Raw genomic sequence first — 576,716 nt, 5'->3', positions numbered from 1 at the left:
GTCATTCTTCCCTCCCAACTCAACAAAGAGAATTCCCCAGGAGAATAAGATCCTTGTTCCACCTTTATTAGTACTGAAATAGGCCAGATATTGTTTAGCAAAGTGTCTCTTGCGCAGTCTATGAAAATCAGAGTGACACAGGTGCGTCTCCTGTAACAAGGCTATGGAGCATTCCTTGTCCCTCAATCTCTGCTACACAGATTTAAGGGGGAGTTCAATCCGTGCACATTAAGAGCAAGTTCTTTAACTCTGGCCCAACGGGGAGTCCGCTAACACAACCTCAGTGCTAAGTGGAAATAAGAGATAAGCTTAAACTAAGCAGCTGTCACACTCTACAAGTAGCAAACTGAACATGACTCTTACCATCCCGCATCCAATTTTACCTCAACATTTACGAGAACCCTTCCAAAAAAGCCCATCCCACACCACCAACAAGAAAGACTCGTATAAAAATAAAAACTGCTCAGAAATTGAGCTATTATCACAGACCGGGGCTACTGCCTGCTGTCGCAAGGCCAAAACACAGTTGCAAATCAATAGAGAGAATATTCATGTCATTGCCAAGTCCATCCGCTCACAGACTTTAGATCGTCCAAACAGTTAAAGTGAACCAGAACCTATAGAGATAAGTTAAAAAAAAAGCACCCAGAACTACTTCACCCACGTGGGGCCAATCACCTTCATTTTACTCCCGAGCGGCCACCAGGGTTTCGCGCCTTACCAGCTCTTGACCACAATCCCTTGTGTGGCTTAGGGACATTAAGCTTCATTGGGGAAGGAGGTATATATGACCCAACCTCATGAGGGCCAGATGGCCATGATGACAGTAATCCTAAGCCTCCTGAGGTGATGTTATTGACCAATGTTTCCCCTCCAAAGTGAAGAACAGAGCAGTGGAGAAGCCCCATCTGTAGTGAATACCCTCCTCCCTGAGCCACACAGTAAGTGGACAAAGCAACCAGTGCCTCTGGATTGTGAAAGTCACCAGATCCTGGGTTATCTGAAGGTCGGCGCCCCGAAGAGTGAAGGCTGGTCTGCACGTGCCGCTTCCATGATGCGCTGCTTAAAGGTGAGGAAATTGACTCTACTGGGAGCTTCAGGTGGCTGGCTTGATCCGTCTCACAGAGACCCTCAAAGACTATGGGTATGGCCCAGTTCCACCTTGGCATCCTCAGACAGTCAGAGAAGAGACCGGAAGAGGGCACAGACCTAATTCAGCAAATCTGAGTCATTTACAAATGTATGTATGCTGCGTAGCCTGACATTGTTACGTCTTGAATGATTGTCGATGTCCTCCTGCTTGTGTTCCAGGGCCTCACACCTCGGAAGGCATTGGGAAGCATCGTAAGACTCCAAGGTTTGCTCAGAAAGAGTCCTCAATGTCCCTAATACACTGTTCTGCCTCCGTCACACGTTTGTCAATTGTCACAACTTTAGAGGAGAGCTCGGCAACAGTGTTTTGGAGTGCCCGCTTCAGTTCCCTCAGCAGGTTAGCCAGATCCGGTTTGGTAGCCGGTAGAGCCATGTCCTCTACCCTCTCCTGGGGACACTGCACCAGCAGGACAGTGTTGTCAATCTTATTAGGTCCTTCACAGGCATGTACCAAGCACGCAATATCACCACCTGTAGGGGTCTTTCTCCTCTTTGCCATCACAGCCTCCAGGTAACAAATCCAGGGACCAGAGGTAGCCCCAGCACCAATAAAGAGAGATCAGGCAGTATGTGATCTGTGCGCAGGGACTGAGGGCTCTTAACTACAACGCTTGTGAAGAGAGATAAGGCAGCATGCAATCCATGCACAGGGACTCCAACAGATTCCACTATCCCCCATGTAGTAGGAGTCACAACACACCCAGGCACCACAAACCTAGGACCAACCGAGGCCCTCAAGGAGATGCTCCGTATGCATCAAGCAATGAGTCAGCATCTGGCAAGTCCTCGCCGGGAAGCCTCCAACAGCCAGAGCACTCGCCAGCTGGGCAGAAAGCATGTGATTCAAGGCAGCTCCCAAAGGAAAAGCTCGGGTCAGACAGCTTAGTGCAAGTTACAGTCCCAGACCCACGCATCTCTACCCTGGAGAAGAGGGTCAGCTGCTCAGTTTATGGCGAGCAAGGGTTGCAGGCACCATGTTGGAGTTGGCGCGGTCCCCGCTCTGCTGATTCCAGGATTCCCCACCCTGTCCAGCGAGGGCTGCGGGTGCCGAAACTCGGTCCCTGCATGCCTCGAGGCTTCACCTAGCCAGAGTGAGGATTTATAGGCTCTGGCGACACTTATGACGGCGCCATTAACACTGAAGGCCAGCGATGTCCGGAGACTCTTAAGGAGGCATCCGTGCGTGGGCCTCCCAAGCCACACACCCCCTCGATAACTTTTAAACATGTTTCACAATGGATATTTAAGAAGCAAATGATTGTAAATTTGTACCAATACGCATCTTTTTTTATTTTGGATAGAATCTTATTATTGGTTCAAGGTCTGCTACAGAAATAGATAATGTGACCTTTGGCTCTTACGCACCTTTAAAGACAGCAAAGATCAGAAGAAAAAAAAAACTCCAAGCATCAACCATGCAACCCAGCGTTGCTAATCCATACAGTGACTATACCAGTTTCACATTTTAGAAAGAAATCAACACAGAAATGCTCACCACATTAAACAACTATTCCAAGGTCGAAAACAACTGAGTATGAGGTATAAGGGATTAAGGAAAAAGAGTTATGATGAAAAAAAAGGCAAGGCACTTAAACCTTTCCTGGAAGAAGAGGAACAACAAAAAGAACAGGAACATAAACATCACTGAAAGCTTTAAGAGATCGTAGAATAGCCATATCCAAGCCAAAAGCCCAGCTGGCAGACACCACTCAGGCTTTCTTGGGAACCAGACAATATTACTGCACCCAAGTGAATAAAGGGAACATAATGCTGGCCTATAAACTATGGGTGGCCAACACTAGGAATAGTATACGGTGTCTTGCTGATGAGAGAGGGCTGGCCAATTACAATGAAGAGGGGAAACCAATATAATCCAAATTATTTCTGGGAGTGCGCTAGAGTGCAGTCTACTGCAGTATTGTGACTGTCTGTTTCCCTGCGACCTGGTTGCTGGAGGGCTGGTATTGGAGTCGCACCATCCTTTGAAAACTTCTCGTAGCACTGAGTCCTGTGCTGGAGTGCATTAGAGTGCAGTCTGCTGCAGTCCGTAGTGAGAAGCAGCCAGTAGATGAGAGTCAGCGCTGGACCAGAATTGTGGTGAATGCGAGGCTGGCGCTCCCGACATGAAGGGTGCTGGTACAGGACCGTTCATTATGGGACGCCCTATTACGAAGCTCCCTTTGCAGGACCCGGTAAGGAGGCCTGTTATGAATGGGCCCGTTATTAGCTCCCTCCCCATTCCCATTGAGCCCTATGGGGGCTCAAATGGGAATGGGGTTGGGTTTATTCAATGAGGAATTACCGGGTCCTCCAAGGTTGGAATGACCCGGTAATTCCTCATTGAAGAAACCCGGTACTGAATGCAGCCATGCCCTTATTAAGGGCATGGTTGTCTCCATACTCGTAATGAGGCCCTGTATGTCCAATAACAACCATGGACTTCAACTCCCATAATCACCTAAGTACTGAGACGAGGTTGATGAAGGAGTTGGTACAAGGTAACAGGAGCCTGAAGCTCAATGTACATACTAGTTTAACGAAACACCTGTGTGTGACATTGAAAGATGGCAACTGCACAATGGTGTGTGGCAGTTCAGGAGAAGGCGTGAGACCTTCCGCAGAGGCTTGTGAATGCTGGAGACACTAACTGGTGTGGCGGAGCAGTGTTGTCCACCAGGACAGAAGGAGGGACGCAGTTCACGAGCAGGATGTGCCGCGGAGACGCAAGAGAGTTCCTGGGTGCTTGGCAGCTCAAGGAGGCAGCATGCTCCATACTGGGACCTGAAGGGAAGCAGGTGTGTGGCAGTGGAGCCGTGAAGGAAGCCGGAAGGACGTCTGCACAGCCCAGAGTCGGAAGCAAGTGGGGGAGCCACGCCGCAAAAAAATCTAACAAGAGAACCAGCAGAAGCCTGAACAAGACCAGAGATGCCGTAGAGAACTGGTGAGTCAGCCCAAAGCAAGTGGGGACCCTAGGGCATTCCGGCGACCGCACCAACGACAATTTGAATGTTATGAGATTCCCAATACAGAAACCACAAGAAGATTGTTTGAAAGCAGAAAAGGCAAAGTACAGATCCAAACCCCAATAAGATACGAATGCATGAGATGCAAGTGTAGGGCAAAGTTTGAATGAACATTGAAGCAGACAGATATACCGAGCCAAGAACGATATATGCAGTTTTGGTGATACCGAGGAACTGTAAAAACACATAAGAAGCCTTTTGGCAAAAAATACCGAAAGAAAATGCTGAATGCGTGGTTAAGGCACATTTGGCATGGGAAAAATAACAAATTCCCATAATGTCGAACAAGGGGACAGGGGATTGCGGGGGTGTCTCCCGCTTCCCTAACAAGGAAAGCGGAGGAAAAACAAAGTAAAACCCTGCAGCGGAAGTTCCGCCCAACAATGGGGAGGCAGAACTCACGCAGAGGGAAGAAACAGACGCAGGTAAGTAAAAAAGGTAAGTGATTCCCTCCTTACATAGGGGTTTGGAAGTGGTGGGTAGAGGGAATGCTGGCAAGGGCGATCTATGTGGTTATTGCGACATGCAGTTTTCGAATTTAGAATTTTCGGATTCGAAATTTGCCACGCTGCAATAATCACTAGATCCCATAAGAGTTTCTGGCAAGAAAAGGATACTAGGCACTTGAAAACACATTAGAAGTCCTGGCAAGAGAAGCAAACCAGGCACTTGAAAAACACTTAAGAAATCCTGGCAAAGGAAGGATACCAGGCAATTGAAACACAAGAGGAGTCCTAGCAGTGGAGTATACCAGGCGATTTGCAAAGCCACAAGAAATGCTAAAGAAGGGCAGTGTTTGTTAGACAAATTAGAAACTTGTGTTAATGAAAGTCGGTTTCAGAACTTGTTGCCCAACAGGAGTATTGTTAAGCAAGGAAAGGCACAAAGGAACTGTCAGAAAAGAGACATTGCCATCCCATTTAAGAATCCAGGGGAAGGAAACCACCTTCTGGATCAAAGTTTTTTTTCACCTTGGAGAACATTTTTGCTGCCGCTATTTTAATTTCCATTAGTACCCGGCATGCGCGGATGAACGGAAATACTGTGCGGTGATTGGCTCATTTGCGGGTCATACCACACGGTATTCCCGTCCACACCGTGCGTGCCGGGTTCTCTGTTCCCGGCGAGGGGTGTGGCAGCCCCTCAGCCAATAACGAGGCTCGAAACGGGGCAATCTCCGCTCCAAGCCTCCCCATGGCTGGAGGCTTCCTTCGTCCCCCGCCGGGGACTCAGGTAAGATTTTTTTTTTCCAGCCTTTCCTCCCTCCTCCCTCCCAACCCCACTTACCTTCTATCCCGCTGTCTCCGGCGGAGGACGATGGAATCCTCCAGCCGTGTGGAGACTTGGAGCAGGGCCATCCCCGCTCCAAGCCTCCATACAGGTTTCACTCGTCCCCCGCCGGAGACCGCGGGACTTTTTTGTATTTTTTTTTATTTTTCTTCCTCCCCATCCCCTCCCTTCCGCCCTCGCGACCGCACTTACCTTCTTTTTTCATCTGGTCTTGGAAGCGAACGCGCTGGGAACAAGTCTGTTCCCAGCGCGTCCACTCCCGATGGGCCCATGGAAAGGGAAAACAGACTACATTTTCCCTTTCTATGACGGGGGCCATTTTTTAATTTTTTTATTTTTATTTTCATTTTTTTTTCTGTTCCGAAACATGTTTCGAAACAGAAAAAAAAGCAATTAGTACCCGGGTCTAACGGGCTGGGGTACTAATGGCAATAAGCCCCTCAGTGGCGGGCCAATACCGCCTGAGGTAATGCCCCCGGGGCACCGTTAACTCACCCCGGGGGCATTACCTGGGGCGGTATTGGCCCGCCACCTCGTGGCTTATTGCCACATTCATGAACTCTTTTTGCCAATATCAGGTTGAAGACATTTCCTTTCTCACTTTGTTATTTTGTTTATAGTGTGAGAGTCAGGATAGGACGTTTTGGGAACAAGGACAGCTTTTTAGTTTCTGACACCCTGACACAGACAGTTTGTGGTCTTTAGGTAGGGAAACTCCTCTTTAGAATAGGGCCAGAGAGGCATTTTCCCAACCCATTTTCCTTTAAATAGAAGTCTTTAACCAAAAACATGACAACTTTGTGTCTGGTTTCGATACAGATTAGGCAGGGCTGGGAAGCCGACTTGCAAGAGTCACTGTCAGACGCAGCTTGGATTAGAACCATGGGGTATCATAAGAAAGTATCCAAAAATGCAAAACTACAGTTGATCCAATTATATGTTACACACAGAGCATATTTAACTGCAAAGAAAATTGAAAAATGTAGTAAGGCAACAAAACAAACTTGTCCAAAATGTGGCCTGATCAACGCAGATCTGGTACATATGTTCTGGGTCTGCAAGGAAATATGCTGATTTTGGGATGAAGTGGCCCAGACCTTAACCAGGATTGGCCTATCGTCAGACTCGGTTTCCCCAGGGGCGTGACTGCTGGCTATATTTCAGAGACCAAAGCAGGCAAGACACGTCAGCAAATTGAGAGATCCAGCGTACATCTTGGCGAAGCATAGGATTGCAATGGGGTGGAAAGCACACAGCGGCCCAGTCATACGTTTATGGTTGAGGGACCTCCTGAAATGGTCACTGGCAGAAACAAGGGTGTGGCAAGAGGCGTCCACATCAGGGTCAGGAAGAGCAGAACAGAGACTTAACAGCCTGGAAACACATGATAAATTAATTGATGCCCTCTGCACAGGAAGACACTCAGACTCAGACACCCGCACCAACACACAAAGGGGGGGAATAGAGATATGGAGAGAAGTTCAAGCAAGCAACTATATACCTTTGCAAGTGTAATAGGCGGAGGGGAGGGAGGAAGGGTGTGGGGTGGTTGAACAGACAACAATGTGACGTATCATCGGAAGCTATTAATAAAGTCTGTATGTTATTTTGTTTGGAAACATTTATTAAAATTGTTTTAAAAAAGAAACGTTGTGCCTGGTTTTCATTTCTGACCTCTGTGAGACAGGCATGGTATCATTCAAGTTTATGAAAACATTTATTTTTTAAAGAAAGGGGTTTGGAGACTGCTTACTAGCACTACGTCTATAATGGGAGTAGTCTCGACCATCAACTAAAATATAAATCCAAAGTCAGTCAAGTTAGTCAAAACAAAAAGTGTCTGTGTTAAACCTATGCTTGCCCCCACACTCTAATACAATAATGTGCATGGGATTCGACTAAATAAAAAGGGTGCTTCAAAGTAAAGGTCAGGATAGTAGTGGAGCTGGTACACAGCTCCCTTCCCCAGGTCTTGAGCCAATTGGGATTCAGCATGCGCTCCTTGGCTTTCAAAAGCACTGCACAAAGTTCCTTTTACAAAGTTAAAACAGTGCTGGTCGCACAAGTTCAAAGTTCACTTAGGCAACAATTCCTCTGTGTCACCTCTCCTCCGGAAGTCTGCTACTTCGCATTAATTCACAAGACTTTGATAGTTCACAACCGGTTGGTGTATTGGGGTATCAGAGCCATTTGACGACGCCCAGTATTCCTCAGGCCCAGACGGCCTAGCTGGCCCAGGATAACGAACACCCATCACAGACTTCACTCTGGAGAACAGCGTTGCACTCAACCCCCTCCTGGCTCCTTGAAGACCCGGCTCCCTCACCACGCTTTAGTTAGCCCTTTTACACCATAGGCTCCCAGCGTATCGGCCCTCAGTTCACTCTCAGCAGGTCTCGGGTTCTCTGGGCATCCCCGTTCGCCTGTGCTCTCATACTCAGACTCCTGTAGCTCAGGCCCCAGCTCACTCATTCTGTTTCTTTGGCTCACTCATTTTATACACCTGTGGTATGTTAACAGTTCTCAGGTGTGCTTGTTCTGTATTCAGTGCCTGACCTTGCCTGTCGTTCTTAATGGGGCATGGATAGAAATTAAAAAGTGCCTCGGTCGGTTTTCGCTGTGTTCTACCGGAGAGGGGAGTTTTGTCAAAGGGAAAAGTCTGCGGTCATGTAATAGCAGGGAATGTCGGTTAGGGGGCCATTGGAATAAAGGGTGCACTATGTATCACCCTCAGGGAATCCCTCCCCAATCCCAAAGGACCCTCCACCCAGGGGATCCTCCCTCGCTCGTCCACCCCCAGGGTCGGGATCCAACAGTGATGGCCCTTCTCTGGCCACCTGTAAAGAAAATCCCCCGGGAATGGGAGGAAGACCAAGTTTTCCACACCCCTCACAGTATCGAATTACCATAGTTGTGTTCAGGCCATGATATCTTGCACCCCAACAATCAAAAGGTATGGGGCATCCAGGGAGGGGTGCATCTACACTGGTTGGGACCAGATTAAACATAAAACAGGATGACCACGTGCGCTAGTGTGAATTACCCCAAGAGAAATAGGGGATGCAAATTACCATAGGTGCATTCAGGCCATGATATCTTGCACCCCCCACAATCAAAAGGCATGGGGGTGTTCAGGGAGGGCTAGATGATGCCTCTACGTTGGTTATTGCAAGAGTAAACACAAAACAGGTTGTCCACTTGTGTTAGTGTAAATTAACCACAGGATGGCAGAGGATACAAATTACCATAGGTGTGTTCAGACCATGATATCTTGCACCCCCACAATCTAAAGGTATGGGGGTATCCAGGGAGGGATTAGATGATGCCTCTACATTGGTTAGGACCAGAGTAATCATAAAACAGGATGACCACTTGCGCTAGTGTGAATTACCACAAGAGAAATAGGGGATGCAAATTACCATAGGTGCATTGAGGCCATGATATCATGCACCCCCACAATCAAAAGGTATGTGGTGTCCAGGGAAGGGCTAGATGGTACATCTACTTCGGTTGGGAGCAGATTAAACATAAAACAGGATGACTATTTGTGTTAGTGTGAGTTAACCCCAGGGAGGCAGGGGATGCGAAATTACCATAATTGCATTCAGGCCATGATATCTTGCACCCCCACAATTAAAAGGTATGGGGGTGTCAAGGGAGGAGATAGGTGGTGCCGATACATTGGTAGGGACCAGATTAAATGTAAAAAAGGATGACTGCTTGTGTGATTGTGAGTTAACCCCAGGGAGACAGGGGATGTGAATTACCATAATACATGTAGGGGGGCTGATGGTGTCTCTCCCAGCATATATATGAGGTGAAAATGGGGTCGAAATATAGAAGTCAACATTTAGGAGGTCATAGTAATTGGGGCACAGTAATCACATAGATCCGTCTTGGAAGCAGACACAGAATTGATAGTTGCAGCTGTAAGGGGAAGGGGATCCTTCGGTTGGAAATGCCCCATTGTAGTGTGTGATGGCTGAATGCATGAATGCCGGAGAACAGCACCGCTGAGGATAAAAGGAAAGGAATGACACAGACTCTCACTAGTCTGCATTTCATCCCCATACAAACAGCCCAAACTTTAGGTAGGGGGCTTGAGCCTCATTAACCCAGTGGCGTTGTATTGATGACATAGCGCAGCCCATACCAGTCACTTGCAGCAGTGTGTGATCGTGTGCACAGTTTACCAAGCCGGTGGTGAACATGGAGCTTAACACAAATTACGTAAAATACTGTTGACTGACCTTCCCAATAACGCATGCTGAAGGGAGACCCTACCGTGCCCTCCCCTGCATTATGACAGAGTTATTGACTAACTGAGCCCCACCTCCCCCTTTATCCTTAAGAGACGCTCCTGCAGTGCTTGCTCGTGTTTTGATGTTGCAATCAAATATAGAAAGGTTAATTATGACATTACAAATGTTTAAGCGCCCCATCTACTGTAACAGTACAACCTTTCTTATGATTATACCATTTAAAATAATAACATGTGCGCAAATGTACAAGTGAGCGAATGCTAGGCTCCCAGACTTTGCACAGTATTAAAAAAAAAAACAACATCGGAATCCTTATGGTAGCGACTAGTTCCCATCCGAGAAAAGCACCATAGCAACGGCCCGCCCCCTCTTCTTCACGTGACTCTGATGTCATCCCTGTGATTCCGGCCGGAGCAGTGAAGCGCTTCCGGAGCACGTTCAGTGGGCGGGGCGCGGGGCTGAGCGGGTATTCTGAACGCTCTTGCTGCCGGTGCAAGTGCAACCGGACCCTGCCAGCCTTTTGCTTGCAGCGTTTGGGTTGGGCATTTTCATTGCAACGGCGGGAATGTTTCTATGGCTCTGGCTGCCAGGTTGCAGGAACAGCAACAACCCGTGTGCTCTTGGCTGTAAATACAATTGCCATTTTCTTCCGGATTCCCTGAACGTTCCTGCAAGACGCCCGATTTTGATAGGGGAGCGGGAAATTACATTTATTCTAAAAAATCATGCTCATCTATTCAAAATGAAAGGTATGGAGGGCTAAGAAAAGTCACAGGGAGACAGTGTATGATGCTGTTTAACTTATCACGGGGGCTAATAGAGTGATTTAATGTTTCATGAGCGTGTGATTATTAGGATGAATGGTTTCAGAGGAGTTTGGCTAGGGCTACCTGCGTGTGATTTGGGATTGGCACACAGGCATCTGTTGCAAGTTGCTATTTAGAGGGGGGGTGGGGCATTATGGTATTGGACTAGAGGGAGGGATTGGGCATCTTGGTGGGGTCTGAATGGTTGCATAGGGGAATGCTGGTGTGGGTCTGGTGGGATGGGGCACATTTGTGTGGATCTGGAGAAAGGGGCACATTGATGTGGGTCTGGAGGGAGTGAAATGACAGTGGTGTGGGTCTGGGGAGGGATAGGGACAATGGTGTGGGTCTGGGGAGGGATGGAAGACATGGGTGTGTTTCTGGAGGGAGAGATGGGCATGGTGTGTCTGGAGGGTGGCATGGGTCATCTAACTGTGGGTTGGGAAGTTGGATGCGGCATCTTGGTGTGGCTATGGAGGGAGGTGGTGGGGGCACATTGGTGTGGATCTGGGCGGAGGGATAGTGCACATGGGTCTGGAGGATGGCATGTGGCATCTAGGTGTGGGTTGTGAAGTTGGACGGGGCATCTTGGTGTGGCTCTGGAGGGAGGTGGTGGGGGCACATGGGTGTGTTTCTGGAGGGAGAGATGGGGCACAGCGGGCCTGGAGGGTGGCATGGGTCATCTAGGTGTGGGTTGCGAAGTTGGACGGGGCATCTTGGTGTGGCTCTGGAGGGAGGTGGTGGGGGCACATTGGTGTGGCTCCGGAGGGAGGTGGTGGGGGCGCATTGGTGTGGATCTGGGCAGAGGGATGGTGCACATGAGTGTGTTTCTGGAGGGAGAGATGGGGCACAGTGGGTGTGGAGGGTGGCATGGTTCATTTAGGTGTGGGTTGGGAAGTGGGACGGGGAATCTCGGTGTGGCTCTGGAGGGAGGTGGTGGGGGCACATTGGTGTGGATCTGGGTGGAGGGATGGTGCACATGGGTGCGTTTCTGGAGGGAGAGATGGGGCACAGTGGGTCTGGAGGGTGGCATGGGTCATCCAGGTGTGGGACAGGGCATCTTGGTGTGGCTCTGGAGGGAGGTAGTGGGGACACAGTGGTGTGGCTCTGGAAGGAGGTGGTGGGGCACATTGGTGTGGATCTGGTCGGAGAGATGGTGCACATGGGTGTGTTTCTGGAGGGAGAGATGGGGCACAGTGGGAGTGGGCCTAGAGGGTAGCATGGGTCATCTAGGTGTGGGTTGGGAAGTTGGATGGGTCATCTTGGTGTGGCTCTGGAGGGAGGTGGTGGGGGCACATTGGTGTGGATCTGGGCGGAGGGATGGTGCACATGGGTGTGTTTCTGGAGGGAGAGATGGGGCACAGTGGGTCTGGAGGGTGGCATGGTTCATTTAGGTGTGGGTTGGGAAGTGGGAGGGGCATCTTTGTGTGGCTCTGGAGGGAGGTGGTGGGGGCACATTGGTGTGGATCTGGGCGGAGAGATGGTGCACATGGGTGTGTTTCTGGAGGGAGAGATGGGGCACAGTGGGTCTGGAGGGTGGCATGGGTCATCTAGGTGTGAGTTGGGAAGTTGGAAGGGGCATCTTGGTGTGGCTCTGGAGAGAGGTAGTGGGGACACATTGGTGTGGCTCTGGAGGGAGGTGGTGGGGGCACATTAGTGTGGATCTGGGCGGAGGGATGGTGCACATGGGTGTGTTTCGGGAGGGAGGGATGGGGCACATTGGGTCTGGAGGGTGGCACGGGTCATCTAGGTGTGGGTTGGGAAGTTGGAATGGGCATCTTGGTGTGGCTCTGGAGGGAGGTGGTGGGGCAAATTGGTGTGGATCTGGGCGGAGGGATGGTGGACATGGGTGTGTTTCTGGAGGGAGAGATGGGGAACAGTGGGACTGGGCCTAGAGGGTAGCATGGGTCATCTAGGTGTGGGTTGGGGAGTTGGATGGGGCATCTTGGTGTGGCTCTGGAGGGAGGTGGTGGGGGCACATTGGATGGCTCTGGAGGGAGGTGGTGGGGGCACATTGGTGTGGATCTGGAGGGAGGTGGTGGGGCACATTGGTGTGGATCTGGGCGGAGGAATGGTGTGCATGGGTGTGTTTCTGGAGGGAGAGATGGGGCACAGTGGGTCTGGAGCGTGGCATGGTTCATTTAGGTGTGGGTTGGGAAGTGGGACGAGGCATCTTTGTGTGGCTCTGGAGGGAGGAGTTGGGGGGACATTGGTGTGGATCTGGGTGGAGAGATGGTGCACATGGGTGCGTTTCTGGAGGGAAAGATGGGGCACAGTGGGTCTGGAGGGTGGCATGGGTCATCTAGGTGTGGGTTGGGAAGTGGGACAGGGATCTTGGTGTGGCTCTGGAGGGGGGTGGTGGGGGCCCATTGGTGTGGCTCTGGAAGGAGGTGGTGGGGGCACATGGGTGTGTTTCTGGAGTGAGAGATGGGTCACAGTGGGTCTGGAGGGTGGCATGGGTCATCTAGGTGTGGGTTGGGAAGTGGGACAGGGCATCTTGGTGTGGCTCTGGAGGGAGGTGGTGGGGGCAAATTGGTGTGGATCTGGGCAGAGGGATGGTGCACATGGGTGTGTTTCTAGAGGGAGAGATGGGGCACAGTGGGTCTGGAGGGTGGCATGGGTCATCTAGGTGTGGGTTGGGAAATTGGACGGGGCATCTTGGTGTGGCTCTGGAGGGAGGTGGTGGGTGCGCATTGGTGTGGGTTTAATGGGGGGGACAGGGACATTGGTCTGGGGAGGGATGGCTGCATATTGGTGTGGGTTTGGAAGGAGGGGACGGGGCACATTGGTGTGACTCTGAAGGGAGGTGGATGGGGCACATGGGCGTGTTTCTGGAGGGAGAGATGGGGCACAGTGGGTCTGGAGGGTAGCATAGGTAATCTAGGTGTGGGTTGGGAAGTTGGACGGGCATCTTGGTGTGGCTCTGGAGGGAGATGGTGGGGGTACATTGGTGTGGATTTGGGGTGGAGGGATGGTGCACATGGGTGTGTTTCTGGAGGGAGAGATGGGGCACAGTAGTTCTGGAGGGTGGCATGGGGCATCTAGGTGTGGGTTGGGAAGTTGGACTGGGCATCTTGGTGTGGCTCTGTAGGGAGGTGTTGGGGGGACATTGGTGTGGGTTTGATGGGAGGGATGGGGACATTGGTCTGGGGAGGGATGACCGCATATTGGTGTGGGTCTGGAAGGAGGGGATGGGGCACATTGGTGTGGGTCTGGCGGATGGGGGCATACTAGGATGGGTGGTTTTAGAGGGGGTTGGCTGGGGCTATCTGCATGTGATTCAGGATCGGCACATGGGCATCTGAAGCAAGGGGCATTTTGCTATGTGGAGGGAGGATGGTGCATTATGGTATTGGTCTAGAGGGAGGGATGGGGCATCTTGGTGTGGTTCTGAGAGGGAGGGATGGGACATATTGGTGTGGGTCTGAGAAGAAGGGATGGTGCACATGGGTGTGGGTCTGGAGGGAGGGATGGGGACATTGCTGTGGGTATGAAGGCAGCATAGGACACATTGATGTGCATCTGGAGGGAGGGATGGGGCACATTGGTCGGAGGACGGATAGGGGCATCTTTCTGTGTGGAGGGAGCATGGGCCATCATGGTATGGGTCTTGAGGAAGGAATTGGGCATCTTGGAGTCTGGATCGGAGGGGGCTTTGTTGATCTGGAATCGAGGGACAGGGCATATGATGGGGGCATGTCAGGGAATGCAGGAGCATGTGGGTCAGGGCTGGAGCACTCTGGTGGGAAGGAAGGGGGCATCTGGGTGTGAATGGAGGGATGGGGTATGTTTGTCTGGAGAGAAGGATGTTGGTTTATTGGAGTGGTGGGAGTATGTGTGTCGAAGGGATGGGGTAATTGGGTGTGGGTATAGAGAGAGAGAGCGGATGGCGCCATCCAAGTTGAGTCTGGAGGTAGAGGTGAAGCATGTGGGTCTTGCTCTGAGAGGTGGAGCATCTTGGTGTAGGTATGGAGGGACGGATATTAGTGTCTTTGTGTGGGTTCGGATGGAGAGATGGTGGCATGCAGGTCAGGAGGGAGGTGGTATTTGAATCTGGAACGTGTGTTTGGAAGGAGAAATGGGGCATTTGAGTGTGAATGGTATCTGCTTGTGGGTGGGGCATGAAGGATCATAAAAAGCGGAGCAGCGGGAGGGAGAGCCGTGGGCCCGACCTCGATTGCATCCCAGACGCAGAGCGGACCGGTGCGCGTGGTCAACGAGGCGCCAGGGAGCAGGCATTCCCTTCCACCGGAGAGGGGTCAGCGACCCAGCAGATGGCTGGGGATGCCTGGCAGGGTTGGGTTAACCTGCCGGGGATGTCCCCAACCACGCACCGAAAAGGGGAGCCCTGCACAGCCCCCTCTCCTCACTGAGCCCGCCTCTGCGCTGGCCGGGGGCACGCACTCCTCTCTCTGACCTGCCAGCGGGTGGGCATTGGTGGGCACACCCTGGTCAGCAGGGTATCCCCAAGTGGGGGCAGCCAGGAGCTGAGGGAAACCTGACTGCTCTCAAGGGGCGCTTCCCCAGGCAGACAGGGGCCCGGCACGCCACGCATGAGCCCTGAGCCATGGTGCAGCTGGCTTAGTTGACGGTGGGCGCCAAGGTTCCAGCTGCCCACATCTGTGGGTGAGTGATGGCCAGGCCCGCTGGCACAGTGGGGGACCTTCCCTCTTGCCCAGGTACCTGGAGCTGGGCCCTATGCAGCCGGGCTGGGGTTTGAAGACTCCAGCGGTCCCACCCGACCCCCTGTCTGTGCTGTCTCTGGCCCGCCTCACTGTCCGTCTCCCAGCCCCTCCCCCCCAAAAGGGAAGCGGAAGGGGTCGGGGAAGGATGAGTGGATCGGACTGGGTGGGCAGGTGGCGGAACGGCCTACCTCCATCCCCCTGGGAAGCGCTGTGCTGCTGCAGGTGGTGGTCAGGCTTCCCAGGCTTTTTTTTTTTAAACCACAATGGTTTTTCGGTCAAGCTATACAGGGCGCTGGGCTGTCCTGCCAGAGGCGGCGCTACCTCCCCTGACCTTTACTGCACCGGCAGGGTCAGGCCGACGACTGGAACAAAAAAAATGTGCCTGTGACTCTTGGCAGTGGATCACTCGACTCGTTCATCGATGAAGAAAGCCGCTAGCTGCAAGAATTAGTGTGAATTGCAGGACACATTGATCAACACGTTGAACGCACGATGTGGCCCTGGGTTTTTCCCGGGGCTACGCCTGTCTGAGAGTCGCTTGTACATCAATCTCCCTGGGGTTCCCTGCCAGGGGCGTGGCTGGGGCTGTCGCAGGGACCCCATTCCATTCATCCCCCTAAGGTCAGACCCCTATCAGCACCGTCGCTGGATCCACGATCTGATGCGCAGGCTCATTGCCGACGCGTCCTGGCCTCCCCAGTTTCCCCGCCTCATGCTGGTGTCGGGAGGGCCGGGTGGCCGATGTGCCTCGGATGTGATGGTGGCGGCAGCAGCAGGCTTTAAAAAAGCCTGGCGCACCTTCACCCTACCCCGGGGCAGCTGGCCGTGCTGTGTGTGGCTGTCTTTGGTGTCCCACGGCTGCCGGCGCAGGATAACCATGGAGCGCGGACCTCGTGACCATGTGGGCTTCGGTCGCAGATTGGGACAGAGCACACTCGCCTGCGCCAGAGGCACAGGGCTGGGGCATCCCCCCGTACGGGCCCGAGGCCAGCTGCCCTGAGCTTTGTGCTCCCTGACCACGGCCTCAGATCAGACGTGGTGACCTGCTGAATTTAAGCATATTACTAAGCAGAGGAAAAGAAACTAAGCAGGATTCACTCAGTAACGGCCAGTGAAAAAGGAAGAGCCCAGCACTGAATCCCCATTCAGCGGCAGGCGTGGGAAATGTGGCGTACAAAAGACCGACTCCCCAGCATCGCCCAGGAGGCTCAAGTCCTTCTGATCGAGTCTCACCACGCGGATGGTGTTAGGCCGATAGCGTCCTCTTGCACACCGGGGTCAGGTTGCTTGGGAATGCAGCCCAAAGCGTGTGGTAAACTCTGTCTAAGGCTAAATGCGGGCACGAGACTGGTGGCCAACAAGTACCGTAAGGGAAAGTTGAAAAGAAGTTTGAAGAGAGTTCAAGAGGGTGTGAAACGGTTGAGCGGTAAACTAGTGAATCCTGTGGGCGGACTGCACAGACCCCAACATAGCAGGCAGGTTGGTCACCTGGAACGGTGGAGACCCTTGCGGGTCTGCGGCCTGGGCACATCCAGCTCCAGCAGGGCGCATTTCCTCTGTAGTGGTGCGCCACGACCGGCTGGGAAGGCCCAGGGGGCAGGTGGCTCTCTGCTCCAGCAGAGAGTGTTACAGCCCCCTGACAGTTTTGCTGTGTCCACAGGGCTGAGGGAGATAGACCGCCACCGTGCCCTTATCCGGCAACCGTCCTGGCCCCTCTTGGGGGTCGCTAGAGTGGCGACGGGAGACGGGGCTCCCGATGTGACTGTGATTGACTGCCCTCAATACGCCCCGACCACGTCGTGCTGCCGGCGGGGAGGCCCACAAAAGGCGCCAGGGGTCTGAGGTGATGTCGGTTAACCACCCGACCTGTCTGGAAACAGTAACCAAGGAGTATAACACGTGCCCGAGTCAGAGGGCCGAATGAAACCCTGTGATGTAATGATGTTGAGGGCCGGTGCTCGCCGATTGCAGTGGCATCCTGTCGCGGTGGGCCCTGCACCGACCCGTCTCGCCCGCTCTGTCAGAGAGATGATGCATGAGCGTGTGTGATAGGACCCGAAAGATGGTGAACTCGGCCTGGTGGAGGTCTGTAGCGGTCCTGATGTGTAAATTGGTCATCCGACCTGGGTATAGGGGCAAAAGACTAATCGAACGATATAGTAGCTGGTTCTCTCCGAAGTTTCCCTCAGGATAGCTGGCGCACGGAAACCCCAGTTTTATCTAGCAAAGCGAATGATTAGAGGTCTTGGGGCCAAGATTATCTCAACCTACTCTCGAACTTTAAATGGGTATGAAGCCCGGCTCGCTGGCGTGGAGCCGGGTTTTGTATGAAAGTGCTCAGTGGGCAACTTTTGGTAAGCAGAACTGGCGCTGCGGGATGAACCGCACCTAGGGTTAAGGCGCGGGATGGTACCTAAAGCCTGTGCCCCTAGATGGTGGGGTCAGGGCAGGCCCGGCCGGCCACTGGGCCAACTGGCCTGGTAGTAGGCCCAGATGGCCCAACTTGTGGATGGCGGACCAGATAGGCCGCGTTGTGGCTGACTCCTGCATTTGTCTCCGGTCGGGTTCAGTAGGCTTAATAGTTGGCGTGGAAGTGTCTCCCCGGCCCAAGTGCGCGGTGGTGGTGCTTTAAGCCCAGGGAGGGGAAGAGAGGCAGCAGCTTAAGCACCCGTCCCAGAGCACAGGGGGTGGTACCTTAAGCCTGTGCCCCTGGACGTTGGGGGCAGGCACGGCCGCCGGGCCATCTGGCCCGGGGAGTAGACCCAGATGGCCCGAGTTGTGGTTGCCACGGCTGACTCCTGCTTTTGTCTACGGTTGGCATGGAAGTGCCACCCTGTGGCCTCCAGGGCGGGCGTGATGCAATTACCGGCTTTAGTTCAATGGCGTTCGTGGGTTGCACCCGGTCCTCAGGCAAGTATCAACCACGTGTGATCAGGTCCAAGACGAGCTGCGTGTGTCAAGGGGTGCCCTCGCGGGTCCCTTTCCTCCGTGTGGGGGTAAATGCGCTCGCAGTGGCCGGCCCTGAGTTCCACAGTGTTTGTGGGTTAGTCCTGGAGGGAAAGGCTCTAATATGGTGGAAGAAGCTCTGAGGGGGGCCTGGCCAGAGCTCCAGGGCGAAAGCCCCCAAACCCAGTGGTAGTCGCAGGGAGCCCTGGTGGGGTTCACATCGCTCCCCACAGGGAAAAGCTCTAAAGGGGCCCTGCTAAAGCTCCAGGGTGGCTGGCAGGGGGGGGGGGGGGGTGGTCCTGGCCTTGGGCGCCTGTCTCACGTCTGGGTTGACTGTCCCCAAACCCGGTGGTGATCGTGGGGAGCCCTGTCCCTCTCCGGAGGGTAAAGCTCTAATGTGGTGGGAGAAGCTCTAAGGCAGCCCGGGCCAGAGCTCCAGGGTGGCCGGGGCTGCTGCCCCCACTGGCCTTGGGTGCCAGCCTTGTGCGTGTGGGTCGAGTCCCCAAGCCTTGCGGTAGTCACGGGGAGCCCTGGATGGAGAAGCTCTAAAGGGACCCTGCTAAAGCTCCAGGCTGGCTGGTCTTGGGTACCTGTCTCACATGTGGGTCGACTGTCCCTCCCCGGAGGGATAAGCTCCAAGGTGGATCAAAAACTTCTTACGTGGAGGGGGGGAGAAAAACTCTAAGGTGGCCTGGCCAGAGCTCGAGGAGTACGATTGGTGCTGGCCTATGCCTTTGGGCACAGGGTCCCCTGTCCTTTGTCAGGTGGGGGGGCCAAAGGCCCTTCCTATCCAGTCCCATTGGAATGCATTGACCTACCAGATAGCCACTCTCTGAGCCCGGCCATTTGGTCGGCTGGGCTGCTCTCGAAGTCCCGATGGGCATCAGTTTGAAATTTGTCTCCAGTTGGGTATATAAGGAGCCCAACGCTTTTGCCAAGAGGTCCCACTCTGTCACTCTGGGTACACAGATGACAAAACTTAGTCACCTTCCTCCGGATTACTATAGACTGGGTGAGAGGGACCTGTCTGCACTCCTCTTGGTTCTCGCTGCCAAACCCGGGCTCCATGGTGATACCCCGGGCCGGCCGGGGGGTGTGCCCCACCCAATGCACAAGCAGAGACTGGCCTGCTGGGGGTGCTCTTCCGAGCACTCCATGGGATCGATTTGGTGCACTTGGTCTGTCTAGGGTTGGACTGCTTGGCCAGCCTCGTCTGTTTCAAGCACCCGTGTCAAAGGTGTGCTTCCCTCTGGGAGGGCCCCCTCATGTGGGCAGCTCTAGAGCGAAGGCCGAGCAGCCGGCAACTCCCAGTGGTCAGATCAGACAGGATCCCCTCGCAAGCACCATCGTGGCCCCTCCTCCACCAAGCACGATTCTCCAGCAGTTCGGAACACACGTTGGCTGCTGACCCCCTCTGTCGCAATACCAGTGGCAGCGTGCTGGCAAACCCCCCTACCGGTTCATGTTGTGCCTGGCCTCTCCCTCCCATGCACCCTGTGGCATGGCGGTGCAGGCCCGGCCGCCGGCGCCCACGTGATCAACCTGTCCACCTGACCTGCACACGTCTAGGGATGCTCTTTGGCGCTCGGGTCCTGCAGACAGCTCCAGAGGGTGCGAAGGTTGGCTCTGAGGCAGTCGCGCGGCTCCCCCCGTTGCCATCCTCCCAGTAGCATATGCGTGTCTCAAAGATTAAGCCATGCACATGTAAGTACAAACGACTGGTACAGTGAAACTGCAAATGGCTCATTAAGTCAGTTATGGTTCCATTGATCGCTCCATCTGTTACTTGGATAACTGTGGTAATTCTAGAGCTAATACATGCCGATGAGCGCGGACCTCCCGGGATGCGTGCATTTATCAGACCAAGACCAATCTGGGCTCACCCGGCCGCTTTGTTGACTCTAGATAACCTCAGGCCGATCGCACATCCATGTGACCGTGACAATGCATTCAGATGTCTGCCCTATCAACTTTCGATGGTACTTTCTGTGCCTACCATGGTGACCACGGGTAATGGGGAATCGGATTCTGGAGAGGGTGCCTGAGCAACGGCTACCACATCAAGGAATGCAGCAGGCGCCCAAATTACCCAATCCCGAGTCCGGGAGGTAGTGACGAAAAAGAACAATACAGGACTCTTTCGAGGCACTGTAATTGGAATGAGTACACTTTAAATCCTTTGAGTACCCATTGGACGGCAAGTCTGGTGCCAGCAGCTGCGGTAATTCCAGCTCCAATAGCATATACTAAAGTTGCTGCAGTTAAAAAGCTTGTAGTTGGATCTTCGGATTGAGCTGGCGGTCCCCAGCGAGGCAAGCTACCACTGCCTGTCCCAGCCCCTGCCTCTTGGTGCCCCCTTGATGCTCTTGGCTGAGTGTCCTGGGGTCTGAAGTGTTTACTTTGAAAAATGTACAGTGTTCAAAGCAGGCTGGTCGCCTGAATACTTAAGCTAGGAAAAATGCAATAGGACACTGGTTCTATTTTGTTGTTTTTCTGAACTGGGGCTGTGATTAAGAGGGACGGCTGGGGGCATTCATATTGTGCCGCTAGAGGTGACATTCTTGGACCAGCGCAAGACGAACCAAAGTGAAAGCATTAGCCAATAATGTTTTCATTAATCTACTGTCGTTTTGGTTGTTGGTCTTCAGGTCTGCCACTCTGTCAAATTCCCTAGGAGTGCTGTTAACCTCCGGAGGGAAGTGTCTATGTCTGTTAGCACGACTAGGAGGTCGTCAGCAAAGGCCATTGCCTTATGGTCTTCCCCACCGAATGTAATCCCTTTTATTCCCCTCTCCTGTCTAATTCCAGCTAGGAAGGGTTGGAGAAGGTTTGCGTACAGGAATGGTGACATAGGCAGCCCTGCTTAGTACCCCTAGTGATCCTTATCGCTTGGGAGACAATGCCATTGATAGCTAGCCTGATAAGTGGTGCTCCATAGTTGACTTTGACCAGGTGGAGAAGGCCCGGGCCAAACCCCATAACCACCATGGAAGCAAACAAGAATGACCTTCTCTGAGTCTAGTGCTAACACCCCCCGCCCTCCGGACTGCCCTGTTTGACTTCTCTATCAGGTGGGATATTCGCCTAATGTTGTCAAACGTTTGTCTCCCCTTGACAAAGCCTGCTTGATCCGGTGGATCAAGTCGGTGATGACTTTATCCATTCTAGATGTTAGAATTTTTTGTAAAGACTTTTGGCATCAAGGTTTTTTAGGGCAGTAGGGTGGTAGGAGCTACAGAGGGTTTGTTTCTTGTTTGGCTTAGGGAAGAGGATTACCTTGGCCTCCTCCATGGACTGGGAGATGCGGCCCATATCGGAGAAGGAGTTGAACAGGGATGTCATTAACAAGACTAATGTGGTATGGAATGCTTTATAGAATGTGGTGGGGTATCTGTCCGGGCCTGGGGCTTTATGTCAGGTTCAGGTGTTCCCTTCACCCCTTCCGAGACACTCCAATCCCCTTCCTCCTCACCTGTGAGTTCTGAATGTAAAGTTCCTCCGAACCGCTTCTTCCACAGCTCTTCTTTCTTCTTTCCTTTTTTTGTGGAAGGGATCTGCCCCAAAGGGAAGCCACCCTGACCCCAAAATAGAAGGTCTGGGGGGGCCCCTCCTCCGGTTCAGACCAGAGGGGAAAAAGCCGTTGGCACAAAAAACCCCTTTGTGGTGGTCTCTGGTGGTCTTCACACTTGATATTGCAGAAGGTAAGTTCCAAATTACCGGGATGAGATGCCGGCAGGAATATGGCATACAGTAAGGAGTGGAGTGGAGGAGCCTAGACAGGTACCCGGGGGCGAGCCCAAAGACAGACCGCAAAGCACTGTAGCAAGAAAGAGAGAGAGCAGGAGGAAAGGGGAGGGAAAAGGGAAAAAGATCCCTGCGATACCTGGAGGGAGACCTCGATTCCCAGGAGTGAGAGAGCAGGAGGAAGGGCGCCAGCAGCAGGGAAAAGCAAGCCGGAGCCGAGAGAAGGTGCAGGAAAGCACGCCGAGGGAGAAAACTTACGAGCGCTCCATCCCGAAATCCTGACGCGAGTAGGTTGCAACGCGCAGACTTCCGGGTTGGAGCGGCTAAAAACGGTCCTCCCCGGCGACCGGCCGAAAAGACTAGACCGCCGCTGAGCGTTGCATGGAGATGTGGCGGAACGGCTAATGGCCGCTCCAACGCCATCGGCTCCATGCATGCCAGTCACGGCGGTGTGTGACACTTTATTTGGTTGTAGCGATTGGATCCCTGCACGCACCTTGTCTTACGTAATCGGCCCTTCTAAAGCGTCACGCTGGCTCTGTTCTAATCTTTTTAGCCAGCAAGATTTTAAGAAGGCCTTTTGGAGGTCACTCTCCGGTGCCTCCGCAGAGTAGAGGCTTGTATAGAACTCTGTGAATGCCTGAAGGATCTCTTCTGTACGTGTGGTTTCCTGTCCCTGCACCATCTGAATGTGGCGTATTGTACCTGCCGCCTCCTTCTGCTTAACCTACCTGGCTAAGAGCCGGCCTGTCTTGTTTGCCTGGAGGTAATACTTCTGCCTCAAGAATCGGAGCGATTTTACTGCTTGTTTAGCTAGAAGGATATTGATTTGCCCTTTGATATGCCTATCCTCCCTCCTGATCATTACCCCCTATCTGTCTCCGTTAACCCCCTGTTCTGAGTCCACCTGAAGGACTTCTCCAGTTTGGCTCGAGATGCCTGCTTTGCTATGAGCATCCCCCGCATGGTTGCCTTAAAGGCGTCCCATACTACATGTTCCTGCACCTCCGGGGTCTTATTTTCCCCAAAGAAGTTGCGGATGGACTTGTGTATCTCGTTGAAAATTACTGCATCAGCAGATGTCAGGGGAACCGTCACTTCCAAAGCCCCCCCCCCTCCCATTGGATTTCTAGCTGCAGGGGAGTGTGGTTGGGCAGGGCTATGGTTTCCCTTTCTATGATCCGTACTTGGCAAAGCAGTGTCTCCGCAACCAATATGTAATCAATTCTTGAGAATGTTTGGTGCACATGTGAGTAGTAAGTATTCCCCTTGGAGTCCCCTTTTAGTTCATGCCATGTATCTGCTAATGCCATTCTGTTATGCTAGCCTGTAGTTTACTAGATGGGCATTTAGATGTGGGTGTCTGGTCCGCGCTTCTGTCCGTGGATGGGCGCCACGCCAAGTTAAAATCCCATCAGTATTAGCTGGCTTGTTGTTAACTGGTCTAGCTTCTCCAAAACCCCCTGCAAGTATTCGTCCTGCCCTGAGTTGGGGGCGTACACTGTGGCGATTTTGAGAGGCCACCCCCCATTGTAGCTGGACGAAGAAGAATCTACCTTCCTTGTTGGCTTTTGTGCCTATTATTTCGACATCGGGTCAGTGTCTAAATGCTATGACGACCCCTCAAGCTTTGCTCTTGTCAATGGCCTGTAGAACCTGGGGGTACCCTCTCAACTTCATTCTGTGTCTGTCTTGCTTATGGATATGGGTCTCCTGGAGCGTCACAATGTTGCACTTGGTATCCTGGAGGAGGTTCTCCAGTTTCCTTCTCTTAAGTCGGTGTGTTTAGTTCTCTAACATTAAGTTTTAGTATTTGGATCCCTAGCCATACCCTGTTACGTCCTGAGAGTAACCATGTCGAAACGATCCCCCTCAATTTAAGCCCCCCACCCTCCCTATCGCCCCCTCCGGCAGGACTCGGCTCAGCTTCCCCAGGCCGTAACATCGCCCCCTCCGGCTGGACTCGGCTCAACTTCCCCAGGCCGTAACTTCGTCCTAGGTTGCTGGATCTCATTCCCATCCCAGAGAATAACTGTGCGGGGAGAGCCATTCCTCTGCTCTCCCCTGTTTCCAAGATCCGTCACTCCCCTCCCCCCGTCCCGGAGCCGACCCTTGGGCTGACATTCCCTGTGTAACCCCACTGGGTCTTAACCCTTGTCCCGTGATCCCCCACCGCTGTTGTTAAGTGGACAGCCTATTAAGCCTGGGGCTTTGGTTGCTGCCCCCCCGCAATTGTTTGTGTCTTGTCTTTGACCTCTCTACTCTCCCCCACCCCCATGGCTTCTCTTGGTGGCCTTCATGTTCTGGCCTCCTATTATGTCTTCCCCCTGCATCCCCTTCTTCTTCAATATTCAGGATCTTGGGTCCCTCATCCAAAGTAGTGATGTGGTGTTGGCGCCCTTCCCACTTGAAGACCATTCCAAAGGGGAATGTCCACCTGGATCTTATCTGGGCTTTGGTCACCGGGCCCATTTTAGTATGGATTTGGCCAGGTCCTGGAAAAGTTCTATGACCGCGCTGGTCACTTATCAGGGTTGCTTTCCTCGCCGCTTGGAGGATACATTTGTTTTGGTCGTATCGCTGTAAAGCCATCGCCACTTCTCTTGGCCTGGCCCCGGGTTCTTCTCGCTGCGGACCTTCTATCTATGAGAATTTCTCCCCCAGCCATGTCCAGCAAATCTTTGTACACGTGCTGCATTGTTTCCCTGAGGTCGGCATCGCTCACACTTTCTGGCAGCCCCTTCACCCTGATGTTGGACCTTCCTGAGCGGTTCTCCAAGTCCTTGGCTTGGAGCTCCAGGTTGTGTCGCTACCGCCTGCTGCTTCGCTAATACATCTATCTTCCGGGTGTTTTAAGTGAGTTCTTGAATTGCGTTTCATTTGCATCAATTCAACTGTCGCCTTTGATTTCCTGCAGGGATTGTGCAAGTTCTGTGTGTATTAGGCTTAATTGTGTCTGAAGGGCAGCAGTCATTTGGTCACTGAATGCCTTAAAGCACTGTTGCAGCACCTTGCTCGTGACCTCTTGCCCCTGTGGTAGCATCGGGGGTTCCTCCAACTGCTGCCTCTCTGTCACTCATGAATCCTCTTCCTCCGGGGCTTCCCCCTCATTTACCCATAGCTTTTGGAGGGTCCCTTCCTGTTTTCCTGAGATCTTGGCCCTTGACGGGCCTTTTTTGGCCTCCTTGGCCTTGTTGCGCAACATTGCCTGGTGCTGGCGAGTGCCTGCCTGCACCTCACTGTAGGGGGCTTCTTCCCTGGCCTCTGAGGTTCCTCTTGGCCTCTTGATTGGGCAGTTGTTCTGTATGTAGGGGATGCTTCTCTCTCCCTCCTGTGCGCAGCGGGGGTCTAGCTCCCTTTTAGAGCCTGGGTTAGTTGCCCCCTGGGGGCCGTGTGGCTGGTATGCACAAAGGTGAAAGTGGTCATGGTCGCAGTGTCACACTGGCCTGGAGCCCAGGAGCTTCTTGAATTTCTTCCCGGGGGGCCCCCGTGCTCCCACCGCTCCTCAGCCTCTAAGTATGCTCTTGCACCAGTGGCGGTTCCTTCTCGATTAATCTTGCATGGCAGAGTTCGTTTTTTTATAAGGGTGGGTGGTGGAGCGAAGCAGCGCTCTCCTGCGGAGTCAAATGCTGGGGGTTGGGAGCATGCGCCTCCCCCACCCCTCGCCCCCGAGTTCCTTCCCTGGCCGTTAGCGGGGGGATGCTGCAGGAGACTTAGTGCTGTCACCCTTCTATTACTGCAGTTTGCCTCTGATGTTGCTGAATGATATGGGCTTGGGCCTTTGCCTGGGTCCGGGTATGCTGCGGGTCTCCTGCCGTAGGGGGGGTCCCCTTCCAAGTGTAGGTTATGGTGCGCTGGGGCAGATGCTTTCATAAACCTCCATGTCCGTTGTTTGGGAGGGGAGCGTCTTGCGTGTGCATGCTTCATGGCTGCCAACTCCCTTAATTATGCCTACCCTGCGTCAGCTGGGGCGCTTCACAGCTCATGAGGCCCCGACGCCTCGTGGTTCGTGGAGGCCCTGCGCTTCATGGAGCTGGGCTTGCTGTATGGGGCAGAGGCAGGTGCAGGATTTCAGGGGAATACTAGCCGCTCCCTCTTATTTGTAGCTGGGTGTCCGGGCTGCGCCGGCTCTGCTGTATTGTCGCGCTGCAGTGCTTGCGCCAGTGTGTCCCGGCAGGCGCGCTGGTCCAGTAGCCTTGTCTCCCCCAGGTCGGCCGCCGGGAATCCGTGGTGGTCCGGTCACACTCCCCAGTCTCGCCTATATTGCCTTGGCTGAATGGGCACCATGCGTCTTCTGCACCACCCGCGTGGGTTCTCTGATCTCCTCCGGCTCAACTGTCAGTCCTCACACAGGCATCGCTGCTGGCGATCTCAGGTCCACTCACTCTGCCCCCAAACGCTCCAGTTGGAGTTTTCTTGGGGAGCACTCGCTTCACAGGTCGTCCCCTTTGCTTTTGCTGCCCTGGGGTCTTTTAACGCCGCTTATTGCTTCTTTTTCAGGTGGCCGGGGAGGAGCACGCTCCTCACGGTGGGGTGGTCACGGGGGCCATTTTGGAATCTTCTTATGAAGCTTTTTGAAGCCTTTGTCTGCCCTTTCTTGAGTAATCTTTCTTCAACACTTCTCAATCCATTTTTCGTCCAGGATGTGGCACAGAGGGGGTGCTGGTCTCCAACGTTGACGATGTGGCTTTGCTGTACGACTCAGCAGCATCAGTGCTTATTACTTGACTTATCTGCTGCCTTTGATACCGTTGACCATGCCCCCTTGCTCGTCTGGGTCGGCCTTTCTGGTGCCGTTCTTTCCTGGTTTTCTTTGTTTCTCTCTAACCGAACAGTCAATTTCCATCCCCCCTTTTCACTCTGTACCGTCTGCCTTGAGATGTGGAGTTCCTCAGGTTTGCTACATCTTCCAGGTTTGTTTAACATGTACATGTAACCTCTTACCAAGCTTATCTGCTCTCACGGCTTCCAATGTTATTCTTAACAGATGACACATATCTTGGTCCGTTTAGATCGCTATTGTCGAGACAGCGACCAGATTCATACATGCCAACATTCTGTGACCAAAAATCTGTAGGAATCTTCAAGTTTCAAAAATAGTAATTAGCATAATGACGACATCACAGGAAGTGATGTCACATGAATCTGACCCAATGACCGGACAGGACATGGCATCAAAGGCTGCAAAGTGCACATTTAAAGCCCCCGAACCAAAGTAATTTAGAGAAAAATATATGGTTGTGTTACAAGACTGCTGACTGGCAACATGGGGCAGTTGCTGGGGGTCCTTCTGAGGTTCATGCATGGCCCCTTGCAACTGAAAAGGTGGAAAGGCACTGATGCCGTCCCTGCCTTGATCATTGTGGTTATTAAACAAAATTAAAAAGTAACTACTAATTTACCATATTTCCTTGCCAAAATATAACAGAAAGGGGAGATATGCGTTCTTTTTCAAACCAAACCAGCAATCATGGTGCTTTTGTTTAGAGGTTTCTCTAGATTTACCCAGATTTGTCATCCTGACCGTTATCCTCAGTGCAGAAGAGCAGGTTCTGCCTGAGTATCGGCCTGCTGCATGTAATTCAGTCCCGCATGCAACCCAAGCGTCAGAATTTGCTTGGGATTAGAAAATACCCCACTAGAGGTCATTTAAAAAATGTTTCTTTGTAGGCGTGGCACAAGTGCAATATTGCTGAAGCTAATTTGTTGTGAATGGCATTTGGCAGGTCTGCCCCGAGTTAATAAACCTGCTAGTTAATAATACTTATAACAAAAGGCAGGTACATCATGGAAACCCAGCACTACAGCAAACTGCGACCGGACCTCGAACTGCGCTATTTCTGGAAACTGTCTCCAGGGAAAAGACAAAATATAGCCGAATGCCCATTCGTTTGCTTGCTGGTTGCTAGCGGAAGAGATCAAAGTTGTAAAACCGGCTCTGCGATAGATAGGGGTCAATCCATCTTGCCTCCTCCCCACCCACGGAAGTTAGTTTGAGGGTGAGTGTGCATCAGGATGTAGAAAAGAAAGGGCAAGCACAGAAAGGGGAGAGGGCCAGAAGCTTGTCGACACATTACAATCTGTGATACTTTGAAACAGGAAGCACATGCTCTTGGATCCCATGGGGCAGTTGCTGAACTGAAAAAGGGGAAAGGCCCTGATGCCGTCCATGCCCTGATGTCATTAAACAAACTTACAAAGTAATTTACCAACCTGCCTCAGAATTCTGATTGGAAACTCGGGCAATGTTTGCAGCTTAGCTACCAGCTGTATGTATTTACAGCAGAGCAGAGCACAGACAGTGACACATTTGGGGCTGCGTTGCGTTATCAAACGGTTACAATAAAGATAATGGATTTATGTATTTGTCAACAATGCATGAAAAATGTCCTTTAAAACACATATTGCTACTGAATATTCAATATGGACTACATTACCACATTGCCTAACTACATTTAGCCATACCACATTGGAAAGGTATGTGTCTTGCGACGCTAGTAATGTACTTTAATGGATGAAGGTATTACATATTTTTCACATACATTCAAAATGCACTTTGATTAAAACCCCTGAATCAACCAGCATTCCTGGTTCTTCCATCCCACCACCAGGCGTCACAACCTTCAAGACCAGGCCTGCACCATGAACACCAGACTAATAATTGCAACATGCCTCTGCGTGCATTTGAAAGCACCCATGCCCGGCATTGGAACCAGATCCATTCCATGTGCCATTAGGGCTTTGGGTTCAAATGTCTAACCCGAAACTAACCGAAAGGCCTTCTGTGGTCCCGCCCCAAGGCACAGCAAGCCCCTTGGCCAATCAGCCTGCAGCAGGCCTGTTACTGATAACCAGTAAAGAGAGGTTGCACACTGGTTTCCCCGATGTCAAGCACGTGGTTCTGGAAGTGATTGTTTTCCCTCATTAGGATACCTTTATTCTGACTTTTTAAAAAGGGGTTAAATCTGCAGCTATATCTTCCGAATACTTTCCCAGGTGAGCACTGACCCTTTGCCCTCTGGGCGCGCATCTGCGGGACTGACCCCAGCTGAGGTCAAGCGGGCATGGTGCTTATGGCGACCAAGAGCCCACAACATTACATTCCTTTTCAAAGGATAATAAACGCCCTTCCCACGCCAGCCACAGGTATCATACTCTTATTATTTAGGAAAAGGTAGGGCTTGATATTTACTGTACATTCCGAATAGCAACATAAAGATAACCCATGCTGACATAACACAAATTGTTCCTGTCAGCTGGGAAACCTGGGCACCACTTTAACAGTGCAGGGGTTTCGTTTAACAAATGCATTCTGGGTGTTGTAGTCTTGAGTCTGAGCAAATTGCACGTTTTCAGCTGATGTGAATAAATAGACTGGGCTTGGCCAATTTATAAAGTGGTGTCCCCTTGGCAATGGATCGTCAAGTCACTTGATGTATGAGGGGGTAAACGGAATGGGCGAGAGATGAGGTTGTTTGCAGACCTTGGGCAGCCCTTGGCACATGGTGATACAACCCCAGGGACATGAAGGCAGTGCCCATGGTAAATGATGCAAGTAACAGTCATTTATACTGATGTTGCCTTAGCACTGAGATGTATTGTGTATTTTAACAGAGGAGTACAATGGCAGTGCCCAAATGGATATGAAGGTGTCTCTGTGGCATATGATGGGTTCTAGTCAGTGATTATAAGGCTTTGCGGATGAGAGGAAGAATATTAAGTGTGCTCAAGTGTTCACGGTTGCACCCAGCCTCACAGTGCTTGGGTGTGAGCGTGAGCTGGAAGAGGTTACACAAGCTTACCTTCACTAATGCAGTTTGTTGACAATCTGACTAATTCGGGACGTGTTAGCCTTCGTGATCCCAGTTTCCAGCTGGTGATCCAGTGCTCCCTCAGAAGCCTGAACAATTTCTAGTGAAACACCGGCTCAGAGCTATGAACAAACAGCCCGGCGGATCTGAGGAAGGCAGCTCAGAGGCAGGATGGCGCGGTCACGCTGACACTGTGATACTCTGATACTGCAGGGCAGAGAGTGTCTGTTTCGCCAGGCAGCAGCCTGCCATCAATCAACATGAGTGGGCCATTAACAACCCCACCTTCAATACAGTGGCGGATGCTGCTCCCAGCCTCAGGCAGCCAGGCCTAGTGGAGTGGAGCCATCATAAATCGGTAGGTTTTGACAGGGAAATCGGTAGGCGGTAGGAGTGCTTAGAAAGCGGTAGCCTACCGCCTAAATCCGTAGGGTTGGCAAGTATGCAGATTTAGGTCCTGTCTCAAAGCTGTGGGTGCATGGATGTGTAATAGCTGGTTCAAGGGAAAAAATGTGGTGTTGGTGGTGGGCCCTCCTTCCTCTACTGCCTTTTGGACCCTCTCTTTTTGGGCATCTTTAGGGGTAAATATGTTAGCTTTTCTGTCTGCGGAATCTCAGATAAGACCAGTATGGCAAAGGGGCCATCTTCAAATGAAAAACCCATAGTAAGGTTCTTTGTTTACTCCTTTCTCAGTTACATGCCCCTGTGGTGTCCTTACTTGTTATATCCTCTATGGAACACTGCAACACCCTATTTCTGGCACAAACTGGCTACTTCCTATGGCACCTTCAGGTCCTGTAGAACTCTGCAGCCAGAGTAGCCACTCACATTACTCCATGTGTGCACCATCTTCATTGGCTACCCATGGCCAAGCCCATTCAGGTCAAGGGCTAACGTCTAGTTCATCATGCCTTTTATGGAACTGGGGCAGAATATCTACAGGCCAAATTCTGTTTGTACATTCCGGCTCGGCCACTCCGCTTGGTAAATGCCTGATATTAAATACTGACAAAACTGCCTTGTACATATAAATCCATTATACATCCATATAAAAGAGCTGTGTGCAAAATTCGTCATAAAGTGAAAGCAGAACCATAATACTTCAAGGCAAATCGTAACTATTGGAAATGCCTGACTAAAGTGCAAAGAGTATAACGGATTCAAAAAGTGCCAGGTGCGCTTGAGAAAAATGTCAAGGGTTTCCGAGTTCCTTACACTCTAATCGCATTTTTAATTTTAGGCAGTGTGAGTTGCTGTTCATGTTATTTTAGCTCACTGTCCTATAAATCCATATTGTTTGTGACATTGTTAGCTTGGAAATGTTCTTTCTGAGATCTTTAGTTGTCTATAGTTTTCCTGTACTTGTTCACACTACAGCACCATTATGAAAAGCGAATAATGTATAGATTGATAATTGCCTCACAAACCTCCGGCACTGTGTATCAGTGTGCCCCTGCTGAAGGTGTGAAGTCGTGATATCTGTTGAGCCCTTACAGGAAATATTGTGACAAAAGATTGTGAAAATTTGCAATAATAAGGTTTTCTTTTTCTGTTATCTAATTCTTGCAGCTATTCATGTGCAGTTATGAGAACTGTTTTCCATAAATGGTTCACTATTCGGCTTCTTTTCCTTCCAATCCCCCAGGTAAAGCAGGTTCACTCCATATGGCGCCACCAATTTGATCTTTGGTTTACACATGTATATTTATTATTTGTTGCTTTACAGTGTAAGCACTTGTCATAATTAAAACACTTCAATTACCCAATTGTCTATTTCTTTAAGCTAATGTGTTATTTGTTTTTAATCCCTTAACTGCCAATGCCCCCCCGCGCGCCAGGCCCTTTTTTGGTGGGTTCGGTATGTCGCCATTCCATCCCTTGTAACTTTTAATTTACATGTGATATCTCACCCACATCTGGCCCCCTTTCTTCCCACATGTAGGTGATCATAACGCCACCTAGGAATCCTAGTGTGCTGTATGGGGGGTGAGAGAAAATAGCTGAAAGGGGAGCACATTTCGTGTTTTTTCAGAAAATGCCAATAAAATGATGTACAAAGAAGCCTGTGGTTGTTTCCTTGTAAGAGCTAGGAACAAATGGTTTGCTGTGCTGAATTTGCCGTTTTCCAAGCTTTCAAGAACAGGTTGAGTGGAAACCAAAAATATAAGGTTACCATCAATTTTGTGAGAGCTATGAGAGTTTACCTCTTTTTTTCCCCAATAGTCCATGTGTGGACGGAATGGAAGGGGAGGGTAGGAAAGCTGAAAAGGAAGACCAAGGCATACATTTCTGAAAAGTGACAAAATTCCACGTTTAGGAAAGGGTGATTTGCGCAGGTCAGGCAACATCTATGTAGGGAAAATGCCCATAGTTTGGTGAAACATTTGAAACATGACAGTTAAAAAAGGTATGTGCTGGAAAATGGTTGGACCTGTAAGGTAATGGCTTCTGTGAATATTGAGAAAAGCTACATTCCCCTGACTTTTCCAGTTAGGAAATCGCATATACCACAAGCCAAAAACAGAGCCATAGTACACAGGAATTTTATGCTGACGGCCTAAACAGACATACTTGCATGTGTACATAAGGAAAATAAATGTGAGTAATGGCAAGCATACCATTTTTGAAAGAGCACAGCCAGACCTTTTGAAGGGTAGGTGACTTGAGCAGGTTACAAAAGCATACAGTGCCTAAAGCAGCAACTACATGTAGTTCACATTTGGGAAATTAAAGGGTTGTGTTAGAAAGTGCAGTAGCAAATGTATGAAAATGTTAAACCAAGTGAAAACAACAAATGTCCTACCATCCCACATTCCCAAACATGTCCTGACGAAAACTGTACCTCATGTGTCGGTGTACCTACCTGGGTGCAAATGGAAAAGACTATACCACTGGTAACCCAAGTGTTTCAGGAGAGCAGACTCCCGTAGGAACCCACAGAGGTCTGACTTGTGCAAATTGCCCTAGAATGTATTACCCAAAAGCCCAGCAAAGTCTGAAATTTAGGGAAAATAAACGCCATTTTCAGACATTTCCAACCTGGGAACTACTTAAACATACCGCCAACAACACATGGCCTACCTTCCCACAGGTGTCTGGATGAAAACGGTACCTCATGTGTGGCTGTACCTACCTGGGTGAAAAAGAAAAAGTGTTGACCATCCCCAAGTCCAACGGCAGTCCCAAGGAGCAGCAGCAGGGTCTCCATCTGTTCCCTGAGGGGAAATTCTGTAATGCTGCCTAGCCAGATCTCCAGGATGGTCGGAGTTGATGTCCCTGGCCTTGGATGAGACTACCATGTGGGTCCACCATCCCCAAGTGCAGCGGCACTCCCAAGGATCCCCGGCAGGGTCCCCGACCTTTCCTAGAGGGAGAAGCTGTAACACAGGCCAGCCAGAGCTCCAGGATAGTTTGTTCCTGACCTTGGGCAGCTGTCTCCCATATGGAGTGACCATCTCCAAGTGCAGCGGCTGTCCCAGGGAGCCCTGACAGGGTCCCCTTCCCTGAGGGAGTGGGACCCTTCTGTGGCTTCCTGGAACTGCTGCTGGGCTGTGGGACGGTCAACCCACATGGGAGACACCCGTCCAAGGCTGGGGCCATCACATCCAACCATCTTGGAGCTCTGGCTGGCCTCTGTTACAGCTTTCCCCCACCAGGGAGCCCCGGCAGTGTGCCAATACCTCCACAAAGGGAAATTCTGTAATGCTGCCTATCCAGAGCTCCAGGATGGTCGGGGGTGATGTCCCCGGCCTTGGATGACTCTACCATGTGAGTCCACCATCCCCAAGTGCAGTAGCAGCCGAAGGGGGCCCGGCAGGGTCCCCCTCATGGAGAGAAATTGTATAATGCAGGTCAGCCTAGAGCTCCAGGATGGTCAGGGGTGCTGTACCTGGCGTTGGGTGGCTGTCCCTTGTGTGGTTTGACTGTCCACAAACCCAGCAACGGTTCCAGGGAGCCTCGGCAGGGTCCACGTCCTTCCCAGAGGATGAAGCTGCAACGAAACCCAGCCAGAGCTCCAGCACAGTTGGGGGTGCTGTCCCTGGCCTTGGGCATTCGTTTCCCATTTGGGTCTACCATCCTCAAACACAGCGGCTGTCCCACGGAGCCCTGGCAGGGTCCCTGTCCCTTGCCAGAGGGAGAAGCTGTAATGCAGGCTAGCCAGAGCTCCTGGAAGATGGGGGTGATGCCCCTGGCCTTGGGTGGCTGTCTCCCATGTGGGTTGACTGTCCCCAAGTCCAGCTGTAGTTCTGGGGAGCCCTAGCAGGGTCTCCATTCCTCCCCGGAGGCGAAATCTGTAATGCAGCACAGCCAGAGGTGCAGCCTGGGCTTGCAGACAGTCAACCCACATGGGAGACAGCCGCTCCCAGGGAAACACCAATGTTTTGCTGGCATGGGGGGAATTTGTGGCCTGACCCTGCATTTGTGTCCCAGCCCACCAAAATACCTCCCAGACTGCCCAATCCCGTAGAATAAAAAAACTACTCGCATAACGTTGGAGCTCCTTGCGTAAAGAAACCTACAAACAAAACAAAAAACATTCATTACCTATGTTCAGCCCGCAAAACAAATCATAACTATCCCGCTCCGATCCCCGCCCCCCCCCTCAAGCCATCCCTGGTGGTCTAGTGACCCTCATACTCCAGTAAAAGCACATTTGCCCCTTCCTAGGGGCTGATTTTTATTAAGACTATTAGTGACCATAACACCATTTAACAGTATCATTATAGGTTTATGGATTTTGGTCGACCCCCTCCCCCCAAACTGGTTGAAAATCCTCTGCCCCCTCCCCTCAATTTCTTTACATTTTTTATGCCACTGATGGTAGATGGTGGGTTGGGGTCAGGCCATATTGGATTGTGTAAGGGGTTGGAGGGGGTGGGTGGTGGCGGGGCGACCTACCCCAAAATCTGACATTTAAAAAAATTAGGTACAAAACATTTGGAAAATATTCAACTACTTCAGGTTCAATTTCAACACATAGATCCATAATTATGCCAACGGCTAAGATATTTCACACTTTGGTGCAATTAAATGGTTATAATAAATCTGGAATACGATAAATATGTAAGAAGCATGAACTGATAACTCGAGTAATATAATAAATGAAACTAAGGCCTACTTTAACAATATACATACTTTCATGGAATATAAATGACTGAAAATATGAAACTGTCAATGAAAAGAATTACATATTGAGTACAACAAGGAACTGAGTGACAGCATAAAAAAAGGAGAGAACTGTGACCGTGTTTCTAGGTGGACATATGGGAATGGAGCTACAAGACCCTGGGGGGGCCTGTACCTTCAGAAAGATAATAGCCAGCATATAAGGTATTCCCAGGGCATCTACCCTATCCACTTTATCCTTTGCCAGGTACCAGTCTCTAATTGAAGACCTGGTGGAGTTTTGAAGAATGAAACACCTGTGTATAGGCGCATTACAAATACCATATCATATCATATCATATCATAACAACTCTGCATTAGAAGGCCAAAAGATCAGTGGGTATCGTCTTTGATCCCACTAAAAGTACATTTGAATACACAGTCTGCAGGATGGACTGTGGAAAAGACCTACTTGAGCTTGGGTATGCAATGAAGTTGGCAGATGAGGAGGTTCAAGGTTGGCAGAGTTATTGTGCAGCTGCCTGCAGGAGGCACCGTGGTGGGGTCAGGCAGCTACCATGACATCGCTGCTTGACTTCAATTTGGCAGCTGACAATTTATAACTGATACGAATCACTAGATCTGAAGATGGTGAGTTACTCAGAAGAGCCAATCACTTTGTCAAGTACACACAAGGAGTTGGGCACTTTGATTAACACCCTTCCTTTTCCAGTATCAAAAGGGGCATGACTATACAGGGAAGCTTTGGTAGAAGGCCTAGTATGGGAGTTTGGAAACAAGCGTTGCAGTAAAGAGCGGAGTAAAAGAGGAAGAAGGAAGGCGAAGGGAGTTGAAGGAGAGTAAGACTTGAGGTGGATGGGAGAGGAACGTGAAGATGCATCAAAAGAAGGGAAAGGGGAGAGCAGCGTGAAGAGGGGAAAACTAGCAAGGGGGAAAGGAGAGATGGAAGGTGAGACACAAGAGAAAGGAGGAAATTACTTGGAGAACAGTTTAAAAGGTACAGACAAAATCGGTGTAGGAAGATGAGGGCCACTGATGGAGGAACATTTTTGGAAAGGTACTGAGGAAGAAAAGGAAGGTGGAGGGAGGAAGTAGTGCAGAAGGTGGACCCTGAAAATAAGGTAAATGCTGTGGAAGAAGGCCTGTGTCAGTTAAGAAGTATGCTGGCTGGCGCCCGGTTGTACATCTTAACCTAATAACTAGCCCATTAAAAGTAGAGAAGGGTATTGGAAAGACGAGGCGGAGTGCAGTACCCTGGGTAAACCAACTTGACCGTGGTTTAACTCTCAACACCAAGCTGAGTGGGCCTCTCTTCGGTTTCTGGCCCTGCCGATGCATCACATCATCAATTTCTGGCCCCTGGAAGGGCCTATCTTTGTCTTCAAGCCCAGGAGTGCCAGTGCATCTTCAAGCCCGGGACAAACAAATGGTCTTTCTGGCCAGGAGAGCAAACAAATCTTCATGCCCAATAGGGCCAATGCGTCGTCAATCCGAGGAGGGTCAACCCATGCTCATATAGTGCACTAGAGGGGGACTAACTGAACCAGGTTATAGGTGGTAGGATCGAATCAAAAGGATCGAAATGCAATAGGGTCGAGTCAATAGGACCGAAAACAAAAGGGTCGATTTTTTTATTTATTTATTTTAAACCCCCGTTTATGGTATAAAAAACACTTTTTTTTCCTATACGAACCCCAAAAAAAAAAATTCTTTAAAAAAGGCATTTGCCCCTTTTGTTTTCTGTCCTATTGACTCAACCCTATTGTATTCTATCCTTTTGTTTTCGATCCTTTGACCAGACACTACTGAACCATTCCCACTTGGCAATACAACTCTAGTTGAGTAATATTAGAATACGGAAAGTGGCCATGGGATTAAAGTCCTCTAGAAGAAAGGGGGACTCCTTACAGTGTTAGGAATGTCAGCAGACGGAATCTTATGGGTGTGGAATGTGAACAGAGAACACTAGAAGAGAATGCAAGGCAAGTTGTATGGTGGTTGGTGTAAGGGGGAGGACAGAGAGAGTTGTTACAGCATAAAAATTAACTTAAAAGAAATTAAGTCACACATACTGGCTGTGTTCTGGTTCACTTCCTTAACTGGTGATGAGTTGCGGCAATGACAAAGAGCCTGCACTTGCCATTGAGTGTGGTTGCCCTGGCTGAACAGGTACAGGGTTAGTTGCACAGTCAAAATGGTAGCTCAGTGGGACTCTCCAGGCATGTATTGGGGATTATCTGGGCTGTGCGTGAGCCTATGAGGACACAGGAAGCACCCTAGCAGCATAGCCGTGAATGCAGACGACAGAACACGTGATCCAAGGACGCATTGTCCGGTGTTGCAAGTTGTTACCTGGCCATTTTAGACATGATAAGGAGTTGACATGTCTGTTGCTTAGCTATGTAACAAGCTGAAGGCCTTCACTGCGGACACTGCGCTCCGTGCTGTGCCTGTCCCACGTGCACTGTAGCGACCGAAAGAAACACTTGCACACATAAAGAAGGGAGCATGCCGTAGCACAATTGGCTGTTACTCTGAGAGGTGTTTTTTCATTGCACTTTAAAAGGGAGATTACAGACATTTGTCCCTGTGAACAAGGTGACAAATACCAAGAGCACGAAAATAGGGAAGCAACAGAAACAAATTCAAAGATTATGGCAAATATATCAGGCACTGGGTTATTCCTAGGATATTAAATTGAAAGAAAGATTCCAGAAGTATATGTTAGCAGTATATGGTCCTAACTATTTGAGTAAAAAGAAAGAGGCACTGTTTCTTTGTCGAGGTCAGACTGGACAACGATTTCTTAAAACTAGCTGAATGCATCAAGATGGGCAACCAGTTTTATATATGCATAGCCAAGATGGACAAGCATTACGAGGTAAAGGGGAATAACATTTTGGCTTGTTATCAATTTGCCATCAGACAACAGACATATTGTGAGACCATTGATGAGTTTGTTACAGCACTGTGAGGGTTGGCTATAAAGTCTTGTTTTGAAAATTATCAGAAAGAGTACATTCGGGACAAGTTGATGATCAACAGGAGATCAAGTGATCCCCTCGTCTAATGTGAACTAGCCCACTCACACTTAAGCAGCTATTACCCATTAGAAAAACGGCCCTCCGACCTGGAGAGGCAGAAAAGTCGGAGGGCCGTTTCTCCAATGGGAAATAGCTGCTTCAGTGTGAGTGGGCTAGTTCCCATTAGAAGAGAGGACCTTTCTGCCTCTGCAGGTCGGAGGGCCGTTTCTCTAATGGGAAATAGCTGCTTCAGTGTGAGTGGGCTAGTTCCCATTAGACGAGAGGGCCTTTCTGCCTCTGCAGGTCAGAGGGTCGTTTCTCTAATGGGAAATAGCTGCTTCAGTGTGAGTGGGTTAGTTCCCATTAGACGAGAGGACCTTTCTGCCTCTGCAGGTCGGAGGGCCGTTTCTCTAATGGGAAATAGCTGCTTCAGTGTGAGTGGGCTTGTTCACATTAGACGAGAGGACCTTTCTGCCTTTCCATGTCGGAGGGCCGTTTCTCTAATGGGAAATAGCTGTTTCAGTGTGAGTGGGCTAGTTCCCATTAGACGAGAGGACATTTCTACCTCTGCAGGTCGGAGGGCCGTTTCTCTAATGGGAAATAGCTGCTTCAGTGTGAGTGGGCTAGTTCCCATTAGACGAGAGGACCTTTCTGCCTCTGCAGGTCTGAGGGCCGTTTCTCTAATGGGAAATAGCTGCTTCAGTATGAGTGGGCTAGTTCCCATTATACGAGAGGACCATTCTGCCTCTGCAGGTCGGAGGGCCGTTTCTCTAATGGGAAATAGCTGCTTCAGTGTGAGTGGGCTAGATCCCATTAGACAAGAGGACCTTTCTGCCTCTGCAGGTCGCAGGGCCATTTCTATAATGGGAAATAGCTGCTTCAGTGTGAGTGGGCTAGTTCCCATTAGACGAGAGGACCTTTCTGCCTTTCCAGGTCGGAGGGCCGTTTCTCTAATGGGAACTAGCCTTCTCAGTGTGAGTGGGCTAGTTCCCATTATTATGCAGGTCCTGGCCACTAGGGGAGCAAAAAGGGCCATTTCTCTAATGGGAACTAGCCTTCTCAGTATGAGTGGGCTAGTTCCCATTATTATGCAGGACCTGGCCACTAGGGGAGCAAAAAGGGCCATTTCTCTAATGGGAACCAGCCTTTTCTGTGTGAGTGGGCTAGTTGCCATTATTATGCAGGACCTGGCCACTAGGGGAGCAAAAAGGGCCATTTATCTAATGGGAACTAGCATTCTCTGTGTGAGTGGGCTAGTTCCCATTATTATGCAGGACTTGGCCACTAGGGGAGCAAAAAGGGCCATTTGTCTAATGGGAACTAGCCTTCTCAGTTGGAGTGGGCTAGTTCCCATTATTATGCAGGACCTGGCCATTAGGGGAGCAAAAAGGGCCATTCATCTAATGGGAACTAGCCTTTTCTGTGTGAGTGGGCTAGTTCCCATTATTATGCAGGACCTGGCCACTAGGGGAGCAAAAAGGGCCATTTATCTAATGGGAACTAGCCTTTTCTGTGTGAGTGGGCTATTTCCCATTATTATGCAGGACCTGGCCACTAGGGGAGCAAAAAGGGCAATTTCTCTAATGGGAACTAGCCTTCTCTGTGTGAGTGGGCTAGTTCCCATTATTATGCAGGACTTGGCCACTAGGGGCAAAAAGGGACATTTCTCTAATGGGAACTAGCCTTCTCAGTATGAGTGGGCTAGTTCCCATTATTATGCAGGACCGGGCCACTAGGGGAGCAAAAAGGGCAATTTCTCTAATGGGAACTAGCCTTCTCTGTGTGAGTGGGCTAGTTCCCATTATTATGCAGGACTTGGCCACTAGGGGCAAAAAGGGCAATTTCTCTAATGGGAACTAGCCTTCTGAGTATGAGTGGGCTAGTTCCCATTACTATGCAGGACCGGGCAACTAGGGGTAAGAAAAAGGGCCATTTCTCTAATGGGAACTAGCCTTCTCTGTGTGAGTGGGCTAGTTCCCATTATTATGCAGGACTTGGCCACTAGGGGTAAGAAAATGGACATTTGTCTAATGGGAACTAGCCTTCTCTGTGTGAGTGGGCTAGTTGCCATTATTATGCAGGACCTGGCCACTAGGGGAGCAAAAAGGGCCATTTCTCTAATGGGAACTAGCCTTCTCAGTATGAGTGGGCTAGTTCCCATTATTATGCAGGACCTGCCCACTTGGGAGCAAAAAGGGCAATTTCTCTAATGGGAACTAGCCTGTTCTGTGTGAGCGGGCTAGTTCCAATTAGTATGCAGGACCTGGCCACTAGGGGAGCAACAAGGGCCATTTGTCTAATGGGAACTAGCCTTCTCTGTGTGAGTGGGCTAGTTCCCATTATTATGCAGGACTTGGCCACTAGGGGTAAAAAAAGGGCCATTTGTCTAATGGGAACTAGCCTTCTCTGTGTGAGTGGGCTAGTTCCCATTATTATGCAGGACTTGGCCACTAGGGGTAAAAAAGGGAGATTTCTCTAATGGGAACTAGCCTTCTCAGCGTGAGTGGGCTAGTTCCCATTATTATGCAGGACTTGGCCACTAGGGGAGCAAAAAGGGCCATTTATCTAATGGGAACTAGCCTTTTCTGTGTGAGTGGGCTAGTTCCCATTATTATGCAGGACCTGGCACCTAGGGGAGCAAAAAGGGCAATTTCTCTAATGGGAACTAGCCTTCTCAGTATGAGTGGGCTAGTTCCCATTATTATGCAGGACCGGGCCACTAGGGGTAAAAAAAAGGGCCATTTCTCTAATGGGAACTAGCCTTCTCTGTGTGAGTGGGCTAGTTCCCATTATTATGCAGGACCTGGCCACTAGGGGTAAAAAGAAAGTGCCATTTCTCTAATGGGAACTAGCCTTCTCAGTATGAGTGGGCTAGTTCCCATTATTATGCAGGACCTGGCCACTAGGGGAGCAAAAAGGGCAATTTCTCTAATGAGAACTAGCCTTTTCTGTGTGAGTGGGCTAGTTCCCATTATTATGGAGGACCTGGCCACTAGGGGAGCAAAAAGGGTAATTTCTCTAATCGAAACTAGCCTTCTCTGTGTGAGTGGGCTAGTTCCCATTATTATGCAGGTCCTGGCCACTAGGGGTAAAAAAAGTGCCATTTCTCTAATGGGAAATAGCCTTCTCAGTATGAGTGGGCTAGTTCCCATTATTATGCAGGACATGGCCACTAGGGGAGCAAAAAGGGCCATTTCTCTAATGGGAACAAGCCTTTTCTGTGTGAGTGGGCTAGTTCCCATTATTATGCAGGACCTGGCCACTAGGGGAGCAAAAAGGGCCATTTGTCTAATGGGAACTAGACTTCTCTGTGTGAGTGGGCTAGTTCCCATTATTATGCAGGACTTGGTCACTAGGGGTAAAAAAAGGACCATTTCTCCTATGGGAACTAGCCTTCTCTGTGTGAGTGGGCTAGTTCCCATTATTATGCAGGACCTGGCCACTAGGGGAGCAAAAAGGGCAATTTCTCTAATGGGAACTAGCCTTCTCAGTATGAGTGGGCTAGTTCCCATTATTATGCAGGACTTGGCCACTAGGGGTAAAAAAGTGCCATTTCTCTAATGGGAACTAGCTTTCTCAGTATGTGTGGGCTAGTTCCCATTATTATGCAGGACCTGGCCACTAGGGGAGCAAAAAGGGCAATTTCTCTCATGGGAACTAGCCTTTTCTGTGTGAGTGTGCTAGTTCCCATTATTATGCAGGTCCTGGCCACTAGGGGTTTAAAAAAGTGCCATTTCTCTAATGGGAACTAGCCTTCTCAGTATGAGTGGGCTAGTTCCCATTATTATGCAGGACCTGGCCACTAGGGGAGCAAAAAGTGCCATTTGTCTAATGGGAACTAGCCTTCTCAATTTGAGTGGGCTAGTGCCCATTATTATGCAGGACCGGGCCACTAGGGGAGCAAAAAGGGCAATTTCTCTAATTGGAACTAGCCTTTTCTGTGTGAGTGGGCTACTTCCCATTATTATGCAGGTCCTGGCCACTAGGGGAGCAAAAAGGGCCATTTCTCTAATGGGAACTAGCCTTCTCAGTATGAGTGGGCTAGTTCCCATTATTATGCAGGACCTGGCCACTAGGGGAGCAAAAAGGGCCATTTCTCTAATGGGAACCAGCCTTTTCTGTGTGAGTGGGCTAGTTGCCATTATTATGCAGGACCTGGCCACTAGGGGAGCAAAAAGGGCCATTTATCTAATGGGAACTAGCATTCTCTGTGTGAGTGGGCTAGTTCCCATTATTATGCAGGACTTGGCCACTAGGGGAGCAAAAAGTGCCATTTGTCTAATGGGAACTAGCCTTCTCAATTTGAGTGGGCTAGTGCCCATTATTATGCAGGACCGGGCCACTAGGGGAGCAAAAAGGGCAATTTCTCTAATTGGAACTAGCCTTTTCTGTGTGAGTGGGCTAGTTCCCATTATTATGCAGGACCTGGCCACTAGGGGAGCAAAAAGGGCCATTTATCTAATGGGAACTAGCCTTTTCTGTGTGAGTGGGCTAGTTCCCATTATTATGCAGGACCTGGCCACTAGGGGAGCAAAAAGGGCAATTTCTCTAATGGGAACTAGCCTTCTCTGTGTGAGTGGGCTAGTTCCCATTATTATGCAGGACTTGGCCACTAGGGGCAAAAAGGGACATTTCTCTAATGGGAACTAGCCTTCTCAGTATGAGTGGGCTAGTTCCCATTATTATGCAGGACCGGGCCGCTAGGGGTAAAAAAAGGGCCATTTCTCTAATGGGAACTAGCCTTCTCTGTGTGAGTGGGCTAGTTCCCATTATTATGCAGGACCTGGCCACTAGGGGAGCAAAAAGGGCAATTTCTCTAATGGGAACTAGCCTTCTCTGTGTGAGTGGGCTAGTTCCCATTATTATGCAGGACTTGGCCACTAGGGGCAAAAAGGGCAATTTCTCTAATGGGAACTAGCCTTCTGAGTATGAGTGGGCTAGTTCCCATTACTATGCAGGACCGGGCAACTAGGGGTAAGAAAAAGGGCCATTTCTCTAATGGGAACTAGCCTTCTCTGTGTGAGTGGGCTAGTTCCCATTATTATGCAGGACTTGGCCACTAGGGGTAAGAAAATGGACATTTGTCTAATGGGAACTAGCCTTCTCTGTGTGAGTGGGCTAGTTGCCATTATTATGCAGGACCTGGCCACTAGGGGAGCAAAAAGGGCCATTTCTCTAATGGGAACTAGCCTTCTCAGTATGAGTGGGCTAGTTCCCATTATTATGCAGGACCTGCCCACTTGGGAGCAAAAAGGGCAATTTCTCTAATGGGAACTAGCCTGTTCTGTGTGAGCGGGCTAGTTCCAATTAGTATGCAGGACCTGGCCACTAGGGGAGCAACAAGGGCCATTTGTCTAATGGGAACTAGCCTTCTCTGTGTGAGTGGGCTAGTTCCCATTATTATGCAGGACTTGGCCACTAGGGGTAAAAAAAGGGCCATTTGTCTAATGGGAACTAGCCTTCTCTGTGTGAGTGGGCTAGTTCCCATTATTATGCAGGACTTGGCCACTAGGGGTAAAAAAGGGAGATTTCTCTAATGGGAACTAGCCTTCTCAGCGTGAGTGGGCTAGTTCCCATTATTATGCAGGACTTGGCCACTAGGGGAGCAAAAAGGGCCATTTATCTAATGGGAACTAGCCTTTTCTGTGTGAGTGGGCTAGTTCCCATTATTATGCAGGACCTGGCACCTAGGGGAGCAAAAAGGGCAATTTCTCTAATGGGAACTAGCCTTCTCAGTATGAGTGGGCTAGTTCCCATTATTATGCAGGACCGGGCCACTAGGGGTAAAAAAAAGGGCCATTTCTCTAATGGGAACTAGCCTTCTCTGTGTGAGTGGGCTAGTTCCCATTATTATGCAGGACCTGGCCACTAGGGGTAAAAAGAAAGTGCCATTTCTCTAATGGGAACTAGCCTTCTCAGTATGAGTGGGCTAGTTCCCATTATTATGCAGGACCTGGCCACTAGGGGAGCAAAAAGGGCAATTTCTCTAATGAGAACTAGCCTTTTCTGTGTGAGTGGGCTAGTTCCCATTATTATGGAGGACCTGGCCACTAGGGGAGCAAAAAGGGTAATTTCTCTAATCGAAACTAGCCTTCTCTGTGTGAGTGGGCTAGTTCCCATTATTATGCAGGTCCTGGCCACTAGGGGTAAAAAAAGTGCCATTTCTCTAATGGGAAATAGCCTTCTCAGTATGAGTGGGCTAGTTCCCATTATTATGCAGGACATGGCCACTAGGGGAGCAAAAAGGGCCATTTCTCTAATGGGAACAAGCCTTTTCTGTGTGAGTGGGCTAGTTCCCATTATTATGCAGGACCTGGCCACTAGGGGAGCAAAAAGGGCCATTTGTCTAATGGGAACTAGACTTCTCTGTGTGAGTGGGCTAGTTCCCATTATTATGCAGGACTTGGTCACTAGGGGTAAAAAAAGGACCATTTCTCCTATGGGAACTAGCCTTCTCTGTGTGAGTGGGCTAGTTCCCATTATTATGCAGGACCTGGCCACTAGGGGAGCAAAAAGGGCAATTTCTCTAATGGGAACTAGCCTTCTCAGTATGAGTGGGCTAGTTCCCATTATTATGCAGGACTTGGCCACTAGGGGTAAAAAAGTGCCATTTCTCTAATGGGAACTAGCTTTCTCAGTATGTGTGGGCTAGTTCCCATTATTATGCAGGACCTGGCCACTAGGGGAGCAAAAAGGGCAATTTCTCTCATGGGAACTAGCCTTTTCTGTGTGAGTGTGCTAGTTCCCATTATTATGCAGGTCCTGGCCACTAGGGGTTTAAAAAAGTGCCATTTCTCTAATGGGAACTAGCCTTCTCAGTATGAGTGGGCTAGTTCCCATTATTATGCAGGACCTGGCCACTAGGGGAGCAAAAAGTGCCATTTGTCTAATGGGAACTAGCCTTCTCAATTTGAGTGGGCTAGTGCCCATTATTATGCAGGACCGGGCCACTAGGGGAGCAAAAAGGGCAATTTCTCTAATTGGAACTAGCCTTTTCTGTGTGAGTGGGCTACTTCCCATTATTATGCAGGTCCTGGCCACTAGGGGAGCAAAAAGGGCCATTTCTCTAATGGGAACTAGCCTTCTCAGTGTGAGTGGGCTAGTTCCCATTATTATGCAGGACCTGGCCACTAGGGGAGCAAAAATGGCAATTTCTCTAATGGGAACTAGCCTTTTCTGTGTGAGCGGGCTAGTTCCTATTATTATGCAGGACCTGGACACTAGGGGAGCAAAAAGGGCCATTTGTCTAATGGGAACTAGCCTTCTCTGTGTGAGTGGGCTAGTTACCATTATTATGCAGGACTTGGCCACTAGGGGTAAAAAAAAAGGGCAATTTCTCTAATGGGAACTAGTCTTCTCAGTATGAGTGGGCTAGTTCCCATTATTATGCAGGACTTGGCCACTAGGGGAGCAAAAAGGGCCATTTATCTAATAGGAACTAGCCTTTTCTATGTGAGTGGGTTAGTTCCCATTATTATGCAGGACCTGGCCACTAGGGGAGCAAAAAGGGCAATTTCTCTAATGGGAACTAGCCTTCTCTGTGTGAGTGGGCTAGTTCCCATTATTATGCAGGACTTGGCCACTAGGGGCAAAAAGGGCCATTTCTCTAATGGGAACTAGCCTTCTCAGTATGAGTGGGCTAGTTCCCATTATTATGCAGGACCGGGCCACTAGGGGTAAACAAAAGGGCCATTTCTCTAATGGGAACTAGCCTTCTCTGTGTGAGTGGGCTAGTTCCCATTATTATGCAGGACTTGGCCACTAGAGGTAAAAAAGGGCCATTTCTCTAATGGGAACTAGACTTTTCTGTGTGAGTGGGCTAGTTCCCATTATTATGCAGGACCTGGCCACTAGGGGAGCAAAAAGGGCAATTTCTCTAATGGGAACTAGCCTTCTCTGTGTGAGTGGGCTAGTTCCCATTATTATGCAGGTCTTGGCCACTAGGGGCAAAAAGGGCAATTTCTCTAATGGGAACTAGCCTTCTCAGTATGAGTGGGCTAGTTCCCATTATTATGCAGGACCGGGCCACTAGGGGTAAAAAAGGGCCATTTCTCTAATGGGAACTAGCCTTCTCTGTGTGAGTGGGCTAGTTCCCATTATTATGCAGGACTTGGCCACTAGGGGTAAAAAAAAGGGCAATTTCTCTAATGGGAACTAGCCTTCTCAATATGAGTGGGCTAGTTCCCATTATTATGCAGGACCTGGCCATTAGGGGAGCAAAAAGGGCAATTTCTCTAATGGGAACTAGCCTTCTCTGTGTGAGTGGGCTAGTTCCCATTATTATGCAGGACTTGGCCACTAGGGGCAAAAAGGGCCATTTCTCTAATGGGAACTAGCCTTCTCAGTATGAGTGGGCTAGTTCGCATTATTATGCAGGACCGGGCCACTAGGGGTAAACAAAAGGGCCATTTATCTAATGGGAACTAGCCTTCTCTGTGTGAGTGGGCTAGTTCCCATTATTATGCAGGACCTGGCCACTAGGGGAGCAAAAAGGGCCATTTATCTAATGGGAACTAGCCTTCTCTGTGTGAGTGGGCTAGTTCCCATTATTATGCAGGACCTGGCCACTAGGGGAGCAAAAAGGGCCATTTGTCTAATGGGAACTAGCCTTCTCTGTGTGAGTGGGCTAGTTCCCATTATTATGCAGGACCTGGCCACTAGGGGAGCAAAAAGGGCCATTCATCTAATGGGAACTAGCCTTTTCTGTGTGAGTGGGCTAGTTCCCATTATTATGCAGGACCTGGCCAATAGGGGAGCAAAAAGGGGAATTTCTATAATGGGAACTAGCCTTCTCTGTGTGAGTGGGCTAGTTCCCATTATTATGCAGGACTTGGCCACTAGGGGAGCAAAAATGGCCATTTATCTAATGGGAACTAGCCTTTTCTGTGTGAGTGGGCTAGTTCCCATTACTATGCAGGACCTGGCCACTAGGGGAGCAAAAAGGGCAATTTCTCTAATGGGAACTAGCCTTCTCTGTGTGAGTGGGCTAGTTCCCATTATTATGCAGGACCGGGCCACTAGGGGTAAAAAAAAGGGCCATTTCTCTAATGTAAACTAGCCTTCTCTGTGTGAGTGGGCTAGTTCCCATTATTATGCAGGACTTGGCCACTAGGGGTAAAAAAGGGCAATTTCTCTAATGGGAACTAGCCTTCTCAGTATGAGTGGGCTAGTTCCCATTATTATGCAGGACTTGGCCACTAGGGGAGCAAAAAGGGCCATTTATCTAATGGGAACTAGCCTTTTCTGTGTGAGTGGGCTAGTTCCCATTATTATGCAGGACCTGGCCACTAGGGGAGCAAAAAAGGGCAATTACTCTAATGGGAACTAGCCTTCTCTGTGTGAGTGGGCTAGTTCCCATTATTATGCAGGACTTGGCCACTAGGGGCAAAAAGGGCCATTTCTCTAATGGGAACTAGCCTTCTCAGTATGAGTGGGCTACTTCCCATTATTATGCAGGACCGGGCCACTAGGGGTAAAAAAAAGGGCCATTTATCTAATGGGAACTAGCCTTCTCTGTGTGAGTGGGCTAGTTCCCATTATTATGCAGGACTTGGCCACTAGGGGTAAAAAAGTGCCATTTCTCTAATGTAAACTAGCCTTCTCTGTGTGAGTGGGCTAGTTCCCATTATTATGCAGGACTTGGCCACTAGGGGTAAAAAAGGGCAATTTCTCTAATGGGAACTAGCCTTCTCAGTATGAGTGGGCTAGTTCCCATTATTATGCAGGACTTGGCCACTAGGGGAGCAAAAAGGGCCATTTATCTAATGGGAACTAGCCTTTTCTGTGTGAGTGGGCTAGTTCCCATTATTATGCAGGACCTGGCCACTAGGGGAGCAAAAAAGGGCAATTACTCTAATGGGAACTAGCCTTCTCTGTGTGAGTGGGCTAGTTCCCATTATTATGCAGGACTTGGCCACTAGGGGCAAAAAGGGCCATTTCTCTAATGGGAACTAGCCTTCTCAGTATGAGTGGGCTACTTCCCATTATTATGCAGGACCGGGCCACTAGGGGTAAAAAAAAGGGCCATTTATCTAATGGGAACTAGCCTTCTCTGTGTGAGTGGGCTAGTTCCCATTATTATGCAGGACTTGGCCACTAGGGGTAAAAAAGTGCCATTTCTCTAATGGGAACTAGCTTTCTCAGTATGTGTGGGCTAGTTCCCATTATTATGCAGGACCTGGCCACTAGGGGAGCAAAAAGGGCAATTTCTCTCATGGGAACTAGCCTTTTCTGTGTGAGTGTGCTAGTTCCCATTATTATGCAGGTCCTGGCCACTAGGGGTTTAAAAAAGTGCCATTTCTCTAATGGGAACTAGCCTTCTCAGTATGAGTGGGCTAGTTCCCATTATTATGCAGGACCTGGCCACTAGGGAAGCAAAAAGGGCCATTTCTCTAATGGGAACTAGCCTTTTCTGTGTGAGTGGGCTAGTTCCCATTATTATGCAGGACCTGGCCACTAGGGGAGCAAAAAGTGCCATTTGTCTAATGTGAACTAGCCTTCTCAATTTGAGTGGGCTAGTTCCCATTATTATGCAGGACCTGGCCACTAGGGGAGCAAAAAGGGCAATTTCTCTAATTGGAACTAGCCTTGTCTGTGTGAGTGGGCTACTTCCCATTATTATGAAGGACCTGGCCACTAGGGGAGCAAAAAGGGCAATTTCTCTAATGGGAACTAGCCTTCTCTGTGTGAGTGGGCTAGTTCCCATTATTATACAGGACCTGGCCACTAGGGGAACAAAAATGGCAATTTCTCTAATGGGAACTAGGCTTTTCTGTGTGAGCGGGCTAGTTCCTATTATTATGCAGGACCTGGACACTAGGGGAGCAAAAAGGGCCATTTGTCTAATGGGAACTAGCCTTCTCTGTGTGAGTGGGCTAGTTCCCATTATTATGCAGGACCTGGCCACTAGGGTTAAAAAAGGGCCTTTTGTCTAATGGGAACTAGCCTTCTCTGTGTGAGTGGGCTAGTTCCCATTATTATGCAGGACTTGGCCACTAGGGGTAAAAAAAGGGCAATTTCTCTAATGGGAACTAGCCTTCTCTGTGTGAGTGGGCTAGTTCCCATTATTATGCAGGACTTGGCCACTAGGGGTAAAAAAGTGCCATTTCTCTAATGGGAACTAGCTTTCTCAGTATGTGTGGGCTAGTTCCCATTATTATGCAGGACCTGGCCACTAGGGGAGCAAAAAGGGCAATTTCTCTCATGGGAACTAGCCTTTTCTGTGTGAGTGTGCTAGTTCCCATTATTATGCAGGTCCTGGCCACTAGGGGTTTAAAAAAGTGCCATTTCTCTAATGGGAACTAGCCTTCTCAGTATGAGTGGGCTAGTTCCCATTATTATGCAGGATCTGGCCACTAGGGGAGCGAAAAGGGCCATTTCTCTAATGGGAACTAGCCTTTTCTGTGTGAGTGGGCTAGTTCCCATTATTATGCAGGACCTGGCCACTAGGGGAGCAAAAAGTGCCATTTGTCTAATGTGAACTAGCCTTCTCAATTTGAGTGGGCTAGTTCCCATTATTATGCAGGACCTGGCCACTAGGGGAGCAAAAAGGGCAATTTCTCTAATTGGAACTTGCCTTGTCTGTGTGAGTGGGCTACTTCCCATTATTATGAAGGACCTGGCCACTAGGGGAGCAAAAAGGGCCATTTCTCTAATGGGAACTAGCCTTCTCTGTGTGAGTGGGCTAGTTCCCATTATTATACAGGACCTGGCTTATAGGGGAACAAAAATGGCAATTTCTCTAATGGGAACTAGCCTTTTCTGTGTGAGCGGGCTAGTTCCTATTATTATGCAGGACCTGGACACTAGGGGAGCAAAAAGGGCCATTTGTCTAATGGGAACTAGCCTTCTCTGTGTGAGTGGGCTAGTTCCCATTATTATGCAGGACCTGGCCACTAGGGTTAAAAAAGGGCCTTTTGTCTAATGGGAACTAGCCTTCTCTGTGTGAGTGGGCTAGTTCCCATTATTATGCAGGACTTGGCCACTAGGGGTAAAAAAAAGGGCAATTTCTCTAATGGGAACTAGCCTTCTCAGTATGAGTGGGCTAATTCCCATTATTATGCAGGACTTGGCCACTAGGGGAGCAAAAAGGGCCATTTATCTAATGGGAACTAGTGTCAAAACTGGATTCCTCTACCCCTTTCTCCTCCTCACCTGGGTCTTCTTGTATCTCCTCCAACCTTAATGCTTCTGTCTTCTTCCTAGTTCTTACGCTTTCTCCTGACTTCTTCTCCTTTTTCTGACGTAAGTAAGGACGCGCTCCCTCAGTGGCCACCTTGATCTGGGTGTTTTACAGATCTTGGGGAAACCCGAGGAGCACGCCCTTCGTGCTGGGAAAAAGCCCAAAGGCAAAAAACCCTGAGAGATCGTAACTGTCCGTCTGTAGATGCGGTGAGTGTTTGTTTGAGAGTATCTTTCAATTGTCCTTGGAAACAGTACACAATTTCTCCAACAATTCCTCTGATGGAGTTAATGATGGGTTGAATATAGAAATCAGAGTCCAGTAGTTCCACAAAAGAAAGAAATAGGTAAGAAAAAGATAACGGGAAAGAAATAGAATAAGGTAAGACTTCCGATACAGTGGACGTCGGTAAAATAAAGAGAAAAGGCTGAGAGAGATAGCCGATGTAGACACTTATAGGGAAATAGCGGCAGACACAAAGGGAGGTTAGCGCTATGTGTATGAACGAATAGAGAAACAGAACCAACCGCTACCTTACCTTAACCTGAAAACACCCACGTGAGGGAATAAGGGTGAAACACATACAGAGAAGGGAGACAGGGAGAGAATTAGCTCTGAACTGCAAGTCGCCTCTGGAAACGAAACTGGCAGCGAACGTAACGAAGTCGATACAACGCGCTAAGCGCCAGTTTGCATCGTTGTTTATAGTTCCCGGCGGCCATATTGGAAAAACACTAGACCTTCAACCTGGAACAATCAGAACCATGTTAGTGGTATTTCCACCTATGCATGAATTTCCAGGGCTGGTGCATGACAGTATGCCCCCTTCTATACCTGCTTCCTCCAGGCTTCCCCGGATTCCGTTGGTGGAACTGTTGAACCAGTCGAGGGGCATGTACATGAGATCTGGGTTCCCATGTTCTTTCAGCAATCGGATATCCCTTCCAATGTATCAGGTATTGAAGAGTTCCCCTTCTATAACGAGAATCAACCAATCTGGCCACTTCATACTCTTTTGGTTCTTCGGAAGGGGCAGTAATCGGGCTTCTTCTTGTCCTCTTGTAAGGATCGTCCTTATGAGCCTTTAGAAGAGAGGAATGAAAGACCGGATGTATTCTTCTTAAGGCGCTGGGTAGTTGTAACTTGAATGCAACTGGATTGATCCTGGATAGAATGCGATATGGACCTATATATCTGGCTGCAAATTTACCCATATGGATCCAACGAGGTAAATACCGAGTAGAGAGCCAGACTCGATCTCCTGGTTTCCATAATGGATTGGGGCTTCTTTTGGTGTCGGCTGACACCTTGTACTTCCTCCTACTGTCTTCCAATGCTCGCAATGCTTCTTTATGAGAGACCCTGAGATCCATTAACATCTCTTCAATGGCTGGTGTGGATATCTTAGATCTTGGAGCTATGATTCCTGGTAAGTGATGAGGATGGTACCCGTAGGTACATTTGAAGGGACTCATCTTGATAGCTGTATGATAAGTGTTATTATAGGCAAATTCTGCCATGGGTAGCAAAGAAGCCCTGTTGTCTTGCTCTCTATTGCAATAGCAACGGAGGTACTGTTCTAAATTGGCGTTCAGTCTCTCCGTCTGTCTGTTTGATTGAGGATGATACCCCGAGGAGAGAGCTCGTTGAACTCCAAGTTGATGACAAAGGGAGTCCCAAAATTTTGAGGTAAATTGGGTTCCTCTGTCCGAAATTATGGTTCGGGGTAAGCCGTGTAGTCTTATAACCTCCTTGAGGAATATGGTAGCCGTTTCGGAGGCAGAGGGTACTCCTTGTAACGCTACAAAGTGGGCTAGCTTTGTGTAAGAATCAATCGTTACCAAAATTGCTGTTTTACCATTTGAAGTTGGTAGCTCTACTACAAAATCCATCGAAAGGTCTTCCCAAGGACGTGTCGGTGCCTTGGCTTGATGTAAGAGTCCTAATGGTCTTTGACGAGGGGTCTTATTGATAGCACAGATGGGGCAAGTAGAAACATAGGAGGTGATATCTTTTCGCATAGATGGCCACCAAAAACTTCTGGATATCAGTTCATAAGTTGCCTTTTCCCCCTTATGTCCTGCCAAGGGTAGATCATGACAAAAGTGGATGGCTTGGTTCTGAAGAGTTGAGGTGGGTAGAAATAGTGCAGACTGGCGAAACCATAATCCGTCTATGTCTTGCAATTGATAGGTTTCTCTTACTTCTTGTGTGTATTCTTCCAATCCACTATGAACTTCTTGTAGAAAAAGATTTGCGATCATATAAAAATGATGCTTCGGTAGGATTCTTTCCCTCTGTAATTCTGGCTTCTCATTCTCCCAGCTTCGGGATAATGCGTCCGCAACACTGTTCTGAGATCCAGGAATGTAAGTGATTTGGAAGTCGAAATTAGAAAAGTAATATGCCCAGCGAGCGTGTCTCGAATTTCTACACTCCATCTGTTGGAGTACCTTCAAGTTTCTATGATCTGTGCGGATCGTGAACTGTTGTGCTGCCCCTTGCAAAAGGTGTCTCCATTCTTGACAGGCAGCTCGCATAGCTAATAGCTCTCTCTCGAGCACAGAATAATTCCTTTCGCTTCCCGTCAAGGTGCGGGAGTAGTAAGCTATGGGGTGTTCTTCCCCTTCTTGATTCTCTTGTAATAATACTGCCCCCAAGGCACCTCCGGAGGCGTCTGTCTCCAGGACAAATGGTTTAGTCTGATCAGGTTGTAACAAAACTGGAGCAGAAGTGAAGCGTTTCTTGAGGTTCTTGAATGCCTCCTGTGCTTCTGTATCCCAGTGAAAAACTACTCCCTTTTTAAGGAGTGAGGTTAAGGGCAAAACCAGGTCTGAAAAATTAGGAATAAACCGACGATAAAAATTTGCCAGACCAAGGAAGCGTTGTATTTCCTTAACAGAAGAAGGATCTGGCCATCGGTCTATTGCCCGGATCTTGTTAGGATCCATTCGTACCCCATTGGCTGCCAAAATAAAACCGAGGTATGAGACTTCGGAAGCGTCGAAGACGCACTTCTCTGGTTTAGCAAAGAGGTGATTCTCTAGTAGTCTCTGTAGAACCCTATTAACCTGAATCCGATGTTCTTCCAAGGATGGTGAGAAGATCAGTATATCATCCAGATATACCACGACAGATGTATATAGAAGATCTGCAAAGATCTTGTCCACAAATCTCTGAAATATCGCCGGGGCGTTCACTAATCCAAATGGCATCACGCAGTATTCGAATAACCCCATTGGTGTTCTGAATGCAGTCTTCCACTCATCCCCTCTTTTAATCCTTAACAAATGGTAGGCCCCTCTTAGGTCGATTTTGGTGAATACTCTGGAATTCCGGACAGCCTCGAGAATATCTCGAATAAGGGGCATTGGGTATCTGTCACGGATAGTCAGGCTATTTAAACCCCTGTAATCGATACATGGGCGTAACTCCTTTGAGTCCTTTTTAGATATAAAGAACAATGATGCTCCTCCTGAAGACCTTGATGGTCGGATCAGTCCGTTCTCCAAGTTGGCATCTAGATACTCTTTCAGAGTAGCCTTTTCTGCTAAGGACAAAGGGTACATCCGTCCAAATGGAAGAGAGACCTCCTCCTTGAGGTCTATGCTACAATCTTCTTTTCGGTGAGGTGGGAGGAGTCTAGGGTTTATATCTTCAAACACCTTAGAAAAAGTCTGGTACTGTACGGGGATAGAGGAAACAGAAATGTGGGATAGTCCTTTGGAAATGCTAGCTTGGACTTCCACCTGGAGTCCCTTCATGCAATGTTCTCCGCAATATTCAGAATCAAAGCTGAGTTTGTTAGCTGTCCAATCTATTGTGGGGTTATGACGTCGTAACCAGGAGATACCTAGTATCAGAGGGAAATGTGCCGCTCTGATGACATCAAAGCTAAGGTTCTCCGTGTGGTGTCCCATTCCCAATGAGATAGGAACCGTTTCCATCGTAATAACTCCGGAAGATAAAGGACGTCCATCTACACCTTCAACTGGGAGAGGGGTTGTTTTTTTTTGGAGTGGAATTTGGTTTTCTTGGGCCCAGTTGACATCAATGAAATTTCCCGCAGCTCCACAATCTAGCATGGCTAGTACAGGGATATTCTGTTTCAAGTTGTAGGAAACCAAGACCTGAAATACCATTAAACGGTTGTCTTCTATTCCTTCCTGACTGAATCTGGTAAGATTGCAAGGGTTTGAGCCGTTGTCCCCACGATCTCCCTTGCATAGACCTGGGGTCTGTCGTTTCCCTGTCTTCTGGAGGGGATTTCAGAACAGTCCTTGAGGCTGTGTCTAGAGGATCCACAGTACATACAGAGGTTCAGTTCTTGTCTTCTCTTCCTTTCAATCCTGGTTAAGGGTCCTCTGGTAGATCCTATCTGCATCGGTTCCTCTAGAGTTGGGCGCTCTCTTCTTCCTTGTGGAGGACTATACCTTTGGACATAGCCTCTTCCTCTCCTTCTCTCCAAACGTCGCTCTTGGATCCGAAATTCGATCTGGAGGGAGAGGGTAACTAGTTCACGAAAGCTGTTGGGACGAGCTACGTGGGCCAATTCGTCCTTCATTTCTTCGTTCAATCCTCTTCTGAAGATTGTTTGTTGCGCTGTATCTGGCCAACCAGCGGATACTGCTAGATTCTGGAATTGCGCAATGTAAGCTTGAAGGTCCTGATTTCCCTGTCTTACATCGAGGAAAGCTTCGTATTTGGTATACTGGACCTCCGGACGTTCAAAACGGTCTTTGAAGCCCTGTATGAATACAGCATAATCATTAACCAAAGGATCCTGGTTAGTGACCAGGGGGGTCGCCCAGGCCAGAGCACTACCCGCTAAGTTAGCAATGATAAATCCTATCCGAGCCCTTTCAGACTCGAAAGCTCTAGGTCTGAAGGAAAAATATACTGCACAGGCATCTAGGAACTCCTTTATTGTCTTGGGGTTTCCTTCATATTTACCATATGAGAATGGCATAGGTGGTAGATCATCTCTACTCTCTGTTCTAGCTGCAGCCTGTTGACGAAGTAGAAGGTTCTCAGCATGTAGGGTTTGCATCTCCACTCTGAGTCCTTGTATGGCGTTGCACATCTCCTGTATCTGTTCCGGAGACGCCATAGGTTTGATTGGGCGTTGTATACTGTCAAAACTGGATTCCTCTACTCCTTTCTCCTCCTCACCTGGGTCTTCTTGTATCTCCTCCAACCTTAATGCTTCTGTCTTCTTCCTAGTTCTTACGCTTTCTCCTGACTTCTTCTCCTTTTTCTGACGTAAGTAAGGACGCGCTCCCTCGGTGGCCACCTTGATCTGGGTGTTTTACAGATCTTGGGGAAACCCGAGGAGCACGCCCTTCGTGCTGGGAAAAAGCCCAAAGGCAAAAAACCCTGAGAGATCGTAACTGTCCGTCTGTAGATGCGGTGAGTGTTTGTTTGAGAGTATCTTTCAATTGTCCTTGGAAACAGTACACAATTTCTCCAACAATTCCTCTGATTGAGTTAATGATGGGTTGAATATAGAAATCAGAGTCCAGTAGTTCCACAAAAGAAAGAAATAGGTAAAAAAAAGATAACGGGAAAGAAATAGAATAAGGTAAGACTTCCGATACAGTGGACGTCGGTAAAATAAAGAGAAAAGGCTGAGAGAGATAGCCGATGTAGACACTTATAGGGAAATAGCGGCAGACACAAAGGGAGGTTAGCGCTATGTGTATGAACGAATAGAGAAACAGAACCAACCGCTACCTTACCTTAACCTGAAAACACCCACGTGAGGGAATAAGGGTGAAACACATACAGAGAAGGGAGACAGGGAGAGAATTAGCTCTGAACTGCAAGTCGCCTCTGGAAACGAAACTGGCAGCGAACGTAACGAAGTCGATACAACGCGCTAAGCGCCAGTTTGCATCGTTGTTTATAGTTCCCGGCGGCCATATTGGAAAAACACTAGACCTTCAACCTGGAACAATCAGAACCATGTTAGTGGTATTTCCACCTATGCATGAATTTCCAGGGCTGGTGCATGACAACTAGCCTTTTCTGTGTGAGTGGGCTAGTTCCCATTATTATGCAGGCCCTGGCCACTAGGGGGGCAAAAAGGGCAATTTCTCTAATGGGAACTAGCCTTCTCTGTATGAGTGGGCTAGTTCCCATTATTATGCAGGACTTGGCCACTAGGGGGAAAAAGGGCCATTTCTCTAATGGGAACTAGCCTTCTCAGTATGAGTGGGCTAGTTCCCATTATTATGCAGGACCGGGCCACTAGGGGTAAAAAAAGGGCCATTTCTCTAATGGGAACTAGCCTTCTCTGTGTGAGTGGGCTAGTTCCCATTATTATGCAGGACTTGGCCACTAGGGGTAAAAAAAATGGACATTTGTCTAATGGGAACTAGCCTTCTCTGTGTGAGTGGGCTAGTTCCCATTATTATGCAGGACCTGGCCACTAGGGGAGCAAAAAGGGCAATTTCTCTAATGGGAACTAGCCTTCTCTGTGTGAGTGGGCTGTTCCCATTATTATGCAGGACTTGGCCACTAGGGGCAAAAAGGCCAATTACTCTAATGGGAACTAGCCTTCTCAGTATGAGTGGGCTAGTTCCCATTATTATGCAGGACCGAGCCACTAGGGGTAAAAAAAGGGCCATTTCTCTAATGGGAACTAGCCTTCTCTGTGTGAGTGGGCTAATTCCGATTATTATGCAGGACTTGGCCACTAGGGGTAAAAAAAAAGGGCCATTTGTCTAATGGGAACTAGCCTTCTCTGTGTGAGTGGGCTAGTTCCCATTATTATGCAGGACTTGGCCACTAGGGGTAAAAAAAAAGGGTGATTTCTCTAATGGGAACTAGCCTTCTCAGTATGAGTGGGCTAGTTCCCATTATTATGCAGGACTTGGCCACTAGGGGAGCAAAAAGGGCCATTTATCTAATGGGAACTAGCCTTTTCTGTGTTAGTGGGCTAGTTCCCATTATTATGCAGGACCTGGCCACTAGGGGAGCAAAAAGGGCAATTTCTCTAATGGGAACTAGCCTTCTCAGTATGAGTGGGCTAGTTCCCATTATTATGCAGGACCGGGCCACTAGGGGTAAAAAAGGGCCATTTCTCTAATGGGAACTAGCCTTCTCTGTGTGAGTGGGCTAGTTCCCATTATTATGCAGGACTTGGCCACTAGGGGTAAAAAGAAAGTGCCATTTCTCTAATGGGAACTAGCCTTCTCAGTATGAGTGGGCTAGTTCCCATTATTATGCAGGACCTGGCCACTAGGGGAGCAAAAAGGGCAATTTCTCTAATGGTTACTAGCCTTTTCTGTGTGAGTGGGCTATTTCCCATTATTATGCAGGACCTGGCCACTAGGGGAGCAAAAAGGGCAATTTCTCTAATCGGAACTAGCCTTCTCTGTGTGAGTGGGCTAGTTCCCATTATTATGCAGGTCCTGGCCACTAGGGGTAAAAAAGTGCCATTTCTCTAATGGGAAATAGCCTTCTCAGTATGAGTGGGCTAGTTCCCATTATTATGCAGGACCTGGCCACTAGGGGAGCAAAAAGGGCCATTTCTCTAATGGGAACTAGCCTTTTCTGTGTGAGTGGGCTAGTTCCCATCATTATGGAGGACCTGGCCACTAGGGGAGCAAAAAGGGCAATTTCTCTAATGGGAACTAGCCTTCTCAGTATGAGTGGGCTAGTTCCCATTATTATGCAGGACCGGGCCACTAGGGGTAAAAAAGGGCCATTTCTCTAATGGGAACTAGCCTTCTCTGTGTGAGTGGGCTAGTTCCCATTATTATGCAGGACTTGGCCACTAGGGGTAAAAAGAAAGTGCCATTTCTCTAATGGGAACTAGCCTTCTCAGTATGAGTGGGCTAGTTCCCATTATTATGCAGGACCTGGCCACTAGGGGAGCAAAAAGGGCAATTTCTCTAATGGGAACTAGCCTTTTCTGTGTGAGTGGGCTAGTTCCCATTATTATGCAGGACCTGGCCACTAGGGGAGCAAAAAGGGCAATTTCTCTACTCGGAAGTAGCCTTCTCTGTGTGAGTGATCTAGTTCCCATTATTATGCAGGTCCTGGCCACTAGGGGTAAAAAAAAGTGCCATTTCTCTAATGGGAAATAACCTTCTCAGTATGAGTGGGCTAGTTCCCATTATTATGCAGGACCTGGCCACTAGGGGAGCAAAAAGGGCCATTCTCTAATGGGAACTAGCCTTTTCTGTGTGAGTGGGCTAGTTCCCATCATTATGCAGGACCTGGCCACTAGGGGAGCAAAAAGGGCCATTTGTCTAATGGGAACTAGACTTCTCTGTGTGAGTGGGCTAGTTCCCATTATTATGCAGGACTTGGCCACTAGGGGCAAAAAGGGCCATTTCTCTAATGGGAACTAGCCTTCTCAGTATGAGTGGGCTACTTCCCATTATTATGCAGGACCGGGCCACTAGGGGTAAAAAAAAGGGCCATTTATCTAATGGGAACTAGCCTTCTCTGTGTGAGTGGGCTAGTTCCCATTATTATGCAGGACTTGGCCACTAGGGGTAAAAAAGTGCCATTTCTCTAATGTAAACTAGCCTTCTCTGTGTGAGTGGGCTAGTTCCCATTATTATGCAGGACTTGGCCACTAGGGGTAAAAAAGGGCAATTTCTCTAATGGGAACTAGCCTTCTCAGTATGAGTGGGCTAGTTCCCATTATTATGCAGGACTTGGCCACTAGGGGAGCAAAAAGGGCCATTTATCTAATGGGAACTAGCCTTTTCTGTGTGAGTGGGCTAGTTCCCATTATTATGCAGGACCTGGCCACTAGGGGAGCAAAAAAGGGCAATTACTCTAATGGGAACTAGCCTTCTCTGTGTGAGTGGGCTAGTTCCCATTATTATGCAGGACTTGGCCACTAGGGGCAAAAAGGGCCATTTCTCTAATGGGAACTAGCCTTCTCAGTATGAGTGGGCTACTTCCCATTATTATGCAGGACCGGGCCACTAGGGGTAAAAAAAAGGGCCATTTATCTAATGGGAACTAGCCTTCTCTGTGTGAGTGGGCTAGTTCCCATTATTATGCAGGACTTGGCCACTAGGGGTAAAAAAGTGCCATTTCTCTAATGGGAACTAGCTTTCTCAGTATGTGTGGGCTAGTTCCCATTATTATGCAGGACCTGGCCACTAGGGGAGCAAAAAGGGCAATTTCTCTCATGGGAACTAGCCTTTTCTGTGTGAGTGTGCTAGTTCCCATTATTATGCAGGTCCTGGCCACTAGGGGTTTAAAAAAGTGCCATTTCTCTAATGGGAACTAGCCTTCTCAGTATGAGTGGGCTAGTTCCCATTATTATGCAGGACCTGGCCACTAGGGAAGCAAAAAGGGCCATTTCTCTAATGGGAACTAGCCTTTTCTGTGTGAGTGGGCTAGTTCCCATTATTATGCAGGACCTGGCCACTAGGGGAGCAAAAAGTGCCATTTGTCTAATGTGAACTAGCCTTCTCAATTTGAGTGGGCTAGTTCCCATTATTATGCAGGACCTGGCCACTAGGGGAGCAAAAAGGGCAATTTCTCTAATTGGAACTAGCCTTGTCTGTGTGAGTGGGCTACTTCCCATTATTATGAAGGACCTGGCCACTAGGGGAGCAAAAAGGGCAATTTCTCTAATGGGAACTAGCCTTCTCTGTGTGAGTGGGCTAGTTCCCATTATTATACAGGACCTGGCCACTAGGGGAACAAAAATGGCAATTTCTCTAATGGGAACTAGCCTTTTCTGTGTGAGCGGGCTAGTTCCTATTATTATGCAGGACCTGGACACTAGGGGAGCAAAAAGGGCCATTTGTCTAATGGGAACTAGCCTTCTCTGTGTGAGTGGGCTAGTTCCCATTATTATGCAGGACCTGGCCACTAGGGTTAAAAAAGGGCCTTTTGTCTAATGGGAACTAGCCTTCTCTGTGTGAGTGGGCTAGTTCCCATTATTATGCAGGACTTGGCCACTAGGGGTAAAAAAAGGGCAATTTCTCTAATGGGAACTAGCCTTCTCTGTGTGAGTGGGCTAGTTCCCATTATTATGCAGGACTTGGCCACTAGGGGTAAAAAAGTGCCATTTCTCTAATGGGAACTAGCTTTCTCAGTATGTGTGGGCTAGTTCCCATTATTATGCAGGACCTGGCCACTAGGGGAGCAAAAAGGGCAATTTCTCTCATGGGAACTAGCCTTTTCTGTGTGAGTGTGCTAGTTCCCATTATTATGCAGGTCCTGGCCACTAGGGGTTTAAAAAAGTGCCATTTCTCTAATGGGAACTAGCCTTCTCAGTATGAGTGGGCTAGTTCCCATTATTATGCAGGATCTGGCCACTAGGGGAGCGAAAAGGGCCATTTCTCTAATGGGAACTAGCCTTTTCTGTGTGAGTGGGCTAGTTCCCATTATTATGCAGGACCTGGCCACTAGGGGAGCAAAAAGTGCCATTTGTCTAATGTGAACTAGCCTTCTCAATTTGAGTGGGCTAGTTCCCATTATTATGCAGGACCTGGCCACTAGGGGAGCAAAAAGGGCAATTTCTCTAATTGGAACTTGCCTTGTCTGTGTGAGTGGGCTACTTCCCATTATTATGAAGGACCTGGCCACTAGGGGAGCAAAAAGGGCCATTTCTCTAATGGGAACTAGCCTTCTCTGTGTGAGTGGGCTAGTTCCCATTATTATACAGGACCTGGCTTATAGGGGAACAAAAATGGCAATTTCTCTAATGGGAACTAGCCTTTTCTGTGTGAGCGGGCTAGTTCCTATTATTATGCAGGACCTGGACACTAGGGGAGCAAAAAGGGCCATTTGTCTAATGGGAACTAGCCTTCTCTGTGTGAGTGGGCTAGTTCCCATTATTATGCAGGACCTGGCCACTAGGGTTAAAAAAGGGCCTTTTGTCTAATGGGAACTAGCCTTCTCTGTGTGAGTGGGCTAGTTCCCATTATTATGCAGGACTTGGCCACTAGGGGTAAAAAAAAGGGCAATTTCTCTAATGGGAACTAGCCTTCTCAGTATGAGTGGGCTAATTCCCATTATTATGCAGGACTTGGCCACTAGGGGAGCAAAAAGGGCCATTTATCTAATGGGAACTAGTGTCAAAACTGGATTCCTCTACCCCTTTCTCCTCCTCACCTGGGTCTTCTTGTATCTCCTCCAACCTTAATGCTTCTGTCTTCTTCCTAGTTCTTACGCTTTCTCCTGACTTCTTCTCCTTTTTCTGACGTAAGTAAGGACGCGCTCCCTCAGTGGCCACCTTGATCTGGGTGTTTTACAGATCTTGGGGAAACCCGAGGAGCACGCCCTTCGTGCTGGGAAAAAGCCCAAAGGCAAAAAACCCTGAGAGATCGTAACTGTCCGTCTGTAGATGCGGTGAGTGTTTGTTTGAGAGTATCTTTCAATTGTCCTTGGAAACAGTACACAATTTCTCCAACAATTCCTCTGATGGAGTTAATGATGGGTTGAATATAGAAATCAGAGTCCAGTAGTTCCACAAAAGAAAGAAATAGGTAAGAAAAAGATAACGGGAAAGAAATAGAATAAGGTAAGACTTCCGATACAGTGGACGTCGGTAAAATAAAGAGAAAAGGCTGAGAGAGATAGCCGATGTAGACACTTATAGGGAAATAGCGGCAGACACAAAGGGAGGTTAGCGCTATGTGTATGAACGAATAGAGAAACAGAACCAACCGCTACCTTACCTTAACCTGAAAACACCCACGTGAGGGAATAAGGGTGAAACACATACAGAGAAGGGAGACAGGGAGAGAATTAGCTCTGAACTGCAAGTCGCCTCTGGAAACGAAACTGGCAGCGAACGTAACGAAGTCGATACAACGCGCTAAGCGCCAGTTTGCATCGTTGTTTATAGTTCCCGGCGGCCATATTGGAAAAACACTAGACCTTCAACCTGGAACAATCAGAACCATGTTAGTGGTATTTCCACCTATGCATGAATTTCCAGGGCTGGTGCATGACAGTATGCCCCCTTCTATACCTGCTTCCTCCAGGCTTCCCCGGATTCCGTTGGTGGAACTGTTGAACCAGTCGAGGGGCATGTACATGAGATCTGGGTTCCCATGTTCTTTCAGCAATCGGATATCCCTTCCAATGTATCAGGTATTGAAGAGTTCCCCTTCTATAACGAGAATCAACCAATCTGGCCACTTCATACTCTTTTGGTTCTTCGGAAGGGGCAGTAATCGGGCTTCTTCTTGTCCTCTTGTAAGGATCGTCCTTATGAGCCTTTAGAAGAGAGGAATGAAAGACCGGATGTATTCTTCTTAAGGCGCTGGGTAGTTGTAACTTGAATGCAACTGGATTGATCCTGGATAGAATGCGATATGGACCTATATATCTGGCTGCAAATTTACCCATATGGATCCAACGAGGTAAATACCGAGTAGAGAGCCAGACTCGATCTCCTGGTTTCCATAATGGATTGGGGCTTCTTTTGGTGTCGGCTGACACCTTGTACTTCCTCCTACTGTCTTCCAATGCTCGCAATGCTTCTTTATGAGAGACCCTGAGATCCATTAACATCTCTTCAATGGCTGGTGTGGATATCTTAGATCTTGGAGCTATGATTCCTGGTAAGTGATGAGGATGGTACCCGTAGGTACATTTGAAGGGACTCATCTTGATAGCTGTATGATAAGTGTTATTATAGGCAAATTCTGCCATGGGTAGCAAAGAAGCCCTGTTGTCTTGCTCTCTATTGCAATAGCAACGGAGGTACTGTTCTAAATTGGCGTTCAGTCTCTCCGTCTGTCTGTTTGATTGAGGATGATACCCCGAGGAGAGAGCTCGTTGAACTCCAAGTTGATGACAAAGGGAGTCCCAAAATTTTGAGGTAAATTGGGTTCCTCTGTCCGAAATTATGGTTCGGGGTAAGCCGTGTAGTCTTATAACCTCCTTGAGGAATATGGTAGCCGTTTCGGAGGCAGAGGGTACTCCTTGTAACGCTACAAAGTGGGCTAGCTTTGTGTAAGAATCAATCGTTACCAAAATTGCTGTTTTACCATTTGAAGTTGGTAGCTCTACTACAAAATCCATCGAAAGGTCTTCCCAAGGACGTGTCGGTGCCTTGGCTTGATGTAAGAGTCCTAATGGTCTTTGACGAGGGGTCTTATTGATAGCACAGATGGGGCAAGTAGAAACATAGGAGGTGATATCTTTTCGCATAGATGGCCACCAAAAACTTCTGGATATCAGTTCATAAGTTGCCTTTTCCCCCTTATGTCCTGCCAAGGGTAGATCATGACAAAAGTGGATGGCTTGGTTCTGAAGAGTTGAGGTGGGTAGAAATAGTGCAGACTGGCGAAACCATAATCCGTCTATGTCTTGCAATTGATAGGTTTCTCTTACTTCTTGTGTGTATTCTTCCAATCCACTATGAACTTCTTGTAGAAAAAGATTTGCGATCATATAAAAATGATGCTTCGGTAGGATTCTTTCCCTCTGTAATTCTGGCTTCTCATTCTCCCAGCTTCGGGATAATGCGTCCGCAACACTGTTCTGAGATCCAGGAATGTAAGTGATTTGGAAGTCGAAATTAGAAAAGTAATATGCCCAGCGAGCGTGTCTCGAATTTCTACACTCCATCTGTTGGAGTACCTTCAAGTTTCTATGATCTGTGCGGATCGTGAACTGTTGTGCTGCCCCTTGCAAAAGGTGTCTCCATTCTTGACAGGCAGCTCGCATAGCTAATAGCTCTCTCTCGAGCACAGAATAATTCCTTTCGCTTCCCGTCAAGGTGCGGGAGTAGTAAGCTATGGGGTGTTCTTCCCCTTCTTGATTCTCTTGTAATAATACTGCCCCCAAGGCACCTCCGGAGGCGTCTGTCTCCAGGACAAATGGTTTAGTCTGATCAGGTTGTAACAAAACTGGAGCAGAAGTGAAGCGTTTCTTGAGGTTCTTGAATGCCTCCTGTGCTTCTGTATCCCAGTGAAAAACTACTCCCTTTTTAAGGAGTGAGGTTAAGGGCAAAACCAGGTCTGAAAAATTAGGAATAAACCGACGATAAAAATTTGCCAGACCAAGGAAGCGTTGTATTTCCTTAACAGAAGAAGGATCTGGCCATCGGTCTATTGCCCGGATCTTGTTAGGATCCATTCGTACCCCATTGGCTGCCAAAATAAAACCGAGGTATGAGACTTCGGAAGCGTCGAAGACGCACTTCTCTGGTTTAGCAAAGAGGTGATTCTCTAGTAGTCTCTGTAGAACCCTATTAACCTGAATCCGATGTTCTTCCAAGGATGGTGAGAAGATCAGTATATCATCCAGATATACCACGACAGATGTATATAGAAGATCTGCAAAGATCTTGTCCACAAATCTCTGAAATATCGCCGGGGCGTTCACTAATCCAAATGGCATCACGCAGTATTCGAATAACCCCATTGGTGTTCTGAATGCAGTCTTCCACTCATCCCCTCTTTTAATCCTTAACAAATGGTAGGCCCCTCTTAGGTCGATTTTGGTGAATACTCTGGAATTCCGGACAGCCTCGAGAATATCTCGAATAAGGGGCATTGGGTATCTGTCACGGATAGTCAGGCTATTTAAACCCCTGTAATCGATACATGGGCGTAACTCCTTTGAGTCCTTTTTAGATATAAAGAACAATGATGCTCCTCCTGAAGACCTTGATGGTCGGATCAGTCCGTTCTCCAAGTTGGCATCTAGATACTCTTTCAGAGTAGCCTTTTCTGCTAAGGACAAAGGGTACATCCGTCCAAATGGAAGAGAGACCTCCTCCTTGAGGTCTATGCTACAATCTTCTTTTCGGTGAGGTGGGAGGAGTCTAGGGTTTATATCTTCAAACACCTTAGAAAAAGTCTGGTACTGTACGGGGATAGAGGAAACAGAAATGTGGGATAGTCCTTTGGAAATGCTAGCTTGGACTTCCACCTGGAGTCCCTTCATGCAATGTTCTCCGCAATATTCAGAATCAAAGCTGAGTTTGTTAGCTGTCCAATCTATTGTGGGGTTATGACGTCGTAACCAGGAGATACCTAGTATCAGAGGGAAATGTGCCGCTCTGATGACATCAAAGCTAAGGTTCTCCGTGTGGTGTCCCATTCCCAATGAGATAGGAACCGTTTCCATCGTAATAACTCCGGAAGATAAAGGACGTCCATCTACACCTTCAACTGGGAGAGGGGTTGTTTTTTTTTGGAGTGGAATTTGGTTTTCTTGGGCCCAGTTGACATCAATGAAATTTCCCGCAGCTCCACAATCTAGCATGGCTAGTACAGGGATATTCTGTTTCAAGTTGTAGGAAACCAAGACCTGAAATACCATTAAACGGTTGTCTTCTATTCCTTCCTGACTGAATCTGGTAAGATTGCAAGGGTTTGAGCCGTTGTCCCCACGATCTCCCTTGCATAGACCTGGGGTCTGTCGTTTCCCTGTCTTCTGGAGGGGATTTCAGAACAGTCCTTGAGGCTGTGTCTAGAGGATCCACAGTACATACAGAGGTTCAGTTCTTGTCTTCTCTTCCTTTCAATCCTGGTTAAGGGTCCTCTGGTAGATCCTATCTGCATCGGTTCCTCTAGAGTTGGGCGCTCTCTTCTTCCTTGTGGAGGACTATACCTTTGGACATAGCCTCTTCCTCTCCTTCTCTCCAAACGTCGCTCTTGGATCCGAAATTCGATCTGGAGGGAGAGGGTAACTAGTTCACGAAAGCTGTTGGGACGAGCTACGTGGGCCAATTCGTCCTTCATTTCTTCGTTCAATCCTCTTCTGAAGATTGTTTGTTGCGCTGTATCTGGCCAACCAGCGGATACTGCTAGATTCTGGAATTGCGCAATGTAAGCTTGAAGGTCCTGATTTCCCTGTCTTACATCGAGGAAAGCTTCGTATTTGGTATACTGGACCTCCGGACGTTCAAAACGGTCTTTGAAGCCCTGTATGAATACAGCATAATCATTAACCAAAGGATCCTGGTTAGTGACCAGGGGGGTCGCCCAGGCCAGAGCACTACCCGCTAAGTTAGCAATGATAAATCCTATCCGAGCCCTTTCAGACTCGAAAGCTCTAGGTCTGAAGGAAAAATATACTGCACAGGCATCTAGGAACTCCTTTATTGTCTTGGGGTTTCCTTCATATTTACCATATGAGAATGGCATAGGTGGTAGATCATCTCTACTCTCTGTTCTAGCTGCAGCCTGTTGACGAAGTAGAAGGTTCTCAGCATGTAGGGTTTGCATCTCCACTCTGAGTCCTTGTATGGCGTTGCACATCTCCTGTATCTGTTCCGGAGACGCCATAGGTTTGATTGGGCGTTGTATACTGTCAAAACTGGATTCCTCTACTCCTTTCTCCTCCTCACCTGGGTCTTCTTGTATCTCCTCCAACCTTAATGCTTCTGTCTTCTTCCTAGTTCTTACGCTTTCTCCTGACTTCTTCTCCTTTTTCTGACGTAAGTAAGGACGCGCTCCCTCGGTGGCCACCTTGATCTGGGTGTTTTACAGATCTTGGGGAAACCCGAGGAGCACGCCCTTCGTGCTGGGAAAAAGCCCAAAGGCAAAAAACCCTGAGAGATCGTAACTGTCCGTCTGTAGATGCGGTGAGTGTTTGTTTGAGAGTATCTTTCAATTGTCCTTGGAAACAGTACACAATTTCTCCAACAATTCCTCTGATTGAGTTAATGATGGGTTGAATATAGAAATCAGAGTCCAGTAGTTCCACAAAAGAAAGAAATAGGTAAAAAAAAGATAACGGGAAAGAAATAGAATAAGGTAAGACTTCCGATACAGTGGACGTCGGTAAAATAAAGAGAAAAGGCTGAGAGAGATAGCCGATGTAGACACTTATAGGGAAATAGCGGCAGACACAAAGGGAGGTTAGCGCTATGTGTATGAACGAATAGAGAAACAGAACCAACCGCTACCTTACCTTAACCTGAAAACACCCACGTGAGGGAATAAGGGTGAAACACATACAGAGAAGGGAGACAGGGAGAGAATTAGCTCTGAACTGCAAGTCGCCTCTGGAAACGAAACTGGCAGCGAACGTAACGAAGTCGATACAACGCGCTAAGCGCCAGTTTGCATCGTTGTTTATAGTTCCCGGCGGCCATATTGGAAAAACACTAGACCTTCAACCTGGAACAATCAGAACCATGTTAGTGGTATTTCCACCTATGCATGAATTTCCAGGGCTGGTGCATGACAACTAGCCTTTTCTGTGTGAGTGGGCTAGTTCCCATTATTATGCAGGCCCTGGCCACTAGGGGGGCAAAAAGGGCAATTTCTCTAATGGGAACTAGCCTTCTCTGTATGAGTGGGCTAGTTCCCATTATTATGCAGGACTTGGCCACTAGGGGGAAAAAGGGCCATTTCTCTAATGGGAACTAGCCTTCTCAGTATGAGTGGGCTAGTTCCCATTATTATGCAGGACCGGGCCACTAGGGGTAAAAAAAGGGCCATTTCTCTAATGGGAACTAGCCTTCTCTGTGTGAGTGGGCTAGTTCCCATTATTATGCAGGACTTGGCCACTAGGGGTAAAAAAAATGGACATTTGTCTAATGGGAACTAGCCTTCTCTGTGTGAGTGGGCTAGTTCCCATTATTATGCAGGACCTGGCCACTAGGGGAGCAAAAAGGGCAATTTCTCTAATGGGAACTAGCCTTCTCTGTGTGAGTGGGCTGTTCCCATTATTATGCAGGACTTGGCCACTAGGGGCAAAAAGGCCAATTACTCTAATGGGAACTAGCCTTCTCAGTATGAGTGGGCTAGTTCCCATTATTATGCAGGACCGAGCCACTAGGGGTAAAAAAAGGGCCATTTCTCTAATGGGAACTAGCCTTCTCTGTGTGAGTGGGCTAATTCCGATTATTATGCAGGACTTGGCCACTAGGGGTAAAAAAAAAGGGCCATTTGTCTAATGGGAACTAGCCTTCTCTGTGTGAGTGGGCTAGTTCCCATTATTATGCAGGACTTGGCCACTAGGGGTAAAAAAAAAGGGTGATTTCTCTAATGGGAACTAGCCTTCTCAGTATGAGTGGGCTAGTTCCCATTATTATGCAGGACTTGGCCACTAGGGGAGCAAAAAGGGCCATTTATCTAATGGGAACTAGCCTTTTCTGTGTTAGTGGGCTAGTTCCCATTATTATGCAGGACCTGGCCACTAGGGGAGCAAAAAGGGCAATTTCTCTAATGGGAACTAGCCTTCTCAGTATGAGTGGGCTAGTTCCCATTATTATGCAGGACCGGGCCACTAGGGGTAAAAAAGGGCCATTTCTCTAATGGGAACTAGCCTTCTCTGTGTGAGTGGGCTAGTTCCCATTATTATGCAGGACTTGGCCACTAGGGGTAAAAAGAAAGTGCCATTTCTCTAATGGGAACTAGCCTTCTCAGTATGAGTGGGCTAGTTCCCATTATTATGCAGGACCTGGCCACTAGGGGAGCAAAAAGGGCAATTTCTCTAATGGTTACTAGCCTTTTCTGTGTGAGTGGGCTATTTCCCATTATTATGCAGGACCTGGCCACTAGGGGAGCAAAAAGGGCAATTTCTCTAATCGGAACTAGCCTTCTCTGTGTGAGTGGGCTAGTTCCCATTATTATGCAGGTCCTGGCCACTAGGGGTAAAAAAGTGCCATTTCTCTAATGGGAAATAGCCTTCTCAGTATGAGTGGGCTAGTTCCCATTATTATGCAGGACCTGGCCACTAGGGGAGCAAAAAGGGCCATTTCTCTAATGGGAACTAGCCTTTTCTGTGTGAGTGGGCTAGTTCCCATCATTATGGAGGACCTGGCCACTAGGGGAGCAAAAAGGGCAATTTCTCTAATGGGAACTAGCCTTCTCAGTATGAGTGGGCTAGTTCCCATTATTATGCAGGACCGGGCCACTAGGGGTAAAAAAGGGCCATTTCTCTAATGGGAACTAGCCTTCTCTGTGTGAGTGGGCTAGTTCCCATTATTATGCAGGACTTGGCCACTAGGGGTAAAAAGAAAGTGCCATTTCTCTAATGGGAACTAGCCTTCTCAGTATGAGTGGGCTAGTTCCCATTATTATGCAGGACCTGGCCACTAGGGGAGCAAAAAGGGCAATTTCTCTAATGGGAACTAGCCTTTTCTGTGTGAGTGGGCTAGTTCCCATTATTATGCAGGACCTGGCCACTAGGGGAGCAAAAAGGGCAATTTCTCTACTCGGAAGTAGCCTTCTCTGTGTGAGTGATCTAGTTCCCATTATTATGCAGGTCCTGGCCACTAGGGGTAAAAAAAAGTGCCATTTCTCTAATGGGAAATAACCTTCTCAGTATGAGTGGGCTAGTTCCCATTATTATGCAGGACCTGGCCACTAGGGGAGCAAAAAGGGCCATTCTCTAATGGGAACTAGCCTTTTCTGTGTGAGTGGGCTAGTTCCCATCATTATGCAGGACCTGGCCACTAGGGGAGCAAAAAGGGCCATTTGTCTAATGGGAACTAGACTTCTCTGTGTGAGTGGGCTAGTTCCCATTATTATGCAGGACTTGGTCACTAGGGGTACAAAAAGGGGCCATTTCTCTAATGGGAACTAGCCTTTTCTGTGTGAGTGTTCTAGTTCTCATTATTATGCAGGTCCTGGCCACTAGGGGAGCAAAAAGGGCCATTTCTCTAATGGGAACTAGCCTTCTCCGTATGAGTGGGCTAGTTCCCATTATTATGCAGGACCTGGCCACTAGGGGAGCAAAAAGGGCCATTTCTCTAATGGGAACTAGCCTTTTCTGTGTGAGTGGGCTAGTTCCCATTATTATGCAGGACTTGGCCACTAGGGGAGCAAAAAGGGCCATTTGTCTAATGGGAACTATCCTTCTCAGTTGAGTGGGCTAGTTCCCATTATTATGCAGGACCTGGCCACTAGGGGTTTAAAAAAGTGCCATTTCTCTAATGGGAACTAGCCTTCTCAGTATGAGTGGGCTAGTTCCCATTATTATGCAGGACCTGGCCACTAGGGGAGCAAAAAGGGCAATTTCTCTAATGGGAACTAGCCTTTTCTGTGTGAGTGGGCTAGTTCCCATTATTATGCAGGACCTGGCCACTAGGGGAGCAAAAAGGGGCATTTCTCTAATGGGAACTAGCCTTCTCTGTGTGAGTGGGCTGTTCCCATTATTATGCAGGACTTGGCCACTAGGGGCAAAAAGGCCAATTACTCTAATGGGAACTAGCCTTCTCAGTATGAGTGGGCTAGTTCCCATTATTATGCAGGACCGAGCCACTAGGGGTAAAAAAAGGGCCATTTCTCTAATGGGAACTAGCCTTCTCTGTGTGAGTGGGCTAATTCCGATTATTATGCAGGACTTGGCCACTAGGGGTAAAAAAAAAGGGCCATTTGTCTAATGGGAACTAGCCTTCTCTGTGTGAGTGGGCTAGTTCCCATTATTATGCAGGACTTGGCCACTAGGGGTAAAAAAAAAGGGTGATTTCTCTAATGGGAACTAGCCTTCTCAGTATGAGTGGGCTAGTTCCCATTATTATGCAGGACTTGGCCACTAGGGGAGCAAAAAGGGCCATTTATCTAATGGGAACTAGCCTTTTCTGTGTTAGTGGGCTAGTTCCCATTATTATGCAGGACCTGGCCACTAGGGGAGCAAAAAGGGCAATTTCTCTAATGGGAACTAGCCTTCTCAGTATGAGTGGGCTAGTTCCCATTATTATGCAGGACCGGGCCACTAGGGGTAAAAAAGGGCCATTTCTCTAATGGGAACTAGCCTTCTCTGTGTGAGTGGGCTAGTTCCCATTATTATGCAGGACTTGGCCACTAGGGGTAAAAAGAAAGTGCCATTTCTCTAATGGGAACTAGCCTTCTCAGTATGAGTGGGCTAGTTCCCATTATTATGCAGGACCTGGCCACTAGGGGAGCAAAAAGGGCAATTTCTCTAATGGTTACTAGCCTTTTCTGTGTGAGTGGGCTATTTCCCATTATTATGCAGGACCTGGCCACTAGGGGAGCAAAAAGGGCAATTTCTCTAATCGGAACTAGCCTTCTCTGTGTGAGTGGGCTAGTTCCCATTATTATGCAGGTCCTGGCCACTAGGGGTAAAAAAGTGCCATTTCTCTAATGGGAAATAGCCTTCTCAGTATGAGTGGGCTAGTTCCCATTATTATGCAGGACCTGGCCACTAGGGGAGCAAAAAGGGCCATTTCTCTAATGGGAACTAGCCTTTTCTGTGTGAGTGGGCTAGTTCCCATCATTATGGAGGACCTGGCCACTAGGGGAGCAAAAAGGGCAATTTCTCTAATGGGAACTAGCCTTCTCAGTATGAGTGGGCTAGTTCCCATTATTATGCAGGACCGGGCCACTAGGGGTAAAAAAGGGCCATTTCTCTAATGGGAACTAGCCTTCTCTGTGTGAGTGGGCTAGTTCCCATTATTATGCAGGACTTGGCCACTAGGGGTAAAAAGAAAGTGCCATTTCTCTAATGGGAACTAGCCTTCTCAGTATGAGTGGGCTAGTTCCCATTATTATGCAGGACCTGGCCACTAGGGGAGCAAAAAGGGCAATTTCTCTAATGGGAACTAGCCTTTTCTGTGTGAGTGGGCTAGTTCCCATTATTATGCAGGACCTGGCCACTAGGGGAGCAAAAAGGGCAATTTCTCTACTCGGAAGTAGCCTTCTCTGTGTGAGTGAGCTAGTTCCCATTATTATGCAGGTCCTGGCCACTAGGGGTAAAAAAAAGTGCCATTTCTCTAATGGGAAATAACCTTCTCAGTATGAGTGGGCTAGTTCCCATTATTATGCAGGACCTGGCCACTAGGGGAGCAAAAAGGGCCATTCTCTAATGGGAACTAGCCTTTTCTGTGTGAGTGGGCTAGTTCCCATCATTATGCAGGACCTGGCCACTAGGGGAGCAAAAAGGGCCATTTGTCTAATGGGAACTAGACTTCTCTGTGTGAGTGGGCTAGTTCCCATTATTATGCAGGACTTGGTCACTAGGGGTACAAAAAGGGGCCATTTCTCTAATGGGAACTAGCCTTTTCTGTGTGAGTGTTCTAGTTCTCATTATTATGCAGGTCCTGGCCACTAGGGGAGCAAAAAGGGCCATTTCTCTAATGGGAACTAGCCTTCTCCGTATGAGTGGGCTAGTTCCCATTATTATGCAGGACCTGGCCACTAGGGGAGCAAAAAGGGCCATTTCTCTAATGGGAACTAGCCTTTTCTGTGTGAGTGGGCTAGTTCCCATTATTATGCAGGACTTGGCCACTAGGGGAGCAAAAAGGGCCATTTGTCTAATGGGAACTATCCTTCTCAGTTGAGTGGGCTAGTTCCCATTATTATGCAGGACCTGGCCACTAGGGGTTTAAAAAAGTGCCATTTCTCTAATGGGAACTAGCCTTCTCAGTATGAGTGGGCTAGTTCCCATTATTATGCAGGACCTGGCCACTAGGGGAGCAAAAAGGGCAATTTCTCTAATGGGAACTAGCCTTTTCTGTGTGAGTGGGCTAGTTCCCATTATTATGCAGGACCTGGCCACTAGGGGAGCAAAAAGGGGCATTTCTCTAATGGGAACTAGCCTTCTCTGTGTGAGTGGGCTAGTTTCCATTATTATGCAGGACTTGGCCACTAGGGGTAAAAAAGTGCCATTTCTCTAATGGGAACTAGCCTTCTCAGTATGAGTGGTCTAGTTCCCATTATTATGCAGGACCTGGCCACTAGGGGAGCAAAAAGGGCCATTTCTCTAATGGGAACTAGCCTTTTCTGTGTGAGTGGGCTAGTTCCCATTATTATGCAGGACCTGGCCACTAGGGGAGCAAAAAGGGCAATTTCTCTAATGGGAACTAGCCTTTTCTGTGTGAGTGGGCTAGTTCCCATTATTATGCAGGACCTGGCCACTAGGGGAGCAAAAAGGGCAATTTCTCTAATGGGAACTAGCCTTCTCAGTATGAGTGGGCTAGTTCCCATTATTATGCAGGACCGGGCCACTAGGGGTAAAAAAGGGCCATTTCTCTAATGGGAACTAGCCTTCTCTGTGTGAGTGGGCTAGTTCCCATTATTATGCAGGACTTGGCCACTAGGGGTAAAAAGAAAGTGCCATTTCTCTAATGGGAACTAGCCTTCTCAGTGTGAGTGGGCTAGTTCCCATTATTATTGCGGACCTGGCCACTAGTGGAGCAAAAAGGGCCATTTCTCTAATGGGAATTAGCCTTCTCAGTGTGAGTGGGCTAGTTCCCATTATTATGCAGGACCTGGCCACCAGGGGAGTAAAAAGGGCCATTTCTCTAATGGGATCTAGCCTTTTCTGTGTGAGTGGGCTAGTTCCCATTATTATGCAGGACTTGGTCACTAGGGGTAAAAAAAAGGGCCATTTCTCTAATGGGAACTAGCCTTTTCTGTGTGAGTGTGCTAGTTCTCATTATTATGCAGGTCCTGGCCACTAGGGGAGCAAAAAGGGCCATTTCTCTAATGGGAACTAGCCTTCTCAGTATGAGTGGGCTAGTTCCCATTATTATGCAGGACCTGGCCACTAGGGGAGCAAAAAGGGCCATTTCTCTAATGGGAACTAGCCTTTTCTGTGTGAGTGGGCTAGTTCCCATTATTATGCAGGACCTGGCCACTAGGGGAGCAAAAAGGGGCATTTCTCTAATGGGAACTAGCCTTCTCAGTGTGAGTGGGCTAGTTCCCATTGTTATGCAGGACCTGGCCACTAGGGGAGCAAAAAGGGCCATTTATCTAATGGGAACTAGCCTTTTCTGTGTGAGTGGGCTAGTTCCCATTATTATCCAGGACCTGGCCACTAGGGGAGCAAAAATGGCAATTTCTCTAATGGGAACTAGCCTTTTCTGTTTGAGTGGGCTAGTTCCCATTATTATGCAGGACCTGGCCACTAGGGGAGCAAAAAGGGCCATTTCTCTAATGGGAACTAGCCTTCTCTGTGTGAGTGGGCTAGTTTCCATTATTATGCAGGACCTGGCCACTAGGGGAGCAAAAAGGGCAATTTCTCTAATGGGAACTAGCCTTTTCTGTGTGAGTGGGCTAGTTCCCATTATTATTGCGGACCTGGCCACTAGTGGAGCAAAAAGGGCCATTTCTCTAATGGGAACTAGCCTTCTCAGTGTGAGTGGGCTAGTTCCCATTATTATGCAGGACCTGGCCACTAGGGGAGCAAAAAGGGGCATTTATCTAATGGGAACTAGCCTTTTCTGTGTGAGTGGGCTAGTTCCCATTATTATGCAGGACCTGGCCACTAGGGGAGCAAAAATGGCAATTTCTCTAATGGGAACTAGCCTTTTCTGTTTGAGTGGGCTAGTTCCCATTATTATGCAGGACCTGGCCACTAGGGGAGCAAAAAGGGCCATTTCTCTAATGGGAACTAGCCTTCTCTGTGTGAGTGGGCTAGTTTCCATTATTATGCAGGACCTGGCCACTAGGGGAGCAAAAAGGGCAATTTCTCTAATGGGAACTAGCCTTTTCTGTGTGAGTGGGCTAGTTCCCATTATTATTGCGGACCTGGCCACTAGTGGAGCAAAAAGGGCCATTTCTCTAATGGGAACTAGCCTTCTCAGTGTGAGTGGGCTAGTTCCCATTATTATGCAGGACCTGGCCACTAGGGGAGCAAAAAGGGCCAATTCTCTAATGGGAACTAGCCTTTTCTGTGTGAGTGGGCTAGTTCCCATTATTATGCAGGACCTGGCCACTAGGGGAGCAAAAAGGGCAATTTCTCTAATGGGAACTAGCCTTTTCTGTGTGAGTGGGCTAGTTCCCATTATTATTGCGGACCTGGCCACTAGTGGAGCAAAAAGGGCCATTTCTCTAATGGGAACTAGCCTTCTCAGTGTGAGTGGGCTAGTTCCCATTATTATGCAGGACCTGGCCACCAGGGGAGCAAAAAGGGCCATTTCTCTAATGGGATCTAGCCTTTTCTGTGTGAGTGGGATAGTTCCCATTATTAGGCAGGACCTGGCCACTAGGGGAGCAAAAAGGGCAATTTCTCTAATGGGAACTAGCCTTTTCTGTGTGAGTGGGCTAGTTCCCATTATTATGCAGGACCTGGCCACTAGGGGAGCAAAAAGGGCCATTTCTCTAATGGGAACTAGCCTTCTCAGTGTGAGTGGGCTAGGTCCCATTATTATGCAGGACCTGGCCACTAGGGGAGCAAAAAGGGCCATTTCTCTAATGGGAACTAGCCTTTTCTGTGTGAGTGGGCTAATTCCCATTATTATGCAGGACCTGGCCACTAGGGGAGCAAAAAGGGCCATTTCTCTAATGGGAACTAGCCTTTTCTGTGTGAGTGGGCTAGTTCCCATCATTATGGAGGACCTGGCCACTAGGGGAGCAAAAAGGGCAATTTCTCTAATGGGAACTAGCCTTCTCAGTATGAGTGGGCTAGTTCCCATTATTATGCAGGACTTGGCCACTAGGGGTAAAAAAGGGCCATTTCTCTAATGCGAACTAGCCTTCTCTGTGTGAGTGGGCTAGTTCCCATTATTATGCAGGACTTGGCCACTAGGGGTAAAAAAGGGCCATTTCTCTAATGGGAACTAGCCTTTTCTGTGTGAGTGGGCTAGTTCCCATTATTATGCAGGACCTGGCCACTAGGGGAGCAAAAAGGGCCATTTATCTAATGGGAACTAGCCTTTTCTGTGTGAGTGGGCTAGTTCCCATTATTATGCAGGACCTGGCCACTAGGGGAGCAAAAATGGCAATTTCTCTAATGGGAACTAGCCTTTTCTGTTTGAGTGGGCTAGTTCCCATTATTATGCAGGACCTGGCCACAAGGGGAGCAAAAAGGGCAATTTCTCTAATGGGAACTAGCCTTCTCTGTGTGAGTGGGCTAGTTTCCATTATTATGCAGGACTTGGCCACTAGGGGTAAAAAAGTGCCATTTCTCTAATGGGAACTAGCCTTCTCAGTGTGAGTGGTCTAGTTCCCATTATTATGCAGGACCTGGCCACTAGGGGAGCAAAAAGGGCCAATTCTCTAATGGGAACTAGCCTTTTCTGAGTGAGTGGGCTAGTTCCCATTATTATGCAGGACCTGGCCACTAGGGGAGCAAAAAGGGCAATTTCTCTAATGGGAACTAGCCTTTTCTGTGTGAGTGGGCTAGTTCCCATTATTATTGCGGACCTGGCCACTAGTGGAGCAAAAAGGGCCATTTCTCTAATGGGAACTAGCCTTCTCAGTGTGAGTGGGCTAGTTCCCATTATTATGCAGGACCTGGCCACCAGGGGAGCAAAAAGGGCCATTTCTCTAATGGGATCTAGCCTTTTCTGTGTGAGTGGGATAGTTCCCATTATTAGGCAGGACCTGGCCACTAGGGGAGCAAAAAGGGCAATTTCTCTAATGGGAACTAGCCTTTTCTGTGTGAGTGGGCTAGTTCCCATTATTATGCAGGACCTGGCCACTAGGGGAGCAAAAAGGGCCATTTCTCTAATGGGAACTAGCCTTCTCAGTGTGAGTGGGCTAGGTCCCATTATTATGCAGGACCTGGCCACTAGGGGAGCAAAAAGGGCCATTTCTCTAATGGGAACTAGCCTTTTCTGTGTGAGTGGGCTAATTCCCATTATTATGCAGGACCTGGCCACTAGGGGAGCAAAAAGGGCCATTTCTCTAATGGGAACTAGCCTTTTCTGTGTGAGTGGGCTAGTTCCCATCATTATGGAGGACCTGGCCACTAGGGGAGCAAAAAGGGCAATTTCTCTAATGGGAACTAGCCTTCTCAGTATGAGTGGGCTAGTTCCCATTATTATGCAGGACCGGGCCACTAGGGGTAAAAAAAAGGGCCATTTATCTAATGGGAACTAGCCTTCTCTGTGTGAGTGGGCTAGTTCCCATTATTATGCAGGACTTGGCCACTAGGGGTAAAAAGAAAGTGCCATTTCTCTAATGGTAACTAGCCTTCTCAGTATGAGTGGGCTAGTTCCCATTATTATGCAGGACCTGGCCACTAGGGGAGCAAAAAGGGCAATTTCTCTAATGGGAACTAGCCTTTTCTGTGTGAGTGGGCTAGTTCCCATTATTATGCAGGACCTGGCCACTAGGGGAGCAAAAAGGGCAATTTCTCTACTCGGAAGTAGCCTTCTCTGTGTGAGTGGGCTAGTTCCCATTATTATGCAGGTCCTGGCCACTAGGGGTAAAAAAAAGTGCCATTTCTCTAATGGGAAATAGCCTTCTCAGTATGAGTGGGCTAGTTCCCATTATTATGCAGGACCTGGCCACTAGGGGAGAAAAAAGGGCCATTTCTCTAATGGGAACTAGCCTTTTCTGTGTGAGTGGGCTAGTTCCCATCATTATGCAGGACCTGGCCACTAGGGGAGCAAAAAGGGCCATTTGTCTAATGGGAACTAGACTTCTCTGTGTGAGTGGGCTAGTTCCCATTATTATGCAGGACTTGGTCACTAGGGGTAAAAAAAAGGGCCATTTCTCTAATGGGAACTAGCCTTTTCTGTGTGAGTGTGCTAGTTCTCATTATTATGCAGGTCCTGGCCACTAGGGGAGCAAAAAGGGCCATTTCTCTAATGGGAACTAGCCTTCTCAGTATGAGTGGGCTAGTTCCCATTATTATGCAGGGCCTGGCCACTAGGGGAGCAAAAAGGGCCATTTCTCTAATGGGAACTAGCCTTTTCTGTGTGAGTGGGCTAGTTCCCATTATTATGCAGGACTTGGCCACTAGGGGAGCAAAAAGGGCCATTTGTCTAATGGGAACTATCCTTCTCAGTTGAGTGGGCTAGTTCCCATTATTATGCAGGACCTGGCCACTAGGGGTTTAAAAAAGTGCCATTTCTCTAATGGGAACTAGCCTTCTCAGTATGAGTGGGCTAGTTCCCATTATTATGCAGGACCTGGCCACTAGGGGAGCAAAAAGGGCAATTTCTCTAATGGGAACTAGCCTTTTTCTGTGTGAGTGGGCTAGTTTCCATTATTATGCAGGACTTGGCCACTAGGGGTAAAAAAGTGCCATTTCTCTAATGGGAACTAGCCTTCTCAGTATGAGTGGTCTAGTTCCCATTATTATGCAGGACCTGGCCACTAGGGAGCAAAAAGGGCCATTTCTCTAATGGGAACTAGCCTTTTCTGTGTGAGTGGGCTAGTTCCCATTATTATGCAGGACCTGGCCACTAGGGGAGCAAAAAGGGCAATTTCTCTAATGGGAACTAGCCTTTTCTGTGTGAGTGGGCTAGTTCCCATTATTATTGCGGACTTGGCCACTAGTGGAGCAAAAAGGGCCATTTCTCTAATGGGAACTAGCCTTCTCAGTGTGAGTGGGCTAGTTCCCATTATTATGCAGGACCTGGCCACCAGGGGAGCAAAAAGGGCCATTTCTATAATGGGATCTAGCCTTTTCTGTGTGAGTGGGATAGTTCCCATTATTATGCAGGACCTGGCCACTAGGGGAGCAAAAAGGGCCATTTCTCTAATGGGAACTAGCCTTCTCAGTGTGAGTGGGCTAGGTCCCATTATTATGCAGGACCTGGCCACTAGGGGAGCAAAAAGGGCCATTTCTCTAATGGGAACTAGCCTTTTCTGTGTGAGTGGGCTAATTCCCATTATTATGCAGGACCTGGCCACTAGGGGAGCAAAAAGGGCAATTTCTCTAATGGGAACTAGCCTTTTCTGTGTGAGTGGGCTAGTTCCCATTATTTTGCAGGACCTAGCCACTAGGCGAGCAAAAAGGGCAATTTCTCTAATGGGAACTAGCCTTCTCTGTGTGAGTGGGCTAGTTCCCATTATTATGCAGGCCCTGGCCACTAGGGGTAAAAAAAGGCCATTTCTCTAATGCGAACTAGCCTTCTCTGTGTGAGTGGGCTAGTTCCCATTATTATGCAGGACTTGGCCACTAGGGGTAAAAAAGGGCCATTTCTCTAATGGGAACTAGCCTTTTCTGTGTGAGTGGGCTAGTTCCCATTATTATGCAGGACCTGGCCACTAGGGGAGCAAAAAGGGCCATTTCTCTAATGGGAACTAGCCTTTTCTGTGTGAGTGGGCTAGTTCCCATTACCTCCACGTCCACTCTTTCTCGTCCCAGTACTTACTTCATGAGGCACCTGCCTCCGACACAGGACCTTCTTCTATTTCTTTCAATCCCTATAACTCCTCCCCCACATCCACGTCACTCAGTTTAATTTTTCCTGCCTCCAGGTTGGACTTTATCTTCCCGGAGCAGGGCACTCGGGAGCACCGATTGCTGCCCCCCTGGGGGGGGGCTGTGTGGCGGGGCCCTCGGCTCCCTCAGGTGCGGCGCTGCTCCTGGGCCACCTGCGGGGCTTGGGGTCAAAGTTGAGCGGGATTGCCTTGCTCGGTTCTTTGCTGTGCTCCGGACCGCAGCGTGAGCATTGTGTCCCGGGTCCTGCACGGCCCGGGGGAAGGTAAGGAGAGGGGAGGACTGGGCTTGATGATTTCCCCTCTCCTGCAGGTATGGCCATCTTGACTCCTTTGACATGCAGTTTCCTCGTGCTTTGTGTACACATCTTTATTGGAAATGATGGCAAGCACTTGGCAGTATGGGCTAAGTATTCCCTTTTGTTGTGAGGCCTCTCTGCTTCTTGTTGTGGGGTGACAGTGGCAGAGAGTATTTGAAAGTGCGGGGCTCTGTTCTGTCGCAAGCATGTCACATACCACCCGCTCCTCGGACACACACAGCCCAGGATGCACCGGATGTTAGCTGCATTCTCTGGGGGAAGGTAAGGAGAGAGGAGGACTGTGCTTGATACTTTTTCCCTCTTCTGCTTGTATGGCCATCTTGACTCCTTCAACATGCCGTTTCCTCGTGCTTTGTGTACACATCTTTATTGGAAATTATGGCAAGCACTTGGCGGTATGGGCTAACTATTTCCTTTTGTTGTGAGGCCTCTCTGCTTCTTGTTGTGGGGTGCTGTGGCAGAGAGTATTGGAAAGTGCGGGGGCTCTGTTCTGTCGCAGGCATGTCACATACCACCCGCTCGTCAGACACACGCAGCCCCGGATGCACCGGATGTTGGCTGCATTCTTTGCGTGCAGCCTGTGAAAACGGCGCGGATTTGGACATGTCTGCAAGCGGCCGGAAGGGTACCGGCCTGGCATAGTCTACACTTAGGGTTCGAGTCTCTGCGGTGCTGACTCGGCCCTTCATCCTTCCTAGACCGACGTATTGGAATGATTTAGAGCTTGGGGCTACCTGCTGCTGGATACAGGGCTCAAGCCACCTCTCAGTTATGTGGCGAGTTAGTGGTGTGTTTGGGTCTGTGCTAGCTATGGACGCAGACTCCTTGTCCTGTCCTCTTCCTCTGAACTGCGTGAGGGAAGGTCAAAGGAGTTGATTTTCTTTTCCCTTGTCTGGCATGGAATTATGGAAAATGCAGGGTTCCCAGTGTCTCTTCTTTTAGGGCCTAGGTCCTCCGGTGCCGACGTGTTGTTTTCACGCCTCCTCTCAGACTTGTGGGAAGTGATATGGCACGTGGTGGCACATGTCTGTGCTTAGAGGGGTTCTCAGAGCCCCTGGTGCCGGTGGAGGGCGAGGTCACTTCAGTGGGTTTTTCCAGTATAGGCATACCCCAGGTAGGGGGTTGCCTTTGATGTCTGCTATCCGGGATGGATTGCTTTGCCCCGCTTTGACAGTTCTCTGCCCTTTTGACGCCAGCCTGGTGGCTCCTCTGTCGGCTGAGGGGCCCATGGTGCTGGACTTCTGGCCTGTCCTGTATCTTCCTTTTTGATAGGTCGGAACTTTTTGTGGGCTGACAAGCATGCTGTTATATTGTGGCGCAGGCCTGCTTCCTGTGAATTTCCTCTGGTGCAAGGGCAGTGACTGGCAGTTTTTCCCTGGCTCCTCATCTCTATCTTCTCGGAGGTGTATGGGACCGGTGGGGTTCAGCTTCCTGGGTAATGGGCTCCTTCTGGAGGGGGGGTATCAGTTGCCGTTCCTGTCTCCGCCTGTCCAGGTTTGCATGGTTAGGACTTTGGTACCCATATCACGGTCCAAGTAGTTGGCCATGGGATCCGTTCTCTCCGAATGGTTGTTGTGGGTTACCATCTTGCCCATTCCTCTCCCTGTTCACTCTGCCTTCTAGGATGTGTCACCGCCTTATGGGTCTCAAGACCCTGCACTGCTTGTCCAGACATCTGGGGAAAGCATACTCTGGATGTTGTGCAGGGGGGACGCTTGCTGGCTGTTCTGGGCTGGGTTCTCAGAAGGCGGTATGTCTTGGCTCGCCTGTTGCTGAAGTTACGGGGCACGTGGCGTCTTGTGTGTTTTTCCGGTTCCTTAAGCCCGTCTTCGGTTACGTCCCCTGGTGTCTTATTCTCTCTCCCACTACCTCCCGACATCTCGGCTTTCGTAGTTTTGTTTTCAGTGTCCCCAGCGCTACGAGTTTCCCTGCTATGGTGGCGGGGTTTTCAGGTCTGCAGGCTGAGGTGTGCATGGTCCTTCCTCCTGTGGCCTCTCTTACTACCAATGCCAGCGGAAAGGAGCCACATTGGGGGTCCTCTCAGCTCAACGGTTGTGAGATCTGGAGAGAGCCGGCGATCATCCAATTGCCAAGAGTTGTGCCATTGTCCAAGCTCTGGTGTACTACGAGGAGTTGCTGGACGGTCGGCGGTTTTTGATCCCATCGGACAATACGACGGCCTTGGCATATGTCAACTGCAAAAGGGGTTCCGGCCGCTCCTTGAATGCTCTGGCAGCGCTGATAGGCACCTGGGAGGAAGCTTATCTGGTGTCTCTGGTGGCCTCGCGTATCAGAAGGGTGGACAATGTTCAACCGGATCTTCTCAGACGCCGGTTTTCACTCCTCTGCGGAACTGGTCCTGTTGGCCCAGGTCTTTGCGGTGTCCTGTGTCAGATTAGGGTCCCCGGTTCTAGACCTGTTTGCATCCCCGGCCTCAGCCGAAGTTCCCCTCTTCTGCTCTCGGTTTCAGGCCAAGGGGATTGGGGGAGGGACGCTCTCTCTGTACAGTGGCCTTGGGGTTTTTCCTTTATGCCTTTCCGCCTATTCCCCTTCCGGCCCAGGTGGTTTGGCGCATCAGAGTGTCCAGGGTGACTGTGTTGTTGTTAGCTCCGTTCTGGTCCCACCAGAGTTGGCTCCCCTCTCTGTTGGAGCTTCGGTTCTAGGAACCTTGGCTGCTTCCGAGGTGGCCGTGTCCCCTTCAAGGGGATCTGCGGTTGGAATTCCACCGGATGCAATGGGCAGTGTGGCTATTGCTCAGTCTGGGTGGATATCTCAGGGGTTCTCAGATCCTGTAGTTGAGTCAATAATGGATGCTCTTAGACCCTCCACTCTGAAGGTGTTCGGCAGACATTGGTGCCATTTCCGAGTCTGGTATGGGCGGTCTTGGATCCCTCCCCTGCGTTCTGGCCTCTCTGCTATCCTTCGGTTCCTCCAGGAGTGGTTTTGACAGGGGCCTGGCAGTTTTTTTCCAGGCTCCGCTCTCAGTGGGCCTCCATGAAATTCCTTTTGGGGGACTCTGATGGTCACTTGGATGGGGAGGTGTTGGTGGGGAAGTTGATCCATGGTTTTTTCTTCTTCCCGTCCTTGTGCTGATAAAGGGCTCCCCCCTTGGGATCGCCCTCTTGTATTACGGTTCCTTCAAGGGCTTCCTGAGCCCTTTTCCGAGATTGATATCAAACATCTTACACTGAAATCTGCTTTTCTTATTGCCCTTGCTTCTGCCCGTAGGCTTGGGGAGATTGGGGTTCTCTTATGTCACGCTCCTTTCCTGAGGGTGCTGCTAGACTCGGTGGTGCCGGGGTGTGGTCCGATGTTTCTCCCTTCAGTTGTCTCTCGGGTTTCACACCTCTCAGGGTCTGGTTCTCCCTGACTTCTTTCATGATCCAAGAACGCCTGAGGAGGTGGCTCGGCTTAACATTGATGTCCGACGGGACGTGTTGGAGTATTTGGCTTGGTTTGCTTTTTCCACCAATCTGATAGTCTTCTGATTGCTTGTGGTCCGGCTGGGGCTGGGCGTAACGCATCTGTGGTTTCCATTTCCCGGTGGTTCCGGGTTGTGATCTCCAGGGCCTATGTGGCTTCTGGCCTGCCGGTGCCTGCGCACGATCAGGGGCGGTCCGCCAGGGGTTTGGCGGCTTCCTGGGCCGATGTAAGGTTTTTTTTTCTCTACAAGAGATTTGTATGGCTGCCGCCTTGGCTGCTCTAGGCATTTCACCAACCGCTATGGGTTGAGTTTCTCCCACTCGGGGGGGTTGGTTCCTTTGTGGTTGGAGTTTTGTCTGTGGGAATGTGAATTAAGAGTTATTGTGGGTGTGTTTTGCTGCACTGTTTTTGGCTCTGTGTCTCATTGGGACCTTTTCCCTGTTGCTGCTTTGGTATACCTCATGAGGTAAGTACTGGGACGAGGAAGAGTGGGCGTGGAGGTAAAGCTCTGATTACTTACCGGTAATCTTCATTACTCCTAGTCCTACTCTTCCTCGTCACAGTACTGATGACCCTCCTCACCCTCCCTGCGGGGAAGGTCCCATGCTCCGGCTTGGTAATATGAAACTGAGTGACGTGGATGTGGGGGAGGAGTTATAGGGATTGAAAGAAATAGAATAAGGTCCTGTGTCGGAGGCAGGTGCCTCATGAAGTAAGTACTGTGACGAGGAAGAGTAGGACTAATGGAGATTACTGGTAAGTAATCAGAGCATTATTATTCAGGCCCTGGCCACTAGGAGAGCAAAAAGGGCCATTTGTCTAATGGGAACTAGCCCACTCACACAGAAGCAGCTATTTCCCATCTGAGAAATGGCCCTAACAACTGATGGTCGTTTCTCGGATGGGAACTAGTATCAACCGTATATTATATGGTACATTATGATATTCGGCTTCCCATGACAGAGTGAAGGCCCTGAAACAACGCCCACAACAACGCCCACCCGGTAGCTCACGCCCACCTGTAGCTCACGCCCACCCGGTAGCTCACGCCCACCTGTAGCTCACGCCCACCCGGTAGCTCACGCCCACCTGTAGCTCACGCCCACCCGGTAGCTCACGCCCACCTGGCAGCTCTGAGGGCGGTGTTGTATGCTATCCTGCAGGGACGCTCGTGACTCCCAAGATTGGCGAACACTGCCTCCCACAAGCTACCATGGGATGCAGGAAAGCACGCGCAGTGGGGAGCCCTCCCTCAATATGGTGAAGAGTGCTGCGACCACCCAAGGGGGTTCCGACTGCTTGCATTAGATATGAGCTGGGACTGCTCTGGAACATGCCGGCTGTCATGATCTCTGCTTCCAAAAGGCGCCAGTGGCACCAGGCTCATAAATATGCCCAGTCCCAGCGCTGGAAGCGCCGGGCTCATAATGCTTGGGTGGACTTACCTTCAGCAGACCATGCTGCTTACTTGCCTGCCAGTTGAGCCTCTGATCCTCTTCTGTTTGGAACTACTTTTCCTGTTGGGTGGGGCTGGAGCCACTCCCTAGATTCAGAACACTGGAACTCTTCTGGAAGGCAGGAACTCTTTTCTTACCAGGAACTCTTTTCTTACTTAGGCGTGGCTGTGGAAGGAGACACCTAAGCACTACAGGAGGCTATTTAAACCACACCCGGTGGATGAATCTTGCTTTGCGTTATTCTGCAACCTCTGCAGCAGAATGCTCATCGTGTCTTCTGCATCCGGTCCTGGGCCTAAGGAAAAAGGCTTACCATCCTGAATCCAGTCTTCAGCAACACCTATAAAGACAAGAAAGAACAGGTTAGCATTCCGGCATCTGAAAGGCAAAGGCTTACCATCCTGAATCCAGTCTTCAGCAACACCTATAAAGACAAGAAAGAACAGGTTAGCATTCCGGCATCTGAAAGGCAAAGGCTTACCTACTCTTTGTGCGCTCCGGAGGTCTTCACACTGCATTCCGGCATCTGAAAGACAAAACAAGGTGCGTTTAAAGACATTGGGGAACTTTAATACTCACGTGCCATTACTCCTTTCCACATCTAATCCAGTGGGTATTCCGGCACCCTGCAGCCGCTCCGAACTCGTACCTGCAAAATAAAAAGACAGAGCGCATAGTGAAGCAGGCAACAAGCGCTTACTTACGTGCTTCCAGGCGCTTCTATTCATCACACGGGCTCCATCTTCAACTCACTTCAGCCCGTCATCCGCCATCGCCGGAACCCTGCAAAACAAGAGACATCATTACTAAAGACTTTAAAGACATTTGAATGACTCGAAACTTACCGTTCGTGCAGTAAACGACGGACAGCAGTCCTCTGAAGTCAAGAGGCCTGCGCTACCTATCCAGTGAAGAAACTGGTTACAGCACCCTGCCCCGAGGCAGATGGAGAGCTCGGCATTCACTTACCTAAGGTGAGAGCGTTAACCTTTGGGGGTCTACGGGAGAGGAGAAGAGGAAAGAGATAGGGACACCCCAATAACCCCAGTTCATTAACCCCATATTTTCTATCTGCAGACATCTTACTCTACACGTCAGGCATACAGTGCACAGAGGTCCAGCCCAAAGAGCCAACTGGGTGCTGCACATCACCTTTGAAGATACGGTAGTCGCCCAGTCAAGACCGGCGCTTCTGCGAGAATCAGGTGAGCGTTACAGAACGCAAAGCCTACCGCAAAACTCTCGCCCAGGTGCTATGGAAACCTCGGATACTGACCCCCTAGCCCGGGTACTTGGGGAACTAAGGGCAGAAGTGCATGCAGCTCGTCAGGAAACGAATGCTCTAAGAAGGGAACTAATTATTTCCAAGGAGAGAACAGACAATCTTGCTAGACAAGTGCTACAGTCACATGCCGGACAGACCCCGTTACCCGCATCAGGGGCAAATCTTCCTTCAACATCCTCTATGAATCCAGTGCAGATCAACCTACCTGGGAATGTACCTCTGGCTCCGCCCGAACGATTTTCTGGTGACCCAAAGAGGTTTGCAGTATTTATCAATCAGTGCCGGTTGCACTTCTTATGCCGGCCAGCAGCCTTTCCAACTGATCAAGCAAAAGTAGCTTTTGTACTTTCGTACCTTAGTGGCAATGCGGCAGACTGGTCGATCCCTCTAGTTAATCAAGATGATCCGGTTCTCCATGATTTTCAAGCCTTTCAGCTTAGTATGGAAAAACTGTTCGCAAGACATTCACAGGGGCAGGCCTTGGACAATGAGCTTCTTTCGTTGCGACAGGGTAATCAAGACCTTTTGGCTTATATTGCATCTTTCAATAGACTAATAGTGGAAACTCAATGGCCTGAGGACAAAAGGATTACGCTGTTTTATAGAGGTCTACGTGGAGAGCTCAAAGACGTTTTAGCCCAAGTAGTGAATCCCCCACAAGACTGTTCGGATTATATAGACTTGGTCGTTCAAATAGATCACAGGCTGCATAACAGGAAGGCCGATCGTTCCAAGTTTGATGCTCGAGTATTTTCCAAACCGCCAACTCCTTCCAAAGGAGTAGACTCCGGGGAACCCATGCAAATAGGGGGTCTGAAAGGTCCTCTAACACAAAGGGAGCGGGAAAGGAGGAAACAGTTGCAATTATGCCTATATTGCGGAAACTCAGGGCACTTTCTTCGAGACTGTCCGGTGAAACCTGCCAAGAAGGCAGTAGGAGCTGCAGTTACCAAAGTTACAAACTCTGAGCAGGGAAACGACCTCGCCCGACAAGAATAGAGGTCCTCTTGCCGAGCGTGAAAACCAGTTCCGTGACCTCGCATTTCGTGATACCTATGGTCCTCATTAGCCCTGATAATCCGGATCGATTACATGCAATTGAAGCTTACGTCGACAGCGGTGCCATCGGCAATTATGTGGATCATGAAATGGTTTTGAGGATGAATCTAACTCTTTGTCCCAAGGCTGTAAAGGACGTCATTACTACGGTGGATGGTACGGAGATAGCCTCCGGGCCAGTAACGCATACCACTCAAGAGGTGACGCTAGTAAGTCAAGATGGACACCATGAGAAGATCGTGTTCGATGTGATCAAGGCCCCTCAGTTTCAGATTATTCTAGGAATACCTTGGTTAGAGAAACACAATCCTCTGATCGATTGGCGAGCAAGAACGGTCCAGTTTCCAGAATGTGTCTCTACTTGTCACCCTCCACCTGGTGTTGCACTGGCCGCAATTTCTTCAGAGACTCCCCAGTTACCTCCCGAATACCTAGAATACCAAGATGTTTTCCGGAAGGATCAGGCTAACTCTCTACCTCCTCATAGGTCTTATGACTGCCAGATAGACCTGATACCTGGATCTACTCCTCCTTGTAGTAGAATTTATGCCCTCACCGAGCCTGAGAACCTTCACCTTCGACAATACCTGGATCAATACCTGGCAAATGGGTTTATTCGTCCTTCCAAGTCTCCTGCTTCTTCAGCTTTGTTCTTCGTTCCAAAAAAGGAAGGAGACCTTAGAACTTGTATCGATTATCGCTCCCTGAACCAGATCACCGTTAAGAATAGATATCCGTTACCTTTGATCCCTGAACTCCTGGACCAAGTCAGAAAAGCATGCATATATACAAAGCTGGATCTTAGAGGAGCTTACCACTTGGTACGAGTAAAAGAGGGCGATGAATGGAAGACGGCCTTCCGCACCAAGTATGGGCTATTTGAATATCAGGTCATGCCCTTCGGACTTTGCAATGCCCCGGCCGCCTTTCAATATTTTATGAACGATGTCCTCAGAGAGCTCATAGATATATGTGTTGTTGTTTACATTGACGACATCCTCGTTTATTCTTCATCGGAATCTGAACATCGGAAACACGTGAAAATGGTCCTCGAAAGATTGCGCCAACACAAACTTTTCGCTAAATTGGAAAAATGTGTTTTCAACGTGACTGAAGTTGAATTCTTGGGATTCATATTATCACCTGGCGGAGTGCGTATGGATTCAAAGAAGGTCGATGCAGTTCTCAAATGGCCATCACCATCCTCCGTAAAAGGTGTGCAAAGCATGTTAGGCTTCGCTAACTTTTACCGCAGGTTTATCCCCGAATTCTCTCGAATAGTCCAGCCCATCACTGCCTTGTTAAAGAAAAACAAACGTTTTGAATGGTCTACCGAGGCGGAACAAGCTTTCCAGGATTTGAAGACTAAATTTATCTCTGCACCAATCTTAAAACACCCTCGCCCCGAACTCCCCTACATCGTGGAAACTGATGCTTCAAGCCTTGCCATGGGGGCAGTTCTATCACAAAAGGACCCGGTAACCAATCAGTTGCATCCCGTGGCATTTTGGTCCCGCAAATTCTCGCCTCCTGAAATCAATTACACGATTACTGACAAGGAACTTCTGGCTATCAAGTCTGCCTTTAAGGCTTGGCGGAATTATCTGCTGGGGGCCCGACACACCGTTACTGTGATTACGGATCACCGAAACCTGCAATATTTGAAGACCGCAAAAGCCCAATCCTCTAGACAACTTCGTTGGGCATTATTCTTTGCCGAGTTTGACTTCATAATTACCTATCGACCTGGTACAAAGAACGGTAAAGCCGATGCCCTTTCTCGGATGGGAGTGGAAGAACACTTGGTCAACCCTAAACCTGTACCAATCATTCCCGAACAAAGAATTCTGGGTGTAATCGCCACAGAATCCATAGAGGAAGTTAAGGATAAAGCCAGGCAACTTGTAACTCCAGCAGACATACAGAATTGGCATCTGCAGGGAAAGGACTTTGCAGTAAAGGACAACTTATTGTATTTCCAAGAACGATTATACCTACTGTGATGCCGGAAATGCATCTGAGGGACAGGGCCTCTGAATCCTTGTCCTTTTTCTGTTTTTACCGTGTGTTCTGTCATGTTTTCTGCCCAGGAGTCCATGAGGGACTCCTGGCAGTGCAGCTCTCTTTTGGTTTGGTGAACAGACCCATGGGATACCCTTATGGCACCCATGGGTAGGGGTACAACCCTGTGCCCCTAGTGTATGTTTTTGGGCACCTGTGGGTGGCCCACAGAGCAGGGTATGGGCTGGTGGCAGCTCCATGCTAAACTTGACAGGTGCTCTGGGTGTCCTCCATTTTGGGATACCCAGGCCCTGCCATTGGGATCAGTTGATTCCTGATAGAAACAAGATGGCCCCTGTGGCCTCTTGCTTTCTATTGCCTGTTGTCTTGTTTTTCCCAAAGTCCTGGGAAGCCCTGGCTCTGTCCCTTCCCCCTGGCTGGCTGTTGGGTGGAAGTTCCATATATGGTGTTGTTGTGAAGGCCCAGCCAGACTGACTGGAGCCTTCCCAGTGACTGTATGTTATGGGTACCTCCTGTGGGTGGGACCTGGGTGAATGGAGTGTGTGACCAATATACACTCCTTGTTGTGGTTGTCTGGTTTCTGGCATGAGAGACAAAGACTGAGACAGCCCTGCCCGAAACTGGCCTGAATGCAGTGTGTAGTGTTGAATGGCTGGGTACTTGTCCCAATCCACATTCCTTGTTGTGAGTGTCTGAAAGGGAGGAGTGTGGCCTGAATGCACTGTGTGCCTGATTGGCTGACTGACTGCATGAATGCCCTTCTGTGTGATTGGCTGCTGTGTGTGTGCCAGCAGTGTGGATGAGAGACAGAATAGTATATCTGGGGACCTCTCACCACTGGAAATTGTTCAGAAGCATTCAGAAGTTGAGTCTCCACTCAAGAGTAACTGGATTTGCTGATCCTCGACGTCCAGCTGGAAGAAGAAGACTTGCTGTGGCATTTGCTTCGACGGAACTGAAGGTTGTCGAAATCGTCGAGGACTGACCCGAGAGAGGACCTGGTAAGGCGCCCTCTTCCCGTGCTCCGAGGGACCATCGAGCACCGCTGAATCTTCGCCGAAGCTCCCTGGACGCCAGACCATCGAAAGGCTGCCGACCGGAGAAGGGGACTGCCGAGGAGACCGAAGTAAAGCACCCGGACATCGACGCTGTCGAAGTCCATTGCCGTCGACCAGGGTTCGCAGGTCTGTGCAACCGCTGGAGGCCCGTCGAAGTTGTGTTGCCCAGCCGTGGGAACCACTTGACGCCGAGCCGCCGACGACCGGAGCCGTCCGCTCCTTGCCTAAGAACATTTGACTCGAAGGACTCCCTCGTCCGCACCGTCGACCGCTTTTGCCCTGCCGGAGAAAGTCGAGGACGACCAACGCGCCGAGGAGAATCCGCCGGTGGGTTTCCCGCCACCTCACGATCCCAAAGACTCGAGCGACTCGACGCCCTTGCTGGGCTCCCGTCTCTACAATCTTTGCGGTCCAGAACTATTGTCATCGAGGTGCCCCGCACACCTCCGCCTTGCAGGACGCCGACGCCCCGACGCCGACGAGCACCGCTCGGACGAAGCTGCCGCCTCCTCGACATCGTTCTACCTCGTTTGTCGACGGACGTTCGACGCCCCGTGTCTCCCGCTTGAAAGGGAAGGCATTCAAGAAGGGCCGTCGATTCCCCGTCGCCGAACCCCGAGGTCTTCGAAGTTTCTCGACGCCTCTCGACGATCAGTGACTCCTGCTTTAAAGGGGATCATTCAAGAAGGATCTGTCGACGCCTCTTCGAAGAACTCGACTCCACCAGGTACATTGGGGGGGTAAAAACATTGTAGGAGAGAATAAGACTGTTGAACAATATATGGACTGGGCTTGTGTTATATCTCTTTATTTTACAGGTTGCCCAGGTGGGGGGATCTCCACACAGAACGGTGTCCAGTAGCTAGGGCCAGTATTCTGCCTATTGTTTCAACCATCTTTTATCTCTCCTCTCTCTATTGCTGGTTTCCTTCTTATTGATCTGTGTGCCATTTTTACAGTATTGTGAATGCACTTTAATGAGGTCTAATATTAGTGGTACCACTTTAGAATTGTAGATATTTATCATTATTGATTTTCCTGAGCACAAAGTGCGTTGTTGTGATAAGTGTACATAACCCTTGAATATTAATTATATAAAGACTGTGTTTTCAGTAATACAGTGTGTGGACATTCCTTTGTGGGGGGCTTGGGGATACACTGTACTTAAGAACCAGCCTGCATCACCTCCTGAGAAGCTAGGCCTTGATTGCTCGTCCATCGCTACCGTAATTGAGAATCTTGGCTGGGGTCCTCTGTGCCTCTCCTCTACCATATAGAGAGCGGAAGTACAGACCCCCCCACCGGTCTTGACACCTACCCAGCACAGATTTACCGAAAAAAGTAATCTCTTGTTATCACGACTCTTTAATGGAAGGTCATCCCGGTATAGCCAAGACCTCAGAAAAGATCAAGCGCTACTTCTGGTGGCCGTCTTGGAAAAAAGATATCAGAGACTTTATAATGTCCTGTGGTGTATGCGCCCAAAACAAGAGTCAAAAGGAAAGACCAGCAGGCCTCTTACGCCCTATTGACATCCCACCTCGCCCTTGGCATACGCTTTCTATGGACTTCATCACCGATCTACCTCCATGCTCCGGATACAATACGATTCTAGTAATCGTGGACTTATTCTCCAAGATGGCGCATTTCATTCCGCTCAAAGGCTTGCCAACAGCAGCAACTCTGGCCCGAGAATTTCTCGAAAACATCGTCCGACTGCACGGTTTTCCTTCGGTTCTAATTTCGGATCGAGGTAGTCAATTTATTTCTCATTTTTGGCGAAGTTGCTGTCGGTCGGCTCAAATTGATGTGAGACTATCGACCAGTCACCACCCTCAGACCGAAGGACAAACCGAGAGGACCAATCAAACTCTGGAACAGTATTTACGCTGCATGCTGCAACAAACTGAAAAAACTTGGAAAGATATCCTTTGGATAGCCGAGTATGCCTACAATAACTCTGTCCATTCGGGAACTGGGAAAACCCCATTTTTTCTTTTGTACGGCAGTCACCCTCGAACCTCGGAGTTGGATCCCCTCCAAGATCTTGAAACACCAGCAGTAGACTACCTGCATTCTACAATCACCCAAGCCTTTAAGGAAGCTGTTTCTCACCTTCAAAGGGCTAAAGAACAATACAAGAAAGGAGCAGATCAACATCGGAAGGAAGCCCCTCACTATCAAGTAGGGGATCAAGTCTGGTTATCCACCAAATATCTATCTCTAAAAGGGCCACGCACATTCAACCCAAGATACCTTGGTCCCTATTCCATCACTACCATAGTAAACCCAGTAGCGGTCAAGTTGGACTTGCCCCCGCACATGAAGATACATCCGGTCTTCCACGTCTCTCTATTAAAACCCGTGCAACCTCAAACCCGACTAACCAAATCTCCAAAACCTATCCTAGTGGATGGAGAACTCGAGTTTGAAGTCAAAAGCATTCTGGACTCCAAGATCTCCAAATCTAAACTATTCTACCTAATTGACTGGAAAGGCTACGGCCCCCAAGAGAGATCCTGGGAACCTGCTGAATATGTCCACGCTCCTCGCCTAATCAAAAGATTTCACCAAACATTTCCTGACAAGCCAAAACCCCCGGAGAAGCCCGGTTTGGGAGGGGCCTTGAGGGGGGGTACTGTCATGATCTCTGCTTCCAAAAGGCGCCAGTGGCACCAGGCTCATAAATATGCCCAGTCCCAGCGCTGGAAGCGCCGGGCTCATAATGCTTGGGTGGACTTACCTTCAGCAGACCATGCTGCTTACTTGCCTGCCAGTTGAGCCTCTGATCCTCTTCTGTTTGGAACTACTTTTCCTGTTGGGTGGGGCTGGAGCCACTCCCTAGATTCAGAACACTGGAACTCTTCTGGAAGGCAGGAACTCTTTTCTTACCAGGAACTCTTTTCTTACTTAGGCGTGGCTGTGGAAGGAGACACCTAAGCACTACAGGAGGCTATTTAAACCACACCCGGTGGATGAATCTTGCTTTGCGTTATTCTGCAACCTCTGCAGCAGAACGCTCATCGTGTCTTCTGCATCCGGTCCTGGGCCTAAGGAAAAAGGCTTACCATCCTGAATCCAGTCTTCAGCAACACCTATAAAGACAAGAAAGAACAGGTTAGCATTCCGGCATCTGAAAGGCAAAGGCTTACCATCCTGAATCCAGTCTTCAGCAACACCTATAAAGACAAGAAAGAACAGGTTAGCATTCCGGCATCTGAAAGGCAAAGGCTTACCTACTCTTTGTGCGCTCCGGAGGTCTTCACACTGCATTCCGGCATCTGAAAGACAAAACAAGGTGCGTTTAAAGACATTGGGGAACTTTAATACTCATGTGCCATTACTCCTTTCCACATCTAATCCAGTGGGTATTCCGGCACCCTGCAGCCGCTCCGAACTCGTACCTGCAAAATAAAAAGACAGAGCGCATAGTGAAGCAGGCAACAAGCGCTTACTTACGTGCTTCCAGGCGCTTCTATTCATCACACGGGCTCCATCTTCAACTCACTTCAGCCCGTCATCCGCCATCGCCGGAACCCTGCAAAACAAGAGACATCATTACTAAAGACTTTAAAGACATTTGAATGACTCGAAACTTACCGTTCGTGCAGTAAACGACGGACAGCAGTCCTCTGAAGTCAAGAGGCCTGCGCTACCTATCCAGTGAAGAAACTGGTTACAGCACCCTGCCCCGAGGCAGATGGAGAGCTCGGCATTCACTTACCTAAGGTGAGAGCGTTAACCTTTGGGGGTCTACGGGAGAGGAGAAGAGGAAAGAGATAGGGACACCCCAATAACCCCAGTTCATTAACCCCATATTTTCTATCTGCAGACATCTTACTCTACACGTCAGGCATACAGTGCACAGAGGTCCAGCCCAAAGAGCCAACTGGGTGCTGCACATCACCTTTGAAGATACGGTAGTCGCCCAGTCAAGACCGGCGCCTCTGCGAGAATCAGGTGAGCGTTACACCGGCACTTTATAGAAAAGGATTGCCGAAGGCCGGCCACCACAATTCGACATATCACATAGTCCAAGCCGTAGTAAGAAGGAGACCATTCTATGTGGATGGGCCGAGCATTGTGAAAAGGCCTTGGGAGCGCTTAACACTGATAGCAACACACTTCGAGTGAACTGTGGCTTCAGGATTAGGTGGACACTAGAACAGAGATCAGTGTGGCGCTGGCCCTTTAAGGGCACGAACGCGACAGAGTGACGTCCACTCCGTCGCGTGCAGTGCATAAATAAAGGGGCGTTCCCTGGTGGTGTCAGAGCCACCGTGGAGCCCACACAAGCAACATTTCTGTCTCCGTGTCTCTTTGTCACAGGGGGTGGGGGGCTCACGGAGAGCGGTGTTGGAACACTGCTAACAGTGGCGACGAAGACCGGATCGCTCCCTGGGTCATGCGGCGAGATTCGCTCATTGCGCAGATGACCGATTGTGATCGCATGAGCGGATTTTGACCGCAGAAAGGGGAGAGACAAACGCGGCCAGTGGCCATTTTGTTGAATAGGCCTCGGATGATCGCAGCTTCATAACGAAGCATCCGTGAGCCATCCGGACCCAATTTTTGGATATTTCAGTGGCGGATAGTCACTGGAAGCAACACGTGTCATTTTTTACAATGTGTTATTGACAGTTTCACTGTTTTTCACCGAGTTTGAGGGTGGAGCTCCCTGGAGGCCTACTGGATGCACGTTGGGGGCCTACCCTGCTCAATTTTTTGACTTTCCATTTTCTGCTTGCTGGCGAAAGCAGTGCTTCATGAACCTGCATTTGCCTGGCAACATTGGAAGCTTGGTGCCACTTGGAACACCCTGTGGACTGTGTCGGAGACCATCTCCTGATCAAGGTTCTGGCTGTGTCTGGTGGTGAGTTGCGGCCCCATTATTTGGATACATCTGGGGTGCCTGTGCGCTTACCACCATGAGTCAAGATGCTGCTGCTGCTGCTGCTGCGGCTGCGGCCGCTGCCCAACAACAGGCTCCTCCCGCAGTTCAGCCTCCGCCTATCCTGACACCAAGACCTCTGCTGAAGCCACCTGGTACCCTACAACCAATGCCTGAGTTTGATATCTCGGGCACTCCATCAAGTCTGGGACAGAGGTGGAAGATGTGGATGGACAGACTTGAGATGTACTTCAGGGCCACGATGGAGACGAGCGATGACAGTAAGTTGGCCACCCTCCTGTATTCTGCTGGCCCAGCTGTGCTTGAGATATTTCTGTCCCTGCAACCAGCGGATGGGTCGTTTGCGGTTGCAAAAGATACGCTCCACAACCATTTTCTACCAATGGCAAATGCGGACTATGAACGCTTCCTTATGGGTACCGCTCGACAAAAGGATGACGAGACTCTCGATGTATTCTACGGGCGGCTGCGCAGACTGGCGGCGCCTTGTGCGTGGAACGACCCTGATGACATGATTCGCAACCACCTCATACAGGGATGTTCCTCTTGTAAATTGCAGCGTCAAATTCTGCGTGAGCCTGGCATCACTCTTCCCCGCATCCCCGAACTTGGGAGATGCCATGAGGTGTCCGAGTGGCAGGCAACACGAATGGAGGCGGGTGTACGCCCCAGCAAGGTGGAGGAGGTATGCGCAGTCGGCAGAGGCCGTGGGTCTAGACGCCCCATGAATACCCAAGGTCCACGACCACAAGTGGTGCAATCCTCGTGCCTGAAATGCGGGTACGACCTCCCGCACCCAGCGGACTGCCCAGCCGCGGGAGTGAAGTGTGGTCAGTGTGGGGGTGTGGATCATTTCGCCAGGATGTGCAGGTCGATGGCTCCGAAGGTGGTTCCCAGGGGACCTGTCCGTGCCGGTTTCTTCCGCCCCCAGAGGGCGTCCAACATTGCCCAGGTGGACCAGAGTGATGAAGGGGCCCCTCAGGAGGGTGAGGAGGAAGAAGAGGATGAAGAGAACATTTTCTTTGTGTCGAGTGTGAGCATGCTGAGGACGCATTCCAAGAGACAGCCCAGGTGCGACGTGCTGGTCAATGGGGACTCGATACCAATGCTGGTGGACACCGGTGCATCAGTAAATGTGATGGCCAGACAACATTACAACGCGATGCAGGCCCCGCCACCGCTGACTGCACCGAGGGCATGCTTTTTCACCTTTGGAGGCGACCAGCCCATCTCCCTGGATGGCGTGTTCGTGGCCGAGGTTCAGTATGGCAACTCAGTCATCCGTGCAAGGTTCTATGTAACGCCGGTGAGCACCAACACGTTCCTCTGCTGTGCGGCTGCCGAGGCCCTTGGTATTGTGACATTCGCTTATTCGATGTACCTGGACGACATACAGGGGCTCCTGGAGAAACACACCTCGCTGTTTGAAGGCATTGGACAGTTGGTGGGCGAGCCGGTCCGGCTACATTTTGATGAGTCAATACAACCACTAGTGCTGAAACACCGGCGAGTACCGTTTCATCTCAGGGATCTGGTGGATCAGGAGCTGGACAACCTCGTAGGGTTGGACATTATTGAAAAGGTGGAAGGCCCCACTCCCTGGGTCTCACCCATTGTTATCGCATGGAAACCCAAACAGCCCGATGTGGTGAGGATATGCATGGACATGCGTCTACCCAACAAGGCAATAAAGAGGGAGTGACACTTGACCCCCACCATCGATGACATTATAGCGGAGCTGCAGGGGGGGGGGTTCTTCTCCAAACTGGACTTAAGGGCAGGGTATCATCAGGTGGTCCTGCTCCCCGAGTCCCGCTATATCACCACTTTCACTACCCATCGAGGTCTGTACAGATACAAGAGACTGAGCTTTGGGGTATCCTCTGCAGCGGAGGTCTTCCAGAACATCATAAGGGGGCGTTGGCAGATCTGGATGGAGTCATTAACATCAGCGACGACATCCTGGTGTACGCCAAGTCTGAAACGGAACACATGTCTCGCCTGGCCAAGACATTCGAGCGCCTTCGCTCGTTGGGGCTCACCCTGCACAAGGAGAAATGCAAATTTCTCAGGACAACTATTGAATTTTTTGGGTTTGTCTTCAAAGCTGATGGGGTATCACCTGACCCCCGCAAAGTGAGGGACATCAAAGGGGCTCGTCCGCCAGAGAACGTCGCTGAGGTGAGGAGCTTCTTGGGCATGGTTACTTATTGTGTCCGTTTCATCCGGAACTTGGCATCCCGCTCAGAGCCTTTGAGAGCTTTGACTAAGAAGGACACCGTTTGGCAGTGGGGCCCCCTTGAGCAGGCGGCATTCGACGACATTAAGAGTGCTTAATGGCTTTGGCGGCAGAGGACACTATGGCATAGGTTGCGCCTTCTACAGGTTCACGGCCAGGGCAGTTTACACGTTTCTTTACCCGTTCCTTGATGCCTCACTCTAGCTTCACCACCCTGAGCCACCCTCTCCTCTGTTGCTCTACTACAGAGTACTGGTCTCTAATGGTTCTGTAGCTATTCTAATGAACCTCCCGCTTGGCTTGCATGCCCTGCCTGCAGCAACGCGCTGTCCGTCCCATGTCCATTCTACAGACATGTCTGTGCGGTCTATCCTCTCCACAACTGCATGTTCTTGCACGATGACTCGGGATGAGTTTTGTGTTTTCTGCTTGTACTGTGAGCCCATCTACGCTTCTTTATTAGCATAGTTGAATGTCTAATCTAGATCTCTCTATCCTCTGTAGCACTAACCTAGTTGTCTACTACTACCTACTATTTACAGTAGAGAGCCCCCACGAGCACCATTGTAGGTCATTATTCCCTTACATATGGAGCCCTTGTTCTTCTATTAGAACCTTTCAAAGCACCTTGCTATTTACAAGCTGACCCTTTGTTTTATGTGTTTTTATCTTACAGATGCTACGAAACTTTTGTTGTGACTACTTTTGATCCAAATTGTAACTAGGCTACGTTATTAACACTCTTTCTCCTGATGAATGTTATATATTAATATCTTGATGAGCAGAAACATGTCGAGACAATTCTCTGAACTATAAACAGAGATCTTAATTTACGACACATTTACTCTACCTTAAGAGGGTACTATATTACTGGTCTGACTAGTACCACCTGTGCCTGTTTTTTCTGTGACACTGTTTTAATGTGCTATTATAGCTTGTTACGTATTCCTTGTTGTTGTTTTATATATTGGACATCTTAGTGTTGTACTGTGGACCACGATATTTAATTATATGTTTTAATCATTATGATTCATTATTAACATTGGGTTTTTACCTTTTTAACAGTGACTGGTCCCCATTTTCAAATCTTTGTTGAGCGTATAAGTCCATGGACCTCTAGCATCTGGATCTTGACTTTGTCTCCCTTTAAACTTATCATTGTCCTCCCGGATATAGACAAAGTATACACTACTAACTCCCTGTTAGTTAGTTGTATACCGGGTTTCCTCCCCTTATAAATAATTATTTTTCGATCCAAGCCTGCATACGGAAATCGTCGTGGATGCCAGCCCCTATGGCCTGGGGGCGGTGCTCACTCAGGTGGGGAGCGACCAGGAGGTTCGTCCTATAGCGTATGCGAGCAAGGCGCTCTCTGACACCGAGCAAAGATACTCTCAAATCGAGAGGGAGGCTTTGGCGGTCTTGTGGGGTTGTAGCCACTTTCGCCTGTACATTCTGGGGCGACCCGTGTCCGTCGTCACGGACCACAAACCGCTGTTGCCCATCATGGCTGGCTCTTCCTCCAGACCACCAGTGAGAATAGAGCGCTAGATGCTCACCTTGCTCGAGTATGGTGTTTCGTTAATATATCGACCCGGTGCCAACAATGCTGCGGACTATCTCTCTCGACATCCATGTGGGGGCACTCAGGCATCTACATCGGCAGAGGAGGCCGATGAACACGTTCGCCTGGTCGTAGAAATGGCGACCCCGAACTCCATGCAGGTGGAGGAGTTGGAGCTGGCGTCGAAAAGATGACGAGTGCTTCGCCATCCTGAGGGTGGCCATGCAGCAGGGAGCCTGGAGGACAGTGCTGGAAGCGTTGGACCGCAGAACGTGCGAGGCTAGAGTGGCTCTGGAGCAGCTGTGGCGAGTGCGTGAAGAGCTGGCTTTCTCGGAGTCGGGGCTCTTGCTGAGAGGAGACAGAATCGTGATGCCACAGACCAAGATTCCACAGGTTATTGCCTTGGCAACCAGGGTCATCAAGGGGCCCCCAAGACGAGGGCTCGGCTCCGCCAGAAGGTGTGGTTCCCGGAGCTGGAGCGGAGAGTGGAGGAGTTTGTGGCATAGTGTGTGTGGTGCCAGGCCGCGTCACCGGCCCAGCGGGAGCCTTCCATCCAGACAATGCCGAGAGGGACTAGACCATGGGAAGTGGTGCATGCGGACTTTGGTTCCACATCAAGAGGCACTCACTTCCTGGTGGTGGTGGACGAGTGGTCTCGATATCCTGAGGTTGAGTTCATAGAGTCGGTGGCGTTTGGTGACATGGTGATAGCCCTGGAGAAGATTTTTACCACTCATGGCCTACCCTCAGTTCTTTGTTCCGACAATGGGGCACCCTTCCAGGGCGAGAGCTTTGCTGAGCTTCTGAGGGACTATGGTATTCAGCACAGGAAGGTCACCCCGCTCTGGCCTCGGGCCAACGGAGAGGCAGAGCGCATGATGCGCTCTCTCAATAAAGTATTCAGGATCGCCCAAGGGAAGGGCGAATGCCTACAGCGAGCCCTGTACGTGTTCCTGCGGGGGTACCGGACCACACCCCATTCATCAACTGGGGTGGCACCTGCAGAGGCTCTATTCCAACGATGCCCGAGAGACGTCATACCGGAGGTGGGGGCCCGTGAGCCTGCTGTCATTGACAACGAACAGGTGGAGGAAGACGGACTGGCAAGGACGCAGGCGGAGAATGTCAGAAGAGGTCTGAGACCCCCAAGCATCGCCCTGGGGGATGAGGTGCTAGTAAGGAATCGTCACCCACAGGGCAAACTCTCCCTCACATATGAACCCGCTCCTCTGGATGTCGTGGCGGTTAAGGGATCTATGGTGACCCCCTCTGACGGCTTCATCGGTGAGCAGGAATGCCAGTTTTTTCAAGAGACTGTGTGAGCCGAGAGGGGACCGCACTGATGATCGAGAGGGCGAAGAGGCACCCGACGACGGTGGGGGCGAAACCCCCCACCATGGACTCTCCTGCTCATGGAGGACCAGGTCAGAGCACTCCGACCAGAGACGTCAGCAGGAGGTACCCCCTGAGAACAGGGCGTGGGAAACCTGCCCGTCTTACTGACTATGTAACAGACTGAGCGGAAGGGCTGCCTGGTGCACGTGTTTGGGAATCAGGACATACATGAATGCAAAGCCCCGAGTAGGCCATCCAGCTGCCTGGAGGCGGTCCCAAGTAAACACCAGAGCGCGCCACATATGGCAAAGAGATGCAATCCTTGTGGAGAAATTAAAGCTTAAGTGCAGATTTTGCAACGAGCCGAAAAGATGTGAATGACAGGAGATATGAAATCAAATGTATTTTAAAAGTTTGTAATAAACTGCATAAAATAAGAAAACAAAAAAAACACTTTGCACTTGGAATACTTATTGAAAGAATGGCAAATAGAATACTTTTGAAGTGGGCGCGTCTCACAGTGGGCGCTTTCTAAACCCCACTTAAACGAACGGGGAATCTGCCTGGAGGGGGGCCCCTGTGCAGAGGAAACCCCGGGCCGGATTCTACACCAGCGCGGATGGGAGGGCCCTGCAGGGGGTAAAGGAGGCCGCCGGGCCACTGGTAGGCCGGATCCACGCCGGGTTTTCCTTCTCACTCTTGCACAAGTGCACTTTCAATTTCACTTTCATTTCGAGGGTTTTTCGGCTGCTTTCTGCTCCTGGGGCTCAGCCTCGGGGATCCACGGAGGCGACTTTAAGGTGACCTTTTACCTAAGGGTAGAATGCAATATCTGCCCCCCCTCCCTATGCTGTATTGCACCCCTCAAGGTAATGGGGGGAGAGCAGGTAAGACATCTTTATTAAGCGGGAGGATCCTAGGGGGTCTTGCAGAGTTTGAGGAGTTGCCGCTCATTGGTGGCAACGCGGGTCTAGCCCCCATTGTTGGGGGCCACGGGACCCCCGAGTGATTTCGGTGCATTTACTCCACGCTGTGTTTGCGCTGCGGCAAATCCTGCCCACTTTGCGCCTTGAAGTGGCGCATTTACCGCCCGCAGTTTGCATCTTCATGGAGCTAAACTCTCCAGTCGCTGCTTTGGCGATGCGGGGAAAGTGGCGGCCGCTTTTGTAGCGCACTGAAGCCCTTGGCTGTGCAGGTGCGCTCTGCATTTAATAAACAGTGGGAATGGTGCGTGCTGCAGTGCGTGCGCGTGCAACCGATGCACGTCCATGTTCTAGCACATGTGCAGATTTCCTGACTGCAAAAAGGGGGTTCCCATCGTGACCCCTCCTCTCCTCTCCGCTCTGCACACTGAACCCGTGCAGGCCATAAGTCTAGAGGCCCCCACCTGCCTGTCACAGCCTAAGAAATATTGAACTTTTAATTAGTTGCCTCTGGTTACATTTAAAACCATTTTACACCGTCACATACATAGCATAAAATATATTTATTAACACAGCTTAACATTTAAAAACATCCGCATTTCCTCGTGCGTCCATCGCAGGTGACATTTCATGTGTTATAAAAAGTTAAGCATGGATGGCCTCGGGGGATATCATGGTGGCAAAGTTACACCTTCTAATGGACGCCTCGGGGGATATCATGGTGGCAACGTTACACCTTCTAATGGACGGCCTCGGGGGATATCATGGTGGCAACGTTACACCTTCTAATGGATGGCCTCGGGGGATATCATGGTGGCAACGTTACACCTTCTAATGGATGGCCTCGGGGGATATCATGGTGGCAACGTTACACCTTCTAATGGACGCCTCGGGGGATATCATGGTGGCAACGTTACACCTTCTAATGGACGGCCTCGGGGGATATCATGGTGGCAACGTTACACCTTCTAATGGATGGCCTCGGGGGATATCATGGTGGCAACGTTACACCTTCTAATGGATGGCCTCGGGGGATATCATGGTGGCAACTTTACACCTTCTAATGGACGCCTCGGGGGATATCATGGTGACAACTTTACACCTTCTAATGGACGGCCTCGGGGGATATCATGGTGGCAACGTTACACCTTCTAATGGACGGCCTCGGGGGATATCATGGTGGCAACGTTACACCTTCTAATGGACGCCTCGGGGGATATCATGGTGGCAACGTTACACCTTCTAATGGACGGCCTCGGGGGATATCATGGTGGCAACGTTACACCTTCTAATGGACGCCTCGGGGGATATCATGGTGGCAACGTTACACCTTCTAATGGACGGCCTCGGGGGATATCATGGTGGCAACGTCACACCTTCTAATGGATGGCCTCGGGGGATATCATGGTGGCAACGTTACACCTTCTAATGGACGGCCTCAGGGGATATCATGGTGGCAACTTTACACCTTCTAATGGACGGCCTCGGGGGATATCATGGTGGCAACGTTACACCTTCTAATGGACGGCCTCGGGGGATATCATGGTGGCAACGTTACACCTTCTAATGGACGGCCTCGGGGGATATCATGGTGGCAACTTTACACCTTCGATTGGATGGCCTCGGGGGATATCAGGGTGGCAACTTTACACCTTCTAATGGATGGCCTGGGGGATATCATGGTAGCAACTTTACACCTTCTAATGGATGGCCTCGGGGGATATCATGGTGGCAACGTTACACCTTCTAATGGATGGCCTCGGGGGATATCATGGTGGCAACGTTACACCTTCTAATGGACGGCCTCGGGGGATATCATGGTGGCAACTTTACACCTTCGATTGGATGGCCTCGGGGGATATCAGGGTGGCAACGTTACACCTTGTAATGGACGGCCTCGGGGGATATCATGGTGGCAACGTTACACCTTCTAATGGACGGCCTCGGGGGATATCATGGTGGCAAAGTTACACCTTCTAATGGACGGCCTCGGGGGATATCATGGTGGCAACGTTACACCTTCTAATGGATGGCCTCGGGGGATATCATGGTGGCAACGTTACACCTTCTAATGGATGGCCTCAGGGGATATCATGGTGGCAACGTTACACCTTCTAATGGACGCCTCGGGGGATATCATGGTGGCAACGTTACACCTTCTAATGGACGGCCTCGGGGGATATCATGGTGGCAACGTTACACCTTCTAATGGATGGCCTCGGGGGATATCATGGTGGCGACGTTACACCTTCTAATGGACGGCCTCGGGGGATATCATGGTGGCAACGTCACACCTTCTAATGGATGGCCTCGGGGGATATCATGGTGGCAACGTTACACCTTCTAATGGACGGCCTCGGGGGATATCATGGTGGCAACTTTACACCTTCTAATAGACGGCCTCGGGGGATATCATGGTGGCAACGTTACACCTTCTAATGGACGGCCTCGGGGGATATCATGGTGGCAACGTTACACCTTCTAATGGACGGCCTCGGGGGATATCATGGTGGCAACTTTACACCTTCGATTGGACGGCCTCGGGGGATATCAGGGTGGCAACTTTACACCTTCTAATGGATGGCCTGGGGGATATCATGGTGGCAACTTTACACCTTCTAATGGATGGCCTCGGGGGATATCATGGTGGCAACGTTACACCTTCTAATGGATGGCCTCGGGGGATATCATGGTGGCAACGTTACACCTTCTAATGGACGGCCTCGGGGGATATCATGGTGGCAACTTTACACCTTCGATTGGATGGCCTCGGGGGATATCAGGGTGGCAACGTTACACCTTGTAATGGACGGCCTCGGGGGATATCATGGTGGCAACGTTACACCTTCTAATGGACGGCCTCGGGGGATATCATGGTGGCAACGTTACACCTTCTAATGGACGGCCTCGGGGGTTATCATGGTGGCAACGTTACACCTTCTAATGGACGGCCTCGGGGGATATCATGGTGGCAACGTTACACCTTCTAATGGACGGCCTCGGGGGATATCATGGTGGCACGTTACACCTTCTAATGGATGGCCTCGGGGGATATCATGGTGGCAACGTTACACCTTCGATTGGATGGCCTCGGGGGATATCAGGGTGGCAACTTTACACCTTCGATTGGATGGCCTCGGGGGATATCAGGGTGGCACGTTACACCTTCTAATGGATGGCCTCGGGGGATATCATGGTGGCAACGTTACACCTTCGATTGGATGGCCTCGAGGGATATCAGGGTGGCACGTTACACCTTCTAATGGATGGCCTCGGGGGATATCATGGTGGCAACGTTACACCTTCGATTGGATGGCCTCGGGGGATATCAGGGTGGCAACTTTACACCTTCGATTGGATGGCCTCGGGGGATATCAGGGTGGCACGTTACACCTTCTAATGGATGGCCTCGGGGGATATCATGGTGGCAACGTTACACCTTCGATTGGATGGCCTCGGGGGATATCATGGTGGCAACGTTACACCTTCTAATGGACGGCCTCGGGGGGATATCATGGTGGCAACGTTACACCTTCTAATGGACGGCCTCGGGGGATATCATGGTGGCAACGTTACACCTTCTAATGGATGGCCTCGGGGGATATCATGGTGGCAACTTTACACCTTCGATTGGATGGCCTCGGGGGATATCAGGGTGGCAACTTTTACACCTTCGATTGGATGGCCTCGGGGGATATCAGGGTGGCAACTTTACACCTTCTAATGGATGGCCTCGGGGGATATCAGGGTGGCAACTTTACACCTTCGAGTAGATGGATTAGGGGGATATCATGGTGGCAACTTTACACCTTCTAATGGATGGCCTCGGGGGATATCAGGGTGGCAACTTTACACCTTCGATTAGATGGACTAGGGGGATATCATGGTGGCAACTTTACACCTTCGATTGGATGGCCTCGGGGGATATCAGGGTGGCAACTTTACACCTTCGATAAGATGGACTAGGGGGATATCATGGTGGCAACTTTACACCTTCGATTGGATGGCCTCGGGGGATATCAGGGTGGCAACTTTACACCTTCGATTAGATGGACTAGGGGGATATCATGGTGGCAACTTTACACCTTCGATTGGATGGCCTCGGGGGATATCAGGGTGGCAACTTTACACCTTCGATTAGATGGACTAGGGGGATATCATGGTGGCAACTTTACACCTTCGATTGGATGGCCTCGGGGGATATCAGGGTGGCAACTTTACACCTTCGATTAGATGGACTAGGGGGATATCATGGTGGCAACTTTACACCTTCGATTGGATGGCCTCGGGGGATATCAGGGTGGCAACGTTACACCTTCGATTAGATGGACTAGGGGGATATCATGGTGGCAACTTTACACCTTCGATTGGATGGCCTAGCGGAATACCATGAGTCAGAATAAGGCAAGTAGACTCTATTTGCTCGCCACACAATCTGCATAGTCTTTCGGCTCTAGGAACCCCAGCCCAGGCCCCTGTGTTTTCGAATACAGGGATTGTTTGGAGGCGGATGGCAGTGATGAATCTCACTAGTTTTAGGAGGTGTAATTTTATTAAGTAAGATTTAGGGGTACCGAGTGTGAATGCCTGATGGGAATAGACTTCAACCTTATGGAGGCCGGCTCGGTGATCTAGGGACTGGCCCGCATCCATACGGGTGAGCTTCCTCTCGATCCTGCACAGGTAGAAATCTAACCATGTCCCGGGAACCGTATCAATACCCAACTCCCCCAAACATTGTTCAGCCAGTCTATCCAGGTCACTAAACCAAATGCTCTTGGAGAACCTCTCTGCATGTGCTACCACCTGTCCAAGCAGAGACGGGCCGACCAAACAATCATAATACATCTCGGCCCAGAATGTAATGGCTGCTAGTTTCCAAGATGTTCCTAAAGAAGAGAGACCCAGCTCCAGCCAAGTGGCCTCCACCGGGAGGCTCCCTAGGACTCCAAGGAACGAGCGGAGGATCGTTGCTTCCAATCTAGGGAGCCACCTTAAGAGCATAGAGACATGGAGTGACAGAAGCCCTCTAGGCCATCATTCTGGCCTCCAATGATCCCCCTCCCTGAGAGTCGATTGTTCTTTGGAGGGACAGCCGTTTGGCCCATACCCCACGTGACGTGCCAGTGCCAGGTTCTTGCGGACACAGGCCTGGTCTAATAGATATTCCCAGATATAGGTAGTCCGTTGCCTGTCCCAGCTTTACTTCCCCCGACCGCCATATGAAAGAAGGGCTCCCTTCCCACAGACCGTTATCTTCATGTTGGCCATGTTCTGAGGCAAGTGTGTAGGGAATTAAGGTATTGCTGCTGTCCTAGCGGAGTGCGGTCGAGGATCACCGTATAATCTGCGTAAAGTAGGCATGGGAGGCTGATCTTTCCATATCGCGGGGAGGATTTCTTCGTTATACTCAGGATTGCGGCTACTTTTGACGTCTATAGGTTATATAATATAGGGGCCAATGGGCACCCCTGTTTCAAACCTTGTGTGGTGGTGATGGACTTTGACACGTCCCCCTCCTGAGAGGGCCCCATTTTGACATTTGCGTCACTGAAGTGGGCCTTAAAAAAATAGAGAAGTGAAGGGTCGATACCCCATGCTGCCAGCTTTCCCCAGAGTTTTGCTCTGATTATGCTGTCAACAGCTGCAGGGTAATCAATGAAGCCAAGGTATAGGGCCACTCCCGGGTAACATTGAGTGTCAGAGGTAAGGGTGAGGAGGGACCATATAGGGTTCCATGTGATTTCATCGCCAGGCTTTTAAACGTGCACATTCCATCGAATGAGCTCATCTTTTTTTTTTGTTTTTTTTTTGGGGGGGGTCCCCCCAAACACCCACCCACACTTATTTTTTTACTCTTGCCCACCCACCCAAACCCTTATTTGCCCTTTCCCACCCCCCCTAAAAAATTCGATGAGCACATTCGATATAATGTTCATGTTTAAAAGCAGGCGATGAAAGGACATTGTGCCCCATATAGAATGGGAAGTCCCGCAGCCCTTCCTGAAACCTGTCTGTTGACAGCTCAGCAGGCCCTTTTCCCTAACCCAAGTGGTGAGGAGCTCCAATAGAAGGCTGCCAAAAGTTTGGCACCGGCACCATGGCTCCGGATGAGATGCCAACGCTTAATACGTTTCCAGCCAGCATTGGCCTTGGATAGTCTGGGCCTGCTGAGCCACATTGGCCTTGGATAGTCTGGGCCCGCTGAGCCACATTGGCCTTGGATAGTCTGGGCCCGCTGAGCCACATTGGCCTTGGATAGTCTGGGCCCGCTGAGCCACATTGGCCTTGGATAGTCTGGGCCCGCTGAGCCACATTGGCCTTGGATAGTCTGGGCCCGCTGAGCCACATTGGCCTTGGATAGTCTGGGCCCGCTGAGCCACATTGGCCTTGGATAGTCTGGGCCCGCTGAGCCACATTGGCCTTGGATAGTCTGGGCCCGCTGAGCCAATGTTTGTGGTTGGTTCTTGCGGCATTGATGATTTGGATCTTCATGCTCTCCTTAATATCCCCTTTAGCTCCCTTTTCTTTCCAGATGTCCCAGTCAAAAACGCTGCCCGTCTACCCCCGTTGTTGTGATTGAGAGTGAGTCTAGAGTCGGGGGACAGAACATGGGTCGTAGTTCCCCTAAGTTGCCCTTACAAGATGACAACATTGCAGCATTGTCAAGAGCAGAGTGCAATAGAACCTCACTGTGTCCCTCGATGCTACCCACTGTCCAGTGCAGGCTGTTTCCTTGAATATTCACTGAGGGGTTGTATGTTAATCTAGATACGGGGGTCATAAGTAGCATCACATGAGCACTCACCGGAGAAGGTTTCAGGGAGAGTGAAGGGGTCCAGGGAGCAAGGTTGGGGTTGGTGAAGATGGAATCAATGGAACTGGTGGACAGAGCATTTGTCCACGTATATTGTATTTAGACCTTAGCAGTACTCAAAGGCGTTAGCTCGACCTCAGCCAAGGCAGCCCACCAAGGTCCCAACCCAGAGACTTCAGTCCCATCTTCTTATCCACTGATGAAGACTTCCAATAATCAGCATTGAAGTCCCCGTTAGTATGATTGGGTCTCTAGGGTGTTGGGAGCACCAATCACGAAATGTATCGGCCATTATGTCAATCAGGGCAGCTGATAGATCGCCCCAGAAGGATTGTATAACCTGGCTATCAAAATCTTCTTGTCGGGCCAAACATTTGTTATCTGGACAGCCAAGAAGTTTTTGTGCCTTCTATGGAGCGTGAACTCCACAAACTCAAAACGGGCCTTCACTCCGATACAGAGGACTCCTTTAGGGCGGCCCCTCTCCAGAAGGTTTGATGGTCGGAAGTACCTGTCTAGATCGATCACTCCTATACAAAGGCCTCTTTTAGGGCGGCCCCTCTCCAGAAGGTTTGATAGTCGGAAGTACCCGTCTAGATCGATCACTCCTATACAGAGGCCTCCTTTAGGGCGGCCCCTCTCCGGAAAGGTTTGATAGTCTGAAGAAGAGTGAGTACCCGCCTAGATGGAAGAAAGAGCATAGCCAAGTCTCTTGAAGGCAGAAACATTCTGTTCTCATTAGATCTGTCATAGATGAAGGGTTGTGTTGGAAAGAGCTATATCACCTTGAATTCCAAGATAATAATGCAAGGTTTTGTGACTTCGGGTCTGCAGGGCGTTAAGGGCAGGACCCACCCACTGGAACCATCGACCCTGCTGTCTCAGAGGGGAGGGGGCCAAGAGGCTGGCCTTTTGGTTTGGCCCTTGTGATTGGGTCAGGCTCTGGGTGGGGGCCTGAGATGTTAAAAGTTGTTTAGCTGGATGGAAAACCCTAATTTTTTTAAACCCAATTGTAGGAGGACTGGACCATTTTTGAAGATTCGCTCCGCCAGTTAAACAAAAGTAATCGGTGACCAATTGACCACACTTCCCACTGTAGGCAGTTCCAAGCTAAGAATCTCCCTTGATGAGACCGTACATAGGTCGGGGAGCAGATGTAAAAGTTCCAATAGTCGGGTGCAGTTCAAAAAAGGGCTGTTGCATGTTGGGTTTAGTTCCACAAACCTAATGTGGACAAGGTCTTTAAAGTCAGCCGCAATGGACATGCTCCCTTTCCAGGGAGTGATTTTGGGTCTTAACATGGCCACTCTGTCAGGCCAAGAGACTTGTTTGGAAGTTTGGAGAAGTGCTGAAAGATCCTGGGCTTGTGATCTTGTCCAGTCCAGATGAATTCCAGGTGGGGGCCTCGTCTGATCTTCCAGGTGGGGGCCTCGTCTGATCTTCCCGGTGGGGGCCTCGTCTGATCTTCCAGGTGGGGGCCTCGTCTCTCCAGGTGGGGTCTCGTCTGATCTTCCAGGTGGGGGCCTCGTCTGCTCTTCCAGGTGGGGGCCTCGTCTGATCTTCCAGGTGGGGCCTCGTCTCATCTTCCAGGTGGGGGCCTTGTCTCATCTTCCAGGTGGGGGCCTCGTCTCATCTTCCAGGTGGGGTCTCGTCTCATCTTCCAGGTGGGGGCCTCGTCTGATCTTCCAGGTGGGGGCCTCGTCTGATCTTCCAGGTGGGGGCCTCATCTGAATTTCCAGGTGGGGTCTCGTCTCATCTTCCAGGTGGGGTCTCGTCCCATCTTCCAGGTGGGGGCCTCGTCTGATCTTCTAGGTGGAGGCCTCGTCTGATCTTCCAGGTCGGGGCCTCGTCTGATCTTCCAGGTGGGGGCCTCGTCTCATCTTCCAGGTGGGGTCTCGTCTCATCTTCCAGGTGGGGGCCTCGTCTCATCTTCCAGGTGGGGGCCTCGTCTGATCTTCCAGGTGGGGGCCTCGTCTGATCTTCCAGGTGGGGTCTTGTCTCATCTTCCAGGTGGGGTCTCGTCTCATCTTCCAGGTGGGGGCCTCGTCTGATCTTCCAGGTGGGTGCCTCGTCTGATCTTCTAGGTGGGGTCTCGTCTCATCTTCCAGGTGGGGTCTCGTCTCATCTTCCAGGTGGGGGCCTCGTCTCATCTTCCAGGTGAGACCGCTGGGCTCTGTTACAGGTGCACTGGGTCGTGTTGCCATTGTCTGGGATGATGAGGGGGGAAGGGACGGGACCATTGGTTGCTTTGAGGGCAGTGATGGGAGAATGTCCAAGGGGAGGCACCCCAGTTGTTTGTTGGGAAGTACAATAGGGGATCATTTTGGTAGGTAGGAGTGGACCCCCCCTCTCTGACTTTGAGTTAGTGGCCCGCCCGTTGGGGGGGAGGAACGGGCATCAGTCCATGGGACATGTAGTGTTCCGGTCCTCAGTTCTCCATTGGCCAAGTCTCTTGTGACGGTTCTACTCCTCCTTTGTCGTGTGGGTGGCTGAGAATTTTTCCTAGGAGGCGGTTTATTCTTGCCAGGATTGCATTGTACGGGTTGCTGTTGCAGGGATCTCTTTTTGCATTGTTTGATTTGACCCTTCAGGGGGGGGGGGAGAAATCGGGGCGTGATTGAGCATAGAAAGTTCCACACATATTGCCTCAAGAGCCCCACTCTCTGAGTCAGCAACCACGTACCCTGTGTCGTGCGAGGGCTCATCCCTGTATGGTGAGGACATGGCCTTTGTGGTGGGAAGATTTGACATCGGGGTGCGTGGGATGAAAGCTGCTGTCGGGCTTGTGGGAGGTGTTGGTTGGATGGAACGAGGGGGAACTTCCTTTTGAAAAGGTTTTGGAGTTACAGTGGTTACCGGAGAGGTCATCAGTTTGGACAGGGTCTCGAGGACCCTTAGCTGTTGTTCCTCCGCCCTCCTAGCACATAGGTGAAATAGCGCCTACTTTAAAATAATCCAGTAAAATATTTACCTGAAACAATCTAAATATTTGGAAACACTTCCTTAAGAAACCTAATCAAAGCAAACGTCAGTGAAGCATTATCTCCCCGGTGCAGGGCCACCCACCAGTCATCTGCAGTAGATGTTTATTTTCATTTCAATGAAGCTTCAAATATGGCGAGTCCTGCAACTTGTTAAACTGGTTCAAAACAGGGTCAAAAGTTTTAAAGATTGAACTGCTTCTTAGTTGGGCAGAATCTGCAGGTAGAATCTTGATCCCGCTGCTTCTAGAGCGCCAAGACTTCATTAGTTGGATAAGATTTTATCCTAAATCTCACTGAGAAAGGCCGCTCTGAATTTGGGGCACTGAAATCTCACCGCATGTTTTCTTTTTTGCTCAATGTAAGAGAAATAGGTCCATCGTACCTGTGAACCTGTGCCTTGCGATTATTCCTTGATGTGACATCCCCGATCCAAGGCCGATAGATTCCTCCTCGTTCATCACATGAAGCTGTTTTCAGTGTCTCCTGACTTCACAGCCATGGTCTGTTTCTGAGGTGGCTTGATTGGTTTCAACACGAGTCCGGCGTCCATCTTGCCAACATGGCCGTCTTAGCCCTCCTATGCTTTCATCTGCAGCAAGCATCTACCTTGCGTTTCTGCATATGTACATTCACCACTTGTCTGGTTACTTTGTGTCGTAATTCATATGATTTCTTCTTTACTTGTAAGTATGCTCACTTTAATCCTTGCAATACCAACACTAATATTGCTCCAAGTAGTTTGACAGCATTTGACATCCAAGTTGGAATCCATGAGAACAGAGATGAAAACCAATCATCTCCGTCCGTTCTGTCATCGTCATCCGCCATCTTCGTGTGTAGGGTTGTCAACATAGTTACAGCTTGTGTCAGGGCCCCATTTTCTCCAACGTGGGCAGGTCGGTTTGTACAGCAAGAAGGCACAACCTTGTCACGTGCCTCCTTCCATTTCTGTAATCAAGTCCAAGACATGCCTGTTCTGAAGGGTCATAAGCCTGATGGCCCTCAATTCTTCTCTGATCGCATTAAATCCTTTTATTGTTGTGCAATCACTTGGCGTTCACTGCAGTCTTGAGTCTTGGCATAAATACAGATGTCAATATCATTGCCGTCTGTCTGAATAATGTATGCTCCTCTAGAATATCGTTGTAGGCTTCTATTGATTTTGCTGAGAAATAGTTCTCCCCCTTTAGCCGACTGAGTAAAAGTGATCTCGTCTTCCTGTGGTGTTCATCCATTTTGGGAAACTCGTCAGTGTGTGGGTCACTCTAAGGAATCATTAATGCAGGAACATGTATGACCACAATGGAGCATGAGACTTCTAAGCTCTATCATTCAAACAAAAAAGAACACCTGAGACAGAGTTTCAAGATTGCAAGGCACATTTTAATATACACATACAATACACTTGAGCAGATCTCAGGTTCAGCCACGACCAGTATTTAATGGAGAGTGGAGAAGTGAAGTGCCTGAATGGTTCACTGTGTCGCTTTTTATACAAACAGAGCCTGCATCAACATAGGTCATCTGTTATTCATTTGCAAAAGATAATAACGCAAATATGTTTAAACTACATACCCAATATACCCAATCTTTATCTAATCTCAAGAGGGCAGGACAAAGTGTGTATCGGCAGATGTTCTTGCTATGTCAAGAGTCTTTACTTTGCTTGGCATGTGTAGGCTTGTTGTTAGCCGGCGTCCTAACCAGGAGCTTGGACAGAGGGGTGGTAGACTGCATAATTGAGCTGGGCTGCAGGAATTTGGATGGGGTATGCAGCCAGGCTGGCGCTCCTGGTAATGCCAATACATGGGGTGGTCAGCATTTGGGAGGTGTGTGCAGGCTTATTGTTAGCCGGCGTCCTAACCAGGAGATTGGACAGAGGGGTGGTAGACTGCATAATTGAGCTGGGCTTCAGGAATTTGGATGGGGTATGCAGCCAGGCTGGCGCTCCTGGTAATGCCAATACATGGGGTGGTCAGCATTTGGGAGGTGTGTGCAGGCTTATTGTTAGCCGGCGTCCTAACCAGGATCTTGGACAGAGGGGTAGTAGGCTGCATAATTGAGCAGGGCTGCAGGAATGTGGATGGGGGTATGGTAAGTGAGCAGGGCTGGACTGGTGCCATAGATAATGTGCGTTTTGGGCCTGGCAGGCTGGCGAGGCCGTAATTTGCCAGAGGGTGCTGTTGGAGTGGAGGGCCTTTTAAGGACAGACCGGGCCAGACAGGGTGTTTATTCACTGCCTTTATTCGTGGGGCTTCTCGGGGGCCTCAGGCAGTCACGGTGTCAGTCTGAGATGGGCAGTTTGACCGTGAGGGTTCTCAATTATTGTTTAGGGACCTGCTGATTAATCATCTCTAGCTATTAGTGCAACTCCTCCACCCCTGGTGTCGGGTCTGTCACAGCGAAGGATGGTAAATCCCTGGGGTACAGCTATTGAGAAGGCCGGGCCTGAGGCAGGCTGTAGCCAGGATTCAGTGACGGCAAGGATGTCTAGGCTTAGAGAGGTAATCAGGTCACTGATGTCCAAGGCGTGTGCAGGGATGGACCTTGCGTTGATCAGGGCGCATTGGAGTGGAGAGGCGTGTAGGAAGTGATTATTGTGGTCAGGTGAAGCTGTAGTATCGCAGTTCAATGCTGATACAATGGCATGCATGGTGAGGGGGTCGCCAGGGGTCTTGTGGGGGTTGGCAGTAGGGCTGGTGGCTTGCTTGGATATGGCAGAGGCTTTGTGAGAAGTGGTTATTTTAGTTCTGGGCCTGGGGTATTAGTGACACTGCGCCCATTCGGGTGTTTGGCCCTGATTTTAATAGGCTGCGTGGGGAGTCGGGGAGCTCCGGTTGTTAGCGCTGCTATTGGGGTCAGGAGGCAAGATGACAGACTGCCAGGGTCAGGTCTCTGGGAGAGGAGTTAGGAGTGCGACATAGGTGCTGCCTGAGGTGCATGTTTCTGGTGTGAACTGCTGGTGGTTGGGCAGGGTGCGGTAAGTGGAGGGGTCGTAGGTGGGAGAAAGGGGTTTCCTTCCTTTTGCACGTTTCGCTCAGGTGGTTTTCAGAAGATTATAAGTTAGTGGCATTGCCTTGTTGAGTAGTGTGCCTCAGTGGCAGCGCAATGGTATGGTGACGATGAGACTGAGTTTAGCGTTAGCATGGCTTAGAATGGGCAAAGTAGGGCTTAGGGAGTTGGGCATCAGGGGCAAGATAGGTACAGCACATGTCCGAGGGCTAGGGCTCAGAAGCTGTACAGGGCCTGCAGGCAGGGCGCCTTCATTGATAGAGTTGTTCTGTGCGATGTGGGCTCCGTGAGCAGGGGAATCAAGTGCCGGAGTGCATGTAATACGAGTGGTGCATAGCGATGGTGGTCCGCGCAGGAAGTGGTGATTAGCCAGGGATGCTGGCGGGAGGAATGGGCTGGGCTTAGACATGGGGATAACGTCAGAGCAAGTGAGGCATATGATGAGGGTACAAGGGGGCGGGCACATAGGTAGTAAGAGACATTTAGGAGCAGCCAAAGGCGGCTTACCTTTGTGATGTCAGGGATTGCTCGGTTCACGAGGCGTGTGCCTCCAACTGATACTTATCAGGTCGGCACAGCCCAGGCTCATGGTGCAAGTCTTATCTGTGCTAATTCCAGAGTTGTAGGGGCTTTAGCCTCTGCCGCGGCAGTCCCAGCATGACAGGACTAAATTCAAGTGGCCTTGAGATTTTGCCATTTGAGAATCTATGATAAAACAGGCATGCAATGTTATTATGTGGCTAGAATGGCATTTTGGTGCAGCCAGTCTAGCCATTTCTTACTGTAACATGGTATATTTTACTGGGTATATTTGATAAAGCGGGCATGATATGCATTATTACGTGGCTAGACTCGCAATTGGGTGAAGTCAGTATAGCTATGGCTCACTGTCACATGGCATTTTATTACTACAAATCTATGGTAAAGCAGCATGAGGTGTTATTATGTGGCTAGACTGGCATTTTGATGCAGCCAGTTTGGACATGTTTTCATATTGTGGCATGGCATTTTCAATGGCAAAGTCAACAGGAGTATGTTCTTAAGTGGGGATACTAGTTAACAAAAGGCAGGGTTGAAAAGAAATATACTAATTGCAAGATTGGGTTGTATATCATAATTTCACGCTGTTGTTTGTTTGTCACAAGGAATCACAAAGATAAACAAAATGAATGAATAATTTGGATTTATTATGTTGGACGGATTCATTAAGAGAAAAAAGTAACACAGTTCCTCTGCATCTTATCTACCACAGATTACGAGGTTTCCTCATTCCCTTCCTGCTTCTTCATCTCTTGTGTCGTCTCACTTTTGTGCTATTCTTGCCATCAAGGGCTACTTGCCAAGACTAAGGCTAAGGCTAATCAGACCCTTTGGGTTTTCTATCGTTCTCTATGTACGTTTATCTAATTATCAAGGTACTGTCCCTGGGTACCACGTCATTTAATGTGTTTATTTATGTTGTATGATGATACATTTGCCTTTACCAGATCTTGTAAATAAATATAGTGTCTATTTAAACCTATTAGGGATTGTTTGAACCAGTAATTGTTCTTGTTTATTTTTTGGGTTGTCATAGCAGCGAGGCTGAGCGGGATATCAGGTTGGGATACCCGGCTCATAGCAGTGAGGCTGAGCGGGATAACAGGGTGAGATACCCGGCTCATAGCAGTGAGGCTGAGCGGGATATCAGGTTGAGATACCCGGCTCATAGCAGTGAGGCTGAGCGGGATATCAGGTTGGGATACCCGGCTCATAAAAGTGAGGCTGAGCGGGATAACAGGGTGAGATACCCGGCTCATAGCAGTGAGGCTGAGTGGGATATCAGGTTGGGATACCCGGCTCATAGCAGCGAGGCTGAGCGGGATATCAGGTTGAGATACCCGACTCATAGCCATGAGGCTGAGCGGGATATCAGGTTGAGATACACGGCTCATTGCAGCGGAGCTGAGTGGGATATCAGGTTGAGATACCCGGCTCATAGCAGCGAGGCCGAGCAGGATATCAGGTTGGGATACCCGGCTCATAGCAGCGAGGCTGAGCGGTATATCAGGTTGAGATACCCGGCTCATAGCAGCGAGGCTGAGCGGGATATCAGGTTGAGATACCCGGCTCATTGCAGCGGAGCTGAGTGGGATATCAGGTTGAGACACCCAGCTCATAGCAGCGAGGCTGAGCGGTATATCAGGTTGAGATACCCGGCTCATAGCAGCGAGGCTGAGCGGGATATCAGGTTGAGATACCCGGCTCATAGCAGCGTGGCTGAGCGGGATATCAGGTTGAGATACCCGGCTCATAGCAGCGAGGCTGAGCGGGATATCAGGTTGAGATACCCGGCTCATAGCAGCGAGGCTGAGCGGGATATCAGGTTGGGATACCCGGCTCATAGCAGTGAGGCTGAGCAGGATATCAGGTTGAGATACCCGGCTCATATCAGTGAGGCTGAGCGGGATATCAGGTTGAGATACCCGACTTAGGTGGAATTAGATTATGAATAAGAAAACTAAGAATTACAATGGTAGAATCTCTTTTTATTGGTGGGTACTGACATATATTGGTGGAACCAGCGTGGGCATGTTTTTTCATTATCATTACTGGCATTATGCTCAAAGCAAACATGAGTGTATCCTATCGACATGGAATCATGATATGCAGCGCACATGTAACCTCTGCTGCAATATCACACCTGTAACAAATCCTGCATATCTAAACTCCAGTAAGGGCAAATGCATCCTAGCCACCTATCTAAGCAATGTAACTAAGCCATGTTATCACATGTTAACATAGTGCGGGCTAATGTAACTCAGCCGCTTATCTATGTATTGTAACTAATCCATTTCTCGTGTAACAGCACCTCGATGCCGCCGGGCAGTGTGCGTGCTTTATAAATGCAAATAAAAAAATTAAATAGTGTGTGTTATTGTATGGGAGTACTGGTATATATTTGTGCAGCCAGCGTGAAAATAGTTTTATACTGGAAATATTGAAATGAACATGTGTTGGGAAACGCTCCTGTGCACTGTTGGTGACTTGCATTTATTGGATTTTTTTAAGAGTTACCCTACAAAACCAATTGCAAACTGTCTATCTTTGTACCCCATTTTTTACTTTAAGTGTGCTGTAAAATGTACCATTTTAACCAATTATTCAAGAAATGTTCTTGGGGATTGACGCCTTCCAAAACCACTTTTGTTGGTTTGGGCTCCGTCTCTGCTCGTTCGCTCTGGGATATTTGTGGGAAATATCTACGCCTCTCCAAATAAAGATTCACTAGCTGCCACTGTTCCAGACTCCTCCTTGGCCTGTTCCAGACTCCTCTTAGGCCTGTTCCAGACTCCTCTTTGGCCTGTTCCAGACTCCTCTTTGGCCTGTTCTAGACTCCTCCTTGGCCTGTTCCAGACTCCTCTTTGGCCTGTTACAGGCTTCTCTTCGGCCAGGCTCCTCTATGGCCTGTCCCAGACTCCTCTTTGGCCTGTTCCAGGCTTCTCCTTGGCCTGTTCCAGGCTTCTCTTTGGATTGTTCCAGACCCCTCTTTGGCCTCTTCCAGACTCCTCTTTGGCCTCTTCCAGACTCCTCTTTGGCCTGTCTGTTCCAGACTCCTCTTTCGCCTGTTACAGGCTTCTCTTCGGCCAGGCTCCTCTATGGCCTGTCCCAGACTCCTCTTTGGCCTGTTCCAGGCTTCTCTTTGGCCTGTTCCAGACTCCTCTTTCGCCTGTTACAGGCTTCTCTTCGGCCAGGCTCCTCTATGGCCTGTCCCAGACTCCTTTATGGCCTGTCCCAGGCTCCTCTTTGGCCTATTCCAGACTCCTCTTTGGCCTGTCCCAGACTCCTCTTTGGCCTGTTCCAGGCTCCTCTTTGGCCTGTCCCAGACTCCTCTTTGGCCTGTCCCAGACTCCTCTTTGGCCTGTTCCAGGCTTCTCTTTGGCCTGTTACAGACTCCTCTTTGTCCACGCAGGACAGGCTTCCACTTCTCCGATGTGGGCGATCATCCTTTCAGGTAGATCTGGTAGTGTGAGTGGAGTTGGAAGAGGTGACATTTCCTGCGGGTATTGTGTGGGCCCCGGACATCCCTAGTGGTGAGATCTTGGCCAGGGTTTCCTTGAATGCTGGGTGCGGAGCGTGAATACTCTGGAATATTTGAAGCTTTCGGGTTATTTAGGATTGTAATGGTATTCCCTGGCTCGGGGGAAGGTGAGGTACTTTGTAAATTGATCTGCGTTGTTAGAGAATAACGGTGTTTTCTGTACACATGGTTGGCAGGTTATTTTGTGTGCTTTTCTCATGTGTCCCATTTATCTGTGCGAATATTACATCCAATATCTCAAGACAACCTGCCCAAATGACAGTCAAGCCAGAATTTTACGTTTGGAAATAAACTAAAGAGGCTTTGACACCTTTATCCTGATTTAAGATGGAAACTAAACGTTTAATGAATGGAGTGAGATGTGTGCTAGTCCCTGCAATGACACTGATCCATACTCAGTGTGATGCATGATTGACTCTTATCAGTTATTCACATAAATCTTCTTATATTGTTTGTTGCAGCTCATCCCTTCTGCTCTTATCATGGACCAGGAAGAGCGCCCACAAACGGGCCGAAGTCTTCTCTTGGCTATAATGGGAGAACTACTAGAGGCTGAATTCAAGATGTTCAAGTTTCTGCTCAAAGAGTCTCAAGTCCCCGGTGCAAAGTCAAATATCCCAGCAAGTGATCTCGAAACAGCCGACCCTATGGAGCTCACAGATTTAATGGTCGCTCACTATGACGAGAAACGTGCCCTCCTGATCACACAAGATTTACTCTCACGGGTTCCCAGAAATGATCTGTTAACACGATTTAGAAAGGACTTCCAGAAATGTAAGTACTCAAAGATTTCTTGTTTCAGATCTGAGTTGAGCTCATTTCAAACCAATAGATTATTTAAAAAAGTGTTTTTAGAATTGATACATTCTAAAAGGAACACTTCTAAGCCAGGGTTATGTACACAGATCTAAAACCCCAGAGCATTCATCTAGCCAGATGGCTCCACTAGACCCCTAACTACCCAAACCCCCCCGCCCCACTTGGAATTCCACAGACGGCCTTCCATCACCCAGCAAGCACACTAACCTGCACTCCAGCACGCACACTAACCTGCACTCCAGCACGCACACTAAATTGCACTCCAGCACGCACACTAAATTGCACTCCAGCACGCACACTAACCTGCACTCCAGCACCCACACTAACCTGCACTCCAACACCCACACTAACCTGCACACCATAACCTGCACCCCAGCATGCACACTAACCCGCAATCCAGCACACACACTAACCTGCACTCCAGCAAGCACCCTGACCTGCACTCCAGCACGCACCCTGAACTGCACTCCAGCACGCACCCTGACCTGCACTCCAGCACGCTCACTAACCTGCACTCAAGCACACACATTAACCCGGACTCCAGCAAGCACACTAACCTGCATTCCAGCAAGCACACTAGCCTGCACTCCAGCAAGAACACTAACCTGCACTCCACCATGCACACTAACCTGCACTGCAGCAAGCACACTAACCTGCACTCCAGCAAGCACACTAACCTGCACTCCAGCATGCACACTAGCCTGCACTCCAGCAAGCACACTAACCCGCAATCCAGCAAGCACACTAACCCGGATTCCAGGAAGCACACTAACCTGCACTCCAGCAAGAACACTAACCTGCACTCCACCATGCACACTAACCTGCACTCAGGCAAGCACACTAACCTGCACTCCAGCACACATACTAACCTGCACTCCAGCAAGCACCCTGACCTGCACTCCAGCACGCACCCTGACCTGCACTCCAGCACGCTCACTAACCTGCACTCAAGCACACACATTAACCCCGACTCCAGCAAGCACACTAACCTGCATTCCAGCAAGCACACTAGCCTGCACTCCAGCAAGAACACTAACCTGCACTCCACCATGCACACTAACCTGCACTCCAGCAAGCACACTAACCTGCACTCCAGCAAGCACACTAACCTGCACTCCAGCAAGCACACTAACCTGCACTCAAGCACACACATTAACCCGGACTCCAGCAAGCACATTCACCTGCATTCCAGCAAGCACACTAGCCTGCACTCCAGCAAGAACACTAACCTGCACTCCACCATGCACACTAACCTGCACCCCAGCATGCACACTAACCCGCAATCCAGCACACACACTAATCTGCACTCCAGCAAGCACCCTGACCTGCACTTCAGCACGCACCCTGACCTGCACTCCAGCACGCTCACTAACCTGCACTCAAGCACACACATTAACCCAGACTCCAGCAAGCACACTAACCTGCATTCCAGCAAGCACACTAGCCTGCACTCAAGCAAGAACACTAACCTGCACTCCACCATGCACACTAACCTGCACTCCAGCAAGCACACTAACCTGCACTCCAGCAAGCACACTAACCTGCACTCCAGCAAGCACACTAACCTGCACTCCAGCATGCACACTAGCCTGCACTCCAGCAAGCACACTAACCCGCAATCCAGCAAGCACACTAACCCGGATTCCTGCAAGCACACTAACCTGCACTTCAGCAAGCACACTAACCTGCACTCCAGCACCCACATTAACCCGGACTCCAGGAAGCACACTAACCTGCACTCCAGCAAGAACACTAACCTGCACTCCACCATGCACACTAACCTGCACTCAGGCAAGCACACTAACCTGCACTCCAGCACACACACTAACCTGCACTCCAGCAAGCACCCTGACCTGCACTCCAGCACGCACCCTGACCTGCACTCCAGCACGCTCACTAACCTGCACTCAAGCACACACATTAACCCGGACTCCAGCAAGCACACTAACCTGCATTCCAGCAAGCACACTAGCCTGCACTCCAGCAAGAACACTAACCTGCACTCCACCATGCACACTAACCTGCACTCCAGCAAGCACACTAACCTGCACTCCAGCAAGCACACTAACCTGCACTCAAGCACACACATTAACCCGGACTCCAGCAAGCACATTAACCTGCATTCCAGCAAGCACACTAGCCTGCACTCCAGCAAGAACACTAACCTGCACTCCACCATGCACACTAACCTGCACTCCAGCAAGCACACTAACCTGCACTCCAGCAAGCACCCTGACCTGCACTCCAGCACGCTCACTAACCTGCACTCCAGCACGCACACTAACCTGCACTCCAGCACGCACACTAGCCTGCACTCCAAGCAAGAACACTAACCTGCACTCCAGCAAGCACACTAGCCTGCACTCCAGCAAGAACACTAGCCTGCACTCCACCACGCACACTAACCTGCACTCTAGCAAGCACACTAACCTGCACTCCAGCAAGCACACTAGCCTGCACTCCACCACGCACACTAACCTGCACTCTAGCAAGCACCCTGACCTGCATTCCAGCAACCACCCTGACCTGCATTCCAGCAAGCACACTAGCCTGCACTCCAGCAAGAACACTAACCTGCACTCCACCATGCACACTAACCTGCACTCCAGCAAGCACACTAACCTGCACTCCAGCAAGCACCCTGACCTGCACTCCAGCACGCTCACTAACCTGCACTCCAGCACGCACACTAACCTGCACTCCAGCACGCACACTAGCCTGCACTCCAGCAAGAACACTAACCTGCACTCCAGCAAGCACACTAGCCTGCACTCCAGCAAGAACACTAGCCTGCACTCCACCACGCACACTAACCTGCACTCCACCACGCACACTAACCTACACTCCACCACGCACACTAACCTACACTCCAGCATGCACACTAACCTGCACTCCAGCACGCACACTAGCCTGCACTCCAGCAAGAACACTAACCTGCACTCCAGCAAGCACACTAGCCTGCACTCCAGCAAGAACACTAGCCTGCACTCCACCACGCACACTAACCTGCACTCTAGCACGCACACTAGCCTGCACTCCAGCAAGAACACTAACCTGCACTCTAGCAAGCACACTAACCTGCACTCCAGCAAGCACTGTCCTACCCAGAAAGAACATTATTTGTTTTGATGTTGTGCTGCTTCTCTTGCGACTTTACTGTGTGATGGGGAAGGAAGGGTCTCAGAAAGTTCAGCTGTAGCTGCACAACACATCAAACCAACCATAACACAGCCACCAGTTTTTGCTTTTGAATAGTCACTGTATAAGTATTTGTCAGGTTTTACCATCGTAAGCTCAGCAACTCTTGCAGCGAATGGCCTCATATGTCCAAGCACTAACATCATCATCTGGGATTGACTTTATATGTCCAAGCACTTACATCATCATCTGGGATTGACCTCAGATGTCCAAGCACTTACATTATCATCAGGGCTTGACTTCAAATGTCCAAGCACTTTTATCATCACCTGGGATTGACTTCAAATGTCCAAGCACTTTTATCATCATCTGGGATTTAATTCAAATGTCCAAGCACTTACATCATCTTCAGGGATTGACTTCAAATGTCCAAGCACTTCCCTCATCATCCGGGATTGGCCTCAAATGTCCAAGCACTTTCATCATCATCAGGGATTGACTTTATATGTCCAAGCACTTACATCTCCATCAAGGATTGAATTCAAATGTCCAGCTACATCATTGGCATGAATGCCCTTGAAATACCCAGGTGCACACAACATTGGGTGTAGAGTATGTCCGAGGTACAGTGTGTGTGAGTTTTGTGTTTGAGGCAGTACATGTGTGGGAGCAGTGCTTGTGTGTGTGTGTGTGTGTGTGTGTGTGTGTGTGGTGTGCAGTGCATATACGGGCAGTGTTTCTGTGAGGGATGTGCCTGGTGCAGGGGCATTGTGTGTGTGTGTGTGTGTGTGTGTGGGTGTGTGTGTGGGCAAAGTGTGTCGGGGTGAGTAGATTATCAGTGAAGGGGCAGTGTATGTTTGCTGGAGACAGTGCGTAAGTGGGCATTGTGTTTTGAGGCCGTATGGGTAGAGTGTTTGTGACAGTGTTAGTTGTGTGGGCAGTGAGTTTGTGTGGATAGCATGTGGTGCAGTGTGTGGGCAAGTGTGTGTGGTCAATATGTGTGAATGAAGGGTGTCTTTTGACAGTGTGTGTGCCGATTCACAGTTCTTCGATGTGGGGCATTGTGCAAGTGCAGTGTGTGCAGGTGGGCAGTATTAGTGTGCGGTGGGTGGGGGCAGTGGGTTTGGGAAGTGTCTGTGGGAGCAATGTTTGTGTGTGTGTGGTGTGCTAGGTCAGAAGCACAAGGACTCTGAGGATCCATAAGAAGAATAAATGTCTACCTTTCCCTATTCTACAAGCCATCCCAGCCTAACAAAACTAGCTAAGGTGCTCGTCAGTGATTGTCTTACAGAATCTGTCCACCGCCCAAACTAACCCTTTCTGACCCTACCACTATCTTAACAACTAAAGATAGAAGAATGTCTCTCTTCTCCTGAGAATTTGCTTCCCATGAAGTTCAGTTTAATAAACTATCTTCAAGTAGTCTCTGGCGATTATTTATATCAGTTCATGTCGTTCGTTCACAGCGTTATTGGACTTTTGTTCCTTCTCTCTTTGGTAACGAATTTCAGTTCCTTTCTTGGTCTTTTTTTAGCTGTTTTATAATTAGTAGTTTGTCTCCTTTCCCAAGGTAATGTTATCCAATACTCTTGAGGTCCTTTCCGCAATCTATGCGACTCTTTCTCTCCATTCTTCCTTCTGGCCCGACGCACACCGCTGGCCACACCTTAGATGCTCTTATCTCCAGAGACATCCATCTCTCTATCCCTCTCACTACCTCACTCTCCTGGCCCTGTGTCTAAAGGCCACCTCACACATTCTCTCCATTCCTCCTTCTGCCCGACGCACACCGCTGGCCACAGCTTAGATGCTCTTATCTCCAGAGACATCCATCTCTCTATCCCTCTCACTACCTCACTCTCCTGGCCCTGTGCCTAAAGGCCACCTCACACATTCTCTCTATTCTTCCTTCTGCCCGACGCACACCGCTGGCCACAGCTTAGATGCTCTTATCTCCACAGACATCCATCTCTCTATCCCTCTCACTACCTCACTCTCCTGGACTGACCAGCGAAGTAGCCCTGCATCTAAAGGCCACCTCACACATTCTCTCCATTCTTCCTTCTGGCCCGACGCCGACTGCTGGCCACACCTTAGATGCTTTTATCTCCACAGACATCCATCTCTCTATCCCTCTCACTCCTTCACTCTCCTGGCCCTGCATCTAAAGGCCACCTCACACATTCTCTCCATTCTTCCATCTGGCCCGACGCACACTGCTGGACACACCTTAGATGCTCTTATCTCCAGAGACATCCATCTCTCTATCCCTCTCACTACCTCACTCTCCTGGACTGACCAGCGAAGTAGCCCTGCGTCTAAAGGCCACCTCACACATTCTCTCCATTCTTCCTTCTGGCCCGACGCCGACTGCTGGCCACACCTTAGATGCTTTTATCTCCACAGACATCCATCTCTCTATCCCTCTCACTCCTTCACTCTCCTGGCCCTGCATCTAAAGGCCACCTCACACATTCTCTCCATTCTTCCATCTGGCCCGACGCACACTGCTGGACACACCTTAGATGCTCTTATCTCCAGAGACATCCATCTCTCTATCCCTCTCACTACCTCACTCTTCTGGACTGACCAGTGAAATAGCCCTGCATCTAAAGGCCACCTCATGCATACTCTCCATTCTTCCTTCTGGCCCGACGCACACTGCTGGCCACAGCTTAGATGCTCTTATCTCCAGAGACATCCATCTCTCTATCCCTCTCACTACCTCACTCTCCTGGCCCTGCGTCTAAAGGCCACCTCACACATTCTCTCCATTCTTGCTTCTGCCCGACGCACACCGCTGGCCACAGCTTAGATGCTCTTATGTCCACAGACATCCATCTCTCTATCCCTCTCACTACCTCACTCTCCTGGACTGACCAGTGAAATAGCCCTGCATCTAAAGGCCACCTCATGCATTCTCTCCATTCTTCCTTCTGGCCCGACGCACACCGCTGGCCACACCTTAGATGCTCTTATCTCCACAGACATCCATCTCTCTATCCCTCTGACTACCCTCACTCTCCTGGCCCTGCGTCTAAAGGCCACCTCACACATTCTCTCCATTCTTGCTTCTGCCCGACGCACACCGCTGGCCACAGTTTAGATGCTCTTATCTCCACAGACATCCATCTCTCTATCCCTCTCACTACCTCACTCTCCTGACCAGTGAAATAGCCCTGCGTCTAAAGGCCACCTCACGCATTCTCTTCATTTAATGCATTGCCTTTTTGGCAATCTCTGAGATCATGCATCTACGCTTGAGTTCAGCCGTGATTACATGGTTGCATGATAATTACATGGAAGAGCAATACCAATGTGGTACAAATGCTAAGAAATGGGTATGAAGAGCGCAGCGCTTCGGCATTAGTCCCAAAAGTGTTACAAGTCATCAGCACACTTCATAGTAGAGCCAAAGGCATTATGGTCATTGTAGGAAGTTATGTTTGTTACAGTGCAATATGGAAAGTTTCACACACTGGCAAGGCTGCACCAGAGGTGCTGGTGCCACATCAGTACAGCAAAGGCATTATGGTCATTTTGGTAGTTATATTTGTTACAGTCCAATATGGAAGGTGGCACAACTGGAAAGGCAAGTAGGTTACAGGTTTTAGGTTACATTATTGTGATACAGTTATAGAGGTAGATTCTAAGCTTGGTTCAGATTCGGCACAGTGGGCATGCGGGAACATTAGGTGAAGATGAGGAGCAGCGGTGCAGTAGTTCGCTGAGCACATACCTGGAAAGGCCAGTAGGCAAGTAGGTTACAGGTTTCAGGTTACATGGTTGTGATAAAGTTACAGAGGTAGTTTATGAGCTTGGTTCAGATTCAGCACAGTGGGCATGCAGGTTACAGGTTTCAGGTTACATGGTCGTGATACAGTTACAGAGGTAGATTCTAAGCTTGGTTCAGATTCGGCACAGTGGGCATGCAGGTTACAGGTTTCAGGTTACATGGTTGTGATACAGTTACACAGGTAGATTATAAGATTGGTTCAGATTCAGCACAGTGGGCATGCAGGTTACAGGTTTCAGGTTACATGATTGTGATACAGTTACAGAGGTAGATTCTAAGCTTGGTTCAGATTCGGCACAGTGGGCATGCAGGTTAGAGGTTTCAGGTTACATGGTTGTGATACAGTTACAGAGGTAGATTATAAGCTTGGTTCAGATTAGGCACAGTGGGCATGCAGGTTAGAGGTTTCAGGTTACATGGTTGTGATACAGTTACAGAGGTAGATTCTAAGCTTGGTTCAGATTCAGCACAGTGGGCATGCAGGTTACAGGTTTCAGGTTACATGGTTGTGATACAGTTACGGAGGTAGATTCTAAGCTTGGTTCAGATTCAGCACAGTGGGCATGCAGGTTAGAGGTTTCAGGTTACATGGTCGTGATACAGTTACAGAGGTAGATTATAAGCTTGGTTCAGATTCGGCACAGTGGCCATGCGGGAACATTAGGCAAAGATGAGGAGCAGCGGTGCAGTAGTTCGCCAAGCACATACCTGGCAAGGCCAGTAGGCAAGTAGGTTACAGCTTTCAGGTTACATGGTTGTGATACAGTTACGGATGTAGATTATAAGCTTGGTTCAGATTCGGCACAGTGGCCGTGCGGGAACATTAGGCGAAGATGAGGAGCACTACGCTTACTGCCAAGTAACATGAGGTGTGCTGTTCAATTGTATTCTTGCGACCTCATTATCGTAATACTGTCCGCTTGACTGGTATAGCCCCCTTTCTATGAGAGGTTCCTCCACCATTCTGCTCATCTTTATAGCCTTACCCTGCTCTATGCATGCCTGATGTGGCCCGTTGCTTCAAGTGTGAGGCCTCTCCTAGCATGTATTCATCTTGCACCAATGTTATGTCCTATACATGCTTGCTATAGTCCCTGCAACAATAGACAAGACTCACCCAGTATGCATTGACCATAATAATCATGTCCCTTGTATACTTTGATAATGCAGTTCCCTGCAATAAGTGGCAAGCTTTTCGTTAACTTGTATACCTTGTACCAATCATGTCCTATATATGTATTCTGGATGTAGCTCCCCGTAACAAGAGGCAAGATTTTCCTAGACTGTATATTCCGTACTTATCATGTCCTATGTATGTATTCTGGTTGTAGCTCCCCCTAACAATAGGCGAGATTTTCCTAGACTGTATATTGTGCCCCTATCATGTCCCATGTATGTATTCTGGATGTAGCTCCCCGTAATAAGTGGCAAGATTTTCCTAGACTGTATATTCCGCACCTATCATGTCCTATGTATGTATTCTGGATGTAGCTCCCCGTAACAATAGGCGAGATTTTCCTAGACTGTATATTCTGCCCCTATCATGTCCCATGTATGTATTCTGGATGTAGCTCCCCGCAACAAGAGGCGAGATTTTCCTAGACTGTATATTCCATACTTATCATGTCCTATATATGTATTCTGGATGTAGCTCCCCGTAACAAGAGGCAAGATTTTCCTAGACTGTATATTCCGAACTTATCATGGCCTATGTATGTATTCTGGTTGTAGCTCCCCGTAACGATAGGCGAGATTTTCCTAGACTGTATATTCTGCCCCTATCATGTCCCATGTATGTATTCTGGATGTAGCTCCCCGCAACAAGAGGCGAGATTTTCCTAGACTGTATATTCCGTACTTATCATGTCCTATATATGTATTCTGGATGTAGCTCCCTGTAACAAGAGGCAAGATTTTCCTAGACTGTATATTCCGTACTTATCATGTCCTATGTATGTATTCTGGTTGTAGCTCCCCGTAACAATAGGCAAGATTTTCCTAGACTGTATATTCTGCCCCTATCATGTCCCATGTATGTATTCTGGATGTAGCTCCCCGCAACAAGAGGCAAGATTCTCCTAGATTGTATATTCTGAACCTATCATGTCCCATGTATGTATTCTGGATGTAGCTCCCGCAACAAGAGGCGAGATTTTCCTAGACTGTATATTCCGTACTTATCATGTCCTATGTTGTATTCTGGTTGTAGCTCCCCGTAACAATAGGCGAGATTTTCCTAGACTGTATATTCTGCCCCTATCATGTCCCATGTATGTACTCTGGATGTAGCTCCCCGCAACAAGAGGCAATATTTTCCTAGATTGTATATTCTGCACCTATCATGTCCCATGTATGTATTCTGGATGTAGCTCCCCGCAACAAGAGGCGAGGTTTTCCTCGACTGTATATTCTGCACCTATCATGTCCCATGTATGTATTCTGGATGTACCTCCCCGCAACAAGAGGCGAGGTTTTCCTAGATTTTATATTCTGCACCGATCATGTCCCATGTATGTACTCTGGATGTAGCTCCCCGCAACAAGAGGCGAGATTTTCCTAGACTGTATATTCTGCCCCTATCATGTCCCATGTATGTATTCTGGATGTAGCTCCCCGTAATAAGTGGCAAGATTTTCCTAGACTGTATATTCTGCCCCTATCATGTCCCATGTATGTATTCTGGATGTAGCTCCCGGCAGCAAGAGGCGAGATTTTCCTAGACTGTATATTCCGAACTTATCATTTCCTATGTATGTATTCTGGTTGTAGCTCCCCGTAACGATAGGCGAGATTTTCCTAGACTGTATATTCTGCCCCTATCATGTCCCATGTATGTATTCTGGATGTAGCTCCCCGCAACAAGAGGCGAGATTTTCCTAGACTGTATATTCCGTACTTATCATGTCCTATATATGTATTCTGGATGTAGCTCCCCGTAACAAGAGGCAAGATTTTCCTAGACTGTATATTCCGTACTTATCATGTCCTATGTATGTATTCTGGTTATAGCTCCCCGTAACAATAGGCGAGATTTTCCTAGACTGTATATTCTGCCCCTATCATGTCCCATGTATGTATTCTGTATGTAGCTCCCCGCAACAAGAGGCAAGATTCTCCTAGATTGTATATTCTGCACCTATCATGTCCCATGTATGTATTCTGGATGTAGCTCCTGCAACAAGAGGTGAGATTTTCCTAGACTGTATATTCCGTACTTATCATGTCCTATGTTGTATTCTGGTTGTAGCTCCCCGTAACAATAGGCGAGATTTTCCTAGACTGTATATTCTGCCCCTATCATGTCCCATGTATGTATTCTGGATGTAGCTCCCCGCAACAAGAGGCGAGGTTTTCCTCGACTGTATATTCTGCACCTATCATGTCCCATGTATGTATTCTGGATGTACCTCCCCGCAACAAGAGGCAAGGTTTTCCTAGATTGTATATTCTGCACCTATCATGTCCCATGTATGTACCCTGGATGTAGCTCCCGGCAGTAAGAGGCGAGATTTTCCTAGATTGTATATTCTGCACCTATCATGTCCCATGTATGTATTCTGGATGTAGCTCCCGCAACAAGAGGCGAGATTTTCCTAGACTATATATTCCGTACTTATCATGTCCTATGTATGTATTCTGGTTGTAGCTCTCCGTAACAATAGGCGAGATTTTCCTAGACTGTATATTCTGCCCCTATCATGTCCCATGTATGTATTCTGGATGTAGCTCCCCATAATAAGTGGCAAGATTCCCCTAGACTGTATATTCCGCACTAACCATGTCCCATGTATGTACTCTGGATGTAGCTCCCCGCAACAAGAGGCAAGATTTTCCTAGACTGTATATTCCGTACTTATCATGTCCTATATATGTATTCTGGTTGTAGCTCTCCGTAACAATAGGCGAGATTTTCCTAGACTGTATATTCTGCCCCTATCATGTCCCATGTATGTATTCTGGATGTAGCTCCCCATAATAAGTGGCAAGATTCCCCTAGACTGTATATTCCGCACTAACCATGTCCCATGTATGTACTCTGGATGTAGCTCCCCGCAACAAGAGGCGAGATTTTCCTAGATTGTATATTCTGCCCCTATCATATCCCATGTATGTATTCTCGATGTAGCCCCCCGTAATAAGTGGCAAGATTTTCCTAGACTGTATATTCCGCACTAACCATGTCCCATGTATGTACTCTGGATGTAGCTCCCCGCAACAAGAGGCGAGATTTTCCTAGATTGTATATTCTGCACCTATAATGTCCCATGTATGTATTCTAGATGTAGCTCCCGGCAGCAAGAGGCGAGATTTTCCTAGACTGTATATTCCGCACTAACCATGTCCCATGTATGTACTCTGGATGTAGCTCCCCGCAACAAGAGGCGAGATTTTCCTAGATTGTATATTCCGTGCTTATCATGTCCCATGTATGTACTCTGGTTGTAGCTCTCCGTAATAATAGGCAAGATTTTCCTAGACTGTATATTCTGCCCCTATCATGTCCCATGTATGTATTCTGGATGTAGCTCCCCATAATAAGTGGCAAGATTTTCCTAGACTGTATATTCCGTGCTTATCATGTCCCATGTATGTACTCTGGATGTAGCTCCCCGCAACAAGAGGCGAGATTTTCCTAGATTGTATATTCTGCATCTATAATGTCCCATGTATGTATTCTGGATGTAGCTCCCGGCAGCAAGAGGCGAGATTTTCCTAGACTGTATATTCCGTGCTTATCATGTCCCATGTATGTACTCTGGATGTAGCTCCCCGCAACAATAGGCGAGATTTTCCTAGACTGTATATTCTGCCCCTATCATGTCCCATGTATGTATTCTGGATGTAGCTCCCCATAATAAGTGGCAAGATTTTCCTAGACTGTATATTCCGTGCTTATCATGTCCCATGTATGTACTCTGGATGTAGCTCCCCGCAACAAGAGGCGAGATTTTCCTAGATTGTATATTCTGCACCTATAATGTCCCATGTATGTATTCTGGATGTAGCTCCCGGCAGCAAGAGGCGAGATTTTCCTAGACTGTATATTCCGTGCTTATCATGTCCCATGTATGTACTCTGGATGTAGCTCCCCGCAACAATAGGCGAGATTTTCCTAGACTGTATACTGCGTACCTAGCATGTCCCAGGTATGTATTCTGGATGTAGCTCCCCGCAACAAGAGGCAAGATTTTCCTAGACTGTATATTCCACACCTATCATGTCCCATGTATGTATTCTGGATTTAGCTGACTGCAACAAGAGGCGAGATTTTCCTAGACTGTATATTCCGTGCTTATCATGTCCCATGTATGTACTAAGGGGTGTAGCTCCCAGCAGCAAGAGGCGAGATTTTCCTAGACTGTATATTCCGTGCTTATCATGTCCCATGTATGTACTCTGGATGTAGCTCCCCGCAACAAGAGGCAAGATTTTCCTAGACTGTATATTCCACACCTATCATGTCCCATGTATGTATTCTGGATTTAGCTGACTGCAACAAGAGGCGAGATTTTCCTAGACTGTATATTCCGTGCTTATCATGTCCCATGTATGTACTAAGGGGTGTAGCTCCCCGCAACAAGAGGCGAGATTTTCCTAGACTGTATATTCCGTGCTTATCATGTCCCATGTATGTACTCTGGATGTAGCTCCCCGCAACAAGAGGCATGGTTTTCCTAGACTGTATACTGCGTACCATCCAGGTCCTTTGTATGACTGGCTTATAACCAGTGTAAGCACTTTCTGTAACCAAATTCCTAAGTTTAAAGCACCTAGCTGCCTCTGGGCTTTGTGCACTATATAAATGACTAAATAAATACTATCCATTTTGCTGGAGATTGAAAACGATCCTTTTCAACTAACGCTCTCTACAGCCTTACCTCTCTGAAATAGAACCCGCCCCGCTTCTGACTCTCTTGCCCACGTTGGTCTCCTGTACCGTCTTTTTTTTGTTGCTGTTTCCTGTGTTCATGTTTGTGTTTGTGCGCCCTGATGCCTGTGGGCTTTGGTGCCCTTTAAATAAATAAAAAATAAGAGACCACAGGTCAGGTTCCATTGAATGGAGGCTGGTAGCTGTGGGTTTGGGAAAGGGAAATAGAGATCACAGGTCGGGTTCCATTGAATGGAGGCTGGCGGCTGTGGGTCTGGGAAAGAGAAAGGGAGACCACAGGTCTGGTTCCATTGAATGGAGGCCGGCGGCTGTGGGTCTGGGAAAGAGAAAGAGAGACCACAGGTCGGGTTCCATTGAATGGAGGCTGGCAGCTGTGGGTCCGAAAAAGAGAAATAGAGACCACAGGTCGGGTTCCCTGGAATGGAGGCTGGCGGCTGTGGGTCTGGGAAAGAGAAAGGGAGACCACAGGTCTGGTTCCATTGAATGGAGGCTGGCAGCTGTGGGTTTGGGAAAGGGAAATAGAGATCACAGGTCGGGTTCCACTGAATGGAGGCTGGCAGCTGTGGGTCTGGGAAAGAGAAAGAGAGACCACAGGTCGGGTTCCACTGAATGGAGGCTGGCAGCTGTGGGTTTGGGAAAGAGAAAGTGACCACAGGTCGGGTTCCACTGAATGGAGGCTGGCAGCTTTGGGTCTGGGAAAGAGAAATAGTGACCACAGGTCGGGTTCCAGTGAATGGAGGCTGGTTGCTGTGGGTCCGGAAAAGAGAAATAGAGACCACAGCTCAGGTTCCATTGAATGGAGGCTGGCAGCTGTGGGTCCGAAAAAGAGAAATAGAGACCATAGGTCGGGTTCCATTGAATGGAGGCTGGCAGCTGTGGGTCTGGAAAAGAGAAATAGAGACCACAGGTCAGGTTCCATTGAATGGAGGCTGGCAGCTGTGGGTCTGGAAAAGAGAAATAGAGACCACAGGTTGGGTTCCCTGGAATGGAGGCTGGCAGCTGTGGGTTTGGGAAAGAGAAATAGAGACCACAGGTCAGGTTCCATTGAATGGAGGCTGGCGGCTGTGGGTCTGGGAAAGAGAAATAGAGACCACAGGTCGGGTGCCAGTGAATGGAGGCTGGCAGCTGTGGGTCTGGGAAAGAGAAAGAGACCACAGGTTGGGTTTCCTGTAATGGAGGCTGGCAGCTTTGGGTCTGGGAAAGAGAAATAGAGACCACAGGTCTGGTTCCATTGAATGGAGGCTGGCAGCTGAGGGTCTGGGAAAGAGAAATAGAGACCACAGGTTGGGTTCCATTGAATGGAGGCTGGCAGCTGAGGGTCTGGGAAAGAGAAATAGAGACCACAGGTTGGGTTCCATTGAATGGAGGCTGGCAGCTGTGGGTCTTACCTCAAACATAAATTCTTAGGGGTTTGGTGCCCAGGTTCTACTTTGTTACGTCTTCCAGCCTGTACTTTCCCCCTTTGCTTTAGATATGCTTTAGATGGTCAGATAACTGCACACTCTAGTTAGGGGGCACTCTTCCGGGGCAGTGTCAATATCTTCAACAGACTCTACCAGAAAGTATTTCTTCCACATTTGCCAGACTCTACTACTTTAATCCATACTCCTGGGCCACGGTCTCCTCTGGTTTCTCTCTGTGGCCTGTCTCTTCCCAGCCCCTGTGGTGTAGCCCTCAACAGTCTCATTGGCATCTGTCGCAGGGAGAGGAAGCCAGGAGTCTGCTCAGGAGTGTACTTCAGACACTGACAGACCCAGATAAGGAGAGAGAGAGCGAGGAGTCTACTGACAGTACGAGAAAGAGGGACCAAGGTGGAGCTGGGTTGCCATTTGATAAATCCCACACACATACACGCACAAGCTGTTCCACACACACATGCCGTTCTGAACACACATACATGCACAAGCCGTCCCACACACATACATGCACAAGCCGTCCCAAACACTTAAGTGCACAAGCGTTCAGTTCACATCTCGCATTTTAGGATTATGACAGTTTTTACCTGATGGCCTATTGGTGCAGGTTCAACTACACGGACAGTGGTTGCATGAATGGAAGGATGGTGAGCCTGGTGCATGCATTTCTATAGCCAGCAGGAGTAGATGAGTAGCACTCTCACCAGAAACTCTGTCCCGAGACACCTGGCTTTGACCCCTGCGCAGTTCCTGATGTGAGAAGCCAAAGACGCCATCTTCTGCGAGAAACGGTAGCGAGCAGCGCCTGGAACCTGTGACTGTGACGTGCATCTTGTCAGATGCTGCCAAGAGAATCTGTGCCCTGGAGAGTGCAGATTCCTGAGAGATGCCTGTGGCCCGCTGCATCTTTGAGCGGTAGCTGGAGCATTTGGGAACTGCCACACTGACCACAGGAACTAAGGGGAACCCTTGAAAGGCTTTTCCACTGTTGCCACAAACCTTCAGAGTACTGTTTGCTGTCCAGAGATGTTCCAGAGGAAGGTGACTGCAAGGAACTGCAACTAAGCATTTAGCTGACTCAGGAGAATCTACCCCCTGCTGAATGGCAACACTGGACCTATTCCACAGAACCATCTATTCAACTGCAGGATCCATTATCGCTACTTTATTTATATTTATTTATTTATTACATTTGTTGATAGCGCCCAGACCCGGAAGTATCACAGCGCTAAATATGATTACAGTGCAGGAATACATTCATGAAATAGAAGGACAGACACATTGGTACAGTCATGCAGTCATAAGATGGTGGGAAAAGCTTTTAGGCATGTTTGTTAAATAAACTTTTTCAGTTTTCTGCAGAAGATTTGGTATGAGGGTTATTCTTGGAAACATGTCGGAGGGGCGTTCCAAAGAGTGGGAGCGGTGACAATGAAGCTAGCCCCACATTCTGTTTTGGAGTATCTAGGTATAGCAAGTGATGAGGTGGTGGCAGAGCGTAGGCATCGAGGTTTGGGGCGTTCCAAAGAGTGGGAGCTGTACCAATCACACTAGCTCCACTTGCTCTTCTTCTGGAGAACCGAGGTGTAGCAAGCGATGAGGTGGTGGCAGAGCGTAGACATCGAGGTTTGGGACGTTCCAAAGAGTGGGAGCTGTACCAATCACACTAGCTCCACTTGCTCTTCTTCTGGAGAATCGAGGTGCAGCAAGCGATGAGGTGGTGGCAGAGCGTAGGCATCGAGGTTTGGGGCGTTCCAAAGAGTGGGAGCTGTACCAATCATGCCAGCTCCACCTGCTCTTCTTCTGGAGAATCGAGGTGTAGCAAGCGATGAGGTGGTGGCAGAGCGTAGGCATCGAGGTTTGGGGCGTTCCAAAGAGTGGGAGCTGTACCAATCATGCCAGCTCCACCTGCTCTTCTTCTGGAGAATCGAGGTGTAGCAAGCGATGAGGTGTGGAAGAGCGTAGGCACCGAGGTTTGGGGCGTTCTCAAGAGTGGGAGCTGTACCAATCACGCTAGCTCCACCTGCTCTTCTTCTGGAGAATCGAGGTGTAGCAAGCGATGAGGTGGTGGCAGAGCATAGGCATCGAGGTTTGGGGCGTTCCAAAGAGTGGGAGCTGTACCAATCATGCCAGCTCCACCTGCTCTTCTTCTGGAGAATCGAGGTGTAGCAAGCGATGAGGTGTGGAAGAGCGTAGGCATCGAGGTTTGGGGCGTTCCAAAGAGTGGGAGCTGTACCAATCATGCTAGCTCCACCTGCTCTTCTTATGGAGAATCGAGGTGTAGCAAGCGATGAGGTGGTGGCAGAGCGCAGGCATTGAGGTTTGGGGCGTTCCAAAGAGTGGGAGCTGTACCAATCATGCCAGCTCCACCTGCTCTTCTTCTGGAGAATGGAGGTGTAGCAAGCGATGAGGTGGTGGCAGAGCGTAGACATCGAGGATTGGGGCATTCCAAAGAGTGGGAGCTGTACCAATCATGCCAGCTCCACCTGCTCTTCTTCTGGAGAATCGAGGTGTAGCAAGCGATGAGGTGGTGGAAGAGCGTAGGCATCGAGGTTTGGGGCGTTCCAAAGAGTGGGAGCTGTACCAATCACGTTAGCTCCACCAGCTCTTCTTCTGGAGAATCGAGGTGCAGCAAGCGATGAGGTGGTGGCAGAGTGTAGGCACCGAGGTTTGGGGCGTTCTCAAGAGTGGGAGCTGTACCAATCACGCTAGCTCCACCTGCTCTTCTTCTGCAGAATCGAGGTGTAGCAAGCGATGAGGTGGTGGCAGAGCGTAGGCATCGAGGTTTGGGGCGTTCCAAAGAGTGGGAGCTGTACCAATCATGCCAGCTCCACCTGCTCTTCTTCTGGAGAATCGAGGTGTAGCAAGCGATGAGGTGGTGGAAGAGCATAGGCATCGAGGTTTGGGGCGTTCCAAAGAGTGGGAGCTGTACCAATCACGTTAGCTCCACCAGCTCTTCTTCTGGAGAATCGAGGTGCAGCAAGCGATGAGGTGGTGGCAGAGTGTAGGCACCGAGGTTTGGGGCGTTCTCAAGAGTGGGAGCTGTACCAATCACGCTAGCTCCACCTGCTCTTCTTCTGCAGAATCGAGGTGTAGCAAGCGATGAGGTGGTGGCAGAGTGTAGGCACCGAGGTTTGGGGCGTTCCAAAGAGTGGGAGCTGTACCAATCATGCCAGCTCCACCTGCTCTTCTTCTGGAGAATCGAGGTGTAGCAAGCGATGAGGTGGTGGAAGAGCATAGGCATCGAGGTTTGGGGCGTTCCAAAGAGTGGGAGCTGTACCAATTACACTAGCTCCACCTGCTCTTCTTCTGGAGAATCGAGGTGTAGCAAGCGATGAGGTGGTGGCAGAGCGTAGGCATCGAGGTTTGGGGCGTTCCAAAGAGTGGGAGCTGTACCAATCACACTAGCTCCACCTGCTCTTCTTCTGGAGAATCGAGGTGTAGCAAGCGATGAGGTGGTGGCAGAGCGTAGGCATCGAGGTTTGGGGCGTTCCAAAGAGTGGGAGCTGTACCAATCATGCCAGCCCCACCTGCTCTTCTTCTGGAGAATCGAGGTGCAGCAAGCGATGAGGTGGTGGCAGAGCGTAGGCATTGAGGTATGGGGCGTTCCAAAGAGTTGGAACTGTACCAATCATGCCAGCCCCACCTGCTCTTCTTCTGGAGAATCGAGGTGCAGCAAGCGATGAGGTGGTGGCAGAGCGTAGGCATCGAGGTTTGGGGTGTTCCAAAGAGTGGGAGCTGTACCAATCACACCAGCTCCACCTGCTCTTCTTCTGGAGAATCGAGGTGTAGCAAGCGATGAGGTGGTGGCAGAGCGTAGGCATCGAGGTTTGGGGCGTTCCAAAGAGTGGGAGCTGTACCAATCACGCCAGCTCCACCTGCTCTTCTTCTGGAGAATCGAGGTGTAGCAAGCGATGAGGTGGTGGAAGAGCGTAGGCATCGAGGTTTGGGGCGTTCCAAAGAGTGGGAGCTGTACCAATCATGCCAGCCCCACCTGCTCTTCTTCTGGAGAATCGAGGTGCAGCAAGCGATGAGGTGGTGGCAGAGCGTAGGCATCGAGGTCTGGAGCTTTTGTTGATGCGCTGGATGAGGTAGGTGCAGTGTTATGAATGTATCAGTGTATGATAGGACTTTACATTCGATACGGCTTTGATAGGTAGCCAGTCGGCCTCCCAACCACTTTGGCTCCCAACCACTGATACCTATGTAACTTTGTGCTTTTCTGTCTCATTAGCCTGCTTTTGAATTATAGAGCAGACAGCCCCCCACCCTCTCCCAAAAAGGACTGCTGCTGCATTTTGGGATTCTTGGATCCGTGCTCCGCCCCATGAAGGGGAAACCCGGCTGCATGATCCAGTGTTGGTCGCTATAGACTTTCCACTGTAGGATCATGGGACTCTGGGGATTTTGAAGTCATGTGAAAGCCAAGCGGATATTCTCATTGGTACATAGACTTTCCACTGTAGGATCACAGGAACTCTGGGGAAACTGAAGTCCTGTCAGAGACAAGCGGGTGTTCTGATTGGTAGATAGAAGTTCTGTGAGAGCCAAGCAGGCGTTCTGATTGGTAGATAGAAGTCCTGTGAATGCCACGTGGGGGTTCTCATTGGTAGATAGACTTTGCCAAGCAGGCGTTCTCATTGGTAGATAGATTTTTATTTTTGCCTCCATATCTTGTACATTTTGCTGCGGATACTTTTGGTAGATACTTGTCTTCAATGTAGACACAAAACTACTTTTACTAAAGAACTAAAGAATAGTTTTCTGACGCCCCATGTAACCTCCTAAGAGTTGTACAAATGCTGCTCCACTCCAGCTGCCACCTACCCCCTGTGAGAGGAGGACCATCAAGGGAGTCCAAAGCCGGCTTAGATTGGGGGAAGAGCCCTTCCAGCAGTGTTGTTAAGCTTCTTCTTTGTGTGTTGTGTGGAATTCTATGAGCAATGTTTTTTCTATACAACTAATTTTGACATTATTTTTCAGACTTGCCTGAGAAAACGCTCATGGAAGCTCAAGTCAAAGAAGGTATGTGTTCTCATTATACAAGTGTATCATGCTTTTAGAACCGGTTTCTAAGTTCTAGGCAAATTGCAGAAAAATAACTCGAATGCGAATAAAACTATTAGCCCAACCTATAGGTGGACAGAATGTGTACTTTCCTGGTCAGGGCAGTGCAGTGGGCTAAGTAGTCAATGCCTAATTTTGCATCCACTAATGTGTGTTTCTGGTGTGGACTCCTGCTTACTAACCCCTGTGGCTCCTTCACAAATCTATATATTTGCAGTTTTGGTGTTTTCTCTTGTTTTCACACAAGTTTAGAATGAGGCTGTTTTGGTTGTAGAGCACGTGGCATTCCCTACGAGGAACTAAACACCTTCCTTTGTGTTTATGGCATTTCTGGATTGTTCTCAGGAAACAAGATTATTATGAGTCTAGAATTAGACGTAATCATGAATACTCTTACCCCACTAGAATACTTGTATTCTACACTCCTGCTGTACACATGTATGGAGTGGCAAATTGCCCCGTCCTGGGAAGCCCTGTAAGTGGCATTCATAGTCTGTTGTCTGTGTTGGTCACTACATGACAGGGCCTGTACAGAGGAAGTCCTCTCAAAAGCCAAACTGAGAGCAAGTGTAAGAATTGCGGTTCAAAGTTTGAGGCCAGTCTTCTTGGATTGATTTATGTTGCTTTGAACGAACTACGTGCCACAGATATGCTCCACCTGCGAACTCAAATGCCAACACACCACGCCATATATATCCTTCAGCCAATGGATCCAAGAGTCCCCCAAAATCATTTGACATCAGCAGGGAAAATAAAGATCATGACCGGGAAAGCCAGAAAGTGGGCGTTGATAATTAACATATAAAATCCTGCCCCCCCAGATGGTATTTATAGTAGCAGTTATTTATATATTACCTTTATCCCATTAATATGGCCTCAACACGCTTGTGGTGGGAACGCCCTCGGGGGACTGTACTCCAGGTATGTGAAAGTTGTCTGTAGGCTTACAATGCGTGTGCATTTGACCAAGTTAAGGAGTTGGGTGGACTGGCCGAGCTCCAGTAAGCAACCCATGGAGTCAGGCACGTGAATGGGTGCTGAATTAGAGAAGATTATGTGTTGTGGTTAGAGAAAGAGAAACGTTATGTGTCCAGCTAGACCAAACCTTTGTTGCAGGTCATTGCTGCATTCTTGTGTGTGTAGGTGGGTCGCGTGCCTGCAGCAGACATCTACTAAAGTGGTGCATGCGTGTGTACCTTGAGGCTGGATGTTGTCTTGTCCTTGAAGTAGCTATGTCAGGATCATCTGTACAAAGGCTGCATTATCTAGATGCAGTAGACATGCTGGTCTAATATATCTTCTAAGCACAGTTGACGGGTTATCCTCCTGAGTCTAGATGCAGTAGACATGCTGATGTAATATATCTTCTAAGCACAGTAGACAGGTTATCCTCCTGAGTCTAGATGCAGTAGACATGCTGGTCTAATATATCTTCTAAGCACAGTCGACAGGTTATCCTCCTGAGTCTAGATGCAGTAGACATGCTGATGTAATATATCTTCTAAGCACAGTAGAGGGGTTATCCTCCTGAGTCTAGATGCAGTAGATATACTGGTCTAATATATCTTCTAAGCACAGTCGACAGGTTATCCTCCTGAGTCTAGATGCAGTAGATATGCTGGTCTAATATATCTTCTAAGCACAGTAGACGGGTTATCCTCCTGAGTCTAGATGCAGTAGACATGCTGATGTAATATATCTTCTAAGCACAGTAGAGGGGTTATCCTCCTGAGTCTAGATGCAGTAGATATACTGGTCTAATATATCTTCTAAGCACAGTCGACAGGTTATCCTCCTGAGTCTAGATGCAGTAGATATGCTGGTCTAATATATCTTCTAAGCACAGTAGACAGGTTATCCTCCCGAGTCTAGATGCAGTAGACATGCTGGTCCAATATATTGTCTAAGCACAGTATACAGGTTATCCTCCTGAGTCTAGATGCAGTAGACATGCTGGTCTAATATATATTCTAAGCACAGTAGACGGGTTATCCTCCTGAGTCTAGATGCAGTAGACATGCTGGTCTAATATATATTCTAAGCACAGTAGACGGGTTATCCTCCTGAGTCTAGATGCAGTAGACATACTGGTCTAATATATCTTCTAAGCACAGTCGACAGGTTATCCTCTTGAGTCTAGATGCAGCAGACATGCTGGTCTAATATTTCTTCTAAGCACAGTAGAGGGGTTATCCTCCTGAGTCTAGATGCAGTAGATATACTGGTCTAATATATCTTCTAAGCACAGTAGACGGGTTATCCTCCTGAGTCTAGATGCAGTAGACATGCTTGTCTAATATATCTTCTAAGCACAGTAGACAGGTTATCCTCCTGAGTCTAGATGCAGTAGACATGCTGATGTAATATATCTTCTAAGCACAGTAGACGGGTTATCCTCCTGAGTCTAGATGCAGTAGACATGCTGGCCCAATATATCTTCTAAGCACAGTCGACAGGTTATCCTCTTGAGTCTAGATGCAGTAGACATGCTGGTCTAATATTTCTTCTAAGCACAGTAGAGGGGTTATCCTCCTGAGTCTAGATGCAGTAGATATACTGGTCTAATATATCTTCTAAGCACAGTATACAGGTTATCCTCCTGAGTCTAGATGCAGTAGACATGCTAGTCTAATATATCTTCTAAGCGCAATAGACAGGTTATCCTCCCGAGTCTAGATGCATTAGACATGCTGGTCTAATATATCTTCTAAGCACAGTAGACTGGTTATCCTCCCGAGTCTAGATGCATTAGACATGCTGGTCCAATATATCTTCTAAGCACAGTAGAGGGGTTATCCTCCCGAGTCTAGATGCATTAGACATGCTGGTCCAATATATCTTCTAAGCACAGTAGAGGGGTTATCCTCCCGAGTCTAGATGCATTAGACATGCTGGTCCAATATATCTTCTAAGCACAGTAGAGGGGTTATCCTCCCGAGTCTAGATGCATTAGACATGCTGGTCCAATATATCTTCTAAGCACAGTAGACGGGTTATCCTCCTGAGTCTAGATGCAGTAGACATGCTAGTCTAATATATCTTCTAAGCGCAATAGACAGGTTATCCTCCCGAGTCTAGATGCATTAGACATGCTGGTCTAATATATCTTCTAAGCACAGTAGACTGGTTATCCTCCCGAGTCTAGATGCATTAGACATGCTGGTCCAATATATCTTCTAAGCACAGTAGAGGGGTTATCCTCCCGAGTCTAGATGCATTAGACATGCTGGTCCAATATATCTTCTAAGCACAGTAGACGGGTTATCCTCCTGAGTCTAGATGCAGTAGACATGCTAGTCTAATATATCTTCTAAGCGCAATAGACAGGTTATCCTCCCGAGTCTAGATGCATTAGACATGCTGGTCTAATATATCTTCTAAGCACAGTAGACTGGTTATCCTCCCGAGTCTAGATGCATTAGACATGCTAGTCTAATATATCTTCTAAGCACAGTAGACGGGTTATCCTCCTGATTCTTCCGCTCTTGGGGGAGGAGGATGGCATGGGATTCTTCTGCTCTTGGGGGAGGAGGAAGGCATGGGATTCTTCTGCTCTTGGGGCAGGAGCAAGGCATGGGATTCTTCTGCTCTTGTGGCAGGAGGGAGGCCTGGGATTCTTCTGCTCTTGGGGCAGGAGGAAGGCATGGGATTCTTACGCTCTTGGGGCAGGAGGAAGGCATGGGATTCTTCCGCTCTTGGGGCAGGAGGAAGGCATGGGATTCTTCTGCTCTTGGGGCAGGAGGAAGGCATGGGATTCTTCTGCTCTTGGGGCAGGAGGAAGGCATGGGATTCTTCCACTCTTGGGGCAGGAGGAAGGCATGGGATTCTTCCACTCTTGGGGCACAAGGAAGGCATGGGATTCTTCCACTCTTGGGGGAGGAGGAAGGCATGGGATTCTTCCACCCTTGGGGGAGGAGGAAGGCATGGGATTCTTCCACTCTTAGGAAAGGAGGAAGGCATGGGATTCTTCCACTCTTAGGAAAGGAGGAAGGCATGGGATTCTTCCACTCTTAGGAAAGGAGGAAGGCATGGGATTCTTCCACTCTTGGGGCAGGAGGAAGGCATGGGATTCTTCCACTCTTGGGGGAGGAGGAAGGCATGGGATTCTTCTGCTCTTGGGGCAGGAGGAAGGCATGGGATTCTTCTGCTCTTGGGGAGGAGGAAGGCATGGGATTCTTCCGCTCTTTGGGCAGGAGGAAGGCATGGGATTCTTCTGCTCTTGGGGCAGGAGGAAGGCATGGGATTCTTCTGCTCTTGGGGCAGGAGGAAGGCATGGGATTCTTCTGCTCTTGGGGCAGGAGGAAGGCATGGGATTCTTCCGCTCTTGGGGCAGGAGGAAGGCATGGGATTCTTCTGCTCTTGGGGCAGGAGGAAGGCATGGGATTCTTCTGCTCTTGGGGCAGGAGGAAGGCATGGGATTCTTCTGCTCTTGGGGCAGGAGGAAGGCATGGGATTCTTCCACTCTTGGGGGAGGAGGAAGGCATGGGATTCTTCCGCTCTTGGGGCAGGAGGAAGGCATGGGATTCTTCTGCTCTTGGGGCAGGAGGAAGGCATGGGATTCTTCCACTCTTGGGGCAGGAGGAAGGCATGGGATTCTTCTGCTCCTGGGGCAGGAGGAAGGCATGGGATTCTTCCACTCTTGGGGGAGGAGGAAGACATGGGATTCTTCCACTCTTGGGGCACAAGGAAGGCATCGGATTCTTCCACTCTTGGGGCACAAGGAAGGCATGGGATTCTTCCGCTCTTGGGGCAGGAGGAAGGCATGGGATTCTTCTGCTCTTGGGGCAGGAGGAAGGCATGGGATTCTTCTGCTCTTGGGGCAGGAGGGAGGCCTGGGATTCTTCTGCTCTTGGGGCAGGAGGAAGGCATGGAATTCTTCCGCTCTTGGGGCAGGAGGAAGGCATGGGATTCTTCCACTCTTGGGGGAGGAGGAAGGCATGGGATTCTTCTGCTCTTGGGGCAGGAGGAAGGCATGGGATTCTTCTGCTCTTGGGGCAGGAGGAAGGCATGGGATTCTTCTCCTCTTGGGGCAGGAGGAAGGCATGGGATTCTTCCGCTCTTGGGGGAGGAGGAAGGCATGGGATTCTTCCGCTCTTGGGGGAGGAGGAAGGCATGGGATTCTTCCGCTCTTGGGGCAGGAGGAAGGCATGGGATTCTTCCGCTCTTGGGGCAGGAGGAAGGCATGGGATTCTTCCGCTCTTGGGGGAGGAGGAAGGCATGGGATTCTTCTGCTCTTGGGGCAGGAGGAAGGCATGGGATTCTTCTGCTCTTGGGACAGGAGGAAGGCATGGGATTCTTCTGCTCTTGGGGCAGGAGGAAGGCATGGGATTCTTCCACTCTTGGAGCAGGAGGAAGGCATGGGATTCTTCCACTCTTGGGGCAGGAGGAAGGCATGGGATTCTTCCACTCTTGGGGGAGGAGGAAGGCATGGGATTCTTCTGCTCCTGGGGCAGGAGGAAGTCATGGGATTCTTCCGCTCTTGGGGCAGGAGGAAGGCATGGGATTCTTCTGCTCCTGGGGCAGGAGGAAGGCATGGGATTCTTCCGCTCTTGGGGCAGGAGGAAGGCATGGGATTCTTCTGCTCTTGGGGGAGGAGGAAGGCATGGGATTCTTCTGCTCTTGGGGGAGGAGGAAGGCATGGGATTCTTCCACTCTTGGGGCAGGAGGAAGGCATGGGATTCTTCCGCTCTTGGGGCAGGAGGAAGGCATGGGATTCTTATGCTCTTGGGGCAGGAGGAAGGCATGGGATTCTTCCGCTCTTGGGGCAGGAGGAAGGCATGGGATTCTTCTGCTCTTGGGGCAGGAGGAAGGCATGGGATTCTTCCGCTCTTGGGGCAGGAGGAAGGCATGGGATTCTTCCACTCTTAGGAAAGGAGGAAGGCATGTGATTCTTCCGCTCTTGGGGCAGGAGGAAGGCATGGGATTCTTCCGCTCTTAGGGGAGGAGGAAGGCATGGGATTCTTCTGCTCTTGGGACAGGAGGAAGGCATGGGATTCTTCCACTCTTGGGGGAGGAGGAAGGCATGGGATTCTTCTGCTCTTGGGGCAGGAGGAAGGCATGGGATTCTTCTGCTCTTGGGGGAGGAGGAAGGCATGGATTTCTTACACTCTTGGGGGAGGAGGAAGGCATGGGATTCTTCCACTCTTGGGGGAGGAGGAAGGCATGGGATTCTTCCGCTCTTTGGGCAGGAGGAAGGCATGGGATTCTTCCGCTCTTGGGGCAGGAGGAAGGCATGGGATTCTTCTGCTCTTGGGGGAGGAGGAAGGCATGGGATTCTTCTGCTCTTGGGGCAGGAGGAAGGCATGGGATTCTTCTGCTCTTGGGGCAGGAGGAAGGCATGGGATTCTTCCGCTCTTGGGGCAGGAGGAAGGCATGGGATTCTTCTGCTCTTGGGGGAGGAGGAAGGCATGGGATTCTTCCGCTCTTGGGGCACAAGGAAGGCATGGGATTCTTCCACTCTTGGGGCAGGAGGAAGGCATGGGATTCTTCCGCTCTTAGGGGAGGAGGAAGGCATGGGATTCTTCCGCTCTTGGGGCAGGAGGAAGGCATGGGATTCTTCTGCTCTTGGGGCAGGAGGAAGGCATGGGATTCTTCTGCTCTTGGGGCAGGAGGAAGGCATGGGATTCTTCCACTCTTGGGGGAGGAGGAAGGCATGGGATTCTTCTGCTCTTGGGGGAGGAGGAAGGCATGGATTTCTTACACTCTTGGGGCAGGAGGAAGGCATGGGATTCTTCTGCTCTTGGGGCAGGAGGAAGGCATGGGATTCTTCTGCTCTTGGGGGAGGAGGAAGGCATGGATTTCTTACACTCTTGGGGCAGGAGGAAGGCATGGGATTCTTCTGCTCTTGGGGCAGGAGGAAGGCATGGGATTCTTCTGCTCTTGGGGCAGGAGGAAGGCATGGGATTCTTCTGCTCTTGGGGGAGGAGGAAGGCATGGATTTCTTACACTCTTGGGGCAGGAGGAAGGCATGGGATTCTTCTGCTCTTGGGGCAGGAGGAAGGCCTGGGATTCTTCCACTCTTGGGGGAGGAGGAAGGCATGGGATTCTTCTGCTCTTGGGGGAGGAGGAAGGCATGGGATTCTTCTGCTCTTGGGGCAGGAGGAAGGCATGGGATTCTTCCGCTCTTAGGGCAGGAGGAAGGCATGGGATTCTTACGCTCTTGGGGCAGGAGGAAGGCATGGGATTCTTCTGCTCTTGGGGCAGGAGGAAGGCCTGGGATTCTTACGCTCTTGGGGCAGGAGGAAGGCATGGGATTCTTCCGCTCTTGGGGCAGGAGGAAGGCATGGGATTCTTCTGCTCTTGGGGGAGGAGGAAGGCATGGATTTCTTACACTCTTGGGGCAGGAGGAAGGCATGGGATTCTTCTGCTCTTGGGGCAGGAGGAAGGCATGGGATTCTTCCGCTCTTGGGGCAGGAGGAAGGCATGGGATTCTTCCACTCTTGGGGCAGGAGGAAGGCATGGGATTCTTCCGCTCTTGGGGCAGGAGGAAGGCATGGGATTCTTCCGCTCTTGGGGCAGGAGGAAGGCTTGGGATTCTTCTGCTCTTGGGGCAGGAGGAAGGCATGGGATTCTTCTGCTCTTGGGGCAGGAGGAAGGCATGGGATTCTTCCGCTCTTGGGGCAGGAGGAAGGCATGGGATTCTTCTGCTCTTGGGGCAGGAGGAAGGCATGGGATTCTTCTGCTCTTGGGGCAGGAGGAAGGCATGGGATTCTTCCGCTCTTGGGGCAGGAGGAAGGCATGGGATTCTTCCGCTCTTGGGGCAGGAGGAAGGCATGGATTTCTTCCACTCTTAGGAAAGGAGGAAGGCATGGGATTCTTCCGCTCTTGGGGCAGGAGGAAGGCATGGGATTCTTCCGCTCTTGGGGCAGGAGGAAGGCATGGGATTCTTACGCTCTTGGGGCAGGAGGAAGGCATGGGATTCTTCTGCTCTTGGGGGAGGAGGAAGGCATGGGATTCTTCCACTCTTGGGGGAGGAGGAAGGCATGGGATTCTTCCGCTCTTGGGGCAGGAGGGAGGCCTGGGATTCTTCCACTCTTGGGGGAGGAGGAAGGCATGGGATTCTTCCGCTCTTGGGGCAGGAGGAAGGCATGGGATTCTTCTGCTCTTGGGGGAGGAGGAAGGCATGGGATTCTTCTGCTCTTGGGGGAGGAGGAAGGCATGGGATTCTTCTGCTCTTGGGGCAGGAGGAAGGCATGGGATTCTTCCGCTCTTAGGAAAGGAGGAAGGCATGGGATTCTTCCACTCTTGGGGCAGGAGGAAGGCATGGGATTCTTCTCCTCTTGGGGGAGGAGGAAGGCATGGGATTCTTCCGCTCTTAGGGGAGGAGGAAGGCATGGGATTCTTCTGCTCTTGGGGGAGGAGGAAGGCATGGGATTCTTCTGCTCTTGGGGGAGGAGGAAGGCATGGGATTCTTCCACTCTTGGGGCAGGAGGAAGGCATGGGATTCTTACGCTCTTGGGGCAGGAGGAAGGCATGGGATTCTTCCACTCTTAGGAAAGGAGGAAGGCATGGGATTCTTCTGCTCTTGGGGCAGGAGGAAGGCCTGGGATTCTTCCGCTCTTGGGGGAGGAGGAAGGCATGGGATTCTTCTCCTCTTGGGGGAGGAAGGGAGCTTGGGATTCTTATGCTCTTGGGGCAGGAGGAAGACATGGGATTCTTCCGCTCTTAGGGGAGGAGGAAGGCATGGGATTCTTCCACTCTTAGGAAAGGAGGAAGGCATGGGATTCTTACGCTCTTGAGGCAGGAGGAAGGCATGGGATTCTTATGCTCTTGGGGCAGGAGGAAGGCATGGGATTCTTCTGCTCTTGGGACAGGAGGAAGGCATGGGATTCTTCTGCTCTTGGGGGAGGAAGAAGGCATGGGATTCTTCCACTCTTGGGGCAGGAGGAAGGCATGGGATTCTTATGCTCTTGGGGGAGGAGGAAGGCATGGGATTCTTCTGCTCTTGGGGCAGGAGGAAGGCATGGGATTCTTCCGCTCTTGGGGCAGGAGGAAGGCATGGGATTCTTCCGCTCTTGGGGCAGGAGGAAGGCATGGGATTCTTCCACTCTTAGGAAAGGAGGAAGGCATGGGATTCTTCCGCTCTTGGGGGAGGAGGAAGGCATGGGATTCTTCTCCTCTTGGGGGAGGAAGGGAGCTTGGGATTCTTATGCTCTTGGGGCAGGAGGAAGACATGGGATTCTTCCGCTCTTGGGGCAGGAGGAAGGCATGGGATTCTTCCGCTCTTGGGGCAGGAAGAAGGCATGGGATTCTTCCGCTCTTGGGGCAGGAGGAAGGCATGGGATTCTTCCGCTCTTGGGGGAGGAAGGGAGCTTGGGATTCTTCTGCTTTTGGGGCAGGAGGAAGGCATGGGATTCTTCCGCTCTTAGGAAAGGAGGAAGGCATGGGTTTCTTCTGCTCTTGGGGGAGGAGGAAGGCATGGGTTTCTTCCGCTCTTGGGGCAGGAGGAAGGCATGGGATTCTTCCACTCTTAGGAAAGGAGGAAGGCATGGGATTCTTCTGCTCTTGGGGCAGGAGGAAGGCATGGGATTCTTCCGCTCTTGGGGCAGGAAGAAGGCATGGGATTCTTCCGCTCTTGGGGCAGGAGGAAGGCATGGGATTCTTCTGCTCTTGGGGGAGGAGGAAGGCATGGATTTCTTACACTCTTGGGGCAGGAGGAAGGCATGGGATTCTTCTGCTCTTGGGGCAGGAGGAAGGCATAGGATTCTTCTGCTCTTGGGGGAGGAGGAAGGCATGGATTCTTCTGCTCTTGGGGCAGGAGGAAGGCATGGGATTCTTACGCTCTTGGGGCAGGAGGAAGGCATGGGATTCTTCCGCTCTTGGGGCAGGAGGAAGGCATGGGATTCTTCCGCTCTTGGGGCAGGAGGAAGGCATGGGATTCTTCTGCTCTTGGGGGAGGAGGAAGGCATGGATTTCTTACACTCTTGGGGCAGGAGGAAGGCATGGGATTCTTCTGCTCTTGGGGGAGGAGGAAGGCATGGGATTCTTCTGCTCTTGGGGGAGGAGGAAGGCATGGATTTCTTACACTCTTGGGGCAGGAGGAAGGCATGGGATTCTTCCGCTCTTGGGGCAGGAGGAAGGCATGGGATTCTTCCGCTCTTGGGGCAGGAGGAAGGCATGGGATTCTTCCGCTCTTGGGGCAGGAGGAAGGCATGGGATTCTTCCACTCTTAGGAAAGGAGGAAGGCATGGGATTCTTCCACTCTTGGGGCACAAGGAAGGCATGGGATTCTTCTCCTCTTGGGGCAGGAGGAAGGCATGGGATTCTTCCGCTCTTGGGGGAGGAGGAAGGCATGGATTTCTTACACTCTTGGGGGAGGAGAAAGGCATGGGATTCTTCCGCTCTTGGGGTAGGAGGAAGGCATGGGATTCTTCTGCTCTTGGGGGAGGAGGAAGGCATGGATTTCTTACACTCTTGGGGCAGGAGGAAGGCATGGGATTCTTCTGCTCTTGGGGGAGGAGGAAGGCATGGATTTCTTACACTCTTGGGGCAGGAGGAAGGCATGGGATTCTTCTGCTCTTGGGGCAGGAGGAAGGCATGGGATTCTTCCGCTCTTAGGGCAGGAGGAAGGCATGGGATTCTTACGCTCTTGGGGCAGGAGGAAGGCATGGGATTCTTCTGCTCTTGGGGCAGGAGGAAGGCCTGGGATTCTTACGCTCTTGGGGCAGGAGGAAGGCATGGGATTCTTACGCTCTTGGGGCAGGAGGAAGGCATGGGATTCTTCTGCTCTTGGGGGAGGAGGAAGGCATGGATTTCTTACACTCTTGGGGCAGGAGGAAGGCATGGGATTCCTCCGCTCTTGGGGCAGGAGGAAGGCCTGGGATTCTTCCGCTCTTGGGGCAGGAGGAAGGCATGGGATTCTTATGCTCTTGGGGGAGGAGGAAGGCATGGGATTCTTCCGCTCTCGGGGCAGGAGGAAGGCATGGGATTCTTCCGCTCTTTGGGCAGGAGGAAGGCATGGGATTCTTCTGCTCTTGGGGCAGGAGGAAGGCATGGGATTCTTCCGCTCTTGGGGCAGGAGGAAGGCATGGGATTCTTCCACTCTTGGGGGAGGAGGAAGGCATGGGATTCTTCCACTCTTGGGGCAGGAGGAAGGCATGGGATTCTTCCGCTCTTGGGGCAGGAGGAAGGCATGGGATTCTTCCGCTCTTGGGGCAGGAGGAAGGCTTGGGATTCTTCTGCTCTTGGGGCAGGAGGAAGGCATGGGATTCTTCTGCTCTTGGGGCAGGAGGAAGGCATGGGATTCTTCCGCTCTTGGGGCAGGAGGAAGGCATGGGATTCTTCTGCTCTTGGGGCAGGAGGAAGGCATGGGATTCTTCTGCTCTTGGGGCACAAGGAAGGCATGGGATTCTTCCACTCTTGGGGCAGGAGGAAGGCATGGGATTCTTCCGCTCTTGGAGCAGGAGGAAGGCATGGGATTCTTACGCTCTTGGGGCAGGAGGAAGGCATGGGATTCTTCCGCTCTTGGGGCAGGAGGAAGGCATGGGATTCTTCCGCTCTTGGGGCAGGAGGAAGGCATGGATTTCTTCCACTCTTAGGAAAGGAGGAAGGCATGGGATTCTTCCGCTCTTGGGGGAGGAGGAAGGCATGGGATTCTTCTGCTCTTGGGGGAGGAGGAAGGCATGGGATTCTTCCACTCTTGGGGCAGGAGGAAGGCATGGGATTCTTCTGCTCTTGGGGCAGGAGGAAGGCATGGGATTCTTCCGCTCTTGGGGCAGGAGGAAGGCATGGGATTCTTCTGCTCTTGGGGCAGGAGGAAGGCCTGGGATTCTTCCGCTCTTGGGGGAGGAGGAAGGCATGGGATTCTTCTCCTCTTGGGGGAGGAAGGGAGCTTGGGATTCTTATGCTCTTGGGGCAGGAGGAAGACATGGGATTCTTCTGCTCTTGGGGCAGGAGGAAGGCATGGGATTCTTCCACTCTTAGGAAAGGAGGAAGGCATGGGATTCTTCCGCTCTTGGGGCAGGAGGAAGCCATGGGATTCTTCCGCTCTTGGGGCAGGAGGAAGGCATGGGATTCTTCCGCTCTTGGGGCAGGAGGAAGGCATGGGATTCTTCCACTCTTAGGAAAGGAGGAAGGCATGGGATTCTTCCGCTCTTGGGGGAGGAGGAAGGCATAGGATTCTTCTCCTCTTGGGGGAGGAAGGGAGCTTGGGATTCTTATGCTCTTGGGGCAGGAGGAAGACATGGGATTCTTCCGCTCTTGGGGCAGGAGGAAGGCATGGGATTCTTCCGCTCTTGGGGCAGGAGGAAGGCATGGGATTCTTCCGCTCTTGGGGCAGGAGGAAGGCATGGGATTCTTCCGCTCTTGGGGCAGGAAGAAGGCATGGGATTCTTCCGCTCTTGGGGCAGGAGGAAGGCATGGGATTTTTCTGCTCTTGGGGCAGGAGGAAGGCATGGGTTTCTTCCGCTCTTGGGGCAGGAGGAAGGCATGGGATTCTTCCGCTCTTGGGGCAGGAGGAAGGCCTGGGATTCTTCTCCTCTTGGGGGAGGAAGGAGGCATGGGTTTCTTCTGCTCTTGGGGCAGGAGGAAGGCATGGGATTCTTCTCCTCTTGGGGGAGGAAGGAGGCATGGGTTTCTTCCGCTCTTGGGGCAGGAGGAAGGCATGGGATTCTTCCGCTCTTGGGGCAGGAGGAAGGCATGGGATTCTTCCACTCTTGGGGCAGGAGGAAGGCATGTGATTCTTCCGCTCTTGGGGCAGGAGGAAGGCATGGGTTTCTTCCGCTCTTGGGGCAGGAGGAAGGCATGGGATTCTTCCGCTCTTGGGGCAGGAGGAAGGCCTGGGATTCTTCTCCTCTTGGGGGAGGAAGGAGGCATGGGTTTCTTCTGCTCTTGGGGCAGGAGGAAGGCATGGGATTCTTCTCCTCTTGGGGGAGGAAGGAGGCATGGGTTTCTTCCGCTCTTGGGGCAGGAGGAAGGCATGGGATTCTTCCGCTCTTGGGGCAGGAGGAAGGCATGGGATTCTTCCACTCTTGGGGCAGGAGGAAGGCATGGGATTCTTCCGCTCTTGGGGCAGGAGGAAGGCCTGGGATTCTTCTCCTCTTGGGGGAGGAAGGAGGCATGGGTTTCTTCCGCTCTTGGGGGAGGAGGAAGGCATGGGATTCTTCTGCTCTTGGGGCAGGAGGAAGGCCTGGGATTCTTCCACTCTTGGGGCAGGAGGAAGGCATGGGATTCTTCCGCTCTTGGGGCAGGAGGAAGGCATGGGATTCTTCTGCTCCTGGGGGAGGAGGAAGGCATGGGATTCTTCCGCTCTTGGGGCAGGAGGAAGGCATGGGATTCTTCCGCTCTTGGGGGAGGAGGAAGGCATGGGATTCTTCCGCTCTTGGGGCAGGAGGAAGGCATGGGATTCTTCCGCTCTTGGGGCAGGAAGAAGGCATGGGATTCTTCCGCTCTTGGGGCAGGAGGAAGGCATGGGATTCTTCTGCTCTTGGGGGAGGAGGAAGGCATGGATTTCTTACACTCTTGGGGCAGGAGGAAGGCATGGGATTCTTCTGCTCTTGGGGCAGGAGGAAGGCATGGGATTCTTCTGCTCTTGGGGGAGGAGGAAGGCATGGGATTCTTCCGCTCTTGGGGCAGGAGGAAGGCATGGGATTCTTACGCTCTTGGGGCAGGAGGAAGGCCTGGGATTCTTACGCTCTTGGGGCAGGAGGAAGGCTTGGGATTCTTCCGCTCTTGGGGCAGGAGGAAGGCATGGGATTCTTCCGCTCTTGGGGCAGGAAGAAGGCATGGGATTCTTCCGCTCTTGGGGCAGGAGGAAGGCATGGGATTCTTCTGCTCTTGGGGGAGGAGGAAGGCATGGATTTCTTACACTCTTGGGGCAGGAGGAAGGCATGGGATTCTTCCGCTCTTTGGGCAGGAGGAAGGCATGGGATTCTTCCGCTCTTGGGGCAGAAGGAAGGCATGGGATTCTTCCGCTCTTGGGGGAGGAGGAAGGCATGGGATTCTTCTCCTCTTGGGGCAGGAGGAAGGCATGGGATTCTTCCGCTCTTGGGGGAGGAGGAAGGCATGGGATTCTTCCACTCTTGGGGCAGGAGGAATGCCTGGGATTCTTCCACTCTTGGGGCAGGAGGAAGGCATGGGATTCTTCTGCTCTTGGGGGAGGAGGAAGGCTTGGGATTCTTCCACTCTTTTGGCAGGAGGAAGACCTGGGATTCTTCCACTCTTGGGGGAGGAGGAAGGCTTGGGATTCTTATGCTCTTGGGGCAGGAGGAAGACATGGGATTCTTCCGCTCTTAGGGGAGGAGGAAGGCATGGGATTCTTCCACTCTTAGGAAAGGAGGAAGGCATGGGATTCTTCTGCTCTTGGGACAGGAGGAAGGCATGGGATTCTTCTGCTCTTGGGGGAGGAAGAAGGCATGGGATTCTTCCACTCTTGGGGCAGGAGGAAGGCATGGGATTCTTATGCTCTTGGGGCAGGAGGAAGGCATGGGATTCTTCTGCTCTTGGGGGAGGAGGAAGGCATGGATTTCTTACACTCTTGGGGCAGGAGGAAGGCATGGGATTCTTCTGCTCTTGGGGGAGGAGGAAGGCATGGGATTCTTCTGCTCTTGGGGGAGGAGGAAGGCATGGATTTCTTACACTCTTGGGGCAGGAGGAAGGCATGGGATTCTTCCGCTCTTGGGGCAGGAGGAAGGCATGGGATTCTTCCGCTCTTGGGGCAGGAGGAAGGCATGGGATTCTTCCGCTCTTGGGGCAGGAGGAAGGCATGGGATTCTTCCACTCTTAGGAAAGGAGGAAGGCATGGGATTCTTCCACTCTTGGGGCACAAGGAAGGCATGGGATTCTTCTCCTCTTGGGGCAGGAGGAAGGCATGGGATTCTTCCGCTCTTGGGGGAGGAGGAAGGCATGGATTTCTTACACTCTTGGGGGAGGAGGAAGGCATGGGATTCTTCCGCTCTTGGGGTAGGAGGAAGGCATGGGATTCTTCTGCTCTTGGGGGAGGAGGAAGGCATGGATTTCTTACACTCTTGGGGCAGGAGGAAGGCATGGGATTCTTCTGCTCTTGGGGGAGGAGGAAGGCATGGATTTCTTACACTCTTGGGGCAGGAGGAAGGCATGGGATTCTTCTGCTCTTGGGGCAGGAGGAAGGCATGGGATTCTTCCGCTCTTAGGGCAGGAGGAAGGCATGGGATTCTTACGCTCTTGGGGCAGGAGGAAGGCATGGGATTCTTCTGCTCTTGGGGCAGGAGGAAGGCCTGGGATTCTTACGCTCTTGGGGCAGGAGGAAGGCATGGGATTCTTACGCTCTTGGGGCAGGAGGAAGGCATGGGATTCTTCTGCTCTTGGGGGAGGAGGAAGGCATGGATTTCTTACACTCTTGGGGCAGGAGGAAGGCATGGGATTCCTCCGCTCTTGGGGCAGGAGGAAGGCCTGGGATTCTTCCGCTCTTGGGGCAGGAGGAAGGCATGGGATTCTTATGCTCTTGGGGGAGGAGGAAGGCATGGGATTCTTCCGCTCTCGGGGCAGGAGGAAGGCATGGGATTCTTCCGCTCTTTGGGCAGGAGGAAGGCATGGGATTCTTCTGCTCTTGGGGCAGGAGGAAGGCATGGGATTCTTCCGCTCTTGGGGCAGGAGGAAGGCATGGGATTCTTCCACTCTTGGGGGAGGAGGAAGGCATGGGATTCTTCCACTCTTGGGGCAGGAGGAAGGCATGGGATTCTTCCGCTCTTGGGGCAGGAGGAAGGCATGGGATTCTTCCGCTCTTGGGGCAGGAGGAAGGCTTGGGATTCTTCTGCTCTTCGGGCAGGAGGAAGGCATGGGATTCTTCTGCTCTTGGGGCAGGAGGAAGGCATGGGATTCTTCCGCTCTTGGGGCAGGAGGAAGGCATGGGATTCTTCTGCTCTTGGGGCAGGAGGAAGGCATGGGATTCTTCTGCTCTTGGGGCACAAGGAAGGCATGGGATTCTTCCACTCTTGGGGCAGGATGAAGGCATGGGATTCTTCCGCTCTTGGAGCAGGAGGAAGGCATGGGATTCTTACGCTCTTGGGGCAGGAGGAAGGCATGGGATTCTTCCGCTCTTGGGGCAGGAGGAAGGCATGGGATTCTTCCGCTCTTGGGGCAGGAGGAAGGCATGGATTTCTTCCACTCTTAGGAAAGGAGGAAGGCATGGGATTCTTCCGCTCTTGGGGGAGGAGGAAGGCATGGGATTCTTCTGCTCTTGGGGGAGGAGGAAGGCATGGGATTCTTCCACTCTTGGGGCAGGAGGAAGGCATGGGATTCTTCTGCTCTTGGGGCAGGAGGAAGGCATGGGATTCTTCCGCTCTTGGGGCAGGAGGAAGGCATGGGATTCTTCTGCTCTTGGGGCAGGAGGAAGGCCTGGGATTCTTCCGCTCTTGGGGGAGGAGGAAGGCATGGGATTCTTCTCCTCTTGGGGGAGGAAGGGAGCTTGGGATTCTTATGCTCTTGGGGCAGGAGGAAGACATGGGATTCTTCTGCTCTTGGGGCAGGAGGAAGGCATGGGATTCTTCCACTCTTAGGAAAGGAGGAAGGCATGGGATTCTTCCGCTCTTGGGGCAGGAGGAAGGCATGGGATTCTTCCGCTCTTGGGGCAGGAGGAAGGCATGGGATTCTTCCGCTCTTGGGGCAGGAGGAAGGCATGGGATTCTTCCACTCTTAGGAAAGGAGGAAGGCATGGGATTCTTCCGCTCTTGGGGGAGGAGGAAGGCATAGGATTCTTCTCCTCTTGGGGGAGGAAGGGAGCTTGGGATTCTTATGCTCTTGGGGCAGGAGGAAGACATGGGATTCTTCCGCTCTTGGGGCAGGAGGAAGGCATGGGATTCTTCCGCTCTTGGGGCAGGAGGAAGGCATGGGATTCTTCCGCTCTTGGGGCAGGAGGAAGGCATGGGATTCTTCCGCTCTTGGGGCAGGAAGAAGGCATGGGATTCTTCCGCTCTTGGGGCAGGAGGAAGGCATGGGATTCTTCTGCTCTTGGGGCAGGAGGAAGGCATGGGTTTCTTCCGCTCTTGGGGCAGGAGGAAGGCATGGGATTCTTCCGCTCTTGGGGCAGGAGGAAGGCCTGGGATTCTTCTCCTCTTGGGGGAGGAAGGAGGCATGGGTTTCTTCTGCTCTTGGGGCAGGAGGAAGGCATGGGATTCTTCTCCTCTTGGGGGAGGAAGGAGGCATGGGTTTCTTCCGCTCTTGGGGCAGGAGGAAGGCATGGGATTCTTCCGCTCTTGGGGCAGGAGGAAGGCATGGGATTCTTCCACTCTTGGGGCAGGAGGAAGGCATGTGATTCTTCCGCTCTTGGGGCAGGAGGAAGGCATGGGTTTCTTCCGCTCTTGGGGCAGGAGGAAGGCATGGGATTCTTCCGCTCTTGGGGCAGGAGGAAGGCCTGGGATTCTTCTCCTCTTGGGGGAGGAAGGAGGCATGGGTTTCTTCTGCTCTTGGGGCAGGAGGAAGGCATGGGATTCTTCTCCTCTTGGGGGAGGAAGGAGGCATGGGTTTCTTCCGCTCTTGGGGCAGGAGGAAGGCATGGGATTCTTCCGCTCTTGGGGCAGGAGGAAGGCATGGGATTCTTCCACTCTTGGGGCAGGAGGAAGGCATGGGATTCTTCCGCTCTTGGGGCAGGAGGAAGGCCTGGGATTCTTCTCCTCTTGGGGGAGGAAGGAGGCATGGGTTTCTTCCGCTCTTGGGGGAGGAGGAAGGCATGGGATTCTTCTGCTCTTGGGGCAGGAGGAAGGCCTGGGATTCTTCCACTCTTGGGGCAGGAGGAAGGCATGGGATTCTTCCGCTCTTGGGGCAGGAGGAAGGCATGGGATTCTTCTGCTCCTGGGGGAGGAGGAAGGCATGGGATTCTTCCGCTCTTGGGGCAGGAGGAAGGCATGGGATTCTTCCGCTCTTGGGGGAGGAGGAAGGCATGGGATTCTTCCGCTCTTGGGGCAGGAGGAAGGCATGGGATTCTTCCGCTCTTGGGGCAGGAAGAAGGCATGGGATTCTTCCGCTCTTGGGGCAGGAGGAAGGCATGGGATTCTTCTGCTCTTGGGGGAGGAGGAAGGCATGGATTTCTTACACTCTTGGGGCAGGAGGAAGGCATGGGATTCTTCTGCTCTTGGGGCAGGAGGAAGGCATGGGATTCTTCTGCTCTTGGGGGAGGAGGAAGGCATGGGATTCTTCCGCTCTTGGGGCAGGAGGAAGGCATGGGATTCTTACGCTCTTGGGGCAGGAGGAAGGCCTGGGATTCTTACGCTCTTGGGGCAGGAGGAAGGCTTGGGATTCTTACGCTCTTGGGGCAGGAGGAAGGCATGGGATTCTTCCGCTCTTGGGGCAGGAAGAAGGCATGGGATTCTTCCGCTCTTGGGGCAGGAGGAAGGCATGGGATTCTTCTGCTCTTGGGGGAGGAGGAAGGCATGGATTTCTTACACTCTTGGGGCAGGAGGAAGGCATGGGATTCTTCCGCTCTTTGGCCAGGAGGAAGGCATGGGATTCTTCCGCTCTTGGGGCAGGAGGAAGGCATGGGATTCTTCCGCTCTTGGGGGAGGAGGAAGGCATGGGATTCTTCTCCTCTTGGGGCAGGAGGAAGGCATGGGATTCTTCTGCTCTTGGGGGAGGAGGAAGGCATGGGATTCTTCCACTCTTGGGGCAGGAGGAAGGCCTGGGATTCTTCCACTCTTGGGGCAGGAGGAAGGCATGGGATTCTTCTGCTCTTGGGGGAGGAGGAAGGCTTGGGATTCTTCCACTCTTTTGGCAGGAGTCAGACCTGGGATTCTTCCACTCTTGGGGGAGGAGGAAGGCTTGGGATTCTTATGCTCTTGGGGCAGGAGGAAGACATGGGATTCTTCCGCTCTTAGGGGAGGAGGAAGGCATGGGATTCTTCCACTCTTAGGAAAGGAGGAAGGCATGGGATTCTTCTGCTCTTGGGACAGGAGGAAGGCATGGGATTCTTCTGCTCTTGGGGGAGGAAGAAGGCATGGGATTCTTCCACTCTTGGGGCAGGAGGAAGGCATGGGATTCTTATGCTCTTGGGGCAGGAGGAAGGCATGGGATTCTTCTGCTCTTGGGGCAGGAGGAAGGCTTGGGATTCTTCTGCTCTTGGGGCAGGAGGAAGGCATGGATTTCTTACACTCTTGGGGCAGGAGGAAGGCATGGGATTCTTCTGCTCTTGGGGGAGGAGGAAGGCATGGGATTCTTCTGCTCTTGGGGCAGGAGGAAGGCATGGGATTCTTCTGCTCTTGGGGGAGGAGGAAGGCATGGATTTCTTACACTCTAGGGACAGGAGGAAGGCATGGGATTCTTCCGCTCTTAGGGGAGGAGGAAGGCATGGGATTCTTCCGCTCTTGGGGCAGGAGGAAGGCATGGGATTCTTCCGCTCTTGGGGCAGGAGGAAGGCATGGGATTCTTCCACTCTTGGGACAGGAGGAAGGCATGGGATTCTTCTGCTCTTGGGGGAGGAGGAAGGCATGGATTTCTTACACTCTTGGGGCAGGAGGAAGGCATGGGATTCTTCTGCTCTTGGGGGAGGAGGAAGGCATGGGATTCTTCTGCTCTTGGGGGAGGAGGAAGGCATGGATTTCTTCCACTCTTTGGACAGGAGGAAGGCATGGGATTCTTCTGCTCTTGGGCCAGGAGGAAGGCATGGGATTCTTCCATTCTTAGGAAAGGAGGACGGCATGGGATTCTTATGCTCTTGGGGCACAAGAAAGGCATGGGATTCTTCTGCTCTTGGGGGAGGAGGAAGGCATGGGATTCTTCTCCTCTTGGGGGAGGAGGAAGGCATGGGGTTCTTCTCCTCTTGGGGGAGGAAGGGAGCTTGGGATTCTTATGCTCTTGGGGCAGGAGGAAGGCATGGGATTCTTCCGCACTTGGGGCAGGAGGAAGGCCTGGGATTCTTCTCCTCTTGGGGCAGGAGGAAGGCATGGGATTCTTCCGCTCTTGGGGCAGGAGGAAGGCATGGGATTCTTCCACTCTTGGGGCAGGAGGAAGGCATGGGTTTCTTCCACTCTTCGGGCAGGAGGAAGGCATGGGATTCTTCTCCTCTTGGGGGAGGAAGGCATGGGATTCTTCTCCTCTTGGGGGAGGAAGGCTTGGGATTCTTCCACTCTTGGGGCAGGAGGAAGGCATGGGTTTCTTCCGCTCTTGGGGGAGGAGGAAGGCATGGGATTCTTCTCCTCTTGGGGGAGGAAGGAGGCATGGGTTTCTTCCGCTCTTGGGACAGGAGGAAGGCATGGGATTCTTCTGCTCTTGGGGGAGGAGGAAGGCATGGGATTCTTCTGCTCTTGGGGGAGGAGGAAGGCATGGGATTCTTCCGCTCTTGGGGGAGGAGGAAGGCATGGGATTCTTCCGCTCTTGGGGCACCAGGAAGGCATGGGATTCTTCCACTCTTGGGGCAGGAGGAAGGCATGGGATTCTTCCGCTCTTGGGGCAGGAGGAAGGCATGGGATTCTTCCGCTCTTGTGGCAGGAGGAAGGCATGGGATTCTTCCGCTCTTGGGGCAGGAGGAAGGCATGGGATTCTTCCGCTCTTGTGGCAGGAGGAAGGCATGGGATTCTTCCGCTCTTGGGGCAGGAGGAAGGCATGGGATTCTTCTGCTCTTGGGGCAGGAGGAAGGCATGGGATTCTTCTGCTCTTGGGGCAGGAGGAAGGCATGGGTTTCTTCCACTCTCGGGGCAGGAGGAAGGCATGGGGTTCTTCTCCTCTTGGGGGAGGAAGGGAGCTTGGGATTCTTATGCTCTTGGGGCAGGAGGAAGGCATGGGATTCTTCCACTCTTGGGGCAGGAGGAAGGCATGGGATTCTTCCGCTCTTGGGGCAGGAGGAAGGCATGGGATTCTTCTGCTCTTGGGGCAGGAGGAAGGCATGGGATTCTTCTGCTCTTGGGGCAGGAGGAAGGCATGGGTTTCTTCCACTCTCGGGGCAGGAGGAAGGCATGGGATTCTTCCACCCTTGGGGCAGGAGGAAGGCATGGGATTCTTCTGCTCTTGGGGCAGGAGGAAGGCATGGGATTCTTCTGCTCTTGGGGCAGGAGGAAGGCATGGGATTCTTCTGCTCTTGGGGGAGGAGGAAGGCATGGGATTCTTACGCTCTTGGAGCAGGAGGAAGGCATGGGATTCTTACGCTCTTGGAGCAGGAGGAAGGCATGGGATTCTTCTGCTCTTGGGGCAGGAGGAAGGCATGGGATTCTTCCACTCTTGGGGCAGGAGGAAGGCATGGGATTCTTCTGCTCTTGGGGCAGGAGGAAGGCATGGGATTCTTCCGCTCTTGGGGCAGGAGGAAGGCCTGGGATTCTTCCGCTCTTAGGGGAGGAGGAAGGCATGGGATTCTTCCACTCTTGGGGCAGGAGGAAGGCATGGGATTCTTCTGCTCTTGGGGCAGGAGGAAGGCATGGGATTCTTCCGCTCTTTGGGCAGGAGGAAGGCATGGGATTCTTCTGCTCTTGGGGCAGGAGGAAGGCATGGGATTCTTCCGCTCTTTGGGCAGGAGGAAGGCATGGGATTCTTCTGCTCTTGGGGCAGGAGGAAGGCTTGGGATTCTTCTGCTCTTGGGGGAGGAGGAAGGCATGGGATTCTTCTGCTCTTGGGGCAGGAGGAAGGCATGGGATTCTTCTCCTCTTGGGGCAGGAGGAAGGCATGGGATTCTTCCACTCTTGGGGCAGGAGGAAGGCATGGGATTCTTCTGCTCTTGGGGCAGGAGGAAGGCATGGGATTCTTCCGCTCTTGGGGCAGGAGGAAGGCATGGGATTCTTCCACTCTTGGGGGAGGAGGAAGGCATGCGTTTCTTCCACTCTTGGGGCAGGAGGAAGACATTGGATTCTTCTGCTCTTGGGGGAGGAGGAAGGCATGGGATTCTTCCACTCTTGGGGGAGGAGGAAGGCATGGGATTCTTCCGCTCTTGGGGCAGGAGGAAGGCATGGGATTCTTCCACTCTTGGGGGAGGAGGAAGGCCTGGGATTCTTCCGCTCTTGGGGCAGGAGGAAGGCATGGGATTCTTCCGCTCTTGGGGGAGGAGGAAGGCATGGGATTCTTCCGCTCTTGGGGGAGGAGGAAGGCCTGGGATTCTTCCACTCTTGGGGGAGGAGGAAGGCATGGGATTCTTCCGCTCTTGGGGGAGGAGGAAGGCATGGGATTCTTCCGCTCTTGGGGGAGGAGGAAGGCATGGGATTCTTCCGCTCTTGGGGGAGGAGGAAGGCACGGGATTCTTCCGCTCTTGGGGGAGGAGGAAGGCATGGGATTCTTCCGCTCTTGGGGGAGGAGGAAGGCACGGGATTCTTCCGCTCTTGGGGGAGGAGGAAGGCATGGGATTCTTCCGCTCTTGGGGCAGGAGGAAGGCACGGGATTCTTACGCTCTTGGGGCAGGAGGAAGGCATGGGATTCTTCCACTCTTGGGGCAGATGGAAGGCATGGGATTCTTCTCCTCTTGGGGCAGGAGGAAGGCATGGGATTCTTCTGCTCTTGGGGGAGGAGGAAGGCATGGGTTTCTTCCGCTCTTGGGACAGGAGGAAGGCATGGGTTTCTTCCACTCTTGGGGCAGGAGGAAGGCATGGGATTCTTCCACTCTTGGGGCAGGAGGAAGGCATGGGATTCTTCCACTCTTGGGATCAGGAGGAAGGCATGGGATTCTTCCACTCTTGGGGGAGGAGGAAGGCATGGGATTCTTCCGTTCTTGGGGCAGGAGGAAGGCATGGGATTCTTCCGTTCTTGGGGCAGGAGGAAGGGAATTGCAGTGCGTGACAGCAATTGCTGGGAAACAAACTCCTCCTCCTCTGACTCTTTTGAAAACAGGTGGTGCGATGCGGTGAGCGTGGCCTGACCTTATCGGTTCTGCTGATTCTTTGTGTCAGGTAAACAGAGAGGCATTTGTGCGCAATTTTGCATGCAGGCACTCCTAGAGTTTGCACTGAGGCAGAGACAGGGATGTTATCCCATCAATCGTGAATGGCGAGTATTCTGAGGAGAGCTTCTTCAGCATTGCTGGTGAGCCTACTATCAGGATCTCAGTTTTACCATTGTTCAGGCATAGCTGGTTCCTGGCCATCCAGGCACTCCTAGAGTAACTGAGGCAGAGACAGGGATGTTATCCCATCAATCGTGAATGGCGAATATTCTGAGGAGAGCTTCTTCAGCATTGCTGGTGAGCCTACTATCAGGATCTCAGTTTTACCATCGTTCAGGCATAGCTGGTTCCTGGCCATCCAGTCACTCCTAGACAGGGATGGTTATCCCATCATCGTGAATGGTGAGTATTCCGAGAAGAGCTTCTTCAGCATTGCTGGTGAGCCTACTATCAGGATCTCAGTTTTACCATTGTTCAGGCATAGCTGGTTCCTGGCCATCCAGTCACTCCTAGACAGGGATGGTTATCCCATCATCGTGAATGGTGAGCATTCCGAGAAGAGCTTCTTCAGCATTGCTGGTGAGCCTACTATCAGGATCTCAGTTTTACCATCGTTCAGGCATAGCTGGTTCCTGGCCATCCAGTCACTCCTAGACAGGGATGGTTATCCCATCATCGTGAATGGTGAGTATTCCGAGAAGAGCTTCTTCAGCATTGCTGGTGAGCCTACTATCAGGATCTCAGTTTTACCATTGTTCAGGCATAGCTGGTTCCTGGCCATCCAGTTACTCCTAGACAGGGATGGTTATCCCATCATTGTGAATGGTGAGTATTCCGGGAAGAGCTTCTTCAGCATTGCTGGTGAGCCTACTATCAGGATCTCAGTTTTACCATCGTTCAGGCATAGCTGGTTCGTGGCCATCCAAGCCTGGTTGTTAATGCTCATTGTGGTGCTATGAACGGTGTCCCGTCAAAGGGTCGAATTCAAAAGGGTCGAATACAATACATTTGACTCAAAAGGACCGAAAAAAAAAGATCAAATGCCTTTTCTTAAATGTCTTTTTTTTGTGGCCTTGGTAAACGTTATATTTGTTGTTTTGCCCAAAAAACAGTGGTTTGGGGTGGGGACCCCTCCCCCCCCCAAAAAAAGAGCATTTGATTCTTTTTTTTCCGTCCTTTTGATCCAAAACAATTGTATTTCGAAACTTTGCTTTCGATCCTTTCACCCTAAACCGCGCTGAACGATATGGCTGATTTTAGATTTGCAAATTAACCTGCATATTCCACTAACATCTTTCATTCTCCCTAATAACCATGAGCAAGGGATATAATGGTTCAAGTGTTTGACATCTTTGCAGCTGGTTATGTTAAATGGCCGTATCGAGGCGACATCCCAGGGCCCTACACGGAGCATGGGCTCTAAAGAAAGCCCCCTGGATTATGCGTGTGTTATCATTGACGTCTACGATAAGATAATTGGATTTGTAATATCGGATACTTCATTAAGTGCCCATGGCTGGCTTAGTTTGTGATGGATCCATGCCCAGCAATGACACTAGACCGCCAGGGATCTATTTGTGGCATGTGACGCTGATGGTCAGAGGTGATGCCTCTGACCTTCGGCGCCTGTCTCCTAAGTGGGTCGACGGCCCCCAAGTCCAGTGGTAGTTCTGAGAAGCCCCAGCAGACTCCCCATTCCTCCCCGGAGGGAAAATCTGTAACACATCTCCTCCGACCATCATGGAGTTCTGGCTGGCCTGCGTTACCGCTTCTCTCTCTGGGAAAGGACTGGGACCCTGCCGGGGCTCCCTGGAACAGCTGCTGGGCTTGGGGATGGTCACGCCAAGGCCAGGGATATCACCTCCGACCATCATGGGGTTCTGGCTGGCCTGCGTTACCGCTTCTCTCTCTGGGAAAGGACTGGGACCCTGCCGGGGCTCCCTGGAACAGCTGCTGGGCTTGGGGATGGTCACGCCAAGGCCAGGGATATCACCTCCGACCATCATGGGGTTCTGGCTGGCCTGCGTTACCGCTTCTCTCTCTGGGAAAGGACTGGGACCCTGCCGGGGCTCCCTGGAACAGCTGCTGGGCTTGGGGATGGTCACGCCAAGGCCAGGGATATCACCTCTGACCATCCTGGAGCTCCGGCTGGGCTGCGTTATTGAATTTCCCTCTGGTAAGGGATGGGGACCCTGCCGGGGCTCCCTGGGACTGCCGTTTTTCTTGGAGACGGTAGACCCACATGGCAGATGGATGCTCAAGGCTGGGGACATCACCTCCAACCTGGAGTCTTGGCTGGGTTGCTTTACAGCTTTTTCCTGAGGGAAGCTATTGGCACACTGCCAGGACCACCTGGTAGGGAGAAGCTGTAACCCTGGCCAGCAAGAACTCCAGGATAGTCGGGGGTAATGTCCCTGGCCTTGGGCACCCGTCTCCCATGTGTTTCGACCATCCCCAAGCCCAGCCTGGAGCTCTGGCTGGGCTGCGTTACAGCCTTTCCCTCTGGGGAAGAATGGGGACCCTGCCGGGGCTCCCCGGGAACTGCCACTAGACTTGAAAATATATTTGAGGGAAAGGACAGTGAGCAGAGCTTAGGAGGAGTAAAGTTGAGCAGAGAGGTTGGAGAAGACGAGCTGAAGCACCTTGGCATGTTCCATTCTAAAGTGGTTAACCACACTGCAAGGGTGAATTATCAGAAACTTTGTATTAATGCCCTTTGCAAAATACGAAGACAGTTACATACTGAAATGCTGAGCTGTGGAGAACTAAGTGGAATAAGTAAGCCTTTGCATTCTGAATCACTGAATTGTGGGAAACTAAGTACCAGTACTCATTGCAAAGCAAGAAGGCACTTCATCTGTGAAACACTAAGCTGTGGGTCATTGAGTAGAAGTGCATCCAGGGTAACCATGACACTTTGAAATCAGGACAACATCTGTAATGTAATGTAATCCAGAATACACAGAGAACATTTGGGTAAAGGAACTCTATGGCGTGAGAAACTGTCTCTAATTCCATCTCATTCTACTAAACCCCTTAACAAGCCGATGTACCGCATGGGGACGAGCTTGAGCCGCACCATCACCCGAGAGAACTATGACAACTGGTAGGTTGTATCGACTCCACAAAGAAAGCCAACTTTTATCAGGACCCAGTCCCATGTGTGTTCTGCTATTAAAGACATGTTTAAGCACATATGATTGTGTCATTGAGTCCATCCCAGTAGGATGAGTAGATTACAGGCTCAGTTCAATGGTGTAGGAATTCCACCCTGAGTAGACTTGGGTATGGCAGGCGCAGGTCAGCCTAGTGGCTCAGGCACAGGGGTTCATATTCCTGCGGGGGCAACGTAAGGGGTGTTACTTAAAGACTTAGCTACTCCAGAGAAATGTTCCGAACACCCGAAATGTTTCTCTATTTTCCTAGAACCATGTAAAGTACAAGTTCTTAATCACACATGCTGGTTTGACACAGATCAAGCTGCAATCGCGTTCCTGGTGTCATTTCTTACAAACGATGCAGTACCTTGGGCAGCCCTTATGTTTTTGCAAGATGGGCCATGGTTGCAAGAGATGGCCCTCATTTTGCGTTGTGGCTACTTGTTGCATCTCTGCCTATCATTCCTTTGCAAACTTTGTGTGACGCTGCTGAGCTCATGAGAACATCACCTCCTGACTGACAAGTGCATTTCTAGGAAATTGAGCTTTTTGACCATAGTATCAAAAAATCATCCACAAAAAATAAATTCCAAGCTTCGCCATTTTTAAAGTTCAGATTTACATTTCATTTCATGAGCGTAGCATGAGGGCTGCTGTTTTCTTTATGTCCACTGACGTGTGTAAAAGATTCGGCCTGTGTCCACACTCTGAATGAAGCTAAACCCCCACCCTCTCCCACCAAAACCTATAGCAATCTATTGGGAGACCACCCTTAACATGGGGAGTGCATTCATACCCAGTTAAGGTGCTTGCATAGAGCCACGTAGATGCCTCCCACAGTGCCACCACGGAGCCAAGAACCAGTCCGGGGTACAGAAAGAATATATGTTTATGAAATAATAGGTTCAATGAAAATTTGCACTAAATGATTACACGCCACCTTCTCTGTGGCACAAAACAAAGCTTGTGGAAGCACAGGGATCTAGTCAGGTACTTCAGTCAAAGATGGCCACCGGCATTCATCCCTCTATTTGGCTCTCCTTGGTCATAGGGCCCATTCAGCTTTTAGACTTTCCCACTTGCTGTCTCCAGCCCAGGTAGTATCAAGTAGTCTTCCCACATGATTTCATGCAGATGTCCTGGCAAGGTTACATTTTGCCACCTTCTTTTGGTATTCACCCAGATGGTTTTAGGAAAGTTCTCCCCTTTACCATTGTGTGGGGCCTTTTTACCCCGTAAGCTACACCTCCGAAATATTAAAATTAGAAGGTGCCAGTTTATCGGTTCTGACTTTTCATTGGACATGCGTTCCCTTCTCCTTCCCCAGGGCCCAACCCCTCTCTGCAGATGGGCTGCTGGAGTTCTGAAGTTGAATTGATGGGACGGAGAAACACACCTACTGGAGATTTCATTTTTTTACACATCTAATTTTGCACTGAAAAAGTCCTAAGTGAATGTTTAATTCCTCTAAACATGGCAGAGATGGGAGTGGAATTGCCTAATTTGATAAATATTGTGTTGTAAATTAGCACTAACAATAGGGTTCCGCCCTCAAGAAGGAGTAATCAGACTCTGAAATGCATTGGCAATTGAGCCCTATATGTACTCAAGTGAATGCTGGCCTCTGACCCAAGAATAAATTATCACAGAGTTGATGAATGTTGTTTGAATCACCATAATGATCTCGTTCTTTAATTCTGAATGACCTCATTACTTTGAACAATCCCTATTTTTGATTCAATTATTTTTTCGCATGCTTAATAATGGCCCACAGTAACCCCTTGGGGTACAGTTTGTGAGCGACTCATCTAGCTTCTTGCTCTGCTGTACTTTGAGTACAGGTGTCTCTGGACCTCCTCTCAGTCAGCTCCTTAAAGAATGATCTACAGAACCACAGCTGTGGGATTGAATTCCTAACTATCAGACACAAGCGGACAAAAACACGTGGTGCCCACCTATCTGCATAGCTATTTCGGGAGTATTGCCACCTCTAGTTTTACCACCTCTGGAGTATTACCATTACATGAGTATTGCCATCTCATGTGTATTATCACCTCTGGAGTATTACCTCTCGGGTCTTACCATCTCCAGGGTATTTCCATCTCTAGTGTGTTTCCGTCACTGGGGTATGACTATATCTGGACAATGTCTGGATTGTTACCACCTCTGGAGTACTACCACGTCTGGTGTAATAACATCTGTGGACTATTAACAACTGTGGAGTATTACTATCCCTGGAGTATTACCATCATTGGAGTTTTACCATCCCTGGGCTATTACCACATCTGTAATATTACCCTTTATGCTGTATTACCACTGCTAGAGTATGACATGCTCTGTAGTATTAGCTCCTCTGTAGTATTACATACTCTGCAGTAATACCATATCTTGAATATTACCACCTCTGGAGTATTATCACCTCTGATGTATTACCACCTCTGGAGTAATACCCACCTCTAGAGAGTCGCCACCTCTGCAGTATTACCACCTCTGGAGTATTACAAACTGTGTAGTATTACAAACTGTGGTATTACCACCTCTGGGTATTAACATCACTAGAGTATTGTCACCTCTGGAATATTACATACTCTGCAGTATTACCGCCTCTTGAGCATTACCAGCTCTGCGGTATTGCCACCTCTGCAGTATTACCACCTCTGGGGTATTAACATCACTGGAGTATTGTCACCTCTGGAATATTACATACTCTGCAGTATTACCTTCTCTTGAGCATTACCAGCTCTGCTGTATTGCCACCTCTGCAGTATTACCACCTCTGGAGTATTAACATCACTAGAACATAATTAACACTATGGAACATTATAGCCCATGTGGTGGATATCCGTGTGTGTTGAGACATACTATAAGATGATTCCGTGAAGCACAGTAAGATAATTCCCTAAAGCACTGTAAGATGATTCCCTGAAGCACTGTAAGATGATTCCCTGAAGCACTGTAAGTGGATTCCCTGAAGCACTGTAAGATGATTCCCTGAAGCACAGTAAGATGATTCCCTGAAGCACTGTAAAATGATTCCCTGAAGCACAGTAAGATGATTCCCTGAAACACAGTAAGATGATTCCCTGAAGCACTGTAAGATGATTCCCTGCAGCACTGTAAGATGATTCCCTGAAGCACTGTAAGATGATTCCCTGAAGCACTGTTATTCATGAAGCACTGCAGGATGATTCCCTAAAGCACTGCAGGATGATTCCCTAAAGCACTGTAAGATGATTCCCTGAAGCACTGTGAGATGATTCCCTGAAGCACTGTAAGATGATTCCCTGAAGCACTGTAAAAGGATTCCCTGAAGCACTGTAATCCCTGAAGCACTGTAAGATGATTCCTTGAAGCACTGTAAGACGATTCCCTGAAGCACTGTAAGATGATTCCCTAAAGCACTGTAATCAGATATCAACTTTCTGTCCATAGTCTTTTAAATCAGGCACTAGGTAGTAGGTCAACCTTCTTTTTCTGAACTTCATGTATTTTGTTGAGTAGAAGTGCATTAAAATGTACATGGTTTAAAATGGAGTTACCTTTGCTTATTGAATAGTCTGACAGCCCCGGCCTAGCGGAGTGACGCCTTCCAGGGAATACCCTACAACCAGCATAACGGGGTAGTAACAGAAAAGCAATGAGAAGAGTAGCGATGCAGCTGCCTTCCTGCCAGATACCCCTGCATACAGGAATCCATGCTACCTCCCTGCCAGATACCCCTGCATACAGGAATCCCTGCAACCTCCCTGCCAGAGACCCCTGCCTACAGGAATCCCTGCTGCCTTCCTGCCAGAAACCCCTGCATACAGGAATCCTTGCTGTCTTCCTTCCTGCCATATACCCCTGCATACAGAAATCACTGCAGCTTCCCTGCCTGAGACCCCTGCATACAGGAATCCCTGCAGCCTAAGTGCCAGATACCCCAGCATACAGGAATCCCTGCTGCCTTTCTTCCTGTCAAATACCCCATGCATACAGAAATCCCTGCAGACTCCCTGCCAGAAACCCCAGCATACAGGACTCCCAGCTGCCTCCCTGCCAGATACCACTGCATACAGGACTCCCTACTGCCTTCCTGAACATTATAAAGGCCAAGGCAACCACCCAGTCTATCAGATAGCACCAGGCAGCTGCCACTGTCAGCTACAAACCTGAGACCCACCACTATGGGCTGGCGATGCAGACGCCAAGGTAGGTCACTCAAGGTCTAGAGCACATGCCCACAAACCGGCTGCAGACCACCCCTAGTCAACGGGGGGCCATACTGAACCTGAATGCAAATTAAGACATCAATCACAACATGAACTGGTACAGCCCCCTGTTGGGAGGTGCCCACTTCTCTGTGGGATGAAGAGAAGGTTCTGTTTTGCCATCAGTAGATCTGAAACGGCGAGAGTTTGGAAAATCTGAATAATATCTGCCCCGATGTCACTCTAGAGTACCTGAAATACTCCTATGAAGATTGTCCAAAAGATGTGCTTTTAAGAAACATTGGCCCTTTTAAATCTGCTCCAAACTCTGCACAGAGCAGTTTAGAGACGCTCCAATCCATGAGTAGACCTTCTGCGAGCATTATGGACTGTACACAATCCTCCCATTTTACATATTTCTAGAGTTTATGCTGGAGACTATTTACTAGCCATACTCTTCCTCACCATTCTACGTGTTTCTTTTCTCTTCTGATACAGATCGCAAGAGGAAGTATAAGGAATATGTCATGGAAGCATTCAGAAGCATGAAAGAGCAAGCAGATAGGATGGGTGAACATATGATCTTAAACGAAAGATATGCAAAACTCCTCATTTTAAAGAAATATCGCCCAGAGAAAGAGAAAAAGCATGAACTAAGGTCCTGTGGAAAGAGACATCTGGAGATGATGGCCAAGAGATCTACAATGTCATACTCGTGCATTGGGGATTTTTTTGCACCTGAAAAAGATTGGCACGTTCACAGAACCGTTGTGCTCCAGGGAGCGGCCGGCATTGGAAAGACCACGACAGCCCGAAAGATCATGCTGGACTGGGGGTCAGGAGAACTCTTCCAGGACAGGTTTGAATATGTCTTCTACATACACTGCCGAGAACATAACCAGAGTGGAGGGTTGCAGACCATCGCAGACCTCATCTCACACAGCTGTGATGGGGAAATGCCCCTATCAATGGACGAGATAGAGGCAGACCCCAAAACAGTGCTCTTCATAATTGACGGCTTTGATGAACTTAAAGTGCCTAAAGACTTTCTACATGACAGTAAGAGTCCAGGGGAGAAAACATTAATACATTTAATAAGGAAGAGGTATCTTTCACAGTCATACCTGTTAATAACAACCAGACCCACTGCTGTGGAGACCCTCATGCAATGTGTGAAGGATGAGCGCTTTGCAGAAATTCTCGGCTTTTCTGAAGAGGAACGGAAGGAATATTTCTCTAGGTTTTTTAAAAATGAATTCCATGTAAAAGCTTTTAAGATTGTGAAAGAGAATGAAGTTCTCTTCACTATGTGTTTTGTGCCAATCGTCTGCTGGATTGTTTGCACCGTCCTTCAGCAGCAGATGGAGGAACACAAGGACTTTGTGTATGCCTCGAGGACCACCACTTCTGTCTACATGTCTTTTCTCTCCAGTGCATTAGCGCAACAGTGCAGTGGCTCAGAACAGCCCATTACTGGCACATCCCTGAAGAGGTTGTGTGCATTGGCCAACGAGGGGGTCTATGAGCAGAAAGTACTATTTACTAAAGAGGATATCACTAGACATGGCCTAGATATGCCGGCCATTCGGTCCCTATTCCTAAACAATCACATGTTTAAAAAAATCCACAAACACTACACTCTGTACAGCTTCCTGCACCTGAGTTTCCAGGAGTTTTTTGCTGCATTGTTTTATTTACTGGGAGAGGATAAAGCATCAGCAGGACCTGGGCAGTGCCCAGAAGGAGATGTGAAGAGTTTATTGGATGACTACAGAAATCAGAAACAGAATCACTTGGCGCTGACTGTGCGCTTTCTCTTTGGTCTCCTCAATAAGGAGGGACTCGAGGAGATGGAGGAGACATTTAAGTGGAAGACTTCATCAGACCTAAAGCCTACCTTGCAGACATGGATTCAGCAGGAAATCGGCCAAGGCTGCTGTGAGATTACTGATCAGCAGATGGATCTGCTCCACTGCTTGTACGAGATTCAAGATAAGGAGTTTGTGGAACAGGCAATGGAGCACGTTGAAGCCATTCAGGTGACCAGGTCCTCCCTGCAGCGAAAATTGAGTGTTATGGATTGCAGAGTGCTGGCTTTCTGTGTGAAGAATGCTCCTGTACATACAAACATTGATATCTCTGACATACCCCTGACGCTGGAACATGTCAGAGCACTAACACCAGGTCTAGCAAAGTGTCCCAGTCTAAGGTAAGCCACACAGTCCTGTTTCGTAAAAGTTCATTATTGCTTTTGTTTAAGAAAACACCAGGGCTTCTGTTCAGTGAGCCCAGAATGTAAATGAATGGTGTAAAAGTCTCACCATTCATTCACATCACGGCTCATTTTCCTCAAATTGAGTGGCAGAGAGGAGGAGCAGGACGTAACTTAGATTTCCGCTGCTCCCTTCCTCTCCGCCATACAAATAGTACATCATGGATTTTCATGTCGGGGCAAATGCTTTGGATTCTGGTGGCATTTTGCACAAGCAATAAACCGCTGGACTCCAAAGGGTTCCATTGTAAGCGCTGCCTGCCATGCATACATGGCAGGCAGCGTTTAATTTATTAGCAGGGCGGAGTGCAAGAGGGTGGCGTACAGGCATATGCTGCCTTTTTACCCTCCCATTTTGCACTCATCGTGCAAATGAGGAAAATTAGACGTCGGAGACCTGTGTATGCGAAAGTGTAAACGTAACAGGGCCCTGCCGCCTTTTTACGGGGAACTCAGAAATGAGCCCCCCTCAAATGGCTTATGGACTCCTTTAGTGGCAATGCATAACATTGAGTGTGGGGCTGTTCCTGGTTCTCCAATGTTTGAAACAGATAATAACACAGCGCTGCCGCGTAGCAATGTGGCAATGATGGACTACTCGTGCAGCCTTCTGGGAAAGTCTTTCATGCCGGAGAATGAGGAGCTGCTTTCAGAGCTTTGAAACAGTCAGCTCACCCTGCCCCAAAATCAGGGGGGGGGCAGACAGTGACCGAGCAGTGCTCACTGACTCTCAGCCTCCACCCTATCCCCTCCAGCTGCTCATCCTGCCCCAAAATCAGGGAACCAGGCAGCGGCTGAGCAGTGCTCCCCGACTCTCAGCATCCCCCATACCCATCCAGCCGCTCACCCAGCCCCAAAATCAGGGCGCCAGACAGACAGCGACTGAGCAGTGCTCAATGACTCTCAGCATCCCCATATCCATCCAGCCGCTCACCCAGCCCCAAAATCAGGGCGCCAGACAGACAGCGACTGAGCAGTGCTCACTGACTCTCAGCATCTCCCATATCCATCCAGCCGCTCACCCAGCCCCAAAATCAGGGTGTGACAGAGCAATGCTCCCTGACTCTCAGCATTGCCCATATCCATCCAACTGTTCACGCAGCCCCAAAATCAGGGCGACAGACAGCGACAGAGCAGTGCTCCCCGACTCTCAGCATCCCCATATCCATCCAGCCGCTCACCCAGCACCAAAATCAGGGCGCGACCGAGCAATCCTCCCCGACTCTCAGCATCACCCATACCCATCCAGCCGCTCACCCAGCCCCAAAATCAGGGCGCGACCGAGCAAGGCTCCCCGACTCTCAGCATCCCCAAATCCATCCAGCCGCTCACCCAAACCCAAAATCAGGGCGCCAGACAGACAGCGACTGAGCAGTGCTCCGTGACTCTCAGCATCCCCCATACCCATCCAGCCGCTCACCCAGCCCCAAAATCAGGGCGCGACAGATCAGTGCTCCCCGACTCTCAGCATCCCCCATATCCGTCCAGCCGCAGCTCCTGATGTGAACACAACACTGTCAGTCAGCGCTTTGCTCCCAGGCCTGTGGTAATCAATAGCACTGCTGTTCCCAGCATGGATTCACAGGACCATGAACACATAGAAATGGCATGGATCCAGTAAACATGTGATAGGATGGGCACCGTCCTGTACAATGTTTCACCTCAAGAATCACACGCTCAGAGGAAAAGACAGACTGAAAAAAGTGATGTACAAGTTAGTGCAACCGGACCAAACTGGCTATGTCCCGGGCCGCAGCATGTCTTGGAACTTGAGGAGACTTCACCACGTAATAGAAAGGACAGCATCCTGGGAAACGCTGTGCGCCATAGCCATGCTGGACGCGGTGAAAGCATTCTATTCAGTGTGATAGGACTGGCTTTATGCAACTCTGCGCAGATTTGGTTTTGGGCAGGCATTCATCAAGTGGGTCCAACTAGTGTACACCAGACCAATGGCTAGGGTTAAAATGGATAGGTGCATCTTGGAGGCATTGGAATTAGAAAAAGGCATGAGGCAGTGTTGCCCGTTGTCACCGTTGCTCTATGTCCTTGCTATGGAGCCGATTGCCAAGTATTTTAGGACGGAATTTAAAAAGGCAGGCATTGAGATAGATGGGGCCAGACATCTGATATCCTTATACGTGGATGATACTCTATTATATATTCAGAATCCCGAGGATAATCTGGAGCTGCTACTAGAAGCCATGGCGCTGTTTGCAGAACTGTCTGGGATGACAATTAGCATTATTCCCAAAAGCGGGGCAGCGTAAGATAGAGCGTAATGCGCTGCCCGTGCTGGCCCTGCAGTAGGAAGTACGCACGTTTAGGTATTTGGGAATTCATGTGTATCATGACCCGGCAGAGGAGCACATATACAACACACTACAGGCCCTTTTTAAGACCTTGGAGGGTATCTGTAGAAGCTTCTTGTGGCAGAATGAGAGGAGTTGAATAGCGTTATTGCTATACAGACCTCCCGCAGAAGCAGCATTAGGATTATATTAGAATTTGTGGTAGATTGGCTGGCTGAAGACCCAACTCGGGATACACAGATGTTGCAATCTACTGCAAGGTGTAAAATAAGCGGTATCACATCGCATTTTGCGATATAATACCAGTGATTTGCATTTTATTTAATGAATTATGTCGCACTAACTGCAAAATTATTTCTAAAGCGAGGGTAGTGGAGCTTCAGTACACTTTTTTTTTCTCAGCTCAGTGACTCCTGGGCAGAAAGTATCACAGAACACATATGAAAAAGGACTATAGGACAAGGACAGGGAGGCCCTGTCCCTCTGATGCATTTCCAGCATCACAGTCACCCCCCCCCCAGACTGAGGTTAGGGTGCCTAATCTCCCACGAGATAGACATCCTCATCCAGACGGTCAACATACCTTCTGGAGAGGCCATCTGCATTATCATGACTCTTCCCTGGTCGGTGCTCTATGGTGAAGTCTAGCCCTTGCAGGCTAATGGACCACCTGAGCAGTTTCGGGTTCTCACGCTTCATCTGCATAAGCGACTTCAGGGGTTTATGATATGTTTGGACCTTGAAGGTAGACCCGGTAAGGTAGGGCCTAAAACGCCTAAGGCTCCAAACTATACTAAAACATTCCTTTTCAACAGTAGCCCACCTAAGTTCCCTACCCTTAAGTTGTCTACTGATGAATATGATCGGATGTTCCTTCCCTTTGTCATCTAACTCGGACTAGACAGCTCCAATTCCGGTATTGCAGGTGTCAGTTTGAACGATAAAGGGTTTGCTGTAGTCAGGCGCACACAACACAGGTGCCCTGCACAGACATTCCTTCAAGCCAGTAAAGGCCCTCTGACAGTCTTCAGTCCAATTAACCTTCCTTGGTTGCTTGGGTGAAGTCAGAGCTGTCAGGGGTGAAGCTATGGTTCCATAGTCTGCCATGAAGTTGTGGTAATACCCAGTGAGGCCCAAAAAACATCTCACCTGGGTTTGAGTAGTGGGAGTCTCCCAGTCATGTACATCCTGTACCTTACTGGGGAGAGGTTGGATTTGACCCCATCTATCTCATGACCAAAATAAGTGACTTCCCCCTGAGCTATCTTGCACTTGGTGGCCTTGATAGTGAGGTTAGCCCTTTTCAAGGCCTGCAACACCTTATCCAGATGTGTCAAATGCTCTTCCCAGGTTGAACTGTAGACGGCAATGTCGTCTAGGTAGGCCACACAAAAGGCCTCCATCCCACTGAGCGCATGATTGACCAATCTCTGGAAGGTGGCAGGTGCATTTTCCAACCCAAAAGGCATGACTCTAAACTGGTAGAGTCCCTCAGGTGTTGAGAACGCTGTCTTTTCCTTGGCATGGTCCGTCAGAGCTATTTGCCAATAGCCTGAGGTAAGGTCAAAGGTGCTCACAAATTTGACAGCACCTATAGTGTCCACAAGCTCATCCGCCCTGGGCAATGGGTGCGCGCCAGTTTTGGTGACGGCATTGACTGGACCAGGGACTGGTTGAGGGTTCAATAACACCCAGATCCAACATCTTGGCGACCTCAGCCTGGATGTGGTTCTTAACTGTATCTGACATCCTGTAGCATCTGCTTTTGACAGGTACACTGTCACCAGTGTCAATTTCGTGCCTGCACCATGGAGTGAGGCCTGGTGTCAGCGAGAACAGAGGGGCATACTGCTGGAGCAAAGCCCTGCAGGTCCTCTGCTGCTCTGGAGTCGGATCTGGAGAGAAATGCACCCCTTCACTGAGCCATCCTGAGGGTTGCTATACAGCAAATCAGGAAGGGACTCACTCTCATCCTTTTCTTGCTCTGAAGCTAGCAAGAGACATGAGACTTCTGCTCGCTATGGAAAAGCTTGAGCCTGTTTACATGAAATACCTGAGGGGCTTCCCCAGGGACTCCCATTTCAACCAGATAATTGACTTCGCCCATCTTGGAGATGATCCTGAAGGGTCTAGTCCACTTGTCTGCCAAAGCTCTAGGCTTGTTAGGCTCCATCACAAGGACCTCCTGTCCCGGAGTCGAATCCACTTGAGATGCTTTAAGGTCATGCCAGTACTTGTTCAATTCCTGGCTGGCCTTGAGATTTGCTGTTGCCTGACCCATCATCTGTGTCATCCTCCGTCTGAGGCCTAACACATAGTCCCCCACTTGCTTGGGGGGGACCTGGAGGGGTGGCTTCCAAACCTTCTCTGATCAAGGCAAGGGGCCCCCTCACGGGATGTCCAAAGAGTAACTCAAAGGGGCTGAAACCAATACCCTTTTGAGGTACCTCTCTGTAAGCGAATAGCAGGCATGGCAGGAGAAGATCCCACTTCTTCCTGAGGGGCTCTTCCAAAGCGCCTAGTATGCCCTTGAGAGTGTTGTTAAATCTCTCAACCAGACCATTGGTCTGGGGATGGTAAGATGTGTAGAACTTGTAGGTTACCCCACACTCTTTCCACATTGCCTTCATGTAACTCGACATGAAGTTGGATCCTCTGTCAGAGGCAACCTCTTTAGGGAATTCAACATGGGTAAAAATGCCCAGGAGAGCCCTGCCAACCACCTTGGCAGTAACAGTCCGAAGGGGTATAGCCTCAGGGTACCTGGTGGCATGATCTACCAAGACCAGGATGAACCGATGTCCACCTGAAGTGGGAGCGTCAAGGGGACAATGTCGATGCCAACCCTCTCAAATGGTGTACCAACCACTGGCAACGGCTGCAGTGGGGCAATGACACTGCCTCCAGTCTTGCCAGACAACTGACAAGTTGGACAGGTCTTGCAGTGGGATTCTACTTCTGCTCCCATCCGGAGCCAGTAGAAATGTGCAGAGCCTCTGCCTAGTCTTATTGGTACCAAGATGACCAGCTAAGGGTACCTCATGTGCCAACTGCAACAGGAAGGGCCTGTAAACCTGGGGTACCACCAACCTCTTGAGGGCACCGGGTTCAGGCTTAGTGGGCTCACTAACAAGGAGCTCACCCTCCCAATATATCCGGAATGACCGAGGCACCTCACCTTGTGTCTGGGCCAGGGCCTGTTTCCTCAGATCAGTCCCTTACAGAGGTCTCCCCTATAAGGCCCTCCTTCAGCCAACAGGCATTGAAGGTCAGGGCGATCCTCTGGGTTGAGCACCTCTCCCGCAGGAGGGTCTTCTGCCTCTTCTCCCTCAGGAGCTGAGTTTGGGTTTTCCACTGGATCCAGCCCGTCCGGAGCATGAATCTCAAAGGATGCTGCAGGAGCAGCAGGAAGAGAAGGAGCTCCCTCCACAGAGGAGGCTTTCTTACTTTTCAGTCTTCTAGCCTTAGGCCTCGCCTTTGGTTGGGTACCTGACTCACAGTCAGACCCGGTGGCACCTGTGACCTAGTGACTGCAGCAGCAGTCAGGGGGAGACCATCGGAGATCAACCCCAACTCCACTAGATCATTACCTAACAGAATGTTAGCAGGGACATTGTCCTGAACCAGGACAGGAAGCTTTGTTGTCTTGTCTCCAATCATGAGTGTGACTAAGGCTACAGGCGATAATTTGGGAGGCCCACCAACTAACCTGGTGGTTCTCAGAGGAGCACCTACATAGTCCTCTGGCATGAGCAGGGTCCTGTCCACCACTGTCATGCTTGCCCCAGTGTCTCTCAAACCAGTAGAAGGCTGGCCATTCAAGAGGACACTTCTCAAAAACCTACGGGTGTTCTGTGGGATAGTCGCCAGTACTTCTGCCTACTGGTCCCAGGCCCCAAGGGACACTAAGGAAATTTCTACAGGAGCACCGAATGCGATTCCTGCAGAGGAGGGGAGGACAGTGGCCTCCACCTCAGGCATGGGGTAAGGGTAGGTCAGGCTGACAGCGTGTACTCCAAGTGCCTTACCTTTACACTTGGAGTGACCCTTCTTGTGGTCCAGAGCCCCCGATTCCCAACAAGTGCCAGGAGTGCGGGGCACAGTACTGGAACCACTGGGACCCTGCTTTGCAGCAGGCGGACCACTACTCTTACTCCCACCCACATAAGACTTATCCCCACTAGATGTTTGGGTCTTAGGAGAGGAAGGTTTTACTTTTCCCGACTGTGACTGTTTTCGGGACTCCTCAGCTTTCTGAGAGGTCCCTTTTCTTTGTCCTTGTTCTTCCCACTGGAGTCCTTAGGAGACACCCGATGAGAGACCCACTTGTCAGCCAGCCTGGCCAGCTTGAAGGGATCTAAAATGTTCTGGTCAGCAACATACTGACGCAGCTCTGGTGAACAGGCTTCAGAAAAATGCTCAAAAAACAAAAGGTGGGACAATTCAACAAACGTTTTCACTTTGTAACTATAAATCCACCCCATCATGTTCATATCTGCAGCACTCACCAAGTCAACCCAAGACACATTCTCTCGTTACTTAAATTCCCTGAACTTTTTAAGGTATTGGGTAGATGTCTTGCCAAACTTGTTTGTTTGTTTGTTTATTAATTTATAGAGCGCGCTACACCCTGAGGTATCTGGGCGCATTACAAGACAGTTTAGGTTAAAATCGGTACATACAGTATAGCCATAACAAAGTAAAATAGGTATATATAAAATCAGCAATATCTACAGAAGGCAATGAGTACAGGCTAGACGCGGAAACACAGAAGTTAATCAGATGAGGAGATGATAACATTGCAGTAGTAAGGAGTAAACCGGGGTCAAGGGCAAGTGCATAATCAGAATGGAGGTGAGAGCGTACTCGGATACTCTAGATATTCCGGTAGGGAGTATCATTGGCAGCCATTTTTTAGTGTTGTTCCTGAAGCTCAGGAAAGGCTGATCGATGCGCAGACGAATGGGGAGGGTGTTCCAGGCTAGGGCGGCTTGAAAAGGGGAGCTATTGCCTCCCGCTATTTTCAAGTTGAACTGTGGAACAGTGATATAGAAGGAATTGATAGCCCTGGTTGGTCTGGACTTAAGTACTGAGGAGCAGCATTATTCAGACATTTATGCATAATGGAGACTCATTTGAAGTTGACCCTGTCTTTAATGGAGAGCAGTTGTGATTCCTTGTAGTTTCTGATATATGATCTCTCCTAGGGATACTCAAGTCTGTTCTGAGCGCATTACTTTGTAATGTTTGAAATTTGTTTAGGATAAGTTTGTTTGCTCCTGCATATAGTGCGTTGCAGTAATCAAGTTTAGACAAGATTAACGCTCTCGCTAGAATAATGCAGCTATTTTATGAAACGTAGGGTTTGCAAGCATGTATGAGCTTGCAGGTGTAAGAAGTGGCCGAGGTCGTCGCATTTACTTGTTTACGAAGGTTTAGCATGGATTCGAGGTAGAAACCAAGGGTTTTCGTTTCTTTAGCAGTTTTGATAATATTGCTGTCTATATTGAATGCTGAGTACTGGGCATCAAGTTTAATAAGATTTGTCAGGGAGCCTAGAATCAGGATTTCTGTCTTCTCATCATTCAGGGAGAGGCTATGGACAGCCGTCCATGCCTGGATGATGAGATAGATTTTATTTAGTAGAGCAAGGTCTGTGTCATAGTTACCTGAGAGGGGTATAAGTATCTGGGTGTTATCAGCATAGTTTGCGTAGATGACACCCAGGTGATCCAATTTGTCGAATAGTGGTTTGGTAAAAACATTATACAAGGTCGGGGAGACACAATAGCCATGTGGTACTCTGCATGTAATAGGGATTGGGTCTGCCGCATCAGATGTAGAGAAAACGCTCATCGATCTGTTACTTAGAAAAGATTTAATCCAGTCTGCAGCTTCTTCTGAAAAGTTTGCCGCAAGTGAAAGGTGTTCGCAGAGTATATTGTGGTCCACCGAATCAGCTGAGAGGTCTAGTAGGAGGAGTAAAGCACATTGTCTGTTGTCTTTTAGTTGATCTATTTGCATTTTCAAACCTCCCACCACAAGACCGCCTCGTAGAAGCACGTTCCATGAGGAGCAGCCCTGAGGAGAAAGGTGCCTCGTCTGCTGCGACCGTGCAGCCCCACGCTGCCGATGCAGAATATTGCTTGATTATTTCCCCCACTTGTGGCCAGCATACCTGCACAACCCACAGTGCCGAAACGAAGAAACACATGGCCGTTGCCTTAATCTTCGTCGGCCGAGATCCGTTACCATAGTAACTCCAAGATGGCCACCGCATCTTTGCCAATAAGCGGATTGGCTGCTGTTTGTTTTTCTTCACACCGCCCGCACCGGAGGCGGAAGCCGGCCCTTGCCTCAGAAGGCCCGAATCAAAAGGCCCTGTCCCGAGCCTGTCGGAGCCGCGAGGGCTGGAAGGCAACTGAACTTACCACCACAATCTCTGCTATTCCTCCACCGCAGAGCCACAAGATCACTACCTTACTGAGTGATAATTTGGTCAGCACGTGGTAAGTCTACCCAATATAAAGACTGACATATGCACATACGATATACGACCCGTATATTCTAGCAACCACCCTATGCAAGCTTCCCCGCACACGGACCCGGACCCTTGACCTGGACCCTCGTACCACAGCGAACGCAGCAACAGCGTATCTCCCCGCCTGCTCATACCTGAAAAATAACAACAGAGGTCACGTATCAGCTTCCTGGCCCCTTTAGCAGTTTGCTAGTCCTGCTGTGCCACGAGCTATGAACTAAATGCACTAATGCCACGCCCTAAGCTGCATTACAGATCACACGCCAGAGCCCATTCAGCTCAGTCCTAAACGGTAATCTAATTAAATGCTTTTTGCATTCTACACTTAACGGCTGCTAATTAAATAGCATATGTGCCTTAACTAGAATTATTTGATATTGAACTAGTTGCTACTGAACATGTATTTTGTCCCAAACAGCTGATATTGAACCCGCCTATTCCTACATGCTCTCTGCCCGGTTAGCCTCCAGCAACTATTGTAGTATTTGATACTGAACTAGCTGCTACTGTGCGTGTATTTAACCAGACTATCTAGTAACTATGGCAAACATTGTGTTTGCCCAACTGTGAATTGAACTAGCCTATTGCCAATCTGCTTCTGCCCAACTGATTGATTCGAATTCAGCCCATCACCCCTGCGCCCCTATTGTCAATCTAAGAAGTAGCATACCACATATATTACCTGACATTATCAACTCCCGGAGCACATGTCGACATATACTCATCATTACTAAGACCCGATTAGTACACCATACACGGCCTCCTACCGTGCCTTCTCCTGCATCAGTACTAGCCAGACTCCTGACAAATCATGATGTCCTCCTTCCACAGAGCCATGCCGGCATTGGCCTCATTCCTCCCTCTAGTGCAATCAGTCTCACCCACACACCTCTCTCCACTGCTAGCTTCCATACCTAACCTTAATCCAATTATTAAAGCATGTCCAAACCTAAATAACACTGACCCACTCAGCCCCGTCAAATGGTTGCAGCGCTTTGCCACACGTCCTACACCACTCACCCCACTCTCAGTCCACAGTCGCAACCTAAGACTAGGCACTCGCTTCCTTAACCACAAAGTCACCACCATGCCCAAAATCCTCCATCACAATGCCAGCAAAATCCTCCATCAGCCCGGCCCCTCCCACAAAACCATACCCCTACAACATCTGACCTCACCGCCCTGCCACCTACCTCCAACATCAATGGAGCACTCAACGCAGGATCCATTGTAGCCCATGCCCCTGAGATTGCCGACCTCATTATTTCAAACGGCCTAGACTTCCTGGCTGTTACAGAGACCTGGCTTCACCAGGCAGCAGGTCCTGCACTGTCCCTAGCCTTACCGGAAGGATACACTATCATCAGAGCCGACAGTACCTCAGGCAAAGGTGGGGGAGTGGCCTTCATTGCCAAATCCCACTTAGCTCTCAGAGCCATGCCACTTATAAGCTTCTCATCTGCAGAGCTCCATTCAGCGAAACTAACACTATCACCCTCCCAAACAATACTCATGCACCTTGTCTATCGGCCTCCCGGTCCCTCACCCTCCTTTGAGGACGACATCTTTGACCTCCTGTCCACACATACCAAACTCGGATCCAAAACCATCTTGTTAGGAGACCTAAACTTGGGCCTCCTGGACCCAAACCACCATCACACCCTAGCCGTTGACAATACCATCTCCAGCCTAGGCTTTATGCATAGAATCTCAGCACCCACCCACTCCAAAGGTAGAACGCTAGATTGGGTTTCTGACCTCAACTGTTCCATTTTCATCACTGAAAAAGAACCCGTTGCCTGGTCAGATCACCACCTTTTCTCCATCCCTACAGCCTCTTCGGTCAAAACCACATTAGCACCCCCCTCGCTATCCAGAAATTGTCGTGATATCACCCTAGACAGTCTCCTGCCCCTCATTAACGATATCCTTAATGACACCATATTCAACAACCACAACCCGCACAGCTTGGTAGACCTTTATAATAGCACTCAAGTCTGCTCTAGATATTGCAGCCCCTCTTAAACTCAGGAAAGCCAAACCACTGGCGCACCTTAACAAATGGTTCACCCCTGAACTAAAAAGTCTCAGGGACATAAAAAGAGCTGCTGAATCCACCTGGCGAAAAACACCCTCAATCTCCAACATAAACTGCGTTCACATCAGCATCCACAATCTACAAAGCGGCCATCCTTGCTGCTAAAAAAGACACCTACAACTCCAGAATCCAAAATGCCAAATCCAGGACAAAGGAACTCTTTAGCATACTAAAAGAGCTTGAATCCCCTGCACCTCCTGCCCAAGACTGCAACAAAAAGGCAGACTGGTGCACAAAAATCCAGCAAGCCCTCGCAGATAAAATCACACTACTACAAAACAAGATCAAAGCCAAAAAGCCCAGCTTCACAGGCTCCCAAACCATCCTCCCTAACCCAGATAATATATCTCCCCCCTGCATCCCTTCCTCCTTTTCACAAGTAACCCCAAAGGAAGTAGAGGACATCATAAAAAGCCTAAAACCATCCCACTGCCAAGGCAACGTCTGCCCCGCCACGATCATCAAGGCTGGGGCTAAAAACATAGCCCCATTCATCATCTCCTTGATAAACTCCTAATTCTCCTCCAATCAGGACCTAACAACCTCAAGGAAGCCTGGGTCATGCCACTACTAAACAATAACAACCTCGACCCAAATGTCCCCACCAACTACAGGCCCATCACCACCGTCCCATTCCTGCTAAATATTCTGGACCGCGTTGCCTATCTGCAAATCCAGGAACATTTAGAGGAGAACAACCTCCTAGGACTCAGACCCAGACACAGACCTGAGACAGCGCTCCTGGATCTAAAGATCCAAATGAACGAGATGAAGGATAAAGGCAAGCTAGCTATCCTCTTACTACTTGACCTATCCGCAGTCTTCGATCTCGTCGACCATCAAATTCTAGCCAACCACCTCACCACAGCTGCAGCTTTTTCCTCTGATGGGTCCGACTGGGTTAAATCATTCTCATCTGACCGGACCACCAGAGTCTTCTCCCCTTTGGCCTCAGCAGACCCAACTCCAATATTGTGTGGTGTGCCTCAGGGATCCTGTGTGTCACACACACTATATAATATCTTCACGAAGCTCCTCTCTACGACCGTCTGGACAAACTGGGTGTCGTCTACACCAACTATGCTGACGACACTCAAGTCCTCATCCCCCTCAATGGCTGCTACGACCACAACTCTAAACTGATAAATAGCATCTATCTTAAAATCCAAGCCTGGATGGCCACTAATGGCCTTTGCCTCAACGATGATAAGACCGAGTTAATGATCGTGGGTACCCAGCACGGCTGAATAAACTCAACCCCAAATACTCCTCTTTCATCATTGATCTAAAGAGATACAAACCCTGGGAGTCTACCTCGACTCAACCCTCTCTCTTAAAAAACAGGTCAATAGTGTTGCGTCCTCCACGGCATACACTAACAAATTGATCTACAGCAGCAAACCTTACCTATCCACAGCCAGTTTCCTAACGCTGGCCAGAGCACTTGCTCTATCTAAAATCGATTACTGCAACACACTCTTCATCGGCACCTCAGAACACAATCTAAACAAACTCCAGGCACTCCAAAATAACTCTCTGAGAGCTGCACTTAGTCTCCCGAGATCATGCCATATATCCTCTCATAGACATAACGCCAACTGGCTACCCATCCAAGACAGAATCACTCTACGCACCCTGGTATTCACACACAAATGTCTAACCAACACTGCCCCGAAATACTTTGCAGAGAAAATCTGTGTACACCAACCTACACGCACCACCAGATCTTCGCAGTCCCACAATCTAGTGGACCCAAGATTTAATCTAAAAACAGCAGGAGGAGCTAGCTTCGCAGTTCAAGCAGCCAAACGCTGGAACTCTCTACCCATCTCCCTCAGACACGAACCCTCATTCCTCACATTCAAAGCCAGTATAAAAAACTGGCTGAGTATCAAGCCTCCTCAATAAGTAGCACTTCTCTTCCTTACTTTCACCTTAGACGCCCGGACCCGGCCCCCGCAGCTCACCACTGTACAGTCTCCCTGTACCGTACTATTTGATCCACGGTCCTTTTGTTGATGATAATCTGTTTGCATGATGACTTTGTCTATGACTGTAACCCTCAAATTTCTCAAGCGCCCAGTTACCTCAGGGTTTGGTGCGCGATACAAATAATAAACAAATACAAAGGCAGTTTCAGTACCGTAGAGAGGCCTGAAGCCCAATTGTCTGAGCCCTAAAAAATTGTTTACCTCGAGGTAGTGCTGGATTTGAAGGTATGCCGCTTTATGCCGCTTTTTCAAAGCAGACTTCATGCACTCATACTGACTCCTTTCTTCCACACTCAGTTTCAGAATACAGTCATATCCAGTCTGAGGCACTCTGCTTAACAAACACTTAGCCCAATCTCTGTTATCAACATCTTGGATTTCACAAGCCATCTCAAACGCTTCAATCCATTGGAGGATATCTGAACCCTCCACAAACACACCAACCAAATCTTTCATAAACTTGGTGGCTGGGGACCTGCCACTCTCAACTGGTTTAGCTGAAGTCTCCACTCTAGCTTTCTCTAGCTGGATTCTCTGACATTCAGTGTCCTTGTCTTTGAGTTCAAAATCCCTATTCTTGAGTTCCACTTGCTGTGCCAACTCCTCTTTCTTAAGCTCAGCATTTATTTCCAACTTGCGGTATTCAAAGGCCAATTTCATCCTTAATAATTCAAGGTCCAAGGAATTCCATGAAGAAACATTGCTGGAGGTCGGAACAGAGGCAGCAGGAGTGGTGGCATTCCCAGAATCAGATTCAGTAACAACCCCAGGGGCAGGGTCCTCATTGGTTGCATCCCCCCCTTCATTAAGAGCTTCACAATCAGTCTGGTAGTCCACCAGGGCAGCTATCAGCTCAGCCCTAGACTTATGCACAAAGTCTAACTCCCTGGCTTCACAAGCACTCTGGAGAGCCTCTAAACTCATCCGAGTCAATTTACCATTTGCAATAGATTCCATTGCTTGTAATGTAGTTATCTTGTACACAGCTAAACCGAAATTTAACAAAGTGTAGACATTTTGTAAGTGGCAATGTTACACACTGATTCTTAAAACCATAAGCATCCCACTGCTGCCACCAGTGTAAACACTGGAGGGGGCTTTCTATACTCGTGCTCTCTATATGGCAGAGGAGAGGCACAGAGGACCCAAGACAAAATTCTCTATTTGGTAAACGTGGGCGAGCAATCAAGGCCTAGCTCTCACGAGGTGATGCAGGCTGGTTCTTAAGTACAGTGTAGTCCGCAAGCACCCACAAAGGAATGTCCACACACTGCATTAGTGAAAACACAGTTCTTTATATAATTAAGATTCAAGGTTATATACACAATCACAATAACTCACTTTGTGCTCAGTTAATCTACAATGGCAAATATATTCACAGTTCTATGTGGTACCACAGTTACTATTAGATTTCGTTAAAGTGCATCAACTGTACTTAGTTTAAATGTCACACAAATCAGGTATAAAGAGAACCAACAAAAGACATAGGAGGAAAGCAGTTGGTTAGAACAATTGGCAGAATCATGTCCCCTACCACTAGACACAGGTCTGTGTGAAGATCCCCCACCTGGGCAACCTGTAAATGAAGATGTAATACAAGCCCAGTCCATATACTGTTTCTATGGGCCTCATTCCGAGGTTTGCGGTAAGGGGTTAACGGCGCCGGTAAGGGTGCCGGTGCCGTTAACTCCTTACCACCGCATTACGAGGTCCTTTAGCGGGTCTATACTCTCTCGTTTTTAGCAACACCTTCCTAAATAACAATCTTTGTTGATTCACAATTAATCAGATGGTAAATACATAACATTACCCATGATGTCAAAGACAAACAAAAGCCATATCCATTGGCTTCCTTCTTGGGCTATCGCAATGATACCTGGTTGTGTGTCATAACAGTCTTTATCTATTGACAGTTAAGTGATTTGTGAACTCGCAACCACCAGACACCACAGTGCAGCAATATGCCTGCTCGTCAACAGTTCTGTCGCAGTCGTCTGTAATAGTGTGTCAACATTAAGCATATGTTTCTAGAACCACCATAGAATTCATCTGAATAGTCTGTTTCTTTTGGTTCTGTCATCAGGACACTTCATGTTTTCACAATGTTTTGTTTCATCTTACGTGTTGCATTTATCAAGTAGATCTTTCCTCAGATCAATCTAAAAAGTCTTCTGTTTTTGACCCCCATGTTATTCCCTTGAGTGGTGTTGTTTTGTGTAAAAAAAAAAGCCTGGGACCAAGTAGGGGTATGTGACCTCTTCTTTATAATTTTGAACGTCTTTCTTCAGTTTCCACAGTTTTTGTCAATGGTGAAAGTTTTACATTTACCCATCTCTTCCCCTATATTCTCTAGTAGGGTCTTTATATCAGGAATGACTGAGTCATCTGGTATCTTTTTTTCAAGGTCAGCCAGATCTTTTTTTTTTCTATTTTTTTGGTTTATTGGCCTCTTCCTCTGCTGTTGATATCTTCTCAGGAGCGGACAATCCATACGCCGGCAACAGTCCCAGGTCTGCTGGGAGGAGGCAGAGTCACCCTGTGCAGTGCCACTGCAGGATCAGCATACCAAGAGTGCAAGGAGCGGGCATACGCAAGGAGGTGGCCGGGGAGGAGGAGAACCAAGTAACTGCCGGGCTTGAGGAAAAAAGGGCTCAGTGGAAGGGCAACACAGGTGAGCTGGCTGAGCCATCCGCAAAATGAATGCAGACAGATTTTAGGGGAGCAAGGTGTTGACAGGGGCCAGCTTGGAGAGCACAGTGGCGGAGAGGGGAACTCACAGATAGCAGTAAGTGGCTGGCCCGCAGCAGAGAACACTGCACACAGGAGAGTCTAGGAAGATCTGCATGGCCACTACACAGGCAGAAATGAATTCGCCTAATTTGGACCTGATCCTCCAGCAGTTTGCAAAGCTCAATGAGGCCATCGCGGGCATGGACGCCAAGGTAAGAGATACACATACTGCGGTGCTAGCAGAGGAGGTGGAAAAGAAAGTGGGGCCAGAGGAGATGCCTGACAAGATATTCCCACTCCAGGCACAACTCAAGGAAGTGAAGGCGGTGCGTTATGATTTGGAGGACAGAAGCAGAAGGTGTAATGTGCGCTTCTTTGGCTTCCCAGAGAAAGTGGAGGAAGGGTATCCAGTGACATTTCTGGAGAATGGATACCATCAGTCTTAAAGCTGGAGCTGAGCAGTCCTTTGGAGATCCAGAGAGCGCACAGGATGAGGAGGCGAAATGGAAGTAACGTAAAAGCACCCCGGCCGCTCATTGCATGCTTCCTAAGGTACCAGCAGGTGCGGCAGATCCTAGCGCTGGCCAAGAAGGGGAACCCTACGATTTGGGAAGGCCTTGAAATCTACATGTCAGCTGATTACTCCCGGGACACCAGGAAACAATGTCTGGCGCATAGACTGCAATTGAAAAAATTAGACATGAGATACGGACTGCTTGACCCTGCTACAATGCAGATAACAAAATGGCAGAAGACGTTGCAATTAGGGAGCCGGAGGCGCTGTGGGACCTTATACAGGAGCAGTTACCAGTATCGAAGGACATATCCCAGCTGATGGGGGGAAATGGGTGGCATCAGACAGAATGCCAGCGTTTAGGAAAAAACGAATGGCTCACAGGCCCACAGAACAAAAAATGCCTGCAGGGGAGAAGCAAAGAGAGAAGTCCAGGTCTTCAATAAAGTTCCCCCCTGAAAGGGCATGAGAGGAGGAGAAACAGAACAATGGGCCAATAAAAGGCAGGCTGTGGAAGGACAGGCCATGTGGATCTGGAGCGTATACGTAAGTATGGTACTGGGTTGGGGAGGGAGACGAGACGTGCACTCTGTTTGAGGGAGGTGAGTGGAGAGGCTGGCACAGCACGTCTCTGAGTAAAATAATTGTATGGGGAGGTGGAGAGGGTGTTATAATGGGTGTTACAAGGGGAGACCCATGGCACCGCCACAGAGGGCAGGACATGGGCACCTATGTTTTTGGTTTAATGTATATAGTTACTCAGCAAAATGATTGATGCCCACCCTCAGCGCGAGCCCTCTTTGGTAGAAGTAAGAGGTTCGGAAGGGGCCAGTAGCGGTCTCAGTGGATAGCCCCAGTAAGTTTAAAAAATATTATATAATGGGCAGAAGCATCGGAAACCTGTCACGCTGGGGGTGCAATGGTAAATATAGCTTTGAATGTAATCTTGCTGAACATCAACGGCATTAATCGTTGTCGTACACATAGTGATCCTCCCCAGGATTGATTACTGTAACGCCCTCCTGGACGGTGCAACAAGAAAGAGCTTACAAAAGCTTCAGGTAGTCCAGAATGATGCCATACGCATTTTAAAAAGGAAAACCAGGAGAGAACACATAACCGAAAGCAGGCAATCACTACAATGTCTACCGGTTTTGGCCAGGGTTAAGTTCAAGACAGCCACATTGGTACATAGATGCCTGTATGGCTCCAGCCCCATAAATCTAAAAAACCTGAAACGCCCTTATGTATTTATTGCATTTTTTGGTAGCGCCCAGACCTGGAGGTATCGGCTTTCAAGAACCCTGCAGTCATCCACCTTAAACTTGGTCTGTCCGGTTCACCTTGCACATACCCGTGGCCTCGGCAGATCATTTCCTGCAGTCGCTGCCAACCTTTGGAACACCTTTCTGGTTGAGCTCAGACAGCAGAAAGATCCCATAATCTTTTGTGCAAAATTGAAACATGGCTCTTCTCATAAAATCCCCCTAGCCCCCCACGCCTCTTTCACTTGCTATGTTGTCCTGTTTCCCCCATTGTCCCTGTGTTTGTGTTTCCGGGCACCCGATGCCTGTGGGCTTTCGCTGCCTTATAAATACATTTTTAAAAAATGTCAAGCGTAAAAAAGTGCTGCAATATCTAAACTGGACGGGGCCGATGTGGCACTATTACAGGGGACCCATCTGCTGAAGGTGGAGGCTGAAAAGCTGCACAGGGGATGGGTGGGGAAAGTGTATTACAGTTGCCGTGAGAAAGGGCGGAAATATGGGGTAACCATTCTTATTAGGAAGTCTCTCCCTACTAGGGTTAGCAAGGTGTGGGTAGATGGGAAGGGCAGGTTGGTAGCGGTCAAGATGCATCTGGGTGACAACACGCTGGTGGTTGGTTCAATGTACGTGCCCACTGCAGATAAGAACGCCTTTTTCTCATATCTTTCCAGGACGTTGATTGAGATGCCCAACAATCATATATTACTGTGGGGGGCTGGAACTTGGCCCTGGATCCCTTCCTGGATAAGTTGTGCAAGCGCATAGACGGGCTGAAGGGGGAAAGGGAAATACTGAAGCAGCTTATGGCAGATCATGGTCTGATAGATTTGTGGAGACTAATGAACCCGACAGCCAGAGAGTGCATCTTTACCTACACCTTTACCTAATGTGTCCAGAGCATTCCTTCTGGTGTCGAGGAGGGTGGTGCCCCTACTAACAAAGGGGGAAATTCTCCCGGGGGGATCTCAGACCATGTACCAGTCCTATTAGCTTTAGATACAGCAATAAAACAACAGGACTCTGAAAGGTGGAGACTAAATGTCAGTTTGTTGATGAACCCGAGCGATGAAAGGGAGGTAGTGGACATAACAGAGAACTTCTTTGTGCTTAACGAGGGCTCTGTGGGGTTGATACCTAAGGGATACTCATGTCATTTCAACTGTGATATTAAAGAAATACATTATACGTGGACAGATTTAAAAACTGCAGCAGTGCACATGGGATGAAAAGAAATAGTTGTGCACTTGGTAGCTAAAAAGGAGGAATAATGCTTTTTCAATTCAGAAATAAAGTTGAATGGCAGACTGCTTTTAGCCAGCAATAAGAGACTTGATTTCAGCATGTCAACATGACCTTTGCAAGAGAAAGGCCTATTTCATTTCATAAAGGAACACTGATTCCCTGTGCTTAGTAGGGCCTATTTTGTATGCAGGAGATTGTTCATTGACCTCTGTTCTAATATTGTATAAAGAAAAGACTATATCGTAAACAACAGGCCCTGGTGCAGCATTGAAAGATAAAGGTACACTGTGGGTAAATGTAATATGAGCTTTAGACAAAGACATTCCCATCCGTGGCACAAGGAACTGTCTCATGGTTAATGGGAATGTCTCAGGGGACCAACCGCCAAGCCAAACGTGGTCAAACAATAAGACCCATTCAATCATTGACTACTTCTGGGTCTCACATAACCTATTCGAGAAAAACCTGTCTTTAACAATCTTGCCTATGTCAATGAGCGATCACAACCTTTTGCGACTTACCTGTCTGCTAGGATGGTCATCGGACTCTCGTTTTGTGGGTGCGATTTCTCGCCGTCGCCAGCAACCAGTAAATGGGAACCCTATGAACTCAGACAGAAGCCGAGAAAGAGAAACATTACTTTATTATCTCACAAACATTCGCGAATGGGCTGCAAGTTCGCACGTCTCGCAAAGCAAGTCGTCGAAGTGCCGCGCCTCATTGTACATTGTGGCTTTATTTATACAGTTCCAGTCAGATAACAATATATTGCTGCACGTAGCACATATCCGCTCCAAACCGCCTTTCTCCGGTTTGAGATAGGCCCTCAGAACGACCCCTGCACATCTGTTATTATGGTTTCCTGTTATCTACACTTTTGGCCTTCGCTCGCAAGAAAACTGCTTTGCAAGTAGTTTCGTTAGATTTATGCTCCTTCCTCATTAGACAAAACAACCCTTCCTTAGCTGGGTCAGCAGATTCTTCCCCCAGCCCCTGACATTTGCACCATATCTGCACAGCCACGTACTTCATGTAGTGCTTAGCTTTCTTTCAGGCCTGACTGTAAGTTTGTTCTGAGAATAGCTATTCTATTCATTATATGTATAACATAACTATATTAGCACCATGTGTGAGTACCAAATATACATATATGCTGCTTGTATACCTTCAATCCACCCTTTGCTCACACATGTGCCTACGAAAATAAGGTCGAAATGGGCATCTTATGTTACAGTGTTGAACAATTCGATATGCTCGAGACCTCCCATGTCCGGAGGTACATCCACTCGATGAAAGGGTTCGGGTTTTAGGGCGTTAAACATAGTTGTGCTTAGTGACGCACAACTTGTCAGGCAACATGATAAGCATGCTGGGAGACACTGTATACAAAGGCATATACCAATTATTATTGCTAATAGAACAAAGAGAGGGGTCAATAATTTCCATCCTAAATCCTTAAGTATGGCCATCCACCAACTGTCACCGGAACCCTCCTCCTGATGGATACTATCAGCTACTCTATGTAATTTATTTACACCTTCTAAGATACCTGTACTTCCTTCTGGTATGTAAACACAACATTGGGAACCCACTAGGGAGCAAACCCCGCCCCTTTCTGCCGTAAGCATGTCCAAGACATACCTATTCTGTAAAGCCACCAGCCTAATGGCCTTCATTTCATAGGTGATGTTTTCTAATATATCTGCTGTTTCTTCAATAACAAATTCGAGTGCCTTACCGAGTCGCCTTATTTCTTGACTATTCATAAATATTCCCGCTGGTGGAACAATAGCTCCCATCAGATCAACAAATATTTCCCAACTAGTGGACTGATATACGGGGAGTTTTGGGTTGATAGCCCTTTTCCTTCTAATATGGGTTTTCTCATATAATTGGGATGGTGTATACACAATTGCTGCTGGAGTTACCTTAGCAATATAACACAGTCCAGTAAAGTTCTTCCATAACCAGAGATAGGCTTTCTTATCACATATATACATGTGACCCTCTATTTGTATCATACCTCTAGTATAGTTAGTAAGGTCAATAGTAATAGCACATCCGTTATTATAACGTAAGGCACTTTGATGTCTACTAAAACATGTGCAGTTTCGCTTAAATTCACGAGTTACCATCATTGGGGTCGGGGGGTGTGTCTGTGGGTATAGAGCATCTGGGACGTCATTTGCACGAAACCTATGGGCATAAGTATAGCTATGGTAAATTTCTTCAAAGACTTTGGATTCGTTATAGCAGTTCCCGTAGGAACCGCACCATGAAGTAGGCAGAAAATATTTTTTCACTTGTGGCACACGTAAATGCAAAAGTACACACCCCTCATATTGAGTTACTGATGCCGCATATAGAGGGACCCCTTCCCCACCATGTCGCGGCAGATGGGTACAGATCCAGCAGTTGGTTATATTGAGGGCCACTTGCGTATGGTTAATTAATCGTACAAAAGTATTCTCACCATGTTCTTCAATACTACTATAATCATGTTCATGTCGGTTAGTACTTATCACATATTGTTTATCTTTCACACTGTTTAGCACTTCATTTGATTCATGTACCGATGGTCGTTCTAAATACCAAAATAAAATTGCCATGGATATAAAGATACATATAATACATCCACCAGTCAATAGTTTGCATCTACTTGAGCAACCGCTGCTTATTCGTTCGTCTCCAGGGATAAATAAGTGCACGTTCGTTTGTGAAGGACCTAGGTTATTATATACAGCAGAAGCCATAGTTTTACTGCAGCCTAGCGTCGTTGTAGGAAATCCCTAATTAAAGCACCAGTGTCTTTGTTACCCTAAAGGAGGTAGGTTTCACTGAGAACCGTCTTCCGATCTGTCCCACGTCTCGTAGTGCCTGTCCCAGGAGGGGATCGCTGGAGGCCCTTCAGGCTACAAGCCCGTTGACTTCAGTAAGGCAGAATTCTGCTAAAACCAACAAGAGAGTCCAGAAAAGTCCGTCTCCCTAATGGTCAAAGTTCAAAATAGTGTCCTTACACGTTGCTTGGCACAAACACGTCACGGGATCGGAGATGGTGGACACATTTGTCTGTGGCGGAAGGTAATGGTGCAGTATCGGGTGACAGCAGATCGTGTTTTCTACTTGAAGGAGTAAGTAATGGTTGTGTTCTTTTAATATGGTTTCCGTGGTACCAATGCGGCTTACCGTCCACCTTCACCGCAGTCTGAGTCGCCAAGAGGACTTGGAAGGGTCCTTTCCATCTAGGTTGCAGTCCGCTGGTACGATCAAATGCTTTGATAACAACCCAGTCTCCAGGTTGTATGTTGTGTCCTGTTCCCACAAGAGGAGGTGGTGCTGCTGCTTTAACCTGTGCATTAATAGAAATCAATCTATTAGTTAATCCAATACAATACTGTTGTAATACAGGCCACGTTTGCTCAGACAGTTTAGCAGGAGACATTGGTGTGCCGATGCTTGGTGGTCGGCCCATGACAATTTCAAATGGAGACAAACCATGTGTTCGTTTGGGCATGGTGCGCATATTCAACAGCGCAAGGGGTAAAGCATCTGGCCATTTAAGGCCTGTTTCAGCACATATCTTTGCCAGTTTATTCTTCAAAACCTTGTTAGTGGCTTCTATAATCCCGGCTGACTGGGGATGGAAAACAGCATGGAAACGTTGGTCAATACCCAGGGCCTTGCAAACCTTACTCACAACTTCACCTGTAAAATGGGTTCCGTTGTCAGACCAAAGGTATCTAGGGACTGTATACAATGGCACCCAGTTCTTTAGTATACATCGCGCCGTTGACGTAGCGCTGTTATCTCGCAAGGGATAAGCTTCTACCCATCCTGAGAAACCACATTTCATTACCAAACAGTAAGAGTGTTTGTTGACAGGTTCAAGTTGAATAAAATCCATATACACCACTTCAAAAGGACATGTCGGTAGTTTGCTGTGACCTGCTGGTGCGTTCACTCCCTTACCCACATTATACATCACACATATTTCACATTGTTTTGCCCATTGTCGGCAATACATTCCCAACCTTTTGTTATACCAGACAGTTTTTAGTACCTCCTCCATAGTTCTGGCATTGACATGAGATGGGCCATGAGTTACACTCACAATAATGGGTAAATAGGCATCAGGTAACACCCAAGTATCCGTGGGCACATGTGTCCATAGGCCGTCTACTGTCTCTTTGAATTGCTCATCCTTGTGCCAAGTTTGTTTCTCCTCGATGGTAGCATCAGCTTGTATTTCCTTTATGCGTTGCTTCGTACCTTCCTCAGTTACATCTTTCCCTACAATGAGCTGCCTACTTTCCCACCTGGAATCCCTTGTGGCTATTGATTTCGCCATTCTGTCGGCTAAAGCATTTCCCTGTGTGACATAATCTTGTATTCTTGAATGTGCTGCACATTTTACTATGGCAACTTTAGCAGGCAAAGTCAGTGCTTGTAACAATTGGGCAATCAATCGTGCATGTTTTATGGTTTCTCCCTGGGAGGTTAAAAACCCACGTTCTCCCCATAATCGAGCAAAATTAGAAACCACTCCATGGGCATATGCAGAATCAGTGTATATTGTTACCTTCATATCGCTACTTAGCACAAGAGCTCTAGTTAGAGCGATCAGTTCGGCTGCCTGCGCTGATTTCTCCTGTATTTTCCCATTCTCAATCAATCGTTCACCAGTAGTTACAGCATAGCCGGCTACCGACTCTCCGTTTGGTAGCTTGAAACATGAGCCATCACAAAACAAAATACCATCCGCATCTGGGAGTGGGATATCACATAAATCCGTCCTCCCTTTTGTGTGTTCTTCAGTGTGTATTATGCAATCATGTGTGATGTCCTTAGGCGTTTCAGGCAGGGGCAGTAATGTGGCCGGGTTCAGTGTATTACATCGTTCTAATTTTACATTGCTCGCAAAAAGGATCATTTCATATTGTGTGAGTCGGGCCGTTGTGAGATGTTGCGTGTGTACCCTGTTCAGCAGGACATCTACTGCATGGGGAACTTTCACTATAACTTCGCTTCCCAGCACTATCCCGGCACTTTGTCTTAGTGCAGTTGCTGCTGCTGCTACTGCTCTCATGCATGGCGGTAGGCCTTTTGCCACCGAATCTAAAGAAGTGGAAAAATATGCACAGGGTCTCTGTCTTCCCCCTTGTTCTTGAGTCAGGACCGAAACAGCACAACCTTCCTGTTCATCTACAAATAAGATAAATTTCTTAGCATAATTGGGTGTGCCGAGGGCTGGGGCATGACATAATACATCTTTTATTGATCTCAGGGCATTTTCTAATTCCTCTGTCCATTGTATTGGGTCATCTCCCTGTGTTTCTTTCAAGATGGCTAGTAATGGTTTAATCATTACAGAGAATTCTGGGATCCAATGTCGACAGTACGATAAGATGCCTACCACCCTTCGGAGCTCTTTTGCAGTCTTGGGGCCTGTTATAGCCTGAATTAGGGCAATTCTGTCAGTGGACAAAGTCCGTCCTTCTGCAGATAACTGGAACCCTAGATAGTGGACCTTTTGTTTAACGTATTGCATCTTTGCCAAGGACACCTTGTGTTTATTTGCAACCAGGTGCAATAACACCAGTCGGGTCACCTGGCGACATTCTTCTTCTGTGTCAGCACATAATAGTAAATCATCAACATATTGAACCAATGCGGTGTTAGCAGGTAACACTAAATCATCCATTTGTGCTTTTAAAGCCTGACTAAATATTGCTGGACTCTCAGTGTACCCCTGCGGGGCCCTGGTAAAACGGTATTGTCTGTCTCGTAGCGTGAAGCTGAATAGATATCTACTTTCTTCAGCAATGGGTATGCTAAAGAAAGCATTCTTTAAATCTATTACTGAAAACCATTTTGCAGTGGAAGGGATCAGAGTGAGGACACTTGCAATATTAGGGACAACTGGATAGCGTGGTTCAACTATTTTGTTTATCTCTCTTAGATCAATAACAAAACGATACGGCAGAGCCTCTGCACCTTTTTTATGGACGGGGAGGATCGGGGAGTTGCATGGGCTATCATTTGTTGGTTCAATTACTCCCAATTTTATCATGTCTTGGACAATTTCGTACAGTGCTTGTTCACCCTCATGTGAGATGCGATATTGTCTTATCCTGGGCAATCTTACGTTTGGTTTTAATTTTATCACTATTGGGGATACATCTAGGACCCCTACATCACTTCCATGAGTGGCCCATAATTCATTTGGGATATCCTGCAATTCTGGGGGTATATCCTGTATTACCCCTATCATACCCACCGGTTGGCTAATGGTCATTCGCACACCTTGCGGGGAACAGTATATTGTGGCATGTAAAGCTTTTAGCGCATCAATTCCTAACAGGTTCTCAGGGCAATGGTCAGTCAGTAGCCACCCATTCTCCCATTTCACTCCATGTATTTCAGCCTCCACTACTTTGCTTACGGGAGTCGTGATTGGATTGCCCCCAAATCCAACAGATACCTTACTTTTATCCGATAATGGGACAGCGGGGACGGCCCTGATATTTACGGAGCTGTTTCCGGCTCCTGTATCTACCAGGCATTTCAAATTCTTGTGGGGTCCTATTCTGACAGACGCATATGGACCCCTCTGATCTATAGGGACTTGCACCAACCCCGCTGTCTCACCCCGGCCTCCTCAGAACACCCCACTTGTGTTGTCCTGGAAATCATCATTGTAATACACATCCTCGCTGCACTCATCACCCACACATACGCCCTGTACTTGTACAGTGTGATTAGGTTGCTGAAACATATTCGGAGGGGGTGGAGCTGGCCAGGGGGCCTCCCCTCCTGGTTGGTTATCAAAGGCATTAGGTTGGGGTGCCCTATACTGATTGCTTTGGTTTCCCTGCCCACCATTCTTAATTCCTGGGGCAAAGGTTGGTTGTGAAACTAATCGTGCACCTCGTCCTCTTCCCCCAATTTGTGGGCACTGAGCTTTCCAATGCCCCGGTCTCTTGCAAAAGGCACATACATTCTGTGGCAGACCATCCCTCCTGGGATATGGAGCAACTCCCTGGACAGCACCCCTCGCCTGGTTTACTGCTATATTGTGAAAATTCTGGGAAGGGTGGTTGGGGTTAACATTATAGCCATATTTACCTGGCGACATTCTTCTTCTGTGTCAGCACATAATAGTAAATCATCAACATATTGAACCAATGCGGTGTTAGCAGGTAACACTAAATCATCCATTTGTGCTTTTAAAGCCTGACTAAATATTGCTGGACTCTCAGTGTACCCCTGCGGGGCCCTGGTAAAACGGTATTGTCTGTCTCGTAGCGTGAAGCTGAATAGATATCTACTTTCTTCAGCAATGGGTATGCTAAAGAAAGCATTCTTTAAATCTATTACTGAAAACCATTTTGCAGTGGAAGGGATCAGAGTGAGGACACTTGCAATATTAGGGACAACTGGATAGCGTGGTTCAACTATTTTGTTTATCTCTCTTAGATCAATAACAAAACGATACGGCAGAGCCTCTGCACCTTTTTTATGGACGGGGAGGATCGGGGAGTTGCATGGGCTATCATTTGTTGGTTCAATTACTCCCAATTTTATCATGTCTTGGACAATTTCGTACAGTGCTTGTTCACCCTCATGTGAGATGCGATATTGTCTTATCCTGGGCAATCTTACGTTTGGTTTTAATTTTATCACTATTGGGGATACATCTAGGACCCCTACATCACTTCCATGAGTGGCCCATAATTCATTTGGGATATCCTGCAATTCTGGGGGTATATCCTGTATTACCCCTATCATACCCACCGGTTGGCTAATGGTCATTCGCACACCTTGCGGGGAACAGTATATTGTGGCATGTAAAGCTTTTAGCGCATCAATTCCTAACAGGTTCTCAGGGCAATGGTCAGTCAGTAGCCACCCATTCTCCCATTTCACTCCATGTATTTCAGCCTCCACTACTTTGCTTACGGGAGTCGTGATTGGATTGCCCCCAAATCCAACAGATACCTTACTTTTATCCGATAATGGGACAGCGGGGACGGCCCTGATATTTACGGAGCTGTTTCCGGCTCCTGTATCTACCAGGCATTTCAAATTCTTGTGGGGTCCTATTCTGACAGACGCATATGGACCCCTCTGATCTATAGGGACTTGCACCAACCCCGCTGTCTCACCCCGGCCTCCTCAGAACACCCCACTTGTGTTGTCCTGGAAATCATCATTGTAATACACATCCTCGCTGCACTCATCACCCACACATACGCCCTGTACTTGTACAGTGTGATTAGGTTGCTGAAACATATTCGGAGGGGGTGGAGCTGGCCAGGGGGCCTCCCCTCCTGGTTGGTTATCAAAGGCATTAGGTTGGGGTGCCCTATACTGATTGCTTTGGTTTCCCTGCCCACCATTCTTAATTCCTGGGGCAAAGGTTGGTTGTGAAACTAATCGTGCACCTCGTCCTCTTCCCCCAATTTGTGGGCACTGAGCTTTCCAATGCCCCGGTCTCTTGCAAAAGGCACATACATTCTGTGGCAGACCATCCCTCCTGGGATATGGAGCAACTCCCTGGACAGCACCCCTCGCCTGGTTTACTGCTATATTGTGAAAATTCTGGGAAGGGTGGTTGGGGTTAACATTATAGCCATATTTACCTGTCGTGCCCTGACCCTGTTGTAATTGCTGAATTAACACTTTGGTTTTTAAATCTTTATCCTGCTTAATCCTTTGTAATCCTTTCACCTTTTCCCCACGTTCATAATACCTTGCCATCTCCAACAGGTCCCTTGGCTTCCTATTCATCCATGTACTTTCTGCTTTTCTAATACTGTCTTGGATGGTGGCATGGAGCCCTTCTACAAAACTGGTGGCAAAGTATCTTTGACCTGTTTCGGAGGCCACATCTAGGCCACTGTGGGCTTGGAAAGCAGCCTCGAATCGTAGGAAGTATTGTGCCACTTCCTCCGTTGGACCCTGTATTACAGTGGTTAGTTTCTCAACATTCACATCAAACGGGGGTAAAACCTTTTCAAGAGCTTTCAAAACATTCATTCCATGCCTTTTTAACTCAGGAGGGTACTCCTCATGTAATTTTCTGCTCTTATTAGCATCCTCTATCTCCTTCCATTTGATGCTATCCTGGTCTGTGGCCCGGAATGGTGTCCATATTTCTTCGGGTAACAGACTGTTCATTATAGCATCTACATCCTCAACAGTATATAAACCTGGTCGGAACAATTTCCCCACCTCTTTATAAAAACCTGCCGGGTCAATTCTGGGATCAGGAATGCCTTTAGCGATTTGTATTAATTCCATGCGCGTTAGGGGAACATGCACATAGGTGCGAACAGGGTCTCCCTTGACGTCTACCGTAGGTTGACATTCTCGCATGGGAAATTGGGAACTCGCTTTTACCACACTCTCACCATCCCCCGGGGTACTTGTCTCAGGCGTTGTCAAGTCAGAATTCTGTGAGTAATCTAAAGCTTTATAATCTCTCAATAAACTCTGTATGGTCTTTACCCTCCATGCTCTTTCCTTTTCACCCTGGACATCCTTTGTTGGATGAAGGCGTTTGTCTAGATCAGCCTTAGTCTTGTTTCGTCTATTGGCATAGGCAGTTTTACTGCCATCATCAAGGGTTTCCAAACTATCTATTAGTTCAGAAATAACCTTCACCTGGAGTGCCCACCCACAATTTTCTACCTCCTTTGCAAGGGCATCGGGTGTCTTTTCCCGTATTTGTTTAGTTAATCGGGCAACTAAGTTTGTAGCGTCTGAGTTGGCGGCATTCATTTCGCCCTGCCTGGTTCTCTGTATGCGTTCATCTTCATCCTGCTCCCTGCGCCATCTTCCTTGTGTGTCTTGAATTTCCTTAATTATCTGAGTCATACCTTCCCACAGTTCAGTATTGGTCGAACCCGTGTCTAAAAGACGTACGGCTTCGAGATACTCAGGAGTAAGGTCTGGTTGTGGTCTGCCTCTTACCTTTCTTGTTGCCTCCAATAATTCATACATGTTCCGACCTACCTTCTTGAATTCTAACGGTAGCAATCTGCCTAATTGCTCTTTCACATTCTCATTCAATTCCAACCCGTAGATCATACTAGTTACATCTGATAGTTCCTCTTCCCTTGACTTGCTAACTTGTCCGGTCCTTGGCCGGCCAATGAGCTTTTCTACATTTCCATATTTCATCGGGAATTCTACCCCTACTCCCACACTGTCAGCCGGCGGAGCCGAGGCTCCCGAAAATAACAAGTCTGATGTAGTCTGTTCTGCTTCTAGGCCCTGCGCGATGTCCTCATATCGAGGCGCCGGCATGACAGGAAACATACCTCCACTATGTTTAATCATCATGCGTCTGTCCAACTGCTCATACTTTTCATCTCTTTCTTTTTCATGTAAGTCATGCAATTTTTGATTGACTGTTCGTTTTAATTCTTTTGCCTTTTGTCTGTTTTCTGCGTTGCGCCTGCGCATTCCTTCTACTCTCCATAATCGGATAGCTTCAAACTGGGCGGGTCTAACCCTCCGTTTTGCTAATTCTATTTCTATCTTACTAATCCGATCTAAGTCAAACGACCCTGTATCTGGCCACTTGTGTTCAATAGAATCTTTAGTGTATTCTGACCACTCTTTTAAGAACAAAGTAGAATTTAAACCATGTTTTATCAACATATCAAAAGCCGGAGTTCCCTCTAGAGGGGCATAGTGCCTTTTACCTATACCTTTCTTGAGGGAAGCCGTTTGACCCATTATACCGGTATATCAAACACTGTCACTTACCAGACAGGCCTTCATATATCAAAGACGGACTCACCACCGTTTTTCCTTTTCATCCACTATCCATATATGCACTCATCAATCATCAACATTATTACTTATCTCTAGGGTCCCGCCAGAGTGTTCTGGACCCGAAGGGCGACAGCCTGCTGTCCCGTCGTCGACGGAGCCGGACAAACAAGGATGACGTGTTGGTCGCAATCAATGGTGCGGATTCAGTCAGTGGGCCCTCGTGATCGATTCCTTCTCCGGTTCCGTCGCGGTGGTCCTCACCCAGTGATGGGCTGTCGCTCCTTGGGATCCCACTTCTGACACCAAAATTGTGGGTGCGATTTCTCGCCGTCGCCAGCAACCAGTAAATGGGAACCCTATGAACTCAGACAGAAGCCGAGAAAGAGAAACATTACTTTATTATCTCACAAACATTCGCGAATGGGCTGCAAGTTCGCACGTCTCGCAAAGCAAGTCGTCGAAGTGCCGCGCCTCATTGTACATTGTGGCTTTATTTATACAGTTCCAGTCAGATAACAATATATTGCTGCACGTAGCACATATCCGCTCCAAACCGCCTTTCTCCGGTTTGAGATAGGCCCTCAGAACGACCCCTGCACATCTGTTATTATGGTTTCCTGTTATCTACACTTTTGGCCTTCGCTCGCAAGAAAACTGCTTTGCAAGTAGTTTCGTTAGATTTATGCTCCTTCCTCATTAGACAAAACAACCCTTCCTTAGCTGGGTCAGCAGATTCTTCCCCCAGCCCCTGACATTTGCACCATATCTGCACAGCCACGTACTTCATGTAGTGCTTAGCTTTCTTTCAGGCCTGACTGTAAGTTTGTTCTGAGAATAGCTATTCTATTCATTATATGTATAACATAACTATATTAGCACCATGTGTGAGTACCAAATATACATATATGCTGCTTGTATACCTTCAGTTCCTACGAAATTCCGATTTCAGTGACAGCAGGTGGCAACCGTCTTAGAATAAACAGAAGGAACCTTCAGGAAATAATACAGAACTTTGATACCAAAGACGATTCACTGATTGAGTACACTCCACTATTCTCCGACTTTGTCACCGCACGTACTTCAAACTTAACCATGGGTCATTTACATAAACATGCTTCTTCCACGATAATAACATTGGCGAAAAGAGAAATGCGACGAGATGTGAGGAAGCTAAAAAAGTTGATGAAGTCTACCGATAATAGAAGTTCCATCATTGACGACATCCAAAATCGGCGACAATTATACCGTTCTTGGCTTAAATCACAAAAAACCATAATTGAACAAGACAAAGCGGAGTTGCTATTGAAACAGCTAATTCAGAATAACTCCCGGGAAACTTGGGCCATATTAAATACTGGAAATTCCAAACATCAGCCGACGACGATAAACGTAATTGCCCCCGATCAATGGACACTACATTATGCAAAGATCTTTAGTAACATACAACATGAAGAACAAAATGTTCCAGATCCAAACTTAAGTTCATGGGGGCTACGAGTCACCGCCGCTGACATAAAAACTGCAATACAAGCATTGAAAAACTCTAATGCTGCGGGCCCCGACTTAATAACAAACATCATGTTAAAAAATAATGTGGAGGAATGGGCTAATCTGATTGAACTCCTGTTTGCCAGAATATCCACAACAACAACAATTCCCGGATCTTGGCGAGAAGCAATAATAGTCCCAATCTATAAAAAAGGCAATCGGGCAGATCCATCCAACTACCGCCCGATTGCCTTGTTGGACACTATTGGGAAAATCTTCGCATCATTTTTACGCCTACAGCTCACGCACTGGTCAATGACGAACTCAATTCCTGACATCCGGCAAACCGGTTTCACAAAAGGGGTTGGGGTGGAAGTAAATCTGCTCCTAATAACAATTTTAAAATTGGAAAGTAAAAGGGCCAAAACCAAACTGTACGCAGCCTTTATCGATCTACGTAGTGCTTTCGACACCATTAATCGCTCAAAACTCTGGGCTAAACTAAAGAAATGGAACTGCCCAAGTAGCTTGATAGATCCAATAAGAGCGCTACACTCAAACACCTCAATCAGCATCCGACTAAACAACCAAGGTGCTCTTTCTAACCCTATACCAACAAACACAGGGGTGAAACAAGGATGTCCATTAGCAGCTGAGCTATTCAAACTGTTCATTGCCGACATACCTGAACATCGAATAAACACGAGATGCTTTCCACCAACTTTAAATAACATCGAAATCGGTCACTTGATTTACGCAGATGACATAGTCCTACTGGATAAAACCCAGATTGGCCTACAACGGCAATTGGCCAACCTAAATGAATACCTTGACTGCAATGATTTGTCAATCAACACCGACAAAACCAAAATTATTATTATCGGCAAACCAAAATCTAATAAGCAACGTCCTTTCACCTGGCACATCAATAAAAAACCACTAGATGTGGTCGACTCAATTAGATATTTGGGGATATCCTTTAATAATTCACTCTGTGAAACTCCTTGGAAAGTAGACTTGAAAGCCCGAATGGTACAGTTTGGAATTCAAGCCCAGCTACTAGATAAATTCTATGGCAAATTCGCACTCACCCCAACCCTGAAATTCTATCTGCAGAAAGTCGTTCCAGCGATTACTTATGGATCCGAAGCAGGGTGGTCCATTGATGCGGCCTTTTGGCAGAAGCTAGAAGGTGTTTTTTGGCGGCGTGTCCTGAAGCTACCAACCTATATCTCAATGAGCCAATTAAGATACGAACTTTCCATAAACTCGCTTCATGCTTGCGTAATTTGGAAATCTCTGATGGCATTTAGAAAAATGATTATGCCGTCCAATCCACTTGCCTATCAGCCCTTTCTCACTAGATCTGGACCTGGGAACTCAGTATTACTTGAAGAGTGGAAACAACGCCTGACAAACATCCTTGCTCATGCCAATTCAAACACTGATGAACTGATAATGCGACCTCAATCGGTTAAGCAAAAGGTCGACACCATGCATTGGATCCAGAACAATGACCAACGCCGCAAGATGGTTACAACTTTAGACACCGGAATTGGACAACACAAGCTGGGTGTTCTATGTAAATACTTGGCAAATTGTCCTTCCCGTCACCACCGGGCTCAGTTTTTGCGAATTCGATTAAATGCAATCAACACAAAAGCAGCATTGTGGCTTCGCCACTCAAATAAAGTAAACAACGACAGATGTTTCTGTATGAAAGAACCTGAATCCATCGAACATCTGATAACCAAATGCACGTCGCTCACAATAAAACGATCCTTACATTTAGGCAACTTTCGCCCAGCGGATCCAGAAGCACGCGATTGGTGGTCGCAGGCAATGGCCGGGAACGGTGTAAAACTTTGCTGTGCGATAGTCAATTTTATAGACGCACTTGATCTAGAGAACATAGAAGGATGATCCTAATGGAAAGTACATTAATTGAAAGCTTTTTTTGATGAAACTCGTTTGTAATAAAAGTCTGATGTCACGGTATTATACTGTGACATATTTTGACTGATATTTCAATAAAAAAAAAAAAAAAAAATGTAATATGTTAGCCTTTCAGAATGGTAAACTGCAACTTGTTCTCTCTCTCTGAGCTGAATTTCCCCACAGGACTGTGAGCTGGATAGTGTATCTGGATCCTGACCTCGCAGCCATTTGATTGATGCATACAAGAAATGCAGGGCTGGTTTCAAATAAATGCTTAAATATACAGAGAAGGAGATCAGAATTGTGGTGGATCGCTGATAACATGACTAATAGAAATGCCCCTTAAGGTCAGGTTTCACATAAAAACTGCATTAGCTCTGAACAGAGACCCTTTGAACATCTGAACTCAAGACCTTTGGCTGGGCCCACCAAGGAAACAGGTCTAGTTGTCAAGGTGAATGCTAAAATATACAAAGAAGTAGATTGATAGTAGGGGATGTACAGAAAACATGACCAAAAGAAATGACTTTTAAGGTCAGTCTCCACATAAAAAGTGCAGTAAGCTCCGAGCAGGGCCCTTTTGAAGCCTAGGAGAAAAAGTTAAGATAAACATGCCTAAACCAGATGGCTGGTCACATGTTTTAAGGGCAATGGAAACTACTGGGTCTGATTTGAATGTGAAACATAGGGCCATGTTATGCCCTGCCATTGATTAAACATTGAACACATGTTTTCTTAAATAAAAAGAGCAGTGGGTGTCCGACCAAGCTCAATTTGGGCTTATATTAAACAGAATAAATAGCCCATTGGGACCCTGTAAAAAGAAATGTGTGTGATGTACACAAACTCAGTTATGGGAAAAATTATGATTCTGCCATTTTCATACACCCAAGAAATGGGAACGTTAGAAAAGGGATAGATCATGAGAGTAAGGTTTAAATTGGGTATGGTCCCATTTTTAACTATTTTGGCGCAGCAGCAAACAGCGAAAAATGGTAGCTCCACCCGGGAAGGGCATGGCGAAAAAATGCCTGACCGTGGGAATTATGACCATGCTGGAGTGTCATCAGCACTATAAAAGGGCAGGTTTGCCTCAGAACAAGGCGTTTTGACTATATTCTGGAATATAGCCTGCTGTTGAACTCTTGCAATGAACAACTAGCAGAGAGGCAAGGAGAGCTAACAAGACCATCAGGGTAAACCCTGCCTAGTAACCTTGTCTGAGTGATATGATATGATATGATAGGTTATTTATAACACGCTTAATACCCGGAGGTTTCTAAGGGCAGACCCAGGGATCGAACCTGTAGAACTATGTGACGTCTTGCTTCCAAGGCGAGCACATTGCCCCTGAGCTATCCTTCCAAGACAAGTGAGGCCTATCTGGAGGGACCTTGCGGTGGGAGAGGGCTGGTGTGAGCTGCCTACCAAAAGAGGATACGAAAAATCTGGTTGGCTTCCTGAGCAAAGAGCAGAGATCCCCATGTAAGTAGACCCATCCCAAAAGCCATCCATTGTGTGGGAGCGACCTGCCTTTATCCCTTTCCACTAATGGGTAAAAAAGGGGGGTGAAACTGGATAGGCTCTTTGCACACATTTCTTCAATAGCACTTACATTATTTCCCCTTAGAAAACCACCCTCTCTGTTGAAATTGAATTGTGTTGGGAACTGCCTGCTGTAATCCTTTCCATTAAATTGTGGGGGAAGGGGGAGACACTGTGTAGACCCTTAGCACATTTGATTAAAGTAAATCAATTAATTCCCTTATAGAAAATCACAGGGTAACTGTTGTTAGAATTCAAAACTAACAAAGCTCATGCCTAGTGTGTTAGAGCCGGTATAGCCCAAAAAGACATGGTTGACTGTGTTCTGAAACGCTTGACTTTTATACAAAAAGGGGGATCCTGAATCCCAAAAAGAAGTACCCCACAAAACACTGCCTTTCAGGTCAGTGTGGAGGGTGCAAAACGCAATTTTCCAATCATCTCCATTCATTTTAAATCAGGATTACAAAGCCTTGTTTCTCATCTGTGTGTGTGTTGCAAAACAAAATATCCCCTTTGTTCCCATTTTTCTCTGAACCAAATTACAAAGTCCTGCCTTTCATTTTGATTTGTGTTGAGAAACGATTTCCCGTTGAGTTCCTTTTCCCAGCTGTGCCTTTCAAATGAAAGCCTAAAAACAAATTTTCCCATTGATGCCCTTGCCTCCCAAACCAGAATCCTAAAGCATTGTCTGTCCTTTGAATGTGAGATGAAAAACAATTTTTCCACTGTATTGTGAATGTTTTCTATTGATTAAATTTAAATTAGATTTGTTGTAAATGTGACTGCATGCTTCAAAATGTTACCTGTGTTGTTGGAATAACAGAGTTATTGTTGCGATATTGGGTGTTGCCAAAGCGTTGGTGGCTGATATTGACTGCTGGTTTTCTTTGTCAAACCTTAAATAAATATATATTCTTACTATACACTGGCCTGGTTCCTAGTCCATTGGTGAAACAGGGTATTCGTTGGGGTTGGGTGCTAGACGGGTTGGAGGCCTCACCAAATTTGAATCTATAAAGCACTTTATTGTGTACCGCCTTGCTTGGGGGTGGGGGGGAACTCCCTGAGTTGAGTGTGACCGCCAAATAAACTGCGTCAGGCTGCTTGGTCCCTACCTAATGGAGTCCAGGGGGAGGGGTGAGAGAGGAGACAGCAATGGCAGAAGGCAAAGGAGATGGACATTAACACAGAGAATAGCAGTAGCACAAGAACCAGGTAGTAATTACAGTGGTCAAGTGAAAGGGAGGCAGCATGTTTGGGGTGGTGATGAATTTTGCGTGACCTGTGACACTGCCTTACATTGAAAAGATACTAAATTGAATCCAATTAAATCAACTTACATCACATTGATTTCCTGAACTGTACCAATTAACTATGGCAACCAACGATGTTAAGGATTTGGCCCAATGAACTGTAGTTGGAGGGTGACCAAAGGACCTATTGGGGAGGGTGGTAAGCAGACTAATGGAATGAAAGGCGATTGTTATTGTCATGATTTCATTGTAATGAATGTTATGGTATTGTTGGAACGTTGCTAGGGCCATTCCTTAGTCTGTTGGGCTGGGCTCGGTATGGAGAAAGCGACTGACGCTGAGTGCTGCCGAAGCATCTGTTTCTACTCAAGGCTGAAACTGATTTCCTGGGAGCTGCGAACAACACCGACTTTTTCTTCTATTTTTGCTAGCGGGTCAGCTAGATCGAGAACTGGTGACTGAGCCAATAGAGCGAGTACGGCAGCAGAGTGCAGCAGATTCATCGGACAAGCGCCCTGTGTAAACGAGTGAGTTCTGACCTTTTTGTGGCTTTCCCGTGGTTTCTCCGACACACATAGCAAGAACGTGTTTTGGAAACCCTGCTCTCTCTCCATTTTAAGACCGTACGTATTACCAAAATACTGTGGACTTCAAGGGGTACAGGAACGGCATTGGTCTGACACGGGAAGGGGTCAGAAGTGAAGACTATTGTGAATTCCTTATCATAAGGCAAACCTCCTGTGGCAAATAAAATGACTGGCAAAAATAAACGCTATCAATTGAGAAGCGAGGGCAGAACTACTACTGCTGAGGAGATGGCAGTTAACTTGGGCCAAAATGGCAAAACTTCCTGATCTCAGGAACAGGGGAAATTTACAACCTTTCCCCCCAAATGCAACAGAAAACATACAGCCAAGTTACTCAATCGGTCCCCTAAATCTCTGATCTTTCAATGATAGGGGCTCTGACGGACTGCAACACAGTCTTTGAAATCTCCGGCCCAGTTCTTAGCGAAATAGAGCACAGATTGAGCACCACCATATTAAGTGGCTGTATCAGCCTGGAGAACGAGAGTGAGGCACTTGGAAGAGTCCACAAAAGGCTAAGTATTTGTATTTGTATTTGTTTTATTGATATAGCGCAGACCAGGCCCAGGGGCAACCGAGCGCATATTTTAGTAGAACGTTACATGACAATAGTAGACATAACATCATAAGGTCCCAGCAAGTACACAGAGAATAGAGATAACGTTACAACACAAGGAAATAATCAGAGCGGATCAGTACAAAGCTAGGTCCCAGAGGGCCCGTCCGGACAGAGGAGCGATTGTTAGTGGGATGTAACTAACCAAAGCTTGGCATTGTGTTTGAATTGGTTAAAGGAAGGTAGCGTTCTAATCATGAGTGGTACAGTGTTCCAGAGCTTGGCTGCCAGGACAGGGAAGCTAGCGCCCCCTGCAGAGTGCAGCTTGAATCTAGTGATCGCAAGACCTTGGGTTTGTGCAGATCTGAGTGCGCGTGCTAGGGTATATTGAGTGAATCTCGAGGCTAAGTATGAGGGGGCCTGGTGGTTAACACATTTGTATGTGAGGGCCAGTGCTTTCAGTGAGATCCTTTGGGCAACTGAAAGCCAGTTGAGGTTCTTCCTAGTTTCTGAGATGTGGGCTGATCGGGGGATGTTGAGGGCTGCTCTAATGGCATTGTTTTGGGTCGTCTGAAGTTTGTTAAGATTACCCTGGTTAGTGCCTTGGTACAGTGCATTGCAGTAGTCCAATTTGGACATAACCAAGGTCCTGGCCAAGGTAATGCAATTCTGGGCAGTAAGGAATGGGCGGCAGGCAGAGATCAATTTGCAGGTGTAAGCAGACGCAGCAGCAACTGCATTGGTTTGTCTGGTGAGTGTCAGGGAGGCGTCGAGGTAAATACCCAGAGTTTTGGTGTCTTTAGATACTTTGATCAGATTACCGTTGATGTTAAAGGAGCCGAACAGGGGACTCAGTTTATTAAGTCTCTGTTGTGTGCCTAAGATGAGAAGCTCAGTCTTGTCATCGTTGAGGCATAGTTCGTGCTGGGCCATCCAGGCTTGTATGACAAGGTAAATGTCATTAAGGGCTTTGGAGTCAGTTATGTAGTCACCAGTGATGGGTATGAGTATCTGGGTGTCATCGGCGTAATTCGTGTACGTGACATCCAGATAGTCAAGCACATCGAATAGAGGCTTGGTGAAGACATTGTAAAGGGTTGGGGAGACACAGGATCCTTGCGGGACTCCACACGGGACAGGTGTGGGATCGGCCGATGCAGTGGGGGAGAAAACTCTCATGTGCCTGTTGTCAAGGAATGACCTAATCCAGTTGGACGCGTTGTCAGAGAAGTGGGCCGCTGACTTCAAGTGCCGGCAAAGTATTTGGTGATTGACCAAATCAAACGCCGCTGATAGGTCCAGAAGTAGTAGAAGGGCCAGTTTACCGTTGTCTTTAAGGTCCTCAATTTGGGTTTTGAGATCAAGTAAAGCTGTTTCAGTCCCGTGCTTGGGTCTGAAGCCAGATTGTCTTGAGCCGAGGAGGTTATTAGTTTCTAAGTTGTTCTGGATCTGCAGGTATGCTGCTCTGTCAAGTATTTTGAGTAGGAAGGGTACGGTGGTTATCGGTCTGTAGTTGGTTGGTATTTCAGGGTCCAAAGTCTGTTTTTTTAGGAGGGGGATAACCCACGCATGCTTTAAGTTGTTGGGTACCGTACCAGTTAGGAATGAGGCGTTAATGAACGTAGTTATGAAAGGAGCAAGGTCATGTGCTGCTTCCTTAATGATAGATGCTGGGCAAGAGTCACCTTGGCAGTTGGAAGGTTTTAAATTGCGAATGATGTTTTCGACCTCGAAGATGGTGAGTGGGGAGAAGCTAAAGGGTGTGTGAGTAAAAGAGACCGTCGGGATATTGGAAGGTTTCGTGGGTGGGTTGGTGAGTATGGTAGTTTGTTTGGAATTAATTTTTGATTGCAAGGTGGTGATTTTGTTGAGGACAGTGTTTTGGATGTTGTTGCACCATTTACTGTCTTTAATGCACGTGTCGGGCGCAGGGGATGGGGATTCCAATTCTTTAAGGATTTTGAATAACCCCTTAGTGTTAGATTCCGCTTGTAAGATGCGTTGGTTGTATGTCTCTTTTTTGGCTTGTAAGATCGCTTCTTTATAATTGTGGGTGGTGATGATAAGGCGATCTTTGTTAGTGTCACAAGGGTGGCTCTTCCAGAGTGATTCAGCCTTGCGTTTTTCTTTGCGTAAAGTCCTTAACTGCGGGGTGAACCAAGAGTTCAAGTGGGCTTGTTGTTTGGCTTTCCGTAGTTTGAGAGGTGCTATATTGTCGATGGCTTTAAGCAGTGTTTGATTGAAGATATCTACTAAGACTGTGGGGTCGTTATGTCAGGACACGCATTTATTCAAGATGGGAAGGATGAGTGGGAGGAGTTTATCCTTGGTGATGTCTTTTTTGTTCCTTGTGGGAATTGCTGGAGCTATCGTAGGAGTAGTAAGAGGGTTGGTCGCTGGTAAGTGGAAGGTGATGATGTGGTGGTCTGACCAGGCACAGGCGTAGTTAGAAGTTATGGATGTGTTGCAGTTAAGGTCAGTGATCCAGTCGAGCGTCCTGCCCTTGATATGGGTAGGTTCGTCAATGCGTTGTTGGAAGCCTAAGTTAACTAATGTGGTAGCGACCTCAGAGGCCAAGTGATCCCTGGTGTCGAGAAGTACCAAGTTAAGGTCAACTAGAAGCAATACCTGAGAGTTGGGTTTGGTATTGACGGTCAAGATGGCCGTGATGTCATCTATGAAGGAGCCTAGTGGTCCAGGCGGTCTATAGATAAGGTGGATAGTGGCAGTGTTGGTCGGAGATAGGGTGAGTTTCACGGAGAGGGATTCTGCACAGCTGAGCTCTGTGTTGGGGATGATTCTAAGTGTGATGTTATTTCTGTGTATGAATGCGACTCCACCTCCTTTGGAAGTTGATTGACGGTCCGCTCTAATGATAGAGTAGCCGTTGGGGCTACTCTATCAGCCCCAATCTAGTATGTCCCCGGCTATTTAATGCCCAGGACGTTAATACTATTCCTGATTCCATTAACCAAAACTGTGACCTTGGCATTGACTCTTCTACTAGGGTGGACCATTCTTCCCTTTCCTTTCAAGGAGACGAATCCCCTGCAAGGACACTTCTGAATGAAGCATGAGCACATTGGCAGCTTTGAACATCGTGCTACAATCTTTCGTTCGTCTCTATGACACGGTGGCACATGAAGTTAGGGTGAATTCTGGCATTCTAAATGAAATTCGCTCTTTGTTGATACTTGGTAACTGCAACGAGCCGTAGGAGACACTATTTCTGACACTTCTAGGTAGGAGCACGATGGTGACCTGGTGGTGGGCTGCACTCAAATTGTTACTACGGCGGCCTCCAAAGTAGCCTCTCCAAATGGGTCAGGAGATCGACTGGTTAAAAGTCTCTCAGCGAATATAAGCCAGGGCTCAGTTACCATTCGTACAAGGAGAAAATAAAACAACATGAAGGGGTCTTCCAGGACAAATAACAAAGGATCGAGGAAGTTTCTATGAAACATCTTGCAAGTTGCCAACAAGAGACTAGCAGGAAGTAGCGCAACTGGGGCGCAGGCTCCCACTACTATCACCATTACAGAGAGCCCTGCTAGAGGGAGGTCTGCAAGAACAACTACAGATTCCAAGAGCTTGAGTCAATCTAACTCAAAACCCCCCTCAAAGAATTCTACCTCAGGGATGGGGAATAGCAAGGGACGCAGGACAATGAAAAGGCGGGAAGCAGAGAAAGACAGAAGGCTAGCAGAGACCCCCACATCTGAAATCCGGCCTATGAACTCTGTGTCCTGAATGCTATGACCCACAGCTACAACACAAATCCCTCTGCACAAGACTCAGTGGCCACCTGGACAACAGCTGGAGTGGCACGCACACTAATTGTATTCTGGAAGGAAACAGATCTAAATCTGAAACTATCTCCTTGGTCTGTAGAATGCTCGGGCCAATTAAGAATAAGAATGGAGAACTACCTGCCAGGAACAGAGCAAAGTTGCCACAACCAATAATCTTTGAGTCTGTATTCGAAGAGGAGCGCAACTCCTCCTTAAATAGATCTAGAACACTAGCCCTACTAGCTTCCGTTCCTGAATTGAGCTTCATCGCATCCTCTGACATAAAATGCGTGCATTTATTCGACAAATCATACAGAGGAACAGGTGCTGTTTACTTCTTTTCCAGATTAATTGACAACCTAGTGTACAACCTTCAAGAAGACATTTTGCTAAAGGGGTTTGAAGGATACTACGCACAGCAATTAGATGACCCCGTTGGCTATTCATGTAAGAACCTGACTGCGACCTGTTATTTTGATAACGACCAACGGAGGCATGTCAACAGAGACCATTCTTCATCCGGATGGGAGTGGCTTGTTAGTGCCCTCCCGATAACCTCAGTTACCAGACCAGGATTTAGAGGCCACTAAATGATCTATCGTGAGCTGGAACTCACGTGGTTATAACTCATTTATTCAGGGCATTTTGTCTAACTCATTGGCTAACCACAATGTTATACTGCTCCAAGAGACGTGGATGACTGGCTGCACACTGATCGATGGGTTTTTGGTAAATAACAAACTGGCAAAAAAATCTCTACGTGGGAGACCGATGGGAGGTTTAGTTACTGCTATTAAGATCAGCATAAATCGTTCTATGCTGTGTCAGAAATGTTTGTCAGAAGCTTTGTTGGTCACAGAAATTTCCGATTTGAGCGGGCAAAGTCCATCAAATATTCTACTGTTAAATATTTAATTTAACTCAAATTCCCTCAGACATAGATACCGTAATAGACGAAATGGAAAACATACTCATAAAGTGGCCGACGCACCACATAGACAGTCCAATTATTATAGGAGGAGATTTTAACCGCAACTGTAACCTCACAAGGTTGATCTGGACGTACTTGATGGGAATAAAGGTATTTCTAGCCCAGTGTGTTATGGCACAGGAAAACAGGGTACCCATGGTAGAACATGGTCATCTTTCCCCTCTAGATGGGGCTTCTTGCAAACAAATCTGTAATCCGATGGCCAACTGAAGAAAGTTCCGACATGGTATAATTCTATAACATCTTCTACCATTGACTATTTGTTTATAAAGAACATGAGGAAGATTCCTATCTTTGATATAGTAAGAACTTCTCTTAGTGACCAATCCATGCTACATCTAATTCCAAACATGGCATGGAATAAGGAAACAAAATCTGAAGGCCCCCAACATCTAGTAGTGACAGGCAAAGATAATAGAGCTTCACAGCTTGGTAATAGTAATAAAGCCAACAGCAGACTAAGACGATGGTGGGAGAGGTTATCTACTACTCTCTCCCCATAGAATTTCCAGAAATAGTATCTAAATTGAGAAACACTACCATCAAACAAACTGCTTTCCCTGGGCTCCCTTTTTTCGGGCCATAGGAACCGTTTTGACAGTGATATTAAGCTAAACAAAGTGAGCTCTGGAGAACGATTAAAATGTTGAACAAAGGTGCCTCATTGTTAAACAGGGATGAAATAGCGAATGCAAAAAAACATTGACACAAACCACTGAATCTAACAATACATTACGAGGGCGCAATCAGAATGAGAGAAACATTCTGATTGGCCCTCGCTGAGGCATTGCCCGGCTGGGATTCCACGGCCATTGTTCCCGGTGGGGGGCGTGGCAGCCCCTCAGCCAATGAGGAGACTCGAAGCGGGGCCATCCTTCGCTCCCCGCCAGGGACTCGGGTACATTTTTTTTTCTCCTCCCCCCTCCTATGGGCCCCGGGGCATTACCGGAGTCGGTAATGCCCCTGCCGCTCGGGTCATATTGCTTAATCAGCTTCTGTTTAAGAAACTGGTAAAGAAACATGCACAATCAATTTGGCAAATTCTGAATAATACCCATGATTCCCGATCGATGATACCGTCTTGCTGTGTCAGAAGAAGCTGGGTAGCTCGCTTCTCCAACAAATTTAGAGCTATTACTGATCATTTAGTGAATCAAGAAATCAACGTTCAGACGATACCCATCTGGACATATTCATTTGACAAAACAGATGTGGAGATGGTAATTGGGAAGTTAAACAATTCTCTAGCTAGTAGTCTGGACGTAGGTGCAAGCAGAATATTTAAAGTGGATCCTGCACTATGGGCGGACAATCTGTTTATGCTGCCGGTGAACATTGTCCTAGCTCCTGACAAAAAGCACTATTGGTGCCCATCTTTAAAAAAAGGTATAGAAGTGACCCGTCATGCTACCGGCCAATGGCTTTGATTGACTCCTCATCAAAAACATTTGCAACCCTGGTATTAAAAGTATTCTCTCTGTACTGAATCTACTTATACAAATGGGCTTCAGGAAAAGTGTTGGGACCCTTATGTGTGCTTTTGCACTTTGTTCATGTACCTCAGATATAGGTGGGAACTTTGGCAAATCCCTTTATGTGGCCGCGATTGATCTATCAGCCGCGTTTGACAACATCAACATGATATGATATGATATTTTATTTATATCGCGCCCATACACAAGTGTTTCAGAGCGTGAAGGCTATGACAAACATTAATTAAGTGAAGTATTGACTTCTGCGTATGATCCAGTTATTAACCACTGGGAATTCCATAAGAGTCAGGTTAAACACTTAGTGAGATCTGTCTAGAGATATACCATTAAGGAAAGGAGTTTAGCAGCGGTGCGTTCTAGCCCCCACCCTCTTTAATCTGTACCTGGCAGACCTATGGGAGGAAAGTAAATCCTGCAAAGGCTGTGCTCCTAAATGGCTGGATCTCACAGTGAACATTATAGCCTGCTCTGACAATCTTATTTTGCTGGATCTTACTCCGGGAGGACTGCAGCGGCTACTAGACAGAGTCGATAGTTATTTGAGAGATAACCAACTGCCAATTAACTTGACAAAGTCTTATATAATTACATGCACCACCAGGCTAAAAAATAGATAGTAAGTTTGGAGACTGAATAAAATCCCCATCACAAGGGTAACTTCATTTAGCTACCTGGGTTTTATCATATCAGTGAAAACCCAACTTAAAATCCTAAAAGAGATAATGGAGCGAAACACACACTCCTGTATTTGTCTAGTGAAGATGTTAAAATGCAAATTCTGTGCGTATTCTATGGTTTTAATAATATAGTTTTATAGACTAAAGGTTACGGGAATTATCTTGAATGGTTGCAATCTGCTTTTATTTAGGAATACAACATTTCTGGATTGTTTGGAAGGGAAAATATGAAAGGCAGTCTTGAGCCTTCCAAATTCAGTACCAATCGGTGTAATTGGATTGGAATTGGGTCTGATTTCCTGGTGGGCACACTATGCTAAAAGGAGTTTATCTGACCTAAATAAAATAACGCATTATTAAAAACCTGCCCTGGTTTCTTACCTGTATGAACATTTAACAAAGAGGCACAACGCTAGTCCCTTTCTTACCCAATTTTATAAGAGATGCATAACTTTCCATCAAATGATTGTTCTTGATGTTCTACATTCCGATTATGTAAGGAAAAAGAAAATAAATCATTGGGATAAGACAGTGGACTTCGAAGACCCAACAAGGCTAAAGTTGTAGGAGTAAATAAACTTTCAACTTCCCTCAGATAAACGTAGATTGTATTTTTCTAAATTTTCATCTCAGAAACACAGAGAATGGTATTTAAAATTGTGTTTCAATTGTCTCCCAGCACTAGAGGTCATCGGTCCTAAAACAGGGTTGCCTAGGCAACTCAGTGGATGTCGTCTATGTGGGCAGGCACCCCTAGAAACCCTTTTCCATTTTTGTAATGGAATGCCCGATATTTGTGAAGGATGGGATCATACATTTGGGTCCCTTCATTCACTCAACTTCTCGGGTTTTGACCAATTGTCTTTGGGGCAGACTGATGCTAACTTCTAATCAGGCTGTTATTTCAACGTTATCTAAATTTTTGATAAAGATTTTCTGTGTGCAACACGGGGAACATGACTGGTGCAGGGTTTGGGACGACCAAGTTTAAAACTACCTCATGTCAGGGAGATCCTGAATTAATTTATTTGACCATGGTCTGTGAGCTAATGGATACTGTCACATTTGTTTATTGGATATAGTAATGGTTTTACGTAAGGGGATATTTGCTCACGGGTAAATGTCTTGCTTTTAATTTCTCTTGCATCTTTTTCTTTTTTTCCCTTTCACTCTATGATATTTTTATGTTTGTTTTATTTTGATAAACACTGACATTTTCATTGTAAACTGAAATACACTAATAAAATAAATGGTATTGTTATTAAGCATGAATTTAATAAAAACTATGATAAAGATCTCTAAAGTAACGTTTTAAATCTAGCTCTTGTAATTAGAGATCTTTCATTTCGCTAATAAGACTAGGTTAGATAGTTCATCATTTTATTGGAAGATATATAAATGTATCTCCGATTACAAGATTTCCTCAATTTGTCGCACTCTTGTGAGTAATTTATATAGGATAGTAATTGGGCCTTAAAATAACTTGAGGTCGGTAGATTGAGCAGGTTTGGCGGCTGATATTAGTTATCTATGACTTTTTCCAGTCTGAGTTTGTTAAGGGTATTGGGACGGATCTGAACGCGTTTATTTTAAACAACCGTGAAATGCATTTGGTAATGGGTTAGGGTAAGATTTATCTGGTATTTGTGGATCTGGAGCAGGTTTTTCGAATCTGTTGATAGGGTCTTATTATGGTCTTGACTAAAAAATGGGGTTGCCCAAATGACTTGCTACAAGCAATACAGGCTTTTTATTCTGTTATATCTCTGAGGGTACGGTTAAACAGGAGGGGAGGGCAACTATCAAAACTGATCATAACGATGATGGGTACAGCGCCAGCGCTTCTCAACCTCTTCCTACCAGACGTCTCTCTATCCCTGTAAAAGTGTTGTTCATTTCCGCCAACGCTGAATGGGACTCTGGTTGGTCACCTAGTCTTTGCTGATTATCTGGTCTTGATTGATCAGTCCCTGATAGGCCTACAGCAGAAGATGGAAGCTTTACAAACATACTTAGATGACAATGATTTGAAGATCAATGTCTCTAAAACTAGGATTATGATACTTGACCCACGTTTACAATTCTATTACAGCATGCAGGGGTAGCACCGCTTACTATTTTCCTCACTTTCCAGATCGTTCCGGTTGGGGACTGATTGCATACAATCTATTTTATACAGCATAAAATCAATTTCAGCACGGCAAACAGCGCTGACACATGCCACACACCACGTAAGGGACTAAACCTACGTTACTCTTGCTGTTATCCCTGTATTGTCATTACCATCCAAGAGTGGCAGCTTCCACTAAATATCCATTTATATTTCTGCTCTGCAGATGGATGAGTTCTGGAGCCCAGTGAGCTCTGAACCACACGTAGAATCGAACATTTCAAGTGTTCACATAACGTAGCGAGGAAAGATTTAGCACGTGTTGCACGTCGAACTAGGATTCTGGTAATATACATATAGCGTGGATTTCTTTATAATAGTCCTTCCTGATTTTGTTTTCAGTTCCATGAATGAATTTCCTTGGACCTTGTCCATTTCCTAGACTTTGGTGCCAGACACTTTGGAATTTCATTTTCTGAAGGTGATTTATCAAGCTTCGAGTACCTCTATATTTTATATCAACATGATTTGCACTTATTGAGATACTTACATACTATTTATCATTTGTTCTTATCATGTCACAGCTATATGGCACTAAAATTAACCCCTGATGAACAGCGTTCAAGCTCGAAATGCGTTGGGCATCTCAATAAAGAAGAATTTGTGATAACCACAGTACCTGGTGGAGAGAAAGTTGCTTTACTTTGAAAATTCATTAATATGCATGTTTTACTATATAGCATTACCTTTGTATACAAAGAACTGCATCTTTCATCAACTACCTCTGTCTACATTAACTCTAACTGAATCTATTGATACCTTGAGAGTGTGTAGGGGACCGGGTTCCCCATTGTGGGACCGTTTTCTTTTTGCTTTACATATTTCTGTGATCCATGTGCCAGGACCGTCCTATCCTCCCCTGCACCTTAAGACTATAAGCCTGCTTATCTAAGAAACAATATATTCCATTCACACTTAGTCTACTGACCATAAAGATAGGTGTGCGGTTCATACCATTCGCTTTACTGCAAAGGGTGCAAGGCAGGAGCTCGAAACCACCAACCTGAGCCAATCGATATTGTACATTAATTTACTCAATTGGGTATGTTGCCGAAACATTAGCATGAACGATGCATCGAGAATTGCGCAGTTGACGAAAACTAAAAACCTGACTGCGCAATGCTCAATCATACGCAAAAGATATTGTCACTGTTCTATAAAGCGATAAGTCGACATTTATAAAATGAAAACAGTGGTGATTTTCACCCATGGACCTGAAGTTTTCTTTGCAACTGCATTTTGGGTTTGGGCAAAGCTTGAGGGCCCATTCTGGAGGAGAATCTTGCATCTACCTCAGGGGACTTTGATGCATGCTATAAGATACGAGCTAGGTCTCATGTCGTTGCATGCTAGGGTGACGTGGAACTCCCTTTCCTTGTATAGGAAATGCATGGATTCACCCCTGGCCAGGACCTTCAAAGTCTGAAAGGAAATGTTATCTTCCCCTGCGGACCCGATATTAAGGTCATGGAAAATTGCAGGCCAAAAAATATTGAAAGATTTGGTCCTAGCAGAGGAAACTTTGTGCAAAAATCAGAATGCTGTTAAATTGAAACATTGACCAAACGGTCGGAATTGAAGAATAATCGGGACTCTATGATGGAAAATAGAGCATATCATACCCTGCCAAAATATCTTAGAGAATTTCCAAGTGGTTTTTATAGAACTCATTTCTTACGTTTTTGTCAGAGATTTTCATATCTAGGAGGCAGTGGGATAGAGCTGATCCGAATTGTAGGTAGTGCAACATTGAAGGCTGTAACGAAACATTGCCTCACATTTTGTTGACTTGTAAGGTCCTGACTACTAAGCGTACGCGACATCTTGGGAAAATCTTTGAAAAGTGTAATATTAACAGTTTAGAAGATTGGTGGATGTTCCTTTACATGGGAGAAAACTTGATCATGGTATTAGCACTCATCCAATTTTTCAAAGACGTTTTGGGTGAGCGTAACACTGTGCCGAGATCCTGTGAAAAGGTTATTTACTTATAATGGTCTAATATTTGTGATGTGAATATTTTAATAACCTTATTTTATGTCATTTTAACCCTGATTTTCAGATTGTGTAATTGGGTTTGTTTTACTGTTTACCATGCTTGTTTTATCATGCTTGTTTTATCATGTGTTTTGTATAGGTGAAAGGTTTACACACAAAAAACCACCATAATCATTTTTTTTTTTATTATTAACTTTATTCGGCTTGTGGGTTGCTCCATATTCTTAACCAGTGAGATGCTTGTAATGAAAGAACATCCTGCGTAAAACTCAAACCAACCCCTAAATGTACTGCAATGTCAGGTGCACAGCACAGAAGACATATTTTCTTTAGGAAGGTATTTTCAATAGTTGTGAGGGGGTAAGATTGGTAAAACCCCAAAGAGAGTTCTGTTGTAAAGTGCTGTGCCGCTCTTGAACTCGGTTTGATATGATATGATATGGCATTTATAACACGCCTATACACAAGTGTTTCAAGGCGCGACGATGCAAGGGAGGGGGAACAAAAGGAGTACAGACAGCGATCCTACTAGGCCAGGTATCATTCAGATCGCACAAGTGCATGGGAAGTGGAAGGAGGAGAAGTGCAGGGGAGAAAGGGGAGATGATAGTGCAGTACATGTGATAGGAAAAAACATAAAAATAAACAGTAAGAAAAAGTACAGCCAGCAGGTGGCAAGTGCAAGGATAAGTGCAGACAACAGGTGTCAAGTGCTGGTAGTGGGACTGTAGGGAAACAGTCCCCAGTGTAGGGGGTTGCCAGGAAGGCAGTGCAGGAGTGCAACTAGTGGAGGAGGGGACCAGGGCCCGAGATCAGAGGGTGACCAGGTAACCAGTGCAGATTCAGTGTCAGCCAGGAAGTCAGCAAGGGAGAGGAGGAGAAAAAGCAGAAGCAAAGAGAAAGGTTTTGAGGTGCTTCCGCAACCAAAGATGATTCTCCTCAAGTTTCAGGGAGGCACGGAGGCTGTTCCAGAGGGAGGCCCCAGCCGAAGAAAGAGATCTAGCACCAACTCGTAGCTTGGAGACGCGACAGACCTTGAGGGAGTTTGAGGTAGATGAGCGAAGAGCTTGAAAACAAAGGTATTTAGGGAGAGAGAGTTGAAGGTAATGAGGCCCCAGGCACCACAAGGCCTTGTGGACGATGCAGATGGTTTTCAACTTAATCATCGCAGCCACTGGGAGCCAGTGCAGAGATTTCAGTCAGAGAGATACGATCCCTGGGTTTGAGGCCAAGGAGAAGTCTTGCGGTCCTGTTCTGGATAAGTTGCAGAGGGCGGAGAGTAGAAGCAGGCAGATTTAGAAAGAGGCTGTTGTAATAGTCCAGCCTAGAGAGAACCAGAGCTCTGGAGACCGTGAGCTTCTGGGGGAAGGAGAGGAATGGAAGAATACCTCTGAGGAGGTGCAGCTGGTAGTTTGACTTCTTAGAGAGGTCAGAGATGTGAGCAGAGAAGGAGAGTGTAGATTCGAAGATGACCGCAAGGTTTTTAGCCTTGCAGGTGGGAACAGGAAGAGGGCCAAGGGAGGCCCGCCAGAGAGCTACAGGAAAGGAGGGAGCGGGTGTGCCGATGAGGAGAATCGCAGTCTTACTGGCATTAAAGCAGAAGTCATTGGCGGCACACCACTCCCGGATAGCAGACAGACAGTCAGAGATGAGGGAAGTAGAGGAGGAGCCTGAGGGTAGCCTGAAGATGAGCTGGGTGTCATCCGCATAGCACTGAAAGTTGGGGCAGAGAGCGGCGATGCGGTGGGCCAGGAGCGCCAGGTATTGTTTGAACAGCCAGGGCGAGAGGTACCCCTGGGGGACACCACAGGTAGAGAAAAGGATAGTGGAGAGGAAGGACCCAAGTTGGACCTGGGAGGGTCGGTCAGTGAGGAAAGCTATAAGATAGAGGCTTCATAATTAGATACAGCTAGGGTTCATGAACTTCCAAACTCATAGTTTGAGCTCTGCACATCTTTGTAAAATGATAAACGCCACCTAAGGCCTGTTGCACGTTCAAAGCTTGTTGTACAAGGTGCCGGCTGCCTGTTAAGGCCCATAAAAAACGGCTACCCAGATACTGAAACTCACTCACATTTGGGATCATTTTCTTGTCACATCTCATTTCCTGGATTTAATGCAAGATCTTCCCTTATGACAAACTAGAATGGGAGATTTTGATGCGTTCACTTGAAGATCCAAATCGTTTATAAACTTTGTATATTCATTGATTAACCTCTGGAGAGCTCTGGGAGTGCGGCCCATTAACTATGCATAATTGGCAGAAGCCAGTCTGGGTAGAAATAGATTCCCTCATCTTGGAACATCAGTCCCAATTTGAAACAAGCCTTCGAGCAATTTAAAAACAAAGAAGTAGAGGTCTGGCGAAGTGGCTGGCAAGTGGAAAGCAGTTACGCAGTCAAGCCGTTAACATTAACGTTAACAGCGAGGCTTCTACCATCTACTTACATCGAACGCTACGAGAGAACACTTCCTCGCGTAAGTAATACTATTGTTGGTGTGCCGAAGAGTCTACCAGTGCTTACTAAGAGTTGACTCGTGCGGCTGGCGTTCGTTGGAGAAGGCTTTCACTGCATTGAACTGAGCTTGATGCCAGCCCACCGCCTGGGGCAAACTTTACTACACACTGCCGGGTGGAGGGAAGCTGGGGGGAGACTGTGGGGGATCTCCCTTGAGCCCAGCAAGGCCTCGCCCCCAGACAGTGAAGGTGCATACTCCAGCAACAGAATAATCAGTACGAATAGCAGCTATCGACTGCAAGTCCCGTCTAGTGCATTTTCAGAGATTGCCCCCCCTCCCCCCAGACCCCAGCTCTGGTGCATGCCCGGCCCCAGCCACCGATTATTAGTAGAAATATCTGCGAGATCTTAGGAAGGCAGAGGAGGTCCATTTATAGCTCGCACTCTAGTACAAGAGAGTCGGCTTGAAAGTAGGTCAGAAAGCGACTCGAGAACTGCCAGTGACAACGACGAAATCCCAAAATGGAGGAGGCACCCCGATAACCTGGGCGGTGTCCTCCTCCTATCCTCCCCCACCCCAGGACGAAGGGGAGGTGCCCGCAGGAAGCGCAGCAAAAACAAGGGGAAGCCCGCGAAAAGAGAGCAGCGCTGCGAAACGGAGGAAAAGCCTGCGAAGGGGGCAACAATGGAAAGGGGAGAGGCTACCCCCTTTATAACGGGCGGGCTTCCCACTGCAGGCAGCATCTAGCAGAGGACTTCGAGGCCGTGGGGACCTTGCGTGGAACTTCGCCTGGAGACTTAGCTGCAAGAAGTATTTCGTTTTGGTCGTGTTTCGGTTCCAGCAGAAGAGGGTTCCAGTGCAGGAATGACTGTTTCACCAAAGGCGGAATTTCGTACAGCAACAAGGTGGCGTCGGGTAAGGGACTACCGGCAACAAAGGCGTGCGCCGCAGCGTGGTAGGTGCATATAACACTGTGTAGCTAGTTCTGCTGCAAGAGGGGCGCCATTGAGCCGACCCGATTTTAATGAGGTTTACTAGGGGCCCCGGGGCACAAATGATAGCTGGCCCACGTTTAATGCTGGGAAAATCTCTAGGTGGTAGGGTTGGAAGCACCACTCGTGTGATGCTGAGGCGGGCGGGGGTGTTTTGTTGATACCTTGGCTCGGTGGCCTGACGAGGGGATTGGCGCATTAGCCACGTTAAAGTAATACCGCGGTCGGATTACATGACCGTTGCGGTTAAGGGTTAGCGAGTGCAGATGGGGCGCACTGTCAATATCGTATCGCATGAGGGTTAACAGAGGCGAGATTATCGGGTTATGCACCCATACTTCCACACGCAGAGATACGCGTGCGAGTTTTAGCGATACAAAAAAAATAAATTTAAAAAAAGTAAACGTCATTAAAAGGAGCTGCTTCAGCCTTAAAGCTATTGGAGACTGTCTGCCATTTAGCTTCAAGGGTACATTGGTGTGTATCTGTGCTTTCCCTGGCACATAGTACATAAGCAGGCTGTCCTCATTAGTCTTTGTTGGTACCAAGCATAGTTATCTCTCTTCGCGTTGCTTATAGGGGTTACTGCCAACTCGAGTTAACCATTGTTATGTTATATGGCATCTCCACTATTTGGGTCATATGACTATGAGCCCGATTGGGTTTTTTATTTTGATGGCACACAGCAAACCTAAATAGTACCCGAGCTTGGTTTTAGGTCATGACGTCTCTGCGCTGAGTTCACGTCATCCCGTGGTGTCTGTTCCCTCTGGGTGAGGTCCAGGGCACCAGTGTAACCCCATGCGGTGGACAAAGTAAGAGGAAATAAGGAAACAGGGAGCGAGAAGCCACACAGGGATCCTTCCAATCAAAAGCACCTCAAAAAGTTAGAGTAATAAATGGCCTCAAATATTCATGTGCGACAGATAAAGGCGAGCTGTGAGGCACGTCATTAAATAAAATTGAGGTAGAGCTACAGCGCCGGGGAGGCCAAAATGCCAGCAGCGATCGAGCGACGTGTGGTTCAGCGAGGGCGAACGAAATGGACTCGTTGCTTTTGCAAGGCTGTGACACAGAAGCAGCATGTTGGGGTTTCAGCAGGGTGTTCATTCCTAAACCTCAGTCTGGTGAAGCTGCGTTAGTGCAACCGTGGTGGAGTTAAGTAGGAGCATTCTTACTAAGGAACAATTGTTGGAAAAAGGTGTCCGATTTCGCACAGAACTTGCAGTGTAAGCTACATATTGCACCTTGTTGGTCGGGCTTGGGGTACTGATCGTATGCACAACCAGGTCACACATTTGTGGGAATGTTGAAGTGAGGATCGGGGGTGTCCGCAGCATGCGGAACAGACAGGTGTTTTCTGTTAGCATAGCACTGCGAGAGTTGTCAGACACAGGTTTTAAAACTGCATTCAAACTTTATGAACAGGTGGAGGATAGCTCAAGGGATAACGTGCTCGCCTTAGAAGCACAACGATTCAAAGCACCCCAGGTTCGGTCCGCGCTTAGAAACCACTGGGTATTAAGCGCGTTATAAATAACATATCATATTTCAGACACAAATACTAAGGTGTTCTTTAGAGGCGGGCGTGTATGCTTCCATTGCGGTTGTGCTGGCGGTAGTAGTAGTGGCCAACTTGTTTATTGCATGCACGGTTATGGCCGTCAGGAATGTGACACTGCAATTGAGCACCTATGGTGTGTTACTTCACTGTGCATCTAGTTCGGACCAGTTTTACTGTACGGTAGTCTTTAAATTGCACAATTTACAACACATGTTACCGTCAAACTCCACCCTGGGAACTATTTGAACAGTCGTTCCGAAAGGGAAAGAATTGACGTTGCAACGGCAGGACAATTTTTAAATTGGTTGACCAATGTAATGCGCCAGGCTGACCCAACTTCTGGCATCTGGCAACCGCCACGTCTTCTGCAGACTTGAGCTGCACTGGAGCATCCGCTCACTAATCTTCATCGCCCTTCCCATGAAAGTGTTACCCCCCATTCCCACTATGGTATTTCCCACCTAATATACTTGACTTGAGCTGCCCCCCTTTTCAATTGAAAAACACGCAGGGCGATATGGGGCAAAATAACCTTGCTTGCACGCTGCTGCGCGTGCCTAATGCTGCTCCCCATTTTGTGTCAATATATTGTTTGCTGCACGTGCATTATTTGATGGCTAGGCACAATGGTGCTGGGTGCGTTTCTTCTATAGGCACCTGATGCTGCGCATGTGTGTGCTGATCTGTTTACACACAATACTATGACAGTGATTGCATAATTCACGGCATAGTTGGAAGCTGCTGGGTGTCTTGGTAAACTAGGTCGACTTATTGGTGTTCGGGGAAAGAGCTAGTAGATGGGTTTGAAAATATGGCCACCCGGGATTGGGGCAGGGGAAGGCTCCCTGGAACAGTAAGTAATGCACGCAGTGGCGTGAAAATTCAACCGAGAGGCCATGGAAAGGAATGGGTAGCGAAAGAGGCCAGAAGGGGACAAACAGTTAACGGGGCTGGCATATCGTCCACCAAATTTTGGTCATTGCCCGCCGGCCCCAACCACTGGAGGTTTATTACAGAAGTGGTGCGGAAGCGAGAAGGATAGGATGGAAGGGCTCCCCCCGTTTTAAGAGGGCCGGGGTATTTGAGTGAAGAGCTGCACCTAGGGCACTGAGGTGGGATTATGGAAGGTCTTCCCAGTTTGTACGCGGAATTACTGGCCGTAACGGGGATTGGGAAGTGTAGATAGCCACAGTGGTAGATGCATTCGGCTGGGTTGTGTGGCAGGGGTGAAAAGGATGATGCGCGTGAATCAAGGCATTCGGTATGGGATGGCAGGCGCATAACAGGGGCATCCGGAATACGAAAGGGAAGGTTTCAAAGGTCGGAGAAGTAATTGGGCAGCGGGCCAGTGCCCTGAGGAACGATTATATGCTGTATATGGGTATGGAACGGTAGTGTCCAGCTGTTACAGGGGTGCGGTTAGGTTCTTGCTGAGGGGGTTCCCTAAAGTTATGGTGCAAGTTGCTCGGGATTGGCTGGTGAATGATGGCAGGGCTTGCGATGCCTGTGGGGAAAAAGCTTGAAGCGTGCCCGTTCAGATACAGGAGGGTTCGTAGCCCTTTATAAATGCGGAATTATTATCTCGCTGGGAGAGCATGACGGCATGAAGCAGCTCAGGTTCAGGCACCGGGTCAGCTTGGAGAAACTTCTGGGTATTAAGCAGTTTATAAGTAACTCAGCAAAGCTTATCCCGGGATTTTTGTTTGGTGGATGTGGTGGGTCAGCTTTCACGGACCCGACACAGGGAGGTAATAAGGGCTCGTAGGGTGAGGGACTTCCTGCAGGCGACCATATCTGTGCAGTTAACGGTGGTCAGGGTAATGGGATATTGGATTTGGCCAGGGGGGTGAAGGGCCATGAGGTGCCCAGTTCAGTTACTGATCTGCCAAGGTGGATGCTCAAGAGGGTATGCCACTCGAGGCACGTTTTCCAGGCGGGGGTCATGGTGGGGTACCATATCACTGCAAGGTCTGGTAGTTGGAATGGCGCTAGAGCAGTCGGACATGTGGCGGGCGTTACCAAGTGACAAGGTGAAGAAGAAGGGTTAATTTGGAAAATAAGGGGTTAAGCAAGGCAGCGTTGTACAGTGTTAGTACTGGGAGCAGAGTTTGGATTAACAGGCCATCAAGCCCAACGCAGCCTTTCATCCTTGCGGGGTTATGAACAGGTAACTGTGGGGATGAGGCATCTGATAGGTAACATGACAGGTTTTTGGTAAGGCGCTATTTAGGTGCCTGACGGAAGGCCGAGGAAGGCCAGAAAGGGGACAAGGACAAACGCAGAGTGTCCGGGTCTGTAACGGCACTCCCTCAGCCTGGGATCGTCTGCATTTGGGCAGCTCGTTGGGACGGTGGTGGGGGAGCTTTAGCCTGCTAAAGGAATGGAAGTAGGGAAAGGAGGGCCCAGCCCCTCCCGGTCAGGAGCGGCACTACTCCAGCCTGAAAGAACTCCCACAAGGGCAAGCAATCCGCTAAGGTTTAGGGTTGGGGGAAGTGGGCCCGCATGACAAGGAATATGGAAAACTGACCGAAAAGGCAAGGGTACACGGTGACCCTCCAACCCATCATGGGCGGCGCATTATGCTCAGTCAGGGCAGTGGCAGTTTTCCTCAGGCTCAGACCCCCCTCAGGAGGAGAGGCTCCGCTGCTCATTCATCACAATGGGACAGCTCTGAGCCGCTTCCAATTCAGAAGTGTTAGGAAAATGCCACTGGAAGGAGTTGGGGAGACAAAGGGAGTCTTCGGGACTCACTCTTTTCGGATAGGGGCAGGCACGTCAGCCCCAGCCATGGGCATGGGCATGGGGGAAGGAGCAATCAAGCAGATTGGTAGAGGTAGGTCTGGGTATTTCAAGAGGTATATCATGCCGGAAAAAATATCAATTGACATGCCGCTTTTTTCTCCCCACCAGCAGCAGCCTGGAGGAAAAAGAGAGCGGTCTGGGTATTAGGACACTCATTGGTGTCAAGGGTGGGGCAAGCTGGTCGGCGGAGCAGGAGGAATTGACTGACGGTGAATTTCGCATTGAGTGGCACGGGTGCCGGGGACGAAATGGGCGCAACCACAGGGGCAGGTGCGCAGATTGCTAGAGAAACAGCAAAAGCCAGAGGTATTGGTCAGTCAATTGGGAGGTAATGACCTGGCAAGCCTGGGAAGGGGGCTCTGATGCGGGCATTGATGGGCTCTCTACAGGAATTGGCAGATCAACTGGGTGAAACAGAAATCATTTGGTCAGAGATTATCCCAAGGTCAGAATGGAGGGGCGCGGAAAATTACGCAGCCGTGGAGAGGTCCAGACAAAAGCTAAATGGGGCAAGGGCCAAACGCTGCAGGGGCAGGGGCTTTGGCCAGATCAGGCACGACTGGATTAATTTACATTTCCCAGAGTAATGTCTGAAAGATGGGGTACATTTGTCACCATTGGGGTTGGAGCTATTCTACTTGAACCTGTGCACAAAAATCCTAGAAATGTAAGGAAGGAAGCAGGGGGGAGCCACGGTGGGCAGAAACCCACCTGTGGCGTGGCGGTGTTTGGGCAACCAAACACAAGAGACAGACTCCGGATGAGCCAGGAAAAAGCGGGAAGGGTCTTTGCCCTTCTCAGACCAGCGCCCCTTGGGACCCTGAACGGCACGGGCGTCTGGGGGGAGCAACAAGGGCTCAGCTTCCCCCAAGGAAACGGCACTCTCCCCGCCCAGGAACACCTGCATGGGCAGGCGAAGCTCAGGCGTAAAGGGTTGGGAGAGTTGGGCCTATAATGGACTTTTGGAAAGAAAGGGGGAAGCAGGTTGTTGGACACGGAGCAGTCGCCGCATCTTCGGAGTTATTTCCACTAATGTGTGCCGTGTGGTTTTATGATATTGTGGAAAATAAATCTGCGGCGTTTTTATGCCAAAAAACAAAGCAAGACTCATTCTACACATTTCTTGGGGGGGGAAGACGAATGAGTTATTGCTATGCAATGGGTGCAAAATGGACGGATGCACGGGTTATGGGGAAAAGGGCTCAGCAGAGGGGGAGGAGGCAGTTTGTATATACCCTGCAGCTACGGAGCGGGCCTTGAACAACCAGGCAAAAAGCTTAGGCGCAGAGCAGCCTGGTGTGACAACAGCAGAGCCATGCACAGAACTCACAGGGACCGAGTCATCACCCATTGATATACGTGTTGAAATAGGTCACACGACGATCGCACCAGATAATATTCTACAAATGGATGAGGCCGTGATCTCCTTGCACAACATAACTGTACTAAATGACTTAAATGAACTAAGGGAACCAGTAAGCCCAAAGAAGGCTCTACTACCAGAGTGGAATGACCCATCGTTCACAGAAGGCCTCACGAAAGGCCCACTGAAAGTTGCTGAGGCAGGGAAAATCGTAGGGGAAATGCAATTAACCCCTATGGAGCCTGCTATAACTATCTCTGCCAAACCTCTGCCTATGGTATATAGATTCGGCAAACCACTCTTCGCCCCAACAGCAAAAAAGCTGAGATCACCTTCATTAAAATCAATCTGGAAGCCCCCTGGCTTAACACGTGTCCCTTGTTTCTAAACAAAGGTTTTTTTTACGGGATAAACTCCCCCAGAGTTGACCAAATGAAGAGGCTGGAAGGGCCGAATGTAACCACAGGACAAACTGAGGAGGCCTAAACAATGTGGTTAACAGAGTTCAAAATGATGGCGGCAGTGAAACAGCCTCAAGTGGCAATGCCCCGAGAAATCTTGATACGGGAATCAAAATGGAAGACAATGGCAAACAATGCATGTGTCTAATGGATTCAAAGACTAAGGGCCTCATTACACGGTAGGCGGTGAGCCATGGCGCTATTAGCGCCATGGCTCATGCCGGTAAAATACCGGCACCGCCTTGGCGGTAAGGGGATTTACCGCCCCATCCCAAGGTTGGAGGGGCGGTAAATCCCCCTTCCGCCATTGCCCTTCCCCATTCCCATTTCTGCCCCATAGGGCTCAATGGGAATGGGGAAGGCGCTAATTACGGCACCGCAATTTAGCGGTGCCGTAATTAGCTCCGAGGTCCCTTAGCCGGTTGGTATTTAACGCCTGCAAAAAGCAGGCGTTAAAACTCCAACCCGCTAAGGGACCTCGTAGTAAGGCGGCAGGGATTTACCGGCACCGGTATTTTACCGGTGCCGGTAAATCCCTACCGCCTACCGTGTAATGAGGCCCTAAGAATAATCTGCTTAACTCAGAGGCGGCCCCATTAAATCGACGGTCGGAGATTTCCTTATCAGACGAGGATCCTTTAACGGATTTGGCTGCAGCACAAATGGAGGAACAGTCAATTAAAAAAGCGGCAGTGGACACCAACTTGATAGCAACTCTCACCCTAACTATCTCTCCATGCATAAAACTGCATGAGTCCCTGGTTGACCAAATCAGGGATCAATCAATGTTGTTGGCGATTATAAACTCCAAGATGGTGTTCTTGGAAGGCTTTGTCTCGGCCATCCACTCTTACTTGGACAAAAACATGGAACGGATCACAGGGATCTTACATAGTATCATTGACCCTATAATACAGGACAAACTCAAAAGACGCGCAGACTATGACAAGCAGAGAGATGCTGAAATATAAGCGGGAATAGCCACAGGCCCAACTCAGGGTCCCTCAACGCCAACCTTTGATCGAACACGGAAGGCATCAAGATCCAAAAGGCCTCAAGAGAGAAAAGGCAACAGAACACTGACTTAGTAGGGCTCGGTAAGGTTACATCTTTACCGGCCCCACATAATGTTCCTCAGGAGGGGTACATCTTGGAAACGGAGGAATGCACTACACAAGCCTCAATACCGCATAGGACGATAAGCAGCGAAGTAGTGCAGTCTGTGAACACCAAGGCCATAGTCCCAAGACCTCTAAAGAAGAAATACGAGATCTTCTCCAAACTGGGAAAACAAGCGAATAATGGTCAGTCACCTCAAACGAAAAGAGCCCTCTGAAAAGGGAACTTGATCAGGCAAAATAAGCTGCAAAAAATGCCTAAATGAAGGCTGCGCGTATACTGAGAAGACGCTAGTGACAGTAAAACAATTGCTGAAGTGATACAATGTAACAGAGTGGTCCACAATGTAACAGAGTGGCCCACAATGTAACAGAGTGGTCCACAATGTAACAGAGTGGTCCACAATGTAACAGAGTGGCCCACAATGTAACAGAGTGGTCCACAATGTAACAGAGTGGCCCACAATGTAACAGAGTGGTCCACAATGTAACAGAGTGGTCCACAATGTAACAGAGTGGTCCACATGTAACAGAGTGGTCCGGCATAACGAATGTGCCCAGTCCAAGGTCTCTGTTTAGCGTTGATGTGGCAGGATTGCCTGGCTGCTATACATCACAGTAATCACGCTTATACATTAAGGGCCTTGACATATAAATTGGACCTTGACATATACATTAAGGGCCTTGCCAGATACGTGAGGCATTACACTCTACACTTTGTCTCAGCCTAAAGCCTCCTCCTATACCCGGTTCTTCAGCCTTGCCCACACCCCTCCTTGCCCTGCAAGGCTCACACCCAGTGTCACCTTGCAAGACACCTCAGTGATCAAGTAGCCGGTCAAGTGGCACAGCGAGTAGAGCGCTCGCTTTGATATCCCTGCAGAGCCTGCTAACGCAGGTCCGAATCCTGGCGGGGCCAAACTCAGCCTTTCATCCTTCCGAGGTCGATAAATGAGCACCACACACCGTGGGTAATAATAAGCAGCGCTCAGATGCCTGAGGGTTCGTAGCGCTATATAAATGCCAAATTATTATTGCTATTATCATCCCCCAGAGCTTCTCTCTAGCTGTGCACAATATCACCTTATAAGGAGTATAAGGGCGTTGTTGCCAAAGCTGCTTACTGTTATTTGAACATAATGTCCTCTGCATGGAACCGCAAGCTGCTTTCTGCTATTACAACATGTCTACAAAGGTCATGGAATCATTAGGAAACTGTAACATTATACTAGTGCTGATGCGTAGCCATACTATATAGCATGGGCTCTGACCCATTGAGGGGAGTGCGCGCCGTTTGGAAACTGATCCACGCACTTGTTATTCTCTCTCTATTGCAATTGCTGTATTGTGCTTTCCAGTTAGAAACCTTTGATTTATCTATAAGTCTCTGGAGTATTACTTCTTGCTGCGGGGTCCTGAGGATGGACCTGTCCCCCCCACTTGAGGGGCAAGCTGGACCAATTCTACATGAGAATGGTGCTGCGACTCTTCCTTCCTGTTTGCCACTGGATTCCTGCAGACCACCAGAGAGGTTGCCAAGCCAAGACACACCACAGTGGTCATGAAAGGTGATGTGCTTGTAGTAAGCGGCATGCCTGTTACATCAGAGATGCCAACTCTTGGTTGTGATGGTCTCCTGGGTGGTCTGCAGCAAGCTGAGTGCATCACGGATTGAGAACTTGTGTATTACTGCTGATGGGTAAATCAAACCGCTTTTCCTTATAATTTTCTTTATAATTTTCTTTATTGTCTCCACGCCATCGTGTTTACATTTTTGCATTTTCTCCGTGTCATGTTATATCTCTCCCAGGTTATATCTTCATTTGCAGAACCTACCTCACATGGTATCTCTGTGCATGTCTGTCTGAATATCCTGCTCTCCATGGACACACACACGTATCTTTTCTTGAAGGATTGTGTCTGCTCTGTTGCCTTAAGTGTGTGCTGAGATGTGTGTCATAATTGTCATGGCTTGTGTCTCCTGGCTCCATTCCAGGGACTGGCGCACATGGTGCCTTCCCAGGACACAGGCATTTCCTGTGAGTCCAGTCAGCACATTGCCTCTTTGGAGAGATCTTTAGGATGCGACGTTTCACCGCCCAAAGGTGAGAGCGTCTAATACAGCCGTCTTGCTGACTGTAGTGCAATTATAAGGCGCAACATTCAGCAAGTAAACTATCCACTGCACACGACACTCTAGCGCTTAGAAAAGCTCCTGGAGCAGCCTGCGAGTGTCAGAAGCCAGGCTTGCAGTCTGCGGCACAGTTACTTCACCTTTTCTGCTGTGCACGGCCCTTCAGTGCTGGGCGTTGTTCACTTCCCTATTTCCACACTGAATGAAGACACTGAAGCTGAGATACCTGCCGGCCCCAGCTCCCACTTCCTGTATTTTACACTGTTCTCAAATTCATCTGGATGCAGAATTTACCAGCAGTGCAAACCACAAGGAGATCACATCGACACACTAAATACAATCCTTTGTGATTTGTATGTGCAGTGCTGCAGCTGTTGCTGTTACATCGCTGTCTCCGTGTTTGCCATTGCATGTACTGTGTTGGGGGTCGCCGGCCATGGTCATCCGGCGGGCGCCCCTGGGCGCTATCTCTGCTAGCGCCGTGCAGTCCCACTAGGTGTGGGGGTGGGGGCCTGCCCTGGACATCCGGCATGGCCCCGGGTGCCATGGGCCTCGGCACCCTGGCGTGGGGTCACAGCCTGCCAGGCCTCTGACTGAGTGGACCTCGGCTGCCATCCTGGCATACGGGTCCCTCAGTGTCTGGGCGTGCAGGCCTGTGCCTCCACGTGTAGGCCTGGGGCCTACATGGATAATGAGACACGGACTCAGTCGTTCCTCTTTGGGAGTCTGCAGCCGCTCTGTCTCACGTGCCTGCAGGAGCTCCTTTTATTAGCTTGGGCCATGACACCGTCATGGCCCCTCTTAAAGGGGAAACACACGTGGGAGGAACACATCCCCTTAAAGGGGCAATGCACATTGGGAGGGTCACCGGTAACACTCCTCCTTTTTCATAACAAACAAACAAACGGGGCTGAACATGCTTGCGTCCCACTGGTTACAGAGCGACAAACTACTTCTTGCTTCAGACCGTGCCAAACTAACCACATGCTAAGCTATGACACGGCCACATGCATAAATAACTCAACATGATAACAAAACGTCACACCAAACACTTCTAAACCTGCTACGTGGGGAAACAGTCGCGGGGTGAGCTGCCGGTGGAATGTAGGCATTTCCCCACAGTTTACAAAACCCTTTATTAACCTGGGGTTAGAACCTGCAACCATTAACAAAACACCATGTTCTGCGGCTGGCGCTATGTACGCCTCTTATATGCGGGGCCACCGCTTCACCTTATGGCTCACTACGGAGACCACTCTAAGCATGTTACTAATATACAGGTCTACAGCGGCAATGCACCGGATCACAGAGTCCTCTTTACGCCAAACACACAGGATTACAGGGTCCTCTTTAAGCAATTGCAAGGGCGCCGGATACCAGTTCGTCTTCTACTACCAGCGTCTGTTCAGGAGTCACTTCCCGGGTCCAGGTCCAGGGAAGGTACAGTTCATGGCCGGCAAAGCCGCACCTGGCGGGTGCCAGGGGCCACATCGGCATAGTTCCCTGCTGTTCAGCGCGGAGGGACCCCGGTCACGGGCGTCCACGCTTCTCCACGGGAGGTTGGTGGGGCACAGTGCTGTTCCTCGGGCACGGGGTGACAGGACATCACTTGCCCCCTCTCCGGTGATGTTCCCCAGTCCGGAGCGTCCCCCCCCCCATTAGGAGCGCAAGAGGGCGCACAAGCACTCATTCTGAGCTGCAACCCACTTCAGACCCGCGGCACTGTTCCTGGGGTTGGGGTCCAGGGATGCCTGATTCCCTGGTCAGACACCCGTATTCCGAACCCCGGGGTCCTGCCTGTATGTCCCCTCCACGGAGTTGGGGCCCCACACTTTGTGCAGCCCTGCGGTACCCAGAACGCCGGATGCCCTGGTATTCATGCCTGCGACCCGTGAGGGCATGAGGTGAGAGTTCCCCGTTGGCCAAGGTGAGGCCATGGTTGGTGTTGGGTCGATGCCATGCTTCAATTGTTCGGGGCAGTCATTGGTGCACAGAGTCATTTGTCCATTCCGTGCAGCACTCTGGGCACTGCACTCCTGATGAGGTACATGACGCGCAGAGTGCAGCACGCTCAGGTGCACTGTGCCTGGAGCAATGCTGTGGCGCTGGTGGATCAATTCAGCCCTGTGGCCAGTGTCGGCATGGTATATGTGATCACTCACATTCCTCTGCATTGAACGGACTCATCCCGACCTGCCCAGTGCACCGCTTCTTCATGGGAGTGTCAGGGTCACCCGCATTCGCTGGTCCAACCCCTTGGTGGTTGGGCTCAGTGGATCGGTAGGTATGTCCCCAAGACCCACGGTGCCCTGGTCCTTTGACCTGATGGCATGCCGGGAGATGTTGGCAGGCAGGGCCACCAACTCCTTGGTCCTCAGATGGTCTGATGGGGGACCTTCGTGGCAGGGTGTCGAGGCCACTTGCGGGGCCGGCAAGGGCCTTCCATGTCAGGGTGTCCTATTTCCCCCATGGCCCTGTCACTCCAGTGTACAGTGCCCAGGGCTTGGGACGCAGAAATGTCGCAGCCCGGGGTTCCGATGCTCATACGGTGTAAGTCCCCTGTCCAACGCAGCACCGACTCGTGTTGTGCACTGCCGCACTCGATCAACCACTTGCTACCCATTGTGCCCCATGTCACCTCTTCAGGCAGAAGCGCGTGCCCATGGCAGTGGGACACACGTGACAGGGCGACGCTGGTGATGTGGCACCGAAGGTGGAGCGGGCAGCCACATGTTCCTTGTTCCGCTCCTCTCGCATGGGTGTTGGAGCCCTTCTTAGTTGACTTTGCTGGGCTGGGCTCATTGAAAAGGGGCCCTTTTTTTTCTCCAGCTCATTAGGCCCACCGCCTGCAGCATTCCAGGCCCTGATGACACCAATGCCAACGTGCCTTGCACTTCAGATCTTGGGTTGGAAAAACTCTGGGCTCGTAGATTTGCCTTATTTAACTGCCCCCTGGCCCGGGATCCTACTAAGGCCTCTATCATCACCTTTCCAACACACGATTGCTAAATTGTTCTCCTCGCCAATCACTGCGGGGCCATGTTTACACTTTCGCTCCTCCGACCCTCCGGAGCTGCGGGGATTTGCATCTATCTGTGGCCCAGGATCTCGAAGAGCAACGGGTTATTTTTCTGTCGCTCTGACACAGAGCCGTCCTGCTTTCTCACCTCTAGCCTGGCCCCGGCTGACATGGAGCATCAGGCACCTTTCCAGCTCTAACATAGCGCGCCTTCCATTCACCCCCATGAGGCCCGAGATCACTGTGGGGACACCAGCACCTCGACACTGCAGGGGTGTGCCGAAACAGCATGAGGCGCTTCCGACTCACACTGCCCTGCCGGCCACGTAAGCCTGTTGGATGATGGGTCGGGGATCTTTCTCCGGCGACATGTTCTTGGTTCTACATGGCTGTCCAAAGCCATTTGCTGTTGTCGCCACCTGAGCATGGAGTGCGCAGAGGGCCATCGCCATCACCTCCTGCTCCGACGTGGAGCACCTTACAATGTGCTTCTGGGTGGCCTGGAATCGCAGCGCCAGTGGCCTGGAAGCTCCCAGCGGTCACAGCGGGTGTCTGCGTCTGCCGAACGCACAGCTACTTCCCGCTGACAGGGGCGAGGGCCGGGTTGGACTCCCGCCCCCCTCTTCCTTTGGGGCATGGAACCACTGCCCTCTCCCCAGCAGGAGACTCTCTTCCATCACGGCATTGGTCGCTCGACTTCTTTTCTCTTCTCAGCGGGGGTGTTGCAGGGGTCGGGCTGACTCCCTCTTCCCTGCTGGTGGCATCAGCAGCCCTATATCTTCTTGGGGCATGCCCTGCCTCACCAGGGCACCTGCCGGCCCGCCGGCATCCACTGGGGGTAGGGGCCACCAGTTCTTCACTTTGTCGCCTTTTCCTGTTGCAGGGCGCAGGCACGCTCCGCCCCCAGCCGCACGAGCACCCTCCTCAGAGGGCCGCGGCCGGGAAAATCCAATTGCCATTCTTTCCACATCGGCTTCTTGTTGCATGGCGATGTATGCCACATGCCGCTTTGTTACGGCTTCTGCTCCCCCATGTGCGGCGATGGATGCCGCAAATCGCCTTCATCATCTCCTTGCAGCGGGACGCGGCCGGGTATGTACCTCACCGTGGGGCAGCCCGGGCCTACACCGCCCTTGCCACGGCTGTGAGGCGCAGGCAACGCGAAGCTGCAGTGGGGCCGAATGCTCCTCTTCCAGTGTACCCCACTGCGGGGCAGCCCGGGCCTACACCGGCCAAACCGCGGCAGTGAGGCGCAGGCCACGCGAAGCCGCGGTGGGGCCGAACACTCCTCCCCCCCCCCATCACCACTTACATGTAGCGGGGGGGCAACGCGGACTTGTCGTCCTCGTCGCCATTGTTGGGGGTCGCCGGCCATGGTCATCCGGCGGGCGCCCCTGGGTGCTATCTCTGCTAGCGCCGTGCAGTCCCACTAGGTGTGGGGGTGGGGGCCTGCCCTGGACATCCGGCATGGCCCCGGGTGCCGTGGGCCTCGGCACCCTGGCGTGGGGTCACAGCCTGCCAGGCCTCTGACTGAGTGGACCTCGGCTGCCATCCTGGCATACGGGTCCCTCAGTGTCTGGGCGTGCAGGCCTGTGCCTCCACGTGTAGGCCTGGGGCCTACATGGATAATGAGACACGGACTCAGTCGTTCCTCTTTGGGAGTCTGCAGCCGCTCTGTCTCACATGCCTGCAGGAGCTCCTTTTATTAGCTTGGGCCATGACACCGTCATGGCCCCTCTTAAAGGGGAAACACACGTGGGAGGAACACATCCCCTTAAAGGGGCAATGCACATTGGGAGGGTCACCCGTAACATACTGTACCCTGTCTTGTGGTGTTACTTCGTGGTGTGCTGACCCTCACCCCCTCGTGCCATCGAGGAAGCGGAAGTGCAGGGGAGGGCCATGCTGATGCCCCATGCTTGCTTGTGTGGAGTTAGCTTTTGAGTTTCGTATTTAAGTGCATTGCAATGTGTAACGGCATATCATTTCTTTTTGGCTGACATCTTTGGGTTCACTATTTCGGGCCGGGTGACCTGGGTAGAGGAGTAGTCACATGGCCAAGTGCGCTGAAATGTCTCCGTTGTCTATGCCCGCGGTTTTCTCTTAAATGCTCTGCAGCTGCACGCCGTGAAGGTACTATCGCGATGCATAAAGTTGGATGTAGGTTTGGTGAAAGATCCTAATGTCGTGGTTTACTCTCTTGAAGTGGGTTTTGTGTGCTTAACACCGTGGTATGCCGTTGCCCCTCCCTCCCCAAGCCAGTACCACTGAACCTCTCCATTTACTCCAGAGCTCTTTACATTTGCCTGCAGGCTCGCATAATGGGGGATTCAAGTTATTGCCCCATGCTCGCCGATTTTGCCTGGTACAGGTTTTTTTGTGTTTGTGTCCTAAATATGTGTTCTGTGTTGGTTGTGGATGGCGGGATGGGCCTACACCCTTTCTTTATCCCTCTCTTATCTACGCTCGCACTAGTATACCTAGATTGCTACATGCTGTGCATACCACACACGTGCAGTCACGATAATTGGGAAAAGAAAAACAAAATGTGTTTCTTGCAACCTAGTCACTATTGTGAGCCGTTCAACACCCTGCGCCTTGCAGTCCTTGTCTGTGTCTCTTCTGCACGCTATAGAGACCCTACACTTGAAAAAGATGGGCCAAGAACTAGTCCAGTGGTTTTTGTTCTAGCGCATATGACAGATGCAGTGTCTCTGGCCTCCCTTTGTCGTTACCTTTACTCCATTTTTCTGCACACATCTATCTACTCTTGCTTGCTCCTATTTAATCCTCTAGTGCGTCTCTTGTGTGTGTGCCTCACGCTGTCACCGGGGGTAAAAACCAATTTTCCTCAGGTTGTCTGTCTGTCCCCACCTTTGTGTGCAAGAGCTGCAGCCCCACTACCCTTCGGTGTCACCCGCGCTATACCATTCAGGGCTGATGGGCCCAGGGGCATCTAGGAGGAAACCTCCCCCTCCATGTAGGAACTGATGCCTTCTATATGTTTTCGGCTTATGGGTCTTTTTCCTGTACATTTTTGATAAATTGGAATTTCTATACGAGATTCCAGAAGGATTTTCAGTGGCCACTAGCTGGTTCATTTCAGATAGACCTTTTGGTTGTTTTAAGAGGAGCATTGGAGAATAGGAAATTGAAGATGTCTCATGCCATTTGCTCGGCTTTCTTCGCATGGTACAGAGAAGCTGAAATTCACCTCAGACAAAGCCAGACGAGATCCCTGAGGAACTCACAGGCTAAATTAGAAAGGAAACTTGACCAATATAAACATGCTTCCAGTGTCGGCGGCCTAACATTAAATGCACCAAAAACACCCGTCTCTATCCCTGCCTGCCCAATGACATCAAGAAAGAATGCTCCAAGGAGACGTCCACAGCGCCTCCAGTGGACTTCCTTGTTGAAATGCTGCCACCCTATTCTCCTCCACTGCCAGTGGTCCCGGCCCCCCTACCACACCCAGCGCCCCCTCCAACCCTACCCCACCCAGTGGTGGTGCCACCTCTGCCACCAACCCCGGCAGCTCCCTCCCTCTCCACCACCCCAACCTCCTCAGCCTTGGCTGATGCATCTCCATCTACCTCCTCCTCTGCGTCACTTTCTCCGGCAGCCACCCCACCCACGCACTATTCACCCCACTTTCCATGGGAGCTGCCAAACAGCCCCCTCTGGCTTTCTCAACACTAAAGGCAGCCGCCACTTATCAGAGACGCCACAGCCTAGAACCCCAGCGGTCATCTGCCTTTATACGCAACTATTGTGCCTCTGCAGATCTGTTGTCACCCCTTGCCAATGCTGCCAGGCGTCTCCTTACTAAACAAGACATTCAACTTTCACGCTCTTCCATGGATGAGCCCCCTTCGCTTCACACTATGGATGATTCCGCTGCTGCCCAAGGGGACTCTGCTCTCTTGCCCATGCGCACCTACCCTCAACTTGATGTCGCTGTAACGCTCACCTGATTCCCGTAGAGGCGCCGGTCTTGACTGGGCGTATACCGTATCTTCAAAGGTGATGTGTAACACACGGCTGGCTCTTTGGGCTGGACCTCTGTGCACTGTATGTTTGACTCGAAGGGTAAGATGTCTGCAGATAGAAAATATAGGATTAATGAACTGGGTTATTGAATGTCTCTCTCTTCTTCCCTTTCTCTTCTCCTGTAGAACCCCGAAGGTTAACGCTCTCACCTTAGGTAAGTGAACGCCGGGCTCTGCATCTGCCTCGGGGCAGGGTGCTGTAACCAGTTTCTTCACTGGATAAGGGGAGCAGGCCTCTTGACTTCAGAGGACTGCTGTCCGTCGTTTACTGCACGAACGGTAAGTTTCGAGTAATTCTAATGTCTTTAAAGTCTTTAGTAATGATGTCTCTTGTTTTGCAGGGTTCCGGCGATGGTGGATGACGGGCTGAAGTGAGTTGAAGATGGAGCCCGTGTGATGAATAGAAGCGCCTGGAAGCACGTAAGTAAGCGCTTGTTGCCTGCTTCACGATGCGCTCTAACTGTCTTTTTATTTTGCAGGTACAAGTTCGGAGCGGCTGCAGGGTGCCGGAATACCCACTGGGTTAGATGTGGAAAGGAGTAATGGCACGTGAGTATTAAAGTTCCCCAATGTCTTTAAACGCACCTTGTTTTGTCTTTCAGATGCGGGATGTAGCGCCAAAGGCCTCCGGAGCGTGCGAAGAGTTGGTAAGCTTTTGTCTTTCAGATGCCGGAATGCAGTGTGAAGACCTCCGGAGCGCACGAAGAGTAGGTAAGCCTTTGTCTTTCAGAATGCAGCGCGAGGCGTTGGTGACAGCCGATGGCCCAGGTAAGTGAAGAGCTGTCACTGAAGACCGTAATGCTAACCTGTTCTTTCTTGTCTTTATAGGTGTTGCTGAAGACTGGATTCAGGATGGTAAGCCTTTTTCCTTAGGCCCAGGATCAGATGCAGAAGACACAATGAGCGTTCTGCTGCAGAGGATGCAGAATAACGCAAAGCAAGATTCATCCATCGGGTGTGGTTTAAATAGCCTCCTGTAGTGCTTAGGTGTCTCCTTCCACAGCCACGCCTAGGTAAGAAAAGAGTTCCTGCTTTCCAGAAGAGTTCCAGTGTTCTGAACCTAGGGAGTGGCTCCGGCCCCACCCAACAGGAAAAGTAGTTCCAAACAGAAGAGGATCAGAGGCTCAACTGGCAGGCAAGTAAGCAGCATGGTCTGCTGCAGGTAAGTCCACCCAAGCATTATGAGCCCGGCGCTTCCAGCGCTGGGACTGGGCATATTTATGAGCCTGGTGCCACTGGCGCCAGGACTGGGTCCAAAAGGTCCCAATTGGGACTGGTTGGCACTCGGAACCTGGGTTATGAATCTGCTTCCAAGGGAGTTGGGAAAACCCTGACCTTTTGGAAGCAGAGATCATGACAGTCGCTAATCCTTTTATTAGAATACACACGCCATGGACCTCCACTGACTTGTATCATATGGCACAGCAACTCCCCACTCTGCCTGACAACCCTGCTGCATTCATGGAACATTTGACCTCTGTAATTCCATGCTATGATCCAACGATTGGGGACCTTAAGCAGCTCCCCCGAGCAGTACTGAAAGACACTCTATACAACAGATTAGGGGCAAACTTCAATTGCCTGACACTCTCCCTGCCGCCACTGCCATTACTGCTAGCATGGAGGCGCTCACCGCCCTCATCGAACAGAAATACCCTGTCAAGTCTGACTGGAGCAAAATTGCTGCATGCAAGGAGTGCCAGCCTGAATCACCTTCTGATGACCTGTCTAGATTGCAAGACTGTTTTACTAAATTCTCTGGCGTTGCTTCGGCTGGAGATCAAGCACAACCTGCTCTTCTCTTGCACTTCGTTAATGGTCTCCTCCCAGAAATTTCAAACAATATTTAAAACATGCAGATTGCGAGCAGAATCAATTGAAAAACCACTGCAGGCTGCACAGCTCTTCTATGACAAGATAAAGAGACGGGAGCAAGACGGTGTTGCCCTCCTCATGGCATTACAAATACAGCATGCTCAACAGAAAACTGCCCCACCAAACTGGGGATGCCTGGCTTAACCACGCCAGCTGAGTATGCAACAACCTCTTCCTGTTGCCCAAAACTACCAGCCTCAGCAGGCTTACACACACCCATTTTTGCCGGCCCCACAGCCTCAACCTTTTTGCAGATACTGTAAGCAGACTGGCCACCTTATCCAACAATGCCCTACCAAACCTGCCAGACCACATAAATATGTTCCCAATCGCAACATAAACCATGTCATCATTCCTCCTGCCAACTCTGCTTTTTCTCCACCTCCCCTCCCCCCACACCACCTCTGCCTCCTTCAGTCTCTGGCAGGGGTTACCAAGATATGCATGTCTCATATGGACCACAATGACTGTGCCTGTGGGACCCTGCCGTGCTGTCTGCTGCTTTGCTACCCCTGGACCTGTCCGGTCCTTATCTCCAGTGTAACAATCGGGGACAGAAGTTCAATTATTTGGTGGACACTGGTGCGCGCCGGTCCACTTTAGGAGCTGCTGAATTCCCTCATGTTACTGTTTCTGGTCAAATTGTAAATGCTATTGTAATGTCTGGGACAATGATCCCACACCCAGTGTCAGACAACATAGCTGTTTCAATTGGTCCCATTTCTAACCAACCTGCTTTTCTGCTTAGCCCGTGTTCACCTGCTAACTGGTTGGGTATTGATTTATTGTGCAAATGAATTGTCGTATTTATTGCTCCATGGATGGGATTTATCTAGAGGTTCTAGAGTCTAAACAAGCTGAATGTTTATTCCTTCTACAACAGTCTTCTCTCCCACCCACCCCTCCAGAGTGTCCTGCCTCCCTCACCCACACACAAACCACACAATTGCAACGCCTCCTGGACTCACTCCCTGTCTCATTATGGACTTCCCATGCTAATGATGTGGGACACATCATCGCTGCCACACCAGTGCACGTCACCTTGAATCCTGAGGTTCCTCTGCCACGAGTGTCACAGTACAGGATCTCACCCCAAGCGGAACAAGGTATCAAGCCTGTCATTCAATCACTACCTGAACAAGGTGTTTTGTACTACACCACTAGCCCATGCAATACCCCCATACTCCCTTTGGCCAAAAAGGGGACAGACGAGTACCATTTCACACATGACTTAACCGCTCTTAATACGGCTGTCGTCCCTTCTCTCTATCCTCTCATGCCTCCCTCCCAATGCCACCGTCTTTGCATGCATTGATCTGGCATCAGCATTCTTTTCTGTCCCGATCCACGAAGACTCAAAATACCTCTTTGCTGTTGCATACAAACCGTGCCAGCTCACCTACAGATACTTCCCCATGGGCTTCATTGAGTACCCCTCCCTCTTCTCCCAAATACTGCAGGGAGACCTCCAAGATATCCCCTTCCCACAAGGCTCCACCTTGCTACAATATATAGATGATCTCCTGGTAGCGTCTCCCTCATTTGAGGCTTGCAGTACTGACTCGCACACTTTCCTCGCTGGTTTGGTATTGGTATTGTTTATTTGTAAAGCGCCTATACACAAAGCAAGTGTTTCAAAGCGCTCAAAGAGGGAGGGAACAACGGCAAAATACAACCGTCATTCAGAGCCCTTGAATTTCTGAGTGATACAAGTCTACACTAGGCAGAGTAATTACATGGCACAAGTACATAATTAGAATTAACAGTGTAGATAACAGGAAATAGGTCTGACGATGATTCTGCAGTTGAGGGGCGACCATGTGAGGAGGGGAGACAAGGGAAACAGGTAGACGATGGTACATTCAGATCAGAAGCGCGCAGACAGGTGCATGAGAGGGGGGACAAGTGCTGGGGGGGCAACCTGGTGAGCCCAGCCAGTTAGAGCTGGGGTAATTGCTGAGAGATGCCACTCTCATGGGTCAGTTGACCAACTGCAGTAGCAATGAGGCAAGTGCAAGGCCTGGAGGCAAATACGAGAGGAATGGCGAGGGTGCCAGGGACCTGTGGGACTCTGAGGTACACCAGGCGGCCAGTCAGCAAGCTGTGTGGAAATGGAGGTAGAGAGGGATAGAGTAAAGAGAGGGGTTAGCAGGGTAGAGGGAGAGAGAAGGAAGAGGAGAAGAGGAACATCTTAGTTTCTGGAATTTAGGAGATCCGGCTCAAGACAGAGGGCAGCCGGGAAGGCTATTCCTGCAAAAGGGCACAAGGTTAATAAGTCCAAACTCCAGCTGTGCCTCCCCACTGTCCGTTACCTAGGGCATGACATCTCCCACAGCGCTAGGTGCCTTGCCCTCTCCCGGGTTGCATGCATCCTTGCATGTCCCATCCCTGACACCAAGAGGCATCTGTGCTCTTTCTTAGGTATGAGCAATTTTTGTGGGCGCTAGATCCTCGATTACGGCTCCATTGTAGCACCCATGCAGAAGATGCTATTGGATTCTGCACCTGATAAACTCACATGGTCTCCAGAGACTACCACAGCCTTTGCCAAAATTAAAACTGCCCTCTCTGTTGCGCCTGCCCTCCCCCTCCCAGATTACGCCAAATTCTTTACCCTGTTCTGTGATGAGAAAGAGGGTTCTGCCTTAGGCGTACTCACACAGAAGCATGGGGACCTACAACGCCTCAATTCACAGTTAGACCCTGTAGCCTCCGCCTTCCTCAAATATCTAGGGATGGTGGCTGGCGCGACTCACTTGCTCTCCCAAGCTGACAACATTGCACTGGCCCACCACATAAACGTGGCAGTGCCCCATGCTGTATTACCATTACTACACAGAAGTAAAACACAACACCTATCAGCTGCACGCCTCACCAAGTATGAGAAACTAGTCCTCTCCAGCACCAACATTACCCTCATCAAATGTGCTCCTCTAAATCCTGCCTCCCTTTTACCCACTCCTGAGTATGGTCAACCACACGATTGCCTTGCCGCAGATGACACAATATCCTCGCCACAACCCGACCTCAAAGATGTCCCCCTCCCCAATGCCGACCTAGTTCTGTATGTTGACGGGTTGTCTCTTAGGGACTCCACAGGAAATCTCCAGGTATGCTTTGCAGTTTGTACCACCTTTGAGGTATTGGAAGCGTTTCAGCTCCCATCAGTAAAATCTGCATGAGTTGCAGAGCTCATAGCCCTCAACAGGGCCTGCACGATCGCCACACAATGCACAGCCACTATATACACGGATTCCCACTATGCCTTTGGTATCTCTCATGACTGTGAAACGCTTTGAAAACAGAGGTTATCTCACTGCCCAAGATACCCCTATCCTCAATGCACCCTATGTTGAAGCAGTGTTTACCGCTATTTTGTATCTATCAGTCTCAGGAGTATTACTTCTTGCTGCAGGGTTCTGAGGGTGGACATGCCCCCCACTTGAAGGGCAAGGTGGACCAATTCTACATGAGCGTGTCCTGATGTGTAGAGCAGAAAAGTGAACGTGACAAAGAAAATTGCCAAGTATTGAACTTTTAAAGCACCAAATAGTGAAAGAAAGGTGCACAAACATTGAAAGATCGAGAAACCCATGAATAATAATGTGTTTCACATCAGTGAAAAGGAAATACAAAAGTGAACTGTAATAGAAGTGGTAATGCTGAGGTATTTGTAAAACCCTTGCACAGTCGAAAGTCTTAGATAGGAAAAGCAATTGTGATTTGGAAGGTCCGAGCCCGACAGGGAGAGACCTGTAGCGAACTGTGAAAAATGTTGATTTGGAAAGTCCCAGCCGCACAGAGGGAGACTTGTAGCGAACTGTGAGAAATTGTGATGCAAGGTCCGAGACCGACAGAGGGAGACCTATTGTGAACTGTGAACCCTGAAGTTTGTGAACTGTGAATCCTGGCAGGAAAGGAACGTGATTGAACTTTTAAAGCAACTGTTTGTTTTGTTGCATGATCCTAAAGCATCCTGCGAACAAGTCATTTTCTTGTGGAAGGCCCTGGTCCGTGTCCTTAGCTGCATCGTTGTGTCTCAAGTCAGTGTGTTCTAAGACCCGAGTGTGCCACCTTATCCCGTGCTTAAAAACGTGGGGAAGGGAGGTTTGCTCAGCCACCTTGATATATTATTTTGAACACTGTTTTTCCCCTTACATATTCATTTTCCCTTTACACATTTATAGTGATAGAGTAAGGGCAGGCAATCATTTGTTTTAGTATGGGCCATTTGGTTTTGACTGACAAATTACTAGGACAGTGTTTTTGTGACTTTGATTGTTGAGATTACTTTCATCTTTAGCTATAGGGCAAACTAGGAGTTTTTTAAACCCACCCATTCAAGCTACAATAAAGGTTTTGAAACTTTCATATCTTGTATATGTGTCTACTTTTGATACCATGCCTCCCTTAGAGTATGTACAGACTCTATTATTTGCGTGCGAGACCCATTTGCGGCATTGTTTCGGGGCACATAGGTGCAACATGATTCTCTGATCTTTTTGCACATGCCTCCTTCCATAGCTGTAAGCAAATCAAGCACATACCGGTTTTGCAGTGTCATTAACCGGATGGCCCTCAGTTACACATTGAACATGCTGAATCCATATTCCGTGTCATTTGCAAGCTGTATTAGCTCCCACCTGACAATTGGCAGCCATTTTGCATTGGCTGCTGTTTGGAACCGTGGTAGCAATAGACAGGTGAAAAATGTCTCTTCTTTATTGTACATCCTGTTTTGCTCAGGTATTTCTTGAAGCAGTTGAGTGGAATTCTATGACAGGTAGTTGAATCTCTTCTTCCGTTTCAGAGGAATATTTCCATTTTTGTCTGGCAAGATCTGAAAAACAGGGGGCCATAGTAGCGATGCAGAGGGGGTGGGTTCTGGTGATGACATAGGTGTACCCCAGCTCCCTGGTCTCGTAATTCAGGGACCACAAGAAGAGCTGAGTGCAGCGTTGTCAGTGAGCATATGCCCCTCCATGATGGCGGGAGGTGCAGGAATGCCTACTGGCCACAGACCCAAGACATATCCATCACAGCTGCTGTACCTTTCGTGAGGTCTGGAATGTTTAGTCACGTTTCACTTGTCATTGGAACCCACAGGGACATCTCCTGCATTATAGAAACACAGTTGGTGCCCTTCTTGCCTCTGCACCTGCACTGGCTTTTCTTGCGCTTCGATCCATGTTAGCTTTGCCACTTGCTTTCCCCAGTACTCTCAACCTGCTTCGTTTACTCTCTGGATCACTTCTTTCTTACGTCTTATTAATCCACCTGCCACACAGCGCATCACAGCCTCCTCCTACTGATTGGCCCCAAACTTCACCCTTCTAACAGCAGGTATGGTCTTTGTAAGCACTGTTGACTTTTAGCGTTGCGGGCACACTGCTGCTCGTCTAGATCCATCATCACCAGGCATATGCTGTGCACTTGGAACATGCTTCACAACCTACATAGTGCTACATGGACAAGACATTGAGCATCCAAAATCGGAACCTCTTGCATTATTAGTACCTTGGGGGCTCCGAACGCATGTGGTATTAAGGAGTAAATATAAACACTCCCATGTACCCTCTGTTTCCCCACTGAGCTCATGTCTGCGTACCAACTGTTCTGGATGGTGCACATCCTCTATCATGTCAAAACCTAATCCTTGGTACTCATCATACTTCTTCTTAGTCTGTCTCTTAGAACGTTTCAATGTGTTTGCATATGACTCATATAGCTCTGCATCGGGTCATATATTCATAGACTTGTTTTGCTTTTGCCTCATCACAGTGTCAGTTTCCAATAGTGTATTATTGTCCCCGTTCTGATACATACATCCGGCCCTGGTACCCCTCCCTCGGGTTCCCCCCCCCGTTGCGGCATTGCTGAGTGAGATCTTGTCTGTGTCATTAGTATGAGTGGTGCATTTAACCACTGCTGTCATGGAGGGCTGTGAATGCGCTACAATCAATTTATCCAGCAATGCTGCATGCTGTACTGGGGATCTATCAGCCCTCCTGAACCCTCTCCCTTTTTACCTTTCAAGGCCAGAGTGCACTGTTGTCGTTACATAGGCTGAATCAGAGTAAATTGTCACCCGGCACCCCAGCGATGCTAAAAGTGCTTCAATAAGCGATATAAGCTCTGCAGCTTGAGCTAAATAATGCATGGGAAGCCTCTTTTGTACTACCAACTTGTACTCTCCATCCACAAGGCGGACAGCTCCTGCACCCGTGTGCCGCCAGCCCGTCCTCAGGTCAATAGTTGCTGACCCATCAACAAAAAATAGTACTTCTCCCCCCTCAAGTTTGATATCTTTTGCTTTAGGGATATCCTCCTCTTCTCCCTCAAATGTCACGCAGTCATGCCTAGCAAGATCTTCCTCAGTACATGGTTCCATTAGGAAAGAGGCAGGGTTTACTGTCTTGCCCCGCGCTATGTGGATGTTTGGGCTGGATAAATTAACTTCATACGCGGATGCTTACTGGGTAATCAATGTTGACTTGGATCGCTCTAAGATGGCAAATATTGCATGCTCCACATACAATGTTACAGAGCACCCCATGACGATTTTGGAGCTATTTTCTGTTGCGAATGTAGCAGCAGTGAGCGCCTGCTCGTAGGGGAACTGTCCCTACATGACTGAGTCCAGCACTCTGCTGTCATAGGCCAATGGCTTGTGGCCCATGTTACTCTTCCGAGTAAGTACATCTGTCATCCGCCCATTAGAATGGGAAAATAAGTAAAACTCTTGAGAGTAGTCAGGGGTGGCTAGAAATGGAGCAGTGGAAATAACCTCTTTTAGGTCATTGAAATGTGTGATCATGTTCTCTGTTCATGTTATGTTTTTCTCTGTCTTTTGTGCATCTTTGAGGCCTTGCAACAGGGGCCTAGTGTACGCAGCGTAGTCCAGAATCCGCACTCTGCAGTAATTACATAGCCCGAGAATTTCTGCCTTTCTTTGACGTGGAGGGGATTTTTTATTGAGCATTTGTAAGGCGCTTTATATAACAGAATTGTGTTTCAAAGCGCATAAGGCTAAATGGGAAGGGAACAGGGGAAATAATAACAATGACAAAAGCAGTTAATATACAGTCATGGTCCTACTAGGCCTTGGAGCATTCGGACGTGAAAGTGCATTGAGGAGAAGTGCAGGGGATGGACATGGAAGGAGGGGCAGAGGAGTGGACAAGTGCTGTAGGGGGGCTCGGGAGGGAAGTACTAAGGGGAGCCAAGGAGGAGAACCTCAGGCTATGTGCGGTTAAAGGTGACTCTCAAGGGTGGGATGTGGAGCCACCAAGCAGGGGCACGTAGGGCAGTGCAGTGGGGCGGGAGAGGTACTAGTAATGACTGGGAGGAAGGACCTGGGATCCTGTGGGATTCATGAGGATCAGGCCACCGGTTACAGCAGCAGTGGGGTGATTAGCAGGGAAGTGAAAGAGCTAGAGAAGAGCAGAGTTTTTAGCAGTTTCCGGAACTTAAGGAGGTGAGAGGGGCAGGGAGGCTGATCCAAAGGGAGGCACCAGCCGAGGAGAGAGACTTGCCCCCACTCTCTGCTTGGAGAAGCATTTGACAGTCAGAGAGTTGGAGTTAGAGGAGCGTAGGGCTCTTGCAGTGGAGTATTTAGGGAGGGAAAGTTGGAGATAGCGTGGTCCCAGAAGGCCTTGTGGATGATGCAAAGGGTCTTGAATTTGATCCTTGCAGCCACCGGGAGCCAGTGGAGAGATGTTATGATGTGAGGGGTGAAGGAGAGAGCGGAGTCGAAGATGACCCCAAGATTTTTGGCCTCACAAGATGGCAGGGGTAGAGGGCCCAAAGTGGATGGCCAGAGGGTAGGAAAAAAAGAGGGAACAGGTATCCCGGTGAGGAGGATCTCTGTCATACTGGCATTGAGATGGAGATAATTTGTTGTACACCATGCCTGAATGGCGGACAGACTGTCAGGGATAAGAGACGAGGAAGAGGAAGATGAGGAAGCAGAGGGAAGTTTGAAGAAAAGCTGTGCATCATTGGCATAACACTGGAAATGAGGAGAGAAGGAGGAGATCAGGTGAGCAAGAGGGCCGAGATAGATATTGAAGAGCCATGGTGATAGGATAGAGCCCTGGGGGACGCCACAGGTAGAGAGGGTGATGGTGGAGGAGAAAGGGCCCAGTTGAAGCTGGGAAGGGGAGCACAGATGTAGCACGGCCTGGTACTATTTTCTTCCCATGGACAGATATCATTTGCCCTAAATTAAGAACTTCCTGGAGGTAGCACTGTAGCTTGGCCTAGTCTATTTTGTATGCTAGGAGCTGCAAAAGTGTGAAAGAGTCCCTCAGACACTCTCGTTCATTATAACTGCATACTAGCAAGCCATCCACATATTCAATGATGGTACTGGGCACCTGTATGTTACCCAAATCTGCATGTATTGTTCTGTTAAAATAATAGGGGATTCACCTTCCCCTTGTGGTAATCTTGTGTGCTCGAAGCGCTTTCCGCCATGCTTATACGCAGTGAGATATTGAGAGTCTGGGTGCAGTGCGATAGAGAAGAAGGCGTTTTTAAGGTCTACAACAGTAAAGTGTGTTGCCTGCTTCAGACGTCTGCACAAAATGGTCGCAGGGTTAGAGACTACTGAATATTCTGCCTGTACAATATCATTCAAGGGGCGGAGATCCTGTATTGTTCCCCGACTGGACCACTTTGCCTTTTTTATCGGATATATAACTGTGTTACGTGGGGAGATGGAGGGCACAATAATCCCTTGATCTAGTAGTGCAGAAATGATGTCTTGTATTACCTCCTTTGCTTCTCTGGACAGTGGATACTGTTTCACCCGGGGTAACACTGCACCTGGTTTAAGTTTTATTCCAACGGGTGTCACTCCCTACAAGAGTCCCTCACTGTGGGACTGGTTGTCCACAGCCTTTCAGGAACTTGTTCTAGGTCATTTTCAGTGGAAGAAGGTGCGGTCACAATGGCCATCATAGAACATTGTACTCTATGATATTGCACCATAATCTCGCAAGGTATGCTAATAGTCAACACTATTTCTCCATCATCAGCTGATACTCAAACAGTTCTGCACCTGTTACTTCTTTTAGGGACACCGTTTGCTCGATACACAATACGGTGTTCCACTCGCATCCCTCCAAGTCTGTTCCAGCTACATCAATCCTTTTGCCTGACACCACCAACCCTTGCAAGTCCAATGACAATATTGTCCCTGCCACAGGTGCTGGGGTCACAACAAGTCTGAAAATAAAATGAGATGATATCCGCCAACACGCTTTACCGATCTGGGGTAGCGCATCAATTAAAACTTTAATCCCATACACAAACATGTCAGAGTGAACAGAAATTACACAAACCACCACCTCCCCTTCTCTAGCATGTATTATCATTGCTCTTATGGCACACATTCCTGGGGTAGAATAGATCACTCCCTGATCCGTAAAAGAGATGGTCATGTTCAATTTGCTGAGGAGGTCCCGCCCTAACAAATTTACTGGGGAGGTTTCTGAATAAAGTAGAGGGGCACGCACCACTTTGCCTCCTGTGAAAGGAACCGTTGCCACAGCCCCAGAGAAGCCTTGCATGTCAAGAGTTTATCCCGATAATGGAAATCTCCTTCGCTAAAGCATGATTTAGTGGCACCCATGTCAACCATAAAGATGAAGTGTTTATTTTCTATCCCGGTGCCCACCAAGGCTTCCTCATCTGGGTGGGTAGTCACCAACAGGACTGGGCACGCAAGAGCTTTCTGTGGGCTGTCCTAGTAAGGGTATGTATTTGTGCCTGGAAACATAAATGGATTGTCTCCCATCATGCTTACCTCTCGATACTGTGTCACCGTCCCATTAGGGACATCATATCAATCACAGTAGTTATGATTGATATGATCCCCAAACAGGGAAGGCATCTGTGTCTGAGGGGGCCTTGGCGGTGGCTGCGTGTACACCTGATGTATTTCATATGGTATGGATGTGGGCATATTGGGCACAGGGAAGTGTTGCTGCTGTGGGATCAGGGCATTTGGATGGTATCCCGTTCCCATCCTTCTTCTGCATTCCCTTACAAAATTACCCATTTTTCTGCATCCCCAATGCTGAACTGCCCTGCTCCACCTCTCTGCCCCATTCCTCCGAATCCACCTCTGCCCTCCCTTCCTCCTTGGAACCCCCCTCTCCCGCGCTGCTCACCTCCTTGGTACCACTCACTGAAACCCACTGCTCTACTGCCTTCCACCTGGCCAGAATGCTGATATTCTTGTGTCCGTTCACGCTGCTGCCCGTTCTACTGGGTCTGTTTAAGTAACATCCACGACCACCCCTTCAACTGATATTTTTGCTGTGCTAGTTTAGCTTCCTCAGCTCGTAACCTCTGTGCCGTTTCTTTCTCCCTTTCCTTGATCCACTTACAGTGGTATATAATTATGGTCTATATTTCGGCCCACCCTTTGCTTCTATGCCCACAATCTTATTGAGTGTTTTTTGTACTTCCTTGGGCAATCCCCTTTTAATAATGAAATAGAAAAGCGGAACTGACTGATCCCACTGTTCCCCTGTTTATGCCCTCCACATTGCCTGTACTTTCAAAATGTACTGAGCGTGGTCGTCCTCATACCCCATGGAATATTGCATTATAGATTGCAAATCTGGTGTGTCAGGATGGCAATGGAAAGGGCTGAGCCTGCGACGGGATGGAGCCAAGTTTCTGTGATGGCAAGCAGGTCGAAGTCATTGGTGGTTTTGAGGTCACGGTTGTATGCTCTGTGTGCCGGGACTGATATTGGCTTGATTAGCGCACAGTTGATGCGGATGGGACGGGCGGGTGTGCATGTTTGCAGGATTCGCAGTGGTTGGGAAGCGTGGAGAGGGAAGCGTGGGATGAACTGGGTGCAGAATCTGAGGAACCTGTTCCTTGTGAGAGTTGGAGAGGGCGAGACGAAGGCAGAGTTGGGGATTTCAGGTTGCAGGGGGCCTGGGCTGGGAGTATGAGGTGGGCCGATCAATTGTGATGTGTGGTGTGGGGCACACGCAGTGAGCTGAGTATGCAGCCTGACAGAGGTTGGTCCTCGTAAAGATCAGCGGGTTTATAGCAGTGGCTGAGTCATGGATTTTGGGTTGCAAGGTGTTAGGACTGATTTTCTATACTATGTCGTGGTGGAGAGATGTATAGAAGGCCAACCTATATTGTGACAGGAACAACTCTGTGGAGCTGTAGCCAAACCATTTCAGGTAGCAGTTACAGGTGGTCTAGGCTAGGATCTTCAGAGGTGGTGAGCTTGTAAAGGGTACACAATGAGGTCACACAATGGGAATCACAAATTACACTTGGACAGGATGTATAAAAATACAGTTATTTATTCATGGCCAAAACACACTGAAAAATGACTACTAGCAGGTAGAGTTATCACACATGACTAATAAATAATAGATACATATATACACTCACTTGTAAAAAGGGCATAATATTCAATACAAACTCCTGCAAAGGAAAGGTGTGGTTATATTATGCACTTATAGGGCAATAGAGATAGGTCCCTAACTAAAATTGTCCAGCCCTAAGTTGTCTGGGGCCTTTAGCCCAATATTTCAGGTAAAAGTTCCACGTAAGTTATGAAGCAGGAATAAATGCACGAAGGGTCTCTGGGGTCCAGTGAAGGGTTCTTATGGTTATGGTTCAAGTTAGAAAACTGCCCAAAAGTAGCAATGCCCAAAAGTAGCCTCAACGTTCAGAAGTCTTCTGCAAGCAAGCAACGGCAAAGCCAATAATTTAAGGAAGAGGGTCCGAGGTTGCTTTTCCCACTGAAAATCGCAGTCCTCAATTTGCAGGGGTTGCAGGTCCAAGCTGATCTCCGGTTGGTGTCTTTCACTGTTGCAAGTACTCACGATTGAAGAATGCAGCAAAACCCGATGCATGACCCCTCTCAGGACTGGACTCGGGTCATGTAAGCTATTTGGGATGGTGCTCACCGCAGCACAGCTATGCAAAAGGTCTGCGGTCGCACTTTCCCTCCTATCTCGGGTCCCCTCGATGCTAGGACACCTTAACTTCACACGAGTTCGTCTCGCAGGGCCAGCTGAGGATCCCCCAGGTTTCAGGCCGAAACCTGGTACAGTGATGCCAGCAGCATGGTAGCCCAAAAACATAGCTGGTCAGCCACAGGATGGTTCCAGGGCACTTACGAAGGCTTCCTTTGACAGGGCACCAACCAGAGGTCAGGAATGGATGGTGTTAGGCAGAATCCTGTGCAGTGCCCTTAGGGACCACTACACACAATTAAGACTACAGGTGGCAATACAAGTTTTACCTTTGGTACAAGCCTGTACTACTATGTTAAAGTGGTAGCAGTAGCCGAGATTACACAAAGGGACCATAATTACCGTGACTCAAGCAAACACTGACTCAAGGTTGCAGGTAAAAAAATATAAGTACATTTATTATTTTTAAACCATTTGTTATACACACAACACTTCTATTAAGTTCAAAACCACACGTAAAATACACCACAACTAGCCAATTCACTTTGTACAGTATACATCAAGGTAAGTACCCTGTGTTTGAATGGACCTGTGTTATGAAACAAGACACGTTACCGTGAATACGATTGCGATCACTTTTTGACGGTTCGGTCTACTAAATAAATGCGTATTTGCGGCAAGAAATGCTACTGGGGCAAAAACACACTTAGCACCTGAGATACCCAGAGAGAGTTGGGGGCAAAAATCATAGGCAATACATTAGTTAGGCAGACAGAATCGAAGAACACTCAAAGACAGGAATTCAAGAGTCAAAGTGCCGGAGCCAGTGTCAAGTGGAACCGGGTGCCTGTTGTCGAGGATCACACAGTCGGACAGTTCACGATTCAACGTAGCCAAGAGTACTTTTATATTGTCAACATTCGGAAGCAAAAGTTATAAGAAGGAGGGAAAAGTAAGGACAAGCCTTAAAGAAGAGAAATAGGGATTCACCCAAATTCCTCAAGCAGGACACAGTACCTTTCTCAAAGAACAAAGCTGGTGCCACGGCAGTTGTTCCTGGTAGTTTCCTGCAGACCCACGATTCCTGGAGCTTCGGCACAAAGAAGGACGATGAGGGCGTCTGCACCACACAGGGATGAGGCCGGCAGCAGCAACGATGAATAAAAGGTGCGCTCCTTAAAAACAGGAGAGGCTCTTCAGGTGGCTATCCGGACCACTACAGCAGTGGGCAGCGATTTCGACCACAAAGGGATTCCTCTGACTGAAGAAGACGAGCTGGTTATCCCCACCAGGCTCAAGGGAAGAAGACTCCGGACTGGATATTCTCTTAGTCGTTGAAGGGTAGATAGCTCAGGACTGCAGCAGGGCTTCACCAGTACGGGATAGTTGCAGCAGTCGACCTTTCCTCCGCTTCTCTTCGGTTCCTTGTAGTTCCAGTGGCGACTCTCTGACTTCCAGCCCAAGAGACCTGCCTTTTATGCGAAAATCCCCCATTCACACAGCCTGGCTGTCAATCACACAGCAGGGGGGGTTGTCTAGCCTGGGCAACCACCTCAGCCAATCATGAAAAAGTGCGACTTGGGTTTCCTAGGATGCTCTGTGCAGGGGGGTGACTACACCCCTCCCTCACATTCAGCCCACCTAGACACCCAGGTGCCTAGAGGAGGGCTTTTTGGCAGAATCCCGCCAAAAGACAGTGAACAAAGAAGGCAAACATGGTTTGCTGCGCAAAGTAAAACACAAGATGGAGTTTAACAAAAAGAAATGGCGAATAAACTGCACCGGAGCCAAAAGAAAAAGTATTTGGTGAAGCGGGTTTAAGTTCGAGGCTAATACAATAGCCTACAATATTACCACGTTTATATAAGATAAACATGGTAGAAAACTTAGGGTAGATACCACTGCCACCAGCCATGTCTAAATGTTAAAAGAGCGAAACAATGCTCTAGGAGATACAGATAAAAATGGCTAAGAGTTAACCCTTCCAGTACTCCATGTAAAATGGGGTGTACTGGATCTGTGGTTAAATTTGACTAAGTAAAGTTAATGGCAACTTTACTCTTTTCAGGGGGACAGTAGTCATCCTCAGAAATGGAGTCGGTTGGAAGTCTGAACGACATCCCTGTGTCACTGCACTGAAGGTGCTGTGTAACACACAAAAGAAGGGGGCTACTGAAGTGGTGTACTCCAGAGTCCACAATCACAAAAACAGAGGAAAAGACACGTAGAAAAACATGGGTAAGAGTGGGAAAAAGGCTCACACTCTTACCAAGTGGAAATAAATAACTCCAGAGATCCAGCAAAGCTGCTGAGGGACTCACTAGGTAAGGGAAATTAGCCATCGAATGAGAATGCTCCCTAACACTTGCCCCCCCCCCAGACTAAGGGACAGGAGGATTTAATCCACTCCTGGATGAGTCTCTTACCTCTAGTCAGTTACAAACATCCTCGAGAGACCATCAGCATTTTGGTGGTGACATCCTGCTCTGTGCTCAATGGAAAAATCAAATCCTTGCAGGCAGATTGACGATCTGAGTAACTTTGGGTTTTCCCCTTTCATTTGCAGCAGCCATCTCAAGGGTTGGTGGTCAGTGTAGTAAAGTCTCTTAGTAGTCACTCAGGACACACAGACCAGCTGTGGAGACTCAGGTTGATCCAGGTAGACTTTATTGTACAGTATATACAGTTCCAGTTACTCTCGTATATACAGTAATATAGATGACTGGACATGGACAGGTATGGGTAAATACAGTATACATGAAGGAGAAGACCCACCGGCCATCCACTCACTCCAGCTCAGGCCCCCAACTGACTCTCACAGAACATTCATACACTCATCCACTCAACATTCTCCTGGCTGCATCATACATCACATTATATTGGCAATCACTCCAGGCCAGTGACAAAGTACAAGACTATATGTAACAGTCAGTCTGAATGATGAAGGTAGATCCATACAAGTATGGTCTAAACCTCTTCAGTGACCACACAATAGCAAAACATTCACATTCTATTGTTGCCCACCTTGTCTCAGGATCCTTTAACTTCCTGCTGATGAAACAAATGGGGTGTTTCCTACCTTTCTCATCCAGTTGACTAAGGATTGCGCCTATACCTACATTAGAAGCATCAGTTTGTACAATGTAGGGTTGGTGATAGTCAGGAACTCTTAGGACTGGGGCTTAACAAAGGGCTTTCTTTAGACCTTCAAAAGCTTGTTGGCATCCTCATTCCACTTAACCTTTTTAGGGAATTTGGGAGAGGAGATGACATTCAAGGGAGAAGCTATGGTCCCATAGTTCTCTATGAAGTTCCTGTAATACCGAGTGAGACCTAAGAAGGCTCTCACTTGGGTTTGAGTAGTAGGGGTGGCCCAGTTTTGTACAGCTTGTACTTTGCTAGTCAATGGCCTTATCTCACCTCCTACCTCATGTCCAAGGTAGACCATTGTAGTCTGACCAATTTGACATTTGCTTGCCTTTATTGTCAGATGGGCCTGTTCCAGAGCCTGCAATACATAGCCTAGGTGTTCAATATGTTCCTTCTATGTAGGGCTGAACACTGCAATATCATCCAAGTATGCCATGCAGAAGTCCTCCATCCCATTCAGAACTTGATTGAAAATCCTCTGAAATGTAGCAGGTGCATTCTTTAGTCCAAAAGGCATTACCTTAAACTGGTATAAGCCAACTGGGGTAGAAAATGCAGTTTTCTCCTTGGCATGGTCTGTGAGGGCTATTTGCCAATAGCCTGACGTTGGGTCAAATGTGCTGAGGTACTTGGCTGCACCAAGTTTGTCCACCAGCTCATCTGTCCTAGGCAAAGGATGGGCATCAGTCGTGGTGACTGCATTTAGACCTCTATAGTCCACGCATAATCTCAACTCCTTGGATCCTGCCTTTGGTACAAGCCCAACTGGGCTAGACCATGGGCTAGTAGAGGGCTCTATAACCCCAAGATCAAGCATCTTGTTGACCTCATTCCTTATATGGGTTCTTATATTGTCGGACCTTCTGTACCCCCTGCTTTTGACAGGCAAACAGTCACCAGTGAGTATCTCATGCTGGCCCCAAGGGGTCAAGCCTGGTGAAAGTGAGAAAAGGGGGGCAAACTGATTTAACAGTAATTTGCACTCATCCCGCTGGTCAGATGTGAGACTGGAAGAGAGATTAACTCCTTCCACTTGTTTGTCTAAAGGTAAGCCTCTGAGGAGGTCAGGCAGAGGTTCACTCTCCTCCTCCTCCTGAGCTGAGGCTAGAGGCAGAGCTCCTATGTCAGGTCTGGAAACATAAGCCTTTAAACGGTTGGTGTGAAAGACTCTGGGAGCCTCCTTAGGGTTGCCTAAGTCCACCAGATAGTTTACCTCTCCAAGTTTACCCACAACTCTGAAGGGTCCTATCCATTTGTCCTGCAAGGCCCTCTGCCTTGTGGGGAGCATAACAAGAACAAGCTGGTCTTGAGAGAACTCAACCATGTTAGCCTTCTGGACATGCCAATGTTTGACCAGAACTTGGCCAGCCTTCAAGTTATCACTTGCCTCTGCCATCATGTGTGACATTCTCCTCCGGAGACCTATCACATAGTCAGTCACTCTGACTGACTTGGGGGAAGGAGCACTCTCTAACCCCTCCTTAATCGGGTTAATGGACCTCTGACAGGATGGCCATAGAGAAGTTCGAAGGGACCGAATCCTACTCCCTCCTGAGGGACTTCTCTATATGCAAAGAGAAGGCATGGCCACTTTCTTCTAAGGGGTTCTTCTAAAGCACCTATCAGGCTCTTCATAGTTCTGTTAACCTCTCTACCAACTCATTGGTTTGGGGATGGTAGGCAGTTGAGAACTTGTAGGTGACTCCACAGGTTTTCCACATGGCTTGCATGTAGTGGGACATAAAATGGTATCCCCTGTCAGATATCACCTCCTTAGCAAAACCTACTCTGGTAAAAATACCAAGTAGGGCCTTAGCCACAGCCGGAGCCGTACCAGTTCTCATAGGTATGGCTTCAGGAAATCTAGTGGCATGATCCACTAAAACCAGGATAAACCTGTTGCCTGAAGATGTGGGAGGGTCAAGAGGACCAACAATGTCAATCTCAACACTCTCAAAAGGAACTCCCACCACTGGGAGAGGCACTAATGGTGCCACATTCTTGGCTCCATTCTTGCCAGAGGTTTGGCAAGTGTGGCAGCTTCTGCAGAATTTTTCTACTTCTGAACCCATCTTAGGCCAGTAGAAGTAAAGAGAGAGCCTTTCCTTGGTCTTCTTAAAACTTAAGTGACCAGCCAAAGGTATCTCGTGGGCTAACTGCAGAAACTGGAGTCGGTTCACTAGAGGTACTACACGTCTTTTGCAGTCTCCAGGGGTTGACTCAGTTGGTTCACTGTAGAAGAGGCCATCTTCCCAGTGCAACCTGTACTTCCCAGGCTCAGTCCCATTGAGCTGAGAAGCTGCCTGTAGGCGAAACCTTCCAAGGTAGGACACTCTGTCTGTCCTCTGCTGAAATCCTCCCTGTTGGGCCCACCTTCTGCCTGTAATAACTGCAGGTCAGGATGGTCAACAGGGTCAAGATCTCCTACCAGAGTAAGATCTTCCTCTATATCTGATTCCTCAGTATCGAGCTGAACCATACAGGGTTGAACCTCACACTCAGCCTCAGCTGGTGGAGGGTTCACAGATGTGACCTTGGACAGTCTCAGAGATGTCCTTCTGGGCACAGGAGTGCTTGCTGGTTTCCTGCTGGCAGACTTGGGTTTCCCCTTTGTCTTTTCCTGACCTGCAATAGCAGTAAGTAAGTCCTGTGGACTTGGGTTGATAGTTTCTTCTATCATGTCCCCAGGAGAGCCTCTCAAGGTTCTCTCCCTTGCAGAGATTGTGAGCTCCTGCTTCATTCTGCTTGGGGGCCTGGCGGTACTGGACACAACTCCAAGAGTTTTAAGGTCATTACCCAGCAGGACCCTCCCAGGTACGTTATTCTGGACACTTACAGGTATTCTGACAGTCATGTCATTACACTGGATGAGATCTGGTAACTTGGGAACCATTTGCACAGGGCCTCCAGCTAACTTGGTTAAGTGTTTGGGTGCCTTAGCAACATCCTCCACCTTGAAAAAACATTCATCAACCACAGTTATGCTGGCTCCAGTGTCTCTGATGGCAGGGGTTTCCTGCCTGACCATTCACAACAACACTAACTTTATAATACTCTTTAGTATTATCTGGGATTGAGTTATAGACATCTAAGTTCTGCTGTTCCCAAAGACCCAAGGACACTAAAGAAACACTAGCTGAGACTCTCATGGGCTCATCAGCTAGTAACTGAAAGTTTCCACTGGCTATAGGTACTTCATCCACCTGGGAGAAGGCTAAGGAGACAGTGTTGACCCCCGAAGGTTTACCCTTACATCTGGGATCTCCTTTCACATGGTAAGGTAGCCCACAAACAAAGTATTTTCCAAATGGGGATGGGGATGGGGGTTTGTTCTGACGTCCATCTGGTTTGGGACCAGATGGTACACGAGCCTGACTCGGTTTCCCTTGTCGCTTACCCTGGTTATATTTGGGGCCCTCTTTTGGATTGGAATTATTGGAATTCTCCTTGTTGTCTTTCTTTGGCTGCTTTCCCTCATCCTTTTTCTGAGTTGCCTCAAAATCCTTGTGAGTGACCCTGTTGGCAACCCACAAGTCAGCAGCCTTAGCTAGTTTCTTAGGATCTATCTCCTTTGAATCAGCCAAGTGCTGTCTAAGCTCAGGGGAGCAGACATCAAAAATAGATTCCAACATTACAAGATTCACACACCCAGGGAGCCCAAGGGGTACCATCATGCTTTTTGAGGGTTCTAAACCTCTTCAGGTACTGGGAAGGGGTCTTCCCAAATCTAGCTATTAATGCTAGGTTCACACACTCATTATCCCTTTTATCCTCCTCCCCCAACTCCATTACAGCATCACTTGCAACAGGGGAAGCCTGGAGAAGAGCCAGGGAATCAGCTAATTCCCTGAGATACCTTGAATCCCATGATTGTACTCAAACATTGCTAACCAATCCAAAACATCAAGTTTAGTCTCATACATACCAATTATTTCCTTTGGCATATGGGGTCTCTTAGGGCTGGCAGACCTAGAAGACTCTGGGAGAGAAACAGTTTCTACAGACAATTTCTTCATCTCTAGTTCATGATTGAACTCCATTTCTCTGAGCCTTAACTCTTGATGTTTCATGGCAGTTTGTGCATCAATACGTTTCACTTCCAATTCAAGTCTCATTTTCTCAAGTGCAATAAATTCAGGAGTAAGTGTAGGACCTGTGGGGGGCCCAGTGGACAGAGGTTGTGGTTTCTGAGCAGGCAAATGAGTTGTAGGGTTTCCTAACAAGGACTCATCTACTTCTTCCAAATCAATACTCTCAGAATCAGAAACATCAGTATCCACATGTGCTGGAGGGGTAGTCCCTTCTGACACACTCTCCAGACTTTGCTTTCCTATTAACTTTGCAATCAATTCAGATTTCTTTCCTTTACCAGAGAGACTCCTCTCTTTGAGGCATGGTTCTCAAAACCTCAGCAGTGTAGTTTAAGAGACCCTCTTCAGTGTAGCTTTCCATATTTGACATGATTTCTTAGTTAAATAGAATTAGTGTTGTTAGCCTTGTGGTTAGTTGAACCCAAGCAATAGCAGCACTCTAAGTGTAATCACTCTACTTCCAAATCCTCCCCGCTGTACACCAGTGTTAGGCAGAATCCTGTGCAGTGCCCTTAGGGACCCCTACACACAATTAAGACTACAGGTGGCAATACAAGTTTTACCTTTGGTACAAGCATGTACGACTATGTTAAAGTGGTAGCACTAGCGGAGCATCCAGGCTTATCTCAAGAGTATATGAGCGGTAGCAGAGATTACACAAAGGGACCACAATTACCGTGACTCAAGCAAACACTGACTCAAGGTTGCAGGTAAAAAAATATAAGTACATTTATTATTTTTAAACCATTTGTTATACACACAACACTTCTATTAAATTCAAAACCACACGTAAAATACACTACAACTAACCAATTCACTTTTGCACGGTATACATCAAGGTAAGTACCGTGTGTTTGAATGGACCGGTGTTATGAAACAAGACACGTTACCGTGAATACGATTGCAATCACTTTTTGACAGTTCGGCGTTAGGCAGAATCCTGTGCAGTTCCCTTAGGGAGAACTACACGAGATTAAGACTACAGGTGAGAGCAATAAATCCCCTTTGGTATCAGTATTTACCACAAAGATTTAGTTGGTAGCTGTGGCTGAGCAGTCAGACTTATCTCAAGAGGGAGATGAGCAGTATTCAGGGTTTACACAATAGGCCTACAGTACTATGGCACAATGAAACACTGACCAAAGCTTTGTATTAAAAAGTATATATATATTTATTTTATACACTGCTAGTAAAACACATTTATCACAGTCATCAAGCAAGTTAAAATAAGTCAATGAAAAATATACACACTCCCTAGTTAAATTGTAGACCAAGTGACCAGAGTGAAAACTGAGCAAAACGGCACAGTGACAACTACACACCAGGGATCCTCTAGCAATTTCTCACAAGGGAGGGAAAGCACAAGTTATATAGAAACAGCTTCTTACCCACCCTAGCAACACTTCCCATAAGTTTGTGAACCAGATTAAGCAAGGCAGTGCATCAGTATATAATATTCTTAAATGAAAACTGAGCAAAATGGCATTTCACAAGGTTTAGAAAAGGGAAGGAAAAGGTAGATGTAAGAAGTAGGTGCACCAACCCAGTTCCAGATGAGAATCAATCTAAAGAAGGCAGATCTCACAAATGTAGCCAGAGTCAATAGGCCTGTGCCAGAGTCAGTGGTACAGGGCAAGGGCCCAGGAGCAAAATGTTCTTGCAGCTGCAGTCAAGTCTTTGGTTAACGATTTTGAAAAGGTGGATGCAGAAGGTGAAAGACAATGTTAAGAGAGAGGGCGGACAATCCAACAGGTAGGTAAAGGATTTGAAACACCTTTAGTGGTACCGCGAAGATGGGGCGGCCTGGCGGAACAATGTACCTTTAAAATGAAGAAGTGGCTCCTGCAGTGGCGATTGTTCCTGGTAGTTCCTGCAGTTCGGAGGATCCAGCAGAGGAAGAGAGGCTCTCGTCATGGAGGAAGGTTCGAGTTTCTGCCCTACCCATGGATGAAACCAGCCGCGGTGCTGCCCGACAAATAAAAGGTATGCTCCTTTAAATCTCGGTCCGGGTGGACTGGTGCCTGGCTATCCGGTCTCCGAGTACAGGGTACTGGTGGTTCGACCAAGGCAGGTCCAGGAAGGTGATTGGAAAACTGGTTGGTCCCACCAGCTCAAGGGAAGAAGGCTCTTGCAGATGAAGATCTTCTCTCGTCGTGTGGAGAAAAGTGGTGAGACACTGCAGCAGGGCTTCACCGGTGGTTCAGTCGTTGCAGATGTCTTTGGCTTCTCTACTCTTCGGCTTCTTAGTTCCAGTGGCGACGTCTTGCTCTTCCAGTCCTCAGGACCCTGCTTTTATGCAAAAAGAACCCCATTCATACAGCCTAGCTGTCACTCACACAGTGGAGTGGTCATCTTGTCGGGAGACCCTCCAGCCTATCAGGATAGAGTGCGCCATGGGTTGCGAAGGCAACCCTGTCCAGGGGTCCTACTCGCCCTCCCGCTCAACGAACCCACCCCAGACTCAGTGGCGCCGAAAGGAGGGCTTCTTGGTAGAAGCCCGCCAAAAGGACGAACAAAGGATCCCCGACCTGGGTTAGGAGTTTAATATAAATTCTTTCTCGTGTCTTTCTCTAAAGTTCTGACAAATAAAACCTACCGGAGTAAAGTTAATATAAAAATAAACCGGTCGGTATGTTAGAGGCTGTCAGAAAAAGTGGTAGCCTCGAACAATGGGAAAATCCCATAGGAAAATATTTACGGTCGAATATTTACGGTAGTAACCACTGCCACCAGCCAGAAACTTTTGAGAGAGGGACTGTACGGTACCCCCTCGAAAATGAACATAAGGGAAAAACTATTAACCCTTTCCAGTACCTCCGTAGTAGGATGGGTTGTACTGGTTTAGTTCATAAAAATTGACTAGTAAAGTCAATTGGGACTTTACATGCCCTGGGAGACAGTAGCCAGTCCCAGGGTATGGAGTCTATGTTTGGGGGGTCGCTACGACACCCCTGTGTTACTGCACTGAGAGTGCTGTGTAACACATGTAAATAAAGATGGTTTCTATGGGGTTGTTAAAATCCCATAGACATTAAGCACAAAAATAGCCTGGAACACACATAGCAAAAATGCCTAAGAGTGGGAAAAAGAGTCTCACTCTTAGGAGGCAAAAAGAAACCAACACTTCAAATCCAGCAAAGCTGCTGGGGGCCTCTATAAGTAAGGGAAATTAGCCATAGAATAAGAATTCTCCCTAACATTCGGTCTACTAAATAAACACGTATCTGCGGCAAGAAACGCTACCGGGGCAAAAACACACTTAGCACCTGAGATACCCAGAGGGAGTTGGGGGCAAAAACCATAGGCAATACATTAGTTAGGCAGACAGAATCGAAGAACACTCATAGACAGGAATTCAAGAGTCAAAGGGCCGGAGCCAGGGTCAAGTGACACTGGGTGCCTGTTGTCGAGGATCACACAGTCGGACAGTTCATGATTCAACGTAGCCAAGATTACTTTGATATTGTCAACGTTCGGAAGCAAAAGTTATAAGAAGGAGGGGAAAGTAAGGACAAGCCTTAAGGAAGAGAAATAGGGATTCACCCAAATTCCTCAAGCAGGACACAGTACCTTTCTCAAAGGATGAAGCTGGTGCCACGGCAGTTGTTCCTGGTAGTTTCCTGCAGCCCCACGATTCCTGGAGCTTCGGCACAAAGAAGGACGATGAGGGGGTCTGCACCACACAGGGATGAGGCCAGCAGCAGCGACGATGAATAAAAGGTGCGCTCCTTAAAAACAGGGGAGGCTCTTCAGGTGGCTATTGGATCTTCTCTTAGTCTTTGAAGGGTAGATAGCTCAGGACTGCAGCAGGGCTTCACCAGTACGGTATAGTTGCATCAGTTGACCTTTCCTCTGCTTCTCTTCGGTTCCTTGTAGTTCCATTGGCGACTCTCTGACTTCCAGCCCAAGAGACCTGCCTTTTATGCGAAAATCCCCCATTCACACAGCCTGGCTGTCAATCACACAGCAGGGAGGTTGTCCAGCCTGGACAACCACCTCAGCCAATCATGAAAAATTGTGACTTGGGTTTCCTAGGATACCCTGTGCAGGGGTGACTACACCCCTCCCTCACATTCAGCCCACCTAGACACCCAGGCGCCTAGAGGAGGGCTCAAAAAGAAATGGCGAATAAACCGCACCGGAGCCAAAAGAAAAAGTATTTGGTCAAGCGGGTTTAAGTTTGAGGCTAATACAATAGCCTACAATATTACCACGTTTATATAAGATAAACACGGTAGAAAAGTTAGGGTAGATACCACTGCCACCAGCCATGTCTAAATGTTAAAAGAGCGAAACAATGCTCTAGGAGGTACAGATAAAAATGGCTAAGAGTTAACCCTTACAGTACTCCATGTAAGATGGGGTGTACTGGATCTGTGGTTAAATTTGACTAAGTAAAGTTAATGGCAACTTTACTCTTTCCTGGGGGACAGTAGTCATCCTCAGAAATGGAGTCGGTGGGAAGTCTGAACGACATCCCTGTGTCACTGCACTGAAGGTGCTGTGTAACACACAAAAGAAGGGGGCTACTGAAGTGGTGTACTCCAGAGCCCACAATCACAAAAACAGAGGAAAAGACACATAGCAAAACATGGGTAAGAGTGGAAAAAAGGCTCACACTCTTACCAAGTGGAAAGAAATAACTCCAGAGATCCAGCAAAGCTGCTGAGGGACTCACTAGGTAAGGGAAATTAGCCATAGAATGAGAATTCTCCCTAACAGACGGTCCCTCCACTCTAAGCACGGGCAAGACAGGGCTCCTCCAGGACAGTGGCAGAAACCTGTGAGTTTGAGATGGGCCGTGTGATTGTGATCCGTGGTGTGGTGCGCACGCTCTGAGCCAAGTGCGCAGCCCGAGGAGGCTGTCCCCCATGAGGATCAGCGGGTGCGCAATGTTTGCTGAATCGAGGATTTCGGGTTGCGTGGGGCCTGCACTGTGAGTTCGCTGTGGGGCGATTGATTGCGATGCGTGGTGTGGGACGCACACAGTCAGCCGTGTGCGCAACCTGATATGTCTGTTCCTCGTTAGGATTGAGGAGAGCATGACGATGGCAGAGCCAAGAGTATCGAGCTAATGGTGGGGTGGGAGGGGTGGTAATGGGGAGCATAGGAGGAGTGGCGAGGTGCTGAAGGGTGAAGCATCCGGGCGCTTACCTGCGGATTAAGTGAAGCGGACACCCTTGGGGTTCACTGGATTTGCGTGGAGGGCGTTGTAGTTCTTGGGTTTCCGGCTGTGGCCTCGGGTCTTGATAGGGTCGTTACAAGACCACAGGCATGTGGTTCAGCCAGAAATGCGAGGCATGGAGCGTAGCGGGTGAGATCTGCGGCTCGATTGTGCGGCACCTAATATCTGCAGCGCACAACACCAGGTCCTTGGTCGGCATGCAGGTTTTAACTCAGCAGAGTCGGACGCCAATGCCTAGTGTAGCACGTAGTGGACGTAGAATGAGCATCGTGCTCTGCGCACCTGCGGCGCACAACACAGCTCGCTTGGCCTGCACTGGCTTTGCCACAGAGGGTTCGGCACACGTTTTAATGCATAGAGTTGGGGATCGATACGTAGTGTAGCACGTAGTGGATGTAGAATAAGCAGTGTGCTCTGCTGAACTGCGACGCACAACACTGCACCCTTGGCCTGGACAGGATTTGCCACAGAGGGTTTGGCACACAAGTTTTAACACAGCAGAATCAGGCGTCGATGTGTAGTGTAGCACATAGTGGATGTAGAATGTGCAGCATGCTCTACAGACCTGCTTGCACAACACCACGCCCCTTGACCTGCACAGGCTTTGCCGCAGAGGGTTCAGCACACAGGTTTTAACGCAGCAGAGCCAGGCATCAATGCGTAATATCCTTTGATAAACTTTGCCAGGGACCAGAATGTGCATCAACTGGGCTGTTTAGAGTTGTCCATATGCCTGTAATGTCTACAGTTACAGCCTTCAGCCCTGTGATTCCCTGTGCTTCCCTGTGCTTCCCTGTGCATCCCTGTGCATCCCAGGCACCAATATTTCTTCTGTAGGCATCTTCTCATTGGGCTACTCCATAAGTGACCCTCATGCACTGTTACTCTCTTCCTGAGCTCTATCGGAGGATAACCCTGCAAGCTCACGACGAACCCCACTATTCCCTTGGAAACTCGAGGAAAACATCCTTGCATTTGGGGATTGCACCCTTGAGCTTTCCCCATCCTTTCCCGAGTGCTGTGTGAATGTATTTGGCTTCCACATCCGCAGAACTCGACTCCATCCAATCCTTCAAGAATATGGCGGTGCTGAGGCTGTGACCAGCCATTTATCTCCCGTCTCTCCATTGGGCGGGCATCCTGCATCAAGGTCCCCCGCGGCAATGGACCTGAAAATGCAATCTGCCATTATATTCTTTCCTCCCGGCACATACTCCACCCTCACACTGCACTTCATCGCCCCCACCATCCAGTGACACATGAACAGTGATGCCGTCAATGGACCCTTGATGGGGAATAATATGTGCACGAGACATTGGGGGAATTTCAAATTGTAATACACACTGAGCACGACTAGTGACTTCAAATGTTTAAAGTTCCAAAAAGCTGCTAGAGATCCAACCTATAAGCTGCTAGAGACCCATCCTATAGACTGCTAGAGGCCCAGGCTATAGGCTGCTAGAGACCCAGGCTATAAGCTGCTAGAGGCCCATTCTATAGACTGCTAGAGGCCCAGGCTATAGGCTGCTAGAGACCCAGGCTATAAGCTGCTAGAGGCCCATCCTATAGGCTGCTAGACGCCCATCCTATAGGCTGCTAGAGGCCCAAGTTATTGGCTGCTAGAGGCCCAGGCTATTGGCTGCTAGAGGCCCAGGCTATAGGCTGCTAGAGACCCAGGCTATATGCTGCTAGAGGCCCAGGCTATAGGCTGCTAGAGGCCCAGGCTATAGGCTGCTAGAGGCCCATTCTATAGGCTGCTAGAGGCCAACACTATAGGCTGCTAGAGGCCCAGGCAATAGGCTGGTAGAGGCCCAGGCTATAGGCTGGTAGAAGCCCAGGCTATAGGCTGGTAGAGGCCCAGGCTATAGGCTGCTAGAGACCCAGGCTATAAGCTGCTAGAGGCCCATCCTATAGGCTGCTAGAGGCCCATCCTATAGGCTGCTAGAGGCCCAGGTTATTGGCTGCTAGAGGCCCAGGCTATTGGCTGCTAGAGGCCCAGGCTATAGGCTGCTAGAGACCCAGGCTATATGCTGCTAGAGGCCCAGGCTATAGGCTGCTAGAGGCCCAGGCTATAGGCTGCTAGAGGCCCATTCTATAGGCTGCTAGAGGCCAACACTATAGGCTGCTAGAGGCCCAGGCAATAGGCTGGTAGAGGCCCAGGCTACAGGCTGGTAGAAGCCCAGGCTATAGGCTGGTAGAGACCCAGGCTATATGCTGCTAGAGGCCCAGGCTATAGGCTGCTAGAGGCCCAGGCTATAGGCTGCTAGAGGCCCATTCTATAGGCTGCTAGAGGCCAACACTATAGGCTGGTAGAGGCCCAGGCAATAGGCTGGTAGAGGCCCAGGCTATAGGCTGGTAGAAGCCCAGGCTATAGGCTGGTAGAGGCCCAGGCTATAGGCTGCTAGAGACCCAGGCTATAAGCTGCTAGAGGCCCATCCTATAGGCTGCTATAGGCCCATCCTATAGGCTGCTAGAGGCCCAGGTTATTGGCTGCTAGAGGCCCAGGCTATTGGCTGCTAGAGGCCCAGGCTATAGGCTGCTAGAGACCCAGGCTGTATGCTGCTAGAGGCCCAGGCTATAGGCTGCTAGAGGCCCAGGCTATAGGCTGCTAGAGGCCCATTCTATAGGCTGCTAGAGGCCAACACTATAGGCTGCTAGAGGCCCAGGCAATAGGCTGGTAGAGGCCCAGGCTATAGGCTGGTAGAAGCCCAGGCTATAGGCTGGTAGAGGCCCAGGCTATAGGCTTGTAGAGGCCCAGGCTATAGGCTGCTAGAGGCCCAGGCAATAGGCTGCTAGAGGCCCAGGCTGTAGGCTGCTGGAGGCCCTGTCTATAGGCTGCTAGAGGCCCAGGCTATAGGGTGCTAGAGGCCCATCCTATAGGCTGCTAGAGGCCCATCCTATAGTCTGCTAGAGGCCCATCCTATAGGCTGCTAGAGGCCCAGGCTATAGGCTGCTAGAGGCCCAGGCTATAGGCTGCTAGAGGCCCAGGCTATAGGCTGCTAGAGTATCAGGCAATAGGCTGCTAGAGGCCCAGGCTGTAGGCTGCTGGAGGCCCTGTATATAGGCTGCTAGAGGCCCAGGCTATAGGGTGCTAGAGGCCCATCCTATAGGCTGCTAGAGGCCCATCCTATAGTCTGCTAGAGGCCCATCCTATAGGCTGCTAGAGGCCCAGGCTATAGGCTGCTAGAGGCCCAGGCTATAGGCTGGTAGAGGCCCAGGTTATTGGCTGCTAGAGGCCCAGGCTATAGGCTGCTAGAGGCCCAGGCTATAGGCTGCTAGAGGCCCATTCTATAGGCTGCTAGAGGCCAACACTATAGGCTGCTAGAGGCCCAGGCAATAGGCTGGTAGAGGCCCAGGCTATAGGCTGGTAGAAGCCCAGGCTATAGGCTGGTAGAGGCCCAGGCTATAGGCTGCTAGAGGCCCAGGCTATAGGCTGCTAGAGGCCCAGGCAATAGGCTGCTAGAGGCCCAGGCTATCGGCTGGTAGAACCCCAGGCTGTAGGCTGCTGGAGGCCCTGTCTATAGGCTGCTAGAGGCCCAGGCTATAGGGTGCTAGAGGCCCATCCTATAGGCTGCTAGAGGCCCATCCTATAGTCTGCTAGAGGCCCATCCTATAGGCTGCTAGAGGCCCAGGCTATAGGCTGCTAGAGGCCCAGGCTATAGGATGCTAGAGGCCCAGGCCATAGGCTGCTATAGGCCCAGTCTATAGGATGCTAGAGGTCCAGGCTTCATTAGGGAAAACTTTATCTCTGTTCTCTTTAGACCACGAGAGGGAAGCGCGATGGTCACCTTATAGTCCTCCTTGGTTTAGTTTCGAGACTCCTCCAAGCGCTTTCTTGCCTGCATTAATCGTAATGATCTTCTTTGCTCAAGGGTGAAATACTTGGAGAGTAGGTTCCTCATTGATGTCTCTCTTGAGTGCTCTGATCCCTTCCTGCCATTCTTCCAAGCACTAGAACTAGGCACTGTCAGGAAACGTAAAGGGATCCGGTCTTCGAACCACTCCGGAGTCTGGTGTCAAACACTGAGACATGTTACACCTCCTGTTTCCACACATATCCGCCTTAACCATCAGGGAAATAGAGCATTTTCCTACGTTAGGCGTACTCACATACAGAAGGTACGTTTTCAGTCATTCCGAAAACGCTGGGGGTTGCCATGGCAACACGGACGCTCTGCATTGTTGGGATCATGTGTCTTTTCACGTTGAACCCAGCTGTGGCAAATCACGTGACGGTTCTTTGGAGTACTAATGGACTGTTTCGAACTTGGCGCTTCGCTTCTGAATTTGTATTCTATTGCCTTGTCTTCGCTTTCTGGATTTCTTGATATTCTTGTGACCTCGGCTTGTTTACTGGATTCCTTTGGATTATCCACTTGTCTTCTAGCTTCGAACCTGTGTTTGACCTCGGACCGCTTATCGACCTGCTTGCCTTGTGATTCTGTCTTCTATTCCTCTACTGGTTTTTGACCTCAGACTACTCACCAACCTGCTGCTGCCTCTCCCTGGTTCTTCCTTACCTGTACTGTGTTTACCGCGGACTTCAGTCCCTTCCAGAGTGCTGAACTAGAGATGCTTCGTGTTGCTGATTAGGCGTTCTCGTCCCGGCGGTGGGTAGGTAGATCACCAAACTCTTCACTCGGACTCTGGGATTGTGTAATACAGGCGTCCTCGTGGCGGCGGGTGTTAGGATTTGCTGGACTTACCTTGGATCTCCATTTTTTTGTTTTCTTCATGACTGCAAGAAACACACAGATGGTAAGAGCGTTCCATGTATTGTCATTCAGTAATTTAGCGATATCCATGATTAGTTTCTAAATTGTTGGTGTTCTTCAAGGTTAGACGTCTCATGGTTCCTCTACTGACTCTTGCTAACCTTTGCACGTATTACCTTGTCTTGTCTTCTTAGATTTGGTTATTACTGTCATCTGCTGTTGCTAATTGTTACTTCCTTTGCAGGTTGGCGGTTCCTGTGGTGTCCATCCATCTTTTGGTTAATAGATCCTTCAGGGGGTATTTCTGAGTCCCTCTGAAGGGTATATTGGCAGAAAGAACTTGTCGGCTACACGACGGGTTCAACTGCCAAGAGTTACCTGCTTCATTGGCAAGAGTATCAAGCCTGTGCTGACAGGCACCTAAGTGTGGCGAGGTGCTTATCTACCACTTCTCTCCTCATTTGTTTACGGAACAGAAAGTAGTAACGTTCAGCACTGGGCTGTTTATTTCCATAAAGTGCCTTAGTTTATGCAGTGCTTTTTGAACTTTGCTGCAATTGTACTTGACCCTTCGGCGTGTCGAATTTATAAATGCTTGAGTGGGCTTGCCACTAAATACCTTGTGGATAAGATCGTCCGGTATTGCCCACGCAGAGATCTCCGTTCTGGAGACAAACTTTTGATTTGTGTGCCGAGTTCCAACTTGGTCTCCAGGGGAGACAGGAGATTTGGAGTGTTTGGGCCAAAACTATAGAATCAACTTCCTTTTGAGATCAGAGCATGCCAATCTCTGACACTGTTTAGAAAGAGGTTGTTCAGATAGACTGCCTCCTCTACAGAATACATAATTAACTCATACTCTGAAATGTCATTTTAATAGTTCACTGCAGGGGGGTGCTTCCTTTTGATCATTACTATATCTCTACCTCCCCCCTTGCAGTCCGCCCAGACCAGCCACCCCCTAAGGTTCCATTTTGAGGTCACTGTATTGTGAGTCTGGTTTGGGCTTCTGCCTTAGCTTGCCTGTGTGTCTGCTTTTTCTGAGCTGGTGCCTTCACTCTGTGTAGCCCCTGGACTTGGGTTTGAGCTCTTTTATGTTACTGTTGCTTGTGTGAGCGAGATGTCTTAGTCGTCCCTTTATCTTGGTCAGGTTTGCCAGTTGTCCATAGATATCTGAGTGCCTCAGTTCCTAAGGAGTTTACTGGATGGGAAGAGACTGGGATCTCTTGGCTTTTGGGCTCCTTTCACCACTGTTCTACTTTTTGTTGCCTGCAAGCACAACTGTCACTCCTAAACCATGGACCTCTAATGCATCACTTTCTGCTTGTGAGCAGGCTGATCGTTCCAGTGTGGAAAGGGCTGGCCGTCACCCTCGACACTTGTGGCCACTGTCGGCATCTATATTCAGCTCTTGTTGTGTCTCCCTCTGGGGCCTGAAGTGGTCATGTCTCCTCGCCTTCTTGTTTCCAACCCTGGTTGTTGCTTCCTTTTCGTGCCCCTGAGGGGGTTACTTTAAAGCTTGGTCCATGCCGCTCTGCTTACTGCCCTTTTGTTTTGCCACTCTGTACCCTCACGCGTTTGATGGGGGTTGGGGGGTGCTGCTTATCACCATTGTGATCAACCAGTCAAGAATCCCATGTGAAGACCCAGAGTAACTGGTCACTGAATACAAAGTATAACAATCTTGCCCAGAGTGATAGTTCATCCTAGGGTTCTTTGTTGCCCTTCCATTCTGTGGCCATGAGCAGGTGCGGTGGATGTGCTGACAGGACCAGTTATCACACAAAACATACACGCAGGAGCTGAGGAGAGGTGTGTGTGGGACTGGGACCATGAAATTAGGACACACACTTTAGGAGGGACCCAGACTGTGAAGTGAGGATATGCTTGTGTGCACCGCCTGTCACCCTCACACACATTATTTCTAAATCTAAATTCTTACAATAGTTTGACTTCTAAAAGATTCTATGGGTTTGTAAAACACCAGGTAGTCCAGTTTAATACATATTTTCTTCATTTTGCCATCGCTTTGAAGATTGCTAATGTAAATCACGACAACGTTTTCTACAGATGTCACCCAATTTATACTGATTGCTCACAGGCATTTAAACAAAATCACTGCTGGTAAAATTGAAAAAATGTGTAGTTTTTCTGTCCCTGGTGGAACGGGCGGTGTAAAGGTAATGGTGGGAAGGGGTTTGAGTATTAAAAGGGCCCTGAGCTGCACATGAGTGGGATTATCATGGATGGGAGAGAGATGAAGATGCTGTACAGCTGTGATGCACCCTTTCATGCTCCGCCCTATCTCCCTCTTTCTCCTGCAGGTTGGCGTGGTGCGAAATCACAGGTTCATGCTGTGCAGCTCTCTCCCCTGCTCTCAAGCAAAACCAATCCCTTACGGAACTCGACCTGAGCGACAATGAACTGGGGGGCTCTGGAGTGACAAAGCTGTGTGAAGTACTGAAGGACACAAGCTGCAAAATACAGAAACTGGGGTAAGGAGCGGCTCGATGCTTCACTATCAGATTAAGTTGACGGTAAACGTGAAGGTTCACATTTCAGATCTAGGATTGGGGAGTGCTTTTAACATCTCTTCTTGGTGAAGAGATGTTAAAAGCAGTCTCTGTTGTGGAGACAGATTCACTGCACGTACCTCTCACCAGATGACATTGCCACGAACAAGGGTGGACCTTGTGCAGTGTTTCACAATTAACTAAAGACAATGTTGTAGTAGTTTGATAAGGGTAATGTTAATGTGACAGCGCTAACCTGGTTTATCGCTCACCTCGCCTGTCGACTACCCCTCCATCTCCAAACCCTCCCCATCTTGGTTCTTATTTATATCTTCTCTCAATGCCTTTGTTGTCTTCTCTTTCTCCTGCACAACCTCAAAGTAGTCTCTCACGTCCCAACCTGTCCTTCCTGCCAACTGGCATCTCCCAGTTCTCATGGAAGCTTTTCTATGGCTCTGCCTTTTATCGCTTTAATCCTACCAGCCACATATGCTCCCCCACTGTTCGATCCCTAATCCTCAGTTGTTGTGGAGTGGGATCAGTGCTACATTCCTCTGGCGGAGAGGGCTCCAGGAGCGGCTGAGTGCGACACTGTTTGACATGCACTTGCATTATGCGGCGTGTGGCTAAGGTGGAGGTAGTGATGCCAGAGGAGCAGGAACCAGAACATAGCAGGGAAGGTGGGCAAGTAAGGGGTTCTGACAAGCAGCTGACTGTGGCTGCAGGCGTGGTGGGGAATCAGTGGCTGATGGAGCGATGCGATTAGTTCCCTGCTGTGAAAGTAACGCCTAAAACAAGTGGGTTGAGTGTGCAGGAGATGCCTGTGGTTTCCTCCCAAGGCTCACCTGTTTGGGGGGGGGGGGGCTAGTGTGCCCTGAAACCATCTACCAAGTTGCTCAGAAATAGGTTAAATACCCTTTTGGGTAAGGATGAGTGCAGTCCCACTGATGAGGACTACACAAGACGTATCTGCTTGGTATTAGGTAACCCACCTTATATCGGCTTGTACTACACAAGTTGGTAGTGTGACTGAGCTGCCAGGCTTATCTTAAGAGGGGTAATGTGAGCTGTAGAGCTGTACAATTGAAATCAGTAAGTACGAGTAGCCAAGTAAAACTTACACACTTAAAATTATATATAAATATTTGTTGATAATATACACAAGGTGTAAATAAGCATTCTTTAAAAAGCTGTATCTACTAGTAACATTCCATCAAAGTTAGGATTCAGTCTTAAAAACAATGAAAGTTGGTCATTCCTTTTCTTATGCTAACGTATGTTCCATCACACAGAGTGACTTCAGTGAAGGTCAGTATTGCACTTACTTCCATTTGCCAATTCAGCTATTGAGTTGTTTAAGGAAGGAAAGGTTAGAATAAAACTGAGAACATACTTTCAATTGTGTGTAAAACAATTGCAATCTCCTAAAGTGAGGCAGGTAAACTTTTATCCCAGCGATGATAGCGTCAACGATTATAACCTATGAGGGAACAAGTACTACCAAAGCCAGTAGGTTCAGACGAGTGCCTTTAGGGAGCTAGGACAGCCAAAGTCAATGGACAAAGTCAATAGTTCTGATGCAGTTCTTCTTAGCTAAGGTCTTGACAAAGTTAGTAAGTTCAGCAGAATTCACAGTAACTCAAGTGAGTTTGTAGAGAGCACAAGCTGTTAGGCCAGTGCAGGTGAGTTGAGATCAACTCCAAAACGTACTTTGCAAGATAGGTAGCACAACATATGGTGAACACCCCAAGCCCCAAAGTACCTGTGATTCGAAGAAAAATGTTCCAGCTAGATTCCTCCTTGCTACAGCTTGGCAGATCCTTGTTCCTGGACCTTGGTTATGGTGATGAAAGGGAGGACGTCTGGCGGCCTCCTGCTGCAGTACTAGTGAGAGGTGAACCCTTACGCCCTTTAGGACGAGGCAACAGTATCTGAGATGGATCCGTATGCAGATCTTACTCATACATCAATAATCAGACCGACCCAGGAAGTTTGGCAAAATCACGGCTGTTTTATTAACAATGATGTAAAACAGGGAGTACAATGGACATCAACGGACGGTTGCTCAAGTCTCTCAAACATTTCACATAAACACAACGTTATGCTAAAAATGTGTCATAAGTGACGTCAAACCTACTAGAGGATGTGATAGGCTTAAAGGGAACATCTAAGTATACTTTCTGGAGGGGCGGGGATCGTGATTGGGTCTCTGAGATCATGTGGGAAACGAAGCCCACCCCAAGTGCAAGTCATCTTCCGTGCCAGACTAATACACAATGTTCTTTTGGCATCTCAAACTATAGGGATCCTTACTTCGTGGCCTTCTACAATTGGTTGGCATGCTTGTACCCTTCTGGAATATTCCACTCGCTACCAACATGCAAGCTGGTACCCCTAGTGCTGGGGGTTGGCCTAGTCATGCCTCCCCACCCAATTAGCCCAACATCCATCAACAAGCTTGCGGTCTGCCATTCAATTAATGCGTTTGAACTCGCCCTTGCGAAGGCTCACTGTGCCTGAGAATAAAAGGGAGTGAAGGCATGGCCTTATCTTCAGGTTTCTGTGTAGCTCGTCCCATAGTCTACTTTTATCTGACCATGTGACTAGAGACCACATTTTGAGCTCCTTTGTTGTATTTAATACTATTAAATGAAGAAAGCTTGGCACTTCTAGTGTTGTTCAGTTACACCACAAACAGGAGCTCAGCTCGCTTCTCACGTTCACTGTATCTTCTCGAGTAGATACCCAGGCTCTTGGCGGCCCCGACTCTTGACACTGGGCCAGGCAAGCTTTCTCGAATCTTCCTTTGCCTTCAGCTTGTTTTATTCTGCTGCGCCACACTTCCAGCCCTTCCATTCACGGGGTCAGAATTTGCTAAAATGCACCGTGATACATTCCTATATATGTATTGGCGGCGTGGCCTGCAGTCTATTCACTACATAGCCAGCCTCATGATTACTTCATCTGCTTGCGTGACTGCGTCTGTACATTTGTGAAATGGCTTTGCATTTTCTTCAGTGCTTCTCAGCACATGCAATCTTCATTTCGCTCCAGAAATGTTGCTTAATTCGGTACTGCACCATCAGATTCTATAAGGTCTATATTCTTTTGTTATTGGCATTTTTTCTAGGTGTGTCATTTTTCCTCCTTGTGACGTCACCAGTCTTTTCTTTCATTAATTTTCACACTTTTTCCGGAACCTCCTTTAGAAGACCATCATTTCTTCGCAGACACATATAGAGTTTCTCAATGGATACCTCGTTTCAAGGACTCTTTGCAGTATAGGTACCATTACTGGCTTTGCCCATGTCGCAATTTCTGGCAGCCAACCTATAGCTAGAATGGGGGCGGGACTTCTGGTAGAGGTGCTTGGCTCCTCCTCTACAAGGGGACTCCTCAGCAATGTATTTCCTTTGCTTCAGCGGCACTTCAGTGTTTTGGCACCTTTTCCTTGACAGCGAATGAAGAACGAAAACTCTGGTTGGAAGAAGCTTGCCCCCTCGGTCCTGGACTCAGGTGAGGGGACTCAGGATCAAGATTTCCTGCTTCTACAGGGTCCTTAGGATGCCCAAGAAGATTTGGACAGATTTGGAAGACGATGCACTCGTCAATTATCAGAGGACCCCAGGCATTGGACTTCTGCAATTCTGGTGAGGCACAGCAAGTCGGGGGTTGCGGCCAAATAGAATTTTGTTTTGAGGCTAGTTGGTCCCACCAGCCCAAACGGGTCTTCCCAGTCAATTCGAAAACGGCGTCAGCACAGCTGTAGGGCTTCACTGGGCACTTTGCGGTCCAGAAGGGTGCTGCTGGCATCTCGTTACGTCTTCTTCTTCGGATATTCCTCTCCATTGGTCGTCTCTGCCTGTACAACAGGGTGGATGTCCTTTCAGGACAGCCAGCCGGCCAATCAGGACTGGTTTCATTCAGGCACACATAGATACAAATGACAGGGACGTTTCAGGACCCTCCCTCACTTCTTGCCTTTCCAAACACACTGGAGCCTGGAGGGAAAATTAATTTAAACATCAAGAGAGGTCCAAACGACGTATGTCACTATATAAAAAGCAGAGGCCTATGGAGTTTGTCAGACTCCATAAAACAGTAAAACACGCAAATCCTAGCCTGGAAATTAAAATGGGAGAGTGAGAAAAAGGTCCCACTCACTCAGGAGAAAGAATCACAAGCCCCAAGTCCAGCAAACAAGTTGGGGGGTCTCTAAGTTTGAAGGGAATTAGCACAGAGATGAACATTCTCCCAAACATACCCCAAGATCAGAAATCCTTCTGAAAGCTCCACTTCCTCAGTCCCGGATCCAAGCAGTGATTGCGTAGGGGGACCCTTATGAAACTGATGCAAACAATGTGCTGGTGTGGCAAATGCTGGGGGCGAGGGTTGGAAAGGAGAACATGCCTAACATTTCTGAGGAAAATTCAAATTAAGCAGTAGTCCAGTATAACGTACTCCAGGAAGAAGTGACTTCCTACAAACACTAAATAAATCAATAAAGGGCTGGGGGCAAAAAGGCTCAGCCTTAAAAATAGCGTGACAGACTCCTGTCCCTGGCTCTAGTGACAATGCGTTAGGTGACGTAGGGTGCCGGGTACCTCTCTAAGCCAGTGGTGGATGGACCATGGAAAAAATGGGGTGATGAATGTGTCCCCCGTCCCAAGGGCGCCACTGCTTTAAAGGGGTCTTTCACAAAGTACAGGACCTTCCTCAGCCTTCCCTAAATGTGATTTAATGCAGGGACCCCACTAGGTCCGGCTCTTCAATGCAGTGATCTGAAACCCCCCTGTCCCATTAAAACCGGAGAACAGCATTTCTGATGCTTGTTAATCTGCTTAGAATCACATGCTGTGCATATGGTCCGACATCCAGTGGTAACCGCAGAGTATTGCATCTTGTCTTTCGGGGACCGAAAGGGGACGTCGGCATAGTTGTGTCTGTAACACTATCCCTATCGTGACATGTGTAGTACCCAAAATCCCTCACGCGCCGAGGTCCCTCAGATTGTTTTTTTCCGCCCAGATAACTGGTCGCCCTATAGCGGAGCTCTTACTAGAGACATTGTTTATCTTTACCGAATTGTCGGTTTATTCCCCGTTAAGTCACTTCGCCAATAAGAACATCTTCGACAAAGACTACGGGGGAATCATCTACGGCGGTGGATTTCGGCGCCTAAGATCCGGCGGCTGGATTTTCTATATGATCGGGCCCTCTGGCCGACCTATACAGTAGGGAGAGTGGGGTCGGGGTGGCCATATTGTTTAGTATGTCTTTCCTCCTTTCCCCTCTTTTCCCTTTCGGTCTGGTCATCCTTCCCTTTTGCTGTGGAAAGGACTCCTTTTAGATTCTGCCCTAAGTGTAGGGTCAGATATCCTTGGAAGGACGAACACAGCACGTGTAACGCCTGTCTCCCCCTAGAGCACGACGAGAAGTGGTGTGCTGCCTGCAAACTCCTTTGGCCCAAGACACTTAAGGAGCGCCGTCTAAAGTGGTGGGCCGCGTACGGTATGTCACGCGTGGAGCCTCCCTCCCCCACTGCCACGCCAGCTGAAAGTGACGGGGGTACTTCAGATGACCAAACATCCAATGCAGATGTTATAGACCTTGAGGCGGACATTTCTAGGTCTGCCACGCCCGTCCCCGATACATCCAGGCTCGACTCAGGTCTTGCTACAGGGACTACAACCAGCGACAGGGGCGTACAAGCGCATCGCACTAAGCACACAACTCCTATGCCAATTTCGACGCCTTCGTCGAAAAAAAGGTGAAAGCGCCAACGGGGCTACCGAAAACTTTGCCGGTTCCCTTGGAGCGTTCAGATCCAAAGCCTTCCCCGCATCCACAGCAGCGTATTGCGACTGGGTAATCAAAACGAATCAAGGGCGCTACTCCAAAACCTACATGCGTCGAAGTTAGGGAGCCTGACGCTTCGAGGATTTCCAAGGCCTCAGTAGGCCCGAAAACTACGGCTAGACTTCTACCCGGAAAACCTACCGCTAGGCCTCCTGGTGCCGCAGACGGTATTTCTACTGCCAACAAATCATTGGAGCCTTTGTCCCACGACGATTCGGTGACTATCCAAAGTAGCATCAGAAGAATCGCTGCAGCGGTGGGCCTTACTCCGGTTCCTCCTAAGGTTATGGGCAAGCCGCGGAAAAGATTTCAACGTATTTGGTCCTCTATTCCGATGAGACTTACGTAGATAGTCAAGAGCCTCTCTCAGACACCCTGAGAGGTTCCTTTCGACAACACAGTGCGGAGAACGTAGTTTCTCCTCGCGTAGGCCCATTTGGGTCCTCTAAATGTACTACAGAAAAATCTGAGGGTTATATGGATAGGCTGGAGCAGAGTATCGGTTCTTCTGATCATCCTCCCCCGAAAAGGGCTCGGGTAGACCCTAACCCCCAAATTTAAGAGGTTCAGTCTCATGTTTTCCAACAAGAAGACGTGGTCCCTATGGACACATATAGAGACATCTATAATGAAGAAGAAGAAGCTTCTTTTCTCAAACTATGAGGAAGATCAACAGGATACAACGGACAACTGGGAGGAAACCCAGCAGGAAGGTCAAGACCCTTGCCTAGACTCTCCTCCGTCCATCCCGGCTCGCCAGGCCTCCCCTGTGGATGACCAAATGGCTTTCAACTCCATGTTGAAAAAAGCAGCTGAATACTTCAAAATTGCCACTCAAGAGGCAGTACCTGTGCAGGATTTCGTGGAGGATATTATTAAGGAAAAACCTCCGGCGAGTCAATCCATCCCCCTCCTTAACTCTGTTAAGAGACTGGTAGCTCGCTCATTGGTCTCACCTGCTCAGACACAGGCAGTGAAAAGTTATTTCGGCCTTCTCCCTCCGACCCTCTGTATATCAAAGGGCACGCCATCCCAGACTCACTGGTAGTGACTAGTAAAGAGGGCAGGGGTACCCCTTGTCACAGGAGAATCACCACTGGACAAGGCGTCTAAAAGGTTGTATGCCCTGGGCAAACGTGTCACATCAGCAGCTGCATAACACGGGGGTGGTTACCGCCGTTCAAAGTTAAACCATTCTTAAAATGTAGAATGTTGTATTTCGAAGGAACTGTAGTGGTGTTTAAAAGTGATCACCCTATTCCAAACCTGCAAGAACTGAAGCATGAACTCGCATTTATCTATAAGTATCAAAGCAGATTAAATCATTCTTTATGCGCCCTTATTAATCAGGGAGCATGTATTTATTTACATGGGATAAAAAAGAAAAACATATTCACATCTTTAGGCAAAGCAAACTTTTTATGTTACATTTTGCCATGGTGTATAAAGTAACAAGATGATCAGCAGCTGCATACACCATTCGAGTTGCTAATAATAATACTACGCTATTAGCAAGCTATGCTGATGTCCATGGAACTTACTCCAAGAAGGCCTCCAGGAGGTTCCTGAACCCGCCAGGACAAAGCTGCTCTCCATTGTTTCGGAGGGAAGACTGGTTAACCAGAATGTGGTTTTGATAACCCTGGACACTGCAGAAACAGCAGGCAGGTCTCTTGCACAAGGGACTCTTCTGAAAAGACACGCATGGCTGCGTACATCGGGATTTAGACCTGAGACTCAAGCCTCCCTCATTAATAAACCCATTGAGGAGACTAGCCTCTTCGGGAAAGCAGTGGATGAAGCTTTGGAGTCAGCCAAGAAGGAGCACGAGACTATAAGGTCCTTGCACCAAATTACACAGAAACCCTCCTCCGAGAGGGGTTATAATTCTTGGCGTTCCTTTCGAGGGCAAGCCCGTTGTCAGAAGCTCCCTTTTTTCTCACCTTTTTCTCCTTCCGGGATGAGGCTTCCTTCTTCTTCACCGACCGCGACTTGTATAAGCCGGAACGCAAGTCCTCGGGTTCCAGCGTGGAAGCCGGCTGCCAAGCCGGTAGCGTTCGAATCCAGGAACGGGTGTAGATCCAGGAAGGAGTGTAACGAAGGTAAGGAATAGAAAAAGGAGGGGGTCCAGGAACGAAGGAATAAAGATAGCACAAAGAACAGAGAGCGAACTCGAACAAGGTCTGTAACTCGTAGGGGTAGAGTTGAGAAGCGCGGAGCCGCGGGGGCGTGCTGAATTTCTAGGACGCTGCGAGAGCATGCAAATGACTAGACCGCCACTGTTCTAAATCGGCGGCCATCTTGGAAGGTTGCAGAGTTAACACCGCGGTGCATTATGGACCATGTGGGTGCGCAATCTGAATGACACCTGGCCTAGTAGGATCGTTGTCTGTCTTCCCCTTGTTCCCCCCCCTGCCCCGTCGCGCCTTGAAACACTTGTGTATAGGCGCGTTACAAATGCCATATCATATCATATCAGAAGGGTCGAAACCGGCCATTCATGACAGCATGCCTCCTCCTGAGCCCTGACCCACCGGGTTTGCCCAGATGTATTCGATGAAACCTTTGTAGTAGGCGAGGAGCATTCATGTTAGAAACTGGTTCCCAAGTACGTTCACTGGGGGGATAACCTTTCCACTCAACCAAGTATTGAAGTTGTCCACATCTATATCTGGAATCACATATCCTGGAGACTTTGAACTCGACCTGATCATTGACAAGCACTGGATTAGGTCTTGGAACTGACTGTGCAGATTGTATATATGGTTTCAATAAGGAGGTGTGAAAGACCGGATGAATTCTTCTCCAGGAATCTGGGAATTGAAGTCGATATGCCACTGAGGTTAATGATTTCTTTGATGGTGAAGGGTCCGTAATACCTAGGAGCCAGTTTGTTAGGCCGTAGATGTCGAGGAAGGAGCCTGGAGGATAGCCAGACCTAGTCCACTACTGAATATGAAGGGCTAGGTCTCCGCTTGGCATCTGCATATCGTTTAATAGCAATTCTGGCCTTTTCCAAATGGTCCTTAGCATCCTTGTGTACATTCACCAACTTCTCAATCCAGGAGTCAACTGCAGGTACCGGGGTACGATGCGGCAAAATGGATTGCAAAAGAATGGGCTTGTCTTGATGGCTGAATGATCTGAGTTGTTATAGGCAAACTCGGCTACCGGAATCAATAGAGACCAATCATCCTGGACCTTGCTGGAAAAACAGCAGAGATATTGTTCCAAAGTCTGGTTTGTCCTTTCTGTGATCCCGATGGTCTGGGGATGATATCCTGAAGACAATGCCCGCTGAATGCCTAGTATCTGGCAGAGTTGTTTCCAGAATTGAGCTATGTACTGAAGACCTCTGCCAGAGATGATCTTGGACGGTAACCCATGGAGCCTAAAGATGTGTTCAATAAATATGCTGGCAAGTTCAAGTGAAGAGGGCAACTTGAACAGTGGAGTGAAATGAGCTGTATGGGTAAATAAATCAATTGTTACCATTATGGTCGTATAACCCCAGGATGGTGGTAGTTGCACAATAAAATCTGTAGCAATGATTTCCCAAGGACGTGTTGGTAATGTAGGTTGATGAAGAAGACCGGCAGGTTTTCTGTTATCGTGTTTGTTTTGGTTACACACAGCACATGATTGAATATAGGTTTTTATGTCAGTATTCATTCTTGGCCACCAGAACTATCTCTGTACGAGATGAAGGGTAGTTGTAATGCCTCGATGTCCTGAATGGAAGGTGTCATGACAGAGGTTCATGATCTTGTCTCTCAAGGTTTGTATAGGAATGGCTAGTCGTTGGTCCCTGAAGAGATAACCATCCTTAGCATGATGGTTCCAACGATTAATCTGGGTGTATTCCTTCCAGAGGCCTGAGGAGGGAGTATGAACATGAAGGTCTTCCAGTAGGAGACTAGCTTGAGCCACAAACACTGTTTTAGGAAACATCTTGGGAAATGCCCTGACTTCGATAGATTCGTAGTCCGGACGTCTGGACAAGGCGTCAGCGACGATGTTAATGATTCCTGGAAGATGGTTGATTTGAAATTGGTATTGTGCGAAAAAGAAGGCCCAAAGGGCCTGACGACAGTATCTGCACTCCAGGGATTGTAATACTTGTAAGTTTCGATGATCTGTTCGTACTTGCACAGGATCTTGGCTTCCAGGAGTAAATGACGCCAGTCAGTGAATGCTTGACGCCAGTCAGTGAATGCTTGTCGAATGGCTAACAGCTCCTTCTCAAGCACAGACTAATGGCACTCACTAGGAGTCAAGGTTCGGGATAGGTAGGCAATTGGATGTTCCATTTTGTCTTCAAACTCTTGTTTTAGGACTGCCCCAATAGCATAATCAGAAGCATTGGTTTCCACCAGGAAGATTCGATCAATGTCAGGTTGGGCGAGGATTGGAGCTTCAGTGAATTTCCTCTTTAAGTGTTGGAAGGCCTTATCTTGTTCTGTTGACCAGTTAAACGGTGTATCCTTCTTCAAGTGTGCCACGATGGGATGTACAATTTCGGAAAATGTAGGAATGAATTTTCTGTAGAAATTAGCAAGTCCCAGGAAAGATTGTATCTGTTTCACAGTGGTAGGTGCCGGCCAGGATAGTATAGAATCAATCTTACCCGGTTCTATTCCAATTCCATTAGGACTGAGCACAAATCCAAGGTAATGAACGGTTTGAACATGGAATAAGCATTTTTCAGGTTTGGCCAGGAGTTTGTTTTCTCGTAAACGCTGTAGTACTGCCTTAACATGCTCTTGATGAATCTGTGGATCTTTGGAATAAATCAATATGTCATCCAGGTACACGATAACAAAAAGGAATAACATATCCGAGAACACTCTGGCCATGAAACGTTGAAATACTGCAGGAGCGTTGGCAAGACCGAAGGGCATGACCAAATATTCGAAGTGGCCAAAAGGTGTTCTAAAGGCTGTCTTCCATTCATCACCTTCCTTGATTCGAATAAGATGGTAGGCACCCCTAAGGTCAAGTTTGGTAAATATAACAGCTCCTCGAACAGCCTCTAGGATGTCTGATATGAGTGGTAATGGATAGCGGTCCTTGAGGGTGCATTGATTTAATCCATGATAATCCAAACAAGGTCTTAACTCTTTAGTATTTTTCTTGGGAACAAAGAACAAGGATGCACCAGCGGGGGACTTTGAAGTCCTGATGGTTCCATTTGCCAAGTTGGTATCCAAGTACTCTCGTAAGGCCTTCTTCTCAGGCTCAGAGAGTATAAACATTCTTATTTATTTATTTATTTAATATGCATATAACAATTACAGTTTTACATATACAAAACATAAAATCTCATAATTTTCTCATAACGTACTGTGCTTCTTACACTTAACTTCCCTAATTAAAATATCTCTATACAAACTTCAAAACACCATTTGATAGTTCAGTTAGAATCTCTAAAATGTTCACATAAAACCTCATCAAATAAAATATAAAATTTGTATCTTTTCCAGCCATAAGACTCAGCCATATTTCAGACATATTGCACTTGTATGTATTGTTATTATATCTCATTAGATGTTTTCTACGTATTCCATCAAGACTTTCGCATTCACATAGAATGTGGTAGGCAGTTTCCAGAGTGTTTATCCCACATAGTCTACAATATCCTTATGGATACTATTTTTTACACCTAGTATGACTAATATATTACAAATATTGAATTTAAATTTTAGATACCATCGAATCGTGTTACACTCAGGAAATGCATACTGATAAGTGGGTAAACCTTCTCTGATCAGCAATTGATTGAGGAAGGGACCGCTATTTGCTTTTTCACCCAGATTCACTATCATCTGTTCATAATCTTGTTTACTAATTAACCTTTTTAATTTCAGCTTGATCTGCGCAATAGAGAACAACAACCAATCATCTTTGTCACTTTTTGTCCACTTATCATAGACCTTGTTCCACTTGTTTATGGTGACAAAATTCTGTTTAGTTGTAGAACTACCATATTGTTCCATGACCTTTATCACAAACGTTCCATTGGTAAGTCGATGCAGTTTCACATAGAGCATAGCCACCATTAGCTCAATACGACTATTCACACTAGTCAGTCCACATTCCAACAATAAGTATTCATTTGACAGGTTTTTAGGCATTCTCAGTAATATCTTTAGCATTTTAGCTTCAAATACTTTCAACTCTTTTTTAAAGAAGCTTCCCCATATTTCAGCCCCATAAAGTAAACAAGATACAATTTTGGCGGAATATAGAGTAACAACAGTATTCACAGAGATGTTTCCTTGATTACCAATACATTTACTTAAAGCCATAGTGGCTATCATGCATTTTCTCTTTGTTTCACACCAATGTTTCTTCCAGTCAAGCTTATTATCTATGACCACTCCTAGGTATTTGTATTCATTTACGACCTCCAGCTGTCTCCGTTCAATCATCCATTTTATTTTATGGTTTCTGGTCAGATTTTTCAAGTCTAACTTCATTACTTTAGGTTTATCAGTATTAATAACCAAATTGTTCTTATTTGCAAACTTTACTAGTTCATCTAGTTTTACTTGGAGGCCCTTAGGTGTATAGTCGATTAATACAAGATCATGGGCGTATCCTAGCCAGCCAAGCCTAACTGTGCCAATCTTAATATCAGATATCTGACTGTTACTGACCTCGTTTATAAAGTCTGCTAGATAAAGGTTAAAAAGTATGGCTGCTAGTGTACAGCCTTGTTTGACTCCACATATGGTTGTTATCGCTTCAGATAGTCTTCCTTCAAGGTCTAGACGAACACGGACCGATGTATCGGTATAAAGCAGTTGTATCATATACAATAACCCAGGCGGTATTCCCCATTTATTAAGCTTGGCCCATAGCTTGTTCCGAGTAATGGTATCAAATGCTGCTGAAAAGTCTATGAATCCAACATATACTGACAGCCCACGTACCTTGCGTGAATATTGTTTGGCGGTAACTAGATTTACTATATTATGTGTCGTTGATGATCCTGCTCTAAAGCCAGATTGATTGTCGGGGAAAATTTTGCATTTGGATATCCATTGATTTAAATCTATTAGCAGAATCTTGGCAAACGTTTTTTCCGGGATGTCGAGCATGGCCAGCATTCTGTAGTTAACAGGATCTTTACGTGAGCCTTTCTTATATATAGGCAATATTATAAATCTTTTCCATCGCTCAGGCAGCTTTCCATGCCTCCCAATCCATTTAAATAGAATAAGTAGCGCTCTAGCCCATAGATCAGGGGCCTTTTATAGTAGTGCATTACAGGTGCTATCTGGTCCAGCTGCTCTTGACTTTGGCAGTCTTTTTATGATGTTTACCAGTGAGTTTACAGTTGTAGTACATTTCCATACCGTGGGGACAGTCACTGTCGCATTTTCTTCGCTTAATAGTATTTCCAGGGTACTTTTGACATGAGTAACCCATCTACTTTCTGGCACACAGTTAATGGGGAGAGAATTTCTTTTTAGAGTTTATAATGTTCCACATTTCTTTACTATTTCTGTTTTTCGAAGCATGCGCTAGTTTCAACCACGTTTCTTCATGTTTCTTTTTCTGGTGATGTTTCAACCAATACTTATACTGCCGCTTAAGTGTCTGTGTCCGATAGGTTACATCTATGGCCCGCTCCTTTATACATTTTTTAATACCATCTCTGAGCTTTTTCTTTTCCTTATATATCTCATTATCAAAGCTCTTATTGTGTGTCTGGTTCCACTTTTCTCTAATTGTTCTATATGTTCATTTTACCATGACTGATGTTTTTATTTTTTCGGTCATGGAATCAAAGTTATTGAGCATATCGTGCATGTTATCATTGGAGTCATTGTTAAATTTGCCTATAAAGTTTTCCAATAATTGTTCAGCGATCTCACTGCCTTTCTCTATATTTTGGGGGTTCCATTTTATGCGGTTTCCCGCCTCATTTACCTCTATGTCTCCATTCATTTGATATTCATTGGTGTTTACATGTTTATCTTTAGGGCAGAGATAGAGAGGCATATGATCACTTTCCTCTCTGCATCCTATTGCCATGTCACATATTAGCATTCTTGCTTTTTTATTTACAATCATATAGTCGATAGTTGTCATACTGTTTCCACATATGCGAGTTGGTTGTAACTCAGTATCTCCTAGGGTATTACCATTCAAGATAAGTAGCTGATGTTTGTTTAGTATGAAGATCCAATCTTTTACTTCCTTCTTCAAGGGATCTATTTTAACTGGTTCAGACTTACGTTCAGCATCAATGAATTCAGACTCAAACCTAAGCTTAGTATTTAGGTCTCCGACTAAAATAACTGGTAGTTTGTTTCCAAATTCCACCAGTACTTTGGTTAGTGTGAGAATATTTTCCCTATTATGTTTTCCCCCGGGCGGGTTATATACATTTACCAAGACGAATTTATCTATTGTGGGCAAAGTGCATGTTACTGTAACCACTAATATCATCTTGGTAGATGTTTCATGCTTAATCCCGCTCCACGGTGCTTTAATAGAGATCATGAGACCTCCTTTCGGACGTCCTCTGGTTCCTTGTGTGGCGAGACTGACATGATTGCTTCGTCCATCAATCTCACAGTCAGTTACCAACCACGTTTCCTGAAGAGCAATTATTCTAAATTTAGCAATATTCGCAATCAGACCGTCATTGCTAGTATAATGTGCATTCCCACCAGTATTCCAAGACATAAATATCTCTAGGTCCTCAGGAGCATGTTTCGAAATGGGGTTTAAAAGCAATTGGAAGCCATTGCCAATAGCCATCAGGGATTTTTAGATCTGACAGTGTATCTAAATTCACTGCCACTACATTCTTTTGGTTTCTTTGAGTCATCTCAGATTTATTTTTTGCTTTCTCTTCCTTATTTTCAGCTTGTATAGTTCGATTCGCTTCATATTTTTCCCTGGGTATGAGTTTTTCGTTACATGTATAGCCAATTTTCTCAAAATGGGCTTTTTGACTCAATATGAACTCATGTATTGTCTGCTCATAGCACCATACATTGGTTATGATCCGGGTAGGATCAATAACTTGATCTATTATTTTGAGGTCCTCAGATACAATCATCCTCAATGGTATGATTGCAGCACATATTCTAAGTATTTGTTGTCTATTGAGCACCACCATTTCACTTGGGTCGATCTTTTCGACTTGAATAGCCCAGATCATATTATTAATTTCATCTCGAGCTTCTTCATTCAAAGGTGAACACCCATTTATTCCCTTCTTTACTGTAGGTGATCTATTCTTAGGATTCACTTTATCCCTCTGCCCTTTGATGTTTTCTATCCCTACTGTGCCTTCATAGAGCTTATGTACATCTCTCAAAATATCATCTGCACATTCTGTTTTTGTTCTCTTTTTCTTTTTTGGGCATGTTTTCTTCTTTGGGGGGGTCTGACAGTTGGTACTGGGTTTATCTGAAAGAGACTCTGGAGGCACAATAAAAAAGTCTCTGATATCAGAGTCGATCTCATTAACAGCAGTGATTCCCTTTGGGAGGATGTTCATCCTATCCGAACCTGAAAAAAAGGCCCTCCGAGAATACTTGGATACCAACCTTGAAAATGGCACCATAAGACCATTGAAATCCCCAGCTGGAGCCTCTTTGTTCCCAAGACGGACACCAAGGAACTTAGACTTTGCCTCGATTATCGTGGATTAAATCAATGCACCCTCAAGGACCGCTACCCCTTACCCTTGATCTCGGATATCCTGGAAGCGGTGAGAGGAGCTGTAATCTTCACGAAACTGGATCTCAGGGGTGCCTATCATCTGATTTGTATCAAGGAAGGAGACGAATGGAAGACAGCTTTAGAACACCTTTTCGACACTTCGGATATCTGGTCATGCCCTTTGGACTTGCTAATGCCTCGGCAGTCTTTCAACGATTCATGGATAGGGTGTTCTCTAACATGCTGTTCCTCTTCGTTATCGTCTACCTGGATGATATCTTGATTTACTTCAAGGACCTTCTAAAGCATGAAGAGCATGTAAAGGCAGTCTTACAACGACTACGTGAACACAGACTCCTAGCCAAACCCGAGAAATTCCTGTTTCACGTTACTTCTGTTCATTACCTAGGATTCGTCCTTAGTCCAGAAGGAATTGGTATGGATCATTCGAAGGTAAAGGTCATACTATCTTGGCCGGCTCCAACCTCCATGAAACAAGTTCAATCCTTCCTGGGGCTTGCCAATTTCTGCTGGAAGTTCATACCCACCTTTTCTGAGATTGTTCAACCGATCATTGCTCTCTTGAAGAAAGACACTCCCTTTCTCTGGTCTGCACCTCAAGACAAGGCATTCCAACGTCTAAAGACAGAGTTTACTCAAGCCCCCATCCTAGCCCAACCCGACATTAATCGGCCATTCCTAGTGGAGACGGATGCCTCTAACTACGCCATAGGAGCAGTGTTGAAGCAAGAATTTGAGGACAAATTGGAACACCCCATTGCTTACCTTTCACGAACCCTGACTCCCAGTGAGGCACATTATTCTTTTTTGGAAAAGGAACTGTTAGCCATCCGCCAAGCCTTCACAGAATGGCGACTTCTACTCCTGGGAGCTAGACATCCAGTCCAGGTTCGCACTGACCACTGAAACCTTCAAGTTCTACAATCCTTGGAGTGTAGGAACAGTCGTCAGGCCCGTTGGGCCTTCTTCTTTGCCCAGTACCAGTTCCACATCAGTCATGTTCCTGGATCACAAAACATTATTGCTGACGCCTTATCTCGACGTCCTGACTACGAAACTATTGAAGATCGGGCCTATCCCAAGATGTTTCCCCACATGATTTTTGTTGCTCAAGCAGTCAGTCTTTTGGAAGAAGTTCGGATGCAAACCCAATCCTCTGAGTTCTGGAAGGATATCTCAAGGAAGAATCAATGGAATCTGAGAACCAAGGACGGATATTTGTTCAAGGATAATTCTCTAGTCATCCCCACACAGAAATTACAACAAAGGATAATAAACCTCTGCCACGATACCCTTCACTCCGGACATCGTGGCATCACCAACACCCTCCGTCTTATACAAAGACAATTTTGGTGGCCTAGAATGAAGACTGACGTACAACTGTACATCCGAGCCTGCTCTATCTGCAGTCAAAACAAACACAATAACAAGAGACCGGCGGGTCTCCTACTGCAACCTACACTACCGACAAGGCCATGGGAATTCATCGCTACAGACTTCATTGTGGAATTGCCACCTTCCAGGGGATACACAACTATCATGGTCACCATTGACTTGTTCACTCATATGGCTCATTTTACACCCCTGTATAAACTACCATCCTCATCAGAACTCGCTGGAATCTTCCTGGAACACATTTTCCGCCTTCATGGATTTCCTTCCAAGATCATATCAGACTGAGGACCTCAATACGTCTCACAATTCTGGAAACATCTCTGTCATATTCTAGGAATCCAACGAGCTCTCTCATCAGGTTATCACCCACAAACCAACGGAGCTACTGAACGTGTAAATCAGACCCTGGAACAATACCTTCATTGTTTCGCCACCAAGGTACAGGATGATTGGTCGCTCCTTATACCCGTGGCTGAATTCGCCTACAACAATTCCGATCACTCAGCAGTCAAGACCAGCCCCTTCTATTGCAGTCAAGGATTCCACCCGTCAGTTTTACCTTCTGTTCTTCCACATCCCACACCAGTACCTACCGTCGACTCCTGGATCGATACTCTCATCAACATACACAAGGAAGCCAAAGAACATTTAGAAAAGGCCCAAACACACACTAAGCATTATGGGGATTCCAAGAGAAGACCAGGGCCTTCTTATTCAGTCGGTGATCAAGTTTGGTTGTCCTCGAAACTACTACCACGACATTTACGACCAAACAAATTGGCCCTCCGGTACTATGGCCCTTTTTCCATAAAGGAAATCATCAACCCAGTCTCATTCCGGCTCAAGCTACCAGACTCCTGGAAGAAAATTCACCCAGTTTTTCACACTTCTTTATTAAAACCCTACATCCGATCCTCCCGGAAATCCTGCAGACCCAATCCCGTGGTTGTGGACGACCAACTGGAATATGAAGTATCCAAAATATGCGATTCCAGGTATGAACGGGGTCAACTTCAATACCTGGTTGATTGGAAAGGATATCCTCCTAGTGAAAGAACCTGGGAACCAATTTCTAACCTGAATACCCCTCGATTGCTCAGAAGATATCATCTCATACACCCGGGCAAACCTGGTGGAACAGGTTTTCGGAGGAGGCATGCTCTCATGACCCACAGAATGCGCCCCTTCTGGACTTCCTGGCCCTTATCGCGGCGGGGCTTGCATTCATTGTTACTTCCAACATGGCCGTATCACGTGACACGCCTCGCACCAGCTTTCACGGCGGACGTAGTACGTCCTATAAATATGCCACGCCCCGTGGCCCCGCGCGTCTCAACGCTATCAACAGGTAGTGACTAGACGTGTACTTCGCAGCTTGGCGAACCCTTCTATTATCCTAATTCCTGGACCCTTATTCCCACTCCTTCCACCCTCTCCTTTCCACCCTGTTCCTGGTATCCGCGTATCCTTGCGACTGATTCTTCGTTCCTGGACGTCCTGAACCCACAAGTATCCTGGAACGCTGAACGCACACTGGAGTCGGAAGAGACTCGTGCGGGCCTGTACAAAACCCGATCCGCCCGCAAGAAGAATCTTCCCTGCGGAACCCTGCAAGAAGCGATCTCAGGTGAGACGGGGGGAGATCCACGACATTAAGAGGATTTATCCTCCCATCTCTCACCCAGCCCCTGGATGGGATCTGAATGTGGTTTTGACCAGGCTCATGGGAGCTCCCTTCGAGCCTATGCATAAAGCAAGTCTGAAAGACCTGACTTATAAGACAGCCTTCCTAGTGGCTATCACTTCTATCAGAAAGGTTAGCGAACTACAGGCTCTTTCTGTTTTAGACCCCTTTGTTACAGTCCACAAAGATAAGGTAGTTCTGCGCACACATCCCAGGTTTGCGCCTAAATTAATCTCGAAGTTCCATGTGAACCAGTCAATCGAACTACCCACTTTCTTCCAGAACCCTACTAACATGGCCGAAAGAAGCCTTCACACACTAGACGTGTGCAGGACAGTCATGTTTTACCTGTAAAGAACTAAACCACTAAGGAAGACTAAACAATTCTTTGTTTCAGTGGCAGCTGGTAGAGAAAGGGGATCCTGTCTCTAAATCAGCTATCTCAAGGTGGATTGTCAAATGAATCACACTATGTTACACTCTTGCCCTTCAAGCCTAGAGCACACTCTTCACGAGGCACTGGGGCATCCATAGCATTCATTGCAAATGTTCCTCTTGAGTCCATTTGCAAAGCGGCAACCTGGAGTTCTGTTCACACCTTTACAAAACACTACTGTCTAGATGCCCACTCTAGATCTGATTCCCAGGTGGGACAAGCAGTATTAAGACATCTTTTCACTACTGTTCCTTCTCACAACCCACCTCCAACTCCGGGTACTGCCCGGTAGTCTATGCACAGCATGTGATTCTAAGCAGATTAACAAGCATCAGAAGACATGCATCACTTACCGTAATAGCATTTCTGATGTTTGTATCTGCTTAGATTCACATGCGCCCTCCCTACCTCCCCGCTCGAGGTGGAAGGAACATAGATGTCTTACTACTTTCTCTCTTTACATACTCACTTACTATAGCCTTGGGCTCCCTCATGGCAGAAAAAATACAATCAGAGGGACCTCGGCGTGTAAGGGATTTTGGGTACTACGCACGTCACGATAGGGATAGTGTTACAGACATGCCTATGCCGATGTCCCGTTTCGGTCCCCGAAAGACAAGATGCAATACTCCGTGGTTACCACTGGATGTCGGACCATGTGCACAGCATTTGAATCTAAGCAGATACAATCATCAGAAATGCTATTACAGTAAGTAATGCATGTCATACAGGAGACCACCATGAGCCCGGGAAGTCCCACACTAATTTTTCATAGAATTCCCAGATCTGTAGGGGTCAGCTGATTTATCTGCAGATCCGTTTGTATAAGAGGATCCTCAAACTTCCCAAAACACTTTAAACAGTGCATTGAACCTGGGAACAGCTATACAGCACACCTACAACTCCTTGGTTGTGCTTACCTGCTCAGCAGCAGCAGCACACCAGGCAACTCATGCAGCCCCACCATATATATATATATACAGGCGTTTCAAATAGGCCACCAGGGCTCTTAAAGAATCAGTCCAACCCCATGAGCCTCATTCTGACCAACGGAAAGTGAGACGCCCTAGACAATCACAACCATTAAACACACTAGGTTTACAGCTGCAGAGGAAAGGAGGATGGAGCTAAACCGTGGAGTGGAATGTGATAAAAGCAGAGGAAAGAAGGGAGGAAATAAACCCCGGAATCGATTGGAATGTGGTGATAAAAGCAAAGGAAAGGAGGGAGAAGATAATCCCCAGAATTGGGTGGAATGTGGTGATAAAAGCAAAGGAAAGGAGGGAGAAGATAATCCCCAGAATTGGGTGGAATGTGGTGATAAAAGCAAAGGAAAGGAGGGATAAGATAATCCCCAGAATTGGGTGGAATGTGGTGATAAAAGCAAAGGAAAGGAGGGAGAAGATAATCCCCAGAATTGGGTGGAATGTGGTGGTAGTAAGCAAAGGAAAGGAGGGAGAAGATAATCCCCAGAATTGGGTGGAATGTGGTGGTAGTAAACAGAAGATGAGGTAGTAGGCATAACCTAGAATGGAGTTGAGGCGCAACAATACCAGAGTGGAATGAGGCGGGTTCAATAGAGAATGTGGAGGCTGCAAGACCAGGCCAACGTGGCAGTATAGAGCTGGGAAGAACCAAGAGAAAGAAGAGGCGGTAGGTCATGGAGGCGAGAGAGAAGAAGAAATTACTTCAGATGAGAAGACGGAGTAAGGAATAAGAGACTGAGGAGGAACTGCTGGATGTTACGGAGAAGTAGAGGAGGAAAAGAGGTAGATAGAGGAAAGAGATTAGGCTTTTATCAAGCTATTGACTCGAGAGTCTGAGGGCAGGATTAAGAAAAGTCAGCCAGAAGGAGGTTCTGGAGAGCCTGGTCAGACCTCCTGCAGGTCTAAACCTAGGGAGGAGGTCCCGTTGGGTGTCAGAGAGAGCAGTGATAGCTTAAAAAGTCAGTGAGAATGACAAACTCAAAATGAAAACTAGTAGTGGATGATAGTTCCAAATCTCCCCAGGCTGACCCCCAATTCATCACCCTCCAGGATATTGGGGACTCGTTTTGTCTCTGTGTTTGGGACCCCGGTAAGCCTGCATCTAGGTTTACCAGAGCAGAAGTCTGGTTTCGGGCCAGGTGAAGTAGACCTCTTAGGAGCACTGGAATCTTAAATTGTACAACAGCAACTATAATAAGAAGCCCAGCCATTCGCACCCACTGCCCCCGCACTGGAGAGTGGAAGGAGAACTGAAGCGGGGAGATTATTGATTTGAGTTGAATTGATATTTTATTTATATTGCGCTCATACACAAGTGTTTCAGAGCGCAGCAAGGCAAGGGAGGGGAACGGGGGAGAACAAAAACAACTATCTTTCTAGGCCCAGTGACATTGAGAACACGCAAGTGCATGGGAGAGGGGAAAAGTGCAAGGGAGGGGGAGAAAAGGAAAGTGCGGAGCAAGGGAAAAAGATAAATAATAATAAATAAATAATGAAGGCAACAAACAATGGGAGTGCAGCCCGCAAGTGACAGGTGCTGGGTTTAAGGAAGCAGACAGGGTAGGTCTGTTAAGTGCAGGGAGAAAAAAGGGGGGACTGTATGGGTACAGATACAGACCCATTTGCAAAGGGTTGCCAGGAGGCAGTGCGAGAGGGTGGCAGGGTGAGCAGGTACCTGTGCCCGGAGGACAGAGGGTGGCCAGGTGCACAGAGCCAAGAGAGAACAGATCTGCAGGGAAGAGGGGGAGCAAAGGCAGAAGCAAAGAAGGCGGCCTTCAGGTGCTTTCGGAACCGGAGATGATTCTCCTCAAGTTTTAGAGTGGCAGGGAGGCTGTTCCAGAGGGAGGCCCCAGCCACAGACAGAGATCTACCCCCAGCTCGTTTCTTTGAAAAACGACTGACCCTGAGGCAGTTAGAGGTAGATGAGCGAAGAGCTTGAGAGGGGAGGTATTTGCAGAGGGATAGCTGAAATGGTAAAGAGTTCTTTCTTCACGTCTCTTAAAGTATCATCCATAGTTAAAAGGGCATTAGGAGCAGATTTTTCTAAAACAAAAGTCCATAATGATTTGCATTTTCCCTTATACTTTTGTGGAGGAAAACTGCAGATTCTTGGAAGGGTCTGTCATGACCTCTTGGAGTCGCCTCCCACCTGCAATTACAAATTAATCTCAGAGTTCCTGACCATATCACTAGAATTATCAAGAGGAATAAATAGTAGAGATTCAGTGATCTTGGCCATGGGTATTATACTTGCGGACACCATAACATTGTTGAAGCATCGGTACATGTCGATTCTCTCTGAGCTACATTGATGGTTGATGGACTAGTTGAGTTGGTCAGACCCGCACTCTCCAAATTCCTCACGATGATTGGTTGAAGGTCATGCTTAGTGGCTGAGAGAGCACCCTCTGTTTGAATTTGCCCATCACTGCCACACAAAGAAGCTACTTCCATGGGTCTAGAGAAGAGGGTGCTGTGAGGGTCTGGGAGCAAGAGACTGACACAAGGGTGGTAGATTGATTGATACACATGTTTATCCAAGACAAAATAAGAAGCGTTGGAGAAAGTCCTAACTGGCCTTATCTCTATGAGGGGTTTCCCTGTAACGCTCACCTGATTCCCGTAGAGGCGCCGGTCTTGACTGGGCGTATACCGTATCTTCAAAGGTGATGTGTAACACACGGCTGGCTCTTTGGGCTGGACCTCTGTGCACTGTATGTCTGACTCGAAGGGTAAGATGTCTGCAGATAGAAAATATGGGATTAATGAACTGGGTTATTGAATGTCTCTCTCTTCTTCCCTTTCTCTTCTCCTGTAGAACCCCAAAGGTTAACACTCTCACCTTAGGTAAGTGAACGCCGTGCTCCCCATCTGCCTCGGGGCAGGGTGCTGTAACCAGTTTCTTCACTGGATAAGGGGAGCAGGCCTCTTGACTTCAGAGGACTGCTGTCCGTCGTTTACTGCACGAACGGTAAGTTTCGAGTAATTCTAATGTCTTTAAAAGTCTTTAGTAATGATGTCTCTTGTTTTGCAGGGTTCCGGCGATGGCGCATGACGGGCTGAAGTGAGTTGAAGATGGAGCCCGTGTGATGAATAGAAGCGCCTGGAAGCACGTAAGTAAGCGCTTGTTGCCTGCTTCACGATGCGCTCTAACTGTCTTTTTATTTTGCAGATACAAGTTCGGAGCGGCTGCAGGGTGCCGGAATACCCACTGGGTTAGATGTGGATAGGAGTAATGGCACGTGAGTATTAAAGTTCCCCAATGTCTTTAAAAGCACCTTGTTTTGTCTTTCAGATGCGGGATGCAGCGCCGAAGGCCTCCGGAGCGTGCGAAGAGTTGGTAAGCTTTTGTCTTCCAGATGCCGGAATGCAGTGCGAAGACCTCCGGAGCGCACGAAGAGTAGGTAAGCCTTTGTCTTTCAGATGCCGGAATGCAGCGTGAGGCGTTGATGACAGCCGATGGACCAGGTAAGTGAAGCGCTGTCACTGAAGACCGTAATGCTAACCTGTTCTTTCTTGTCTTTATAGGTGTTGCTGAAGACTGGATTCAGGATGGGAAGCCTTTTTCCTTAGGCCCAGGATCAGATGCAGAAGACACGATGAGCGTTCTGCTGCAGAGAATGCAGAATAATGCAAAGCAAGATTCATCCATCGGGTGTGGTTTAAATAGCCTCCTGTAGTGCTTAGGTGTCTCCTTCCACAGCCACGCCTAGGTAAGAAAAGAGTTCCTGCTTTCCAGAAGAGTTCCAGTGTTCTGAACCTAGGGAGTGGCTCCTGCCCCACCCAACAGGAAAAGTAGTTCCAAACAGAAGAGGATCAGAGGCTCAACTGGCAGGCAAGTAAGCAGCATGGTCTGCTGCAGGTAAGTCCACCCAAGCATTATGAGCCCGGCGCTTCCAGCGCTGGGACTGGGCATATTTATGAGCCTGGTGCCACTGGCGCCAGGACTGGGTCCAAAAGGTCCCAATTGGGACTGCTTGGCACTCGGAACCTGGGTTATGGATCTGCTTCCAAGGGAGTTGGGAAAACCCTGACCTTTTGGAAGCAGAGATCATGACAGTACCCCCCCTCAAGGCCCCTCCCAAACCGGGCTTCTCCGGGGGTTTTGGCTTGTCAGGAAATGTTCGGTGAAATCCTTTCATTAGGCGAGGAGCGTGGACATATTCAGCAGGTTCTCAGGATCTCTCTTGGGGGCCGTAGCCTTTCCAGTCAATTAGGTAAAATAGTTTAGATTTGGAGATCTTGGAGTCCAGAATGCTTTTGACTTCAAACTCGAGTTCTCCATCAACTAGGATGGGTTTTGGAGATTTAGTTAGTCGGGTTTGAGGTTGCACGGGTTTTAATAGAGAGACGTGGAAGACCGGATGTATCTTCATGTGCGGGGGCAAGTCCAACTTGACCGCTACTGGGTTTACTATGGTAGTGATGGAATAGGGACCAAGGTATCTTGGGTTGAATGTGCGTGGCCCTTTTAGAGGTAGATATTTGGTGGATAACCAGACTTGATCCCCTACTTGATATTGAGGGGCTTCCTTCCGATGTTGATCTGCTCCTTTCTTGTATTGTTCTTTAGCCCTTTGAAGGTGAGAAACAGCTTCCTTAAAGGCTTGGGTGATTGTAGAATGCAGGTAGTCTACTGCTGGTGTTTCAAGATCTTGGAGGGGATCCAACTCCGAGGTTCGAGGGTGACTGCCGTATAAAAGAAAAAACGGGGTTTTCCGAGTTCCCGAATGGACAGAGTTATTGTAGGCATATTCGGCTATCCAAAGGATGTCTTTCCAAGTTTTTTCAGTTTGTTGCAGCATGCAGCGTAAATACTGTTCCAGAGTTTGATTGGTCCTCTCGGTTTGTCCGTCGGTCTGAGGGTGGTGACTGGTCGATAGTCTCACATCAATTTGAGCCGACCGACAGCAACTTTGCCAAAAATGAGAAATAAATTGCCTACCTCGATCCGAAATTAGAACCGAAGGAAAACCGTGCAGTAGGACGATGTTTTCGAGAAATTCTCGGGCCAGAGTTGCTGCTGTTGGCAAGCCTTTGAGCGGAATGAAATGCGCCATCTTGGAGAATAAGTCCACGATTACTAGAATCGTATTGTATCCGGAGCATGGAGGTAGATTGGTGATGAAGTCCATAGAAAGCGTATGCCAAGGGCGAGGTGGGATGTCAATAGGGCGTAAGAGGCCTGCTGGTCTTTCCTTTTGACTCTTGTTTTGGGCGCATACTCCACAGGACATTATAAAGTCTCTGATATCTTTTTTCCAAGACGGCCACCAGAAGTAGCGCTTGATCTTTTCTGAGGTCTTGGCCATACCGAGATGTCCTTCCATTAAAGAATCGTGATAACAAGAGATTACTTTTTTCTGTAAATCTGTGCTGGGCAGGTATAATCGTTCTTGGAAATACAATAAGTTGTCCTTTACTGCAAAGTCCTTTCCCTGCAGATGCCAATTCTGTATGTCTGCTGGAGTTACAAGTTGCCTGGCTTTATCCTTAACTTCCTCTATGGATTGTGTGGCGATTACACCCAGAATTCTTTGTTCAGGAATGATTGGTACAGGTTTAGGGTTGATCAAGTGTTCTTCCACTCCCATCTGAGAAAGGGCATCAGCTTTACCGTTTTTTGTACCCGGTCGATAGGTAATTATGAAGTCAAACTCGGCAAAGAATAATGCCCAACGGAGTTGTCTAGAGGATTGGGCTTTTGCGGTTTTCAAATATTGCAGGTTTCGGTGATCCGTAATCACAGTAACGGTGTGTCGGGCCCCCAGCAGATAATGCCGCCAAGCCTTAAAGGCAGACTTGATAGCCAGAAGTTCCTTGTCAGTAATCGTGTAATTGATTTCAGGAGGCGAGAATTTGCGGGACCAAAATGCCACGGGATGCAACTGATTGGTTACCGTGTCCTTTTGTGATAGAACTGCCCCCATGGCAAGGCTTGAAGCATCAGTTTCGACGATGTAGGGGAGTTCGGGGCGAGGGTGTTTTAAGATTGGTGCAGAGATAAATTTAGTCTTCAAATCCTGGAAAGCTTGTTCCGCCTCGGTAGACCATTCAAAACGTTTGTTTTTCTTTAACAAGGCAGTGATGGGCTGGACTATTCGAGAGAATTCGGGGATAAACCTGCGGTAAAAGTTAGCGAAGCCTAACATGCTTTGCACACCTTTTACGGAGGATGGTGATGGCCATTTGAGAACTGCATCGACCTTCTTTGAATCCATACGCACTCCGCTAGGTGATAATATGAATCCCAAGAATTCAACTTCAGTCACGTTGAAAACACATTTTTCCAACTTAACGAAAAGTTTGTGTTGACGCAATCTTTCGAGGACCATTTTCACGTGTTTCCGATGTTCAGATTCCCATATATTATCCAAATTCCAATGTGGTTTCAGAAAAGGCTACTCCACCGGGTACAATTTGATGGTAATGAACCTACTAAGAGCAAGAGCCCGTAAAAGAGATGAGCCACCGTTGTATGCACTATACATCGACTTTAAAGCAGCTTTTGACCGGTACCTAGAGAACGCCTATGGTCTAAACTGGCTGCTCTAGGCTGCCCTGCTGGCGTACTATATTTTCTCAGATTGTTACATCAGAATACCTCAGTCAGGTTAAAATTGGACCAGGAGGGACATCTGACTGGCAAGGTATATCAAAATAGGGGGGTCAAACAGGGCTGTGTGACTGCCCCCCTAGTGTACAATCTTTATGTGCACGATATCCCGCTTGCTCTAACTTCTACTCGTAATTGCCCCCCTAAAATCGGGGACTCCGCCTGTACCGTCATGGCATATGCTGATGATTTGGTCATTTTTGACCACACTATTAGTGGCTTACATAGATCAGCCACTGCATTATGGGAGTACGCCGAATCTAATGGTCTCATTATTAACCTAGACAAAACTAAGGTATTGAGATTTACTAGCAAAAAAGTGTCCCGTGTGAACCTCACGGTAAATAACAACTTGATTTCATACGCCCCACTCTACCGTTATTTAGGTATTGATTTTGAACCCAATGGGGACTATGTGGCTCTTAAGCTCTCACGTACAATGCGAGCAGCACAAGTAACATCCTTAATAGCCAACTTTACCAATCAGCAAGGAGGATTTTCGCTTTGGGGTACGCGTCAATTATATATGCAGGTATTTATCCCTATGATGACTTATGGTCTAGATTCACTTCTAGACTTAGATCTTAGCTGGCTTCAAATCATTGAGGGGAAGTTCTGGCGTCGCATACTTGGCCTGGGCTCGGGAGTCCCGATGGCAATTATCCGATTAGAACTAGGGCTACCCTCTATGAAGGCTATCGTCATGAAAAGGAGATTGGGGCACTTTTTGAAAATGCGCAGTACAACAGCTAACCCTCTCCTGCTTACCATCTTCCAAGAATTGTGCAAGAAACAAAACCCTCAGTCTCCATCTGCGACGATGATAAAATTTCTTGCTACCATTGGATGGACCTGGCGAGCTGGCCCATATACCAAGCAGGTTCAAAATGCACTTGATAAGAGGGTAGAAATGTGGGATTGGCTAGAGAATTTCGCTCACCTTAGCGCGTTGAAAAGCTACGCATTTGTACAATATAGGTTGTACTCATTCTTGCAACCCCAAGGGTATCTCAATCTATGCCCCTCAAAAAAACTGCGACGATTTATCCTTTTATTAAGGATGGACCAACTGCCTATTCTGTTGGTCACGGGCAGAAGACAGCAGTTGCCATTGGAACAACGCACCTGTCGGTTGTGTGAAGGAAACAAAGTATTAGAGTCAGCAAGACATGTTTTGACAGAATGTGGCACTATGATTGACGTAATCCATTGTCATCTGGGAAAGTTTTCCCATAATCCAGCATCAATCGGAACGTCATTATTCTGGCATCACTGCATGAACTCTGAGAGCATGCGAGAAATGATAGCTCTCTTCAATATCTGGATTAAGATAGAAGAAATATTGAATATTCAGATCTGAAATCAGTACTCGTAACCTATAACTATCACTGACCCGGCCCTTTGGTCTTCTTCTTCTTAGCACCTTTTTGTTATCTGAGCTTTGAGCTTTGAGATTGATTTTATATGTGTAAATAGTTTATTATCATTATATTGTTATATTATTGTTATATTGTTATTATTCTGCTCACGGAAGTTTAATCTATATATGGTGCTTACTTATTAATATGTGTAAAGATTATTAAATAGACTGTATCACATTAAATAAATAAATAAAGATGTTCAGATTCCGATGAAGAATAAACGAGGATGTCGTCAATGTAAACAACAACACACACATCTATGAGCTCTCTGAGGACATCGTTCATAAAATATTGAAAGGCGGCCGGGGCATTGCAAAGTCCGAAGGGCATGACCTGATATTCAAATAGCCCATATTTGGTGTGGAAGGCCGTCTTCCATTCATCACCCTCTTTTACTCGTACCAAGTGGTAGGCTCCTCTAAGATCCAGCTTTGTATATATGCATGCTTTTCTGACTTGGTCCAGGAGTTCAGGGATCAAAGGTAACGGATATCTATTCTTGACGGTGATCTGGTTCAGGGAGCGATAATCTATACAAGTTCTAAGGTCTCCTTCCTTTTTTGGAACGAAGAACAAAGCTGAAGAAGCAGGGGACTTGGAAGGACGAATAAACCCATTTGCCAGGTATTGATCCAGGTATTGTCGAAGGTGAAGGTTCTCAGGCTCGGTGAGGGCATAAATTCTACTACAAGGAGGAGTAGATCCAGGTATCAGGTCTATCTGGCAGTCATAAGACCTATGAGGAGGTAGAGAGTTAGCCTGATCCTTCCGGAAAACATCTTGGTATTCTAGGTATTCGGGAGGTAACTGGGGAGTTTCTGAAGAAATTGCTGCCAGTGCAACACCAGGTGGAGGGTGACAAGTAGAGACACATTCTGGAAACTGGACCGTTCCTGCTCGCCAATCGATCAGAGGATTGTGTTTCTCTAACCAAGGTATTCCTAGTATAATCTGAAACTGAGGAGCCTTGATCACATCGAACACGATCTTCTCATGGTGTCCATCTTGACTTACTAGCGTCACTTCTTGAGTGGTATGCGTTACTGGTCCGGAGGCTATCTCCGTTCCATCCACCGTAGTAATGACGTCCTTTACAGCCTTGGGACAAAGAGTTAGATTCATCCTCAAAACCATTTCATGATCCACATAATTGCCGATGGCACCGCTGATGACGTAAGCTTCAATTGCATGTAATCGATCCGGATTATCAGGGCTAATGAGGACCATACGTATCACGAAATGCGAGGTCACGGAACTGGTTTTCACGCTCGGCAAGAGGACCTCTATTCTTGTAGGGCGAGGTCGTTTCCCTGCTCAGAGTTTGTAACTTTGGTAACTGCAGCTCCTACTGCCTTCTTGGCAGGTTTCACCGGACAGTCTCGAAGAAAGTGCCCTGAGTTTCCGTAATAGAGGCATAATTGCAAATGTTTTCTCCTTTCCCACTCCTTTTGTGTTAGAGGACCTTTCAGGCCCCCTATTTGCATGGGTTCCCCGGAGTCTACTCCTTTGGAAGGAGTTGGCGGTTTGGAAAATACTCGAGCATCAAACTTGGAACGATCGGCCTTCCTGTTCTGCAGTCTGTGATCTATTTGAACGACTAAGTCTATATAGTCCGAACAATCTTGTGGGGGATTCACTACTTGGGCTAACACATCTTTGAGCTCTCCACGTAGACCTCTATAAAACAGCGTAATCCTTTTGTCCTCAGGCCATTGAGTTTCCACTATCAGTCTGTTGAAAGACGCAATATAAGCCAAAAGGTCTTGATTACCTTGTCGCAACGAAAGAAGCTCATTATCCAAGGCCTGCCCCTGTGAATGTCTTGCGAACAGTTTTTCCATACTGTGCTGAAAAGCTTGAAAATCATGGAGGACCGGATCATCTTGATTTACTAAAGGGATCGACCAGTCTGCCGCATTGCCACTAAGGTACGAAAGCACGAAAGCTACTTTAGCTTGATCAGTTGGAAAGGCTGCTGGCCGGCATAAGAAATGCAACCGGCACTGATTGATAAATACTGCAAACCTCTTTGGGTCACCAGAAAATCATTCGGGCGGAGCCAGAGGTACATTCCCAGGTAGGTTGATCTGCACTGGATTCATAAAGGATGTAGAAGGAAGATTTCCCCCAGATGCGGGTAACGGGGTCTGTCCGGCTTGTGACTGTAGCAATTGTCTAGCGAGATCATCTGTTCGCTCCTTGGAAATAATCAGTTCCCTTCTTAGAGCGTTCGTTTCCTGACGGGCTGCATGCACTTCTGCCCTTAGTTCCCCAAGTAACTGGGCTAGCTGGTCGGTATCCGAGGTTTCCATAGCGCCTGGACGGGAGTTTTGCGGTAGGCTTTGCGTTCTGTAACGCTCACCTGATTCCCGTAGAGGCGCCGGTCTTGACTGGGCGTACACCGTATCTTCAAAGGTGATGTGTAACACACGGCTGGCTCTTTGGGCTGGACCTCTGTGCACTGTATGTCTGACTCGAAGGGTAAGATGTCTGCAGATAGAAAATATGGGATTAATGAACTGGGTTATTGAATGTCTCTCTCTTCTTCCCTTTCTCTTCTCCTGTAGAACCCCAAAGGTTAACGCTCTCACCTTAGGTAAGTGAACGCCGTGCTCTCCATCTGCCTCGGGGCAGGGTGCTGTAACCAGTTTCTTCACTGGATAAGGGGAGCAGGCCTCTTGACTTCAGAGGACTGCTGTCCATCGTTTACTGCACGAACGGTAAGTTTCGAGTAATTCTAATGTCTTTAAAAGTCTTTAGTAATGATGTCTCTTGTTTTGCAGGGTTCCGGCGATGGCGGATGACGGGCTGAAGTGAGTTGAAGATGGAGCCCGTGTGATGAATAGAAGCGCCTGGAAGCACGTAAGTAAGCGCTTGTTGCCTGCTTCACGATGCGCTCTAACTGTCTTTTTATTTTGCAGATACAAGTTCGGCGCGGCTGCAGGGTGCCGGAATACCCACTGGGTTAGATGTGGATAGGAGTAATGGCACGTGAGTATTAAAGTTCCCCAATGTCTTTAAACGCACCTTGTTTTGTCTTTCAGATGCGGGATGCAGCGCCGAAGGCCTCCGGAGCGTGCGAAGAGTTGGTAAGCTTTTGTCTTCCAGATGCCGGAATGCAGTGCGAAGACCTCCGGAGCGCACGAAGAGTAGGTAAGCCTTTGTCTTTCAGATGCCGGAATGCAGCGCGAGGCGTTGGTGACAGCCGATGGACCAGGTAAGTGAAGCGCTGTCACTGAAGACCGTAATGCTAACCTGTTCTTTCTTGTCTTTATTGGTGTTGCTGAAGACTGGATTCAGGATGGTAAGCCTTTTTCCTTAGGCCCAGGATCATATGCAGAAGACACAATGAGCGTTCTGCTGCAGAGGATGCAGAATAACGCAAAGCAAGATTCATCCACCGGGTGTGGTTTAAATAGCCTCCTGTAGTGCTTAGGTCCCTCCTTCCACAGCCACGCCTACATAAGAAAAGAGTTCCTGCTTTCCAGAAGAGTTCCAGTGTTCTGAATCTAGGGAGTGGCCCCTGCCCCACCCAACAGGAAAAGTAGTTCCAAACAGAAGAGGATCAGAGGCTCAACTGGCAGGCAAGTAAGCAGCATGGTCTGCTGCAGGTAAGTCCACCCAAGCATTATGAGCCCGGCGCTTCCAACGCTGGGACTGGGCATATTTATGAGCCTGGTGCCACTGGCGCCAGGACTGGGTCCAAAAGGTCCCAATTGGGACTGGTTGGCACTCGGAACCTGGGTTATGGATCTGCTTCCAAGGGAGTTGGGAAAACCATGACCTTTTGGAAGCAGAGATCATGACATTCCCTGCCTCAACCAAACTAAGGATACGGTCAGTGTCAGGATGTCCACATTATAGCCCACCGTCCTGTGTCCAAAACCATTCCTATCCCTCAAATGGGCGTAGGACATGTATCCCCCCAGAATATGGCTGTGTTTTGAAGAGTGCACTGTGTCTCGGCCACTGTCTGCTGCACATTCCAGTTGCATGCAGGCTGTGCAGCGTGTAAAGCGTGCAGCGTGTACTTGGGTGAGCCCAGAAGGTAAGTTACGTACTAGCAGAGAGCATCATCATGTCTTCCCCCATGGAGCAAAATGTATACCCAGGCAATAACTCGGAAGGATCAGATGCCACTTAATCAGGAGTGACATTCAGAAGCTAATTCTTAATATAGGCTGTTAATAAAAGATTTTCAATCTACTGACGCGGCCGGCGGCATAAAAAATCCGATGAAGTTAATAAAAACGATTCTGTGTGGCTGGCATTTTAAAAATGGCTCCCGGACTTGCATCAATTAGACGGTTGGTTTGTTCTATGAACCAGTCCGGAATCGCAATTTCTCTAGTTGCAGTAGGACGTGTTTTACACAAGCGAAAATTAAATCCACCCTTCGATGCTAACTAAAAGTTATAGTTCATAAAAGCTTTGTAAGTGTATATCATTGAAACATCAAGCTGCCATATACACAAACGTTCACATTATGATTACACCTGCGCATTTGGTACGTGCCGGTGCCCGGGCCGTGGAACAAACTGCATGTGTCCCTGTGCAGTGCACTTGTGTGCAGCCTGTGTTTGTCCAGTCAGTGTGTGACTCTGTATCGAAGCAAAGTGGAGCAGCCAGGCAGCGACGCGTGCTGTGACTGAGCAGGCAGCCTCCGCGATGACAACGTTTGACTGATTAGTGTTAAGACGGATTTCTGAACTCTGTCCTGGAGGGGCAGAGGTTCAGAAGGCCAGCCTAGTTTCTTGGAACAGGGTAACCTCTGGACAAGCCAGACCAATCAGGGTAGCGATCTCGGCGGTCAAGACTAGGTCTCAAGAGGGGTGAGGGTGACTGAAAGCCCGCAATGAGCACCCAAAGCAAGGACAAAAGGGATTCTCTTTGAGGAAACCAGGCAGTTCAGATTGTTGAACAAATGAAGATGAACAGATCTCCACGACTCTAGTGCAACCTCCACTTGTGGGCAGAAGCAGAGCACGAGTATGGAAAGGCGTGCTGTTTGACACAGCGGGGAAAAGCTATAGGCTACTACTGGAGGGCGACCGGGTCCTAGCGTTGCTACTCACCGGTTCCCGATGCAGGCAAACCCAGGCTTCTCCGCGTCAGTTTCAGGGCTGGCAGGTTCAGATTCGAGTAGGGGACGTCTCGGTGTCGTGTAGATTCCACGGCAGCAGAAGTTAGAGTTGAGGATGTCCCAAACGCAATGAACCCGCACAGATTGTTACCACAGCAGGGCAACAAAGCGGCTGTGTGTATTTTAGCCCAATGTACACTACTCACTTCAGACCTGGGAATGACAAGTTTCCGATTCGTGTGAGAGTGTCAAGTACTCTGAATACAGCAGCAACGTGACGGCGGTTACAGAGCAAGGCTCTTGGATAGGCTGGTCAGTACACTGGATGGCCCAGGGACACTTCCGAAGGCTTACATGCAGGAGATGGTGAAGATGCCGAGAATAGTTGTTCCCACTATTCTAAAGGTTTCGAAGTACCAGTACAGGCCTTCTCGTTCGATCAGAGGTAGAAAGGGTTTCACAAAGCGACAGCAGTGCAGAGGAGCAGTCCTTCAGCGGGTCACCAGCGATTCCTCGGTCCAGCCTCTTGGTTGCAGGATACTTGGCTCCTGTATCCCTTTGTTTGTGAGAACTCAGGAGATCGACATGGTAGTGGTGTTTCCAGCCTCCTCTTATCCAGAGTTCCCTTCGCGCCAAAACGGAGAGGACCCATTGGGATATCTGCTCACAAAACACTCACACCATACGTGGACCTATCACGGACCACGGTGGTCCCAGGCATTCATGACACACTAGACTCTCTGGCACCCAGGATGTGTATTGGGACCAGACATTCCAGCCCACATCCTGGAGGCACACACCAGGCCTGTAGAAGCCCGCGAAAGCGTCCGTGTTTCGTGGGAAAGTACATGCCCAAATAAGGAAGGCCCCGGGTCGGCTCGACCTGGGGAAGGTGAAGGGGGCAAGACGGTCAGCGGACAGGACAAAGAGCCTCGTGGTCTGGCCATCTTGAGAGCCAGGCCACTCTTTTGGGCTATGCGTGAGGAACGCGCTTAGGCAGCCAAAAGGAGCTCAAAACACAAAGAAACGATGGCTGCCACCAGTCCCGTCCGTGATCCACTTGCACCGTTCATTAACAATCCACAAGTTTGTCTAGGGCCCATAGAGTGACTAGAGACCCAAGAGAGCAGTAACTTAGCTTACAGTGCCCTCTTGTGCCATGTTGCGCGAAAGCTGCAACATGAGCGAAAGAACTACGGAAAACAACGTTTCCCGGTACTGACTGTCTTAAGGGCATGTCAGTATCCCCGTAAGAATGGAGCAAAAGCCCAGAGGAGTGCGGCAGGAGGCCGTGCTTCTCTGGCAAAGTCTAGATCAGGGTGTAAAACAACAGCAAAACGTTTAGGGGTTGCCACATGGAAGGAAAATTACCTACAATTATGAAATCTTTCCTAACAATTAGCGAGGGAGAGAGACTCGACTCGAGCTAAGGTGAGTACTAGTGTGTGATGTCGTGTGAGGAAGAGGGCGGACAGCGTGAGTGTGTGATGGTATATAGGTTAAGAGATTCCCTTGGAACCTCAGCGGAGGCAAGCATTGGCCGTTTGCATTGGTATTCTTGCATAATCATTCAAGAGCAAGATACGTAAGTGCACTGGTGTGCTTTCAGCATCTCCCGTCTGGGATTGTTCAGGTAGGCACAGGACAGACCTCCTTTATCATGGGCTGATACACAAGGAACCTGAGAAACTGTCGAGGCTCTCAGTCTGAGTTTCTTAGAAGTGCTTTTATCCCAAGCATTAAACGCTGCGTCATTAAGAGTTGGGATCCCTGGTATTACAGCAACATTTTAAAAGTGGGGGTACAGTGTACACCTATTTGTTGCAACAAACTAGAGCCATGCTCCTAAAAATCCTTGTTTTTGGCAAGTGAAGTGGCTAGCACATTCCTTTCATGAAAGCCTGTTGCACCTTGGTGTGAATTTGCAAAAATCAAGGCAAGCCAGGGGGTTTTCAAGGCAGTGTAATATGCACACAATATTCACAAAAGGGGGGTAAATTATATCACAGGTACAAGCAAAGATGCAACGACTCTTCTGTCGATTTCTTTTCAGGAGACAAAAGCTGCTGTAAAAATGCATTTCCATCGCCTTTAGATGGATGAAAGCCATTTGTACACGTCTTGGAAAAGCAGACATAGGCTGAAAAGAAAAACTGCATGCAGTGCTAGTTTCACTGAACACTGCATGGGTGGGATGTGTTAAGGGGTCACCCCCCCTAGAAACCCTGCACGCAGTGCTAGTTTCACTGAACACTGTATGGGTGGGATGTGTTAAGGGGTCATCCCCCCTAGAAACCCTGCACGCAGTGCTAGTTTCACTGAACACTGCATGGGTGGGATTTGTTAAGGGGTCACCCCACCTAGAAACCCTGCACGCAGTGCTAGTTTCACTGAACACTGCATAGGTGGGATGTGTTAAGGGGTCACCCCCCCTAGAAACCCTGCACGCAGTGCTAGTTCCACTGAACACTGCATGCGTGGGATGTGTTAAGGGGTCACCCCCCCTAGAAACCCTGCACGCAGTGCTAGTTTCACTGAACACTGCATGCGTGGGATGTGTTAAGGGGTCACCCTCCCTAGAAACCCTGCACGCAGTGCTAGTTTCACTGAACACTGCATGGGTGGGATGTGTTAAGGGGTCACCCCCCTAGAAACCCTGCACGCAGTGCTAGTTTCACTGAACACTACATGGGTGGGATGTGTTGAGGGATCACCCCCCCTAGAAACCCTGCACGCAGTGCTAGTTTCACTGAACACTGCATGGGAGGGATGTGTTGAGGGGTCTCCCCACCTAGAAACCCTGCACGCAGTACTAGTTTCACTGAACACTGCATGGGTGGGATGTGTTAAGGGGTCACCCCCCCTAGAAACCCTGCACGCAGTGCTAGTTTCACTGAACGCTGCATGGGTGGGATGTCTTAAGGGGTCACCCCCCCTAGAAACCCTGCACGCAGTGCTAGTTTCACTGAACGCTGCATAGGTGGGATGTGTTAAGGGGTCACCCCCCCTAGAAACCCTGCACGCAGTGCTAGTTTCACTGAACACTGCATGCGTGGGATGTGTTAAGGGATCACCCCCCCTAGAAACCCTACACAGAATACACTTGGGGCTGGTTAATGGATGGAATGTTCAAGGTTAATGCATCCTGCTTAATGGATGGAATGTTCAAGGTTAATGCATCTGAAGTGCTATGTCCATAATAGAAGCTTTTTGGTGTTAAATGGATGTTCTTGTTTACTTTTGTTCATGAGCCTGGCGCCAAAGGCGTCAGGACAGTGTCCACCCAGGTCTCCTGTGCATGTGACCCCTGCATGCCTGTGCCCCTGACTTCATGACCATGACAATCCATTGATAAACTCTGCCAAACTTTGCCAGGGATCAGAATGAGCATCAACAGCTGCCAACTGGGCTGTTTAGAGTTACCACTAAGCTTGTAATGTCTACAGTTACAGCCTGCATCCCTGTGCTTCCCTGTGCTTCCCTATGCATCCCCGGCGCAAGTACTTCTTCTGTAGGCATCTTCTCATTGGCTACTCCATAAGTGACCCTCATGCACTGTTACTCTCTTACCGCGTTCTATTGGTGGATAACCCTGGGAGCCTGCTCTTCCTCTGGAAACTACTGGAAAACGTCCTTACATTTGGGGATTTCCCCATCCTTTCCCGAGTGCTGTGTAGGTGTATTTGGGTTCCACATCTGCAGAACTCCACTCCATCCAATCTTTCAAGAATATGGCGGTGCTGATGGCTGTGACCAGCCATTTATCTCCCGTCTCTCCATTGGGCGGGCATCCTGCATCAAGGTCCCCCGCGGCAATGGACCTGAAAATGCAATCTGCCATTATATTCTTTCCTCCCGGCACATACTCCATCCTCACACTGCACTTCAACGCCCCCACCATCCAGTGACACATGAACAGTAATGCCGTCAACGGACCCTTGGTGGGGAATTGTCATTACCAGGAATAGGTGCACGAGACGTTTCGGGAATTTCAAATTGTAATACACACTGAGCACGACTAGTGACTTCAAATGTTTAAAGTTCCAAAAAGCTGCTAGAGGCCCAGGCCCAGGCTATAGGCTGCTAGAGGCCCAGACTATAGGCTGCTAGAGGCCCAGGCTGTAGGCTACTAGAGGCCCAGGCTTCAGGCTGCTAGAGGCCCAGGCTATAGGCTGCTAGAGGCACAGGCTATAGGCTGCTAGAGGCCCAGGCTGTAGGCTACTAGAGGCCCAGGCTACAGGCTGCTAGAGGATCAGACTATAGGCAGCTAGAGGCCCAGGATATAGGCTGCTAGAGGCCCAGGCTAGAGGCGTAGGCTATAGGCTGCTAGATGCCCAGGCTATGGGCTGCTAGAGGCCCATGCTATAGGCTGCTAGAGGCCCATGCTATAGGCTGCTAGAGGCCCAGGCTATAGGCTGCTAGAGGCCCAGGCTGTAGGCTACTAGAGGCCCAGGCTACAGGCTGCTAGAGGATCAGACTATAGGCTGCTAGAGGCCCAGGATATAGGCTGCTAGAGGCCCAGGCTAGAGGCCTAGGCTATAGGCTGCTAGATGCCCAGGCTATGGGCTGCTAGATGCCCAGGCTATGGGCTGCTCGAGGCCCAGGCTATGGGCTGCTAGAGGCCCAGGCTATGGGCTGCTAGAGGCCCATGCTATAGGCTGCTAGAGGCCCAGGCTATAGGCTGCTAGAGGCCCAGGCTATAGGCTGCTAGAGGCCCAGGCTGTAGGCTACTAGAGGCCCAGGCTACAGGCTGCTAGAGGATCAGACTATAGGCTGCTAGAGGCCCAGGATATAGGCTGCTAGAGGCCCAGGCTAGAGGCCTAGGCTAAAGGCTGCTAGATGCCCAGGCTATGGGCTGCTAGATGCCCAGGCTATGGGCTGCTAGAGGCCCATGCTATAGGCTGCTAGAGGCCCAGGCTATGGGCTGCTAGAGGCCCAGGCTAGAGGCCTAGGCTAAAGGCTGCTAGATGCCCAGGCTATGGGCTGCTAGATGCCCAGGCTATGGGCTGCTAGAGGCCCAGGCTATGGGCTGCTAGAGGCCCAGGCTATGGGCTGCTAGAGGCCCATGCTATAGGCTGCTAGAGGCCCAGGCTATAGGCTGCTAGAGGCCCAGGCTATAGGCTGCTAGAGGCCCAGGCTGTAGGCTACTAGAGGCCCAGGCTACAGGCTGCTAGAGGATCAGACTATAGGCTGCTAGAGGCCCAGGATATAGGCTGCTAGAGGCCCAGGCTAGAGGCCTAGGCTAAAGGCTGCTAGATGCCCAGGCTATGGGCTGCTAGAGGCCCAGGCTATGGGCTGCTAGAGGCCCAGGCTATGGGCTGCTAGAGGCCCAGGCTATGGGCTGCTAGAGGCCCAGGCTATGGGCTGCTAGAGGCCCATGCTATAGGCTGCTAGAGGCCCATGCTTCATTAGTGAACAGGTTATCACTGTTCTCGTTAGACCTTTAGATGAGAGGCAAGCACGATGGTCACCTTATATTCCTCCTTGGTTTAGTGTCGAGACTCCCCCAAGCTCTTTCTTGCCTGCATTCATCGTAATGATCTTCTTTGCTCAAGGGTGAAATACTTGGAGAGTAGGTTCCTCATTGATGTCTCTCTTGAGTGCTGTGACCTCGTCCTGCCATTCTTCCAAGCACTAGAACTAGGCCCCTAAGTGTGGCGAGGTGCTTATCTACCACTTCTCTCTTCATTTGTTTATGGAACAGAAAGTAGTAACATTCAGCACTGTGCTGTTTATTTCCATAATGTGCCTACGTTTATGCAGTGCTTTGTTGCAATTGTACTTGACCCTTCCTCCTCTTCTTGAGGCACTGTCACGGGTCTAGTAGGTGGTGAATAATGTGGAGGCCTTTGGTGCCTTGGCAATGCAGGGGGCAGCTTCCTTTTGATCATTACTATATCTCTAGCTCCCCCTTGGAGGCCGCCCAGACCAGCCACCCCCTAAGGTTCCATTTTGAGTTCACTGTATTGTGAGTCTGGTTTGGGACTCGGCTGCTCCCTTAGCTTGCCTGTATGTCTGCTTTTTCGGAGCTGGTGCCTTCACTCTGTGTTGCCCCTGGACTTGGCTTTGAGCTCCTTTATGTTACTGTTGCTTGTGTGAGCCCAATGTCTTAGTCGTCCCTTTATCTTGGCCAGGATTGCCAATTGTCCATGGATATCTGGATGCCTCAGTTCCGAAAGAGTTTAAACCATGGCACTCCTAATACAGCACTGTCTGCTTGCGGGCGGGCTGATCGTTCCAGTTTGATGGGGCTGGCCGTTACCCTCGAAATTTGTGGCCACTGTCGGTCTCCAGATTCTGTTCTCGTTGCCCCTGCCTCCTCGGCCTAAAGTGGTCATGTCTCCTCGCCCTCTTGTTTCCAACCCTGGTCTTTTCTTCCTTTTCATGCCCCTGAGTGGGTTACTTCACAGGATGTTCTATGCCGCTCTGCACTCTTGTTTTGCCACTGTTCCCTCACGTCTGTGATGGGGGGGGTGCTGCTTATCACCATTGTTACCAACCAGTCAAGAACCCCATGTGATGACCCAGAGTAACTGGTCACTAAATACAAAGTATAGCAATCTTGCCTGGAGTGATGGGTCATCCCAGGGTTCTGTGTTGCCCTTCCATTCTGTGGCCATGAGCAGGGGCGGCCGATGTGCTGACAGGACCAGTTATCACACAAAATATACAAGCAGGGGCTGAGGAGGTGTGTGTGTGGGACAGGGACCATGACATTAGGACACACACTTTAGTACTGACCCAGACTATAAAGTGAGGACATTGCTTGTGAAACCTAGGCCTTTTTCCCCATTTCCAGGATTCTCATACATAACTGTCCTTGTGTTAACTCTAAGCCTGAGTGTCTTCATCGTGTCCTATTACTCAATCTGCCTGCCACTCTCTCCATTGTCTGCCTTTTCTCTGCTATTGTCCTCCTCCTGTACCTCCACCTGTCTCCTCTCCCACCTACTCTATGGTGCTCTCTATCTCTCCCATCTTCTCTAACTGCTTTTTCTATTGACTATCCTGCTCTCTAACCTGCTTGACTAACCTGATATGCATTACTGTGTTCACTGTGCTCTTGAATCTGTGGTAAACTAGGGTTTGTTCTCCCCTCGCAGGATTTTCAAACTTAGGTGGCCTCTCCACTGGGTACTTGATATGCATTACTGTGTTCACTGTTTTCTGAATTTGTGGTAAAATAGGGCTTGCTGCTCTCTTCCTGTCCGCTCGTGCTTGTCCTACCCCACCCCCCACTCCCTCCTATCCCATGTTGCTCTCTATCTCACCTATCTTTTCTAACTGCTTCTCCATTGACTATCCTGCTCTCCTCACTAAATCTGGTAGGAAAAAGTTTAAAAAGGACATCCTGGTCTCCAACCCAGGCTTCCCTATCGCTGACACCTACACCAGTGCCTCCTCTAAGGAAACTCTCACTGACATCCTCTTTTTCGTGCCTTTACCTGACCTATGGACCCTTCATATGGTCTCTGTTCTCTCTCCTTTCTCCTCTTCTCCCATTAATGGTGGTACCCGCTGGGACGTCCTCTTGGCCTCCTTCCACTCCTCTAAGGCCATCATTAATGTCTACGCTAATGGGACCGTCTTGATCCAAGGCCCTCAGGCCAACCTTCTCCTCTTTGATAGACGCTTCCCGCACCTCATCAACTTCCTTTCCTCTCCTGCTGTCCCCCCTCCTCTGTCCTCAGCTAACTTGCTTCTACCCTCCCTCCCTGCCCCCTCCCGTGCTCCTTCTACTCCTCCGCAGGGCGTACCTCTGATCTGTACCCCTCCCCGGAAGTCCTGCAAAGATGGCAACCTTCTCCACATTGCCACTCTTAACTCTCGCTCTGCCATCAAACATTTGTCTGATATCTGCCGCCTTCTTGAGGAACTGGACCTTGACGTACTCGGTCTCACTGAGACAGCCAGCTCTGTCACTAGCTTTGACACACTCCTACCCGAAGGCTACAAGATCCTCTCCGTGCCCAGGCCCAACCGTGCTGGGGGGGTGTGGCCCTTATCTTCCCTGAGTGGATTCCTGCCACTGCTATTCCCACGCAGACCTACTCCTCTTTTGAATGTCTTGTCTGCTGACTCTCCCTCTCTCCTAGCCATTCCCTTACCGTGGCTACTATCTATCGGCCACCTGGTCAATTTTCCTCCTTCCTCTCCGAGTGGGCGGACCTCTCCTCCTCACTCCTGTCCTCAACCACTCAACTCCTCTTTCTTGGAGACTTCAACATCCACCTGGATGCATCCTGTCCCCCCTCTGGACTCTTTCGCGACCTCTGCGACTCTCTCTCACTCTCTATTCTCCCGTCTGGGCTGACCCATTCTGCTGGGCACACTCTCGATGCCCTGATCTCTTCTGACCTTCCCCTCTCTGTCCCTCTCTCCACTCCTCTCTCCTGGAGTGCCTGTCTTTCTCCTCTCCTCCCACCTCACCCTCCCTACCCCACAGGCAAAGCCACCCTCATCACTGCCATCTCCTTCTCGTTCATCCGACCCATGAAGCGTGTGTCAGCTGCCACCTTCTCGCCCCCTCTTCCCCCCTCGGCTGACTCCCACCCTGACACAGCCCTCTCCACTCTCTACTCTGCTATATCTGATACTCTTGATATCCTTGCCCCTGTCATGAGAATCCGCCTGAAGCCCAAAGCCAAATGTAACTCCTGGTATGACTCGGATCTAGTCACCCTTAAACGCTTGTGCAGGGTGGCAGAGAGGAAATGGCGTGCTTCTTGTTCATCCTCTGACAAACTGGCCTGTCGCCTGCTCCAAAGGCAATACCGGTTCTCCGTTCTCACCAAGAAGAGAGCCCTTATCCAAGCCTGCATCACTGCGGCATCTAACAATTCGGCTGAACTCTTTAAAATCTGCAAGGAGCTGGCCAACCCTGCTGCAGTCTCTACCTCTCCTGTCCCCTCCCAGGCCCTCTGCACAGCACTGGCCTCTCACTTCATTTCAAAAACTCAGGACATCCTGTCCTCACTCTCCTCCCATCACCTCCCCTCTCTATTCCATGCCCGTCCTCTGGCCCTTCTGCAGCCACCCCTCCTCTCTCCTTCTCTGCCTTTCCCCTTTTTTCTGTTGATGAGGTTTCAAGACAAGTCCGATCTATGAAAGTCTCGTCAACACAGGTCCACCCCTGCTCCTCCAAAACTATTAAGGACCACATTGACTCCTTGGCTCCTGCCCTTGCTGACTTCTGCAATCACTCCTTCGCCTCTGGAGTCTTCCCATCCCCCCTCAAGCACTCCCTTGTGCACCCCCTTCTTAAGAAACCCTCTTCTGCCCCCTCCTGCCCAGCTAACTATCGCCCAATCTCTATCACTCCTTTCCTGGGCAAGCTCCTGGAGAAACTTGCCATCTCCCAGCTTAATGTCCATGCTGAATCTGTTGGTTGCTTTCACGACCATTAGTCTGGCTTCAGAGCTGCCAGAAGCACGGAAACTGCTCTCCTGAACATCCGTGAGGACCTGCTCTCAAACCTGGACTCTAACATTCCATGTGCTCTCATTTTACTTGATCCCTCTTCTGCCTTTGATACTGTCAGCCATACCATCCTGCTCAACCGTCTCCGTGATAACCTGGGTATCACTGGTCTGGCTCTGGCTTGGCTGACCTCTTTCCTCTCAAATCGACCCTCCCAGGTCCAACTGGGGTCTTTCCTGTCTGACATCTTTTTCTCTACCTGTGGTGTCCCCCAGGGTTCTAACCTCTCTCCCTGGCTGTTCAACCAGTATCTGGCACTTCTCGCCCACCGCATCGCTGCTCTCTGCCCAAACTTTCAGTGCTATGCGGATGATACCCAGCTCATTTTCAGGCTACCCTCGGCCTCCTCTTCTCCTTCCCTCATCTCTGACTGTCTTTCTGCTATCCAGGAATGGTGTGCCGCCAACAACCTCTGCCTTAATGCCAGTAAGACCGAGATTCTACTCATCGGCACACCCACTCCCTCCTTCCCTGCAGCTCTCTGGCCGGCCTCTCTTGGCCCTCTTCCTGCTCCTCCCTGTAAGGCAAAAAACCTCAGGGTCATCTTCGACTCCACACTCTCCTTCTCTCCTCACATTTCTGACGTTTCTAAGAAGTCACACTATCAGCTGCACCTCCTCAGAGGTATCCTTCCTTTCCTCTCCTTCCCCCAGAAGCTCACTGTCTCCAGAGCCCTGGTTCTCTCGAAGCTGGACTACTGTAACAGCCTCTATCTAAATCTGTCTGCCTCTACTCTCAGCCCTCTGCAACTCATCCAGAACAGGACTGCGAGACTTGTCCTTGGCCTCAAGCCCAGGGACCGTATCTCTCTAGGACTGAAATTGCTAGACTGGCTCCCTGTGGCTGTGAGGATTAAGTTCAAAACCCTCTGCATTGTCCACAAGGCCTTCTGGGGCATGGGGCCAAAATACCTTCAACTCTCCCTTCCTAAATAACTTCCTTCTCGAGCACTTCGCTCTTCCGCCTCCAACTCCCTCAGGGCCAGCCGCTTCTCCAAGCAACGAGTTGGGGGGAGATCTCTCTCCGCAGCAGGGGCCTCCCTCTGGAACAGCCTTCCTGCCTCCCTGAAACTTGAGGAGAACCATCTCCGGTTCCGGAAGCACCTCAAAACCTTCCTCTTAGCTTCTGCTTTCTCTCCCCCTCTCCCCTGCTAAATCACTGAAACTGTACTGAATCAGCAACTGGGCCACTCACCAATCTCGGTCCTTGGCCCAGCCACTCTCCTCTGCACTGCCTTCCTTGCAACCCCTGCACTGCGGGACTGTCTCTGTATCCCTACAGCCCCCCTTCCCAGCACTTTTCTGCACTTATCTTGCACTTGCCACCAGCTGGCCCTCATCATTTATCTTGTTCATTACTAACCCTGTACTGCACTTTCCCCTCTCCCTTTCCCCTTTGCACTTTTCCCGTTCCCCCTACCCATGCACTTGCGTGATCTGAATGACACCTGGCCTAGTAGGATCGTTGTCTGTCTCCCCTTGTTCCCCCCTTCCTGCCTCGTTGCGCCTTGAAACACTTGTGTATAGGTGCGTTACAAATATCATATCATATCATATCTAGTGTGCGCCGCCTGTCACCCTCACACACATCTTTTCTCAATCTAAATATTTACAATAGTTTGACTTCTAAAAGATTCTACACGTTTGTAAAACACCAGGTAGTCCAGTTTAATAGATAGTTTCTTTAATTAGCCATCAGTTTTAAGAGTGATAATGTAAATCACGACAACGGTTGCCACATACGTGACCTTCCAATTTATACTTGCTTGCCCGTTGGCATTTAAACAAAATCAAAGCTGCCCAGATTTAAAATAGGAGTAGTTTTTCTGTCTCTGGTGGAACGGGCGGTGTAAAGGTAATGGTGGGAAGGTGAGTATCAAAAGGGACCTGATCTGCAAATGAGTGGGATTATCATGGATGGGAGAGTTGAAGATGCTGTACAGCTGTGATGTTCCTTTTCATGCTCTGCTTCATCTCCCTCTTCCTCCTGCAGGTTGCAGAGGTGCTGTCTCACAGGTTCATGCTGTGCAGCTCTCTCCTCTGTTCTCAAACAAAATCACTCCTTCATGGAGCTCAATCTGAGATGGAATGAACTGGGAGACTCTGGAATGGCAGACCTGTGTAAAGGACTGAAGGATCCAAGCTGCAAAATACATAAACTTTGGTAAGGAGCTGCTCGATTCTTCTCTGTCAGATTACATTGACAGGAAACATGAAGATTCCCATTTGAGATTTAAGATTGGGGAGTGCTTTTAACATCTATTCTTGGTGTATGTTGTGGAGACGGAATTTACTGCACGTACCCCACACCAGATGACATTGCCAAGGCAGGGCCTTTTGTAGTGTTTCACAATTAACCAAAGACAGTGTTGTAGTAGTGTGGAAAGGTTAACGATAATGTGACAGGCAAGACCTGGCTTATCGCTCACTTCGCCTGTCAACTTACCCTCTGTCTCCAAACCCTCCCCATCTTGGTTCTTATTTATATTGTTAGGCAGGACTCCCAGGTATGCCAGAGTAATGCTTGGGGTCCGCGGACTCAGAGGGCCTAACTCCCTCCCCAGAATAAACGGAGGACTCAGTCACACGGCAAGTACAAGCTGCGGTTTATTGCAAATAAAACCAACAGGGATCAATACAAGAACACTGGAAGATTCTAGTACCTCACACCGCTCCATGGCACGCAGGCCAGTTTTGTTTGATTTGGAGGTCACAGTTTGGGCCCTTCACCAGAAACCTAACAGTCAATGGGATTGGGTATCGAGAATTCTATAACCTATATGATCACCTATACATGTTATTCTACTGGCTCAACCACAAAATCGAGCTCTTGAGCCTCCATTTATGAGGATTTATTTGTATTTTCTGGAGCTGTCCCCTTGTCGTTGGCAGATTGGACTGTGCCTGCGTATCTCTGACCTTGGCTTCGAGCTTGTCTCTGCATGTCTGGCTCTTCGAGTAGTCTGAATCAGTTCTTCTTGTCTCATGCTCTGTGGCTCTGAGGCCTTCTGTAATCTTTCTACAATCATTATAATGCACTTTCTACAGTGTCCATGTTATGCTATATTCCTTTATAAGTTGCTATTCGTGGTCTGAGCAGGCTCCATATGAACTCCTGTATGTCCACTCGGCTATTAGCTTTAAGCATCAGTGAGCTTGCTCTGGATCTCTTGCTCCTTGCGGTCCTGCTTTACTCCATTTGTCTAATGGCAAAAATAATAAAAGCATTGACAGTATGTATATGTATCTGTCCTCTAACTATAGAACTGTGCACTCATGTTCTTCGTGTGTATGAGTGTGTGTTTGTCTGATGCGGTTTATGCAGGTCCATGAGTGTGCTTCCACGTCGTGGCGTCACTATTGTCAATACCATGGCTTCTTGGTGCTTAATCAAGGCTGTCCAGATAGGCAGCTGTCCACGATTATTGGCTCTTCTCCCACTCACTGAAAGATTTGCATTGTATTCGGCCTGTATGGCTGGCTGAGAGGATACCTTTCTGTGTACTTGCCAATCCTGAGTGCACTCTGGATCTGTCCAACATAAAATGAATGGTGGCAAGCGTGTCTGCCTCTTCGTCCTGGGAAGAACCTGGGGGTGTGAAGTGGTGGTCTTGGGACCCTCTTTTCAGTCCCCCTCTGGTCGACCTGTCGACCACATCATTATATGTCAATCCTTTTGCTTTTGGTTGCCATATCTTTGTTTGTCCTCCGAGGTGCCCATAGTAATTCACATGATCGTTGATTGTCCACTCCATATAACTGCACACTCCTTCCGTGTTGCACCGACCTCATTTTGCTTCATAGTACTTCACATCGAATGGGTAGTCTAACTTCATTGCCTCATGCCGGAATAGCTGACAGTTTACCATTTTTTCTCTTAGCTTGTCTCTTTCTTCCACTATCTTGTCCCTTGCGTGCCTATATTCACATCCATCAGGACTTTCATTCCGATAGTCTCCTCTGCTGTCTTTCGGCACCGAACTAGGCAAACCTTTACCACACACATTGTCACTCCTCCCAATATTAGTGCTCCCAATATCACCTTAAGTCCATCTGATAAACATGACGGCATCCGTGACCATGTGTATGCTATCCAGCTCTGGTCCTTTCCAGTCCCCTTTGCTTCTTCCTCCATCTTGGAATGCATCTGGGATAGTTGTGTTACCACCTCCGTCAGCGTACCTTTATGTTCGTCGTTGGCAGGTATGAATGTGCAACAGGAACTCCGAATTTTTGTGCAAACTCCTCCTTCCATTTCTGTTAGAAGATCCAGAACATACATATTCTGGAGTGCAATCAACCATACTGCTCGGAGTTCTTCCTTTATGGTCCCATTCACTGTGGAGTTTATCATTACCATCAGCTCCCAAAAGGTAATCTGCAGCCACTTAGTATATGTCTGTACGAATGGAATAAATGATGCGAAGAACATTTGCGTTCTGCCTAACAACCTGTGTTCTGCCAGTACCTCATCCAGTGCAGTTTCTGATGCTTCGGAGAAATAATTACCGCCTCTCTTTACTCTGCTCAAGCTTTACGGCCTCTCGCTCTTGCTTTTATGCTCTTTTTCCACAGACCTTTTCTTCCTTTTGTTAGTGTCTATCTTTCGAAAGTCATCGAGTTTGACATCCTTTCGTGGCACTACCAGGGATGACATATTGATGTGCACAAATGAGCAAACTCCTCCCCATTGGGTGGCAGCTTCTCGTATGCCTTGGATCCGTACGCCCAGTAGTGATCCGTCAGTACTTCTGTGCCTGTCTTAATTTCAGCGTGCTTGTCTATGCTTCGGCATCATGTATTCTCTCCAACTTCCACCTCAGTCATTCTGGTAGCAGACTGCTGGCATTTTCAGGGGTATTATAGGCATTGATCCAGCTTCATTCTCCACCCATGTGAGCAACTTCGCACTTGCGTCCACTCCTTCAGGCACTTGTAATTTTCTTCTTGTACTTTGTTCACCGGGGATTGTGCTACGGTGAGCGCCTTGCTTCCCACCACTCCTTCCATCCATCTTCTGTGTACACTTGACCATACATTAGCATCTGTGGTCTCTCCCAGCACCCAGGTTCTCCTCCTGTCTTTCACTCTTTTCCATGGGCATGACAACTCGTACAACGTTATTGTATTTCTTCATCTAACTGCCAATAATTGTTCATGTCTAATGTCTTTATGTAATTGTCCTCGTACGGGAAGGTTGCTCGAGACATCCATCTCAATGTTGCTGTTTTCCCCTGAAATCTTCCTCAAGTTGTTACCATCGACAGGTACATCAGGCACTGGGCTCTTGCTGTGGGTATTTCAGGTGCTAGGAACGTTCGGGAAGCACTTCTGGCATAGGGGACATAACAGCTCTACCCAGTGGTTTCCTTACCTACTTTTGTGATGTGCTTATACCACATGTTATTAGACACTCGAGCAGTGTCAGTGAGGAAGAGATCTACCCCCTTTATGTCTGTGTCAGCACTGCGCTTACCTCTTCTTACCGTGCTTGCAGTGCTCTCCTGTCCACCTGACATGGTTGTTCTACCTGCTTTGGGGAATATTAGTAGAGGATACAGCGGTAGCACTAGCAACAAGCGAAATCCTCCAAAATATAAATGCGAAAACTCCACTTGGAATAAAGAGACTCAGCACTATTACCACATTTTTTATTGCTTCACCCATCCTTGCCTGTGCTGCATGATCCTTGCAGCTTGAAGATATAGTTGCCCGGCTGAAATGCACAAGAATAGGCGTTATTGGGTTAGTGCATTAGTGTCAAGCCCTGTAGATCAAATAATAGTTCACAGCAAAAATTAATATAGGCTCCCGCACTCTTATAATTGCAGGGTCTCTCAGAATGGTGATAACTGAAGGGTGTCCTTGCTGGAGTTGTGGGTAGGCTTCGACCAAATATTCTACAAATGCAAGAAAATACACTCTAGGGGAGTTTGCCCTTTAATCTGCTGGGCCTTCTCACACTTTGGACATACTCGTCCGAAAAGGTTTCAGGGTGGAAATCAGCAGGTAAAATATACAATCAGTGTTGGGTAAGATTGTATGCAGTACCCATAGGGTGCACTACAACAACCTTGACCTCCTGGCAGTAGTAACCCAACCTTTGGTATAAGTCCGTACTACACAGGTTGGTAGTGTGGACGAGTAGCCAGGCTTATCTCAAGAGGGGTCAATGTGAGCTGTAGGGGAGTTACACAATGGTTCACAGTGACAAGTATCCGAGCAAACACTTACACACAGGGTTTCATGATAAACAATTGTTAATTTATTTACCAGTCAGTTAATGTAAGCTGTAGGGTATTTTGTGTAGATTTGGGGCCTGGTGGTATTTTCTTACCGTCAAAATAATGGTAATTTGGCAATGACTAATCCTTGCATTTAGATTGGGTTTGGCTTTATAGTGGAATACATTTTGTTGGTGGTATTTTGGTGAGCATAATTTTCTGTTTTATTCGGTGCCCCAATATATAAAACCCCTCCTTTTTGCTTAGACTGTTCGTGTGATCACTAGAGGCCTCGAACCTGCATTCATAGATACCACAATTCTCAACCCCCTGTGGTATTATCACTAATTTATTTACATTAGTGAGATTATGTTTCCATAGGCCTCTTTTTGCTGATTCATGTGCACTCAGCAAGAACTTGTATTATATTCCACTCAGAAAACACACACACATACACTGAGTGGAATCACGCACACAGCTAATTATAATTGCTAATGACATTGCTTCATCTGTATAGGAAACTTGGCACATTAAACATCATTCCCTTTAATGTAGGGTATCTTTTTTTTAAATGCACCAAAGTAAAAAGAAAAGAAGCAAAAATACTCTTACACAAACTGTGTTATAAACAGAAGAGAAACAAATGCAATAATACTACAAATTTCACTTTACATTTGCAACAAGAAAAATAAAAGTTACATCAATAGGACAGCATTTGCATTGCAACATTAGAATGTGGCAGTTAAATACAGGGATTCCCTATCGCTATCTTTCCTGCCTGAAAAATACTTCATCCACGCGGCACACCCTCAATTTTTACGTGATAATTACCAGTTATCTGTAGCTCTCTGGCACACAAAATCCTTTGGCTTGCCGCCTCCGAGAAGTGACCCAGGGCTGCCCTCGTAAGCTTGCAACTTGAAGGGCACGGCAAAAACACACAGTTTTCAAGCCTGCGCCAAGTGACCAGGAATCCCCAGTCTCTGAAGGTCAGTAGTGCAGCTGGAACGACCCCTCCCAGCAGCCCAGCAAGGCGACCTCTTCACAGCAGCTCCGGAAACGTGAACTGCCTATAATTCTGTCAGAGCTCGTCCAGCAAAACTCTGTTGCTTACGCAGCCTGTCTTCAGATATACCTCCCTCCAATCATATTAACAGAAAATGTATTAGGTTGCCACCCCTGTTTCACAAACAATGGGATCTTCATACTGTAATAACTTTTCTGTTTCTGTTTCCTGCTGCCTTTCCGTCCTTCACATTTCAGCGCAGCAGAGAAAATCAGAAAGAAATGCACGTTTAAAAATGACTCTCAGATCACATCTCTTCTGCCTCTCTTTCCACATGGAGAACACATTATAATGTTATTTGGTTAGAATTAGTGTTAGTATTGGTTAATTAAGTCAGTCAATTAGATAGCTAATGTGTTCTCCTGTGAATGAGGCATTTCAAGTGAGAGAAGAAAAAAAAATGGTGTGCTTTTAAATCTGTAGAAAAAACGAAATTCTGGTTTCATTTGCATATCCATATGTCATACTTGCAACATCTGGCTAGCTATATGTGTGCTACATTATAGCAATAATGTGATCCCATGCAGTGGCGCTGTACTCCAAAACACACTAAATTATACTACATACCCTCCTCTTTCTGAGAATTTGGCCATGGTCCAAGCCACAATTGGAAGAAACCCGACTTGCTCCTTTTCTTCTTTTAAAATGTATGCGTATTGGGATATCTTTCCCTCTCTGTTGTAGCTAATAACATGAGCAACATCTTCATTTTCATGGACAAAACGATCAACCATCCTCCCATTATTAGCACCAGAAGAGCTAAACCCACCATAGAGCGTTCCCCCTAGGTTCCCCAATTAAACTTTTCCACTTCTATTATACCCAGGTTACTAACTGTGATATTGTTCTTTCTCAGATTCATTTTCACTACATGCTTCTCTTTATGATTCAATAAGAACTCCACATCCGGGGCTATTGGAAATGCATCCCTTTGAAAAAATTCAATATTTTCTACTTGGCTTTCCCAAATGTCATTCGTAATATGAAATAATGTTAAACCTCCAATTGAAATAATTGTGTCCTTCGGAACCTGTAAGTAAAATACATTATATTTCACCTGTTTGACAACAAATGTCCCATGATTCAAATGGACTATCGTAAAATTTTTCATACAGGTACTGACCAACCATTTACCTTTGACCATTTTAGCCTGTGCCAACTCTCCACCCCCCATATTGCTAATAACTAATTCACATCCTTCTGATATACTTGGGTCAGATTTCAAACCACAAATAGCGTCCGTAGCATCAGGAATAAACGGTTTACCCGGACACATGTAATTTTGTTCTTTAAATTTTACACAAGTTTCCAAATTCGGTATGAAGTAAACCTCAGGCTCCCATGACTGAAATGCCACCACTTCTGGAGTCTTAATCTTAATAAACTTGTTTTCTTGCCAAAATTCCACATTGTGTACCCACTTAGTTTGATTGATGAGTTCAGGGGCTACGTATGGGATGCATAGTAAAAACCCTATTTCCAAACTTTCCAAGTCCACATATAAGGGCATTGCATTACCCATTTCAAATGCAATTTTCACCTGTACCACATCAATCTCCCTCCTGGTCAACCTTTCTATCATTTGATGAATAATATCCTGTGAAACGAAGTACAATGGTATATGTCCTCGAATCAATTGTGAAATTGCAGTTTGAACTTCTCTCATGTAATTCGTCAACAGTTTATCAACAGGACTCATTATATTCAGTATATCACTTAATGTTCGGTCATGCTTAATAATCAATTTAGTTGCTCGTTGAATCACATCCGCTTGTTCATTCAATATGACCGGAGTTTCATTTATGAACCTTACTTGTTCATCTAATCCCCCCTAATTCCATCTAAGGTTTTTTGTATCATTTCTAGGTCAACACTCAGTTGTTGTGCTTTAGTACTCAGCGTCCCTACTGAAATGGCATTGGCTGTTGACATTGTGGTACCTATTATGGCTCCAATTATAGACATTACCAGTGAGACTGCAAGCATCACTGCTCCTCTTTTTCCGCTCCTTTTCTTTATGTCTGCTGAATTCACAAATGTTTTCTCCAATTGCATCAACATATCTCTTATTGACTGCTTAGCGTCCTCTTTCCTTAGTTCCAGCCACTCCTTAGTCTGCTCAGCTTTAATTCCAGTATTGTTAAAATGTCTTTCCATCAGAGTATCAGGATTCAATGGCATGTAAATGTTCTGGAAAATCATCCTTCTATCACTCATGATGAATCCTGGTGCTTCTTCTACCGCAATACCAGATGCTGGTCCAGGCTCAATGACAACCTGTGCTTCCAAAGTTTTGAAGTTCCCTCCGAATGTCATCATAATTATCCATATTGTTGGCGTCATCATCAATGCTGATTGCTTTTCAGCCTTGGTCTTCGCCCCCTTCCGGGGCTTCGGAATCCGTCCGCGTGGGCTCCAGGACTCCATCTTCTCCCGTGTCCTCCGGTCCCGTGACCTCCAATCAATATTCTAAATCACATAGAAAAGAAACAAATTAAGTACATAGCACAATACTAACTTCACCCTTTTGCCAAAAATAAAATTATATATCTATCCATGCACTTCATAAATCATTTCGCCCTCTTCCTCTCGCCTTCTGAAATTAAGCACATGTTAGAGAGAAAACAAACATACATGAAACAGATTTCAACATTTAATACATTTAAATTTTGTAAACGAACTCCATTAATTTCAGCCTCCATTTTTTTTTGTCACAGTGTTTATGTTCCATTATAATAATCAATCACCCCTATTTTATTTCTCTGCCGCTGCCCTATGACTAAACTCATTTATCTTATCTTCTTTCATGTATTTAAGGGACTTTATCTCTTTCTACATGCTCAAGTCGTTTAACCTCATGTCTGGGGTGCCTAGGTTTAATTTGATTTACATGAACAAACTGTTCTGTTGCTGTTTCACCTTCAGTTTTCAAAATGTTGTATACCACGGGAGAGATCTTATCTATAATTCGAAATGGCCCCGACCAGGCTGCCAGAAATTTGGAATTTTTCTTTACCTTTTCCAAAATGAATTTATACATCTGATCGCCCACACAATACTCTTTCACTGATGTCTTTTTATCATAATATGACTTTGCACTGTCAGCAGCTCTTTCTAGATTTCGCTGTACAAAAGCAAATGTATGTTGTAAATGCTTCCTCAGCTCATCCATGTACTCATGAACTGTGGATGCACTCACAAGTGTCTGCTCATGTGTTCTGTATAGCAGGTGTTGTGGTAACACCATTTTCCTACCTGTCAAGACCTCATGGGGGCTAACACCTGTTGCCTTGGCAGGAGTTGATCTAATTGCCATCAAAACCAAAGGTAAACGTAAATTCCAGCTGGAACCTGCTTCTGCCACGAATTTTTTTAATATGTCCACAACAGACCTATTGCTGCGTTCAACTCCACCTGAAGAAGCCGCCCGATATGCAATATGTAATTTTCTTTTCACACCCAGTATTTGCCATACCTTACTCATTAGAGCGCTTGTGAAATGACTTCCTCTGTTTGATTCTATTCTTTGTGGTAATCCAAATCTTGAAAATACATGATTCACAGTAATGTAGCTGCTGTTTGCGCACTACAATCTGGTGCAGGAATACACTCAATCCATTTTGACATCAAACAGACCACGCTCAAAATATAACGGCTTCCCCTACTCAACCTTTTTAAAGGACCTACATAGTCTATTTGCAAATCTGACCATGGAAGATGTAGGCCTCTTTTCATTAATGGGGCTCTATGCATTGGTGAAGCAGGTTTAAATTGGGTGCATACTAGACATCCTCTAGTATATAATTCCACGTCTTGGGACATATGTGGCCAGTAAGCATAATCTTTCAGTATTTCCATTGTTTTATGTGATCCTCTATGGCCTGCAGTTATGGCATCATGTGCATGTTGTAGCATTAACCCTCTGAATGAAAGGGGTACCACCCACCGTATCTGTCCTGTTATGGACTCTCTAATCATGAGTCCATCCTGTAGTCTAATTCGTTTTTTATTCTTTAATAGCACCCTCAACTCTTCTTTTCCCATACAATCATTTTCTGTTAAAGTGTTTTGTTCAGGATCTATCAAATGATTATAATAGATTCCCAAAATTGGATCATCCTTTTGTGCCTTAATCAGCTCTTGGTCTGGTGTATCATAACTCCATTGTACTACTGGTTGATCTACCTCCTTTGGTGCTTTAGAACGTGTGACTGCATCAATTCATATTTCACCAAGTAAATGTTCAATAGGTAGCATTTCTCCCATCACAGCCCCAATTTTAGCCAGATGGTCTGCCTTATCATTCCCCTCCTTATCCTCTCCTGGAGTCTTTAAATGTCCACAAATTGTCCTCCAGTATATTGTTAAATCATTCTCTGACACCAATTTGTCTATGGCTTGTATCATTTTTCCATGTTTAAGTAGCTTTTTATTGTATGTGATCATGCCTCTCGCTTTCCAGCCAGTTAAATATTCCACAAAGCTATTTCGTGCATAGTCAGAATCAGTCACCAGAGCAATTTCACAAAATGTATTATCAACTGCAGTAGCAATTGCTTTATAAATGGCTACCAATTCCGCTACTTGAATGCTCCTAGCTCCAATTCTCATCCCTATACTGGGGACGCCTTCACATTTCAACCAGACATTTCCTATTCCTGACACTAATTGTTTATTACTGTCATTTTCAATGTGAAAAGCACAACCATCAACATATACAGTTGGTATATCCTTGCATGTCTTTTCATCAAAAGCTTTGTGTGGTGATTGTTCAAATTCCTGTAAATTAGGTTCCCCTTCTATTTCATTGGATACCTGTTCAGCTGCACAGTCATGTAGATCTGCTAAACCTTGAGCAGTTGGGCTTTTTTTATTTTGGACATATCTCACTTCTACAGGAAAACCCTGTAATGCCAGCGTCCATGAAGTGATTCTGGACTGTGCTAGGTTACCTGACCTAATTCTTTTACTCTCTAAACACTGCAACGGTTGATGATTTGTCTCAATAATCACCTTTTCTCCCTGAACAATGGGGCGGAAATGTTGTAGCGCCCACACAGTGGTCAATTGGGCCTTTTCACATTCATTGAATTTAATTTCAATTTGGGAAAACGCCTTACTTGCATAGGCAATGGTTTTGTGATTCAAATCATGTTTTTCTGATAACACTGCTGACATACAATGTTCAGTTAAACCTATTTCTATAAGAGAATCCCTATCCTTTATGGGGTATGCTAAACATGGTGCCTTTACAAGACATTCCTTTAATTTAGCCACTGCCTCTGACTGCTCTTTTTCCCATTTCCAGGGTGTATTCAGCTTTAGCAGTTTAGTCAATGGTTGAGTAATTTCAGCATAATTTTCAATGAACTTCCTGTAATTCCTAATAAACTTTTTATCCCTTCACATTTTTAGGGTCTCTTAGTTTTTGTATGGCCTCTATTTTCTTCTTTTGTGGGTTTAGTCCATGTTCAGTCACTTCATGGCCTAGAAAATTCACTTTTTTCTTGCACCATTGTGCTTTTTGTAAAGATACTTTGGCGCCTGCTTTCTGCAATTGGCCAAGAACATGTTTTATTTCATCAAAGTGGGTTTTCAACCTCTCATTTTTTATCAGGACATCTATGGTTCCTCTTTCCGCTGCATCAGGCATAGCTTTTCTCAAAAATATGCCAAATTCACTCCCACTATTGACGTACCCGAATGGAGTTCTAACCCATGCGTATTGAGTCTTATCAAATGAAAATGAAAATAAATTCTGTATCTTGAGTTTGAGAAGGTTTCAGAATCGGGTGTTGGTCAAAACCCACGCTAACCCCAAAGGAGCAGATGCTTCGGAACCCATGCAAATCGGAGGGGTTAAAGGACCCTTAACCCAGAAGGAAAGACAAAGGAGATGGCAAATGCAATTGTGTCTATATTGTGGAACTTCTGGGCATTTTCTACGGGACTGCCCTGTAAAACCACCCAAGAAGGTGGTAGGAGCTGCAGATAAGAGCCATATGGAGTCAGACTCGGGAACTGACCACGCCCGACAAGCCTAGGGGTCCACTTGCCGAGCTTGAAGAAGGATACTCAGACCTCGCATTTCATCATACCAATGGTCCTCATAGATCCAGGGCAGCCATCGCGTATGCACGGAGTAAGGGCATATATTGATAGCGGGGCCATAGGAAACTATGTGGACTATGAATTGGCTTCCAGGATGAATCTACCTCTCTGCCGAAAAACCACCTCAGATGTCATCACCACAGTCGATGGAACTGAAATTGCCTCTGGGCCTGTAACTCACTCCACCGCAGAGATGACACTATTGGGTCAGGATGAGCATCGAGAGACTATTGTGTTTGATCTTATCAAAGCCCCACAGTTCCAAATAATACTGGGGATACCTTGGTTGGAAATCCTTGTATTGATTGGCGAGAGAAGAGAATAACCTTCCCGGATTGTGCACAAACCTATTACCCAAAGAAAAATCAGAACGCAGGCCTGGCCACAGTAACCACAGCAGTCATGCAACTACCTCCAGAATACCAAGAATTCCAGGATGTCTTCCAAAAGGAACAAGCAAACACCTTACCTCCTCACAGATTGTACGATTGTCAAATCGATCTCATACCCGGTGCACAACCCCCTTGTAGCAGGATCTATGCCCTCACAGAACCTGAGAACCTTCACCTACGACAATACTTAGACCAGTACCTTGCCAATGGCTTTATTCGCCCATCCAAGTCCCCTGCATCTTCAGCTTTGTTCTTCGTACCCAAAAAGGAAGGTGACCTCAGAACGTGCATAGACTACCGCGCATTGAACCAGATAACTGTTAAGAACCGATACCCGTTGCCTCTGATCCCTGGACTACTAGACCAAGTGAAGGACGCTTGTATATACACTTAATTAGATCTCGGGGGGCATACCATCTGGTACGTGTAAAAGAGGGCGACAAATGGAAGATTGCTTTCCGCACTAAGCATGGGTTATTAGAATACCAGGTGATTCCTTTCGAGTTGTGCAATGCACCAGCAGCCTTCCAATACTTCATGAACGATGTCCTTCGTGAACTCATTGACGTTTGTGTTGTCGTGTATATCAATGATATTCTAGTATACTCCTCTTCAGTATCTGACCATGTGAAGCACGTCCGAGCAGTCCTTCAGAAATTGCGCCAGCACAAACTATATGCAAAACTAGAAAAATGCGTTTTTCATGCCACAGAAGTTGAATTCCTTGGGTTTATCCTGACCCCAAAGGGGGTCCGAATGGGCTCACGGAAGGTGGACACAATCCTTAAGTGGCCATCACCAAGTTCAGTTAAAGGAGTACAAAGCATGCTCGGCTTTGCCAATTTCTACCACAGATTCATCCCTTCAAGGCTTGGCGGCACTATCTTCTCGGTGCCGGGCATACCATTACTGTGATCACCGATCACCAGAACTTACAGTATTTAAAAACAGCCAAGGCCCAATCGTCACGTCAACTCCGATGGGCATTGTTCTTTGCCGAGTTAGATTTCGTGATAACCTATCGACCAGGTTGTAAGAATGGTAAAGCAGACGCCTTATCCCGAATAGGGATGGGAGAGGCAGAAGTGAACCCAGAACGAGTACCTATAATTTCCGAACAAAGGATTCTTGGCATGACTACTCTACAGACACTAGAGGACATTCAGGTAAAGATCCAGCAACTGTTTGATCCTACAGCCCTGCAGGACTGGGTAAAGAAAGGCCCGGGCTACTCTGTCACCAATGATCTGCCTTATTACCAAGGGCGGCTATTTCTGCCACACAAGGAAATACAAGAGCTAGTCATTTCCTGTTATCATGATACCCTAATGGAGGGCCACCCAGGTATTGCAAAAACTGAAGCTAAAATTAAAAGACAATTCTGGTGGCCCACCTGGCGAAAGGATATTAAATCATTCGTGATGTCTTGTGACATTTGCGCCCAAAACAAAAGTCAAAAGAAAAAACCAGCTGGACTCTTACAGCCTTTGGTCATTCCGCCTACACCATGGCACACCTTATCGTTAGACTTTAATACTGATCTACCTCCTTGTAATGGATTTAACACCATTCTAGTTATTGTGGATCTTTTTTCCAAGATGGCCCACTTTATTCCTATAAAAGGATTACCTTCAGCCTCAATCCTGGCCAAAGAATTCCTCGAAAACATTGTTCGCATACATGGATTTCCATCCGTGTTGGTCTCTGACCGGGGCAGTCAATTCATTTCACATTTTTGGAAGAAATGTTGTCAATTGGCGCAAATCGATGTGTGGTTATCAACCAGTCACCACCCCCAGACCGATGGTCAAACGAAGAGGACCGACCAGACTCTCGAACAATACCTGCGTTGTATGTTACATCAGACAGAGAGTAATTGGAAAGACATTCTTTGTATCGCCGAATATGCATACAATAATTCAGTACACTCTGGAACTGGACAAAGCCCCTTTTATACCTTATATGGGCACCATCCTCGAACCTCAGACCTTGACTCACCCCAACACTTAGAAATGCCCGCAGTGGACCATCTGCACGCTACGATTACACAAGCCTTTAAAGAAGAAACTACACATTTAAAACAAGCGAAAGAAAAATACAAGAAAAATGCTGATCGGAATAGACGTGATTCTCCACAATACCAAATAGGGGACCAAGTATGGTTAGCCACAAAACATATACCTCTAAAGGGAACATGGACCTTTAACCCCAGATATTTGGGACCTTACTCTATTAAGGCCATTATCAACCCGGTGGCTGTCAAGTTGGACTTACCGGCTAACATGCAGATTCACCCCGTCTTCCATGTGTCACTTTTGAAGCCAGTACAACCAGGGACAAGACTAACCAAGCCACCAGACCCCATCCTTGTAGACGGAGAACCCGAATTTGAAGTTAAGAATATCCTGGACTCCAAGCTGATGAAGTCAAAACTTTTTTATTTAATCGACTGGAAAGGTTATGAACCACAGGAAAGGTCATGGGAACCTAGTGACCATGTTCATGCACCCCGATTGGTGAAAAAATTCCACCGAAATTTCCCAGACAAACTGAAACCACAGGGAAGAATGACTTTAGGAGGGGCCTTGGGGGGGGGGTGCTGTCGTGATGCCTACCCCCGGGGGCCCAGACCAAGTTCAGAAACCCCGGAAGCAGGCATCAAGTTACCCCAAGCAAGCCCAACAGCCCCCGCTAGGGGCTATTTGGGTGCAGTCCTGGCGCCTATGGAGAGTCAGTCCTGGCGCCATAGGTGCCATGCTCATAGATTAAAACTTACCTGATGCAGACCATGCTGCAAGAGCTCCAAGCCAAACGAGGCTTGGAAGGGACTATTTTACCTAGGGACTATTTTTTTACTCGGGTGGGGCTGGGGAGGAATACTTACCTGGGACTACTTTGGAGGCTATTTAAACCACGCCCGAAGAGCAGCACACGCTTCGCGTTATTCTGCATCCAGCAGCGTAACGCTCACCGTGCCTGCAAGTCTGCATCCAGTCATCCGCCTCGAGTTTGGAGCTCCTAGAAAAAGGGAGAAAGAAGGAGAAAAGGTTAGAACAAGAGCAATACCTTTTGATTCTTACCTGAATTACCGATCCATCGAGCCTTCGAGCTGGAAGAAAGAAGTTGTGTTATGCGCATTGCCTCGCCTGCTACAGCGCCGCACTGAACTCACCGGCCTTCGCAGCATCTTCACATTTCACTGCATCCTCCTGCATGTTACCGCCACACTCCGGCACCTAAGGAGAAGACAAAAACAGCAAGGTGAACCAAGGGAATACACAGAGGAATATCCCCCATAGACTTACCTGATTTTACCACCGCGTGTACTACTCTTCTTCACGGGTCGGCGCAGCTTCCACTGCATCCTAGCCGAACCCCGGCCCCTAAGGGGAAACAAAAGGACAGCAAGGTGAAACAAGGGACTAACAAGGGGAACCCTCCTCACCACAAAAGACTTACCTGATTTTACCGCCGGGGGCATTATTCCCTGAGACTTCATACTTTCTCTCGTCGCCTGAATAAGGGAGAAAGCAACAGGTTACATATAGACATTATTTTATCGAACTGTGTTGGATAATACAAAGCCTTACCAGAACATTACCGGTCCCCTTTTTTGGCAATCTTTTCAGGCTTTGTTTCAAGTTTCGATTCTCGCTCGGGCAACTTTTTTGGTATTTAACTGGCAGCAGTTTCTTTAGTTTCTGAGACCGTTGTTTCTCTCTGGTCGTCTGGATCAGGCAAGTCTTTCAGTGAAGATGGGATCTTTTTGGCATGGGTGGCATGGATCCACGCCTTCCTCCCATCCACCCTTATCGCTGTCTGCGTTGCCAGTAGAACTTGATAGGGGCTGCGCCACCTGGGTGCTAACAATGTTTTCCTCTCAATGTTCTTGAGTAGCACCCAGTCTCCTGGCTCCAGCGCGTGCCCCGGACCGGTGTATCTTATAGGTTTAGCCTCCTGCACCTGCTGATGAATCAAACGCAATTTCTGCATTAAAAGGCCACAACAAGTACTAAGCACAGGATGTTCTACTTCGCTAAGTAGTTTTGGCTGACGTGCGCACCAAACATTTGCCGGCCTCCCCATTATTATCTCATACGGGGAGAGCCCAGTTCTAGCCTGCACAGACGTGCGCATGCACGTCTGTGTAGGCTAGAATGGATAATGCATCTACCCAATTCAACTTGCTATGGCGTAATGCATCTACCCAACTCAACTTGCTTCCTGCACATATCTTGCTTATTTTTTAATTTACAGATCCCATTATGCCTCTCAACAAGCCCTGCCGAACTCGGATGCCTTGAACTGTGGAATCGCTTATCAATCTGAAGACCTGCACAGATCTGTAATACCACTGCGCCCACAAAGTGTGGGCCGTTGTCTGACCATAGGACACGGGGCAGGCCGAATCAGGAGAAATATTCTTTAAGCATTACTTTTGCCGTGCTCATTGCCGTGCAGTCTTTTAAGGGATATGCCTCCACCCACTTGCTGAATGCACAGATCACCACTAAGACATACTTTAAGTTTTGGCACCTCTCCATCTCTATGAAATCAAAATGGATTACCTCAAACGGCATAGAGGGTGGGCCAAAACTGCCTGTCGGAGTCACTGTTCCCTTCCCTACATTGTGTTGTAAACACGTAATGCAGTTCTGCACCAACCTTTCTGCATTCTTCTTTATGTTTGCATTCTGCCATACCGTAGATAGGTGCTGGATTATCTTTTTAGCACAATGTGGGTAGGGCTATGCGCCATTGTGACCATTGCAGTTACATAATAATTTGGCAACATCCAGTTTTTTGTTACCTTGTCCACCCAACACCCCTGCAAATCTAACTCAGCAGAGCCCTCAGCCCACCCTTGGATCTCATCGGCCGTGGCTTCGGCCTGCATTTCTTTGACAGTGGCAATTCCATCTTCTATCATACAGGGTACATCCTCAGTCTGGACTGTCATCATTTTATTATTCAAATCAGTGGCAGTTTGTTTCGCAATCCTCTCCTACTTTGCATGTTATCTTTTTATGTGCCTCGCATTTCACTATTGCTAGGCTTTTTGGAAACGTAAGTGCAAAGCGACAACAATCGTACAATAAAAGGGCCATGTTGAATCCTGGCCTCATGTGATGTCAAGAAACCCCTCTCAGCCCACAGTCGACCAAAGTTATGAACCACCCCAAATGCATACTGACTATCAGTATATATGTTCACGTTCAAATTTTCAGAAATCTCGCAGGCTCTGGTCAATGCTATTATTTCTGCGGCTTGTGCCGAGTTGTAGGGGATTCTTTTGCTTTCTACAATGCTCTCTAGAGGAGTAATAGCGTACGCGGCAGTTGACGTGCCATCAGGTAATTTAAAACAAGAGCCGTCACAAACTCCCCATCTGGCTCCTTTTGTGGGTTATCACTTAAATCAACCCTCCCCTTCGTTTCTTCCTCAGTGGCCATTAAGCAAGCATGGGGTGGTGATTCGTTGTCACCAATTTCTTCTATGGGTAGTGGCATTAATTCTGCAGGATTCAAAGCGCTACACCTCATAATTTGGATATGGGGCGCAAATAAGATAATTTCATATCTTGTCAGTCTAGCAGAGGTGAGGTGTTGCGTCTCTGTCCTATTTAATAGAATGTATATGGCATGTGGCACCATCAGAATTAAAGTATGCCCCAATACCATCCCTTCAGTTTGTTTCACTGACGCAGCAGCCGCCGCAAAAGATCGCAATCATCGTGGTAGTGCGCGCGCTACAGGGTCCAGCGTAGAAGCAAAATAGCCACATGGCCTATTTCTTCCACCTTGTTCCTGTGTCAAAACAGCCAATGCACATCCTTCGTTTTCGCATACAACTCTCCTGGCAGAGTTTCAGACAAAAATTCTGACACAGGGGCATCTTGTGGCCAGATCGTCAGAAACACCCCGTCTGACGTGCAATGTATAATCACACCTAGTTTTTTCAACAAGTTTAATCCCAACAGGTTCTCCCCACAAATTTCTGTTAGGAGAAATGGACAATGTTCAGTGAATGGGCCTATTGTAACTGGGATTGGTTGGGACACTGGGTTAATGATTGGTGTACCTGCGAACCCTACGGAAATATTCTTTTGCCCTGACAGTGGTATATCCGGAACCAAGTGATGGTCTATTGAACACTTCTGCGCTCCTGTATCTATAAGCAAGCGGTGCTCCTCATTCCCGTCTCTCATTTCTACGTAGGGTCCTCTCTGATTCACGGAAATAGACACAGGTTCCGATCCCTGCCCTGGGCTGTCCTATTGGGGAAAATAACACATCATCTGATGTGTAGTCACTGCTAATGCTGTAATACGTATTTGGCTGCGTATCGAAAATGTTCCCATTCTTTCCTCTATTTCCCCCACCCTGGTTCCCATTCTGTTGGTTTTGCTGACCCTGACTCTGGTTAGGAGCACTTTGGTGTTGCGCTTGGTTCTGGTTACCCTCATTATTGTGGTGCTGCTGCATACTATTTCTATTCAGGCCATTCGATCCTTGATGCCCTCTGTGCTGTCTTCTCTGGCCAGACCCATTTCTATTCTGCAGATGTGGACATTGCGCTCACCAGTGTCCTTCCTCCTTACAGTACGCACACTGATTTGCTCCCAATGGCCCCCCATGCATATTCAAATGACTCCTTCCTTGTGCGTTCCCTCTCCCTCTATTATGTCCTGCTACTTGCTGCAGTAGCACCCTTGTTTTCAAATTTACCCTATGCTTTTCCTCTTTCTCTTTTTTCGCATTTACTCTATTCTCGTAATATTGGGCCATGTGTAATACTTCACCCAACGTTTTTGCTTGCCATGCACTTTCTGATGTCATTATTAGTTTCTGTATTGGAAGTATTAACCCCCTCACATACTTATCAACAAATAGTCTTTTCCCCGCCTCTGTGCTCACATCCTGCCCGCTGAAGTCTGTAAATACTTCCTCAAACCTATTAAAATAGTCTGTTGCTAGCTCATCCTTGCCCTGTACACATGCAGTTAACTTGTCCCATTGAATTCTTTTCTCTGGGATAATTTCTTTTAATTTCTATATTATGCGTCCTGGTAATGCTACCATGTTCGCTCCCGGTGTCCCTCCAACCGCCTTACTCCTGTCTTCTATAACTAAATCCGCCCATGTGGCGCGAAGGCCGTTGTGTCATCTACCTTCCTTATTTGTTTCCATATGTCTGCTGGCAGGATCACCGGGAATATTAGGTCTATATCACCCATGGTAAGCACGGATGACTGTAGGCAGGACTCTACTTCCTTGTAAAACCCGGCAGGATTCTTTCTTATATCGGGAATCGTCTGCTTTATGTTGTTCACCTCCTGTCTGGAGAAGGGGACATGCACGTATTGGGCGGTATAATGGGCTGGCGTTACCTGCACCGCTGCGTTGTCTGTTGCGGGAACCTCTATTTTTGGCAAAAGGTAAGTGGCACCTCCCTCATATGGAATGCCCCACTTACCGTCCCTCCCCCTTCTCTCAGGTGTAACAATATTCCCAGATCAAGCGATAGGGCTGTTTCTCCTGTTCCTCGCTCCAATGCTCTTTTATATATTGCTAGTACTTCGGGGGGGGGGCTGGCCTTGTCGCTTTTTATATCCTTATCTATTAAATGTTCAGCCATCGACTGCAGTGCTTTTCTTTTCATGGGCAAGGAATATTCATCAAATATCTCATGTATCTCCATTGCGGGGACACTGGTATTCGACATCCATTTTAACGCCTCTCGTATGCACACCTTCAATTTGTCACCTCTCTGTATTGACGACATTGAATGTCGCCGCTGTATATATGGTTCTACCGCTTCCTTTCTATCTCTCCTGATATTCCTACCCCTATACCCAGGTGCAGCAAACATTTCGGTATATTCATTATCCAGTTAATTTTTAAGCTCAAAAAATCCATATACATGTTCCGTTACTTCTTCATCTCTTTCTCTACAACGTGCTAATGCATTCAAATCTAACAATCGCTGCGGTGGTAATTTCCCAATTAATTGTTTCCATCTCCCCACCAAATATTCACCCATGCATTTCAACACTACCTGTCTCTCGTTGCTTCTTCGGAAGTCATACATCAAATCCAATGCTGCCGTCCCATCATTCCCGTCTATATACATTTCTGCCTCTTGCTGCAATTCCACCTTCCTTTCTTTGCTAATCGCACTGCGAGTTACCCTTCTGGATCCATCTTGTTCAGTCCCACCTCTCGCTCCTGTGGTTTCAACTTCAACCCCGGGAGGGACGGATGGTACCGAGTCTGTGTCTAGGGTGGGAGGTGCGGATGGGACAATAGGAACGGAAAGTGTCTTTTGTGGGCCTGGCTGGTTAATAGGAAGTGCTACGTGCGCGGTCTGTGGCTGTGGGAGGGCTTGAGCTACGGGAGGGAGGGTTTGGGCTACAGGAGGGATCTGAGCAATAGTTACTGGCGTGCTCGTCCTCGCTTCTGGTCTTGGCCCTCGTTTTGTATTTGTTAACATATTTTCTATCAAATCATCTGCTATATGCAGTTCTCGTTGCGGGTATATTTTGTCTACGTTCAACTGGTCACGTCTACCTGACCTCCTCAGACTCTCTGTCCACTCCTCCTCCTCTTTTTCTTCTGCTACCTCATCCTTTGATTTATGCCTACGCGCATGCTTCGCTCTACTTCTATAACGGAGCATAGCTTCCCTTCTCCAGTCCTTAACGATGTTGAATGCTGCGGGACGCGCTTTCTTTCAACACTCTTTCCAGGTTATCTATTCTCGCTACCTCGAAACTACCATGAATCGGCCACTGGTGGTCCACTTGCTTTCTGGTTTGCCTATGCCAAGTCTCACAAAATATTATCGCTCTCACACCATACTTCACATACATCTGATACGCCGGCGTTCCCCCAGGTGGTGCAATTTGGCCATCTTCCAAAGATTGTCTACCGCAGCAGGAAAGCCCCCCTAGGGTGGACAATACCCCAGGCATGTTTCAACCTACCCCTTTGCTAATCAATCTTACTCTGGGCGTTTGATTTTGCAAAGTCAACTCTCAACCAATATCAGGGTTATTTCGAATCGGGGTATGACTCTCCTGATAAATCAATTTGTCCTCCAGGACACAATTCGTCCGTATACAGACGCAACCAATGACATCGTGTCTGCGTTCCTTGGCTTTTGCCTCGTTTTGGGACCCTCGCCTCCTTGTCCTCTGGCCCGGTACGTCGATCATGGATCAGATGTGTGCAGATCTGCAAAGGAATCTCTCATCTCTTCTACAGGGCGCCCCAAACACTTCTTGATCCCCGCTCGATCGTCCCGTCCTCGCCGTTCTCCGCCTTTACTCTATTACAACGTACACGATGGAACAAGTGGGGGAGGGTCCCTATTCGGGCGCCATCTTGATGGGGGCCCCTAGGGGTCCCTCACGTTATGGAAACAAGGCAAATCACCACACACGATAGATACGCCAGACACGAGGTTGTATTCCCAAAAGCTAGGGTTTATTGGAAAGCAAATAGTCTTAGTTGGCCAACTCGGTCTCACGCCCCGCGACGTGTATCTCTAGACCTCGAGGGACGCAAGAGAGCGAAAAACATACATCAGTTACATATATACAAAATGCACATCATACAATCAGTTGTGACATAGTTAACACTACCCTTTATGGGGTTTCTTTGAACTCGGTTTGATGATGGACAATTTCAACGAATATGACACCTTCAAATATCTATTTTAGCAACAATATGCAACATTGCAAGTGTAGAGACATCTTTCCTTTGTTGAACAGAACACAGTGCTTCTGTTCTTGGAAGCAAGCTACATACAGGGGAAGAGGCACATTCCAGACCTTGCTATCTTTGAGTTGCTATTCGTGTCCTGGGAGCCGACACGCTCTACTGGGCTCAGGAGAGGGGGGCCGTAAGAAGAGCATAATTTAAGCCTTTAGCTGCTTTATTCTAATATTTTCTACCATATAACAAGACTGGCTGGCATCTGTGAAATGATTAAACGCCCTGCTGCTCTCCTTCAAGGCTACATTCGGGAGGGAACTGGGCACTCCTCCCCGAAGCTGTCTACGTTGATTTTCCATGAATATCTCATTAGTCTCGCGGCCTTGCTCTTCCACGTTTGAATCAACAATGTAACAATCGAGCAGAACAAGCAAGAATAAGCTTTTCAGCGAAGCAGTTTGGACAGAAAGCAATGAGCAATCGTTAGAGAGCAAAAAATGGCGATCCTTGTTACAGCAAAATGGCCGCACATTGGTCAAGCTAGAAATCTGTATTTCTATCGTTCTGTACATGAGACGATTGGCCTTCGGCCACCAAAATTCGTTTGCCGTTGATCGTGAGAGGTGTCCATTTTTCTGGACCGACATGGGGGTACCCGACCTCCGCAAGTATCAAATGGCAGCGCAACTAGCCCACCGACAAACATGGGGGCTCGCCACAGGGCAGCCGAAATGGGTGGAGATTGAACAATCCTGTCTTCCTCTGGCCCTTCGCTTCCTCCCGTTTCTCCCCACTGCCTTACGCCGGAGCTGGCCGGGAATGTTAACTGCCACAAAACAATCCATAAAGGCCTGGGAGTCGGCCCGCAGACACTGTGGGGTCCCGGGAGAACTGAGTGCACTTTCCCCTGTTTTCCTTAACCCGGCCTTTTCCCCTGGAGCCCACTGAGGAACTTTAGGAACTGGGTTGCGGGAGGCCTTGAGACGCTGGGGCAACTCTTTGATGGGGATTCTCCCCTAACCTTTGAACGTTTTAAAACAACATTCCAGCTAGAGGAGACGGACAGATACACCTACGCTTAACTCAGGCACTGGTGCTCCCACCCCCAAACCCGATCGGCGGCCACAAGCCCCCTTTCTCCACTTGAGCTAACAGTGAACGACTTGCCGGCCCGGGGAAAGATCTCAGCTCTTTATAGACTGCTACAAGAGAATCCTTTTCATTCCAAGCCCTCTTATATGGCTCAATGGGAGGTGGACCTTGGGCACGCTATAGAAGACCACACGTGGGTGGACATTTGGACCAGAACGCGCACAGCATCACAATGCATCACCAATCGGGAGTGCGCCCACAAACTGCTCCTGCACTGGTATTACCCCCCCCTACGCCTTCACCATTTCCAACATACCATAGACCCTCACTGCTGGCGTCTCTGCGGCCACCCGGGATCCTATTTCCATATGTGGAGGACCTCCCACTGCCTAGCTACTATAAAGGATGTCATCCAGGTGACCATTCTGCTAACGCCCAAGCAAGTTCTCCTGGGGATCCCGTTATGATATGATATGATAAGGCATTTGTAACGCGCCTATACACAAGTGTTTCAAGGCGCGACGAGGCAGGGAGGGGGGAACAAGGGGAAGACAGACAACGATCCTACTAGGCCAGGTGTCATTCAGACCGCGCAAGTGCAGGGGTAGGGGGAAGGGAAAAAGTGCAAGGGGAAGGGGGAGGGGAGGGGAGTGCAGTACAAATAGTAGAATAGAAATAAAATAATAAATAAATAGGGCCAGCTGGTGGCAAGTGCAAGGTAAGTGCAGACAAGTGCTGGGGGGGGCTGTAGTGATACAGAGACAGTCCCGTAGTGCAGGGGTTTGCCAGGGGGAGGCAGTGCAAGTGAAGAGTGACTGGGCCCAGGACCGAGGTCGGTGAGAGTGGCCCAGTTGCAGAATCAGTGCAGTTATGGTGAAGAATTTAGCAGGGGAGAGGGAGAGAGAAAGCAGAAGTGAAGAGGAAGGTTTTGAGGTGCTTCCGGAACCGGAGATGGTTCTCCTCAAGTTTCAGGGAGGCAGGAAGGCTGTTCCAGAGGGAGGCCCCTGCCGCGGAGAGAGATCTCCCCCCAGCTCGTTGCTACGAGAAGCGGCTGACCCTGAGGGAGTTGGAGACGGATGAGCGTAGGGCTCGGGAAGGAAGATATTTAGGAAGAGGGAGTTGAAGGAATTTAGGCCCCAGGCCCCAAAAGGCCTTGTGGACAATGCAGAGGGTTTTGAACTTAATCCTCGCAGCCACTGGGAGCCAGTGTAGAGATTTCAGTCCTGGAGAGATACGGTCCCTGGGCTTGAGGCCAAGGACAAGTCTCGCAGTTCTGTTCTGGATGAGTTGCAGAGGGCGGAGAGTGGAGGCAGGCAGATTAAGATAGAGACTGTTACAGTAGTCCAGCTTCGAGAGAACCAGGGCTCGGGAGACAGTGAGCTTCTGGGGGAAGGAGAGGAAGGGAAGAATAACTCTGAGGAGGTGCAGCTGGTAATGTGACTTCTTAGAGACGTCAGATATATGAGGAGAGAAGGAGAGTGTGGAGTCGAAGATGACCCCGAGGTTTTTTGCCTTGCAGGTAGGAGCAGGAAGAGGGCCAAGAGAGGCCGGCCAGAGAGCTGCAGGGAAGGAGGGAGTGGGTGTGCTGATGAGTAGGATCTCAGTCTTACTAGCATTAAGGCAGAGGTCATTGGCAGCACACCATTCCTGGATAGCAGACAGACAGTCAGAGATGAGGGAGGGAGAGGAGGAGGCCGAGGGTAGCCTGAAAATGAGCTGGGTATCGTCCGCATAGCACTGAAAGTTGAGGCAGAGGGCGGCGATGCGGTGGGCAAGGAGTGCCAGATACTGGTTGAACAGCCAGGGAGAGAGATTAGATCCCTGGGGAACGCCACAGGTGGAGAAAAAGATGTCAGAGAGGAAGGACCCAAGTTGGACCTGGGAGGGTCGATTGGAAAGGAACGAGGTCAGCCACGTCAGAGCCTGACCAGTGATACCCGTTGCCACACTCATACCCAAGATCAGGGAGAAGAGCAGCCTTAGTGTCCCAGTTCTTGCTGGTAGCTAGAATCACGGTGGCCCGTGCCTGGAAGTCCGTGGAAGGACCCTTGATGACCCTCTGCTGGGTTAAACTTTGGGACATCTTAATAGCCGAAAAGGTTACGGCAGCCAAAGCGGGATCGCTTCATCGATTCATGGACATTTGGGCACCGGTGGTAGCCTATGATCATAACTATCCAGCCCTGGCATATAAACCACGCCTGATTGCGAGAGTCCTGCACTCTATGGATGATCCGTCGCCGCCGTCGGGCCAGACCGATTGAGGGTCGAGAACAGCGCCTTTTGGAAATGCAGGGGGTGGGAGAAGGGAACTCTGTGCCTGCTATGGTCTGAGGCGCTACAAGCAATGTCATTGTATACGATTTCCTGTGTGTTGATTTATAAATAAACAAATTTTTAAAAAAAGAAGACCTGGGGCTGGAGCTCCATCCTCGACCTACCAAGGCTCAACAAATACATTAAGTCCCAGAAGTTCCGGATGGTCACACTACAGGATGCGCTCGGCCAACTGGACAAAGGGGATTTTCTGTCGTCGTTGGATCTGGAGTACATGTACTTCCACGTCCCCATTCTCAAAAGACACTGCAAGTTCCTGTGATTCGTCGTACAAAGGAAGCATTACCAGTTCAAGGCTCTTCCCTTCGGACTGAAGTCGGCGCCCAGAGCCTTCACCAAGTGCCTGGTGTTAGGGAGAATTCTCTTATAAGGCTAATTTCCCAAATCTAGTGAGTCCCTCAGCAGTTTTACTGGATTTTTGGGGTTTGTTTTTTCTCCTGCTAAGAGTGAGACTCTTTTCCTCCAACTCTTAGGCATGATTTGAGGTATGTCTTTGACTTTTTGTGTGCTTATGGGCTATGGGGTATTTTTATCCATAGGGTATCATCTGTTTTGTATGTGTGTTACACAGCACCCTCAGTGCAGTGACACAGGGGTGTCATAGTGACCCCCAAACATAGACTCCATACCCTGGGACTGACTACTGTCTCCCAGGGCATGTAATGTCACCATTGGCTTTACTAGTCCAAAATTGTGAACAGAACCAGTACAAACCATCATAGTGTGGGAGTACTGGAAGGGGTTAATTAGTTTGCCCCTGGGTCTGTTTTCAAGGGGGCACTGTCCAGTCCCCCCTTGTCGAGTTTCTGGCTGGTGGCAGTGGTTACCACGTGAAATATTCCACCGGAATATTTCCTATGGGATTTTCCCATTGGTTTTAAACGCACCACTTTTGAGGTGCAATGTTAAGATACCACTGGTTTATTTATTTAATATAAAATCACAGAGTAGGTCTTTTCACCAGAACTCATTTCTAAAATGGCGTTTGTGTCCGTCTCTTTAACTCCAACCAAGGTCGGGCCCTTTGTTCCACTTTTTGGTGGGCTTCTCCACAGAAGCCCTCCAAATGGTGCCACTCTGTCTGGGTTCCACAGGATGTGTGGGTGGGGGTTTTGGCACCCTGGACTGCGTTGCCTTAGCAACTCAAGTCGCACTCTGTTCTGATTGGCCCAGTGGTGAGCCGCCCACTTAGCATGTATGAGTGACAGCTAGGCTGTTGAATGGGGGTTTTTCTGCATAAAAGCAGGGCTTTTGGTACCAGAACTTCAGACGTCGCCACAGGATCTAAGAAATCCGAAGAGGGAAGAAGCTGAGCCATCTGCAACCGACGACACCACCGGTGGAGCCCTGCTGCAATGACTCACCACTTTCCCCACGACAAGGCTTCTGCCTCACTGTGTCTCAGCCGCCCCGCAACATGGGGTTAGGCTCCATGAATGTGCTCACCTTGAACTCTTTTTGCAGCTTGCTTGTGATATAATTACCTCTGTACACTTCTCTACGATGTAATCACTCCCTGTGCTTCCTCTCTGTAACCAGAATCACTGTAACCAATCTCTTATGCATAAGTGTCTAAATACCCCCGGGTTTTGGCACTATATAAATAAAGAAATAAAATAATAAATAAAATAGAGGGGTCTGAGCCCAGCTGAGGGAGAACCAGGGTGAACAGTGTACCTGAGAATCTGTAAGCGTGAGCCTCCTGAAGAGAAAGGAACTGTAGTGTTGTGTTTTGTATCCAAGGCATTCTACGAATGAGAGACTTTTAAATGTAAAGAGACTGTCACAGAAGGCCCTGGTTTGTGTCTTGAACTTCATCCTCTTGCTGGAGAAGCCATTGTCTGTGCTAAACTCGAGTGTGCCACCTTGCCCTGTGCTGAAAACCTGGGGAAGGGAAGCTCATTGTCCAGCTGTCCTCACATATTGTTTCTTGAACACTCCTTCCTTTGCATACAGGATTTCCCCACACCATTTGTATTTAGAAGTAAGGATTGGCAATAGATATATTAGTAAAGGCCTTTTTTATTTCGACAAGACTCAACTAGGACTGTTGTTTTTACTTTGATGGTTGTAGTTTGCTCCCACCCTTAGATTTAGTGTTAGATAGACGTTCATCCAACCCATTGGAGTTCAATAAACACCCTTCAACTGTGACCATGTGTGTATGTCTTCACTGTTTGGTACTATGCCTTCCTTACACAATTTATACTTGACTGTCCACTGGCCTTTAAACAAAGTCACTGCTGCCAAAATAACAAAATGTCATTTTTCAGTCTCTAGTGGAACGGGCTGTGTAAAGGTAATGGTGGGAAGGCGTTTGTGTATCAAAAGGCCCTGAGCTGCAAATGGGTGGGGTTATCATGGATGGGAGAGATGAAGATGCTGTACAGCTGTGATGTCCTTTTTCATGCTCTGCTTTATCTCCCTCTTCCTCCTGCAGGTTGGTGGAGTGCTCTCTCACTGGTTCATGCTGTGCAGCTCTCTCCTCTGTTCTCAAACAAAATCAATCTCTCATGGAGCTCGACCTGAGCTGGAATAAACTGGGGGACTCTGGAGTTACAGAGCTGTGCGAAGGACTGAAAGATCCAGGCTGCAAAATGCAGAAACTGGGGTAAGGAGCTGCTCGATCCGTCACTATCAGATCACATTGACGGGAAACGTAAAGGTTCACATTTCAGATTCAGGATTGGCGAGTGCTTTTAACATCTCTTCTTAATTAATGTTGTGGAGACATATTCACTGCACGTGCCCCTCACCAGATGACATTGCCACGAGGAAGGGAGGGCCTTTAGCAGTGTTTCACAATTAACAAAGGACAATGCTGTAGTAGTTTGAAAAGGGTAGCGATAATGTGACAGCGCTAACCTGGCTTCTCGCTCACCTCACCTGTGGACTAGCCCTCCGTCTCCAACCGCCCCCATCTTGGTTCTTATTCATATCTTCTCTCAATGCCTTTGTTGTCACCTCTTCCTCCTGCACAACTTCAAAGTAGTCTCTCACGTCCCAACCTGTCCTTCCTGCCAACTGGCACCTCCCAGTTCTTATGGGAGCTTTTCTATGGCTCCGCCTTTTATCGCTTTAAACCTAGCAGGCACATATGCCCCCCCCTCTTCAATCCCTAATCCTCATTGGAGACCTACAGTTGTCGTGGAGTGAGATCTTTGCCAGGTTTTTCTGGCGCAGAGGGCTCCAGGAGCGGCTGAGTGCGACACTGTTTGACATGCACTTGAATTATGCGCCTTGTGGCTAGGCTGGAGGTGGTGAAGCCAGAGGGAGGAGGAACCAGATCATAGCAGGGAGGGTGGGCAAAGCAGGGGTTCTGTGAAGCAGCTGACAGCGGCAGGCGTGGTGGGGAATCCGTGGCTGATGGCGTGGTGGGGAATCAGTGGCTGATGGCATGGTGGGGGATCAGTGGCTGATGGAGCAAAGCATCTAGCGTTGCGATTAGTTCCCTGCTGTGAAAGTAACGCGTCTAACAAGTGGGTTGATTGTGCAGGACAGGCCTGCGGTTCCCTCTCAAACTTCACATGTTTGGGGGGCTCGTGTGGCTTGAGACCATCTACCAAGCTGCTAAAAAATAGGTGAAATCCCCCGACATCAGAACTCCTTCTGAAAGCTCCACTGCCTCAGTCCAGGTCCGAGCAGTAATTGCTATGCGTGAGATGAGGTGAAAGAACCTTGATGTCATCAACTGAGGTCCCGGGTGAACTTATGCCTTCTTCCGCAAGTACCAGCCAGGAAGGACCAACCTATACTCCCTTGCCCAAAATTGAGGTAAAATGTGGAATAGGAACAGCAACACCAGGTACTCAGCAGCTGTAAAAAAGCAGTGAAACATTGAGTACAAGAACAGGATAACAACAACACTCTGAACCCCTGAATACAGAACATACCTGGTACAGGAAGAGGCAGGTGATGAAGAGATGGAAATCGGCCCGACAACACCAACTAGGGCAAACCTAACCGAACGGCACAAGAGCGTAAACTATGGAAGATGACTGGAGTCCCAAAGGATGCAGTGAAGAGTTCCAGTAGAGTTCCAGGAAGAGAAAAAAGTCACAAAGTGTGTCAAACCAAAGTACCAAATCCAAAGGGAAATCCAAAAGAGTTCCAGTGCAGCAAAACTATGTTCAATCCAGTAGCCAATAATCCAGATACAGAGCCGGTTCACCAGAGCCAACAAGGAGAACAAGAAGCAATCCAGAGAGGGAGAGCCAAGGTCCAGAAGCCATGAGAATAAGGTCCAGAAGCCAGGAGATCAAGATCCAGGAGGTTATGAAGCACAGGAGACAAAACGAGTCACCTGCAATACAGCTGAGAAGCAAGGATGTCCTGTTGCCCGGCCCTTAAATTATCCAGAACTACACTTCCAGTTTGCGGTAACAGGTGACGTTGTCATGTGACCGCCCTGGTCCTTTGCTGTTGCTGGTGCGTGCATCGGGAAGTGTCACCAAGCTGCTTGTCTACTAAGTAAGTATGTCACTTATGTATATGGTATAGGACTCAGTCATTCATAGATGTTTAAAGTTAAAGTTGAAGAAAGATTTGTATTCCGTTTAACATTAAAGGATGAACTCTGACTTCCTTTGGGAAACCTATTTGGGCACACCGACCTTCCCTTGATGTAGTTTTGACTCTTTGTTACTTGTATATTGTCAGTATTTGGTAATCGGTAATAGTATAGAGAACATTCCTCTTTCTTAATTGAGGACACGCAACCACTCCCTTAGTGAGCAATAGCGTTTAAAGAGTTCAACAATGGAGTTTAAAGACTTCAGCTCTCACGCGAGTATCAGGTCTTTCACAAGCACTGAACCCAACCGAAGGAAAAAAGCAGAAAGTGTCACAAAAAAGAATAGATTACAAGACTTTAATACCTAGGAAGAAACCCAGAAAGTGTCACAAACAAAAGACTATATTACAAGACTCTAACACCTAGGAAGAAACCCAGAAAGAGTCATGAATAAAAGATGAGATTTCAAGACTCTTAATACCTAGGAAGAAACCCAGAAAGAGTCACAAATAAAAGACTAGATTACAAGACTCTAATACCTAGGAAGAAACCCAGAAAGAGTCACGAATAAAAGACTAGATTTCAAGACTCTTAATTCCTAGGAAGAAACCCAGAAAGAGTCACAAATGAAAGACTAGATTACAAGACTCTAATATCTAGAAAGAAAGCCAGAAAGAGTCACAAATAACAGACTAGATTACAAGACTCTACTACCTAGGAATAAACCCAGGAATGGTCACAAATAAAAGACTAGATTAAAGGGCTCACTCGGCTTTGTTCAATTCAATTTGTCAACCCTCTCATCAACTGAGACACACTTTGGACTGGCTTGCAGCAACGAACGTACCCATCACTGACCTAACCACCTTGCCTTGCCCATGGTCAGATCATTACTTTGTTAATTTTACAATTCAGTTGCTCTTTCCCGTCAAATCGAAAAGCAAAATCTCCCCTCCAATAAAGGGATGTAATTCCAAATGGCTCACTTTGGAACATATCTCCCCACTAGTTAAACATCTGACTAACTAATTACTCCCAGAATCAGCTCAGGACCTCTCCGCAATACTTATGAAAACCTTTGATTACATTACCAATTGTATAGCCCCGGAGAAAGTGAAAAAGCACAAGCTAGTCACCCCCAATAAATCCTGGTTTACCCCAGCGCTACGCACTTTAAGAGTGGCTATGCGTAAACTACTTCAAATGGAAAACTAATTACTCAGATGACCTACGCCTGGCCTACAAAGAGGCAGCGAGATTGTAAAAAGTGGCCATTCGTGATGCAAAGAAGAATTTTTCTAACAACAGGATTATTGAAGCACGATCAGAGGCCAAGGATTTATTTCAAATTCTTAAGGAGCAAGAATCGATTCCTGTCCTTGAGGTCAACAAAGTCGTAAAAGACATGAAATGGTGCCAGGCTATCCAGGATGCTATGGCCATGAAACTACAGGGAATCAAAGCTAATATTAGCCAAAAAAAGGCCAAAGCCCTGAACGAAAGAAATACTCCAGAACCTTAGGAGCACATTAGATGCCCATTAATTCCAGAATTTTCTTCTCTGCAATCACGCTGGAAGAGCTGACGGGGGTGGTCAAACACCTGAAAACTACTAGCTGCAGGGGTGATCCTTTCTCGGCCATTATAATTAAAGCATGTCCCCCCATACTGCCAGAGGCCATCCTGCAATTTGGAAATGCCTCCTTCAAAGAGAGTGCCATACCAGACGAACTGAAACGCTCCTGGATCACTCCTTTGCTTAAAAAACCAGGTCTCGCTAAAGACGACCCTTTGAACTATAGGCCTATCACTAACTCGGCTTTCTTGATGAAGATTCTGGACCGAGTTGCCTATATACAAATAGCTAAACACATAGCCACCCAATTCTTAACTGTCGGCAATCAGGCTTCAGAGCGGGTCACAGCACTGAAACGGCCCTTCCGGAACTAAAATCCAGGCTTCTTTCCAACATAGATAAGGGAGTATCTACCATGCTCATGCTGCTGGACCTTTCAGCTGCGTTCGACCTGGTTGACCACACGTTGTTGGTCACCAGGCTCAAACAAGTGGTAGCTTTCTCCATCAAAGCCTCACAGTGGGTAGCTTCCTTTCTCAAAAACAGGGTCAGCTGTGTTTGTTCAGATTTAGCCAAAGCAGACACAATCTCGATTGAGTATGGAGTCCCACAGGGAGCAAGCCTCTCGCCTTGTTTTTATAACATCTTTACTGTCCCCTTTTTCTCTATGTTGGTGCATGAAAACATTGGGTTCACCAACTTCGCAGACGATACCCAATGCATCATTCCCCTGACGGGAGACCACACACAAGACGAAGAGCGTGTAAATAAAGTTTACACCTGTCTCGAGAATTGGATGGTACAAAATGGACTAGCGCTTAACAGAACTAAAACAGAGCTTATGATTGGGGGATCCCCTAATCGGATCTCAAAACCTGACCCCAGGTACAGCAAAATCCAGCTTGGTGAAGTTAAAATAGACACACTCAAGAAAGTTAAGTCCCTAGGGGTGATTCTTGATCAACACCTCTCTATGAACGCTCATGTGGGAAGTGTTGTATCAAGGGCAGCCTACTACCTTAAACTTTTCACTCACCTTAACCCTATGATCTCCCAGGCCAACGCTGAAACTCTGGCCAGAACCATAGTTGGCGCTAAAATGGATTACTGTTGCAGACTGCTGACCGGTATCAGCAAAAAGGAAATCAACCGGCTGCAAGTTATCCAAAATGGTGCCATGAGGGTGGTCACTGGCCTCTCCAGGCGGGACCATGTTACACCAGCAAGAAGAGCACTGCACTGGCTACATGTAGAGGCTAGAATCCAGTATCAACTTATGCTCCTAACATTCAAGAGCCTCTTGGGCACTATGTGTCACGCTCACCTGATTCCCACGGAGGCGCAGGTCTGGCTTCGAGTGCTGATGCTTCTTCAATGGTGAAGCTCAGGAATCTGAAGATGGACTCACTGGCTCGCAGGAATATTCCCCTGTGCGTGAAAAGGGAGTATTACCTACTGACGGAATAATGCTCAAGCCTCCCACTCCCTTCCAACCCTCCACGATACCCTTCCTCGATTCCCCGTGAAGTCTCACCTTAGGGTCTGGAAGGATGAGTTCTCCATCCTGCTTCTGATGCAGGGGCGCGTTGAAACCCAGTTACTTCACTGGATTGAGGTTTGATGGGAGTTCAAATAAGCTTGACTATTCAGGTGAGGCGCTGTAAGAGTTCTGTAGCAAGTTCAAAAGTTCAAGCTTAATAATAATGTTCATTGTCTTATTGCAGCAAGCGCTAACGCTTATGTCTTTTCCCCTTAGGGGCCGGGGTTCGGAATGCCGGAGATATGGCGCCGACCCGAAGTGAAACGTGCAGTTCCAGTAAATGACAGGTAAGTTCTGGATGAGCGTTTGGGTAATGTCTTTGCAGTCGCTCATTCAATGTCTTTGTCTTTTTCCCCATAGGGGCCGGGGTCCGGAATGCCAGGAAGCGGCAGGACCCGAAATGAAATGGGAATGACCCAACAGGTAAGTCTTAGAAGGAAACTGAGCTTTTCCTATTCCCTTCCTTCTCTCACCTTGTGTTCTTGTCTTTTTCTCTCTAGGCTCTGGGAAGTGGCTGCAGATCCGGACGATCGCTGCTGAAGATGGAGGTGCCCAGGAAAGGTGAGTGAAATGCAGTGCTGCAGCGATCGGAGCGAAATGCTTTTAAAATGATGTCTTCCCTTTCAGGATCGTCGGTGTGAAGTCTCCGTGATGCAGCTTTAGCAGGTAAGGTCTTCTTTCTCTCCAATTCTCTCTTAGCAGGTGACCCAGGATGCTGACAGGCGTGGCTGAAGTCCAGATGCAGGAGCTGACACGGTGAGCGTCCAGCTGCGAGGAGCAGAACAACGCGAAGCGTGAGTTGCTGATCGGGCGTGGTTTAAATAGCTTTGGAAGAAGTTCCAGGTATCCTTCCACCGATCAGGTATGTATCCTTCCCCGACCACACCCAGGGGAAAGTAGTTCCACAGGTAAAGTAGTCCCATTCAGGCCTCAAGAGGGCCTGGATGTAGCAGCATGGTCTGCATCAGGTAAGTGCACCTTAAAACACTTGAACACATGTCTAGCTTTATGAGCCTGGCGCCTAAGGCGCCGGGACAGGGGTCCAACATGAGCCTGGCGCCTAAGGCGCCAGGACTGTGTCCAAAGGGCCCCAGCTTGGGCCCGCTGGCACTTCCCTGGGGGAAATTATGCCTGCCTCTGAGGTCGCTGGGTCGGACCTGGCTCCTTGGAGGTAGGCATCATGACACTATGCCCCACTACATTAACGAACTCATTCTGCCCAAGAGTTCCCCTCGCGTACTCGGGTCTCAGGACACTAATATGCTCTTAATCCCTAAAAGCAAATCCCGGAAAGTGGAAAGGGGTGCATTTGCCATAGCAGCCCCTATTGCCTGCAATCGCCTTCCCTTGGACCTCAGATTGCAATCAACCCTCGAGGCTTTCAAAGGAAAGCTAAAAACATGGCTCTTTGAATAAAGCCTCGTTGAATCCTTGTATTTCACACCCAGCTTTTCCACACATTTCTGCATCTTGTTGTTTAGTTTAGTCTGCGCCATCATGCCCACGGGTTCATTGTTGCGCAGTACAAATGCATTAAATTAAATTAAATTAAAGAAAAGTAAAGGACTCTAATATCTAGAAAGAAACCCAGAAACAGTCACAAATAAAATACTAGATTACAAGACTCTAATACTTAGGTGGAAACCCAGAAACAGTCACAAATAAAATAATAGATTACAAGACTCTAATACCTGGGAAGAAACCCAGAAATAGCAACAAATAAAATACTAGATTACAAGACTCTAATACCTGGGAAGAAAGCCACATTTACTGGGCTTCCCCTTTAGATGTAGCTAATACACATAACAGCTAAGAATGTTGGCATATTGTAAGGTCCGGGGTGAGACCAGAGAGTGATTGTATAACCAACAATATTCCCCCCGCCCCCACGTCTGGCACGACTACTTCCAGTCTTTGTATTATACAGAAGAATTTCCCTCCACATCCCAACAGGAAGCCATCGAAAGACGCAGCCAAGAGACACAGAGGTATTTAACTGGCACAAACGATAGCCTGGTTTACTCTACTTCTGAAGTTGAGAGGGTAATCTGCTCACAACATTATGGCAAAGCCCCCAGACCCGATGTGATCCCATTGGACCTTTTTAAGAGCCATGTGGCAATTCGGTTTATAAACACAAGATTGTCTAGAACACTACTACATGATTCTGAATAAATGTATTTTATATATAATGCTGTATATATTGCAACAAGTTATATAAGTATGTAAATGTTTTATTGTCCTTATCACCTATAACCTATGTAACCTGCAAAGTGCCCAGATGCCTGAGGGCCCGGTGCTCTCTATAAATGAATAAACAATACAATTTGAGTCATCTTTTGAGCATAGTATTTTAAGCAGGTTAATAGCCAGTAACCTCCCAAACCCCCCTTACATAGTTGGAGGGGCGCAACTACAATACCAATATACAAAAATGGTGACCACAAACTACCTTCAAACTATAGACAGATTTCTCCAATTGACTCTCTGGCTGAAACATGTTAGAAAATTCTGTTGCATTGACTTGAAGAGTACTGGGTATGGTAGGAGCTTATAGGAACGAGTGGACCCCCGCGCTCATCTGTTCTCTCTAGGTTGACGAAAGTTCTTCCTGCAACTTGGTGTTGAGGTTCCAGGGGGACAGAGCTCCTAAAGTTCCTGTGTTTGTGAAAATGGAGAATTGCGTTTCGACCTCGTTTACAATGGCGCTGGATATGGCATTTGCCAAGTGGTATATTAGTACCCTAGTTTGACTTTCCAATAACTTTTGGACACAGTTAGATGTTTAGGGTTTGTCAAATTTTAATGGTGCGTTGGTCAGGTCACAGAGACTGCCCAATTTGGGCAGACAAACCTGTTTACAGTTGCATATTATGTATATGCCATTTTCTGGTCAAGAATTGCCAACTCGTATTTCGACCTAGGGTCTTTCTCAAGGCGTGAATGGGCAGGCCAGGTAGGTCCTGAGTATAGGTAGCTGAGTAGCTTCATGAATTTACCCGCACCTTTACACCCAGCCCCGCCGGGCCTTAGAAGCTACTCAGCTACCGACACTCAGGACCCACCAGGCCTGCCCATTCACGGAAGCTACTCAGCTACCTACACTCAGGACCTACCATGTCTTGAGAAAGACCATAGGCCGAAACACGTGAGGTTCCAAACCCAATTCTCCGACTTGAAGAGTAGACCTACTTTTAATATACTCTCAGTAGCCTAGGCAGGGTTTCGCAAAGGGGACTCTACAATAGAACAGGCCTTTCTGATCATATCAAATTCTGCAGACGTTTGCGCAATTAAAGTCCCACGTGATATAGTTATAGACTTACAGACGGCTTCTGACACCGTCCCAAGAACGTTACTGTGACAGACTTTGGAAGAGCTCCAGGTACCCTCTAATCTTTGTCTTCCAATCTCAAAAAAATAGGTTCAGCCACCAAAAACATAAGCAAAGCAATTGCTGTTCTCAAAATCAGATTTTAAAGTTATTACATGACTATGGTACCAAAAGCCACAGAAACAAGGAAGCACTTTAAAAAATGTCATATCTGATGCTTGTTAATCTGCTTAGAATCACATGTTGTGCATATAGTCCGACATCCAGTGGTAACCGCAGAGTATTGCATCTTGTCTTTCGAAAATCGACATGGGCGTGCCTGTAACACTATCCCTAACGGGGTGTGTAGTGTACCCAAAATACCTCACACGTCGAGGTCCCTCAGATGGTTTTTTCTGCCCAGGTATCTGGTCGCCCTAATGCAGAGCTCTTCATAAAACATTGTGTTATTGTTATATTTCTCGACCTTCGGTCGTTTATTCTCATTGTCACTCTTTTCGACGGCTGATTCCTGCGCCACCGCCGAAGACTACTGACGATGGAATTTGGACGGCTGTTAATCCGGTCGGCGCTGTCGACCACGTGGTCGGGCCTTCTGGGCAGCCCTCACAGTAGGAAGAGTGGGGTCGGGGTGGTCATATTCTTTTCAAGAATGCCTTTCCTTTTCCACTCTCTTTGTTCCCTTGGGTTTGTCGTCGCTAGCACTATCCTACGCTATAGACAGGACGCCATTTAGATTTTCTTCTTCATGTAAGGGGAAATACCTGTGGAAAGACCAGCACTGTCAGTGCAACAATTGTCTTCCCCTCGACCACAACGAGGCGGCCAATACGGCCTGTAAACTCCTACGGCCTAGGACTCTTAATAAGTGCTGTTTCAAGCGGTGGGCTGTCTACGGCATTTCGCAGGCCGAAAGTAATTCCCCCGCTGCCACAGCCGTCGAGTGTGACGAAGGAACTAGTGATGACCAAGGCCCCATTTCGGAGGCCATTGACCTTACGGCAGAAAGTTCTCGTTCTGCAGCGTCTGTCCCTGGCCCAGATAGGCACGACGTGAGTCCTGCTATGGGAACGATACAACCCGGCAACAGGGACGCACCCGATTCTCACACTAAGCACACAACCCACAGTTCTGCTTCGGCGGTCCAGTCGAGCGTTCCAAAGCACCATCGGGCACGTCGGATACTCCGGCGGTGCCCGCTGATCCACATGATCGGCAGTCCTCCCCGCAACTGCAACAGCGGCATGCGGCCGGGCAATCTAAAAGTAAGTGCGCTAGCACCAAATTACACGTGGCCGTCGAGACGCTTCAGAAGAAGGCTCGGACACCGCTTAAGGCCCCAGTGGCGGCGAAATCCACAGCGCAGCCACTGGCTCAACCGTCGCACTTCCCTCAAACCCTGAGGTTTGCTCCCAAGAGGCCTCATGAGGAACTTCCTTTTACGCCTGTGGCTAGGTTTCAGAGGACCTTTGAGGATCCTCATGAACATAATGTTTTTGACCTTACAGATGACGAGGTGCCCATCAATACCTATATACAGGATGATGATCACTTTGGGGACCCTATGGATGATCCTGTTGATCCCATGGATAATTGGGAAGACAACCATCTGGTTGATAATCAACCTTGGGCATCTCCTACTCCTACCCTGGACCCAGACGCTCTGTGTATGAATTCCCCTCCTACCACTCCAGTCCGTCAGGCCGCACCTGTGGATGATCAAATGGCGTTCAACACCATCTTAAAGAAAGCGGCTGAACATTTTGAAATTGCCACACAAGAGTCTGTGCAGGATTCAGATTTTGTAGAGGACATACTGAAGGAAAAGCCTCCTGCCAGTCAGTCCATTCCCTTACTAAACTCTTATCAAGAGACGTCTGGCGCCTTCATTGTTCACACCAGCCCAGACCAGGCCGGTTAATCCCAGGGTAGAGAAGTTGTTTCACCGTTCTCCTATTGACCCCATTTACATTAAAGGGCATGCCACTCCAGATTCCCTGGTAGTTACGACTATGAGAAAGAGGGCGGGTGTCCCCTGTCTACAGGTGAGGCTCCACCTGTTAACGAAGGCAAAAGGTTGTATGGACTGGGAAAAAGGGTTACGACTGCTGCTGCATTCTCCACCCGAATAGCCAACAACACCACTCTGTTGGCTAGCTACTCAGACGTACAGTGGAATTTTCTGCAAGAGGGCCTTCAAGAGGTCTCCAAACCAATGCGGGCTAAACTGCTTGCGATTGTATCGGAGGGCAAACAAATCAACCACAACATTCTGAAGAACACTTTGGATGCTGCTGAAACAGCGGGAAGGATCTTGCCCCAGGGTACACTACTAAAACGGCACACCTGGTTGAGGAACTCTGGTTTTAAGCCTGAAACTCAAGCAGCCTTAATAAACAAGCCGATTGAAGAGACCAACTTGTTTGGCAAGGACGTGGACGAAGCGCTTGAGACAGCTAAGAAGGAACATGATACTCTTAAGACCTTAAATCAGATTACACAAAGGCCTTCACAACAGAGAGGGGCAGCTCTCGTCGTTCCTTTCGTGGGCAATCTCGCTCCCCTCAGAACCAGTATGGTTCAGGAAACAACTGGTCTTCAGGACAGGGATCCAACACCACCACCACGTATCCACCTAGAGGATAATGCTGGAGAAAGGGTAGAGGCTGGAATTGCACCCCAGAGACTCCCCGGCCTCAGGTCAGAAATGGCCCTCAGACCCAGGTCCCCTCCCATGCCTTCCCGGTCGGGGGATGTCTAGCATTCCTTTGTTCATAGGAGGAGATAACAACAGACCAGTGGGTGCTCAAGACCGTCGCCCATGGGTACTGCATAGAATTTTGCCGACCACCTCAATTCAGACCATCAAAATCAAGACGCCTGACGCCGGAACACCTACGCATCCTGCTGCAAGAGGTCGAGATCCTGCAGGAAAAGGGCGCCATAGAAGTCGTCCCTCTTCTACAGGTAAACAAGGGTATTTATTCAGTGTACTTCCTTGTACCCAAAAAGGATCTCACCATGCGCCCTGTGCTAGAATTGCGCCCAGCGAACATATTTGTAAAACTCAAAAGTTTTGCATGGTCACGTTGCAGGAGGTAATCCCTCTGCTGAAACAGGGGGATTACATGGCAACACTGGATATGAAAGATGCACACAGAAAATACCTAAGGTTCATGATAGAGGACAAGCACTATCCGTTAAAAGTACTCCCCTTCAGCATTGCCTCAGCGACAAGGGTGTTTACGAAGGTACTGGCAGTGGCAGCGGATCACTTGCGGTGCACTTGCGCAGATAATCTTTTCTGGTTTACCCTTACCTCGACGACTGGCTCATAACAGAAGATTCCCACGTAACATGCCTGTTGAACACCCAAAAGATGATAGACCTCCTATTCAGCCTGGGATTCTCCATCAACGAGAAGAAATCCAGCCGAGACCCCAGTCAGGTCAAACCGTTCCTAGTGGCTCTAATTCGGACAGAAGACGTCCTCGTTTTCCCTGCAACGAGAGGGTTCAAAACATGCTGTTTCAGATCCCTCAATATGTAGCTGGTCGAGAGGTGACAGTTCCCAATGCCATGCGACTGTTGGGAATGATGCGTCCTGCATTTATTTAGTTCCTTACGTGCGTCTGTGCATGCGTCCTATGCAAGAGTGGCTCAAAAGCCAGTGGTGTCAGACCAGCGGACAATGGGAAGATCTGGTAGTTGTCTCGCCAGCCCTCGTTCTCTCTCTACAGTGGTGGTCGAGGGAAAACCTCTTGAAGGGGAAGGCCTTCACCACTCCTGCAGTAGAAGCCTCTCTCATGACAGACGCATCTCTCACGGCGGTGGAGGGCTCATCTGCTTAAGGGGCACGGCGCACGGCGTGTGGTCCCCAGAAGTAGCATCCAACCACATAAATCTGTTGGAGCTGTTAGCCGTTTTCAAAGCACTGAAAGCCTTTCAGACACATTTACAGGGGAAGACAGTCCTAGTTCTCACAGACAGCACCACGGGCATGTATTACTTGAACAAGCAAGGGGGCACACACTCTCCAGGGCTATCCAAGCTGTCCCGAAACATTTGGAAGTGGGCTCTCACACACAGGATGTTCTTGTTGTCTCATCACGTTCCAGGGGAACTCAATCTTCTAGCGGACGTGCTCAGCAGAGACTTCCCAAAGCCCGTAGAATATGAATGGCGACTACACGAAGACATCGTCTCCAACGTTTTCGCACAATGGGGTTTACCAGAGATCGACTTGTTTGCAACTCTGGAGAACGCTCAATGCCAAGATTACGCCTACAGGTACCCCCAGAACCGATCCCCGACTCCCCTACTCAACAAGATAGTGCACAAGATGCACCAGGAACCAGTCACCATGATATAGGTGGTCCCCATGTGGGCCCGCCAACCCTGGTTCGCTCATCTGATGGAGATGGTGCTATCTCCTCCAATGAAACTGCCTTGCTGCTACAAATTGTTATCTCAAGACCTGGGGGTAACTTTTCACTCATGCCCGCAAACCCTGAACTTTGCGGATTGGCTCCTGAGGTCATAGAGTTTTGGCACCTACAACTCCCTCAGAGATGCATGGACATACTTAGGGAGGCGAGAAAACCTAACACCAGATACTGCTACTCCAGTAAATGGAAGCGGTTTGTTATCTGGTGCAATTCCAAGGGCGTCTATCCTATTGACTGCTCTCCTACTCGCATTGTATTGTACCTGACTCACCTACTAGACTCCGGCCTGGTTTTTAATTCCCTAAAAGTTCACTTAGCTGCTCTCTCAGCCTACACTACGTCACAACAGGTGTTGTGGTGGAAAATACCTGTTATTAAGGCTTTTATGGAAGGGGTTAAGAGAATTCACCCCCCCATTTCTAACCCGGCTTCTGGATCGCACCTAAATGTGGTATTGACTGGATTTCTGAGGTCTCCCTTTGAGCCTATGCATAAGGCAATTCTCAAAGATCTTACCTATAAGACAGCCTTCCTAGTGGCTATCACTTCTATTAGGAGAGTTGGTGAACTTCATGCCCTTTCAGTTCTAGACCCTTTCGTTACAGTCCACAGTGATAAGGTGGTTCTGCGCACTCACCCTCAATTTGTGCCTACATGTATTACCAAGTTCCATGTGAACCAATCAATAGAACTGCCTATTTTCTTCCATAATCCCACTAACGTGGCCAAAAGAAGCCTACACACATTAGATGTGCGCAGGGCAGTCATGTTTTACCTGGAAAGAACTAGACCACTGAGGAAAACAAACCAATTTTTCGTTTCAGTGGCAGCTGGTAGGGAAGGGGATCCTGTCTCTAAATCAGCTATCTCAAGGTGGATTGTCAAATGCATCACACTTTGCTACACTTTTGCTAAGAGAGAACTGCCCTTCAAGCCTAGAGCACACTCTACTCAAGGCACTGGGGCTTCCATAGCTTTCATTGCAAATGTTCCTCTCGAGTCCATTTGCAAAGCAGCAACCTGGAGTTCTGTACACCTTTACAAAACACTACTGTCTAGATGCTCACTCTAGGTCTGATTCTCAGGTGGGACAAGCAGTATTAAGACATCTTTTCACGACTGTTCCTTCTCACAACCCACCTCCAACTCTGGGTACTGATCGCTAGTATATGCATGGTTGTATACTAATTGACCTTTTCACAATTGACCTCGGGAGAATTGATCTCAGGAGAATTGACCTAATTTAGAAGGTCAATAAGGACATATATGCGGGGCGAAACCCCCCACAACCCCCCCACCCAATCCAAAACCCCCTGCAACTCCCCACCCAATCCCCTTATATTATTTATAATCCAAAACCAACCCAATACATATATAAAATAACTAAAATAATATAAAGGTCAATTGTGCAGAAGGTCAATTAGGACCACTATAATTAGGTCAAGTGTGCAAAAGGTCAATTGTAAAAGGTCAATTTGGGTAATACCATATGCACAGCAAGTGATTCTAAGCAGATTAACAAGCATCACTTTTATGTACTCACTCACGATAGTCATTGGGCTCCCTCATGGCAGAGAAAATACAATCGGAGGGACCACGACATGTGAGGGATTTTGGTTACGCTAAATGTCACGTTAGGGATAGTGTTACAGGCACGCCCATGTCGACGTCCCCTTTCGATTCTCAAAAGACAAGATGCAATACTCTGCGTTTACCACTGATGTCGGACTATACGCACAGCATGTGAATCTAAGCAGATACAATCATCAGAAATGCTATTACGGTGAGTAATGCATGTCATATTACCTGGTCAAAATATGTCACAGGCGAGTGTGACGAATCTAGAAACATTGTCACTGATTCTCTGGAGAGGAGCTTCTCTTGCGTGGCCAGGGAAAGGCAGAAGCTACGTGACTGACCCTGGGGGTGGCTATTTTCAGGAGAACTGCGTGGGAGAAGACAAATTCCAGAGGGACAAGAAAATACTGGACAGAAATAATCTTGCAGCCATCATTTCTAATGACATCCAGGTACATTTACAACATACCTATATGGCCTATTGTAATGTAGATTAAGAACAACCAGGTATTCCTAGTCAGTCACCTTATTTGCCTGCCCTCCACACCCACCTTTTAATGGGGAGGGAGTAATGAAAATAACCAGAAGCGGTAAGCCATTGCCGCAGTCTAGTCTTTGGAAATTGTTCAGGAATGCTGGGAAGTTTAAAACTGCCACAGCTGACAGACAATTGAGAGAGAGGCAGAGATAGAGTTGTTTGGTAACTTGTTCTGACGCTAGTCAGAATGCTGGAAATGAGCAAACCGTTAGAAGGAGCATTGGGGCTACCCCGAACGGCTTGCAGAGAAGCCGGAATGAAGGAAGTGTGCTGCTTGAGGGACACAAGCAGTCAGAGCCTTGCACAGCAGAGGAAGGCAAAGCAAGGACTAACCAGCTAATGGGACGCACGCCAAGTCAGCAAGCCAAGAGGACAAAGATGGAGAGATGCGACAAACACCAAAGATACCTGGTAAACCCAGGGAAAGCGAATGGGTTACCGGGCACTAGCAACAGTGCGAGAGAGACAAAGTGAAGAAGACGTAGAGATGCAAGAGACACAAACTGCCCGGTAACTCCAGGAAAATGGATGGGTTACTGGGGCGCCTGAAAGTGTATGCTGTGTCAGGGAAACAGTGTGAAAGAGACAAAGTGAAGAAGACAGAGAGATGCGAGAGAAACAAACTGCCCGGTAAACCCAGGGAAAGCAGATAGGTTACAGGGGCACCAGAAAGTGTATGCCGTGTCAGAGAAACTGCACGAGAGAGATGAAGTGAAGCCTTTGAAGAAATGCATACATATGTGGACAATACTAAAAACCGGTTGATGACCTAATGTCCCAAAAGAGAACTAGTATTGGAAAAAGGGAAGAGACCCAATGTCTGAAAGGAAGAGTGAATACTCTTGGTGCTTGGAAATGTTGCTCCCTGCCAATTGGAAGTGTAGTTCAAACAGCTGCCAGTCAGTGAGTAATGTCATGCCGTGGCCATGGAGTCTTTGGAAAAGGTGGAAGAATCTGCGTCGAACTGCAAGTTCCACAATTCCCAGGACGTGCACTGACTACAGCAGCACCTGTCTAGTCCTCACCAAAGATGGCCGTCGCCAGGCATGTGACGTGCATATAACACCGGCACAGTACAGACGCAAAGTGCGTTGTATCCGTCACTTCGGTGCCCGCTGGTTTGATTCTCAGCATTTCTCGTTGTCCGATTTCTCAGAACTTTTTTCCGTCTGTTCTGTTCCTTCCTTGTCTACTTCCACGTACCTCCGTACGTGGAAGGGCCGTGTTTCTTCCTGTTTCGTATTTAGCCCGGCATTGCGCCGTCGCCTTACCACTGTCTTCTTAGTCGTTAAGCTCTTATACTTGTTTCCGGTTTCGGCCGTACTTTTCTGTCTTTCGTTCTTGCTTTGGCGTCTCACTAGAGTTCGCCTTTTCTGACTGTCCGTACCTGCTTGCGCCTGCACAAGCATCAGATCCTAGGGTGTTCACTCGATTCGTTTTCGAGTGCTTACCTGTTCTTTTCTGCTTTCACACTTTTCCAGTCCCTCCTTGGCAGACTAGCTGTCAGCTGGTTTGCTATCCTTCAGTTTGTCCAACTGGCTTACGACTGCTGCTGTGTTATACTCGGCAAGTCCAATTTCCTAAGGCTGCAGCAACGTAATTCTTTCCATGGATTGCTGTGTCTACACCCATTTACCTTGGACTTTGGCTCTTTCAAGAGGAATCTTCTCTAATCCATGGGGCGTGGGTACGCTGAAAGAATTTACCTGCCTTATAAGTCAAGCAACAGTCTGCCATCTAAGACAAGTGTTGGAAAGAACTCAATCTGCATACAAAAAGTTCTATGCAGGGTTTTCTGGTGCCCAGAGGCTTTTTCCCTGCTACGAGGGCTGGCTCCCTGGAGTTCCCTTTGGCTAGGTACCTTTTCCAGTCAAGGTGGCCTCCAGGGGGAGCTAGACCCTATCTGTACGATACGAAAGAGAAGAAGGTAAAGAAAAGGAAGCCCAAGGAGAGCAAGAAGACCTGACGGAAGGTGTCATCTGAAGACCTGAACAGCTCTTCAGAAGAAAGAGGGGAGGAGGGGTCTCGGGAGGGTACACCTGAACCTGTCAGTCACGACACGCATGACACGGAGGCCCAATCCCTTTGCCAACTCCGGCGCTGCGAATATGGCAGTCCATGTCCCATTTACAACCCAGGGAGGAGTATAAAAGTGCTTATGACAAGAAATGGTGTTGGGTTGGCAATAGGGTAGAAAAGCGAGAATTGAGGGAAGGCAGAGCAGAGAGAAGGGAAAGGACAGAGTGGGACGAAAGAGGGGAGAGAAGGGAGAACATGAAGAGGAGAAATGAAGGGAGAAGAGTGAGAAGAGAAAGGTGAAGACCTGGCGGGAGAAAGAAGAGAGCAAAAGAACATCTAGAGGGAGCGAGAAAGAGTAGAGGAGGGAGAACATGCAGAGGAGAAATACAGGGAGGTGAAATGAGAAGAGAAAGGGAAACGCAGAGGGAGGAGAGTGAGAAGAGAAAGGCGAAGACCTGGCGGGAGAAAGAAGAGAGCAAAAGATCATCTAGCGGGATCGAGGAAGAGTAGAGGAGGGAGAACATGCACAGGAGAAATAAAAGAAGGAGAGTGAGAAGAGAAAGGTGAAGACCTGGTGGGAAAAAGAAGAGAGCAAAAGAACATCTAGAGGGAGCAAGAAAGAGTAGAGAAGGGAGAACAACACTTAAATGAGGGCGAGAGTGCAAGTGAGGAAAGGAGTAAGTAGAGTATCTGAAGGAGTAGGGAGAAAGACAAGAAACACACAGAAGGGACACAATGTGAGGAAAGGATGCACAAACCCTCCTGGTGGGAGAAGAGGAGGGGGCGGGTGGGTGGAACAGCTGGAGTGGCAAAAGAGAGAAAGAGAGAACAGGTGCCTTGGCTGTTAATTTGGCTGGGTTTCTGGGTTACACACTGTCAATTGGATCTGCGTGATCCTTCCGTCACAGAAAAGTCTGTTACGGAAAGGTTTGCATGGCAAATGTACGCACCACCAAAGGTGCGTACATTTCCCATGCGAACAAACATTGCAAATCACTACATTACCCACACCCCCACCCACAACAAACCCATGACACACCCCCACCCACACCCTCAACACACACCCACCCACACCCCCAACATAAACATACCCTACTTACCTTTTCTTCAGGCTGTCTCCCTGCGGCACCAGTTCCCTTTCACTTCCGTGATCGAGAACCGACCCGCAGGGTCCTTTTACATTTTTTTTTTAAAGTGTAGTGATCGGAGTGTTGCGGGGGACACCCCCGCAGTCTGTCTTTTTTAACTTACCTTCAATGCATTCTACCACCAAAAGGGGGTCGAACTTTCGGCGTTCGAACCTTTGGTTGTAGCATTTATCGTACATTTTGTTCGGTCCGATAGTACCCTGTGAATTCAGATCTCCAATCAGAAATGTAAAATGTTTACATGTATTTTCAATGCCTGACAAAACTAACATTGGGTGTTTCAGGAAACATGTCTGACTTCTCGCCATGGTGCTCCAATATATCTTTATTACAGCTGTATTTGTTGTCGATGCATTGCATTTGGTTGTTATGCCGATGCCCAAGATACTATGAAATTCATTGCTAATAACAAAAGAATTGGATGTGAATGAGTTCTGAACAGCAATGAGCAACCCACCTGATGGGCGACCCCCCCTTTCTCTTAGAGCTAGTTGATTGAATGTAGAGAAACCATCTACCCCCATGCGTTTCGTCAGCAATGATTCCTGTAGTAATACAAGCTGCGAGTCACTGAATACTGAGTCCCGTACACTAGTGTCTTTGAGAGAATTGGAGGCTCATGTGTTCCAACATAGAACACCTGTATCCTCTCTTGCTAGAGAGATTCTTCCGTGAGCCCCAGTTTTCTCAAGACTTGAGTGATTATTTAAGGTAGTAAAGGGCAGATGTTTTATTTCGTCACACGTCTTTCGTCTTCTTTCTTCCCTCCGTCTTCGTGGGTGGATCCGTTGCCTTTGATTTTCTTGTTTTCTTCCCACTTGAACTGCCTTCTCTCATCCAAGTGTCTTTCTCTTATTTCTTTGAAAAGTGGCTCAGCTTTTAAAAAAATGTTTTATTGGTTTTAAAAGTACAAAACAAAAACCTTTAACATTTCACAATTTCCAACATATTAGTACACTGTCACTATTCCATCTTCATTCTTTTTTACCATCATTTAACCCTTCCATTCTTAGCTTAGTAGTTTGCTTAATACTTTGTCTATTTTTTCTCCTTTAATACAAACTCCACAATCTCCATAATTGCCTCCCCCACCTTCTCCTTCAAAACCATCCAGGAGAAAGACATCATTAACTTAATGAAAGGCATCAAACCCTCCAACTGCAAAGGAGACCCCTGCCCCACCACCATTATCAAGGATTGTGCCAACTCCCTCGACCCATTTCTCACAGCCTTTGTCAACGCCTCCTTCACCACAGGGAAAGTACCCTCATCCCTCAAGGAAGCATGGCCAGGCCTCTCATAAAGAAAACCACACTTGACCCGACCTCACCCAACAACTATAGGCCCATCACCACCGTCCCCTTCCTTCTTGAAATTCTGGACAAAGCAGCTTACCTGCAAGTTCAACACTTCTTCGAAGAGAATAAACTCCTAGGCCTGAGACAATACGGTTTCCGCCCCAAACACAGGACTGAGACTGCCCTGTCGACCTCAAAAACCAGACGGATGATGCAAGAGACCTAGGCAAACCCATCCTGCTCCTTCTCCTCGATCTCTCCGCCGCGTTCGACCTTGTTGATCACGACGTCCTATGCCACCACTTGACCTCCACTGCAAATTTCTCAGCTCATGCTAGTGCTTGATCACCGCATTCCTACAAGGAAGGACCATGCAGGTCTTCTCTGATCTAGCTACTGCCTCACCCACCATTATGCTGTGAGGGGTCCCACAAGGCTCATGCCTCTCTCCCACCCTCTACAATATATTCACCCGCCCCCTCTTCCTCATCCTTGACGCCATGGGGATCTCCTACACTAATTACGCGGACGACACGCAAATCCTCCTCACCCTTGTCAGGCGACTAGGACACCGACTCCAAGACCCTCAACATCATCTACAACACCATGCTGCTAACAGCCTCTGTCTCAACTCAGACAAAACCAAACTCCTGCCTGTAGGCTCCCCCGACACTCTCAAAAAACTTGACGACCAGTTTAGCCACTTTATCATCGACTCTATCAAAATTGCAGTATCCGAGTCAGCAAAAACCATAGGCGTCTACCTGGACTCAAGTCTGTCCATGATTAGACAAGTGAATGCCATTGCCTCCTCGGCTGCCTACCAGGCCAAACTCCTCAATGCAGTCAGACCCTACCTCTCCAAAGACACCTGCACAAACATAGCAAGAGCTATCACTGGATCACGGTTGGACTGCTGCAACGTTCTCTTCCTAGGGACCTCCACAAAAAACCTTGAGAAACTTCAAGTTATTCAAAACAATGCCTTACGCGCAGCACAGCACAAGGCATTTCCAAAAGAGAGCACATCTCTACTGCCAGAAGAGCCTCCCACTGGCTCCCCATAAAAGAGAGGACCATCTTCAAAGCCCTGACCCTCACCCACAAATGCGTTCACCCCGTCGCACCAGCATACCTATCGCAAAGGATCCACCCTGCCTCCTCCTCAAGACCAACTAGGACCCCCTATGCTAACCTACTCACCGTACCCATGGTAAAAAGAGCAAGAGCAGGTGGTGCCAGCTTCCCCTACCCAGCCGCCCTGCACTGGAATGCCCTCCCCACTGCCCTGCGAGCTGAACCTTGACTCACCCCATGCCGTAAAACCATGAAAACCACCTTATTCGCCTGATCACCTTACCCCTGTCATGATGTCCATCCCCTAGATGGCTAGTTGAACGTTGTATGTTTTATGCATAACATGTATTACATCTCTGTGCTCCAATGTTGTAACATATGCATAATGTAACTAAGCCTGCTGCAAGTAACAGCGCCACAATGCCCCTGGGCTGTCTGTGCGCTATATAAATGTAAAAAATTTAAATAAAAATCTTCATGGCTGCTACGGTCAAACCAATGTTCTCCCACATCAAAACATTCTCCCACCATTCTTCAGCTGACAGTGTTGGGGATTGTTTTACATGGGCCCCCAGAAATCTCGTTCTCATTTCCATGAGGAATTTACATGTCATCATGAGATGAGAGAGGGACTCTGCCTCACGAGGCTCCTGACTGTATCTGCAGTGGGAATCCTGACTCAATATTGCTTTCTGGCGAGCAGCACCTCTCTACATCTCATTATCAGATCTCTAGAATGAGCTGATAGACATTTCTAGAAGGAGCTGATGGACATTTCTATAATGAGCTGATGGACATTTCTATAATGAGCTGATGGACATTTCTGGAGGTAGCGTGGGAGCTGATTTAATCCTTTCAATTCCCATTGTAGGCTAGACCACAGTTTGTCTTTGCTCCCAGCTTCTAGTGTTTCCATCCCATCAATATTTTGTAGTCTCTTTTTCACCTCATTTGGGTTCGTTGTAAGCCAATCTAGGGGGATGTCACAGGTCTCTAGGCATGTTTTGCACCTCATCTTCCAACGGGCCAGGCTTTTATCTTGTCCTTCTGTTGCCACATTCAACAAGTCAAAAGGGATGGGCTGTTTTCAAGAGCACATTTCCTGTACAAAGAGATAGTTTTCCACAACACAATTCATGTTAGGGATTGCAGTCGCAGTTCATATCTTAATGCACGTCCTGGTAATGCATTTGCCAATCTCAGAATCTTCCTCCACAAGATTATTTCCAGGACTGCCCACACTTTCCAGGATATATCTATCAGGGCTTCGGCCCCATATGTCAGTATTAGTACTACCTTTTGTTCGTAAAAGGTCACAATTCGGATGATTGAGAAGCTTACATATTGTCTTTCCCCTGGTTTATTAGTTGTCCACGTTATTCGCAGCATCAGAATAGGCTTTTTTCATCTGCATTTTTATTGATCGTTGCTCCTAAATAGATCATGGAGTTTACTCTTTCCATCTTTTGGTTTTCAATTCTCCAAGTAAAAGTTGCCTTTTGTTTGCAGAGTGCTGACGTCATTATTAGAACGTTTGATTTCCCAACGTTTATCTTCATCCCATTTTCTTTTAGGTAATCGTTAAAGGCATCTAGTCTCCGCTGTAAGCCGATCGCAATCTGGTCAATGAAGACCAGATCGTCGGCATAGAGTATTGACGGTACCTCTCCCGATTTCATCTTGGGTGGAAAGGCTCTGATGTTTCTTTGTGACTCCTTCAAATCTGACATGCATAAGCTAAACAAAAAAGTGTCAAGGGTACACCCTTGTTTTATGTCTGCTTATGTTTTGATTTTCCTCGATAGGCTTCCATCTTCCGAAACTCTCACCTGTATTGAGCTGTCTTCATATAGGGCTTGTATAGCCTCTAGCAAGTCTGCAGGGCTTTCCATCCCTTGAGTTTAGGCCATAAGCGTTCTCGATCTACCCCATTGAACGCTTGCTCCAGGTCGATGAAGGCCAGATGCATTTAAGTCTTTGTTTTCAGGGCTCTCGGCTTTAGAAGGTTCAGTATGAATAGATTTAAGGCTGTCCCGACCCCCCCTTATAAAGCCTGTTTGACTGGGGTCTAGTTGGCCCACCTTTGTAGCGCATGCATTCAAGTCTCTCAGAAGGATATATGCGAATAGTTTCCCTACTACTGAGTCTAAAAGTGCGATTGGGCGATAAATCCTTGGATCGCCTCGATCGCCCAGTGTTTGAAGATCGGCACTACTATCGCCTCTCGGCAAGATGATGTTATTATTTCTGTCTTCATAAATTGTTTGAATAGCCGTGTCAGCAGATCTCCCCAAGCATTCTCGTCCACTTTGAGTGCATGATTTGAGAGGCCATCAGGGCCAGCCGCCCTTGATGAGCTCAGTTTACCAATCATCCACCGTATCTCAGTAGCGTTGAATGCAAGATCCCAGGATTTATTTTCCCTTTCTTTGCTAGGATTACTTGGTTCGCCTTTCTTACAAAACAACGTTGTGTAGTGTTCTACCCACTGTTCCTCAGAGACCTGTCCCATCATGCATGCAGGCTTCAAGTTACCTCCATTGTTGATTATGTCCCACAGGTTCCTAGTGTTATTTGAGCACAATGCTTTCAACATTTGTTTCGGCGTCCACATGTGCTCTTTTTGCCCTAGTCGCACGGATCCAATTCATGTATGTTTGTTTACATTTCCTTATCCTTTTAGACATATCAGAGCCATTTTCCTTTCTTAACTTTCTCACCTAGGCTCTACACTTCTTTCTTTTTGTCACCAGGTCATAGTCATATGCATGTTTACGAGTCATAGAGACTTTTTCTCCAATCTCCTTTCGCTCTTCAAACTCTTTCAGTAGCCAACCATACTCTACCTTCAATGGATTCTCCTTCACATAACCTTCATACCTTGACACCAATGTTGGAATTTTCGATTGTTTTTTTCTTAACCTGTTTTTACCCCAGGTTACTTCCACTGGCCCCATCCGTTTTTTTTCTTTCCTTACTGTGGGCATTTTTAGTGTTATAGCTAAGAGATCATGATCACTTGTGGTTTGTTTCCTCACTTCAAATTTGGTGACCAAGGCCAGAGTATTTTCAGCAATAATCAAGGCATGATTGGCAGGTGCCTCTTCCCCAAGTACATGCTCCATGACGATCTCCTGTAGTTTGGTCGATCAACATTGTCAGATCTCGCAGCTCTGTCTCTTTCACCCACATGTATGATTTTTCTCCAGGGGCGTATCTGTTTGCGGTTTCCGCTCTTCATCCAATAATCTGATGTTCAGGTCTCCACATATAATAAAAAGCTGATTCTTACTTTCAGTCATAGATTCATACACTTGATGCGTTATAGGTTTAATGAAGTTTTTATGGTCATACATCTTAACGCTCCAGTATGTGTTAATCAACATTATTTCAATTTCCCAATTCTCATTAAATTTCCCCATTTTTACTATCTGGACATAGGGATTAGGATTCAATGTCCCGACCACCTTCAGCCCACTGTCCACCTTAATCATTGTCAAGAGGCCGGAATATGGTCTTCTTGTTTTACCTTTTCCTGCTGGATTTAGATATACCTCCAAGTTTTTTGTAGGCAGAGTGTATCACCTTGCCTTCACACCCCTTATATTTACATAGACATTTGTTATGCACCATGTCTTACCTGCATTGTAATTTATGTATATAGAACTGCTTGCTCATTATCTTATGTATTAGTCTTATATATGTATATATGCTCTGAATGTAACCCTGTATATATACGTAAATCTTTTATGTATATCTTTATGCGCTGTATGTAACCTCTGCTTAAATTGCGCCCTGCTGCCTCTGGGCCTGATGGTCAGCGCGTTATAAATAAACAAATACAAATACAATTGTGTAAGTGATCTCGTCTTTCCTGAGAGCAAAGTTTTAAAGCCTCTTGTATTCCATGATGCGACGTGTCATTCCTCTTGCTTCTCCTTCAGATCATTCTATTGGTTTTTGGATTTTGCAAGGACCCCAACTATCCAATCCCAAGCTTCCTCTTTCTCCACCTCTTGTTGTATTCTTTCTGTCAATTTCGTATCTTTCTTTTGTTTCTTTGAATTATCGATGGTCAATTTTAGTAATTTTTGTTGGTGGTGTGGCACATCCTTTTTTAAAGTTTTCCCCTCTACACTCCATCTGATTTTCTGGACTCTCTTTTCAGGCTGGGCATCCAGATAGTTCATTGCTCTTCTTCTTCTTCATCGTCTTTCATCTTCGCTGCTTCTGTTTGAAGGTTTTGGATGTTTGTGCAGGATCTTCCCTGTAGATATGCGTATCTTGAGTTTCCTATTTTGTGCTTGGCTCGTCTCCTATTTGTGCTAGCCTCATGAACTCTTCCAAGACGGATTCTGACAGTGGTATGACATCTAAATCACGGTACGTTATGGCTTCTGTATTTGAGTCTGGGTGTTTCCTTCTAACGGGACTGATTTCAATCTTTCTTCCAGTGAGGTTATTTTTCCCTCTAATAATTTGAGATGTTGGCTCATCATTTTGAAGGTTTCATGCATTTCCCTGATACTTGTTGTTTCTTTGATGGCCTCTATTTTAAAATCTTTGAAGGCATCCATTATTTTTAGACTTAGTACTGTTTGGCCGTCAACCACAGCTAATTTCCATTTTTCCATTTCTTTGACCATTTCCATCAACGCATTTTAATGTGTCTGAACTTCATCTTTTACCAACTCAAAGACACTGACAAGTGAGTTCAGGACAAAACTCAGAGCAGAGAGTGTGTTGCTGTTCTTTTTGTCGTCTTCTAGCTGTTTCGTCTCCTTGCGCTTTGATACAGGGTAAGGTTTTGTGACTCTCTCAGTTAGTTTTAATGTCGGGTCTTCTTTCTTTTACTCCTTTGATGTTTTCACTTGTTTGATTTGATTATTTGTGTGCTCATGCGTGATTATGAGTGTAGGTAGGGTAGGGACTGTGCCGGTATGTGCTGTCTTCCAGCTCTTCCTACCCTCTGGAGTCCTGAGATTATCTCTGACCATCTCATCGTGTGACATCACATCTCCAATTAAATAACCGAGGCTCATGTCTCCCTGACAGCAGCATTTACGGATTGGGAAATAGACATACATTTTTGCTTTTATCGTTGCAGCAGAGATAGTATATTCCAGATGCTTCTTCATTGTTTGATTCATGTCTTGCTTCATCTTGTTGTTTTGCCCAAGGGACTCTTGAGATTTCCTGGTCATTGCATTTGGTAACTTCATTCTTTTTTGTGTCTACCCATTTCTCTGTTGACAAATGATGTTCTTTGGTAGGCATGCTCTGTTTGACAGATCTGGGAGGTTTTATTGGGGTTCGAACCCAGCTCTCTTCGGGAGGAAGATACTCTATTTCTGGTGCTCTAAGATCATCCTGCAGTAATCCACTGCGTAGATTGTATGAATGTGACATTTCAGAGTCGTCTCTTGTATGTCGATAGAGGGGGCAGAAAAGTTCTCAGAAATCTCTGCAGGGAGGTGGGTACTTGTTATCGGTGGCGGTCTAGGCACTGATCATGTGAGTCTGTGCAGTGCAGGCTGCTCTTCCAGCCGCGGAACAAGAATACTGCCGCGTTCCAACTCTCAGTAGGAGCTGTGTAGCCGAGAGTTCAAAGGCCACTAAGGGCCGTAGTCACTCTGTGTGGTCCCTGTATTTATAGCTGGAAGAACTGTCACATTTACGTGAGTTCAGGGGCTATTGCGAGGCCACAGTCACTCGCTTCATCTCAGATTAAAATGAGAGCCTCCAATTACGGATGAATGTAGTGGAATATTCTGTCAAATGTGCACAGACCGGCTACTTCACAGATAGGGCCTCATCACGCGTTGGGTGGTATCCTGGTGGTATTACTGCTGGGCTACCACCCGGGCTAATAGCGCTACCACCACCCGGTCCGGCGCTATTTAAAAATGAAATGAAATGAATTCCTTCTTCCTCTGTCATCTTTTACTCTGCTCTTTACTGCAATGCTTTTTTACAAACTCCCATGTTAGGCCTTCGCCCCGGCCTCCCTTTATAGTTCTGCCTCTTTTGCAACTGATAAAGTAAGGGTGTTGACGACTCTACCTGGGTCCTTGTGTGGATGTGACAAAGGGATTGGCTCTTCCGAGTAACACTCAGCACCTTGTCAGATCTAGTGGTTTGTATCAGTTATAAATTGTTAGCTGCCAACTTGAAGTCAAGCAGCACTCTCATGGCAGCTGCCTGACCCCACCATGGTGCCTCCTGCAGGCAGATGCACATAACTTTGCCCCCTCATCTGACTGCTCCATTGCATACCCTCAAGCTCAAGTATGTCTTTTTCACAGTCCATCCTGCAGACTGTGCAGTCAAATGTACTTTTAGTGGGATCAAAGACGATACCCACAGATCTTTTGGCCTTATCATGAGGAGTTGTTCATTCTTCAAAACTCTACCAGGTCTTGAATTACAGACTGGTACCTGGCATAGCAGAAGGTGGATAGGGTAGACGCCTTGGGAATACCTCATGTACTGGCTATTATCTTTCTGAAGGTAGGGGGCCCACCACATCTTTATAGTATGTTAGTACAAGGGTGAATAAACTGCCACCATGGTCAGTCGATGTTGGGGTGAACTAGAATACTATCGGGTCAGAGGGCACATAGCTGGTACATCAAAAGGCGGCGGGATGTGCGGCCTTGCTGCCCATAATTCCTGTAACCAGAGCATGGAGGTACAAAGTGGTTTTATGGTGGCATGGTGTGTCAGAGGGCATGGGGGAAGTCAAATACCTTGTGCGGGTTCAGCGGGAAGGCGAGGAAGTATATCTGTATTACTCCAACGTCAGGAGGGAGAAGGGTGGGGGCTGACCATGCGGCACTGCAGGAGAAGGGAGAGAGGGCCTTGTTGCTTCTAATTAGTCTACGTTATATGGTTACATGCACATCTTTAAGGATGAGAGGTAGGAGTGAGCCAGCATAATTACATGTACATCAAAGATCATGCACATTTATGAACATTACATGTATGACACATTTTCATGTATCATGAATACCGTGTTTACAAAATAACTTCTATCAACAAAAATCATGTTAACATCACATCATTCAAAGGGCTGAGGTTTCTCATCTGAGTGTGGGATGCACACAAAAAGCTTACATTTAAAAATGAGGCAGGAACTGGTTAGTGTGTGCATTGGGACAGGAAAGAGTCAGCAATGTTCTGATTATAATATGACTTGCGTAACTCAATGCTAAGAGGATAAACAAATACTTCAGAGGACACTCTACTATACAGTCAGCACTCATTACCTTAAAAACCATGCAGATTGCTACACTTAATTGTCTATTTAGAAACGTGTGTATTTTTAGGAAATCATACAATACATATGTAACGCTCACCTGACTCCCACGGAGGCGCTGGCCTGGTTTGCGCTGCTGTGACCTCTTCTAAGGTGATGCGCAGGGTTCGGAAGACGGACTGGACCGGGCCCCCAAATCTGCCTTGTCTGGCTCGCAGAAGTATCCTTCTGTAGGCGAAAATAGGGGATTAACTGTCTGCGGGGTAATGCAATCGGCCTCCCACTTTCCCCTCTCACCCTCCTCGAAACCCTTCTGTGATTCCTCGTAGCATCTCACCTTAGGGTCTGGAAGGTCGAGCTCTCCATCCTGCTTCTGATGCAGGGGCGCGTTGGTATCCAGTTACTTCACTGGATTTTCGGATTGGTGAGAACCAAACTTGCTTGGCTTCCAGGTAAGTTTTTTGATAAGAGGTTCCCCTTGTGTCCATGCATTAATGTACTAATGCTAGTGTCTTTTTCCCCATAGGGGCCGGGGTATGGAATGCTGGGGAACAGGCACCGACCCGAGGTGAGCGGTGAAATCCTTGTAGAAATCAGGTAAGTCTTTAATGAGCGTTTTTTGGTAATGTCTTTTCATTCGCTCATTAACGCTGATGTCTCTTTTTCCCCTTAGGGGCCGGGGTCCGGAAATGCCAGGATGCGGCGCGGACCCGAAAGGAAGAGGGAATGAATCAACAGGTAAGTCTTGACATGGAGATTTAGCTTTCCTAATTCCCTTCTCTCTCTATCACCTTTTGTTCTGGTCTTTTTCTGCCTAGGCGCTGGGGCGTGACTGCGAATCCGGATGATCGCTGCTGAACATGGAGGCGCCCTGTAAAGGTGAGTGGAATGCGGCGCTGCAGCGATCGACGCGATGAGCTTTTAAATAAAAGTTTTCCTTTTCAGGATTGTCGGCGAGATGTCTCCGGGATGCGGATTTAGCAGGTAAGGACTTTTCCTTCTTCTGTTCTCTTCTTCTCTTCCTTTGCAGGTGATTCAGGATGCTGGCAGGCGTGGCAGAAGTCAGGATGCAGGAGCAGACACGGTGAGCGTCCAGCTGCTAGATGCAGAACAACGCAAAGCACGTGTGGCTGTTCGGGTGGGGTTTAAATAGCCTTGGAAGAAGTTCCAGGTATGTATCCTTCCTCCGATCAGGTATGTATCCTTCCCCGACCACGCCCGGATGGTAAATTAGTCCCACAGGTAAAGTAGTTCCTTTCAGGCCTCAAGGAGGCAGGGATCCTGCAGCATGGACTGCATCAGGTAAGTGCACCCAAGCACTTCCATAATGAGCCTGGCGCCTATGGCGCCAGGACTGATGTCTTTTATTAGCCTGGCGCCATAGGCGCCAGGACACTGTCCAAAGGGCCCCTATATGGGGTTGCTGGGTCCTTCCTTGGAGACTGGATTTCCGCTTTCGGGGACGCAGGGCTTGAACCGGCTCCCCGGGAGCGGGCATCATGACAACATATGGATAATCCACATTGCTTTAAACATTATGCAGCAACAGTATTCCTTAATTAATAAGGGCAGGTTTGAATATACATTATGTAACTTCACGTGTGGGTGATCTGGGATAAGAGAAGGCCATCTTATTTCAATATGTGCAATCAATCTCATGGGCTTAAAGCGAATGTATCGTCCTTACAGATGGCTTATCTGCCTGGGTGAAAACAGGGTGGCACACAGGCTTAGCATACATATTCGGCACTTCAAACGGGGAACAGGGTTGGGGGTTATCCACAGCATCTAGCATAGGTGTGGGGGTCTGCGAGAGGACAGGACAATTTTTATAGAGGCAGCTTTGTTTTTCTCAGACCTCAACTTCAGCTCGGTCATCGTTAGGTCAATGATGGACTGCGGAAGGTGAAAGATACAGGGCCTCATTACGAATATGGAAGTAGCCATGGTGCTATTAGCGCCATGGCTGCCTCCATACCGGGCTCCAATACCGGGTTCCTTCAATGGGGAATCACCGGGTCATTCCAGCATTGGAGGACCCGGTAATTCCTCCTTGAAGGAACCATTCCCCATTCCCATTTGAGCCCCCATAAGGTTAAATGGGAATGGGGAGGGAGGTCATAACGGGCACATTACAAATGGCCCGTTATTAGCTCCCTCTTCCCTTCGCGGGACCCGGAACAGACGTCTGTTTTACCAGATGTCTGTTCCGGGTCCCGCAAAGGGAATCTCGTAATAGGCGCTCCCGTAATGAAGGGTGCCGGTACCGTACCAGCACCCTTCATTACGGGACCGCCAGGGTCATAATGAGGCCCACAGTGTTTGTAATGTTGCTTGTTCGCGCCTAGTCTCCCGTGAGAACAGGCCTTCAGCTGAGCTGCCAAGGGGAGGAGGGTGAGGGAAGCGCTGGGCTCGCTGTGCGCGGTCAGGAGGGAAGAGCTACAGCCCTGCAGGCTGCATGTAACAGTGAGGCCTGAGTTTGGTGTTCTTAAAATGGAGTCTATGTGTAACACAAAATGGAGTCGGTATCATACTACAGGATGAGCCGTGCAGCCCCACGTGTCGACCCGCAGCCATCCCGCATCCCGGGCCCAGGTGCATAGGTGGCTGCCGGGCGAGTCATAGGCCGCACGTTGGTGAGAAATGGAGGGGAGTGGGGTCCTAAAGACATTTCCTCCCATACACATGTCCACCTAGAAACATTGTCATAGTTCTCTCCTTTGTCATGCTTTTCATTTTTGTCCTCAATATGTAATTCTTTTCATTGATGGTTTCATATTTTCAGACCGTAACCAATGGAGGCATTTGTCCGAGAGGGCGTTCCCTTGGTTCTCTAGGTTTGGGACCCCAAGAAGGAACACCGTAGCACTTTTGCGTCCTTCATGTGCATGATGCCTGTGCTGAGAGCTCCATTGACAGGGGATTGAAGCATTACCCACCCTCCCCACTGTGCGCGTGTTTCCTGGGTTCTGCAATGGTGGGGGCTCGTCCCCCAGGGTTGGGCTCTTAATAGGCTCTCTCAGTAGGGTTGGTAATAGTTATTTTGCCACTTCTGGTTGACTCTTGGTGGTTGGAGCAGTCGAGACTCCAGAGGCAGCCCCTAGAGTGCTCTCTCCACCCCTGCCTGCATCCCCCTGTCCCCTGGCCCCCAACACCCTCTTAATCAAGACCAGTAATAGGTTTTTAATATCCGCCAATTCAGTGAGCAGGTGTTGGGAAAGAGCAGCAGGACAAGTTGATGGGTACTGTGGGAGATGAGACTGGCGGGCAAAGTTTGTCTGGAGTGGGGGGTTTGGGTGCCCAAAGTGGACTGAGGCGTAGGAAGGAACTGTCCCCCGAGAGTGCCTCTGGTGAGGGCTCGCTCAAAGTTCTACAGAGAGGGCTAGACTGCTTTCCCTCACCCAGTCCATCTGAGCCCAGGACCATTGGATCTACAACCAGGGGAATGAAAGAAGATGGGGGAGGGACTTCAGCAGCGGCCGGTAACATCCGTGAGTCTGCGGTTGAACATGTGGTACCAAGGCCGGGGCCAGCAAACACCTGCACCCTTGCAACCCACGAGATCACGTACCCTTAAGATAAAAAAAGGGAGAAAAAAAAGTTGGAGCAGATTACATCACCAGGGCTAATAAGAAAAACAGCCCTGGGAGTTGGAGGATACCCAGCGGTTCCCGACCCACCACTTATGTGGGTACATTTTAATATTTGCAGCATACTGTGATATAACAAAAATTGTCAAGTTCCAGATGTTGATGGGATGATGGGCAGAGATGTATCCATGTTTTCAGATTTAAGAGAATGAATAGACGCCTTGATATCCGCAGGTTAATCAAATATTGAAGTACGACCTTCGAAGGTTACTTTGAAGGAGCACGGGTGATATAGTCCGTACCTGACGTTGAGCTGTTTTAGCGCAGGACTATAGGAGAGATACTCCTTCCTTCTTTGGGCAGTTTTCTTGGTGACATCTTGTGAAATGTAGATCCTGTTACCATGCAATGTTAAAGAGTTCTTCTCTTTGGTTTTTGATATGATAAGCTGTATTTGGGTATATTTCAATAAGCAGAAAATCATAGTACGCTAAGTGCGTTGCCATGGTGATGAGCTTCTGGCAGGGCCAATGCAGTGTGCACGTTGAATATTGAGGGGTATTTCTTTAGGTATGTGTAGTACTGCTGAAAGTAGATTCTGAAGAAATGAGATGGCACCATTCCCCTCACAACCCTCCGGAAGCCCTGTGATGCGGAGGTTATTACGCCTGCTTCTATTTTATAAATCTTCATTATGTTTTTGAAGGTCTTTAACAGATTTTTCCAGCTGTAACACTCTAAGGGAAATATCTTCCGTAAGGCCAGTTCTGTTTTCCATTTCTGCCATCCTTTTTTCAAAGACATTCCACCTATCGTCCAATTGTTGCAATTTTTGGTTGGTGGTTTCTATGAAAGGTTTAAGAGTCCTTATTTCCTGCAGAATGGTATCAATTGCAGGTTCCGCAGGGGGCTGCGGTGGGGGCGAGTCGCTTTCTAGCCTTTTATTGGCAGTAGAAGGTGCTTGTGTTTCCTTTGAGGCTATGGGGAATTTTTGGTTATTATTCCCTGGAGCCATGCTTAGGAAATATGTACCAATAATATGAAAAAAATATCAAAACGGATATATTACCAGCCAAAAGAGAGTCGAATTGTAGTGCAGATAACCAAAACTTCCAAGAGTAATAATAGGTTCTTACTACGTGATAATATGAGTATACAGTGCTTCAAATGCCCTTGTTATCCCAAAGAATAGTATTTATTTAAAGCATGCTGTTAATAATGAGTAACTCTTCACAATACCTTTAGAACTGTGTATTTTCCTCTATAATTACATACGTCCACTAAATGGCAGTGTCACAGCTGTTTTATGCCAGCTAGGCCAAAGCCGGCAGATTGCGTAATGCTTCTTCTGAGGACTTCCTCACACATGACAGGGACACGACGTGAGTAGCTGCCGTGAGCCGTGAGAGACGGTGCATGGATTCTACAGAACGTTGAAAGTCTGCGTAAAAGGGACACAAGACTTCCTTTATGCCTGCCGAGGTCATCGCAGGATAAGAGGGACCGGAATTTGTGATAGGAAGCTGCAGCAAGGTAGGATAATGGAGTGGTTGGTCGGAGCGAACTCCTAAGCCGCAATTCCGTTCGGTGCCAAGCCACCAGTTGGTTTTGTGAGATTTGTGCGATTTTGTAATCGCTGAATGCTGGATGAGCAACTAGAAGTAGCCTTCAGGCCGGAGAAATTGAGTGAAATGTTATACTGGTAGCCATGAGTGGTGGCTGTGGAGGGAGGCTGCTGCCTATCTCACCACCTCAGGGAGTCAAACAGCAGAGTTGATTTGGGTGAGCTGCTCATGATATCTCTAAAGCAAATCAGCAGTAGCCCTTCCAGTTAGCACCATGACTGTCAGAGAATGTGCAAACAAACCAAAACCACAACATTGGGGTCAAAGGGTAATTAGAGTTTGCAGTTTGAGCAGTGCCATTTTACTTCTAATCATTATTTCAAATGTAGATCATGCATTCCGAATGATATGCACATACCATAACAGCATAGACGTGATTAAGACAAAAACAGTCATGAATGTGCCGACCACAGTTTGCAAAAGTATTTAAACTTTGAAAGACACAGGAATCAGAAACAATTGACTGGCATGCTTTTCAACATATAGAACTGTTTTCTATATATTGTGATTGCATTCCAAACTGCAATCGGCTTTTCTACAAGACACAATGTATTTACATTCTGCAAACGCACCCTATTTTGCTTTAATTAAGGGAAAATGAAGTATGTTTCCAAACCAATGTTATTAGTGCCCAATGTATCATTTGTCACAGAATTGTATTTTTAATATTGCCTTGAGTTTTTTTAAATATAATTAGTAAAAGTAATGCAGCGTTCGCATCCCGCAGCAGCCGTGCTTAGCAAGCAGGTTTCAGGCACCAGCAGCCTTCCACAGATCCATGGCAAGCCTATGCTTTCCAGTGCTCTCGCAGCTTTGCTGCCATCTAGTGACAAATTATATAAAATGTACTGCAATTACACAAGGTGCAGCTAATCGCGCCAGCAATCACTGAAAAAAGATTGCCAGTCGCTGATTAAGTGCCGGCAGGAACTAATTAGCACTCAGCGCCCGGCATATTCGAACCCTGCGTGACGTTTAAGAGATATGGAAAATATTACATTGCACACGTTCTTTTTAAATGTTATTCGAACGCATTCATGAGAGCCATGAACCTGCTTGTAGGGGGGTCTCGAAGGTTGTGGATGTCTAAGAAATTGGTAAGACGTTTGAACACAACCCTTGCAGGCACTTTAGAGTAGTACGGAAGGAGGGACACAGGGGAAAAGTTAGCCAGTAGGTCTGGGTCAGTCCCTTGCTTTTTTAGGTGAGGGATTACCGTGGCTGTTTTTGAAAATGGAGGGAAAGGGAGCAGTGTCGAAGGACAGGTTGAAGAGTTCAGCGAGGTGAGAGGCCACTATAGGGGCAATAGGCTTGGCTAGCTGAGGAGACATAGGGTCTAATGGGGCACAAGAGGGGTTAGCCTTCATCAGTAGAGATAGCACTTTGTCGGTGTTAGTGTGACTAAAGTGGGAGATGGCTGCAGAGGATGATGGTAGGGTTTGTGGAGTGTAAAATGTAGGAGGAGGGAGTGTGAGGAAGGTCAGGAGAGAGTCTTATATTTTGGTAATTTCTGCAGCAAATTATTCAGGTATGTCATTAGCTGTGAGAGTGGAGTTGATAGTCATAGACCTAGGAGGAGTGAGTTTAGGGTACGATTTAGCCGGCCAGTATGATTGGAGTGAGAGTCATTGAGGGTTAGGTAGAATTCCGTTTTAGCTCTATCAAGAGTGGACTTGAGAGGGTTCAGGGCAGGGAGGTAGCGTTGCTGGTCCTCATGTGAGTGGGTACACCTCCATTTGCACAGCAGCCGACACATGTCTGTGAGGAGAGAGCGTATGAATGGGGTGACCCATGGATGAGGATACTGAGAATTAGGGTGAAAGTAAGCAGTGGTAAGTGAGAGGAGAATGAGTCATATAGCAGGGATTGGAAACTGGCGAAGTCAGTGTTGGTGGAAGAGGTATCGGCTGTGAAGGAGGAGAGTGAGAACTGTATGTTCGAGAGAAGGGGGGAATGGCAGACAGTTTCAACGTCCTTTTAGTAAAAGGGGAAGCAAGTGGCGAGGAAAGGTCAGAGGGTGGAAAGGAGATGGTGGTGGAAACAATTGAGTGATCAGATATGGATGGTGTGACAGTAGTATTAGTGACAGAGGTGGAAATGAATGAGAGATCCAAAGAATTACCCCCTGTGTGGTAGGTAGGTCATGGATGGAGTAGAGACTCTGGTCACTAAGAAAAGGTTGAAGTTCAGATTTCTGAGAAGTGGTTAGAGAAGGAAGGTTAAAGTCACCTACGAGAATGAGGTGATGTTTAGTGGAAAGAGAATCAAGGAGTTGCCCAGGATCATCAAAGTATGCATCCGTGGGACCCGGAGGACGATAGATGGAGATGATGTGAACCGAGTGAGGCGGAGCAATAGTAGAGGTGGTGAATTCAGAAGAGGTAGGAGAGGCCGTGGCATTGGGGATTTGGGAGGCACTGAGGATACGTCAAAGGTTTGCCATTATGTAGTGATTCATAAACAAGTGCTTTTGTGGTTAAGATCAGCTGATAACAGTTTTACTACAGCTTCTCAACGTTCTTTATTTTGCATCATCAGACTTTTAGCAATTCTTCTGGGAAAGCAAGATTCACAGCAAGTCATGCTCCTCTCCTTCTGAATAACCTTTTCCAGGAGGGCAGCCATCTTGAACTCTCGTTTCCTCACTGAATAAGTAACAAAATGCTAACAAGAATAAGGTCTTATTCACCTTCTACCTTGGCTTTGGCAATGTGGGTTTATACCAGCTTTTGTTATATGCTTCTTAAAATATGGACAACAAGTTTCACAACCTTTAGACCTTTAATTAGTCATCTTCTGCCTTTGGCAATATCTGTTGGATTGGAATTACCTTGCTTTTGGTTTCTCTTGGCTTGGGCAATGGTTGTGTGCATTAGCTTCTAATAATATTGCCCCCTCGGGTTGTTAGGCTCTCCAAAAACTCCCACGCTTAAAGTCACAGGGCTTCATCACGAGTTGGGCGGTATCCCGGCGGTAAAATCGTCCAACTGTAATTACGTTAGCGCCACCCGGTCCGCTATTATTAGCGCCGGATGCCGGGCTGGGCGTTAACGGTAAATCCCCATTCCCCATTATGTCTACTGCACCCAACGGGATATTTCCAGTGCAAGTACTGCGCGCTAATACAGCTGGTGGTAATTGCGCCGAAAACAGGGTGCTAAATGGGATTTTCACCTCCAGCAACAATCTGGAGGTATAACAGCTCATTTAGTGTCCAACCCGTGATCAGGCCAGCCTTTAAATGCAGCGGTAATAGCGTTACTGCCGCATTTAAAGGCTACCGCCCAAGTCGTGATGAGGCCCACAGTCATTTGGTTTTGACAAATACTGTTTTTGCCATTTTCAGAGCGGTAGTCAAATGTGCACACAAACGTGCTTTGAATAGTGTCTAGGCACTCACCTAACATGGCCGATATGAGCGGATGTCAGAGCTCTAGTTGCTCGCATGGCGCTGGCCGCTTTGTAAATATGAGCGCAGCAGCCACGCGCGAGGCTCCAGTCTTTCAGTTCGGGTGGAAACGCCAGTGAGTGAAGGTCTTTCGCGTAGACCCCTACGGACCTTCTGGCCCGGGGGCATACGCATGTGATCGTTTTGGCAATTATGATTGACAATCACCTGACTAATTAGATTGCTATTCTCCTCTCTCCTCTTCTACCCGGCGCCGCGTACCTGTTTCTATTTACATCGCAATTGGTCTGCCTGCCAACTACAGTTCTAATGCGCACACGCGTCTATATAGGTATGTTTTTCTGCTATATACATATCCCTTGCTCATGCCTAATTCTCAGTTTACACAATGCGGCTAACTTGGTATTCTCCAGCTTGCAGCGGAGCCGCAATTGAAAATTGTTTTGGATATCTATCTACTAATTATAGAGGTAAGAATAGATATATACAATCATTTGGAAAACTGCTGGAATTTGAATAAGTAAATTCATCTAGCATTTTTCTGTTAGCCAATTAATTTTGGTTTTCGCACACATCATATTTGCCTATTTAGTAATAAAGACCTCGTGTTCTTTACTTTCTCTATGTTTTAGAACCAATGCCAAGCCTCCTCAGGTACAATTATCTGTATAACATTTTTTTACAAACAATTGGACAAAAGTGTGACGAGTTTTGTAATTACGAGGCCGTTCCCATCACTCATCTTCTTGCACAATTATTTTACTCTCTCATTTTCATACATGGCACTGATTTGACGGTCCTGATGAATTCCAATGATCATTGGGCCATATATCCTTTTATGTTTATTTCAAACCTGCCATGATACATTAACATACTTTGCAATGCTAATGAATTTGACATATCTTGTTGGGTAATGCTGTTTTGGTTATACTCTATGTATATGCCACCTTTATGTTAACCCCATTATTTGGGTCTGACTTATGGATAACTGTCATTTTTTCCAATAATTGTCAAAAATATTCAAAATATGTTCATAACTTTACAGCCTTCGAAGAAGAGCTTGTTGCTCGAAACACGTGTTGTCTGTCCTCATACTGCATTAAACTACGCCCAATTGAGCAATGTAATTTTTGGTTGTGTGGGCAATTCTTTGGGAGCAAACCAACCCTCATCACTGCTTTGGAATAGGTCAGGAAGAGGTTCAGACTCCTCTTCCTCAACATCTGAAGCCAATAGCAGTGCTGCGATTTCAACTTTTGGGATGAAAGCCTTCAGCCTATTTACATGGAACACTTTTGGAGCCTGTCCAGGCCTTCCAAGGTCCACTAAATAGTTGACCTCACCCAGTGACTCCACCACTGTGTAAGGGCCGGACCATTTATCCTGTAAAGCCCTAGGCCATATGGGATTCATGATCAGGACTTTCTGACCAGGTGTAAAGTTAATGAGGGAAGCCTTCTGGTCATATCAATGTTTCACCAGAGCTTGTCCTGCCTTCAACTTGTCACTAGCCAGACCCATCAGGAGTACCATCCTTTTTCTGAGCCCTAACACATAGTCTACTACGTTGGTAGTAATGGGGGGAGTGGGCATCTCCCATCCCTCCTTGACTATGGCTAAGGGTCCCCGCACAGGGTGACCAAACATAGGTTCGAAGAGGCTGAAGCCAACACCATCTTGTGGAACCTCTCTGTAGGCAAACAGTAAGCATGGTAAAAGAAGATCCCATTTTCTTCTTTGAGGTTCTTCCAGAGCCCCAATCATACTTTTCAAGGTCCTGTTAAACCGTTCCACCAGACCATTGGTCTGGGGGTGGTATGCGGAAGAAAACTTACAGGTGACCCCACATTCCTTCCACATAGCCTGCATATACTTTGACATAAAGTTGCTGCCTCTGTCAGACACAACTTCTTTAGGGAAGCCAACCCTAGTAAAGATGCCAAGTAACGCTTTGGCAACTGACTTGGCAGTCTCAGTTTTCAATGGGAAGGCCTCAGGATATCTGGTGGCATGGTCGACCAGCACCAGGATAAACCTATTGCCTGAGGATGTTTGGGGGTCAAGGGGACCAACACTGCCAATCCCTACCCTCTCAAACGGTACCCCCAAAACTGGGAGTGGTACCAATGGAGCTTGGATTGTTGAACCACTCTTACCAGATAACTGGCAGGAGGCACAACTCCGGCAGTGACTTTCTATTTGCGCCCCCATCTTGGGCCAGTAGAAGTGCATGGATAACCTTTGCTTGGTCCTCTTAATACCAAGGTGACCAGCAAGTGGCACTTCATGCGGCAGCTGCAGGAGGAAGGGTCTTACAGCAAGGGGAACCACCAACCTCCTATGGTCTCCTTCTGTAGACTCTGTAGGCTCACTATACAGGAGCCCACCTTCCCAATAAATCAGGTGCTTCCCAGGAGGTTCACCCTCAAGCTGGGAGCAGGCCTGTCTCCTTAGGCCTTCTAGAGATGGGCACTCACGTTGGCCTTTACTGAATTCTTCCCTGTCAGGACCACCTTCTACTAACAAATCGTTTAGTTCAGGATGGTCATTGGGGTCAAATACTTCAGGCATCACCACCTCCTCGTGAGGTCCGGGTGATTGACCAACTACCTCCACCTCAGTGGTAGGCGAGTTAGGGGGAATATTCTCTTTCCCTCTTTTTGGTTTTTTGAATCCTTTAGCCTTGGGTTTCCCCTTTGGCTTGGGCAGGGCATTGGTCTTGGCCAATGCTGCCCTCATTTGAGACCTTGTGCAGGGTCTGTCAGCAGTATCTCCGACAAGCCCTAAAGCTCTGAGATCATTGCCCAACAAGACCTTTCCTGGGACGTTCCTCTGAATGCTCACTGGAATCCTGACTGCTGTACCATTTAAAGTAAGATTTACAGGTATTACTGGGAACATGAGAGGTGGGCCGTCAGCCAACTTAGTGGGCATCAGAGTAGCTCTGGCAACTCCCTCTGGGTCTGCCAAGGTAGAATCCACTACAGTTCGACTGCACCCACTATCCCTAAGAGCTGGAGTATCTACTCCATTGATCAGCACACTGTCCTTAAAGTAGTGCTTGGTGTTTTCTGGAATCCTAGCATAAGCCTGTGAGACTTTAGGCTCCCAGGAACCCAGGGAAACTAAAACTACCTCAGCTTCTATCCCACTGGGGAAGGAGTCTGAGGAGAAGGATGCTCCAGTAATCTCTTCTTCCTCGTAGGAGGAGAAGGCCAGATTAGCAGAGTGGACCCCCAAGGTTTTGACCTTACATCTGGGATCCCCCTTCACGTGGTCAGTTGCTGCACAAGCAAAACAAGATCCATTGGGTCTGTTAGGGAGGATTACTATAACCAGAGTTCGGTTACGGAGGCTGACCTCCACTACCCTGTGAGTTCTCTTGTGTCTTACCCTTATTTTTCTTTTTGTGGCCCTTTTGGGAAGAAGATTTATCAGTTTCCCCACCCTCCTTATCTTTGGACTTTTTTCCTTCCTCCTGCTTACCAGGATGAGTCTTGTCCTTATGGGACAGTCGATGTGACACCCATAAATCTGCTGCAATGGCCAGCTTCTTAGGATCTATCTCCTTAGAATCCGCCATATGCTGCTTAAGCTCAGGGGAAGAAGAAGCAAAAATATGTTCCAGCATGACCAGACTTATCATACGTTCAAAGGTAGAAACCTTATAACCTTCGACCCAGCCAGTCAAGTTTTTAAGGATTCGGTTACATAAGATACCCAAGTACCACCTTCTTTCTTCATATACTCTCTGAATCTTTATAAGTATTGGGCAGGAGTATTTCCAAACTTTAAGATGAGAGTTTGCTACAACATTGCAAAATCTGCTCTCTCAGCTTTCGACATTTCCATAATGGCACTGCAGCCAGAATGGGGCAGTCTGCTGAGTAACCAGGCAATTTTATCAGCATTGTCAGCTTGTTGAACTTCGCATGCATACTCCAATGTATTCAGCCAGTCCATAATGTAATTCTTTTCCTCATACACACTGAGCAGATCTTTTGGAAACCTTGGATGAGAGGAGGCCCCAGACCCATGTCCAGGACCCTTGGATCCATTGGCAACTTGAAGCTTGGCCAGTTCCAACTGGTGATCCCTGTCTTTTTGTTTTTCTGCCTGCTCTATCTTTAGTTTGGCCATGTTGAACTCAAGCTCCTTCTGCCTAAACAGCAGCTCTTGTTTCTTGAATTCAAGTATGGCCTCCCCATCAGCACTGGCAGGGGAAACATTCGACATTTCATCCTCCCTGTCCTCATGGTCACTGTGGAACAGTGCAGCGGTAAAACCATCAGTTCTACCAGTGAGAGCAGCCCCACCTCCTTCTGCACTGTCCTCGGAAGCTATAGCTCTAAGCTGAGAGTCTTGCCAATCCATGATTCCCTGAATCATTTCTACTTTTGTGCCTTGCGAGGAAACACCTCCCTCAGCACACATCTTTCTCAATGTGTCGGATTTCTAAGCATTTAAAGTTAACAAGGTACTTGTTTCCATACTGTTAGATAGGACTATGGCCTTTTAAAAGTTATACTACGACAATTCACTATATGTCCTGGTAGGAATAACTCGAAATGCCTTCGCTCGTGCGCAACACTGGATTCCTTCAGTCCTATCCCACCGCTGTACACCAATTTGTTAAGATGGATTTCTGAACTCTGACCTGGAGGGGCAGAGGTTCCGAAGACCATCCTAGTTTCTTGAAACAGGGTAACCTCTGGACAAGCCAGACCAATCAGGGTAGCGATGGCGGCGGTCAAGACTAAGTCTCAAGAGGGGTGAGGGTGACTGAAAGACCTCAATGAGCACACAAAGCAAGGACACTTACAAATTACTCCAGACTTGTGTTATATTAAAAATATAGACACATTTATTACAAGGCCTTTGTAACATCGACAATAGCAAAGAATCACAATAATACTGAAGTAAACCAACACATCACAATCAATACAATATATATACAAGACCGAGGGGTCTAAGGAGTTAAAAGCACGAAATATGTAGACCACCTAGATGGGGAGGAAAACAGGCAGTGCAAGTAATCTTTAGACCCAGTTCAACATCAGAAATACACCTAACTAAGAAGCAGTCCAAGCCCTACGAAGAGAGGAGCCTTATGCTCAATAGTACCTGCACGCGCTTGTGCCAATGGACAAAATAGGGTCTCTTCAAGGGTCTCTGACAGTTCAGGAAGGTGGATGAGGCGATGAAGAACAAGTCCCCACTACTCAAGCAAGACCTCCACTTGCGGGCAGAGGCAGGGTGAGAGTGCGGGATGGAGCTGCTGTTTCGCAATAGCGGTAGAAAAGAAATGGGTTCCTGTGCTAGGGGCCACCGGTTGGGGTATGGACTACTCACCGGTCCCCGACGCAGGCAGGTTCGGATGCGACAAGCAGGACATGTAGTTTCCGCAGTAGCAGGTTTCAGGGTCAAGGGGATCACAAGTGCAGCAAACTTGCACAGGTCGTTGCCACAGCAGGGCAACACGGTAACCGCGTTTAGTCTGGTCCGGGCGCACTCATCTCACTTCAGACCTGGGAATGCCAAGTGTACAAAATTCGGTGTGAGGGTGCCGGGGACACAGAGCAAGCAGGATACCAAGTTTCGAGGGCTTCCTCGAAACGGCAGCGGTGACAGAGCAAAGATCCCGTGTAAGCTGGTCAGCCCACTGGTTGGCCCAGGGACACTTCCGAAGAGGCTTACTTGCAGGGTTTGATGAAGGTGCCGAGAATAGTTGATCCCACTATTCCAATGGGTTGAAGCGCCTTCGCAGACCTTCTAGGACGATCAGATGCAGAGGGGTCTCGCAGGACTACAGCGGGCTCAGTGTGTCAAACCTTCCAGCGGGTCACCAGCGGTTCCTTGACTCAGCTTCTTGTTGCAGGATACTTGGCTCCTTATCCTTTGTTCGTGTGAATTTAGGAGATCGACATGGTAGTGGTGTTTTCGGCCTCCTCTTATCCAAAGTTCCCTTTGCGCCAAAATGGAGAGGACCCAATGGGAGATCGGCTCACAAACACTCACTCCATACGTGGACCAATCGTGGACCACGGTGGTCCCAGGCATTCAAGACACTCCAGACTTTCTGGCACCCAGGATGTGTATTGGGAACAGACATCCCAGCCCACATCTTGGAGGCACACACACAAGGCATGCAGAAGCCCGTGAAAGCTTTGGGCTTTGCGGGAAAGTGCATGACCAAATAAGGACTGACCCGGGTCGGCTCGACCTGGGGAAGGTGAAGGGGCAAGATGGCCAAAGGACAGGACAAAGAACCGCGTGGCATGGCCATTTTGGTGCCAGGCCACCTATTCGTGCCAAATGCGGTAAGCGCGGATAACATGGCAAAAAAGGGTTCAAAACATAAGATAAACGATAGCTACCACCAGTCCTGTCTGTGACACACCTGCACAGTTCATAATAAGTCCAGCGAGAGTTTGTAGGGCCTTTGGAATAACTAGAGCGATAAAGTAAGTTACATTGCACTCTTGTTACATGTTGTACAAAAGCTGCATGAGGAAAGGACTAAGGGAAAGTCTCCGAGTACTGACTGTTTTAAGGGCATGTCAGTTTCCCCATAAGAAGTGAGCGAAAGCCCAGAGGAGTGTGGCGGAGGGCTGTGCTTCTCTGGCAAAGGTTAGATCAGGGTGTAAAACAGCAGCGGGTTGACACATGGAGGGAAAAGTTTGGGGGTTGACACATGGAGGGAAAATTACATTGAAATATGAAATCTTTCCTAACAGTGATGAAGGGGGCTAGATCGTGAGAGGCTTCCTTGATGATAGGAGCCGGGCATGGGTCGCCTTGGCAGTTGGAAGGTTTAAGATTGTTTATAATTCCTTCTACTTCAGAAATAGTAAGAGGGGGGAGAAGGCGAAAGGTTTACGATTCAAGTTTTCCTGGCAGGTACCGGATGTAGGAATGGTCAGAAGATTGTCTGACTGTAGTGAGTTTTGTTTACCTCTAATTTTGGTTTGGAGGGATGCAATTTTGTCCAAAAGTGCTGTCTGTATATTGGTACACCAGTTGTTGTCTTTGGTACAAGAGTCTGGGGGTACTGCAGGAGACTCAAGTTCCTTAAGAATTTTGAATAATGCTTTAGTATTGGATTTTGCTGACAGGATGCGATTATTGTAGGACTCTTTTTTGGCCTGGAATATGGCTTCTTTGTAGTTAAGAGTAGCTAGGAAGAGTCCGTCCTTATGAGCATCAGAAGGGTGACCTTTCCAGCGTGTTTCCGTGCTGCGTTTCTCTTTGCGAAGCACTCTTAGCTGTGGTGTGAACCACAAATTAAGGTGCGCATGCTGTTTGGGTTTCCTGAGTTTGAGAGGGGCGATGGAGTTTATAGCTGAAAGCACAACCTGGTTATAAGTGTCAGCTAAATTGGTGGGGTCCGAGCAAGAATCAGTGACGTGGTTCAGGGTAGGAAGGATGACGGGTAGTAGCTTCTTGGGCGTTCTGTCCTTTTTGTTTCTGGTAAGTATGTCAGGTGCGACGGAAGGCGCAGGTGGGTGAACTGCTTCAATGTTGAAGGTGATGATATGGTGATCCGACCATGCGCACAGTGAATTCGAGAGTAGACTGATGTTACAGTTAGTGTCACTTAGCCAGTCTAAGGACCTCCTTTTGATGTGGGTAGGTTCTTGTATACGATGGGAGAATCCTAAATCAGTAAGGGAGTTGGCGAGGTCAGTGGCTGTGGGGTCATTGGGGTCTTGGTAACCAAGGTTGAGGTCTCCAAGAAGGATAATTTGTGAGTTGGTTTTAGCTTTGTCAAGTACTAAGGAGGTAATGTCGTCCACAAATGATGTGGGAGGACCAGGTGGTCTTTAAATAAGGTGTACAGTGGCAGTTTGATTGGCAGATAAAGGAAGTTTGACAGAAAGTAGCTCGACAGATTCCATGTTTGTACTAGGTAGTGCTCTAAGTCCTAGTGAGTTTTTATGGATGAAGGCAACTCCACCACCTCTGGAGGTGCAGTCGCATCTAGACATGGACTACTCAGTCATGTCGTGCTTAGAGGAAGATAAATACTGCATCCCACCCCACGGAGTCCTCTTATTCCCCAGGACCCTTCCTCCTCTCTGGTGATCCTTACGCAGAACACTACCCACGAAGGCCAGGATCACAACGTGCCACCTGGTAGGAGACTTTAGGCAGGGGTTTAGTGAGGGAACCGTAGGATTCATCATACCACCTCTGGCCGTGCGTTCTGAGAACCACCGTTTCACTGTAGAAGATAATAGAAGGTTGTTCTGCACGAAGCGCTTGAAGCTCACTTATCTGGCAGGCCTGGGTGTCAGCAACCAAAAAGACCACCTTCAACAACAACCATCGACAATTGGCAGTTCAAACAGTTTTCACATGAGTGCCAACAGAACCACACCCCACATTGAGGTCCTACTGGTTGTGCATTATTCTCCTCAGCAGGTAGTCTCTGTATACCAATAAAATGTCTCCAAATTATTTGATTAGCTAATGAGTGTTCTAATATGCCCCTATTGCTGCCAAATAGGTTATACACGAGACCACAGACGCACCACTTTCCACTAATTGTGTGATGTTATGTTATGAGAAACCTATACAGCGCACGGTCACCCTAGGGTATCTTGATGCTAGGGAGTAAGGTACACACCATAACCAAAGCCTGCTAGAATAAGTAGGTTTTAACAGCCTTCCTAAAGGCCAAGTGATTGGATAATTTTTTTTATAGCTAATGGCAGCTCATTCCAAAGCAAAGCTCCTGCTATGGAAAAGGCTCGGCCTCCAATCCGCACATGCCGGAAGGAAGGTACACAGAGCCGATCAGCCAAGGAAGAGCGCAGACAGCACGCAGGGCAGTAACGAGTAAATTTAACTCTAAGAAATTCCGCACTCTGATTGTGCAACGCTCAATGCACGATACATAACGCTTTGAACCTGATGCATTGAGCAACCGGGAGCCAGTGAAGGGAACAGAGTACCGGGGAAAAGTGGGCCCCGTAGGGTGTGCTTGTTGCAACGCGCGTTGCTAGATTTTGTAGACGTTGCAACCGGCAAATCAGCCCCTTTGGCTGTGCCAAGTATAGAGAATTACAATAGTCCAGCCGGGATAGCACCATGACTGCCACCACCAGCGGACGAAGGGAGGTAGGAATCATGGTGAGCACTTTCTTTAGCACTTTCAAATGAAAGTGACCATACTGGCGAACAGCCGCTACTTGATTGTCCATAGACAGGGATGCAGACAGGACTACGCCCAGGTTTTTCACTTTCTCCACTGGAACTGGGAGAGGACCAAGAGAGGAAGGCCAGAAAGAAGACAAACTAAGTGAGGGATCAGGGGGACAACCAACCACCAGAATCTCAGTCTTGTCTCTGTTCAGTTTTAGCCAATTGTGGTTCATCCAGTCTCCCACAGCCGTCAGGCACCCCTATAAGCAGGAAGACACCTCAGACTGATCGAGATCTAAACAAAACGGGAACTGGGTGTCGTCGGCATAGGAGTATCACCTGACACCGAAGGAGCGGATGAGACACACAAGTGCCCAGATGTAAATATTAAATAGAATCAGAGACGAGGAGGAGCCCTGTGGTACCCCACAACTGAGATGGCAAGGGGCAGAAAGAAAAGGGGGCATGGCAAGGGTCTGGGTGCGGTCCGCCAAGAACAAAGTGAACCAGGCCAGCACTTGACCAGACATACCCATCTGGGCAAGACGGGACAACAGAATGGGGTGGAATTTGGAGTTTCAGCACTGCAGCAGGGCTTCAGCGGGCAAACCAACGGTCCAGAAGTTGCAGCAGGCATCCTCTTCAAGTTCTTCTTCGGTTCCTTCGTCCAGTGCTCGACTCTGCCTCCCAAGCCAAAAAGCCTCACCTTTTATGCAGGTTTCTCCCATTCATTCCAGCCTAGCTGTCAGTCACCCAGCAGGGTGGCTGTCCTTGCCGATCTGCCACCTGGCCAATCACCTAAAGGTGCACTCCTATCGCCTAGGAGACTAAGCACAGGGAGTTTCAGGCCCCTCCCTCACTTCCTGCCCCCACCAGACACCCTGGAGCTAGAGGCGGGCTTCACTTGTGAATCCCACCAAAGGCAAAGCGAACAAAGGGACCAAAACTGGTTTGGCGCGCAGAGTAAATCTCAAGAAGTACTTTTCCAAGAAAAAATGGTGAAAAAAGAAGACATGGGCAATTTTGACAAAAATGGCACCCCTTGGTGGTTTACTGCAGCTGCAACAGCAGCCCGCGGTAAAAGCACACCACCGTAGTTAAAAGTAAACCACTGCCACTAGCCATTCAGTGAGGAAAGGGTAACATAAAATGGTTACATGAGAAGCTAGGGATACTAGGTAACCCCTCCAGCACCCTATTTTAAGATAGTATGTACTGGCTCTCGAAAGTTACAAAGGTAAGTAAAGTCAATTTCACTTCACTGCTCTTGGAAACAGTAGGTATCCAAGAGAAAGGTATTTAAACCTTTAGGAAATCTAAAGAGACTTCCCTGTGTCACTGCACTAAAGGTGCTGGGAGACACAATGTAAAGATGATGCCTATGGAGTTTGTCAGACTCCATAACCGAAAAGATACAGTGCTCACAATTACATGAAAATACATGAGAGAGTGGGAAAAAGAGTCTCACTCACTCCAGGTTAAAAAAATGAAGTCCTTAAAATCCAGCAAAGTTGCTGGGGGTCTCTAAGGTAGAGGCAATTAGCACCTTTTTGAGAATTCTCCCTAACAACGACTACTTCCAGTCTTTGTAGTCTTTGTATTATACAGAGGAATTCCCCTCCAGATCTCAACAGGAATGCCTCGAGAGACATAGCCAGGAGACACAGAGGTATTTAACTGGCACATACGATAGCCTGGTTTTCTCTATTTCTGAAGTTGAGAGGGCCATCTGCTCACAACATTCTGGCAAATCCCCCAGACCCGATGTGATCCCATTGGACCTTTTTAAGAGCAACGTAGTCATTTGAGCACCACACACCTTGGGTAATAATAAGAAGCGCTCAGATAACTGAGGGTTCGTAGCGCTATATAAGTGCCAAATTATTATTATTATTATTATTATTATTATTATTATTATTTGGGTCGCCTTTTTAGCATAGTATTTTAAGGAGGTTAATAGCCAGTACTACAACCCCCCCCCCACATAGTTGGAGGGGTGCAATTACAATACCAGTATACGAAAAGGGTGACCACGAACTACCTTCGAACTATAGACAGATTTCTCCAATTGACTCTCTGGCTGAAATATATTGGAAAATTCTGTTGCATCGACTTGAAGGCACCATCCCGGTCTCCCCAGAACACTAAGCAGGATAGGCCAGGGGAAGACTCGAAGGCACCATCCCGGTCTCCCCAGAACACTAAGCAGGATAGGCCAGGGGAAGACTCGAAGGCACCATCCCGGTCTCCCCAGAACACTAAGCAGGATAGGCCAGGGGAAGACTCGAAGGCACCATCCCTATTTCCCCAGAACACTAAGCAGGATAGGCCAGGGGAAGACTCGAAGGCACCATCCCGGTCTCCCCAGAACACTAAGCAGGATAGGCCAGGGGAAGACTCGAAGGCACCATCCCTATTTCCCCAGAACACTAAGCAGGATAGGCCAGGGGAAGACTCGAAGGCACCATCCCTTTCTCCCCAGAACACTAAGCAGGATAGGCCAGGGGAAGACTAGAAGGCACCATCCCTATCTCCCCAGAACACTAAGCAGGATAGGCCAGGGGAAGACTAGAAGGCACCATCCCTATCTCCCCAGAACACCAGGCATGATAGGCCAGGGGAAGACTCGAAGGCACCATCCCTATCTCTCCAGAGCACTAAGCAGGATAGGCTAGGGGAAGACTCGAAGTCACCATCCCTATCTCTCCAGAGCACTAAGCAGGATAGGCCAGGGGAAGACTAGAAGGCACCATCCCGGTCTTCCCAGAACACTAAGCAGGATAGGCCAGGGGAAGACTAGAAGGCACCATCCCTATCTCTCCAGAGCACTAAGCAGGATAGGCCAGGGGAAGACTAGAAGGCACCATCCCTATCTCTCCAGAGCACTAAGAAGGATAGGCCAGGGGAAGACTAGAAGGCACCATCCCGGTCTCTCCAGAACACTAAGCAGGATGGGCCAGGGGAAGACTCAAAGGCACCATCCCTATCTCCCCAGAACACTGAGCAGGATAGGCCACGGGAAGACTCGAAGGCACCATCCCGGTCTTCCCAGAACACTAAGCAGGATAGGCCAGGGGAAGACTAGAAGGCACCATCCCTATCTCTCCAGAGCACTAAGCAGGATAGGCCAGGGGAAGACTCGAAGGCACCATCCCTATCTCCCCAGAACACCAGGCATGATAGGCGAGGGGAAGACTCGAAGGCACCATCCCAGTCTCTCCAGAACACTAAGCAGGATAGGCCAGGGGAAGACTCAAAGGCACCATCCCTATCTCCCCAGAACACTGAGCAGGATAGGCCAGGGGAAGACTTGAAGGCACCATCCCTATCTCCACAGAACACTAAGCAGGATAGGCCAGGGGAAGATTCGAAGGCACCATCCCGGTCTCTCCAGAACACTAAGCAGGATAGGCCAGGGAAAGACTCGAAGGCACCATCCCTATCTCCACAGAACACTAATCAGGATAGGCAGGGGAAGACTCGAAGGCACGATCCCGGTCTTCCCAGAACACTGAGCAGGATAGGCCAGGGGAAGACTCGAAGGCACCATCCCTATCTCCCCAGAACACTAAGCAGGATAGGCCAGGGGAAGACTAGAAGGCACCATCCCTATCTCCACTGAACACTAATCAGGATAGGCCAGGGGAAGACTAGAAGGCACCATCCATATCTCCACAGAACACTAATCAGGATAGTCCAGGGGAAGACTAGAAGACACCATCCCTATCTCCCCAGAACACTAAGCAGGATAGGCCAGGTGAAGACAAGAAGGCACCATCCCTATCTCTCCAGAGCACTTAGCAGGATAGGCCAGGAGAAGACTCGAAGGCACCATCCCTATCTCTCCAGAGCACTAAGCAGGATAGGCCAGGGGAAGACTAGAAGGCACCATCCCCATCACCAATAGAACACTAAGCAGGATAGGCCAGGGGAAGACTAGAAGGCACCATCCCTATCACCTATAGAACACTAAGCGGGATAGGCCAGGGGAAGACTAGAAGGCACCATCCCTATCACCTATAGAACACTAAGCGGGATAGGCTAGGGGAAGACTCGAAGGCACCATCCCGGTCTTCCCAGAACACTAAGCAGGATAGGCCAGGGGAAGACTCGTAGGCACCATCCCTATCTCTCCGGAGCACTAAGCAGGATAGGCCAGGGGAAGACTAGAAGGCACCATCACGGTCTCTCCAGAACACTAAGCAGGATAGGTCAGGGGAAGACTCGAAGGCACCATCCCGGTCTCTCCAGAACACTAATCAGGATAGGCCAGGGGAAGACTAGAAGGCACCATCCCGGTCTTCCCAGAACACTAAGCAGGATAGGCCAGGGGAAGACTAGAAGGCACCATCCCGGTCTCTCCAGAACACTAAGCAGGATAGGCTAGGGAAAGACTCGAAGGCACCATCCCGGTCTCTCCAGAACACTAAGCAGGATAGGCCAGGGGAAGACTCGAAGGCACCATCCCGGTCTCTCCAGAACACTAAGCAGGATAAGCCAGGGGAAGACTCGAAGGCACCATCCCTATCTCCACAGAACACTAATCAGGATAGGCCAGTGGAAGACTAGAAGGCACCATCCCTATCTCCACAGAACACTAATCAGGATAGGCCAAGGGGAAGACTAGAAGGCACCATCCCTATCTCCACAGAACACTAATTAGGATAGGCCAGGGGAAGACTTGAAGGCACCATCTCTATCTCCATAGAACACTAAGCAGGATAGGCCAGGGGAAGACTTGAAGGCACCATCCCTATCTCCACAGAACACTAACCAGGATAGGCCAGGGGAAGACTCGAAGGCACCATCCCTATCTCTCAAGAGCACTAAGCAGGATAGGCCAGGGGAAGACTCGAAGACATCATCCCTATCAGGGCAGGACAAAGACTGATATGTTTGGGATATTTCTTTTCTGTGAAAGATAGTGAGCTAAAGACTCTGGGTAAGTCTCTCGTAACCAGGACTAATGTCTGGCAGAGAGACTCCCAGGACCCCCCTTGTCAATTTGCACTAAGTAGGATAGGCCAGGGGAAGACTCGAAGGCACCATCCCTTTCTCCCCAGAACACTAAGCAGGATAGGCCAGGGGAAGATTAGAAGGCACCATCCCTATCTCCCCAGAACACTAAGAAGGATAGGCCAGGGGAAGACTTGAAGGCACCATCTCTATCTCCACAGAACACTAAGCAGGATAGGCCAGGGGAAGACTCGAAGGCACCATCGCTATCTCCCCAGAACACCAGGCATGATAGGCCAGGGGAAGACTCGAAGGCACCATCCCTATCTCCACAGAACACTAACCAGGATAGGCCAGGGGAAGACTCGAAGACATCATCCCTATCAGGGCAGGACAAAGACTGATATGTTTGGGATATTTCTTTTCTGTGAAAGATAGTGAGCTAAAGACTCTGGGTAAGTCTCTCGTAACCAGGACTAATGTCTGGCAGAGAGACTCCCAGGACCCCCCTTGTCAATTTGCACTAAGTAGGATAGGCCAGGGGAAGACTCGAAGGCACCATCCCTTTCTCCCCAGAACACTAAGCAGGATAGGCCAGGGGAAGACTAGAAGGCACCATCCCTATCTCCCCAGAACACTAAGCAGGATAGGCCAGGGGAAGACTTGAAGGCACCATCTCTATCTCCACAGAACACTAAGCAGGATAGGCCAGGGGAAGACTCGAAGGCACCATCGCTATCTCCCCAGAACACCAGGCATGATAGGCCAGGGGAAGACTCGAAGGCACCATCCCTATCTCCACAGAAAACTAACCAGGATAGGCCAGGGGAAGACTCGAAGGCACCATCCCTTTCTCCCCAGAACACTAAGCAGGATAGGCCAGGGGAAGACTAGAAGGCACCATCCCTATCTCCCCAGAACACTAAGCAGGATAGGCCAGGGGAAGACTAGAAGGCACCATCCCTATCTCTCCAGAGCACTAAGCAGGATAGGCCAGGGGAAGACTCGAAGGCACCATCGCTATCTCCCCAGAACACCAGGCAGGATAGGCCAGGGGAAGACTCGAAGGCACCATCCCTATCTCTCCAGAGCACTAAGCAGGATAGGCCAGGGGAAGACTAGAAGGCACCATCCCGGTCTCTCCAGAACACTAAGCAGGATAGGCCAGGGGAAGACTCAAAGGCACCATCCCTATCTCCCCAGAACACTGAGCAGGATAGGCCAGGGGAAGACTTGAAGGCACCATCCCTATCTCCACAGAACACTAAGCAGGATAGGCCAGGGGAAGATTCGAAGGCACCATCCCGGTCTCTCCAGAACACTAAGCAGGATAGGCCAGGGGAAGACTAGAAGGCACCATCCCGGTCTCTCCAGAACACTAATCAGCATAGGCAGGGGAAGACTCGAAGGCACCATCCCGGTCTTCCCAGAACACTAAGCAGGATAGGCCAGGGGAAGACTAGAAGGCACCATCCCTATCTCTCCAGAGCACTAAGCAGGATAGGCCAGGGGAAGACTCGAAGGCACCATCCCTATCTCCCCAGAACACCAGGCATGATAGGCCAGGGGAAGACTCGAAGGCACCATCCCGGTCTCTCCATAACACTAAGCAGGATAGGCCAGGGGAAGACTCAAAGGCACCATGCCTATCTCCATAGAACACTAATCAGGATAGGCAGGGGAAGACTCGAAGGCACCATCCCGGTCTTCCCAGAACACTGAGCAGGATAGGCCAGGGGAAGACTCGAAGGCACCATCCCTATATCCCCAGAACACTAAGCAGGATAGGCCAGGGGAAGACTAGAAGGCACCATCCCTATCTCCCCAGAACACTAAGCAGGATAGGCCAGGGGAAGACTAGAAGGCACCATCCCTATCTCTCCAGAGCACTAAGCAGGATAGGCCAGGGGAAGACTCGAAGGCACCATCGCTATCTCCCCAGAACACCAGGCAGGATAGGCCAGGGGAAGACTCGAAGGCACCATCCCTATCTCTCCAGAGCACTAAGCAGGATAGGCCAGGGGAAGACTAGAAGGCACCATCCCGGTCTCTCCAGAACACTAAGCAGGATAGGCCAGGGGAAGACTCAAAGGCACCATCCCTATCTCCCCAGAACACTGAGCAGGATAGGCCAGGGGAAGACTTGAAGGCACCATCCCTATCTCCACAGAACACTAAGCAGGATAGGCCAGGGGAAGATTCGAAGGCACCATCCCGGTCTCTCCAGAACACTAAGCAGGATAGGCCAGGGGAAGACTAGAAGGCACCATCCCGGTCTCTCCAGAACACTAATCAGCATAGGCAGGGGAAGACTCGAAGGCACCATCCCGGTCTTCCCAGAACACTAAGCAGGATAGGCCAGGGGAAGACTAGAAGGCACCATCCCTATCTCTCCAGAGCACTAAGCAGGATAGGCCAGGGGAAGACTCGAAGGCACCATCCCTATCTCCCCAGAACACCAGGCATGATAGGCCAGGGGAAGACTCGAAGGCACCATCCCGGTCTCTCCATAACACTAAGCAGGATAGGCCAGGGGAAGACTCAAAGGCACCATGCCTATCTCCATAGAACACTAATCAGGATAGGCAGGGGAAGACTCGAAGGCACCATCCCGGTCTTCCCAGAACACTGAGCAGGATAGGCCAGGGGAAGACTCGAAGGCACCATCCCTATATCCCCAGAACACTAAGCAGGATAGGCCAGGGGAAGACTAGAAGGCACCATCCCTATCTCCACAGAACACTAATCAGGATAGTCCAGGGGAAGACTAGAAGACACCATCCCTATCTCCCCAGAACACTAAGCAGGATAGGCCAGGGGAAGACTAGAAGGCACCATCCCTATCACCAATAGAACACTAAGCAGGATAGGCCAGGGGAAGACTAGAAGGCACCATCCCTATCACCTATAGAACACTAAGCGGGATAGGCCAGGGGAAGACTAGAAGGCACCATCCCTATCACCTATAGAACACTAAGCGGGATAGGCTAGGGGAAGACTCGAAGGCACCATCCCGGTCTTCCCAGAACACTAAGCAGGATAGGCCAGGGGAAGACTCGAAGGCACCATCCCTATCTCTCCGGAGCACTAAGCAGGATAGGCCAGGGGAAGACTAGAAGGCACCATCACGGTCTCTCCAGAACACTAAGCAGGATAGGTCAGGGGAAGACTCGAAGGCACCATCCCGGTCTCTCCAGAACACTAAGCAGGATAGGCCAGGGGAAGACTAGAAGGCACCATCCCGGTCTCTCCAGAACACTAAGCAGGATAGGCCAGGGAAAGACTCGAAGGCACCATCCTGGTCTCTCCAGAACACTAAGCAGGATAGGCCAGGTGAAGACTCGAAGGCACCATCCCGGTCTCTCCAGAACACTAAGCAGGATAGGCCAGGGGAAGACTAGAAGGCACCATCCCTATCTCCACAGAACACTAATCAGGATAGGCCAGGGGAAGACTCGAAGGCACCATCCCTATCTCCACAGAACACTAATCAGGATAGGCCAGGGGAAGACTCGAAGGCACCATCCCTATCTCCACAGAACACTAATCAGGATAGGCCAGGGGAAGACTAGAAGGCACCATCCCTATCTCCACAGAACACTAATCAGTATAGGCCAAGGGGAAGACTAGAAGGCACCATCCCTATCTCTCCAGAGCACTAAGCAGGATAGGCCAGGGAAAGACTTGAAGGCACCATCCCTATCTCTCCAGAGCACTAAGCAGGATAGGCCAGGGGAAGACTTGAAGGCACCATCTCTATCTCCACAGAACACTAAGCAGGATAGGCCAGGGGAAGACTTGAAGGCACCATCCCTATCTCCACAGAACACTAAGCAGGATAGGCCAGGGGAAGACTCAAAGGCACCATCCCTATCTCCACAGAACACTAACCAGGATAGGCCAGGGGAAGACTCAAAGGCACCATCCCTATCTCTCAAGAGCACTAAGCAGGATAGGCCAGGGGAAGACTCGAAGGCACCATCCCTATCTCCCCAGAACACTAAGCAGGATAGGCCAGGGGAAGACTCGAAGGCACCATCCCTATCTCCCCAGAACAATAAGCAGGATAGGCCGGGGGAAGATTCGAAGGCATCATCCCTCTCTCTCCAGAACAATAAGCAGGATATGCCGGGGGAAGACTCGAAGGCACCATCCCTATTTCCCCAGAACACTAAGCAGGATAGACCGGGGGAAGACTCGAAGGCACCATCCCTATTTCCCCAGAACACTAAGCAGGATAGGCCAGGGGAAGATTCAAAGGCACCATCCCGGTCTCTCCAGAACACTAAGCAGGATAGGCCAGGGAAAGACTAGAAGGCACCATCCTGGTCTTCCCAGAACAATAAGCAGGATAGGGCAGGGGAAGACTAGAAGGCACCACCCCGGTCTCTCCAGAACACTAAGCAGGATAGGCCAGGGGAAGACTAGAAGGCACCAACCCGGTCTCTCCAGAACACTAAGCAGGATAGGCCAGGGAAAGACTCGAAGGCACCCTCCCGGTAGCTCCAGAACAATAAGCAGCATAGGCCAGGGGAAGACTCGAAGGCACCATCCCGGTCTCTCCAGAACACTAAGCAGGATAGGCCAGGGGAAGACGCGAAGGCACCATCCCTATCTCCACAGAACACTAATCAGGATAGGCCAGGGGAAGACTAGAAGGCACCATCCCTATCTCCACAGAACACTAATCAGGATAGGCCAAGGGGAAGACTAGAAGGCACCATCCCTATCTCTCCAGAGCACTAAGCAGGATAGGCCAGGGGAAGACTTGAAGGCACCATCTCTATCTCCACAGAACACTAAGCAGGATAGGCCAGGGGAAGACTTGAAGGCACCATCCCTATCTCCACAGAACACTAAGCAGGATAGGCCAGGGGAAGACTCGAAGGCACCATCCCTATCTCCACAGAACACTAACCAGGATAGGCCAGGGGAAGACTCGAAGGCACCATCTCTATCTCTCAAGAGCACTAAGCAGGATAGGCCAGGGGAAGACTCGAAGGCACCATCCCTATCTCCCCAGAACACTAAGCAGGATAGGCCAGGGGAAGACTCGAAGGCACCATCCCTATCTCCCCACAACAATAAGCAGGATAGGCCGGGGGAAGATTCGAAGGCATCATCCCTCTCTCTCCAGAACAATAAGCAGGATAGGCCGGGGGAAGACTCGAAGGCACCATCCCTATTTCCCCAGAACACTAAGCAGGATAGGCCGGGGGAAGACTCGAAGGCACCATCCCTATTTCCCCAGAACACTAAGCAGGATAGGCCAGGGGAAGATTCAAAGGCACCATCCCGGTCTCTCCAGAACACTAAGCAGGATAGGCCAGGGAAAGACTAGAAGGCACCATCCTGGTCTTCCCAGAACAATAAGCAGGATAGGGCAGGGGAAGACTAGAAGGCACCATCCCGGTCTCTCCAGAACACTAAGCAGGATAGGCCAGGGGAAGACTAGAAGGCACCAACCCGGTCTCTCCAGAACACTAAGCAGGATAGGCCAGGGAAAGACTCGAAGGCACCATCCCGGTAGCTCCAGAACAATAAGCAGCATAGGCCAGGGGAAGACTCGAAGGCACCATCCCGGTCTCTCCAGAACACTAAGCAGGATAGGCCAGGGGAAGACTCCAAGGCACCATCCCGGTCTCTCTAGAACACTAAGCAGGATAGGCCAGGGGAAGAATCCAAGGCACCATCCCGGTCTCTCCAGAACACTAAGCAGGATAGGCCAGGGGAAGACTCGAAGGCACCATCCCTATCTCCCCAGAACACTAAGCAGGATAGGCCGGGGGAAGACTCGAAGGCACCATCCCGGTCTCCCCAGAACACTAGGCAGGATAGGCCAGGGGAAGACTCGAAGGCACCATCCCTATCTCCCCAGAACACTAAGCAGGATAGGCCAGGGGAAGATTCAAAGGCACCATCCCGGTCTCTCCAGAACACTAAGCAGGATAGGCCAGGGAAAGACTAGAAGGCACCATCCTGGTCTTCCCAGAACAATAAGCAGGATAGGGCAGGGGAAGACTAGAAGGCACCATCCCGGTCTCTCCAGAACACTAAGCAGGATAGGCCAGGGGAAGACTAGAAGGCACCATCCCGGTCTCTCCAGAACACTAAGCAGGATAGGCCAGGGAAAGACTCGAAGGCACCATCCCGGTCTCTCCAGAACAATAAGCAGGATAGGCCAGGGGAAGACTCCGAGGCACCATCCCGGTCTCTCCAGAACACCAAGCAGGATAGGCCAGGGGAAGACTCCAAGGCACCATCCCGGTCTCTCCAGAACACTAAGCAGGATAGGCCAGGGGAAGACTCCAAGGCACCATCCCGGTCTCTCCAGAACACTAAGCAGGATAGGCCAGGGGAAGACTCGAAGGCACCATCCCTATCTCCCCAGAACACTAAGCAGGATAGGCCGGGGGAAGACTCAAAGGCACCATCACGGTCTCCCCAGAACACTAAGCAGGATAGGCCAGGGGAAGACTCGAAGGCCCCCTAGGGAGGCAGTCAGCCATCAAATAAGGGAAACCGCCATCAGCCTTTGTCAGAACATCAGAGAGAGAGGGGCCACCTTTGGCCGCCATGAACATCAGGCAGAGAGGGGCCACCTTTGGCCGCCATGAGCAACAGGCAGAGAGGGGCCACCTTTGGCCCCCCATGAACATCAGACAGAGAGGGGCCACCTTTGGCCGCCATGAACATCAGACAGAGAGGGGCCACCTTTGGCCCCCCATGAACATCAGGCAGAGAGGGGCCACCTTTGGCCGGCATGAACAACAGGCAGAGAGGGGCCACCTTTGGCCCCCCATGAACATCAGGCAGAGAGGGGCCACCTTTGGTCGCCATGAACATCAGACAGAGAGGGGCCACCTTTGGCCGGCATGAATAACAGGCAGAGAGGGGCCACCTTTGGCCGGCATGAACAACAGGCAGAGAGGGGCCACCTTTGGCCGGCATGAACAACAGGCAGGGAGGGGCCACCTTTGGCCGGCATGAACAACAGGCAGAGAGGGGCCACCTTTGGCCCCCCATAAACATCAGACAGAGAGGGGCCACCTTTGGCCCCCCATGAACATCAGAAAGAGAGGGGCCCCCTTTGGCCCCCCATGAACATCAGGCAGAGAGGGGCCACCTTTGGCCCCCCATGAACATCAGACAGAGAGGGGCCCCCTTTGGCCCTCCATGAACATCAGACAGAGAGGGGCCACCTTTGGCCCTCCATGAACATCAGACAGAGAGGGGCCACCTTTGGCCCCCCATGAACATCAGGCAGAGAGGGGCCACCTTTACCCCACCATGAACATCAGGCAGAGAGGGGCCACCTTTGGCCCGCCATGAACATCAGGCAGAGAGGGGCCACCTTTGGCCGGCATGAACATCAGGCAGAGAGGGGCCACCTTTGGCCCCCCATGAACATCAGACAGAGAGGGGCCACCTGTTGCCCGCCATGAACTTCAGAGAGAGAGGGGCCACCTTTGGCCCCCCATGAACATCACACAGAGAGGGGCCCCCTTTGGCTCTCCATGAACATCAGACAGAGAGGGGCCACCTTTGGCCCCCCATGAACATCAGACAGAGAGGGGCCACCTTTGGCCCGCCATGAACATCAGGCAGAGAGGGGCCACCTTTGGCCGCCATGAACATCAGACAGAGAGGGGCCACCTTTGGCCCCCCATGAACATCAGACAGAAAGGGGCCATCTTTGGCCCCCCATGAACATCAGACAGAGAGGGGCCACCTTTGGCCCTCCATGAACATCAGATAGAGAGGGGCCACCTTTGGCCGCCATGAACATCAGGCAGAGAGGGGCCCCCTTTGGCCCTCCATGAGCATCAGACAGAGAGGGGCCCCCTTTGGCCCTCCATGAACATCAGACAGAGAGGGGCCACCTTTGGCCGCCATGAACATCAGGCAGAGAGGGACCCCCTTTGGCCCTCCATGAACATCAGGCAGAGAGGGGCCACCTTTGGCCCTCCATGAACATCAGGCAGAGAGGGGCCACCTTTGGCCCGCCATGAACATCAGGCAGAGAGGGGCCACCTTTGGCCCTCCATGAACATCAGACAGAGAGGGGCCACCTTTGGCCCTCCATGAACATCTGACAGAGAGGGGCCACCTTTGGCACGCCATGAACATCCATTTAAGGACACCTGGGTTAGGGATGTGGGTAGAAGCCGGGGAAGCAATAGCGAGAAAGGGAAGACCCTACCACCTAACATACCCTAAGAACCCGTTAGACCCTAAAGACCATTTTTAAGAACCCACTACCACGTATTTGTTCAACAAATAACCAATAAACACCATTGGACTATCTGGCAGCGTTGGAGTGGTTATTTGTGGCGAGCTGCCCCGTCAGATCTACTAAATGGCAATGGAGCCATTTGCGACCAACACACACATAGATCACCACTTAATAGAATGGACGCGCCTTGATAAACATTAGGGTTTTCACCCAATAAACTCTGGATGTAATGTCCTCCTGCACACCTGGAAGAGATGCTATTTATTATTTTTATGCCATGCTTATGTAACTTTTCTTTACGTAGAATTCAATAAGTTAACTTCCTAAAGTCACAAGAGCTGATTCACAAATATGTAGTAACTGGGATTTACTCCTGGATAGACTGACCATGAAGTTACCAGGAGTGGTGATTGAGTCAAATGGGCTGCAAGGAAGCCACTGGGTCCCGAAGCTCTGTATGCGATTACCATGGGATGTAGGTAGGGAGGCGGCTGAAGGGCAGTACTGTCACACACTCCCACACATCTCCATTCAGATCTACATGCACTGTCATCATCGAGGCGGTCTAGGAAGCGGTGCCATCGCTCGCCTTCCTCGTCGTCTACGACTGACGCCTCTCCCAAGAAGGGTCACCTGTCTGACTCCATCTTCGACCCCGGTGGAGTGGGAAGCTTTCTGGGTCAAGATGTCGTATATATTTCAGTCCCAGGGCACAGTTCTGTCTGCGCCTTCTGACGAAGTCGGCAGGGAACGGTCTCGGCCGGATGCTCACGTGCCTTTGGGCCCGGGTGACCGGTGTGGTAAACATAGGGAGCCTTTGAGGCCCCGCTCGGACAAGGCATCAAGAGATCACCAGAGACGTGCCAGATCGAGGTTGCAGTCTTTGTGTCCGGCTCAGCTGGCGAAGCCGGCGAAATCCTCGGAAGCCTTTAAAGGCGTCAGCGTCATCGACGCCGTGCCCGTCGAGTGCGCCTGTCGGGTCTTCGACCCCGGTCAGACCCTCCACGCCATTGGTGCCGTTTGGCCAGAAATTGCCGGTTGTGGTCCCTGTGGACCCTCTGAGGAAGGCTACTTCTAAGTCTTTGAAACCTGTAGCTGAGAAAAGTTTTACTCCACTCCCAAGGAACGACTTTTTTAAATCCCTCAATGACATTTATGAGGAGGATGAAGGGTCTGAGGAGGATGATGCCCCATGTGGGCTCCAGTTTGGGACCCCTAATGTTCCTGACTGCCTCCTTTCGGAGGAGAGTCGAATGGAGGACCTGTGTCAATCTTTGCAAGATGCCAGTGGCCTTGTCACTTCCCCTGAGCTGGAGTTTGCCAAGCCAGAACCAGGGGAGCATGCTGACTCCCCGTATAGGGGCCTCATGTTGAAAGTGGTGGAGTTTTTGGGCTGATCCAGGCCTCCAGTACAGTTTGATCAAGATGATTTTACAGACATTTTAGATCAGGGCACGTCCACTGACCCGGTGTAGCCATTTTATGTGGCGTTGCAGAAAAGTGTGGCTGCAGCTTGGAACGCCCCAGAATCTATTCCCGGCGGTGAACAAGTCTTTGACCAAGAAATACCGCCCATTCAGTAACGACCCCAGGTCCACTTGTCCACTCACCCCACTCCGGAGAGTTTGGTGGTCCAGGCAGCCAAGGCTGCCTTGAACAAGGCGGCGTACCCTACAATCCCTCCTGATAGGGATGACAAGCGCATGGAGGGATGGGCACGTACAGTGTTTTCTGCTGGGAGTAAAATCGGCCAACTCCACCTGTGCCTTAGCAAAGTTTTCGCACACTCTTTGGAATTGCATTTCTTTAGCGGCTGAGCATATTGCCGAAGGGGCAGAAAGGGATGGCCTTCTAGCTATTGTGAAGGACGCCATGTGTGAATCCCTTCAGTCTGGTTTAGATACTGCAGATAGTATCAGCAGGTCCATGGCTGCAAGCACCGTGATGCGCAGGTTTGCGTGGTTGCGGAAGTAGAGGTTTGCACCAGGAGTGCAGGCTCGTCTTCTCATCATGCCCTTTGACGGGTCTCATCTGTTTGGCAGCAAAGCTGATGAAAGCCTTGAGAAGTTGCAGACCTCCAAAGCAGCTTCCAAATCTTTGGGTGCAGCTGTTCGACAACCTCAGCCTTTTCGTCCTAGGGGACAGCAATGAAGGGGTGGATCCTTTCGCTTCTACTCCTGATTTGGAAGGGTGAGGGGAATGGCCAGTCAAAGGGGCCTACGTAAGTTTCCTTGTGGTGGACGAGGTAGTGGTGCCAAAGCCGCTCAAGCTGCAGCCTCTTTGCCATCAGGCACTGCAGCAGCCACTTCAAAACCGCTCTGAGGCCTTGAGTCACTGTTCACCGGTAGGGGGCAGGCTGTCTCAGCATCTAGAAGAGTGGCAAGCCATTACTTCTGATGCATGGGATTTGGAAACAATAGCCCACGGCTACTGCCTACATTTTCTTCACCAGCCTCATGACAATCCACCGGGGAAGCACTCTTTGAAGCTTCCGGATCTGCTCCTTGTACAGGAAGTATTGACGCTGCTAAAGAAAGGAGCTATAGAACCAGTGCCTGTGGCGGAGAGGAACAAGGGTTGGTTTTCCCCATATTTTTTGATTCCCAGGAAGGACAAGTTCAAGATGGTCACTCTTTCTCAGATCCTTCAGGCCCTCCAGCTTCAGGAGTGGTTGGTGTCATTGGACCTGCAGGACGCTTACTTCCATGTGCCGATCCACCTCAAGCACAGGAAATACCTGAGGTTCGCAGTTGGTGGCTCGCACTATCAGTTGCGGGTCCTGCCATTGGGTTGACCTCCGCCTGAGGGTCTTCACCAAGCTGATGGTGGTGGTGGCAGCATATCTCAGGAGAGGGGTGGATTCACGTCTACCCCTTCCTGGACGATTGGCTGATCATGGCGTGTTCTCCCGAAAAAGCCCATGATCATCTCAATGTCGCCTCCACTCCCTTCACAAACTGGGCTGCTCCCCCAATTCCAAGAAGTCACGTATGAAACCTTCCCAACAGCTCCAGTACATTGGGGCTGTGTTGGACACGTCCTTGGGGATGTGCTCGCCACCCATGGTGAGGGCTCAACACATTCTCATGGGCGTAATTTTAGGGGGGGCGGGGGTGTTTGTCCCCCCCCAACGTTCATGGCACACCATTTTGTCCCCATTCATTTGGCTGGGGCACCTTTTCTTCGGATGTCATGTCCCCCCCAACATTTTCAGCAAAGTTATTCCACTGCACATTCTCCAGATAGTCAACAAATTTCAACAAGCCCAGAGTCTTCTGGCTTTCGAATTCTTAAGGTTGCTCGGCCTCATGGCATCCTGCACTTTTCTGGTGCCGGAGGCCCGACTTCGGATGAGATCCCTTCAAAGGACTCTCAGGATGCAGTGGTCTAAATTTTCAGGCAAGATGTCGGATCTCCTTCAGATCCCGTTCCGGGTCTCGCAGGATTTTCTGTGGTGGGCCTGCGAAGGAAACCTAATGAAAGGAGAACCTTTTTGGCAACCGTGGCCGGAGAGGACTGTAGTGATGGACGCTTCCTTCACAGGGTGCGGGGCTCATGCCGACGGTCTGTCCATCAGCAGTCATTGGTCTCCATCAGAGTCCAAGCTACACATAAATCTTTTGGAGCTGAGAGCAATCAAGCTGGCACTGAAGACTTTTCTGCCATCTGTATGGGGGAAGAATGTCCTGATAATGACAGACAACACGGTGGCCATGACGTACCTCAACAAGAGGGGCGGTGTAGGGTCACTTCCACTGTGCAGAGAGGCGATGCAGCTCTTGTTCTGGGCCATTCAAGAACGAATCTCCCTAGCAGCAGTTCATCTGGCCGGGGGGAGAAAACGGTGGCAGACGCTCTGAGCAGGCAGAGCGCGGGCTCCCACGAGTGGGAGATAGCTCAGGAAGTCTTCACCCTTTGAGGAACCCCGCAGGTGGATCTGTTTGTGACCGGTGCCAATCGGAAGTGGGAAAGTTACTGCTCAAGGGAATTTCCTCCGAGAGGAGCTCTAAGACACGCGTTTGTCGTGGATTGGTCATTCCCGCTTCTGTACACGTTTCCTCCGATCCCCGTCATTCCTCAAGTTCTACGGAGGTTAAGGAGATTCGGGTCCCCCATGATCCTCATTGCTCCCGATTGGGCCAGGAGAGCGTGGTACCCGGACCTTCTAGAAATGTCCATCTGTCCACCAATGTGTCTTCCCCAGAGAGAGGATCTTCTCTCGCAAGACGGAGGTCAGGTTCTCCATCCAGAGGTCAAGACTCTCAACCTTCACGCATGGTTTCTGAAAGGTTGAGATATAAGGATTGGCACCTCCAGGATGACGTAAGGTGTTGCTTTCGGCCAGGTGTCCAGCAACAAAGTCCCTGTACCGTTGCCAGTGGTGTAAGTTTTGCGATTGGTGCAGAGGAAAGAATGATGATCCTTTTCAGTGTTCCATTCCGATGGCTCTTTCTTTCTTGCTTTGGCCCACAAGGGTCTTCAAGCGGGAACCATTTAAGGTTACCTGACAGCACTATCTATCTCCAAGTGCACATCTGAAGAATGTTCTTATTTTAAGATTCCTTTGATAACTCAGTTTCTAAAAGGGCTCACAAATGTGTTCCAGCCGTCCCTTTTTCAGGTTCCGATCTGGGATATGAATTTGGTCTTAAAGTTTCTGATGCATGATCTATTTGAACCTTTGCACTCTTGTCTGTTGAGACTGTTGACATTTAAGACTGTTTTCTTAGTTGCAGTTGAATCTGCTCGCAGAGAGAGCGAGTTGCAGGCACTTTCGTCTAAGCCACCCTTTACTTTGTTCCACAAGGACAGGTTTGAACTGAGAGTATGTCCTTCCTTCCTACCTAAGGTAGTTTCAGAATTTCATTTGAGCCAGAAGGTGGTGCTTTCCGCCTTCTACCCTCCTCCTCATCCTAGTAAGGAAGAGGAAGGAAGAGGAGAGACTCCATAGGTTGGACCCTAGGAGAGCATTAAGCTTTCATCTTTCCAGAATGTCCAAAGTCAGAGTGGACGACCAGCTCTTTGTGGGCTATACTGGACACCGATTAGGCCAGGCTGTTTCTCAACAGACCTTGTCCAGGTGGATCCTCCTCACTATTTCTGAATGGTACAGGTTACCTGCCAAAGACCCTCCTGAGGGCTTAAGTGCTCATTTCACCAGGGGAGTAGCTACATCGACAGCCCTACAGAGGAGTTTCCCTGTTAAGAACATTTGTGATGTTGCAACGTGGTCTTCCATCCACACGTTTGTTAAGCATTATTCCCTGGATACTTCCCAGGTTCAGGATGTTGCCTTTGGTAAGGCAGTCCTTTACTCTGCTATCTAATTGGGTATTTCTAAATTCTTCTCACTCCTCCACTCATGGATGCTGCTTTGGGAGTCTGTCAAAGATGAGGAATTTGTTAGAGGACGCAATCCATTCGAAGAACAAGTTACTTACCAACTGGTAACGTTCTTTCGACTGGATGTTCCTCCAACGTATTCCTCATCACCCTCCCAGCCTACCCCTCTCAAAAATGTCCCATGCTATTGCAGCTTTCGTTCCCGCAAGGCAAGTGCAGTCATGGCTGTATTGGGAGCACGTGTGCCACATGTTGTGAGAGGGAAAAAACATGAACTGAGGCTACGGGCGCCGCGCGTGCTTCTTATAACATCCGATGACGTCACCCTCGGCGGAGGCCTTCGAGGGACATCAACCCGACGCCATTGGCGCAGGGCGCCCTCTGCCGAAAAATATTCCGAAGCAGCACAGCTGTGGACATTACATGTCAAAGATGAGGAATACGTTGGAGGAACATCCAGTCGATAGAATGTTACCAGTTGGTAAGTAACTTGTTCTTCTGTGCTAATTCCTGTCACCTTAGAGACCCCCAGCTCTTTTGCTGGACTGAGGACTTTTTAATTTTAACTCCGGAATGAGTTAGACCTTTTTTTCACTCTCATGTGTTTTTCCGTGATTTGGAGTTTTTGTCTTTTCACTGTTTTTGGAGTCTGACAAACTCCACAGGCATCTGCTTGTTGTATGGTGACACACATCACCCTCAGTGCAGTGTCACTGAGAAATCCTTTAGATTTCTCTTAAGGTTTAAATACCTTTTCTTGTGTGAACTACAGTTCCAAGAATAGTGAAGTGAAATTGACTACTTTTTTTTTTTTTTTTTTTTTAACTTTTCTTTATTGGCAAGAAGTAGCAGCCAGTACCACATACATTACAACAAAGACACACATTACATGTACAATAGTGAATGTTGAACCATATGTTCTACAGAAGGTTCGGTAGAGACCCACCGGAGATAGATTACAGTGAAAGCATGCATCATGTAGAGTTATGCGCTCCCAGGGTGGGGGAAGGAGGGGATGATAAGAGCTCTAAGTCCACCTTCCTGTTAAAGTAGCTACAGAACTCTGTCCATATGTATTTAGGGCGAGCATTGGCAGGGAGCAAGTTAATATAGTCTTCTTCGCAGGATTGCTTCCAGGTGAGGGCCTTCAGCCACATTTCCAGGGAAGGGGGGGATCTGCGCTTCCAGCATTGCAGAATGCATTTCTTGGCCATGCTCGCCGCCACATTAAAAAATTTAGCCACCCGTTTCGCCTCAGCCCCCTCCCAGAGCCCAAACAAGAGAGACAGGGGTAACCCCTGACTTTACTTACCTTTTCTCATTGTAGGTCCAGCACACACCATCTTATGTGGAGTGCTGGGGAGTTACCTAGTAGCCCCTTATCCTACATTCTTATGTAACAATGTTATGTTACCTTCACTACTTTGAATGCCTGGCGGCAGTGGTTTAATGTTTCCTACCATTGTGCTTTTCTACCGCGGGCTGAACCCTCACCTGCAGTACAGCACCCATGGGGGACCATTTTGTCAAAATGGCCCCTGTCTTCTTTTTTCAACATTTTCTGTTTGTGAGGTCTTTCTTGGCTTTTACTCTGTGTGTTGAGACTAAGTTTGAGCCCCTTGTCTGTCTTGCCTTTGGCAGGCTTCAGCCCTGAATCCCGCCCTTGTCTCCGTTGTGTCTGGAAGGACAGGATGTGAGGGAGGGTCCCGAAACTCCCCTGTCCTTTGTCTCTAGGAATGCCTGAATGAAACTAGTCCTGGTTGGCTGGCTGGTTGCCCTTTCAGGACAGCACCCTGCTGTGTGATTGACAGCCTAGGCTGTTCGTGAATGGGAGAACCCTGCTTAAAAGGCGAGGGTTTTGGGACTACAGGCAAAGTTGACCACTGGAAGAACATCCAAAGAAGTAAACGTGAAGAGAAGCCCGCTGCTGCGCTGACCTCTTTTTTCACCTCGACAGCTGAAATCGCGAAGTGCTGCTGAACTAAAAAGAGCCCGTACCTGCCAATGAACATCCCGAGTCCCGCGCAGGAGCCCTCCAGACGTCCTCCCTCTTGTCCCCACCACTGAGGCTCAGGAACCAGGGTCTGCATCGCGGTAGCAAGACGGAATACAGCTTGACCACTCTTCTTCTAACCAGAGGTACTGTTTAGGCTTGGGGTACTTACCTTATTTATTTATTTATTTTGTTTATTATTACGGTTGTATTGCACACCTAACCCACAGGCAACTGGGCGCATTCAGTGAAAAAAACAGCTTACGAATCTGGTTACATATTTAACAACTTAAGAATATGGCTACAGTTACACAGGTCGTAAATGATGCACGCTTAGGAGAATAGTTGCAGAAGTTGCAGGCTTACGAGGGTGCTTAAATGTTTTAGTAGCTTAAGAGTTTTGGTTGCGGGTATAGCAGATTTCAGAGTTTGGTTAAAGGTTATGCAAAGCACATGTACAGCAAACTTAGGTGTTTGATAACAGGCGAAGCAGGGCGGGGATGCAGCAGGCAGAGGGCTTTTGTTACCCGTTATGCCAAGTTCAAAGTGTAGTGACCTAACTTGTAGCAACTTACAGAGAAGAGATGCATGTCCTGCCATGATGCTTGCCGATGGAGAGGGCGTCGCTAGGTGTCCTGCGTGAAGAGACAGGTTTTTAGATTTTTACGTAACGACAGTAAGGAAGGTTCCATCCTCATGGTCTGTGGTAAAGCATTCCAGTAGTTAGCTGCCCTGACGGGGAAGCTTGAGCCCCCTGCTTTTTGTCTTTTATATCTCGGCTTAGTTAGTTGCCCGCGATAAGTGGCGCGGGTAGGTCTGGTAGTTTGATTCTTTGTTATCAGGCAGGAGAGGTAACAGGGGGCAGTATTAGATAGACATTTATGTGCAAGCGTGAGTACTTAAATTTGATCTGATCCTTCACTTACCAGTGAATGTTTCTTCTGAAGGTGGAGATGTGGTCTGATTTGGGGATATTTAGTGCAGCTCTAATAGCGTTGTTGTGCACAATTTGGAGTTTCCTGATATTTTTGGTTGATGAGCCTGCGAAGGTAACGTTACAATAGTCTATCCTACAGAGGATTAACGCTCTTGCCAAGGTGATACGGTTCTCTTCTGTGAGATATGGTCTGCAAGCTGTGATGAGTTTAGTTGAGTTTTTCTTGGCTGCCCATGATGAGGATCCCGGTCGTATCGTCGTTGAGGCATAATTCATTCTGGGCCATCCAGGCTTGGATCGCGAGATAGATGGCATTTAGGGTATTCGTGTCAGTGGTGTAGCCCCCGTTGTAGGAATTAGTATTTGGGTGTCGTCAGCATAGTTTGTGTATGTGACACCCATATTGTCCAGTTTATCGAAGAGAAGTTTAGTGAATGAGTTGTACATAGTAGGTGACACGCAAGAGCCCTGAGGTACTCCACAGGTAACTGTGGTGGGGTTAGCTACCGCAGCAGCGGAGAAGACTCTCATCGTACGATTTGACAGGAATTATTTTATCCATGCTATGGCCTTATTGGAGAAGTGGGCATAACTAGCTAGGTGACGGCATAAGATATTGTGATTGACAAGGCCAAATGCCACCGATAGGTCCAGGAGGAGGAGGATGGCTAGGTCACCTCGGTCCCTAATCTGATCCATTTGTGCCTTAAGGTCTACTAGAGCCATTTCCGTGCCATGGCCAGGGTGGCAGCCTGATTGCCAGGGGCCCAACAGGTAGTGTTTTTCTAAGTATTTCTGAATCTGGACATATGCTACCCTGTCCAGAACTTTTAGCAAGAATGGTACCGTCATGATAAGGTGTTAATTAGTGGGTACATTAGGGTCTAGGTTAGGTTTTTTCTGTAGAGGCATCACCCAAGCTTCCTTGAGCTTGTCCGGTACTTTATTCATAGTAAAAGAGTTGTTTATAAGTGAGGTGATAAAGGGTGCCAAGTTGTCGGCACAATCTTTGACTAGGGTTGCAGGGCACATGTCACCTTGGCAACGTGAAGGTTTGAGGGCTTTTATGATTTTGGTTGTGTCCTCTATCGTGACAGTGGAAAACTCAAACTTTGGGAATGGTTTGGGTGGAGGGGATTCGATGGTGTGCTTCTGAAATGAGTTGAGTTTCTGCTTTTTGTTATTCATTTTAGGCTGAAGTGACGTGAATTTGTCCATAAGAGCCTTTTTAATGTTTTTGCACCAGACCTGGTCTTTAATGCATAAATCAGGGGTCTGAGAGGGGGCTTCTAGTTCTCTCAGGACTGAGAAAAGCTCTTTAGAGCTAGAGTTAGCATTTTCTATCTGTAGGTTGTACGCATTGCTTTTGGCCTTATGAGTGGCTTTTTTGTAGTCAGAGGATAGGGAGGTGAATTGTAGTTTGTTATTACTTGAAGGGTTTTTCTTCCAATTAATTTCTGCATTTCTTTTTTTGATGCATAAGTCTTTAAGTTCAGGGGTCAACCATTGGTTAAGCTGGGCTTTAGGTTTGGCTTTGCAGTTACCCTGCGATTAGGGCTGTTTCCATCACTTGATTATATGCAGAAACCAGAGAAGCCGGGTCTGAAGACCATACAGGGAGAAAAGTGAGCCGAGAGATCCGAGGGAGTACATTTTCTGGCGTGATGTTGCGCATGTTACACGCTTACGTGGCCGGAGCTATTGGCTTTGACAAGTTAGTGGATGTGCTAGTGCAGGTTTGGAATAGTATAGTATTGTGGTCTGACCACGGACAGGGATCATTATTGGAGATGTGAGTGGTGCAGTTGTGGTCAGCGAGCCAGTCGAGCGTTCGACCTTTGGCATAGGTTGGCCCAGAGGATAGTAGGGTGAAACCTTGTGTTTCGATAGTATTGGCTAGAGTAGCAGCTTGAGTATCTGAGCTGTCGTGCAGACCTAGATTGAAGTCCCCATCAAATGAGGAGATGGGACCTGGCGGCCTGTAGATAAGGTGTAGGTTAAGTGAGGTTGTGGCAGAGATCGTGATTTTAGTAGACAAGAGGGGATGTTAGGAATTTCTCTGATGTTAAAATTGGATTTGGAGATGATGGCAATGCCTCCTCCCTTTGTGTTGGTTCTGTCTTTTCTAATAATTGCATAGCCATCTGGAAGGGCAAGGGCTAGTGCTGGGCCTGCAGCCGGGTGTAGCCAAGTTTCTGTTATGGCAATAAAGTCAAGGTCGTTTGTTGTGATGAGATCAGATATGTACAAGGCATGGGCCAGGAGCGATCTCGCATTATTTAAGGCGCCTTTAATTTGTGAAGAGAGGTTGCAAGCTTTGTTATTAGTTAGTTTAGTCTTAGATGTACTTATGGCAAGATTGGGCCTACGACTGGGTGAATTATTTCTTTTAATTTGGGTCCTGAAGGTATTTGTGATTTCAGGAGCTAGGTTGGTGGCCTTGTTACTGGTTAGATTTAAGTTATTCCGGTTGCTCACTGGATGGGATGTTGACTTGGAGTTTTGTTGTGGAGAGAAATGTTTTGTCCTGACTCTAAGTCTGTTGTTCCTCTGGTTGTAGGTACGGGCAGAAGTGGTTGTAATGATGTCCAGGGAGAGTGTCGTATTTGATCATTGGTGCTAGTTAGGTTTACATTATTCGGGTTATTCACTGGAAGGGAAGCTAACTTGTACTTTTGATCTAGAGAGTAATTTTTAGTCCTAACTCTAAGTCTGTTGCTTCTCTGGTCACAAGTGCGGGCCGAGATGGCTGTATTGTTATCCAGTGGAAGCGATTTACAGCTGGTCATGTGTAGTATTTGGCTGGAACATAGAGTACTGGGTAGTCTTAGGTGTGGACAGTGTTGGAGCCATGGCTAGGATGACGCTAAAGAGCGCTAATGTTATTAGTTTTAGGTTGCAGTTTGGCATGACCCACCTAGACTGGGAATTATCGTTAGAGAATAATATAGTAAGGTAAGGCTTGAGACTTGGGGAGTTGTTATTAGTTTTAGTTTGTAGTTTGGCATGACCCACCTAGACTGGGAACTATCGTTAGAGAATAATATAGTAAGGTAAGGCTTGAGACTTGGGGATTTGGTATTAGTTTTAGGTTGCAGTTTGGCATGACCCACCTAGACTGGGAACTATCGTTAGAGAATAATATAGTAAGGTAAGGCTTGAGACTTGGGGAGTTGTTATTAGTTTTAGGTTGTAGTTTGGCATGACCCACCTAGACTGGGAACTAACGTTAGAGAATAATATAGTAAGGTAAGGCTTGAGACTTGGGTAGTTGTTATTAGTTTTAGGTTGTAGTTTGGTATGATCCACCTAGACTGGGAGCTATCGTTAGAGAATAATATAGTAAGGTTTGGCTTGAGACTTGGGGAGTTGTTATTAGTTTTAGGTTGTAGTTTGGCATGACCCACCTAGACTGGGAACTAACGTTAGAGAATAATATAGTAAGGTAAGGTTTGAGACTTGGGGAGTTGTTATTAGTTTTAGGTTGCAGTTTGGTTTGACCCACCTAGACTGGGAACTATCGTTAGAGAATAATATAGTAAGGTAAGGCTTGAGACTTGGGGAGTTGTTATTAGTTTTAGTTTGTAGTTTGGCATGACCCACCTAGACTGGGAACTATCGTTAGAGAATAATATAGTAAGGTAAGGCTTGAGACTTGGGGATTTGGTATTAGTTTTAGGTTGCAGTTTGGCATGACCCACCTAGACTGGGAACTATCGTTAGAGAATAATATAGTAAGGTAAGGCTTGAGACTTGGGGAGTTGTTATTAGTTTTAGGTTGCAGTTTGGCATGACCCACCTAGACTGGGAACTATCGCTAGAGAATAATATAGTAAGGTTTGGCTTGAGACTTGGGAAGTTATTAGTTTTAGGTTGTAGTTTGGCATGACCTACCTAGACTGGGAACTATCATTAGAGCATAATATAGTAAGGTAAGGCTTGAGACTTGGGGAGTTGTTATAAGTTTTAGGTTGTAGTTTGGCATGACCCACCTAGACTGGGAACTATCGTTAGAGAATAATATAGTAAGGTAAGGCTTGAGACTTGGGGAGGATGGTTTCATATGCATTTGGCTAGCGTGTGAGTATTTTCATAAGTAGGTTAGTCGGAGTCAAAGGTCCTTTTATGAGGTCTAGCTCAGACCCACGTGGAGCCTTTTATTCAGGTAGTGCGGCAGTCCTTGACAAACAAATGGACTTGTGTTAACTACCGAATAGTCTATGGACAGCATATTGTGGGTGTGTTGTACACTGTGAACGGTGGCATGGTAGCAGTTAGCAAATCAGGGTAACCGCAGCAAGGACATTTGAAGACATGGAGGCTAACGACAGGTGCTGGTTAATGGAGCTGTTAAGGCACAGCATACTGGTGAACAACATGGAGGTCCTTTGCCAATCCGCTAGAAGTGGGGCATGTACGGTTACTGGTGCCATAGAATCATGACATTTCAATTGGTGCAAGCATAGTTAGTACACAGGGGATGCGTAGGTGAAAGCACGCAAGCAGTAAATCATTGATTTGACATTGTAGAACGGATTGTGATAGGACTAACCGCAGTCAAGATCTGATATGAACACAGCAATGACAATATGCTTAATAGGAAGGGGTGTTATTCACAATAGAGTGCAAGGCACGTTTAAGGTGACCCTGTTAGACAGGAACACATTTAGCCAGAGGAGTCTGCAGAGGTCAATAGTATGGGAGGTATGGGCATTCAAATGCGAGTGGCGCTAGGCAATTGGGCACATGTGCATTGAGCGTAAAGTACACGGAGATGTGCAGGTGCGCACTCGAGGCCAGTCACTAGGGTAGTGCGATATTGATCAGAGTCTCACTGTGTTCGTGTTAGGGAGTTCGGTGTGCAGTGCGATGGTCAGCTGACATCTGAGTCCTCGCGCTCTGGTCTTGTGCAATGGGTGCAGGTAGGAAGGTGGCACAGATGAAATGGCTAAGTATAGACGTGGAGCGGAGCTAAAGTTGAGAGGCGGATGCACGCTCTGTCAGGCTCCATCAGGAGCCTTGTTTGTGTGCTTTTGTCGGGGGCCGGCTTACGCCTGCCAGTCTCCCGAAATAGGCTAAGAAAGGAAGGGGCTGGTTCATCCAATGCAGTGGCAGCTTCTTCACTATTCCAATGCGGCGATTCCCACGGTGGCCATCTAGGAGCTGCTAACCTCGCTGTTAGCAAGTGTGGGGTAATTTCAAGTTGAATGAGATTCTGCAACCAGGGCGCCTGATGAGCAGGCAAATAGCTACTGGCAAATCACGCAATGTCGGCGGAGATAATCAGAAGGTGCAAAGTAGCAGGTGTCTTAGTAATAGCCCAGAGGCTTACCTCTATAAGCAGAGAGGATGGGAGTTGGTGAACTGCTCTGGCAGTCCGCCGAGGTGGGGAAGGGAACTCCTGCTCCTACCTTCCACGTAGATGCACGTAATGGAGTTTTAACAGGAGGGGTGGACTTTGCAGCTATTTTCCTGCTCTGCATTGTCCTGCACGGCTGTGCCCATAGCCCGGCCTGCAGCTCGGCGATGTCCACTTTACCATCCTGGTTAAGTTCGAGCTTCTTGAAGAGCTCGGTGTACCTGGTCTTTACGTCCTACTCGCAGGCGGCCTGCGACAGCAGCAGGCCCCGCACGAACTTCTCATTGCTGCGGACCCGGACACCAAGTGTCACCTTATTGCCTGTAGCCGCACTTTTCTCACTGGAGACTTGCATTGGCTACCTTTTTTTCAAGTTGACTTCAAACCCTTCTCACACGTTTAACAGCGTGTGGCCCTACAAGTGATTTTCTGAAACTCTTAACTTGCAAGACTTTTTATCCAAGAAGTGAATCAGATCCATAGAGTGTGTTCAATTGACTTTGGCTGTCCTGGCTCCCTGAAGGTACACTTCTAAATCCATTGACTCTGATACTGCCTGTCCCTCCATAGGCTGTAGCTTGTTAACACTGTTACTGCTGGGAAAAGCTCATCCAGACTTAATTTAAGGATTTAGATGTCCTCACATATTCTGAGAATCTGTTCTAACATTTTTGCTTCCTTTAACCTTTCCTTTCTACCTCTCTGAATCTGCAAAGTATGCTAGTGTAATATATAAATGCAAATACTATCCTGTTGATTGAAGTCACCGCCGGGTGTAGGAAAAGTATAAGAGGCATATCCAAAGATTATTCACTGGCTTGTTTGATTCTGAGAAATAATTTTAAAGTATATTCGTATTGTTACAAACTGTTGCCTTTTAAAGTATGCTTATTTAAAACTGACGTTAAATAAATAACTATTTATAACTGAAACCTTGAGTGTAAGTGTTACTTGGCTACTTGTATTGATGGATTTCATCTGTACAGCTCTACAGCTCACATTTACCCCTCTTGAGATAGGCCTGGCTGCTCAGTCACACTACCAACTTGTGTAGTACAGACCTATACCAAAAGGTGGGTTACCTAATACCAAGCATATAAGTTCTTGTGTAGTCTCACCCAGTGTAAATGCACCAAGTCTTACCTAACACTGGTTTCACCAGGTACCCATGTTCTTGTGGCTGCCGTCCCGGCTTCCTGTTTTGCCTGCTCACTTCTGGAACAGCCCCAAAAAGCAACACGACGGACCGAAGACGTGAGCAGGTACGCATTCTAAGTGAGATGCGGTTATTGACAAGTACTACGGTTGGATAGTACGTTGGGGGATGCCAGTGTAAGTGTGCAGAAGAAGGAGACTGACACAAAGGTGGCAGGATTGGGGTTAAAGACTTTTAATCAAGTAAAAGGAAATCTGACTATCCCTATCCCGAGATGGGCGGGGAGGGGGATTTCCCACCTCAACTAAAGAGATAAGGTGACTATCAGGGTGTCTGTCAAATCAAAAGTGTCCCCCGTCCTGTGCCAAGAAAACCTTACTCCGTTCCCTTACACTACAAACTATAAAATAAAGCATCTGTGTTCTTGTCCCAGGAGAATGACTCCCTTCTCCTGGGTTTTGGGTCCTTGGCTTGCCAAAACCAGTTGTCATAGTCTTGTGTCTCAGACGTTATCAGGGGAAATGTCCCCCTTCCCTGATGGTAAAGTTCTTAACTCAACTTTTAAACTCCTTCTGGATGGACCAGGAGAATACCTCCCTTCTCCTGGTATTTGGTTTCACACGGCCCGGGGGAATGTCTCCCTTCCCCGAGCTTAGTAAAGTTCTCAACACAACTTTTAAACTCCTTCTGGATGGACCAGGAGCATACCTCCCTTCTCCTGGAATTTGGTTTCACACAACCCAAGGGAATGTGTCCCTTCCCCAGGCTAGGTAAAGTTCTCAACACAACTTTTAAACTCCTTCTGGATGGACCAGGAGAATGCATCCCTTCTCCTGCTATTTGGTTTCACACAGCCCAAGGGAATGTCTCCCTTCCCCGGGCTTAGTAAAGTTCTCACCACAACTTTTAAACTCCTTCTGGATGGACCAGGAGAATACCTCCCTTCTCCTGGTATTTGGTTTCACACAGCCCAAGGGAATGTCTCCCTTCCCCGGGCTTGGTAAAGTTCTCAACACAACTTTTAAACTCCTTCTGGATGGACCAGGAGAATACCTCCCTTCTCCTGGTATTTGGTTTCACACAGCCCAAGGGAATGTCTCCCTTCCCCGGGCTTGGTAAAGTTCTCAACACAACCTTTTATACTCCTTCTGGATGGACCAGGAGAATGCCTCCCTTCTTCTGATGTTCGGTTTCACATAGTATGGGGGAATGGCTCCCATCCCCAGACTCCTGGACTTTCCTACTAGTCTGGTTTACCACGAGAATGTCTCCATTCTCAAGGTATCAGTTACAAGCAGGGGGATTGACTCCCTTCCCCTGGTCTTCTTTTTCTTCAACTTCACTCTTAATCTCCAAGCTTTTGGAGGGGTCCATGACCTTTGCTACGCTCCTTCTTTGGTCTGCCTACCTTGGTACCCTTCCCTGCCAAGAACTGCAATGAGGAACAGGACACGTTTTGCTCTTATTTTGTATTCCAGACCCTGGCTTCTGTTTTTCTTTGTTCTAGCCGACTTGACTCACTCTCCTGCCAAGTGCTGCCATTAGAAAGATAACTCATAGTTTGGGTAGGGTGTCTAACCCTCCTTTGGTTGTCAGTGGGCTTCTCTCTACCCATGTCGTGAGGGACTCTCCTTCTCAGATTTTCTTTCTCTTGGTGAGGGTATCTAGCCCTCGCTTGGTTATCAGTTGGCTCCTCTCTCCCACTGTTCTGAGGGATTCTCCCTCCCTGGGTCTCTTTCATATGCTCAGGGTCTTCGCCCTTCTCTGGTGAGGGTGTCTAGCCCTCCTATGGTTATCAGTTGGCTCCTCTCTGCCATTGTTGTGAGGGATTCTCCCTCCCTGGGTCTCTTTCATATGCTCAGGGTCTTCGTCCCTTCTCTGGAGGTCAGCAGGATTTATTCTGCCACGGTGAAGAGGAAGAGGAGATTTGAATGCCTCCTGCTCCTGCCGTGCCACCCAAACGTAGTGCTTGCCCTGAGGCTGTGGGACAACTGCTTGCACCCTCTTATTGAGCCTCCAACATCCCCTCTAGATCTCCTGTGCCACCCCTTACACTGTCTGGGCTCTTGGCACGTCACTAGGCTTCCTGGGCTGGCAGACATTCAATTCTGCTTTTGTGACATCTTGTTTCCTCTACGGCTCAGTGATGGGGTTCCCGGTTGCCATCCGTGTTCCTTCCTCCTTTCGGCAGCACTGAGCAAAGGCCTGCTCCTGCAAACCCTCCAACCATAAGACGCAGCCAACTGCCAGCGTCCTTGGAGCGCTCTCCCTCCAGAACAGTAACTCAGATTTGAATCTCCTGCATTCTCTGATCAGCACACCAGCAACCTTCTGCAGATGCCTGTGACCATCTCCCTGTGTTTACTCCGTTGTCGATCATTAGTCCTTTGTTTCTTTCACAAGTCCGATATCCATAGATTACATGGGCTCCTGTGTTTCTTCTTCGTCCCAGTACTTTCTAAGATCTCAAGACTTTCAGTCTTACCACAGTACATAGGTCTACTGTCTGCAAAGAAGGAGGAAAGAGGAGCTGGAGTATGTGGGGGTGAGATTCATAAGGGCGATACCCTGGATGGTCGTCCTTATCCACCGAGCTGGGAGTCCCTCCCCATGAGATCCTCACGCATGATACCCCCTCAGTGGGATTATCAGGTAATGCCCTCCCCCTCTGGCCTCATGGGAAAGGGTTCCCTCTCAGAGAGAAGTGACAACGCCTAGTGCTTCGTCCCACAGAGCTCTCCTATGCCAGCAAAGAGAAAGTACAAAATTAAGTGCAGTTGGTTCCTATATATCGGGAGCCTAAACCTTACACATCATTGTGAGAGCAGGCACGCACGCTGAGTGATGGCAGGCCACCGCATGGGGCTTCCACCAAGCATCAAAAGTGCAGCAAAGGGAATAGTTTTGTTTGAGGGCCATCCATGAGCGGAGTAGAGGGGGGAGAACTTAGTTGATTACCAACTATTTTTGGTTCCCTACACCCAGAAGCCCCAATCCGTCCCTCTATACCCACAGCACAATCCCACCAGACGAACTGGCCCTCTGCCCACTATCCACACGAAAGCACCATCCTTCCCTTCAGACCCACATGCAACCAACCTTCCCTCTAGGCTCACATGCCCCACCCTTCCATTCACACCTAGATGCCCCCATTGCTCCCTTCAGACCTGTATGCCCCATCCTGCCATTCACACCTAGATGCCCCCATTGCTCCCTCCAGACCTACATGCCCCATCCTGCCATTCACACCCAGATGCCCCCATTGCTCCCTCCAGACCTGCATGCCCCATCCTGCCATTCACATCCAGATGCCCCCATTGCTCCCTCCAGACCTGCATGCCCCATCCTGCCATTCACACCCAGATGCCTCCATTGCTCCCTCCAGACCTGCATGCCCCATCCTGCCATTCACACCCAGATGCCCCACCCTTGCATTCACACCTAGATGCCCCCATTGTTTCCTCCAGACCTGCAAACCCATCCTGCCATTCGCACCTAGATGCCCCCATCGCTCCCTCCAGACCTGCATGCCCCATCCTGCCATTCACACCCAGATGTCTCCATTACTCCCTCCGACCTGTATGCCCCATCCTGCCATTCACACCAAGATGCCCCCATTGCTCCCTCCAGACCTGCATGCCCCATCCTTCCATTCACACCCAGATGCCCCATTGCTCCCTCCAGAGCTGCATGCCCCATCCTTTCATTCACACCCAAATGCCCCCATTGCTCCCTCCAGACCTGCATGCCCCATCCTGCCATTCACACCTAGATGCCCTCATTGCTCCCTCCAGACCAGCATGCCCCATCCTTTCATTCACACCCAGATGCCCCCATTGCTCCCTCCAGACCTGCATGCCCCATCCTGCCATTCACACCTAGATGCCCTCATTGCTCCCTCCAGACCTGCATGCCCCATCCTGCCATTCACACCCAGATGCCCCCATTGCTCCCTCCAGACCTGCATGCCCCATCCTGCCATTCACACCTAGATGCCCTCATTGCTCCCTCCAGACCAGGATGCCCCATCCTTTCATTCACACCCAGATGCCCCCATTGCTCCCTCCAGACCTGCATGCCCCATCCTGCCATTCACACCCAGATGCCCCCATTGCTCCCTCCAGACCTGCATGCCCCATCCTGCCATTCACAACCAGATGCCCCACCCTTCCATTCACACCTAGCTGCCCCCATTGTTTCCTCCAGACCTGCAAACCCATCCTGCCATTCACACCTAGATGCCCCCATCGCTCCCTCCAGACCTGCATGCTCCATCCTGCCATTCACACCCAGATGCCCCCATTGCTCCCTCCAGACCTGTATACCCCATCCTGCCATTCACACCCAGATGCCCCCATTGCTCCCTCCAGACCTGCATGCCCCATCCTTCCATTCACACCCAGATGCCCTCATTGCTCCCTCCAGACCTGCATGCCCCATCCTGCCATTCACACCTAGATGCCCCCATTGCTCCCTCCAGACCTGCATGCCCCATCCTGCCATTCACACCTAGATGCCCCATTGCTCCCTCCAGACCTGCATGCCCCATCCTGCCATTCACACCCAGATGCCCCCATTGCTCCCTCCAGACCTGCATGCCCCATCCTGCCATTCACACGTAGATGCCCCCATTGCTCCCTCCAGACCTGCATGCCCCATCCTGCCATTCACACCTAGATGCCCTCATTGCTCCCTAAAGACCTGCATGCCCAATCCTGCCATTCACACCCAGATGCCTCCATTGCTCCCTCCAGACCTGCATGCCCCATCCTGCCATTCACACCCAGATGCCTCCATTGCTCCCTCCAGACCTGCATGCCCCATCCTGCCATTCACACCCAGAAGCCCCCATTGCTCCCTCCAGACCTGCATGCCCCATCCTGCCATTCACACCTAGATGCCCCCATTACTCCCTCCAGACCTGCATGTCCATCCTGCCATTCACACCTAGATGCCCTCATTGCTCGCTCCAGACCTGCATGCCCCATCCTGCCATTCACACCCATATGCCCCCATTGCTCCCTCCAGACCTGCATGCCCCATCCTGCCATTCACACCCAGAAGCCCCCATTGCTCCCTCCAGACCTGCATGCCCCATCCTGCCATTCACACCCAGATGCCCCCATTGCTCCCTCCAGTCCTGCATGCCCCATCCTGGCATTCACCCCCAGATGCCCCACCCTTCTCGTCAGACCAATGCACAGGTACCCCAGCCGTTGCTCCAGACCCCAAGTCCCAAGCCCTCTCTCCACATGCAGATGACCCCAGCCCTACATACCCAATCCCTCTTTTTGCATCCTGATGCTGCCTCCTTTCCTCCAAACCTACATGCCTCTATGCTTCCATTAACACAGGTGCCCTCCTCCCTCGATTCACATGCAAATGCCCCATCCCTCACTCCAGAGAGGTGCTCCAGACTCACCTGCCCCATCCCTCGCTCCAGAGAGGTGCTCCAGACTCACCTGCCCCATCCCTCGCTCCAGAGAGGTGCTCCAGATTCACGTGCCCCTTCCCTCCAGATATTCATGTCCCCATCGCCAGATTCACACCCAGATGCCCCATCCCTTGTTTCACGCAGATGCCCCAATCCCGCTCTCTCTCTCCAGACCTACATGCCCCATCCCTCCATTCACACAGATACTCCCAGTCCTACATGCCCCGTCTACACCCAGATGCCCAACTCATATTCAGACGTGCATGCTGCTTTCCTCCCCACCTGTCCATCCATACCCAGATGCCCCATCCTGCACTCCAGACCCATAAAATGATTCCCTATCCTCCCTCCACACAGCAAGCTGCCCCATCCACTGGCTCCAGACCCACACCAATATGCTCCCATCCCTCTCCACACACCAAAATGCCCCATGGCACCTTTCAGATACACACCACGATGCCCCCATCCCTCCCTCCAGATACAGGCCAATGTGCCCCTATCCATCCCTCCAGACCCACACCAAGATGCCCCATCCCTTCCTCGACATCTACATGCTCCCACCCCTCCCGTAGACCAACATCCTTCGTGCCAGACCTCCATACCTCATCCCTCCATTCACCCCCAGGTGCCCCAACCTTCCCACCAGAGTGCACCAGCCCTCACTCAGACCCACAGGACCCTCTTGGCTATAAGGAGCCGGTGTAGCGATCTCCGAGCCGCTGACACAGGATCAGTTTATGCTCCCATCCCTCTCCACATACCACAATGCCCCATGGCACCCTTCAGATCCACACCAGTATGCCCCATTCCTCCCCCAGTCCAATGCAATGATTCCCCATCCTCCTTCCACACAGCAAGCTGTCCCCATCCTGCACTCCAGACCCACACCAAAATGCTCCCATTCCTCTCCACACACCAAGATGCCCCATGGCACCCTTCAGATCCACACCAGGATGCCCCCAACACTCCCCCAGACCCCACCAAGATGCCCCATCCCTCCAATCCAGACCCCACCAAATTACTCCATACCTCAGACACAAAATATGATGCCCCCTCCCTCTGCACACCCAGATGCCCCATTCAACTCTCCATACCCCACTAAGATGGCACCATCTCTCCAATCCAGACCCCACTAAGATGCCCCTCTCTCCATTCCAGACCCCTTCCTCCGATCAGGATACCAAGATGCCCCATCTCCCCCTCTAGACCCATACCATGATGTTCCCATCCCTTGAGACCCACACCAATGTGCCCCATATCTCCAATCCAGACCCCACCAAGATGCCTTCATACCTGCTTCTAGACCACCCATACCACGATTCCCCATCCCTCCCTCCAGACCCCCACTCACCGCTAGATGCCCAACCCTCTCCACACCAGCCCCATGCCACTCTTCATACCCACACCAAGATGCCCCATCTCTCGATCTAGACCCATAATATGATGCCCCCTGCCCCCACACACCCAAATGCCCCCCATCATGCCCTCCAGACCAACACCAAGATACCGCACCTTCACAGATCCCACCAGGATGCCCCTGTCCCTCTGATCCAGACAACATCTAGATTCCCCTTTCCCTCTCCACACACCAAGAAACCCCACGCCACCCTTCAAACCCACAACAAGATGCCCCCATTCCAGATTCCACCAAAATGCCCCCATGCCACCCTCCAGATCCATACCATGATACCCCATCCCTCCCTCCACTTGAGTATGTCCTTTGACTAGGTATGTGTTTTATGGGCTATGGGGTCTTTTACTCCATAGGGCTTCATGTGTTTTTGGTATGTGTGTTACACAGCACCCTCAGTGCAGTAACACAGGGGTGTCATAGTGACCCCCTAACATAGACTCCATAACCTGGGACTGACTACTGTCTCCCAGGGCATGTAAAGTCACCATTGGCTTTACTAGTCTTAAATTGTGAACAGAAACAGTACAAACCATCATATTGTGGAAGCACTGGTAAGGGGTAATTCAATTGCCCCTGGTTCTGTTTTCGAGGGGGCACTGTCCAGTCCCCCCTCGTCGAGTTTCTGGCTAGTGGCAGTGGTTACCACGCAAGTTATTCCTTTGGAATATTTCCAATGGGATTTTCCCATTGATTTTAAACGCACCACTTTTTGGTGCAATGTTAAAGATACCGCCGGTTTATTTATTTAATATTAATTCACCGGTCGGGTCTTTTTGCCAGAACTCGGTTTTAAAATGGTGTTTGTGTTCGCTTCTGAAACTCTACCCCAAGTCGAGCCCTTTGTTCCACTTTTTGGCGGGCTTCTGCACAGAAGCCCTCCAAAGTGGTGCCACTCTTCGGGGTCTACAGGATGTGTGGGAGGGGGGAATAGGCACCCTGGACTGAGTTGCCTTGGCAACTCAAGTCGCACTCTTGTGTGATTGGCCCAGTGGTGAGCTGCCCGGCTCACCACTTAGCATGTTTGATTGACAGCTAGGCTGATGAATGGGGGTTTTCTGCATAAAAGCAGGGCTTTGGGGACTGGAACTTCAGAAGTCGCCACAGGACCTAAGAATCCGATGAGGAAGAAGCTGAGCCACCTGCAACCCGACGACACCACTGGTGAAGCCCTGCTGCAACGAAACTCACCACTTTCCGACGACAGGGAATATCTTCACTTGAAGAGTCTCTCCCCCTTTCAGCTGGTAGGAACAACCAGTTCGCCTTCTTTCGCTCCCAGCAGCGTGCCTTGGTTGAATCGCCCGTGCCAAGCACCCCGGCGGCCGGATAGCCAAGCTCACCACTTTTGACCGCAAATAAAAGGACCGCACCTTTTAATCGGGAACTCCGCGGCTGGTTTCATCCCTGGGCAGTGCAACGACTCCAAACTTCCTCTACGACAAGATCCTCTCTTCCTCTGACTGGAACAATGAACTGCAACCACTGCCAGGAACAACTGCCCCCGCTGGAGCTTCCTTCCCATTTAAGGTACTGTGTCCTGCCTGGCCTCCCTTTCTACAGAGTGCTCAAGGTGTCCCCTAAATCCTTGACCTCTACACTAGGTTGGCCCCAGACCTGCTACACTTTGCCCTTCTGCACTATTTCAACCCTTTTTGACTTTTCTGCAAAGACTTGGAGTGCATTTCCACTGTGTGATCTTGGGCACATTCCGCCTTGCTCTCTCCAAGAGTGGGCATGGCCTATGAACTTTTTTGCTCTACAGTAGACCCTGCCTTTCTTGACTTGCTGTGGTTTCTTAAAAGTGTTGGTATTGTGTTGTTTCATACTCTGCCTTTTCTCTCCCTTTTTAAACTGAATTATTGGAGTGCCATCTAACGTTACGCGCTCACCTCTGTTTTGCAACTAAGTGGTGTCTTAACTTAGACTTGTCGAATAATTTAATTAGGGAGGTGTATATACTTATAGTGACTGTGTTTTAACTTGCTTGACATATTAGTGGCAGTGTATTTTACAAGTGTGTCTTTAAATAAATAATGATATCTCTTTTACACCAAGCTCTGGTCAGTGTTTGCTTGTTCTACTGTGTTCTTTTGCCCTATTGTGTATGCTCTGTATACTGCCTAGCTCTTCTTGAGGGAAGTCTGACTGCTCAGCCACAGCTACCAGATAAATCGGCGTGGTACAGACTGCTACCAAGTGGGTTTTCTGCCAACACCTGTAGTTTTAATCTTTTTGCAGTATTCCCTAAGGGAACTGCACAGGTTTCTGCCTAACATGTGCCCCTATCCCTGCCTAGAGACACACATCAAGATGCCCCAATATCTGCATTCCAAACCCCACCAAGATGCCCATATCCCAGATACCACCAACCCTGCAAGCCAGAACCCAAGATGCCCCGTCCCTCCCTCTAGACCCGAAACATGATGCCCCATCACCGGTCCAATGTGCCCCCATCCCACCCTCCAGACCCACTCTAATGTGCCCCATCTCTACCTCCAGAGCCACACCACTGTGCCCCATCCCTCCCTCTGAAACCCAAACCAAGATGCCCTAAACCTCCCTCTCAGACCCACACCAAGATGCTCCCATCCCTCCATTCCAGAGCCCACCAAGATGCCATCAACCCTCCAAGCCATAAATATTTGATTGATTATTTTCAAACCACTTCCACTATTATGTGGTTCATTGAAAAAAATAAAAGCACAAAAATATAAGAAATGTGGACAATAGAAATAGTCCCCATTATAAAATGAAAAGATAAAGTAGAAAAAGTAGTTCATTGTAGATATATGCTCTTGCGAAAAATAAAAAATAAAAAAAAGTCCCAATTCAATGTGAAGATGGGAAGGTAGAGAAACTAGTCTGTTATAGATGGTTGGTCTTGTAAACAATAGTCCTCAGCAGCAGCAGAAATACTGTGTTGGTGATGTATTCAAAAAGGTTTAGGTCGAAATGACCGAAAAAAAAGGTCGAAACGACCAAAAGTTCTAAAAATGCTACCACCAAAGGATCGAACACCAAAAGTTCGATCCTCTGGTGGTAGCATTAAAAAAAAACGGGGGCTGCGGGGGTGTCCCCCGCATTGCCCCGCTCACTATACTTTATGGTTTAGCGACCGGGGGCTGCGGGGGACACCCCTGCAGCCGTCCGTGAAAAAAAAAAAAACGGGCTGCGGGGGTGTCCCCCGCATTGCCCCGCTCACTATACTTTAGGGTATAGCGAGCGGGGGCTGCGGGGGACACCCGCGCAGCCGTCCGTTTAAAAAAAAAAAAAAAGAAAGAAAAGGACACTGCAGCGCCAGTTCCAAATCACAGAAGTGAAAGGGAACTGGCGCCGCAGGAACCAGCGTGAAGGTGAAGGTAAGTGTTTTTTTTTATGTTGGTGGTGTGGGTGGGGATATGCTAGGGGTGTGGGTGGGGGGGGTGTTATGGGTGTGTTTTGTGTGTGTGTGTGAGAGAATGTGTGTTTTAACAAATTATCGGGGCTGAAATGTCCGAAAACAAAGTGTTCGAACTTTTGGTCATTCGAGCACTTTGTTTTCCGATATTTCAGCCTCGATAATTTTTCATTCGGTCAAATCACTTGGATTCTTCAAAAGGTCCTCAGCATGCTGTACTTTAACTCTGCGCCTAGATGTGGCGGGCCGCTTTGTTCCTTTGGGATATGTGCGTTAGAAATCCTAACTCAACCGTAAACAAGTAAAATCAAAGCACCACCTCCTTTCTTATTATTCCAGTGAAAGTTTAGCCTCAGTGTTCCTCATGTGGTGCAATGGGATTTATATCCTCTTTACTCTCAAGTTCCTTATTTCTTAAGGTGGCACTCTTTTATCTTCTTTCCCAGCATGCACTTGAGCTCTTGTCCTGGGTCTGGTTTCGTTCTCTTCTCCCTCAGGATCCTGGTAGCTGGGCAGGGAGGCGGCACTCTTTTATCTTCTTTCCCAGCATGCATTTGAGCTCTTGTCCTGGGTCTGGTTTCGTTCTCTTCTCCCTCGGGATCCTGGTAGTTGAGCATGGGGCGGCACTCTTTTATCTTCTTTCCCAGCATGCACTTGAGCTCTTGTCCTGGGTCTGATTTCGTTCTCTTCTCCCTCGAGATCCTGGTAGCTGGGCAGGGAGGTGGCACTCTTTTATCTTCTTTCCCAGCATGCACTTGAGCTCTTGTCCTGGGTCTGGTTTCGCTCTCTTCTCCCTCGGGATCCTGGTAGCTGGGCAGGGAGGCGGCACTCTTATATCTTCTTTCCCAGCATGCATTTGAGCTCTTGTCCTGGGTCTGGTTTCGTTCTCTTCTCCCTCGGGATCCTGGTAGTTGAGCATGGGGCGGCACTCTTTTATCTTCTTTCCCAGCATGCACTTGAGCTCTTGTCCTGGGTCTGGTTTCGTTCTCTTCTCCCTCGAGATCCTGGTAGCTGGGCAGGGAGGTGGCACTCTTTTATCTTCTTTCCCAGCATGCACTTGAGCTCTTGTCCTGGGTCTGGTTTCGCTCTCTTCTCCCTCGGGATCCTGGTAGCTGTGCAGGGAGGCGGCACTCTTATATCTTCTTTCCCAGCATGCACTTGAGTTCTTGTCCTGGGTCTGGTTTCGTTCTCTTCTCCCTCGAGATCCTGGTAGCTGGGCAGGGAGGCGGCACTCTTATATCTTCTTTCCTAGCATGCACTTGAGCGCTTGTCCTGGGTCTGGTTTCGTTCTCTTCTCCCTCGGGATCCTGGTAGCTGGGCAGGGAGGCAGCACTCTTTTATCTTCTTTCCCAGCATGCACTTGAGCTCTTGTCCTGGGTCTGGTTTCGTTCTCTTCTCCCTCGAGATCCTGGTAGCTGGGCAGGGAGGCCTTTTATCTTCTTTCTCAGCATGCACTTGAGCGCTTGTCCTGGGTCTGGTTTCGTTCTCTTCTCCCTCAGGATCCTGGTAGCTGGGCAGGGAGGCGGCACTCTTTTATCTTCTTTCCCAGCATGCACTTGAGCTCTTGTGCTGGGTCTGGTTTCGCTCTCTTCTCCCTCGGGATCCTGGTAGTTGGGCAGGGGGGCGGCACTCTTTTATTTTCTTTCCCAGCATGCACTTGAGCGCTTGTCCTGGGTCTGGTTTCGTTCTCTTCTCCCTCGAGATCCTGGTAGCTGGGCAGGGAGGCCTTTTATCTTCTTTCCCAGCATGCACTTGAGCTCTTGTCCTGGGTCTGGTTTCGTTCTCTTCTCCCTCAGGATCCTGGTAGCTGGGCAGGGAGGCCTTTTATCTTCTTTCTCAGCATGCACTTGAGCGCTTGTCCTGGATCTGGTTTCGTTCTCTTCTCCCTCGGGATCCTGGTAGTTGGGCAGGGGGGCGGCACTCTTTTATCTTCTTTCTCAGCATGCACTTGAGCGCTTGTCCTGGATCTGGTTTCGTTCTCTTCTCCCTCGGGATCCTGGTAGCTGGGCAGGGGGGCGGCACTCTTTTATTTTCTTTCCCAGCATGCACTTGAGCGCTTGTCCTGGGTCTGGTTTCGCTCTCTTCTCCCTCGGGATCCTGGTAGTTGGGCAGGGGGGCGGCACTCTTTTATCTTCTTTCCCAGCATGCACTTGAGCGCTTGTGCTGGGTCTGGTTTCGCTCTCTTCTCCCTCGGGATCCTGGTAGTTGGGCAGGGAGGCGGCACTCTTTTATCTTCTTTCTCAGCATGCACTTGAGCGCTTGTCCTGGGTCTGTTTTCGTTCTCTTCTCCCTCGGGATCCTGGTAGTTGGGCAGGGGGGCGGCACTCTTTTATCTTCTTTCCCAGCATGCATTTGAGCGCTTGTGCTGGGTCTGGTTTCGCTCTCTTCTCCCTCGGGATCCTGGTAGTTGGGCAGGGAGGCGGCACTCTTTTATCTTCTTTCTCAGCATGCACTTGAGCGCTTATCCTGGGTCTGTTTTCGTTCTCTTCTCCCTCGAGATCCTGGTAGCTGGGCAGGGAGGCCTTTTATCTTCTTTCTCAGCATGCACTTGAGCGCTTGTCCTGGGTCTGGTTTCGTTCTCTTCTCCCTCGGGATCCTGGTAGCTGGGCAGGGAGGCGGCACTCTTTTATCTTCTTTCCCAGCATGCACTTGAGCGCTTGTGCTGGGTCTGGTTTCGCTCTCTTCTCCCTCGGGATCCTGGTAGTTGGGCAGGGGGGCGGCACTCTTTTATCTTCTTTCCCAGCATGCACTTGAGCGCTAGTCCTGGGTCTGGTTTCCTTCTCTTCTCCCTCGGGATCCTGGTAGTTGGGCAGGGAGGCGGCACTCTTTTATCTTCTTTCCCAGCATGCACTTGAGCGCTTGTCCTGGGTCTGGTTTCGTTCTCTTCTCCCTCGGGATCCTGGTAGCTGGGCAGGGAGGCGGCACTCTTTTATCTTCTTTCCCAGCATGCACTTGAGCTCTTGTCCTGGGTCTGGTTTCGCTCTCTTCTCCCTCGGGATCCTGGTAGTTGGGCAGGGGGGCGGCACTCTTTTATTTTCTTTCCCAGCATGCACTTGAGCGCTTGTCCTGGGTCTGGTTTCGCTCCCTTCTCCCTCGGGATCCTGGTAGTTGGGCAGGGGGGCGGCACTCTTTTATTTTCTTTCCCAGCATGCACTTGAGCGCTTGTCCTGGGTCTGGTTTCGCTCTCTTCTCCCTCGGGATCCTGGTAGTTGGGCAGGGGGGCGGCACTCTTTTATCTTCTTTCCCAGCATGCACTTGAGCTCTTGTCCTGGTTCTGGTTTCGTTCTCTTCTCCCTCAGGATCCTGGTAGCTGGGCAGGGAGGCGGCACTCTTTTATCTTCTTTCTCAGCATGCACTTGAGCGCTTGTGCTGGGTCTGGTTTCGCTCTCTTCTCCCTCGGGATCCTGGTAGCTGGGCAGGGAGGTGGCACTCTTTTATCTTCTTTCCCAGCATGCACTTGAGCTCTTGTCCTGGTTCTGGTTTCGTTCTCTTCTCCCTCAGGATCCTGGTAGCTGGGCAGGGAGGCGGCACTCTTTTATCTTCTTTCTCAGCATGCACTTGAGCGCTTGTGCTGGGTCTGGTTTCGCTCTCTTCTCCCTCGGGATCCTGGTAGCTGGGCAGGGAGGTGGCACTCTTTTATCTTCTTTCCCAGCATGCACTTGAGCTCTTGTCCTGGGTCTGGTTTCGTTCTCTTCTCCCTCAGGATCCTGGTAGCTGGGCAGGGAGGTGGCACTCTTTTATCTTCTTTCCCAGCATGCACTTGAGCTCTTGTCCTGGGTCTGGTTTCGTTCTCTTCTCCCTCTGGATCCTGGTAGCTGGGCAGGGAGGCGGCACTCTTTTATCTTCTTTCCCAGCATGCACTTGAGCGCTTGTCCTGGGTCTGGTTTCGTTCTCTTCTCCCTCAGGATCCTGGTAATTGGGCAGGGAGGCCTTTTATCTTCTTTCCCAGCATGCACTTGAGCTCTTGTCCTGGGTCTGGTTTCCTTCTCTTCTCCCTCTGGATCCTGCTAGCTGGGCAGGGAGGCGGCACTCTTTTATCTTCTTTCCCAGCATGCACTTGAGCGCTTGTCCTGGGTCTGGTTTCGCTCTCTTCTCCCTCGGGATCCTGGTAGCTAGGCTGGGGGGCGGCACTCTTTTATCTTCTTTCCCAGCATGCACTTGAGCGCTTGTCCTGGGTCTGGTTTCGTTCTCTTCTCCCTCGGGATCCTGGTAGCTGGGCAGGGAGGCGGCACCCTTTTATCTTCTTTCTCATCATGCACTTGAGCTCTTGTCCTGGGTCTGGTTTCGTTCTCTTCTCCCTCAGGATCCTGGTAGCTGGGCAGGGAGGCGGCACTCTTTTATCTTCTTTCCCAGCATGCACTTGAGCGCTTGTCCTGGGTCTGGTTTCGCTCTCTTCTCCCTTGGGATCCTGGTAGCTGGGCAGGGGGGCGGCACTCTTTTATTTTCTTTCTCAGCATGCACTTGAGCGCTTGTCCTGGGTCTGGTTTCGTTCTCTTCTCCCTCTGGATCCTGGTAGCTGGGCAGGGGGGCGGCACTCTTTTATTTTCTTTCTCAGCATGCACTTGAGCTCTTGTCCTGGGTCTGGTTTCGTTCTCTTCTCCCTCGGGATCCTGGTAGCTGGGCAGGGGGGCGGCACTCTTTTATTTTCTTTCCCAGCATGCACTTGAGCGCTTGTCCTGGGTCTGGTTTCGCTCTCTTCTCCCTCGGGATCCTGGTAGTTGGGCAGGGGGGGCGGCACTCTTTTATCTTCTTTCTCAGCATGCACTTGAGCGCTTGTCCTGGGTCTGGTTTCGTTCTCTTCTCCCTCAGGATCCTGGTAGTTGGGCAGGGAGGCGGCACTCTTTTATCTTCTTTCTCTGCATGCACTTGAGCGGTGTGCAGTCATAATGTCGGAAAAATAATGTTGAATTACAAAAATGTCTAAAACATAATGTCGAAAAAAAATATTCTAATGCTTTATTTTTTTATTTATATTTTTTTTGGGTTCCGCATGTAAAAAAAAAGGTTAAAACATTAAAAAAAGTTGGTTTGGGGGGGATCCGTTTGTATTGTGCCTGTCTGAGGTGAGGTTTCTGTGTAGTGGCAGTTACAGCTGGCTGGCCCTGGGTGATGGGAGCCGGTGTTATCACAGCTAATGTCCTTTATGTCTTCATGTGGATCTGTAACTAAGAACCTGGAAATAAACTTACTTGAAGTGAACATAAGGTGCATGGAACTTACCTCTTAACAATGGTGACGAGGATGTTCGGTGTTCGGTAACCTACGTGCCACAAGCTGAAAGACTGAGGACCCTGCTGCGGGGGGTGCAAGAAGGACAAGCTACTGGAGAAGGACAACACCGCCCCCCATTGTTTTGAAATTATGTTTTTTATGAATTTGTAACAGAATAAAATGATATATTTTTAATAATTAACACACTCTCTGGTCCTCAGCATGCAATTTTCTGAAACACATTTATTGAGTCTTTCAGTGCATAGGGCATCCTCTCTGTTTAGAATACTATGTGTAGTCATAGTGTGCATAGTTCAGCTGAGGTGCACCATGTGGTGCTGAATACGCCACCCCCCCACTTGGCCCATACTGCATTGCACCTTGCTGCATTGCTCCTTGTTAGACAGAATCCCGTGCAGTTCCCTCAGGGACCACTACCCAGGATTAGAACTACAAGTGAGAGCAATAAAAATCCCCTTTGGTATCAGTCTGTACCACAAAGATGTAGTTGGTAGCTGTGGCTAAGCAGTCAGACTTATCTCAAGAGGGAGATGAGCAGTATTCAGGGTTTACACAATAGGTATCACAGTACTATGGAGCATGGAAACACTGACCAAAGCTTTGTATCAAAAAGAGAATATATATTTATTTTATTCACATCTAGATCAACACATCAATCACAGTTAATAAAGTAAGTAAAAATACAGTCAAGGAAAAGTATATACAACTCCCTATTCAATTGTAGACAAGTTTGCGGTAGAGTGAAAACTGAGCAAAACGGCATAGTGAAAACCATCTACAAATGGCACTCTAACAATTTAACGAAAGGGAGGGAAAGCACAAGTTAAACCGAAATATCTTTAGACACCCCCTAGCAATGCTTCCCTGAAGTTTTGTGAACAAGTAATGCACAACAACACTTTATCAGAAAGATAAGTGAATGAAAACTGAGCAAAATGGCACTCCACAAGTTAAAACAGTAGGAAGAAGAGGGGTTCAGAAGATTCAGGTGCATCAATACATTTCTCATTGAAAATCAATCTAGTGAGAGCAGATCTAACAAATCAGCCAGAGTCAATAGGCCTGAGCCAGAGTCAGGGGTACAGGACCATGAGCCTAGGAGCAAAAATGTTCTTGTAGCTGCAGTCAAGTCTTTGGTAGACGAATATTGAAAAGGTAGATGCGAGGCGAAAGACAATGTTAAGAGAGAGGGCGGCCAACCCAACAAGTAGATAAAAGATTTAAAACACCTTTAGGGCTACCACGGGGAAAGGGAGGCCTGGCGGAACAATGTACCTTAAACGTGAAGCAGTGGCTCCTGCGGTGGCGGTTGTTCCTGGTAGTTCCTGCAGGTCGAGGGGTCCAGCAGAGGAAGAGAGGCTCTTGTCGTGGAGAAAGGTTCGAGTCACTGCACTACCCAGGGATGAAACCAGCCGCGGTGCTGCCAAACGAAGTTTAAAAGGTACGCTCCTTTTAATCGCGGTCCGGGCTATCCGGTCTCCAAGTGCTGAGCACTATCGATTCGACCAAGGCAGGTCCGAGGAAGCGATTGGTGAACTGGTTGGTCCCACCAGCTCAAGGGAAGAAGGCTCTTTCACTGAAGATCTCCTCTCTTCGTGTAAGTGGTGAAACGATCCGGCAGGGCTTCACCGGTGGTGTAGAGGCTGAAGATGTCTGTGGCTTCTCTCCCCTTCGGTTCCGTAGTTCCAGTGGCGACGTCTTGCTCTTCCAGTCCTCAGGACCCTGCTTTTATGCAGAAAGAGACCCATTCATACAGCTTAGCTGTCACTCACACAGTGGAGCGGTCTTCTTGGCGGAAGATCCTCCAGCCTATCAGGTTAGAGTGCGACCTGAGTTGCTGTGGCAACTCTGTCCAGGGGTTCTACTCCCCCTCCCAAACAACAGACCCACCCCAGACTCAGAGGCGCCAAAAGGAGGGCTTCTTGGCAGAAGCCCACCAAAAGAGCGAACAAAGGATCCCCGGCCTGGGTTAGGAGTTTAGAGTAAGACACGAGAAAGAATTTGTATTTAAGTTCTGGCGAATAAAACTTATCGGAGTAAAGTTAATAATAAAATAACCCGGCGGTATGTTAGAGGCTGTCAGTAAAAGTGGTAGCCTCGAACAATGGGAAAATCCCATAGGAAAATATTTGCGGTTGAATGTTTATGGTAGTAACCACTGCCAGCAGCCAGAAACTTTACAGAGAGGGACGTTAAGGTACCCCCTCGAAAATGAACCCAAGGGGAAAACTATTAACCCTTCCCAGTACCTCCATAGTAAGATGGTTTGTACTGGTTAAGTTCATAAGAATTGACTAGTAAAGTCAATGGGGACTTTACATGCCCTGGGAGACAATAGTCAGTCCCAGGGTATGGAGTCTATGTTTGGGGGTCGCTACGACACCCCGGTGTCACTGCACTGAGGGTGCTGTGTAACACATGTGAATAAAGATGGTTCCTATGGGTGAGAGAAAATCCCATAGGCATTAAACACAGAAATAGCCTAGAACACACATAGCAAAAATGTCTAAGAGTGGGAAAAAGAGTCTCACTCTTAGCAGGTAAAAAGAAACAAACCCTTCAAATCCAGCAAAGCTGCTGGGGGACTCTGTAGGTAAGGGAAATTAGCCATAGAATGAGAATTCTCCCTAAAACTCCTCTACTTCTACACACTCGTGAAATGAGTCCTATTTTCCCACATGTCCAGCATACTGCTCCAGTGCCCCAAGGGCCTCCAAAGCGGGGCTGTCCTTCCCCCACACCCAAGACATCTCCCTTTTGTGAGCAAATCTTCTTCCTCCTCTGGGGTAAAAAAGACTCTCCCCTCTTCCTGCAAAATAACCACCCATGCCCTGTCCATTATTCCTGTCTCCTGTATTTATCAATACCGCTCCTTCTGCTGCCAATTTGGATATTTTTTTTCTTTACACATTTTGCCTCTTCCTTTTGCCTTTGCTCTACTTTCTTTTGATCCTTCTCTTGTTTTAACCTACAGTGATGGACGATCAGTTGTATTGCTGGCCATGGTCTCTTTTCAATCCCCACAATCTTTTTTATCTGTCCCTGTACTTCTTGAGGTAGGCCCTGACATAGAATATGCTGAAACACTGGTATATTTTTATCCCAATTTTCTTTAGTTTCCAAACACCAACGTTCTTTAATGTCTTGAATATAGGCAGCAGGGTCCTCAGTAGGCCCCATCTTTCTAGTCATTATGGCACTCATGTCAGTTTGATCTGGAAATAGTTCCCTTTGTGCCTTCCTTACATTAGCTCTGTAATTATTACAGGGTGACCCGTCATATTTAGTGGTGCTATGTTCTGTTACTGCAGCTACTGTATCCCAGATGTCTCTCGCTCTAGCTTGTAGATCCACCTGCCTGCCCCTGCTGTCGGTGATGGCAGCTTATCCATCAAGTTATTTTTGTCTGTCTGATTCCATGGAGTATAGTGGGGTTGCCATAATCCCTTGTGGAGCAGTGGGCATTGCGTTACCCCTTTTTTGCGCAAAGGTGATACTGCGTACGTTTTCCTTTTCAATGTCTCAGCTACATGGTGTCGCTGGTGTTTTGGCAAGTTTCTTAAGAAATATGGTGATTTATGGTCTTCATTTATGGGCAGTACTGATGTGAAGGGTGGATACAGGCTTAAGATTGGCCTCAGTAAATCTGCTCTCTCTCTCCTATGCCTGGTCCTGTGGTATCCATTTGTGGGGCTTGTGCTGCCTCTTCACCCCCCTGTTCACCATCCATGTCTACCCAATCTGTCTCCCTGTCACTTTCTCCACTCTCGTCATCCTCAAGTATGAGATCAAAACTCACTCCCTTAGCAGGCTCCCTTACATGTGTTCCAATCATTATCTCTGGCAACACATCTCTGACCCTTGTCTCTGGGGTTATTGTCCCACTCCCTTCTCCCCACATCTCTGGCATCATATTTCTGCTCAGCTTTTGGCTCATCTCCTTCCTCATTTTTTCAATGTCTTCCTTTTCTCTTGTCATTCTCCTGTTCTTCTCATTTAGCCTCTTTACATACTCACCCCTTTCTCCTACCTCCCTCTTCCTTCTTTGTCTTTCCTGTTACTCTCTCTGCATTTATTTATTTATTTATCCATTTGTATTGCGCTGCCGGTACCGGAGGGTTTAAGGGCGCAAACATAAAACAGAAGACAAGACATAAAACATAATACTCAGCGGTGTGTGGGTGTAGCAGCCAACTATTGACCATCAGTGTTTAAGAAAAAAGAAATGTCTTTAGTTTCTTCTTGAAATCTTCCCTCGAGACAATGGGCCTCATTATAAGTTTGGCGGTCGCTGTGCCTGTAAATCAGGCACGGCTACCGCCAAACTCGCATCCGGCACCGCCACCCGCGAATGGGTAATTACCAGGCCATTACTAGTAATTGCCCATTCGCGGGTGGTGGTAATGCCGCTTCCCATCCCCATTCTGCCCCATAGGGATCAATGGGGATGGGGAGCATGGATGCACTGGAACCGTTTATAACAGTTCCGGTGCACCCGCAGGTTTTGCTTGCGGGTGCTGCACAGCCCGCCGGGTCACACCTGGCGGGCTGTCAGGCACATGCGAGCAAAACTCGTAGTTTGGCGGTACGATGCCAACGGTGCCGGTGCCGTAACGGCACCGTTGGCACTGTACCGCCAACCTTATAATGGGGCCCAATATTTCTCAGAGCAGGAGCTAAGGTATTCCATGCAAGGGGGGCCACTATGCTGAAAGCTCCATTACGTGCTTGTTGGTCTTACACCACAACGTTTTCAACAGGTTTGTGTTGTCTGATCTAAGAGGACGAGTGCTGGGTTTCTTAACAATGGCTACCATTAGGTAAGATGGCATGTGACCACTCAATGACACATTTATCTATACAAAAGTTCATGTACATGTACATGGGGCCCAACTTCTCCAATTTAGTGTCAGAGCCAACAAGCATGAGTTCCATTTTGGTGCTATTAAGTGCCAAGCCATTAGCCACCATCCAGTTTTGGATCTTCTGATATATTTGATTGATGAATAATTCATCATCGCAATGTACTCCTGAGATGGGGATAACACATTGCATGTCGTCGGTGTAATTGGCGAAAACAATCCCTTCTCGCTCTAACATGAAGAGAACCGGTATCATGAAATTATTATAGAAACAAGGGGATACGCAGGCTCCTTGTGGAACCCCAAATAATAAGGCGACAGGATTTGCCTCTGCCAAGTCACTTGCCACCCTAACCTGCCTACCACTTAGAAAAGAAGAGATCCTTTGGATGGCTTGAGGTGAGAAATTAGCAATTTCCCTCAACCTGGTGGACAGAATCGAATGGTCCACCAGGTCGAAAGCCACTGAAAGATCCAGGATCATCGGTAATGCAGTTTGACCTTTATCCATGCCTTCATGTAAATGGGATTTTAAGGCTAAGAGGGCCGTCTCAGTCCCATGGTGTCGACGGAAACCAGATTGTTGTTTATGAAGAGCGAGATCTGGTTGTAAGTTACTCTATCCAGAATTATCAAGAGAAACATGTTATTTGTTATCGGTCTATAGTTAGAAGACGTAAGGGGGCAGATGTTGGATTTTGTTAAAAGAGGGGTACTCCATGCATATTTTATGTGATCAGGAATGTTCTGCTGACCAAAAGAGGCATTCACAAATTTCGTGAGCGGAGGGATTAAAATGGGTGCACACTCCTTGATCATAATTGACAAGCAGCGGGCACCATTACAACTCGTAATTTTTAATTGGGCAATCATTTTGGCAAGTTCCACTTCTGATATGGGTGAAAAATTGAGTCATCATTTCGCTGTCCTTTTTTGGTCACAAGAGGACAATGGGCCTCATTACGAGGCCGTCGGTAGCCGTGCCGGAAAAACCGGCAGGCTGCTGCCAGACTCGTAGGGAATTACCGCCTACGTGATTGCCGGAATCACCGGGGCATTACAACCCCGGTGACCCAGTAATTCCAGAGGCGGAATTCCGTGAATCCTAATTCCCATGGAGTCCCGAATGGGGACAGTGGAAACACTGGCACCGCAATTACCGGTGGCAGTGTTTCTATTTCCGTCTGCACGCGGGTGGCGTTACTTCCGCCAGGTCAGACCTGGCGGGAGTAACACTACCCGCCTGCAGAACTCCTAATTTGCCGGTCCGGAAACAATGGTGGCGGCAGGTTTACCGCCACCGATGTTCCGGACCGGAAAACCCATAATGAGGCCCATTGACTCTAGATCCTCTTTGCTAAAAGATAGTTTTTTCTCTTCAATATAGTCTTTGATTTTCTCTAATTTGCTGAACATGGCCTCCTGGATATTTTAGCACCAAAGATTGTTTTTCAGAATCAGGTTTTGGGAATGACCCTGTAGATGTTCTTGCTCTTTAAGTATCTTAAAGAGTTCCTTTGTGTCTGACTTGGCATTCCCAATTCTGACATTCAAGGACTCCTTTTTTGCTGCCGTCATCTTCTCTGCTGCTTGTCTTTGTTCTAAGGGGAAATGTCAATTTAAACCAACTTGTATATTGCATTTTCAGGTGAGTCCACTCACTAGGCGTGTATTTGTAAGTGCCAGCATTTCATTTTGTTGGGGGACCAGGGGTTACCACACCTCGTGATGCGAGGGAGCCACGGCCCACCCCACACCCCCATAGTGGACATTTACAGCCCGCCAGACAATATAAACATAACATGTCCCTGATCCGGTGCCGTCTCCAACAATAGAACTAAGGGCAAACAGCAGACATTCTGCACAATGTAAACTGACCCTCCTGTCCTTATAAATTGTGAAGAATGTGTCCTATTTATCCTTCGTCTTGTTTTTCTGTCCCTGGTGGAATGGGCTGTGTAAAGGTAATGCTGGGAAGGTGAGTATCAAAAGGGCCCTGAGCTGCAAGTGAGTGGGATTATCATGGATGGGAGAGAGATGAAGATGCTGTACAGCTGTGATGTCCCTTTTCATGCTCCGCCTTATCTCCCTCTTTCTCCTGCAGGTTGGCGTGGTGCGAAATCACAGGTTCATGCTGTGCAGATCTCTCCTCTGTTCTCAAACAAAATCAATCGCTCACGGAGCTCGACCTGAGCGACAATATTCTGAAGGACTCTGGAGTGACAGAGCTGTGTGAAGGACTGAAATATCCAGGCTGCAAAATACAGAAACTGCGGTAAGGAGCTGCTCGATTCTTCACTATCAGATTGTATTTACGGTAAACGTGAAGATTCACATTTCCGATCTAGGATTGGGAAGTGTTTTTAACATCTTCTATTGGTGAATGTTGTGGAGACAGAATCACTGCACGTACCCCTCACCAGATGACACTGCGACAAGCAAGGGAGGGCCTTGTGCAGTGTTTCACAATAAACAAAGGACAATGCTGTAGTAGTTTGAAAAGGGTAATGATAATGTGACAGCGATAACCTGGCTTATCGCTCACCTCGCCTGTCGACTACCCCTCCATCTCCAACCCCTCCCCCATCTTGCTTCTGATTTATATCTTCTCTCAATGCCTTTGTTATCACCTCTTCCTCCTGCACAACTTCAAAGTAGTCTCTCACATCCCAACCTGTCCTTCCTGCCAACTGGCACCTCCCAGTTCTCATGGAAGCTTTTCTATGGCTCCGCCTTTTATTGCATTAAACCTACCAGCCACATATGCTCCCCCCTCTTCAATCCCTAATCCTCATTGGAGACCTACAGTTATCGTGGAGTGAGATCTTTGCCAGATTCCTCTGGTGCAGAGGGCTCCAGGAGCGGCTGAGTGCGACACTGTTTGACATGCACTTGCATTATACGGCTTGTGGCTAAGGTGGAGGCGGTGATGCCAGAGGGAGCAGGAACCAGAACATAGCAGGGGGGGTGGGCAAAGCAGGGGTTCTGTGAACCAGCTGAATGTGGCAGCAGATGTGGTGGGGAATCAGTGGCTGATAGCGTGGTTAGGAATCGGTGGCTGAAGGAGCGATGCAATTAGTTGCTCCCTGCCGTGAAACTAACGCCTCAAACAAGTGGGTTGAGTGTGCAGGAGACACCTGCGGTTCCCTCCCAAGGTTCACATGTTTGGGGGGCTAGTCTGGCTTGAGACCATCTACCCAATTGATAAATCCCCTGACATCAGAAATCCTTCTGAAAGCTCCACTTCCCCAGTCCAGGATCCAAGCAGTGATTGTTATGCGTGAGATGAGGCCAAAGCGCCTCGAGCAGAACCGAGCTGATGTAGCACATAGAGGGATTGTAGTATCCTGGATCACTTCCCTTCCCAGTGTGTGTTAACCTTGTTGCTGTGATGTCATGATTGAGTGTTAGAATGAATGCGTATCATGGAAGGTTCCTTCCTGGAGGTTCCAGGAGCTACAGTGGAGATAGCTACCGGGGAGGTGGGGACCGGGGGGTCTTCTCTTTCCCCAGTACTTGTAACCTGTGTACCTAACACCTTATAAAGTAACATGCTTCTACCTACATGAGCCTGCAGACTTTGTATTACTACACTGTGTTACCGTCTCAGGATCCTGTGCTCGTATTCGGGCTTCACTGCCCCGTGTGCCATTGTCCACTTCACGTGGGACTCAACGCTTGGCCGCCCCATTCTTTTGTCATTGGCAGTTGCCTTGGAAATTAACTGCGGCAACGCTCTGCTCCGGGAACACTGTTACAATGGCTTCCCCATGCCTACTGTATCACATGATCAGATCAGCCAGTTGCTGCCGCAGGTCCATCCCGTGCATCCACGTAAAAGACCTTTAAGCCTGGCGATCGGTGCTTCTGAATACAGCTAGCTCGCTACTCTCATGATTCTTTGTTTTCTGGTATTCCTGGGTTTCTTCCCGACCATTTCCTGCATTAACGTACTTCTACTGCCTTCTGATTTTGTTCTGACTTGATTCGCTGTTACCGACTTGTGCCTGTCCCTCGGACTTCCTTCGCATTTTGACTCTTGTACCTTTTGCTACAGCATTGCCGACTGTGCCTACCTTACAAACTCCATTTGCCTTCTGCCTTATTCTACTAATCTATTACAGACCAAACCTGTCACACAGACTCCTTTCACATATCACATACAGCTTCAAACTGTGTGCTATCATGCCAGCACCATTTCAGAACTACCTCACGGATCTCTATAGTCCGTTGTTAGGATCTTTACGCATTCAGGACTTTGTGCACAGATGAGAGACTCTGCAGCCATAAATCCGTGCACCACCTCGGAACTCGTGCGTCCCGCGTGCTGCCCGACTCAGATACCCTACTAACTTCCCTATTTTATATTTCTTCCTGTTTCGTTGTGTTTCCAATTGGATTTCCTCCTTCTACAGTCATCCTCCACAATCATCCTCATTGCTTATTAGAAACCGGTAGGAGATCTATTTCTTCTATGGGCCCATACTGTTCTATAGTCTCCTTGTATAGACTAGGTGATGCATACCTTGTTTATCTCTAGGAACCAGGGTTCTGATATCCTCACCTCCGGCTTGTCTCTAAACACTCTACAGAACGGAAACAGGTTAATGATTATTACACAAAGAGTAGTCCAGAATCTTCTTCCTTAAACACTATTGACCATTGTGTTTTTTTCCTTTTCAGCCTGGTCTCGTAGCGGTGTGTTCTCCCTGCTCTTTTATTTGATCTGCTCCTCTGACTGTTCTGTTCTCACATCAGAGGGGTGCATCACAGAAAAGAGTTCCCTCAAGTGAGGAGGCTTGGGTTAAGGAATAACCCAGGCTCTTCAATCAAATCGGATTAACCAGGAATCCATCACTCACCTGGCATCACCATCTGAGACCCCTTGGTCGTTGAGTAACAGAATCAGAAGCCATGGAAGCATTGACACACTGGCCACTCTGATGCAGATGGTGTCTGACCTACGGACAGACATGTCCGCAGCACATGATGCTCTACACCACAGGATTGATTCCTTACTGGATCGGGCTCAGTACCGTATTCAGGGGGGTGAGACGTCTGGGGCTACTGCCTCTGCTTACAGCTATCCTCTACCAAGACAAGAACCTACACCAGTCCTTATGTCCACCCAATTCCCTTTGGAGCCACCCAAACCTTTCACGGGAGATCCCAAACAGTTCTATACCTTCATAAATCAATGTAAGTTGCAGTTCCTGTGTCGCCCTTCCTCCTTTCCGTACTTTACCACAAAAGCAGCCTTTGTTCTATCCTATCTTGGGGGTACCGCTGCGGCCTGGGCTAATCCCCTTCTGGAAACGAACAGCTTTGTATTATATGACTGTGACGCTTTGATCACGGCCATGAACAGGGTTTTCGACACCCGCTATAAAACCCAGGCAACAGACCTGGAATTCTTGAACCTCCGTCAAGGGAGTACCCCCTTGTTGACTTATGTGGCCAGATTTAATCAGTTGGCCACCGGGACGGACTGGCCTGAGTAGAAAAAAGCGGCAGTCTTCTACAACGGTCTCTCTGAAGACCTGAAAGACACATTGGCCACCGTTTCTGTTGTCCCTACGGCATTTAATGAATTACTGGATCTGGTCTTGCAAATAGACGCCTGCAGAGCCGGAAGAAGGGGTGAAAGGAAATCTGGTACACAGGTCACCACGGCCCATGATTCGGCGGTTCCTCAACTCCCACCGCCAGAGCCCATGCAGGTGGGGGCCATTTGTGGTCCTTTGACCCCTGCTCAAAGAGAATACCGCTGTTCGCCCAACTTGTGCATGTTCTGCGGGTCTTCAGAACACCTCCTCCAGGAGTGCACTACAAAACCTGTACCGAAGGTAGGAAACGCAAAAACCTGGCAATAGAAGGAGTCCCTACGCTGGGGGTGCCTCCCTTGGACTCTCATGAGTTCCATTCCATCTTCCAGTGGTCTTTTCAGTGTCATCCATCGGTTCCTTTTCGTCCCTGGCCATCATTGACTCGGGAGCTACCGGGAACTACATGGACCTCCCATACGCGCTTGCCTCTTGCATTCCTGTCACAACCAAACCCAACCCAGAAGCAGTGAACGCCTTGGACGGCATTTCCCTGGTGTCAGGGTTGGTAACTCAACAGACCACTTCAATCCATTTGCACATGAAGGGAGGACACCCTGAGGTTATCTCCTTCAACCTCATCACTGCACCTCAGTTTAAGGTTATCCTGGGTCTTCCCTGGCTATAGTTTCACAACCCTGTTATTGATTGGGTATCGTGGGCCGTTGAGTTCCCTTCGACTGTTTGTAATGACAAGTTTGTTTGTTTGTTTGTTCATTTATTAAGCGCACCAGACTCGTAAGTAAAAGGGCGCAACGGCAAGGAGATGCAAGGCTTACATAGTTACATATACATAGGTTACAGAATTAACATATCAAAGGATAAACAATTTTGCATGACTACAGGATATATACAATATGAGCAATAGGTTACATATACACATGCTGCAATATTTGTCATTTACAATATTTACAAAAGAAAGAATATAGCCGGATATACTGTTTCTTAATTGCAGGATAATGTCCTCAGGGAGATGGGAGGCTAAGGGTTGGAGGCAGTGATGTGTTTTATTAGGTTTTTTCTGAAGAGTGGATATGGTTGGTCAGCTCTCAGCTCCTGGGGCAGTGAATTCCAGCTTTTGGCTGCCTTAACAGTGAAGCCATTACCCCCGATAGTAGTAAGTTTGTATTTGGGGATAATCAGGCAATTGGTGTTCCCACTTCTAGTAGGTCTGAGAGAGGTTCTTCTCTGAAGTTTGTCTATAAGGTAACAAGGGGCCGCATTGTTCAAGGCTTTATGCGTCAAGGAAAGTGTTTTTAGAAGTATTTTATTGGACGTGGAGAGCCATTTGTGTTGGCGACTCAAGGCAGAAATGTGGGTTTTCTTGTTTATGCCAAGGGCTGCTCTTAAAGCGTTATTCTGTAACGTTTGGAGCTTTTGAATGGTAGATTTGTTAGCCCCAATGTAGAGGGCATTGCAATAGTCGATTCTAGAGAGTATGAGAGCTCTAGCCAGGATCAGACAACTATTGTCAGAGAGGAACGGTTTACCAGCTCTGAGAAGTTTGCATGTGTAAGCCGTTGCCGAGGTAAGGGATTTGACCTGCTTGTCAAAGGATAGTGTGGAATCCAAGTAAAATCCCAGGGTTTTTACTTCCTTGGAGACTTTAATGGTATTGCCGTCAATATTGAAAGATGAATATTCTTGACCTAATTTTTTGATATTGGCCTGCGAACCCAATATTATTAGTTCAGTCTAATCATCGTTCAAGCATAGGCCGTGAGTGGCCATCCATGCTTGGATGATAAGGTAAACCTTGTTCACCAGGCCCATGTCCGTACCGTAATCCCCAGAAAGTGGTAGGAGAATCTGAGTATCATCTGCATAATTAGTGTAGGTGATACCCAGCTGGTCCAGATTGTCGAACAGTGGCTTGGTGAAGATGTTGTAGAGGGTAGGCGAGACGCAGGATCCTTGGGGGACACCGCATAGGATGGGTGTAGGATCGGCCGATGCTGAGGGGGAGAAGACTCTCATGGTCCTCTCACTCAGGAAGGACTCGATCCACTTGATAGCGTCCGTTGAGAAGTGAGCTGCAGAGTCAAGGTGCCGACACAAGCCAAGTCAAGCCAAGCCAAGCCAAGTGTTTTCAGTCTCATTGTGTTACCCACAGGGCCCCTTGCCAGGCTATGTTCTCCACGATGTCTCATCGGTTCGGTTTCAGTCACGCCAGTTTCTAACATCCCGACTGAGTACTCTACGTTCCTGGATGTTTTTGACATGGGTAAGGCGGAGAGCCTGCCGCCTCACCATGCTTTCCATTGCCCCATCAACTTGATCCCAGGTTCCAAGATCCCTCCTGGCAGGGTGTATTCCCTCACACTTCAAGAAGATCAGTCCTCAAGGACTACATTGACAAGGCTCTGCCATGGGATTCATTTGGCCATCTAAGTCACCTGTAGCCTCGCCTCTCTTCTTTGTTCCAAAGAAAGCAGGAGATCTCAGACCCTGCATAGATTACCGGGCCCTGAATGCTAAAACTATCAAAAATCAATACCTTTTGCCCCTCATTTTGGTCCTTCTGTATCAGCTAGGCTCATCTGTTGTCTTTACGAAGTTAGACCTCTGAGGTGCTTAATTTAGTTCGCATAAAGGAGGGGGACGAATGGAAACACACCTTCAAGATCTGCTATGGGTTATTTGAGTATGGCCTGTGCAATGCCCCCGCAACCTTCCAATCCTTCATGATTGATGTCTTTCACAATGTGCTAGACCAATACGTGGTCGTCTACCTCAACGACATCCTGATCTATTCTCCCTCTTATGAACAACACATCATGCACATTTGCTCTGCAATGCAGTGCTTAAGAGATCATCATCTGTACGTAAAGGCTGAGAAATGTGTCTTTAATGCCACAGAAGTGGAATTCCTGGGGTATGACCTGACAAATCATGGCATCAGAATGAGCCGTACCAAAGTTAAAGCAGTATTGGACTGGCCCATGCCACCATGATCAAAGCCCTTCAGTCTTTTCTTGGGTTCTCGAACTTCTAACGTCATTTTATACACTCGGTCTCTTCCATTGCTGCTCCGTTGACGGTCTTAACCAGTGCCAAAAAGCCATTCCGTCTGAATTCTGAAGCACAAACTGTCTTTGAGGCCCTGAAAGTGGCCTTCTCCACGGCCCCAGTCCTGCAGCATCCCAACCCAGAGCTACCTTTGTTTGTGGAAGCAGATGCATCTAGTTTAGCGGTGGGTGCTATCCTCTCCCAGCGGTGTCCTAACTCTGGAGAGGTACATTCCGTAGCCTTCTATTCCAGAAAACTAACACCTTATGAACGGAACTATACCATTACTGAATGGGAGCTACTGGCCATCAAGGATGCCTTCACAGAGTGGAGGCACACCTGTTGGTGCCCGCCATCCAGTCACTGTCTATTCTGACCATCGTAGCCTCCTGGTTTTTATGTCCATGAAGTGTCTCACAACCAAGCAAGCACGCTGGTATCTTTTCTTTTTGCAATTTGACTTCATGATCACCTACCGCCTGGCCCGTCTCCACGCTTGTGTGGATGCTCTCTCCCATTTGCATCCCGGGTCCCGCCATGGCGATGGGTGTCACGGCTCGCTCCCTTCGCTCCCGTTCCCGCCACTTGGGGGCATAGTTTGGGGTTTATTCCCTACTGGACATGTCCTCCGAACCTTACTCTACAGTACTGTGATGAATTAGGAGCATTAAAACCCTATTTTCCAAGTTACTTCCCTTCCGGATCCATTCCAGGTTTTTGGCAGCCAGCATGCTACTTTAATCTAATGACTATGCTTCCCAGAATGACTATGCTTCCCAGAATGCCTGGCTCACTGCTTCACCTCCTCCCTTGCAGGACAAGGTTGGGTGGAGGATAGGCAACACCTGTGGCTGCAGGTGCAGCTGGCGGCACACCTGAGAGGTGTGCTTGTTAAGCAGCCTTAAAAGCCTCAGTTTGCTTCAGTCCAGTGCTGGTCATTGTTGCAGCGTTCCTGTCGTGACTGGTCCCTTGTTCCTGGTTCTTAGTTTTTTGTGCCTAGTTTCTTATTACTGTTTCTTGTTCCTTGTCCTGGAATTCAGATTTTGTATGCTTAATTGATTTCTGCCTTCTGGAATTCCCTTTCTCTCTTTCTCTGTCTGCAGGCAGCCTTTCTCTGAGCTTTCCTTTTGCTGCAGCCCAATTGCCTGTGTTCACTGTTTCCTAGAAATTGTCCTTTGCTACTGAAAGACTTGATGCATTAATCTTCCCTTTACAGGTTTAGTTTCCTGCCTTCTCACCTTGGATGGGTGGGAAGGTTTCCCTTTTGATATCGTTTTCACTGCTCCTGATCCTTACCTTCTATTGGGATCCATTCCATGTTTTCCATTACACTTCTGCATTTATTTCCTATTTTATTACTAGGTGTGGGGAGCTGTTGTAACTAGCTCCTGTGTGAATATCTTTTGTTTTCCTCACTATTCTATTATCACTATTCCTTCTTGCCTCTTGACTTGGGTTTAGGTATTTAGTTATCCTCACTCTTTGCTTTTACAGCCTTCTGGGTTCTTGTTTGATCTACAGGGTTGTGGGTTTAGTACAGACTTTTGAGTGGTCTTTCCGGTCCTCGTGAGTACGGACATCCAAGTGGTCATTCCAGTCTTCGTGAGTACTGGCATTCATGTGGTCATTCCGGTCCTCGTGAGTACTGTTTCCAAGTTCTTTATTCAGTACCGTCTAGAGTGTCAGCTCACAGATTCTGTCCCTGCTTGCCCTCTACGTGGGCTTAGCGCTGTCAGTATCTGTAATAGCATAGTGGGTAAGGAGTTTGCCGACTTTCCTTTCAGTCATAAGGAGGTTCTAAGTGCTTACCCTACATTCCTTTTCATATAGTGGTATCATTGGTTCACGCTGTTTTCTCTCCTGGGTTTTGGTATACACAAGTCTTGGGTATTGAATGCACGTTGTTAGATTCAAGGTTGTTTACTGTGTATTTCGTGCACATTTCCCCTGCCATATCCATTGCCTTCTTCCTTTCCTGACAATGGGGACATTACTTTGCTTCTGCCCAATCGGGTTGCTTGTGGCTGTACCCCTCAACATTCCCTCCGGACGCCTATATAAGATTGGGTATCCTCTCATCCAGAGGAGATCCTGGGTTTGAACCTGGATGTCGTTCAGGGTCTGCCATATATTCAGGGGAGGCTGTACATACCTCCTGGGGAGGCCCATGCTCACGCCCTTCGCTGGTCTCCTGTTTCCCTCATTGTTGCACACCCAGGTTGGCAGAAGACCCTGGATTTGTTACGCCGCTGGTCCTGGTGGCCTCCTATGTCCTGTGATGTCATTGATCATCTCTCCTCATGTTCTGTCTGTGCACAATTCAAATCTACACAGAACAAACCTGTGGAAATATGCAACCTCTCCCAGTGCCACACAAGCCCTGGCATATGATATCTCTGGATTTAGTCATTGAGTTGCCACCAATTTAGGGCTTCAATACGATCTGGGTGGTGGTGGACTACTTCACCAAAATGGCCTTGTTATTTCCCTGTGCTGGTCTTCCATCGGCACCAGCCTTGGCTAGCCTTTTCATTAAGCACGTTTTTCAGTACTTTGAGTTGCCATCAATCATCGTCATGGACCGGGGTACCCAGTTTACCTCTCGCTTTTGGAAGGCCCTGCCTTCATCATTTTCAATTGACGATAGGTACTCCACCACCCACAGACAGACGGACAGACCAAGAGGGCCAATGCAACTCTAGAGCAGTACCTATGGTGGTTGTGCCTACAGTTTAAGGATACATGGTTGTTGGTGGTACAACCCGCTGATTTTGCATACAACAATTCAGTACACTCGGCACTCGGTACACTTCGCACTATATGGACAACACACTCATTTGTTGCCCCTGGACCTGACACTGCCCGCTGATAACCCGGCTTCTCAAGCCTGCATTCACGACTTGGACAAATTGCATAATGACATTCGTGCGCACCTTGTTTGGGCACAGGAGAGGGCCAAACGCTTTGCGGATGCCCACCGAATGCCGGCTCCAGAATATCAGGTGGGGATGCGTGTCTGGCTCTCCACCGATAACCTCCAATATTCCAGGTAAAAAATCACTCATCCCTCGCTATGTCGGACCCTACAAAATCACTTTGCTTATCAATCCTGTGGCAGTGTGCTTGTCACTTCCTTCCAGCTGGCGAGTGCATCCTGTTTTTCATGTGTCCTTACTTAAGCCATGTCTCCCTGAAACACACCTGCCGGTCCGTCCTGTCCCTGTCCTGGTGGATGGCGAGGACGACTATGAGGTGGCTGCTATTATGGACTACCAGTCACAAGGTGGTCATCAATTCTACTTGATGGACTGGAAGTGGTTCGGCCCTGAGGACAGGACCGGGGAACTGCTTTCCAACATCCATGCCCCAGCACTTCTGCGGAAGTTCCATGCCTCCAGGGGGGCGCTGCTGCCTTTGGGGTGGATATGGTTACGGTTTCAGGATCCTGTGATCATATTCGGGCTTCATGGCCCCGTGTGCCATTGTCCACTTCACGTGGCACTCAGCGCTTGGCCACCCCGTTCTTTCGGGCTATATTGCCATTTTTTGCCATTTCTACAAACCATCTGAGTACTAGCCTCCTTTATTCACCACGATGTCTAGTCACTCCAAGATGGATGCCCGAAAAAATCCAATGGCTACCCGAGCTTAAGCACCTCCCAGGTGCATCCCTGCAACCGGATTGGTCTTCACTTGTACTTCCCCAGCATATCCGACGCCGGCAGGCGAACGCCGGCACATCCACAAAGGCTCAGCCAACAAGGCTCGGTTCCTGTGTTGAGCCTGTCCTGAGCCGTATGGTCCGAGGGCCACGTCCCCCTGCCTGACTGACCTACTCAACAAAAATGCCTACACCCGCTTAACTCGGTTAAGCATATGCTCTGGCCACCCATTCTGACCTCCCAACGGCCCATGCCGCAAATCGGACGCAGTGCTGCCTGAACTCTTCTGCCACTACGGCGAATAACAACCTTCCGCCTATAAGGTGAGTGCCACTTTACACTTGGCACACCTTCTGTAGCCTTTGCCCTGCCCAGCTTACCCGTGTGACTCACTTCCGAACATACCATTTGCCCTTTCCAACCTGTACCTCACTTAACGTGACTCTTACGCTGCATATACTGTGTACTTTCTCCTACCTATGCCGCGCCTATCATGGCCCAATGAGGCATTACTGCACACATGGTACGCTCACGACAACTTGCTCTGTTCATTGATGCTCACCTATGTGCCCTGCTCTGTACCTCAACCCAGCCATCTTATGTACTCTGTCTATTATGTCCTACAATACTTAGCCATTGTCCACTGCATCATAGCATCAATATGTTAGGCATCTCTCTGCCCTATTGCACCCAGGTTGTACTATTACATCTCAATCGCCACTGATGCTACTACAACAGCACTGTGCCCAACTGCCTCTGACTTGCTTCCTTTGATCTGCCTTTGATTTGATGATTTACAGCCTAAATGCAACAATTCATATCCAGACTGCCTTGATTTGCTGCCTTTGATTTGCCTTAGATTCGCTGATTTCTAGCCTAAATGCAATAACTCGTATCTAGATGGCACTATAATTGCACTATGCCCGACCGTCTTTGACTTGCGGACCTGTATCCCACAAATAACATTTCAAATCTAGATACTACTGCCATCCCACGGCGTCCAACGGTGTCTTAGTCAACCAATCACTGCCCCCCTTAACTGTATTTCTGCCTTGCAGCATCTCACCTCACTGATCAGGCCATGACATGTGGTCACTGCCCTTTGCCAGCCTCTACTTTACCCAAATAGCCTCACTAGGATCCTTATCCTTCATGCCACACACACCCCCCGCCAGCACCCCCAGGCCACACTACATGCACACTGTGCGATCCACCATGCTCCACTGCTCTGGCCCTCCCACGAATCCCTACCTTAACGACCCAGCCCTGTGGCTCAAACACTTTGCCACCAAACCTACACCTAATCTTCCTTGTACTGTACAATACAGGAACAATAGACTCAGATCGAGACTACCCCGACCGCCGTGTACTAAGCGCAACCACACCACCTCACCACAGCCCATCCCACCCTTGCCCTTGAACGCATCGTCCTCCACCTCACCTACCTCCACGCTTAAGGGAGCCCTTATCAATGCAAGATCCCTTACGGCCCATGCCCTTGACATCGCAGACCTAATCACTGTTCAAAACCTTGACTTCTTAGCCATTACTGAGACTTGGTTACATGATGCCTCTGGCCCACTCCTCGTACTATCTATACCTAAGGGTTACGCCATTATTAGAAATGACCGACAATCCAACCTGTCCAAAGGAGGAGGAGTCGCATTCATGCACAGCGACAAGATCACTATGAGAACCATTACTGATGCCCAATTCAGCTCCGCCGAATCCCTATCTGTGAAGCTATCCCTCTCACCTACTAGCACAGCAACACTCCACCTTATATACAGACCTCCAGGACCACTTGGCTCATTCACTGATGATGTTACATCCACCTTGTCTACCAACACAAAGCCTAATTCCCAGGTACTGTTATTAGGCGACCTCAATCTTGGCCTCTCCGATCCCAAGGACCACATGGCCACTGAAGTTGCCACCACTCTCACTAACCTAGGTTTCCAGAAGCGCATTCGTGCTCCGACCCACATCAAGGGCAGAACGCTAGACTGGTTAGCAGACTTTAACTGCAATACCACTGTCTGCTCCAATTCCGCCTGCGCTTGGTCTGACCATCACGTCATTACCTTCCTCTTGCCAGCCACCAACCCACAGCCCACACCTACCCTAGCCCCGGCTATACCCACTAGAAATAAAAAGGACATTACCAAGGAGAAACTGCTTCCTCTCATCCTCCCCATTCTGAACACCTGTGCCTCGTTACACAAGCTCCCAACCGTCTTAGTAGACACTTTCAACAGCACTCTGCTCAAAGCCATTGAGACCATAGCCCCGCTAAAAATTTGCAAAGCTAAACAACAGTCCCACTTGAACTCGTGGTTCATCCCGAAGCTTAACGAATTACGCAAAGAAAAGCGCAAGGCCGAAGCACTTCGGAAAAGTCATCCCACCGAGACTAATAAAGCCTCCCTCCTGATCACTTCACTTAACTATAAGGAAGCCATCCTTCAAGCTAAGAAAGAGACGTACAATCTACGCAAAACGCAAGCAGAATCCAACACAAGAGAACTTTTCAAAATTCTCAAAGAATTAGAATCCCCATCACCTGTGCCTGACTCAGGCACCAAAGATAGTACTTGGTGTAACAATATCCAAAATGCGCTTCTCAACAAAATAACCACCCTGCAACGTAAAATTAATGACAAACAAAACTCTCCACACGCCCCTCCTAAGCAAAACCCTGCCACCCATAAGTACCACACTAGACTCTCCATTACCTTTCAGCTTCACGCCGCTCACCACCCGTGAGGTTGGAAAAATCATCTGGAACTTAAAACTCTCTAACTGCCAAGGTGACGCCTGTCCAGCTCCTGTCATTAAGGAATCGGCCCACGACCTTGCGCCCTGCATTACAACTTTCATCAACTCTTCCTTTCAATCGGGAGTGGTCCCTAACAACTTGAAGGATGCTTGGGTCATCCCTCTTTTAAAAAACCCAACCTTGGATCCTGAGGTCCCAACCAACTACAGGCCCATCACTACGGTCCCATTTCTCCTGAAAATCTTAGACCGAGCAGCGTATCTACATATACAGAACTATCTGGAGACTAACAACCTTCTAGGCTCCAGACAATCCGGCTTTAGACCTAAGCACGGCACCGAGACAGCCCTTTTAGACCTTAAATCCCAAATTGAGGATCTCAAAGACAAAGGTAAATTAGCCCTGCTACTAGTATTGGATTTATCAGCTGCCTTTGACTTGGTCAACCACCAAATCCTTTGTCATCACCTAAAAAGTGCAGCCCACTTCTCTGATAATGCCACTAACTGGGTTAAATCATTTTTGGACAATAGACATATGAGGGTATTCTCCCCTACCTCCTCTGCTGACCCAGCACCAGTCCCTTGCGGGGTTCCTCAAGGATCGTGCGTATCCCCTACCCTCTACAATGTTTTCACCAAACCTTTGTTTGATGTGCTCGATTATCTGGGTGTCACCTACACTAATTATGCCGATGACACCCAGATACTCATCCCCATCACGGGTGATTACACTGTAGACTCGAAAGCCCTGAATGACATATACCATGTCATCCAAACCTGGATGGCACAACATGAGCTCTGTCTTAACGACGACAAGACAGAGCTCCTCATCCTAGGGACACAGCAGAGACTTAACAAGCTGAACCCCATGTTCAACTCCTTCAATATCGACAGAAACTCCATAAAAGTCTCCAAAGATACTAAAACCCTCGGAATTTACCTTGACTCCACTCTTTCCCTTCACAGACAAACGAATGCAGTAGCAACCGCCTCTGCCTACACTTGCAAGTTGATCACAGCATGTCGCCCTTATCTCTCATCTCAGAACTGCACCACCCTTGCTAGGACTTTGGTCATGTCCAAACTTGACTATTGTAACACACTGTACCAAGGCACCAACCAATGTAACCTTGACAAATTACAGATTACACAAAATAACGCTATTAACAACAAGCTCCAAACAGCCGGTGGCGCTAGCTTCCCAGTTCTAGCTGCCAAACTGTGGAACTCGGTGCCTCTCCTTATTAGAAATTTGCCCACCCTGAATTCCTTCAAACACAAAGCCAAACTTTGGCTAGTCTCCTCCGATGCCCAATTGACACCTTGATATGCATGTATATGGATGTATCAGCTCTCCAATCTGCAACGTGATCTTAGCCCTACGTTTATTCTTATGCTCTATTTATTTGCTCTCTGTAATGCTATATTGTTATGTAACCACTGACTTAAGATACGTGCCCGGTAGCCTCCGGGCCTGGTTTGCGCTATACAAATAAAACAAATACAAATACAAATTTCGTTGTTGGCAGTTGCCTTGGAAATTAACTGCGGCAACGCTCTGCTCCGGGAACCCTGTTACAATGGCTTCCCCATGCCTACTGTATCACATGATCGGATCAGCCGGTTGCTGCCGCAGGTGCCGCCCCCTGCGACCACATAAAAGACCTGCAAGCCTGGCGATCGCTGCTTATGATTAAAGCTAGCTGACTACTCTCGTGATTCTTCGTTTTCTGGTATTCCTAGGTTTCTTCCCGACCATTGCCTGCATTAATGTACTTATACTGCCTTCCGATTTTTTACTGACTTGATTCCCTGTTACCGAATAACATAACTAAGAAATTAAACGCATTTCCAATTCCAACATAGCTTTTTAAACAATGAAATGTGTGGATTGATTCCATTACCGTGTGAGTTGCATTTAGTAGAAATGCAGTAAGGGCAGAACATATGGCAGTAAAACTGAAAGACGCATTTCCAATTGTTAATAAAATTGTTGTTAATACAGTTAAATTCAAAGATAGATAATACGAAACAAATGTGATTCTTTGCAACATCTGTGAACTGTACACAGACACTGGATTGGGTTCCTATAGTAACCAATTAAAACAAACCATGCCACATATAATTTAACAAACTGTATAATATCACAAATTCAAATAACTTTATTTACCATTTTAATTAGTAAAATAAACGTTAGCAACGCCCCCCAAGCTTCGTTTTTATCATTACTGTATCTCTACCTCCGCCTTGGAGGCCGCCCAGACCAGCCACCCCCTAAGGTTCCATTTTGAGGTCACTGTATTGTGAGTCTGGTTTGGGCTTCTGCCTTAGCTTGCCTGTGTGTCTGCTTTTTCTGAGCTGGTGCCGTCACTCTGTGTAGCCCCTGGACTTGGGTTTGAGCTCCTTTATGTTACTGTTGCTTGTGTGAGCGCAATGTCTTAGTCGTCCCTTTATCTTGGTCAGGATTGCCAGTTGTCCATGGATATCTGAGTGCCTCAGTTCCTAAGGAGTTTACTGGATGGGAAGAAGCTGGCATCTCTTGGCTTTCGGGTTCCTTTCACCCCTTTTCTGCTTTTTGTTGCCTGTAAGCACAGCTGGCACCCCTAAACCCTGGAACTCTAATGCATCACTTTCTGCTTGCCAGCTGGCTGATCATTCCAGTGTGGAAGGGGCTGGCCGTTGCCCTCGACACTTGTGGCCACTGTCGGCCTCTATATTCAGCTCTTGTTGTGTCTCCCTCTGGGGCCTGAAGTGGTCATGTCTCCTCGCCTTCTTGTTTCCAACCCTGGTTGTTGCTTCCTTTTCGTGCCCCTGAGGGGGTTACTTTAAAGCTTGGTCCATGCCGCTCTGCTTACTGCCCTTTTGTTTTGCCACTCTGTACCCTCACGCGTTTGATGGGGGTTTGGGGGTGCTGCTTATCACCATTGTGATGAACCAGTCAAGAATCCCATGTGAAGACCCAGAGTAACTGGTCACTGAATACAAAGTATAACGATCTTGCCTTGAGTGATGGGTCATCTCAGGGTTCTGTGCTGCCCTTCCATTCTCTTGCCATGAGCAGGTGTGGGGGATGTGCTGACAAGACCAGTTATCACACAAACATACAAGCAGGGGCTGCGGAGAGGTGTGTGTAGGACAGGTACCATGACATTAGGACACACTTTAGAAGGGACCGAGACTGTAAAGTGAGGACATGTTAGTGTGCACCACCTGTCACCATCGTCTCAATCTATTGACTTCTAATAGATCCAACGTGTTTGTAAAACACCAGGTAGTCCAGTTTAACTTAATTTTGCCAAACCTTTGAAGAATGATAATTTAAATCACGAGAACGGTTTCTGCAGATGTGAACTTCCAATTCATACTTGATTTCCCACTGGCATTTAAACAAAATCAATGCTGCCCAAATTTGAAAAGAAATGTTGTTTTTCTGTCTCTGGTGGAACGGGCGGTGTAAAGGTGATGGTGGGAAGGCGTTTGAGTATCAAAAGGCCCTGAGCTTCAAATGAGTGGGATTATCATGGATGGGAGAGATGTAGATGCTGTACAGTTGTGATGTCCCTTTTCATGCTCTGCCCTATCGCCCTCTTTCTCCCGCAGGTTGGACAGCTGCAATCTCACTGGTTCATGCTGTGCAGCTCTCTCCTCTGCTCTCAAACAAAATCAATCTCTCACGGAGCTCGAACTGACCGTGAATGACCTGGGGGACTCTGGAGTGACAGAGCTGTGTGAAGGACTGAAAGATCCAGGCTGCAGAATACAGACACTGGGGTAAGGAGCTGCTCGATCCTTCACTATCAGATCACATTGATGGTAAACGTGAAGACTCACATTTCAGATCTAGGATTGGGGAGTGCTTTTAACATCTCTTCTTGGTGAATGTTGTGGAGATGGATTCATTGCACGTGCCCCTCACCAGATGACATTGCCTGAGCAAGGGAGGGCTACTGTTATTAATAAGTGCAGCCAGGTATGTAACCTGAGTGACCTTAGCCAGTCGCTCACGGCCCGCGTACCATGTGAAACACGGCTTAGCCCTACCGTTTGCCGGACCTAAAACCATGATATTTGTTTTTGTGGAGTTGATTGTAAGTCCATTGAAGTTCATATATTCTCTGAGGGTGTTTAGTCCCCTCTGTAGTCCAGTCAGTGTTTTGTCCATTAGTACAAGGTCATCAGCGTAGAGCATCCTTTCCCCCTGAGGGATATACAGTATACTTATACTTGCATAGAACGCTCATTATTTTTATTTTTATTTCATTTTATCGTGCAATTCACATTGGCTCTGCCCACTTTTCCCAGCATTCCATTTAACCCAGAGGCCACGCGCATTCTTGTACGCGTACTTATCACAAGTATTGTTAGGCTTTTTGCAGGGTGCGGGCGTGAGCATAATTCACTGTTTTTTTTTGTTATCTTAACGTTTTACTGCTCGCTTGTGTTTGAAGTATTCTGACTAGCTGTAGTGACTCCCAAAAGTATCACTAATGGCTGGATTTTACAATTTAAGTACAGACATCCCGCCACGCACTCGTAAAACCTAAACGTTCTGCGCACTCCATTAACTTAACAACTAGTTAAAACTCTGCTCAGAGAATTTGCGTTACCTCAGTAACGACAGACATTCGAAAATTCTGCATGCCCGAAAAAGTATCTTCTATCCTTATGAACCCATCCAGTTCTGGAATAGCAACGTCCAAAAATCTTCCCGTTGAAATTGACTCCGTAGTAACACAGAACATTGACCTTTGTACGCCTGCAGACTCATTAGTCGAGGCAGGCTTTCAGTTACACACTGGCTGCATTCACGAAGCCTCGCCGATAGTGAATCCCCTTCGCGGTGACCGAATTACGCCTCAAATACATGCCCCGCAGCCAGCAATTGTTCTTGGAACGTCCTATTCGGATGCTTCAACTCAGGCAATAGACTTCATTGCGACAGAACACTTACGTGAAGTAAGGAGAAACCTCTGTCTCGATTCCCCTGAAAACACAAATCAGAACGAAGTTTGTTCGATTACTCAAACCTCACTACCGTGGAGCACGAGGGATTTATCCCAGTCACCTGTAATGTTCTCCCTGTCAGCTCATGAGACCACTATCCTGTTGCTTTCATTCTCCTGTCCCACTACCAGAAGACCCGGTATCTCTGTACCTTGAACAACTGACTCCCCACCTGCCTTATTTACTCTGGCAAAGGTTTATAAAATGTTAGATACCAAGTTGCAAAACCAGTCTGTGCTGTTCGAGAAATTAGTGAAAAATAAAACACAAGATTCATGCATAGTACCAACTAAAGCATCGAGGACTGAATCTACACAGACAAACCTTAATCCACTTATAGAAGCAGATTTTCAGGCGACACATGCAGATGATATTGTATGCATAGATTACCTCAATTCAAATGAGAACTTGAGCCCATTGAACCTGCATATTAAAGCTGTTGATAAAAACTCTAGAAAGAGTAGAAAAAAGCATGGCGCTATCACTGCGCTCCAGCGTGAGGTGACTGATACACAGGTCCCAATACCTTCATGCCAAAATGAGGAAAGCAACAAGGTACCATTAGAGAAATCCCACTGCGATATGTTTGCGAAAACCAAGAAAAACCTCTCTAAATCCCTAACAGAGAAAAAGAGTAAGAATATCAAACAACCAATCCAATCAAAAACCTCAAACAAAAACCTCAAACCTACGCTTCCAAAAAGCAGCTCCCAATCAGCGAGCTCTGCAGTCACTAAAAAATATGCAAAAATAATCTGATGCAAAAGTGCACTGAGCACATTACAACCAAGAGACCCTCAACATCTAGTGTATGAACCCCTTGATGCCCCAATTGATGTAGGCGAAAAGGCAAAGACTAACAAAACCCCTTTGCCACTAAGCAGTGATACTTTAAATCTGATAGTGGAACAGAGAAATTCTGCAGAGGGGTGGACCACTCCAATAAATCTGAATTTTTGCACATTAGAACAAGGACGCGGGGATATAGCTGAATCAATACAACTCATCATGGCCCATTCGGCACCTAATAGTAATACACTCACGGTCCGCCATAATGGCAAAAGAGATTAAAAGACTCTGATGCACTAATACTCTTGAGTGTGAATTTGAAGAAGTCCCATCAAAATCCCCCTGACCCGTTAATTAATAATCCTGTTCTCGCGAACACCACCACCCACCCCAGGCGAGGTCTACACCATCTAGTCCTGCATTGAAGGAGTCCTCCCTTCCCTACATACGATCTAAACAGGACAAGTGTTCTAAATATTCTGGCTGATCGATAACCTTCTTAGAGGACTTGAGTTCTGCTGACATCGAGCAAGTCGAATTGTTGAACGATCGCGACTCATCCATAGTGAAACTTTGGATACAGTCAGGAATAATTCTTTATAAGATATGGCAGGCAAGAATGAACTATATAACCTGGGTTTCATTCTTGCCACTTCAATGTAACATCTTCTGACACCCTTTTTATACCCCTACAGTTTAAATGTTACTACTACAGCTCAGTACTTTGAATTGCTAGACAGGTTTCCATAGGATACACTTCAACTTCTTCAGGTAGGCAAGGCACTCTTCCAGCCTCTTTGCCTCTCCTGTCTTCTGCCACTTTACTTCAGAGTATTCTTCACAATCACTTATTTCCCCTTCCCCAGCTTTGCTTACACCTTTTCTGCCAGTCATCATCCCAAGTAATTACCCAGAAGCCCTAGTGTCACTCTTTCAGCTTCAGATAATAAGGCCACACTTGTATCTTAGACCACTTGACTGCTGACAACTTCACAGTGGAGTTAGATGGATCTTTAACTCTTGGCAAGGCGAACTTCACTATACAAAGGCGGTGCCTCTTGGCTTGGGCAATGCTTGTTTATCTCTTGACTAGTTGAGACTCTTTACTTCTTCAAAATGATAAGACTGTAATTTATGTATATTGCATAGGACTCAGTCATTCATAGATTTATAAGTTGAACGTTGAAGAAAGATTTGTATTTCTGTGTAACATTAAAGGATGAACTCTGACTTCCTTTGGGAAACACATTTGAGCACACCCGACCTTCCCTTGATGTAGTTTTCACTCTTTGTTACTTGTAACTTGTATATTGTCAGTATTCGGTAATCGGGATTGGAACTAATGAAAGCATATCGTATCATATTGTATAGAGAACGTTCCTCTTCCTTAATTGAGGACATGCGACCACTCTGTTGGTCTGCAATATTGTTTAAAGAGTTCAGCAATGGAGTTTTAAGACTTCAAATCTCACGCGAGTATCAGGTGCTTCAAAATATACGCGATTGCTACTATTCCATTGTGGATAAGACTTCAAGTATATCGAACAATCGAACAGCTTTCACTCGCTTTGAACAATATGCGAGTCACTTAGGAGCTGGCTACAGTTACCAGCAAGGCTAGCGCAGTGTATTTGATGTCATGCTTCCTTCACCAGCTGCAGGGACACTGCTTTTACGGGTTGCACTGCTTTTCTGACTTCCTCAACCACTTCTACTATTTCTGGCTTGCTGGAGACCCACGGCCTTCTCCAGCACGGATGTCTCTGGACCGATCACTTGAATTGGGAGTTTCCTTTTCTCCCGAGACCCTGGGCTTGTCTTCTGCTTCTGGCCTTAGTTTCCTGCACGCTCACAGCTCTGCAATCACTGCAACAAGGCTCACATGGAGAAAACTTAGCCTCCTGCACGCTGCCGCTGCGCCGCCTCTGCACTTCAGGTTTTGGGAGAACCGGACTCTCTCACAACTTGCAGGAGAAATCTGCTGTCTTCACGTCCCGGCGTCCCTTCTGTGCTCCCACTTCCTTGTAAATAACCAGCCTCGTGTTTCTCCTCTATTACTGCAGCCAGCCTTCCATCTCCCGTTCCAGCTCCTTATACTACTGTTTTACTGCTGGGGCCTTATATGCCAGTTTAATGATTGTCTTCAGGTGTGGGCTATTAGCCTCAATTCCCTGACTACTGCAATGGCTACTAGGCTTAATTGTCCGACCACTATCTCTGCATGCCTCTTCAACCCTATTCGTCAACTCTGTACCTCTAGGATTCTGGGACATGTAGCTCTTTCCAACAAAATTAGATTTTCCCACTTCTGCAATTTGTCAAATAGCCATCAAAAGTGTGGGATTACGGGGAAAGTTAAATATCCCAGTCCTCCTGGTCTGTTCACACCCACACCCCCATGTGATCCTCCCGCCGTACACCACCCCCAGGGTCGGGAATAGGAAGCTTCTGCGTTTCCCAGGCCACATGAAGAGGGTCCCAGACCAGGTTTCTGGGGAGAATCATCTCTCATTCTTCACACTTGACAAGAGAGAGAGAGAGAGAGAGAGAGAGAGAGAGATAAACAGACCAGAATCTTTGTTTCATGTGCTGAGAGTAACATTGGAAGCTGTGAAAGCAGATGTGCTTGGTAAGAGGTTGCATGTACATGTTAAAAAAAACCGGGAAGATGGAGGAACACTGAGCGACTCCACATGCAAGGCAGTGGGCATCGAGCACAAATGAGGGAGGGAAAGAGACTGTGTTCGATCATCAGAGTGAAATGAAGAAAGCCAGGAAAGAACGGTACCAGAAAGGCCGGCACCAGCGAGGCGGTCGAGCAAGACAGCATTGTCAATGGTATGATAGATGGCAGATAAGTCAAGTACCATTAAAGCACTGATGCTGCCCGACTCCTACAGCCGAGCCAGATTGTCAATGATGGAGACCAGCACCTCCTTGGTGCTGCGTTCTGGAGGAAAACCTGATTGTGAAGAGTGGAAGAGGAACGATTCCTCAAGAAAGGAACTCAGGAGAGGGCAGACTAAGGCTTCAAGAAGCTTCATACGAAATTGAAGAAGCAAAATGGGATGAAAATTAGCCAGGAGAAAAGGGTCTAAATAAGGCCAAAAGTGGAACAACCAATGCGTGTTTGAGAGAAGCTGGGAACTGACCAGTGAGAAAGGTATTAACAGCATATGTGACCAGAGGACCAATCAGGGCAAGACAGTCCTTCAAGATGGAGGAATAGGATCTAAAGGGGATGCTGATTTAATGTATGCATAGCCACTGTGATTTCATTGGAAGTAAACATAGACCAGCAAGGACCCGAAGGAGGGGTAATGGCCACCATCTGAGGGGCCACAGAACTGAGTCACGAGGAACAGATGGTTTCTCAAATTTTGATTATCTTCTCAGTGAAATACGAGGAAAGAGAGTCACAGAGAGATTGGAATGAGAAAAAAGGCTCAGGTCGAACCGTATACAGAGAAAAAACAATTTAAAAAAAGGTCTTTGGGCTAGGTAATCGAAGTTTTCACGTGATAGAAGACATGGGCACGCTTAAGCCTCACAAATAACATTAATATACCTAGAGGATATTTGTTGCAAGACTCATTTAGCAGCAGGATCATAATTTGTGCGCCATTTGCATATAACTTGCCTGCCTGCAGGGCGAAGTGCATGAAGGTGATCAGTAGACCAGGGCTACGGAACCCGAGCTTTAGGTTTAAGTGTTTTGAAAGGAGCAAGAAGGTAAGTAGCCGCAGTCAGTGCTAGAGCAATGGTATTGAAATCAGGAGTCACAGAACAACAAGCTTCCAGCGCAGTAGAAATATCATCACAGGACAGAAGGTGCCAATTCCGGCAAGGAGTAAGGCTTAGACTTGGAAGGGACATGCCGGAGTTGTGAATCGGCTGCTAATTCTAAAAGAGTCACACAAAGGATGAAAAAACAATTCAAAAATAAATGGACAGGATTGAGGAAATTGTAAAGCGGGCAAACAGTGCCTTCATTTGAATATTATCACTAGGAGTCAAAGGCCCAGTTTGTTTTATTTGTTTGTTTGTTTTATTTATTTATAAGGTGCACCATACCCTAGGGCATCAGGGCGCACGATACAAAGGATACGTTCAGCTTGGCTACATGGGTACATAGGAATCATAGTATTAGATACAGTGTAGATTGAATGAGCAGCACAGATACAGAGTAAACCCGGTGAAAAGCCAGGGAAGAGTCCAATGTGGACTAACACAAATAATTGAATCAATATACAGAATAATATATAAAGTTGAAAAGTGTGCACAGTCAAGGCTAAGGATATCGGGCAAATTAGATGTCATTTTCTTTCAGCCAGTTGGACATGTTCTGTCTAAATTTGGTGAAGGGTTGGTGTTCTCTGAGGCCAGGAGGCAGGGAGTTCCACAATTGAGCTGCCTTAACTGGGAAGCTATGTCCCCCAATGGTAGAGAGTTTGAAGCGTGGCACTTGGAGGCAGTTAGAATTGGCTGATCTGGTCGGTCTGAGAGAGGTTTTTCTGCTAATCCTTTCAGTAAGGTAGGGCGGTGCTTGGTTGATGAGGCATTTATAAGTGATGGAGGCAATTTTAAGTTGAATTTTGTCAAAGGTAGAAAGCAATTTGTATTTTCTCCTGGTGGACGAGATGTGTTCATTTCTATTAATCTTGAGTGCTGCTCTCAAGGCGTTGTTCTGGAGTACCTGAATTTTATGGATAGTCTGTTTGTTTGCACCAATGTAGAGTGCATTACAATAATCCAGTTTTGAGAGTATGAGGGCTCTCGCTAGGATTAGGCAGCTGTCGGTGGAGAGGAATTGTTTCCTGGCTCTTATTAGTTTACAAGTATATGCCGAAGCAGAGGCTAGGGAGTTGACTTGTTTAGTGAATTTCAGGGTGGCTTCTAGGTAGAAGCCTAGGGTCTTCACTTCCTTGGCTACTTTGAAGTCATTCCCATTAACGGTGAAGTTGGCGTAGTCTGGGCTTAGTTTAGAAAGGTGGGTCATAGTGCCTAGAATGGTGATCTCAGTTTTGTCATCGTTCAGGAATAATCCATGGGTAGCCATCCATGCCTGAACGATGCCATGAATTCTATTCACCAGAGCCAAATCCACAACGTAATCTCCAGTGAGAGGTAGGAGTATTTGGGTATCATCTGCATAGTTTGTGTAGGCGATACCTAAATGGTCCATTTTGTCAAAGAAGGGCCTAGTGAATACATTGTAGAGTGTCAGTGACACGCAGGATCCCTGGGGTACGCCACAGGTTATCGGTATGGGGTCTGCTGATGCCGAGGGGGAAAAGACTCTCATAGTCCTATTACTCAAGAATGACTCGATCCATATTATAGCCTCCTTAGAGAAGTGTGCAGCTGAGTCTAAGTGCCTACATAGGACTTTATGGTCGACCAAGTCGAATGCAGCGGAGAGGTCTAGTAGGAGGAGTAGTGCTGATTGGCCCTCATCTCTGAATTCATCTATTTGGGCCATGAGGTCCATCAGTAAAATGAAAATTCTAAATAACAGCTACTCCACCATCGGGGCGCAGGGATGTATGGTCCACTTGGAGAATGCTAACCTTGGTGGGCAAGAGCTGAACAATGGCGGGACCAGAAGACTCACAGAACCAAGTTTCAGTGACTCACATAAAATCAGGAAGATGGTCAAGTAGAATAGTGGGAATGGACAGCATGTGCAACGAGGGAGCCCGAATTGAGGAGAAAACATTTCAAAGAATCAGAGGGAGGAGGAAGAAGAGAGGCATCCTCACTACCAGGAGAAAAACCCATAGGTAAATTAGTGGAAGATGGGGCGAGCTGCAAAAAAGCAAATAAACATTAGTAAGAATATTGGCAGAGGTTTCCAAGGGCGAAATAACATGTGATCTGGCCGCAGCACGACGGGCACAGACAGGCTGACCATTAGCGCACCTTCAGTTTTCTTCATAATTTATTTATTTTTGTTTTTTTTGTTTTATTGGTTAAATCGAATTTCTTTTCAACCTTTAACAAAAGAAAAAGTTCCAAGTCCTTTTCCCCAGCCCTCCCATCATTGTGCTTAATGTTTGTCCGTCCTCTCAAGATTCCACGTTTCCGTCCTTTAGTCCCTTTAGGATCGATTCAATGAATCTTAGGGCTTCCAGGGTGGGGCCGATTTTTTTGCACCGTCATGAATCGTTCCCAGTATTCCTCAGCCGTCATTTAATTTATATTAACCACCCATTCACCTAGATATAGGCTCCTTTGGGTGCTTAATTCTGGACATAGAAACAGCCAATGTTCCACTGTTTCCAACAACTCCAGGTCGTTACAGAAACGACATCTTGCGTCTTCCACTGGAATTTGTTTCCTTATCCACTGGACCTCTCTTGTTGGCAGGATGTTTAATCTGCATCTAATTAATAGATCCCTATATTTTGAAGAGGGAAATCGTCGCAGGTAAGGGGGAGGTTCATTCAATGCCTTTCGTTCCCACGTAAGGTTATGGCAATTTGTGTTCTGCATTTTCCGATTTTCTGTGGAGATCCAGTCATTTTCTCGCATGTTTTTCTTCGCTTTCTCAGGGTTTTCTTTTAGCGTTTCTATTTTGATGTGATGATATTCCAATATTTTGAGACAGTTCTGCTTCCAAGCCTCAAAATGGGGGTCTTTGTTTCTTACCTCTTTTTTGGCTAGCAATTCAAATGGGATAGACAGCTTCTCTAGGATACACTTTCGATAAAACGAAAGGGTCTTCCACAGGACTGTTGACTCCATTGATTGCAGTCTTAGTTCGTGTCTTATTGTCGAGACAGGGAGGCAATTTGGGAGCCTGAGTACCCTTCTCCAGAAAAAAGCCTCTAGCGTATCCCATGTTTTCCATAGGTTAAACTTGCTACTACCTTTTGTTTGTAAAACGTGATTACTGGCAGCATTGAGAAGGATCCGTAACGTTGGTGGAGAGCTCGAGCTTGGTTAGTTAGTTTTATCAGCTTTGCTTTGATGGAATCTAATTGCCCTTGCTCATTTATGTTCTTATTGATTTGTACTCCCAGGTAGACTGTTGAGTCCACTATTTCCAGTGGTTGGTTATCCAATGACCAGGTGAATCCCTTTTTCTGTTTTCTGGCTCTGGATCAACATGCCGTCTGCATTATTAAGATCATGGATTTTTTTACGTTGACCTTCAAGTGATTTTGATTTAAGTAGGACTTAAATTCCACGATTCGTCTTTGCAGACCTATGGGGGTTTGATTCACAAACACAACATCGTCTGCGTACACCATCCATGAGAGGACTTTGTCCTGAAATACTGGAGGAAATGCACGGATTTGTTCCTGGGATTCTTTCATATCTGCTAAATACAGAATGACCAGGAAGGGTGCCAGTGCACACCCTTGCTTGATGCCCTTAGATGTCGGGATTTTCTCTGTCAGGTCTCCTTGTTTTGAGACCACTATCTGAACTGAGGTGTTAGTATATAGTTCCTGGATTGCCTCAAGCAGATCCTGCGGACAGTTCCACTTCCTTAGTTTGGCCCAAAGGAATTCTCTGCAGATCCCGTCGAAGGCTTGTTCAAGATCGACGAAACCCAGGTATATATTCCTCTTTTGTTTTAGGGCTTGTAGCTTGAGTATATTCAGGATGAATAGATTCAATGATGTTCCCACGCCGCTCATGAATGCTGTTTGTCTCTTATCGAGGATCCCTGTCCTTACTGCCCAGTTTTCTCAGCAGGATGGAGCAGAATAATTTTCCTATGCAGTCGAGTAGGGCGATAGGCCTATAGTTCCTCGGGTTGTTACGATTTCCTTTCTTATATATAGGTACTATTAAGGCCTCCTTCCAGGATTGGGGTATTGATCTTGTTGTTAAGATCTGCTGGAATAATATTAAAATGAAATCTGCCGACTCTTCCTTGTTTTCCTTGAGCATACAGTTAGAGATGCCATCCGGGCCAGCCGCTCGAGATGAACTCAACTTTTGTATCCTTATTAGGATATCTGCCCTGTCAATGTCAATTAACCATTTGTTTCCTGATCTTTGCTCATTCTTGATAGGATCTTTCTCCTGAAAGAGATCTGTATAGAACTTCACCCAATCCTGCTTTGACACATTACTAGATGTCAGTGCAGTCTGGAGTTCTCCCCCTTTATTGATTATCTCCCATAAGGACCTTGAGTTAGACGTGGTTATTGCTGCCATCATTTTTTCAGCATCTAATTGTGCTCTCCACATCCTGGTGGATTTTAGCCAATTTTTATAAGCCTGTTTACAAAGTCTTATGCGTTCCTCTTTATTAATGAGGGAGCTTTTCCACAGACGTCTCAGTTCTGTACGATGTTCCCTTCATTTCACCGCCAAGATATTGTTGTATGCATGTTTCCTTATCACCTCTAGTTTTTTGTTAGGACCAGTCCTAATCTCAAACTGCTTCAGAAGACAACCATATTCCACTGTGTCTTGGTTTTCTTCGACGTTATGTTTCAATCGCTCTACTAGTAGAGGGATAGAGCTTGCTTTGATTTTTAGCCTTGTACGTCTGCTCGATAATACCAATTCGGGAATATTTCGGTACTTCGGCTCTTCCGTCTTCCAAAGAAGTTCAATTTCAAGCAGAGCGTGGTCGCTAACCATCTGTTGGACTACTTTAAAGGAGTTTATCCAGGGCAAGGTGTTTCTGGCAACAAAACAGTAATCCAAACAAGCAGCCCTCAAGTTCGCTGTCCAGGTGTTGGACCCTGGAAGGTCCCCTGCTGTTTGACCGTTCAACATAGACATCTCTCTGGTGTCCATTTCTACGAGCCAGAGTTTTTCATTAGGCGGCAGAGACTGTCTTCTTTTCAGCAGGCCCTGTTTATCCAGTAGTTTAATGTTCAGGTCCCCGCATAAGATGATCAGTTGGCACTCATCCTCTAACATAGCTCATCAATAGCCATCATTATCTCCGCTAGATATTTACTTGTGCCTATTTCTGAGAGGTTCCAATATGTGTTTATTAGAAGGAGTCTCCTTTCATTTCTACCTCTGTTTTTTACTAGTTTAAGTGTCTGTATAAACGGGTTCGGAGTTTGATGTTCTAGTACTTGCAATTGGCAGTCATCCTTCACTAGGGTTACCAGCCCTGCCCGGGGTCTTCCTAAGGGTCCTTTCTGTGCCGGATTTATGTAGACTTGGCAGCCTTCACACACCGGAGTTCTTCTGATCCAGCTCTCTTGTATACAAATTAATTTGTATTTCACTACGTATTTCATTTTATTATTATTATTATTATTATTATTACTAGGAAATTACTTTCTCCCGAGTAGAGATGTCCGAATCCCCGTGTGTTCCATGATGCCAATAGATGTTGAGTTCCTTTTCCACTACAATTAATCTATTGTCTCTTTTTTTCTGGTATGACAGTGGGATTACTTCTTCTTGTTTCCACATCTTTCAGTGTTTGGATGCTGGTTCCTGTCCTTTTTTCCCTCTGATCTGAATTATCAATCGTGAATCTCAGTTTTGTTAATTGGTTGTCTGTAGCCTTTCGGTAGTTATTTATTTTGCTCGTTGGATCTGAGCATTGATCCCTTGTCGTCTCCTGATGTTGCCTGGCACTTGACTTTTGTATTGGCCTTTCTTCCTGCCTTGTGTTCACGGCTTTCCTTTCAAAGGTTTTAATTGTCTTTTCCACTCTCACTGTAGGAGGTCTGACGGTCTTTACTTCTCGCCGATCACTTTTTTTTCTGGATCATCGAGTCTGTAACCCCAGGACTCAAGGTTGTGCCTTACCCCCCACAGGCTTTCTTTCAGTTTACTTGACCTCAGGTGTAGTAGGACCACATCCGGCTTTTTTGCATCAATGAACTCGACTATTGCCACGTCATCACTATGAATTCTCAAGGACAATGGTAGGTCTTTAAGTAATTTGACAAGGGGGGTCCTGGGAGTCCCTCTGCCAGACATTAGTCCTGGTTACGAAGGACTTACCCAGAGTCTTTAGCTAACTATCTTTCACAGAGAAGAAATATCCCAAACATATCAGTCTTTGTCCTGCCCTGGGGCAGTCCAGCACCGAAATGCTAGGCAATTCTCCTCTGAACAAGAGTACCAACAGCATCCCCAGACACGTGTTTCGGTCTGGTTGAACCTCATCAGTAGGGAGGAGCTGTGCCTCTCTAAGAATAGTGAGCAAGGGGTCCACGTCTGGATTCCCCTAGTAACTTAGGGTGAGACCCAAAGTTACTTAATTATGCAAATTGACAAGGGGGGTCCTGGGAGTCCCTCTGCCAGACATTAGTCCTGGTTACGAAGGACTTACCCAGAGTCTTTAGCTCACTATCTTTCACAGAGAAGAAATATCCCAAACATATCAGTCTTTGTCCTGCCCTGGGGCAGTCCAGCACCGAAATGCTAGGCAATTCTCCTCTGAACAAGAGTACCAACAGCATCCCCAGACACGTGTTTCGGTCTGGTTGAACCTCATCAGTAGGGAGGAGCTGTGCCTCTCTAAGAATAGTGTTTGGGATATTTCTTCTCTGTGAAAGATAGTGAGCTAAAGACTCTGGGTAAGTCTCTCGTAACCAGGACTCATGTCTGGCAGAGAGACTCCCAGGACCCCCCTTGTCAATTTGCATATTTGAGTAACTTTGGGTCTCACCCTAAGTTACTAGGGGAATCCAGACGTGGACCCCTTGCTCACTATTCTTAGAGAGGCACAGCTCCTCCCTACTGATGAGGTCCAACCAGACCGAAACACGGGTCTGGGGATGCTGTTGGTACTCTTGTTCAGAGGAGAATTGCCTAGCATTTCGGTGCTGGACTGCCCCAGGGCAGGACAAAGACTGATATGTTTGGGATATTTCTTCTCTGTGAAAGATAGTGAGCTAAAGACTCTGGGTAAGTCTCTCGTAACCAGGACTCATATCTGGCAGAGAGACTCCCAGGACCCCCCTTGTCAATTTGCATATTTGAGTAACTTTGGGTCTCACCCTAAGTTACTAGGGGAATCCAGACGTGGACCCCTTGCTCACTATTCTTAGAGAGGCACAGCTCCTCCCTACTGATGAGGTCCAACCAGACCGAAACACGTGTCTGGGGATGCTGTTGGTACTCTTGTTCAGAGGAGAATTGCCTAGCATTTCGGTGCTGGACTGCCCCAGGGCAGGACAAAGACTGATATGTTTGGGATATTTCTTCTCTGTGAAAGATAGTGAGCTAAAGACTCTGGGTAAGTCTCTCGTAACCAGGACTCATGTCTGGCAGAGAGACTCCCAGGACCCCCCTTGTCAATTTGCATATTTGAGTAACTTTGGGTCTCACCCTAAGTTACTAGGGGAATCCAGACGTGGACCCCTTGCTCACTATTCTTAGAGAGGCACAGCTCCTCCCTACTGATGAGGTCCAACCAGACCGAAACACGTCTCTGGGGATGCTGTTGGTACTCTTGTTCAGAGGAGAATTGCCTAGCATTTCGGTGCTGGACTGCCCCAGGGCAGGACAAAGACTGATATGTTTGGGATATTTCTTCTCTGTGAAAGATAGTGAGCTAAAGACTCTGGGTAAGTCTCTCGTAACCAGGACTCATGTCTGGCAGAGAGACTCCCAGGACCCCCCTTGTCAATTTGCATATTTGAGTAACTTTGGGTCTCACCCTAAGTTACTAGGGGAATCCAGACGTGGACCCCTTGCTCACTATTCTTAGAGAGGCACAGCTCCTCCCTACTGATGAGGTCCAACCAGACCGAAACACGTGTCTGGGGATGCTGTTGGTACTCTTGTTCAGAGGAGAATTGCCTAGCATTTCGGTGCTGGACTGCCCCAGGGCAGGACAAAGACTGATATGTTTGGGATATTTCTTCTCTGTGAAAGATAGTGAGCTAAAGACTCTGGGTAAGTCTCTCGTAACCAGGACTCATGTCTGGCAGAGAGACTCCCAGGACCCCCCTTGTCAATTTGCATATTTGAGTAACTTTGGGTCTCACCCTAAGTTACTAGGGGAATCCAGACGTGGACCCCTTGCTCACTATTCTTAGAGAGGCACAGCTCCTCCCTACTGATGAGGTCCAACCAGACCGAAACACGTGTCTGGGGATGCTGTTGGTACTCTTGTTCAGAGGAGAATTGCCTAGCATTTCGGTGCTGGACTGCCCCAGGGCAGGACAAAGACTGATATGTTTGGGATATTTCTTCTCTGTGAAAGATAGTGAGCTAAAGACTCTGGGTAAGTCTCTCGTAACCAGGACTCATGTCTGGCAGAGAGACTCCCAGGACCCCCCTTGTCAATTTGCATATTTGTGTAACTTTGGGTCTCACCCTAAGTTACTAGGGGAATCCAGACGTGGACCCCTTGCTCACTATTCTTAGAGAGGCACAGCTCCTCCCTACTGATGAGGTCCAACCAGACCGAAACACGTGTCTGGGGATGCTGTTGGTACTCTTGTTCAGAGGAGAATTGCCTAGCATTTCAGTGCTGGACTGCCCCAGGGCAGGACAAAGACTGATATGTTTGGGATATTTCTTCTCTGTGAAAGATAGTGAGCTAAAGACTCTGGGTAAGTCTCTCGTAACCAGGACTCATGTCTGGCAGAGAGACTCCCAGGACCCCCCTTGTCAATTTGCATATTTGAGTAACTTTGGGTCTCACCCTAAGTTACTAGGGGAATCCAGACGTGGACCCCTTGCTCACTATTCTTAGAGAGGCACAGCTCCTCCCTACTGATGAGGTCCAACCAGACCGAAACACGTGTCTGGGGATGCTGTTGGTACTCTTGTTCAGAGGAGAATTGCCTAGCATTTCGGTGCTGGACTGCCCCAGGGCAGCACAAAGACTGATATGTTTGGGATATTTCTTCTCTGTGAAAGATAGTGAGCTAAAGACTCTGGGTAAGTCTCTCGTAACTAGGACTCATGTCTGGCAGAGAGACTCCCAGGACCCCCCTTGTCAATTTGCATATTTGAGTAACTTTGGGTCTCACCCTAAGTTACTAGGGGAATCCAGACGTGGACCCCTTGCTCACTATTCTTAGAGAGGCACAGCTCCTCCCTACTGATGAGGTCCAACCAGACCGAAACACGTGTCTGGGGATGCTGTTGGTACTCTTGTTCAGAGGAGAATTGCCTAGCATTTCGGTGCTGGACTGCCCCAGGGCAGGACAAAGACTGATATGTTTGGGATATTTCTTCTCTGTGAAAGATAGTGAGCTAAAGACTCTGGGTAAGTCTCTCGTAACCAGGACTCATGTCTGGCATAGAGACTCCCAGGACCCCCCTTGTCAATTTGCATATTTGAGTAACTTTGGGTCTCACCCTAAGTTACTAGGGGAATCCAGACGTGGACCCCTTGCTCACTATTCTTAGAGAGGCACAGCTCCTCCCTACTGATGAGGTCCAACCAGACCGAAACACGGGTCTGGGGATGCTGTTGGTACTCTTGTTCAGAGGAGAATTGCCTAGCATTTCGGTGCTGGACTGCCCCAGGGCAGGACAAAGACTGATATGTTTGGGATATTTCTTCTCTGTGAAAGATAGTGAGCTAAAGACTCTGGGTAAGTCTCTCGTAACCAGGACTCATGTCTGGCAGAGAGACTCCCAGGACCCCCCTTGTCAATTTGCATATTTGAGTAACTTTGGGTCTCACCCTAAGTTACTAGGGGAATCCAGACGTGGACCCCTTGCTCACTATTCTTAGAGAGGCACAGCTCCTCCCTACTGATGAGGTCCAACCAGACCGAAACACGTGTCTGGGGATGCTGTTGGTACTCTTGTTCAGAGGAGAATTGCCTAGCATTTCGGTGCTGGACTGCCCCAGGGCAGGACAAAGACTGATATGTTTGGGATATTTCTTCTCTGTGAAAGATAGTGAGCTAAAGACTCTGGGTAAGTCTCTCGTAACCAGGACTCATGTCTGGCAGAGAGACTCCCAGGACCCCCCTTGTCAATTTGCATATTTGAGTAACTTTGGGTCTCACCCTAAGTTACTAGGGGAATCCAGACGTGGACCCCTTGCTCACTATTCTTAGAGAGGCACAGCTCCTCCCTACTGATGAGGTCCAACCAGACCGAAACACGGGTCTGGGGATGCTGTTGGTACTCTTGTTCAGAGGAGAATTGCCTAGCATTTCGGTGCTGGACTGCCCCAGGGCAGGACAAAGACTGATATGTTTGGGATATTTCTTCTCTGTGAAAGATAGTGAGCTAAAGACTCTGGGTAAGTCTCTCGTAACCAGGACTCATGTCTGGCAGAGAGACTCCCAGGACCCCCCTTGTCAATTTGCATATTTGAGTAACTTTGGGTCTCACCCTAAGTTACTAGGGGAATCCAGACGTGGACCCCTTGCTCACTATTCTTAGAGAGGCACAGCTCCTCCCTACTGATGAGGTCCAACCAGACCGAAACACGTGTCTGGGGATGCTGTTGGTACTCTTGTTCAGAGGAGAATTGCCTAGCATTTCGGTGCTGGACTGCCCCAGGGCAAGACAAAGACTGATATGTTTGGGATATTTCTTCTCTGTGAAAGATAGTGAGCTAAAGACTCTGGGTAAGTCTCTCGTAACCAGGACTCATGTCTGGCAGAGAGACTCCCAGGACCCCCCTTGTCAATTTGCATATTTGAGTAACTTTGGGTCTCACCCTAAGTTACTAGGGGAATCCAGACGTGGACCCCTTGCTCACTATTCTTAGAGAGGCACAGCTCCTCCCTACTGATGAGGTCCAACCAGACCGAAACACGTGTCTGGGGATGCTGTTGGTACTCTTGTTCAGAGGAGAATTGCCTAGCATTTTGGTGCTGGACTGCCCCAGGGCAGGACAAAGACTGATATGTTTGGGATATTTCTTCTCTGTGAAAGATAGTGAGCTAAAGACTCTGGGTAAGTCTCTCGTAACCAGGGCTCATGTCTGGCAGAGAGACTCCCAGGACCCCCCTTGTCAATTTGCATATTTGAGTAACTTTGGGTCTCACCCTAAGTTACTAGGGGAATCCAGACGTGGACCCCTTGCTCACTATTCTTAGAGAGGCACAGCTCCTCCCTACTGATGAGGTCCAACCAGACCGAAACACGTGTCTGGGGATGCTGTTGGTACTCTTGTTCAGAGGAGAATTGCCTAGCATTTCGGTGCTGGACTGCCCCAGGGCAGGACAAAGACTGATATGTTTGGGATATTTCTTCTCTGTGAAAGATAGTGAGCTAAAGACTCTGGGTAAGTCTCTCGTAACCAGGACTCATGTCTGGCAGAGAGACTCCCAGGACCCCCCTTGTCAATTTGCATATTTGAGTAACTTTGGGTCTCACCCTAAGTTACTAGGGGAATCCAGACGTGGACCCCTTGCTCACTATTCTTAGAGAGGCACAGCTCCTCCCTACTGATGAGGTTCAACCAGACCAAAACACGTGTCTGGGGATGCTGTTGGTACTCTTGTTTATAGGAGAATTGCCTAGCATTTCGGTGCTGGACTGCCCCAGGGCAGGACAAAGACTGATATGTTTGGGATATTTCTTCTCTGTGAAAGATAGTGAGCTAAAGACTCTGGGTAAGTCTCTCGTAACCAGGACTCATGTCTGGCAGAGAGACTCCCAGGATCCCCCTTGTCAATTTGCAGATCTTTAAGTAATGCCATCACTCTAGCCCTGTTCAGCACGGTCCGTTTTCTGTCACTCCACATCCGTTCCAATCTCAAAGTATGAAATTGACCATTTTTATCCACAGTCTCCTGTTCATCTCCTTGCTGGCTTTTTTTTTGTTGCTTTTCTTGATTCCTATATCTCAGGGTTTTTCTCTCTTTCGAATACCGCCGATTTCCTGGGCTTACTTGGAGTCTTTCATTTCGCCTGGCTTCAAGCTGTTTTAATAATTCTGGGTTTTTTGTTGCGTTGTTAGGGCTCCTTTTCCTATCCATTATAGTTATTCGACGATCTTTGGCTCTGGCGTCTCTCTTCTTTTCTTTACGATCATCAGATCTTTCATCACGAAATTCGTGGGGAGATTTTCCTCTCCCATTGGATCAATTTCGTTGGTACCTGTCCCTTATCTTCATTTTGACGCTTCCTTCGTCATTTTTTTGGGGGCCTTCTCGAGAGTCACTTCTCCTGTGGGATCTGTTTTCTTGATACCTGTCCTGTTTACTTCTTTTCTCATTTCGATGCTCCTCTTTCAGACGGTTGGTGCCTTCAGATCTTTGGTTTTCCACTTCATTGTTTGTTATGTTTCATTGGGTTTCTTTTTTCTTTGATCTTCTTGTCTTCTCGATTTTTTTTCCATCGGGGCAGAGTCTAATTGGTTGTCTATTGCTTGCCATTCCGATAAGCTGATATTGTCCCACAGCTCATCCTCTTTGAGTTCCTCAGCTGTTTCTATGAGGTCACTCAAGCAGCCACTTGTGTCCAGATCTTTTTCATACTGTGTAATCGCAATTTTCCCCTTTGATGGACCTGACAAGCTTATTTCTCTTCTCGGCTTCTTAGGTAGGGGTTCATCCATCTCCTCTATCGGCAGTTTGATGTTCCTTAAAAATGCTCTGGATCCATTTGCTTTACGCTTTTGGGCTTGATTTTTTGCTTTCTTTTGACTTATTCCTTTCTTGTCTTTGAAAGGGTCTTCTGGGCAGATGCTCCTTTTTTCTGTTTGATGCGTAGATTCTTTAAAGATCGCATACGTTGATTTCTTTTCCTCGTCATCTATTATCAATAGGCAGTCTGAATTATTAGGTCTAGCTGCCTTTAGGCCCTTCCCTAGTACTAGGGGGCCACTTGTGTTTTTCTTTATGTTGATCACTTCCGGATTTTTCCTCCTCAGCTCTTCCGAGTCCTGGTCCTGGTCCCTTTCAGAGTTTCGTTTCAGATCTATTTTCAAGGAGGACTGCTGGTTTTGTTTTCTTATCCTCTTATGATCCTCAAGTATGGCTTCCATCAAGAGTTGCTTATCGTTGGATTCCTGGCGCGCCAGTTCGCACAGGCGATTTTGCCACTGGTGTGACAGGTCAGACTCTTTTTGCAATCTCATATCCAGTTGCTTCGTGAAGCTTACTATTTCGCCCATTCTTTCCTCAGTTTTTAATGCTAAGGTATATAGTAACTGCACGTTTTCGTTCATGGACTCATATAGTTTCAGAAAGGGGGCAAGTGTGATGTTTAAAGATGCCATCATCACATTCTGAATATGCGCCATGTCGTCCCTTTTTCCCTTGCAGTATAGATCACTTATTTTTTCCATGGAGATATCATCAATACTCATGGGCTGTGTCATTTTCAACGGCCCCTGTGGAGCTTTACTTCTGTAATCCATTTGTCCGGGACCTGGATTTGCTGTGAGTTTCCCCCTCTTTGTGAGGTATTAGAGTCCCATTGGTCTGTTAAGTCCACCTCGTCATCAAGCGCTGCCAGTTTATCCTTAATGAATGATAGACTTCTCCTTTTCTCCCTTACCATTTTACCAGTAAGGTTTGAAATGTCCAGGATTAATTTCGAAGCGAGGTTTGAGTTACTAAGAGTTTTGTGGATCGTGCCATTACAGCCACTTTGGGGGGGGTCCCCCAGTGACCAGACCTCTGCTCGCTACAATTTCCGAGACTTAGGTCTGAGTCATTAAAAGTGTTTGCATCGAACAATCTCTGCTCCTCATTTGGACGCGGAGATCCCCCCCAGCTGGGTAGTATACTGTGGGTCGCCACGTTTGGCTGGGGCATCTCTTTCTCAGTAATAGTAATAGAGGGTACTATGGTCGCCCCCTTCTGAGTTGGTGTTTTATCCCGAGGGATCCCCACTTTCCCTGCTTTGGGACTGGCAGCACCCGCCCCTGGTGCGTCTTTTTGGTCAGCCCCCTTTTCTGCTGTAATTGGGTCGCATGTTTCTACCCCTTTCGCTCCCACTCTCAGCGCCTTCTCTAGTTGAGCTCCCCGCTCTGATTGTTCAATAATCAAATTTTCCTCGGTTATGTCGGTTGTCTCCCCAACAAGTTCTTCCCCACTTGGCGTCTTCAATTGGGTGGGCTCAATCAGGGCCACCTCAGGCTCAGGCTCCTGAGGCCTCTGGGGGTTATTCATATCTCCCTGTTCGTTTGGCAGAGTGAGCTGGTTTGCCAATGCCTGGCCCTTTTCCACTCTAGGAGGGGTCTGGTCTTGGGCCGCTCTGGCCCCGCTAGTTATTTGATCTTGTTCTCCATATTCAGGTGCTACGACCTTTGGGGCGGGATCTTCCATGGCCATTTCTACCACGAGGGGCTGGTCCTGCTCCGGAGCCATTTTTTTCGGGAAAGCCAGGCGGCTTTGTCTCCACAGCAACACGCCTTTATTGAGGCCTCCCATAGTTGGTGATTGGCCCCCCGCAGGGGCCGGATAGGAAGCAACCCGTTGCCTTACCTGCTGTCGGGTTTTCACCCTTTCATCCGCCCCTGAGTCTGAGATGTCACTTTTCAGGCATCCCATCGTCGTGCAGCTCCTCTCTGATTGTACCAGGGGAGAGGGAAACTCAATCTCCTGGTCGGGGGCTCCTCTCCACCCCACCACTGAAAGTAAATGTTTGTCTGACTGGACTTGCGTGACCACCGGCAACGTTAAAGGGGCAGCAGTCCAAGGCAAAAAGCATAAGTCTGTTGCTGCAGCTCCTCCGTAATCCTGCATCTGGCGCGAGCTGCAGCAGTCTTGTCTCCGCTCTCAGACTCCGGGCACCTTCCGCGCTGCTCTGGTTTATTGAAGCAAGGTTGGGCTTTCTTCCGAGAAGGAACTCAGGCAAGTACGATGCAAGCCTCCACCTACATACACTTAAGAAGGGCTTATAGAGAAGATTTCTCCACCGTCTCCCCGATACGAATCATGTGCCACCAGCGCCTAACAGTCTCACAACAGTCTCTGGCCTTTACCCCTGATGGGCTTAACGCTGCGAGGGTGGATGGGTCGGCGCTATGAGGAGGTGGCGGGTCACGTGATGAGTCACGTGTGCTGGTTGTGCCACGCCTCCTCCAGGAAGCGCCCAAGCAACGCCAGAGCCCCTTCACGGCTCGTAGGAATGGATGACTGGAAGGCAGGTGAGTGGAGCGCTGGATCCAAGTCCCGACCTCTGTGCAGTCAAGCTGCAAAATGCATTTCTTCATAATGTCATGTGCAGCATCACTACGGTGTGCGAGGCCATGAAGTCAGATCGGCGTTGTCATTTCACTGCTGCAAAGTGTGTACTGCTCAGAAGCTCTTTGCACGACAGCTGGAGTGTCAATATCCCTTCCGTTGAGAGGTAAACCCTCCTGTGCACAAATCTCGTAATGTGGCCAGTATACTGGTACCTCTGAGTGGGCATGAGTGTAGACTTGATTGTCACAGACAGAGCAAAAGGCAGCTTGACAACAAGATTGACAGTTTTCACTACGTGACAAGTAGTGGATGCACAAATTAGCCAATTTTCTAGGTAAACCTGGATCCCCTGGCAGAGCAGTGGTTAGATCACAGCATCCATCACCTATGTAAACACCCTCTGTACATGGATCCCCTGGCATATCAGTGGGTAGATCACAGCATCCGTCACCTATGTAAACACCCTCTGTACATGGATCCCCTGGCATAGCAGTGGGTAGATCACAGCATTCGTCACCTATGTAAACACCCTCTGTACATGGATCCCCTGGCATATCAGTGGGTAGATCACAGCATCCGTCACCTATGTAAACACCCTCTGTACAAGGATCCCCTGGCATATCAGTGGGTAGATCACAGCATCCGTCACCTATGTAAACACCCTCTGTACATGGATGCCCTGGCAGAGCAGTGGGTAGATCACAGCATCCGTCACCTATGTAAACACCCTCTGTACATGGATCCCCTGGCAGAGCAGTGGGTAGATCACAGCATCCGTCACCTATGTAAACACCCTCTGTACAAGGATCCCCTGGCATATCAGTGGGTAGATCACAGCATCCGTCACCTATGTTAACACCCTCTGTGCATGGATCTCCTAGTATAGCAGTTGGTAGATCACAGCATCCCTCACCTATGTAAACACCCTCTGTGCATGGATCTCCTAGTATAGCAGTGGGTAGATCACAGCATCCCTCACCTATGTAAACACCCTCTGTGCATGGATCTCCTAGTATAGCAGTGGGTAGATCACAGCATCCCTCACCTATGTAAACACCCTCTGTGCATGGATCTCCTAGTATAGCAGTTGGTAGATCACAGCATCCCTCACCTATGTAAACACCCTCTGTGCATGGATCTCCTAGTATAGCAGTGGGTAGATCACAGCATCCCTCACCTATGTAAACACCCTCTGTGCATGGATCTCCTAGTATAGCAGTTGGTAGATCACAGCATCAATCACCTATGTAGACACCCTCTGTACATGGATCCCCTGGCAGAGCAGTGGGTAGATCACAGCATCTGTCACCTGTGTAAACACCTGCTGTGCATGGATCCCCTGGCAGAACAGTTGGTAGATCACAGCATCCGTCACCTATGTAAATACCCTCTGTGCATGGATCCCCTGGCAGAGCAGTTGGTAGATCACAGCATCCGTCACCTATGTAAACACCCTCTGTGCATGGATCCCCTGGCAGAGCAGTTCGTAGATCACAGCATCCGTCACCTATGTAAACACCCTCTGTGCATGGATCCCATGGCAGAGCAGTTGGTAGATCACAGCATCCGTCACCTATGTAAATACCCTCTGTGCATGGATCCCATGGCAGAGCAGTTGGTAGATCACAGCATCCGTCACCTATGTAAACACCCTCTGTGCATGGATCCCCTGGCAGAGCAGTTGGTAGATCACAGCATCCGTCACCTATGTAAACACCCTCTGTGCATGGATCCCCTGGCAGAGCAGTTGGTAGATCACAGCATCCGTCACCTATGTAAACACCCTCTGTGCATGGATCCCCTGACAGAGCAGTGGGTGGATCACAGCATCCGTCACCTCTGTAAACACCCTCTGTGCATGGATCCCCTGGCAGAGCAGTTGGTAGATCACAGCATCCGTCACCTATGTAAACACCCTCTGTGCATGGATCTCCTGGCAGAGCAGTGGGTAGATCACAGCATCTGTCACCTGTGTAAACACCTGCTGTGCATGGATCCCCTGGCAGAACAGTTGGTAGATCACAGCATCCGTCACCTATGTAAATACCCTCTGTGCATGGATCCCCTGGCAGAGCAGTTGGTAGATCACAGCATCCGTCACCTATGTAAACACCCTCTGTGCATGGATCCCCTGGCAGAGCAGTTGGTAGATCACAGCATCCGTCACCTATGTAAACACCCTCTGTGCATGGATCCCATGGCAGAGCAGTTGGTAGATCACAGCATCCGTCACCTATGTAAACACCCTCTGTGCATGGATCCCCTGGCAGAGCAGTTGGTAGATCACAGCATCCGTCACCTATGTAAACACCCTCTGTGCATGGATCCCCTGGCAGAGCAGTTGGTAGATCACAGCATCCGTCACCTATGTAAACACCCTCTGTGCATGGATCCCCTGGCAGAGCAGTGGGTGGATCACAGCATCCGTCACCTCTGTAAACACCCTCTGTGTATGGATCCCCTGGCAGAGCAGTTGGTAGATCACAGCATCCGTCACCTGTGTAAACACCCTCTGTGCATGGATCTCCTGGCAGAGCAGTGGGTAGATCACAGCATCTGTCACCTGTGTAAACACCTGCTGTGCATGGATCCCCTGGCAGAACAGTTGGTAGATCACAGCATCCGTCACCTATGTAAATACCCTCTGTGCATGGATCCCCTGGCAGAGCAGTTGGTAGATCACAGCATCCGTCACCTATGTAAACACCCTCTGTGCATGGATCCTCTGGCAGAGCAGTTGGTAGATCACAGCATCCGTCACCTATGTAAACACCCTCTGTGCATGGATCCCATGGCAGAGCAGTTGGTAGATCACAGCATCCGTCACCTATGTAAACACCCTCTGTGCATGGATCCCCTGGCAGAGCAGTTGGTAGATCACAGCATCCGTCACCTATGTAAACACCCTCTTTGCATGGATCCCCTGGCAGAGCAGTTGGTAGATCACAGCATTCGTCACCTATGTAAACACCCTCTGTGCATGGATCCCCTGGCAGAGCAGTGGGTGGATCACAGCATCCGTCACCTCTGTAAACACCTGCTGTGCATGGATCCCCTGGCAGAGCAGTTGGTAGATCACAGCATACGTCACCTATGTAAACACCCACTGTACATGGATCCCCTGGCATAGCAGTGGGTAGATCACAGCATCGATCACCTAGGTAAACACCCTCTGTGCATGGATCCCCTGGCATAGCAGTGGGCAGATCACAGCATCCGCCACCTGTGTAAACACCCTCTGTGCATGGATCCCCTGGCATAGCAGTGGGCAGATCACAGCATCCGCCACCTGTGTAAACACCCTCTGTGCATGGATCCCCTGGCAGAGCAGTGGGTGGATCACAGCATCCGTCACCTCTGTAAACACCTGCTGTGCATGGATCCCCTGGCAGAGCAGTTGGTAGATCACAGCATCCGTCACCTATGTAAACACCCACTGTACATGGATCCCCTGGCATAGCAGTGGGTAGATCACAGCATCGATCACCTAGGTAAACACCCTCTGTGCATGGATCCCCTGGCATAGCAGTGGGTAGATCACAGCATCCGTCACCTATGTAAACACCCTCTGTACATGGATCCCCTGGCATATCAGTGGGTAGATCACAGCATCCGTCACCTATGTAAACACCCTCTGTACAAGGATCCCCTGGCATATCAGTGGGTAGATCACAGCATCCGTCACCTATGTAAACACCCTCTGTACATGGATGCCCTGGCAGAGCAGTGGGTAGATCACAGCATCCGTCACCTATGTAAACACCCTCTGTACATGGATCCCCTGGCAGAGCAGTGGGTAGATCACAGCATCCGTCACCTATGTAAACACCCTCTGTACAAGGATCCCCTGGCATATCAGTGGGTAGATCACAGCATCCGTCACCTATGTTAACACCCTCTGTGCATGGATCTCCTAGTATAGCAGTTGGTAGATCACAGCACCCTCACCTATGTAAACACCCTCTGTGCATGGATCTCCTAGTATAGCAGTGGGTAGATCACAGCATCCCTCACCTATGTAAACACCCTCTGTGCATGGATCTCCTAGTATAGCAGTGGGTAGATCACAGCATCCCTCACCTATGTAAACACCCTCTGTGCATGGATCTCCTAGTATAGCAGTTGGTAGATCACAGCATCCCTCACCTATGTAAACACCCTCTGTGCATGGATCTCCTGGTATAGCAGTGGGTAGATCACAGCATCCCTCACCTATGTAAACACCCTCTGTGCATGGATCTCCTAGTATAGCAGTTGGTAGATCACAGCATCAATCACCTATGTAGACACCCTCTGTACATGGATCCCCTGGCAGAGCAGTGGGTAGATCACAGCATCTGTCACCTGTGTAAACACCTGCTGTGCATGGATCCCTGGCAGAACAGTTGGTAGATCACAGCATCCGTCACCTATGTAAATACCCTCTGTGCATGGATCCCCTGGCAGAGCAGTTGGTAGATCACAGCATCCGTCACCTATGTAAACACCCTCTGTGCATGGATCCCCTGGCAGAGCAGTTCGTAGATCACAGCATCCGTCACCTATGTAAACACCCTCTGTGCATGGATCCCATGGCAGAGCAGTTGGTAGATCACAGCATCCGTCACCTATGTAAACACCCTCTGTGCATGGATCCCATGGCAGAGCAGTTGGTAGATCACAGCATCCGTCACCTATGTAAACACCCTCTGTGCATGGATCCCCTGGCAGAGCAGTTGGTAGATCACAGCATCCGTCACCTATGTAAACACCCTCTGTGCATGGATCCCCTGGCAGAGCAGTTGGTAGATCACAGCATCCGTCACCTATGTAAACACCCTCTGTGCATGGATCCCCTGACAGAGCAGTGGGTGGATCACAGCATCCGTCACCTCTGTAAACACCCTCTGTGCATGGATCCCCTGGCAGAGCAGTTGGTAGATCACAGCATCCGTCACCTGTGTAAACACCCTCTGTGCATGGATCTCCTGGCAGAGCAGTGGGTAGATCACAGCATCTGTCACCTGTGTAAACACCTGCTGTGCATGGATCCCCTGGCAGAACAGTTGGTAGATCACAGCATCCGTCACCTATGTAAATACCCTCTGTGCATGGATCCCCTGGCAGAGCAGTTGGTAGATCACAGCATCCGTCACCTATGTAAACACCCTCTGTGCATGGATCCCCTGGCAGAGCAGTTGGTAGATCACAGCATCCGTCACCTATGTAAACACCCTCTGTGCATGGATCCCATGGCAGAGCAGTTGGTAGATCACAGCATCCGTCACCTATGTAAACACCCTCTGTGCATGGATCCCCTGGCAGAGCAGTTGGTAGATCACAGCATCCGTCACCTATGTAAACACCCTCTGTGCATGGATCCCCTGGCAGAGCAGTTGGTAGATCACAGCATCCGTCACCTATGTAAACACCCTCTGTGCATGGATCCCCTGGCAGAGCAGTGGGTGGATCACAGCATCCGTCACCTCTGTAAACACCCTCTGTGCATGGATCACCTGGCAGAGCAGTTGGTAGATCACAGCATCCGTCACCTGTGTAAACACCCTCTGTGCATGGATCTCCTGGCAGAGCAGTGGGTAGATCACAGCATCTGTCACCTGTGTAAACACCTGCTGTGCATGGATCCCCTGGCAGAACAGTTGGTAGATCACAGCATCCGTCACCTATGTAAATACCCTCTGTGCATGGATCCCCTGGCAGAGCAGTTGGTAGATCACAGCATCCGTCACCTATGTAAACACCCTCTGTGCATGGATCCTCTGGCAGAGCAGTTGGTAGATCACAGCATCCGTCACCTATGTAAACACCCTCTGAGCATGGATCCCATGGCAGAGCAGTTGGTAGATCACAGCATCCGTCACCTATGTAAACACCCTCTGTGCATGGATCCCCTGGCAGAGCAGTTGGTAGATCACAGCATCCGTCACCTATGTTAACACCCTCTTTGCATGGATCCCCTGGCAGAGCAGTTGGTAGATCACAGCATTCGTCACCTATGTAAACACCCTCTGTGCATGGATCCCCTGGCAGAGCAGTGGGTGGATCACAGCATCCGTCACCTCTGTAAACACCTGCTGTGCATGGATCCCCTGGCAGAGCAGTTGGTAGATCACAGCATCCGTCACCTATGTAAACACCCACTGTACATGGATCCCCTGGCATAGCAGTGGGTAGATCACAGCATCGATCACCTAGGTAAACACCCTCTGTGCATGGATCCCCTGGCATAGCAGTGGGCAGATCACAGCATCCGCCACCTGTGTAAACACCCTCTGTGCATGGAGCCCCTGGCAGAGCAGTGGGCAGATCACAGCATCCACCACCTGTGTAAACACCCTCTGTGCATGGATCTCCTGGCAGAGCAGTGGGTAGATCACAGCATCTGTCACCTGTGTAAACACCTGCTGTGCATGGATCCCCTGGCAGAACAGTTGGTAGATCACAGCATCCATCACCTATGTAAATACCCTCTGTGCATGGATCTCCTGGCAGAGCAGTTGGTAGATCACAGCATCCGTCACCCATGTAAACACCCTCTGTGCATGGATCTCCTGGCAGAGCAGTGGGTAGATCACAGCATCTGTCACCTGTGTAAACACCTGCTGTGCATGGATCCCCTGGCAGAACAGTTGGTAGATCACAGCATCCGTCACCTATGTATGTACCCTCTGTGCATGGATCCCCTGGCAGAGCAGTTGGTAGATCACAGCATCCGTCACCTATGTAAACACCCTCTGTGCATGGATCCCCTGGCAGAGCAGTTGGTAGATCACAGCATCCGTCACCTATGTAAACACCCTCTGTGCATGGATCCCATGGCAGAGCAGTTGGTAGATCACAGCATCCGTCACCTATGTAAACACCCTCTGTGCATGGATCCCCTGGCAGAGCAGTTGGTAGATCACAGCATCCGTCACCTATGTAAACACCCTCTGTGCATGGATCCCCTGGCAGAGCAGTTGGTAGATCACAGCATCCGTCACCTATGTAAACACCCTCTGTGCATGGATCCCCTGGCAGAGCAGTGGGTGGATCACAGCATCCGTCACCTCTGTAAACACCCTCTGTGCATGGATCCCCTGGCAGAGCAGTTGGTAGATCACAGCATCTGTCACCTATGTAAACACCCTCTGTGCATGGATCCCCTGGCAGAGCAGTGGGTGGATCACAGCATCCGTCACCTCTGTAAACACCCTCTGTGCATGGGTCCTCTGACAGAGCAGTTGGTAGATCACAGCATCCGTCACCTATGTAAACACCCTCTGTGCATGGATCCCCTGGCAGAGCAGTTGGTAGATCACAGCATCCGTCACCTATGTAAACACCCTCTGTGAATGGATCCCCTGGCAGAGCAGTTGGTACATCACAGCATCCGTCACCTATGTAAACACCCTTTTTGCATGGATCCCCTGGCAGAGCAGTGGGTGGATCACAGCATCCGTCACCTCTGTAAACATCCTCTGTGCATCGGTCCCCTGACAGAGCAGTTGTTAGATCACAGCATCCATCACCTATTAAACACCCTCTGTGCATGGATCCCCTGGCAGAGCAGTTGGTAGATCACAGCATCCGTCACCTATGTAAACACCCTCTGTGCATGGATCCCATGGCAGAGCAGTTGGTAGATCACAGCATCCGTCACCTATGTAAACACCCTCTGTGCATGGATCCCCTGGCAGAGCAGTTGATAGATCACAGCATCCATCACCTATGTAAACACCCGCTGTGCATGGATCCCCTGGCATAGCAGTTGGTAGATCACAGCATCCGTCACCTGTGTAAACACCCTCTGTACATGGATCCCCTGGCATAGCAGTGGGTAGATCACAGCATCCGTCACCTATGTAAACACCCTCTGTACAAGGATCCCCTGGCATAGCAGTGGGTAGATCACAGCATCCGTCACCTATGTAAACACCCTCTGTACATGGATCCCCTGGCATAGCAGTGGGTAGATCACAGCATCCCTCACCTATGTAGACACCCTCTGTACATGGATCCCCTGGCAGATAAGTGGGTAGATCACAGCATCCGTCACCTGTGTAAACACCCTCTGTGCATGGATCACCCGGCAGATAAGTGGGTAGATCACAGCATCCGTCACCTGTGTATACACCCTCTGTGCATGGATCCCCTGGCATAGCAGTGGGTAGATTACAGCATCCGTCACCTATGTAAATACCCTCTGTGCATGGATCCCCTGGCAGAGCAGTTGGTAGATCACAGAATCCGTCACCTATGTAAACACCCTCTGTGCATGGATCCCATGGCAGAGCAGTTGGTAGATCACAGCATCCGTCACCTATGTAAACACCCTCTGTGCATGGATCCCCTGGCAGAGCAGTTGGTAGATCACAGCATCCGTCACCTATGTAAACACCCTCTGTGCATGGATCCCCTGGCAGAGCAGTTGGTAGATCACAGCATCCGTCACCTATGTAAACACCCTCTGTGCATGGATCCCCTGGCAGAGCAGTGGGTGGATCACAGCATCCGTCACCTCTGTAAACACCCTCTGTGCATGGATCCCCTGGCAGAGCAGTTGGTAGATCACAGCATCCGTCACCTATGTAAACACCCTCTGTGCATGGATCTCCTGGCAGAGCAGTGGGTAGATCACAGCATCTGTCACCTGTGTAAACACCTGGGGTATGCAACGGGAAAAGAGGGATTCTGGGAGATGTAGTTTCCTAGTGCAGCAAGGTTTGAGTTCCTATTGGATTTACCAGATGCGGAGGGGTTGTTGGATTCTGGTAAGGGGGATTCTTTGGGTGGAAAGGAGGTTGAGTTGGAACAGCCCATAAAGGCCTCAAGGACTCCGTCCTCCTCACCTTCTCTCCGCGGTATAATACTGCATCTCACCTGGGGCATTCCCCCAAGCATAGTCCCGGCTCCCCTACCCAGGTGATCCTCCCTCACTCGTCCACCCCCAGGGTTGGGGATCTGAGAGCGCCAGCCCTTCCCTGGCCACCTGAATAAGGGATTCTCAAGGTCTACTCGGGAGAATACCCTCCGGCTCCTCGCAGTACCCTCTCATCTTTGTCTTCCAATAACAAAGAAATAGGTTCACGCACCAAAAACATAAGCAAAGCAATTGCTCTTCTCAAAGTCAGATTTGAAAGCTATTACATGACTATGGTACCAAAAGCCACAGAAACAAGGAAGCATTTTTAAAAATGTCATATATTACCTGGTCAAAATATGTCACAGGCGGGTGTGATGAACCTAGCAACATCGTGACTGATTCTCTGGAGAGGAGCTTCTCTTGCGTGGCCAAGGAAAGGCAGACGCTACCTGACTGACCCTGGGGTGGCTATTTGCGGGAGAACTGCGTGGGAGAAGAAAAACTCCAGAGGGACTAGAAGATACTGGACAGAAATAATCTTGCAGCCATCATGTTTGAAATCCAGGTTCCTTTACAACATACCTATATGGCTTATTATAATGTAGAAGAACAACAACCAGGTATTCCCAGCCAATCACCTTATTTGCCTGCCCACCTACCCCCCTTTTTAGTACTGAGATGAGGAAGAGGGTTGGAGGGAGCAATGAAGATATCCAGCAGTGGTAAGCCAACGCTGCAGTCTAGTCTATGGAAATTGTTCAGCAATGCCGGGAAATTTAAAACTGCCACAGCTGATAGACAATTGAGAGAGAGGCAGAGACGGAGTTGTTTGGTGAGTTGTTCTGATGCTGGTCGGAATGCTGGAAACAAGCAAACCGTAAGAAGCAGCATTGAGGCTACCACGAACGGTGTGCAGAGAAGCCGGATTGAAGGAAGCTTGATGCTTGAGACTGAAGCAGTTGGAGCCGTGCACAGCAGAGGAAGGCAAAGCGAGGGCTAACAAGCTAACGGGACGCATGCCAAGTCAGCAAACCAAGAGGGCAGAGACAAAGAGATGCGAGAAACACCAAAGCTGCCCGGTAAGCTCAGGGAAAGCGAATGGGTTACCGGGGTGCCTGAAAGTGTATGCCGTGTCAGAGAAACAGTGCAAGAGAGATGAAGTGAAGCCTTTGAAGAAATAGATACATTTGTGGACGATACTAAACACTGGTCGATGACCCAATGTCTCAAAAGAGCAATGTCCCAAAAGAGACATCAATGTGAATGCGAATAGTATTGGAAAAAGGGAAGAGACCCAATGTCTGAAAGGAGGAGTGAATACCCTGGGTGCTTAGAAGTGTTGCTCCCTGCCAATTGCAGATAGATACATGAAGGAATTGTAGTTCAAAGAGGTGGCAGTCAGTGGGGAGGCCCAATCCCTTTGCCAACTCTGGTGCTTCCAATTTGGCAGTCCATGTCACATTTACAACCCAGGGAGGAGTATAAAATTGCACATGACAAGAAATGGTGTGGGGTTGGCAATAGGGTAGAAAAGCGTGAATTGAGGGAAGGCAGAGCAGAGAGAAGGGAAAGGACAGAGTGGGCTGAAAGAGGGGAGAGAACAGAGAACATGCACAGGAGAAATGAAGGGAGGTGAAATGAGAAGGAAAAGGGAAACCCAGAGGGAGGAGAGTGAGAAGAGAAAGGCGAAGACCTGGCGGGAGAAAGAAGTGAGCAAAAGAACATCTAGAGGGAGCGAGAAAGAGTAGAGGAGGGAGAACAACACTTAAATGAGGGCGAGAGTGCAAGGGAGGAAAGGAGGAAGTAGAGTATCTGAAGGAGTAGGGAAAAAGACAAGAAAACACACAGAAGGGGCGCAATGTGAGCAGAGGATGCACAACATCTCCTGGTGGGAGAAAAGGAGCAGGACGGGTGGGTGGAACAGCTGGAGGGGCAAAAGAGAAAACAGGAGGGAAAAGAACATAGGAGGAAAGTAGAGGAGGAAAAGTGAGGGAGGGAAACAGGGTGCTGAGATCAGTTCAAAGCAGTGTTAAGGAACTGACAGCTCCCACAGTGAGGCTCTTCCGGGGCAACGCAGGCCAGCGAGGAGGTGAACTAAATACTACCCTCAGAGGTTCCATCTACATTTAAGAGTTCGATGCCTGAGCCTGAAAGACAACCTAAGGCACCTGCAAGGAGGTGCCAGGAAGCAGTAGATCCTGGGGAATCAACTTTACAATGAAAGATCTCAAGAGGCCAAGAAGGATCACAGCTGCATGCTGACAAAGAAAGATCTCAGTGGCTAAAAAATAAAAGTAGTGACTGAAAACACTTCAAACATCACAGGATCTGTGACTGTTTAACCCACACAGGGTGACAGACCTGATCCGGACTAGACTGCGGCTAATAAGAGAATTGAGAAACCCCATGAAACATTTTACTCCCAAACTCTTACCACAGTTTCTTTAGCTGAGTCCACCTTGTATTTTACTACGTACGGAGTCCTCCAGAGGCCTTACTCCTTCCTTACTTCTGCGTTGATGGAAATAAACACACAAGTAAATCAGGAAACCAGTTGAGCGTTTTATGTCAATACCTGGGCCATTACAGTACTCGCCTTTCCCTCAAAGGGGAGAAAAAGGGTTTAGTGATCTGCAGAAGCAGGGCATTCTTTGAGTGGAGGACACACATTACGTGGCCATTACAGTACTCACCTTTCCCTCAAAGGGGAGAGAAAGGGTTTAGTTATCTGCAGAAGCAGGGCATTCTTTGAGTGGAGTTCACACATTACGTCGCCATTACAGTACTCGCCTTTCCCTCAAAGGGGAGAGAAAGGGTTCAGTGATCTCCATAAGCAGGGAATTCTTTGAGTGGAGGACACACGTTGCATGGCCATTACAGTACTCACCTTTCCCTCAAAGGGGAGAGAAAGGGTTTAGTGATCTCCAGAAGCAGGGAATTCTTTGAGTGGAGGACACACATTACGTGGCCATTACAGTACTTAACTTTAACTCAAAGGGGAGAGAAAGGGTTTAGTGATCTGCAGAAGCAGGGCATTCTTTGAGTGGAGGTCACACATTACGTGGCCATTACAGTACTCACCTTTCCCTCAAAGGAGATAAAAAGGGTTTAGTGATATGCAGAAGCAAGGCATTCTTTGAGTGGAGGTCACACATTACGTGGCCATTACTGTACTCACCTTTCCCTCAAAGGGGTGAGAAAGGGTTTAGTGATCTGCAGAAGCACAGCATTCTTTGAGTGGAGGTCACACATTACGTGGCCATTACAGTACTCACCTTTAACTCAAAGGGGAGAGAAAGGGTTTAGTGATGTGCAGAAGCAGGGCATTCTTTGAGTGGAGGTCACACATTACGTGGCCATTACAGTACTCACCTTTAACTCAAAGGGGAGAGAAAGGGTTTAGTGATCTGCAGAAGCAGGGCATTCTTTGAGTGGAGGTCACACATTACGTGGCCATTACAGTACTCACCTTTCCCTCAAAGGAGATAAAAAGGGTTTAGTGATATGCAGAAGCACGGCATTCTTTGAGTGGAGGTCACACATTACGTGGCCATTACTGTACTCATCTTTAACTCAAAGGGGAGAGAAAGGGTTTAATGATATGCAGAAGCACGGCATTCTTTGAGTGGAGGTCACACATTACGTGGCCATTACTGTACTCACCTTTAACTCAAAGGGGAGAGAAAGGGTTTAGTGATCTGCAGAAGCACGGCATTCTTTGAGTGGAGGTCACACATTATGTGGCCATTACAGTACTCACCTTTAACTCAAAGGGGAGAGAAAGGGTTTAGTGATCTGCAGAAGCACGGCATTCTTTCAGTGGAGGTCACACATTACGTGGCCATTACAGTACTCACCTTTAACTCAAAGGGGAGAGAAAGGGTTTAGTGATCTGCAGAAGCAGGGCATTCTTTGAGTGGAGGTCACACATTACGTGGCCATTACTGTACTCACCTTTCCCTCAAAGGGGAGAGAAAGGGTTTAGTGATCTGCAGAAGCAGGGCATTCTTTGAGTGGAGGTCACACATTATGTGGCCATTACGGTACTTACCTTTCCCTCAAAGTGGAGAATAATGGTGCAGTGGTATGCAACAGCACGGCATTCTGAGTGGAGGACACACAATTGTTGGTTTAGTTTCTAAGCATTAACTGCAAGGGCGTCTGGTCCAGGTAGGAAGTCCACTACAGAGGACCAAAAAGGCAACATTCTAAGAAGACTAGAGAAACGTATCACCCAGTAGTAGTTGAACTATTGTAAACAGACATCCTTATATCATTTATTTCAACGTGGAAAGCAACGTGTGCAGCAATTGATTGCTAGCAAGAATTGAAACAATGAGATTTTAGCACAGCGCAAAAGTAAGGGACTGATTGTCACAATTGTGCATTGTCTACTAAACACAATAACTGCTATTCTTGAAAACATTTTCCTCATCAGCAATTAATCAAAATAATTACATGTTTAATTTCTCGGTGGCCTGCCTTTTTCCTTTTCTTCACCAATTTGCGCTCTGTGACAAGGCTCAAGTTCAGGCCTTCTCGAAAGGGGCAGAGGGATAGGGGGAGCACAATCCCTACCACCCCTTCATGGTGTCAGTGTGGGCAGGCCCTCTCCCTGCCCCTGCTTACCTGAACAGATGGCAGTGTCCCTGCCACAATTAGGAGCCGGAGCCCCGACACCGCTGAGGAGGAGCACTGCCAGGCTCAGGGCGACACCAGGAGCACTAGATTGGAGCGGTGTGACAACCTCCCTACCAGAGATGGCCTCGGTGGAGATCGCAAAGGATCCGTGAACCAGAGGGCGGCGAGCAATAACCACACCGAACACCGCCAGGAAAAGGAGAGCACGGCTCCAGCTGAAATTGTCAGCTGGAGCCGAGCGAGTAAGGCAAACCACTAACCCACCAGGGATTCATTTTTATGAATGAAAGGCGTAATAAATCCCACTAAACCAACAGGGATTTACAAATAAATAAAGGCCTTTAAAAAGGCCTCATGGAGACTTCCAGTAGCCCACCAGGGAATCTACATTCACTGTAAAACAACGCCTCCATACAGGCAATGATGACCCACTATGCCTGCTGCGATTTTTTGGGGGGATAGGGGTTCCCTAAGGACCAGTATATGGTCCAGGTTGAAATGCTGCAGGACTCGGCCTTCACTAAGCATTTACACTGACACACACCATGGAGACTAGTGTGAAGGTGGGTAGTAGAGTCATAGTGTAAATAACGGAGCAGGAATTAAAGGATAAGAGAGAATACGAGATCATTTGAACATTGACCAGGGAAAAGAGAGTAAACCAAAAACTCTAATGAAGGATTTACAAGATTGAGTACAGAAGGTGACTAGTGGCTATCTAATCATATTCTATTAAAAAACGTTGCTGTGAAGGAGAAAGTCTTTGAGAAGAGACAGTCAGGAGAAGGGAGTCATTGTCCTGACTTCATTTCCTTCGGCTAGAATAGTGGTAGGGTCGGATAGAATTAGTTTTTTTGGAACGCAGACTATTTATTTGTTTCGAGAGTTGTGACGATGAACGAGTATCTTAGGTATTTCTATAGGCAGGGAACACACTCATAGCAATAGGGATAGGTGAGCATTATCCTTAAAGTTTAATAAAACATTCTCTGGAAAGGTCATCATCGTGCCAGCGTCCTTCTGGCCCACCACAGAGAGTAACGATTGTGTGGAATAGTGAATCATGCACACGTCCTTCTGGCCCACCACAGAGAGTAACGATTGTGTGGAATAGTGAATCATGCACACGTCCTTCTGGCCCACCACAGAGAGTAACGATTGTGTGGAATAGTGAAACCTGCACGCGTCCTTCTGGCCCACCACAGAGAGTAAAGAATGTGTGGAATTCTGATAGAGGATAAGATATTGGTAGGGGGAGTTAGTAGTAGTCGGGAGTAGAGCTAGTTGTAGTTGTAACAGCCGTGAAGAATAAGACTAGAGGGAAGACGGGCAGTAGAGTGATGGTGTAAATAACAGAGCAGGAATAATAGTAGAGGGAGAATAGTAAGCGCTACGGGGAGTGGTAGAATAGAAGTGACGGTAGGAGCAGAGAGAGAGAGATTATAACCAAAGAATAGCAAGAGGCAAGGAAGTAGAGTGAGAGGAAGGCAGGAAGAGAAGATAACAGGAGAGGTAGACGTGGCGGGGAAGTTTGAGGTAAGAGCGATAGAAGAACAGGACTAAGAAGAGAAATAAGATCACAAAGGTTGGAGGTGGAAATGGGGAGTGAGAGAGCAGAGGGATTTGAACATGGTGGGAGGAGGACATTGTGACACCCAGTGTACAGGGGCACAGGGGAGACTGTGTGTGCGCAAGGAGAACAAGTGGCACTGGGCAGAAGAAGACACCATCCCGGTCTCCCCAGAACACTAGGCAGGATAGGCCAGGGGAAGACTCGAAGGCACCATCCCTATCTCTCCAGAGCACTAGGCAGGATAGGCCAGGGGAAGACTCGCGAACCCCCTAGGGAGGCAGTCAGCCATCAAATTAGGGAAACCGCCATCAGCCTTAGTCAGAACATCAGACAGAGAGGTGCCACCTTTGGCTGCCATGAACATCAGACATAGAGGGGCCACCTTTGGCCGCCATGAACATCAGACAGAGAGGGGCCACCTTTGGCCGCCATGAACATCAGACAGAGAGGGGCCACCTTTGGCCCCCCATGAACATCAGGCAGAGAGGGACTATATAGGGAGACACCTTCAGGTTTCTCACAGCACCTGCAGTCATACTAGCACGCATGCATCCACTTTCCATCCAGCTCTCACACACAGTCACGCATGCACACATACCTTCAATAGATCTCCCGGTTGTGGCGGCACCCATCCTTACGGAGGGTTTGCTATTTAGCTCCTGTCTATAGCCAAGGGGAACCTGGTTAGCTTGAAACCAACAGCTACCAGGAGGTAATTTTGACTCCTGTGGCAAGAGGTACCATACAAACCTAGCAATGCTATAGTAACTGTGTATGTTTGGGAATGTATATTAAAGGAGAATAAAAACACACCTAAGGGCCAGTTAGAGCATATTGGATAGTATAACATGGACAAGAAGTTAGAGTTTGCATCTGGCACAAAGTTAGATTTGCTGTGTACCATGTACTAGCTCTTGCTTTTCCTGCCTAACTGGTTATGCATTTTGATCCTGGTCAAGAAATACCAATTTTGACCCCCTCTCAAACATCTTTATCCTCGCTGGCGTTTGCACCCAGCAAGACCCAGGAGGTTGGCTGACCATAGATGCAGATCTCTCCCGGGCACCGGCATGATCTTTTCACCGAGCTTGCGCGGTGGCCCGGCTCCCGTGCATGCTTGGTGTATGCCAACCTCGGGGTCTCCGTAGCAATGCTGTGCTGCCGGACTTGTTTTCAGAGAGCAAGGGTTATTTAAAACCCTCTGTCATTCGGCGGAGTGCGTCTTAATGCGCTCAGCCAGTTTCCTGCCTGCAGTGTCCTGACTTCTCCTTTGTGAATTATAGCCTTATTTCTTGCCCTTCCTGTTTGCCTTGACTAGTCTCCCTTTTTCATCTATTCCTGCATTGTCTCCTCAAATTCCCTCATCTCTTGCAACTCTGCTCGCACTTGGATCTTGCCCCTTCCTTGTCCTGGATCCTTCCTGGCTTCCTGTTGGTACGAGTTCCTTTCCACATCCTTACTGTTGCATGTATGCTGCTGCTTCAGGTGGATTCCTGCTACCCTCCGTCAGAGCCTCCACCTCCATCATCTGGCAAGAACATTCTTCTTCCCCGGTCAGTGTGCGCACTGTCCTTGCATCACGGTAATCAGGGGAAGCAGCCACGTGGTGTGGGCAGTCGGTCTGGGTGTTCAGGGGGAATTTTAATTTCTATGCTAGTTCCTCCCACCTTAGAGACCCCCAGCTCTTTTGCTGGATTTAGGACTTTTTTATTTTAACTGGGTGAGTGGGACCTTTTTCTCACTCTCTCATATGTTTTTCCATGATTTGGATTTTGCGTTTTCACTGTTCTTGGAGTCTAAAAAGTTCTTTATGGGATGATTTAGCAGTTTTAATGCGTTCTTCATAAAAGTCTCGTTTGGAAGCCGTAATAGCAGTCTTGTAGTCGGCAACAGCCTTACAGTACAATGAAAGAGTGTAGGCCATAGTAGTTTGCCACCAAGCCTGTTCTTTTTGTCTCTTCAGTGTTCTAAGAGTCAGGATTTCCTCAGAGAGGCAAGATTTTGCCAGGGTTTCAGTTTTGACAATTTTAACAGAGGGAGGGGCAAGCCTGTTTATAATAGAGATAATAACCTCATTATATTGATCGACAAGAGTAGCAGTGCAATTAGAATATAAGAGGTTAGCAAGCATGGGAGAGGCTAGTTCAGAGACAACAAGAGGCATAATTGTGCAATAGTTCCTTACGGACATTTCAACACGTGGATTAAGGTTAAGTCTAGCAAGTTTACTGGGCAAGTCCAAAGAGAAGGAGATAAAACTATGATCGGACCAGGGTTTGGGGTGAAATATAGCCCCTGAAGGCCATAAATAGAGAGGCCAGAGTCACTTGTGCATGCCCACCGAAATAAAGAGGCCAGCACAGAAATGAGGTCCGACATAAGGTCTATGGAACCCAAATCAAAAGGAAAGAAAGTGGGCCTAAAAATCAGAGGTTGCTAAAATGTGCGCAATGCATTTCATGACACGTGGCAATGATGTTTTGACAAATACATGGTGAACTGCACCCACACATATGAAACAGCAGTGCACAGTATCTTCACAGGGGTGCTAGGATTGTGCTCCCAGCAGCTGCAGTGAAACAGAGCGTTTTACATGTAAAATAAATAAAAGAATGTCATTTTCGTTTTTTCTTATATAGATTAACAATATCCTCAGCAAAATGCTCGCAAGGCTTTCAAAGTGTGAACATGGTTTCTGCCTTTCACAAGCTCATCCACATGAACAATTTCAAAGCAACACGCATGTATTTTTGAAACTGTGTGCCTTATAAGATGTAATTTAAAATGCATGTATGTACATGTTTACGAGCTGTTTGCTGCAGGGTACATGGACGGTCATTTCTTCAGATGTGAAACTAAACTCCAGGACCTCCCTCTGTTGCCCTGGAGATTCAGGCCTGATTGCCTTCATCCATCAGTGCCCGTCCTTAAAAATACAAGCAGGAATACTTTTTAGATCAGAAATGCGTTGAAGACCAGATAAAGTCAGGTATGTTCTCCAGCACTTGTGACCTCACAAGTCCCATAAAAAAATCCATGTCATGAGCCTAGAGAGAAGAAGTGAAACTTAAAAAAAGGTGGGGGCCCAGCAAAGGAGGAGTGAAACTGTGCCTTCATTTAAAATGGGAGAAACACATTTTATTGCATACAATGGACAGCGTACATCGCACAACAGTCATTCCATGCTTTTATTAAAGGTGACAGTCAACCCCTTCTAAACATGCTAAACCGATTTTGGTGGGATAAACACAACTAAAGTTATTAATGAAAATGTGATTTGGGCCTTCCCAGAGATGCGAAAGTTGATAAAAGCATGCTAATAATAATTAATCTGACGCCTGTAAAATGGCATATTTTTCACTGATATGGTTCCTGAGTAAATGAAGAAAAACTGTATCCCTGCATAGAAAGGGCGTGCAGAGTTCAGACTAGTCTTATCTGGTTCGCCTCAAAATATAGTTCTCAAAAATGTGTTCATTCATGTAAAGAGTTGAAAATGTAGGGTACTTGCCATGTTGAGAGATTTTCTGAGTTTTAAAGCAGGCTAAGCCCAGCTGTCAAAGTGAGATGATGAGGCTCTCTCCTCCCACACCTAACCCAAAGCACTCCCCCATCCCCTTGTCCTATCAGCACGCAGGTGGGAGGGGGGTAGTGATAATCAACCAATCCCTTTCGTGAGAATCATGACAAATTAGTGATGTCATTTGCCCTACAAGTAAGCCAATTTGCATCAGAGCTGACGTCTTCCATTAATTCCAAGATCCAGCCTGCTGCCGAAATCTGGCGAGAAACATCCCGGAGACAGGAGCCAGGAGTCATAGAAGCTGATTGGGACCCCTTGGAGGAAAGAGAAGAGACCCTTGACTGACCCCCTTGGCTGTCTCAGCGGTGCCCTTATGCTCCCTGATGCCAAGTTCCAGGCCTCTCCTGTAAGTAAAACTACCCCAAAGCCAAGATTGTGTAGGCCCTATATTCTTCCAGCATTGTTTTAGTTAGTTCCTCATTAGGAATATCTTGTTTGTTTGTATATATGGTTGCCGTAAATAATATCGCCGGGAAAAGTATGGGGGTTGCGGGGGTGTCCCCCGCATGTTCCATGCAATAATGTCGCCACAAAAAACGCCCATTTTTCGGCGATATTTTTGCATGGCGAGATTTTTGTGGCAACATTATTACATTGAACCGAGTCTAGTACTCCTGGGTGCCGTTCTTTCTAAGAAAGTGGCTGCACAGTCCCTTGTGGTATCTGTCAGCTCTTGCTATAGAGATCTACCTGTGACTCCGCCATGACTCTCTGCTGGGTACCGGCGGCAGAGAGACCTAGTCACCTGGTCGTGGCTCGGCCAAGAGCTAGGGCCTATGGCCGGTGGCGTGACGAACCATGGAGGGAACTCCTTGAGGTGGAGTGAGTGTGTAGGCTTCCTTTTAAGATCGCAGATCCTCGTGTGTCATTCCCATTTAGGATTTGCTAAGTCTTTCTTAAAGTAGTAATGGTTACAGAAGTGGGCACATGTTTGTTTTTGTGTTGCTCCTATTGAGTGCCAGCTATAAGCCTAAACTATTGCATTAGAGTATAGCTAAGGAGAAATGAGAAATGGCATATGCGGAGGGACACAAAGCTTGTAGGTGTTTATTGGGTATTTAAGCACCTATTGACTGTCCATGGCCATGGTAATCCCTATGTCCACCAACCCGCTTACCGCCCCCCCCTCGCCCAAACACACCAGCCTGGGATCTCTTTGGGTGACTGTCACCAGCCTTACTATCAAGCCTTGTGCTCAAAGTGTCTGCCAGTGTTTAGTAAAGCAGTCTTCTGAGAGTTAATGACTCACTTGGAGCTGCAAATGAGTTAAGGTGGAATAAAATGTCCTAACCCGGCCTGCCTTCATCACCCTATTTATGAGCACTCTGCAGTCCTTCTCTGAAGTCCTGGTAAAAGGGCATTGGCAAAGCCAACAGTTTTAGCCTGTGCATAAGTGTTTGACCTTTGCAGGCACTGACGTTAGTTGGCCAGGCATACTGGCACCAGAAGCAGCTGCTACCAATGAGGGCCGGGCAGTACCACTATGGCAGTGCCCGGCAAATGTATCCCCCTGACCATATAAAAAGCTGAAACTGTATCATTGCCAATGCTCGCTGCGATTCCTGTATGTTTCTTTATGCATTATTGTCGTCTAACATTAAAAACAATTATTGGGGAAATAAAGTGATGGTAGGGCAATGCTGTAGCATTGTCCATTGGATTAGTTATAAAACTTGCCGTCCGCATGAACTGGGCAGTGGTGCCTTTTTTGTCCTCCATTGACTGAATATTTTCAGGCCTGCATTGTGCTACCCTCCACGTCGTGCTAAATGTTGTGTGACTCTCCCTCCACCTAAAACCTGACCAGATCCCAGTGAGTGATGCAAGTGCGTCCTAGTGTTTGGCTGCCAGGGCTTCGCCCCGGTGTCATACTCCAAGAGGGGAAGCTGCCCACAAAAACCACATAAAGGGGTCAACAAAACATGTGTCGCTATCCTGGATTTTGCCCCCGGGAATATTATTGGGATCAATAGGTGGGTACCATTTATGCTTGCCGGCCTAGTTCCTGGAAAATCTCCCCCCTTAAGCCCTCCTTCTGGTGTTGGTTGATTTAGGTGTCCGTGCCCTTTTGTCTGGTGCATTTTCCGATGTGCCCCCTTAAAGTGGGTATAACCATAAGTGCCGGTTTCTCATTTTGCCATGGGGCCACACGTTCTCATACTTGGTGATGCCATCACCACACTCTGGTTCCCTCCTCATCCTGCTTACCCCTCCAATGAAGGCTCGGGGGGGGTAATACTGCTCCCTTTCCATGTTGTTTGCTCCTTCAAATAAAGCCTCCCTCCTGACATTGGTACCTGGGTACATTCTATTTGTCTCCTCAACTAAGGGGCCCCGCACACGTTAAGGATAACTGTGGCGCGGCCATTAAAACGTATTGTGCTAATAGAAGGCTCGGAGACAGAGGAGCTATATGCGGTGGCACGCCGACTCTCAACACATACATGTCTCCCCTGTCTCAGTTTAATGAAAAACGTAAAGCTACGCTGTTCCTCATATAATGACTATCACCAATGTGCCAAAGATCACACGGCGCGGCGGTGAGAGAAACACTGGATTAGAAACCTGGTCTTTTTATCCCAACGTTGCAATTATAACAAAGGGGCAACATTTATTACACGTTCCTATGCATGCACACAAAGCACCCCCACCCATGGGGCACAGTTTAATCACATATAAACCCAAGGATTTGCTGCTGTTTCTTTTCACTATTCTCCAAAACCCAAATTGTATTTGTATTTATACATTTTTTATATAGCGCTTTACGCCAAAGCGCTTTACAAGAGGACAATAGAGAATACAATAAGCATTGAAACACAATATGTGAATCAAGTAACAGAAAGTAATACATGCAACAATTTACAACAGATTACTTCAATGCTGTGGTGTAACATGAGTAGTGTAGGACTGTAGCAAGAGAAGCAACAAGAAGGAGTAAAGATGGGTGGTAGGATAGAAATTAAAGAGGTAGCAGAAGATGTCAGGAGATATGATTTTAGAGAGGTGCGGAAAGAAGGGTAGGAGGAGATAGAGCGGATAGGGAGAGGGAGACGGTTCAAATGAAAAGGGGCAAGTAGTTGGAAAGAACGAAAGCGGGATGGGGCACTGGGTGATGGAGGAGGAGTGAGTAGGAAAGAAAAGTTTGGCAGAGCTGAGGGGGCGAGAAGGGGTGTAGAAAAAGAGGAGGGAGGAAAGGTAGGGTGGAGCAAGACCATAGAGGGATTTGAAGATGAGACAGAGAAAATTAAATTTGAGTTGGGAGTGAAAGGGGAGCCAACCTTAGGAGGCGCGAGAAGAGGAGATGGAATCATAGGGTAAAAGAAGAAAGAGGGAGCGGATAGCAGAGTGGTATATTGATTTAAGGGGGGTTAGGTGAGTCGAGGGTAGTCTGAAAAAGAGGGTGGAGCAGTAGAAGAGGCTAGAGAAGACACGAGAGGTGACTAGGAGTTTAGTAGCATGGAAAGTTAGGAAAGGATGAATTTTATGGATGTTATAAAGGTGGAAGCGGCAAGATCTGGCTGTGAGAGAGATATGATGGGAGAGGGTGAGATTAGAATCAATGTGAAGGCCAAGATTGCGGGCACGGGAAGAGATGGGGAGTAGGGAAGAGGAGAAGAGAATAGAAGGTGGAGGGGATGAGGATGTGTGTTAGCAGGGAAGAATAGGACTTCTGTTTTGTCCGTATTTAGGGTTAAAAGATGAGAGAACATCCAAGATTTAATCGCAGAAAGACTGGAAGAGAGCTTAAGATGGATGTCAAAGGTGAAGGAAGAGAAGGAGAGGAAAAGTTGGGTGTCATCAGTGTAAAAATGGTGTAATACACCAAAGGAGGAGATGACAGGAGCTAGGAAGGAAGTGTAGAGTGAGAAGAGAAAGGGGCCAAGGACGGAGCCTTGGGGAACGCCATGATTGAGAGGGTAGATAGGGGAGGTGCTACCACCCCAGGAAACTGCAAAGGTACAGTTGGAAAGATAGGAGAGCCAGTTGAGGACAGAGTTTTTGAAGCCAAGGGATGAGAGAGAGTTAAGGAATAGAGGGTGATCAACAGTAGCAAAGGTGGCAGAGAGGTCGTGAAGGATGAGTATGGAGGAGTGCTTAGAGTAGCAGGCAGAGAGGAGAGAATCAAGAACTGAAGTGAGGGCAGTGGAGTGGAGAGGGCAGAAACCAGATTGAGTGGGAGGAAGAAGAGAGAGATTAGAGACGAAGGAGGAGAGTTGAGAATAGGCAATGCGTTCGAGAAGTTTAGAGAGAAAGGGCAGGAGGGAGATGGGGTGATAGTTAGAGGCTAGGTGGGGATTAGCAGATGGTTTTTTCAGAATAGCGATGATAGGTGGCGTGTTTTAAGGGAGACGGGAAGGTAGATGTAGCTAGACAAGTGTTGAAGAAGGAGGTAAGGTAGGGTATGAGGAGGGGGTACATTTTGGGAATAGGGGAGGTAGCAATGGGGTGAGAGGGGGAGGAGGTAGGATGAATTTTAGATAAGAGGAGGGAAAGTCACAGGAGTGAAGGAGGACAGAGTAGAGGGACGGGGAGATTGAGGAGGTAATGGGAGTGAGAAAGGAGGGGAGGAGAGGATGTTTTGGCGAAGGTTGAGGACTTTGTTAGAAAAGAAATTGGCGAGGTCAGTGGCAGAGAGGGGCGAGGCAATGGAATGATCAGGAGTAGGAGGAGAGAGAAGACGGGGTGAGAGGATCGAGAGTGGAGGAGATCAGAGAAGTAAGTACGTTTAGCAGCGTTAAGACAGTTGTCATAGAGAGTGTGATAGGAAAACTAAGTGGATTGGTTAGGAGGGGAGTGGTGTTTGCGCCAGTGTCATTCGAGGCATCTAAGGAAGCGACGCATGGAAGAAAGGTAAGGAGAGAGGCATGGTTGGGCGGGTTTGCGAGATGGACGAAACGCAGAGAGAGGGTAGAGACGGTTGAGAGTAGAAGTAAGGGAAGATGTTAAGGTGGAAGACGCATCATCGGCTGAAAGGGAGGAGAAGTGGGAGAGGGGGTAGGGAGGAGGAGCAGGAGGCAAAGAAAAGAGAGTGGTCAAAGTAGCGCAGATCACGCCGGTAAAGGGAGAAAGAGGATGAGGGGGAGGGAGGGTGGGAGGTAAAGATGAGATCAAGAGTGGAGCCAGATAGGTGAGTAGGTGGGGATGGGCGAGGAGTAAGAAGGTAGGAGTCCAGAATGGATAGGAGAGGAGAGTCGAGAGGGTTGGAGGGAAGATGGAGATTAAAGTCTCCTAGTACGATTAATGGAGTGGGACTGGGGGAGATAAGGCTGAGGAGATAATGTCATCATAGAATGATCCAAGGGGCCCAGGAGGGCGGTAGATTATGAGGAAAGAAATGGCATGATGGGAATTAAAGATTTTATACATGAATTCAAAAGAGGGGTGGACAGGAAGAGAAGTGGGACAGGGAGAAGAGATAAAGTTAGGGCGAAAGAGAAGGCCTATGCCACCTCCTCGACCTGAGGAACGAGGGACATGGGCAAAAGAGGATGAGGAAGAAGTAAGAGAAGCGTGCAGGAAAGAATTATGGGGGATCCAAGTTTTGGTGATACAGAGAAAATGGAGATTGAGGCGTAAGAATAAGTCAAGGACAGCAGTGGTTTTGTTGTAGATTGACCTAGTGTTCCAGATGGAGTTGGGAGTGCTAGTATTTTATAGATAGATAAGGTTGTGACGTCTAATAGAGTTGTTAGGGGGCTGAGTTGGGTGGTGTTAGGGGTGTGGAGGAAAGTTGAAAGAGGAGATGTCATGATGACAAGGCAAAGAGTGTTGAAGGAGGGGAGAGCGGGGGAAAGAGGGGTGGGTAGGGAAGAGGGATGGGAGGTACTAAAGGTACAGTGCATAACAGAGAGAGTGAGTGACAGAGAGTGGATCAGGGACTAAAGTGAAATGAGGGTGCAGGTGGGTGAGGAGTGGCTGTTGGAGGAGAGGGTGAAAGGGGGGATATCTGTGACAGTATATGTAGAGTATATGTCAGTGATTATAGTATGTCGTGTGCATGTGTGTGTGTGTCTGTGTGTTTAGTATTTATAGGGCTGGGGGGGTGGTGGTTGAGGTAAGCAAGAGGAGGCATGAATGCTTAGCCAATAGGCCGTAGACAAGAACGGGCAGGGAGGTGGGGGGGGTAGTGTTTAAGGTAGGTGGAAGGTGGTTTGAGAATCAGGTTAGGAGGCAGGAGGTACAGTGGAGACCTCAGTGGTGGGTGGAAATGGGAAGGAGGTAAGAAGGGAAAAAAGTGATGTTGGAGGTACTGGGGCTGAGGTGGAGGGTGGGGTGGGAGGAGCGCCTGAGATAGGGGTTATGTTGTGGGACACGAAAAGCAAGGGAGGGAGATAGTTGTGGAAGGGCTGGCAGGCAGATTAGGAGGCAGGCAGCTGAGGTGAAAGGTATAGTGCGTTTGGGACAGTTCATGTTGTTGGTGAGGAGATGAAAAGGAGCCAGGTAGGGGCAGACAGGCAGGCAAAGTCTACAATGGTAGGAAGATCCAATGACATTGAGGAGGAGCCATAGCGAAGCAGTCAAGCTGTAGCAGCGGGCACGATGGTGAATACATAGTGGGCCAGAAGTGAAGACCGCCAGGAGGAGCCACGGGTCTGGAGTTTATTTTTGGTGGCAGGACCCGGGGGCTCCCGGTAACGGAGAGTAAATAGTGGTGGGTGGAACGGGAGTGGGGCCAGATAACAGCAGGAGTTACTCACAGGCTCGCAGAGCAATCAAGGCTGGACTGTAGGAGAAAGTCACTGAGAAGCAGTCAGGGCGCCAGGCGAGGAGATTCAGTCAGAATCGCTGCAGGAATCACAGGGAGGACCGGTGGTGGCCGCAGCACTGCTACACTAAGCGAGGTGGAAGAAGCAAGCACCAGCAAGCGAGCAGAGCTCAGGGCCGTAAGGTGAACACAGGGAGAACCAGTGGAGTCCTGCAGCACTGCTACACTAAGCGAGGTGGAAGAAGCAAGCACCAGCAAGCGAGCAGAGCTCAGGGCCGTAAGGTGAACACAGGGAGAACCAGTGGAGTCCTGCAGCACTGCTACACTAAGCGAGGTGGAAGAAGCAAGCACCAGCAAGCGAGCAGAGTTCTGGGCCGTAAGGTGAACACAGGGAGAACCAGTGGAGTCCTGCAGCACTGCTACACTAAGCGAGGTGGAAGAAGCAAGCACCAGCAAGCGAGCAGAGTTCTGGGCCGTAAGGTGAACACAGGGAGAACCAGTGGAGTCCTGCAGCACTGCTACACTAAGCGAGGTGGAAGAAGCAAGCACCAGCAAGCGAGCAGAGTTCAGGGCCGTAAGGTGAACACAAGGAGAACCAGTGGAGTCCTGCAGCACTGCTACACTAAGCGAGGTGGAAGAAGCAAGCACCAGCAAGCGAGCAGAGTTCAGGGCCGTAAGGTAAACACAAGGAGAACCAGTGGAGTCCTGCAGCACTGCTACACTAAGCGAGGTGGAAGAAGCAAGCACCAGCAAGCGAGCAGAGTTCAGGGCCGTAAGGTGAACACAGGGAGAACCAGTGGAGTCCTGCAGCACTGCTACACTAAGCGAGGTGGAAGAAGCAAGCACCAGCAAGCGAGCAGAGTTCTGGGCCGTAAGGTGAACACAGGGAGAACCAGTGGAGTCCTGCAGCACTGCTACACTAAGCGAGGTGGAAGAAGCAAGCACCAGCAAGCGAGCAGAGTTCAGGGCCGTAAGGTGAACACAGGGAGAACCAGTGGAGTCCTGCAGCACTGCTACACTAAGCGAGGTGGAAGAAGCAAGCACCAGCAAGCGAGCAGAGTTCAGGGCCGTAAGGTGAACACAGGGAGAACCAGTGGAGTCCTGCAGCACTGCTACACTAAGCGAGGTGGAAGAAGCAAGCACCAGCAAGCGAGCAGAGTTCAGGGCCGTAAGGTGAACACAGGGAGAACCAGTGGAGTCCTGCAGCACTGCTACACTAAGCGAGGTGGAATAAGCAAGCACCAGCAAGCGAGCAGAGTTCTGGGCCGTAAGGTGAACACAGGGAGAACCAGTGGAGTCCTGCAGCACTGCTACACTAAGCGAGGTGGAAGAAGCAAGCACCAGCAAGCGAGCAGAGTTCAGGGCCGTAAGGTGAACACAGGGAGAACCAGTGGAGTCCTGCAGCACTGCTACACTAAGCGAGGTGGAAGAAGCAAGCACCAGCAAGCGAGCAGAGTTCTGGGCCGTAAGGTGAACACAGGGAGAACCAGTGGAGTCCTGCAGCACTGCTACACTAAGCGAGGTGGAAGAAGCAAGCACCAGCAAGCGAGCAGAGTTCAGGGCCGTAAGGTGAACACAGGGAGAACCAGTGGAGTCCTGCAGCACTGCTACACTAAGCGAGGTGGAAGAAGCAAGCACCAGCAAGCGAGCAGAGTCCTGGGCCGTAAGGTGAACACAGGGAGAACCAGTGGAGTCCTGCAGCACTGCTACACTAAGCGAGGTGGAAGAAGCAAGCACCAGCAAGCGAGCAGAGTTCAGGGCCGTAAGGTGAACACAGGGAGAACCAGTGGAGTCCTGCATCACTGCTACACTAAGCGAGGTGGAAGAAGCAAGCACCAGCAAGCGAGCAGAGTTCTGGGCCGTAAGGTGAACACAGGGAGAACCAGTGGAGTCCTGCAGCACTGCTACACTAAGCGAGGTGGAAGAAGCAAGCACCAGCAAGCGAGCAGAGTTCAGGGCCGTAAGGTGAACACAGGGAGAACCAGTGGAGTCCTGCAGCACTGCTACACTAAGCGAGGTGGAAGAAGCAAGCACCAGCAAGCGAGCAGAGTTCAGGGCCGTAAGGTGAACACAGGGAGAACCAGTGGAGTCCTGCAGCACTGCTACACTAAGCGAGGTGGAAGAAGCAAGCACCAGCAAGTGAGCAGAGTTCAGGGCCGTAAGGTGAACACAGGGAGAACCAGTGGAATCCTGCAGCACTGCTACACTAAGCGAGGTGGAAGAAGCAAGCACCAGCAAGCGAGCAGAGTTCTGGGCCGTAAGGTGAACACAGGGAGAACCAGTGGAGTCCTGCAGCACTGCTACACTAAGCGAGGTGGAAGAAGCAAGCACCAGCAAGCGAGCAGAGTTCAGGGCCATAAGGTGACAAAGAGATCCATGGAGCAGGAGTGCGTTGATGGCGGTGGGACCCGCGAAACCCTGCGAGAGCGGACAGCGAGGCTGGCCAGGAGGAGGATGCGGCTGAGCAGCAGGGAGGTGCTGGAAGGGTGGACAGGGGGTCGTTAGGAAGAGCTGAAGCCCGGAAAGGGCTGATGAGAACCCAGGCAGAGCCGCTCAGGGCGAGCCACGGCAGGGCCCGCGGGAAGACCCGGCAGCCATTGGGCAGAGCATCACTCAGAAGCAGGTGGATGGAGGGAGGATCCAGTCGCTGGCCATGGATCAGAGAAGTAGGCAAAGGAGAACAGCTATCAACAAGCTCGAAATAAAAAAAACTGAAGTGTACGCCTGGCGTAAGGCCGCCGTCTGTAGGAGGAGAGCTGGGTCCAAAATCCGAGGTAAGCGGCGGCAGCAGTCAGGATAGATTTATAGAAGGGGGGCAGAGGTCACCATATTGCCGTCCACGAGGTGGAAAGAGCGTGGCTGAAGAGTGGCATTTAGGTTGACCAAGGATGTTGTATGTTGAGGGAAGAGATCCAGAGATGCACGAAGTGCTGAGTTGCTGTAGAAATTGTTGAATATAACGCTCTCAGGTAGCTTGATTCAGCCTGAAGGAGGGAGACGCCGGGTCAGGCTGTCCGATGCTTAAGCGCCCCCGGGTGGAGGCGCTTAAGCGATTAAGCAAATTCGATGTTAAAATATGTTAAAGGATTCTTCTAAAGGGAAACTTGTATATTATGTTTTCAGGTATGTCCACTTACTGTGCGTATATTTGTAAGTGCCAGCTTTTCATTTTGTTGGGGGGCCAGGGGGTCCCACACCTCGTGATGCGAGGGAGCCGTACCCACCCCATAGTGGACATTTACAGCCCGTAGACAATATAAACATAACATGTCCCTGCTCTGGTGCCGCCCCCAACATACTGTTATTGTGTTCCCTGCTCCCCTTTCAATTCTGCACCCAAAAAACAGTTATAATACCTTATGTCCTATCACCACTTCTAGCATCTGCAACCAACGCACTCATTAATGCCCCTAATGGGAAGTTACCAGCGCAGTCCATAGAGTCGAATATTTACCCCGTAACATGACTAAACATGACAAATTCACAGAGGGTACATGAAGAACATACTAGTAACATACAAGCAATGGATTTCCACTTAAAACTGACACAAAGCCTTTGAATAAGTGTGTCTAACAGCAGTGGCCCACACTAATGTAACGCAATTTACACAGACAGCATTCACGAGGCTTTGCATGAAGCATGCTTTTACCACATTGTAACATGCAGCATCGACTAAAGTCAGGCATACAACGGAGCCCCGGACGGAGCGACACACAGTGAAACACACCTCAGCCCTGTGGGGCCTTGACACGCTCCGTTTCTGGGAACTACCCTCTTTGCCCTTGTAAATTGTACAACAATAGAACAAAGGGCAAACAGCACACATTCTGCACAATGTAAACGGACCCTCGTGTCCTTATAAATTGTGAAGAACGTGTTCTATTTATCCTTTGTCCTGTTTTTATGTCTCTGGTGGAACGGGCTGTGTAAAGGTGATGGTGGGAAGGTGTTTGTGTATCAAAAGGGCCCTGACCTGCAACTGAGTGGCCTCATCATAGATGGCAGAGAGATGTGCAGCTGTGATGTCCCTTTTCATACTCTGCCTTATCTCCCATTTTCTCCTGCAGGTTGGCGTGGTGCAAACTCACTGGTTCATGCTGTGCAGCTCTCTCCTCGGTTCTCAAACAAAGCCCATCTTTCTCGAAGCTCGGCCTGAGTGGGAATGAACTGGAGGACTCTGGAGTGACAGAGCTGTGTGACGGACTGAAAGATCCAGGCTGCAAAATACAGACACTGTGGTAAGGAGCTGCTCGATCCGTCACTATCAGATTATATTGACAGTAAACGTGAAGACTCACATTTCAGATTTAGGATTGGGGAGTGCTTTTAACATCTCTTCTTGGTGAATGTTGTGGAGATGGATTCACTGCACGTGCCCCTCACCAGATGACATTGCCACGAGGAAGGGAGGGCCTTGTGCAGTGTTTCACAATTAACAAAAGACAATGCTGGAGTTGGGTAACGATAATGTGACGGCATAAACCTGCTTATTGCTCACACTGCTGTCGACTACCCCTCCCTCTCCAAACCCTCCCCCATCTTGCTTCTTATTCATATCTTCTCTCAATGCCTTTCTTGTCACCTTTTCCTCCTGCACAACTTCAAAGTAGTCCCTCACGTCCCAACCTGTCCTTCCTGCCAACTGGCACCTCCCAGTTCTCATGGAAGCTTTTCTATGGCTCCGCCTTTTATTGCATTAAACCTACCAGCCACATATGCTCCCCCCTCTTCGATCTCTAATCCTCATTGGAGACCTACAGTTATCGTGTAGTGAGATCTTTGCCAGATTCCTCTGGCGCAGAGGGCTCCAGGAGCGGCTGAGTGCGACACTGTTTGACATGCGCTTGCATTATGCAGCTTGTGGCGAGGGTGGAGGTGGTGATGCCAGAGGGAGCAGGAACCAGAACATTGCAGGGAGGGTGGGCAAAACAGGGGTTCTGTGAAGCAGCTGAATGCGGCGGCAGGCGTGGTGGGGAATCAGTGGCTGATGTAGCAGTGTGATTAGTTGCTTCCTGCTGTGAAAGTAACGCCACAAATAAGTGGGTTGAGGGTGCAGGAGACGTCTGTTGTTCCCTCCCATGTTTCACATGCTTGGGGCGCTAGTGTGGCTTGAGACCATCTACCGGGCTGCTGAAAACTGGTTAAATCACCTGACATCAGAAATCTGTCTGAAAGCTCCACTTCCCCAGTCCAGGTTTGGAGCAGTGATGTCTATGTGTGAGATGAGGCAAAAGTGCCTCGATGTCATGAACTGAGGTCGTAGGTGAACTTATGCCTTCTTCCCCAAGCACCAGCCAAGGACCAAAATATACTCCTTAAAAATGCAAAGTACCAAAATCCAAAGGGAAATCCAAAAGAGTTCCAGTGCAGCAAAAGTTCAATCCAGTAGCCAATAATCCAAAAACAGAGCCGGTTCACCAGAGCCAACAAGGAGAACAAGAAGCAATCCAGAGAGGGAGAGCCAAGGTCCAGGAGATCAAGATCCAGAAGCCAGGAGATCAAGATCCAGAAGCCAGGAGATCAAGATCCAAAAGCCAGGAGATCAAGGTCCAGAAGCCAGGAGATCAAGATCCAGAAGCCAGGAGATCAAGATCCAGGAGCCAGGAGATCAAGATCCAGGAGCCAGGAGATCAAGGTCCAGATGCCAGGAGATCAAGATCCAGAAGGTCAGGAGATCAAGATCCAGAAGCCAGGAGATCAAGATCCATAAGACAGGAGATCAAGGTCCAGAAGCCAGGAGATCAAGGTCCAGAAGCCAGGAGATCAAGGTCCAGAAGCCAGGAGATCAAGATCCCGAAGCCTGGAGATCAAGATACAGAAGCCAGGAGATCAAGATCCAGAAGCCAGGAGATCAAGATCCAGAAGGTCAGGAAGCACAGGAGACAAGTCACCCACAATGCAGCTGAGAAGCAGGGATGTCCTGTTGTCGGGTCCTTAAATAATCCAGAACTCCCCTTCGGGTTGCTGTAACATGTGAGGTTGTCACATGACCGCCCAGGTCCTTTGCTGTTGCCGGTGCGTGCGTCGGGCACCGTCGCCAAGCTACCACGCCAGTCTCCAGCAATGCTGCAGGGGCACCCAGTGCCACTTAGCCCCGGAGGGTGAAGAGGAGCATGGTCAGGAATGGCGCGGAAGCCCAGGCCACGACGAGTGACACAGCCATGATGAGAGCACCTAACAGGTAAGAGCTTGACACTCAGGCAAAACAGAGCTGATGTAGCACACAGGGGGATTCTTATGACACCCATGCAAACAATGTGCTGGTGTGGCGTACACAAATGATGGGGGCGAGGGTTGGACAGGAGAACAGGCCTAACATTTCTGAGTGAAATTCAAATTAAGCAGCAGTCAAGTAGAACAGACTCCTGGAAGAAGTGACTTGCTACAAACAGTAAATAAATAAATCAATAAAGGGCTGGGGGCAAAAAGGCTCAGCCTTGAAAATAGTGTGACAAACTCCCATCCCTGGCTGTAGTGATCGAGGCGAGTGAGAAGAAGAAATTACTTCAGTTGATAAGAGTTGGAGTAAGGAATAAGAGATTGAAGAGGAACTGCTGGATGTTATGGAAACGTAGAGGAGGAAAAGAGGGAAATAGAGAAAAGAGATTAGGCTTTTATCAAGCTATTGACTCGAGAGTCTGAGGGCAGGATTAAGAAAAGTCAGCCAGAAGGAGGTTCTGGAGAGCATGGTCAGGCCTCCTTCAGGTCTAAACCTAGGGAGGAGGTCGCGTTGGGTGCCAGGGGGAGCAGTGATAGCATAAAAAGGAAGTGGGAATGACAGACTCACAAAGGAAAACTAGTAGCGGACAATACTTCCATATCATCCCTGGCTGACCCCCAATTCATCACCCTCCAGGATATTGGGGACTGGTTTTGTCTCGGTGTTCGGGACCATCTAGGTTTACTGAGCAGAAGTCTTGTTTTGGGCCAGGTGAAGTAGCCCTCTTCGGAACACTGGCATCTGGGGGATAAAAATATGACAGCAGTACAATTCTCTACCAGTTATTTACCAATTGTGGAGTTTATAACAACATGTGTGATGCTTGGATTTGAAAACGTGACCACACTACAGTCTCCAATTAGATATTTCTGAGTAACTCCCTCCCAGTTTACCTCCTTGCCATCAAAATAGAGCTAGGATTCATATCAGGGCCACACCCTCCTAGTATTTATCCAATCAGTAGCTCTATCTACAAGTGTAGATGTCGATTCACTAAAATCAGTAATGGTAATGGTTCCACCCCTACAATAACCCCCACCAAGTGTAGCGCACCTGGGGATAAATGTAATGCCGGTATTAAAATATGGTGTTGAACGTTGTTCTTGCTGTTGTTTGTACAGTGCATTCAAATGAGGACTAGGGGGAGTGCTGTCAGAGGCGTTCGCTTTCAGCAGTGCAGCTTGACAGCTTACCGATGATTACGGTGTGAGGTCCTTTACTCTAATTCAGAAGAGGGTAGTCTGGTGTTTCGAATTTCAGCGTTTGCCGCCCTATGTGCACAATGCTTCCCGTGTATCTGCTGTTCCCGTTCCCTTGCATATTCGTGGGATCCCGTCTTACATTTGTCTGTGGAGAAAAGAGTACAGCAGCAGCACACCAGGCAACTCGTGCAGCCCCACCATATACATCTGGCATTTCAAATAGGCCATCAGGGCTCTTATAGAATCAGTCCAACCCCTTTAGCCTTATTCTGACCAACAGAAAGTGAGATGCCCTAGACAATCACAACCATTAAACACACCAGGTGCACAGCTGCAGACCCTATGCTCAGCGCCCTAGACAATCACATCCATTAAACACTCTAGGTTCACAGCTGCAGATCCTCTGCTCAGCGCCCTAGACCATCACAATCATTAAACACACTAGGTTCACAGCTACAGACCCTGTGCCCTAGTCCTAGACAATCACAACCATTAAACACACTAGGTTCACAGCTGCAGACTATCTGCTTGGTGCCCCAACCAATCACAACCATTAAACACACTAGGTTCACAGCTACAGACCCTCTTCTCGGTGCCCTAGACAATCACAACCATTAAACACACTAGGTTCACAGCTGCAGACCCTCAGCGAAGTTCCCTAGACAATCACAACCATTAAACACACTAGGTTCACAGCTGCAGACTATCTGCTTGGTGCCCCAACCAATCACAACCATTAAACACACTAGGTTCAGAGCTGCAGACTCTCTGCTCAGCGCCCTAGACAATCACAACCATTAAACACACTAGGTTTACAGCTGCAGACCCTCTGCTTGGCACCCTAGACAATCACAACCATTAAACACACTGGTAATTCCGTGGATCAGTGTGACATCCCTTCTTGTGCACAGGTACAATGATACTGTCCCTCCACGATAGGGGGAGGCATTGTGTAATTGTATCACACTGATCCAACGGAATAACCAATAGAGCCGCTTGGCCCAGATGTTACTGTTGAGCTTCTAATATAGTGCAAAGGGGTAATGCCCTGAAATAATTCCAGCTGTCTAGATCTATTAATGTAGAGCAAATCTCCATCACTGATTCTGTGAACTCTAGGCTTCCCAGTAGTCTCCAATGCTGGAGCACCACAATTCCATGTAGGAGTGTCCATTTGCACCAATACACTAATGACCATGCCCTCTGTCGCACCACCACTGGTGCAAAATGGGCCTTCCAGAATGATTCACTTTGCAGCCTTCGCGCGTCCCTGTGTGGCCCCTTCTTAGCTCAACGATCTACTGACGGATGAACCTTTACTAAGTTGGCATAAGTGCATATGTCCCCACTGTTCTTTTTCAGGGGCCAGGCCTGTACAACCTCGTCACCCTCTTCTATGTTAAAAGAGGTATTCACTACACACTGAGAACCCAGTGTAGTATTGGACTTAATGCTATTTTGCCCTTTAGTGGCCCCTTAGAAACTGCTTTTAGGGTATTACCAGGGGTGACCTCGACCATCACAAGAGCTCGGGTCTCATGTAGCAAGTTTCTGATCTCATGTAGGCCCCTTTTCCTTTTCCGATTACTCTGTAAATCCTGGTACATTACAATCTGCTTAATAGGTCTCTTAGGCTTGTGTTTATACCAACCAACATCTAGTACAAAACCTTCATGATTACGGAGCAACTGTTCCCCCTTGCTACATTCAATGTTTGTATGTAACAGCTCACTTGGTGAAGCAGCGCATGCAATGATCTAGTCAATGGCTATAGCTTGAGTCTCCACCATACTGGCAGTTCGGCGTATTAAGCCTGGCACTTCGCTAAGTATGGATTCATGCCCAAGAAGTTGCAGCAGTCATAGTTAGTAGGTCTTCAAGGATTCCAAGCATGGTGGCCGGGGTGAAATCCAGATTCAGTGCCAGTCTAGGTACCAGCGGAGAGGAACGGTTGAATGTTTTGGGTGTAGGAATATGAATGTCCACACCCATAATAATAGAGCCCAGGGGAGCAGTCAATACACCGGAGCCAATGCTCTCTGCCAGACCCTCATCAGCCAAGCTCCTTCCATCGGTGCCATTCAGGGCAAGCATACCAGAAGTCTCATCAGCCTCTTTAGAATGATCCGGCTCCAAGATGATCAAGGGAGATCAGCCAAGGTCCTTCCATCAGTGCCATTCAGGGCGAGCATACCAGAAGACTCATCAGATCAGCCTCTTTAGAATGATCAGGCTCCAAGATGATCAAGGGAGATCAGCCAAGGTCCTTCCATCGGTGCCAATCAGAGCAAGCATACCAGAAGTCTTATCAGCCTCTTTAGAATGATCCGGCTCCAAGATGATCAAGGGAGATCAGCCAAGGTCCTTCCATCAGTGCCATTCAGGGCGAGCATAACAGAAGTCTCATCAGCCTCTTTAGAATGATCAAGCTCCAAGATGATCAAGGGAGATCAGCCAAGGTCCTTCCATCAGTGCCATTCAGGGCGAGCATAACAGAAGTCTCATCAGCCTCTTTAGAATGATCAGGCTCCAAGATGATCAAGGGAGATCTGCCAAGGTCCTTCCTTCAGTGCCATTCAGGGTGAGCATAACAGAAGTCTCATCAGCCTCTTAATAATGATCAGGCTCCAAGATGATCAAGGGAGATCAGCCAAGGTTCTTCCATTGGTGCAATTCAGGGCGAGCATAACAGAAGTCTCATCAGCCTCTTAATAATGATCAGGCTCCAAGATGATCAAGGGCGATCAGCCAAGGTCCTTCCATCAGTGCCATTCAGGGCGAGCATAACAGAAGTCTCATCAGCCTCTTCAGAATGATCAGGCTCCAAGATGATCAAGAGAGATCAGCCAAGGTCCTTCCATCGGTGCCATTCAGGGTGAGCATAACAGAAGTCTCATCAGCCTCTTAATAATGATCAGGCTCCAAGATGATCAAGGGAGATCAGCCAAGGTCCTTCCATCGGTGCAATTCAGGGCGAGCATAATAGAAGTCTCATCAGCCTCTTTAGAATGATCAGGCTCCAAGATGATCAAGGGCGATCAGCCAAGGTCCTTCCATCTGTGCCATTCAGGGCGAGCATACCAGAAGTCTCATCAGCCTCTTTCGAATGATCAGGCTCCAAGATGATCAAGGGAGATCAGCCAAGGTCCTTCCATCGGTGCCAATCAGAGCGAACATACCAGAAGTCTTATCAGCCTCTTTAGAATGATCCGGCTCCAAGATGATCAAGGGAGATCAGCCAAGGTCCTTCCATCAGTGCCATTCAGGGCGAGCATAACAGAAGTCTCATCAGCCTCTTTAGAATGATCAGGCTCCAAGATGATCAAGGGAGATCAGCCAAGGTCCTTCCATCAGTGCCATTCAGGGTGAGCATAACAGAAGTCTCATCAGCCTCTTTAGAATGATCAGGCTCCAAGATGATCAAGAGAGATCAGCCAAGGTCCTTCCATCAGTGCCATTCAGGGTGAGCATAACAGAAGTCTCATCAGCCTCTTAATAATGATCAGGCTCCAAGATGATCAAGGGAGATCATCCAAGATCCTTCCATCGGTGCAATTCAGGGCGCGCATAATAAAAGTCTCATCAGCCTCTTTAGAATGATCAGGCTCCAAGATGATCAAGAGAGATCAGGCAAGGTCCTTCCATCTGTGCCATTCAGGGCGAACATACCAGATGTCTCATCAGCCTCTTTAGAATGATCAGGCTCCCAGATGATCAAAGGAGATCAGCCAAGGTCCTTCCATCAGTGTCATTCATAGCGAGCATACCAGAAGTCTCATCAGCCTCTTTAGAAGCATCAGGCTCCAAGGTGATCAGAAGAGATCAACCAAGGTCTTTGCATCGGTGCCATTCAGGGCGAGCATAATAAAAGTCTCATCAGCCTTTTTAGAACATTCCGGCTCCAAGATGATCAAAGGAGATCAGCCAAAGTCCTTCCATCGGTGCCATTTAGGGCGAGCATACCAGAAGTCTCATCAGCCTCTTTAGAATCATCAGGCTCCAAGGTGATCAGAAGAGATCAACCAAGGTCTTTGCATCGGTGCCATTCAGGGAGAGTATACCAGAAGTCTCATCAGCCTCTTTAGAATGATCAGGCTCCAAGATGATCAAAGGAGATCAGCTAAGGTCCTTCTATCTGTGCCATTCAGGGCGAGCATACCAGAAGTCTCATCAGCCTCTTTCGAATGATCAGGCTCCAAGATGATCAAGGGAGATCAGCCAAGGTCCTTCCATCAGTGCCAATCAGAGCGAACATACCAGAAGTCTTATCAGCCTCTTTAGAATGATCCGGCTCCAAGATGATCAAGGGAGATCCGCCAAGGTCCTTCCATCAGTGCCATTCAGGGCGAGCATAACAGAAGTCTCATCAGCCTCTTTAGAATGATCAGGCTCCAAGATGATCAAGGGAGATCAGCCAAGGTCCTTCCATCAGTGCCATTCAGGGCGAGCATAACAGAAGTCTCATCAGCCTCTTTAGAATGATCAGGCTCCAAGATGATCAAGGGAGATCTGCCAAGGTCCTTCCACCAGTGCCATTCAGGGTGAGCATAACAGAAGTCTCATCAGCCTCTTAATAATGATCAGGGTCCAAGATGATCAAGGGAGATCAGCCAAGGTCCTTCGATCGGTGCAATTCAGGGCGAGCATAACAGAAGTCTCATCAGCCTCTTTAGAATGATCAGGCTCCAAGAGGATCAAGGGAGATCAGGCAAGGTCCTTCCATCTGTGCCATTCAGGGCGAGCATACCAGATGTCTCATCAGCCTCTTTAGAATTATCAGGCTCCCAGATGATCAAAGGAGATCCGCCAAGGTCCTTCCATCAGTGTCATTCAGGGCGAGCATACCAGATGTCTCATCAGCCTCTTTAGAATGATCAGGCTCCCAGATGATCAAAGGAGATCATCCAAGGTCCTTCCATCAGTGTCATTCATAGCGAGCATATCAGAAGTCTCATCAGCCTTTTTAGAACGTTCCGGCTCCAAGATGATCAAAGGAGATCAGCCAAAGTCCTTCCATCAGTGCCATTTAGGGCGAGCATACCAGAAGTCTCACCAGCCTCTTTAGAATCATCAGGCTCCAAGGTGATCAGAGGAGATCAACCAAGGTCCTTCCATCTGTGCCATTCAGGGCGAGCATACCAGAAGTCTCATCAGCCTCTTTCGAATGATCAGGCTCCAAGATGATCAAGGGAGATCAGCCAAGGTCCTTCCATCGGTGCCAATCAGGGCGAGCATACCAGAAGTCTTATCAGCCTCTCTAGAATGATCCGGCTCCAAGATGATCAAAGGATATCAGCCAAGGTCCTTCCACCGGTGCCATTCAGGGCAAGCATACCAGAAGTCTCATCAGCCTCTTTAGAATGACCCGGCTCCAAGATGATCAAAGGATATTAGCCAAGGTCCTTCCATCGGTGCCATTCAGGGCAAGCATACCAGAAGTCTCATCAGCCTCTTTAGAATGATCAGGCTACAAGATGATCAAGGGAGATGAGGCAGATTCAATAGTCTTAGAGCCCAGGCAGGGCACCAACGCCGTAAATTCTGCCACAAGTTCAGAGCAAAGACCCTTTAAGGTGGCAGTTTGTTCATCATGCAATATGAACACATTGGTAATCTTTGTTGTCCTCTTAGGGGCTGATGCAACACCAGCCACTCCAAATTTTTCTGAGGGCATGAGCGAGACGAATGTCGTGGGAAGACACCACTTTTCTACTTGACAAATTGCACCACACACAACAACTCTGAATCCCTCCATTCAGAGTGATCCTGTGAGATCACTACTTCGTCTTCTTCGTGAATTGGCTCCATGACACCATCCCATTTCTCAACAATCTCTGGTGGCGCAAAAGCAACACGGTCAGCAGCGGGTGCTGCCATCGACCCACAGGGTCGTCACTTAAAAGTCCTGCCTGCCACCAGGGAACAGCGATGAACAGGAGACCACAAGACCGGCTCAAAGGATACTAGGCCCAACAGTCACCACTCTTGTTAGTACGCAAGTCCATCCACCTGGCTGGGACTTTACAGGACAGGGTGTCCAGCAGTGTCAATTATAAGCAGGTTTTTACAGAGAAATTTCACACCTGATAGTATCTAATATTCACGGTGCCGACTGCAACTGCGGAGGGACTTTATCAAAAGTAGAGATCGGGATAGAAATAATTCACCCCCACATTTGGGTTTACATGTGCCAAGCTCTACCTTCAATAAGTCACTGTATCATTTGCTGCAGGTTAATGTGGAGAGTGTGTTATTTTTTATGCTTGGCTTGCTAACCCATTCATTTTACAAACGGGTGAGGGGGCCATCCTTTGTCCACACGAGCAGGTACACACTGCTGTGGATTCACACAGAAACAGGCTGCATACGTTTCAGTCAGGGGCAGCTCCAATTACACAGCACTCACCAATGTTGAGGAAAGAAGGTAAAAGGGGGTCCGCTCCGTTAAAGTGCAGCCTGAGTAACATATTTTCTTTATTGCTGCTCTGTGAACTTCAGCGAACAGCAGCAAACAGCCCGACACTCTCTGACACACCGCGAGCGCTCCGTGCTCCAAGGCGGTCTTTCAAGTCTTCTTGATTTCTGTGTTCACCAATAGGTGCGCCGTGCTGAAACCAATGCTAACAGTAAACAGCCCGACACTCTCTGACACTCCGCGAGCACTCTGCGCTCTAATGCAGCCTTTGAAGTCTTCATGATTTCGATGTTCCCCAGTAGGTTTGCCGTGCAGAAACAAATGATCACAGCAAACAGTCCGACACTCTCCGACTCTCTGCGAGTGCTCCGCCCCCTAATGCAGCCTTTGAAGTTTTCAATATGTGTGCCATGCAGAAACCAATACTCACAGCAAACAGCCCAACACTCTCCGGCACTCCACAGAAGAGTTCCATCAGGCATGTATAAATAAAAAAATACATGGTGCACCCAGCCGTAGGCTTGAATAGGTTTTTACACTTTATGAGAGGGATCCTTGATCGTTCAATCTTATCTGCAATTGCTTATCAATGTGAATTGATACTTATATTTTTAGTGGCCCTTCTGGGATACCACATTTGGCCAATTTGGCCCATAATTTATCCTGATACCCACGATCGAGGACTGTGAATAAATAAAGACAGTCAGAATATAAAGATAGACGTCCGAACAGCATGGCCTGATCTTGACATCATTTATGTGTAGGCCCATTCAATGAACATCCCATGCCTTGTCCAACCTTCCTGGAAACATGTGTCCAAGTCCTTCAATAGCAAAGATGCTAAAACTTGGCTTTCAACACCCAAGAGAGCGATTGGGAGGTCATTATTTGGATTATCCCCATCACTCTTCTTGACAATTGGCACTATGATGGATTTGTGCCAGAAACTTGGCAATTTCCTTTCCACGATCATGTGAATGTAGAGAGAATCCAAGATGTTATCATAATGTTGGATTTCCTCGCTATATCGCATGGGAGAGCCCATTAGGACCAAGGCTCTAGATAGGGAAGCAATAGCAAGTTTAATGTCAGTTTCTCTGAATGTTCCACCCCAGATCTGTGTGACATCCCCTTATGTAGAAACTCTTAATAGTATAAGGGTGCATATAAGGCAGAGAAATGATGTTATGTTCTGTTATTTGGTATTTAAATAGCGCTCTATATATCATTGGTATGACCTCAAAGCGCTTGTGGGTTGAACGCCCTCGGGGACCTTAGCCCAAGTCAGTCGAGAGAGTAGATTATTATAGGGTTCTTGGGTGCACTCAATATGTGAGCAGCTGATACGATTGCCTGATGGTAGCTGCATCCTAGCATTAGGGGTGGTGGGACTGAGAGATCAGTTGAATGTGTGCTGTCTGGTGGTTGGTCTCCGAGACTGCATCATTCTGGCAGCATTAGGCCTGTGTAGGATGCTTAAGTGTGCAGCTAGGCCAATTTTTCGTTGGGTATCGCTGCGTTCCAGCAGGATGTTGAGGTTTTAATGGAGTATTGTTCGTATGTGAGCAGCTAGGCCGAAATTGATCGAGGGCAGTAGCCACACTCTATTGTGTGTTGGTGTAGAGACTGAGCATAGTGATTGGAGAGGAGAGTGTCTGGAGTGGATGTTTCATTCTTACCATCCCACTGTTCCGGATTACATTCACGCGCTTCGTGGTAGCGGCACTCAGAGGGAGATGGCATAGGAGGCAGCTGGGCATGTGTAGTAGACTCAGGAAGCGGATAGTCCGCAGTCTGGTCCAGTGTAATGACATTGAGGTCGTGGTTCCTGGTGTTGGGTTTCAGCGGCCTCAGATGGTCATCGTCAGGTTTATGGAAAGAGCTAGGTTTTTAGAGCTTTGCGGAAGGCATGTAGGATATGATATGATATGGCATTGATAACACGCCTTTACACAAATGTTTCAAGGCGTGACGAGGCAAGGGAGGGAAGACAAAGACAAAAATCTTACTAGGCCAGGTGACATTGAGATCATGCAAGTGCAGGGGAGGGGGGAAGGGAAAAGTGCTGGGGGAGAGCGAGGCAGTGCAATACATGATAGACAGTAAAGAATATAAATAGAACGATGGTAAAAAAGTGCGGCCAGCTTGTGGCAAGTGCAGGGTAAGTGCAGGCATCAAGTGGCAAGAGCTGGTAGGGGACTATAGGGATACATAAACAGCCCCCAAGTGCTGGGGTTGCCCGGGTGGCAGTGCAGGTAAGCAACTGGTGAGGGAGGGGACCTGGGCCCGAGATCAGAGGGTAGCCAGGTGACCAGTGCAGTTTATGTCAGGAGTTCAGCAGGGGAGAGGAAGAGAGAAAACAGAAGCAAAGAGGAAGGTCTTGAGGTGCTGCCAGAACCAGAGATAGTTCTCCTCAAGATTTAGGGAGGCTGTTTCAGAGGGAGGCCCCAGCCATAGATAGAGATCTAACACCAACTTTTTGCTTGGAGAAGCGGCTGACCCTGAGGGAGTTGGACGCGGATGAGCGAAGAGCTAGAGAATGAAGATATTTAGGAAGTTTAAGGTATTGAGGACCCAGGTATGTAGTCTTGGGTGTGTTGAATGTGTGGGGGGAGTGAGCTCCACAGAGTTGGTGCCAAGGTTGAGATGGCGGATCCTCCAATCCTGGCTGAATTGGAGGTTAGAATCACAAGTAAGAGGGTACTGCTTGATCTTAGGGTGCGTAATGGATGGTAGGGTTTAATCAACTCTTGTAGGTACGTTGGGCCGGTCTTGTGCACTGCTCGGTGGGTAATGCGTAGGGTTTTGAAGGTGGCCCTTCATCCTACAGGGAGCCAGTGAAGGGTGCAGAGAGCGTGGGAGATGTGATCTCTGTGTCCCAAGGCGAGAAGGAGTTTGGTGGCAGCATTTTGGGTTCTTTGGAGTTTAAGTTGGTATGCCGGTGCTCCCAGGTATAAGGACGGGCGCAATCCAAGTTAGCTTTGTGCATGTTCTGCCAATGTTTGCTCGCATGTCTGCTCCACTTGTATTGCAATTTTCTCTGACAGCCCCAGTAGTCCTTCAGCTCTGCATACATATGTTGCGTCTTGCCATTCGATACTGACATATCTTTTTCCCTGGATCACTAGGTGTGATTCTTTGAGACCGTTGGGGTTGCTCAAACTCATTTTGCACTTTTGGGGATCAGGATCGATGATTTCTAGATGGACTTTGCGTGCCTGGAAAGTGCCTTTCATCCTACATAGTGCAAGGTGAATCAGATATTGTGTCTCTATCATGGGTACTTCTAGTGGTACTAAGACCTTGGGTGCCCCAGATGCCTGCGGTATTAAGGAGTAAACGTAGCAACTCCCATTAGTCGCTCACCTTCCCATTACATAAATGTCAGAGTACCAGCTGTTCGAGTGTTTGGGGTGGCAAAGGTCTCCCGACACATCTACTCTTAAGCCATGATATGCATCATATTTACGTTGGCGCGCTTGCCTTCTCTTTCTGTCACTACGCAATGTGAGCTGTTTCCTTACTGCTATTGCATCTTTAGTACTGTCAACCTTACATAGGGTTTGTTTTACTCCTGGCATCAATAGTTGGAGCATTGTACTACTACATATTGTGGTATGGGAGCTGCTACTATTCAAATGGCTTTTATTATTATAACCTGTATCATTTGTTGGCATCATGAGAACCTCAGCTGTTGCTGCTGACATACTCACATTTCATTCAGATCAGAAAAGGTGGTAGGGTCAATTTTAGCATTTGTAGAGTGCATACAACTAGAACTGGGGACGCTGGGTGGCATTGCAGTTACATTTAGGAGAGATGCAGTAACATTTGAGAGCATTTATGTTTCATGCAAATCTAGTCTTGTAATGTTCAAGTGTGTACTCCCATTCCTGTTCCATTTGATTCCATTCCAAGTCCATGTAACCCCCGCCCCCTTTTTTTAGATGGCCTGCCCAGACACAAATGCCCCCAATAAATACCCAAAACAAACATACATATCGGGAACACAATTGCTGTAAAGTGGAGGCCACAGTCATAGCTGTAGGCCCTAGTAATACTAATTCTACTTCTACTACTATTTACATTTGAAGAATCTCTTAATGGTTCCATTTCCATCATCTTTGCACATGCGGAAATTGGAAAAAATGGGGAGTGTAGCAGGGAAAGAGCAAGAGAGAGAGAGAGAGAGAGAGAGAGAGAGAGAGAGAGAGCGACAGAGAGAGCGACAGAGAGAGCGAGAGAGAGAAACAGATAGAGAGTTTTAGTTTTTGTAGCTCGTGCTCTAGCCGCAATGCATGTACTGTAGTTAATTTCCACATGCACAAATATGGTAAGCTTAGAGCTACTTGTTTGAGGTAGTGTTGTTGCTTTCTGTCTGGCCATGTGGTGTGGTGTCCCTACGAACATCGGAGAGGTGTTTCCAATATCTTAGCCCCTTCACCTTTACTTCAAGAGGGGTGGAAAACACCACTTGATAGGGCCCATGGAACCTAGGGGTATTCCACTTTCGAACAAAGCTTCTGACATAGACACATTCTCAGGCAACAAAGGTTGGGTGGGAGTGGTGTCTGCCAGTGGGGTAGTTGTAGTCTCTCTGTCCTCTGTGTGGGGCGGTGCCATTTGCTTTGAGTTGCATCTGATTGCACGTGTAAATTGTGTTAGGTACTGTTTGAACTCCTCAACCAGAATCGTAGTTGCTCTATGAGCATCTGATGCTCTCCTTGACCGGCGTGTTTGAATGTGTCGACCAGACACTATCTCGTGGGGGGGGGGAAGTAAAAGAAGTAGAAACCTAAACGTTGCGCCTCACTTATATTTTTCATTTGGTTGTTAATGAAAGCTATTTGTTGAATCTTCATTCAAAAGAGAAAAAAACGTTTTTACATGACAACTGTTGTTGGTTTGGAATGTCTTTGAACCAAACTATAAGAAAAGTTTCTGTCAATTTAAAGTGTGGCCCTCGACACATGTTTCACTGTCATATGGTAACTGACAGATCTCCAGGAGGGATAAGCCATTCCTTTGGCTTTAACTTGCATACCAATTATTTAAACAAAAAAAAGAAAGGTTAGCCCTTTTGTAAAAAAAAAGAAATAACATTGTTGATCTTGTCTATAGAAAGAAAAATCCACATTTGCAAACATCCTCACTGAACAGAACCTTTAAATTGCCCATTGTATCAAGGACTAGCACATGTGAGCTTAAAGGTTTGTTGTACCTACTATAGTGCTTTAGTAATATTGAATTTTGGTTGGTAAGATCGTTGATTCTCAAGATTTCTTTCCCATTAGTTTAAGCTGCTAAGAGTGTTACCTCTTGCTTGTTGGTAGATATGCGTAAACAGAAGACGAATTGTATCAAACCTTAGTTTCACAGACCTTTGAACATTGTGAGTGACGCAGAGTTTAGTAATGTCCTCGTATGCAGGATGCAGACGCGGCGTGATAACCTGCGTTCTGATAATCCTAGCAGAGTCAGATTTGAATTGTGCGAGCTCGCGGTCACGGGGGCTTCGTTGTCACGTGACCGTGTATTAACCATTTTGGATTGAGATCCATTTAGGCTATACTGTGACCAATCTTGGTTTTCAATTCTTATATGACAAATAATAGAGTCGATTCTATTAACAATGTATGACTCACACTATAGTGTGTCCCCTATTTTATGATGGGTTAACTCTTTTTGAGAAAACATTGTGAAATTGCATGAATAATAATAATTTTACAGGAGATGAATCACCTCAGCATCAACGTTCAGTCCACTATGGCAAGTGTCCAGAGAACAAATCCAGTAGGCTTCTCTGGACCGTAGGAATTTTTCCAAATTTCCTCCTCTTGGTGGTTTCACAACTTTTTCGATTCCATAGAATTTGATATTATGTTTGGCTTCACAGTTAGATGGTGATATTTATTTATTTGGATTTATAAAGCGCCCAGCGGCCCTGAGGCATTGTGGCGCTGTTTGCAGAACATTCAACTAAGTACAGGTTAGCAGCCCGTAGTTCCAAGGTTACAAGGGAACAGTTGGGCGGAGAGGCAATCAGGCAGTAGAGAGTTAGTTGAACAACCTTGTTTTCAGTGATTTCCTGAAAGTAGAGAGAGATTGTTCGCTTCTCAGATTGGGCGGTAGCGAGTTCCACGCTTTGGGGGCTAGAAATTCAAAAACGGATCCACCAGCTTTCACTCTGTTATATGCTGGGATTGAGAGTTGGTGTTGGTATTTGTTGCGTTTTGGCCTGTTGGTTGGTGCTTGGTGTATTCTTTCCACTAGGTATGCTGGTGCTGTTTGGGTGATGCATCTGTGTGTGATTGCAAGAGCTTTAAATGTTATGCGTTCTTTGACTGGGAGCCAGTGTGCATCCCTTCTTGCCTGGGTGATGTGCTCTCTCTTGGCAATGCTGAGGGCAGCTCTGAGGGTGTTGTTTTGTGCTACTTGCAGGCGATTGATGTTATGTGTAGGGTTGCCGAGGAGCCGGATGTTACAATAGTCTAATTTTGAACATATTGTGGCTCTGGCAATATTGAGTCGGTTCTTTTGTGATAGATGTGGCTTTACTGCATTTATCATTTTCGAGGTGAGAGCTGCTGCGGATGAGATGGCACTGTCCTGTCTGTCCATGGAAAGTGTGGAGTCTTGTATACCCCTAAAGTTTTCACAGAGGCTGCAGTTGTAATGATTGTGTTCTCGATGATGAAAGAGCTATATGTGTTGTCAAGTCTTTTTAGGGCTTCTTTGGGGCCTACTAGTAGTATTTCGGGTTTTCTCCATTTAGTCATAGTCCGTTTACTGCCATCCAGGCCTGGATGCGGGCATATATGTCTTGGAGGGTTTTCAGGTCTTGGTCATAGTTGCTTGTTAGGGGTATGAGAACTTGTGTGTCGTCGGCATAGTTGGTGAAGGCTATGCCGAAGTCTTCTAGGTCACTGAATAATGGAAGGGTAAAGAGGTTATAGAGCGTGGGGGAGGTGCATGAGCCTTGTGGGACACCGCATTCAATGGGTGACGGTAGGGCAGATGCTTGGTCAGAGAAAACTCTCATGGCTCAACCATCCAGGGAGGAGGTGATCCTTGCAGTGGCTTCATTAGAGAAGTGGGCTGTGTCGGTGAGATTCTTGCATAGGATCTTGTGGTCAACCAGGTCGAAGGCTGCCGAGAGGTCTAGGAGTAGGAGGAGTGAGGTTTTGCCTTTGTCCATGTTTTTGAGTAGTTGGTTCTTGAGGTCAAGTAATGCAGATTCTGTGCCGTGGCGGGGGCAGAAACCTGATTGTCTTTTTCCGAGGATGTTGTGCGCTTCCAGGTAAGCTTGAATCTGTAGATATGCAGCTTTATCTAGAATTTTCGGTAGAAATGGCACTCTGGTGATGGGGCGGTAGTTATTGGGAGAATCTGGGTCGAGGGAGTTTTTTTTTTAATAGGGGCTGTACCCAAGCTTCCTTGAGGGTGGTTGGGACGGTGTTGGTAGCAAAGGATGCATTGATGAAGGAGGTGATGAAAGTGTTGTAGCACAGTCTTTGATTAAGTTAGCTGGGCATAAGTCACCTTTGCATATTGATGGTTTGATGTGCTTTATGATGTGGAGTACTTCGGGGGTGGTTACTTCTCTGAATTCGAAGGAGTTGGGGGTTTACTACAGTTGTGTCCGTCTAGCTTGTCTGTGGCTGATTTAGGTATAGGGTTGGGTTTGGGAAGTTTGTCAAATTGGGTTTTGATTTTGTTTTTGAGTGTATTCATTTTGTTTAGCATGGCGTGTTGGATGTTATTGCACCATGTGGCGTTTTTCTCTGTGTGTTGAGCAGAGGTGGTGGCGATGGTAAGCTCCTTATAGATAGAGAATAGCTCTCTAGACTGTGAATTGGCTTTCTCAATTCTGGTATTGAATGTAGCTGCTTTGGCTGTGGATATGGCCTTCTTGTATTGTTTAGCGATAGTGAGGTAGGTGTCTCTTGTGGTGGTGGAGGGGTTATTTTGCCAAGTGGTTAGTGCTGTTCTTTTGGCAGTGCGCGCATCCTTGAGTTCTTGAGTGAACCAAGAGGTAACATGGAGTCTTTTTTTTGCTTTTTTCTTTTCTAGTGGCGCTACCCTTTCTATTATGTCTTCCAGAGTGTTGTTATAGATCTCAACTAATACAGTAGGGCCTTTGCAGGGGGGGTGAGCGAGTGCTGAGGTTTCCAGGAGCAGGATAATTCTATCCGTGGTGAGCAGTTTTTTTGATCTTGCCATGGTAGCTGGTGCGGCTGGGTGGGGGTTCCCTGCTGCTTTTGCTGGTATGCAGAAGTGTAGTAGGTGGTGATCGGTCCATGGTTTGGGGGTGTTAGAGCTGATGTCGGCTACACAGTTGTGATCAGAAATCCAATCAAGGATACAGCCTTTGGTGTGGGTGGGGTCCATTACTCGTTGAGTGAAGCCTAGGTCTGATAGGGCTTTGGCGAAGGCTTTGCTTTTTTTGTCTTTTGGGTCTTTAAAGCCCAGGTTGAGGTCACCAAAGAGGATGACTTTGGGCCTCATTACGACCCTGGCGCTAAGTGAAAAACGATGGCGGTAAATGGTTACCGCCATCGTTTACCGCCAGGTCCGATCATGACCCGTGACCGTTAACTACGATGCCATTAGCGGCATCGTAGGTAACGCTGCCGCTAACTGCGCTAAGGGTGCACGCACGCGACCGCCCACACCGTACTTAGCGCCATGGCGGAAAGGTACGCAAATGACGACCCAAGCGGACATGCACCTGACGCCATCACCCAGCCCGTTAAGTACCTTACCGCCATGGTGCTAATAACGCCATCGCGAACCAACCGTAAAGGGCCATGTTAAGTGAATGCAGCTGCCACAGGTGCACAGAAACAGCACAGGTGAAGGCAATACAGACTCAGGAAGTACAAAAAGAGCACACCCCACCCCTTCCCACACCCAGTCACACTCCACAATGATACCAATACGACTAGCAATGTTGGGGCTGGAGGACCTGATAGCAATGCATGTGCTACAACAGCAACAACAACAACAGGCAGCACAGAGGAGACGCAGGAGGAGAAGGAAGGCAAGGCAGGCCCAGCAAGCCCCACCAGCACAGCCAGTGCCACCACGCAGGCAGCCCCCAATCCCACGCATCAGAGCCAATCCATTCAACCTCACTGCTGAGCAGATCCACACCCTGTACCGTTTGGACCGGGACACCATCACCGCCATCGTAGACATGACACACAACGACATCGTCAGCATGATAGAAACTCCAACCGCCATCCCCCCCTACTGAAGGTAGTGTCTGTACTCCACTTCCTGGCCACAGGCACCTACCAGCACACAGTGGGGCACCTGCATGGCATTTCACAACCATTATTCTCACAAACACTCATCCAAGTGCTCGATGCCCTCCTCAAGCACACAGATGACCACATCTCATTACCACGGACTGGCCAGGAGATTGCAAACACCAAAGTGGGTTTCCATGCACTAGCCGGCATACCCGGTTGCATTGGTGCCATCGACTGCACCCATGTGGAATTGGTGGTTCCACGTGCCATGGAGGTACCGTACCGCAACCGGAAACAGTTCCACTCAATCAACGTGCAAATGGTCTGTGACTCCAACAAGATCATCACACATTGTTGTGCCCGATTCCCCGGATCAACCCATGATTCTATGGTCCTGAGGAACTCCACAATACCACGCTACATGGAGCGACATGCAGTGCCAAGATCCTGGCTACTCGGTGAGTCCAATGTCATGGAAGTGGGCAGGTGAATGACGTACTGATGCATACTCCACCTGGCTGATAGGGGGGGGGAAATGATGCATACTCCACCTGGCTGAAAGGGGGGTGGATGATGCATACTCCACCTGGCTGATAGGGGGGGGAATGATGCATACTCCACCTGGCTGAAAGGGGGGGAATGATGCATACTCCACCTGGCTGAAAGGGGGGAGGGAATGATGCATACTCCACCTGGCTGAAAGGGGGGGAATGATGCATACTCCACCTGGCTGAAAGGGGGGGTGATGCATACTCCACCTGGCTGATAGGGGGGGGAATAATGCATACTCCACCTGGCTGAAAGGGGGGGGATGATGCATATTCCACCTGGCTGAAAGGGGGGGGGGTGATGCATACTCCACCTGGCTGAAAGGGGGGGGGATGATGCATACTCCACCTGGCTGAAAGGGGGGGGTGATGCATACTCCACCTGGCTGAAAGGGGGGGGGTGACGCATACTCCACCTGGCTGAAAGGGGGGGGGTGATGCATACTCCACCTGGCTGAAAGGGGGGGGGATGACGCATACTCCACCTGGCTGAAAGGGGGGGGTGATGCATACTCCACCTGGCTGAAAGGGGGGGGGTGATGCATACTCCACCTGGCTGAAAGGGGGGGGGATGATGCATACTCCACCTGGCTGAAAGGGGGGGGGGATGACGCATACTCCACCTGGCTGAAAGGGGGGGGTGCATACGCCACCTGGCTGTGAGTAACACAGAGAACGGAGACAGAGGATGGGCACTCACAATGCACACAACCCCTCTGCATACATTGGGTGATGGCATGCAAAACAGGCCATGGGAGCCATGAGCATATACTGGTTGCATTGTGTGAATCAATTAGTGCATGTAGAAGTGAGCCAAAGTAACAGTTGGATGCGAGCCATGGTGGCACATCATGTTCTTGATCAGACGTCATGACTGACACATACATTCTCGCCTACATACAGGTGATGCAGGCTATCCCCTGAAGAGGTGGCTCCTTACACCAGTCCGGAACCCGCAGAACCAGCACGAGGAGGGCTTCAACCGTGCACATACACGTACTCGTGTGGTCATAGAGCAGACATTCGGCCTATTGAAGGAACGGTTCCGAAGCCTGAGCAGGTCTGGTGGGGCACTCCTGTATGGCCATGAGAAGGTGGCAAAGATCGTCATGGCATGTGTCATGCTACACAATATGTGCGTCAGACGGAATGTGCCCCTGCCCCCTGACGCTGAACTGCAACCACCTGACGATGAGGATGAGGAGGGTGCAGATGGGGCGGCACCCCATGGAGGAGGCGATGCACAGGAGGGGCGTGCAATGCGCCAAAGTATCATCGACCACTGCTTCTAGCACACACGGCTGGTGTGTATCACATGGTGACTGCACTTGGGGCACTGTGTGGCTCTGGGACATGCACACTGTGGACTGTACACCAATAAAGCACACATACGCAATGAAAATGTCCACACATTTCTTTTTCGGAAAGAAAAAAGTGTATTCAAACTATGAAACGTCGTGACACACCCCCTCCCACCTCCCCCCTGCACACCCCAACACACCCCCTCCCACCTCCCCCCTGCACACCCCAACACACCCCCGCCCACCTCCTCCCTGCACACCCCAACACACCCCCTCCCACCTCCCCCCTGCACACCCCAACACACCCCCTCCCACCTCCCCCTGCACACCCCAACACACCCCATGTAGGTGTCAACAGATGCCTGTGACAGTGGCCACAGGCTGTTACAAGCCCCCTCTCCTGGCCCCCGGGGCACCCCTGGCTGTGGAGCGCAGGTTACGTCCGGAACGTCGGACGGGGCTGCTCTGTGCAGAACTGGCAGTGGAGGATGTCCCTGCCTGCCCCTGTGCATGCACGTCCTGTAGGGTGTGGGTGAGCTCAGTGAGCGCACGACGCAAGCCGGCAAGTTCAGCACAGATGTCCCTGGACATGGCCTGCATGGCATCCCTCAGGGTGGCAGTGCTCTGCGCTACTTCGGCCCTTAGGGTCTCCGTGGCCTGTTCAATGGTTGCCCTATCCCCCACACATTCCGCGGCATGCTCAGTCAGCATAGTGGACAGTTGTTGCTGCCGTTCTGTGATGTCCTCGAGGGACTGCTGCCCCTGCTGGCCCATGGCCAGTGCTGGTGGTGTGATGGAGGGGCTGCTCCCCTCCTGTGGAGTGAGGACTGGGCATGGGGTGGAAGGCCACTCCTCTACCTCTGTGTGCCCCTGTGTGTGATCCTCATGGGGGCTGGCGTCTGAGAAACAGGGGGAATGTAGTAGGTCAGTGGGGCTTCTGACCTCGGGCTCCATGTCTGAGTCTGAACATGCAGCTATTGCAGCTGTCTCACCGATGTTGCTGCTGGCCGCTGACCCGGTGCCTTCTGTGGCAGGCAATGTCGGTAGAGGTGGAGCAGCTGCTGCTGGCCTGATGCCTACAGGGGTGCTTGCCGGTGGGACGTCCGGTATGCTCGCAGTGGGTCCTGCTTGTTGTGGGGTCTGCCTCACTGCAGCTGAGGTTGAGGGTGCGGGTACGGTATTGATGGCCTTCTTGGCTCTCTTCGTCGCAGGGGTGTCCTGGTCCTCGGGGTGTGAATCTGTGCCTGTGGTGGAGCAAAGGAGGGAGGGCGTTATTGATGGGTCTGCGGACTTTGGAATGACAATGATTGACATTATTCTGGTCAGTAGATGAGGCAGATTTCAGGCAGGGCCATGCAGGTTGTCTCCTTTTAGTGTGGTATGTGGATGCAGGTATGCGGGTGCCAGCAGTGTATACAGGGTGGTGCTCGCATGTGGCTATGGGCAGTGTTGAAATGTGTTGCATTTACACTGTAGGGCAACCTTGTGCTACACATGAATGGACTGCAGTGACTATGGCATGTCTTGTTTGAGGCACCTACCTTCATCGCCTGATGTCGGAGCTCCCCTTTCCATCCCTCCGACGCCTTCAATGGATTCCATGCCAATCGTGGTTGCACAGATCTCCTCCCACGGTTGGAGTTTTAGTGGGGATTCCGACCCTCCACCGGTACCCAGGGCAAGGTTGCGGTTTGCAGAGATGACGGCTCTGACCCGTATGCGTAGGTCATCCCAGCGCTTCCTGCACTGCTGTGGGGTGCGGGGTACGGTCCCCACCGCGCTGACGCGCTCGGCCACCAGGGCCCAGATGGCCTTCTTCTTCGCTATCGCTGTCCTGGTCATTTCCGGGGAGAAAACGACACCTGCGTTGTCTTGCAGGGTCTCCGCAAGCATGCAGAGTTCCTCCCGGCTGAATCTCTCCTGGCGCTGGCGGTCACATGCCTTCTTTACAACTTTAGGCATTTTCGGGTACTTGGATGGGTGGGTGATTGGTTGGGACAGGTGTCAGGGTTGGATCTGGTGTTGTTCTGTAGGATGGCAATGGATTGTGTTTTTAAAGATGGCCGACGTGCTGTTTCCCGTTCCGGCGCGATGACGCTATTTCCGGTCCTGCTTTTTACGGCCACCGCAAATTACGGTGGCCGCTAATTACGGTGGCCGCTAATTACGGTGGCCGCTACTTACGGTGGCGGAAGTGCACCTTGCTCGCTTTACGATGCCGGTAGGGGCCTTTTGCGCCATGGCGTTAATTGCATTACCGCCATGGCGTAATGCTCGTGCGCGATGGGTCGTAATGTGGCGCTCTTTACGCCATCGGCCCACGGCGTAAACGCTCATTACGCCATGGCGGTAATGACGGAAGATTACCGCCTGGGTCGTAATGAGGCCCTTTGAGTTTGCTTTCAGGTTGTCGCCTAGGATGTGGGTAATGTTAGATTGGAAGTCGAGTGTTGGGCTTGGCGGGCGATATACGATGTGTATTGTTATAGTGGTGTTTGGCGAGAGAGACAGTTTGACTGATAGTCAAAGTTCTCAGTTTCATTAGTCTTTGACTGTCTGGCGTTGAGGGCTTCTTTTATGATTAGGGCGACCCCTCCTCCTTTACTGGATGTTCTGTCTTGATGCAGGATGATGTACCCTGGTGGCAGAGATTGGCAGATAGCTGGTTCAGAGGCTTCATGTAGCCAGGTCTCGGTTTTGGCGTTTTGGTCGTGGATCTCTGTTGTATGCGCGGGTAGGGATCGTACGTTGATGACTGCACATTGGAGTTTTGTTTCCTGGTTGATCTTGGGAGGGGATGGGGCAGTGGTGAAATGAGGGGTATCAGTGGTGCTAGGCGTGTTTGGACTGGGTGCACTGCTTAGTGGTGGAGTATATTGGGGGGTGGCTTAGTGTTGGTTGTAGGCTGATTAGATCGACAGCCTAGCCGTAGGTTTCTTGTGTGGAGGGGCATAGGTTGTTGCTAGGTATTTTGGAGAGGGTAGCTATTTGGTTAAACTTGCTAGGGCATGTGGCTTAACTAAGGACTGTACACCTGGTCAATAGGGCTGGTCGGAATGGTGTGGGTGGTATGGTGTGGGAGCATGGGAGTGGGAGTGCCATGCTTTGAGAGCAACAGGGCAGTGGAGTGCACATCAAATACAGTATGGGTCTAGTACCAGTGGGCAGCAGGGCAGTAGAGGGCACATCAAATACAGTATGGGTACTTGGTGCAGATACTGAGCCAATTTGGTGAGTGAGGGGGTAGATTGATCAAGTATGCAGGTTGCAATGTTTTCCCAAGTAGGAGTCATGTATACAGAAATGTCAAATAAATTGTATCAGACAGATGTACACGTTTTTCAGGTTGTCAAGAACTTTAACTTTACCCGTAAATTCCTTTAAATTACTCACATTCCGTAATGTGTTCAAATGTATGCTGTACCATTTCCATCCAATCCTTAAATATGCATACGCGGTGCCGTCCCACGAATGAATAGTGCACATCCCCTGCACTTTTTGGCAGTTTAACTGAAATAGGAGATGTAATCTGGTCTGTGGTCTAGTTCCCAGGGGAGGTGAGTGAGTAAAAGTTTGTTGCAGTGATGATAATGCAGCCCGTTCGCGGTCCCGCCACGGACAGCTGCAGACAGGCCCTTGTAAAAGCGGCCCTTGGAATGTTGCGGCCGGCTTCCGCCTCTGGTCCCGCAGTGTTTCCGAAATATGCGTGTGAGCCAATCAAAGCTCCAGGCAGGCAGGAAGCAGTAGCTTCCAGCAGCACAAAGGGTTTTATGCGGCGGCCATCTTTAAATTGTAGGAAAATGAGGATCGTACTGTTAGGGAGAATTCTCATTTCAAGGCTAATTTCCCTTACCTAGTGAGTCCCTCAGCAGCTTTGCTGGATCTCTGGAGTTGTTTCTTTTCCACTTGGTAAGAGTGTGAGCTTTTCACCACTCTTACCTGTATTTTGCTATGTGTTTTTTACCTGTTTTTGTGATTGTGGACTCTGGAGTACACCACTTCAGTAGCACCCTTCTTTGTGTGTGTCACACAGCACCTTCTGTGCAGTGGCACAGGGTTGTCGTTCAGACTTCCCACCGACTCCATTTCTGAGGTGACTACTGTCCCCCAGAAAAGGGTAAAGTTACCATTAACTTTACTTAGTCAAAAGTAACCACAGATCCAGTACACCCCATCTTACATGGAGTACTGGAAGGGTTAACTCGTAACTCTTTTTATCTGTACCTCCTAGAGCATTGTTTCGCTCTTTTAACATTTAGACATGGCTGGTGGCAGTGATATCTACCCTAAATTTCTACCGCGGTTATCTTATATAGCCGTGGTAATATTGTAGGCTATTGTGTTAGCCTCAAACTTAAACCTGCTTGACCAAATCCTTTTTCGTTTGGCTCCGGTGCAGTTTATTCACCATTTCTTTTTGTTAAACTCCTTCTTGTGTTTTACTTTGCGCGGCAAACTAGGTTCGCCTTCTTTGTTCACTGTCTTTTGGCGGGCTTCTACCTAGAAGCCCTCCTCAAGGTGCCTGGGTGTCTAGGTGGGCTGAATGTGAGAGAGGGGTGTAGTCACCCCCTGCAAAGGGTATCCTAGGAAACCCAAGTCGCACTTTGTCATGATTGGCCAGGGTGGTTGTCTGGGCTGAACAACCCCCCTGCTGGGTGATTGACAGCCAGGCTGTGTGAATGGGGTTTTTTCGCATAAAAGGCAGGTCTCTTGGGCTGGAAGTCAGAGAGTCGCCATTGGAACTACAAGGAACCGACAAGAAGTGGAGGAGTGGTCGACTGCTGCAACTACACCATACTGGTGAAGCCCTGCTGCAGTCCTGAGCTATCTACCCTTCAACGACTAAGAGGAGATCCAGTCTGGAGTCTTCTTCCCTTGAGCCTGGTGGGGATAACCAGCTCATCTTCTTCAGTCAGAGGTCGCCTTCGTGGTCGAAATCGCTGCACACTGCTGTAGTGATCCGGATAGCCACCTGAAGACCCTCTCCTGTTTTTAAGGAGCGCACCTTTTATTCATTGTCGCTGCTGCCGGTCTCATCCCTGTGTGGTGCGGAGCCCCTCATCGTCCTTCTTCGTGCTGAAGCTGCAGGAAAGCGTTGGTCTGCGGGAAACCAACAGGAACAACTGCCGTGGCACCAGCTTCGTTCTTTGAGAAAGGTACTGTGTCCTGTTTGAGGAATTTTTGGGTGAAATCCCTATTTCTCTACCTTAAGGCTTGTCCTTACTTTTCCCTCCTTCTTATAACTTTTGCTTCCGAACATTGACAATATCGAAGTACTCTTGGCAACGTTGAATCTCGAACTGTCCGACTGTGTCATCCTCGACAACAGGCACCCAGTGTCACTTGACTTTGGCTCCGGCCCTTTGACTCTTGAATTCCTGTCTATATGTGTTTTGAGATTCTGTCTGTCTAACCAACATATTACCTGTGATTTTTGCCCCAAACTCTCTCTGGGTATCTCGGGTGCTAAGTGTGTTTTTACCCCGGTAGCATTTCTTACCGCGGATACGCGTTTATCTAGTAGACCAAACTGTCAAAAGTGATTGCAATTGTATTCACGGTAACGTGTTCTGTTTCGTAACACCAGTCCATTCAAACACAGGGTACTTACCTTGAATAATACTGTACAAAGTGAATTGGTTAGTTGTAGTATATTTTACATGTGGTTTTTGAATTCATAGAAGTGTTGTGTTAATAACAAATGGTTTAAAAATAAATGTACTTATATTTTTTTTACCTGAAACCTTGAGTCAGTGTTTGCTTGAGTCACAGTTATTGTGATCCCTTTGTGTAATCTCTGCTACTGCACATATACTCTTGAGATAAGCCTGGCTGCTCCGCTACTGCTAGCACTCTAACATAGTAGTACAGGCTTGCACCAAAGGTTAAACTTGTATTGCCACCTGTAGTCTTAATTGTGTGTAGTGGTCCCTAAGGGCACTGCACATGATTCTGCCTAACACATACACACAAAGAAGTGTACAAATAAGCTACAAAACCAGCACTAATGTGGATCTGTGATCCTTATTTTCTGGCTATCATCTCATCTCGTGGAATGCCGATGTCGATGCGCTTTCTGCACAGCTCTGGTCCTCTGAAGTTGGGGGATCTGGGCTGGCAGGGGGGGCTCCGGCCCTTCCCCGGTGGATGTGATGAATACGGGTCACAGCCGCAGACAGGCACTTGTAAAATATCCTAGATGGTATTGTATATCTTACTTAGTGATGGCTCAAAAGTGTTCTTGAATTCAACAATTTTAGTTTTCTCGTGGTGCTGTCTACATACAATTTGTTGCAGATAAACTCAATGGCATAGACCACCGATTTGGTGTTGCAATTGAAGAAGTCTTTCATTTTGTGCACTTTACCATTTGGTAGAGAGATGTCTGATTTGCATTTGCTAAGAAAGCCCAGCTTATGCAGTTACGCAGTTATGCAGTTATGCAGTTATGCAGTTCAAGAAGTAATTAATTGTTTTGATCCCTTTTTGATGTGGTATACTCGTATACAAAGATGAGATGTCTAGAGTAACAAGTCTGAAATTAGGTTCCCAATTGATTGCTTCCAACTGCTGGTTAACATGCTTAGTATCTTTAATATGGGATGCCAGGCTTGACACAAGTGCTTGTAAGTGTGTGTCTATGTATTTGGAAATGGGCTCCTTGATAGAGCCAATGATAGAGCCAATACTGTTTATGATTGGCCTAAATGATGGAAAGGTGTCACATTGCTTGTGGATTTTAGGTATAAAATATATCGTGACCAGGATTGGATGCCAATTACTTAGACATTCGTTTTCATCGTCTCTTAACAGACTTTGGTCTGACCAGTGTGTCGTCATCAGTTTCCAGTCCTGAACCAATTTGGGAATTGGATTTGTACTTAGTTTTTCATAACATCCTTCTAGGCTTAGGTGTTCTTCTGCTGATTTAAGATATTCAGTTGGGGGGACAGGTGGTGGTCCTTACTGGGCTCTGTGCGCAAATGGAACAGTGCCAGGGGCAGACAGTACACCTAGTTATTTTTTAGGGTATTGCATAGTTTGGAAAGTCTGCTTTTGAAGAGGCCATTGATTCTCTCCACCAACCCGTTTACTTGTGGGTGGTAAATGGAACACATACAATGTTTAATCCCTGAGTGGTCACCTCCTTGAAGAGTTCATTAAAAAAATGTGTCCCATTGTCTGATTGTAGAACATTGCACACTCCTCAATGGGGGAATACCTCTATAACAAGAACTTATGCAGCCCACTTGGTGTCTGGGTGGGCACATGGGCCAGCCTCAACCCACCGGGAAAATTGACACACCACCACAATTAGATATCGCGCCCCATTGCACCTTTCTCCCATGTCTGCATAGTCAATGTGCAGCTCACGGAAGGGACCCACAGGGTCATTGTCATTCCTGTGCTAAACACTTGACACATTGTACATTGGACCACCATCTTTGCCAGGTGGTCCTGTAAATTTGGGATAAACCAATCTTCCTGAAGGTCTGCTGCAATGTGTTGCTTAGAGCTGTGAGATGGGAAATGTAACTGTTCAAACGCTGTGTATAATAACTCCACAAGCATCACTACTCCTCCTGTGGTTTTCTGTCCCCACAAAAGATCCGTGGGTGATTGCACCCACGTTTGAGCCATAGATCCTGTTCTTCTGTGGGTGACCTATGCTGTAGTTTGATAATTTGTGCTATAGGGAGGGCTGTGTATGTGTCTGTGCGTTGCTCTGTATTGGATGTGGCCACGACATATTGTGAGGTATGCCGCTCTTTTGGTGCTGCATCGGCGGCTGTGTTCCCCAATGATATTTTGTCTGTGTTGTGGGTGTGTGCTATGCATTTAACAACCGCTACTATAGAGGGCTCTGCGAGGGTGCAGAAATGAATACATTAAGAAGGGCAGCATGTTGCACCAGCGAGCTATCCGCTCTTCTGAACCCCCTCTTTCTCCAGTACAACAGATCTGGTTGCACCGTGGTGGTGACATCGGCAGCGTCTGAGTAGATGGTAACGTAGAACCCTTTTGAGGTCTGCAGAGCTTAGATAAGTGCAACGGGTTCTGCTGCTTGTGCTGTATAATGCCTAGGTAATCTTTTCATGACGAGTGTTTCATATTCTCTCTTCTAGGCACACCACTGCTGCCCCAACATGTTTTTCACCTGTGTCCTGGTCAATGGATGCTGACCTATCAACAAAAAGTACTTCTTCCTCTAAGGGGCTGTCCTTGGCTGTGGGGATATCATCACCTTCCCCTTCATAGGATGAGCAATTATGCTGTTGTATGTCTTCGGCTGTGCATGGGCCAGTGTGAAACGTGGTGGGACTACATGGATATGGGGGCTGGACAGTATTATTTCATATGCAGATGCTCTTTGTGTGGTGAGCATGGATTTCAATCGATCTAATATAGCAAAGAGTGAGTGCTCAACATATAATGTCACAGAGCATCCCATGACAATGGTGGAACTTATTTCAATGGCAAAGGCTGCGGCAGCAAGGGCTTGTTCGCAAGCAAACTGCAGCTGCATGACAGAATCGTGCATGACGCTTTAGTACGCTAGAGGTTTGTGGCCCATTAAACTCTTTTGCATGTGCACTGCTGTCATGAGTTTGCTGTTTGAGTGAGAGAAAATGTAGAATTCCTGTTTGTAGTCAGGGGTGGCGAGGACAGGAGCTGTGGAAATCACCTCTTTTAAAACAAACATTAAAACTGGTCATAATTTTAGCTGTCCAATGTATTATGTTGCCCTATTTTTGGGCTTCTTTGTGGCCCTGTTGGAGTGGTCCGGTGTATGCTGCGTAGTCTAAGATCCATGCTCTACAATAGTTACAGAGCCCTAGGAACTTTTGCATGTCTTTCACTGTGACTGGCTTGGGAGTGGCGCGCACTGTAGTTGCTCTGTCTGGGATAATCCTTTTGCCATCCTTAGAGATAAGTTGGCCTAAGTAGAGCACTTCCTGTACACAGTACTGAAGCTTTTTCTTGTCCACTTTGTACCCTTTCTTTGCTAGCAACTGTAGTAGTGCAATGGAAGCCCTTCGACAGCTCTGTTCGCTGTCACTGCAGACCACAGGTCATCTATGCATGGAATGATCGTGCTGGGCACCTGAATGTTCCCTAGATCTTCATGCAGTATACTGTTCAAAATACTGGGGCTTTCACAGTACCCCTGGGGCAAGCGAGAGTGTTCATAGCGCTTTCCTCCCAGGGTGAATTCTGTAAGGTACTGTGAGTCTGGATAGAAGGGCACTGAGAAAAACACATTCTTCAAGTCTACCACTGTGAAATGGGTGGCTTCTTTGGGAATGCTACACAAAATGGATGCCAGGTTAGGGACAAGTGGAAACTCTCTCTGTACAATGGCGTTAAGGGGTCTTAAATCCTGAATCATCCTCCAACTGCCCCCCGTTGCTTTTCTAATCAAATATATAACCGTATTATATGGTGAGGTGGATAGCACTATAATCCATTGCTGTAACCGTGCCTGCAGTGTTTCCGGACTCCCTTCTTCTGCGTCTCTGGATAGGGGGTATTGATTGACCCGCAGGAGTATGGCTCCTGGTTTGAGGGTTATCTTTACAGGTGTTACCTCATTTAGCATGCCTACATCGTGTGGGTTTGTGGTCCACAAATGCGTAGGGGCATATTGCAAATCACTCTCAATGAAGGGGGGTGGTCCACCGACAACAGCCATGAGGGGACTCTGCACTTTCCTGTATTGCACCATTATGTCACTGGGTGTACAAATCTCGAGTATTATTTCTCCATCATTATTGCCATCTTCAAAAAGGTCCTTGTCTATCACTTCTCGTAGAGGTACATTGGGGTCTATACAGACCACACTGCGCCATTGGCACCCGTGGGGGGTCAGTTCCTTGCACTACAATCTTTCTAGCGGACACAAGCAAGCCTTCCAAATCTAAGGGCAAGATTGTGCCAGCGACCACTTCGGAACGCACCACAGGTCGAAAAATGAAATCTGCAGGTTCTCTCCATTCTTTCCTGGTAATCTGGGGGACAGCTTGGGCGATTACTCTGATACCATAAGCAAACATGTCTGGGTTGACAGGGATGCCCCTTGCAACCATCTCGCTGGCCACAGCATGTATTACCAGCATCACTTGGAGGGAGCACATGCCAGGGTTGGCACAGACAATTTCCCTGTCTGTGAAGGTTATTGTCATGTTTAAATCGCTGAGCAGATACCTACCTAGCAAGTTGATGGGGGAACTCTCAGAGTAGAGGAGGGGTGCTCGTACAACCTTCCCTCCCACCTTGATGTCTAAATCCTTTGTGTATGGAACCCTTAAAACAGCCTCAGAGAATCCCTGCATGTCGAGAGTCTTTCCTGATAGCGGGAAGTTTCCTTCACTAATGGATGACTTCTCCGCTCCCGAGTACACCATGAAGATGAATTGCTTATTTCCTATCTCTGCCGCCACCAGTGTCTCCTCTTCTGAATGCAATGTCATTGACAGTACTGGACATGCAAGGGCTCTCTGTGGGCTGTCCTAGTCAGGGAAGGTGTCTGTCCCAGGGAACGAGAAGGGTTTCCCCCCTACCACCGTGGCTCCCTGGTATGGGGCTCCTGCTCCATTGGGCGCAGTAGCAAATGGGTGTCTGCTTTCTGTGGCTTGTTGGTTGGGGTGGGGTTGGTATGGCTGCACGGTCTGTTGCTGGTGTGGTGGGTGGTAAGGGCCAGGGATTTGGGGAGGCAACTGCATATACGCCTGATGTATTTCATACGAGATTAAGGGCGTCCCCTGTACAGGCCCTTGTGGGTTACCATGGTGGGGGTGCCCATAGGGTTGTTGATTGTAAATATAATTCCCTCCTGGTCAGCTGTGGCATTCCTTTGAAAAGTGTCCCCACCTCCCACATGACTAGCACTGCCATGGCCATCCACCCCTTGGTCCTTGTCTACCAATTCCCCCTCCTCTCTGCCCTTGGGACCCACCTCATCCTCATTGCGGTCCTCCTTGCCACTGGGGCCCCGAAAAGTGCTGGTTTTCCCGCAACTGTCCTTGTCCATTGTCTGACCATTCCGCTGCCATCCTTGCTTGTGTTTCAACGGAGGCACACCATTCCTCTCCCATCTGTTCTGGGGGTGGCACTGCTGATAGCGCTGCAGCCTTCACTAGTCTATTTTGAAGTAGTTTCGCTTCCGCTATATGTCTCCTCTGAATAGTTTTTCTCGTGCTCTTTGATCCACCTACAGTGGTGCACTACGATGCTTTGAATCTCAGGCAATCCCCTTGCCTCCACCCCAGCTATCATATCGAGCACCTTCTGCACTTCCTTAAGCAGTCATCTTTTTACAATAAAGTAGAACAGAGACATGGACTGATCCCATGCGCTACCCGTTTCTGCTCTACACATCTCTTGAACCCTAAGAATACACTGCGTAGGGTCTTCCTCGTCCCCCATTGTGCATTGCATTATGGATTATAAATCAGGGGTGTCCGGGAACGCGAGCCGTAGTGCATCCCTTACTCGCACTCTTATCTTATTAAATGACGCCCCATCATGGGCATCAGTGTCACTCCCGGGTATCCCGCCTTGACTCACACTGTCTCCACCTGATCTCCCACTGCGGCTTCTAGCAAGTTCTTAATGTCCCCTATGGCTAGGGGCATCCCTGCAGTATGTTTCTCAAAGGCATAAATCCATTTCAAAAGCTCCCGCGGTGAGCTGTGGGAGGGCTTTGAGAAGATTCTTTTTGTCCATTTGCACCCAAGGGATGTAATGGGGTCTCCCTTTGCCCTTATGTATTAAGGGCATTTGTAATTTCATCCTTCCTTACCCACCCTTGACAACACTTCCCTCTTTCTTTGCCAATGCTATCCTACCAAACCTTTCCCTTAACCTTCCGTCCCATAGGCTTTCCACTCTCAGTGTAGTCGTGGGTACCTGCTCGGCCCAGTGTCCGGTCAAATGTTTGAATCAAAAAGGTTGAATGACAAAAAGGTCAATTTTTTAAAAAATGTATATACATTTTTTTTGCTTTAGTATAGGTAAAAAAAAGGTGTTTTTACACCAAAAACGCGGGTTTGGGGGGGGGGGATAAATAAATAAAAATTTCCACCCTTTTTTTCTGTCATGACTCGACCCTTTTGTCATTCAACCTTTTTGATTCGAACATTTGACCTATAACCGCTCGGCCCCTCACTCTGTGTCTTCTTCTGTGTTGTTAAAGTCGCTCCAATACTCCTCATCTCCTCGTTGGTATACCACAGTCTCATACCCCAGGCTGTCCGTTTCTCCCTCCCACTCTACATGAACAGCTCTTATGGGTGCACTGTCAATCCTGAATAGGAAATCACCCGACTTACCATTCTTCCCTGAACGGCTGTGGGGGTGTTCCTGGGGGCAACATCGGAGCTTCTGCTGCCTGTGTTGTTTCACATGCGGCCCTCAACCATGCCAATTATGTATGTGAGGTGGCCAATGCCAATGCCACCTCAAGGTCTCTCGCGCTTACCCCTGTATGGGTGGACACTTCAGGGGGAGAAATGTACGGTGGGGGAAGGGCCGTGCTTGGACCGGCCACCGTCGTACCCCCAGACACATATGTCGGGTTAGTGTATCCTTCTGCTGACCTGGTGGCGAGCGGATAAATCCCCTTCTTTGTCTCCCCACTCTTCCCAGTCTCTTCTATACTTATTTTCATACTATTGTCAGGCGTTGCCCCATTTCCCTCAGGGTCCTCTGTTTCCTCAAACATTCTCCAGAGGTCCAATATTTCCCTTCAGTTCTGTAATGGTCTCCCCTTATACTTTACAGTTAAGTGCATGGAATATGGTCCAAGGTGCACCTGTCAAAAGACCGCCACTCTGGCCAGGAGTAGGACATTCCTTCTCCTTTGGCTTCAGTCAGCCCTTGGTTTAGGTACTTCTTGATTTTCTCATAGTACAGGGGCAGGGCTTCACATATATGGTCTAGGGGTGTGTCCATCCCCATGGCTATGCCCAGTCAGTATTGTGCATCGGAAGCGTACTTGTACAGTTGTCCCCCAACTTATCTCAAAAATACAATTTGTCCACTATTACTTTAAAACATATGTACTATAAACTTGTCTATACTCTCAGTCAATATTGTCAAAATGTTCATCAATTTCACTTTCCCCCTCAATCTTTTTTCCCCTAGAGCATCTTCATTCACTCCCGTCATGCTCCCCTGATGCGCCCACACACTCACACCATGCACACCCCTCCTGGGCCTCCTCCGTACATATAACAAATACGCCAAAAATAAAAACAAACAAAACTAAAATAACAAGCTAAAACAACAACCACTACTTTTCCCGAGCTCTCTAATTATATTGCGCTCCTAAATTTCCTCTTGTATTTATCTCCCGCACTGGTCGAGACAGTGCAAAGTGGCGCCACCATCTCCCCTCACACGGGGAAGCTCCCATATTCCTTTTTGCTTCTCCTTAATATACCTTAACACATAACAGGAATGAAAATGGTCATAAAACTTCCACAATCACCAAGTCAAAACACGCGTTCACTTTCATTCACTGTGTGTTCACCTGTTTCACACTGCTCTACATCCCCACCCAAACATTGTTATTCCTTGTAGGCTATACTCACGTGTTCATGTTCTGCCGAAAGGCTCCGTTCATGGGGAATCCACAACAGGCCTGGGCCTCTCCCTGGAGCCGTATCCCGCTTCAACGAGCAGGCGGGAATTCTGCAAAGACGGCACCCGCAAAACAGCACATCACTTCAGCGTATGCATTTTGGGATTGGTCACTGTAGGTGGACACGGCCCTTCCGCAGAGGCCACCTGGATACCGGTGCAAGTACGGGAGCGATGGAATCACGTTGCAAGGGTCACCAAATGAAGGCAAGTCCCTTTTTATGCACACTCCAGAATGAAGACAACCCGATAGGGAAATAGGTCAGGAGATAGCGTTGCAAGAACAACAAGGTTTAATTGTACAGAATACAAAAATCAGCAAAGGACTCTGCTGCTCGAGAGCGCTCTACCTATTACAGTCACAAACAGTGGCTTAAAAACCCCAAACGCGTCATAACATACAGTACAAATGGGTGTCACTGATTGGAGACGCCATACACATGAGCCTGCTCCATAGGGGATGCCAGGCAGTAATTGGTTAGGTCTTCCCCGTCGGTCTGGATCCACGTGGGGCAGCTCAGCTCATCCTCGCGGTGAAGGTCGGGCACACATTAATACATTGTTCCTATCTAAACTTACCATGATAATCCTGAATATTAATTCGTTGTGGCAGGCACCTGGGCGGCACGGGAAATGGTGCCAGGGGGAAGGGAGGATAAAATACAGTCATGCTAACCCATACATTCAGGGTTTCATTGATAACGCAGTTCCCGCACTCAAGGTCTCCACCCGGGGTTTTGATCTTTAATTTACCCCTCCCTGAACCTCGTGTTTTAAGGGATATGTTTGCACGCTTGCACGCTTGAAGGAAATACAGCCGCGCATGTTTAGATCTTCTGGGGATACTTGATTTGTGTTGGGACAGGGGGGGTCGCTTGCTTATCAGGGAATGCAAAGGTGTTGGGGTTGGATCAGTGGTGTGGGGCTGGCTCCGGCCTGGTTGGGTGGTGGTTAGAGGCCTAATGGCAATTTGGTGGCGATGAATGGGCACAGCGCGGAGCCTGGTGTCCTCACACTCTTGCAGGGCGCATTCCTTTGGAAGATACTAAATATTTGCAACACTAGAGGTACGAGGGGAAGTGGACTTCCGTGGGAACAGGGCTCTTGCAGAGTCAATCTATCTTGCAGGAATTAGGCTTAGTGAGCAGAGAACGTGATCCGCGCGAGTCTGCAAATTATCTCTTTTAGGCCTAATACAAAATGGAGTCCTGGGCTTGGGGTTTCTAGTACTGCACAGCTACTTCTAAGCGCTACAGTGCCTTTACATGTTGCCTGATAGTGCGGCTCACTCCCCCTTGTACGTTATATCACCCAGTGTGGTGTTTAACTTAGTTAGAAGCACCTAGTGGGGTGGGATAGGCTCATTTCCATACCAACAATATCCTTCCACATAAGCAAACAGACAGGCAGCCTCCAGATACATACGCAGTCAGTTTACCAGAAGAGAATTTGAAATAACAATGATCAGAGTGACCAAACGTGGTATACACACTTGAAATATTCATTTAGTTCATATGACAGATGCCATTCACTGTGTTTGGGTAAAATGAAATTTTATTTTTACCACATGTATCAATGCATACATTCGTTTTTAAACAAAATTCTAACAGGACATATATTGATGAAGATGCCTTATCCTAACATGATACATTCATATTTTTGTCCACGCATTTTGGCCGACATACATTTTAAAACAACATAGAGAGTCCCTTGCAACACTTTGGGATCATGGTGATCAAATTATTCGCAAACACAACAGAAATCTAAATCATATTACAACATTTTCAGTGTTGACATTTAACACTGGGGGGTGTCGACACAGACGTGTTTTGGCCAATTAAGAGCTGATCTCTTCCGCTGAAAAATGAATGACCTTCATCAGGACGGAAAAGAAGAGTTGGGTATTGGGCTCCTGTTTCTCTCGTGTTCTTTGTATTTTCATACAGTGTTTTAAAAAAAACCACTTTGAGTATTGGGTGCAGAAGATGGTGAAATGCTGATCTTTCTTGCACCCGGGGTTCCCTGTATATCAATCACGGCAGGATATTGAATGGTCCCCTTCTCGGTATAAAGTGTAGTTGATCGTGCAGGCTGCTGCGAGTATTACAGGTCACTGGCCTTTGCTGAAATCCAAAGTGGGAGAAAGCTGATGCAGCTGCCCGCGTGTGTGTACAGTGACGTGGCTGCTTGGCGTTTACTCCATACAGTAAGCGGAGCAACCACGTCGCTGTACACATGCCCGGGCAGCTGCATCCGCTCAGCAATATAAAACTGGCTGAATCTTGCTTGCTTTAGGAGTGGCACAATTGGCCACTTTCTTATTTCCATATACCAGGGACAGAGCAAGACACAATATAAAAGCAGGGCAGCACTAGCTAAATCTTGCTTGCTTTAGTAGTGGCACAATTGTCCACTTTCTGATTTCCATATACCGGGGACAGAGCAAGACGCAATGTAAACGCAGGGTGGCACTGGCTGAATCATGCTTGCTTTAGTAGTGGCACAATTGGCCACTTTCTTATTTCCATATACCAGGGACAGAGCAAGACACAATATAAAAGCAAGGCAGCACTAGCTAAATCTTGCTTGCTTTAGTAGTGGCACAATTGTCCACTTTCTGATTCTGATTTCTATATACCGGGACAGAGCAAGACACAATGTAAAAGCAGGGCGGTACTGACTGAATCTTGCTTGGTTTAGTAGTGGTATAATTGTCCACTTTCTGATTTCCATATACCGGGGACAGAGCAAGACACAATGTAAAAGCATGGCAGCACTGGCTTAATCTTGCTTGTTTTACTAGTGGCACAATTGTCCACTTTCTGATTTCAATATACTGGGAACAGAGCAAGACACAATATAAAAGCAGGGCAGCGCTGGCTGAATCTTGCGTGTTTTAGTAGTGGTATAATTGTCCACTTTCTGATTTCATTATACCGGGGATAGAGCAAGACAACATGTAAAAGCAGGGCGGCACTGGCTGAATCTTGCTTGCTTTAGTAGTGGTACAATTGACTACTTTCTGATTTCCATATACTGGGGACAGAGCAAGACATAATGTAAAAGCAGGGCGGCACTGGCTGAATCGTGCGTGTTTTAGTAGTGGTATAATTGTCCACTTTCTGATTTCCATATACCGGGGACGGAGCAAGACAGAATGTAAAAGCAGGAAAGCACTGGCTGAATCGTGCTTGCTTTAGTAGTGGTATTAGTGACCACTTTCTGATTTCCATATACCGGGGACAGAGCAAGACACAATATAAAAGCAGGGCAGCACTAGCTAAATCTTGCTTGCTTTAGTAGTGGCACAATTGTCCACTTTCTGATTCTGATTTCTATGTACCGGGACTGAGCAAGACCAATGTAAAAGCAGGGCGGTACTGACTGAATCTTGCTTGATTTAGTAGTGGAATAATTGTCCATTTTCTGATTACTATATACCGGGGACAGAGCAAGACACAATGTAAAAGCAGGGCGGCACTGGCTGAATCTTGCTTGGTTTAGTAGTGGTATAATTGTCCACTTTCTGATTTCCATATACCAGGGACAGAGCAAGACACAGTGGGCCTGATCACGACTTTGGCGGTAACCCTTAAATCCGGCGGTAGCGCTAATACCGCCTGATTTAAGGGTCTGCCAAATCAGGACTTCGGCAGATTTCACCCCAGCTCTTAGCTGGGGGGAAATCCGCCGAAAATTCGTGCTATTACCGGCGGCGGGAAATCCGCCGGTGGTAAGAGCGTGAAAATTCCCCATTGAGCCCAATGGGGAATGGGGCATACCCGAATGGGCTCAATGGGGAATGGGGAATTACTTTACCGCCGAACTCGTGATCCGGCGCTATTAGCGCTGGGGAGTTCGGCGGTAGGGCTATTACCGCCGGCGGTAATACCGCTGGCGGTAACAGCCAAGTCGTGATCAGGCCCAATGTAAAAGCATGGCAGCGCTGGCTGAATCTTGCTTGTTTTAGTAGTGGTATAATTGTCCACTTTCTGATTTCAATATACCGGGGATAGAGCAAGACAACATGTAAAAGCAGGGCGGCACTGGCTGAATCTTGCTTGCTTTAGTAGTGGTACAATTGACTACTTTCTGATTTCATATATTACTGACAGAGCAAGACACAATATAAAAGCAGGGCGGCACTGCCTGAATCATGCTTGTTTTAGTAGTGGTATAATTGTCCACTTTCTGATTTCCATATACCGGGGACAGAGCAAGACAGAATGTAAAAGCAGGACAGCACTGGCTGAATCTTGCTTGCTTTAGTAGTGGTATTAGTGACCACTTTCTGATTTCCATATACCGGGGACAGAGCAAGACACAATATAAAAGCAGGGCGGCACGGGCTGAATCTTGCTTGCTTTAGTAGTTGTACAATTGTCCACTTTCTGATTTCCATATACCGGGGACAGAGCAAGGCACAAGATAAAAGCAGGGCGGCACTGGCTGAATCTTGCTTGCTTTGTTAGTGGCATAATTGTCCACTTTCTGATTTCCATATACTGGGGACAGAGCAAGACGCAATATAAAAGAAGGGCGGCACTGGCTGAATCTTGCTTATTTTAGTAGTGGCACAATTGTCCACTTTCTGTTTCCAAATCCTATGGACAGAGCAAGACACAATGTAAAAGCAGGGTGGCACAGGCTGAATCTTGCTTGTTTTAGTAGTGGCACAATTGTCCACTTTCTGATTTCCATATACCGGGGACAGACCAAGACACAATATAAAAGCAGGGCAGCACTAGCTAAATCTTGCTTGCTTTAGTAGTGGCACAATTGTCCACTTTCTGATTTCCATATACCAGAGACAGAGCAAGACAACATGTGTTAGGGAGAATTCTCAGAAATATGCTAATTCCCTCCACCTTCGAGACCCCCAGCAACTTTGCTGGATTTTGAGGACTTTATTGTTTTTTACATGGCGAGAGTGAGACCCTTTCTCCCCACTCTCTCCTGTATTTTCATGTGATTTCTGAGCTTTGTGTTTCTTTTGTTTATGGAGCCTGACAAACTCCATAGGCATCATCTTTTACATTGTGCAGTGGTACAGGGAAGTATTTCAGATTTCCCCAAGGTTTAAATACCTTCTCTTGGATAAACTACTGTTTCCCAGAGCAGTGAAGTGAAATTGACTTTACTTACATTTGTAACTTTCTAGACCCAGCACACACTATCTTACAATAGGCTGCTGGAGGGGTTACCTAGTATCCCCTTTGTCTAGCTTCTCATGTAAAAAATGTTATGTTACCCTTTCCTCACTGAATGACTGGTGGCAGTGGTTTACTTTTAACTACCGTGGTGTGCATTTACCGCGGGCTGCGTTCGCAGCTGCAGTAAAGCACCCAAAGGTGCAATTTTTGTCAAAAAGGCCCCAGTCTTCTTTTTTCCCCTTTTTCTTTGTGGAATGCTCCCTCTTTAGATTTACTCTGTGCGCCAAACCAGGTTTGTCCCTTTGCTCGCTTTGTCTTTGGCGGGATTCACAAGTGAAGCCCGCCTCTGGCTCCAGGGTGTCTGGGGTGGGCAGGAAGTGAGGGAGGTGCCCGAAACTCCCTGTGCTTGGTTTCTTAGGAGACCCAATTGCACTCTGTAGTGATTGGCCGGCTGACTGTCCGGCAAGGACAGCCGCCCTGCGAGGTGACTGACAGCTAAGCTGGAATGAATGGGAGAGAAATGAATAAAAGGCAAGGCTTGTGGCTTGAAAGGCAGAGTCGACCACTGGACGAAGGAACCGAAGAAGAACTTGAAGAGGACGCCTGCTGCAACTCCTGGCCCGTTGTTTTGCCCGGGGAAGCCCTGCTGCTATGCTGAAACTCCAAATTTGTGTCGAAAGAGAAGCCCCTGGAAGGACGACTTCTCCCCAGACGTCTTTTCCGGGTCCCTCGAGGGGAAGAGGGAGGTAACAATGGGACACTCATAATGTGCCCATTGTTACCTCCCTCCCCATTCCCATTGAGCCCTATGGGGGCTCAAATGGGAATGAGGAATGGTTCCTGCAAGGAGGATTTACCGGGTCCTCCTATGTCGGAGTAACCCGGTAAGTCCCCATTACAGGAACCCAGTAAAGGAAGCCGGTTTGGAGGCAGCCATGGAGCTAATAGCTCCATGGCTGCCTCCAAACTCGTAATGAGGCCCTATATTTTAGAAAAAAGAAAAGACCTCCTTGTGCCCGACCCTCAACCTCTGGGATAACTTTAATAAAGGCTTCTGCTAAGATCGGATCATTATGCTGGGCAAACTCCAAGTCGAGATTGAGTTCTATCTCTTCAGAGCGATGTATAGGTTTCTCTGGTATTGCCATGTCTGCCTATTCAAAACCTTTTCGGTAATGTCGTGCTCCTGGATTTCTACGGGAAGGGTAAAGACTGAGCTCTCTAAAATCCCCTGAGCAATCTTTTCTCCTATTTTAACTTGGTAGGCCTTTTTCCCATGGTTATGTATTGAGACCTTAATGTCACTTCTGTAGTCAGTATCTATTACACCGGCCATGACATCCAGGCCATATTTCCATGATAAACCTGACTTGGAGACCAGCCGAATATAAGTTCCATCCAGAGGGGACAGGATAAAGGCGGTAGGAACTAATGGTCATTCTCCCACTTGAATAGTAATAGTAACCTCAATGCTACTACAAAAGCAGTAGACTCGGTTGTAGCAACTGTTGGATTTGACGCTCTAGGATTAAGTTTACTGACTTGCAGGGTACACCATATGTGGCGTGTTGGAGCAAGGTGTTGGACAAAGGGGTGGCATTTTCACTACAAATCTTTATTTAAACAATCATGAAGAAACCTGTCTTGCCCGATCCATAAAGGGGTTTCTCTAACTAAAGAATAACTCATCTGCTCATCGTCAACGTGGTTGTCCAACTCAAAGTGTCTGTCCTCTGTCCAAACTATCCCTACTCTAACCCTACCACTTAAACAAAAGATTTTAACATAAACAACTCCAGGAGAATGACTCCCTTCTACTCGATCAATGGGATCAGCCCTATGGATGGTTTTCTGTTAGTGTTTGATAATAGTTTGACTTTTGTCCTTGTGGGCAGTAACAGGAGAATGACTCGCTTCTCGTGGTTCAACAGTTCATCCAATGCTGTCTTCGGGTAGTTTCTTATAGTAGTTCCAATTCAACACACAATTATTTGAAGTCCATAAAATAATTATCTTCTCTGTGTTTAATCTGGTTAGACCCCAGGCTGTGGTGTGGGAACCTTTTTCCTTAGTTTCTGATTCACCAATTATGTGGGAAACCAGGGGAATGACTCCTTTTCCAGGTTTAGCTAGTTCAGCTTTTGACCGTCTTCCTGCAACAGTTTTCATCAACCTTTTGTAATTCTTCCCAGGGTTTGCTTAAAGGTCATACCCTCCTTTTTCCAATACACAGTTATTCCTTGACTTTCTTTATCCTTCTCTTGTTTTTGAGAACAAGGGAAGCTGCTCCCTAATGTTCTCAGTTCCTTCTGACACTTCTGACACTTTGATAAAGGAGACGGTCCCTGTGGCCCTCTCTTGGCTTAATCTCCTTCTTGAGAATAGAGGATTGAGGGAGACTACTCTTGGTATGCTCTTCTCTTTTAGTCTCTCGAACACACTGAGACGAGTGAGATTACTCCTGATGCCTTCTGTACATTCATCATCCTTCCCCAATACGCTACTGGGTCTCCTGTAGCTCCAGTTACTTCTACTAGGGTTGGGGAATATCACTGACTCTTCCTTGGGTGTTGGGTCACTGCGTTCCCACTGAACGCCCTCCTTGCTTCTCTTCCCATTCCCTGCTGCAGTGCTTTGTGTCCACAAGGTCCCTGGTCAGTCGGTATCTGCACAGTTAATGGACCGCCTGGTCCATCTCCTCGAGGTCACGGCATTGTTGGATGATTTACAGCTTCCACTCAGGCCTGCTCTCTGTCGGCCTGCGAAGGACTCCTGCAACCTGCTTTTGGTATCCTCCCAAATGAGGACTTGCTTCTCCTGCGTACCTTCTTGCTTCCAGGTTTGTACTCCCTCATGTGCCAAGCTTCACGTCTTCTGCGCTCCTCCTTGAGTCCTTTCTCCATTTTTATATCGTAAAGCTGGGTCTTTCTCAGCGAGGTGCCATAGTGCTTTATTGTTGTCCATTGTGTATTGTTCTTGCCTCCTCTGGGCCACCTCTTCCAAGGAGTAATTTGTATAACTCCTGCAATCTTCTTCTTCTCAGTACTTTTGGAAGTTGATTTAAGATCGGATGCAATGTCTATTTTAGTCTTCCTAGTCTTGGTGGTATTAAGTCTCACAGGAAGAAAGAGAAGAGTATTGCAATAATTTACAATAGATAGTGCTTTCAGATTGCTTCTCATGGTCTTGAGGGTAAGAGGATTAGGGAGCTCCATCATGGAACGCGAGTCCTTGTTCCCAGGAGGCTGGTCTCTCCTTGTGAAGTACTGCTTTCCACCACACCTGGGGGAATGTGGCATAGCAGGCTCACCTCCCTAGCCTCACAGGGAAGGGATCCCCCTGGGGAGCAGTGACATGATCCCATCAATCATCACAGTATAGAATCTTGGTGTCTAGAAGGTCCGCGTTAGACTAGGGGACTATCTGTTGAGAATTGGGGACTGAGGCTTCATGTGACGCTCCCCTTCCCTGTATTGGTGCTAAGACAGGGTGAATTGGGGACCCTCTCCATTGTCAACCGCCTAGAAGTCCCCAGAGTCAGTCAGGGGGATTGGTCTCAGTCTGCATCAGTGATTCTCTTCCTTGATTACTTACAGTACCCAGAGTCAGTCAGGGCGATTGGTCTGCATCAGTGATTCTCCCTCTTGATTACTTCCAGTGCAAAGAGTCAGTCAGAGCGATTGGTCTGCATCAGTGATTCTCCCTCTTGATTACTTCCAGTCCCCTGAGTCAGTCAGGGGGATTGCTCTCAGTCTGCATCAGTGATTCTCTCGCTTGATTACTTCGCTTGAATCTCCCCAGCAGACGGCAAAGGTGGGACGTCCTCAAGCAGCTTCCCCCACATTATGCCTCACTTTTTCTATGCCAGTTCCTCCCAGAAGGCACTAATTGCGGCAGGTCATGAAGGTATTAATGCCACCCTTATCTGGGCCAATGTTTACCTGCTTTAGAAATTAACTCTGAATTGAATTTTTCTGATGTTCTCTCTGGGACTCCACACTTATGATTATAGTCACTTCTAATTTCAATACATTTCAGTTGGATGAAATCAGGAGAAGCTTTCTACCAAAGAAATAAGCTCTTTATGTCTTGGTGAGTCAGTGTATAGTACACTCATGTTCTTTTGTTATACATAACTGGTAAATTACAGCCATATGGGGCTAGACGGGCAATTTAAAACTGAACTAAAAGGTCATTACCAGTGTGGGAAGAGAAGAAAAAGGGGTGTCAATATGAACATTTTATGGGTGTCCCGGGAAGGGGCTGTTGGATTCTCCCATTGGAACAGAAAAGGGAAGAGGTTCTCACATCCCATTCCAGGCCCAAAGAACACCAGTGGAGGCCTCACGGTTGTGTTATTATGCAACAAATACAGCAAAAACAACTAGAAACGCAAGCAGAATTGATAATTTCTTCTTAGAATCTGCATGAGTGCGTCCCAGAGTTGCTCCCTCTAGACAGGCCTCACACCATGAGGGAGGACGCCCTAAGGTCAGGATAAGCCTCATCATCATACCCTGGGACAGGGCATTAACACTGAAGCTGTAATATCCACTCAAGCTCTGCTTCATCTGTCTCTCTTTCTCCTGCAGGATGGATGACTGCTCTCTCACTGGTGCCAGCTGTGCAGACCTCTGCTCTGTGCTCAGAACAAACACATCCCTGACCGAGATCGAACTCAGACAGAATCACCTGAACAGATCTGAAGTGAGGAAGCTGCATGAAGCAGCAAAAAATAAATCTATAAGGTGAGAAGCTGCTCAGCTCTCAGTAGCAGATTGTATTGAATAAAATGAAAAGGAGTTGGGTTTACATTTTAGATTGAGGCTCAGGGAGCAGGAAAACTGATCACTGAAATGCTGTATTTGAGCATCTCACGTTACAGAAAGTAATAGCATTTACAAAGCTATAATTAGAGGTGTATTGGGTGATTAAAATGTAAATTAGGTGATTATAAGGCCATTCCCCTACAGGTTTGTACACAATGGACAGCAGAGGGGGGCACATATGCAGCAAATTTAGCAAATGCACAGTTTTACAACCTGCTGAGTGAATGTCTATTAAAGAACTTTTGAAATGTTTCGCAGAAGCTCATTAAATGCTTATGAAGCAGTTCCACCAATCCTGGCACTGATCTTGAGAGCGTCAGTGACCACGTCCCAAACATGATTATTAAATCACGTGGGACCGCAATGGATGCTAAAACCATGCCACCCTGCTCAAGCGTCTCCGTGATGACCTGGGTATCACCGGTCAGGCCCTGGCTTGGCTGACTTCTTTCCTCTCTGATCAACCTTCCCAGGTCCAACTTGGATCCTTCCTTTCCTCTATCTCACTTTCTACCTGTGGTGTTCCCCAGGAGTCTAACCTCTATTCCTGGCTGTTCAACCAATACCTGGCACTCCTTGCCCACTGCATTGCCGCTCTCTGCTTCAACTTTCAGTGCTATGTGGATGACACTCAGCTCGCCATGAAAGTCTCTTCCAAATACGTGGACCCCTGCCCATCTAAAACCATCAAGGACAACATCGACTCTCTCGCTCTGGCCTTGGCAGACCTCTTCAACCTCTCCATTGCCACCAGAGTTTTCCCCACTTCTCTCAAGCACTCTTGTGTAGCCTCTGCCGACCATTCCATTCTGGCAAACTATCGCCCAATCTCTATCACTCCTTTCCTGGGCAAACACTTGGAGACGTTGGCTATCTCTCAGCTTACCCTCCACACCGAAACTGCTGGCTCTTTCCATGACCATCAGTCTGGCTTTTTGAGCATCCAGAGGCACGGAAACTGCTCTTCTGAACACCTGTGAAGACCTGCTCTCAAATCTTGACTCTAACTCTCCCTCTGTCCTCATCCTTCTTGACTGCTCTTCTGCTTTCGATAGGGTAAACCACAACATACTGATCTCCCATCTGCGTGATACCCTGGGCATCACAGAGCAGGCCCTGACATGGCTAGTGTCCTTTCTCTCAGATCGTCCCTCACAGGTGGAACTTGGGTCCTTTCTCTCCGCTATCACTATCTCTACTTGTGGTGTTCCCAGGGATCTAATCCTTCACCTCCAACTTCCAGTGGTATGCCGATGACAGACAGCTCTTATTCAGGGTACCATTGGCCTCTTCCTTCTCCTCGCTCATCCCTGCCTGTCTGTCTGCAATTCAGTCCTGTTGTGCTGCAAATGATCTCTGCCTTAATGCCAGTAAGACAGAGATTGTCCTCATTGGGACCCCTGATCTCACTTTCCCACGTTCACTCTGGCTGGCATCCCTGGGTTCTGCGCCCTCACCCACCAATGACGCAAAGAATCTAGGGGTCCACTCTCTCCTTCTCTTCTCACATCTCAGACATCTCTAAAAAGTCCCAGTACCAGATGCACCCCCTCAGAGGTATTCAACCTGTTTTCACTTTCCCCAGAAGCTCACTGTCTCCAGAGGTCTAGTTCTCTCGAGACTGGACTACTGAAACAGTCTCTTTCTCAATCTTCCTACTTCTACTCTCCGACCTCTTCAACTTAGCCATAACAGAACCGCAAGACGTATCCTTGGCCTCAAGCCGAGGGACTGCATCTCTCTGGCACTGAAATCCCTCCACTGGCTCCCCGTGGCTGCAAGTATCAAGTTCAAGTCCCTCTGCATGGTCCGCAAGGCCTTCTATATAATAGTCCACAAGGCCTATCTACAACGCTGTCTTCCTAAATACTCTCCTTCTAGAGCCCTCCGCTCAGCCTCCTCCAACTCTCTGCGTGTGAGCCGTTTCTCCAAACAGAGATTTGGGGGTAGATCTTTATCCTCTGCAGGCGCCTCCCTCTGGAACAGCCTCCCTGCCTCTCTCTGTCCTGAGCCGGACCTCCTCAAGTTCCAGAAACTCCTCAATAGCTTCCTCTTCTCTTCCTCCTTCTCTCTCCCTCTTCCCTGCTAACCTCCTTTCTCTTCTCTCCTGCTTCCCTCCTCCTTTATCCTCCCCAACTCTGTTCAGTTTCACTGACTGGTCGCCTGGTGCACCTCCAGAGCCTTACAGGTCCCAGGCTCCAGGGCCAGGCCTACCCTTGTCTCCGGGCCTCTGCACTCTGCCTGGCACTACTGCTCTCGGAATACGTTCCATGAGAGGGGCAACCTTTCTGCATTTAACCCAGGCCCCTGAAGGACTGGGCGCACTTGTTCTCCCTCACCCTCCCTCGCACTTCCTGTCTGTGTACTTGCACAACATTGAATGAAGATTACCCCGGCTAGCTGCGCAGGGAGAATTGCATTATGCTTCAACTTCAATTTATTACTCCTCAGCAGTTTCAACAAAAACACAAGAAAAAGTGTTCATAACTTACTTTTCTTTTCTGAAGCTACAAATCCCAAAGTCTCTGTAATCCATTGTAGCACAGCCCATCTATGACACACATCCTGTCCCTGGGTTCCTCCTCTCTTTTACGTGCTCTGAACTGTTTCTGAACTTCAAAACAATGTCCCGCCAACAGTGCGAAAAGACTCCCAAACTCGTCAACTGGAGCGATGCTGCTCTCTCGACGTCCTGTTCCTCCACTCCATCCTCGGTGACCCTCTGCCTCCGCTCTCAGTTATTCTTCTGCTCTGCCCCTAAGGAACATACAATGAACAGATTCAGGGTGGCGCCCATGTATTGTTGCAATCCACAAATATCACCTCATTAGACAATTCATGATCGGGTGGGAATTTAATGCTCGCCTCCTAGTCTTTAATAGAATTAATACTCCCTGCGCAGGTAGCATGGGTAATCTTCATTCTATGATGAGACTAGAGGCGAGCATTATGCTTGTTCAAAGCTTCCCCAACACCGTAACAGCTAGGAGCTCAGTCGGCTTGAAATAAAATTCCTTAAATGTACGGTCACTAGCCCAATCAGCTGCCAACATAATATCTCGTAATGATAGTCCTGCCGTAAAGGCTCTCGTAGCCATTGCCCCTCTTCCAGAATATGCTCTGTACTTTCCCAAATCAATCCCTGCTGCTTGCATTACCTCTTTGACCCACCTCGCAATGGTGGCCGTCGCAACCACCTGGAAAGGCTTTCTACGCGCTATTAGCAATTGGGTAGTACTAGCTGCCCTGTACTCTGCTGTCCTACTTTCATATTGTTTAATGCATCTCTCTACGCACCATTTAGGGTTACTCGAGAAATAAGGGTAATGGACTGTATTAGTCCCTGTCTTAATCCTTTTGACTAAAGAAAAAGTCATACCTTCTGGACCATATGCTCTCCTATTAATCTCCAGCGCTCTGACATCTGACACACACTTGCATGATATTAGACATAACAGCATTGCCAGTTTGCCCGAGAGCTGCTTCAGTGACAGATAACTATCCGCTGGCCAGCTCTCCAATAAGCGCAGTGCCATGGTCACGTCCCATACTGTACCTAGGCTCCAGAGGCGCCTTATACCTAGCTCCTCTGATGAGTCTCACTACTGCTGGATGTTCCCCCGCTGGCACCTCTTCAATTGGCAGGTGCCCTGCAGAAATCGCAGATCTGTACACACCTATGGTACGAAATGCTCTCCTGTCCTGCAACAATTGCGCTAAGAAATTCAATATAGCCAGTACAGGGGCTGAAATGGGATGAAGATTTCTCCCTTTACAGCAGCTCGTCCATTTGGCCCAAGCCGCGTTGTAGCTCCTCCTAGTGGATGGGGCCCAGGATTCAGCGATAAGCTCTGCAGCCTGGTCCGAAATGCCTGGCAGCACCCAGCGTCTCTTGATATCCTGCACGCGAGGAGCGGGAGAGTCCCTCTCACTCTCAGAGGATGACACGACCCAGCTGGGTCAGTGAGCAGTCGGTCTCCTTTGGGAAGCACCCGTGGCAAATCCGCTGCTAGCTCCATTAATGACGGGAACCACACTTGTGACTTCCACAGTGGCGCTACCAAAATTAATTCCACTCTCTCCCTCCTACACTTCGCTAGAACTCTTCTCACCATCACAAAAGGGGGAAATGCGTAGTGCGGGCCTCCTGACCATTTCTGAAGGAATGCATCCGTACCTTGTGCTTCCGGGTCTAACCTCCAGCTGAAGTATCTGCCTGTCTGGGCATTGAGACGGGATGCAAAAAGGTCCATGTGTACTAGCCCCCACCTCATATTCAGAGTCTGAAATACTGCTGAATCCAGTCTCCAGTTGCTGGAATCGGTCAGGTACCGTGAGTTCCAGTCGGCCACCACATTCAGTGCTCCGGGCAGGTATTCTGCTGTCACTGAAGTACCTGACTGGAGGCAGAAGTGGCAAAAATCTTTCGCTAGTTCCGCCAAAATCTTGGACTTCGTACCTCCTAGGTGGTTTATGTAGCGGACTGCCGAGATATTGTCAATTTTCAGCAGAACGCACGACTTCACCATCCCTCTCGTAAATGCCTTGATCGCAAATGATCCTGCCAGAAGTTCCAGGCAGTTTATGTGCAGGCAAAGCTCTTCTTCGCTCCACTTCCCTCCTGTTTCTAGTTCTCCGCATCTCGCTCCCCAGCCTATGCGGCTGGCGTCTGATTCTAGCACTAGGTTTGGTTGGTCTCCGAAGATGGCACGCCCATTCCATGCGTCCATATTCTGCAAAAACCATTCCAGCTCCGTGATGGATTCCTGATCTAATGGCACTAGCTGATAATACTTCAAGCCTTGCTGCAAGTGTTTTATTTTTAGCCTCTGTAGTGCTCGATAGTGCAAAGGACCTGGAAATATGGCCTGAATGGAGGCTGCTACCAACCCCATAATCCTCGCTAGAACTCTGAGAGAGATTGACTGCTTGCTCAGGCAGGCTCTGATCTCCCTTTTGATGTCTCTTATTTTCCGGGCCGGGAGTTCTAACATAGCGTTCTGGTGTCTAGGACAAATCCCAGGAAATCTAGCCTCTGCACTGGCGTGGCGTCTGACATTTCCACGTTCACTAGAAAACCCAATGATAACAGCTACTGCACCCATCTTGTCTGGTAAATTAGTGTGTCCCGGTACTCTGCTAGGAGTAACAGGTCGTCTAGATATATAATCAATCTGATGCCCTTCTAGTGATTTGCCGCTGCTCCCAGATTCATCAGCTTGGTAAAAGCCCAGGGCGCTGGTGCAGGCCTGAAGGGCATCGTCTTGAATTGCCAGAGCTGTCCGTTCCAGGGAAAAGCTAGGAACGTCCTGTAATCCTCTTGCACTGGTACCGTTAGGTAGGTGTCCTTCAAGTCTAGCCTCGTCAGCCAGTCCCCCTCTCTCAGGGAGTCTCTGAGCTGATGGATGCCCTCCATCTTGAAATGGCGGTACATTATCCATCCGTTTAATTCCTTTAGATTTATAACTGGCCGGACCTTCACCTTCCAGTGCACTAGAAACATATTGCTCACAAATCTGGGGAATGCTGTGCACTTTTCTATGGCGTCTTTCTGTGCTAGCTGGGATAGTTCGCAATCTAGGCATTGTTGTTCCGCTAGTGCACAGCGCTGCTGGTGTGGCCAGCCAAACTACACAGGCTGTTGTATGAACTCCAGTCGCAGACCTCTGACGGTTTGCAATATCCAAGCGCGTGTCAATTTCCCCAGAACATTCCTGGTCTCCCCCCACCCTCCCCGGAGGATACTCTGTTGCTCTCACCTGGTGTAAAGCCTTGTTCACGGACAGTTCCTCTTCCTCTGTGCCCTGTAGGGAAGCGTCCCCTGGCTGGGAAGAAGGTGTCTTGCTGTTTGTTTTCCCTGTATTGGGCTCCGGGATTTGGGGGTCTTCTTCCTCCTTGATAGCGTCCGGCCACACGACCCCTGAAGCAGCCGGTCCCGGCAAAAATTCTGCTTGGAAACACTTTCCGAATGGAGGCCTGTGCCTTTTTCAGGGAAATGTACGTGCCGACGAACCGGCCCATTTCCTTTCCAAAAGTCTCTCCGAAGAGGAGGTCCTGTGCTGCTTCTCCGGCTACATATGATGCGAGGTCGCTCCGCTTTGGATCAAGCTTGAGCAGCAACCCTTTCCTTCTCTCTCCTTCTCTCTGAAGAGATGGCACAGTTAGCGTTGCCTAGAAGGCAGACCACCCTTTGTGTCCAGCTCGCTAGTGCGTCAGGGTCCACTTCCTCCCCTGTATCCTTGACTCTCTCTACCAGATCCATAATCTTCGCGAGAGGCCCTGTGAAATCTAACACTTTCTCCTGACAGCTTCTCCACAACCTGTCAATTCCTTTGCGTGGATCTTTACTGGTCTTGGACACGAAGGTTAACATTTTAGGATCTAGCTCAGGGGTTTCTGCTACCTTCCCTGGGAGGTCTGGGCATGGGCACTTCACACGCAGGCACTGCTTCACTTCCTTGTCGAGGGCCTTTCGCAATCTTATTGTCATATATTGTGTGACCCTGGTGGAGCGCTGCCAGTCTGAGGACCTCGGGTTCCGGATACTGTCCGGGTCAAACATGTCTACAGTTTCCTCCTGGTCGTCCTCTAAATGTTTCTCTTTGCGGGTTCTCTTCCCCCACTGGGTTTCTCCCATTCCTCCTCTGCTACTTCCTATCCTTCATGAGAGGAAAGGTCTCCTTCTGCTGGCTCCTCTTCCGACCCTGGGTCATTCTCTCCTGTATTATCCTCCCCTGGAGTGGAGATCGTGAGGCTTGGCACTGCCTGACGTTGCAAGTAAGCTTCTTTAAGCTTAGCGAATGCGTCGGCTGCCTCCCGCGTCTTCTGTTTCACCCCATCAGATGGGCCCTGGTCGTAAGAGGTTTTCCTCTTTCTGGTCTGGGTACTCCCCTTTGAACCTGTCTGCAAGGGTCCCGTGGCCGTGGTTTCAGTCTCCTTGGTGCTCTCTCTGGGCTGATTGAGTATTGACTCTAGGGTCTCCAGCCTCTCCTGCAGGGGTCTCACCCCTTGTGCCACTGCAACGACCAGCGAGCTTCCCTGCACTTCCTTGAAGCTGGCAGCGAGGTCTAGAGGCTGTTCCTCCTCGCTACACTCAAATTCTGACATCTTTAGAAGTTTGCTGTGTGCCTGGTACCTTGAACAAGTGTCTTGGCACGCCCACGTCGCTTGGTCTGATGGCTCAATATATATATATATTTCCTTTTATTTATTATTATATATGTTTTACTTGTGGCTTGCACCAGACTGTTCTATCACTTGTATGCCCTTGACATAGGCCGTGTGCGTTCAATTCGCCCCTCTTGGGTGGCTTCATAGTCCTCAGCAGGTTAAATGCGCCTGCTTTCCTGGGGATGTGATTCTTCTCCCTCACGTGGGATATGACCCGCTTCACAGCTGCCTTCACACTGTCTTGCCACACCGATGTTGCGGCGTATGATTTCGGACCAATTTCCCTGAAATTCGATTCATTTATGTTTTTATTTCACTGCCGGGCGTTATCCCTCCATCATTTCCTTTGCTGCAAGGCTGTATAAGCACTCCGGCTCCGCCTCCTCAAAGGTGGGGGCCGGAGCGCTCTGCAAGCTTTCGCTCCGGCCCGCAACGGTGGGGGTAAGGAGTGGCGAGCCTGCTCGCTCGGCTCTGCGAGGCCAGGCTAAGCCCCTGACATGCTGGTAATACGCACCGATGCGGCTTCACTGCCTATAACCACGGCTATGCTCTGTGGCCGGTTGCCGCCTAATGAACTCAGTATATATAAATACACCTGACGTGCGCTCTCACGCACCTACTTCGCAAAATTCTTCAATTATGCACAAATTCAAATCGTTATGTCTGTCTACATAACAATCCCTACTCACTTCCCCTCCCAACTATACATTTTCGCTATAAAAATCCAGTATACGGAGAGGTGATGAAATAGTACTTATCTGATGAAGAGCAGTAAAAGAAGAGGAGGAACCCAGGGACAGGATGTGTGTCATAGCTGGGCTGTGCTAGAATGGACTACAGAGACTTTGGGATTTGTAGCTTCAGAAAAGAAAAGATAGTTATGGACACTTGTCAGAGTTTTTGTTGACACTGTTGCGGAGTAAAAAATTGAAGTTGAAGTATAATGCATAGAATGCACTAGGCCTAGAAAGATCGTTTGTCCTGTCCTCCCTTTGTCCCCCCCCCCCTAGCTTGGTTGAGCCTGAAACACGTGTGCATGAGGCGCATTAGAGATGACCAATCATCAATCAATCTGATTGTTGCCAGTCCTAGTGCAGTAGTTTATTGTTCTGTATGTCCTTTTCCCATTCCTCTCCCTCTCCCTCTCCTTCTCTCCCCACTCTTGTCATGCACTTGGACTATTTGACGATTACAATGACAGTCAGCGCATCAATCAAGTAAGGCGAGCGCAGAGCGAGTGCTCCGCTCTTACAGTGAACGCCTGCCCCACATATAGCGTGCGCAGTGAGTGGATGCTCCGGCCATAAGAAAACGGCTGCTGGGCTGCCAGCACTGCGAGGAGCCCAAGCCCCGGCACACACCCCGGTGCAGCAAAATAATAAGGAAAAAAAAAGTATAAAGAGAACATTACAGTAGCTTTACTTGACGCACGACTTACCACATCTCCCACTTCACAGCCCGGCCCATTCTATGGCAGGGGGCGGCTCCAGGACACTGGGGAAGCAGAAGCTAGCAGGCCCCAGTACACCGATGAGCATTGGGAGAGTGCGCACACTGTAGCACAGGCTCCACAGGCTCTCATAACACTGCAGAAGTGTGCATCCGTCTAGTATTTGTGTTGCTAACAGACTCTAATCTCTATACAACATAAGATATTATGGCATTGACATCTAAGGGATTTGGGGTTTCCGTCTTAACTAACCCAGAGCAAAACTGTAGGGTATCATAACCCCATCCATTGAGATAAGTATTCTTGACAATAGTGGAAACGAAAAAATAATGCATCAACTGCCTGTTAGTCTATGTTCCCGTTTCCAAATGAGCTCTGGTGATTAGAGGCCATATTGTTCCTTTGTCTTCATTGATACAATCATACCTAATGGCTTTCCCCTGAGCACATTGGTATCCTTGCCCCCTTTCCTCACAATCATTTACTTTGGGTGAATTAAACATTTTAGGCGATGATTCAAGGGAGCAGCCACTGATGGTCTGTAATGCTGGACCTCCTCCCTTCCTTCCCATATTGAGAGCCCATTGTGCGAGGGCCAAGAGAGAGCTGCACTCTTTGCCAGTTCATCGGAAACTATAGGCACCAAAAAAGACACCTCCGATATCAAATCCTTATGGGGACAATTAAGAAGATCCTCAGGTTCAACGTGGTCCAATGAACACGATCAGCATTAAACATTGTTGGCGACATCATTAAACAGATTTGCTAGCCCCCACAGCTGCATCCAACATTGGTCCATTTAAAATAAAATTAGAGCTCATGGATCCAGCAGCCGCAGGCCCTATCGTAAGCTATATCCCCCATGAAGACGCTGGGAGAGGGCGCAATTCTGCTACCACCTGTGCAGCAACCCTTTATCTTTCTCCTGCTGTTTCTTAAACACTAGTGAAATCCAGCCAAAGAAAAATTCAGTGCCTGCCCCTAAACACCCCCCAACCCCTGACCTGGAACCTGACGCCATCAAACCCAACACTCCGCTATTTCAGTTCAAACTTGTCTCAGACAATGACATCAGAACAATAATACAGGGACTCTAGCCCTCCAGATGTCAAGAAGACATCTGCCCTGCCCCAGTCATTAAAGACCACACTGAAGCTTTAGCACCATTCATTGCCTCCATCATCACTGCCTCCTTCTCCACAAGCACTGTGCCAATCAACTTAAAAGACTCATGGGTACTACCACTCCTGAAAAAGCCGACACTAGAGCCAGACATCCCCACCAACTACCGCCCCATTACCACGGTACCATTCCTCCTGAAAGTATTGGATAGAGCAGCACATCTGCAGATCCAACAACACCTGGAATCTAACAGCCTTCTAGGCCTGCAGCAATCTGGCTTCAGACCAGGCCACAGGACGGAAACAGCCCTATTGCACCTATAAAATCAGCTTCAAGAATCTAGTGACGGAGGCAAACTTGCCCTCCTTCTTTTGCTTGATCTTTCGGCTGCCTTTGATCGCCAAATACAATGCCAGGACCTTCTCACCTCAGCCCAATTCTCCTCCAAAGCCACCTCATGGATCACCTCATTCCTATCAAAAAGAACAATGCTAGTCTTCTCCATCACTGCCTCAGCCCCCCGACCCCCGTCACATGTGATGTCCCACAAGGATCTTGCGTGTCACCAACACTGTATGATATCTTTACGAAGCCACTGTTCGACCTACTCGATGCCCAGGAAATCTCATATACCAACTGCGGTGATGACACTCAACTTCTCCTACCTTTGACCGGCGACTACGACACTGACTCCACCTCACTGAAAGAAGTGTACCAAACCATCCAAGCCTGGATTGCATCACACATGCTCTGTCTTAATGATGACCAAACAGAGCTGCTCATAGTCGGATATAGAACCCTACTGAACAAGCTTGATCCAGTATACAAATCCTTCGATATTGACGGCATGCCAATCACGTCAAAACTTTCAGTGTTTACCTTGATGCTACACTTTCACTGTCCAGGCAAGTCAACGTCATCGTCTCATCGGCAGCATACTTCTCAAAACTTATCTGTGCGTGCCATCCATTCCTCTCATCAGAAAGCTGCCTCACCATTGCAAGGGTCCTGATAGGCTCGAGATTGGACTATTGCAATGCCCTCTTTGCAGGCACCTCAACTGGATACATAAATAAGTTACATTGTACAAAACAACGCATTATGACCTACCTTGAACATTACGAAAAAAGAACACATCTTGCAGACTAGAAGAACTGCGCATTGGCTCCCCATCAAAGAGCGCATCTGTTTCAAAATTCTAGCCATAACCCACAAATGCATGTCAAATTCCGCTCCAAGATACCTCACGTCCACATTCTCATAAGCCTCAAACACTAGGCTTATGCGCTCAACCTACTCGAATCGTCTCAACACCTCCAGATTCCACCTCCAAAGAGCGAACAATCTACCCTCTTCACTGAGACTTGAACACTCGTACTGGGCCTTCCGTAAGCAGCTTAAAACCCTGCTCTTCTCCACAGATACATAGCGAGGTCCCCCACTTGTTGCTGTAACCCATTAACTTAAGCTGCATTTCTCCATTTACGATTGTCTGCGAAATCTGTCACAGGTGACACCTACCTACTGCCTGTATCGATGTGCCTTGATGGGCCTAGTGAGCTTTATAAATGCTAAAATAAATAAATAAATGTTAATAGTAGGTGGCCCATTTACTGCAACATGTTTATTCAATTGCCATTTTAGTTTTGCAGCTCCTCAGATCATATACCATTAAAAACTATACACTTAGGCCAAACACAGGCCTATATCATACAAACGTTAATCACGGTAATTGTAAATTGTAATTGGGTATTTATAACGTGCTTAATACCCAGAGGTTTGCGTAGCCGTGGATCGTACCTGTGTTGCTCTGCGTCATCTTGCTTCCAAGGTGAGCGCGTTACCCCTGAGCTATCCTCCTGAGACTGTGTCAAATAATGCAAAAATAAGACTAGCGGCACCGTCCAAAGCTTCTCAGAGGAGCATTTAAAGCAAACAAACCACTACTAGCTTGTTATGGAGGTACGGCAGTCTATCAGTCTTGCAAGCATCCTGCCAGTTTGTAAGGCAGGCAGAAGGGACGCTCAGCGCTGTGTGAGCAATTTGAAGAGGAGGTGTGTTCCTCTAACACTGATCCCTCCAGGCAATACTTCCTGCTTGCAAAGCATTCCACTACTGCAGCCTCAATTCACCAAGTGTGCACAGACTTCACTCTCTGCTCGCCATGCTCCGCACTGTGTGAGCAATTTGAAGAGGAGGTGTGTTCCTCTAACACTGATCCCTCCAGTCAACGCCTCCTGCTTGCACAGTGTTCCACTACTGCAGCCTCAATTTACCAAGTGCGTACAGTTCTCACTCTATGCTATCATTATCATTCAAGTCTGAGCATTGAGACCTCACAATAGAGCAAACATTAACTCTCAGCCCCCAGGTCCCAATCAGAGTATCATTAAAGTCTGAGCATTGTGACCTCATAACAGAGCAGTGTGACCTCTCAGCCCCCAGGTCCCAATCGGAGTATCATTGAAGTCTGAGCATTGTGACCTCACAATAGAGCACACATGACCTCTCAGCCCTCAGGTCACAATCAGAGTATCATTGAAGTCTGAGCACTGTGACCTCACAGTAGAGCAAACATGACCTCTCAGCCCTCAAGTCCCAATCAGAGTATCATTGAAGTAGGTGCTTTGTGACTTCATAACAGGACAGTGTGACCTCTCAGCTTTCAGGAATGATTCCACCCCTCACAGACACTGTGACATCACCTCACATAGACACTATGACATCACCAAGCAGAGACACTATGACATCACCAAGCGGAGACACTATAATATCATATATTCACAGTAAGATATGTTTGGTAGAACACCTTCAACAGACAGTGGCTAGATTCACAAAGTAGGAACCGAGCAGTCCATTAAGCAACCCATCATGCAGAAGTTTAAACCATGCCCAAATTCTTCCCAGGCCCAGGTAATTCGTCAATGCCAGGGAAGCAAAGGAAAGAAGAATTAATTAATTATTTTAAGGCCATTAATTACCCTAGATTCACAATAGTTGTAAACTGGCTGTTTGTATGCACTGTTCAGGATCGGAAGGTCAGCAAGCATTCCGCAACCTTCCTCCGTGCGGCAGCAAGAAAAGCGAGAAGCCATTGAGGCCTCTCGCTGAACCAGTGCTGGATGCTCAGTGCATTCTTGAAGCTTAACCCATCCAAGACCAAATTCTTCTCCTCACCAACAACACCGAACACCCAGACATACAGGCCTGGCTATCAACCATGAACTCTGAGAGCTTCACCTCCGAGCTCACCTCCTGCGCCAAGTCCCCTCAGGTTCCACATCGACAAACACACATAGCTATGAAAAGTCAGACAGCTTGGTATCATCTCTCCCTCCTGCGGGAAAGTCAAGCCCTTCCTCCTTCGGACAGCTTTAGATCCATTGTTCAAACATTGGTCCTATCCCACCTGGGTGGGGGCAATGCACTCCTCAAAGGCCTCCCATCATCCTCCTTTGCACCCCTGAGAAGTGTCCTACACGCGGACGCTAGCCTCATCAAGGGTCTAGGCAGATACGACATCACCCCCACCCTCGACGACCTTCATTGGCTCCCACTGCAGGCACAAATCACCTTCAAGTCTTGCTGCATCATCTATAAGGCCGTCGCTCTCAAGTCACCAGATACCTTGCAGAGAAACTCGGCATCTCCGGCAGACAGTGCACCACCAGAAGCCAGGACATGTGCAGTATTGAAATCTGCCACTGCAAAAAGGAAATGGCCATAAAATAAGCCTTCTCTGCCTATGCCCCAAGACTAAGGAAACTCCTCCCTGTCTGTCTGACTCGCCCCAACGCTCCTACAATTCAGAATAGAACTCAAGACCCACCTCTTCAGGGAGTCTCTCCTCCTCAACACCTAGGCCATCCGGTCACCCCTCGCGCCACGTGACTTGTTAGACGCCTCCCGTCACTCTCTTCCCTGCCACCCTGTACAGCTGTATCCCTCCTATGTGCCCCTCTGTATCCTACCGCCGCCCGTGTATCTGTTCTGTTGTTACCTCTGAAAAACGTTCCGTTATGCATCTGTAATGTTGTATACCTCTGTAAAGCGCTCTGTTATGAATCTGTATTGTTGTTGTAAACCTCTGTAAAGCGCTTGGTTGCTTCTCGGAACTAGGTCCGCACTCAATAAATACTGCAATAATAATAATTATTATAATAATTGATGACCTTATCATGGCCCTTAGTTGGGACTTTGTCTGCATCGTGACAGTTCAGGTCATTCCTGGATGAAGTTATGCAGAATCACCTGGTTGTATATACCAATAAAGCCAGTATCTGAGTCGCCTATGGTTACAGACCATACATATGGCTACGGCAAGTTACCATTTTTAAGGATTTTGCAAAGGCACTGAGATGGAGAAGAGAAGAGGAGTAAAATGATTGGTTTTAAGATGATCTTTTATATCATTACGGCCTCTGGACTGGAAGCAATATTTGGCTAATTGAGGACTGTGGGTGGCTGTCTGTTCACAGCCCTTCCAGGAGCGGCTGCTGCACCATCACCTCCTTCTCCACCTCACTTCCTCTCCTTCCAATGTGAGTTGGACAAGCGTTGCATGATCCTTATAGACCCTGGTGTATACTCAATCTGTAAGAGCAAATATTTAAAAATACATACAAATAATATTCTATGCAATGCTGGCTGTGTGAACTGTTTAAGTCTTTCTTCCAGGAAGTGATTACTGCCTCTCTTTCTTTTAGGTTGCTCATGGATTTAGAAGGAGAGTCGGAATCTTCTGAAGTGGAGGCGGAAATCTCCTGAAGTGGTGGCCGAGTCTCCTGAAGTGGTGGCCGAGTCTCCCGAAGTGGTGGCCGAGTCTCCCGAAGTGGTGGCCGAGTCTCCTGAAGTGGTGGCCGAGTCTCCTGAAGTGGTGGCCGAGTCTCCTGAAGTGGTGGCCGAGTCTCCCGAAGTGATGGTGGAATCTCTTGATGTGGTTCTGGAATCAAATGAGAAGACATCACTCCTTTCTTATCCATGATCAGTCTGAATCATGTGTTGTTTAACCCCCTGATGGCCAATCTTTCTGCAAGCAGTACTATAGCTTTATGTATTTCTTTATGCTCACCTTTAAACTTCAATCACTTGCGGGATCTCGAAGCTTGGGCTAGATCAACGGGCAGATTGTCCAAATTCCAAATCGGGCTTAGAAAAGGAGTCAAAACCTCCTTAAATGGTTTTAATATTGACATTTTCTCACAGAAAGCCTGTGGTAAAGCGTCTGCCCCTGTGTATGTCTTCTTCTTCGAGTTATCTCGGGGTTTTGATACAGTACACCGTTCTCAATTATGGCTCAAGCTACGGAAGTGACAATTACCAGATAAATTGCTTAACTTCTTGATTTATCTCCAAACGTAAACTAAACTCAGAGTCTGAATGGATCTACAGGGAGCCTCATCAAAGAAAATGCCAACATCAAAGCGGGTCAGACAAGGATGTGTCCTAGCATCTCGCTTATTCCATATGTATGTTCCAGGCATGGGGGAGTATGTGAGATAAGTAGCTTTTATCTCTCCACAGTTAGCAGGGAGTCAAATCTGCTGGATCACTTACGCAGATGACCTGATACCCAAACAGGTCTTCAGCGTCGTATTGCTGAGTACCAGCTCTAGGCTGTTGACCACAAATTCATAATTCCCTCAAACAAAATGAAAGTCATTAGATCCTCTGGAACAAATAAGAATCCTGCATACACCTGGAAACTAGGAGCTGAGAAAGTAGAATTAGTTCATGACCTCAACACCCGGGGTTACACCTGACCTCCAGATCATGCAAACTTGTATGACTCAAATATAAAAAAAAAAGCAGAACAATTTGGGCTACAAATGAAATATATCAGTAGCAAATATGGTAGATTTTCGATAACTCCACTGATTAATTGCTACATATGTCTAACCAACAATTATGATGTATTGTTTGGAAATATGTAACCTAGCAACAGAATTCATAGAACTTTAGAACTGGGGCATTGGAAGGGAAAATGTGGCGCAAAGCGCTTTTGTTACCCAACTGCGTGCCTATTATAATTCTGCAATATGAATGAGGCCTTGTCTCCATGTACGCACATTATCTATGAAGATTACTACGTTTTATAAGAATGTCATTGTATCGACGGAAAATTCTTCATATCACAATCTTTTAACTCAGATGGAGAAACCGAGGCGAGGAATCTTAGGGCCTCTTAAGCAAAAGTCTCGAGACCTTTTAGAAAAGTTGAAACTTTCTCGAGAGGATGCAGCCTCAAATCAAACAACAGTAAAAAAGACATTGTATAAATGGGACTGGTGTAATACTAGCGATTCAAGACACCAATATAAACTGTATAGTTCCGTAGCTTTAGAGGTTAAGAAACATGATCAAGTTCCTCGATACCTGTAGATACTTCCTGATGCCCGATACAGGAATGTTGAGATTTAGATTAAATCTCATACCCGCGAGAGAAGTGACCGGCCTCAGGAAGACTTCTCCTATAACTCCTGACATCTGTAGATAATGTGGAAATGAATCGGGAATAGAGTCCCTGCATCACATGATGGTAAAATGACGTCTGCCTCAGAAGCTGGGGCTGGAAATCCTCTCGAGATTTGTACATGACTCTGAATGGTTAAACTCGGGTGCCTTTTGGGGGAGACTTTACAGTGGTAATAGCACCCCACTAATAATGGCTGATGTGAGATTTCTTCACAGGTTAGATCTGGGCACCTTGTGTGTCATCCAGGTATGCATACATCTGATCATGTTATTATTACATGTGCGATTAATAATAGTCAATGAATTAATTGAATTTTAATATATGTTCATGCAATATAACAAACATGCTTGTTTTTATTAACTATTTGTATTACATGGCCATGGTAGTGGCCATGTAGTTATGGTTAAGTTGCAGTTTCCATAGGAAGAGCACTTTTTGGGCGGCTTATAACTTCGCTCTCCCTGGACGAATCCTCAACAAACTTTGCAAAAAAAAGTATTTGGGTCACTCTGAATTTTTTTGCAAAGTTTGGTGAGGATTCGTCCAGGGGGGGCAAAGTTTTAGGGGGGTCCCAAAACTCTTTTTTTCCCATAGACATAATGGGAAAAAACTTTGCTCACGCCTACAGCCCAAACCGCTGGACGGATTTACACCAAATTTGCGGCAGGAGCGGCAGCTTGGTCTCGAAAGCGTTCTTTGCTTTATTTGGTGTAAATCCGTCCAGTAGTTTTTAAGAAAAATGAGAAAAATATAAGTGAAAAAAATTAGTGATATCTGTGTTCGCTTCGCGGACACACTTCCCTGTCCGCTCCGCGGACAGGACGGTGATTGGGCAAGCAGCTTGTGTGATGTCTGCAGACATCTGACGTGCTCTCTCATTGGATGCGGTGAAAGCGTGCAGTGCGTCTGGCTTCAGAGACGTACGCCATCTTTGTTCCTCGCATGAGAGGCTTTGTATTCCGCCTGCACAGTAAGTCCCCCACCCCCGCTCATGCCCGTGTCTGCCTCCTGTTCCTCCCACCCCCCCACTCATGCTCCGTGTCTTCCCTTTTCCTCCAGCCCCCCGCTCACGCCATCGGCACATGGTGGCCAGCGGAGGGCCGAGAAGCGGGATCTGGATCTGCCGCCTGCACACGAACACTGTGTGTCTTTCTCCCTCCCGCCCACCCCCCCGCTCATGTCCGTGTGTCTTTCTCCCTCCTGCCCACCCCCGCTCATGTCCGTGTGTCTTTCTCCCTCCCCCCCACCCCCGCACATGCCCTGTGTGTCTCTCTCCCTCCCCCTCCACCTCCGCTCATGCCCCGTGTGTCTCTCTCCCTCCCCTCCACCCCCGCTCATACCCCGTGTGTCTCTCTCCCCTTCCCCCCACCCCCGCTCTTGCCCCGTGTGTCTCTCTCCCTCCCCCCACCCCCACTCATGCCCCATGTGTCTCCCTCCCCCACCCCCGTTCATGCCCCGTGTGTCTCTCCCTCTCCCGCCCACCCCCCGCTCATGCCCCGTGTGTCTCTCCCCCTCCCGCCCACCCCCCGCTCATGCCCCGTGTCTCTCTCCCTCCCCCCACCCCCGCTCATGCCCCGCGTGTCTCTCTCCCTCCCGCTCCACCCCCGCTCATGCCCCGTGTGTCTCTCTCCCCTTCCCCCCAGCCCCGCTCTTGCCCCGTGTGTCTTTCCCCCTCCCGCCCACCCCCGCTCTTGCCCCGTGTGTCTTTCCCCCTCCCACCCACCCCCGCTCTTGCCCTGTGTCGCTTTCCCCCTCCCGCCCACCCCCGCTCTTGCCCCGTGTCTCTTCCCCCTCCCGCCCACCCCTGCTCTTGCCCCGTGTGTCTCTCTCCCTCCCCTCCCACCCCCGCTCATGCCCCGTGTGTCTCTCTCCCTCCCCCTCCACCCCCGCTCATGCCACGTGTGTCTCTCTCCCTCCCCTCAACCCCCGCTCATGCCCCGTGTGTCTCTCTCCCCTTCCCCCCACCCCCGCTCTTGCCCCGTGTGTCTTTCCCCCCTCCCCCCACCCCCGCTCTTGCCCCATGTGTCTCTCCCCCTCCCACCCACCCCCGCTCATGCCCCGTGTGTCTCTCCCCCTCCCGCTCATGCCCTGTGTGTCTCTCTCCCCTTCCCCCACCCCCCGCTTATGCCCCGTGTGTCTCTCTCCCCTTCCCCCACCCCCGCTCATGCCCCGTGTGTCTCTCTCCCTCCCCCCCACCCTGCTCATGCCCCGTGTGTCTCTCTCCCTCCCGCCCACCCCCCGCTCATGCCCTGTGTCTCTCTCTCCCTCCCCCACCACCCACTCATGCCCCGAGTGTCTCACTCCCCTTCCCCCCACCCCCCACTCATGTCCAGTGTCTGTCTTCTGTTCCCCCGCTCATGCCCCGTATCTCTCTCCTGTTCCCCTCATGTGCCGTGTCTGTCTCCTGTTCTCCCCACCCCCCGCTCATGCCCCGTGTCTGTGTCCTGTTCCCCCCACCCTCTGCTCATGCCCCATGTCTATCTCCTGTTGCCCCCCACCCCCCTCTCATGCCCTGTGTCTGTATCCTGTTCTCCCCACCCCCCGCTCATGCCCCGTGTCTCTCTCTTGTTGCCCCCCACTCCCCTGCTCATGCCCCGTGTCTGCCTCCTGTTCTCCCCACCCCCCGCTTATGCCCTGTGTCTGTCTCCTGTTCCTCCCACCCCCCGCTCATGCCCCATGTCTGTCTTCTGTTGCCCCCCAACCCCCCGCTCGTGCCCCGTGTCTGTACTCCACCCCCCCGCTCATGCCCCGTGTCTGTCTCCTGTTCCCCCCACTCCCCGCTCATGCCCCGTGTCTCTCCTGTTGCCCCCCACCCCCCGCTCATGCCCCTTGTCTCTCCTGTTGCCCCCCACCCCCGCTCATGTCCCGTGTCTGTCTCCTGTTGCCCCCCACCCCCTGCTCATGCCCCGTGTCTGTCTCCTGTTGCCCCCACCCCCGCTCATGCCCCGTGTCTGTCTCTGTTGTTCCCCCCACCCCCGCTCATGCCCTTTGTCTGTCTCTGTTGTTCCCCCCACCCCTGCTCATGCCCCGTGTCTGTCTCCTGTTCCCCTCACCCCCTGCTCATACCCGTGTCTCTCTCCTGTTGCCCCCCACCCCCGCTCATGCCCCGTGTCTGTCTCTTGTACCCCCCGCTCATGCCCCGTGTCTGTCTCCTGTACCCCCCCACCCCCCGCTCATGTCCCATGTCCATGTCTGTCTCCTGTTGCCCCCCCGCTCATGCCCCGTGTCTCTCTCCTGTTGCCCCCATCCCCCGCTCATGCCCCGTGTGTGTCTCCTGTACCCCCCCACCCCCTGCTCATCCCCCGTGTCTCTCTACTGTTGCCCCCCACCCCCTGCTCATGCCCCGTGTCTGTCTCCTGTACCCCCCACCCCCCGCTCATGCCCCGTGTCTCTCTCCTGTTGCCCCCACTCCCCCGCTCATGCCCCGTGTCTGTCTTCTGTTGCCCCCACTCCCCCGCTCATGCCCCGTGTCTGTCTCCTGTTCCCCCCACCCCCCACTCATGCCCCGTGTCTGTCTCCTGTTGCCCCCACCCATGCCCCGTGTCTGTCTCCTGTACCCCCCACTCCGCGCTCATGCCCTGTGTCTCTCTCCTGTTGCCCCCACCCCCCTGCTCATGCCCAGTGTCTGTCTCCTGTTGCCCCCCACCCCCTGCTCATGCCCCGTGTCTGTCTCCTGTACCCCCCACCCCCCGCTCATGCCCCGTGTCTGTCTCCTGTTCTCCCCACCCCTGCTCCTGCCCCGTATCTGTCTCCTGTTCCCCCATCCCCCACTCATGCCCCGTGTCTGTCTCCTGTTCTCCCCACCCCCCGCTCATGCCCCGTGTCTCTCCTGTTGCCCCCCACCCCCCGCTCATGCCCCTTGTCTCTCCTGTTGCCCCCCACCCCCGCTCATGTCCCGTGTCTGTCTCCTGTTGCCCCCACCCCCTGCTCATGCCCCGTGTCTGTCTCCTGTTCCCCCCACTCCCCGCTCATGCCCCCTGTCTCTCCTGTTGCCCCCCACCCCCCGCTCATGCCCCTTGTCTCTCCTGTTGCCCCCCACCCCCGCTCATGTCCCGTGTCTGTCTCCTGTTGCCCCCCACCCCCTGCTCATGCCCCGTGTCTGTCTCCTGTTGCCCCCACCCCCGCTCATGCCCCGTGTCTGTCTCTGTTGTTCCCCCCACCCCGCTCATGCCCTGTGTCTGTCTCTGTTGTTCCCCCCACCCCTGCTCATGCCCCGTGTCTGTCTCCTGTTCCCCTCACCCCCTGCTCATGCCCCGTGTCTCTCTCCTGTTGCCCCCCACCCCCGCTCATGCCCCGTGTCTGTCTCTTGTACCCCCCACCCCCCGCTCATGCCCCGTGTCTGTCTCCTGTACCCCCCCACCCCCCGCTCATGTCCCATGTCCATGTCTGTCTCCTGTTGCCCCCCACCCCCTGCTCATGCCCCGTGTCTGTCTCCTGTACCCCCCCACCCCCCGCTCATGCCCCGTGTCTGTCTCCTGTTCTCCCCACCACTGCTCATGCCCCGTATCTGTCTCCTGTTCCCCCATCCCCCACTCATGCCCCGTGTCTGTCTCCTGTTCTCCCCACCCCCGCTCATGCCCCGTGTCTCTCCTGTTGCCCCCCACCCCCCGCTCATGCCCCTTGTCTCTCCTGTTGCCCCCCACCCCCGCTCATGTCCCGTGTCTGTCTCCTGTTGCCCCCCACCCCCTGCTCATGCCCCGTGTCTGTCTCCTGTTCCCCCCACTCCCCGCTCATGCCCCCTGTCTCTCCTGTTGCCCCCCACCCCCCGCTCATGCCCCTTGTCTCTCCTGTTGCCCCCCACCCCCGCTCATGTCCCGTGTCTGTCTCCTGTTGCCCCCCACCCCCTGCTCATGCCCCGTGTCTGTCTCCTGTTGCCCCCACCCCCGCTCATGCCCCGTGTCTGTCTCTGTTGTTCCCCCCACCCCGCTCATGCCCTGTGTCTGTCTCTGTTGTTCCCCCCACCCCTGCTCATGCCCCGTGTCTGTCTCCTGTTCCCCTCACCCCCTGCTCATGCCCCGTGTCTCTCTCCTGTTGCCCCCACCCCCGCTCATGCCCCGTGTCTGTCTCTTGTATCCCCCACCCCCCGCTCATGCCCCGTGTCTGTCTCCTGTACCCCCCCACCCCCCGCTCATGTCCCATGTCCATGTCTGTCTCCTGTTGCCCCCCCGCTCATGCCCCGTGTCTCTCTCCTGTTGCCCCCATCCCCCGCTCATGCCCCGTGTGTGTCTCCTGTACCCCCCCACCCCCTGCTCATCCCCGTGTCTCTCTACTGTTGCCCCCCACCCCCTGCTCATGCCCCGTGTCTGTCTCCTGTACCCCCCACCCCCCGCTCATGCCCCGTGTCTCTCTCCTGTTACCCCACTCCCCCGCTCATGCCCCGTGTCTGTCTTCTGTTCCCCCTCCCCCCGCTCATGCCCCGTGTCTGTCTCCTGTTCCCCCCACCCCCCGCTCATGCCCCGTGTCTGTCTCCTGTTGCCCCCACCCATGCCCCGTGTCTGTCTCCTGTACCCCCCCACTCCGCGCTCATGCCCTGTGTCTCTCTCCTGTTGCCCCCACCCCCCTGCTCATGCCCCGTGTCTGTCTCCTGTTGCCCCCCACCCCCTGCTCATGCCCCGTGTCTGTCTCCTGTACCCCCCCACCCCCCGCTCATGCCCCGTGTCTGTCTCCTGTTCTCCCCACCCCCGCTCATGCCCCGTATCTGTCTCCTGTTCCCCCATCCCCCACTCATGCCCCATGTCTGTCTCCTGTTCTCCCCACCCCCGGTCATGCCCCGTGTCTCTCTCCTGTTGGCCCCACCACCCCCGCTCATGCCCCGTGTCTGTCTCCTGTTGCCCCCGCTCATGCCCCGTGTCTCCCTCGTGTTCCCCCCACCCCCCGCTCATGCCCCGTGTTACCCCCCACCCTCCCGCTCATGCCCCGTGTCTCCCTCATGTTCCCCCACCCCCCACTCATGCCCTTTGTCTCTCTCCTTTCCCCCCACCCCCGCTCATGTCCCTCGTGTTCCTCCCCAACCCCGCTCATACCCTGTGTCTCCCTCGGGTTCCTCCCCACCCCCGCTCATACCCCGTGTCTCCCTCGTGTTCCTCCCCACCCCCGCTCATGCCCTGTGTCTCTCTCGTGTTCCCCCACCCCCTGCTCATGCCCCGCTTGTACCCTGTTCCCTCTCACCCCCGCTCATGCCCATGTGTCTCCCCTGTCCCCCCCACCCCCAGCTCATGCCCTGTTGTGTTCTTTATACACCCCGCCTTCCCTTTCCATGGTGGCCATCTTGGTAAAAGATTTTCCTTCCTACACTGGGACGCCGCAGGCATCCCGGTGTAGGAAGGAAAATCTTTTTGTTTTTTTTACCACCCGGCGTTCCCACTTTGATGACATAAGATGTTAGTGGTCTTCATCTATTGAAAAGGATGTTATGGTGACGTTGCACTAATAAAAACCTTTAAAATGTAGTAAAAAAAAATGTTACAGGGACGTTATGGTTAAGTTGCACTAATAAAAACCTATGAAATTCGATGAAAAAACGTTGTTAAAGGGACGTTATGGTTAAGTTGCGCTACTAAAAACCTATGAAATTCAGTGAAAAATCTTTGTTAAAGGGACGTTATGATTAAGTTGCGCTACTAAAAACCTATGAAATTCAGCGAAAAAACTGTCAAAGGCACGTTATGGTTCCAGGTAAAACCGAAAAACCCTTGAATTTCGCCAGTTATGGTAAGCTAAGCAACCATAACTCGCGCCACCACCGTGCACTACTAAGACTAACACCTTAGGAGAGGAGATGTTCAGGAGAGCAGTTTCCGTGCTTCTGGCACCTCTGAAGCCAGACTGATGGTCATGGAGACAACCAACAGATTCAGTGTGAAGATTAAGCTAGGAGATAGCCAGCTTTTCCAGGAGTTTGTCCAGGAAAGGAGTGATGGAGATTGGGCGATAGTTAGCCGGGCAGGATGGGTCAGCAGAGGGTGTCATGATGCCTACCCCCGGGGACCCAGACCAAGTCCAGCAACCCCGGAAGCAGGCATTAAGTTACCCCAAGCAAGCCCAACAGCCCCCGCTAGGGGCTATTTGGATGCAGTCCTGGCGCCTATGACGCCAGTTCCATATGGAGAGTCAGTCCTGGCGCCTTAGGCGCCAGGCTCATAGATTAAAACTTACCTGATGCAGACCATGCTGCAGACTTACCTGATGCAAACCATGCTGCAAGAACTCCAAGCCAAACGAGACTTGAAAGGGACTATTTTACCTAGGGACTATTTTTTACTCGGGTGGGGCTGGGGAGGAATACTTACCTGGGACTACTTTGGAGGCTATTTAAACCACGCCCGAAGAGCAGCACACGCTTCATGTTATTCTGCATCCAGCAGTGCAACGCTCACCGTGCCTGCAAGTCTGCATCCAGTCTTCGGCCACGCCCGCCTCGAGTTTGGAGCTCTTGGAAAAAGGGAGAAAGAAGGAGAAAAGGTTAGAACAAGAGCAATACCTTTGATTCTTACCTGAATTCCCGATCCATCGTGCCTTCAAGCCGGAAGAAAGAAGTTGTTTTATGCGCGTCGCCTCGCCTGCTGCAGCGGCGTGCTGAATTCACCGGCCTTCGCAGCATCTTCACATTTCACCGCATCCTCCTGCATGTTACCGCCGCACTCCGGCACCTAAGGAGAAGACAAAAACAGCAAGGTGAGCCAAGGGAATAAACAGAGGAATACCCTCCATAGACTTACCTGATTTTACCACCGGGGGTACTACTCTTCTTCACGGGTCGGCGCAGCTTCCACTGCATCCTAGCCGAACCCCGGCCCCTAAGGGGAAACAAAAGGACAGCAAGGTGAAACAAGGGACTAACAAGGGAAACCCTCCTCACCACAAAAGACTTAACTGATTTTACCGCCGGAGGCATTATTCCCTGAGACTTCATACTTTCTCTCAGCGCCTGAATAAGGGAGAAAGCAACAGGTTACATATGGACATTATTTTATCGAACTGTGTTGGATAATACAAATCCTTACCAGAACATTACCGGTTGCCACAAGGAACTCTTCTGTAGGGTCAAGCTGCAACCTGCAAGGAATCGGACAAGAGTGAAAGTCAGGCATTTGAACTCTTATGAACTACATACGTACGGCATCTTGCCGGGAATATCGGAGTCAATATTGTCCTGGAATGCACCAATTCCTTCGAGCCAGTGAAGCACCTGTTTATTTACGCTCCCCTGCGCTCAATGCAGGATGGAGAGCTCATCTTTTCAAATCATCAGGTGAGACTATAAGAGGGAACATACGAGGTGATCAGCGGGGTGGGGGGATTTACGCTCAACTCCACGGGTAGTTAATTCCCTTTCTCCACTTGCAGAAGAATATTCCTACTGGCCAAGCAAACTAAACTAGGTGGGCCAGTCCAGTACGTCATCTCGGCCCTACGCATCACATTGGTGGAGACCGCAGCAGTCCAGTCCAGATCGACGCCTCTGTGGGAGCCAGGTGAGCGTAACAGAACGCAAAGCCTACCCACAAATTCCCAACGGGGCGTTATGGATACCTCAGAGACTGACCAATTGGCCAAATTACTAGGGGAACTGAGGGCTGAAGTGCATTCCACCCATCAAGAAACCAATGATCTTGGGAGAGAACTGATTTTGTCAAAGGAGCGAACTGATGACCTTGCTAGGCAACTACTGCAAAGCCAGGCTGGACAAGCACCCCTACCAGGTCCTGGGGGAAATCCAGCTCCTGTGTCATCGAGTAACCCTGTGCAAATAAACCTACCAGGACATATTCCATTAGCCCCACTGAACGCTTTGCCGGAGATCCAAAAAGGTTTGCCGTGTTTATGAACCAATGCCGCTTGCACTTTTTATGCAGACCTGGAGCCTTCCCAAACAATCAAGGCAAGGAAGCCTTTGTATTGTCATATCTCAGCAGCAGTGCAGCTGATTGGTCAATTCCACTAGTTACTCAGGATGACCCAATTCTTCGGGATTTTCAGGGCTTTCAAACTAGCATGGAAAGACTATTTGCCCGGCACTCCCAAGGACTGGCCCTGGATAACAAACTTTTGTCCCTACAACAGGGTACCCAGGACCTTTTATCCTACATCGCGACCTTTAATAGGTTAATAATGGAAAGTGGATGGCCTGAGGTAAAACAAATCGCGTTATTTCATCGAGGGCTTCGAGGAGAACTCAAGGATGTCTTGGCTCAAGTCGTGAACCCCCCCTCAACACTGCGCTGAATATATAGACTTA

At 48.6% G+C, this 576,716-nt stretch overlaps 1 protein-coding gene and 1 non-coding gene across 3 annotated transcripts; both read left to right on the top strand.

Moving 5' to 3' along the window:
• Positions 1-15,604: 15,604 nt before the first annotated feature.
• Positions 15,605-15,755, top strand: LOC138459967 (5.8S ribosomal RNA). The gene has a single exon (XR_011262746.1). It is a non-coding gene; the product is annotated as a 5.8S ribosomal RNA (ribosomal RNA).
• Positions 15,756-100,441: 84,686 nt separating this feature from the next.
• On the top strand, positions 100,442-567,820 carry LOC138452919 (NACHT, LRR and PYD domains-containing protein 3-like). Of its 2 annotated transcripts, none has more exons than XM_069605268.1 (12): positions 100,442-100,509; positions 117,988-118,300; positions 137,568-137,609; positions 168,257-169,967; positions 271,270-271,440; positions 316,119-316,289; positions 343,507-343,677; positions 439,588-439,758; positions 456,139-456,309; positions 506,760-506,930; positions 551,025-551,180; positions 565,710-567,820. In XM_069605268.1, the coding sequence occupies exons 2-12, from the start codon at positions 118,009-118,011 to the stop codon at positions 565,768-565,770; spliced, it is 3,288 nt and encodes a 1,095-aa protein (XP_069461369.1). In that variant the 5' UTR covers positions 100,442-100,509; positions 117,988-118,008; the 3' UTR covers positions 565,771-567,820. The 2 variants fall into 2 exon arrangements, with proteins under 2 accessions (XP_069461369.1, XP_069461368.1); XM_069605267.1 differs by having other exon boundaries at positions 100,472-100,596.
• The last annotated feature ends 8,896 nt before the right edge of the window (positions 567,821-576,716 follow it).

Source organism: Ambystoma mexicanum, chromosome 4p (assembly GCF_040938575.1).
Source record: "Ambystoma mexicanum isolate Mex_15411 chromosome 4p, UKY_AmexF1_1, whole genome shotgun sequence".
Lineage (NCBI taxonomy): Eukaryota > Metazoa > Chordata > Amphibia > Caudata > Ambystomatidae > Ambystoma > Ambystoma mexicanum.
Note: the sequence above shows the minus strand (reverse complement) of the source record. Positions and strands in the feature narration are given on the sequence as shown.

Coding starts and splice junctions, on each gene's coding strand:
- LOC138452919 (XM_069605267.1), top strand. Junction 456,310..506,759: donor TGCAGAATACAGACACTGGG/GTAAGGAGCTGC, acceptor TTTCTCCTGCAG/GTTGGCGTGGTGCAAACTCA. Junction 551,181..565,709: donor GCAAAAAATAAATCTATAAG/GTGAGAAGCTGC, acceptor TCTTTCTTTTAG/GTTGCTCATGGATTTAGAAG.